This window comes from Nelumbo nucifera, chromosome 3 (genome assembly GCF_055504915.1).
Source record: "Nelumbo nucifera cultivar China Antique chromosome 3, China Antique-T2T, whole genome shotgun sequence".
Taxonomy (NCBI): Eukaryota; Viridiplantae; Streptophyta; class Magnoliopsida; order Proteales; family Nelumbonaceae; genus Nelumbo; species Nelumbo nucifera.
The window spans coordinates 5,857,151-6,413,939 of NC_142651.1; the positions used below are offsets into that span (position 1 = coordinate 5,857,151).

Consider the following 556,789-nt stretch of genomic DNA (forward strand, 5'->3'; position numbering starts at 1 on the left):
CAAGATACCTTCTCATCAAGGATGGGGAATCCTCAAAATTTTCCCACCTGTCCCAAGTGTTGGGCGGGTTCAAGGCAAGGCATCCACTCCCCATAAATATAATATTCAATTTGATGACAAAAATGATCAAAAGGATATAGTAATATCAGTCGCATGGTAAAATTCTAAAAGTACACTAAGTGTTGGGCGGCTTCATTGCATAGAGTTAGAGGGCCAATGGGAAGCTTCGAGGTGTGTAGCTCCAGCTCGTACTCTGTTCCAACAATCATCAGGTTGTCGAATAGTCAAATTCAAGCTATCAATGAGTTGCCTTCTGCAAAGTTAGCAGAATCTCTGTTGGTAGAGCCACCTAATGTGATTTACAGGGCTCTCTCTCCTGGGACTTTTCTTGAGCTCTGTGGGAGGTTTAATGGCAGATTCTTGAAAGAGGTCCATCTCTTTTTTGGTTGAGGTCCGACCAGCTTTTGTTTAACACGGTGGAGGACGTCAATAAAAACTGATTAACAATTAATACAAAAAGGTGGTCGACCGGCTTGGGCGATCATGATTACCGTGGACTGGGTGCTCACGCTGTTACACTCGTCGATGAATACACTTGAACAAGAGAATCAAGGCCGAGAGAGGAGCGGGATGGAATGAGAAGTTAAATTCACCTTGCACGTATCAAACACACGTACGTTTTAAGAACACGTTGTGTGTTCTTATGCTACACGAACGGTGCACGCATTAATTCAACCTTGATAGAAGCCGGAATCTCTAATATGATAGTTTTTAATGGTTTAGAGGAGATATCTTATAAGAGAGATTTTGGGAATATTTTTAGGTAGTTGGGTTGAGAATGATGATATGCTTTAATGGGAGTGGTGGGAAGTAAGAGGAGAGAGTCAATGAAAATGTAGGGTGGGGGTAATAGAGCAAGGAGAGGCAAACTGATATGGACCATCTTGTTATGTATGTATGTATGTATGTATGTATGTATGTATGTATGTATGTATGTATGTATGTATGTATGTACATGGGCTTTGTTAAGCAGAAGTTAAACAATAGAAATACATAAGAGAATATAATTGTTTTATATTTTAACTTTTTAATAACCATCTCGATTGAATTCAACCTGAGTTAGTCGGTTTTCTAGTATTTTTCATTGGCTTTGGTTTAGGAACTTTTTAACCTGACCAAGTTATGTCAGTTTCGATTTGGCCATTTGTAAACCGACCAAAACTGAATTGGCCTGATCATAAATATATATTAATATTTTATATTTTAAATTTAATTTGTTTAATGCGGGAAAGTGAAAAAATTCACATATTTCTTAGTCTAAAATATTTTATATCACAAATTAAAATTTTTAATAATATCATTATAATTTATTAAATTTAAACTTAATTTTTAAGTTTAAATATTTTGAACAAACAAACCAAACCGAAAATAGACCCAAACTAATACAACCCAAATTGGTGGGTTTTCACTAATCCTTGAAAAGATCGATTTGGTCAAATTGACCAAATTCAAGTGACAAACTCCCGACTTGACTAGGTCATTTTGGGTAGCGAAATGGCTTGCAACTGAGCTGAACCAATCCTTGAACACTCATAATTTCAACTAAATTAATAGTCTAATCTCTAATAAATAACAATAGTTTAATATCTAATAATTATTGAAAATGTATAGCAAAAGTACACAATCATTGAAAATAAATTTATAATGAAAATATAATAAATATCTAATTAAAATACAATAATTACAAAAATATAATAAATACTGAAAATATATTAAATTAGTCAATAAATAGTGTAATATCAAATAATAGTTTAATCTCTAATAAATATTAATCTATAAATTATAAAAAAATATATAACTACTAAAAATAATTTTATAACAAAAATACAATAAATACGATAGATTAAATTTCAAAAGGCAAATAATAGTTGTTTGGTCTCCAATGATTATTGACAACTTTCTGTTAAATAAAAAAACAAAAATAGATTTATAAATAATTATTGAAAACATTTTTATCAAAAATACAATAAATAATTACTAAAAATAAAATAAATATTAATTTTAATATATATAAATATATAATGAATATAAACTATTATTGTAAAATTATAAATAATAAGTATTAAATTTTTGATAGTTATTTTCTATAATTATTAATTAATATAAGTGAAATTAGTTATTTACAATATTATTTAGTTATTTAAATAATATTGTTATTTTACTTTTTTTAAAATATTAATTATTTATTGAACTTAATAATCCATAAAATTATAATTAGTACTATTATTACATGATTTGTTATTAATGTTGTAAAATATTAAATTATTATTAATATGAATATTGTGAGATCTGTTATAATTATTTTTCTACTTTTAATAAATTTCTTCAATTTATTACACAATTTCGTTTTTTTTAACTATTTAAGATTTAGTCATGTTAAACATTTTTTATTTAAATATTTAAATAATATGTAAAATATTTAAAAATTTTAATTATTTGAATTTTATTTATTTTAATGTTATTATGTAATATTAAATATTTTTATATAATTATTTACATGTTTTAAATGTTTTGTTATTTAAGATATTTAGTTATTGAAAATATTGTTTTATTTTTTAATGTTAAATTTATATTATTTGAATAACATTTAAATTGAATAATTCATATAATTATAATATATATTGTTACTACATAATTTCATGATGAATTTTGTATAAGTACAGAATTATCAATAATATGAATATTATTAAATATAATATAATTATTTTTTTTGTTTTGAATTAATATTTTAAATTTAGTATATAATTTTGTTATAATATTTAAATAATTCTGAATTTTTTTAATTGAAATTTTCTTTAGATAGATATAGATAAAAAGTGGGGGAGAGGATAAATTGGAATTAGAGATAGTTTAGGAGAGAATATTTCCACTATATTAGAGATAATTTAAGAGATAAATAGGAATTAGAGATAATTTTAGAGATAAATAGGAATTAGAGTCAATTTAGAAGAAAGTGGGGGAAAGTGGTCATCTGACTTGACGGATACATCAAAATTTATTTTAATACAATTTGGAGTTAGGGGGATCCATCTCACACATTTCAGTTTTCAAAATGTTCATATTTTGAATGTTGGGATTCTTGTTAGCCTCTCTCTCTCCCTCTCTCTCCCATTATTCTATCAAGTTCTAGTTTCTATCTTCCATTGTTTGATGGATTTGATTGCCCATTAACCTCCACACTTGTGAGGTTACATGGGCATTTGGCCAAAATATGATCTCTATCTTCTACAGCGCCACAAAATGGGCAATCTGTATGGTCATGCCTCTTTCTTAAAGATTTTTCCTTGTTGGGAGTTTATTATTCATTAATAGCCATAAAATATTTTTAATTTCTCTGACCAATACACTTAACCACTTGATTAATTTTACCAAGGTTGGATCCAAGTTATTACCATTCTTTAGAGAATTGTAGGCAGATTTGACCGATAAGGTTCCATTTGAAATTAATCCCCACACTCTATTGTCCTCCTTTTCACTAGAGGGATATGAATGGCCAGAACTTTTTCCGTAAGACAGTTCAGAGCAGGTAGGCATAAATGGTGAGCACATTGAGTAAGCACTTGAAAATTTTTTTGACACCTGTCCCTTTAATTAGCTTATCTTTGAAAAAGATTAAAATTAACTTTTGATACAATTGTTAGAGTATTTATTAAGTGTTCATTGAATGTGTTTACAATGCTCTGCCTACTAGATCCAATTGTAGGACTTGTCAATTTATTTCTGTCCCATTTCTTTGTTATCGGGTCAATAAAGTTTCCAACTTATATTTCTTGATTTACTTGATTCAAGTCTCTTGTATTTACAAATTCCTTAAAACGGTTGTTTATAGACTCTGAATCAGTTACCCACAAGAACTCTGCCTACGTCTACTCACAACACACTACCCCGTGAATTAAGAACATCTCGCCCTGTAATATAGTTCTACTTGTTTATACGCCTATTGATCACTCCAGAAGTTGCAAGTTGCTCCATTCTCGATGTTCCACAATATTCCTTTTTGGATATTATCCTTTTCATGAGTTATTTTCTTCCATGCTCATGAACTAGAATTAGGAGCTTGATGGTCCAAAAAAAATCAGTTTGTTTTAAGTATTTTTGATGGACAACTTGAATGCAGAGATTGCCACTATTATTTATGACTTGCTTCATTAAATTTGTTTGATTTATTTGAGTCATTTTTTAAACCCATGATGCCTCAATTTTTCTCATCCGCACAAAACCAAGTTCCAACTTCCAACTAGTGAGCGCATATGGTTTATTATTCGGTTTTGATCCCCATAACAAGTTTCTTTGTAATTTATCCATTTCCTTTAGAAATCCAAAAACGCTCATTTAGTATTGTGCTAAGTTTCTAACAATTGCTTTTAAAAGAGTTACCTTCCCTCCTAGAGACAATGTTTTGCTTTTCCACCCCCTAATTTACTTTTGATTTTTTTTTTTTCTAGGACCTCTTGGCAGGTGCTTTTTGTTACCCAAGGGGCACCCAAATACTTTTCTTCTTTGTTTGATCTTGGAATTCCGATTGCTCTCGTCAATGATCTTTAGAATCTTGATGGAACAGACTTTGAAAATATCTTGGTCAATTTCTGAAAGTTTGGTTTTTGACGAGAGGCACATACAACTTTGTTTAAAATGTCTTTAATACTATAGCGGGTTAGCTTTTGTGAAAAACTGAAAATCAAGCAATTACTAACAAATTGTAACATGGGATTGGAGGTTTTTAACTCCAAATTAGTTTGCCTTATGACATGAGGACATATTCTGGATTTGCCTAGTGAAGCCTTCACAACAGAGGACAGAGAGGTAAAGGGAGAGAGGGTTACCTCTGCTTGGCTTGAAGGGTTTAGTTGGGAAGCCGTTAACTAGAACTTGAAAGTTGACAGTTGCAGTTGTTACACCTCTTTTTTCTTTTTTTTTTTTTTTTTTTAATAACTAGTTGGCTTAACCGCTTAAACCTTTATTTTTTAACTAATTTGGCAGCTCAAATTAATGCATGCCACATGAATTCTGCAAGCTTTCACTAGACCTGTTGATGGGCCGGGTATTCCGATGGCCCGGCCTGGCCTGACCCGCACCCTGGTCAGGCTTGGTCATGTAATTAGGCCCGCGGGCCTGACCTCGGGCCTAACACAGTAAGTTCAACTGTGTTTCGAGCCGGGCTCGGGATTTGTCATAAAAGCCTGGCCTGAGCTCGGCCCGGCCCGACTCAACATTATATATTTTATATATTATATAAAATATATAAATAATATAATATTTATTGAAATATATATTTATAATTTAATATATACATTTTTTATTATTTTCTTTATAATTTTTCTTTCTCTTTCTCTATTTAACCGCTTCAACAATAGTAACAGTATGGGCTAAAATTCGGACTCGGGCCCAGGCCCGAGCTTCGGGCTTTTTATGAAGGTCAGGCTCGGACTCGGGCCTTAAAAAAATCTGTTAATACAGAGAAAACCTGACCCAAGCCCGATCCATGAACAGGTCTAACTTTCACCTAACAAGGCCCAAGGTTGCAAGTATAAGGCTCATGGAGGCCATGCAATTGATTGAACTCTATATTTGAGTTAGGGCCGTTAATGGGTGGTCAGGTCTAGTTCAGCACAGCTTGTACCAGTCCTGAACTGATTATTAATCAGGACAAAACGTAGACCCAAAACCATCTCGATTAAAAATCAGGATAATCAGGTATAGCTTGATAAATCGGATTATACTGACATATAATTTTGTTATCTAAATAATAATAAAAAGTTTTATTTTTGATAATATAACCTTCAAAAAATTAACAGTAAAACTGCAAATTATTCATATATTAATAAAATATAATAAGCATTTTAATCAAAATTATCTATCACATTTATCTTTTTAGACATAATATAATAAAAATTATAATAAAACTAGAAAATCTTTATATATTATTATCAAAATAATCGATTCCTATCTGAATTGGTTCAAAATAAGAATAACCAGAACCGACCCAATTACTAACAGGAATAAAATGACAGAACCAGAACTGACATGATCGGTTTGGTTGGGAATTCTGGGTTGGGGCATCCTAGTTCCTGACCAGAATTCAGAAATGGAATTGGGTTGGGCTATGGGTCAATCCGCTGACCCAATTGTCAAGTCTAATTGAGATTATTTATGCATTGTTAGAAACTTTCATTCTTTACATTTTTTTATTTAGCCTTTACTTTTTATTGTTTATTCGTTAAATTGTTAAATGTTCGAGCTTTTTTATTTTATATTTGGAATTTTAAGGTTTTTTTCTAAATTTTGACATTTTTCTTTATTTTTTGGAATGATCCGATTTGACCCATGGGTCAACCCTAACTCGAACATTTAAGATTAGGGTCTAGCATTTGATAACTTAACCCGAAATCAACCCGACCCAAAATCAACCCAAAATACCTTAACCCAACCCGACCCACTCAACCCAATTGCCAGGTCTAGTAGGGACTAGGGAGAGCCCCATTGACAACTTTCTCCTTATGCACGCATGTCCCTAAAAAATTGCACACAACTGAAAAACCATCAATTGTAAATCAAATAGCCATTAAATTGCAGTCCATTCTGTCAAGAATAAACTGCATGAGCAATGAACTGAATAGCCAAGATTGACATCCACAGGAACCAACTAAACCAAATGGTTGGCCTCTGCTGCATATGCATAGAAATAACGTTGAAGATGTAGATTTAAAAGGATTCCTCCATCATTACCCCACAGACTGCTCTCTCATGGACCCCAATTCTTTTGTGGTAAAACGAAAAATTATTGGGCATGCTCATCTGAAGCACCACGATCTATAATTATATCCGTCAGAGCCCACAAAGCAGAGATTATCCAAATAAACAGAGTGCCTTCTCTATCTCTCTCCGGAGACTTCCAGAAACCAAAGCCTCCGACTAAAGCAAAACCCTTTGAGAAATGTCCACGTCTCCTTTTAAATATCACCTCAAACCTACCTCCATCTGATTCTCTGTTGAGTTTCGCTTCATTATTTTGAGCTTCATCGTTTCTAACTTCCTATTTGCTTCGCCCTTGTCTTTTTTTTTTCAATAATCAGTAGTAAAAATAGAAAAATGTCGACGTCTTTCACAAATTTGAGCGTCCCTTTGGCTCCATCGTCCGAGAAAAACACTGGGTATAAGATTTCATTGGCTATATTTCCGCCTCTGTTGAGACCAATTGGTAATAGATACTACAGCAGTATCAAGGCCATGGCAGGAGGAGAAGGGAGAGACAACCTTGATCACTTGCAGAGAGCAAGCAAGCATCAATCCCCTCAACCAAAGACCCGAGTAGCCCCAGCTGCACCAGTAGGTAACTATTTATTAACTAATTCATTGAACATAAGGCCTGATAATGATAAAGTACTAGTCTGAACTTCGATGGACGGGTTTTGTGCAGGGATATGGGATCGTTTTCCGACAGCAAGGACAGTGCAGCAGATGATGGAGACGATGGAGAGAATGATGGAGGACCCTTTTGCTTACAGCAGCACCTGGCCATCGTCGACACTACAAGAGGGAGGGGGTTACAACAGCAGGAGGAGGACGCCATGGGAGATAAAAGAGGGGGAGCAAGAGTACGAGATGAGGTTTGATATGCCCGGTATGACCAGGAACGATGTGAAGGTGTGGGTGGAGGAGAAGATGTTGGTTGTTAAAGCCGAGAAGGTTCTAAAGAAGAAAGATGAGGATGGGCAACATGGAATTGAAGAAGAGAAAGAGGAGGAGTGGTCTCCCAAGAGCTACGGCAGGTATAGCAGCCGAATTGCTTTGCCGGAGAACGTCGAGTTCGAGAAGATCAAAGCAGAGGTCAAAGATGGAGTCTTGTATATAACCATTCCCAAGGCCACCACTTCCACCAAAATCTTGGACATTAACGTCCAATAACTTGTTTTTCTTTTCTTTTTCATTGTCTGTGGTGTTTCTGAAGTGTAATACAATACCTTAAAAAGATAGAACTTTCAGACTGTGAGTGAAGGTTTGATACTTCCAACTTCGGTTTAATCATGAAATCGGATCCCTAAATCAATACATTTGTACATTTTCACTAAATCTGGCAAATTTGGTAATAGAAAGGTTGCTGCCAATGATTACGGGATCAGAGATCATACATGGGAAGGCCAAGGAAAGAATGTCATACTGTCATGGACGAGAGCTGCCCACAAGGATCCTACCCACAGGCCATTACAGCTCTACATTGGGAACATCTTCCGTATTTACATGTTAACATTCATGGGAGATGTTCGGTATTGCGCTCGGTATCATTATCTAATTCAGAAATATGCAGAAGAGCCCCAAGAAGTTTCAGGATTACAAACGAGCAGCTGGGCAGCCCAGTGGATGAGACCGTTGATGTGGGGTATAGGAAGCAGATGCGCTCATCGCTCAAGCTGATGAATGAACTGCTGCCAATATACATGAAGGTGAAAATAGGACAGATCTCCCATTCTACATGATGTAAGACCTCCCTGGACATAAACAACTAAAACAGCTAAATAAATAAGAAAATTATATAATGTCTAATTAAGAGTAGGGAGGGAGAGAGAGAGAGAGCTAAGGACTGTTTAACAACGGGAAATCCATAACCAAACAAAAAAAAAAGGAAAAATCCATAAATACAAATGCAGGAACCATGCTCCCCACCATCCAAATGATCCTACATAGCATATCCATTGAGTCAATGCAGTACTGCCTTGGTAAACCATTGAACCAAGGAGACAAGAAGGTAGATGATCATACCTATCCTTGCTAGAACTAGTTTTTATCTCTATAGACCTATACTGCTAAATGCTAAAAAGTTATATATGATCATAATCAAATCAAATAGCTATAAAATCCCATTCAACCATGTCCAATCTGGCATGGTAGACATCCAAGATGAGAAGGGTAGAGTGAGGTTTCTGTAACTGCATGTGCAAAACACCATACCAGAATGCCCATGCTGGATTATTTGCTGGGGCAATTTCCTGTTTCTGATACCTCTTTTCAGGGGACCTGCTCTGGGAAGCCCTCTGTTACCAGGTAAGAACCATGGTTGACACTCTAAAGTGGGTGGTATAAGGATCTTTGGATAATGCAAGCTCCTGGGTTGCATCTATTTAAGTATCAGATTCTATCAAGTGATATCCACATTAGGAGAGTATAGTTTGTTGAGCGGATTCAAACATCCAAAGGACACGTGAAAAGCAATGCAAAAATTGAACTTTTGCCACATCAGTTCAGCTGTGGATACTTCCTTTCAATGGCTAGATCAGAAGAATGGACCTGCACAAGATCTCTTACAAGATCACCTGATACATATTGAGGTCATCTCTTACAATCTTTCCAACATCAAGCGTCTTTTCCTCCTGTAAAACAAGAAGCAGATAGGCAATAATCAGGAAAGAATTTCTATTTCTTTCATGGATAAAGGATAATTCAAATTTGTGCAAATCCAAGGCACCCTTGTTCTTTAATATTAATAATACAAGGATGAGACACATGATATACATGGCGGATACTGGGGCAAACATGGGTAGACCACTGATAGAACGAATCCGCCTGGTGGATCTTAGGACCAAAAACCCATCACATTTGATAAGCATAAACTGACATTCTACTGGTTCTTCCTTGAATGTTTGTCAATCTCTTCTTTCCCCTTATGTTATGATCGTTAGAGTAACAGACAGGATGGCTCATAGTAGGAGTGGCAATTTCTGACCCAACCTTGAATATGGGTTGACAGCTCATTGAATACTGTGTGTGTGTGTAGAGGGAGGGTGGGGGTCATGCCAATTAGGCTTTATACAGATGGGTGGTAAACAGGTTGATGGGTTAAATGGGTAGATTTTGGTTCAAACTCACATCTACTCAATTGCCACCCCTATCAAAGGTTCTGGCCAATGTTATGAGGTAGCATAATATTGATGGTTCAACTTTATCATCTTTCCAAGTTCCAACATATATCATAAACTTCATCTACATAAGAAGCATTCAATAATTTGGGAACCTCACAAATACTAACAACTCAAACCATATGGTCATTGGGTTTCATAAAGCCCCAACCATAGAACCAACTGTTTCTTTTCAAGTATGGATTATCTGTCAAATCATATGGCTGCAAGGATGCATTATATCTCTTAGAAGGAGGGAAACCCAGATTGGAGCTCTTGCTTCATGCTTTGGTTGATTGCTGGGGGTTGGCTTGTCCCAGGCTCATTTAATTCCCTTTGTTCTTACCCCCCAAAAAAAGAACAAAAACTTAGGTTTCTTGGAGTTCTTGTCTGCATCATCATCATCTTAACTGGATAGCCTCCTTATTTAAAAGTTGAGGGATCAGTAACCTCATCTGGATCTATTGTCTTTAACTCAGGTAACTTCTTGTTTTCACACTTCGCATTGGTATTTCTTCTGTTATCAGCATTTTCTACCCCGTACTTGACACAGTAAAAGATGTTTTTATCTCATTATTAACCTATTTATCACTTTTTGAACTAGCTCTGGTTGGAACCTCTTTGGCTTTGGTGCTAGACCCAAATTCCCAGTCAATAGTCTCCTAACTGAAACTGTCTTATAGGTAAAGGGGATTTTTTTGGTCAATTACATTAGAGAACACGAAAGGAGCCATTGCTTGGTGTAATGGTAAAATCCTGGGCTAAGTGTGAGAACAAGGGTTCAAGTCTAAGAGTAGCCACTTTGTGTGAAAAAATGTCAAAGGTTAGGATCGTATCCAGCCCACCCCTCCCAAGACCTTAGATAACTGGGAAAAAATTGGGTAATGGTCTTTTTTACTTGATGTTGTGTTTGGTTTGAAAGAAAAGGTAGAGAAAGGAAGGGAAATGTAAGGAAACCCGTATAAAACCTTGTATAGGTTTCTCTACCTGTCCCTTTCTTTCCCCATCTTTTCTTTCAAACCAAACACAGCCTAAGAGAACACAAAATCCACAGAGCAAGCCATCCTCTGTACTAAATGGACATGACTCTCCAACCTACTCGCCAGATAAGACAAGCAAATTAGTAGTTTCTTTCTCAAGCTGTAACCTGCCCCACAAAATGTAAAAAGTAAAGAATCCTACAGTTAATTCCTTGAGGAATTGAGTGCATCACAATATTACATCCTTGGTTGCTTCAAGTTCTTCTCTGGGCAGAATCTCCAGCTACAGGCAACAATTATATCTGAATCTTCACTCAAGGGCCAACAGAAATTGGGAGCATATAATGTTATTAACAGAAAAGGCATAGCTCATATATTGTCCTCTAGAAATTAAAGGAAACCTCAGAGGTTTCAACTTTTTGCTTTTGCCTTTTGTGTTTTTTGTAGGAATTTCTGGAAAACATTATGAATGAAATTTAGAAAACAAGTAAAAAAACTTAAATTTTCTATACTTTAAACATCATAAACTCACGATATTATGTTGTAGATTGAGATATTTTTGTTGCCAGATATATGACTTACCTTAAGAAATTAAAAGTTCTATTATTCGTTTTCTAAAGCTATAGATTATCTGTGAAGAAGATAAAGCATAGGGAGAAATGAGTGAGAAAGTTCACTGCTTCATGAAAGCTGATTGCACAAACTCATATTTGGACCAAATTCCAGATAAATGCCTACTTGTCACGGGGGTAATCGTTGGGGCCCCGTGCGGCACTCGAAATGGGCGAGTAAGCCTACGAAACAAAGCAAACACACACACAAAGGCAACACGAAGGCACACGAATTAGCAAAAGGCTACTTGTATTGCATTAATCAGTGGTAAGCACAAGCACACAGTACAGTGTCGAGGGGATCTCGTGCTTAACCTTTACACGCTTATGAGCTCACTCGACTACCTACCTCCCCTCAAAGAGTACGTTAAGCTTTTGGGGGAGTGACAATAGGAAACATCAAAATGATGGAAAAGCATACTAAGTAATTACAATAACGCCATTGGCGGTCCCCCTTACAAAATACAAGTAAAGCCCACCCAGGACACACATGTTGACACCATGAAGGCACACGGTTGGCACTCGGATGGCTCACTGTAGGTGCTTGATGGCGCGGCGAAGGAGTCACTTGTGACATTCTCCCCCACTCAATTCGATCTACGTCCTCGGAGATCGGCTTCGGCTGGTCCCTTAGAGTCACTGTTGCGGAAGGAGGGTTCTTCTGCTGCTCCCCGAACCGGCTGTCGTCCAAGGCCGAGGTGTATATTTTGGTGGCATGGTTGGGTTGGCTCATTCTGTAAGGGTTTCCTATGGCTAAGTCCTTTCCTGGCAGCCTCAAGGTATGTTAGTGACTGGTTCTGTTTGGCTAAGGGGTAGGTTTGGGCCAGGTAAGGATCAAAATGGTGTTTTGGATTATTAAGGTGTGGATTCCCATGCATTTTTCCCCAAGGGTATCTCACCAGGCTACTACGGGAACTAGCCTTTGGGATGATGTGAATGTGGTCCCTGAATGGCTTGGGTGGCACTCGCTCTCCCCGGTGGTTGTGGTCGTAGATGAGGGCAAGGTTTGACACGGCCTTGGGTCTTCTTCTGTTGGGCCCACCAGTTGCGGGCACTTGCGGCTTCTGCTGCGAAGTCGACTTCTGCTGATGTGGTTGGCGCTGAAGTTGATGCTGCTGCTGGTGTTGACTTGGGCGCTGGCATCGGTGTTGGCGCTGAAACTGGAACTGTCTTGGGGGTGACTTCTTCCTGGTGACGACTTCCCAACCCGTTCCAGTGTCGATGAAAGGTACTTGACAGGGGTTCTTCCTTGCTGACGCAGAGCTGTCTTCATGGTTGATAGTTTCTTGGTACAACTGCAAGGCTGAAAGTTGCTTCCCAAGTATCTGCACGGCTGATGAGACAGGAACCATGCAAGGGGAGTGTTCGTCCAGAATAAGCAAACTGTTGATGTGTGGCATAAGTGCTGCTTCCGCCTGCTTGAGGAACTCCACTCCAAGAACCACCTGAAAATCATCCAAGGGAACCACAGATAGATTGATGGGTCCTTTCCATGGTCCAACTCGGAGTTCTACTCCACGGGCCGTGCCCTCTACTGCCTTGGCCCCGGAGTTGACAGCCTTGACCCACCCAGTTTGTTTGGTGGTGGTCAAGCCGAGTCGCTTTGCCTCCGCAAGCGAAATGAAGTTATGGGTGGCCCCAGTGTCCACCAAGGCTTTGGTCGGCCTCCCGCCGAGGGTGATGTCTACATAACTCAGCCCCTTGTGGGCTTTGGTGGGCCGCTTTGATGTGGCCTCTTTCTTGACCATGGCATTGATGAGTTGGAGGGCGCCTACTCTGGGCGCCGCTGTGGGTTTCTCCTCATCACTCTCTTCACTATCGCTGAGTTTGGCGATGAGGGCAGTTATTTTCTTTCGGGTTGGACAGTCATTCGTCCAATGCTTCCCGTTGCAAAGGTAGCACGGCGCAGGAGGAGGTCTTCTGGTTGATTGGTGGCCCTGGTAGCTTGGGCCTCCTTGTGGCTTCTTCCCTTGTTGGTAAGTGTAGGGCTTGTTCACGGGCACTGGCTTCTCCTTTGTAGGGGTTGATTGTGGATCTCCCCCACTCAAACTCATGGTACCTGGGCTGGATGGTCTTTGCACATCCTCTTTAGGTGTTCTCAGATCAACAAGCTGTTCAGCTATGGCCATGGCGGTGGCGAGGTCCTCAACCCCGCGTCGCTGGAGTTCGAGCTCAGCCCATGGCTTGAGACCATCCATAAAATTGAACAGAAGATCCTTGTCGGACATGTCCGTGATCTCCAGCGTCAAGGCCGAAAACTCCTTGACGTAGTCATGTAGTGATTCTTGATGTCTGAGATTCTTCATTCTTCGGCGCGCCAGGTACTCTACGTTTTCTGGGTAGAACTGCCGCTTGATCTCACGCTTGAATCCAACCCACGTGTCGATGGTACGGGTTCCACGTTCAATGTCTTGGCAACACCTACGCCACCATAACATTGCTATGTCAGTCAAATACATAGCAGCTGTACGTACCTGAGTTTGGTTGTCAATGATGCCAGTGGCAGAGAAATATTGCTCCAGTTGCCACAAGAAGTTGTCAAGCTCCCTAGCATCCCGGGCACCCGAGTAAGGCATTGGCTCTCGGATCTTGATGTTCATGGAAGCTAGGGTGGAGGGAGTGCTTGGTGTGTTGGCCACTGCCCTCTTTAGGAGAGTCATCTCATCTCTCATCTCATCCAATTGCGCTTGGAATTTGTCTAGCAAGCCCTGTAGGCTGCTTTGGGAAGGCCCAGCTCCCGAATTCTGTATGGTGGTGTGCATGTCTCTGAAGGCGCCATTGAAACGTCCTTCTAGTTCCACCACTGCATTCTCAACCGTCTCTAGGTTGAGGTGGAGTTCATCAACCCGGTCTCGGGTTTCTCCCACTGTCACCTCGCAACGTAGGAGGCGCATGTCCACGGTAGCTAGTTGGTCGACTGATTTGTCGTGCTTGCTAGCTTTGGTTGTACGCCCCTTTGGGGCTTGTGCCTTGGTAGGTTCGTCAAGTGGAGCTTCGTCGGTGTCGTGGGCTTGAGTCCGCCCATGTGGTGTGTCATCGGAAACGTCCCGATTGCTCTTCATTGCGTTGATGTAGGGATGAAGACGGTCCAGAGTATTTGTAGGAGCACCTGCTCTGATACCAACTGTCACGGGGGTAATCGTTGGGGCCCCGTGCGGCACTCGAAATGGGCGAGTAAGCCTACGAAACAAAGCAAACACACACACAAAGGCAACACGAAGGCACACGAATTAGCAAAAGGCTACTTGTATTGCATTAATCAGTGGTAAGCACAAGCACACAGTACAATGTCGAGGGGATCTCGTGCTTAACCTTTACACGCTTATGAGCTCACTCGACTACCTACCTCCCCTCAAAGAGTACGTTAAGCTTTTGGGGGAGTGACAATAGGAAACATCAAAATGATGGAAAAGCATACTAAGTAATTACAATAACGCCATTGGCGGTCCCCCTCACAAAATACAAGTAAAGCCCACCCAGGACACACATGTTGACACCATGAAGGCACACGGTTGGCACTCGGATGGCTCACTGTAGGTGCTTGATGGCGCGGCGAAGGAGTCACTTGTGACATACTGGCAGTCTGGCATTGCAGCAAACTGAAGAATCCGTCTCAAGCACCAGATAGGAAATACTTTCCAAAGAGAAAAAAATTGTCAACAAACATGGACCTGAATAGGAGTAAATAGGATGCATGGGTGGGAGGTTCCATTGGGGAACCTGCTGTAAAAGAACTTACAAAATGGGGTATGTAGTGTATACTAGCCTTCAAAAAGGGTTGCCTTATATATTGTACCACACTTGTAAGTTGTAAACCATTATTTTGAACACTTCACTAAAACTCTTTGATTGTTCCAATCAACAAAAAAGAAAATAAAAAAAGGAAAAACATGGACCTGAATAATGAAAGAAGCATTAAATCATGTATAGATCAGAATGCTACAACAGTATTTATAAAGAGAAGGTTTACATCCCTGTGGTATTAGATGAAAATATATTGATATTGGTTTCTCATAGTTAGTCATACATTTCTTCTGCATGCCAAGCCTCATTGGATATATATTTAATATGTTCACTCAAATCTGTCAAACTGGAATAGACTTCCTCCAAACAAGGGTGAGAATCATCACCAGCAATAAATTCATGAACCACATTATTAACCTCAATCCAACTACATCCTGGTATCTTCTTGATTCCACTGCTCTTCATCAATCTCCTCACTCCTGCAGCTTCTTCCCACCTCCCATCAGCTGCATAAATATTTGATTTCAATACTAAGAATGCACTATTTGTTGGATCTAGCTCAGAAATTCGTCTTGCTATCTTTTCCCCTAATTCCATATTTCCATGTATCCTGCAAGCAAAAGCCAAGGTACCCAAGATAACTAAATCTGCCTCAATAGATTCGACAATCTTCATTGCCTCATCAAACCTACCCGCCCTCCCCAATAGATCCACCATGCATCCATAATGTTCCATCTTAGGTTCAATACCATAATCCTTCTTCATCAAATTGAAATACATACGACCCATGTCTACCAAGCCTGAATGACTACAAGCAGTTAACACACCAATCATGGTGATATCGTCTATGCCGATTCCTGTTCTTTGAGCATCTCTAAACACCTCAATAGATTGCTTACCCATTCCATGAGCTGCAAAGCCTGAGATCATTGCATTGTAACATGAAATTGTTTTCGAATTTATGCCCTCAAAAACTTCTTGGGCATTTCCTATGCTACCACACTTGGCATACATGTCTATTAGAGCAGTTCCCAGAAAAGCGTCAATGTCAATTCTGTTGCTCTCTACATAATCATGGATACGTATACCCACATCCAGTAACCCCAAATCTGCAATAGCAGAAAGAACAGTCACAATTGCCATTTTATCAGGTTCTACACCAACAGCTTGCATCCGATGGAAGAAATCCAGGGCCTCCCTAGAATACCCAACTTCGACATAACCGCTAATCATGGTGGTCCAAGAAGAAACATTTCGGATCGGCATCGAGTCAAACAACTCATTGGCCGCTTCCACTAGCCCATATCGGACATAGCTTGCTAGAATTGCATTCCAAGCCACAACATCTCTATCAGTCATTCTATCAAAAACCTGACGGGCAGCTAGAATTCCACCACTAGAGCCATACATATCCAACAATGACGTCTGAACATAAACATCTGAACTCAAACCCAACTTCAAAATGTGACCATGAAGAACCTTGCCTTCTTCGAGCGCAAGGAGCTCCGAACACGCTTTTAAAACAAAGGGGTACGTAAAATTATTAGGTAAAGAACCATGGTTGATCATTTTGTAGTAAAAGATCAAGGCATCTTCATGTAAACCGACATGGACAAAGCCTCTGATCATGTTATTCCATAAGAACTGATTCGGGTCAGGAACCTGTTCGAAGACCCGAGTTGCGTAAGAAGGATTGTTGAAAGAGAAGCAAGCAGAGACAAACTTCGTAGCGACGAAATTGTTATGGTGGATGGAGTTGCGAATAATGCGAGCATGGATTTCGGTCATTTGCTTGAAGGTGGTGCAGGATTGGAGCAATGAGAAGGCTTGGTTCTCCAGCTGTTGCGTTGTATAGATGCTACTTCTGTTGGTTCTGTTTTGAACTACAGGTGTTCGGGGTGGTGGACGTGGAATGAACATTAGTGAAGAAGCCATATCTGGGACTGGGAGTTTTGGCGTTCTCACGTTAGCATTCTGTGAAGTGAAGCGTGAAAGACTGAAGAGTGAACAGTGAAATGTGTTTGAGCCTTTAAGGGTTGGACCGAGCCGAGATAGTCCACAGTCCACCGATCAGGTCAACCCAGTGGCCCATCCATGCCCGGTCTAAATTGCTAAAACAGTAAAACCTGCCGTATTTAATTATTTTTCCTGAATCGCAGATTGGTTCAGTTTAAGTCAAATTGAACCGGTATTGTTCCTACACTTCTACTACCCAAAAATAACCGGTATTATTTTAACTGCCGCTCGGTATTTCAACGCAATTACTGGGTTATTTTCGACAACGAAATTTCTACTTGGAGTTCGAGTTGCAGAGTGTTCCCCATCTTCTCTCACTCGTGTATCCATGGCGACGGTCGAAGTCGCTGAGCCAAGGAAGATGCCTCGGCCTGGTCGAGGCGGGGTGGTCGGCCACGGACTCAGCGAAGAGGAAGCGCGAGTCCGGGCAATCGCGGAGATCGTGAACGGCATGGTGGAGCGCTTGCGCAGAGGAGAGAACGTTGATCTGAACGCCCTCAAATCCGCAGCTTGTCGCAAATATGGCCTCGCTCGTGCCCCCAAACTCGTCGAGATGATAGCAGCGGTGCCGGAATCGGAACGCGAGTCTCTGCTCCCTCGCCTCCGAGCCAAGCCCGTCCGCACCGCTTCTGGTATCGCCGTTGTGGCTGTCATGTCGAAGCCTCATCGTTGTCCACACATCGCTACCACCGGGAACATCTGTGTGTATTGCCCCGGCGGACCTGATTCTGATTTTGAGTACAGCACCCAGTCTTACACCGGATATGAACCCACCAGTATGCGAGCAATTCGCGCCAGGTAACTTTCCTCGCTTTCTTCTTTTTCTTTATTTATAATAATTTTTCATACTCTGGTTCCTATCCGTTTAAGCGGCGTTCTTGTCAATCTTATGAACTGGATAATGTCTTTTATTTTATTTTATTTTGAATTGCATCTATATTGATCGATTCAATGGTATCGGTTCTATATCTCTTGCCCTCTTTCCTTACTGTTAGATAACAACCAGTTATTGAAGGACCTAGAGCAACAGAACCTTATTTTGACAAGGGTTCCATACTTGCATTGGTTTCTCTGTAAAATGGACATAAAATTTTCAGGTTGAAGTATTACAGCTATCATTTTTGTTTTTTCGCCCCTTCTAACTTATTTTGATGGAATGGAAAGGAAAAACAAAATTTTCATTATTAAAAGGGATGAAAATATAGCTCAGATATTTCAGCATGAAAACAAAATATGCAGCAAACTGGCTTTGATGGTTTCAGCCTGATGTTTCATCAAGGATACATGGTACACCCGATAGTGATTAAAGGACATTGACTAAGAGTTTTCCCACCAAATAGTGCCACACTTGGTCTTGGTTAATGATTGCTTTTAATTAGGATTCAAAGAAGGGGGTAGTTTTTTTGGAAAAAATACAGAATCATGAATTTAATTTGGAAAAATAGCCTAAAGGTGGTCTGATGGTTGCAAACAGTGTTAGTAGATGGGCATACTACATGGGAAAAGGTATGTAGGCTGAAAGAATTTTTTTTTGGGGGGGGAGGGGGGCTGGGGATAAGAAGATTAAAAATCTTTAACAAAGCCTTGCTAGGGAAGTGGTTTTGGAGGTTTGGGACTTTGTGTTAGAAAGGGAAAGATATTCTCTTTGGAGGAGGGTGGTAGTAGGGAAATATGGAGAGTCAAGGCTGGGTTGGGAGCCAAGAGAGGTGTCAAGTTCTTATGGAGTGTATGGAAAGTCATTATGAAATTCAACCAAGAATTCAGGAATTTAGTGAGCTTTTAGGGTGGGAGTGGGGGGACTAGGGTGAGGTTTTGGGAGGATGATTGGAGTGGGGTTGGAAAGCTGTGTAATATCTGTCCAAGACTCTACAGACTAGCAGAACACCAGGTGGTGATTGCCCAATGTCATGAGATGAGAGGCGAGCAGTTGGTGTGGTGTCCCAACCTCAGAAGACCTTTGCTGGATGAAGAAGTGGAGGAGTGCGTGCTGTTGTTGGATAAGTTAGAACAGTCCAAGTTATCTCTGTCTTCGAGCTCGACTCGCTGAAATTGTATTAGGCTCGAACTCGAGCTCGAGCTCAGCTTGGTTCAAAGCTCACAAGTTCGAGCTAGGCTCAACTCGATCTCGATTGCAAGTCGAGTTTTTTCGAAAAAATAAAAATTATACATATAAAAGTATTTTTTATTTTACATACAAAAAACTAAGAATTATAAAAGTGATTTATTACTATACATATAAAAAATAAAAAATAAAAAATATACATATAAAAATGTTTTTATTTTACATACAAAAAAAAGAATTATACAAATTATTTACTATTATACATAAAAGATAAAAATATTATTATATATAACAAAAATGATTTATTATATATATATATATTTATATATGTATATGTATACTAGGCTCGATTAGGCTCGTGAGCCTCACGAGCCGAGCTTGGCTCAATTAGCAAACGAGCTTATATATCAGGCTCAAACTCGGTTCGAAGCTCGGTTTAAACCGAGTCGAACTGAGCTTTTCATGAGCCAAACTCGAATAACTCATGAGAAGCTTGGCTCGTGGCCACCCCTACCTGTAGAGATATTCTCAGCCTGGGCAAGGTTTAAAGGAAGCAAGAAAGCAAACATTTTGTGGAGCAGCATCCCTTTTGCATTGTGCTGGACTTTATGGAAGGAAAGAAATGAATGGCTGTTCGAAGACAAGTCCAAAAGCATTGAAGCTGTGGTCACCTCGGTAGGAAAGCTTGTTTCAAGCTGGGTCTCGATTCTACCAGAATTTGAGCAATTTAATAGTGCAGACCTAGAGGAAAATTTCTGGGGTGTTCTTGAGATCCCAGCTTGTAATGTAAATATTTTTTCATAGCTTCAGTTGTTTGGGTGTTACCTTGACACCTACTAAAGTTGTATCTTTTTTTTTATTTAATAAAATTTTTCTTCTTTACTCTTCAAAAAATAAGTACTACATGTGTTATTTTATAAAAATTCAAGCTCATGGTGAATGGAGTGAAATTTATGGATTAATATGCATATTCTTCAAAATAATGATTTATATCAGCATGAAATGAGTAAAATATTGTAGTTTCTCAAGAAAACATGTAAATAAAAGAAATCCAAAATAGAAAATAGAAGAAGAAAAATGAAAGGGAGGTTAATTGGAAGTAATGGGTATTGATAAAAAAATGGAAGTAATGGGTGTTTATGCACAGCGAGGACGGTCCATTAAGCTCTGCCATTCAGAACCATGATGAATATTAGGGCATTACCATTGATCAGTCAAAGAGGGTAGGGAAGACAGGAAGAGGAAGAGGAGTGTGGGATATTCGGTCTCCTGGTTAAGGCTATGTTCAAAATGTTAGATATTGAGTGTTGGATATGTTAGGTTTTATTTTATTTGTATATATAGATACATTGGGACTGAACAGAATGGAATGGTGAAGGGTTCATGTAGTCAACCCAAGGATTAAAATATAGATACAATACACCCAATATGGGATTGGGACGTATCGTATCACTGGGATACATCGATACACAGACTTTGAAATATTTAAAGGGTCTTAGACCTCTTCCCCAACCCCCTGATTATTATAAAATAAAAAACAAAAAAACATGAGTATCGGCCATATCGATGCGCACTGACACCCATGTTTGGGTATCGGGTGTATCGATATTTTAATCCTTGAGTCAACCCCATATAGTCAGGACAAGGGTTAGAGGATGATGATAGAGATACATTGGGAATTGGAGTAGCTTTTGTTTCCTTACAGCAGTCTAAAATGTAGCTTGTTTGCGACTTGTGAGTGGTGCAACCTGCAGTCATTTATCATAAGCTCATGACTAGAAACTACCAAGCCCAAGTAATCATTTTTTGGGTGCAGTCACAAATAATCATATTAGTATTTTATGGACATAGGATGAATATGATTTAAGGGCCAATAATTTAACAATGGATATGGCATTGAACAGAACAAAATGGTAGAACACAATTTGTGTAGCTAACCATATAGAGTTAAGACAAAGGGTTAGATGATGATGGTGGTGGTGATGATGACGATGATGATATGTGGAATATTAATTACAGAAAAAGATTGTGTAGAACATAGATAGCAGGAGGGAAATAATATATAATGGTTGAGATCTCTATACTATTTTTTGCACAGAGGAAGGCTGCATGGCCTTGACTTCTACTTGGATTTCCTCTTTAAGCCCCCCAATAAAGCAGCCCAACAGAGTTCTTTCTGGCCACCCCTGTTCCCGTGTGGCAAGGCCTTTGAATTCTAATTGGTAATCTCTTACAGGGCCTATCTATCTTATTTTGGATAGACTCTGTTAGACAGTTTTGTGTGCCCTTAGCTTCAATCAAAATGATGTACTTTATGAGTTTATTGTAAATGAATAAAGATACATATTTGATTCATGTTCCCTTGGTATGTTTCTGTGTGATACCCTTAAACTGGACACTTAATGAGACTCGTGTTAGTTTAGAATGTTCACAGCCACTGGGTCGGTCTGGGGAGACCTATCCTGACAAGGCTGACACTGTAGTGCCACCAAGTCGGTTGAGGTGGCTTGTCTCAGCTGCCAGGGTGAGACCCTAGGCACATACAGTGTAGGATTAATTGAATCTTTGAACTGGACCAGATTTCCAGTATTGCCCTGGACCTTGGAGATTGATGGGCAAAACTGGAAAGTTACACCCGACCCCTAGACTCGATTATGATACTACACTAGGTGTCGGATTGGGCTGTCTTTGATGTACCAATCAGTGAGATCCTTAGCGGGGGTCAAAACCTGGGTATGTTGGGACAGTCCGAGAATTCATCTGAGTGGGTGATCATAGTGACAGGATCAGCCCCTTTGTCGGACAAAGGTAATGATCGGGGATGCACTCTCACTGATGGAAACCAAGACTGCCGGCAGCCGATTTCAACCGTTGAGATTTGTTTTGCAAAATATATTTTATATAAGATATAAAAGTATATATGTATGGTTTCTAAATTGTTTGCAAGAAGGTTTTAATTCCCGGGATCCATATAAGTGGAGAGTGCAACACTGTTCCTTGCAGCCGAGGGAGAGGTCCTCTCTTGTCGGGCAGTGTATGATCATTATGGGCTGAGAGGTTAAGTGTAAGACCATTGAGGATAATGCCTGATGGGCTAATCTTGCATCTGCCCACAGTCCCTGGGTGTTACAAGGTGGCTTGGCCCAGGGACCACTTAGTGTAAGTGTTGGGCCCATAGAGCTCATTTGATGGGTTTCAGGGGGTACACTGTCTTCAACAGTGCATTCGGCCAGGCCTTGTAACAAAGGCTGGGCTGAATCCATGTGGCTGATGTGTAGATCAATGCTTGGGTCCCACGCCATACAAGGAAGCCCAACTGGGCAGCAATTTGGAAGGTTTTTTGAGTACATAACCTTAATGGGCCTTAAGCCCATTTCGAACTGGGCTGATTTGATCAGTCATTTAAAAGGGGGCGAATTCTGAAGTGGGTCAGCTAAAAGGATTGGGCTTAGACCCTATCCACTCAGAGAGTCCAAGATCTAAATAAGATTTAGATCTGGAAACCTCCTAATTAGATTAGGAGACAGCTGATCTGATTTGCAGATAAGATAAGGATTATCCCTTATCACTAAGGGACTTCTAACCCAAATATGATTTGGATTAGCAACTCCTAATCTGATTAGGAGCTGGTCCCTTTAAGATTATAAAAGGGGAAGGGGGCGACAGCCTTGAAACACACAAAAATCATCAATAGCATTCTTCTCTTAAAGAAAGAGAGATTGAGAGATTTCCTGCATACTGCGAATTCTCTCCTGCCGCCACCTTCCTGCCATTGCCATTCCTTCAGTTCGATCTCCAGTTCTTGGGAGCAATCAAGATTGGATCTTGATTTCAATCTTTTGGGAAAGGATTGATTGGAGCTGTACCCACAAGCCGTCCAGTTGATTCTTGCGAAGGGTCAAGTTCTTTTGAAGAATATTGTTGATTCTGCTCCATCCTTCACTGCGCCATCTTCAGTGGGAGAAGATTTTGGATCCTTCCTTGGGCGTGAACACCTCCATTGGGAGATAGTATTTCTCCGTATCAGGTATAATCCTCTCCCACTCCTTTTGGTTTAGATCTGGTTCAGTTTATGGTTCAAGATTGATCCTTGAAAATATGATTTTCTAAATAGGGAATACGATTCCCAATTGAAGGGAGAGATAAAATTTTTGAAATTCGCCCCTTATTCCGCAATCTTTGGGCGTCCATAGGATGGATCTCTCATCCCTTCATATCAAAACCTTCGAATCTTGAAGGACTGAAGCATATACAGAGGGCTTCTGTGAAGTCTGCCCAAGCAACTTGGGGGTGGGATCTACAGAACCATTGAAACCATAGAATGGCTTCCCCTTCCAAGTGAAATGATGCAACTGAGACTCTTTGATTACTAGGGGCTTCACGATATTCAAAGTGCCTCTTGGCTTTAAAATCCAGGGTACAAGGTCGTTGTTGGTGAATGTGAGGAAGTCAAGCCTGGTGAGGGTTGGTCTGCCTCTTCCTGTTCCCATTGTGTTGCCTCTGCCATTGTCTCTGCCACTGGTTCCTTCTTGTTCTCCGTCCTTGTTACTTGCACTGGTTCCTTTTTCCAGTTGCCCGACCACTGCTGCTAGGGTTGTTTTCAGCTCTTGGAGATTGTTGGACATCTTGTGCATCCCAACTTCCATTCTATCGATCCGGTCTTCCACAGATTCCGATCTGGTACTCGGCATCTTGGCTTTACTTGGATATAGACTTCTAATACCAATATTGTTAGACACCACTTCAATGGGGTGCAGAGCGAGCGAACGAGAGAGCAATGCCAGCTTTCTCTTTCATTTATTTGGTCTTTTATGTTGTACACTTAATTCCATCAAGATTGGTAGTTACATCTTAGCTGTATGTTATTCTTGATCTTGCCAGCCTGTTTGTTGATTAACTTGCCATGTTGTTAACTGAATTTGCTGATGTGGCTCTTCTCTTCTTCTTTCTAGAATAGACCTGGTGTATAATTGGCTTAGCTGTTGTATTTAGACCCATACTTTTATGCAAAATTTTAAATTAAAACCATTCTATACACAAATTTAAATGTTTTCCCAATTCCTACCTAACTCAACCCAATTTTAGATCAAGTTAGCATTTTCCTACCTAATCCTATCAAGTGGGACTGGCACAACCCTATTTTGCGATGATTAGTCCTTTAGTTGGTAAGAAAGGAAGCTCATTAGTCCTAGTCCTAATAGTCTGTCAGACAAAGCAGCAGACAGGCAGGGAAATAATCTCAAACATGCTATTAGTCTAACAGAGCTAGTAATAAGAGCAGGTAAAGCCAAGCAAAGAGGAAGTAAAGGAAGAGGTGTTTATCAACTAAGAGCCAAAAGAAAGGCAGGCAAGTCAGCTCAAACATGCACTAATGCCAAAAGTGGAAAGTATCAATTCACAACCTGAATAAGGAAGTATTACTTTAAACTCTGAAGGAAGACAATTGGGTTCATTTCACAGTTCAAAGTGATTTGAGTTTGATTGACGGTTTCTACTAGTTTAAAAGTATGGACTCTTAAACTTTTGGTAAATGTGCTTCTTTATTTAACTTTGATCTTTATAATCTTTATGTCTGAAAATACATCATAAATATATCTACCATTGCGCCTTACTCTTTCAAGCCATCTTCTCATTTTTGCTCACAACTTACATGATTTCAGATATAGCCCTTATGTTCAGGCTAGAAGCAGAATAGATCAGCTCAAACGTTTAGGCCACAGTGTGGATAAGGTTTGACTTTTTTGTCTCATAATCACAAAAATCTTTTTTTTTTTTTTCTGGACAAGAATGCACAAAGCATAAAAGTCTACTATTTCAACCAATGGATATTTTGCAGGTTGAATTCATCTTAATGGGAGGTACTTTCATGTCATTGCCATCTGAATATCGTGATTATTTTATACGGAATCTTCATGATGCACTGTCAGGACATACTTCTGCAAATGTTGAGGAGGCAGTTTGTTACTCAGAGCATAGTGCCATAAAGTGTATTGGCATGACTATTGAAACGTGAGTCAGATTTAAGTAAAAAAATCTTGGTTACTTTTGAGAGCTGAGAATATGGGAAGGCCCCATCTTTCCTGCAGCTATGCTATAAACATGCATACAATCTGGTTAAGGCTCACCAGTCAATGTGTCCTACCTAGGAGATCTCCTTGGTCAAATTTTCATTCAACTATGAAAACTGACAATTTTGATTTTATTTATTAATACTTTAATACTATGGAGGGAAAGAAAAGGTCTAAAAATGTGATGGTTGCGATCATCAAATCATTTTTAATATATGTCCTTTCCTACTTGGGACCCATTTATTGACGAGTCTTTATCATGCTGCATATGAAGTGTAAACCACAGGGTGGGAAATAAAGGAAGCTCTCAAGAAGTTGGCCTTCTGTTTTATTTTTTTTGACAAAAAATTATGATTTCCTTCCAAAGAGCTTCACTTACCAATTCACTAGTGCAACAAACTGTAATTGTAGTTCAACTTGTAAACATCTTAGGAACTTTAAGGCTGCAACTTGGGTGGGCCTGGGTTGAGCAGTCATAAAATTTTGAAGGAGTGCAGTGCAAGGGCCCAGGCCTGAACGCCTGATGAAACGGAAATTCATTGAATTGGGTACCCAACTTGCACCCATGTGGAGCTTCTGTAATTCATTTTTTTCATGGTAAATGGGTTTTGGATAATGTCTTCTTCATTGTATTTAATCTATTAGGAGGCCAGATTATTGCCTTGGACCTCATCTTCGGCAGATGCTTTCTTATGGATGTACAAGACTAGAAATAGGGGTTCAAAGCACATATGAAGATGTTGCTCGTGACACTAATAGAGGGCACACTGTAGCTGCTGTAGCTGATTGTTTTTGTCTGGCAAAAGATGCTGGTTTTAAGGTCTGGTCTTGGCTCATGTCCTGCAATTTACATGTATAGTTTTTCCTATATTAATGTAATTCATAGACTTATCATTTCTCAAAAAAATTAGCCCTCTTCAGGGAATACCAAATGCTAAGGCTGCCATACTTATCGTGTCTTGTTCCAAAATGAACTAGTCTTTCTATGTTGCCTTTGAGCTAATTTGCATGCTTCTTCAGGTTGTGGCTCACATGATGCCTGATCTCCCAAATGTTGGGGTTGAGAGGGACTTGGAAAGCTTTCGGGAATTCTTTGAGAGTCCATCATTTAGGGCAGATGGTCTTAAAATCTATCCAACACTTGTAATTCGTGGAACAGGGCTTTATGAACTATGGAAAACTGGAAGGTATTTTGAAGTATCTGGTCCTCCATGTGTTTAACTAATTCATGTCTCTGTGCTTAAAACACCAGTTCTGGTATATAGCATGGAGAAAGCATGATCATTTGATGATCAAATTAAAATGTAATAGATATTTGATGGGCAACAAATAATTTTTACTTGTACTATCTTGCAGGTACAGAAACTACCCACCAGAGCAACTTGTGGATATAATAGCCAGAATCCTAGCAATGGTACCTCCATGGACACGTGTTTATAGAGTTCAGAGGGACATCCCCATGCCTCTAGTTACTTCTGGAGTTGAGAAGGGAAATCTCCGTGAACTGGCTTTGGCTCGGATGGATGACTTGGGTTTGAAATGCCGTGATGTCAGAACACGTGAAGCTGGAATTCAAGTAGGAAGACAGTTGTGCTTATTTGGGTTAAAAAAATCTAGATAGTTTGAGTTTTGTTGTTCATATAACATATCTGTGGTGGAAATTCAGGACATTCACCACAAAATAAAGCCTGAAGAAGTGGAGCTCGTTCGTCGTGACTATACAGCAAATGAGGGTTGGGAAACTTTTCTCTCATACGAGGATACACGCCAGGTATCAAATCATTTTTCTCTCAGTGGGTATAGCATTTTTCTTATCAGTAGCAAAATACTTTGTTAATAAAAGTAGGAATGAGAGAGAGAGAGGAAATAAATTAATGTTGTTCCATCAATCCCTGTACTTGCTGACCTGATCTAGATATTCACCCTGGATACAAGATTTTAGATTCTCTAAAATATTTTCACATATTCTGAGGTCTCTTTTCCTCGCCATTCATCTTGCTTATAACAACCTTTTGAGTCTCCATCCATCCTCTCTCTTTGCCAGTCCAAGGAAAATATTAACCTGATCATTGCACCAAGGCTAATACATCCGCCCTTGTACATTATTATTTCTTCCTAGAAGCAGCAATTGTTTGCTAAGGTCAATTGATGCTAATCTTTTATTTCTGTTTCCAGGATATTCTTGTTGGGTTGTTACGCTTGCGGAAGTGTGGCCGGAATACAACATGTCCAGAACTCACTGGAAGATGTTCAATTGTTCGTGAGCTCCATGTTTATGGAACAGCAGTGCCTGTGCATGGACGGGATGCTGACAAACTACAGCATCAGGTACTTTTATGTTTTTGGAAATTGGTAAAGGTCTTTTAGGCTGCATTTGGCATTCCTTATTTTAAGGACTTGTCTCCTTTTTACAGTTAAAATGCCCCTATGAACACTGAGTTTTTAACTGCAAAAAGGACATAAGTCCTTAAAATAAGGAATGCCAAATGCAGCCTTAGATGGGTCATTTAGATCCATTTGCCACAAGAACTTTCATCTTTCAGTCTTTTAAGTTACCGAAAAATGATGTGGTTAGATGGTCCAAGTGGGTGATTATCCTAATTAGCCTTGTATCAGTAATCAAGTGTCCAGCTTTTAGGTTACCGACTCAGCTTTGCAAATTAGCACTTTAGCAGTTTCCTCAATTCTCAGTCTTCCCTTAACCCTCTGCCAATAGACTCATCCGAGATCCGAAAAACCAATTACCTTAATACCTTTTGGAGGATAAGCTCTTGAATTGAAGATAATGTCGTTCTATTATCCAGTCATTTGCATGAGATGCTATTATTACTTAGAACCTGTTTATGGCTTCTCTCTCTCTCTCTCTCAAGCACAAAGGGGGAAGAGAAAGAGAGGTATTTGAAGTTGCCGTCTTTTAATTGCATCCTGACTGAGTTTTTCTGTCCGTGTTCTGCAGGGCTATGGGACACTTTTGATGGAAGAGGCAGAGCGGATTGCTCGTATGGAGCATAGATCCAAAAAAATAGCTGTAATTTCAGGGGTGGGGACCCGGCATTATTATCGAAAATTGGGATATGATCTCGAAGGGCCATACATGGTCAAATGTCTTCTGTAACAATTACTAATGGGATATAGTTTGTAATCTTATATTTTGGAGGTAGGGGATTTGTTCATCTTCTATTCTTATAAGAATTGTTGTATTGTACAGTTGAGCATCCTAGACTAGGAGAAAAAGTAGGTGTTTTTTTACCATAATTTCAAACTTATAGTATCGTTCATCCACTTGTGAAATCATACAGCCGTTAAAGTTTGGGTTTTGGCTTTATTTTCGTAGGGCAAACGATTTGAGGCTTAAAACAATCCCTCATCTCTCGGGACTGAAAGTATAAGGTGTTTGGAACCGCTGCCACATAAGCACCATTTCAGCATTTTCCCATTCTGCGAATCCATACACATAGGGAATTGTAAATACATGCCTTGATTTATGTGTGTGCCTACTGTTGGGGAAAGCGTCCAACGGCTCACTGTTTTGCTGATGTCATGCCTAATGGGGTATAGTGGTGCCTAAGTGTCAATAAATGGGTTTATTATTGTTTTTCTTGGTTTTGTAAATAAATCAAGTACAAACGTTTAGTGAATAAATGTCCACAGTTTCAAACACATTAAAACTTTATAGAACATGTACAAAAGTTGGGGATACGAACTCAATAAGTGAAGACTAAATACCAATAACCAAATCCTTTAATCAACTAAACACCCACAGTTCCAAACTCATACTAAATCCAGGCTTTCGTTTCATAAGTTTTTTTTTCTCATGTGCAGTGCGGCCAGACCCTGGGTGGCGGTGACAAAACCCATAATTCACACCACTGTTTTCAAAATCGGATCAGACCAGACGGTCGGACTGGAAAAATTGGGAACCGGTCACTTGATCGGTTCCGTTTTCCTCCAAAACCGCTTTTTTCCCCAAAATCGTTGATTTTGGTCAGCAAACCGCTGAACCGTCCGGTTAACCATTCGAACGGTTTTGACCGTTTTCCAATTTTTAAAATTTTTTTTGTCAGAATGGACTAGCCGTTCGGGTTAAATAGTCAGACCATTCGAATTAATAACCGGACCCCTGACTGATTTGATCACTGATTCGTTTTTAAAAGCCATGATTCACACATTAATTCTATTGATCACAATCATAAACCACGTCACTCAGGCTGGCCTTGTTGCAACCTAATGGGACTGAATGTAGGCACAATATGGTAAGCACGTTCGATGAACATTTGATAATTGTCAAAAGTGTCTTTTTTAAAAATAGGTGAAACAGGTGTCAAAAAATTTTCAAAAGTGCTCATTGAACGTGACCTGATCCAGATTGATATGCGACCCATTTAAGCTTAAATAAATAGTCAGCACCCTCCATGACCTGATCCATTGACAATTGAGCGACGTGGCCCGCTATCCGTGCGAGAATTAGTATCCACACACGAATTTTATTATATCATGTGAATCTAAGTCAAATGAAAGTCTCAATGCATATTCACATATTGATTTTTTGAGGGTAATGAAACATGTCCATTATTATAATCAACCAATTGATAAAACATCAATACATATCTGCATTCTGCACAGCCTCAAAGAAAAAATATTTTTTAAATAACTTTTCAATTCTTGGCCTCTTGCATGCATCATGCAATTGCCTTGCATGCCAAGTGTAAAAGGTTCAAAGCTTATTTTTCTAATAACCTTTCAACTAACAAATAATGCAATCTTCTATTCTCTTCATAATCTCCATAGTTTTAAAGTTTAACTCAATGCAACCATCCAGACTTCGTGGAATCAATCAACCCCTACTGGCCATGATTCCTTTCTCAGTTGTCAGATGTTGCTTCATGTCTGCATTCCCACTTTTCATATCCCAGCACCAACTGACTATTTGAGGTAACTCTTCTAGTGGCACCCTCAGTCACCGGCTATTCCAAATCGGCATCCATGACATGTCCAACCACCTCATCGCTAGGGCACGCTCATGCTAATGGGGTTGGTGCTTGCGTCATCACTTTCACTATTGGTGGGCTCATTGTCTTCAACGCCATCGCCATGTTTACAGTGAGAACCCCCTATTATTTGCATCGTTCGTAAGCCCAATTCCAACAATTATGGACAATTTACAAAGGGTTCAATTTGCGTATGGAAAAACTTTTGTTCCTCGAGTCTTTATTGCTTAGGGATTGTTTTTTACTTCTCCCCACCACACAACATTCATCACTTTTAATGGGCCAAAACATTTTGGAGTAACTGGTTTAAATTTTGCATGAAACCAGTACTCCTTGTGAAGAAGACAATGCTTCAAGGGTTTGTTTGTTAAATCTTCAAGCCTTCATAATTTTGTCGCACTTATCTTTAATTCATAGCTTAGCTTAGTCAGGTTGAATCATGCCAATAGAGTTGTAATTTTAGTTGTTTCTTGAGAACAGTTTAACCATTACATTTATGAACTTTTTAGAGGCTTTGTTAATATATTTATTTGACGAGTGTTTTGCATGTTGAGAACAAGAAAATTGCGACTCAAAAACTCTTTGATTGCATAATTTTGGAAGATAACAAAATTAAATTATTATTACTTTTTTTATTTTGAAAGAATCATTTTTATTAAAATTTGTAATTTTAAATTTAAATAATTGCATCATTTATGTAGCCAATCAAGTATTATTTATCAAAATTCTTTAAGTGGACTTTGATTGAAAAAATATTTTCCCTCGGTATCATAAATTTTAATTTACACTATACTTTGTTGGGGCTTTTTCTGACGAAAAACACCCTCCAAAAATAGGCGTATGCCGCTGAGTGCGGCGAGCAAACGGTATTCTTTAGTAAAAGGCGAAAGAATAGTTCGCTCTGTGCTCACCGCGCGACTGCGTGGGTTGGAAAGACGCCTCGTTTTCATTTATATAGGTGAGTCTTTGAGTGCAGTTTCACTCTCTTGCCCGATGTGGGAATCATACTCATTTCAAACGGTATTAATAATGTTCATGCCCAACTGATTTTGCCAATAGTAGCTTCTTTTTATTTGGCTCCATGGCGCTACACATACGCCGGGTTGCCCATCCCCAATGGTAGCCGTAGCTTTTTATTTTTCACACAATTCAAATCATGCTGCTCAGAGCAACCTTCACTCCCATTTTTACTGCTATTCCATACAAATCCAAAATCCCAGCTGCTTCCCTCTCCATCTCGAATGCGTTCCTCAACAACCCGCTTTCTGTTCGAGAAAATTCCTCACTCAATGCTAACGCCACTAACCAGAATCCCTTGTTACCTCCAACGTCAGCCTATGTCCACCTCCCTTTCTGTAGAAAGCGCTGTCATTACTGTGACTTCCCAATTGTCGCTCTTGGCTCTTCTTTAAGCCAAACTGAAGATGATGACCCACGAATCGCAAATTATGTTCAACTCCTCTGTCGAGAAATTGAAGCAACAAAAGTAGCATCTAACAACAACCCACCTCTCGAAACTGTCTTTTTTGGAGGAGGAACGCCATCCCTCGTGCCACCGAGACTCATCTGGTCAATTCTGGAAGCCCTCAGATCAAAATTTGGGGTATGCCCGGATGTAGAAATGTCAATAGAAATGGATCCCGGAACATTTGATACGAGGAAAACGAGGGAATTATTGGACTTAGGAGTGAATAGAGTCTCTCTAGGAGTGCAGGCATTTCAAAAAGAGTTGTTGATGGCGTGCGGAAGAGCTCATGGCATCGATGAGGTTTATGAGGCTATTGATATCATTAGCTCATGTGGTCTGAAAAATTGGAGCATGGATCTCATCTCTTCTCTCCCTCATCAGACGCCAGAGATGTGGCAGGAGAGCTTGAAGCGAACCGTAGAATCTAAGCCTACTCATGTATCTGTCTATGATTTGCAGGTGGAGCAAGGAACCAAGTTTGGAGTTTTGTAAGTCAACTAGTAGTTCCAGTAATGAAAGGCTAAAAGCTTCACATCTTGCCATAACGGTCTAGAATTTGAAATTGGATGTTTTGCAGGTATACACCAGGGGAGTTCCCCCTGCCTTCTGAAACTCAGTCTGCAGAGTTCTATAAGATGGCTTCGGAGACGCTGTCAAGTGCTGGTTATAACCATTATGAGGTCAGTAGCTATTGCAAGAGTGGCTATGAATGTAAGCACAATCTGACATACTGGCAGAACAAATCTTTCTATGGTTTCGGTCTTGGGGCGGCTAGTTATACTGGCGGACTGAGGTACTCAAGACCCAGGAAGATGAAAGAGTACATGGGCTACGTACAGAATTTGGAGGCTGGGTTGGTAGATAACCACGGCACTGATCAAATTGATGCCAAAGACATGGCAATGGATGTTGTGATGCTCTCACTTAGAACTGCAAGAGGCCTAGAAGTGAAGTCCTTTGCAGGAGCGTTTGGTAGCCATCTTCTCGCCTCTCTTTGCCAGGCTTTTCAACCTTACGTGGAGAGTGGACATGTGGTCGCACTGAACGAGGAAAGAAGAGAACTGAGACCAGATGAATTTGGGTCTGCATTATCCAGTGGGCAGAAGATTGAAGAGGTACTAGAGTTTATTCGGCTTAGTGACCCTGATGGCTTCCTCTTATCAAATGAGTTGATATCCATTGCATTTACAGTTATATCTCCATAGGATGCTGTGCTATTGGAAAGTTGAGTTTTGAATGTGAATTTGGATTGTGAACAATCATAAAGAGTAACCGAGTATATCTAATATATTGATTATGAAGCAAAAATTCAGAAAGCAAGAAAACAATTAGAAGCCAACCTTGAATGTCAACTGGCTGGATCTAAAAAGAGGGGGGGGGGGGCGGGAAGAGAGAGCTTGGCAATGATGGAGAACTGTTTGCTGGTCATGACACCTTGCATTTGGAGGCACTTCCTAAGGCGACAATGAAGAAGGAAATCCCGAAGTATCTCAGCAGGCGACAATTATTTTTACAAAGTAAATTTGGTTCTCTAATGGGGTAATACACTATTTGTGTCTCAGTGTGATGTACCGGAATGGATCAGTATAGAAGTAAGTCTTGAATTTAAAATACATTAGCCGACCTATGAATCACGAATTGTGAACTGAACATGTAGAAATCATTGATCGAACTTGTTTACTATGTCTTGCCCATCAACTTTTTTTTCTCTAAAACTTGATGAGAAAATTGGTAAAGAGCTAGATTGATATATTAAAGAACTAGTTTATATATATATATATTCTAAAAGCTGAAGTTGAGAAGAAGATTGATAAAGAGTTGGATTGAATATATTAGAGAATCTTTTCATCTAATACATTGCCCAACCAATTTACAGGAAAATCCTCAGGTGAAAACCACCATCGAAGCAGGCATGGTTGGGGGTTCCTGCTCGAGAGAGAACCCCTGACCAACACTAATTTTGATGCTTCTGTGTTCTGTCAAAAAGAATAGAGGTGTGGCCATTGGTTTGCTCTTTTTCCCCAACAACTTCTGTGGCGAGAACCCATGACCAACACTGACTTTGATGCTTCTGTGTTCTGTCAAAAAGAATAAGGTGTAGCCATTGGTTTGCTCTCTTTCCCCAACAACTTAATCAAACACTGAAATACATGCATGCCTGTAAGGATATGTATGCTTCATAAAGCATCTAAGGCTGCATTTGGCATTCCTTATTTTAAGGATTTATCTCCTTTTAACTGTAAATAGGAGGTAAGTCCTTAAAACAAGGAATGCCAAATGCAACCTAAATCGCATCTCAACGAGCCTATACCTCCTGCAAACAGAAATTCTGTTCATGTAGCATCCAGCCGGATATTGAGAATATCTCCCATATCCCATACATTAATGTTTAATTTATGGGGAGATGTTCCCAATGTATGACGGGATTTTCATGCTTTCACGGTGTGTGCAGAATTTTTAGAATTGACGAATTGGGAAGGTGTCAACACTTTGGCAAGGACATCAGATGTGTAATGTGTTTCTGGAGATTAGGGATTGAATCCCCACCCTAACTTATGAAAGCCAGGCCGGGTTAGGTCGGTTTGATATCAATCCTAACCCAACACAAGTTGTTGAACCCCCAACCCTAAAACTTCGGTTGGGCTTGGTTGACTCAACTTCCCTACTTTTTGTCAAATGTACTTATTTTTAGAATCTAAGGGTTCATTTTAATTCAATATTAACATTATTATGTTAAAAAGACAATAGTTATAATGTTTTAGAAAAAATTGTAAACTTGGAACTCTTCACATACAATATACATACATGACGCATGTATCTATAGATAGATAGACAGATAGATATGCATATACATAGGGTTGGTCAAGACCTCGACCCAATTCTAGTTTTTTGGGTTGGATTCGAGCTAACCCGGCCCAAGTTTCCCTAGGGCCTGGCCCTAACCGATTCATTCCCTTGTAATTACCATATCAGGCCCACCACTATGACCACAGAACATGATCCAATACAAATCGATTTACACCATGGCATTGATTATGCACCCAAAACGGCCCGCTGGATCCCAGACCGCTGCCTCATTGGGCCTAAAGGCTGAAAGCTATTTTCCAGGCCCAGTTATCGGGCCATGTTACCGGGGCCCGGGCTCAAACGAAGTAACGAAGGAAAGCTGCTGAGCTTTCGCCTGTTCCACTTCCATCGTGTCTTCGCCGATCCGTCGTCGCGGTAGGTAGTCCCCGTGGCTGTGGGGACCGGCGCCCGGCGGGAATGGAATTCGGAACCTAGGTCTGGAGTGGGACCCGACCACGAACCTATCCGTTTGACTTGTTTTGAAAGAAACTGAATCTGAATGATCCACAAGAAAGCCAGATGATTGAACGGCTACGATGTCACCATGCCTAATTTTGATCCCAGGCGTGAAAAAGGAGGGAGCCATCAGCCATGGAGGTAGGCAACCGACCGGAGGCGGAGTTCCTATTAAAAACTTGGAGGGAAGAGATACCGGTTACTAGATGGAGATGTTCATAATTTCATATCATATGATATGGATCTCTGATCTCTGTCACTTGGGAAAAATATTAAATAAAAAAATGGAAAATCGAGTCTAGTTCGTCGAAGTAAAATACTATCGAGGTTTTACCATGACATCATTACATTTTACACTTTCAGAGGCAGAGAAAGCCTCAACGCAAATTTGACAATCAGAAATTACTCAATGCGCTGTTCTCGTCTCCACCTTCTCATCCCCTTAAAAAATTGGTCATGAAAAATTTCAGTTGACATTTTTCACCCAAGGAGAACCTTCGTTTGTTTCATCTCTCTCCCCTACCAACTCCTTCTCAGTTTGACTTTTCCCCCTATAACATGAAATTCAGATCTCTGCACCCAAAGACACGTTTAGGGTCGCCACCTTACGGGTTCTAATGGGGATATTTCTACTTTTGGCGCTGTTGGTGGGCTTTTTAAGTTACGGTGTTCTGGGTCTTGAAGCATCTCAGGAGGCGCCATGGAGGATCCACACCTTGTTTTCGGTCGAATGTCAGAACTACTTCGACTGGCAGACGGTGGGTCTCGTTCACAGCTTCAAGAAGGCCCGCCAACCCGGCCCCATAACGAGGCTCCTCAGTTGTACGGAGGAGGAGAAGAAGCGGTATAAAGGCATGGACCTTGCTCCTACTTTTGAGGTGCCTTCCATGAGCCGACACCCAAAAACTGGAGACTGGTATCTGATGAATTTCCTTTTCTCTATCTGGTTCTATTGCACTAGTGTTTAATTAGATTTGGTCTTTCAATTCGTTAGATTCATAATAATGGGTTTTGGTTGTTGGATTGGATCATCCACCTTGCTGTGCTTGTTGGGTTGCTTTCATTGCATGTCACCATTGTCATATTAACCTATTTTTATCACGAGGGGGATTGCATATTTAAGTTTGATTTGGTGGAGTGCATTGGCTTTTGTTTTTCCTGCCTGTTGATTCTTCCTTCATCCTTGGTTTATATATGGATGTTTTATCATTACTCTGTGCCGGACTAAATTAACTAAAAACAGAATTGCCAATTAAATAGCACTTGGATAACTACCTGCAAGGCTTGAAGGAATACATGGTAGTGCAGGTTGTCTGGCAGGAAGTAAACTGCCCATGAAAAACACACCTACTAAAGCTTGTGAAACTTATTTTGTCAAAGCTTTGTCCTCACATGGTGAAACATTAAGAGGGGAGATACCTCTTGCCAATTAACCACAACTATTCTCCACAAGAAAAAAAGTGCATATCATTACTTAAATTCCATAAAAATTTATCTTAATCAAAACAAGAAATCAACTTAGACCCCGTACCATCTTCAGCAAAGAAAATGAATTCCATGGCATCAGGTTCGTAACAATTGACAGTTGTCCTACACTTTTTCTTCACACTTTGGGCTAAGTTGCTGTTCTTCTGTTTCTTTTCCTTTTAGAGTTTATTTTCTTTCAGTTAATGTGTGCAAATGTTTTTTTCCTCTCTCTTCTTCCATGCTCATTTATATTTTTCACTTATAATGGGTTTGTGTTGGTCTGCATTGTTGCAATTCTCCTCTCATTGAGATTTACTTGGCGGAGTTCACTGACGTTGATGATAGTTTTGCTTGACTTTTTAATATCATCTTACAAATTAGGGTTATGCCTTTTTATTTTCTTTTCTTCTCTTTTACTTGCAATCTATGTATGCATTCATATGTTGAACAAGAGTCATTAACCATGATTCTTCTTGCTGCATTTCTTTTCAGTGGAGATCTCTCTTGTGCTTCTAGTTAATATTTTCCTTCAATAGAATTTATGCATTCATATATTGAACAAGAGTCATTAACCATGATTCTTCTTGCTGCATTTCTTTTCAGTGGAGATCTCTCTTGTGCTTCTAGTTAATATTTTCCTTCAATAGAATTTTAGACTAAATCTCTTTTTATTTCCAAAAAGAAGATGGAAAAACAAAAGTAGTTAATCCTTTTTCCTTTGGCAGGTATCCTGCAATCAACAAGCCAGCGGGAATTGTTCACTGGCTTAAACATAGTAAAGATGCACAGAATGTGGATTGGGTTGTAATTTTAGATGCAGATATGATCATCCGTGGCCCAATCATACCTTGGGAACTTGGTGCTGAGAAAGGAAAGCCTGTTGCTGCATATTATGGGTATTTAGGAATTCCTTTGTTCAAGTTATTAATGTTTTACAATTGACTATTCTTCTTTGAATAACTTTTTGGTTATCATTTGCAGCTGTAAGATAATAGGTTCAATCCTCATCTTCCAACCTAAAATATTCTTGGTTATCAGAATGGACTTATACCCTTTACATCTACATCTACAAGTTTCTCTTTTGACCTGGGTGACCAGCGTCCACATCTTGGAAACAGCCTCTCTATGTATATACAGGGGTAAGGCTGTGTACATCTGTCCCTCTCCAGACCCCACATTGGCAGGAGCCTCGTGCTCTGGGCTCCCTTTATTTTCTTGTGAAAGATAAAATCGTCTCTTTTCTGATAGCTGGTAGAAAGATGTTATGGTTATGGAACTCTGCTAAAAGTATATAGAACTACAACCGGGGGTAGACCCACCTGGAAGACTTACTGTCAACTTATTGTTTCCATCGTCTCATTACCAATTGAACTATTTCATGTAATAGCCTTGGAATGTGGTCATAGACCTACTTTTCCTATCTTTGTGAATCAAGTTTTGCCACAGAACCTCCTTTCTAGCAACTGTAGATGTATCTTGCTCTTAGTTTTTACTACACTTTCTTTTAAAGCCACTTGTAGAGTTTCAAATTGTCAATATATATTATTATTTCATAAAGAAATTGCTTAATTCAGGTATTTGGTTGGATGTGATAATATTCTTGCCCAATTGCACACAAAGCACCCAGAACTTTGTGACAAGGTTGGTGGGCTTCTGGCCATGCATATTGATGACCTTAGGGCCTTGGCACCTATGTGGCTCTCAAAGACAGAAGAAGTACGCGAGGACAGGGCCCATTGGGCAACCAACATAACTGGTGATATTTATGGCCAGGGGTGGATCAGTGAGATGTATGGCTACTCATTTGGTGCTGCAGAAGTGAGTGGATCTCATGTTCTTCCATTTGTAGAATTATGGTTTTGAAATACTAAGTAATTGTTTATATGCTTATTTTGCCTTTGGGATTGCTTTATCAGGTGGGACTTCAGCACAAAATTAATGACAACTTGATGATCTACCCAGGTTACATCCCAAGAGAGGGTGTTGAGCCTATTCTTATGCACTATGGCTTGCCATTTGAGGTTGGAAATTGGTCTTTCAGTAAATTAGACCACCATGAGAATGGCATTGTTTATGACTGTGGTCGGCTCTTCCCCGAGCCTCCTTATCCAAGAGAGGTGCGTGCAAGGAAAAAACACCATGAAGATTATAAATGCTCTAATTCAGAAATTATATCAGGAGTCCATTGTCCAAACTTTTGCATTGATCTATATCATAAAAATTAAAGGTAGTAAAATGGTAAAAGAGTGCATAATTTGACATTCTTCATATAGGTTCACATTTTCGCATTTTGACACCCAAACTCTCTGATTTCTTTTAGGCTATGTTTGTTTTGAAGGAAAAGGTAGGGAAGTCCATACAAGATTTGTAAAGGTTGCCCTACCTTTCCTTTCCTTTCCCTACTTTTTCCTTCAAACCAAACAAAGCCTTAGTGTATAGTCTGATTTCCTCATTCTAAATACAAAAAATCATGTGGCAATTTCATCAAATCGTCAAATCATCATCTTTATCATCTAAGCTTTGTCCCAACTATATGGGGTCAGCTACATGAATCCCTTTTCACCATTCCATTCTGTTCAGTACCATATCTATTGTCAAATTATGGCTGCTTAAATCATGTTTTACTACTTCAACCCATGTCCTTTTTGGTCTGTCCCTAGCTCTTCTAGCCCTTTCAACTTGTAATAGATCACTTCTTATGGGTGCTCTAAATGGTCTTCTCTGCATGTAACCAAACCATCTTAGTCTACTTTCTCTCATTTAATCCCCTGTTGGAGCCACTCCTAGGTCCCTTCAAATGGCTTAATTTATAATACTGTTCTTTCTAGTTTTTCCATTCATCCATCTCAACATTCCCATTTCTACCACTCTTTTTTTTTATATATATATAAAATGGCTTATCTCCACAAACAAAAATTACAATTTAGCCCAAAACAGTTGATTTCAACCCCTTGTTTAGCCAAGATAATAGTCATACTGTTAGCTGCCCTTTTGACCAGCCAAGATGTCTACCACTCATTTTTTGGACATTGCTGGCCAAGATGTCTACCACTCATATCAAGATGTCTACCACTGCTCAACATTCTGCTCTATACAACATTGCTGGCCAAACAACTGTTTTATAGAATTTTCCTTTCAACATTTTGTTCATCTTGCTCTAATTCTATGGGCAACATCCTCCTCAATCTTTCCCTTGTTATGAACTATTGAACCAAGGTGGTGGAAGAGGTCAAATTGAGTTTTCTTTCTTTTCCTCTTTGCAGGTGCTAGCATTGGAAGCTGATCCGAACAAAAGGCGAGGCCTATTTCTAAGCATAGAATGTATGAACACATTGAATGAGGGCCTTCTGTTACACCATGCATCAAGTGGGTGCCCTAAGACAAAGTGGTCAAAATATTTGAGCTTTCTGAAGAGCAAGACTTTTGCTGAACTAACAAAGCCCAAGTATTTAATTCATGACAGTACACAAAATGACAAAGCTGAAGCAGAACAGTATTCTAGTGAATCAGAAACTATGCATCCGAAAATCCATACCATTTTCTCCACTGAATGTTCCCCTTATTTTGACTGGCAGACTGTAGGGCTTGTCCATAGTTTCCATTTGAGTGGTCAGCCTGGAAATCTCACGCGACTTCTTAGCTGTACAGAGGAGGACTTGAAGCAATATAAAGGCCACGACTTGGCTCCTACACATTATGTTCCATCTATGAGCCGTCATCCATTAACAGGAGACTGGTAACCCAATTTTCCACGTTTTATTTGTTTTTTTTTTTTTTTATTTGTAAAACATTCATTGGAAACAGTTATAAATGAGCATCTCTTCCTACTTGCAATATGTTAAGAATCAGAAAGCATGTTTTATTATGTGGACCACTATTTGAATGAATGAGTGGGGATGCATGGAAGTCAACAGGCATTGGGTATGGTGGTTAAAAACAGGAAAGAAAAGTTGGAAATGGAAGTCTTTGACCTTCTCTACTGTTATCTTAATGGAATTCTTCTGGTGGTAGAAGAACTCCAAGTTCTCACTAATTGGCCATCTAAACTATTATTAAGAAATGCTGTGATTTTCATTGAACTTTTTTTTTTCTTAGGCTATGTTTGGTTTGATAGAAAACAAGAAAGAAACAAAAATTGAGGGTAAGTTCTTAAGTAATTTTGTGAAATTCCTTAAGAACTTTTGCTCAACTTTTTGCTTTTCTTTTATTTTCTATGAAACCAAACATAGCCTTAAATTGTGTTATCACCTAGTTTAAAGCAAATTACTGGCCCTCCCCAAACTCTAGATTTATGTTGTTGAATGCTCCTATTGCTCAATTATTTTTCTTTTTTCCTTTCTATTTTCTTTTTTGGAAACATCTCTGTATGTCGGACATCTAATTGGTATTTGAACCCTTTGTAATTTGTATATGCTAATGTGCATGGTAGCATTGGTATAACTCTAAATCTCTAATACATTGTCCCCAAATATACTGTTGCTAGAATTTTCAATTTCTTCTTGTTGAGGTTTTAGACAAATTGTGTAGTCTATAATGGTAGTTTTTGATTATTTATTGTTAAGATAGGAAGTGGGGACCACAACACTCTTGTTGGGTCTTTTTTGAGCAGTTATTATGGTTTGAAACAGCCACCTAGGGCATGGTTTGATAGGTTCAGAGGAGCACTTATCCGTTTTGGGTACACACAAACTCAATCCGACCATGCTCTCTTTGTAAAAAGGAGAGAGACACTCTTGTCAGTATTGATTGTATATGTAGATGATATAGTTACAGGAAATGATCTAAAGGAGATTGATGCACTCAAGAAGTCACTACAACAATAGTTTGAGATCAAGGATCTAGGTGAACTGAAATACTTTTTGGGGATTGAGGTTGCAAGGTCCAAGTATGGGATCTTCATCTCTCAGAGGAAGTATGTGTTGGATTTACTATAGGAGACTGGGAAGCTAGGAACTAAACCAATTGATACTCCTATTGATCCAAATCATAGAATTAATGCTTTGGATGGTGAGTTGGTTAAGGATGTAGGAAGATATCAGAGGATGGTAAACTGGCTACTATATTTATGTATGACATGTCTAGACATCTCCTATGCTATTAGTGTTGTAAGTTAGTATATGCATGCACCTCGGGTTCAGCACTGGGAAGCCATTGAGATGATACTTGCATACCTGAAGAAGCACCCTAGCAGAGGGATTATTTTCTCAGACCATGAAAATTTAAAGCTGAAGTCTATACAAATGCAGATTGGGCAGGTTGCTTAGATGACAAGAGATCTACATCAGGGGTATGCACCTTTGTGGGAGGAAACTTGGTCTCATTTAAGAGTAAAAAACAGTCAGTTGTGGCTAAATCAAGTGCAAAGGCTGAATATAGATCTATTGCTCATGGTGTTTCAGAACTACTTTGGGTGAGATCTCTACTGAGTGAGACTGGAATAAAAGCCGAGAAGCCCATGATGTTATATTGTGACAACCAAGCTGCAATCAATATTGCCCACAATCCAATTCAGTATGACAAGATTAAACACATTGAGGTTGTTAGGCACTTCATAAGAGAAAGGGTGACAATTGGAGAAGTCTACTTGCCTTATGTCTCCTCTGAACTACAATTGGTTGATGTTTTCACCAAAGGGGTTGCAAAGAACAAACTTGAATGCAATCTATGCAAGTTGGGAATGTGTTACATTTACTCCCAACTTGAGGGGGAGTGTTGAGGTTTTAGACAAATTGTGTAGTCTATAGTGGTAGTTTTTGATTATTTATTGTTTAGATAGAAAGTAGGGACCACAACACTCTTGTTGGGTCCTTTTTGAGCAGTTATTTTAATTGTTTTATGTTGTTTTATGTGTTAGTTGCCCTATAAGGGCATATTGGTCTTTGTACTCTTTATTATTTTAGACTATAAATAATAGTGTAGAGGGTGACCAGCATTATTGCTCTCTTTTCTCTCTCAAATCTCTTCTCTTCCTTTTCTCATTTCTTCTCTTCTTCTTCAAGAAATATTCTTTTCTTTTACAGATCTTTATTTCAGCACCTTTCTACTCTTCTTTTACCATCAGATGTTGTCAGAGCCTATCCATGTGTCCCACCTACCCAGTAGTGCTCTAAAGTTGTAAATGATCACTCAATGGTAATAACAGATGAGGGTTTGATTAGTGTAATGGTAAAATCTTGGGCTAACCCGGATACAAGAGTTTGGTCCCTAACCCCGGTTGGCTCATTCATTTGTGCTTCTTTCTTTAAAGCCCTTTGCTCCAATCCCTCCTCTCAAGTCTTCCCCGTTAAAGAGGTATGGTCAAGACCAATTCCCCCCAAAATAGCATTGTTCTGTTGGGAAGCCTATTATGGTAAGATCAATACTGCGGGAAACTTGCAAAAGAAGAAACCTTTTATGTGTTTGTCCCCTAATTGGCGCTCTTTGTGTAAAGTGAAGGGTGAGAACTGTAACCATTTGCTGATATCATGCTCCTTTGCTACCAATATTTGGAACTTGGTTGTTTCATTATTTGGGTGCAGGTGGAATTTGCTCTCTGAAACAAAGTTGCTGTTCACTCCTGCTGCTTTTGGGAGATTGACAAAAAAGAGGGAAGCTAATGTGGAAATGTATCAGAGCTGCTACGTTGTGGACTGTATGGGAGGAGAGAAATGCTAGAATATTTCAAGAACATGAAAGAAGTCTTTCTGAAATCAAGGAATGCATATTGAGAAGGACTATTTCATGGTTAAAATCTTCACACATGTTGGCAGATTACTCCTTTGATGACTTAAGGAGAAATTGGGCTGCAGTGGCTGCTACAGTTCCACCAAGATCAAATCACAAGCTGAATGGATTCCCCCACCGGATGGTGTGGTAAAATTGAATTTTGATGGAAGCTGCCAAGGTAACCCAGGGCCATCGGGAATTGGTGGGATTCTGAGAGACAAAGACAGCAATATGTTGTCTCTATTTTCAGGACCAGTGGGTGAAGGTGATTCAATAAGGGCAGAGCTACTAGCAGTGGTACAAGGTATACAGATGGCTAGTCAAAGTGGAGTGACAAATCTGCTAGTAGAAGGGGATTCTAAGGTGGCAGTAGGCTGGCTAATTAGCCCAGAAACAGCTTGTTTGAGCTACAGGGATCTGTTAAAGAAAGTTAAATGGATGACAAGGAATATGACTGTCAGGTTTCAGTGGGTTAGAAGATCAGCAAATGCAATGGCTGATGGCCAAGCAGGGGGTGTCAAGGGGAGATCTATTTTGGGCTACTTTGTAATTGTGTCTCAGGCTTGGGCAGTTTTGGTGTATATGGTTCAGTCCTAGGGGGGGTAACATCTCGTGCCTCCTCCTAGACTGATTGCATTTCTGTTATTTGATTTAATAAAATTACTCTCATTTATCAAAAAAAAAAAATGTTGGGCTGATTATTGTGAGAATGCACAATTGAATCTCAGAGCAGCCACTTTGTGCTAAAAATGCCTGAGATTAGGTCCCTATAAAGTCCACCCTGCCTCGGACCCCAGATGGCAGGGTTAATGGCCTTTTTCTTTTGGTAATAGCTAGTAATCCTTTGCCTTTTGAACTGAAAAAAATGCCAATCTGGTTTGTAGGATTCTATTTTTTGTAAAGTTGTAAGTTCATAGCTCACTGGCACAATGCTTCCTGCTTCAACCGTGAGGTCATGATTTCAGTCCCCATTTATGATAAAAATTAAATTTGGACTGCAGCTGACTCCAGACTATATTGGAGCACAGCTGAGGTCTAGAAATTTGTTTGAAATGTAATTTAGTTTTGGGGCCTTGCTCTCTGTAATGTTGCTCCATTTCTGGAGCCCGTCTGTATTCTCTGCTTCTTTTAATAAATTTACCTTACCTTCTTTCAAAAATATAAATAGATAAATGAGGGACATAAACCTTGTTTGTATTTGTGCCATATTAGGTACCCTGCAATCAACAAGCCTGCAGCAGTGCTTCATTGGCTTAATCATGCAGACATAGATGCAGAATTCATAGTTATTCTGGATGCGGACATGATACTAAGAGGCCCAATTACCCCATGGGAGTTCAAAGCAGCACGTGGTCGTCCAGTTTCAACCCCATATGAGTAAGAGATGAATGATATATATGCATTCTAGTCTGCATATGTTTATGTTTATGTGCTTTTCGTTTTGATCTTGGTATTCGCAATTATATATGAACATCTTCGTATGAGTAACAGTTGCTGTTGTATTGTCTTTATGCATCCTAGCTACCTTATTGGATGTGACAATGTGCTTGCCAAACTCCATACCAGTCATCCCGATGCTTGTGACAAGGTTGGTGGTGTAATCATCATGCACATAGATGATCTACGCAAGTTTGCTCTACTTTGGCTGCACAAAACTGAGGAGGTCCGAGCTGACAAAGAGCATTATGCAAAAGAAATCACTGGGGATATTTATGAATCTGGATGGATTAGTGAGATGTACGGTTATTCATTTGGTGCTGCACAGGTATGTTTTTACAGTACGATTGCTGCTTGTCTGCCTCCAGAATTTACATCTGATTCTAGTCTTCAAAGCTTACTTGAATGCTGTCTTTTATGCAGTTGAAACTCAGGCATATCATAAACAATGAGATCTTGATTTATCCAGGTTATGTTCCTCAACCTGGTGTGAACTATAGAGTGTTCCATTACGGGCTAGAATTTAATGTGGGTAATTGGAGCTTTGATAAGGCCAACTGGAGGAACACTGACTTGGTGAATACATGCTGGGCTCAATTTCCAGATCCACCTGATGCTGCAACACTCGACTCAACTGATGAAAACATTCTAAAGCAGGATCAATTGAGCATTGAATGTGCAAGGACACTAAATGAAGCTCTTAATTTGCATCACAAGAGGAATTGCCACAACCTCACTACAGAAACCACCTCAAAAAAACCTATGCTTAGGAAAGTTGGCAAGTTTCTTGAGATATCAAAAGAAGTAAGAAGTAGGATACATCCAATAACTTCTTCAAAAGCATCATCTCTACCTGCTGCAAATGAACAGATGTTTATGTCTTTAAGGGTTTGGATAGTTGGTCTATGGGCCTTCTCTATCTTGGGCTTCGTAGTGGTCATGTCACTGGTGCTGTCTGGCAGAAAAGGTGAGGGAACAAGGTATAAAGTTTATAAAAACAAGAGAAGAATGTCTTATTCCGGATTCTTGGGTGCAACATGATAGGCATCTATCTAGTGCTGGAATATCAAAATCATGATCTGTCGAGAAAAATGACAAAATGAAAAAATCTAATGTACTGAGTAGGGAACATCTAGTTTTCCACAACAGGAAGCAGTCTATAGGAATCTCATCCTTTCATGAAAAGGAAGGGAACACGGTTGAGGAAAAGAACAAGGACATCTTTGAGTAGAATCTCTCCATCTCTATGGTGAAGACAGGTGTGTATAATGGTGACTGTTTTTTTCTTGTTTCCGCATAAAGTAATGGGTATGGGTTCCATCAATATTTCTTCACGAAATTTGAGTGTACAATGTCAAATCCAAGTGACCTGATATCTAAATGTAGTCATGTACCAGACATGTTCACAGATTCCATAGCCTCTTCTAGAACAAAATATACAATCTTAATTTTATTTTCAATGGTTGGAAACTTGGAATACCCTCTTAGCTACTTAAAATTGTTTTAGTTTTCACTGTTTCATAATTATCTGTTTCTACTGCTCCTTTGGCAGCACACTATTATAATAACCAATGATAACACTTTCAAGGTTCAGATGCCAAACACATTTAGGTGTAAAGTGTCAGAGTATGCCCCATTGCTTTTTCCATTCTCACAAGTAGGAATTCTTGTGTATGTTTGGTTGCTTGGTGAACCAAAGTGTCGGACCACAGCAGGGCCTCCAAGTCTCAAGGTCCAGAAACCGGAAGCAAGCTAAGGCGCTCTGTGCTCATTCATGGATTGTGCCAACTGGCTAAGGAGGTACCTCTCTCTGAGGATTCACCATTCATCCACGAGAAGAATTCACCTACAGAGTCCCGAACTCCACATTGGTTGAAGACAATATATGTATCTTAAGGCTCTAAAGCTCCAAAGAAAAGATGAAGATCATATAAATAAAATGGTTGACCATCCTGATATTTTTTATTTGGCATCATCTTAGGTTGGACTCAGTGGTGGGTCCCGAATCATGCAATCGATTCAGACCATCTATCAAATAGGGGAAGGGGACCCAATGGCCATTGAATTAGCCACGTATTCAATCGATCAAGTGTTTGAAAGTCATCCATGAGAGACCTTATTGTGATCACTTGGCAAACCGACGTTTTATAGTACCGTTTGGGAGGGCTTTCGGGATCATGGTTTTTAAAACTGACTCAGAGACCGAACCGGTCAGGGTCCGGTTATCGGGTTGAATGGTCTGACCGTCCAAATCGAACAGTTGGCCCGTTCAGACAAAAAAATAAAAAAATTAAAAGAAAATAAAAATGGTCAAAACGGTTCGAACGGTTAACCAGCTGGGTCAGCGGTTTGCTGACAAAAATCAACAGTTTTTGAAGAAAATCCGGTTTTGGGGGGAAAATGGAACCGGTCACCTGACCGTTTCCCGGTTTTTCTGATCTGACCGTCCAGTCCAGTCCGGTTTTGAATACCATGTTTGGGATGCGGCTTCTGGCGTTCTGAGCTGAACTTGATATGGAAATAAGACTGTAATACAAAAGCTATTCTAAAGTAATTCCAACCCTAATCCTAATCAGAGCATCAACCCGACCCAATCCAATCTGTCTTTTTTGGGTTGGGTTAGGATTGGGTTTGAGTTAACCCGGCCCAAGTTGTAGTCTTAATTGCAATTCACCTCCAACGCGATGGACTCAAAACATACTTAACGGTTGACGGCATTTGGGCCTATCCTATGAGTTGCTTGGATGGATGATGCTAATCTGAAGGTTCTTTCACATGCCGATTACTGATTTACCAGATGCCAATAACCCAAAATTTGACTCCTACAAACAATCATGTGTCTTGTAAAGAGGGGGGATGATAGATTTGGGCACTGTGATCATTTTGGGTTGATCTCAGCCCAGTCCAAGACCCAAAGTCAAACTTTGGGCTCGGGTATATATATATAGGATCGTAGTGACTTGGATGGTTCGTCGCTTGCGACGTCACGAGAAGCCCATTGAATCTTATTATTTAGAGGAAGAAAAAGTCGTAACAAAGCTTTCATAGGTGAACTTACAAAAGAATCATTGTCGATGCTTACCCCACAGATCGACCTGTGAACATGTGATGCCCACAAGGGCTCTCAAGGGGTGGTCTTGGGGGTGTAACCTCTATGGCCATCTCTCATTTGCTAGGAATCGTTCTCGACACCTTGTCTTATGGCCTTCTAGCTAACAACCAACTCCAAAACGCGGATGACACCAAAGAATCTTTTATATATATATATATATATCTTGAGCTAGGTCTCGGGCCAACGGCCAATCCTAACCTAACCGAAACTGAGCATTGGACTTACTTTTTGGGCCAAGGCCGATAATAGATTCCTTAAGCTGGGCCTTGGGTCTGGCTGTAATCTGGGCCTCAAGCCGGGTCGGCCAGCATGCTCCAATCCAACGTAGGATGCTGGATGCACGTTGTTACTTGTTAGTTGCCTGGTTATGAATCTGGATTTCCTCCTCACACAGAACGGTTTCATACTCCACCTTACAGAACTTTTAGCCGTCCATAGGGAACATCTCCGGATCTCCCGTGATTGAAAACATATAAATAAATTCGAATGATTCCCGATGTACGGCTGCAACGTGGGGACCATCAAGCAGAAAAGGAAAAGAAAACTTTAGAACTTTATTAATTTTTTTCGCTGTAACAATTAAGAAAAGCTTTTTCAGAAATAGATGAGAGAGGGAACCTGAAATATCCGAAATATAAGAACATTTAATTTAACAGCAAAGAAAAAAAAACGCCGCCGAAAAAGCTTCCCTTTTTCCTGCACTACCCTCTCTCGATTTCCTTTTCCCGAACCCAAAGGCTTGTAATTCAAATTTTGAAGTGAATGTTCTTCAGTTTTGCTACTTTTACGGGAAGAGCAAGAGTAGAGGAACATCAGAGGAGGAGTTCAAACAGGACTGTGGTTTTTCATTAAGTCATGGGGGAATCAGCTTGTCTCATGCAATCTTTCTCTCATGCTTCTGACACCACCAATGAAGCCAAAGAGGTAACGACTAGAAAAAAAAAGCGCCCATTCACTTCTCTCATTCTCAAGTTCCTGTTAATGGTTCCTCATGGTTGGTTGGCCAACGAGATGCATGCCATTTTAGACATGGCCCTTAATTTAACTTCTGACACCATCAATCAAGCATTCTTTTTCTTCTTTTGATGGAGAAGAAAAAAAATACATGGCCCTTAATTTAACTGCAAGGTTCTGCTGAGGGATTTACCTGATTCATGGAAATTCTGCAATTTCATGAAATACGGAATGGTTAATTATGCCTTCTCTCCTGCATGTGCTGTTTTAGCTGTAGTTTTTCTCTGATGGGTATCTAATGCATTTGTTCTTCGTAAGTTATTTCCTCCCAATGCAGCTTACTACGGGTTCTCCATGTCTGGTCTGTGATTTGCAGCCTTTTTTTAGTTGCAAACGGTTACTTGATGTTTTTTAATTTCAAATACACGACTATTTCTTATTTTTATTCCTTAGGCAGAACTTCCTGTGATCGTTGCGACTTTATTCTGTGATTCTGTTATTGATTTGTAGGTAAATATATGTTTTTCGAGATTGATTTTATTTGCAGTTGGCGATGGATATTTGGCCGTGTAATCAGTGAAATGTTGTGTTACAGGGGAACCCCGTACATTCTCTTGGAGAATCAATCTCTTTTGGAAGGTTCATGTCAGAGTCCTTAGACTGGGAGAAATGGTCATCGTTCTCTCACAACAGGTACTTAGAAGAGTCTGAGAAATACACGAGACCTGGTTCAGTGGCTCAGATGAAAGCATATTTTGAAGCCTATTACAAGAGAACTGCTACAAAGAAGGCAGTCCCCTTGCTTGACCAAACAAATGTTGCAGCTAATAATGCTCCCCAACCAAAAATTGAGGATGGAGCTCAACAAAGTGTTTCCCTGGATGTCAAGTTGGAAGGGTCTAACAGCCATGTCAGAATTGATGAGACACAAGTAGCTGAGGCCCAAAAAGGTGAGGCAAGTTCCACCTTGGATCTGAATGGATATAACCGTATTGTTGAAAAAGATGAACTGGAAGCTGCTAAGGTAGAAATTGCAGATAAGGTGATAGAAGACCAGGTTGTTGAGGAGAATCACATGCTTCTTACTTCACCAAACCAGCTTGGAGATGCTGGCAAGCTGAATGAAGTTGCTAAGATGGAGCCTTCTGGAAGCATCCAAATGGAGAAATCACCTGTAAAGGTAAGTATTGTTTTACTTCTCTGGTTTTTGTTTTTCACAGCACGATCTAATTGCAACCACTCATTGCTTGTATATGTTCCAGGAGATTATTTCTGCTAATCAGGAGACTTTGCCTTCAGCAACCAAGACAAAATCTAGTTTTTCTTCCTCAAAACCATCACTTTACAGTAGAGCATCTAAGGCTCCATCTTCCCCTGTAAAATTCACAACCCCGGTGCATACAAGAAAAGAAAATAGTGCCACTCCAAAAAACAAGAAGTCTGCAAGAGACTTGACGGATAAGAAGCGATCAACTCCAAAATCACTTTGTATGTCAATCAATTTCACTCTATCTTGTGCTTGTGGAACTAACAAATCCTCTCCAGTTTGCCAAGGGATAGGGGATTCAAGACTGACGGGAAATTCATCTAAAACAGCTAAATACCAGTCAACTGTTTGTACTTCAGATAGGGTGTGTACTCCAAATTTGCCTTCAATGCCTTTGTATATTCTTCAGAATCCAAAGTTGCCATGCATGCTAATTAGCTTCATTTCAAACCACAGGCATCTACAAAGGGGTCACCACAAATTCCTTCACTAACCCCTCAATTGGAAAATAAAAGGTATTTCACCCAATTCCATAATTATGCCTCCAGATATGCATAATTCCTTAATCTGTACCAACTGCACTACAAGATGAAACTTTTTCTTGCTTTAACATCAGTTATATGAAACTTTTTTTGCTTTAACATCAATTATGACTGTACTGGTTTACAGGATTAGACTGACACTTGATCATGGTGTATCTGGAAGCAGAAAAGCTAATTCTCTTACACAGTCCCTTTCTGTAGAGTAAGATGTTTGCTTGCTTCACTCTTACATGGTTCTTGTTCGTCTAAACTGAAATTTACTTGACAGTTGCTCCAGGATCAGAACACGATCCCCAACTGTATTTTCTCCTTTTAGTCTCAGGAGTGATGAAAGATCCACAAAAAGAAAGGAGGCAAGGATTCCTTAATTATTACACTGAATGTGCTATATTTATGCCAGTTAATCTGTTATTCATTGTTCTTTCTGTATAATCATTTGATTTTTCCAATACATTCAGAAGTTGGAGAAGAAACTCAATACCAATGAGGGGCAAAAGATGCAGCAATCCAAGGTTTTTTCCTTGCCAAGATTTATTATAGCCTTGATACAAAGTTTCAAATCAATGCTGTCTCTCTTCTTTTTAAATATATCAATTTCATTTGTACCTGCAACTCAGTGAAAAACTGAGCACCTTGACTAAGTTTCTTTTTGTTTTACAGGAAAAGGCCAAAACTGAACTCAAAAGATTACATCAGAGCCTCAGCTTCAAAGCCAAACCAATGCCAGATTTTCGTGAGACAGAACTACCAAAGAATCAGATTAAGAAGGTATCCTTTTCTATCATGTTAGATTACATCGCACTTCCTGGTTCTTGTTAATTGATGGTCACATTGACTTAACTACATTTGGAAATTGGAACTACTGTTGATACTTGAAGAGGAGGTAGGTTTTCTAGTATTTTCAAAGATAGATGTTAGTCCCCACAAATCATGAAGTTCATTCTCTTAGTTGTGCTTTATTACTAACTCTGTTGGTAAATGTGCTTTCTCTTTTCTCCCAAAGGTGTATGTACTCTCTCTCTCTCTCTCTTGTTATATCTGCACGTGTGTTGTTGTCTCCTCTTTGGCAGGGGTTCATAGATGTTTCCTACTTGAGCTTTAAATTACCTGATCTTCTAGGAAAGTTTCATTTCTTACAATGCTCTTACTGTTTGAGCTCTGCCATGGTTCAAAGTATACTCTGGATACTCTTTTTTTCTTCATTAAGATTTATTCACAGATAGATATATTAGGACATTTATTAATGTACCTGTTAAAATGCTCTAACTATCAACATGTAACATTTTGGTGACCCTGAAAACTTGATACATATCATATGATATGGTACCATATGTATCAAAACTTTGAGCCTTGAGCTCTGCTTAAAGCCAATCAAGAATTGTTGTCATTTTAATGCATATCTATTATCTCTTACAGATTCCACTAACACATCCTCGATCACCCAAACTTGGAAGGAAGCCAAGCTATGATACGGTCCAGGATGCAAGCTCTCTGCTTCTTCCAAGGCCTCCTGTCAAGAACAATAACTGCAAGCATGTTATGGTAAAGAACATCAGAGGCCAAGTTTGTTCTGTAACTTTGTTACATGACAAGAATGCCCAGGAGAATTCTTCTCCAAATATCCAGCATTGAACAATAGGAGAGCTTCATGCATTGAATATTTTTTACCTGAACAGTGCTATTGAAGAGCTGATAGTGAGGATTCTCATGTGAGGTTATCAATGGGAAATTTGCAATCTATGTTGGAGGTTGCTTTCTCCATTGAACAGAAGTGAAGTTTTGCATCAGATCCTTCTTTCCTTCATTTCCTAATGGAATGTATTATATTTAGGCAATCATAGAACAGATGTACAAAATAGCTACATGGTTTCCAAGATAATGAATATCATCGTGTATTTGGGTTAATGCCTATATAATTTGTTTATTTCTTTTTTGAATCAGATAAAAATGTATTCTTTTGGTCGTTAAGATAATAGATAATCCTAGTTGGTTCCCAGCCAACCTGCACCTGTAATTTGGGATTTGGGAAGCAACTCCACTGAGCCTAGAACAAAATCATCAAGAGCACAACTATTTAAGGCAGTAATTTATGTGGGGTTGAAATATAACATTTTCTTTTCTACCTGTAATCCCCTGTTTAACTGTCCAGAGTATTTAAAAAAAGGAGAGAGAGAGAGAGAGAGAGAGAGAGGAATGAGACCTCCCTACAGGCTTTGACTGAACAGTATGCAATTTCCAACTCCTTGTAAAGATTTGAAATTTAACATGATTTCTTCTATGTGGTTACTGGTTATACGATTACTTGCAAGTAAGAACAGAATAATTTTAGTAAAGAAAGAGTAATGGTATGTTTTGTCAGAAACAATTAAGACCTAAGAGGGTTTTAACTGTGACTTATATTTTTAATAATTTAATTTAAAATATAAATAACCACATGTCTGCTAAGTGAGAGGAGGGGGGTTCTCATGAGCATTAAGGTGAGAGGACTCTTGCCTCCTCTTTCCTCTATATAATATAGATATAGATGTATGTGCATGATGTGGACGCGTATTGGGAACAACAGCAGCAATGATCCGGTGTTCTCATCCTATCTAATTCGGCAATAACAGTCTTATCCATTCAGCAGATTAGATTAGACTATCTTGTTATTCTTATCTTATTAAGTTAGTAGATTAGATTATATTATCTTATTAGATTAGGATTAAGAGAGACTTATCTTATTAGATTAGGATTAAGAGAGATTATCTTATCTTATTAGATTAGGATTAAGAGAGACTTATCTTATCTTATCAGTCTTATCTTATCAAGATAGAGTTGGAGGTCTCCCTGTTCAGCAAGGAGTCTCCCTAAGAGCAGGACTCTTGTAATCTCCTATTTAAGGAGCCATTATTATTGAATAAAGGCATCCAAGAATTTCAACCAAGAGAAGAGTTGAGGAGAGTTAGGGTGATCTCTTGGGCAAATCACCCCTTAGGTCGCCACGATAGGGTCTGCACGCAAAGGGAGGGCAAGGGGAAGCTAGAGGTTCTCCCCGTGGACCGACCCGTGACGAAATCCTATGCCCGGACCCATAACATTTTGGTATCAGAGCAAGGCATCATGGGTGATCTGGAGCAGCTGCCGTCCAGGGTCCACGAACTCGAGCACCGGCTCATGGAGACCAGCTCGGAAGTACGGGAAATCAAGGACGAAGTCAGGGAGCTACGACGTCTGATGGAGTTATTCCTTTCTAGCAAAGAGAGGAACACAGAAGGGGTGACAACCACTAGCGGCCGCCGACCAGATCTGCCGGAGTCTTCCGGCGAACAGCAGTTCGACAACCAGGGGGCCACAGTCATCCCCAAGTACAACGGGTTAGAATTCCCATCGTACAACGGCAACGGAGATCCCTTGGGCTGGCTATACCGGTGCGAGCAGTTTTTTCGAAATCAACGGACAGACGACCGGGATAAGGTAAGCCTAGCCGCCTTTCACTTAACAGAGGAAGCACAACTTTGGCTCTATCGATTAGAACAGGAAGAACTTGGGCTCAGTTGGACCCAGTTCAAGTCCTACTACCTTCTTAGATATGGGCCCCCACTGACAAGCAACCCCTTAGGCGAGCTGATTAACCTTAAACAAACCGGCACGGTGGCAGAATACCAGTGCCAGTTCCAGACCCTCCTTGCGAGGGCATCTTCAGTGCGATCGGACCAGCAGGTAGACATGTTCACCGCTGGGTTAGTAGAACCCCTGCGGGTGGACGTGGAAATGCAGAATCCCCCCAACCTAGTTACAACCATGAATATAGCTCGCGCCTTCGAACGCAAACTACAACTCAGTCGCAGAACCTTCAGTATGGGGCGGCCTCCATCAGCATGGGCATCCCCGGAACCACTCGGAATATCTCCATATTCAGCAGCTAGCCAAGAACGGAAGCCACAAACGAGCAACAATTCCAGATCAGCATCCAGTATGGGGAGCAACGTCGTTGCACCCCTATTAAGCACTTGTCCAGGGCTGAGATGGTGGAACGCAGGGCGAGGGGACAATGTTTTAATTGCGATGAACTCTACTCAGTAGGGCACAAGTGCAAGAGACTTTTCTGCCTCCTGGTGAAACAAGAGGAAGATGAGGATGAACCCTCTTCATTGGAACCCGATCCAGGAGGGCAAAGTCATTCCACCTATCCGGGATTCCTTTGACGGTGTTTCTCGACACCCATCCTGAATTGGAGCTTGAGGACAAGCTCGTAGTCCAAGAGGGGAGTAATGATGTGGACGCGTATTGGGAACAACAACAGCAATGATTCAATGTTCTCATCCTATCCAATTCGGCAACCACAGTCTTATCCATTCAGTAGATTAGATTAGACTATCTTGTTATTCTTATCTTATTAAGTTAGTAGATTAGATTATATTATCTTATTAGATTAGGATTAAGAGAGACTTATCTTATCTTATCAGTCTTATCTTATCAAGATAGAGTTGGAGGTCTCCCTATTCAGCAAGGAGTCTCCCTAAGAGCAGGACTCTTGTAATCTCCTATTTAAGGAGCCACTATTATTGAATAAAGGCATCCAAGAATTTCAGCCAAGAGAAGAGTTGAGGAGAGTTAGGGTGATCTCTTGGACAAATCACCCCTTAGGTCGCCACGATAGGGTCTACACGCAAAGGGAGGGGCAAGGGGAAGCGATTAGATTAGACTATCTTGTTATTCTTATCTTATTAAGTTAGTAGATTAGATTATATTATCTTATTAGATTAGGATTAAGAGAGACTTATCTTATCTTATCAAGATAGAGTTGGAGGTCTCCCTAAGAGCAGGACTCTTGTAATCTCCTATTTAAGGAGTCACTATTATTGAATAAAGGCATCCAAGAATTTCAGCCAAGAGAAGAGTTGAGGAGAGTTAGGGTGATCTCTTGGACAAATCACCCCTTAGGTCGCCACGATAGGGTCTACACGCAAAGGGAGGGGCAAGGGGAAGCGATTAGATTAGACTATCTTGTTATTCTTATCTTATTAAGTTAGTAGATTAGATTATATTATCTTATTAGATTAGGATTAAGAGAGACTTATCTTATCTTATCAAGATAGAGTTGGAGGTCTCCCTAAGAGCAGGACTCTTGTAATCTCCTATTTAAGGAGTCACTATTATTGAATAAAGGCATCCAAGAATTTCAGCCAAGAGAAGAGTTGAGGAGAGTTAGGGTGATCTCTTGGACAAATCACCCCTTAGGTCGCCACGATAGGGTCTGCACGCAAAGGGAGGGGCAAGGGGAAGCTAGAGGTTCTCCCCGTGGACCGACCCGTGACGAGATCCTACGCCCGGGCCCATAACAGTGCACATGTGCCTGTTTGGAGTTGATATGAACATTATCAAAATATATGATGTTCTCATTTTGAAAATTTGCAGTATTTATTTATTTTTTGATGGAACCATTTTGAAAAATTTGCAGTTGAAGCAGCATAGATTAACTGTTTATCACAAGTACACATTATACTGCTTTGATCTACTGTACAAGTTTTGACATCCATGTCCAAATGTGGGATATTACAAATCCTAATAAACCCAGGGCAAGCAAGCATTTTGCTCGGGGGACCGGTTATCTGGAACAAGATCCTTTGCTAACCTCTAGCAAGAGCAGACTTCAGTGGAGTGGCCTCATGCAATGAACAGACCTCGGTCCATTAAAGGATATTCCATTGAATCACATGGATAATCACAATTGAACCTCAATCCATCATACAGGTGGCTCGGAGGGTCAGCAGTGAGATCTAAATGTTCATAGGCCAAAATCTCCTCATTGTTGAAGCCAACAGTCTCGGTATAACCATATCCTCCTTGAAGTGAACAGGGTTCCAAGTCCTCATGAGAAGATGACAAAAATGATCCACCTTCTGGGATTATGCTTGGTTGGAGTGAGTTCCAGTTGTTTATGTAAATCTGGTCAAAGCTTTGATTTCTCATAGGTGACGAACCAGTAGCAGTGGGCATGTATCCAAAAGCTTGAGCATTTGCTACATCCTTATCAGCTTGAACAGAAAACAAGTTAATTCCTTGTCCTCTTCGGGAAATATCTCCAACATGGTTGCTTCCATATTCAGTACACAAAGGCTTGATTTCAGTGGCAATGACTTTACCTTTTTCTGTGACAGGTCTGGAATTAATGGGTGGAGAGGATTGTAGTCCATCAGCTTGGATCTGATTCTGTGGACCTGATGGTGGTAGATGCATGTAGTTATCCTCCAACAAAATATATGGCTCCTTTTCTTGCTTTGCTTTTTGTGCAAACTGTATTACGGGAATATCTGTATTCCAACAATTGGGTGATTGGATGGTTGGATAATTGACATCTGGCCCCAGTGACCCAAAAGAATGAGACAAGCCCACTCGAGAACCGTTACTCGACTTCTGAGTATTTGAAACATCACCAGCCAAAGCTTTTCTGGGTTCTGTTATTGGCAAGAAGGAAATGATACCCTTCAGGTCATTTTCATGGATTTCTGAGCCCACATTTTGGAGAAGAATTTTGTTGCCACAGTATCCATAGCTGCTGTTGGCTGCATTATTTTGGTGCATCTTGATTGAATTCTCAATGCCAAAGCTCCCAGGAGTATCTTTGGGAGTGAAATCCGATTGCTTTGTCCCACAAAAGGGAGCTTTTGATTCATTTTGTTTTTGTAACCTACTCAAATATAGACGATATTTCTGCATATCATACAAGTTTCTCAGAGTCAGATTTCCCATAGCATATCCAATATTAGGTATGAAAAATTTCATTTGACATTTTCCAAAATTTTTTCAGATGACCCATAACTTTTATGCTTCTGATGCAAAAAGGAAGAATATAAATATATTATGCAAGACCCAAAAGGAAAAAAAATAAAGGAGGTAATTTTATTTAACCTTTAACTATTATTGTCATTAAGGTGGTCGCATGCTCCAAAGTTATTGTATTTAACAAATTTAATACTGAAATTTGATTTCTTAAATATTTGATTAGCTAAAATAAGTAAACATTAAATGCATGACCAAATGAAGCCCTGGTGTCTCTGGTTTCTATGTTTACCATATTAAACTAAATGAAGTTATGGCCATGGAAACATCAGAACTAGTTAATGCCTAGTAAGTTCCAATCTTGAGGCTCAAAAGGAAATTCCGTAGTCTGTGCAGAAAAGCATAAGCAACTATAAGCTATTATCACGTTAGAAGCAGGAAACTATGATTTAACATCAGCATATAATTTCAAATTAGGTTGCAGAAGAAATTGATGTTTGATTTGAAAAAGGAGTTCAGAGATATTTCAACTATTGAAAAAAAAATCAATTTATTTAGAGCAATGAATGACAACTTTGCTTGGGGGCTTTGTTAACAGACTACTCTTTAATGTGTTAAGCAGAGCCCAAGACACCTTCAAGTTGATAACTGGAAGATGATATATAGAAAAATATATACCTGCAGGTGGCTAGCAACATTTTCTCTAGTTAACCAAGGAACCTTCATCAAGTCTAGTATTTTCTTTGGGCCAACTTCTGCCAAAAGAAATTAAACATCATATATCTGCAATATGCAGCAGGATGAAAGCTGAAAATAGTAAACAATATCAAAAGTATCATAAGTTTTGGAGTTAAATTGATTGAAACTCCTCAGACAATTGGTTTTAAGAGGAAGCTTAATAAACTTACTATCAAAACCTATCTGGTTTACAGCATTGACAAACTTCTGATGGAGATCCACAGACCAAACTACCCTAGCCTTCTTCATAGCAGAAGGATCACTAAGTTCTTGGTCTTCATGCTCTTTATTTTCCATGTCTTTCCTTTTCCTTGGTGAAACCAAATCAAGTCCACTTGGTAAGTGTCCATCATCAAATTCTTCTGATCCACTTCGCATCATCTGAACATCATCATGGATTTCATGGTTCTCAATTTCTTTAACCTCGTGAATTTTCTTTCTGAAGACATGCTGCCATATATTTCGAAGTTCTTTCATCCGAACAGGCTTAAGAAGATAATCACATGCTCCATGTTGAACACCTTTCATCACCCTGCTTGTTTCCCCATCAACAGACATCACTGTGCAGAAACACAGAATATGTATAGTCATAACTTTAGGTTTAACTTGACAAAATGAAAAATGGGAAAAAATTATCCTGTAAGCCAAACTATCGAAGTTAATGGAAAAGAACTGACTGATGACAGGCAGATCCATCTCAAGTCCAACATGTTCAAGAAGCTTGAAACCATCCATATCAGGCATATTAACATCACTAATTACAATGTCAAATCTATCTTTTCTTTCACGAAGCATGTCCAGCGCATCTCTTGCTAAACAGCATGTAGTCACTGCAGAAAGCAAAAGAAACAAATAATTCAGAAATGTATGGGAAGTATGCATGCTTAATGTTGTCATTGGAGATCATGAGGATTGTATCCAATTTTGGTTAAAAATACAATAGCCATATATCATTACACATCAGCATTAAACTGTAAAGGATTTGCATGGCACCACTCAAATGGAACAGATGCAAATTTATCAGAATCCACTTGTAAGAATCATATTTCCACCCCTATTTTACCACTGAATTTTAGAACCTTATGACACTTTACCTATATTTTTTCATGGCATAAAGCAACAGGCTTTTTTCCTTCAATTAATGCCTCCAAGATGATACTTTTGAACTGAGCTACCTCATCCAGCAGAACCATTAATCTTCTTTCCAAATCCGTGTAATGCTTGCCTTAAAATATTCACTCAGTTCGCTTGATGCCAAAGTACCATTTATGTGGAGTCCTCCATCTGTCATCTGCCATGCGATGATGATGCTTGAAAAGAACAAATGAAAATTTTGGCTGAGAGTTTGATAAAGGGGTTCTACTTTGCTTGTTTGTTCACTATCTTAACGAGTGGCTCCCCTAGAATTTCATTACAAGAGATTACAAGGAAGGGAGAAGAAAATTTTAGCTACTCAAAAACTAGATTTTTTATTTAAAAAGATCCACGTGACTTCTGACAATTTATAATTTGATGCTGATAACTATACCAGCATTGGGTGCTCTGTCCAAGTGCAAGTTGAAAGCTTAAAAATGCAATTCTTGAAATCATAAGTATTATACAGAGCCATATATGAAAGCATAGAGAGAATGATTCTTTCATAGACCATTCCTTAGCTATACTCATGTAGAAAGAACTTTATGAAGAGTTGACACTTTTGTAGAACCTAGGTTTCAGAGACTTGATTGTTGGTTGGATTTAATCCTTGACCTTTTATTGTGCATCACCCCCACGGTGACACCTCTCACATCCCAAACAAACAATGTTCTTCATTGCCTTAAAACACGAGCTTTAAGTAATTTCTTTTCGGGAAACCTTTTCTTGGCCACCAATTTGTGACTTTTCTTATCCCAGACAGCAATCCAACTCAATGACAGTTTGACTGGGAACTGGGAATTGAATAGTCCTATCCTTTTTCCATTGAGAAGACCTACTCTGACTTCACCAAACGTGGATTTAAAAATGGAGCTTGGAAAGTGGAATAAACAGAATAGATTTGCTAAGTTATTGAAAGAAAAGAAAAAACCAAGTGGCAAGTACCTAGTAAAACAGGAAAAAGATCCCGAGTTTCAGATTGTTGTGTTGGTGCCTTGAATTCCAGTCTCAACCTGCTCCATGACCTGACCCAATTAAGTTGAAAAATTCTGAAGGAAAATTTTCATAATGGTCTGTGGTTGAAGCAGAGGGATTAGGCCACTAATGCTGCATATGGACTTGCAGACATATGGGAATTGCAGTGCATCTGGAATCACTGGCTATCCAGGAATTGCAAGTCATCTGGATTCACAGGTCTTCCTGGAATCGCAGTCAGGTGGGACTCGCAGGGTGTCCAGACCCACAGGTCATCCAGGTTCACTAGTTATCCGGACTCGCAGTTAGCCTGGAATTGCAGGTGGGGCTCGCACCTCGCAGGACACTAGATTCACAAAATCTGTCACATTCTCCGTTTTGTGGGGCTGACACAGAGAGAGGGAGCTTCGGGTGTATTGGGAGCAAGGGTTTGGTGAGGAAGGCAAGCTACAGTCAAATTGGCCTAATAGTTGTTCTTATACACCATGTATAAATCTATGGCCAAACTGAACAGAGGGGTCTTGAAGTTCCAATTTGTGAAAATTGGCGAGTTCTAGTCAACTCAGTGTTCCTGCTTCTAGGAGTAATGACGCAAAATTATGTAATAATAACATTCCTAGGAAATTTACAGTTTACAAATTCTCCCATTTCTATGATGTCAAATGCTACATGATGCCACATATTTGGTATGTAATGGTCATGGAAAAACTTTGGGATTTTCACGAGGATCACTGAACTAGAAAGAAATTTATCCAGTTACATTCTCAACTGAAAGCAGAAGTGCACAAAGGCAAATAAAAACAATATCATATGCTTAGAGCCAATTAAGCATGATTTTTCTCAACTAAGTTCCTCCATATCATAATCATAGAAATTATTTTGACATCACAACTATTGCCACGATCAGACAAAGTGAAGAAATCCCATATCCTTTCCAACCATAAAATTTTAACTGAACATGATTTTCTTTTCCTTTTATCCTCCATATAACAGTTACAAAAATTTTCTAGATGTCGGAATGTACAGTTCCTTCATTTCAAGCTGCATGTCTTTTCAGTTAATGATTTGCGTTCTAGAGAAAAGTTCTAGAGCTTCAACACTGAAGCTATGGATGCTTTTGAACAAAGAATCACATAGTTTGCTCATACCAAGCTCTCTCATATTTAGCTTAAAGAATGAAAACTGCTATAGAGTAGAAAGAAAGACACTTTGTAAGCATCAAATTTGGTACAACCAATCAGTTAACCAAGACCTTCCAGAAATCGACACAACATATAAAAGCAAAACTGAAACTTCTGGTAGTAGATTACCTTCATAAGAACACTTTTTAAGCATCTTCTCGAGAATTTTGAGCCAAGTTGGATCATCATCAACAACAAGAACACGAAGGCCGGCTGGAAAGGCATCAGCTCGAGGAGAAGCAAAACCACTTTCCATTGGCGTGATAAACTGATAAGTGTATGGATCCCAAAGCTCGTTATTCTACCAGTCAGAGAGAGAAAAAGGGGATTTTGCTTTTGCTTGCAGTGTATTATGTAGGAACTAGGCGGGGAGAGAGAGAGAGAGAGAGGAGGGAGGGATGGCGTTGAGTGTTTAAAAAAAATGAGTATTTGTTTGTGTCTAGTTGCACTTTGAAGGAGTGAAATAAGTGAAGTGGAATGGCGAATATTGGAGCCGGCTGGTTAACGGTCAATTTAGTATATTTTAACTTTCTTCCTGAACATTTTTTAATCTTGTTAAGTGCTCATCAGTTAACTTTGGCAGTGGAGAGAAGAATCTTTAAAAAATGGATTAAAGCATGTTCGAATGCAGAGATCACCACAGTGACAACAATAGCTCATGTTTATTAATATTGCAAAAATGGTGCAGCAGTGTCCAGAACTCCATTCCTTTTTGGCCCAATCATCCTTCTAATGTTGAAACGCTTCTAACTTGAAATGATTATACACATAAGTAGGGCTATGATCTGATGTCACTTTGCAGTACTAAATGCCGTGTCTGATCGACAAACTCGATCGATGTTGACTTCGCAACGACCATGATCATCATTTAGTCAAGCAGATGATTGTTGAAATTATGCAAAATCATCATTATATAGAGATGAATTGAAAGCAGATGAAGTTTTTCTTGGGTTGTTCATGCATGGAATGCCACCCTTTTCTTTGTACTTTGATAGCATTTAAAATTCCATAATGGTCTTGTCTCTAATGGGAGGTTTAATCAAAGAACTTTAGTCTCTATGATTACGTGTCTTAGCTTCATTGCCCACTGTCCCACTTTCCAGCTCGAAATGTTTATAATAGTGTGGTAGATGTCAAACATTGAACAATAATTCCTTCAAAGAATAGTAGGTCCATCATCAAAAGGATAAGTTAATGAGGTCTGTATCAAATAAGCTTCTTAGAATTCTTTTCTATTTATCCCAAGGCTTATAATAGGTTGCAATGGAGAGAGAGAGAGAGTGAGAGAGAGAGCATGGGATTTTTTTTATGGTTGAAAGTTGTTAAAATAAAGGAACTGGAATGTACTCAGTAGGGAGAGGGGGAGGGGGGAAGGAGAGAATGTTATTCAAAGAAACTATAAAATATTTGAAGTGGAAGTATGAACAATGAAAGCCATGAACTGTTGGATGCCCATTCTTTCATATTTAAAGCATCTATGTACTTGGTTGGAAAGCTATGGTTGATATTTTATAATTTCATGTCTGTAGCCCGTTGGTACATTATATGACTCCATTAGCAGTCCAAAGCCACAAGCCAGAGCTTTTCCTTTCCTATTCTTTTATATTTTTTTCTTGGCTTGCATGCAATAAGGAGATTCTTGTTTATCTATCCAAGCCTCCAACTGCATTTCATTAGATCTCTTCTGTAAGACAGAGTCTTCATCACGAAGAATCCTTAACTGTTGTTTCCTGTATACATAATACTTAGTGATGGCAGGTTCATGCGTCAAAAATCCCAGGAATTAATTCAGTATTAATAAGGAATTTACTAGGAAAAAGATCTATAAACCAAGTGATTATCAAGTTCCAAGTATTTTAGATGAAACCAAGTGAAACAGCACTGCTGTAACAGTTACTTAGGGGGTGTTTGCCAATGTGCATGACTTTGTTTTTGAAGCTTCTAAGTGGCATCTCCTGAGAGGCCACTCATTCCAAGGTACCACAGTCAGCTCCATATTGAACCATGGAGAAGGTTACAGACAAGTAGTCCAGGTTGCCTAGGTGGGCTTTAAATCCAGGCCTGTTCTGGGGTAGTCCTGATATGGGGACCCAGATTTATTGCCCCATCTTGGTTTAGTTTCTTGTATATAAACCCAACCTGGGCTAACAAGTCAGTCTAATCATAATACGCCCATTACAGTTGTGTGCTGAAGCTGCACTTAGTAAAGAGGAAAACAAAAATGAAAAACATTGAGGACTGGTTAAAAGGTTTGATAAGAAAGGGGGAAACAAGGTAGTTACCTGGGCACACTTTTTTCTTGTTTTAACAAACAGGGCACATCCAAATCATATCAAGTGATTCTGTGATTACTTTGGCTCATGCGGCTGAATTTGTGTTACCTCATACCAACCAATGGCATGAACCCACATTGAAGGGCGAAATCCACATCAGATTGACTGACTAGGGAACTTGATAGGGAACTTGATGGTAAACAAGAAGAATGAAAATGGTGGCTAGCTAGGATCGATATAGATAAGTGCTGACCCCATTGAAGCACACAACTTGGGGCCTACTTCCATCTGAAAGGAAGCAGGGAAAAACTAGGGAATTGAATTAGGGTTGACCTGATTCCAAATGGGGGATTTGTGCCGGCAGTGGCCATGGTCCATGGAGAAGGATAGTGTTGGTGGCATTTATTCCACAGAAGAACGTACGGGGGGAGGGGGGGCCAGGTCGAGCTTTGTGTGTTCTCTGGGCTAGAAAGTGGCCAAAAGCTTCATTGTTCGGCCAGGACAGACATGGGCCACGCTGGTGCTGCTTAGATCCTGAGTTTTGTTTGGAGCCTTGGTGGGATGACTGATCTAATCCAGGCTGCTTGCTAGGAGTTGACAACAATCGAATATGTTGAAACAAGATTATTCTCCAAAGGGTAACGCCCCATCTAAGGTGACCCATTTGACCAAATTTAGGTTTTAAGTCTTTGAAACAGTGGTCCTAACTCTTAACTCTCGAGGGTTAATTAACAACAAACAAATGGATATAATCCATGATTCCTCAATTACTAAAAGTCTAGAATAATTTGGGACTTGATGCCTTTTTGAGGTCTGAGAACACAAGTTACAGACAAAAACAGGATTAAGTACGGGAGAAGGGTGGGGTTGCTTTTGAGAGTGGCAAATGGTAATGGAAGAGCTTTCCTACTCCTAAAGCAGCTCAACAATGGCCCTAAAAGGAAATGCCCACTATCAGTTTCTTTACATTAAAAGAAATAATTTACTTAAAGAGAGAGAAGCATGATTGGGACAAAGAAATTCGGAGGATGAATTCATGCAACTTATCAAAAAGCTGCTTTTAAATTAGCAGTTAAAGCTAGAATGTTAATTATTCTTCTTGTGCACTTCTTTAATACATTCACGTGGGAATAACATTGCTTTTTTGTTAATCTTCTGTTGTTGCACAGTTGTGGAAATGATGGAATAATCTTGGCCTTTTTCTCAACAGTCCTGGGCCCTGCCCTGCCAACCCTGGACTTGGTGGAGTGGTGAACAACTCTCTAAATTTTAGAACCAGTCCATCAGGTGGGCCCATACAGTGAATCATGTCCAATCCGATTCCGGCTGGCAAGCTGACTGGACGGATCAGCTTCGACCCATTTAAAACTTAACAAAAACCCGACCCAAGTTGCACCCCCGCCCCCCCTCAAATACCTTTCATGCATATCCTTTGCATTCGGGTTGAGCTTGACTCTGCCCACCAAACTCAACTCAAACCCGACCCAATCCCTACTAGTCCTTTGCATCCGGATCCCCTAACCGTACGTTTGATAGTTTTCCCAAGAGGATACCCATGAGGTCACACACAGGAAAAACAAAAAAAAAAAAAAAGAGGTTTAGTATTTAAGCAAACTCTCTGCAATGACACCACATCCATATTGATGTTTCCACTTTGCATTGTCGAGAGGGGAGAATAACCTATCATGGAGATTAGGGTTGCATGGGTGGCATCCATTATTTAGCAGGGGATATGCTACAACTAATCCTGTACAGTTGACTTGAACACACTATCAAGGTTTCTCTTTTCTTCTTTTCTTTTTGTTTATTCTTTGCCTCTATGTTTAATTAAGGAAATTAATTTGGGTCCATCCCAGTTTTTGATAATTGAAACCGTTCTTAGTGAAAAGACAAAAGATATTTAGAGAAAGAATTGCTAATGCATCAACTCTTCTGTGATGAGTGGGGTATGCTCCCCTTACCAAAAAAAATGGAAGGTGCCCAAGTTTAACCCTTGTGCAGCTATGTTTGATGTAGTTTTCTTTTGGTGCCATACATGTGAATCAAGAAAACCTCATGCTTTTAATTTTTTTTTTTCTTTCTTTTTAGAATACGGGTTTCTTGGCTAAACCTTTTTATAGGAATATTCAATGAGGCCTAGAAAAAAATTAACAATTTCCTTTCTTAAAATGTCATTCCTAATTTGTATAATAGTAGAGACTTGTGCAATGCACAGGCTGAGTTAAAAAGATCGATGCCCATATCCTCCAGCGAAGTAATTACATTCAGTCTTGTAATAAAACGAAACTGAATTGGTTTGTGGGTAAATTTATGGAGCCCCGTGTTTTATTTTTAATTTTTTAATTAAAAATTCAAGAGTTGAGAAACAATGCAAGGAGAGAAGAGAATATGCTGGCATGGACAACTATGTGGTATAGGAATTTGGATTTGGTCCTCACAGAATCATCTTCACATTGTCCTCACAGCAGTTTTTAGTCATGCAATAGAAACATTTTCCCATGAATAAAAATATGTCAGTGTGAAAATAATTCTGTAAGGACCAATTCCGCTCTCATAGTATAGATAGGGATGGCAGCGAGGTGGGTTTGGGGAGGACTTTGTAAATTCTAAACCTTACCCGCCTTTCTGAAGTTCCTAATCCGTAACCCATAACAGGTTACATTTTGAGAATCCAAACCCTTTTTGCACATGAAAATGCAAAACCCTTCCCGACCCTACCCTCCTTGTATTCAAGGGTAGGGGTGGGTTGGGTTTAGAATATGCATCTAATTTCTTATTATTTCTTGCAATAAATAAGTACAATAACACAAATATACAATAAAATTTTTAATTATTTGATTAAGACATGTAGAAAACACATAAACTATCAATTATCATTCACATAAAATTTAAAATATTATTAAATTCAACACCTAATACATAAAGTTTATATGCTTTAATTTCCAATAAAATATTAATTGGGGAGGATCAGGTTTAACCTAATACTGTATTCTATTCGTACCCATACAGGTTCTAGAGCCCTATCGGGGAGGATAGGGGGATACCCACCGGGTAGGATAGCCATCCCTAAGTACAGATATATATGCAATAGAAGAAACCCATGTGGTGTGAAAGATGTCCATGTTCTGGGTCTACAAAGAGTGGGTTATGGGTGAGTTTAAATGATGTTATGTTTGATAAAATCTTGTAATTGCTTATGAGTAAAAAAAGTAGAAGCAGATAATATTGTTTACGTTTGATAAAAATTTGTTTTCTAGTTAAAACGAAGAAAGCAAGTTTCTACTAGGGTCAAAAATTCAATGTAGTGACTGAAATCAAGTTAAAACGAAAAAATCAAGTTCATGAGCTCCACCAAGCAATGTACACAGTACATAGTAGTAATTGCGAAAATCCCGCCTAGAATTAATTGGCTTGTTTTGCTCCAAAGGAAATGACAAAGCCTAAAAGTAATACCAGAACCATTTTGACAATGACCATGACCTTAGATTACACAAAATAGAAAGATAAAAGAATCAAACTTTATAAACTGACCTATAAGGGGCCGCGCGAACACGTACCCCTCTACCACAAATTATGACGTAGAAGATGTTACGCTGACACCCCTCCCAAGTGGAATGGAGACCGCCGACCTAGGCCATTGGCCTTATTGGTAGCTCCCTCCTATAAAATTTGGCATCAATCCACCGTCAGGATTCATCCCCTTGTATAGTGAGGTTAAGAATTCTGAACTGAGCTGATCAGTCATTCTCCAAAAAAAACCCACTTCACTCATATTAGTTCTTCCGCTTTCAATCTTTCACTTGACGAGTATCCATAATCTTGCCCTTGTGGTAGAATAGAAAGAGATCTCAGACACCAAATAGGATCTTTAGATGAGATCTAAATCTAGCCAAGCGATATTTGGTTTTCTTGTATTACGTGGCATATTATCCATCGCACAGCCGGATGATGTAATCACATTAACAGGCAGTTCACCAAATTTAATATAACTAAGGGGATGTTTGGCATCAATGCTGATTCTTCCTTACCAATTTTTTTTAAAAATCGGTAAATTTTGAAATAAGTATTTTCAAAAATCAGTATTTTTTGTTATTTGGTATGATTTCTGTCATCTAAGCTGATTTTTGAGAAGTTGGCTTCGAGTTTGTTTGGTACTAATTCTCAAGGGTTGGTTATTTTTGTATTAGAGTTATTATTCAATGACATATTGGCCATGTCATCCTCAAAAAAATCGGAATCAGCTAGAAATCAAGAAATCACCAAAAAAAGGTGATCCTTGAAAAGGGCTGATTTTAAAAATTGATTTATTACCGATTTTCTGAAAATCACCAAAATCGGCCAATCAAATAGAAATTTCAATGCCGATTCCTCTAACGCTGATGTGGCTCCAACAAGGCAATGAAATTCAAGAAATTATCACTGATGTGAAGCATCACACCAAGCATTGACATCATAGACAACCAAACCACTTAAAAGCATCAGCAAAGAAAAAAAAGTTGGAGTGTTTTCCAACGTTTTTTTTTTTTTTGTGATTTTCACATAGGAGACACCAAAGGCCATTCAAAAAAATGTTTGGCGAGAAAGTTCAAAATAATTTTTTTACATAAGAAAACCCATTTGGAAAATAGAAAAAGAAAACTTTATTTAACTTTTCATATTTTCAAGCAGTTATTTTGAACAAAGAAAGTTGGGATCAAACAAATACTAAAAACGATATCAGATTTGGTATCCACAATACCATGCTCACATTATCCGTACAGTCCCATGCAGCCGTGTATTGGGTATACCTCCCTATGAAAATAAACATACAACTATGGAGATGTTCCTAATGCATGGATATAAAAGACTGTAAGTAGGGTGTGAAAACAGTTCTGTGAGAACTGAATCAAAATTCACTAAAAAGTGCTTTTTAAAAAGTTGGTTTTAAAAAAAATAACTTTTTAAAAGCCCATATAGGCTGAAAAGTGCTCCCAAAAACGGCCTTAGTAATGTTAATATCAGAACTCTCATACATAGGACTAAGTCTTTATTTTAGTCACAACTATTAATAAGATCAGCCTACATCTACATTAATTTTGAGTTCCGATTATGATAGGGTCAAAATTAAGTTTACTTGCTTGTTGAAATTCAATCTCATTAGAGATTAATTTCTTAGGTTTGATTAATTGATTACATAGTTAAACACTTGCACTTTTAGTTTTGTAAAATTAGTTTTCTATTTCTTAATATTCCCACTAAAGCTTTTGTTTTTCACTCTTTATAACTTGTCCCGTATGAAAAAATTATAAGATGTAGGGGTGAGCAAATGGATAGGTTATACACGGAATCAAATGGAACTGACCTCGAACCGGCCTTGAACCACCCAATTTATTACATCGTAGGGTTTAGTTCCAAATTCTTGGAATCGGGGTTTTATCCTACCCAAACCGACCCGATGAACCGGTTTTGGTTTGCCTTGATGGAACTGACCTTGTGGAACCTGCCTTTGAATTAAACTTGCCTTGGAATAAACCCCAAAGTACTTTTTGGGGATGTGAAGATTTGAACCCAAGTATTCATGGTTAAAAAGCCATGGTCTCACTTGACCATTAAGTTACTTAAGTTATTCAATCATTTGTTTTCATTTTAATATTTGAATATTTATAATAAGTAATGTAAAAAGTAATATTTACAAAAAATTAAATTTAATTTATAAGTTTTTAATGATATAATGATAATCAACATATTAAGTTTATCCAATTTAATCAATAAAGATAATATAAATTTTAAACTACATATTATATTTATTAACAATCAAGTTTTTAAAGAACATGCACTTGAACTTTATATATGCACCAAGGATGTAATGTCCACATAGAAACACCATGGGTAAATTAAATTATGACCATTGATGTTTAATCTACTTAATTGGATGGATCAAAAGACAATTTAAAATTTTAACTCTTAAACAGTTATATACTGTTTTTAAGTCTTTAAAATTTTCTCAAATTTATACTGTTAGGACAGCCAGGGTAATGTGAGTCTATTTTGGGCCCATGGTACAATTTTTCACATGAAAGATTCCTCACCCCTATTATCTTGTACGACTTAACTCTTTTCTGCCACATGGAGGAATTTATGTGATAGATCTAAACCATTCACCACACATATAGGGATGTAAGTTAGACCAGGTTAGGCTGAGGTCAACATTGGAATCATGTTGAGTTGATTTTTTCATTTCTTTTTGCTAAAACGTTTTTATTTCTCAGACTTAGATTGACAGTTTTTTTAGCAGATTTGCAGGTTTTGGATTGGCTGATTTTAGCATTATTTCATTATTTTTTGCATTAGGACAAAGCCTTGGAAATGGAATTAAATTCAAAATCGTAATAGTTTGTTCCCATGGCCTGTTTGGTTTAGACAGGAATCAGAATGGGAATTGGAATAAGTTGGAATGGGATTTTATTCCCAAGAAAAGGGGAAGGAATGACCATTCCCTCAAATGGGGAAAACCATTCCATCAGGAATAAATGGGATTCCGATTCCACCGAACCAAACAGTTGGTCATTCCAATTCTAATTCCAGATCTCTATCCACGCTAACCAAACAGGCCCTTAGAATATTGATGCATACATATGGATACATAAGTTCATGGATGAATGGTTACATATATGTATTAATACATGTGTACATGCACATATGATATTTATAAGACACGTCAAGAAGGGGTTGGATTGGATTGCCCAAGGCTCAAATCTAACCCAACAATTAAGAGGTTGTTTGGTATCGATGGCATTTATAAGATAAACGTTTTGTACTATTTTTTCACACCTCAGCGCCATTAGGTGCCATATAAGCCAAACAGTGAAAAATTGGTCTTGAAAATGAAAAACGCTAAATTTGGTGTTTTCTAATAATCGGTTCACATGATTTTCGAGAAATAACTTTTTAGGTGTTTTTTTTATTAAACGCATCTCCAATGCTGAGCTGGCACTGTTTATTCCAAAAGCTACATCAACACCAAACACCATCTAAATTGTATTCATATTTTTCAATCCTAACTTGACAAAGAAGTTCAACCCAACTTTTTTTTATATTGGTTTGGGTTAACCCGGTCCAAGTTGCACCTCTAACCTCTAGATTGGCCAGGCATCCAAGCCTCTGGTCCACACCATCAACATACCCCACCTGATATTGGTGGTTTCTCCGACACATTTCTTAGATGTTCAAAATTCAAAGGTATTTCAACTTAAAACATGCAAAGTAGAAGGAGAAAAAGATGAAGGGGTTATTATTTACACGCAATAAGCACCAGGAGAAAAAGATGAAAGGGCTTAGGCAGGCTAGGTTGGACCCGGCCCAACCCTAAGCATTGGGCTTAAAGGCCCTAAGCCCATACTGAGCCCAAGGTCAAATCTGATTTGTCCACCCCAAGCCTAGCCCGAACTAGAATTTGACATGGTTGCGCGCAAGCCCAGGCAGGGCTCTGGTTGGCAAATTAGGCCCAATGTATTAAAAGGTTACATGAGCCTTTTTACTATTAATAATTTAATTTTATATATATTTGCATAAAATGTATGCATGCATATGTGTGATGAGATTACTAAGAACCTACATCAGAATCTGATCTGAAAACCGTTTGGATTTAAATACTTCGAATCCGTTAATCAGATTCGGATTTAATCCAACTTTGCTTTAAATTTTCTAAAATATCAGAAAAATTAAAATTTTATTTACTTTTCAACTTTTATATATAATAAATTAATATAAATATAACATATTAAATTTATTCATATATAATATAATATATAAAAGCTATTTTTATAATTTTAAATATAATTATATGAAATTTATATATAAGTGTGTAATCAGGCTAAGCTCAGGTTAAATGCTAGTTTAGGACCAGCCCAAGAAAAAAAGGGTTGTGCCAGCCCCGAACCTGAGAACTAAAATATCAAATAAAACCTAAGCCCAATTCATGTAAAATTGTAGGCTAGATTGGTTTGGGTTCGGATTAGGCTCATCCAAGTTGCATTTCCTACTCACCCCAAACTAGCCGTCTTGGGTTTTCCCAAGTCCAAACAAGATTTTCACGTGGCCCATTCCAGACTCCAGAGTCGCTTAGGGAAGAAAAAATCACCAAAATGACCCACTATGGCATTATCAAACCTACTCAATCATCAACCAACCTATAAATCACGAATTTTAGATCAAAAACAGAATTAAGTAGAACTGTGGACTTGACAACTATAGGCTTCTTCACTAATGTTTCTGTGGTGAGAATGGTGTTCTGATACTTCCCCAAGTTCCTGGTTCCGGATAGTGTAGAGCTTGCTTTCTCCAGTTTCTAGATTCTGACGCTACGAAATAGAATTAACCCAGCAAAGAGCTTGGATCTGCTGACCACAAAATGCTAGCCACATCCTGTGCACAAGACACCACAGTTGCGCTGCACATTGAGAACATCTCCCCATGGATGACAATAAATAATACAAGAGATGTATGTATGTTCCTGTTGTGAGATTATAGGGCGTCATGCATAGTGTTTTTTGTGGTCAGCAGATCTGGACTCATCCCCAGCAAATGCCTCTGCATTTGTCTATGTTCTTGCTAGAAAGAATTTCCTCTCATAACTTTCTCCTGTTTGCAAGTATCCACTGTATCAATTATGCACAATTGCACACCAGTCACCAGAGTAAGAAAGAAAAAAGATTCCATGTACAAGGGGTTATCGGCTCCTTCCCATTTGGAGCATCATACATTTGAATTCTGTAAATCAAATCATGTACCCATGTATGGAAAAACTGGTGTCAGACATCAAAAGAGGCAAGGTACTGATATAGAGATAGAAACGTCTGAGGTTTTCCTTTGCAAGGTTTGCCGTGTCAATCACATCGCTGTTCCTGGTCAGGACCCACAAATCTCTGCAACTGACTCTCTTTAAACTACCACGGCAAAAAGGGCAGGACTGAGATCTCATGTTCCTGTTGTTGATTCAAAAAATAAACTTATTAGTAATGCTTATGGGAATTTTGTTTGATTGAATAATAAATTTGGGTTCTGTTACCAGTCATGGAAGCAGCTGATGCACATGGAATGGCCACAGTTGGGCAACACCATCCTGGTACAAGATTCCATACAAATACTACATTCATCCTCTCTTTCTGAATCCTTGAGGGAAACCTTCCTCCTCTCTACCACCTTCTTCTGGTTCAATACATCCAGGCAGTGACTTCTCTCATTCCTATCTTCCAATTCATCTAACTCACCTTCTAGTTGCTGAAGTAAAGGATATATTACAGCTGCAAAGGATTTCAAATTAAAAAATAAAATAAGGGAAAAGCTATTTATGAGCACTGGAAATAGTGGGAATCAGGGGGATGCCATAAAACATTACAAACCATAGAATTCCCTAAGAGTGGCTCTCCTTTCATGCGAAGATATGGTTGTCATTCCATCAATATATGCCTGTACAGTTGAAAAAAGCTTAATCCTGGTTGTCCAATAAATCAATAATATAACAAACAATAAAATAAATGATAGCTTAGTACATATTATGAACTTCATCATGAGTTCATATTTCCTTATGAGAAGCATAAGGCTGCCTTTGCCTTAGCTTAACTTGGCTGTTTAATTATAAAGGAAAGGAAAAGCACCTATTCTGGACCTGTTTCCACAAAATAATTGATGATTCTGGCAAAACCAGACACATTTGCTGCTCCATTCTAGTTTAGACAAACAAAAAAAGACACCAAAAAACTAAGCTGAAGGCAGCCTAACTTCAGACTCAGAGGAAGAAAAACCAACTAACCTTGTATATAATTATGTGGAGAAGGCCTAAATAGCTTGGGAGGGTATCTGCACAACTAAAATCCATCCATTCAATGAAAAGAAGAAAGAATGGTGCAAAGGGGCTGTAGGACAATCTCATCTGAACGCACTCCCCATCATGGTCTCTTGGGAGAGCAGCTGCCCTGCAAATGCAAAGATCATGTTTTGAGTCTCTGGGTTTGTTTTGAAAATATATGTATAAAACATATAAGTAGAACAGACAACACTTCTTCTCATGAACTCGCCTATAATGCCCGTAAATATAACAAAATAGTTGTAGTAAATAGCAGCAGGAACTCTTCATGTAATGTTTCAAGCACATCTTAATGGAGTTATCCTTTTTTTCTGCTAAAAAAAACCCAAATTGCAGTCAATCAATTCCATCCGGATATAGACTTTTCTCCTTTCCCGGGCTTTGGAGAAAGGAGCGAGATAAAAAAGATGGAAAAGGGTGCAAATGAACTATATAATACAATCTCATCGTACCGATGTTCCTACCATGAGCTCAGTTCGGAACGAGTACAGATACAAATATGTAGAATGCAAAAACTTGTATTTTTTATTATTTTATATGTATTTGTACTGTACATATTTGTATTTGTATTCTTTCCAAACTAAGCCAATAGCAACTGACTTCTGTTTCTTTTCCTGAGTTTACAGAAAAAAAAAAAAAGTTTCAACTGAGCGAACAAGGGTTCCCACGTATGCTTTTGGAAGAGTACAATTGTTCGCTTGTTATATACCATAACAATCAAATTATTAGAACGACATTTATCAATTGTTCGCTTTTTGACATTCTAATTTTATAGGGGAACAAATGGTTTAAACCATATTTCAATTTCTGAATAACAAGGTGCACAGAAGGTGAAAGCTACAAATACCTAGAAGCCAAAAGGAAAATAAAAATAAAAAGACTATGAAGAAAGAAGTAAAGAAAGTTAGGACATACAGCTTATTAGCATGTTGTATATCAGCTTCAAGAGCTTTGATAGATTCTCTGTAAGAAGACTTACTGGGTTGTCTTTGCCACATCTCCTTTACTTCTGAGAAGAAAGGGAAAAAAAGGAAGGCTAAAGGCGAACAAAAAAAAAGGCTTTTGGGTGTTATCTTGGGAGGAGAATTTTGGACGGGAAGGTTAGAGAGAGAGAGATTTTAAGAAGGGTAACGAGAGAAGTTTGCTTAGCATGGAGACATTTCCCCGTAAGTAAAGAAAAGAATGTCTTGCCTTTCTTCTCACATATTTCCTTGCTTCCCTCTACTCTATTTGAATTAATGGCGAGAAAAAAATTAGATAAACGAGAAATTCCATTGAAATAAATAACCAATATATATTTGCAGCATGGACTGGATTCCAAATCCAGTAGGTAACAGTCCATTCCAGGAATGTACAAGGAATAATAGGGATCTGCATAATAACATTACAGAGTAGTGAAGACGATAAAAAAGGGAAAATTCCCGATTAGTATATATCTTTTAATTTGGGCCTAGTACCATTTTGGTTATTGGGCCTTAAAATGCAATAAGTATTTGAACTTTGAAAAGGTGTCAAGCCGGTACCTACACTTAACCAACCGTTAAGTAGCACTTGAAAAAGATATAAATGCTCTTTGAGTGTCATTTGATTTTCTTTATCAACCATTCTAACGTTGATAAAAATTTAACAATCCCAAATTCTTACTTTTTATATTCAAGAAAGTTGGGGTCACGTTTCAGTGGGCATTTTGGACCTCAATTTTCTTGAATAAAAGAGGCAAGGATTTAGGACTATTACTTTTTTTGTCAATGTTTGAATGGTTGATAAAGAAAATTAGATGACACTTGAGGGCATTTGTGTCTTTTTAAAGGCCATTTAATAATTGGTTAACAGCTGATTAAGGATAGGTACTGGAATGACACATTTTGAAAATTCGGATATTGAATTGTTGTATTTTTTCAGAAACCTAAGCAATATGACAAGCTTAGAATCCCCTTCAAGAATGATTGATAAGGTAGTATGGATGATAAATTACAATATGACTCACTCCATCCATGCTATTTATGAAGCAAGACACAATATCCAACCACCCCATGATGTGCTCGACCTTGGGGTTTGGTGTTGGGTGGGCCCTATATGGGTATTTTGGGGTTAAAAATAAAGGTCATTTACTAAACCACCCCTATAATTTTATGGATTTATTAAAACTTATCTTATAGTTTGTATTTTACTAAAACATCCCTTATAACAATTTGATCCTAATGTGCTTTTGAATAAATTTAATCAAAAGTAAATAAAAATAAGAATACAATTTTCCCCTAATAAGACACAATCAACACTTTATTTAGTCAATTTTGTTTTTCATATGAAGAAGTGTAAGGGGTACTTTTTGAATAAACATTCATGGATCCATGCCTTTGAACATTTTTCACTCAATTTAGGTAATCATATTACTATTTTCAGATGGCAAAACAAACACTTCTCAGTGAATGGTAGATTTAGTCAATAGGTTGCAACCTATAGGGGTGTTTTAGTAAAGTAAAAAATTATAGGGTAGGTTTAAGTAAAACTAGAAAACTATAAGGGGTGTTCTAATAAATGACCCTAAAAATAATTAGTAACGCCTGTTGACCTTGGTCTTTGTATGATTTGATTCCAATGCAATTACATGGGATCAAAGTCTCTCTTTTATTCTTTTTTTTCTTTTGGCTTCACAAGATCTCTGTTCTCTGCTTTTCATACATCTTTAGTTCTTGGGTGGTGATGACTTGGGTGATATTTGGTACCATTGGTTGTTTTACTTAAACACTACCACATGAGCACCATTAAGCGTTTTGAGTTTAAATGTGAATTATCTATTTGATTAAGACCGTTTTGAGTTTTTGTAATACGTTTTTTTTTTTCTATAAACATAACCATGGGGAGAGTGAGGAAACATCAATTCCATCAGCTGCTCATTTGTAATATGTTTTTTTTATAAACATAACCATTGAATTAAAGATCGATTGAATGGTGTCACATCGAATATAATTATTTCATTTAAGCATTTTGAGGTGGCAATGCAAATGCCAAACACAATACTATACTGCACAAAACACTTCTTCAATGTCTAATCAGCATAAGCACAACAAAACAAGTTTTATGTCAAAATGCCTACGTTGGTGTTTTGGCATGAAATGTCATACCCTCTTTCAACATTAATTTGAGCCTGAAGTGAAAATGGTATCAAACACAACATTAATTGTATAGGAAAATTTTGCCACAAAACTAATTTTCTTTTTACACTTTTCTATTTTTATCTCCGAAATTGTAAGAAAAACAAAAAAAAAATCAGAAAAGTTAGAGAAAAACTAATTAGGTCTGATTTACTTTTCTAAATCCTAATTCTTTTCTAGTTCTTTCCTCTTCTTTTTCTCTCATTCTCTTTCCAACTGCCACATGTAAGGGGGGTTCCAAGCATGGTTTTCAAAATATCTTTGACCCAGACAATCAAACCGCTCAACCTGAAAATTGGCCACCTATTTAGTTTCGTTTACCCCATGGGCTAGATTTTTCTAAAAAGTAACTAATGCAGACGGTTGAGCCATTGAATCTTTTGACCTGGGCAACGGTTTACAGTTTAAATTTAAAAACTTAAAATCAAGAAAAGGTTACGTTGGACTTGTTAGCGGGGAATAGGAAAGGAATTGACTGGTTGCTAGAGAGAGAGATTTGAGATAGGGCGGTTACTCTTTCTTCTTTCTTTCTTTCTCAGCGACTTTTCTCACTCTCTCCCCTCTAATAATATGCATATCTAACCCTAATATCTCGATCTAGTGGCCAAGATGCAATAAACAACAAACAATAGAAATTGAATTCATCTGTTGTGACCCATTTGAATTAGATGGTTAAACCTTATCGGAGAATAGAAAGAAAATGTTCAGTTTTTCAAAACCTTGACTCCAGTAACACATTGATAATAATAATAATAATAATAATAATTAAGATGATCACTCAGCATTATTTTTGAAAATATGGGATCAGACCCTCAAAAATGAGAACTCTCCATAGCATGGTCAGTGATCCTTACGTACTAATATAGAAAAACAAATAATAATAATAATAATAATAATAATAATAATAATAATAATAATAATAAATTAAGGATTCTAGTATTCTACCATGAAAACAATCTTGGCTAAAATAATTAAAATTAGCTTGAAATATTATATCATTTAAATTGGGAAAAAACATTCCAACTTTTACAAATAAGAAAATTATGCAAGGTTAGGGACGAAAATTTCCAGGGTCCACAGGCCTAGGTTAGTAGGTTAAGGCCCTCATACGAGGCCTAAGCCCTGTCAGCCCCATGATCATTATGCAAATCTAAAGTTTTCTCAAGCAACGTACCCTAAATTATAATAGGGAGAAAGATGGTCGGCCCAATGTTAGAATTTATAGGCTCAAGATATATTTGGGGTAGGTGTTAGTTTGGAATTGATGTTAATTCATAGACGGATATAGGTGTATAGAGTGGGTTTTTTATCTTTTGAATGTTTATAACTCTACAGTGAAAATCAGAAATCTGCATTGGACCTGTCATACTTCTCCACTTTTAAAATGGACTTAAATATACCTTGTGAGCTGTTCCCAGTAGACTTAAACATACCCTCCATTGGTAAAAGTTAAATATAAACTCAAAAAATAAAAAATAAGAATCCTATTTTAAAAATCTAAAACTGTACCTACCTACAACCGCACACTCACACCAACTAGGCTTCTTACCAATTGAACAATCAGTAAACATGAGTTTATTTTGTCATGTTTACTGGAAAAGCCCAAATGCAGCTATCATGATGATAAACTGTTTAATAAACCACCTGAGTTCAACCAGACAGTGAGTAAATATGACTATTCAACCCAAGTGAACCATGATATGCCCACCACCCAGGTGAACCATAAAACCCAGCTATTCATGATACAATAGGCCAAACAATCACTAATCTAAAACCTGATGTTTTCTATCAGGCTGCATGTTTTCCCAAAAGAAAATACCACTTCAATTGTTAAACCCAGGTAAACCCAAAACCCAGCTCCAATAATAACAGTATAACACATCAACAAGAATTATTCTCATTACTTTTTTTTTCAAATTAAGTTTTGTTACTCACAACCTAATAGTAACAATAGAAAGACTTCTAAAGGATGGAAATTAGAAACATTAAGAAAAATGGTTTTATCTTTTCTTCGGTTCTTTTTGAAAATTTAAATAAAAATGGAGGATAAAAAGGTCATAAGTATATTTAAGTCCATTTTAAAATCTCAAGGTATCTTAAGTCAATTTCTGAAAATTTAGGGTATACTCAAGTCTTTTACTTTTTTTTTTACAAATGCACAGTAAACTATACAAAGTCCAAGTGATACAAGAAAAAAAGGCATTTTTATATGAATAAGGGGCCATTGGATAACAGTTGAAATGCTTAACTAAAAAATTGTTATCCAACGGTGATGATGGTGCAAGCTAGAAAAAACTGGGAGGAGTATGTTTCTTTTTTGCAGGGTTCAGGCACCTCAAAACCAGAAAAGAAATGGGTGGATATTTATTGGTGTTCGTCGAATCATAGCATGATCAAAATCAACTTTAATGCGTCTCCATCGAGTGATGATAGATGCTCTATTGCGGCAATGGCGAAAAATCACCTTGACAGAATGTTGGACTATAAGGGATGCAGCATCAATCGGCATCTCTTCAATCAATGCTGAGGAGGCCTAGGCTGCGTAGGAGGCCCACAACCTGACTACAAACTTCTTGGATCATCAAATTATCATTGAAGGTTATTTGAGTCTTGTCACTGCTTGCCTCAAGGGAAATTTTAAGCCCCCCTGGTTGATTAGAAATATTGTTAAAGAGTGTTTACAGATCAAAGACCCGCTTCTATTTAGAATAGAGTATAGGCATGTGTTTAGAGAAGTTAATAAAGCAGCTGACTTGATAGTGGGCAAGATTAATTAAGTGGGGAATGGCCATTTTTCTTTTGAATCAAAAATAAATAAATAATGGCTGAACCTGAAACTGAAGTTGGGTAAATTTTTGTTATTTAATTATTTTAACAACTGAAAGTCTTTCAGTTCAGCAATTTAAAGCTGTCAAATTTGCTTTCGTAAATGGACAGTTCCAATTCCACATCTGCATATGAACATAAAGAAGCTTACCGAAAAAAGCTCTCCCTTTCTCTCTTATGTTTGCCACCCTTAAGCTAATAAGCTTGCCACGTCAACAAGAAAACAATTTGTCAAGTTAATGATTAAATAAATTGTCATTCTTAAAAGTAGCGACCCCATCTCGAACCACTTTACAAGCTTTGTTATTAATTGTTAGGCTCCTCTCCAATACCTTGTATTAAAGAAACAACTGCAAGACAACAAAACAAAGAAAGGATCATCTCCAAAATGGCAACAACCCCTCTAGAGGAAAGAATAAAGGTAAATTATATAAATTTAGAAGCTGAAGCTGAAGCTGATATAGACATGGGCTTTGAATTAGAAACATTCATCCAAAGAAATTAAAGAGAACCCAGATTTAATTTGACCCATATTAGTGATTGTGATTCACTGATTTGCGAATCCCCATCTACATATATAGGTAGATACTGAACTTCAATACCCATCATGGTGGGAGAAATGATGAGAATCAAATGCAAAACCCCCTCCCCCCCCCCTTAAAAGAAGAGCCTCTGTATATTGCATTTGTTTCCAATTCTTTCTTGGGAAAACAAAATAGCAATGCGAATCCCTCCGTCTCGCCCCAAACAGTGCCCGGATATAACTCTATTCTTTTTAAAAAGAACTTCCCTTTCCGGTTCTTTCTTTCTTTCTTTTCCCTCCTTTCTCTCTTCCCCTTATGGCTCAGTTGGCCTTATCTCAAAAGATGATCCATTGAATTTCCAGTGCACAAAAGAATAGCTTAGCTGGTTGCGCATGCAACAAATACATTATTCTAATACACATATTAATATAAAATACCCATTCAGCATTCACATATGAATATAGAAATACAACGCCACTTAGCATTCAAAACTCAAAACCCCAATGGAATCTCACAAGTATTAGTCTATGATCTGGGATCTCCAGACTTAATAGTGTTTTCCACGTGTCAAGTTTTGCATTCCAACCGTTGAATTGGTCTCAGAGGGCCATTATAGATCATAAATGGAAACTGGCACTGCAATGGGGAGTGAGTGATAAGGGTGCCCATATTGAATCATAAAATCCTTTATTCTAATGCACCCTAATCTTCTATATCCGGATACCGCTTCATTTTTTCATTCTTAAATAATTCATGCTGCTAAATTTGGAATACTTAATTAATTGCCCTTTCCAGTTAGGCCTATAAATATTATTACTACTTGAGAGATACTCCCACACTCATGACTGAACATTTTGCAGAGAGAGAAAGAGAGAGATGGGTGGTGAGATTGTTGGGAGGTTGGGAGGTGGAGGTCTTGCGAGGCTAAGAGAGTCATGGAGAAGACAGGAGAGGAGTCTCAATGAAAGAGTTTCAAAGAGCAGAGTAGGGAGATACTTCAAACTAGAGGCCAGAAAGAGCTGCTTTACAAGGGAATTACGTGCAGGGACTGCTACCTTCCTTACGATGGCGTACATCATCAGCGTCAACGCCACGTTGCTTGCAGACTCCGGTGGAACATGCTCCGTCTCCGATTGCTCCACCGCCATGCATCTGGGAAATAATGCATCAGCAGCATCCACACCGCACCACCACCACCGCCACCAGCAGCCAGCTCCGGACTGTAAGTTCAAGCCAAATGTGGGTTATCAGAACTGCTTAGCCAAAACCAAAAGCGACCTCATAGTGGCCACTGCCTTGTCTTCCATGATTGCATGCTTCGCAATGGGCTTACTGGCCAACTTACCTTTCGCCCTAGCGCCAGGTATGGGGGTTAATGCCTACTTCACCTATAACTTAGTGGGCTTTCATGGATCCGGACCCATGTCTTACCAGACCGCCCTGGCCATAGTGTTTGTGGAAGGTTGCATCTTTCTTGTAATCTCTGCACTTGGTTTACGAGCAAAGCTTGCTCGTCTTATTCCCAATCCAGTCCGGCTCGCCTGCTCAGCAGGTATTGGGCTTTTCATTGCATTCGTGGGCCTTCAACCCCACCAAGGTATTGGCCTCGTAGGCCCAAGTTCTTCAACATTGTTGACACTCACAGCTTGCTCCCATACAAACCCACTTACGGGCGAGTGCCAAGGTGGCAAGATGCAAAGCCCCACATTCTGGCTGGGTGCCGTTGGCTTCCTGATAACTTGCTATGGATTGATGAAGGAAATCAATGGCAGCATGATCTACGGGATTCTCTTTGTGACACTGATTTCATGGATCAGGGGAACCTCTGTAACATATTTCCCCGACACCCCTCTTGATAACGCCAACTACGAATATTTCAAGAAGGTGGTGGACTTCCACAGAATTAAGACCACCGCTGGAGCTTTTAGCTTCAGAGAGTTCAACAGAGGCAACGTCTGGGTGGCCTTAGTGACGCTGCTCTACGTGGATGTGCTGGCCACAACAGGGATATTGTACTCGGTGGCCCAAGTTGGAGAATTCGTAGATGATGAAAACGGAGGGTTTGAAGGTGAATACTTGGCGTACGTGGTGGATGCAAGCTCGACGATTGTGGGCTCGGCGCTAGGAACGTCGACCATGGCTACGTACGTAGAATCGTCGGCGGGGATCAGAGAAGGGGGGAGAACGGGATTAACCGCTCTGACTGTTGGGTTTTACTTCTTGTTGTCGTTGTTCTTCACGCCTCTTCTGGCAAGCGTTCCTCCATGGGCCATAGGGCCTTCTCTCGTCATGGTTGGAGTGATGATGATGAGGGTGACCAAGGATATAGAGTGGATGAAGGTGAAGGAAGGTGCGCCTGCATTTGTTACCATGTTGCTCATGCCACTCACCTATTCTATATCCAATGGAGTTATCGCTGGGATTGGCCTTTACCTGGCTCTGAGCTTGTATGATTACATACAGAGCTCTATGAGATGGTTGGTGAAGATGATGAACAGGGTACTTGTGGGTGGAGTTCAAAACCAGGTCTCTGCTACTACTGCTAATGCAGATCCAACGGCTGAACTCTTGTAATTTTTATCTTTATCAGTAGGTAGAAGTAAGCAGTTAGCAGTTATTTTCTGAAAAAAAAAAGAATGTAAAGTAGCCAGCTACCATATTTATTATTTAATACATACATTTAATATGTCTGTGCTATTTGGAAATGTCACCCAGGTGTCATGGAAGAAAATGAACTCCTGGCACCCCGTTCCCATAGTTAATCTCAATCCTACTTTTGTTTGGTATACAGAGAATTTGGACACGATGATAGACATTTGATATTTCTGTCAAGAGAAATTGGAGGCTGATTCAGGCCAATCCGGGTTGGGTTGGGAAGGATGAACCAAAAATCAACTATCTGGCAAGTGGCATCTGCTTGCTAGATGCTAATCCATCCCATGAGCCATGAGCAGCTGGATCCTGAATTGGTTCAAATTGATTATGTTTCGTCGCCAATCCACCTTTTCCCAATGTAGCAGGAAAGGAATGATCCGGTTCGTATAACTGGATTGATGGATTCAGATGCTACGAAACCACATAGCCTGGTTCATCCGGTCTAATGCGTGTAGGCCCAGGCCCATAAAAAGAAAGAGATTCTGTCTCGTTACGTTACGCGCATCATGCTACGGCATAGATTTGGAATTTTGGATATTCCTCTAGCTGTCTTGGAACAAAGAGAAATGGACGTTAATTACTATATACCCGTTTGGGAGGGTAGAAGCGCAGCGGCTTCTCCCTTTCATGAAAAATCCGGAGAGCCCAAATTGGGTGTTTAATCAATCATTTGAAGAAAGTTGAATCAATTTAGCTGAATCTTCATCTCAGCCTTCCCAATCGCCACTCGCCCCTTTGTCCTTCCAGGCTCCAGCTTGATTATCAAGTGGGATTGGAAGAGATTTCTCTAAGGATGTGTTTGACATGCTTTTGAAAAATTAATTCTGATGAATTTTGTGATTCTAAGAGTCACTTCTAAGCTGGATTTATGTGAGTAATTGGAACTTTTTTTTTTGGAGTGAAAACTCGTTCTAAGAATTGATTCTATTAAAAAAAAAAGGAATCTTTTTTTTTCACAAAACTCATATTTCAAATAGTGATTCATTGAAGCAAAATCTGAACCAAACACAGCCTAAGCTTCAGTGGGGATTGGATCAATTGTCAACAGAGATCCGTCCAATGGGCATAAAGAGGGACCAAGTGGAATGAAGTGGATCCAGACAATTCTAACATTTGGTAGATCAGCTCTGGAACTAGATCCATACCATTCACTTGCTTACCTGCTCAACCTCACATTCCCCCTTTACTGAACTGTCCAAGAAAAATGCAAGATGGTCCCCTATAATTAAAAAAGTCTTTTTTTTTTCTCATATCCATACATATGACCAACCTATGAGCCACTATCCAATCAATCTGGACCATTCAATCAGCAACAGGGTATGAACTAAACCTATTAATCTAAGTAGCTTATCTTAACCAGAACGATGGAGTGAAAGCATCACATGAGGTGAAGGCGATGATCAAGGGCATCTAATGTATGTCATTGAAACTGCAACGCAAAACAGAGACTGAAAAGGAGGCCAGCAGAAAACCATTTTATAATAAGCTAAAGCAAAAAGATGGAGTCCAAACTATAAAGAACTCTGCAACCCTCACCATCACCGTATTTGTTTCTTTTGCCTTTTCTTTCCTTGAAGATTCTCTCCACTTTTTTTTTTTTTGCATGGCTAAAGGCTATCTACTTATCAAATTAAATACCCATTTCAATCTTTTCCTTCTTACATGTACACACAAGACACAAGCATGTGGGTTAAGGATTCGTCCTTAAGGCTGTGTTTGGTTTGAAGGAAAATGTAGGAAAAGGAAGGGAAAGACAAGAAAACCTATACAAGGTTTGTAAAGGTTTTCTACATTTCCCTTCCTTTCCCTACATTTTTCTTCAAACCAAACATAACCTAATAGTTCGTATTTTCTACGTGAGAGATCTCCCCATCCTAATCATCATTTAATCACAGAAGCTTTTTGTGCAATGCAATATCAAGACTCCTGTACGTGGTCTATTTATCAGATGGTTAGAATGAACAGAATTGGCAACTTCTGCTTTCCTCTCCGTTGAATGGTGTCTTTCCAAACTTTGCTTCACACTATGAAAAAGGTTGCATGCTGCTGCTTGTGGGAATAAAAACAGGTGAAAGAGTTCAACTGGAGAATGGACATTATCTTTTTAAAATCCAGAAAAAGGGAGATTTGAAATTGATCCTTAAACAATTATAATGACAAAAAAGCAGATTCCAAGATGAAAAGTTATACGTGAATGAAAATTACATACACACACCCACACACCTCATCCATCTATAAAAGTAAAAGTTGGGTGGAGAGAAGATGGATGAGCTCTTGAACTTTAACAAGAAGTTCTAGATTTTCATCTAAAATGGGATGACAGACAGAACGAAGCATCAAAGGGTGTGGCTAGCCTTTCTAGTCTTCAATGGATCTATTTTCCTACTTTCTTGTTATATTTCTTCAATTAACTCTTGTTTCCTGCCAACTTAAAGGTGCGTATTTCTATTGAATCTGCAATAATATATCTATGATATTTGTACACAATTTATTTGTAAAAACATCTCTAATCAACACCAGGAACCATGCTTTACAATTATTAGCATCTTTATTTCTGAGTATCATCATGCTGCAAATGCAAAACTGATTCAGTGATTTGAGAATTCCTTGTAAACTAAACCACACAAAGTATATTTGCTAGTAAGCTAAGATTTAGTCTGATTGGCACAAACAAAACATAAGTTCTTTCAAACTGATAAAAGGATTTCTACTTTGTGAGCAGACTAATTAAATATAGAGAATTTCAAACTAGTCATAACCTTGTTAAGTTAATGAGCAGAGTTTGTCAGTATAGACTGTGGAGGGATTAGTAATTACACAGATCCAAGTACTGGACTAGCATGGATTTCTGATACTGGATTCACTACACATGGTAAGGTGGTAAAAGTTGACACTCCAAAGGATAACATGCTACAGTATCAGAGACGCAGAGACTTCCCAGCAGACAGGAAGAAGTACTGCTATACTCTACAGACCACTGCAAGAAGACGGTATCTTGTCCGAGCAACATTTCAGTATGGCGATTCTAACAGTGAAGACTCATACCCCAAATTTCAGCTCTACTTGGATTCTACCATGTGGTCAACCATAACAGTTTTGGATTCTTCAAGAGTATATGTTGAAGAAATAATCATCAGGGCAACCTCCACCTCTATCCATCTCTGTCTCTGTTGTGCAACAACAAGTTCTCCTTTCATATCGACTCTTGAGTTACGCCCTTTAAATCTGTCAATGTATGCTACAGATTACGAGGATGATTTCTTCCTCAAGGTTGCAGCCCGAGTTAATTTTGGTGCTCTAAGCAAGGATGCCATTAGGTATGTACTCTGAAGATTCTTATCTAAGTCTATAAATCCATCAGCAGTTAATCATATTTTATCATCATCATTTGATGTCAAATCAAAGCATCATAGAATGAGATAATAGAGAACATCAAATCATATTACAATCATTATATCCCAAGAGTAAGACCATAACTGGGACATGGGATTCTCTGGATATTCCAAGTCCTTGTGCTTCTCAGACATCATCAGTGAAAGAAATTCAAAAAAGCATGCAATTGGTAGGAGTCTTATACAGGGAAATGGCTGTTTGGGGTTCTATTTGTAAGCTTAGGGGCATTTTCCTTGGTGATTTAACCTTGCCTTTACTTGGTCATTTGCATTCTTCTTCCTTTCTGAAGTATTTTCCTCTGTTATACTAAGTACAACACTTGGGAAACGGTGCTACTATCTCTCTCACTTATAACATAATCAACCCAGACAGATAAGGCTCAAAGAAAAATAAAGAAACAAGAAAGAAAATAGAAAACTAAATTGATGAGCTAGTTCAAAGATCATAAGGAAAAAAGAACTAGGCCACAATTGCTGAACCACAGCAAGAGCAGATTTATAAATTAACATGTTCACCAATATCTAGATTCTATTTTAAGACAAATGTCATGTTGAAAGATCAGTGAAGAGGTACTAATATTTTCTTTTTTTTTTTCCTTTACTAACAGGTACCCAGATGATCCCTATGACAGAATATGGGATTCAGACCTAGATAGAAGACAGAACTATCTTGTGGGGGTTGCTCCTGGCACAGAAAGAATCAATACCTCCAAGAACATAGACATAAGAACACATGAATTCCCACCTGTTAAAGTAATGCAGACTGCCGTAGTTGGCACCAGAGGGCAACTCAGCTACAGGTTAAATCTTGAAGGTTTTCCTGCTAATGCTCGAGCTTATGCATATTTTGCTGAAATTGAAGATTTGGGTAAGAATGACACTCGGAAATTTACTATGCAGCAACCTCGAGTGCCTGGTTATAACAATATCATAGTAAACATTATTGAGAATGCCAATGGGAGCAACACTCTTTATGAACCCAGCTATATGAACATATCCCTGGATTTTGTACTGTCATTTTCACTTGTCAAAACTTTAGATTCTACTCGTGGACCACTCCTAAATGCAATTGAAATCAGTAAATATGTGCAGATTGTCCCAAAGACAGAAAGCAAAGATGGTAAGTCTATTTAACGATTTCATTTCTGCCTTGTTGCAGTTACTCAGATTATTTCTTCATCATTTCCTGTCAGTTATATATGATCTAATGAGTAATAGTGTTCTCAATTGGAAGCAATAACTTTGGATATCCTACGATCCTTGTCCCCTGGAAGTGATTGGGCTCATGTGGAAGGTGATCCTTGTAATCCAGCTCCATGGGAATGGGTTATATGCAGCTCCAGCACACCGCCAAGAATTACTAAGCTGTAAGTCTTTCATACCTTGTCTCTGGAATACAAATTCCAGTTGATGCATTGCCATATTAAATAAATGGCATATAAAGCTATAAGATGCACAAATGGTAGATTGATATAACATGCTTCCAGAAGCATATATGTTTATGCAGAGAAAGAGATCAGAGCCAACAGTTAATAGCTGTCGCCTCTGAAATGAAAAAGAAAAAATTGTATTCAGTTATATGATCCTATAATCCAATTGTAGAGAACACTGATGTGGGCCCCACAGCTGTGGTCCCACTCTGTCCGTAGGGTAGAATGTACCTAGTCATCCTAGGGTTAGCTGATGGTCAATCTGTTATTCTAGTTGTTATTTATATTTCAGTTTTATATTGTTTTATGTGTTATGTAAATACCAAGGGCAGATGTGTCCTTTCATGTAACTACCATAACCTATAAATATTAAATAGAAGTGGCGGCAGCAGAACATTTTGAGATTCTGTCCTTCCTTTCAAATTTTGTGTTCTACTGCTCTCTCACTACTCTTTCTCCTCTTCCCTCTATACTTTCTCTCCTTTTTTGAATCTGAAATTTATTAGTGCTCAAGACTGATAGCAGTCTTGAACATCTACATGGTATCAGAGCAAGGTTAGGGTTTCTCATGTGAGTCTAGTACCAGCCGACCACATGAGAATCTCCTAGGACTGGAAGCTGAAAAGGTGGAGTTCGCAAACTGATTCTTGGAGATCGCCAGAAGGTTTAGCAGTTGTTGAAGGCTTGTCACGGTTGTAGAGTGTTGGTGGTTAGAAAGAATCAGAGAAGACTAGGGTTCGGGTAACCTTGGAAGGCTGCGAACAGTTTTTTTCTTGTAAGTTATTTACTTTATAAGAGAAGTTCTATCAGAGAAGATAGGTTGGACCTATCTGGAGAGGGCGGCTGAACCATTCTAGGGTTTTCTTCCTTCTATTCTCTAGGGTTTTACAGCAAACCCTATGTTGGGCCGAACTGCCTTAGCTTTGTTTCTCTCTACTCTAGGGTTTGAAAGTGATCTTGCGGCAAGCCCTAGTGTTAGACTGAACCTTGCGATCTACCTGGAGCTGTCCTCAAGTTTTTTGTTAGGATTGATCAGATTTTAGGGTTTCATATTAACCCTACTGCAAGTCTATCTATACGATACTGATTGGATTGTGCAACTGAAATGTTCACTTTAAGGACTGATTAAAACCCTAATTCTGCCAAGCATATCAGACCTACTTCTAAGCTGTTTTTCAGATCCTTTTGGGGTTTTCGAACTCTCTTAAGGGGTGAGAAATGTACAGACAGCTGTTGTTGTGTTTGCTAGTTGGTTTCAGATCAGAGTTATACCAGTTTTGTGCACATACACTGTGAGTACAAATCGGTCCTATACTGTTTTGATTGTGATTGGTAGTCCAAGTGCTGTTTTTGAGACTTGACCGAGATGGAGTTTAAAAATCAGGCAGAAGGCAGCTTTGGGAACATCAGTTATGGTAGTGTTTCTAAGACGGGTGGTCAGATTACAACCGTAAAGTTTGATGGATCAAACTATTTGGAATTGGCCCAATCAGCCGTGATGGCTATTGGGGGAAGAGGTAAATTAGGGTACCTCTTGGGAGATGTGAAAGATCCCCCCAAGGGAGACCCTACGTATACCAAGTGGATCCAAGAAAACTACTTGGTTATGACATGGCTGTGTAATTCTATGCAGCCTCATATTAGCCGAAATTACTTGTGGGCAAAGACAGCTAAGGAGATATGGGATGTTATGAAAGAAACTTATTCCCAACCCCTTAATGTTGCCAGAGCATATGAATTGAAATGTGAAGTGAAAAACCTTAAACAATGAGAGAAACCGATTTCAGTATACTTCTCTACCTTGTAGTCCCTGTGGCATGAGATTGATCACTTAGAGACTCTTGAGTGGGAGAGTCCCAAAGATGCACAGATATATAGAAAGCAGGTCGAGACAAACCGGGTGTTTGAGTTTCTGGCGGGCCTAAATTCAGAGTATGATATTGTGCGGCAACAGATTTTGACTAGAGACAGTGTGACTCTCTCTCAGGCATACTCATTCGTACATAGTGAAGAGACCAGAAGGAAAGTTATGATGCAACCTCAGCCCCTTACACCAGCCTTTGTAGCTGCCACACCCAAATCAGGGGGTGATTCAGAGAAGGACAGGAGGAAGGAAGACAAGAAGGATGTGGTATGTGAACATTGTAAGAAACCCAAACATACAAAAGAAACATGTTGGAAACTGCATCCCACTTGGTTCCGGCGAAGTTGAGAAGCAAGAAGGGCACTGCTCATGTGGCCGTGAACACTGATTCAGCATCCTCATCTGGCACAAGAGGAACACCTTTAGAGACCTTAGCTGCAGTTCGGGCTGCCCTAATATAGTTAGAAAAGGAAGTTGGAAATTCATCTCAGCCACCGCAGTCACCATCAGCTCCTGCCACATCTGCCTTCGCACATTCAGGTACTCAAGCTTCAGCCTACCATGCCTTAGCTCCAGGTACTACTGAACCTTGTTGGGTAATAGATTCAGGTGCATCCGACCACATGATTAGCTTGCCTTCATTGTTTACCACTTACCATTTGTCTTCTGGTAGGGATAAAGTATCTATTGTTGATGGCTCCCTGGTTCCTATTTCTGGGAAGGGTGACATCAAGTTATCAGATACTATCTCCCTGTCATCTGTTTTGCATGTTCCTAAGCTTGATACTAATCTTCTTTCAGTCAGTAGTATTACCAAGCATATGAACTGCTCAGTAACCTTCTTCCCTGACCGATGTGTTTTTCAGGACTTGGAGACGAAGACGGTGATTGGGACTGGCCGTGAGACGAATGGGATCTATCTGCTCAGGGAGAGGTCCCGTCAGGAAGAGTCAGTAGGAAAGATGTCTTTTGTTTCTCAGAGTGTGAGTCTGGTTATGCTTTGGCATAACCGATTGGGTCATTTGTCCTTTCGGTCTCTAAAGAGTCTGTTTCCAGCTTTATTTGAGTCTATTGAATTGTCTCAGTTGCAGTGTGAAAGTTGTGAGTTTGCTAAGCATTGTAGAAAGTCTTATTTATTGAGCAATAAAAGGAGTAATAACTTTTTTGATATTGTGCATACTGATGTTTGGGGGCCCTATCACATCCCTTTCATGGGTGGGTACAGATATTTCTTGTTATTTGTTGATGACCATACTCGTTTTTCTTGGGTTTATCTCATGCGTTCACGAGATGAGGTCCCTGCCCTGACTCAAAACTTTCACCAAATGATCCTAACCCAATTTGATGCCAAGATCAAAGTTCTTAGATCTGATAACGCAAAGGAATACTTTGCTAAACCATTGACATCTTACCTTCTTAATCATGGGGTTATACACCAGAGCTCTTGCCCTCATACAACTTAGCAGAATGGAGTTGCAGAAAGGAAGAATAGGCACATCTTGGAGGTGGATAGAAGTCTCATGTTTACCTCCAATGTCCCTATTCGCTTCTGGGGTGATGCTATCCTCACGGCGGTATATCTTATTAATCGGGTTCCTTCCCGGGTCCTTGATATGAGATCTCCTTTTTCCCTTCTATACCCAAGTGAGGAGTTGTTTTCTATTCCCCTTAAAACATTCGGTTGTACCAGCTTTGTTCAGCTTCTCGGACCCCACCACTCCAAGTTCGAACCCAAGGCCTCCAAATGCATCTTCCTTGGTTATGCACAAACTCAAAAGGGTTATTGTTGCTATGATCCTGTCTTAGGGAGGAAGTTTGTCTCCATGGATGTCACTTTCTTTGAGGAGACACCCTATTATCCTCGGGTTACTCCTCAGGGGGAGAGCAGTGAGAGTGGGGGTCTGAGTTCCTTTCTTCAAGGGGAGAGCAGTGAGAGTGGGGTTTTGAGTCCTTGTCTTCAGGGGGAGAGCAGTGAGAGTGGGGCAGTTCCTTTACCTATTCCATTGGGTGATGAGAGCTGCAATGGTGAGGGTGGTCAGAGGGATCAGGAGTTGAGGGTCTATCACAGGCGGTGCAGGCAGGTTGATCCCGATCATCAACAGTCCAGGCCAGCTCCAATCTCATTTCTAGCTCCAAGTCCAGGTATTACAGTCCCAGGGCCCACAAAGACTTCCTCTATTGTTGCCATTTCACCTCCTACAGATGACCTTGACCTTCCGATTGTCGTCCGTAAAGGGAAACGACATTGTACCACATCTACAGCCCATCGTATTTCCCAGTTTTTATCCTATGATCGCCTATCTCCTACCTACAGGTCCTACCTTAGTTCCGTTTCCAATGTCCCTATTCCAAGAACAGTGCAAGAAGCCCTATCCGTCCCGGAATGGAAAGATGCAATGCAAGTTGAGATGGATGCCCTGTTGAAAAATAACACCTGGGAGATAGTTGATCTGCCCAAAGGAAAGAAACCAGTTGGATGCAAATGGGTATTTACTGTGAAGCATAATGCAGATGGATCCATTGAGAGGTATAAAGCTCGGTTAGTTGCAAAAGGGTTCACCCAGACTTATGGCATAGATTACTTGGAGACCTTTGCCCCGGTAGCCAAGATGACCACCATTCGAGTCCTATTATCCCTTGCAGCAAGTCACACTTGGCCTTTATACCAAATGGACGTGAAAAATGCTTTTCTGAATGGAGACCTGCAGGAAGAGGTTTACATGCGTTTGCCTCCTGGATTCTATGATGCAGAAACAGGTAAGAAGGTCTGTCGGCTCAACAAGGCTTTGTATGGTTTGAAGCAGTCACCTAGGGCTTGGTTCGATAGATTCAAACTAGCCCTTGTGAAGTTTGGTTACGTACAGGCCCAGTCAAATCATACTCTATTCATCAAGAGGGTAGAGTCCTCCTTGACACTACTGGCAGTATATGTTGATGATATTGTGGTGACAGGGAATGATAGCCATGAGATTGAGTCCCTTGAACAGCTCCTTCATCAAGAATTTGAGGTGAAAGACCTTGGTGTGCTCCAGTATTTTTTGGGTATTGAGGTTGCTAGATCCAAACAGGGGATCTTTATCTCTCAGAGGAAATATGTCCTAGACCTGTTGGCAGAAACTGGAAAGTTAGGTGTCAAGCCTGCGGATACACCCATTGAACAGAACCACAGGATTAGTGCAGAGAGTGGGGAGCCTCTTGAAGACAAGGTTATGTTCCAGCGATCGGTAGGAAAGCTCCTATATCTCTGCCTCACTCGGCCAGATATTACTTATGCTGTTAGTGTTGTCAGCCAATACATGCATTCTCCTAGAACCACACATCTTCTTGCGGCAGAAAGAATTTTAGCCTACTTGAAGAGATGCCCGGGTAGGGGTATACTGTTCAAGAACAATAACCACATGAAGGTGGAGGTCTATACAGATGCCGATTGGGCTGAGAGTGTTGATGACAGAAGGTCTACCTCAGGATATTGTGCCCTTGTGGGAGGTAACCTTGTCTCTTGGAGAAGTAAGAAACAAAGTGTTGTCTCCCGATCTAGTTCTGAAGCAGAATACAGGTCCATGGCTAACGGAGTGGCTGAAATCCTATGGCTAAGATCTCTACTTGAGGAGTTGGGTATTGAGTATGAAAAGCCCCTGATGCTGTATTGTGATAATCAAGCAGCTATTAATATAGCACATAATCCAGTGCAGCATGACAGAACCAAACACATTGAAGTTGACCGTTTTATACGAGAGAGGGTCTCATCTCAAGAAGTATGCCTCCCTTACATCACATCCAATATGCAGCTAGCAGATATCCTCACTAAAGTCGTATCAAGAAAGAAGCTAGAGGCAGATCTATCCAAGTTGGGAATGATAAACATTTACTCCCAACTTGAGGAGGAGTGTAGAGAACACTGATGTGGGCCCCACAGCTGTGGTCCCACTCTGTCCGTAGGGTAGAATGTACCTAGTCATCCTAGGGTTAACTGATGGTCAATCTGTTATTCTAGTTGTTATTTATATTTCTGTTTTATATTGTTGTATGTGTTATGTAAATACCAAGGGCAGATGTGTCCTTTCATGTAACTACCATAACCTATAAATATTAAATAGAAGTGACGGCGGCAGAACATTTTGAGATTCTGTCCTTCCTTTCAAATTTTGTGTTCTACTGCTCTCTCACTACTCTTTCTCCTCTTCCCTCTATACTTTCTCTCCTTTTTCGAACCTGAAATTTATTAGTGCTCAAGACTGATAGCAGTCTTGAACATCTACACCAATCATAGCTGATTGTTAGGATGGTCATCCTTTGGTTCATTTATAAGGCTAGAAAAGATCTCCCATGTATGATCCATCAAATGGTAGTTCCTGTCCATTCCCTCCTGCATATGTGTGCCCCATGTATCACTGGTTCTTTGTGCCATGATAAGAATCTACAACAGGAAGGCTTGCCATCAAAGCACCAGTTAAAACCAGGCTTCTTTAGACAACTACTGACAAAACCCACTCCTGGATACACTTGAACATGTAATTGCTTTTTATTGTCTTTTATTAAAACATTTAAAGGATAGTTCAGTTGACAATACTTGAAAAGTCCAGTCTGTATTGCACTACATTTTAAAATAGAATGTTAAAAAAAGTCCTGACTTTTAGTGAGTATATGAAATTTACCAATATGAAAAAATAGCTATTACATAATGAACCTGCTATAATAACTGGATAATTCTTCTGGCATGCTCAACAGTGCTCTCTCTGAAAAGAATTTGAAGGGAAAAATCCCAAATGAGCTTAAGAACTTGGACAGTTTGACAGAATTGTAAGTGTTGATGTACTTTAAGTGATTCATTTCTTTTTCTTTTTTGTTTTTCTTTTTATTTGTCATGTCCCAATTGATAGTTTCATATCCAGTGCATCACTTTTGGCCTATTAGGTGGCTGGACGGTAACTCCTTCACTGGGCCAATCCCTGACTTAAGTAACCTTATCAACTTGACTATTGTGTAAGTCCCCCCCCCAAAAAAAAAAATGTTCTTTTCTTTTTTGTTTCTTTTCAGTTCATGATTTGAAATTTCATGTACATATACTCAAAGAGAAGACCATAGTTTAGTTATGCTTGGTTTTCTACGGGAATATGCAGGCATCTGGAGAACAATGGACTGACTGGTACACTGCCTTCTTACCTGGCTGATTTGCCAAGCTTAAAAGAATTGTATGTAGTATGTTAACTTTTACAATGAGTTTCAAACTTTAAATTCTACATTTGACACCTAAGGAAGTAGTTATGTTTTGCCCTCTGATTTTAAAGTTGACACTCAATACAATAGTTCTGTTTCCTCTCACTAGAATTCTTTTTCTCAAGTTATGGTTGCCATATACAAAGTATTATACTTGTACCACTCATAGATCCATACTAACTTTGAAATCCTCATGTGGCAGGTATGTCCAGAACAATTCTTTAAGTGGAGAAATACCTCCAACATTTCATACTGGAAAAATAGTATTTAAGTAAGTCACCAAGTATATATAATGCTAAACATTTTTTTTGAACAATATGTAATGCTAAACGTTAAAGACATAGAGAATACATTTTCTTGAAATAGGCCATTTCCCTTCACTTTTCCAACTGGAATAAATCAAACCCTCCTTGTGTTGTAATAAGAATCAACTAATGGTGCTAAATGGAATACATAATTTGCATATGTATATGCGTATGTGACAATGTTCTTCATTACTGTTCCTCTTAAACATCACTTTTATAAAACAGGTAGTTGCTTCACAATGGGCTAAATCTTGGAGTTGTCCTTCCAAAAATTCAGAAACGACATATGATTGACTATTTGGACACTTACCGGGGTTTAATCCACAAAATCATTAACATCTCAGTTATATAGAATGTTGAGTTTGTTAATTGGATGGATTCAGTGTCAAGTGGGGTAAGAGGAGTGAAAAGTTTCAAAGATTGACTAAAACAAATAGTTTCAAAAAGGAGTGAAAAGTGAACTAAATGATATATCATGTTTTTCATAAACAAATTTCTAAAAAGAATGTATTCTAAAGTAGAAATTCCATGGGCAAAGGCAGAATCCAATTAGAACCAGGATATATCCCAACAGATGATAAAAAAGCACACTGTCGTAGCAAGGACAAGTATAATGATGGTAACTACCTAATAATGAAGGTAGTAAGAATAGTTTTATAAACCATAACAATAGTAACAATAGTAAACAATGACAAAAAAAAATAATGAAATAGCATTGACATAAAGGAATAGTTTTTATATAACAATATTATATTATTGCATTAATGTCATGGTTCTGACAATCTACAATAAAACTTTGCTTAACAGCTATAATTTTCCCATTTGCAGGTATGATGGCAATTCTCAGCTAGTTCAAAGGGGGCACCACAACAGGAATTCTAAATTGATAATTTGGGCTTCAATTGGAGCAGTTTCAGTTTTTGCAGTTCTGCTCCTAGGAAGCTTATTACTGTTATGTAATGCTCCAAGAAAGTCATATCAGGAGAAGAGTAATAACAGATGTATATTTTCAATACTTTCCTCTTTACTTTGTCAAAAATAAGCCATCATTTTCCATGCCCATGCATAGGGTATATGTGATCAATATTGCATCTCAACATTTTACTTTCTTCTGCTCATTAGGTAATTCTGCACATGTAATATCAAAGCGTTCATCTTCCTACTCTCTTTTTCATGGTGGATCCCTGATGGATGAAGCTCTAGATATGGCTTACTATATCACACTCTCAGATATAGAAGAAGCTACTCAAAATTTTTCAAAGAAAATTGGGAAAGGAAGTTTTGGACCTGTCTATTATGGCAAGATGAAAGATGGAAAAGAAGTGGCAGTTAAGATCTTGGCTGATGCATCTAGCCATGGGAACCACCAGTTTGTCAATGAGGTAAACTTGTAATCAGGAATCTTTACATGAAATACTGAAATAATTGATGATTGATGTAGCACGTGGCAGTTATTAGTCATGACTGTAATAAGTTCCTATTCAGATAAAATATATCATTACATCAGTTATGGAAATAACATTTCAGGTTGCTCTCCTGTCCCGTATTCATCATAGAAACTTGGTTCCCTTGATTGGATACTGTGAAGAGGCTCATCAACGAATTCTGGTTTACGAGTATATGCACAATGGAAGTCTACAGGATCACATTCATGGTATGCCCCATATTCTTGTATAGTTGCATCTTTGTGTGTGCTTTTGGAAACACGCAAAAACAATTCCTTCAAATCTATAACATAATCTATTGACCAGGTTCTGGTAATCAGAAGTGTTTGGACTGGCTATCTCGTCTTTCTATTGCAGAAGATGCAGCTAAAGGTTACATGAGATCCTGTTTTTTCAAATATAAATTAATTTTTATGTGTTTGAAATAATCTGTCTGTAACCATGATGTGAGATATTTGTAGGTCTTGAGTACTTACATACTGGGTGCAACCCAAGTATCATTCACCGAGATGTGAAGACAAGCAATATTCTCCTAGACATCAATATGAGGGCAAAAGTGTCAGATTTTGGACTTTCAAGACAAGCCGATGAAAATCTTACCCATGTATCAAGTGTTGCTTGTGGAACAGTGGGCTACCTTGATCCTGAGTAAGGAATAGATATCATGAACTGCTTTAAACAGTTTTTCCTCAGTGCATGCTCACCTAATCATAATTGCTCTGCTAGGTACTATGCTAATCAGCAGTTGACTGAAAAGAGTGATGTTTATAGTTTTGGAGTCGTTCTCTTGGAGCTGATATCTGGAAGAAAGCCTGTCTCAATAGAAGATTATGGCACTGAATGGAACATTGTTCACTGGGTATGCCTATTCAGTCTTTTATTAATAGCTTTTAAAGCAATCAAATCATTTCAGGCTGCATTGGTTGATTCTCTGAACTTCTGGATATACCTCTTTACAACCTCCTCTTAAATGATGGAACCATTTCTGGTTAAAATGAGGCCATTACACAATGATACTTCTGGCTTCCCAGGGTCTTGTAGGGGACCTAACCTTTGGCCTTTATTACACAAAGTGGGAGCTATCAGACTCAAACCTATGTTTCACACTTGTCAGTCCAAGGTTCTACCATGGTACCAAGGAATAGCAACATGAAACCATACAGCCTGTTTAAATTTATTAGCTTAACACATTCCTGATTAAAAATAAATATCAAGAGATAAAAATTTCGAATAAGATGACCTTGCTATTTATTGACACTGAGAATAAGGCCACTGTGGCTCATGCAGTTCTATCCAAGCTCTGCCTTTCAGATCCTTGCTGTCAACCTTGACCCACATTTTTTCCACGTTTCCCTTTGAGTTGGTGCCTTCAAATACTTTAGTGGTTTGTTGGCATCTAGCAGATATAGTAGGCCAAATGGCTCCTTCAACTTCTTGTATTTGCTCTAGAAGTCTTCCGGTGTTTTTTATTACCAAAATAGCACACCCTGTTTCATGGAATGGACTTGTATGTATGTATAGCAAGTGCAACTATTCAAACTTACCATCTAGGTCTATATTCCTCATTCATATAACATTTTTGATAGAAGGCTTAACTGAATAAACTAACCAAACCCCTAATATTGAAAAGCCACATTTTAACTTGTGACATGAAATATATTTGAATATATTGGAGATTGACAATCTACTAAATGTGTTATTTGCAGGCAAGGTCTTTAATTCGTAAAGGGGATGTGATGAGCATCATGGATCCCTTGCTAGCTGGCAATATCAAAATTGAGTCCCTGTGGAGAATTGCTGAAGTAGCAATTCTAAGTGTTGAACCGCATGGAGCTTGCAGGCCAAGGATGCAAGAAGTAGTTTTGGCTATTCAAGATGCAATTAAGATTGAAAAAGAAAACCAAAGAACTTATAAGGTATGTTCAAGTTCAGGGACAATGTGGTTTTCAGGTAAAAGCTTACCATCTTGTTCTCTAGATATAGATAGCTCTGACATATCAAATGGTTGTGCTCTGCCATCTGCAAGATAAATGTGTAGCACACAAACAACACTGAATTGTAAAGGAATTCTTCAAGGGATTGATTATACTATGTTTATCTTAGTCTTCAAAACAGATGTTTTCTTCCAATAAATGTGCAATATAGAATGTAACTTTAACTTTTAACCTCAAATGAAAATAGATTCTTCTTCTGCTAAACAAAGTAGGCAATTATGGTGAAGTAACAGAAGACATACATTTGTCTTGAGAACTAGTAGAGGCATCCAAGTATAGACGTTCTATGATCGATTAAACCCAATTTGCAGAATGTGGTGGCTCAGGTAAGTTGGAAAAGCAGATAAGTAATTAACGGGTTTTGCTTGGCTCAGTGGAGAGGATTTCTATTTGATGAGGGCGGATTTGGCCCTCCAATGATATTGTGACACATGGCACTTCGGAACAAATAGGTGACACCTGGAACCACTTTGGCAACAACTTGCCTTAGCCAAGTTGATGGTGTCCCACCTGGTGGCCCAAGCGCGGCTTGGCCGCTTGGCCCTAGCTTGGCCTGGCCGCCAGGCCCTGACGCGGCCTGGCCCTGGTGCGACCTGGCAGCCTAGCACAGGCGCGGCCTGGTGGCTTGGCACAGGCACCAACCTGGCAGCCTGGCCCAGGTGCAACCTGGCAGCCTGGCACAGGCGCGACCTGGCACATGCGCCGACCTGGCGACTTGCAAGACGTGCTCACCGACGAATTCGGCATGCATATCCAAACACTCCCACGATCCTTGGAAGTTGGCCCACGTGCCGAACGATCTGGAGGGTGTCAACGTGCATGGCGGTTACCTCTAGGAATCTCGACCCACTTAGACGACCTCGCAGAAATCTCGGATATGGTGCGTGAAGCCCACGCCAAACAATGCCTATATAAAAGCACCAACCCAAAAGCAAAGGGGGAGGCAAGCAAGCAAGTAAGCAAGTTCTAGCTCTCAGACTATGATTTTTAGCTCGCAATCTACTATGAGAGTACTGACTTAAGCATCGGAGCGACCTCGCCGGGTTAGCCACCCCGGATCCTCTGACATTTGGTTCCTTGCAGGTCTCTAAAGAGCAACGAAGCTCATCAATTCAGCTCGCCACCAGGCAGGTCGCCACTTGGTCAGCCCAGCACCTCACAGGCAGCTCGGCACCTCGCAGGCAGCTAGGTAGCCAAAGTTCTCCACTTCGGCCTGAATCATCGGCCACTTGGAAGCAAACCAAATGACGAGGTACTTAGCCAAAAAGTCGATACATCAACAAAAATTGATTCATCAATTGGCGCCGTCTGTGGGAAACGCTACAAAAAGTCAAGTTCTCATCCTCTGAAAGGCTAAGCCCTCTTCTTCCAGAAAGCTAAGTCCTCATTTTTTAGAAACTAGTGCTCTCGCTTTATAGTTTCCATTTTTTACTCAAAGACTATGCATGAACTGCTAACAGACTAAGCAGCTCTATCAACTTTACTTTCAATTCAGATAAAGCCTCATCAGTCCTCTTCGCGAGGTCCCCCCTACAAAGATGAGCTCACCGTGGCTTCCGCGGGAATTGGCGGCCAACGGACTGCATGAGCGCCCTTGCTGGTCGAGCCTTCCAAGGCTCTCGTGCGAGCTGGCGACCTAAAGTTAGTAGTGCTACCCCCGTAGGTCGAGCTCCTAGTAGTTTCTTGTAGGAGTGGGTGACCGGCATCACAAGGTTGATGCAGCGCAGTCATAGCACTAAAGCGCCCACCTGATGGCCCTGGCACAACCTGGCGGCCTGGCCCAGGCGCGAACTAGCGAATTGATAAAAGACCTCGGCACTACAAGTCTCAGTCGCCTCTTCGGCATGGGCAAAATCAAAGATCAAGGAGAGTAGACTACGAGTCGCTCCCAGAGCCTAAGGGCTAAAATACCACATAAGACCCAGTCGCCTCTTCGGCATGGGCAAGATCAAGGAGAGTGGACTACGAGTCGCTCCCAGAGCCTAAGGGCCAAAATACCGAACTAACGAAGTCTTCCTCACCATATAAGACCCAGTCGCCTCTTCGGCATGGGCAAAATCAAGGAGCGGACTGCGAGTCGCACCCAAAGCCTAAGGAATTGAATCGGCGCTTACGAGCTCATCAAATTATTCATTCCGGGCCAAAAGGAGAAATCTACTCCCTTCGCCAAATTACTTTCGGCTCGGGAGTGGGGGACAAATGATGAGGGCGGATTTGGCCCTACAATGATATTGTGACACATGGCACCTCGAAACAAATAGGTGACACCCGGAACCACTTTGGAAACAACTTGCCTTAGCCAAGTTGATGGTGTCCCACCTGGCGGCCCAGGCGCGGCCTGGCACAGGCACGGCCTAGCCGCCTGGCCCTGGCGCGGCCTGGCACAGGCACGGCCTAGCTGCCTGGCCCTGGCGCGGCCTGGCCCTGGTGTGACCTGGCAGCCTAGCACAGGCACCAACCTGGTAGCCTGGCCCAGGCGCGACCTGGTAGCCTGGCACAAGCGCGACCTGGCGACTTGCAAGACGTGCTCGCTGACGAATTCGGCATGCATATCCAAACACTCCCACGATCCTTGGAAGTTGGCCCACGTGCTGAACGATCTGGAGGGTGGTCAACGTGCATGGCGGTTACCTCCAGGAATCTCGACCCACTTAGACGACCTCGCAGAAATTTCGGATATGGTGCGTGAAGCCCACGCCAAACAATGCCTATATAAAGGCACCAACCCAAAAGCAAAGGGGGAGGCAAGAAAGCAAGTAAGCAAGTTCTAGCTCTCAGACTTTGTGATTTTTAGCTCGCAATTTAGTATGAGAGTACTAACTTAAGCATCGGAGCGACCTCACCGGGTTAGTCACCCCAGGTCCTCTGACATTTGGTTCCTTGCAGGTCTCTAAAGAGCAACGAAGCTCATCAATTTAGCTCGCCACCTGGTCAGCCCAACACCTCACAGGCAACTAGGCAGCCAAAGTTCTTCACTTCGGCTTGAATCATCGGCCACTTGGAAGAAGACCAAATGACGAGGTACTTAGCCAAAAAAGCGATACATCAACAAAAATTGATTCATCACTATTGAAACCCCGTTTGGAGTTTCCAGGAAATTAAACTCCACGAGGAAAGGGATCAGTTGATTCTTAATTTGTAGGAAATGCAAGCAGACAAATTATTTGAGACTAACTCTGAAAAGACGGAGAGATATCAAAACAACTAAGGAAAATTGATTTGTGATTTATATGGAGCTTTTATCTGGACTAGGTAATTCAATTCAATTTTCAGTGGGTTGAGCATATTTGGGCAAATCCGATTAAGCCCGCAAGCATTCCAACTTCCAACAAGCCACGATTGTGCCAAGAGAAAGCTTATGATAATCCTCCATGTCCAAAATCAAGTTTGCAGTAAGGAGCCCGTTATCAAAAGGATCACTTCAAATAAAACTGAATTTCAAGAAAAGAAACCTGGTAGATGAATAAATCAAAGCCCTAAAAGAGGTCATTGGATGATCAGGAAAAGAAAAACAAAAGAGAAAGACAAACAACGAAGTAACTAGACAATTAGAATACAATCAAAGAATTAAGATCGATTACCCATAAAGCCAGATTGCAGTAAAAACTGAATTCGTGAGCCTTCATTGTGTTCCCGCCACCAAGACCAAGAGGGTCATCCAAAAGGATAATTTGGGCATTTATGTTCATATGTACTTTAAAATTTATATTTTGTATATCAGTAAAAATTATCTGAATGTTGTAATTTTATTAAATTGTCATAAGTTTAAACTTTATATAAATAATTTTCAATTCATTTTGTTCATCAAATAGAATATTAAAACCATTTTTAGTTTATTTTATTAATAATATATAATATTTTAATTATTTTATTTTTATCTTGCAAACCAAATTCCATTCGAATGTTATATAAGATCCTATTCAATTTCTAATATAAAGCAATTAAGGGTTTTTTTTTCTTTTGGATTCTAAGAGGGGCAATGGAATTTGGGTTCTCATTGATCAAGATGTTCATATTCTTTTATTTATATTTATGTAGAGTTTATGGAAAATCTATTTTCTCCGAATAAGTGATATTCATCTCCTCCACTTGAGGGTAAAGTTGCATAACACTTGGATATGACAAAATTATCCTTTTTAATAATGGTTTTTTATAATAAAAATGGTCATTTTTTTTATTTATATAGGGAAAAAACGGACCTAAATTTGGAACTATTTATATTACTTGGATATGTTTACTTGATGATTTTATCAATATCCATGCATATAAACAAATGTATCATATATAAAATGTGGTATGTTTATATCAAATTAAATCAACTAGTATCAAATTAAGGGTCTGTTAAAATTGAAATCCATCCAATTGGAATTGGAATGGGCTATTCTCATATTCTGCTTGATTCAAATAGAAATTAAAATGAGAAATAAAATTAATTGGAATGGACGGACATTGGCTCAAATGAAGAAATACCAATTCTATCACGAATTAAAATAGTAATCAAATAATTGACTCCTATTCCCACAAACCAAAAGAACCCTAAAAGAAAAAAATATATGATACCAGAAAAGCTTTAATCACCTGTGGTATATTATATATACCTATCAACCCTATTTGATGTGCCCAAATCATTTTTTTTCCGGTGAAGTATCATAAGGATAAGTAAAATCAATTGAAAAGAAAAAATACCGTGGAAGGAACAAAGCTTTCCATCGTAGTAACCAGATTTTTAAGATAGTAAATCTGAATTTAATAAATTATGAATTAAAATAATTTTTGCCAATTTCAAAATAAATATAATTTGAGAGAGGTTAACGAAGACAGCCTTGTCCGTTGGATAGAAGAACTAGAGAAACGAGGACGTCGCTAGTTACGACCTCTGCGAATATTCCTTGGTAGTTGGCATTTGTTGCAGCCAGCTTCAAACCACTACAGCCTTACAATAACGTGTAAATTTGTTGTTAAGTGGATTGTGGGTGCTAACTGCTAAGACGTGCGGACTTCAGCAAAGTAGAAGACCAACGGATATGCTTGATGTAGTCGGCATAGAGAAGAGAACCATTTCTATACACATAAATATAAACAAATGACGACGCATCACCTATTCATCATATTCTGTCCTTCAATAATTTCCAAATCAATAATACAATTATACAGAGAAGAATTTGCCACCATGAACAATTAGATTGAGAGAGAGAGAGATTGGGATCAAACAAATAATCAGATCACCACCCACCCTCCTTTGATCCTTCCCTCTATATCCGACCACTTTTATTGATATGGACGATTGAATTTGAAAGCTGGGATTTACAATCCAACACTCCTTCAGAATTCAGATCTCGCCCACTAAACACCAGCCCTCGTCACCATCTTCTACCTGTTCTAACACAAACCCAACATCACAAAAGCTCATACAATCGTCGTCGTCATCTTCAACCCCATTATTGACTTCTTCAATTTCCCTCATCGGAATCTCTTGCTGTTCTTCGACGTCGCCAGCATAGTCTTCCACTTCCCCATCATCGTCCCAGAGATCATTTGACAAATGATTCAGAATTTCTGTTGCAGATACTCCGGCACATTTCAGTTCCCATCCCCTGTTATCTACCACTCGCCAAGCAACCAATCGGTGATCCGTCACCACGTCGCACGACCTGAGCTTCTGGGTCCCCTTAGCCTTGACTCTGGATTTGCAAGCAGGATGGATGTGGCACCCATCACACTTTGGTCGACCACATTTACCTGTGAATTTCGAGTGATTGGTCGGCTTCGATGACACCTTGGTGTATATCCCGGCGGTCGGAGGTGACTCGAGTTTGTTGATAATCCTGGAATTGGGCCTTGGGTTATACGGTGATGGCAAGACCATGTAGCACCTAACCATCCCATGTTGACGACCTTCTCTCTTCATCTTTCTACCTTTGTCTTGGAGGCTAATGGATTTCTGTTTCTGAAAGGATTACCGAGATGAGAGTTAACTCTCTCTTTCCCTCCCCTTTATAGCTTTTTCTCCTTTGAAATGAAATCAGATTGGGATGCTTGGCTAACAAGGTTTTTTTCCTTGGCCCCTGTCCGTGTGGAGCAAGTTAACGTCACATAACATAAACAATAGCCACCCATGTATATAATAAATATATAAATACATATAATACAAAAAATCGTTTTGTCAACTTTCCTCCGTAGACTAATCTGATTTGATCTCTCCCACTGTGTGACTGTATGCGTGTGCGAGTGCTTGTAATTTTGTATGCAACTAGGCCCGGCCTAGGCCTCTCATATTTGATAATACTTGGGGGCTGCAATTCAGAAATAGGGGGATTGCAATCCAAAAATCCCTTGATATTTTGATTGGACAACCAAACACAGCAATCTCTTAGGTGGAATATTTCCAGTGGAAGATTCTTCCTGGGATCACCCCGGCAATGAACAGAGGTTGAACCTCTCTCCCAGACTCCTAGTATCATTTATTCTTCCAACCATTCACTTCCCCTTGAGTAATCTGTATCCCGGATCTAAAAAGGAAAAAAAAAACAAACAAACAAATGGATGCAGTTAAAAGGATTTATATAGCTTCCACGAAGACCATGATTAGTTTACAAATATAAGCATGGTAAAGTTTTCTAAAACCCAAACTGTACATGGAAGCAATTTGATAGTTAGATACAAAACTCTGTTTCCAAGCAAAACTTGCAGCAACTCACTAGTGTTTTATGAAGAGAAACTTGTGGTATTTGGACTTCTTTCTGAAACAGTAAAATTATACATATTTTGTAGACTGCAAAGGACCCTTCCAACTTTTTGAGCAATAGGATTAAAAAACTGAAGTTCACTATACAACTTTTTGAGCAAATGTCAAACCTTAGAGTAAACTTTGAGAAGAGTTGTATAATTGGAGTCAATATGGGCGAGGGGGAGGTTTGTGAGTGTGCAGACACTCTGGGGTGTGTAGTATCTAATTGGCCCTTAAACTACCTTGGTTTACCATTGGGAGATAATCCTCAGAAATGTGAATTTTGGGCCCCTGTTGTGGAGAGGTTTGAAAAAAGACTTGCCAATTGGAAGAAGAGTTATTTATCTCTTGAAAGGAGGATCACTTTGATTAGGTCTACTCTTGCCAACCTTCCTATCTATTTCCTATAAGTCTTTAAGATTCCGGCTAAGGTGGCTAGCAGACTGGAAAAACTAATGAGAGACTTTCTTTGAGAGTCAGGGGAAGAGAAGGACCATAAGGTCAAGTGGGAGGTGGGAGGTGGTATGTAGATGTAAGAAGGATGGGGGTTTAGGAATTGGGAATATACGGATTAGGAACTTAGCACTATCAGGGAAATGGTTGTAGAGATTCTCATTTGAGAAAGAAAGACTGTGGGTTAAGATAGTGGGAAGTATACATGGGCTGGCATAGACAATGGATGGGGGGACTCTGGGATTCTAGCAAGGACTACAAGAGCTTCTCCTTGGAAAGCTATTCAAGCCATTTTTCCCTTGTTCTATCCATGGGTCAAGTATGATTTACACTCAGGTAATCTCATTAAATTTTGGGAACATGTGTAGGTTGGGGACTCCTCTTTGAAAGATCAATTTTCAGGCCTCTTTGTTATTTCTACCCTTAAAAATGAACCAATTTCCTCTTTCCTTGTACCTTCTAATTCACCTTCTGGGTTTGGTTGGAATTTGAACTTGAGAAGAGATGTCAGGGACACAGAGTTAGCCTGCATTTTAGCCTTACTATCCATTCTTGAAGATGTCTTCATTGAGCCATCGAAGTCAGATAGTAGAATATAGACACTCACTCCCTCAGGTTCTCTTTCTTCAAGGCTCTTTTACCCCCTTCTCCTGTTGGACTGTCTTTTCCTGTTAAAGAAGTGTGGTGTCGACCTATACAGTGCTTATGTTGAGAAGCCTTCTAGGAAAGAGTTAATACAGGGGATCTACTTCAAAGAAAAAGACCCAATAGTTGTTTGTCTCCTCACTGGTGTGGCCTTTGTAAATCTGGATGGTGAGTCTGGATATCACTTATTAATTCCTTGCCAGTTTGTTAAAGTCATTTGGGAATGGTTTACTTCTTTGTTTGGGTGCAAGTGAACTCCCCCTTCGAATGTGCAAAGCTTATTTACTTCCATGCCTAACCGGTTAACCAAAAGGGCTAAGATCATGTGGAGATGTGGTAGGGCTGCAGTGTGTTGGATTATTTGGGAGGAGAGAAATTCAAGGGTATTTTCAAATAAGGAGAGAAGTTTTGAAGTAATCCTGGAGAATATCCACATTAGGGTGATTCACTGGTTGAAAACCTTGGAATTGTTTGCAGTGTTCTCAATTGATGAGATGACCAAAAAGTGGAAGGAGATTGCAGAGTTAGGCTCAATCAAGAAGACCTCAAATTCCTGTTGGACACCTCCACCTCATGGGTTTACCAAACTGAATTTTGATGGCAAAAGCATGGGTAATCCAAGGCCCTCCGGAGTGGGGGGAGTGATAAGAGATGAAAAAGGGAATCTATTAGCTATGTATTCTGGCCCAATTGGGGTGGGAGATTCCTTGAGGGCTGAGATCCTAGGAGCTCTTGAAGGGATACAAAGGGCCAAGGAAATGAACTTTAAAAAATTGATCATAGAAGGTGATTCTGAAATTGTAGTGAATTGGCTAAAAGATGACAGTTCTATGCTCTGGAAATACAGCAATGAAAAGAGGAAGTTCAAGTGGCTCACCAAGGATATTGAAATTCGTTGTACATAGATAGTGAGAAGTGCTAATGCACTGGCAGATGGTCTAGCTAGGCAAGGGGTGAACAGAAACTCTATGTTTTGGGCTGTTTTGTAATTGCTCCATGGTTTGGGGCTTATAGGGTATTTGGGAGTTAAGATTCTTTAGCTCCTTACCTTGAAATTCTGGTTTTCCAAACTATTAATAAAATCCATTGTTATTGATAAAAAAAAAGGACCCTTCCAACTGTTGGAGTTTGTCTTACTTTTTTGCAATGCGTACTTGGAACAAATCTTCTGATTTATTTTCAAATCCAAAAACACAGATATCTCCTTGCTGGACGTTGTTTGCCTGGGCAAAAGCTTCCCACCCACTTGTCAAGACTTTGAATCCAGATCTTTCATGGTAAAGAACAGGCCACAATCTCATGGCCGAATCACGGAGGAGGATTATCTTCCTTTCTGATCTAGCCCTTCCTCTATAACTGCGAGCAAGTGCCTCCATCTCTGTGGGCAACTCCTGCACAACCGTTGCAAAAGTAACATCAAGCTGATGTGTTGGTAAATAGTAACTGGTACAGCCCAATAAGTAGAGAAGATAGAACTTGCTCCAGTTCCAATATGTTCAAATCACCCTAGCTTAAGAGACATTGCCAGTAACAAAATCCATGACTCATTAATCATTATTATAACCATCCATTTCAATTTCTTTCTGGAATAATCACCACATTCTGAACAACCAAAAGAATGACATAAGTTGGTTAAATGATCTGATCAGACAGATTCCTTCTTTACTCAAAAGATGCCCTAGGGGCCCATTTATTGCATACCTACTGACCAAGAAGGGTATGCAAGATGGACATGAAAGACAGGATTTTAGGTCTCCCCAGGATATCATTTGGTTCCTCAAATTTTTCTTTTTCCTTTCCTGAAAATGGAGAAACCAATAAACTTTCTACTTCTTAAACTCTTCTATCATCCTCAAGAAACAATATGGGTAAATTTAATAAGTAGAACACCACCAACATACAGTACAAGGAAACCAAAAGACTAAAACATTGTGGGGATGGTCATAGTCATTAAGGCAGCAAGGCAAGATGAGGCAACAGAATTCCACCGTCACCTAAGCAAAAGACTAAAACCTGGGTGATGGTTACACTGTTTTTGTAAGATGTATAATCTAAGATTCAAACCACCATTCTCAAGCTCATTAGCCCAAGATTTTACCATTTCACCGAGCAATGGCCCCTCCCTAGCAATACACAAAGAAAGAAAGGAATAAATTTACAGAGTACATACAAGCCAAGATTGTGTGACTGCTGACACTGTAAAGCAGAAATTGACTAGGTTTGGTGATGGCTGGCCAACTGAATCCACACTTTCCATTGTCACCACTTTGGAATCATTTGATTGATCTTTTAAATTGGGATGTGCCTTCTCTTCAAATTCTTCTTTGATGACCTTGAATTCCTTTGCTGCTGAGCACAACAAGTTTTACCGGGCAAGAGAGAGAGATGTTAATTAGATAATATCAAGAAATTTGTACAAAGTAAAATGAAATAAGATAGAATGAAAAGATAGAAGCACAGAAATAAGATAAAATGAAAAGAAAAGAATAAACCATGAACATCTTTAGTCATTTCCACATGTTCTTCTATTTGTAACTTTGAAAGTTCCTTCCATGTTCATCAATAGCAAATATATGCAATTGAGACCAAGTATAGTGTGTGTTTTTGTTCTTAGTGAAGCCTATGTATAGGAGTTCTTTTGGTGGGAGACCTTGTCATATTCCATCTTTGTAATCCTTTTACATTTGATATGGTAAAGAAATGAGCTTGTTACCAATAAAAAACGAGAAAAAAAAAAGGAAAATCTAAATAGAACCTGATTGGCATGCTTTTACCCTCTATGCTAAACCTATCACGAGTCATGACAGAAGGCAGCTCCTCAAAAAGCACACAGAAAAAAAAAAAAAGTAACCACAAAATGAAACAGATTAGTTGTTTCTTTTCTTTTCTTTTTTCAGTTGGTACATTGGCATGTTTTTACCTGCTACTGTAACTGGATAGTCAGAGCACCCAGACATTTTAGTGCTAATCTGCTTGAAACTTCCACTACATCCAACAAAGGGAGTACGCTCCACTTGAGGTTCTATCTGCGAAAATTTTCCTGACTCTTGATCTATTGAAACAATGTACAATGACCAATTCAGGGATGAAAAGAACTACGATAATGAAACCACAGCAGTAAAAGATGCTCAGGATATACTATAAGAAACATATAGAAGTGATAGAAAATGAAGACGCATGCAGTTTCTTTCATCCAAATAAAAATACTTACTGATAGCCCCATTTGATGTTCCCAGATTCCTTCTCTCATTTTTCCCAGGATCCACTAAGAAAGCCTTCTGAGTTTGCATAGGTGTATTCACGCAACAGGAATCTGTGGTCTTAGGTATTTTGCATGTATCTTCAGTAACCCATATTTCCTGAGACATTTTGCAAGCAGATCCATCAAAAGGAGCTTGCCTGTCTGCTTTAACTCCAGCAACTGGATCTTTATCAATTCTGCTTTCTTCCAATAAATTTTGAGGTCTTTCTGGGCTTTCATCAGTTACCAAATTTTTTTCAAGTATACCCTCCTCCAATGGAGCAGGAAGTCTTTCTGAGCTTTCATCAAAACAAGAGTACTTTTCTTTCTCAATAATGGCTGAAACCTTATTGATTTTATTACAACCAGATGTCCCCCCTACCATTTCAAAGTTAGAGAGATCAAAAAGAGAGAAGCTTTCTGCTTGTTCAGTTACCAGGTTTCTATCAATCATATAATATGGCACTTCTGCATAGTCTACTGCTGAAAGAGATTGAGGCATTTCATGATCATTGACCATCGGTACTTTTTCCATGTCTTTGACATCACGGTCAATTATTTCTATGGCAGATACAGGAGGAACTGTTGAACTTGATCCCTGCTCGTTCATCGAAACTCTATCAACTGTGTGGCTTGGGACATTTGTAGGGTCAGATTTTTTGCCTTCTGAAGGATGATCAGAGGAATGTTTGGACATAGATCTTTTCCTTTTTCCACTATTTTCGTTTCTTTTCTCAGAGAAGTTCAGCTTTTCACATGTACTTCTATCATATATTTGAACTACAAAATGGGAGCCAACAATGTATTTGAATACCAAAAAATATCCCTCTTTCAGATTATGGTCTGATGCAAATTTTCGCCATCCCTTTTGAAAAGCCAAGGAACCATCAATAGTCAATAGTTTTACCTTCCAGCGTTGCGCATTGGCATCTTCAAGGTAAGTTTTCTTGCCAACCAAGGATGCTAGGTCGTAAACAAATTTAGGAGGTAAAAACTGTGAATATAATTTAAAGAGGAGAAGCATTATCAGAGAAGATCATTAGATAAAGGGTAGAACTACAAAAACCCTAAAAGAAAAAGAAGAAAAAAAAAACATTCGTAGCATCAGCTACAACTAAGTGCTAGACATGTCTCCAAGAGCATTTTAATATATCCCAGGGCACAACTAGCACTATTTTGAATATTTAACATGTTATGCAAGTCAACCCTTGAGTTGCACAGATAAATAATGAATGAAGACGTAAGTGAAGGAGATAATTCTGATACCATGAAATTATAAAGAATTATTATGAAAATGCATACTTGCAGTGTTCTGTTGAATTGAATTTATACATAGAGTTATAGCTGTATAAATACAATACGATATGATCAGCGGGAATTATAAAGAGAATATTGCTAGAATACTGCTTTTTGAGAAAATGCCGCTAACAATATAAAATGGACTGCCTCATTTGTAACAAAAATGTAGAAATCCCTTGTATTGTGATGTAAACATCAAGTACATTGTTCACACAATCAATCCAATAAATTTTTCAGTTACTGATAAGAAAATATGTATCAGAGGGGAAAATTTTGCGGATCTCTTTGGGGGTGAGGAGAAAACATAAACCAACTAGAATCAATGCATAAGAAACGGGCATAAAGATGTAAAGAATAAAACTGAGAAGAAGGAGAGGGTTGGGTAACAATAGTATAGCTGTGTAAACATGTATAGCCGACAACGTTTTCCTGTAAGTTCCATAAAGTCCCAAGAAAACAAAAAATTAATAAATATAAGGCAAAATGGATAGAGCATTAGAGGCTGTTTCTGAGTATGCGTGAGAGGGAAAAGGGTTATACCATGAGTTCTGAGAACTTATCGCCAACCATGATTTTGAAGAAAGAAGCAACAAGGGATGACGATTCTCTCTTCCCGTGAATCGACAAGCATTTCTGAGTACATTCCCTGCATGCTTTCGTCTTACAAGCCATCTCTTCTGCCGACCTCTCTTGCCTGATGCCCGGATGCTCCCCCTCCCCTCTGGCTCTGGCTCTGATGAGTCTATATGCGGCAGTCGGTCCTGCTGCAATCTTCACAGTAAACACGCCCTCCGACTTCTGGTTCAGTTGAGTTCACATCTGCGCCCCACAACGTCCCACATCACATCCCCGCCGTGTATTGGTAACATCTTCCGACGATGACGTCATAGTTCTGATACTATCATCGAGACATATTTCTAATATCCGGCGGGGATATGCTGTGAGACGCTGTCGGGCGCAGATGTGAATTCGGTTCAGTTAGTCCTGCTACAAATTTTTGGTTTTGGAGAAAAACGGAACCAGACCGGTTCCCGGTTTTGAAAATCTTGATTTATTGGTTAATATTTAGTTCATTGATGCATTTTTTAAATATATTTATCATATAAAATGTAAAAATTAGATATTTATGATTAATTGTCTATCATTAATAAAATGTATATGAGATACATGTAATCAAAAAAGTGTGGTGTGGACTGACCCACACTATGCTACATAAATGTCACTGTAGGATTGGACCAGTCCACACAGTTCATCCATAGTTCAGAACAGTTGTGAACTGTAGTGTGGTGTGAATTGGTCATTGCCACAGGATGTGGTGTAGACCAGTCCACACCCACCAATTTCTCATCCATGCTACAAACAACCCCTAATTTTAAAACTTCTCAGCTTCCCGCGAGTTGTGACCCACCAATGAAATACAGATAGATCGACGGTGGAAATGAACTCAAAAAATCATTATCGTGCAACCTCCCAAGTCCCAATGAGCACAGCTCCCAAGTGAGAAAATAGTAAACGTTAGGATGTCTCGTTATGTCATTACGGTTTTGAGCAATTTGTCCTTCATGGCACAAAATGATGAAACCGGATCGGCTCCTAACACATCGCTCCTCACAGCATATCCCATCATGTATTGAGAATATCTCCCATACTTATGTGTTATTATTCATACTAGCGCATCCGTATGATTTACGGAATTTATTAAGTGAAGGAGGCTAAACAAGAAATACATAAGAGTATATAATTATTTTATAATTTTAATTTTTAAGTAATTAATAATTATTTATATTTTGGGTTTGACTACAATATGGGAAAGATATGATATCTGAAAATTTTTTGAGCAATCAACTAATATCATAAATGTGGTAGTCAATCAGGTGTTTTTTTATCAAAAATTCATGGGTGAATTTTGATTAATCAAAACTCTTCTGATATCACATCTTTCCCGCATCATAGATTTTCCTTTATATTTTATATACTACTTGTAATATATTTTTTTACAATACAAAATAATAATAATTAATTTCAGCTAGGGTTGTCCATCAAATTGATGAAATCAACCAACCTGACCAACTTGAACCGAGTTGGTTCGTTTCCTAACATTTATGGCCAGCTTTGGTTCAACAATTTTCTAATATGACCAAGTTGGATCAGTTTCACTTTGGTCATTTGTAAATCGACCAATTTAATATGGGAAAGTGGAAAATTCTCATATTTCTTACTCAAATATTTTATAGCATAAATTTATTTTTTTTAATAATGCCACTGTAGTTTTTTAAATTTAATTTTAAATTTTTAAGTTTAAATCTTTTAAACCGATTGATCAAATCAGAAAAAAAAAGACCCAAACTCATACAACTCAAGTTGTTTGGTTTTCACTATTGGTCAATCAATTTTGGGTGACCAACTCCCCAACCTAACCAGGTTGATTTGATTGGCCAAACAGAACAAACCCATGAAAACACTCCTAATTTCAGCTAAATTAATAGTTTGAGATGTCTCCAATAAATAATAATAGTTTAATGCTTTAATCTCCAATAATTATTGAAATTTTCTTGCAAAAATACACAACTATTGAAACATTGATAATGAAAATATAATAATTACAGAAATACAATAAATACTAAAAAACATATTAAATTAGTTAATAAATAATATAATATCAAATAATAGTTTAATCTCTAATAAATATTAATCAGCAAACTATAACAAAAATAAAATAAATACAATAAGTACAATAAGTTAAACTTAAAAAGTCAAACAACAGTAGTTTAATCTCCCACAATTATTGATTTTTTTTTGTTAAATAAGAAACAAAAAATAGATTTATACATAATTATTGAAAATATATTTATCACAAAAACAATAAATAATTAATTAAATTACAATAAATATTAATTTTAGCATATATTAATATATAATAAATATATATTATGATTTAAAAATTATTATTAATAAATATCAATTTTTTAAAGTTATTTTCTAGAATTGTTAATTAATATAAGTGAAATTAGTTATTTATGATATTATTTAGCTATTTAAATTATCTCATTATTTAAATTTGAAAGTGTTAATTATTTATTGAATTGAATAATTCATAAAATTATAATTTATACTATTACTACGTAATTTTGTAAAATATTAAATTATTATTAATTTGAATGTTATGCTATAATTTTTTTTCTAGTTTTAATAAAAATTTTAAATTTATTACATAATTTCATTATTTTGACGGTTTAAAATCTAGTTATGTTATATTTCATTATTTTCTACTATTAAATTTTTATTATTTTAATAGTATTTAAATTGACTAATCCCGAAAACACTAATTTATATTGCTAGTACATAATTTCATGATATATTTTGTAAAAATATAAAATTTTAATAATATGAATATTATTAAATCGATTATAATTATTTTTTATGTTTTTAATAAATGTTTTATAGTTATTATATAAGTTTTTGGAATATTTAAATAATTTTTAATTTTTTTAATTCAAACTTTCTTTAGATATATAGATAAAAAGTGAGAGAGAGGATAAATAGAAATTAGAGATAATTTAGGAAAAGTGGGGGATAATGGGGGAGGTAGTTTAGGAGATTAAATTATGTAGGTTATTGGGAATGTGCCTACTCTAGGGGGAGAGAGAGAGAGAGAGAGAGGTTTTTTTTTTTGGGGGGGGGGAGAGGGGGGGAAGAGAGCATCTCATTGGTTGTTTGAAAATGACATGGAATTAAAAATGAGGTGCACTCAGTGAGGAGCATATCCCAATTCTGAAATGATTCAGCGTTATTTTGTTGTTTTTTAACTTTTTTTGCCATCTAGATGAATTCGCATGGGCGTGCCACATACTGCACCCTATGAGCACCCCTACATCCCAACCGTGTATTGTGAACATCTCCCATTGACAAATACAAGAAATGTTCACAATGCATGCTTAGATATGCATGTGGGGTGCTAGTCTGAATTACACGTAGACTTAGTATATGTTTGGCATTGATGCTGCAAATACAACACCGTTTTCTGAGAAAATTGACTTTTTTGTTTGGAAACATTGATGCCAAGTAGGACGTTTCCTAGAGCAACAACAACGTTTTTTGTTTGGTACCAATGCTCCAGAAAACTTTTTCAGCACTAGTACCTATTATCCAATGCCACATCATGTCCCTGTTGGCAACAACTACCTGCAGCTCCAGGAAATGCCAAATTTGGCATTGCTCTAAGCCACACCTTCCCGGTTTTAAAGGTGTGACTTGGAGCATCGTTTTTTATGGAAAATGGTTCCAAACAAACAGGCGTTTCCTAGAAAACCGTTTTTCTGATGTGGCGTTGATGTATTGCCGTTTTATGGAGCAACGACATTGATGCCAAACAGATGCTAGATATTGCAAGAAAACTTTGGCAACCAGCAGCCTTATGTTGTACTTTGTCTAAAAGCCCTCTCTAGATGACACATTAATTTGATTAAGTAAACTCTGAATTCAATTGGATTATTAAAAACTAGTGAATGACCCCGTAATAAGTACGGGGAATCAGTAATGTTAAGTTTACATTATGGAATCAATAATGTTAAATTTATATTTATTATTGTCTTAAATAATTATTAAAATTTCACGAAATATTTATTTCAAAAAATAGCTTTTCAATAATTATTAGAATATTGATAATTTTCGTTTGTTATGATACATAGAGGATTAATGATTAACTGAGATTGATAGAATGTAGGCATAAGTGGTTGTGGATAACCACTTTTACATTTTCTGCATTTTTTAGTAATTGATTGAAAATGGTGGTAGTGGGTTGTGGGCTTTAGCATCAACTTCTTAGAAAATACCACGTGTCTAGCTTTATAGAAAAATGAGAAGGCCATGTGTCTGAATGGTGGTAATGGGCTATGGGCTTTGACAACAATTCCTAAGAAAATGCCATGTGTCTGAATTCGAAAAAACCATGTGTCTGAATGATGGAGGGTTGTAGCTTGAAAGCCTTCCTTTAATATATATATATATATATATACGATTATTAAAAATTTCATCCTATGGTCCTAATCCAATCCAATTATTAAAAATTTCATTCGAGTGATCCCAAAATCAATCAGATTTGAAGACTTCACACTCTAACTCGAATCAAATGGATTCGAATGATTTAGATTTACTTTGACTCTAATTTAATTTTTTAAAATATAAAAAAAAGTTAATTACTTTTTGACTTATATATATAATAAATTAATGTAAATACAACATATTAAATATATTAATATATGTGCTTTATAATATTAAATATCATTATATAAAATGTATATATATTAAAATCTATAAATATTATACTATAATTGAATTCAAATTTTAATCAGATGGGTCAAATCTGACATGATTTTTAATCTAATTCATATTGTAAAATTCAAATTTAATTGAATTACATGAATACACCATCCAAATTGGATTGGATATTGGAGTGGACCTCATATTTTTGGGTATCATTGACAAACCTAAGTGTTACAAATCATGCCTTAAAAACAAGTTAATTGTTATATGAGATTCAGATCAGCTACCCACGTGTTGTTCCTACATCTCTACTTGCTAAACATTGCATATGTGCATTGGGAATATTATCCTTGTCATTCATGGGAAGAGTTTTGATTTGCTAATAACCAAATGCTCCCAACATGTCTCAACTGGTCATTGCAGTCACACATTGGGAACATTTCTTCATAAATGACAATGGAGATATTTCCATGGTACAACTGCAAATGGCTAGTTGGGACAATGTTGGGAGTTTTTTGTTGGTAGTAGATCATTGTCATCATAGGAGATGTTCCCAATACACGGTGGTGCTGCACAATTTGTGGGTAGCAGATCCAAAGTGCCTCATAGCACTTACAGCTGCACATGCGCTATAAGATTAGTGTTCATGGAATGATATTCTTAATGCACAATTGCAACTCAACACCCTGTCAACATCATATGATACCACCGCACATCTCATATATGGTGGGTCCTAATCTCATGGTGAGATGTGTGGTGTTAGATCATATTGGTAGGGTACTGGGACATGTTTTGTTGGTAGGAGGTCCCATGCCTGTAATGAGTTCGAATTCGTTACATGAAATTCATGTGAACCAAAACGTGTGACATGTGGACATAACAAGATTGACCTAGGTAGTGGAATCAGTGAGCCCTTGTTACCAAGGTTTTAAGAACCAACCCATAAATGGAACTGTTATAGCTACTGATTTATGGGTCATCGGTTCAGCCGTCTAGGTCGAACGGTTTAGATGGTTTGCATATTAGGGCAAATATTTATATGAGATTTGAGAAAGGAGAAAGAAAAAAAGAGATATTGGCTGAGAAAGGAGAACTAGATAAGAGATGTTGTCGGCTAAGAAAGAAGAAAAGAATAAAAAAATGAAGGAAGGAAGGAGAAAGGAGAAAAAAAAAAAGAAAGAAAATAAGAGAAAGGAAAGGAATGAGAAAATGAGGGAAGAAGAAGGAAGAAGAGGAGGATGATTCAACGCTCACTGGCAACGATAACGCCGACGGCGATGGCGAGGCGGCGACAACAGACGCAGATATGAGATCTGAGTTCTTGGATCTCATATTTGATATTTGATATTTGAGTTCTCGTATCTCAAATCTCAGATCTAAGATCGAATTCTCTAAAACACATGTAGTCTTATTCTTATTCTTCTTCTTCTTATTTTCTTTGTGTTGGATATCAAATCTGAGTTCGCGTCTCAAACTGGATCTCAAATATGAGTTCTCCTCTCTACAACTTTATACTACGAACCGCTGTCTAGGTCAAATGAGTCGATGGTTCGACCACCCGGGTCAGCGGTTTTCTGACGAAGTCAACAGTTTTTGATCCATGAGCGGGTTAAGGGTGAACCAGAACTAGCTGCTTGGACGATTTCCAAGCCAAACGGTCTGATCGTCCGGATCAATGACGGTTCAAAAACATTACTTGTTACCATGCTCCTTTCTTTCTTTTTGGATAAAATTTTAAATTTTCAACGCAGTGTCATTAATTGATCAATTGACTAGATGGTTGAATTGGTAAAGTTTTTAGATAGAATATGATTAGGAATTTGGAATAAAGGCCTCATTCGTTTGGCGGTAAGATTTTTACATGGATAAATTAAATCTTACCTAAGAAAAATTTACCTATATTCTTTTGTCCAATAGGTAAAACTTTGCCAAAAACTTAGCAAGGGAAAGTAAATACATATTTTTTTCATGGAACCCTCCCATCATTCAACTTCTCCCCCCAGGTTAAATACATCCCATTCAGCTAGGTTCTTTAGCTTTCTGTTTTTCTCTTATTTTCTATCGAATTAAAGGTGTTTAAAGGTGACCTACAAATCAGCATCAACTCAACCTAATCATGACTTGTCTTGCACCCTTGATTATGATTTCTTTGCTTTTTAGGTATGGAAAATGGGGTGGATTCAGGGAGAATTTTGTAAATTATAGATCATACCCACATCCCTAAACCTTCTAATTTCTATCTGCCAAAATTCATAACAAGTTGGATTTTGAGAATCCAAACCCTCCCTCCACGTGAAAATGTATAAATTTCCCCCACCCTACCTTCCTTGTATTCAAGGGTAGGGTGGGTTAGGTTGGGTTTAAATTTGCATCTAATTTTCCATTACTTATTGTTATATATAAGTAATAAATAAATAAAATAAAATAAAAAACAATTTCATTAAATACAATTCCTAATTCATAAAGTCCACATGATTTCTAACAATATGTGGATGGGAGAGGATCAGGTTTAACCTAATACCATACCCATACGTGTTGTAGAACCCAAAAACTCATTTCTACCCCAAAATCCATCCAAATAGGATAGAAATTGCCATCCCTATAAAACTACTTTAATCTACCTTATTCCTTTTTAAGAACAATAAAAAATGACCCAATACCAACGAAAGATTTCAATTTCCTCTTATGAGTTATTATTTATATTCCCTCCTGTATAACTTTGAAATTGGAAAAGTTTTATTGGTCAAATTACACAAGAAGAATCCACATAGTACATCATTTATAAATGCAGTTTGGAGCGATACTGTGGTTCAATCCAAGGCATTTCCTGATCCAACCCGAATGGATCAAAGCCGTGATTTTCCAGTAAAAAAACAAGAAAATAAAATACAACCCATTCATTGGGTAGGAACCTTTGCTTTTAAATTTCATAAAACCTTAATTAGGGTGTTTTTTTTTTTAATATTAAATCATCGCCTTTTGCCCTCATAAGGGCCATGTTTCATTTTTTCTTGGCATAGTACAACAGCAACAATTTAACAACTCTTCTCAAAGGTGTGGTGGTGGGAGCCGATAGTGGGGGTCCAAACCACACCATTTCTAGGACTACCTAATCATAGCATGCCTTACATGCACATCTCAGCATGCATTGAGAACATCTCTCATAGTTGTCATTGGGAGATATTCCCAATACACGGTTGAGATGTGCTGTGGGGCACAGATGCGAATTTGGGTGTATTTGGGCAACTACCATATCAACAAACACATTTTTTAAGGGTTTTTACTGTTCAGTCCACTCTCATAAATCTTAACTCCACCATATAGTTGGGGTAGGTGCCAGCTCAGAATTGATGCCAATATACGGGCGGGTATTGGTGTTTAGGTTGAGGTATTTGAATTTTTGAATTATTTAAGGCTGCAGTGGAATTCAGCATTCTAAGGTATAGTTGGGGTAGGTGCCAGTTCGGAATTAATGCCAATATACGGGCGGATATTGGTGTTTATACAGAGGTGTTTGAAATTTTGAATTATTTAAGTTTCCACTAATTCTGAGGTAGAGTGCAATCTACTTATCCCCTTCATTTCAGACTGAAACATTCAAAACAACCATGGCATATTTAATGTCAAAACGTCAACACAAGCCTTTTGACATGAAACTTGTTTAATTTGGTACTTATGTTGATCAAGAAATGTTTTGAGCAATATTGTGTTTGGTATTGGCGTTGCCACTTGAAGAGTTCAAATGAAATGTTGACATTCAATGTAAAACCATCCTACACCATATTATTTGTCATCCTATGGTTAAATTTAAAAATAAATGTTTTCCGACGATTGGCTCTACCATACATAGATTAGCATCTAGATACATATGTAATGGTTCTAGAAGCATGGAGTAGGGATGCAAACTGATCGGATCGGATTTTAATTTGGTTCAACACTATTAGTGTCGGGTCCGATCCAATCTGAAAAATCCGATCGAATTTGATAGGACTTTATCTGAATTTGAATCCTATCGGATCTTCGGATCTGATTTTATTCAACTTGTTTTATTTAAAAATTAATAAATTATTAAAAGAAAAAATAAAATATTTCAATTTAAATAAAGAAAAATAAAAATACAAGTATTTTTTAATTATTTTCATCATATATATATATGTGTTTTTATAAAAAATAAATAACATAACAAATTTATAAAAATACAATATAAATAATATATTTATAATTAAATAAATAACATATATATACGTATTATATGTATATAAATATATAATACATCGGATCAGATCTTCTCGAATGGGATAGGGGATGATCCGAATCCGACCCGTTTTCTAATTGAATCATAGGATTCGATCTGAAAATCCAACCAGGGGTGATCCAAATTCGACCAAATAAGATCGGATCAGAACATGATCATATCCATTTGCACCCCTAGCATGGAGCCGAAATTGTTTAGGATGAATGATTTATGGATTGAAGGTGCCATCTTTGCTAATATGAAATCCACTAGAATATACTGTCACTAGGATTGTTTCTTCAAACAGAAGGAGGAAACCTCAACATGATGTTCCCCCAACACCTCTTAGTTTTTTGTTTATGGAATAAATATTTTATGATTCTTCTAACCCAAAAATATTTTCAAGGCATTTCTGTCATGTAGACATTTTGTTCTCTCCCTCACTTTTTTCTTATTTGGTTGAATGTTTCAAAGTCATTTCAAGCAACACTAAATGCTGACACCATTTAGTATTTTGTTGGGAAGGATTTGGTCCCATCTGATCCAAAACTTGATTAAAATTTAGGGAAATTGTTTAAAACTCACAATGAGTTTTCAACATTTTCCTTAAACTTACCAAACATTTCAAAATGTCTAAAATTCACCATGTCAGTAAGTTTTTATTTTCCAAAACTCACCTTTCATTAGTGCACCGTTAATATTTCTTAACAGAGGTGTCCATGTCAGCATAAGTAACAATTTTTATGACCAAATTACCCTTGAATAGCGAGTTAAAGGAAAAATGGTATTTTTCAGTTTTCAACTTTATTGTTATTTTTTTTTTGCATTTTTAGTATTTTGTTATAATTTCCAATGTTATTTTATAATTTCTGTTTTTTTTTTTTTACATTTTCTATTTTCTACAATCTATAAATTTTCCTGTATTTTTGTTATTTATTTGTAATTTATGTGTTTTTCTATAATTTTTTGTGTTTTTTTTTTACAATTTTTATTTTCTGATTTTGTTTTTCAATCTCTATAGTTTCTATAATTTGAAAATAATTTGTTATTTTGTTTGAAATTTCTATAATTTTTTTGTATTTTTTATAATTTCTATGTTTTATGTATTTTATATTTGAAAACATTTTTTGAAATTTTCCTTTTTTTCATGTCTAAATATTAAAATGGTAATATATTAACACCCGTTAATCTATTATATATATATTTTATATTTTTCTATGAAGGTTAAGATGGTAATATAGTTGCACTCGTTAGTCTATTTAACATTAAGTTAGTGACATGGTGAGTTTTTAGACATTTTGAAAAGTTGTGGTGAACTTAAGAGAAATGTTGAAAACTCATGGTGAGTTTTGCACAATTTCCCTAAAATTTATTAATTGTACTATATAGTATATATCTATATCTATCTCTTCTATATAATTTGGATATTTTATATGATTATACAAAGTTTATATAATTAATGATTTTAATAATTATGTATGTATTTGGTTGTGTAGGCGTTTATGTATAGGGCATTTATTTGTACTTTTCACTTTAAACGTTTATTTATACTTTTTCACTTTAAATGTTCTTTACTTTAGCGTCTGTTTGGCATCGATGCCTTTGCTCTAGAAAATGGTGACACATCAACGCCACGTTAGAAAAAACAGTACTCCAGAAAAAATTCCTGTTTGTTCGGAACCATTTTTCCATAAAAACGGTGCTCCAAGCCATGCCTTGAAAATCAAGAAGACATTGTTTGGAGCAATGCCGAATTTGGCATTTTCTTAGATTGCAGCTCGTTGCTGCCAACGATGATACGATGTGGCAGTGACGTGGACTTCCTATAATAGGTACTAGTGCTGAAAACAGACATAGAGCATTGATACCAAACAGAAAGTGTTGTTGTTGCTTCGGGAAACGTCCTACCTGGCAGCAACATTTCCAAATAGAAAAAAAACATCATTTTCTCAAAAAATGGTGCTTCCAACCCACATATCAGCTGCACCGTTTATTGTTTTTGTGATTTGGTTGAACTTCACTTTAAACGTTTTTTACTCTCCACCTTAGATTAATACCCATTAAAATGTGCCACATCAGCATTTGGTTTCAAGAAACGCTTGGGTGTCGGGGGAAATAAGAATTTGACGTTTCCCCAAATGCCCCATGCACAAAAATCAAAACATTTCAGTTTTCTACCATTTGCTTGATAAACGTTGAAATCAAACAATTGCTTTATTTTGCTTCATTTGCAATAAACGACAACACCTATGTGACATTAATGTGGCAGTGTTTTTTCAATAAATGCCAACGAAACCAAACATCCCCTATATTTATAAAAAAATATTATATACGTATAAACTAAAGTGCAACTATTTTTTTAATTTTTTTAAATTTCATTTATTTAAACGAATTAAATCCAAATCCGGTCCAAAGTCCAATATATTGGATTTCGGATGATTTGAAGTCTCAATAATCACTTAAATTAGATTGGGTTTAGAATTGGTTGGATCTGATCTAAAATGACCTCGATTACACCCAATATCCATGATCCCTTTTTCTAGATATAGATCAGATCGAGATCAAATCAGTCCCACACAAGATTACCCTCACAATTTCCCATAATACATCCGGCCGTGCATTGAAAATATTTCTCAATAAAAATACCTAAAATGATGATATCATCATCGGAAGATATTCCTAATAAACGATGGAGATGTAGGGCGTCGTGGGGGTCGGGGCAATCTTCTGGGGGCTGATTTAACTCAGATCATTTATATATGATTATAGCTTTTACCAAATTGGTCGACATCAGAAAGCTAACCCAACAATTTTACAGAGATTTGGAAATGGGGAAAGAAATCAACTGGATTTAGGGATCATAAGATGAACTTTGCACTTACCTGGAAAAGGTCCAACCAAAATCTATAATGCTTGAATTAACCAGGTTCAGCCAATGTGGTTCAATTGCTGACCCCACTACAATCCCGGTTTGCCATCCGTGTCTCGACTCTCAACACTCGAGTATTAGGCGTTCAAATGGGCAACAGGTGCCCATATTGGGAATTGGGATGAGTGGAGTTATTTCCAGAATCCAAGTTCTGGGCCTTCTCGATGGGCTTGAGCCCCGTGGGCCACGCAATCACTGAAGCAAGTCTCCCTTGTAAAGCGGTTGCCATTGTTTGACCGTTTGAGGTCTCTTCCTTGCGCGGTGCGTCGCGGTTCCTTCTCCCGCTCTTGTTCCCCAAGCAACAACAAAAATGGAATAGAGCAAATAATAAAAAGAGAAAGTCAGAGAGACAGAAAGAGCGAGAGAGAGGATCGCCATTTAAAAGCACATTCTCTCCCTTTCAGAGACGCCAAAAAGAGAGAAAGACGAGACTCATTGGCATTCATTTTTTCTCTCACAGGTATTTCATCTACTTATTGGATTATTATTTTATTTCAATCCAACTGCTAAAACGTTTATTTCTCTTATTGGTTTATATCCACAGTCAGGAAGCGATCGAGGCTAGGGTTAATTGGGAATCTTTCCATCTGATTGTATTGAATTCCATTCGAATTCAGCTCGGTTCCATTCCCAGTCGGGAAGATACCTGTAGGGGTTGGACCCAGGGTCTCGTTTTGTTTACGATTATGAGCTTTCAACCCCGTCATGATCGAAGGGACGGATCCCGATTTTATGCTCGTACTGCTCGCCAAGAGTGGGTTCCTAGAGCATCCATTGCTACTGCTGTGAACCCGTCGTCCAGTTTTAATTCAAACCCTAATGGCAATGGTGGAGACTACAATCATGGTTCTGCACCACCGGAGAGTCGGCGTAGAGGTGGCGAGTTTGTCCGGAGAAGTTATGTTGCTCGGCCTTCCAATCCGCGGAGGGAAGTGGAGAGTCATGCGGCCAATGGATTGAACGTGCCGCAGCTTGTGCAGGAAATTCAAGATAAGCTCATCAAGGGGACCGTCGAATGCATGATCTGTTACGATATGGTGCGGAGGTCAGCGCCAATATGGTCGTGCTCCAGCTGTTACTCCATTTTCCATCTCAACTGTATCAAGAAATGGGCTCGTGCACCGACTTCTATTGATTTGTCTGTAGACAAGAACCACGGCTCAAATTGGCGGTGCCCTGGTTGCCAATCCGTGCAGCTCCTGAGCTCCAAAGAGATTCGATATGTTTGCTTCTGTGGAAAGCACCCCGATCCTCCGTCTGATTTATACTTGACGCCACATTCATGTGGAGAGCCGTGTAGGAAGCCTCTGGAGAGGGAAACTCCGGGCAGCGGCGATATCAACCATGATCGCTGTCCCCATGTTTGTGTACTGCAGTGCCACCCGGGTCCATGTCCTCCTTGTAAAGCTTTCGCCCCGCCACGCGTGTGTCCTTGCGGGAAGAAAACAATCACCACGAGATGCTCCGATAGGAAGAACGTACTTACTTGCGGACAGCATTGCAATAAGCCGCTTCAATGCGGGCGTCATCGTTGCGGACGGATTTGCCACACGGGACAATGCGATCCTTGTCAGGTTCTGATAAATGCCTCATGTTTCTGCAAGAAAAACATGAAGGTTGTTCGTTGTGGAGAGATGGCCGTGAAGGGTGAAGTAGCAGAAGACGACGGTGTTTTTTCATGTAATTCTACTTGCCAGAAGAAACTTGGTTGTGGAAATCATGTTTGTGGAGAGATTTGCCATCCTGGCCCATGCGGGGATTGTGAGATGATGCCGTGGAGGATTAAAACCTGCTGCTGTGGTAAAACAAAATTAACGGAGGAAAGGCAGAGTTGTTTGGACCCAATTCCCACCTGTTCGCAGATATGCGATAAGCTCCTTCCTTGTGGAAGTCACCACTGTAAGGAGGTTTGCCATGTCGGAGATTGTGCACCTTGTTTGGTTATTGTGAACCAAAAATGCCGTTGCGGGTCTTCTTCTCGTACCGTTGAATGCTACAGAACAATGGAAGTGAAGGATAGATTCGTATGCGACAAGCCTTGTGGACAAAAGAAAAACTGTGGGAGGCATAGGTGCAGCGAGAGGTGCTGCCCTCTCTCCAATTCTAAGATTCGGATCTCAGGTGATTGGGACCCACACTTGTGTTCGATGGTCTGTGGGAAGAAGCTCCGGTGTGGGCAGCATTCTTGTGAGGCCCTCTGCCATAGTGGCCATTGCCCACCTTGCCTTGAAACCATATTCACGGATCTCACTTGTGCTTGTGGGAAGACTTCGATCTCTCCTCCGCTACCTTGTGGCACACCTCCTCCTTCATGTCTGCATCCATGCTCGGTTCCTCAGTCCTGTGGTCATCCTTCTTCACATAGCTGCCACTTTGGAGACTGCCCACCTTGTTCAATTCCCGTGGCAAAGGAATGCATAGGTGGGCATGTGGTTCTCAGGAACATTCCTTGTGGATCGAGGGATATACGATGTAATCAGCTCTGTGGTAAGACTAGACAATGCGGCATGCATGCCTGTGGAAGAACATGTCATCCGCCACCTTGTGATTCTTCCTGTGTGCCTGCTTCTGGTTCTAAGTCATCTTGTGGGCAAGTATGTGGTGCTCCAAGGAGAGATTGCAAGCATACATGCACTGCTGCTTGTCATCCATCGACACCCTGTCCTGATCTAAGATGTGGTTTCCCTGTGACAATCACTTGTTCTTGTAGACGAATAACTGCAACGGTCCCTTGTGATGCTGGAGGGGGCTTTCACGTGGATACCATATTTGAAGCTTCTGTTATTCAAAAGTTGCCAGTGCCTTTTCAACCTGTTGAAGCAAATGGCAAGAAGGTCCCTCTGGGCCAGAGGAAGCTCGTTTGTGATGATGATTGTGCTAAGATGGAGCGCAAACGGGTCCTTGCAGATGCTTTCAATATTACTCCCTTAAACTTGGATGCCCTTCATCTTGGTGAGAACTCCACTGTTTCTGATCTGCTTGCAGACCTGTTTAGGCGAGACCCAAAATGGGTATTGTCTGTTGAGGAGAGGTTCAAGTTTTTGGTGCTTGGGAAGACTAAAGGAGGTACCACAAGTGGTTTAAAGGTTCATGTTTTTTGTCCAATGCTGAAGGAGAAGAGAGATGCTGTAAGGCAACTTGCAGAGAGATGGAAGCTTTCAGTTAATGCAGCAGGGTGGGAGCCAAAGCGGTTCCTAGTGGTTCATGTTACACCCAAGTGTAAAGTATCACCTCGAGTTCTTGGAGCCAAGGGTTCTGTTCCTTTAAACGTCTCCCATCCATTGGCCTTTGATCCCTTGGTGGACATGGATCCAAGGCTTGTTGTGTCTCTTTTGGATCTTCCAAGGGATGCCGATATAAGTGCATTGGTCTTGAGGTTTGGTGGAGAGTGCGAATTAGTTTGGTTGAATGATAAAAATGCTTTGGCTGTGTTTAGTGATCCTGCCAGGGCAGCAACTGCTTTAAGGCGGTTAGATCATGGTTCAGCATATCATGGTGCTTCTATGGTTCTTAACAATGGTGGTGCATCAGTGTCATCTTCTGTTGCCAATGCATGGGGAGCAACAGGAGTTGCCAAGGAAGGAGCAATAGTTGCTGGTGTGAAGTGTAACTCATGGAAGAAGGCTGTTGTGCAAGAACCCAATTGGGGGAAAGATTCTTGGGGTGGTGAAGATTGGTCCCATGGTGTGACTAATATGCAGGTGTCTGTGTGGAAAGGGAAGGAAACTCCAATTGCTGTTTCAAGCAACCGGTGGAACATTCTTGATCCTGATGCACTTCCCACATCAGCCACTACCTCGGTTGGACATGAGGATAAGAGTAACCATGGTATATCTGGTTCTTCCACCACAGATCTGGAACCGGATGCATGTGGCTCAAATTCAATTGGACATCCTAGAAGGGGTCTTGATGAAATAGAGCTGTCTGAAGTAATAGATGACTGGGAGAAAGCTTTTGAATAAGAGAGAATGAGACATAGTATACAAGGGAAAAGAAGGAAGTAGATATGAATATGCATTCATTGTAGTAAATAATTTACTTGATTGGGTTATTATATGCTTTGACAGCTTCAATTCTGTTTTTCAAGCTAAATGTACTGTGGCAGTTCAGGGGATAAAAGTATACTAATATGGAATTTCGTTGTGTAAATCCAATTATACCAATTTTGGATGAAGAATTTCATGGTGCAAGTTTTGGTTCTGGCCTTTTGTGTTCTTCCATTTTATTTGTATGTTTGTGAGGCTTATAATTTGATGACTCAGAAAGATTAATGCAAAATTTGGATATACTTCTTCCATTAGGTATGTACTCTGAAGATTCTTATCTAAGTCTCTAAATCCATCAGCAGTTAATCATATTTTATCATCATCATTTGATGTGAAATCAAAGCATCATAGAATGAGATAATAGAGAATATCCAATCATATTACAATCATTATATCACAAGAGTAAGGCCATAACTGGGACATGGGATTCTCTGGATATTCCAAGTCCTTGTTCTTCTCAGACATCATCAGTGAAAGAAATTAAAAAAAAACATGCAATTGGTAGGAGTCTTACACAGGGAAATGGCTGTTTGGGGTTCTATTTGTAAGCTTAGGAGCATGTTCCTTGGTGATTTAATCTTGCCTTCACTTGGTCATTTGCATTCTTCTTCCTTTCTGAAGTTTTTTCTCTGTTATACTAATTTCAGCATTTGGGAAACGGTGCTACTATCTCTCTCACTTATAAAATAATCAACCCAGACAGATAAGGCTCAAAGAAAAATAAAGAAACAAGAAAGAAAATAGAAAACTAATTTGATGAGCTAGTTCAAAGATCATAAGGAAAAAAAGAACTAGGCCACAATTGCTGAACCACAGCAAGAGCAGATTTATAAGTTAACATGTTCACCAATATCTAGATCCTATTTTAAGACAAATGTCATGTTGAAAGATCAGTGAAGAGGTACTAATATTTTCTTTTTTCTTTTTTTTTTTTTCCCTTTACTAACAGGTACCCAGATGATCCCTATGACTGGATATGGGATTTAGGCCTAGATAGAAGACAGAACTATCTTGTGGGGGTTACTCCTGGCACAGAAAGAATCAATACCTCCAAGAACATAGACATAAGAATGCATTAATTCCCACCTGTTAAAGTAATGCAGACTGCTGTTGTTGGCACCAAAGGGAAACTCAGCTACAGGTTATATCTTGAAGGTTTTCCTGCTAATGCTCAGAAATTTATTATGCAGCGAATGACACTCAGAAATTTATTATGCAGCGACTTCGAGTGCCAGGTTATAACAGTATCATAGTAAACATTATTGAGAATTCCAATGGGAGCTATACTCTTTAAGAACCCAGCTATATGAACATATCCCTGGATTTTGTACTGTCATTCTCACTTGTCAAAACTTTAGATTCTACTTGTGGACGACTCCTAAATGCAATTGAAATCAGTAAATATGTTCAGATTGTCCCAAAGACAGAAAGCGAAGATGGTAAATCTATTTAATGATTTCATTTCTGCCTTATTGTATTTACTCAGATTATCTCTTCATCATTTCCTGTCAGTTATATATGATCTAATGAGTAATAGTGTTCTCAATAGGAAGCAATAACTTTGGATATCCTATGATCCTTGTCCCATGGAAGTGATTGGAATCATGTGGAAGGTGATCCTTGTAATCCAGCTCCATGGTAATGGGTTATATGCAGCTCCGGCACACCGCCAAGAATTACTAAGCTGTAAGTCTTTCATACCTTGTCTCGAGAATACAAATTCCAGTTGATGCATTGCCATATTAAATAAATGGCATATAAAGCTATAAGATGCACAAATGGTAGTCCCGATCGGCCCATTAAAAGCCCAACTGATAACCATCTCTTCTTCGAATTACACCTCCAACATCCGCTGCACCTGGGTTTCCAAAAGCACTCCCATCAAAGTACAAGGTCGTCTCCCCTTCCTTGTCAGATCTGAAACTGTGGGATGTGTTGAGGTGTATGTGATTAGAGTGAAGAAAATTTACGGTGTTTATTTGGAGGTCATCTAATGTGACACCTTTGAAATAAATTGAGCTGGAAGTCTACAAGAAGCATCTGTAACATATTAGAGAAATCTGCTCCTCATAGTTTTCTGTTCTGTTGGTAAACACCCGGTTGTTTCTCTCTTCCTAAATGCTCCAGAAATTAGCATGTGCAGCAGATTGGCATAAAGTTTTCCCTCTTTTGCTTAATCCTCTTCCTGACCATTGCCCTAAGCATTCAACCACATTTTCTGGGAAAACCCAACTGTATTCAAATATTGTTAAAAAAAGTTCCAAAATTTTCTAGTTTCCTCACAATGAAGCAGGATGTGGTCTGTAGATTCCCCAGCTTTAAAGCATAAACAACAGACATGAGGAGATAGATAAGACCTTCCATGGTTCTTTTTTTTTAAGGAGATCATAAGTGTTAATTTTCTTTAAGCTGGCCTCCCACACACACACACACACACACAAAAAAAAAAAAGACCCTGGAAGGGATATGAGCACACCAAATTCTCTTGTAGGGGTACTGATCAGTAGTTTGTTCTTCCCTAACTAAAGCCTTGAAGCAAGATTTGGTTGAAAACTTACCAGATGGGTGAAGGGTCCACACACAAAGGTTGGGGGAATTTTGGAAGAGGTATACCTCTCTCAGGGTGTGCAAGAAGCTAGTAATTTCACTAAGTTCCATGTCACTTAGTGGTCTCCTAAGAGTTAGATTCCAATTGAAATAGGTTGGGGGGTAAAACCTGGGATATGGAAGCCTCTTGGTTTAAGGTAAGGCTGAATAGGCAAGGGAAGGAGTTGCCTAAGGTAGAGTTACCCCAGCAAAGGTCAATCCAAAACTTAATTCTATTGCCCTTTCCTACTTTATATCTGATAAAGGAGATGAAAAAATTGTAAGTTGAGATTATACCTTTCCAAGGGTGGGTGTTTTTGACCCGATTCAAGTGAAGCTTGCTATCCTAACCGTTGGCGTGCTTCCTGTATTTGCTAGTGATTATAGCAGTCCCTAGCGCACTTGGTTCTAGAGGGAACCGCCACAACCATTCACTGAGAAGAGTTGTGTTTCTTTCTTTCAAGTGGCCTACTCCCAACCCACCACCCGCCTTTGGTTTGCTAACCTGAGACCATTTCACAAGGTGAGAGCTCCTTTCCCCACGTCCTTCCAAAATAAAGTTTCTCTAAAGCTTTTCTAACTGAATGGCAATCTTGTTAGGCAAGCGAAAAATAGAAAGGTAGTAGGTGGGAAGGTTTGCCAAAGATGCTCTAATGAGAGTGAGTCTCCCCCCTTTGGACAGGTAGTTCCTTTTCCATGTGGCTAACTTCTTCTCACATTTTTCTAGTACTGGTTCCCAAAAACTTTGATTTCTCAGATTCCCTCCAAGAGGCACCCCCATATAGGAGAAGGGGAGATTCTCTGCTTTGCATCCGAAGATCTCTGTGGAAGCATTCAAGGAGTGTGCACCAGCTAGATTTAGGCCAACGGTACTGCTCTTAGAGAAGCTGACTTGCAGTCCAGAAATCCATTCAAAGCAGGTACCCTTTTCAGATTTGACACGATTTCTTCGTCAGCCTTTAGGAAAAGGATAGTGTCGTCGGCAATTGGAGGTGAGAAATCTGAGTGGCTTCCCGTCCGACTTCAAAACCTCTCAATAGTCTTAGAGAAATAGCCTTATTCACCAGTTGGCTAAAAATTTCTGTGACTAGAGTAAAATGCTATGGGGAGAGGGGGCAGCCTTGTCTTAGACCTCTGTTGGCGTTAAAATATCCTTTTGGTTACCCATTAAGTAGTACTGAGAACCAGGTGGAGCTTATACATCACTCAACCCACTGAATCCACTTTTTTCCAAACCCCATTAGTCTCATGGTTTCCATGAGACACTCCCAGTCTACTTTGTCATATGCTTTTTCCAAATCGAGTTTCACAATCACACCTGGTTTGCCATTCAACTTCCTCTCTTCTACGCTTTCGTTTGCTATTAATATGTTGTCAACAATTTGTCGCCCTTTGACAATTGCAAATTGATTTGGGGAGATGATTTCACCTAAAACTTCTTTAATCTTTCAGCCAAAACCTTTGCTAAAATTTTGTACACACTCCCAATCAAGATGATAGGTCTAAAATCTTTTGCTTCTAAAGAACCCTTTCTCTTGGGAATCAAGCATATGAAATTATAGTTGTTTCTTTTGTTGATAATGGCTGAATGATAGAAATCATTAAACACCCGTATAAAATTTGATCTGATAATGCTCCAACAAATTTGATAAAAGCAAATTGGGAAACCATCAGGGCCAGGGGCTCTATCTCCGCCCATGCTAAGAACTGCATCCATCACTTCTTGTTCTTGAAACTCTCTTTCTAACCACGATCTGTTCTCCTTCGACAGTGTGAGCCCTTCCCAAAGGCTTAAAGAGAGTTTTCTGTTTTCTTTCTTTGAGTAAAGGTCTTTGAAGAAGTTTAAGAAAGCTTCAGAAATTTCCTTAGGGTCCTCCACTTCTTGTTGCTCGACTTCTAATTTTGTTATAAGATTTTTTTTCGCATACCAGATGCATATATGTGAAAGAACCTGGAGTTATTGTCCCCCTCCTTTAACCATCTAAGCCTAGATCTTTGTCTCCAATAAACTTCTTCTCTCATTACCATCTTTTCCCATTCTTTTCTTAGCCCAAATCTTCTCCTTTCATTCTCATCTAGATGACCAATCTGCTCCTTTTGGTCTAAATCATCCAACTCAGATAGGAGTGTTGATTTCTCTTCCTTGAAGGCTTTAAATTCCTCTTTGGCCCATCCTTTTAATTTCCTTTTTACAAATTTTAAATTTTCCAAGAATTTGTAACCTGGCCAACCTTCTGTCTTACATTCCTCCCATCACGAGGCAACCTTTTCGTAGACGTCTTTGTGTTCTGTCCAAAATTTTTCCAACCTAAAAGGGGTTTTCCCTCTAACCACCAAATCTGTACTTAGGGTGATAGGCCAGTGATCGGAAGTACAACGGGAGCGGATCTCCTGAAAGGTCGGGGGGTATTGGGCTTCCCAATCTGAAGTAATCTTCAATCGTCGTCGTCGTCATCTTCAACCTTGATGTAGGCGCACATGGCAGGCCCAATGGTGCAGTTACACGTGGCAGCCCTTGATGGTGGCACGCGACACAGGCCGGATTGCATCCTGGCTGTCTGCTCACAACTAACCCCAGGCAGGCTCAAGTATAAATAAGTGGTGTCACCCCCTAGGTAAGGTATCTTGGCATTTACTGCTCTAAGCTCTCTAGCACCCTGGTGACCTTGTCTGAGCTATCTCTACTCAGGACTCGTCCGCCCCTCTCGCTACACCCTAACTTGACCGTCGGAGTCTCTGCCCTGTGATAACACCCGGGGCCTCTGACATGCTTCTTCCTCCACAGGTCGGACTTATAGGCCCTTGGCTATAATTGCCCTCGAACACATCAGCCAGCCTCGTCTTGGAGGTGAATTGATATTGTTGCCCTCGGCCCATTCTAGGCCACAACAATTGGCGCCATTTGTAGGAACGACTACTAAGACTTCCCTCAATTAAATACTTACTTTACAAATCAACCACTGAGCTTCCAACAAAATGGTTGATAGCCCGGAAAATGCTAAAAACGCTTAGAACTTGGTCACAATGGACCAATTTCGGATGAGTAGAAATCTGTTGAAATAAAAAATATGAACAGAAAAGGGTTTCTTGCAAAGAGAAAGAAAAGAGAAGGAGAAGAAGAGAAAGAGAGATCTTTGAAAAGAAAAGAGATTAATAATCTAGCCGGCCCCTTATTATTTATACTAAAAATAATAGAGCAGTACAAAGACAACTATGCCCTTATAGGGCGGCATAACATGAAAACAACATGTATAAGACTAAAAAACATAGTAAAATTTGGACTCACATAACTATTGTGGTCCCCACCTCCTATCTAACAACTAACATAAAACATCTACTCAGAAAAACAACATAAAATTGATTAATCTTCAACACTCCCCCTCAAGTTGGGAGTAAATGTCACACATTCCCAACTTGCGTAGACCATGTTCTAGCTTGTTCTTTGCCATCCCTTTAGTGAGAATATCAGCCAACTGCAACTCTGAAGAGACATAAGGCAAACAAACTTCTCTGGCTGTTACCCTTTCTCTTATGAAGTGTCTATCAACTTCAATGTGTTTTGTCCTGTCATGCTGAATTGGATTGTGGACAATATTGATTGCAGCTTGATTGTCAATTACAACATCATAGGTTCCTCTGCTTTCACCCCAATCTCACTCAAAAGAGATCTAACCCAAAGAAGTTCTGAGACACCATGAGCCATGGATCTATACTCATCCTCTATACTTGACCTTGCCACAACCGCTTGCTTCTTACTCTTCCAGGAGATCAAGTTTCCACCTACAAAGGTACACACTCCTGATGTAGACTTCCTGTCATCTAAGCATCCTGCCCAGTCTGCATCTGTATAGGATTCTAGCTTCAGATTTTCATAATTTGAGAAAAGAATGTCTCTGCCAGGGTGCTTTTTCAGATATGCAAGTATTCTCTCAATAACTTCCCAGTGCTGAACCCGAGGTGCATGCATGTACTGACTCACAACACTAACAGCATAAGAAATATCTAGTTGTGTCATAGACAAATATAGTAGTCGGCCCACCATTCTTTGATATCTCCCCACATTTTTTACCAACTCACCATCCATAGCATTAATTCTATGATTTGGATCAATAGGAGTGTCTGTTGGTTTGGTCTCTAGCTTCCCAGTCTCCCGTAGTAGGTCAAGTACATACTTTATCTGTGAGATGAAGATCCCATGCTTGGATCTTGCAACTTCAATCCCCAAGAAGTATTTGAGCTCACCAAGATCTTTGATCTCAAATTCTTGTTGCAATGATTTTTTGAGATCATCAATCTCCTCCAGATCATTTCCTGTTACCACTATATCATCCACATACACAATTAAAATTGACACCAAAGAATCTCTCCTCTTTACAAAGAGGGTGTGATCAGATTGAGTTTGAGTGTATCCAAAACGGATAAGTGCCCCTCTGAACCTGTCAAACCAAGCCCTAGGTGACTGTTTCAGGCCATATAGAGATTTTCTGAGTTTGCACACCTTTCCTTTACCAACATTTTCATAAAAGCCTACTGGAATGTCCATATATACCTCCTCCTGTAAATCACCATTGAGGAAAGCATTTTTAACATCAAGCTGAAACAAGGGCCATGAATAGGTGGCTGCTAGAGATAAAAGAATACGAATTGAACTCATCTTAGCTACCGGTGCAAAGGTTTCCAGATAATCAACACCATAGGTCTGAGTATACCCTTTTGCTACCAACCTTGCCTTGTACCTCTCTATTTTGCCATCGGCCCTATACTTCACTATGAATACCCATCTACATCCGATTGTCTCCTTGTCTGGGGGGAGATCAACTATTTCCCAAGTTTGGTTTTTAACCAAGGCTTCCATCTCTTCTTGCATGGCTGTTTTCCCCTCAGGTTTCGAGAGAGCCTCAATAACATTTCAGGGTATAGACACAAAATCCAGGGAAGAAAGGAAAGCTTGGTAGGAGGGTGATAAGGCACTGTAGGAAAGATGGTGTGCAATGCAATGGACTATACACTTTCTCTTCCCTTTGCGAAGTGTAATGGGAAGATCAAGGTCAGTGGGATCAGCTACAACAATGGTGTTAGGTACAGGAACATAATCATTAGAAAGCATAACAGGCTCAGGCTCAAGAGGAATACCTAGAACTATATCTGTTGAATTTGGAGTTTCAGAAGGACTGATAGAGTGGTGTGGGTTGAGGATGTGTGGAGTCAACCATCGTCTGCCGGCGCTGGTATTTCTGTGAGGCTGCCCGTAGTGGCTCAGGTAATGAAACTGACGGAGGTGCTGGCAAAGAAACTGATGGAGGTGCTGATGGAACTGATTATGAAATTGATGGAGGCACAAAAGAAACAGGAAGATGAACATATTGTAAGTTCTCCTCCCCAAAACTCTCCCCCTGAGGAGAACCACTCAAGAAGAAGGTAGATTCAAAAAAGGTAACATCCACAGTGACAAATCTACTCCAAGACACTGGGTCATAACAGTAATATCCCTTTTGGTTCTGAGCATATCCAAGGAAAACACATTTGTTGGCCTTATGATCCAATTTCTTGCGATGGGGGCCAAGAATGTGAACAAAAGGAAACACAACCAAAAACCCTCAAAGGTATGTGAAATATCTCCCCATCTGGAAAAAGAAGATTAAATGGCACCTTAAACCCCAAAGTCCGTGAAGGAACACGGTTAATCAAATGTATGGCTGTAAGAACTGCATCTCCCCAAAAATGCACAGGAACTGAAGCACACAGCATAAGACTTCTGGCCACCTCCACAATGTGTCTGTTTTTCCTCTTAGCTATTCCATTCTGTTGCGGTGTATATGCACAACTGCTCTGATGAATCACACCATGTTCTAAGAAATACGTGGTCAGGTCCTCAAAGTACTCTTTGGCATTATCTGATCTAAAGGCCTTAGTTCTCGCTCCAAATTGTGTGAGAACCATCTGGTGGAACTGTCGTACCAAGTTAGGAACCTCATCTCCCATGGAAGGGATATGATATGGCCCCCATACATCAGTGTGAACAATATTAAAAGCAAAAGTACTTATTTTATTGCTTGGTTTAAAAGAATGTCTACAATGCTTTCCTAATTGACAACTCTCACACTCCAAGGTAGATAATTGAACAGACTCAAACAACTTTGGGAAAAGAAATTTCAAAGAACTAAAAGAAAGATGTCCCAAGCGATTGTGCCAAAGCATAATCTGGTTCACTGACTCTGACCCACTACTATTGTTGCCGCTAACATGATGGCTCTGATGTCTCGGAATCTCATCCAGAAGGTAGACTCCATTCACCTCACGACCACACCCAATCATCTTCTTTGACTCCAGATCCTGCAAAACACAATTACCAGGAAGAAAGGTCACTGAATAATTCAAATTTTTTGTCAAAGAACTAACAAAAATTAGGTTGATATGAAGTTTAGGGACATGTAAGACAGAAGATAAAGTTATATCATTGGTCACTCTAACTATCCCCTTCCCAGCAATGGGAATATGTGAATCATCTGCTATAGAGACTTACAGCTGATAGGAACTGAAAAGGTAGGGGCATTAGTCATGTGCTCAGATGCTCTTGAGTCTATAATCCAGGGAGATCCCTCCTTACCTGAAGTGGATGCTAGATTTGCAGTTGCATATGAACTACCTATATGTGCAAAAGAAGTGGTGTAGTTGGCTCCTACATTTTGTTGTCCATCTGAAAGGCCAGAGCTAGGTGAATCTTTCTTACTCATAAGCTGTCCAAACCTCTCCAATTCTGTTATCACTGTTGCTACTGCAATGGATTCCCAATCAGTTTGGGAAAGAGGGGCCAAAGAGTATCCTATAGTGGCCACATTTGCATTTCCCTTCTTGTTCCTTACCCGGGCAGGCATAAGACTTAGATGAAGCTTCCAATAAGCGTCTCTGGTATGCTTAGGCTTACAATAATCACACACCAAGTCCTTATCTTCCCTTCTAGTCTCACGACTCCCCCTGTCTCCATTCGGCTTAGGTTTGGTTGTACTAACCATAGCCGGTTAGTCAACCCCAGGCTGTCTCAGCATGACATTTCTCCTACTCTCCTCCCTAGAGACAAAGGCATAGGCTTGAGAGAGTGTCACACCCTCCCTAGAAAGAATATGCTGCCTAGCAATGTCAAATTCAGGGTTCAACCCTGCCAAGAACTAAAAAACCCTATTTCTCTCTACCAGTCTTTGATAGGTTGTTGCATCATTTACACTTTCCCATACCACAATTTCTAAGTGATTTATTTCCTGTCAAAGGGTTTTTAGCATGGAGAAATACACAGCAAGGGGTTTTCTCCCTGTTTCATACTTATCACCTGATTCCTTAACTAGTAGGCTCTGGTCTCATTTTGCTTATTAGCCCCATAGGAATTTTTTTGCAATGAGGTAACATAGAATTACACAGCCAGGACATTACCATGTAATTTTCCTGCACCCATCGGGAAGAATCTGTATCAAGTTTCTTCTCCTCCCCAGTGATGTATCCTAATTTTCCACGGGCACCAATAGCCATCTTGGCTGATTGTGCCCACTCTAAATAATTTGTACCATCGAGTTTTACTGTAGTAATGATTCCAGACCCAAAAATATCACTACTACCTCCAACACCCAGTCCCACGGTACTAGTGGATTTCACCTCGGTACTCCAACTCGCTATCTTACTTCAAACAGTTCAATAGTAAGAAAAAATAGATTGGATATTTTCCAAAAGCAATTTAATATCACACACACAGAAACCAACCATTCCGGAAGAAGAAGACCCTATATGGAGAGAAATCTCTCTCCTCTCCACACCTTCCAACAGAGAGAAGAGTGAATCGATCACTCCGGGAGGCTCAGAAAATTCCAGAAACTTAACCGCCCTCTTCAGAATAACAAAAGAAAACTAACAATACCTGGGTGCCCAAGATCAGATAAAAAACAAAGAATCCAACTTTTCTGGGACTCTTCCCCGTACTCCAGTTCTTCCTGATTTTGATTCCGAACAGTAGATCACCTTCTTGATGACTAGATCCCACCAAAAAATCCAAGAACTGGGCAATATATAGTAGATCGGTCACCCCTTTGTTACTTCATGCAGTTGGCCGATCTAGGGCTGCATGAGAATGCTCCAAGAACCCTAGCCGGTGCTCTGATACCAAGTAGAAATCTGCTGAAATAAAAAATATGAAAAGAAAAGGGTTTCTTGAAGAGAGAAAGAAAAGAGGAGAAGAAGAAAAGGAGAGATCTTTGAAAAGAAAAGAGAGCAATAATCTAGCTGCTCCCTTCACTTATTATTTATACTAAAAATAATAGAGCAGTACAAAGATAACTATGCTCTTATAGGGCGGCATAACATGAAAACAACATATATAAGACTCAAAAACATAATAAAATTTGGATTCGCATAACTACTGTGGTCCCCACCTCCTATCTAACAACTAACATAAAACATCTACTCAGAAAACAACATAAAACTGATTAATCTTCAACAAGTTGGTTCTCGATTGGTTCGATAACATCACATAGAGACTGGACGAGGTGGGGCGCCCGATAGGAGGCCACCCACAGGGTAGTCGTTCTGTTGGGAGCCTGGGACGCCACAACGAACGCTCTTCCCATGTTCCATTGGTTCAGCGCCCAGTTGGACCAAACAGGGCTGACCCCTCAGGGTCCAACAACAGCAGCCGACGCGCTAGTCAGCCGTTGAAGACCTCCACCGCCGAGACCAAGAACGACAGTGTCGAATGGAAAACCCCTAGGATGAAGGCGAATGCTCTGACAACTATAGTCCTTCCCCGAGGGCTGGAGGCTGACGCTGCACCTCTCCCTCTCAAGTATCAGACCTCCGAGAACTTTTCAATGATCGATGGGCCAAAAGGAATCAGGACACGCCCGCATCAGAGTACTCGGGGAACAGGGCCGACCCATTCTGTGTCCGAGAGAACTAGAACGAGGCCCAGTCTCCCATCGACCAGAAGATTGTCGACCTACAGGTGTAGCTCAACGCCATGAAAGATGAAATCCGCCTGGTGAGGTGATGCCTTCGCAAGCCAGAATCCTTCGTCCAACAAAATGGACGCCTCCATTGACGACATCACCTTGGAACCTCTCCCACCTCACTTCAAAGCTCCCACACTAGAGATGTATGATGTAACCACTGATCTAGACGACCACCTGGAAAGCTTTAGAGCACTCATGCTCCTTTGCAGAATTCCAATGCCTTGACGTGCCGGGCTTTCCAGGTGACCTTCAAGGGGGTGGCCCGCCGATGGTTCTTCGGGCTACCACCTCGCTCCATTAGCTCGTGGGAGCAGTTCGCCAATCTTTTCCTTGCCCATTTCATCAGCAATCGACGGTGCCAGAAAAGCGTTGTCTCACTCATGTCCATCCAATAGAAACGTGGCAAGAGTCTGCAGTCATACACAGCAATCAATGGCCTCATGCCTGGCTCGGCCCTCAAGTGCTCTGTTGCCAAGACAAACCAAGGCGGAATTTTGTGGCCTCGATCAGCGAGCGCCAAGAAGGCGAGGCCGACCACAATGATGGGGGCCCAGAGAAGAAGAGGAAGAATGGAGACGGCCACGGCAATAACAACAACAACAAAGATGGCAACAAGAAGTCACCGGCCCCAACTTGCATCAAATATACGCCACTCAACTCCACCCGAACACAAATCCTCATGCATGTAGGGAAGGAGTACATGACGTGGCCTGAAAAGATGAAGAGGAACCTCAAGAGGGGTAACCCAAAAAAGTATTGCAAGTACCACCATGGCACTAGCCACGACACCGAGGACTTACAACTTGAAGAATGAGATCAAGTCCCTCATCCACCGTGGTCACTTGAAAGAGTCTGTGAGAGGCGATGTTGGCACCTCGTCCTTGTAACAGTAACAATAGCCGCAACAATTAGTCGGAGTCATCGACGTCATTGCCAGGGGCATGACCTAGGGTGGTGCCTCGGCCCGCAAGGCCTACGCCAAGCAATTGAACATCCAGGGGCCGACTCCCAAGAAGCTGAAGTAGAATGGAGACCTCACCTTTATGGACGAGGATCTGAAGGGGATCTCAGTACCCCATGACGATGTGTTGGTGGTGTCGATGGTCATCACCAACTTTATGGTGAAGAGGATACTGGTCGACATCGGCTCATCAACACATCCTCTTCTACGATGCTTTCGAGAAGATGAAGCTGGTGCTAGAGCACCTACAACCGGCCAATGTGCCACTTGTCGGCTTCTCTGGGAACGTTGTTAGACCGGAGGGAAGAATCACCCTACCAATCACGGTAGGAACAACACGGCAGGTGACGAGGATGACTGAGTTTCTGGTTGTGAAGATCGGCTCCCCTTACAACGCCATCGTTGGTCGGCCGACCCTTAACGCACTTAAGGCATTCATCTCCTCAAACCACCTCACCCTCAAGTTCTCCACTAAACGCGGCATCGGAGTTGTTCGTGGGGACCAACAGATGACCCGACATTGTTATGTGGCAGCACTGAAGGGCAAGAACAAGGAAACTTTACCGTTAGAGGGCCTCAACCTTAGGGACGAACCAGCGAGCCGAGGCCAATTGGCCGAGGACCTCGTCTCGGTACCCCTAGACGAGGACGAGCCCGAGAAGACGATACGCGTTGGGTCCAACTTTCCTCTAGATAGCCTTTTTGAATTGGTAAGTTTCCTCAAAGATAATGCCAAAGTCTTTGCTTGGTCTACTACTGACATGCCTAGAATTGACCCTTCGGCCATTACTCACAGATTGAGCGTGGGCCCGAGCTCTAGGCCAATTCAGCAGAAAAAGAGGAATTTTGCACCAGAATGTTGGAAAGCCATCAGCGAGGAAGTTGACAAGCTACTTGACATCGGCTTCATCCAAGAGGTACACTACCCTAACTGGTTGTTTAATGTGTTTATGGTGAAGAAGACTAACGGGAAATGGTGGATTTGTATTGACTTCACAGACCTCAACCGAGTCTGTCCCAAAGATAGTTTTCCTTTGCCGTGAATCGATCACCTCGTTAACGCCACCGCAGGGTACGATCTACTCAGCTTCATGGATGCCTTTTTCGGGTATAACCAGATCAAGATGCACCCCGAGGGCAAGGAGAAGACTTCATTCATCACGAGCATGGCACTTACCGCTATAAGGTCAATGCCCTTCGGCCTCAAAAACGCCAAAGCCACCTACCAATGGCTTGTGAACATGGTTTTCAAGCGCAAAATGGGGAGAAACGTTGAAGCCTACGTGGATGATATGGTTGTGAAGAGCCTGAAGGCCGACCAACACACCTTGGACCTAGCTGAGACCTTTTCCACCTTGCGGAAGTACAACATGAAGCTTAATCCCAGCAAGTGTGCCTTTAGCGTCACTTCAGGCAAATTTTTGGGCTTTGTTACACAATAGGGTATTGAGGCCAACCTAGAGAAGATTCAGGCTATCCTTGATATGGCACCACCTCGGTCGATCAAAGAAACTCAAAGACTTATCGACCAAGTGGCCGCCCTCAGCTGTTTCATGTCGAAGTTGGCCGACTGATGCTTACATTTCTTTCGAGCCATCAAGAAACTAAAGGACTTCTAGTGGACTGAAGAGTGCCTGCGTGCCTTTGACAAGCTGAAGTCTTACATCGCCTTTCCCCCTCTGCTCACTTGGCCGCTTCTAGGAGACATGCTGCGCCTGTACCTCTCGGTCGGGGACAAGGCAATCAGTTCTATTTTGATGAGGGAAGATGGAGTGTAGAGACCTATCTATCATGTCAGCAAGGTCCTCTATGACGCCGAGACCCGTTACCCCGAGGTTGAGAAATTAGCCTTCACCCTGGCCGTCTCGGCCAAAAAGCTCAGATTGTACTTCTAAGCCCACAACATCACTGTCTTGACCAACCAGCCCCTCAAGTCCGTTCTCTCCAAGCCCGAGACCTCGGGACGGTTGACTACATGGGCCATCGAACTGTCTGAGTTTGACCTGCAGTACTAGTTGAGGCCTGCAATCAAAGCACAGGCCCTAGATGATTTCTTGGTGGAGTGCACCTTCAGCAGAGCCATCGGCCCGACTCCCATAGAGGATGAGGAACCCCGACCGACTTGGAAATTGTATGTGGAGGGATCCTCCAATGCTAAGGGAAGTCAAGCGGGCCTCATACTCCTCACCTCGGACGATAATGAAGTGGAGTATGCGTTAAGATTTGACTTCTCGGCCTCCAACAATGAAGCTCGCAGGGTTGCAACTGGCCAAAGACCTCGATGCCCGACACATCGAACTCTTTAGTGAGTCCCAACTGGTGGTGAACCAGGTGAACGACGAGTACGAGGCCAGGGAACCCAACATGACCAAGTATTTAGCCAAGGTGCAAGACCTTATCCACCACTTTCAACGCTTTGCCTTGATGCAAGTCCCATGGACCGAGATCATAAGGGCCGATGCCCTATCCAAATTGGCAAGCACATCGGGTCCAACCCTCGGTCACACTGTCCGTGTTGAAAAGCTAGTGCGTCCCAGCATTGAAGAAGTTCAAGTGTTACCCGTGCAAGCCGACCCCTATTGGATGGACCCCATCCTCGCCTACCTGCAACATGAACAACTACCCGCTGACAGAAATGAAACAAGACGAGTCCGATGGTAGACAACCCACTACACTTTGCTTGAAGGGAAGTTATATAGAAGATCTTTCACCTTGCCCTACCGTCGATGCCTCTGTCAGGAAGAGGGCGAGAATGTGCTTCGAGAGATCCATGAAGGCATTTGCGGCAACCACCTCGGAGGTAGAGCCTTGGCCCAAAAAGCACTAAGGCAAGGGTATTTTTGGCTGACCATTCAGAAGGATGCAGCCGAGCAAGTACATAAGTGCGACCGGTGCCAAAGACACTCCTATTGGCCAGCTACAACCCTTTCGGCCCTTAGCAGCCCATGGTCCTTTGCCAAATGGGGAATGGATCTCCTTGGCCCCTTTCCTCAAGCCACAAGAAACAGAAAGTACCTCATCGTCGCAGTTGATTACTTCACCAAGTGGGTTGAAGCCAAACCATTGGCCACCATCACGACCCAGATGATTCAAAACTTCTTTTGGAAGAACGCCATTTGCCACTTCAACATCCCCCACATGCTTGTCACTGACAACGACAAGCAATTTGACGATGCCAGGTTCAGAGAGTGGTGTGCTAGCCTCAACATCAAGCAATAATATACCTCAGTAGGCTACCCCCAAACTAACGGCCTAGCTAAGGTCACCAACAGGACAATTTTGGATGGACTGAAGACAAGACAAAGCTGTAGAGAAGATGGGCCGAATGGCCCATAGGCTGTTTATCCTTTTTATCTTTTACGTTCTTTGCTGTAATGGGCCTTAATCTGGGCCTATTCTTTCTTATGTTATGTCTTTTTAATTTTCTGCCCAACTAAGGGCTTCTCTGTAAATTACCAAAGTTTAACTTAATAAAATAGAATTAAGGGTGTAAGAGAAGAGATTATGTTCGAAAATCTCTCTCTCTGAACCCAAGTTGCCACCACCTTCTTCTTCATCTTCTCCCCTCTTGAACTCTGATTTCTGCTACTTTTTTTTTTTTTGCATCTTTTTAAACAGTCATTTCTTCTCAAAAGGCTGTTTTTCTTCTTGGTATCAGAGCAGGCTCGTTTTTCCCCTTTTTTTAACTTTTTTTTCCCATACACAGTGTATGGAGAACTGAATCGTATGAATGGTTAGACACCTTTTTCAGCCCAGTTGTTAGTGGTTTCTGGAGAGAAGAGGACTGACTTTGTCGCCCCCTTGACAGATTCAAGTGTGTTGCCCGAAATCCTAATTTTCTGGAGAAATTTGATTACGGGCTCCACGGGGAGTTTGACTTGGGCGCTAGTGACTGAAAGTCTTATCATCCTTCATTTTGAAGATCAAATCAAGTGGATTGGTGTTCTGTGAAGTCTACAAGGAGCGGCTGAGATTTCTCTGTTTCTCCTAGCTTTCGGGTGTGACGTAGGTAGCTGGTACGGATGCATAGAGGTTGGCTCACAACACAGTTTTTGTTCTGTCTTCATTTGTTGTTATTCGAAGTTGTTAGAAGTTATTTTCGAAGTATTTAAGAAGATGAACCCCTCAGAAGTTGAAAACAAGCATGTTGCTGAATCTGGACAGGTTCCGGGAACCTCTGTAGACTCTCTACTGGCTGTGACCATAGTCAAGCTGGATGGAACTAATTATCTGGCTTTGTCACAATCAGTAAAAATTCATATCTACAATAGAGGCAGATGGGGTTTTATCTCCGGGAGCAAGAAGGCTCATTCAGAAGATGATCCATCATATGAAAAATGGATGCAAGAAAATTATACTGTTATTGGATGGCTTGTGAACTCAATGCAACTGCAGATTAGTCAACACTTTTTGTGGATGAATTCAGCAAAGGAAATTTGGGATAGTATTGCTGAAACCTATTCCCAGAAATTAAATGTGGCCAGGGTTTACAAGCTGAGAAGTGATGTGAAGAATTTGAGATAGGGGGAGAAACCGTTAGCTGTTTATTTCTCAATACTGAAGTCTTTATGGAAAGAAATTGATTTGATAGAAGTTGTAGCCTGGGACACCACTAATGATGCTGAGACCTACAGGAAACTTGTCGAGAGAAATAGGGTGTTTGAGTTTTTTACAGGGTTGAATCCAGAGTATGACATCACAAAACAAAAAATTTTATCCAAGGATAGTGTTTCACTGCCTCAAGCCTATGCCTTGGTAAGCAGTAAAGAAAGCAGGAGACTTGTCCAGGTTCAAGGGGCTGGTCTAAATGATCACTTTGCTAATATGGGAATGAAACCCAAGGGAGTTGCAGGGACTCCAAGTAGTTCAGGGAAGAAAGAAATTATTTGTGAGTACTGCAAGAAGCCAAAACACACTAAAGACAAGTGTTGGAAATTGCATCCTGAGCTTCTTCATCTTTGGTTTCAAAAGAAGTCTGATAATATGAAGGCAGGGAGTGCCAATATTGCTGCTGGTCCAGATAGTGACAGATACCAAATTGAAGAGATGACTGCTAGTGAGCAGTTAGCATCTATGAAGGTAGAATATGAGAAGTTTGGAAGGATGATTAGTCACCTAAAGGGTGTGGCCTCTTCTTCCAACCCTCCAGGAAATTCAACATCTTCTGCATTTTCTCATTTAGGTATACGGGCTTCTTCCAATCATGCAACTATTTCAGGTAATCGTAGGATCCCTTGGATTATTGATTCTGGAGCTTCTGATCATATGACCAGCCTTTCCACTTTGTTTGTTTCTTATGATTTATTTCCTGGCCGTGACAAAATCACCCTAGCCGATGGCTCCCTTGCCTCTTATCTCCGGCAAGGGAACCATCAAGGCTACAGATTCCTTGGTACTTCCCTCTGCTCTTCATGTACCCAAGCTAAATACTAATTTGTTATCTGCAAGTAGCCTAACTAAGTCATTGAACTGCTGTGTAACCTTCTTTCCTTCCTACTGTGTTTTTCAGGATCTGGAGTCTCAGAAAGCGATTGGGAGTGGCCATGAGGCGAAGGGAATATATCTGCTAGACACTCCTGGACAAAGCCATGGACCACCTCAAAAAGTTGCTTTTGGGTCTACATCTACAGAGTCCATTAGTCGAGTCATGTTATGTCATTTTCGTTTGGGTCATCTTTCTTTTTCTGCATTAAGTCATTTATTCCCAAAACTGTTTAAGGGAATTAGTCTGTCCAGTCTTCATTGTGAGTTGTGTGAGTTGTCAAAACATTGTAGAAGCAATTATCCTCTAAGTAATAAAAGATCTTCTTCTCCATTTCATATTGTGCACTCTGATGTGTGGGGGCCTTACCACTTACCTTCTATGGGTGGCTACAAATATTTTATCTTGTTCATTGATGACTTTTCTCGGTTCACTTGGATATTTTTGATGAAGTCTCGTGATGAAGTTCCCAGACTTGTGAGGCAATTCTATGAATTTGTCCTAACCCAGTTTGATACCAAAATTAAAATTTTCAGATCAGACAATGCAAAAGAATATTTTGAAAAAAACCTGACCTACTATCTCAGTGACTTGGGGGTTATTCACCAAAGCTCTTGTGTTAGGACCCCAGAACATAATGGAGTTGTTGAAAGAAAAAATCGGCATATTGTTGAAGTTGCAAGAAGTATTTTATTTGCCTCACATGTCCTTACAAAATTTTGGGGTGATGTTGTTCTCGCTGCAACCTACCTAATCAACCATATGCCATCCAAGGTTTTGGGGTTTAAGTCTCCCTTCAGTCTTCTTCATCCGAGCAAGGATCTTTTTCCTATTCCTCTTCGTGTCTTTGGCTGCACTTGTTATGTACATATCCCAAGTGTCCAGAGACATAAATTTGAACCAAAAGCCCACAATTGTATCTTCCTTGGTTATTCCCCCACACAAAAGGGTTATGGTTGTTTGGATCTGAAGACTAGCACTCGGTATGTCTCAATGGATGTCACATTTGATGAACTCTCTTCTTTTTATGATTCTTCTCAGGAGAGGAATTGTCCAAAGGGGGAGAATTTGTCACAGTTATTTGCTCTTCCCCTTCCTATCCCAGTTGAGTCTTCTGTTGAGACTCTTCCTCATTCAAATGAGTCAAAGGAGGATCAGTCATTTCATTCTCATTTCAGTGTTCCTATCCCTCCTTTACCTCCTCGTCCTCTTTTTAATCCTAGGTTGTACCAACAACAGAGAACCAGAAGTGAGCAGATTGTTTACCCTACAACACATGAGCCTCTTGCACTTCCAGTCACAGAAGAGACAACAGGTACTGATACAGCCCCTTTGGAGTCATCCTTCCCAGACCTTGATATCCCTATTGCTATTAGGAAAGGAAAAAGGAAATATACTGCACATTGCATTTCCAAACACTTTTCGTATAGTTTGCTCTCTCCTTCATATTTTGCCTACCTTTCTTCTGTTGCTTCTAACCCAATTCCCAGGTCTATGTCAGAAGCTCTTAATATTCCAGAATGGAGGAATGCTATGAGAACAAAAATTGATGCCCTACACAAGAATGACACTTGGGAAGTGGTTGAATTGCCTGAAGGGAAGGATCCAGTAGGCTGTTAGTGGGTTTTTACTATCAAATATCATGTTGATGACACCATTGAAAGGTACAAGGCTAGGCTGGTTGCAAAAGGTTATACACAGACATATGGAATTGATTATCTGGAGACCTTTGCTCCTGTTGCAAAGATGACTTCTGTGAGAGTTCTACTTGTTGGTTCGACTGTCTTAATTTGTATGTTTATCCTTGTTGGGTCTTAAGTCATTAGTTATTGGGCCTTAGTTACTGGGCCTAATCTTATTTAGTGTTTATTTGACTAGGTGTCCCTCCACTAATCAGGGGCATTCTGGTCTATTTATGTAACATTATGTAATGTTGTTATATATAATAGATTAGGGCTGGCTGAGAACCTATTCTGCCGCCCATCTCATATCTTCTTCTTCTTCTTCTTCTTCTTCTCTCATTCGACAGCTCTATTTCAGCAAACATGGTATCAGAGCACTAATCTTTTGACTGGTTACAGCAGCCGCCTTTTTCTTCTACTCGCAGTTAACTCTCTCTTCTTTTTCTTGGTTGCTGCAAAGAAACCCTAGGGTTGGTCGCAGAACACAGCCGGACCTACATCTAGGGTTTCCCTTGGTTGTAGGGCCCAAGGGGAGATAGACCTAGAGGCTGATGCCCTAATAGACGCAGTACAGCAGATTGTAGCCATTCGGCTAAGATAGATCTGTGTAAAACAGATCTAGGAGAAAGGACGAATCTCAGCAGTCCTAGAACTGTTCGTGGGTGAGAGTATAACCTGAGATAGCAGTGCTTAGCACACAGTAGAAGCTAACACAGCAAGTTGCAGGTTGCGGCAGCAGTGATTAGAACACAGCAGAAGGTAGCACAACAGATTATAATCTGCGACAGCAGTAATTAGGGCACAGTGTGCAGTGTAGTACTCGGTGTTTCAGCTCTGTGTCGGGTTCTCAGGACTGAGTTTACAGTGCAGCAAGCTCCGTAAGTGTGAAACAATTCATTATATATTGTGTTTACAGTTCTTGACTTTACGAGTTGGAGAAGATGTCTTCCATATCCGGGGAAGTGTCTTCTAGAAATGTTAGGGCTTGTGGGAGGTCTCCTAATTTGGAGAATCCAAATCTGCACAGCCTACAGATCACAAGTGTGTTGTTGGATGAGTACAACTTCAGAGAATGGTCTGTCTCAGCCATGTTGTTCATCACATCCCGGGAACTCACCGGTTACTTGGACGGGCAGAAGAAGGAACCCGAAGTGGGGAGTGCTGAATATGCAGCTTGGCGCAAAGAGAATGCTACAGTTATGTCCTGGCTACTTGCCTCAATGACTCCAAGAGTAGATAGGACTGTTCAACATTTCTCCACGGCTGCCAAGATATGGGAAAAAGTTTCTAAAACCTATGGGCAGAAAAAGAATAATGCAAGAATTTACAGACTGAATCAAGACATTGCTGCCTTGAGGCAAGGAGATATGAGTGTTGCAACATATTTTGCTACACTAGAAGGACTATGGGAAGAGTTAGATCACCACCTTATTATTGATTGGGAGAATGCTAGAAACAAGGAAAAGCATGACAAACAAGTTGAAGAGGGTAGAGCATTTAAATTTCTGGCTGGCCTAGATCCTATATATGAGAGCATAAGGTGCCAAATTCTGGGAAGGGATGAAATGCCAGACTTACATCATGTTTACTACCTTGTGAGGAATGAAGAGGTGAGAAGAAAAGAGATGCAGGTTGATACTCAAACTAAACTAGCTGAACAGTCTGTGGAACATTCGGCCTTAATCTCTACAAATCAAAGGGGAAACAGACACTCTGACAAGAGACATCTGAAGTGCACCTACTGTGGAGGGGAAAGGCATGTGAAAGAGACCTGTTGGGTTCTCCATCCGCATTTGAAGCCAGCTACATTGAGGAAAGATAAGAAGCATCAGAAGGGTCAATCTGCAAGTGTGAATCTGGCTACGGGTCACAGTGATGATGGTTCAAAACACTCATCCACAGTTACTTCCTCTTCCATGGGACAGACTACTAATTCCCCCGGAACCGGGTCCTTGGGTTTTACTGCCGATGAGGTAGAGGTACTTAGACGGGCCCTAGCCCATCTAAGGACCAATTCTCTTCCATCCTCCTCCCTTGCTAGATCAGGTATTGTCTCTGCCTTTAGTGCAACTAGTACTATTGATCCTGCCTCTTGGATTATTGATTCTGGTGCAACTGACCACATGACACACATGTCTTCCCTATTTTCTTCCTATCATTTAATGTCTGGCCAAGATAAAATGAGGGTTGCTGATGGTTCTCTCTCTACCATCTCTAGGAAGGGAGTGGTTGACCTAAGCAAGGACCTCTCACTCAAATCTGTCTTGCATGTTCCCAATCTTTCTTCAAATCTCTAATCTGTTTCAAAGCTTACCAAAAATTTGAATTGTAGCATAACCTTTTTTCCTACCCATTGTGTCTTTCAGGACAGATTGACGAAGAGAACGATTGGGAGCGGTCATGAGTGTGAAGGTCTCTACTACCTTGATGCAGACATTAGTTCGGCATTACAAACATCTGCTACTAGTAGTCAGTCCAATGTGGAGTCAATAGCTAGTTTACATCTGTGGCATGCTAGGCTAGGTCATCTACCGTTTTCATCTTTGGAAGTATTGTTTCCAGAATTATTCAAAGGTGTTTCAAGTCAAGAGTTATTTTGTGAAGTCTGTCAACTATCAAAGCAATGTAGAACTGTTTATTCAACTTTGAGTAATGAAATTCAATCTTCTTTTGACTTAGTCCACTCTGATGTTTGGGGCCCCTCTCCCATTATTTTTGTTGATGGCTTTTGATATTTTATCAGTTTTATTGATCACTATTCTCGATGCACATGGATCTACTTATTAAAAACACGAGAAGAAGTGTCGCGGGTAATCATGACTTTTTGCAAAATGATTGAAACACAGTTTGGCACGAAAATCAAACAATTCAGGTCAGATAATGCTACAGAATACTTTGAAAGGTCCTTGAATCTATTTATGGAGGATGCTGGAATGATTCATCAGTCATCTTGTGCTAGTACCCCCCAACAGAATGGGGTTGCTGAGCACAAGAATAGGCACCTATTGGAGACTGCTCGAGCCTTACTATTTCAGCACAAAGTTCCAAAAAACTATTGGTCTCAAGCAATCCTTACTGCATCATACCTGATAAATCGAATGCCATCCAAGGTATTGGGGATGAAAACTCCTTTTTCTGTTCTTTGCCCTCATCTTCCTGACTTTTCTCTTCCACCGAGAGTCTTTGGGTGTGTATGCTTTATACATGTCAAGGATCCGAAGAAGACCAAATTGGATCCTAGGGCTACAAAGGGAATCTTTTTGGGGTACTCTCCTACTCAGAAGGGATACAAGTGTTATGATCCAGTCACCAAGAAAAAATATGTTACAAAGGATGTGGTATTCTTTGAGTCTCAATCCTATTTTCATTCTTCCCAGAATCCTCTTCAGGGGGAGACTAGTGGGATTGAAGAGGATTCTTCTGTTCCTCCTTTCTTTGTGCCTCTCTCTACCTTAGACCTTCCATCTTCTCCTCCTGATCCACCTAGTTGTAGTATCCCGGGTGAATCTAGTGAGGCTCCCATTGTACCAGCCACTACTAGTGATGTTGCAGATGTTACTGAAGACTCAAGCAGGCTGCAAAGAGATATCAGAATCACCTACAACAGAAGGAAGAAGGGCCCTCTAACTCATGACAGCAACCAATTGGACTCGGATCAACCTGTCTCAGAAACTCAAGGTAATCCTATCAGTTTCTTTGACTTGGATCTTCCTGTTGCCCTACGTAAGTCTACCCGTTCTTGTACTATCAGACACCCCATTGCTGATTTTGTGTCTTGCTCACATTTGTCTCCCCGTTATTGTTCTTTTGTGTCTGCTCTCTCTTCTGTGCATGTTCCTACCAGGTATTCTGAGGCAGTATCTGACCCAAAATGGAAAGAGGCTATGGATGAAGAAATGAAGGCCTTAATGAAAGCAGGGACTTGGGAATTAGTGGATCTACTAGAAGGGAAAGGCACTGTTGGATGCAAGTGGGTGTTCACTGTGAAGCATAGGGAGGACGGGTCCATTGAAAGGTACAAGGCTAGACTGGTAGCAAAAGGGTTCACTCAAAAAGAAGGGATTGACTACAAAGAAACCTTTGCTCCGGTGACAAAACTCAACACAATCCGAGTTCTATTATCATTAGCTGCAAATTTCTCATGGGAGCTACATCAGTTGGACGTGAAGAATGCTTTCTTGAATGGTGACCTGCATGAAGAGGTTTTCATGGATCCTCCACCAGGTTATGGGTTTGGCAAGAAGGTATGTAGACTGAGAAAAGCCCTATATGGCCTTAAGCAGTCCCCTCGAGCTTGGTTTGAGAAGCTATGTGGGGCCATGAAGAAAGGGGGTTACACTCAAAGTGGGGCAGATCATACCCTATTCATAAGGAAGAAAAATGGCAAACTTACAACACTTATTGTATATGTGGATGATATGATAATTACAGGGGATGATCAGGAAGAGATTAAAAGACTAAAGGAGGTCTTGGCTGCTGAATTTGAGATCAAAGACTTGGGCCAACTGAGATACTTTCTTGGGATTGAAGTTGCAAGATCCAAAGAGGGCATCTATATATGTCAACGGAAATACATCCTTGATCTTCTTCAAGAGACAGGCATAATGGGGTGTAGGCCAGCAGATACTCCAATAGAACAGAATCATGGTCTACAGGAGTCAGTAGGAGAGGACTACCTTGATAAGGAAAGATACCAAAAGCTGGTGGGGAAGTTGATTTACCTGTCCCTCACTCGCCCTGACATTGCTTATGCTGTACATGTTGTCAGTCAGTTCATCCACACTCCTAAAATCCCTCACATGAAAGCTGTGGAAAGGATCCTCAGATATTTGAAGTCTTGCCCGGGGAAAGGGATTCTGTTCAGAAAAAACAGTAAAATTGAAGTTGAAGGATATACTGATGCAGATTGGGCTGGCTCAGTTGGGGACAGGAAGTCTACTTCTGGGTACTGCACCTTTGTTGGAGGAAATTTAGTTACTTGGAGGAGTAAAAAACAGAATGTGGTTGCTAGATCTAGTGCAGAGGCCGAATATCGAGCTATGGCTCATGGTGTTGCTGAACTTTTATGGCTTAAGATCCTTCTTGGTGAACTTGGAATAAAGATTGAGTTACTCTCAGGTTGTACTGTGACAACAAGGCTGCCATCAACATTGCAAATAACCCAGTGCAACATGATAGAACTAAACATATTGAGATAGACCGTCACTTTGTCAGAGAAAGAATCGTCTCAGGAGAACTCTGCATCCCTTATACTCCCTCCGAGATGCAGATTGCAGATGTTCTGACTAAAGGGCTAGCTACAGTGAAATTCTTGGACTTACTTGGCAAGCTAAACATGATTGACATTCATGCTTAGCTTGAGGGGGAGTGTTGGTTCGGCTGTCTTAATTTGTATGTTTATCCTTGTTGGGTATTAAGTCATTAGTTATTGGGCCTTAGTTACTGGGCCTAATCTTATTTAGTGTTTATTTGACTAGGTGTCCCTCCACTAATCAGGGGCATTCTGGTCTATTTATGTAACATTATGTAATGTTGTTATATATAATAGATTAGGGCTAGCTGAGAACCTATTCTGCCGCCCATCTCATATCTTCTTCTTCTTCTTCTTCTTCTCTCATTCGACAGCTCTATTTCAGCAAACACTACTATCTCTGGCTGCACACTCAGACTGGCCACTTTATCAACTGGATGTAAAGAATGCATTTCCGAATGGAGAGTTACATGAGGAGGTCTATATGTCTCTTTCTCCAGGGATGTATGAAACAGATATGAAAGGGAAGGTCTGCAGGCTGAAGAAATCTCTTTATGGACTTAAACAGTCCCCTAGAACATGGTTTGAAAGGTTTAGGGCTGCTCTTGTTAGCTTTGGCTATGTACAGACACAGTCCGATCATACCCTCTTTGTGAAGAGGAGAGGATCCTTGGCCGTTTACCTGATTGTGTATGTTGATGATATTGTTGTGACTAGTAATGATGTATCAAGGATTAATGATCTCAAATCTTTCCTTCATACAGAGTTTGAGATCAAAGATGTGGGGGAATTGAGATACTTTCTTGGCATAGAAGTTGCTAGATCCAAGGATGGGATCCTTATCTCTTAAAGAAAGTATGTACTTGATTTGCTCTCTGAAACAGGGAAGGTGGGTGCTAGATCACTTGCTACTCCTATTGATGAGTCATAAACTCTCTGCTTTAGATGGAATATTGTTGAAAGATAAGGGAGTCTTCCAGAGACTACTTGGAAAACTTCTCTATCTATGCATGACTCGGCCAGACATTGCATATGCTGTCAGTTGCATTAGTCAGTTCATGCATGCTCCCAAGGATACTCACATGGCAGTAGCATAGTGGATTCTGTGTTATTTGAAGGGTTCCCCTGGAAAGGGAATTCTATTTGCTAAGCATGGCCATATGAAACTTGAAGCCTACATAGATGTTGATTAGGCTGGAAACATTGATGATGGAAAATCTACCTCTGGGTATTGTAGCTTGGTGGCATGTAATATTGTCTCTTGGAGAAGCAAGAAACAACCAGTTGTTGCCCGATCTTCAGCCGAAGCTGAATACAGAGCCATGGCTCATGGAGTTTCTGAACTACTATGGCTTAGATCCTTGATGGAGGAACTGGGTATTGAGCATGATAAGCCAATGATGTTATACTGTGATAATCAGGTTGCCATCAACATTGCTCACAATCCAGTGCAACATGACAGAACTAAACATATTGAAGTTGACAAACACTTCATTCGAGAAAGAGTGGCTTCTGGAGAGGTGTATCTACCCTTCATCACTTCTGAAGGACAATTAGCTGATTTCCTCACCAAGGGCATTCCCAAGGCTAAACTTTAGCATGATACTGGCAAGTTTGGCATGATTGACATCTATGCTCAGCTTGAGGGGGAGTGTAGAGAAGATGGGCCGAATGGCCCATAGGTTGTTTATCCTTTTTTATTTTTTATGTTCTTTGCTGTAATGGGCCTTAATCTGGGCTTTATTCTTTCTTGTGTTATGTTTTTTAATTTTCTGCCCAAATAGGGGCCTCTCTGTAAATTATTAAACTTTAACTTAATGAAATAGAATTAGGGGTGTAAGGGAGAAGGTTATGTTCGAAAATCTCTCTCTGAACCCTAGTTGCTGCCACCTTCTTCTTCTTCTCTCTTATTGAAACCTGATTTCTACTGCTTCTTTTTGATTTTCTGCAACTTTTTGAACAGTCCTTTCTTTTCAAAAGGTTGTTTTTCTTCTGAAAGGAAAAATGCAATGAAGAAAAAACAAGCAGGCAGAAGATATGGAAAAAAGTGTGTTTCATTGACATCTTCTATGTATGCTTTACAAAAAATGGTCTCGGATGGGGGAAGTCGAACCCCTTACAAAAGTTATAAACAAAAAAATAAAGAGAAGAGAAGAAAAAGCAACTCAGAGCGGCCTTCGGTTGGTGCAGGCTGCTCCCCAACGCGCTGCCCCTCGGATGGTTGCACCTCCTCGACCTCAGGTTCAGGAAAAAACCTCAGTTGGTTAACGTCAAACTCGGGCATCAAACTGCGCACTTGGGCTGTCGTGTCTTCAATACCTCCAAGTATGAAACAGCCGTGTAGTTGGTCAGCACTTGTGCGTACTCCTCAAACGCTTTCCAAAGTTCTACGGCCTGCTCTGCCCGCATCTCAGCAGCAGCACGCGCCTCCTCGGCCCGAGACATCTCCTCAGCCAGGATCCTCTGTTCCTCAGAGACCTTCAACCTTCAACCTTCAACGCCTCCTTGAGGGACCTCCTTAGATCCTTCTCGGCCATGATCTCGGCCTCCAAGACCTTCCGCAGGTCCCGCTCTTCATGCATGGCCGAGGAGATTGACTCTCAGCCACTTTCCGCCTCGGCAACTCAAACCTCGAGTTGCTCCCTCTTCTCCTCGGAGGCCTTGATGACCTTGAATTCCTTTGCTGTTGTGTGAGAGAGAGAGAGATGTTATGCAAATCTAGAAAATATCAAGACACTAATAAGGTTTTAATAGAAGCACAGAAATAACATAAAATGAAAAGAAAAGAATAAACCATAAACATCTTTAGTCATTTCCACATGTTCTTCTATATGTAACTTTGGCGGTTCCTTCCATATTCATCAATAGCAAATATATGCAATTGAGACCAAGTATAGTGTGTGTTTTTGTTCTTAGTGAAGCCTGTGTATGGCAGTTCTTTTGGTGGGAGACCTTGTCATCCTCCATCTTTGTAATCCTTTTACATTTGATATGGTAAGGAAATGAGCTTGTTACCAATAAAAAACGAGAAAAAAAAAGGAAAATCTAAATAGAACCTGATTGGCATGCTTTTACCCTCTATGCTAAACCTATCATGAGTCATGACATAAGGCAGCTCCTCAAAAAGCACACAAAAAAAAAGTAACCACAAAATGAACCAGATTAGCTGTTTCTTTTCTTTTCTTTTTTCAATTGGTACATTGACATGTTTTTACCTGCTACTGTAACTGGATAGTCAGAGCACCCAGACATTTGAGTGCTAATCTGCTTGAAACTTCCACTACATCCAACAAAGGGAGTATGCTCCACTTGAGGTTCTATCTCCGAAAACTTTCCTGACCCTTGATCTATTGAAACAATGTACAATGACCAATTCAGGGATGAAAAGAATTACGATAATGAAACCACAGCAGTAAAAGATGCTCAGGATATACTATAAGAAACATATAGAAGTGATAGAAAATGATGACGCGTGCAGTTTATTTCATCCAAATAAAAATACTTACTGATGGTCCCATGTGATGTTCCCAGATTCCTTCTCTCATTTTTCCCAGGATCCACTAAGAAAGCCTTCTGAGTTGCATAGGTGTATTCACGCAACAGGAATCTGTGGTCTTAGGTATTTTACACGTATCTTCAGTAACCCATATTTCCTGAGACATTTTGCAAGCAGATCCATCAAAAGGAGCTTGCCTGTCTGCTTTAATTCCAGCAACTGGATCTTTATAAATTCTGCTTTCTTCCAATAAATTTTGAGGTCTTTCTGGGCTTTCATCAGCTACCAAAATGTTTTCAAGTATACCCTCCTCCAATGGAGCAGGAGGTCTTTCTGAGCTTTCATCAAAACAAGAGTGCTTTTCTTTCTCAACAGTGGCTAAAACCTTATTGATTTTATTACAACCAGATGTCCTCCCTACCATTTCAAAGTTAGAGAGATCAAAAAGAGAGAAGCTTTCTGCTTGTTCAGTTACCAGGTTTCTATCAATCATATAATATGGCACTTCTGCATAGTCTACTGCTGAAAGAGATTGAGGCATTTCATGATCATTGACCACCGGTACTTTTTCCATGACTTTGACATCACGGTCAATTATTTCTATGGCAGATACAGGAGGAAGTGTTGAACTTGATCCCTGCTCGTTCATCGAAACTCCATCAACTGTGTGGCTTGGGACATTTGTAGGGACAGAATTTTTGCCATCTGAAGGATGATCAGAGGAATGTTTGGACCTAGATCTTTTCCTTTTTCCACTATTTTCGTTTCTTTTCTCAGAGAAGTTCAGCTTTTCATATGTACTTCTATCATATATTTGAACTACAAAATGGGAGCCAACAATGTATTTGAATACCAAAAAATATCCCTCTTTCAGATTATGGTCTGATGCAAATTTTCGCCATCCCTTTTGAAAAGCCAAGGAACCATCAATAGTCAATAGTTTTACCTTCCAGCGTTGCGCATTGGCATCTTCAAGGTAAATTTTCTTGCCAACCAAGGATGCTAGGTCGTAAACAAATTTAGGAGGTAAAAACTGTGAATGTAATTTAAAGAGGAGAAGCATTACCAGAGAAGAACATTAGATAAAGGGTAGAGATACAAAAACCCTAAAAGATAAAGAAGAAAAAAAAAAACATTCGTAGCATCAGCTACAACTAAGTGCTAGACATGTCTCCAAGAGCATTTTAATATATCCCAGGGCACAACTAGCACTATTTTGAATGTTTAGCATGTCATTGCAAGTCAACCGTTGCGTTGCACAGATAAATAATGAATGAAGACGTAATTGAAGGAGATAGTTCTGATACCATGAAATTATAAAGAATTATTATGAGAATGCAGGCTTGCAGTGTTCTGTTGAATTGAATTTATACATAGAGTTATAGCTGTATAAATACAATACGATATGATCAGCGGGAGTTATAAAGAGAATTTTGCTAGAATACTGTTAATCAATGCATAAGAAACGAGCATAAAGATGTAAAGAATAAAACTGAGAAGAGGGGTGTTTGGGTTATTGCTGAGCTGGCCCTGCGTTCCAAGTGGTGACCTTCGTGGCTGTCTTATCTCTTCGGTCATGTTGATACCGCGTAGGATGGATAAGTGCAACCAAGAAGAGGAGCCCCGTACGGATAAGGTGAACAATTCCGTTGGGGATTAGGACTTATTCTGAAAACCTCGACGAGTAACCTCATCCTGACAATTCTGGAATCTTTATCCGAATTGGACATGGATTTTCGGCTATAAATAGATAACTTCCGCTCAAGGTAGGGGACCTTATGATTTCCTTGCTTTTCAGGTTTGGAAATGGAAATGGGGTGGATTCTGGGAGAATTTTGTAAATCCTAGAGCCTATCCACATCCCTAAACTCATACATGTTGAATTTTGAGAATCCAAACCCTTTTTGTACATGAAAATGCAAAACCTTCCCCCACCCTACCCTCTTCACATTCAAGGGTAGGGTGGGTTGGGTTTAAACCTGCATCTAATTTCCCATTACTTATTGTTATATATAAGCAATAAATAAGTAAAATAAAAAAAAAATCAATTATCATTAAATTCAACACCTAATACATAAAATTCACACGATTTCCAACAACATGTGGATGGGGGAGGATCAGGTTTAACCTAATACCATACCCATAAGTGTTGAAGAACCCAAAAACTCATCTCTACCCCAAAACCCATCCTAATAGGGTAGAGATTGCCATCCCTATAAAACTACTTTAATCTACCTTATTCCTTTTTAAAGAATAAAAAAGGACCCAATACCAATGAAAGATTTTAAATTCCTCTTATATGTTATTACTTATATTCCCTCCTGTATAACTTTGAAATTGGAAAAGTTTTCGTGGTCAAATTACACAAGAAGAATCCACATTGTATATCATTTATAAATGCAGTTTGGAGCAATACTGTGGTTCAATCCAAGGCATTTCTTGATCCAACCCGAATGGATCAAAGCCGTGATTTTCCAGTAAAAAAACAAAAAAATAAAATACAACCCATTCATTGGGTAGGAACCTTACGACCAGACCCATATAAGAAATCTATATTCTTTATTTTTTCCCAATTAATATATAATATTTCTTGCCCATTGCTTTTTATATAAATTTCATAGAACTTTAATTAGGGTGTATTTTTTTTGTACTACTTTTTTCAGCAGCAATCTAACAATTCTTTTCAAAGGTGTGGTGGTGGGAGCCAATAGCATGGCTCGAAACCACATCATTTTTGGGACTACCTAGTCGACGTACCAACCTTAGGATGTATTTAGTTCATATATGCACCTCACAAAGCATGCCCTACATGCACATCTCAGCATGCATCGAGAACATCTCTCATAGTTGTCATTGGGAGGCATTCCCAATACAAGGTTGAGATATGTTGTGGGGTGCAGATGCAAATTTGGGTGTATTTGGGCAACTATCATATCAACAAACACAACTTTTAGGGTTTTTACTGTTCAGTCCACCCCCACAAATCTTAGCTCCACGGTATAGTTGGGGTAGGTGCCACCTCGGAATTGATGCCAATACATCGGCAGGTATTGATGTTTAGGTGGAGGCATTTGAAATTTTAATTTATTGTAGGTTGCACTGGAATTCAGAATTCTGAAGTGGAGTGCAGTCTACTTATCCCTTTTTTGATGTGGCAGTTTTTTTGTTTTTAAAAACGAAAATAATGGGGTTGTGTTTGATACTATTATTAATTTGGTACTTATGTTGATCAAGCGTTGAACAAATGTTTTGAGCGAATATTGTGTTTGGTATTGGCATTGCCACTTGAGGAGTTAAAATGAAATGTTGACATTCAACGTAAAACCATCCTACACCATATTATCTGTCATCCAATGGTTAAATTTAAAATAAATGTTTTCTGCCGTTTAGCTCTACCACACATAGATTAGCATCTAGATACATATGTGGGATCTGATCCAATCCGAAGATTCAATCGGATTTGATGGACTCGATCTGAATTCGAATCCTATCAAATCTTCAGATCTGATTTGATCCAACTCATTTTATTTAAATCATTAAAAGAAAAACAAAAATATATCAATTTAAATAAAGAAACAACAAAAATCCAAGTTTTTTTAATTATTTTCATCATATATTATAAAAAATAAATAATATAACAAATTTATAAAAATATAATATAAATAATATATTTATAAATAAATAAATAATACATATACGTATTATATATATTTATAAATATATAACACATTGGATTGAATCTTCTCGGATCGGATAGGGGGCGATCCGAATATGATCCGATTTTTAATCGTAATTTAGGATATGATCCGAAGATCCGACCAGGGGGTGATCTGAATTCGACCAAATATGATCAGATATCGGATCATGATCCGATCAATTTGCACCCCTATCATGGAGCCGAAATTGTTTAGGATGAATGATTTGTGGATTTTGAATGTGTATGTCCATCTTTGCTAATATGAGATCCACTAGAGTATATCTATACACTGCCAACTAAGAAATAGGTCATTGGATTGTTTCTTCACAAAGAAAGTTGGAGGAAACCTCAACATGATGTTCTCCCAACACCCCTTAGTTTTTTGTTTATAGAAGAAATATTTATGGTCTTTTACCCCAAAAACAGTTTCAATCAAACAAAAATTTCACATTTAAACTCAAAAATGCCTTAATTGGCATTGATGTGACAACATTTTAAATAAAAACAATTATGGCACCAAACACCACCTTAATTGTTGATTTTAATTTCGAGTGGACTTTACACAAATGTTATTTGGTATTAGTGTTTTGTTAAGGGATTAAGGCAGTGTTTGCCATTAAGCATTTCTGCCAGGTCAGTGCCATGTAGACATTTTATTCTCTCCCTCACTTTTTTCTTATTTGGTTGAATGTTTTAAAGTCATTTCAAGCAACACTAATGCTGAGACCATTCAGTATTTTGTTTGGAAGGATTTGGTCCCATCTGATCCGAGCTTGATTAAAATTTATTAATTGTATTATATAATATATATCTATATCTATCTCTTCTATATAATTTGGATATTTTATATAATTATACATAGTTTATATAATTAGTGAACTTAATAATTATATTTATAAAAATTTATTCTATACGTATAAACTAAAAAGCAACTAGTTTTTTTTTTAATTTTTTTAATTTTATTTATTTCAACGGATTAAATCCAAATCCGGTCCAAAGTCCAATATATTGGATTTCGGATGATTTGAAGTGTCAATAATCACTTAAATCAGATCGGGTCTAGAATTGGTTAGATCTGATCCGAGACGACCTCGATTACACCCAATACCCATGATCCTTTTCTCTAGATATAGATCATTTATATATGCTTTCACCAAAATTGGTCGACATCAGAAAGCCAACCCAACAATTTAACAGAGATTTGGAAATGGGGAATGAAATCAACGGGATTTAGGGATCATAAGATGAACTTTGCACTTACCTGGAAAAAGGTCCAACCAAAATTTATAATGCTTGAATTAACCAGGTTCAGCCAATGTGGTTCAATTGCTGACCCCACTAGAATCCCGGTTTGCCATCAGTGTCTCGACTCTCGACTTTGGAGTATTTGGCGATCAAATGGGCTACAGGTGCCCAGCCCATGTTGGGAATTGGGATGAGTGGAGCTATTTCCAGAATCCAAGTTCTGGGCCTTCTCGATGGGCTTGAGCGCTGTGGGCCACGCAATCACTGAAGCAAGTCTCCCTCCCTTGTACAGCGGTTGCCATAGTTTGACCGTTTGAGGTCTCTTCCTTAGGGGTGCGTCGCGGTTCCTTCTCCCGCTCTTGTTCCCCAAGCAACAACAAAAATGGAATAGAGCAAATAATAAAAAGAGAAAGTCAGAGAGATACAGAGAGCGAGAGAGAGGATCGCCATTTAAAAGCACATTCTCTCCCTTTCAGAGACGCCAAAAAGAGAGAAAGACGAGACTCATTGGCATTCATTTTTTCTCTCACAGGTATTTCATCTACTTATTGGATTATTATTTTATTTCAATTCAACTGCTAAAACGTTTATTTCTCTTATTGGTTTATATCCACAGTCAGGAAGCGATCGAGGCTAGGGTTAATTGGGAATCTTTCCATCTGATTGTATTGAATTCGATTCGAATTCAGCTCGGTTCCATTCCCAGTCGGGAAGATACCTGTAGGGGTAGGACCCAGGGTCTCGTTTTGTTTACGATTATGAGCTTTCAACCCCGTCATGATCGAAGGGACGGATCCCGATTTTATGCTCGTACTGCTCGCCAAGAGTGGGTTCCTAGAGCATCCATTGCTACTGCTGTGAACCCGTCGTCCAGTTTTAATTCAAACCCTAATGGCAATGGTGGAGACTACAATCATGGTTCTGCATCACCGGAGAGTCGGCGTAGAGGTGGCGAGTTTGTCCGGAGAAGTTATGTTGCTCGGCCTTCCAATCCGCGGAGGGAAGTGGAGAGTCATGCGGCCAATGGATTGAACGTGCCGCAGCTTGTGCAGGAAATTCAAGATAAGCTCATCAAGGGGACCGTCGAATGCATGATCTGTTACGATATGGTGCGGAGGTCAGCGCCAATATGGTCGTGCTCCAGCTGTTACTCCATTTTCCATCTCAACTGTATCAAGAAATGGGCTTCTGCACCGACTTCTATTGATTTGTCCGTAGACAAGAACCACGGCTCAAATTGGCGGTGCCCTGGTTGCCAATCCGTGCAGCTCCTGAGCTCCAAAGAGATTCGATATGTTTGCTTCTGTGGAAAGCACCCCGATCCTCCGTCTGATTTATACTTGACGCCACATTCATGTGGAGAGCCGTGTAGGAAGCCTCTGGAGAGGGAAACTCCGGGCAGCGGCGATATCAACCATGATCGCTGTCCCCATGTTTGTGTTCTGCAGTGCCACCCGGGTCCATGTCCTCCTTGTAAAGCTTTCGCCCCGCCACGCGTGTGTCCTTGCGGGAAGAAAACAATCACCACGAGATGCTCCGATAGGAAGAACGTACTTACTTGCGGACAGCATTGCAATAAGCCGCTTCAATGCGGGCGTCATCGTTGCGGACGGATTTGCCACACGGGACCATGCGATCCTTGTCAGGTTCTGATAAATGCCTCATGTTTCTGCAAGAAAAACATGAAGGTTGTTCGTTGTGGAGAGATGGCCGTGAAGGGTGAAGTAGCAGAAGACGACGGTGTTTTTTCATGTAATTCTACTTGCCAGAAGAAGCTTGGTTGTGGAAATCATGTTTGTGGAGAGATTTGCCATCCTGGCCCATGCGGGGATTGTGAGATGATGCCGTGGAGGATTAAAACCTGCTGCTGTGGTAAAACAAAATTAAAGGAGGAAAGGCAGAGTTGTTTGGACCCAATTCCCACCTGTTCGCAGATATGCGATAAGCTCCTTCCTTGTGGAAGTCACCACTGTAAGGAGGTTTGCCATGTCGGAGATTGTGCACCTTGTTTGGTTATTGTGAACCAAAAATGCCGTTGCGGGTCTTCTTCTCGTACCGTTGAATGCTACAGAACAATGGAAGTGAAGGATAGATTCGTATGTGACAAGCCTTGTGGACAAAAGAAAAACTGTGGGAGGCATAGGTGCAGCGAGAGGTGCTGCCCTTTCTCCAATTCTAAGATTCGGATCTCAGGTGATTGGGACCCACACTTGTGTTCTATGGTCTGTGGGAAGAAGCTCCGGTGTGGGCAGCATTCTTGTGAGGCCCTCTGCCATAGTGGCCATTGCCCACCTTGCCTTGAAACCATATTCACGGATCTCACTTGTGCTTGTGGGAAGACTTCGATCTCTCCTCCGCTACCTTGTGGCACACCTCCTCCTTCATGTCTGCATCCATGCTCGGTTCCTCAGTCCTGTGGTCATCCTTCTTCACATAGCTGCCACTTTGGAGACTGCCCACCTTGTTCAATTCCTGTGGCAAAGGAATGCATAGGTGGGCATGTGGTTCTCAGGAACATTCCTTGTGGATCGAGGGATATACGATGTAATCAGCTCTGTGGTAAGACTAGACAATGCGGCATGCATGCCTGTGGAAGAACATGTCATCCGCCACCTTGTGATTCTTCCTGTGTGCCTGCTTCTGGTTCCAAGTCATCTTGTGGGCAAGTATGTGGTGCTCCAAGGAGAGATTGCAAGCATACATGCACTGCTGCTTGTCATCCATCGACACCCTGTCCTGATCTAAGATGTGGTTTCCCTGTGACAATCACTTGTTCTTGTGGACGAATAACTGCAACGGTCCCTTGTGATGCTGGAGGGGGCTTTCACGTTGATACCATATTTGAAGCTTCTGTTATTCAAAAGTTGCCAGTGCCTTTTCAACCTGTTGAAGCAAATGGCAAGAAGGTCCCTCTGGGCCAGAGGAAGCTCGTTTGTGATGATGATTGTGCTAAGATGGAGCGCAAACGTGTCCTTGCAGATGCTTTTAATATTACTCCCTTAAACTTGGATGCCCTTCATCTTGGTGAGAACTCCACTGTTTCTGATCTGCTTGCAGACCTGTTTAGGCGAGATCCAAAATGGGTATTGTCTGTTGAGGAGAGGTTCAAGTTTTTGGTGCTTGGGAAGACTAAAGGAGGTACCACAAGTGGTTTAAAGGTTCATGTTTTTTGTCCAATGCTGAAGGAGAAGAGAGATGCTGTAAGGCAACTTGCGGAGAGATGGAAGCTTTCAGTTAATGCAGCAGGGTGGGAGCCAAAGCGGTTCCTAGTGGTTCATGTTACACCCAAGTGTAAAGTACCAGCTCGAGTTCTTGGAGCCAAGGGTTCTGTTCCTTTAAACGTCTCCCATCCATTGGCCTTTGATCCCTTGGTTGACATGGATCCAAGGCTTGTTGTGTCTCTTTTGGATCTTCCAAGGGATGCCGATATAAGTGCATTGGTCTTGAGGTTTGGTGGAGAGTGCGAATTAGTTTGGTTGAATGATAAAAATGCTTTGGCTGTGTTTAGTGATCCTGCCAGGGCAGCAACTGCTTTAAGGCGGTTAGATCATGGTTCAGCATATCATGGTGCTTCTATGGTTCTTAACAATGGTGGTGCATCAGTGTCATCTTCTGGTGCCAATGCATGGGGAGCAACAGGAGTTGCCAAGGAAGGAGCAATAGTTGCTGGTGTGAAGTGTAACTCATGGAAGAAGGCTGTTGTGCAAGAACCCAATTGGGGGGAAGATTCTTGGGGTGGTGAAGATTGGTCCCATGGTGTGACTAATATGCAGGTGTCTGTGTGGAAAGGGAAGGAAACTCCAATTGCTGTTTCAAGCAACCGGTGGAACATTCTTGATCCTGATGCACTTCCCACATCAGCCACTACCTCCTTGGTTGGACATGAGGATAAGAGTAACCATGGTATATCAGGTTCTTCCACGACAGATCTGGAACCGGATGCATGTGGCTCAAATTCAATGGGACATCCTAGAAGGGGTCTTGATGAAACAGAGCTGTCTGAAGTAATAGATGACTGGGAGAAAGCTTTTGAATAAGAGAGGATGAGACGTAGGATACAAGGGAAAAGAAGGAAGTAGATATGAGTATGCATTCATAGTAGTAAATGATTTACTTGATTCGGTTATTATATGCTTTGATGGCTTCAATTCTGTTTTTCAAGGTGAATGTACTGTGACAGTTAAGGGAATAAAAGTATACTAATATGGAATTTCGTTGTGTAAATCCAATTATACTAATTTTGGATGAATAATTTCATGGTGCAAGTTTTGGTTCTGAATTTTGATTTGCATTTTGTGTTCTTCCATTTTATTTGTATGTTTGTGAGGCTTATAATTTGATGACTCAGAAAGATTAATGCAAAATTTGGATATACTTCTTCCATTAGGTATGTACTCTGAAGATTCTTATCCAAGTCTATAAATCCATCAGCAGTTAATCATATTTTATCATCATCATTTGATGTGAAATCAAAGCATCATAGAATGAGATAATAGAGAATATCCAATCATATTACAATCATTGTATCACAAGAAATTGGTCAGCAGTAGCGAGGTGTTCATCTTTAAAGGACAAATCAATTACAAGCTGGTCTCCTCCATCCGGAGGCTCACTAAAGTTGAACTTTGATGGATGTAGCATGGGTAATCCAGGATTATCCGGAATGGGGGGGGTGCTTTGAGAAATGAGAAGGGAGATATTTTGGTGCTCTACTCAGGTCCCTTGGGAATTGGGGACTTCATCAGGGCAGAACCTTTAGCTGCTGTACAAGGGGTGCAATTTGCAAACCAGCTGGGGGTACAACACCTAATAATCGAGGGGGATTCCAAAGTGGTGGTGGGTTGGTTGAAAAATCCTGAAGAGGCTATGTGGCGTTACAAGAATGAAATGAAGAAATTTAGTTGGTTGACAAGGAATATATTGGTCACTGTACAGTGGGTGGGGAGATCAGCAAATACTTTGTCAGATGTGTTAGCTAAGCAAGGGGTAGATAGGGAAGAATTATTTTGGGCTCAGTTGTGATTCTTGCTTTTCTTTTCTAGTTTACTTGTAAGATTCAAGGAGGGGCTGCAGCTCGTGCCTCTCGCTGGGATGTTGTATGAAATCACTCTAAATTTGCTTCTGAACTAATAAATTTATTATCATTCATAAAAAAAAAGGAGTAAGGCCATAACTGGGACATGGTATTCTCTGGATATTCCAAGTCCTTGTGCTTCTCAGACATCATCAGTGAAAGAAATTCAAAAAAAAACATGCAATTGGTAGGAGTCTTAGACAGGGAAATGGCTGTTTGGGGTTCTATTTGTAAGCTTAGGGGCATGTTCCTTGGTGATTTAGCCTTGCTTTCACTTGGTCATTTGCATTCTTCTTCCTTTCTGAAGTATTTTTCTCTGTTATACTAAGTACAACATTTGGGAAGCGGTGCTACTATCTCTCTCACTTATAAAATAATCAACCCAGGCAGATAAGGCTCAAAGAAAAATAAAGAAACAAGAAAGAAAATAGAAAACTAAATTAATGAGCTTGTTCAAAGATCATAAGGAAATAAGAACTAGGCCACAATTGCTGAACCACAGCAAGAGCAGATTTATAAATTAACATGTTCACCAATATCTAGATTCTATTTTTAAGACAAATGTCATGTTGAAAGATCAGTGAAGAGGTACTAATATTTTCTTTTTTTCTTTTTTTTTTCCCTTTACTAACAGGTACCCAGATGATCCCTATGACTGGATATAGGATTTAGACCTAGATAGAAGACAGAACTATCTTGTGGGGGTTGCTCCTGGCACAGAAAGAATCAATACCTCCAAGAACATAGACATAAGAATGCATGAATTCCCACCTGTTAAGGTAATGCAGACTGCTGTTGTTGGCAACAAAGGGAAACTCAGCTACAGGCTAAATCTTGAAGGTTTTCCTTCTAATGCTCGAGCTTATGCATATTTTGCTGAAATTGAAGATTTGGCTAAGAATGACACTCAGAAATTTATTATGCAGCGACTTCGAGTGCCAGGTTATAACAGTATCATAGTAAACATTATTGAGAATTCCAATGGGAGCTATACTCTTTAAGAACCCAGCTATATGAACATATCCCTGGATTTTGTACTGTCATTCTCACTTGTCAAAACTTTAGATTCTACTCGTGGACGACTCCTAAATGCAATTGAAATCAGTAAATATGTTCAGATTGTCCCAAAGACAGAAAGCGAAGATGGTAAATCTATTTAATGATTTCATTTCTGCCTTGTTGCAGTTACTCAGATTATCTCTTCATCATTTCCTGTCAGTTATATATGATCTAATGAGTAATAGTGTTCTCAATTGGATTTTATAACTTTGGATATCCTACGATCCTTGTCCCATGGAAGTGATTGGACTCATGTGGAAGGTGATCCTTGTAATCCAGCTCCATGGAATGGGTTATATGCAGCTCCGGCACACCGCCAAGAATTACTAAGCTGTAAGTCTTTCATACCTTGTCTCGAGAATACAAATTCCAGTTGATGCATTGCCATATTAAATAAATGGCATATTAAGCTATAATATGCACAAATGGTACATTGATATAACATGCTTCCAGAAGCATATTTGTTTATGCAGAGAAAGAGATCAGAGCCAACAGATAATTGCTGTCGCCTCTGAGATGAAAAAGAAAAAAATGTATTCAGTTATAAGATCCTATAATCCAACTCATAGCTGATTGTTAGGATGATCATCCTTTGGTTCATTTGTAATGCTAGAAAAGATCTCCCATGCACGATCCCTCTAATGGTAGTTCATGTCCATTCCCTCCTGCACATGTGTGCCCCATGTATCACTGTTTCTTTGTGCCATGATGAGAATCTACGACAGGAAGGGTTGCCATCAAAGCACCAATTAAAACCAGGCTTCTTTAGACAACTATTGACAAAACCCACTCTTTGATGCACTTGAACATGGAATTGCTTTTTTTGTCTTTTATTAAAATACTTAAAAGGATAGTTCAGTTGACATTACTTGAAAAGTCCAGTCTGTATTGCACTATATTTTAAAGTAGAATGTTTAAAAAAGTCCTGACTTTTAGTGAGTATATAAAATTTACCAATATGAAAAAATAGCTATTACATAATGAACCTGCTATAATAACTGTATAATTGTTCTGCATGCTCAACAGTGCTCTCTCTGAAAAGAATTTGAAGGGAGAAATCCCAAATGAGCTTGAGAACTTGGATAGTTTGATAGTATTGCAAGTGCTGATGAGCTTTAAGTGATTCATTTCTTTTTCTTTTTTGTTTTTCTTTTTATTTTCCATGTCCCAATTGATAATTTCATATCCAGTGCATCACTTTTGGCCTATTAGGTGGCTGGATGGTAACTCCTTCACTGGGCCAATCCCTGACTTAAGTAACCTTGTCAACTTCACTATTGTGTAAGTTCTTTTCGTTTTTCGTTTCTTCTCAGTTCATGATTTGAAATTTCATGTACATATACTCAAAGAGAGGACCATAATTTCTTAGTTATGCGTATCTATCAAAAAAAATTTTCTTAGTTATGCTTGGTTTTCTACGGGAATATGTAGGCATCTGGAGAACAATGGACTGACAGGTACACTGCCTTCTTACCTGGCTGATTTGCCAAGCATAAATGAATTGTATGTAGTATGTTAACTTTTACCATGAGTTAAAAACTTAAGTTTTACTTTTGTCAGCTAAGGCAGTAGTTCTGTTTTGCCATCTGATTTTAAAGTTGACACTCAATACAATAGTTCTGTTTCCTCTCACTAGAATTCCTTTTCTCTAATTATGATTGCCATATTCAAAGTATTATACTTGTACCACTCATAGGTCCATACTAACTTTGAAGTCCTTGTGTGGCAGGTATGTCCAGAACAATTCTTTAAGTGGAGAAATACCGCCGACATTTCTTACTGGAAAAATAGTATTTAAGTAAGTCACCAAGTATATATAATGCTAAACATTTTTTTGATCAATATGTAATGCTAAACACTAAAGACATAGAGAATACATTTTTCATGAAATAGGCCATTTCCCTTCACCTTTCCAACTGGAATAACTCAAACCCTCCTTGTGTTGTAATAAGAATAAACTAATGGTGCTAAATGGCATACATAATTTGCATATGTATATGCATATATGCCAATGTTCTTCATTACTGTTCCTCTTAAACATCACTTTTATAAAACAGGTAGTTGCTTCACAATGGGCTAAATCTTGGAGTTGTCCTCCCAAAAATTCAGAAATGAAATATGATTGACTATTTGGACACTTACCGGGGTTTAATCCACAAAATCATTAGCATCTCAGTTATATAGAATGTTGAGTTTGTTAATTGGATGGATTCAGTGTCAAGTGGGGTAAGAGGAGTTAAAAGTTTCAAAGATTGACTAAAAGAAATAGTTTCAAACAGGAGTGAAAAGCAAACTAAATGATATATCATGTTTTTCATAAACAACTTTCTAAAAAGAATGTATTCTATAGTAGAAATTCCATGGACAAGGACAGAATCCAATTAGAACCTGGATGTATCCCAATAGATGAAAAAAGCACACTGTCACAGCAAGGACAAGTATATTGATGGTAACTACCTAATAATGAAGGTAGTAAGAATAGTTTTATAAACCATAACAATAGTAACAATAGTAAACAATGACAAAAAAAAATGAAATAGCATTGACATAAAGGAATAGTTTTTATATAACAATATTATATTATTGCATTAATGTCATGGTTCTGACAATCTACAATAAAACTTTGCTTAACAGCTATAACTTTCCCATTTGCAGGTATGATAGCAATTCTCAGCTAGTTCAAAGGGGCCACCACAACAGGAATTCTAAATTGATAATTTGGGCTTCAATTGGAGCAGTTTCAGTTTTTGCAGTTCTGCTCCTAGGAAGCTTATTACTGTTATGTAATGCTCCAGGAAAGTCATATCAGGAGAAGAGTAATAACAGATGTATATTTTCAATACTTTCCTCTTTACTTTGTCAAAAATAAGCCATCATTTTCCATGCCCATGCATAGGGTATATGTGATCAATATTGCATCTCAACATTTTACTTTCTTCTGCTCATTAGGTAATTCTGCACATGTAATATCAAAGCGTTCATCTTCCTACTCTCTTTTTCATGGTGGATCCCTGATGGATGAAGCTCTAGATATGGCTTACTATATCACACTCTCAGATATAGAAGAAGCTACTCAAAATTTTTCAAAGAAAATTGGGAAAGGAAGTTTTGGACCTGTCTATTATGGCAAGATGAAAGATGGAAAAGAAGTGGAAGTTAAGATCTTGGCTGATGCATCTAGCCATGGGAACCACCAGTTTGTCAATGAGGTAAACCTGTTTATTTCATTATTCCCTTCCATATGCTTGATCTGTACTTGGATTGCATGCCAAAACTCTCACAGTTCCTCATACAACCTCCATACATGCCTAACAATGTTTTTCCACTCCATTATCTCCAAAGCCATTTCTCTAGTAGTTCGTGATTCATCCTTCTCAAAGATCAAATACCTGTACCAAAACTAAATTTTATTGGATTGTGACGGTGGATATAGTTTTGGTTGGCCAGAACTCAAGTGGGTTTTCTGCATTAATTTTTTGGTTTGTGGGCCATCCTCAATCCTGATTGCCAACTGTTGTAAAGGACCAGAAGGGGCCATTACCCAATGTTGGTCCTGTTTATCTTGGCTCTGGGGAGTAGTGGACTGGATATGGACCTAACTTTTGGCATTTTTTTGCACAAAGTGGCCATCTTAGATTTGATGGTGCAAGTTGGAAACTAGTACCCTAAATCTAGGGTTTGTATGAGAAAGAAAGAAAGAGAGAAAGAAGTAGAGGAATGTGTCAAGTGGTGTATTGTTGCTACTGTTCACACCCTCAAAAGGCACTTTATATTTTGAAACAAGAAATTACAAATAGGTCCCTACTTGGGCGCCCAAATACAAAGAGTACAAAGGGAAGAGGTAAAGACTTAAAAACCCTTGCCTAAACTTTCTCAAAACTCCCCCTCAAGTTGAGCATATATGTCAATCATGCCCAGCTTGGCAAGGTTCTTAGAAAACTTTGGGTGGTGAACACCTTTAGTGAGGCAATCGGCTTGTTGGCCTTCTGATCTTACAAAAGGAAGGCAAATCTCTTCACTAGCAATTTTTCTCTAGTAAAGTGTCTGTCCACCTCAATATCCTTTATACGATCATGTTGAACAGGATTTTGGACAATGTTTATGGCTGCTTGATTGTCACAATATAGTCTCATTGGGATATCCGCTTGGATGACCGTCTCGGCCAATAAGGTCTTCAACTAGAGTAGTTCAGACACTCCATGAGCCATTGCCCAGTATTCTTTTTTTGAAAAAAGGTTAACTTTATTCGAGAAAAAGAAGAGGTACATGAGGAGATGTACACAACATTTAGACACTCAGAAAGTTACATAGGTAGAAAACTATCACTAAATAAGTAATCCCTGTAAGCGCCAGATTTAGCTAGATTGTCAGCTTCAGAGTTTAGCTCCCTCGGAATCCAGATACATGTGAGCATTCAAGGAGAAGAGGATGTCTCTCGCTTCATCCAAGTGGTGAGCTATGGCCCAAGGCCCACTGTCAGGATTAGAAAGCCAATTAATGGTGTTGGCTGAATCTCCTTTAATGGTAAGATTTAATAAACCCAGGTCTTTTGCAATCCTGATGCCGGTTAAAACTGCCATGACTTCAGCCTTTGTTGAGGAGGCTATCCCGATCGGCCCACTAAGAACCCAACTAATAATACCATCTCTTCTTCGAATTACACCTCCAATACCCGCTGCACCTGGGTTTCCAAAACCAGTCCCATTAAATTACAAGGTCGTCTCTCCTTCCTCATTAGATCTGAAACTACGGGAAGTGTTGAGGTGTATGTGATTAGAGTGAAGAAAATTTCCGGTGTTTTTTTGGAGGTCATCTAATGTGACACCTTTGAAATAAATTGAGTTGGAAGTCCACAAGAAGCATCTGTAACAGATTAGAGAAATCATCTAATGTGACACCTTTGGAGGTCATCTAATGTGACACCTTTGAAATAAATTGAGTTGGAAGTCCACAAGAAGCATCCTTAACAGATTAGAGAAATCAGCTCTTCATAGTTTTTTGTTTTGTTGGTAAAAACCCGGTTGTTTCTCTCTTCCTAAATGCTCCAGAAAATAGCATGTGCAACAGATTGCCATAAAGTTGTCCCTCTTTTGCTTAGTCCTCTTCCTGACCATTGCCCTAAGCATTTGACCACATTTTCTAGGAAAACCCAACTGTATAATCTGTATTTAAATATTGTTAAAAAAAATTACAAAATTTTCTAGTTTCCTCACAGTGAAGCAGGATGTGGTTGGTAAGCTGGCCTCCCATACACACACAAAAAAAAAAAGAAAACAGACCCTGGAAGGGATATGAGCACACTAAATTCTCTTGTAGGGGTACTGATCAGTAGTTTGTTCTTCCCTAACTAAAGCCTTGAAGCAAGATTTGGTTGAAAACTTATCAGATGGGTGAAGGGTCCACACACGAAGGCCAGGGGAATTTTGGGAGAGGTATACCTCTCTCAGGGGTTACCCCACCAAAGGTCAGTCCAAAACTTAATTTTATTGCCCTTTCATACCTTATACCTGATAAAGGAGATCAACAAATTGTAAGTCGAGATTATACCTTTCCAAGGGTGGGTGTCTTTGACCCGATTCAAGTGAAGCTTGCTATCCCAACCATTGGCGTGCTTCCCGTATTTGCTAGTGATTACAGCAGTCCATAGCGCACTTGGTTCTAGAGGGAATTGCCACAACCATTTACTGAGAAGAGTTGTGTTTCTTTCTTTCAAGTGGCCTACTCCCAACCCACCACCCTCCTTTGGTTTGCTAACCTAAGACCACTTCACAAGGTGAGATCCCATTTCCCCACCTCCTTCCCAAATAAAGTTTCTCTAAAGCTTTTCTAACTGAATGGCTATCTTGTTAGGCAAGCGGAAAATAGAAAGGTAGTAGGTGGGAAGGTTTGCCAAAGATGCTCTAATGAGAGTGAGGGCCTGTTCGTTTGCTCTGAAGTTTGACACCTGAAAGTGCAATAATTACATTAATAGGTATGTTGGTATTGGTGAACTTTTCTTTCCTCTAATCTCTGAATGCAGAGAATGTTGTTGTGAACTCTGAATTCTGAATTTTGAAAATTATTAAATATCCATTTTGACCCCATATATTAGAATTTTTGTTTGACTTTTTGAGGGTATCATTGGAAAACAAAAAGTTTTATGATTGCACTTTAAGGATAAGAGATAAGAGGAAACGAACAACCATTTTTCTCTTAAAGTTAAAAGATTCCTCTTAAGACATAAGAGTTAAGAGGAAACGAACAGGCCCTAAGTCTCCCCCCTTTGGGCAGGTAGTTCCTTTTCCATGTGGCTAACTTCTTCTCACATTTTTCTAGTATTGGTTCCCAAAAACTTTGATTTCTTGGATTCCCTCCAAGAGGCATCCCCAAATAGGAAAAGGGGAGATTCTCTACTTTGCATCCCAAGATCTCTGTGAAAGTATTAAAGGAGTGTGCACTAGCTAGATTTAGTCCAACGATACTACTCTTAGAGAAGTTGACTTAAAGTCCAGAAATCTATTCAAAGCAGGTGATGACCCTTTTCAGATTTGACACAATTTCTTCGTCAACCTCTAGGAAAAGGATAGTGTCATCGGCAAATTGGAGGTGAGAAATCTGAGTGGCTTCCCGTCTGACTTCAAAACCTCTCAATAGTCTTAGAGAAATAGCCTTATTCACCAGTTGGCTAAAAATTTCTGTGACTAGAGTAAAAAGCAATGGGGAGAGGGGGCAGCCTTGTCTTAGACCTTTTGGTTACCCATTAAGTAGTACTGAGAACCAGGTGGAGCTTATACATCCCTCAACCCACTGAATCCACTAATTTCCAAACCCCGTTAGTCTCATGGTTTCCATGAGACACTCCTAGTCTACTTTGTCATATGCTTTTTCCAAATCGAGTTTCACAATCACACCTGGTTTGCCATTCAACTTCCTCTCTTCTACGCATTCGTTTGCTATTAATATGCTGTCAACAATTTGTTGCCCTTTGACGAATGCAAATTGATTTGGGGAGATGATTTCACCTAAAACTTTCTTTAATCTTTCAGCTAGAACCTTTGCTAAAATTTTGTACATACTCCCAATCAAGATGATAGGTATAAAATCTTTTGCTTCTAAAGAACCCTTTCTCTTGGGAATCAAGCATATGAAATTAGAGTTGTTTCCTTTGTTGATAATGGCTGAATGATAGAAATCATTAAACACCCGTATAAAATTTGATCTGATAATGCTCCAACAAATCTGATAAAAGCAAATTGGGAAACCATCAGGGCCAGGGGCTCTATCTCCATCCATGCTAAAAACTGCATCCGTCACTTCTTGTTCTTGAAACTCTCTTTCTAACCACGATCTGTTCTCCTCCGACAGTGTGAGCCCTTCCCAAAGGCTTAAAGTGAGTTCTCTGTTTTCTTTCTTTGAGTAAAGGTCTTTGAAGAAGTATAAGAAAGCTTCAGAGATTTCCTCAGGGTCCTCCAGTTCTCGTTGCTTGACTTTTAATTTTGTTATAAGATTTCTTTTCTTCCTACCAGATGCATATATGTGAAAGAACCTGGAGTTATTGTCCCCCCCCTTTAACCATCTAGCCCTAGATCTTTGTCTCAAGTAAACTTTTTCTTTCCTTACCACATTTTCCCATTCTTTTCTTAGCCCAAATCATCTCCTTTCATTCTCATCTAGATGACCAATCTGCTCCTTCAGGTCTAAATCTCCAACTCAGATAGGAGTGCTGATTTCTCTTCCTTGAAGGCTTTAAATTCCTCTTTGGCCCACCCTTTTAATTTCCTTTTTACAAATTTTAATTTTTCCCAGAATCTGTAACCTGGCCAACCTTCTGTCTTACATTCCTCCCACCACGAGGCAAGCTTTTTGCAGAAGTCTTTGTGTTTTGTCCAAAATTTTTCCAACCTAAAAGGGGTTTTCCCTCTAACCACCTAATTTGTACTTACGGTGATAGGCCAGTGATTAGAAGTACAATGGGAGCGGATCTCCTGAAAAGTTAGGGGGTATTGGGCTTCCCAATCTGAAGTAATTAAAAATCTGTCAAGCCTACAACTTAAGGCATTTTCTTGCATGTTCGACCAGGTAAAATTACCATTCCTTAGGGGGAGGTCGTGTAGCCTGTGTCTGGAAATGAAGTTGGAGAACTCCCTCATGCTTCAATCTACCTTCTTCCCATTGGAGTGTTCTTGACTGAATCTCGTGACATTGAAGTCTCCTCTCACACAGTAGGGAAACTCATCATGTTCATGCAAGGAATCCAGTTCTTCCCAAAATCTACTCCTATTCAATGGAGCATTAGGGCCATAAACTGCTGTTAGAATCTAGGTGAACTCATCTTTGTTTTTGAAAAGTATTGAAAGGGAGAATTCACCTTTATCAACTTCCATTCCTGAAACCACGTCTTCTCTCCACATGACAAGGATCCCTCCTGAAGTGCCTATGGTTGGGAGGGCAGTCCATTTTCTGCCTCTTAAACCCCAGATTGCTTTGATTAATTTCTTGTCCACCTCTTCTTTTTTGGTTTCTTGTAACAGAATAATGTCAGGATTCTCTCTTCGAAGGGTGTCTTTTACTAAGCTTCTCTCAATTTCACCATCCAGCCCCCATACGTTCCAGCTCAGGATCTTCATCTTAAACTCTGTTGGTCTTACCCTTACATATTCTTCTACTCCCTTCTCCTGCACAGTCCATATTTTGATTAGCTATACCCCATTGTAACCTCTTTAATTCCCTACTCGGTCCCTTTTTCAACTTTTTCTTGGTTCCTGATATCTCCCGGGCAACTCCCTTACCTCGTATGTTATTTCATTCTTTACTAGAGGCCTTGTCGGAGTCACAATGCTGGAGACCTAGTTTTTTGGCCATCTTTGTGACTTCGTCATCATTCTGTTCCCTCCTAGGTTGACTATCCAAGTCCTTGGACACTGAAGTTGAACCCGAAACCTCCACAAAATCACCTTTGTTTGGGAAAGCCATTGGTTGGGATAGTTGGTCACCTAAACCTAGAACACAAGGACAACAAGGGTGGTAATGAGAAGGTGAATCACGATAATGATAAAAACAAGAAGAAAGTTCTGGATTTGAAAAGGGAGTGGAGTTAGAGAGATTTGCGAATTGGTTGTGCGGTAAGTTTCTTCCTCGTCCATCCCCAAGGCTTTTGTTGGCGGAAAGATTTCCGTAATCTGGATCTACCAAACGAACATCTTCCAACATTTCTACACTTCCCCACACTTCTCTTTCTGCAAAGAGGACTTTGGATCTGTTGAGAGCTATCTCCCAGTATCCATCTCTGATTCTGTCCTATAAGTGCTTTGGTCTTCATCCGACTCAGATTCGTCTTCTCTAGAGGAGCTTGGGATCAAGCTCTGCAACGGTGTAGGGGGTCGGTGGACTCCTTTTCTGCAAGCATTTAGACTTGGGGGAGTTGTAGGGATGTTTTGTTCGTTGAAGGTTGGTGTCGATGGAGGGCTTAAGCTGGAATGGCCTTTTTTCTCAGTCCAAAGGTGAGTGACAGCCCGATGGTTTGATGGGTTGCTTAACCGGGTTGGGTTTAGGTAACCGGTAAGACTTCATAGCACCTGGGTCCGAAAAAATAGGCTCTGAAACGGGCTTTGGAACATGAACCAAGGTTTCATTCAATATTTGAAAACTTTTCCTTTTATGGCTCCTGGAATAGAGCTTCTCTCCTCTTCCTTAGAAGTTACCTGGCAGGGAAAGGTTTTGCTTCTTCCTTGCTTTACACGCCTCTACAATAACCACCACCTTTTTGTCGTCCTTAGCACAAATGCTTCCTGCACCAGCACGGGCTTAGCTAAGGCTACAAGAGTACCCCGAGTTCGAGAGTCGTTGCTCCAAGTTGACTCGGTGGATGGGGAAGATGACTCAGTTTTCTTCTCTACTTCGATCATGGCAAAGAACCAGACGTTTCTGTCTAGGATTAGTATCGACCGGGGGATGGAGTGAACTCCTCGGTTTTTCACCTTTAAGCGAGCAAAGCTCAGCTCCGACCAGTCTTTGGTTTTGGGGTCAATGTCTTCCATCCCTCCACATAAGCTTCCTATCAAAGAAAACACCTCCTCCGACCATAGATGGAACGGGAGGCCGTGAACTAAGATCCAACCATCAAAACTTAGAAGGGACTGTGTTAACAGTCGGCCACCACCGATCAATCTTCACCCACCTGCCATAGACGAGAATCTTCTCCAACCTCACCCAAACAGAGACTAGATCTTCGGACGAGGCAAAACCCACAACTCTGTTTCGGGAGAAGGGGTGGAGAAGTAAGAGTTCCGGGGAATGAAGGTTAGATGATATTCCTAGCTCGCGTTCCAAGTTAGGTCATCAGTTTTGGAGCACACAAAAGCATTTTTCCATTTGCCGAAGGGTCTCGGTTGATTGGCTATGGAGATGTGGGCTGAACCGCCAGCTTTAACGACTCTGCTTGTTGCCGATAAGGATGGAAATTCCCCTTGTAAGGGAGCTTCAGAGGTTGTCAATCCAGGACTCGGGAGAAGTAAGTTTAACACTTCAGCAAAAGTTTTCCAACCTGATTTCCTTGCTTCTTCGAGGATGCAAATGCCTCTAAGTTTTTGAGCAAGCTCCCAACAACTTAAACGAATGAACCTACCCCATCTGTTTTCGTTTAGTTGAAGAAGCACCTTCCTTTTGCGGGCGTTCTTTCGTTCCTTTACCAAACTCTTTTGATCTTTGACCGCATCTCGAAGAAAATCTCCCAACCATTTCGCCTCTTCTACTGACAGTGAGATTTTTGACCAAGCACCTCTACCTCTCTCAATCAACGTCAAAACACCACCGTGTTTATGGAGTGATGATTCAAACTCAAAAGTTTTTGATCCTATTGCTACTAAACGGCGCATGTTTATGAGACTTGTCGCCGGAGTTAACATTGCTACTAAAAGTGTTTTGCCTCAGCACTAGAACGAGCAACCACAGGTTGTTTCTTACTTCTCCATGAAACCACGTTGCCTCCGACTAATGCACAATAACTAGATGTTGATCTTCTATCATCAATGGACCCTGCCCAATCTGCATCCGTGTAAGCCTCAATCTTTAGATGGTTGTGGTTGGAATACAACATCCCTTTACTAGGGCATCCTTTTAGATAGGCTAAAATTCTATTAACTGCCTGCATATGAGAGGTCCTAGGTTCATGCATATATTGGCTAACCACTCCAACAACGTAGGATATGTCAGGTCTAGTCAAACATGGATGCAGAAGGCGGCCCACCAATCTTTGATATACCCCTTTGTTTGGAAGAGCTTCTCCTTCAGTAGCACTCAACTTGTGGTTGGGATCAATTGGAGTTTCTACAGGTTTACACCCTAATTTTGCAACTTCATGAAGCAAGTCAAGTACATATTTCCTTTGTAATAGAAAAATTCCCTTCTTAGATCTTGCAACTTCAATGCCAAGAAAGTATCGAAGATCACCAAGGTCCTTAATCTCAAATTTGGAAGCAAGGAAGGACTTTAACTAGGAGATACCTGTGATATCGTCACCTGTCATGACAATGCCATCAACATTGTTACTCTTCCATAAACTCTTCTAATGAATAAAGTGTGGTCTGCCTGAGATTGAGAAAACCAAGCTCTAGGAGATTGCTTGAGCCCATACAAGGACTCTTTAAGTGACAAACTTTTCCTTCATTGTTAGGAAAGCTCACCCCAGGTGGTAAGTTTATATACACTTCCTCTTGTAAGTCCTCATTGAGGAAGGCATTCTTTACATCCATTTGATATGAAGACCAAGAGTAATGGGCAGCAAGAGACATGATCACACGAATAGAGTTCATTTTAGCAATTGGAGCAAAGGTTTCCAGATAATCAATTCCATAAGTTTGTGTGTATCCTTTGGCTACAAGCCGAGCTTTGTATCTCTCAATCGAGTCATCTGCCTTGTGCTTAATAGTGTAGACCCACTTACACCCAACAAGTCTCTTATCCTTAGGACATGGAACAACTTCCCAAGTTTGGTTCTTTATCAGGGCCTCCATCTTTTGGTTCATAGCTTCCTTCTAATGAGGGGACTGCATTGCCTTTGTAACACTGTGAGGGATGGAAGCATAAGAGATGGCAGAAATATAGGCACAATAGGAAGGTAAGAGAGCACCATAAGACACATAGTTAGTAATAGGAAACTTGCTACATTTCCTCTTCCCTTTTCGAATGACAATAGGAAGATCAAGGTCAATATCAGTAATGGAATTATCAGGAGGTTCAAGATTACCTGAGTCTGGGAGATCAGATTGTGATGGGCGTTCTACTTTAGGAGCCACCCTCTTACTACGCCTGATGAAAAACTGCTTCCAGGACCGAGGCCGATACATAGGAGGAGGAGGAGAAGGAATACCATCGTTATAGGGAAGAGAGGGAGGAGAAGGAGGAACAAAAGAGATAGGGACAGGAAGGCAGAAGGGAGTCCGATCTTCACTTGCATTCTCCCCCTGAAGAGAAGGAAGGGATGATTGGAAAAAAAGAGGACTCCAAAAAGGTAACATCCTTAGAGACATATCTCTTGCCAGAGAGAGAATCAAAGCATCTATAGCCTTTCTGGATAGGGGAGTAACTAAAGAAGACACATTTTAACTGACTTAGGGTCAAACTTATGCTGGGAAGGACTCATATAATGAACTAAACAAACACAATCAAAGATTTTAAGGGGGAGATTGAAAAGAGGTTCATCAGGAAAGAGAAGTTGATGAGGAGACTAAAGATTAAGGGTCCTTGAAGGAAGTCTGTTGATGAGATACACAGATGTCTCCCCATGTTCCCTCTTTTTTTCTTAATGAATTCTGGTTAAATTTTCTCAAAAAAAAAAAAGATACACAGATGTCTCAACATCACCCCAGAAACGGGTGGGAACATGAGTCTAAAATAGTAAACCTCAATCAACTTCAACCACATGCCTATTCTTCCTTTTAGCTACTCCATTTTGTTGTAGAGTATGACTACATGAACTCTGGTGAATAATGCCCCGATCTTCAAGAAATCTATGCAAATGATGTTCAAAGTATTCCTTGGCTTTGTCAGATCTTATTATCTTAATTCTTTTCTCAAACTGTGTCTCTACCATATTCATGAAGTTTTGAACCACCATAGGAACTTCATCTCGACTTCTCATCAAGTAGAGCACTAGAGCCATGTATATCGATTGCAGTCATCAATGAAGAGGATGAAGTATTTATACCCACCCATGCAAGGGATAACATATGGGCCCCAAACATCAGTATGAATCAAATGAAAAGCAACATTACTTCTTTTACTACTCGCAAAATATGTGGTTTTACATTGCTTTGATAGATGACAAACTTCACATTCAAAGTTCAACTTTGACATTGAGTCAAATAAGTTTAGAAACAAAAGTTTTACAGAATTGAAAGACATATGACCAAGATGACAATGCCATAATTTCAAAAGACTCATTTTCTCATTTGAACAAGACTTAGTCTGGCTCGATAATCCATGCTCTGAAGGTCCATCAAAGAGGTAGGCTCTACTAGCTTCATGCCCACTTCCAATCATCTTCCCGTGCTCAGGTCCTGAAAAACACAATGGGTAGGAAAAAAGGTCATTGAGCAATCATGGGATTTTGTAAGAGAACAGACAAACAACAAACTTTTATGTAATTGGGGCACATGAAGAACCGATTCAAGAGAAAGGTTATGTGTGAGTTTGACTTCACCCTGACCTGAAATAGGGGTCTGAGATCCATCAACAACAGTAAAATCAAACTCTGGATTCAAGCTAGCCAAGAAATCAAAAACTCTATTCTCGTCTATATACTTTCAATATTGCATCTTTAGGGTCCTTCCATACAATAGTCTTCAGGTGATCCATTTCTTCCTAGCTAGACTGTAGAGAAGAGAAATACATAGCCACAGATCTCTCCCCCTGACGCATACTGCAAGCTTCCCTCCGAAGCCGGTACATTCTAGCGGTATTGTTAACTTGGGAATAAGTGGCAACAACTCTATCCCAAATATCTTTGGCCGTTAGAAGAAACATGTAGTTTCGGGCAATATGAGGTTGCATTGAGCAAATCAACCATGACATTACAAGGGAGTTATCCTGATTCCACTTTGCATATTTTGGATCTTCTAGATTTGGCTTCACCTTCTTTCCTGTGATGAATCCCAGTTTACCTCTCCCAGTGATGGTAAGTTTAGCAGATTGGGACCACTCTAAAATGTTGGTTCCATCAAGTTTAACAATAGTTATCATACCACTGGAAATGTCTGCACTTCCCGGGAACACTGGAAACCCTGGAAACCATCTGTACATCCTTAGATGATTCCATAATCTATCAAAACACTTTCTCATCAACCAAAAGGGGCCCCAAATTCTTAACCACAGTTAAGGACCCAAGAAACTAGGCCACCACATGGTTAAGAGGCAAAAAAAGGCCAAAAAACTAAGTTGGCGCCAAAATAGAGGGAGAAGAAAATCTCCCAAAAATTGTTGAGGGCTTAGAAAAATACGGGACCACTTCCCGTTGCTCCCAAGGTAAAAAACGACCTGAATGGTCTAGGTTTTGCAGCAGAAAAACTGATTAAACAAAGTGTATAAGGCTTGACATCAGATCTGGATTTTTTGCGATTTTCTGCTTGAAAAATCTGCTAAAAATCATAGAAGATTCGAACAAAGACAAGAGTCATACCAAAAATCTTCTAAAATCAGGGTGAATAAAACCATATATGATTCATGTATTGCCGCTAACACCTGTACGGACTGCTGATGTCATCCGGTGGCGATCTGATGTCAGCAGTTCATCTCGTGCATGAGAGTCAGCAAGAAAGGTATTCCCAAGTGCCTTTACCTGCTGATATCAAGTTGGAAACTAGTATTGCAAATCTAGGGTTTGTATGAGAAAGAAAGAAAGAAGAGAGAAAGGAGTAGAGGAATGTGTCGAGTGGTGTATTGTTATTACTGTTCACACCCTCAAAAGGCACTTTATATTTTGAAACAAGAAATTACAAAGAGTCCCTACTAGGGCTCCCAAATACAAAAAGACTACAAAGGGAAGAGGTAAAGACTAAAAACACCCTTGCCTAAACTTTCTCAACAGTGCACATCCTTAAATAATTGCTAGTCTCTTGATACTTTTCTTTCCTCTCAATAGGTGAGCTGTTTCTATATATTTCTGCCCCTGAGATATTTGAGCTTTATCTACTTAAATAGCATATAGGTTTTGTTGTTGTTACTTTCCAATAATTCATATTTTTATGCAAATCTAGAAAGTCACATGTTGTAGTTAAAAGGATCCTTTGCCCATGCATGTATGTACTTTTTCGTCATATTGCTGAATCATAATTCATATTGTGTTTTCATTATTTTCTCTCTTGAAATATATGCAGACAGGGAATCACCGATTCTTTGCCTGAAGGAATTATCACTATGGAATTCTATGCAACCTTATTTATTTATTTTTTTTCTGGGAAAACACCAGACCAAGCCATATAAGCCAGGATCGAACTGGATTAAACCATACTTGCCAAAGCAAATTGGACCATGCCAGATGAACTAGATTGTGCTATCCCCAGACACCAAGGCATTCTGTCTGTTGGGGAGGGTGGTAGGATTTACCTTCCTGTATATGTGGCTCTCCAAGTAGTCTATGACATTTCCTGAGTGGATGGATATGGTTTTATTACTTTGATGTGGTGAGTGGCCTTTCCCATCCTGCAATTGTGTTCTTTCTCGTCCTGCAAGGAGTTCAGATCTTACATTCCATCAATAACTTCCTTCCATTGCCATCTTTATTAAAAGTGCTGTTCCTGATTTTAACTTGAAGAACCACTGATACGATATCTTGACCAACCACCAAGCTGCATGGAAAATAATTTAGGATGAATTAGGCATCTAGGGAGTACTCTGAAGTCTGAAGACCATTTCAAACCATTACTGTTTTTTTTTTTTTTTTTTTTTGAGAAAAAGTAACTATGATTATATTAATAATCAAAAGAGGTACATGAGATGATGCTCATAAGGAAACAAATAGCTCAGGAGTTACAGGCATGATTCTCTCACTATACAAAACTTCCCTGTGGGCACCATATTTGGCCAAATCATCTGCTATAGAGTTTGAGTGTTTAACTCCCTATGAATCCAGGTGGGGTTTACATTCATTGAGTTCATCGAGCCTCAGCAAGTAGTGATCCATCCTCCAAGGGCTACCATCCTTCTCTCCTAACCAACTTATAGTATTAGCAGAATCACCTTCAATGGTTAGGGAAGAGATGCTCCAACTCTTTAGCAATCTGGAGGCAGTTAGAATATCCGTGCCTTTGTAGATCAAGCAGTTCCAATAGGTTTACTGAAGGCCTGGCAAATACCCATGACACTTACCATGGCATTTCCATTAAACTTTAATCTCACCTCCACCTACTCCCTTTATTGAAGGCCCCTGAGGGTGCTTTAGATTTTGGGGGATGAGTCAAGGATCTCTACCACATTCCTTTGTAGGTCACTCAAGGATATTCCTTTGAACTCCAAAGACTTAACCACCCACAAATTACACAAGTAGATTATATGAGAGATCAATTCTTCATGGGATCTTTTTTTTCCCAAAAAATATGATTATTTCTTTATTCTTACATATCACTGCCTGTCCAACTGTACACTAGTCGATTTTTCCTCTCTACCTTGCCATTGCCAAAGAAACTCCACAATGTGCTCAGGAGCAATCCAGCTGTAACCAACAAGGTTGAGGAAATGGAGCCAAATCTTCCTTGTTTCCAGACAATGTAGGAGGTGGAAACTCCACAATGTGGTTAGGTGCAAACTGTTACTGTTTTTTTTTTTTTTGGAAAAAAGGTAACTATTATATTAATCAAAAGGTAAAGGGGGGGATGTACAAACATAATAGACAGACAGCCCTACTAAGAGACACCCCACTAAAGGGGGAAAAATGTTTGCACTATACAAAAAGGTTCTATCCACCCCAGATTTAGCCAAATGATCCACAATTGAGTTCAGCTCTCTTGAAATCCATCTAAATTCGCAAAACAGAGAAGAAGAAACTTCAGAAATCTCATTGAGAAAGTGGCCCAGTCTCCAAGGGCCCTTATCTGGATTAGAGGCCCAGTTAATAGCATTCCTAGAATCTCCCTCAATGAGAATAGAATTAAACTGAAGCGATCTAGCAGTTCTTAGACCAATCACTGAAGCTCTGATTTCAGCTTCAGAAGCATCTAAGTGATTTTTTCCTTTCTCATCTGGATTGGATTTGTTATATGTTATGATCCTTGTGAGGCATTGAGAAATTAAAACATGTGAAGTGTGGTGCCAAGGATATTGATAGTGTAAGGTTCTATCATGGAATCTATTAAGAAGGGAAGCATGTTCTTATCTCTCTCTCGATTCTGCTGATAATTTGGAAGTAAAGAGCACTGAAAGAGTAACCTTACATCAGGTGTAACAATGATTTTAGGATCCATTTGAGTTCTCAATCTTGGTAGATTTAGATTTAAGATTTTCTTTGCAGTGGGAATTTGTTGGTCAACTTATTCAGTCTCCCAGTAACAAATGCACCGAAAATTTGTATTTGCATCTAATACTGCATCAAGTCATTGTAACAGGAGTGGATGTTAAACCTTATAGTAATGTGTTCTGTCTCATTCTGGTCACTAGAAGAGGCAATAGTTTGTTGTGCATTTTTTTAACAATGACTTGATTTTATGGAAGTTTGATCTGTTGAATTAACTAGAATGGTGAAAAACATATATAAGGGCATAGTCAGGAATATTCTTCGTTTCACCTACTTGTAGAAGGTGGAAAGTCTTAGAAATTCCCAACAAAATATACATGTTCTTCAACCATAAAGAACTGCCAGGAAAACTATGCCTAACTAGTAGGATGGCTTGATAACCAAAACAGTTGTTCTATAATGTAACATTGAACATGCATGCAGATATTCGACTTGTGGATCTGAAAGAAACTCATCTCTGAGGAAACATCTCTTCCATATTGTACAAGCAAGAACCAAGAAAAGTGCCAAATTTGGAATGAATATTAAGTTTTTGTTTAATTTTCTATCTGGTTGAACAATCTCGTTTGTCAGCCTGAGATCTTACTATTTCCTAAGGTTAGGTCTGTATACAGAGTACCACTCCTAAGACCCTGGCTAGCCTGGACCAGAGTTGCATGGACATGGACACAAGAGTTGGAATTTGACATGTGTCCAAGAGTTTGACTTGACAAGATGAGAAAGCTTGGACTTGCTTACATGTCTATGGAAAAGTATATGCTATTAAAGTAATTCATAGTTTTTACTATGATGCAAAAAATGGATTCATCTTGTAGATTAGCTGTTCATTTATGTCAAATGAACTAGGAGATAAAAAAATAAATGTTTTGTAGAAGTGCCCTCAAGAATCCATGGAGTGTTGGACTCGGGTGTGTCTGACATGACATGTTGTCCATTTAGGAAAGCCCATGCAAAACTGGCCTGGACCAGTGTTGGGTATTGACCCTTTTTCCTTTCTTCAGTTCACTGATAGCTTTCAACAATGAACTGGAAATTTCAAATGATGCATCAATTGTTTGTTCATAGGTTGATAAACAACAATTTTGGAAAAAGTGCAATGGGGGAGATACCAAACAAAACAAATATAAACCATGAAGTTCTGATTATATGCCCAGGGTATTAACTTTAACCAACTTAGCTTCAAGCAGCTGCAGGAGTGGAGACTTTGTTAAAGTTTATGTGGTGATATCTAGATCATCAAATTTCGTTTTGCTATTCATCCAGAAATTGAGTGAAAGATAACATGATCCTCCATGGGGGAGCAAGGGAGCAACCAGCTTTACATCACTTCCGTGAAGTAACACTATCCCAGTTGAACTGAGGGGAGTTTGGACAGGATTTCATTACACCTAAAGGGATGACCATCAGAATCACAACAAGTCTTGAATACTTGTGAGTGTCCTTCATGGCTGCACAATAGGCATTATTGTAATCTGCATAGGTATAGAAATAGTTGTTAGTTGTTAGTCTGTGTGTGGTCCCACTAATATTTTTTATATATTTATTGCATGGCAGTTATGGTAGTTAGGCTAGACATATTGCTTTATATTTATTTCTGTTTCAGCAATGGTATTTATGTAACTCTACTACAGTTAAGATGTAAACTATAAATATAATCTGATGGAGCGGCAGAATTATTGAACCGCACCATTTCTCTCTCTTTCTTCTTCTCTTCTTCTCTTCTCTCTTTTCTTCTGTTCGTGACCTTCCTTTCTCTTCTTTATCTACTGAATTTGTATCAGAAAACAATCAGTTTCTGATTTATTTTTATCCAAGTATAGGCAATGATGGCATGGGGACACTATTTGTAACTGTCAAGGCACATGAAGTTACATCAAAGTTGTGAGGACCACAAGAGCCATAGAAAGTCTTAAAATGGTCTTGACCTGTAGCTGATGTCCTTCACTTCTGACAATGGGCATTCCAACAATCTGCAGAGCCAATGATGGTATGATGGTACTATTTCCAGATATCATTCAGCCAGCATATTCTGTCATCCAAGGGAAGAGTGTCAGGCCAGTAGCAAGTATTACATCATAAAAAAATCATGGGACCAGGGAATTCTTCATCACTTCCTCAAAAGTTCCTCTGCCAATAGAAGCATACCATGTTATGTGCATGTGATATTCCATATTTAATACTGTTGTGCCATGTAGGAATTTGTACTTGTTTCACATGTAAGGTGCACACTCAAGCAGGTCTGGAGGATGAATTACCAAAAAAAAAAAAAAAGTAGGTCCAGACCGTTGGACCAACTTTATCCATTATACATTGTGTTCATTTTTTTTTTTTTTTTGAGAAAAATTAATCAGGATTCATTAAAGGAAGAAGAGGTACATGAGAAGATGTGCAAAGCAGGGGAAGAACCCCTACAAGTTACAAGGGAGGAAGATTGCCGCTATACAAATGCTCCAAATACACACCACATTTAGCTAAGCCATCTGCTGTATGATTGTGTTCCCTAGGGATCCAGACTAATTTTACATTTACACAGTCCAAAGAGTCCCTAGCTTCTGCCAAATAGTGATTCAACCTCCAAGGTCCCCCCTCTTTGTCTCTTAACCATTTTATAGTATTTGCTGAATCACCTGCAAGGATTAAATTTTGGATTCCCAAATTTTTTATTATTCTGATTCCTGTGAGAGCAGCCATTACTTCAGCCTTTGTGGAATCTGCCAAACCAATTGGACCACTAAAAATCCAGCAAATGTTGCCCCTTTCATCCCTTAAGAGTTCCTCCAATACCAGCTAATCCAGGGTTACCTAAGGCACTTCCATCAAAGTTTAGGGTCATCACTCCTTCACTGATGGGGTCAGGATGTCTCGAGGATGTTTGATGGAGGTGCGGTAGAAATAGAAAGGGGTAAGCATCTCTATTGAGATCATTGACTGAGAGTCCTTTGAACAGATCTGAGTTCACCGTCCAAAGGTTGCAAAGGTAAGAAATGTCTGAAATTAACTCCTCCAGGGGCCTGAATTTGTTGTCAAAGAGCAGTTTATTTCTTTCATTCCAAACTCCCCACAACACTGCATGTAGCATTGATTGCCAGTAAACTTTACCCCTTTTACTTAAACCTGCCAGCTGTAACCTGCCATTGATGTAGAAAGTCCATAATATGCTTTGGTATAGCCCAGCTGCAACCTGCCAGTTTCAGGAAATGGAACCAAACCTTTTGGGTGAATTTGTAGTGAAGAAAAATGTGATCTGCTGATTCACCTTCATTGAAGCATAAAAAACAAACATGAGGGGAGATGGACAGTCTTCCCAAAAACTTTTTTTGCAAGAGATCACAAGTGTTTAATTTTTGGAGACAAGCTTCCCAGACAAAGAAACAAACTTGAGGGGGCATGGCTACACCAGATCTTCTTAAAAGGAAAGGAGGGATGTTGTTCATCAGCAATCAAAACCTTGAACATAGACTTAGGAGATAATTCGCCAGTGGGGGGCAGGGTCCAGATTCGGGTGTCAGAATAGGAGGGGGAGATGTAGGCTTCTTTAAGGGTCTGAATTAAGTCTATTAATTCAGAAATTTCTGAATCCCTTGGGGGTATTCTGAGTCGAAGGTTTAGGGTGTTCTCAACAGTGGTCTAGAAGGCAGGAAGAGTCTAGGGAAAGAGGCTGCAAGGGTAGATTCCCCCCACCAAAGGTCTTTCCAGAGTTTTATTTTGGAGCCATTTCTTACTTTATATCTTATAAAAGGAAAGAAAGCAGTGTGGGTGGAGATGATACCTTTCCAAGGGTTTGTGGACTTAATCATGTTCAAATGGAGATTGCTATCCCACCCATTTGCATTTGATCCGTATTTGCTTGAGATGACAGCTGTCCAAAGAGCATTGGGTTCTTTAGGGAACCTCCACAGCCATTTACCTAAGAGAAGAATTTTTCTCTTATAAGTTCCCAATTCCCAAACCTTCCTCTTTAGGCTTGCATACTTGTTTCCAACTGACTAAGTGACTTCTCTTTTCCTCACCTCTTTCCCAAAGAAAGTTCCTTTGAAGCTTCTCAATTTGATTTCGACTTTGGTTGGAATCTGGAAGATTGAAAGGAAGTAGACTGGCAAATTTGCTAAGGAGGCCTTCAAGAGAGTAAGCCTTCCCCCTTTTGAGAGATAACACTTCTTCCAAGATGATAGTTTCTTCTCACATTTCTCCACCACAGGTATCTAGAAATTGAGAGATTTTGGATTCCCTCCAAGAGGCATCCCTAGATAGGAAATAGGAAGACTCTCCTCTTTACACCCCAACAAAGATTTGAAGCTTTCTAGAAGTTCCACTTCCACTGAGTTAAGAGCTACTATAGAACTTTTGCAAAAGTTAACCCTCAAACCAGTGATGAGTTCGAAACATTCAATTATCCTTTTAGTGTTTGTGATGTTGGTTATGGAGGCATCCAAGAACAAAATTATGTCATCAGCAAACTGTAAGTGTGAAATGTGAATCTTGTCCCTTCCCACTTTGAATCCTTTCACCAAGTTAAGGAGAGTAGCCTTATTGAAAAGATAGTTAAAGATGTCCATAACCAAAATGAATAAAATGGGGGAAAGTAGGCAACCTTGTCTGAGACCCCTACTAGCCTTAAAGTAGCCTTTCGCTTCACCATTTATCAACACAGAAAATCATGAGGAACCAATGCAACCCTTAATCCACCTGATCCATTTGCTACCGAAGCCTCTCATCTTTAAGCAATATAAAATACAATCCCAATCCACTTTATCATATACGCCTTTTCCAGATCTAATTTCACTAGGACCCCCAGGTTCCCAGAGGATTTTTTGTCTTCCACACACTCATTTGTAATTAGAATGCTGTCCACAATTTGTCTCACTTTTACAAAAGCAAATTGGTTTGGGGAAATTAGATCTTCTAGGACTTCTTTGAGTCTTTTGGCCAAGACCTTATCCAGAATTTTATAGATGCTCCCTATCAAACTTATTGGTCTAAAGTCTTTAACTTCCAAGACTCCCCCTTTCTTTGGGATGAGGCAGAGAAAGGTTGAATTTAGGCCTTTGTTAACAATGGCAGAAGAGTGAAAGTCCCTAAAAAAATCCATGAGATTTGACTTTACTATTTCCCAACACTGCTGGAAGAAAAAGATGGGAAAACCATCCGGTCTTGGAGCCCTATCTCCATCCATAACGAAGACAACCTTTTTAACTTCTTCCTCTTCAAAGCTTCTTTCCAACCAAACCTTCTTTTCAGCTGATAGAGTTGTGCCTTCCCATCTATTCAATGTAAACTGGTTATTACTATCCTTGGAGTAAAGGTTTTTGAAGAAGGAAAGGAAGGCTTCCTTAATTTCCTCAGGATTCTCCACTTCCCTTTGGTTCAATTTCAGCTTAGAGATGAAGTTCTTCCTACTCCTTCCCGAGGCATAAGTGTGAAAGAATCTAGAATTATTATCTCCTTTCAGCCATCTCACTCTTGATCTTTGTCTCCGGTAAATTTCTTCTCTTCTGATCAGTTGTTCCCATTCCTTTCTCAAATATGCTCTTTTACTTTTGTTTAAAACATCAAGGGTCCCATTTTGTTCTCTACCATTCAACTCCTCTAACTCCGTCAGAATTCTTTTCTTCTCTTCTTCAACAGCTTTAAATTCCTCTCTTCCCAAGCTTTCAGGTTTCTCTTTAGAGCTCTTAATTTTTGTAGAAGCCTGAAACCAGCCCAACCCTCTACTTTGCAATCTTCCCACCATGCTACAACCTTTTTGTTGAAATCTTTGTGAGATAACCAGAATTTTTCCAGTCTAAAAGGGGTCTTTCTTTTGATAATTATTTCAGTGTTCAGCAAGATAGGTCAGTGATCTGAGGTACATCTTGGGCAAAGTTCTTCGCAAAGGTTGGGGAATCTCTCCAGCCATTCCTGAGAAAGCAGAAATCTATCAAATCTGCAACTTATGACATTTTCTTGCATATTTGACCAGGTGAAGAGTCCATTAGTAAGGGGGAGGTTGCACAAGTTATGTCTGGAACAAATTTAGATAAGTTCCTCATACTTCTGGTTGGGGCTCTACCATTGGAGTGTTCCAGACTGAATCTGGTGACGTTGAAGTCACCAGCTAAACACCACGAGATATCTTCCTCTTCATGCAGGGAATCCAATTCTTCCCAAAATCTCTCTCTCAGAAGGAGAGTTGGGGCCATACACTTCGGTAAGAATCCAGCTGAACCCATCTATAATATTTGTGAACAAAACCGAGACTGAGAATTCACCTTTGTCTATCTCCAAACCTGAGATTTCGTCTTCCTTCAATGCTAGGATGATTCCACCAGCAGATCTCACCGCTGGAACAGCAGTCCATTTTCTACCCCTTATTCCCCAAATGGCTTTCATGGGTTTTCTGTCAATAACACTTCCTTTTTTGATTCTTGAAGAATAATTATGTCTGGGTTTTCTCTTTTCAAAGTTTCTTTCACTAAGCTTCTTTTAAGCTGCCCTCCCAAACCCCTGACATTCCATCTTAATACCTTCATTGAGTCACTCTAACAGAATTCCCCTTGTTTGCCCTACTTCCATCTGAGGTGCGATCCATTAATCCCCACTGAAGCCTCTTTACTTCTTTTTTTGGGACCTTTTTTTCTACTTTTCTCCTGAATCTTACCGGATTTGGTCTTCTCTTTCTCGAAAGTTCTCTGTTTTTCATCTTCTTCATCTCTTCTTTCAATTCCCAAGGCTTCAGCTATGTTAACATTTCCCATATTCTCCACCGCCTTCCTACCAATGCTTGATGGAGCAGCTGCCTAAGAAACTTTCTGCTTTGGGTGGGATGACAATTCATTTGAACCTGAGAAAAGAGATGGAGATAAAAGACGATGAGAGATAGAAGAGGTAACAGGAGGTTGAAAGTTAGATACAGAAGAATGATGGGCGGAGTATCTCCCTGAATATGGATTAGGATTTTGGCAAGAGATAGGAGAGAGGGTTGGTGAATCTCTTCCTTGTCTGCGAACAAAGGGGTCTGATTCTGAAATTGCTCCATAGTCTGGATCAATCAAATGAGTCTGCTCGAGTATCTCCACACTTCCCCAAAACTCTTTCCCAGCGAACAAATCTTTTGCCCTTTCAAGAGCTAACTCTCGAGGGTCTAATTCTGCTTCTGTTGCATACGAGCTAAGGTCTTCCTTTGTATCATCTTCTTCACTGGCAGAAGGGAAATCCGAACTCACAGAAGGAGTTGGAGCCTTGAAGACGTTTCCAGTATGTCGGCCTGAGCCGGGGGAGTTTCCAGAATGGACTGGCCTGAGCCGGGGGTTGCTGGTGGGCTTGAGGTGTTTGCGTCGAAAACCTTATGTGGGCCTTGGGTTTGAAAGGGTCCGCCCAAAATTTCAAATCGGTCAAGGTTCAGTCTTGAAAAATCGGGTTGGGGGGGGGGGTATTTTGAAATTTGAAAAGTTTCTTCAAAGGGGGGTTGTGACTGTCCCCACCTTTCTTGCTTCTTTTAGGATCTTCAAGAACTTTAGGTTTAATGGGGAAAGAAGGCTCTTGCGCTGCTGCTCGGAATCCCGCCAGGCCGCCACCGACTTTTCTTCTCCCCTACGAAAACCTCTAGTCCGATCCAGTTTTGGAGCTGCTAAGGTAGAATTGCCACGTGGATATGTGTCGTTAGTGCGAATCAGCTCGGAGTGAGAGGGAGGTGACTCGTTCATCTTCTCCACCTCCACTGAGAGGTAGAACCACACCTTTCTGTCCAGAACGGAGATTGCTCGAGGGATAGCATGAATACCGCGGTTTTTCACCTTGATTCTGGTGAAGCTTATCTCAGAGAGGTTTAGAGTTCTAGGGTCTATTTCTTCAAGGCCTCCGCAAAGGTCTCCTATTAGGGAGAAAGTTTCCTTCGTCCAGAGGTGGAAGGGTAAACCTCTTAGCTTTAGCTAGCCTCCGAAGCTCGATTGTTCTGGGACTGCATTTATCTTTGGCCACCAGCGCTCTATTTGAACCCAGCCACCGAAGACAAAAAATGATTTAATCTTGGTCCAGGATAAGATCAGATCTTCTGAAGGGGCAAAACCCACTGCTTTGTTTTGTTCAAAAGGGCGCAGTTTCAGTAAATATTTTGAGTGTAGAATCGCGGACAATCCTAACTCATCTTCTTTCCAGTTCAACGAAGGTGGTTTCGAGCATACAAAGGCCAACTTCCAGTTTCCGAAAGGTTTATCTTGATGGACAATAGACAGGAATGCAGAACCTCCAGTCTTAATTATCCTACTTTTGGCTTCAAACGAGGGGAAGAGATCTTGCGTTAAGTTTACAGGACAGGGGTTCACTTTGGGAGGACAAGCACAATCCAAAAACTGGATGAAAGAATTCCAACCTCCAGTTTCTGCTTCTTCTGGGATGCATATAGTCCTTACTTTGTCTGATTTTTCCCATCTACTAAGACGAATGAATCTCCCCCATGTATTTTCTTTAAGCTGTAGGCATAGGATTCTTCCTTTGTTGACTCTCTTACGGTCTGCTAAATGTTTTCGCTTGTTTTCCAAAGCTTCCTGAATGTAAGTTCTGGTCCAGAGAACGTCCTCTTGAGACAGGACTATTCGTGCCCACGCTCCCATGCCCCTTTCCATTAATGCAAGATCATCTCCATGGTTGAGACTTCGTTTGATTTCAGAGGATTTTGATCCGACTATCACGAATCTCCTTTCCATCTCCCAGCTTTCAGAAACTACTTACCTTAGGTTTTTCTTGCTTTGAGAATTGTTGCCATTAATGCAAGATCATCTCCATGGTTGGGACTTCGTCTGATTTCAGAGGATTTTGATCCGACTAACACGAATCTCCTTTCCATCTCCCAGCTTTCAGAAACTACTTACCTTTAGGTTTTTCTTGCTTTGAGAATTGTCGCCGGTTGCCGGTGTTAACAATCTCCGGTGATGTTCTTCATTTTGCAGTCGCTGGTTGATAAATGATAACGAGGTTTCAGATCTTCATGGGAACCCATAAAATCATCTGGACATATTGGTTGTTTATTGATGGTCTGCCCATATACCACGTCAAATGACAAGTTGGTACACTATTGTGGACTTGGTGGTGAGGTACAGAATACAGTTTTATAAATATAAGTCACCACTTTGTTTGTTGTTGGATCATGATGATGAAGAACAGAGCAGACTTGCTGTGAGAATGATGTTGTGTTTTTGTTATCATCCATTTTTTTCTGCCTCGTAACACCCTTTAATAGACAGATATTAGAAAGTGACAGGGCATGATTTATTGCTAAATCATTGAATCACAATTCTTTGTCTAATATCATAGCAAATTATATTATCGAAAATGCATGTTGCGGTGCTACCTGTGATGAAATGATTCCACTGTGGTCTTCCAGTGAATTTTCAAAGTGCAAAGTTCACCATCTAGCTGTTCTAAGTTATAACTGAAGATAGCACTGGGTAAGTCAGACATTTCAAGAAATAAACTCTAATTTTTTTAATAACTGGGATGGCTTTCTTAGATGAGCACATTATGGGTTACAAATCCTCCAAAAGCTAGAAAAAACAATTTCATTTTGTGGCATCTTGTTATTCTCAGTTCTTGACTTGCTAACTTTTATTTAAGCTATCATTTTATATTTATTCTTATGTTTTGTTACTATGTAACCTGCAGGTTTTGAACGTCCTTTTAATCTTGAATGGCCAATTGCTTAAGATTTTACTGATGTAGACCTTGAAATGATATAGTTTATGGTTCATGGCCCGGTTATATAAAAGGTAATCAACATCTATTAAACTGAAAAACATACATACAATTTACCTGGGGTTAGAACTTATCCACTTATATCATGTGCATATTTTTGTTTATTCACAAATAAAATTTGTATCCTTAATTTTGGATTGGTTAGAATTATCTAACTTGGCTAAGGTTGACATCCCATGCAGTGAAACTGCTACCAAATGCTGTGCCCTCTAATGTAAGTTGGTGTTACCAGTGCTGTCACTATTAGGGAGCTGAAGTCCAAGACTCCATTTCATGTGAATACTTATAGTAGGTGTTTGTTAGTAAGACCAAAAAATACGAGACCAGGGGCTTTCGTGGTTAGATGGATGATGACGATTTCTCCAGTTCCAATCCTGTGTATCATGATCCTTGAGGCCGTAACATAATTGTTGATAAAACGTAGTACATCCGCAGTGACAATGGTTGAACCACAAATTAATTCAGGAAAATAAGGAATTGCCCTGAGATAGGTCATCCATAAAGTTATTCTATCCTGCTTTTGTACTTATTTCTTTTGTTCTTTTAATAGAGAAATGCTGAAACTATGGCGTTTTATTTTGGTATGTGTTCCTTAATTAGCAGTTTCTCAATTAGTACAAACTTAACAATTTAACTATCTAACAGTTGCAATCCTTTAAAAGTAATACTACTATAATTATTTAATCACCTAACCTCATTTGCATGTTGATTTTGCAAATTTCCTTTTTGACCTTTTGCGCCTTTAATTTCCTTTCTCTTGATCAATTCACAGTTTCACACCACCTAATGACGGCCACAGGCTCACAGCCCTCTTTTTCGTTAGCCACAAAAAGTTTTATTTCTCTTGTTCATTGTTAATATCCTTTGTTAAAGTTCAGACCTGCACTAGAATTCTGTTAAAACTAGAGGAAGATTAGAGGAGAGAAGAAGAGAAGAAAAGAAAGGTGAAGAAGAAAACTGGTTCGAACAGGAGAGAAAAAAAACCACTTTCTTTATTGGCCAGGTTATATTTATATGTTTCTATTAGAATAAAACAAAAAGATTATTATGTCCCTACTTAAGTATGGGACACATCATTTAACATAAACATTACACATCAGCTTAAACATAAATAAAAGGAGTAAACTACCCCTATACAGTCGATACTAACAAATCCCAAGAAACAAAACCCTGTTTTTCACAAAAAAAAAAAAAAGAAGAAAAAGATAGCATACTTTCCCCACTTCAAAGATGATTTCCCTTTTACTCGGATGAAATTAGCACCTTCTCATTTGTTTTTGGATCGTATTTTGGAGAGTTATTCTGAGAAGAAGGGAAGGCAAAGTAATTAGTAACTACAACTATAACTGAATTCACAATCAGTTGGAGAATATTATGTTTACCCATATCTCATAATAGTAATGTATATTTAGGGGGATTTGCAATATTCCCTAATTTGTAATTTTATATAAGTTTGATAATTTATTGTTAGGACCATCTCTTTTCAGGAATTCTAGGTCATCAGATGACTAAGGAGCATGGATTGAAGATTTATTTTTGAACATGAATTGAAGTTTTTCTTCCTTTTTTTATGGTAGGTTAACATGGGTTGAAGATGAGCGAATTGTTTGAACAACGGCTTTATATGCATTATATATTGCTTTCTTAATCTTTTTTTTTCTCTCAATTAATGTAACAGAATCCCTAGATCTCTTCAATTGTCAACCGTTTTGGAAGACTTCAGGGGTGTTTGGCTTGAGTTTGAGAACCAGCATTTGAAATTTTGAATGGGTCGGGCTTGTCCAATGTAGCATGAGTATGACCAGATAGAGAGAGAGAGAGAGAGAGAGAAATGATCTGTGACCCCCTGTAACTCAACAGTCAACACATGTTTAGGTATTCGAGCACAGTTCTCAGAGTCTCAATGGTAGCAGCACCAATAGGTATCCGAACACCCGGGTTTCTAGGTCTACGAATAGGGGTGCAATTTGGGTGGGCCCAATTCGAGTCCGAACTGGCTTAGTCTGGAATTTTATATGGGTTGGGTTTGGATTTTCGATCCTCAGGCTGGACTCTTGTTCAAGAAGTCTGGCTTTTTTTTATTTTTTGGGCTGGGTTCAGGCCTAGCCCTTGAGTAGCCTGAATTCAATCCAAGCCCGGTCCAATTATATACATTTATACATACATATGTGTATATGTAAATGTTGCATACATATTTACATATATATACATATATATTTGTATACATATTTTATATATTTGTATAAATACATTTGTATATGTATAATTTTAGAGTTGATTCATCGACTAACCCGAGCTTAGCCTGGGCCCGAGCCCAACCCAAATACATCAAATTACAGTGCGGGCTAGGCTCGAATTGAAAAAATCGGACTTGATCTTGAGCTCAGGCCTTAAACCCAAATTTTAGAGCCATTCCTGGATTAACCATAAATCCAGTCCAACCTGCCCAACTTGCACTTTTATCCATGAACTTTGGACCCTGTGATAATATCCAACTCGGATCCATTTAAATTAGATAAGATAAGAGGAAATAAAATAAATCTACATTTCCCCACTTTTATAAGTAGTTTATGCATGTAACAAAGATTATATTTTATTGATTTTAATTAGATTTTGCCAATGTTTATATAATCATTAGCCGATTACCATATGACCTGAGACCTAATTCGGTAAGACCCAGAACCAATGCATACAGTAGGTCAGGATATACATGGATCCAGTCCAGACCGAACCTTTTTGACACCCTCACACCCCTATGGACTATAGAGATTAATTGGATGGGAAATCATGTTGTTTTATGAACACAACTGGTTTATGGAGAAAGGTTCCATTAGAATTCTCAGAAAGCTTTGGAAACAAGACAAATTGAAGGGTAAGGATCATTTGATCATGCTGAACAGAGATATCCATTTTTAGGTGGGATGATCCATCCGGGGTCTGCCATTATTTATTTGTCTTGGCCAGATATGGGCCAACTTTGAATTTAATACCTTTGGACTTTAGACGGCCCAAGTCCTGGCCCTACGCATCCCAAAGACCAAAACCATAAGCATCTCTCACTCTGTTATGGAGAGCACGGAAGACTTTTTCTCTCTCTCTCCCAATGCAATTGTATGAATACGCATGTTCCGAACCACCTTTGACTCGAGAAGAAATCAGCATGATATTCAAAAGGAAAAAAAAAAAAAAAGGTCCAATTCCAACACCCAACCGTTCCATAAATGTGGCTTCTTAGACGGTTTAAAGCTAAACATCCGGTTAGGTAGAAATTTAGATCTATTGAATTTTTTTTGGGTAAATTGCTGAAACCTCTTATTGATGTTTTTATCAATTGCTCAAATCTCCCTTGAAGTTAGGTAATTGCAATCATCTTTTTTGAGTTTTCTGACATAGTTCCAAGTAAACTTCCTCTATGAAAATCATCTAACAATAGTCACAAAAATGTCCAAACTACTTATGGAATTACTTCTGAGGCTGGTTTCTACAAAAAAAAAAAATAATATAAATTTTATAAGCAACAAAAATTAGAGAACTAAAGTTGCAGCTTTCCCTTTGAACGATTGATATGAAGGGCAAATTTGAAAAAATAAATCAATTTTAGAAAAAGAGATTGGAAGGGTTTGGGGCACCAATTCATGTGAAGAGAAAAATTGGAAAATAAACATTTTGGTCAAAAGTTACTATATGGGTATTTTGGACATTATCATGCCTCATTCTAACAAAAGGGGTTTACTTGCAATTATGTCATAAAGTTAAGGAGAGGTGACTGCAATTAGCTCAAGGGAGATTTTAGCAATTTACCCATATTTTTTTGGATAAATTATAAATTACAAAGTACCACCTTGTACTTTGGAGATATCGATATTTAGCCATTTTTAACTTTTATTTGTAATAGAAACGCTCTGAACTTTGAATTCCAACATTTTGCCTTCAATGTTATTACTTATTATTTCATTGATTAACTTCAAAAAAAAATAATCACATTTAACTGCTTGTTAAACATTCTTAAATATTCAAACTACCCTTTCTTTAAATTATGGGGGCTATATTGTTATTTTCCATATATATTTTTATAAATATATAGTTGGGCGTGTAGGGGTGGATTTGAGTCGAGCCAAGTCGAATATTTGGCTATTTGAGCTCGACTCACTAATAGACTATCAGGCTCAAGCTCGATTCGAGCTAGAGACTTGAGCTCAAATTTGGCTCGAGTTTGAGTGTGAATTAAATGTTTTATAAGATAAAAATATGCATATAAAAATTATTTTTTATTTGATAAAAATTTAAGAAATACAAAAAAATAATAATTATTATATATATAAATTAAAATTATAATATATATATTAATATATGTATGTATACATGTATACATATAAAAACTCGATTAGACTTGTAAGCCTCATGAACCGAACTTTATTACCTCGACTCGATTAACAAACAGGCCTATATACTAAGTTCGAATATAACTCAAATCTCAATTTACACCTAGCCAAACTGAACTTTTTATGAATTGAGGTCAAATAACATGTGAAAAGCTCGGCTCATATGGCCACCCCTGACGATTAGAACAATTTAACCAATCAGACCAACGACTGAAAACAATAGATACCAGAGGCAAGCCTCATAAATACCAGAACCCAGAGGCAAGTCTAATAAGTACTCGTGTCATAATGAATGGCGTATTATTTTGGGAATCACGTGTATGCCACTGCCCAACGTAAATGTAAAAGTGCCAAAGGGTAAAATATGTAATTTTCACCTTTCCATCGATCGTACGGTTAGACTTCAATATTTTGTTCGTTAGATGAGAAGAAACGAGAAATCAGAAATGTCATCTCCTTTCTATCCCGTTCTTTTTTCTTACAAGGGGAAGCGAAGTCCTAAAATCCAAATTCCAGTAGCCGCACAAAGCCAAAGATGGGAGAGTTTGATTTTGATGAGAGAACAGAGGATTTAGCGCTCAAAGCCCTCCAAAGCCTATCTCTTTATCTCTCTCTGTCGCTCTCTTGCTTTATCATCACATCTTCGTGCTGTTGCAAGGATCCATCTTTCTCCTCTTTTGCTTCAAAACTTGTTTTTGTAGTCATAATACATTAACGATACATTCTACAAGGCTTGTCAACTCGTGTATTCGACCAATCCAACCTTTAACTTTATTTCTTATCTACCCTCGTCTCTCTGTTGCATCTTCTTAAAGGCAGAGAAGTATGGAGTTTTTATATAATCAGCTCGCTAAGGCTTCCTGTAAGGAGTCTCTTAAAGTTCTAGAGGCTGATATACAGCACGCCAATGCTTTGTGAGTTTTCATCTCCTCTCTTCCTCTCGTTATTTATTCTGTTTTAGAGAGAGAGAGATTTTATGCATGTTTATATAATGGGTTAGTGAGTTTTGCTATTTTTGCATTTTGTTGATGTTTCCCTGCAATTCCTCAGACCTTCCTCGTAATTTACATTTTGAAATCAATGAATTGATGGCATTTTAGAAAAGGAACCACCAACTTAGGATTCCAGTAAGCATAAAATCAAATTAATGAGACTGGAATAAGAAATTGTGGGTTTTCTTCGTGGGCTATTTTCTTGCATGTTGTGATTATAGTTGATAGACAGTTATGTGACTTTCGTCAAATTGACTTTTTTTTTCTTGAACGATTCTGGTTTGCAGAGCAGCTTCTATTCCCAGGGGAAAAGGTGGTGCATGTCTTCAGATGAAATTGGCTTACAATCGCTTGACGCCTATATTTCTACTTTTGCTTCAATGGATGGATTCTTCCTGTACCTGTCTACTCCCAAGATATCTCAACCTTTTCCACATACTTGTATATAAGGTTGGTTGCTACTTTTGCCTGTTCAATTAAGGCATCTCATATCTTGGTTGCCATTTTTCTTCTCTCTCTCTCTCTCTCTCTTTTATATGGGATGTTAAGCAATGTTGTATAAAGATAAGTTGTTCCTGTTTTGTGTTGGTTTCTGTAATGATTGCACAGGTTTACGCAGATGGTCGATCAAAAATTTCTTCACATGGAAGGAAAGCGACAATTAGGGAATTCTATGGTCTGTAAACAGTGCCCACTTTTTATTGTCCTAATATCTTAATGATTACATTGAGGTTTGAACTGTTTTAGTTATCTTTACTGCCTTCTCATGTCTAACCAAAACCGACTTGCAGCTGTTATATTACCCTCTCTTCAACAGCTCCATAATAAGTCAGTTGAGTTGGACATAACTCAAGAAAAGAGTTCTCGTATGGAAATATTTTTAAGGAAGGTGGAAGAGAGGAGAAAGCTATCGGATGTGGATTTAGAGAGAGAAGATGAATGTGGGATTTGCATGGAGCCATGTACTAAAGTTCTCCTGCCTAATTGTTGCCATGCAATGTGCATAAACTGCTACCATGACTGGTAAACATTATGTCCTTGTTTCAGTTTTTTTTTTTTCAATTTCAAATGACTTGCATTTTTTCTCTCATTGTTTCTGTTACCATAAAACATTACAGGAATACAAGGTCAGAGTCCTGCCCTTTTTGTCGGGGAAGCATAAAGAGAGTCAAGTCAGGAGACTTGTGGGTTCTCACTAGTCATGGTGATGTGGCTGACAAAGAGACGGTAGCCAAGGAGGACCTGTTGCGCTTCTACCTCTATATCAATCAGCTTCCAAAAGATATTCCAGACACCCTTTTCTTAGTGTATTATGAGTACCTAATCTGATCAAGGAGAGGCCAGAAGCATGATGTACAGAAAGTGCCTCACCTGATCAGTGGAAGATGGGAAGAATGATGTACAGAAACAAAAAAGGAAAAAAGGCAACCATATAATGTAAATATAGTCTGGTGAAAGTATGACTCTTCCTCTTTTCATTATAATTAAATGAAATTCATTTCTGTTGATTGTCAAAACAAAGTGTAAATAGAGACGGTTGAGGGAAAATTCCATAGTTTCTTAAGATCCCAACCAACTTTATTCTTGTTTACCATCCTCATCCAAAGGGTTCAAAACAGAGTGAATAACAAATTTCTCATTTATGGAACTTGAATTCTGCATTTTTCTTCTTTCCACCTGAAATTGCATGAGAAAGCACATAAAGGTATTTGGGTCTGTGATTCCATTTCATACATTGTATTTGAAGTCCACCTGCACTAACCTACTGATCTTTAACACAAACTGGATGTTTTTAACCTTTGGAATGGTTACATTCTGAGAATGACACTGATACAGCATATGTATTACTTTTCTTAATTTCGCAGGCATGTCATGATGATACTTCTTATCTTAAGTGGCACAGATTTTCTTTTTCCTGATAAAGTTACAATCTTGGCTTGCTACCTTGAAAGAAAACATAATTACATTAGTTAATTCTTGCTTGGAAACAAAATGCTGTTGATATGTTAATTCACTAATTAATCAATGGTTTGAGCTACCGTGGAAACAAGATACTGTCATATTGGTAACCTGGACAGTAACACAACTGATGCTGATTTCAACTGGGGAGGAAAAGGAAATATTTGTTTATCATGGACATACTGCTCCAAGTCCAAGCTGCTGTTATGTGTAGTCTGACATGAATCTCAGCAACGTAGTCCAACTCTTCTTCAGAAATCAGAACCATAGCACATAACAACTTTAGGACAAACTGTAAAAATATGAGGTTGAATTTCAAGAGCAGATTAATATCAGGAAACAGATAGTTGGTGCATTCCAGTAACTTCTTCAGCGACCAAGTAAGAATAACTTTCAGTTTTTTCTAGTGGGTAATATTTTACCAATACCCTGTAGCACTTTATCATTCAGCTGGTTAGTGCTAACTTAATTGGTCTTAAGTTCCAATTTGATCCAACCAGAAGGTGCAGGAAAGTAATTATTGTTTCGTCTCTGCAAAAGGAAAAAAGCTTGTGCAGTATATCCTAACTACTTATAATCAGGTACATCAATCCTGTTCCGCAACTCCACTCTTTGAAGGTCCACATCTTTGTCATTGATAAAAGAAAAGACCTGGAAAGGGTCCAAAAGAGTGATATTTAAATTCTTTACCCAAATTCTCAAGAAAATGCTCCTCTAATGGGGAAAGCTATTGGTAATTCACCTTTGAGCAGATTCTCAAATAAGTGTTTCCAATCCAATCCTGACCTTCATCCCTTTAATACCATGATTCTTCCTCCACAAACTTCAACATTGGTGTTGGTCATGGTATTAGGAATAATTTTGGTAATTAATTTGTTGAAAAGCTTGTTCCTTTACCAGAAACTTAATGGAAGCAAAGTTATTTCATCACTTTGACCTGATATTATTATATTTGTGCTATATACGATGCATTTGCTGTTCTCAACTTATGGTCTGACACAAGCTGTGGATTCTAAAATAGGCAAGAGGAGGCCAAAAAGTATAGCTTGAAGTTCTGATTGATTTTTAAGCCGAGACCTCATTACCTGTTCTTAGAGTGAGTAGTATATGGTCTCATCCTTTGCTGAACTGCTATTCTGTCACTTTATCCCCATCTGGTGAAAGTGTGAAACCGTGAAATGGAACATTTTTTTTTACTTCCTCTATGATCATCTTTAGTGACCATATTTGGTGATAATCTTGTATTCAAACTGAAAAACCATAGCACTTGGAATGCCAAACACATAGACTAAGCTGAGTCATGCTACAAAGCTAAGAGGATTTTTCAATGCATAGATGATTGAGAGGATGACAGCTCTCTATGTTCCTGAAAAACTTGGAGTCGATTAGCTTCTTTAAGGATGATATAATTGTTACCAGGAGTGATCCTGGTCTAAGATAAGCTATTCTGGACTAAGTTTGGTCATGCTGAAGCATGGTTTTCAAACCACTGTTGACCCAGACAGTCGGACCGTTCGGCCCGGGAATCATCCAGGCAATCGGTTCTGTTTTACCCCAAACCCAGTCCCTGGCTAAAAACCGTTGAATTGGTCAACCCATTGACCCGGCTGGTTGTTTGGCCATTTTTTATTTTAATTATTTTTTTAATTTTTTGTCAGAATGGGCCGTCCATTCGAACCGGATGGTCGAATCATTGACCAGGAAACCGGTGGCCAGAATGGTTCCGGTTTCAGGTCGTTTTTTAAAACATTGTGCTGAAGTATCTAATTTCTGTGAAGAATAGTAGTGGCATTTGAATTGCTGGCTGTTCTTCTCTATTAAAATGTCGAGGCACATCAACTATTATATCTAATTAAGGATGATATAATTGTTACCAGGAGTGATTCTGATCTAAGCTAAGCTATTCTGGACTAAGTTTGGTCATGCTGAAGTATCTAATTTCTGTGAAGAATAGCAGTGGCATTTGAATTGCTGGCCGTTCTCTATTAAAATGTTGAGGCACATCAACTATTCTAGTAAGGTTCCTCAACTCCAGAATGGTCAATGTGTGGGAAGGGCAGTGACATTAGGAGGGTCAAACGAGCATGTTATAACTTATCAGAGATAGGGCAGCCCAGTGAAGAGGCTCCCACCAATGCAGGGTCTGGGTTGATCTATTGCGACCTGGCTGACCAGGGTTATAACTTATAAGAGATAGTAAATGATTATAGATGACCCCTTTGGGAAATCTGCATTAAAAATCTGTTATGTTACCTGTGAGATTTTAACAAGTTGTTCAGTAATCTCACAGTGCACAATTGTGTCTTTCTCTAGTGGAAGGTGAAGTTATTTTCTTAGTACTCATCTTAATTCTTCACAGTGGACAATTGCTTATTCTTCATGGATTATCTCAATTTTCTTTCTTTAAACGGAGGCTAAATGCATGGTTAAATCCACTTTTTCAATTTAGGCTGCATTTGACATTCCTCAAGGACTTATTTCCTTTTTGCTGTTAAAATGCTCGGATGAATACTGAGTTTTTAACTACAAAAAGCAGATAAATCCTTAAAATAAGGAATGTCAAATGCAGCCTTTGGTCTATTTCAACTGCGCTCACAATAGCCCTTTTTTTCCTTCTCCTTTTTCTATAATAATGTCATGATGTACATCTTTCAGGTAATGTGGCACAGATCGAACAGGGACAATTAGGAAACATGAAATGAAATGAGAAATAAACCAAGCATCGCATATATATATATATATCTAATGATGTTCTAATTCAGTAAATGTCCAAACTAGCTACCTGAACTAGTTCATTAAGTTACGGCCATACAGCTACAGAGACAAAATAACAGAGATCGAAGTTGATGTGGTAACAACCAGAATAACTAATTAAGGTGGCCTTTAACTGGGTCAAGCGCCATGGATTTTGTGGCTTATCAAGATATTGAGAGGAGGGCGAGTGTACCCACCATGAAGGAACAATTCAGCAACCGTCTTGTACATGGCTTCTGTGAGGTGGACACCATCCCAGTTGATGAACTGGGCGGGGTTTGGACAGGCTTTCAATGCAGCTGGTGAGCCACATGTAGCAAATGGATCTAAGTTGTAGGGGTCACCACCAGAACCACAGCAGGTCTTGAATTTTTCCTTGAACCCATACTTGACAGGGTTCTTCACGACTGTACTGTAGGCATTGAAGTAATCCGCATAGACGATGATTGCATCTGGGTGCTGTCTCCTTAGTTCCTGCAGCTTGTTTTGGAGGGCTGTGTTGTGCATCCTGCTCTGCATGTTGGAGCTCCTCACGCACCCAACGTCGTCTCTGTCATTGGGGGGTGCGAGTGTCATGGCCAGCGACAGGCACCCCGTCATCGGCAGACCTTGAACCACGATGTACTTTGCCCCCTTCTTCAGCAATTCCTGCCCAGCCAAGCCAGTCAATAGAAACATGCAAGCATCTGCTATCCATGTTGTCCAGGTGGCAAGATTCGAGTCTGGATCGACTCGCTCAATCGACATAAAATAAAAAGTAAAAAGATGACTGCATTCCAAGTTTTATTAACGTAAGAAGTTTGATCTGTCTTACCGGCAGCACCACCGACATACCTGTAAAAATCTGGTAACACTGTTGATGGCTAGATCTTGAACAAGGGTTTGGGATACAGTAGACCCGAAAAGGTAAGCATAATCGTTCGCCCCGATCTCGCCCACCCAGAATAGTGCCTCACCCAACTCTGCTCTGCACTGGGCTGACAGTGTCGACCCACCACATCCATGGCCTTCCAAGAGTTCGTTAAACCAAGTAAGCTGAGTGTGCAGGGACTGAGGAGTCCTATTAAGCGTGAGATTGTTACGAACAAAGAAGTCATGGTCGATTGCCGTCGACCCAGCTACTGCGAAATTGACTCCATGAGATGTATCGGCCTTTCGGTTGATGTAAGGCGGTAAATACGGTAAGGACAGTGCTTCTGCTAAGAAGTCAATTACGAGCCGGCCGTCTGAGTACCGGTTGGTGGGATGGTGAAAGAAAGTGATGCCATAGGGAAGTTGGGATACATGGTCAAAACTGGTTGGGCCGGTGGATGCTGAACGCGTGTTCCCTGTATCGGTGAATGAGTCGCCGAAGGCGTAGATTTTCGTGAAACGACTCCCAATTGTCTTGCTTGTTTTACTGCTGCCGGTGGCGATGGTAGTAGCAGCTGTTAACAAAGAAAGATGAGAAGCAAATGAGATGAAGAAGATGAGGGCGGTAAGGGTCTGTGGGGAAGAGAGAGACAAAGAAGGGCAGCTGGACGCCATTGTTTGGTTAGAACTTAGAATCAGTCAAGCAGAGGTGGAGTCACAACTCACAAAGACGTGCACACTGCGGCACTTACCAGAATAGAGTAGTGTATTATATATTAAGAGCTCGGTTAATTACACAATGGTGGACGTGTCCTTTGAGGATCGACACCGTGGGCTGGCTGGATTTTAATTTTTGGTAAATGGATTGGTTCAGTCTTTTTATAACATGTATGGAAATGGAATATGGCATTCAAGTGACCTTGTCGCCGTGGGACATTAGGACAAGCTTTTCTGTTGATCATACGCAACGAAGGACTATTGCAGAAGCCCATCTGGGTCATCCGATTGGGTTGGCCAATATGATGGTTCAGGATAGACGTCCAGGATCTGAGTGGTTGATCATATCCGATCAATGAACAATGAGCGCAGAAGGTTCTTATGGGTCGATGAGTTGGTGGGTTTCCTGCCTTACAACCATGTTGCATTGTATTAAATAGAGCATGTGGGAGGAAGGGTAGAAGACGGGAGAGGAGGTTGGAGAAGATGGAGGTCTTAAATTCAGTGTTAATGCAGAGTCGGTGGAAAAGAGCGGCCAGTTTAGGTTTACTTTTTATTGTTGCTTTTTCTCTCGATATTTAAAAAAAAAAAGGGTTTTTCTCTATTTAAATCTTCACGTCATTTAATTTGATCGGTCTTGTTGGAGTTGGAGACTTTAGGGTGTACTCTACTGATTACTGAAACGTAACAGACGAGACGACGGGATCAGTCATCACTCATCGGTGTTGTCAGAGTCGGATCGGACCTGGTGGTTGACCGCTAGACCGTTGCTTAATGGGCGGTTAACCGGTAATAAACCAGTGAACTTCCTGGTTTTCCGTTTAATCAGATGCATACGTAGCAATCGTAGGAGAAATTTGTCTGTTTCCAAAGGTAATAAGATGATACCATGCATACTCAGAGAAAGAGATTTCCATTGAGGTTTCAATTGTGGATTGTATTAGGATTAAGGTTGTCTAGAAAAAGGTTAGTATTAACGTTGTTACTTGTTAATGGTGAGGTTCTACATTAGTAATAAATTCATGAGCTTCACTTTAAAGATGTGAGCTGTATTTTTAAATAATGGCATGAAATCTTATCATTGATTTCATAGTCTACTGAACAGCTAAGCTTTACTGTTTTTATTTATGGGGAGATATTCCCAATACACAAGTGCAAGTGGCTGTGAATACTGTTTTGTGAGGACTGAATCCAATTTCATTTAGGTATTAGATTTTGCATAATCATATAAATATCATTTAGATGTAACCTCCCCACCTTGTCTGTCAAGCCAAACATAATCAGAGCTTTAGGTGGCATTTGATAAATCTGAAGCCTGAAAAGCAATAAAAAAAAAACTATAAAAGTATTCAATGGAAAATTTTCTACTTTTTGCAAATATTTGAATATATTGGAGTTGTTCAATAATCTAAATGTTGTGATGTCTGAAAATTATACATTTTACTAATTTACTCCTACAAGTTGCTATTTAAATAAAAATAAATGGAAATTATTGAAATAATATGTTATTATAGAAAATATTATAAAATAATAGAAAAATATAAACTATTGTGAATTGATACAATAAAATAAAACAAATAATAAAAAAATATTAATAAAATAATAGTAATAAAAATAAAAAATATAAAAGATCATATGATATTGTTAAAAATAATATAAAATATAATAATAATAATAATAATAATAATAATACTAATAAAAAATAATATTATAAAAATGATGTAAAATAGAACATTTACCTTTATTACTTAAACAACATAAAATATAAAAAAATTCTTAACCAATAAATAGAAAATATTAAATATATTATTAAGGACAATTAAAATATACAACTATTATAATAAAATAGTTAAACACTGTAAAATAAATACAAAATATTAAACAATGGTAAACCAATAAATGAAAATGATATCAAATAAGAAAATATATAAATATAAGAACTTAAAAATGGGGTTGTATCTTTGTTTCTAGTCATTAACATGAAGATGAAAAACAAGAGTTGGGAGATCAATCATTTTTTATTAATTTTTAAAAGGGACACACTTAAGAGAGAAAGTTTCTCTTAAAAAAATATTTTATTTTTGTTTTTATAGGGGGTACACCTACTATGCTTTGCAAGGGGCGGCAGTAAGAGCAATGCCACTACTCCTCCCCATCTTCCATATCTCCTTATATTTCCCTCTTTCTCCATTTTTTTGTTATTATTTTTTTTCTTTCTCCAGCTCTAGAACAATCGGTAATCTTGGTTCGCTAACTCCTCTATTCACCATAGTGAAGAAGAGATGGGAGAGAAAGAAAATGGAGGAGATCCTATTTTTTCTTTATTCTTTTTTTTTCCTTCTCCATCCTTATTATAGAGAACAGTCAATGATCTTCGATGTTTGGCTTTGATATCGTTTTCTCAGAAAACGGTGCCACATCGGTGCCATGTAAGAAAAAGTGGTGATTCAAAAAACAACCTCTTATTTTGCATCATTTTTCCAAAAAAAAAAAAAAGTTACTCCAAACCAAGTCTTAGAAATCAGAAAAGTGTGGTTTGAAGAAACATTGGATTCATTATTTTCTCAGGAAACAACCTATTGCTGCTAGTTGTGTAATGATATGGCATCATCTTGGGTATTGGATAATATAGACCAATACTAAAAATGGTTATATAACACTGGTATCAAACAAAAGCAATACTGTTTTCCCAAAAAATAGCTTATGTGGCAACATCTATGCCAAACAAAAAAAAAAGGAATCATTTTCTGAAAAAATGGTGTAACAAACCCTCATGCATATAGCACCGTTTTTTCAGAAAACATCTCTGAAACTTAATTGATCAATTCCTCTATTCACTACATTGAAAAAAGAGATGAAGAGAGAGAGTATATGTGTTCCTGATGATGTAAAAGTATGAAAGATATTCCTGATGTGTGGCTAAAATGGGTGCTGTCCGCCTGTGCACTTTTCTTTTTGCTGGCAACGAATCCTGGCTCCTCCTTGATGGCTGAACGATGAGCATGTTTGATTGGTAATACGTAATAATATAGCCATTCCATCAATGTATCACATATCCGCTAAAAGACAAAATAACAAGTCATTCCCTTCAGCTACTTCAGTGTTGGTGTTTGTCAGAGTTCCTAAGTCCCAAGGCCGGCATGCATTGAGTAAAGTAGAAAGAGAAAGGAGAAAAAATAACATTAAACCCTAATTAGGGCAAAATAAATAATTTATACACCAGTAAGGACTAAGGACTAAGGAGGCATACCAACAGTAGCCCTCCCTTTGGCGCACCATGAGTTATTATGTACATTTTTTATACCTAATCAATTGACCAAAGGACGGTCGACAGAAGCCCTGATCGAACAAGAGATTAGCCAACTTCTGATTCATTGCCTCTGTGGGGTGGACCCCATCCCAGTTGATGTGCTTGGTAGGATCTGTACACCTAGACGCTCCCGGAGAGCCACACAGAGAATGGAGGTCGAAGTTGAGAATTCCGGCGCCGGTCCCACAGCAGGTCTTGAAGGGCTCCGAGAAGCCGAATTGAGCCGGGTTTTTCAAGATGGTAAGGAATGCATTCCAGTAATCTGCGTATATAATTGCACAGTGCGGGTACTGTTTCTCAAGGTCTACCAGCTTCCTCTGAAGGAGATCATTGTGGGCAGCCACGACTAAGTTTGCACCGGCAGCGCAGCCGGTCTCGTCCCGATCAGACGCCGGAGACAGAAACAAGTCTAATGGCAAGCAGCCTGTTGGAGGTAGCCCTTGAATCACAATGTATTTGGCCCCTCTGTCTAACAACGTCTGCCCAACCCAACAAAACATAGACGGCTACCGTCGGTCAGAACTCAACGTACTCAGAATAGAAAAGACGAGGAGGCTCAGAATTCCATACATGAGTTACGTATACGGTATACCTTCAAGAGCTTCATCACGTTTTGGACTATTCTCTGTGCGAGTGAGTGAACCGAGACTGAGGTCCCGAAATTACGAGCGTAGTCATTCACACCCATGTCACCAATCCAGAAAAGCACATCCTCCAACTCCGCCATGCACGATCTTTCCTCCTTTCGGTTGCACTCGGATTGCTGCTGCTCCTCGAAGAAGTTGATGTACCACTCCACTTGGGTCTGTAAGCTTTCCGGTACAGCCTTCCACATTAACGTGTGACCAACTTTGTTTCTCACGAAGTAATCCTTTGGAAGAACTGTTGATCCTGCTATCGCAAAGTTCACTCCCTGCGAGAAGTTGGCTGAATGGTTCTGATATGGCGGCAGGTAAGGCAGAGAGAAAGTCTCGGCTAAGAAGTCGACGAGAAGGCGGCCATCGGACAATCGATTCATGGGCTTCTTGAAGTATGTGGAGCCATAGGGGGAGTCGGATAATTGCGAATCAGCGAAGGAATTGAGATCACCCAAGAAATGAGCATTCCCGGTGTCGGTTAACGAGTCTCCAAACGCATAGATCTTTGAGAAACAACCCTTATAAGTCTTGTTGTGAGCAAAGCAAGGAGAGAGAAACAAGACGAGAAGGGAGAGTGCGACGAGGACAGGAGAGGAGCTAGGAGGATTAGCCACCATTGCTTTTAATTAGTATCCGGTGACTCTCGCCTTTTCTGCTCTTCTCTGGTTTGGTTTAATTTGTAGAGATTGGATTGGAGAAGTAATACGTAATAATTTACACAGCGCCCACCCCGGCGATCTGGTTTTAGTGAGAAGATTGCTGGGTCAGTCATGCAAGAAGTCAGAAGTGGGCTTTGGTTTAGGCAAGAGGATAGGTGATAAACGTCTTGTTGTTGATTGAAGCTCACTTGTAGGGGCTAGAGGATTGGCCAACACCAAATACTCTTCTCAAGGCTGGCTTACCAGGTATTGACTATCGACTTTGTCATGGGCAGTGCCATATCATGCGGGACTTACCCCCACATATATAGGGGATTTGAATTCGAATACCTCTAAGGCTCTAACAAAATGATGATTCTCTATTCTCCAGTGAGAGGGGCAAAGGGAATGCATAGTAGGGATGATCATTTCAACCCAAATCAGGGCTTGGGACCCGCATCAGGCCCACAAAATTTAGGGTCAGGCTTGGGCCTAATTTTTTAGGCCAAATATTTATAAATAATATATATATATAAATGTTATTTAAAAATATTTGATAATTGATGCTTTATATATATTAAATAGAGATTAATAGAGACTTGTAGGAGATTAAAGATTTTAATCCTATGGTCTTAGATCTTACCAAATTCTAATCTAGTATTTAATGAAATATAAAAATTACTAAACCTAATCTTCTCCGCTCTCTCTCACCAATTTCACAAAACTACCACAGCACCCAATCTCTCTCTCACCAAAAGACGAATCTTCTAGTGATGAAGATAAATCTAAAGTTTAGAGTGGTTGCAAGTTTTGGGTGAAATTGAAACCATTTTCAATATTTTATTACTTATTTATTTACATTAATTTGAACTATTTTTTTTTAATTTGCTAATATCTTTTTTATTTGTAGGAGTTGAATGGAAGATGGAGCCCCTTATAGAGATGTTTAAAGTTGTTTTGTGGATATTACATGACAATGGATGGTTATTTTTTGATAGATATTATAGGTTCTAGCCTTCTAGGTTGATTTTTTGTTGATAGAATAGTTGGTTTGTTAAAATTATCATTATTAGCATGCTAATGACCAATTGAAACTTATAAATTATAAGGTATAATCATTTAATTTCTTTTATGTTAGAAGTTTTTATCTTGATATTAAGTTTAAAGTTTCTTACATGTTACTATAGTTTCCACGACAACAAGTGGAAAAAAAAAAAGTACAATTGTTTAATTTTAGAAATGAAATACAATAACTAGGCCCAGAATCTTGGCTCGGCCCAGTCCAGGCCCGGGCTTATTTTTTAGGCCCATAATTTGGGCCAGGCTGGGCCCATGCCTAGCCTAAGCCTGTTGTTATGAAGGCAAAGCCCAGCCCGGGCCGGCCTGGCCCATGATCACCCCTAATGCATAGTGCTGAGAAATCAGCGGTCCTGTAAATCATGAATGGTTTTTTGGTTGGTTTTGTTGTGATGGTTATCAATTGGTAACCGGTGGTTATCAGGAGATTTGGATGCAGGGACATTTTATTTCTTGATGTTGGGGAATCAAACTGGGGTTGCATTTGAATGTGGCGCAGAATTAAGAGTGATGGTCACTTGCAAAATCTTAAAGATATTGATATCAAGGATTATATCAGTAAGCTTGGATATGGATATGGATACAGATACGCTATGGAAACATATGGATATATATGTCCATGCATATAGGTAAGCACTTCCATTTGTAGCGTATCAGTGTACAGTGCTCAATCTTTCTCCCAGAAGCAAAGCTGCAAAGGATATTTACTAAAAAGATCAAATGCAAGTGAAACATGGCCTAAGAGGGCATGGGGCGAGCCCAACATTACTCCTTTCAAATCCTCAAAGATAATAAAGGCTCGCTCTAGCAGCTCAAGATTTAATTTTCCTGATGTGAGTCACAGCAACCAAGAGCCTTCACCACTCTCATCCATCCACACAATATTGGTTTATTCCCACCTAAACCATGCATACTTTCCACAGATATCTAGCCACCAAAAACCCTCTATTCTCTTTTCTCTCAGTACAATGATCATGAAGTAAAGAAAATATAAATGCATATTTACAAGATGTAAAGACACTAAAAAACAAAGAGGAAAGAGGGGAAATATCAATACCTGGTTATACAATTAGAACATAAACACAATTACTGTATATTTTAGTTCTTGAAATATTTCAACCCTTTTGCCAAATTACATGCCATGTCAAAACAGGCTTCAAACATTTTCTGACTGGGAAGGCTCAGAGGGCTTGGTGAGTGGTGCTCTGTTTTCTGAATCAACCTCAAAATAAATCTCTTCCTTCTTAGAAGAAGGATACAACAGATAATGTTGGCAAATGAAAAGAAGGTCGAAGAAGACTGATACCTGGCCAAAACAAACCATAATCAGTTGGGCTCTCAATGAGAGGCAAATGGAAGCTGAACATACTTCACTTGCCACTCCAAATGTCAGTTCAGAGCTTCGTCACAAATCTAATACAAAGAATAATTCAGTGAAACCAATAGAGGTTGTGTTTGATACTTCATTTGTTTATATTTTTATTTTTTTCATGAATATCAATTCCTTGTTAGTTGGTAGTCTATAAGAAAAGATCTACCTGAACATCTAGTGTGTTCCTTTTACCATACTTTCTTCGTTGGTCAAGTTGTCAAGTAACTTTGCAAGTAATAGCAATGGACTATTTCCTTTGTGGTTTGAACTAAACATGTTCAAGGTCTTATTATTGGCTATGTATTTCAGAAATACAACTGACAACTTTGAAAGATGTCAAAAATATTTGAATTGGTCCAAAATTCAGAAAATGTATTTTACTTTTTCTTGTAACCACCAGAAAGCTAGTATAAGTACCTAATTTTGTATGCGCAATCACAACTTCTATGCTAAGTGAAAGGTGGTAAAGTGCCAGAAAAGTGAACTGATCGATTTCAAATGCATGATATTTAAATCAAAATACAAATTTCCCATTTTCAGCAGATAAGTTGTAATATGAGAAGAGAAACACATTTTATACCAAGGAAAGGAGGGTCTTCCCTATATTTCCATAGAAGTTAACCCAAGAACCTGCATAACAAAGGGAAGAACACATCATTTTGCAAACAGAAGTTTTAGTTTCAAATGGTACAATTCTTTCCTGAAGGAAAAGAGCATACCCTGGTCTATAGACTGCATAGCCATCTGCGCATAGTTAGTCAAACCTCCAAGTAGATCAAGTAAAATGTTTCCAATGCTCCACCCTTCAGTGCTCTTTCTCATAAAGTTCATTAAAACCTAGATTTTGAAACGTAGTCCATTAATACAGGAGGAATGACTACTCTTACAATTCTTTTTCCCAAATAGAAAGGTGGAAGTGGTGAAATGGGAAATGGGAAACTCATTTAACATCAAATACCATAAAACAAAAACTTGTTAAAAATGTTGTCAAATGAGGCATTTGCACCAAACTTAGGTTTGGGAGGGATTCCAAAATTATGCATGATTTTTAATGAATGTTGGGAAGATGCCCAATTTCTTATCAAACAAAACATAATAGAAATTGAGAAAGAGGGTAAATGATGAAAAATGCTAAGAATAGCTTAAAGTATAACCAATGATCCATGAAGAAAGTAGCTCTAACCTGGGGAATGTATTTGATCACTGTCATGACAACTTGAATTGTACTGCAAAATGAACAAAATTGTGAATAATTAGAATTGGTTTCTCTATTGTTGAATTACTTGATTAAACCATCAGAAGTGGTTCAAATTCTAGATATTATTTGGATAAATTGAAGATAAAGGTAATAAAAAAGGAAGATTACATATTGCTAGTGCAATAGGCATAATTTTCATAACATTTTGCCAAGCTTCTAAAGGTTGTTTATTGGTTTATAAAGATTACCATAGGATATATTGAAGTGCATTGGTACATACAGTCTATGGCATCATATAGAAGTTTGAAGAAAAAAGTCCATTTATATTTCAACATGCAGTCTATTAATTTTACCCATACAAATGTGATCAACCTTTTGAAATGATGTAAAGCGTCAAAAAAATTTGAAATAATGTAACATGATGCCAAACTAGATCAAACAGAGAACCCAAGTAGAAAATAGCATTATCTGACAGATCAACATGGAGAAGGAACATCAAGTGATTCAGATTTTAAAGAAGTGTATCAATATATTAAAAGAAAACATCCTGGACATTAGAACTCAAAAGTCAATTAAGCAAAGATAGCTCTTCCTGAAAAGTTAATAGTTTGTAACAACTCCCATTCACCCAAATAAGTACATTAGAAAAAAGGGAACTCACTTGAAGACAGAGATTAGCCAAAGCCATGAGTGGTTTGGCAATGCTATGAATAGACAAACTATGGCAGAAACCCAGACAGCAGATGTGATTGCAATACAAGTTTTTGAGACCTTTTGGCTTCCACGCTGTACAAAACACGTCAATATGCTAAGTAAAATGCGTAACTTCATTATAATAGCTGTCTCTACAAAATGTTCAATTGCTCAAATAAATAATTAAGAAATTTGCACTAATGAACATGGATTTGATTGAATTACATCATAGATTAGAACTTGGTACAAGGTAATGGTTGTCAATAGAACAGCATGCATTGAGAATGCTACATCATTTGCAGCTACAGGGATCATCTGCAACAAAGCAAACAATTGATAAGAACAACAACAAAAAAACTTTGAAAAATACAAAACCATTGTTGTTTCTGTTGTACTTTTTTTTATCAGTTTGTTTCTGTTGTACTTTTGAACCATTAATTAGTGGTTTGCACATTTACCAAAACTGGAACGTGCCAGGAGAATCAACTAAAAATGTCTAAAAGTATATACAAATGGATAAAATGGAAACTAAATTGACTTCTTGCAGTGAGAATTATATGAACTAGACATATAATTTCTGTAATCATAAATAGATACAGCAACAGAGATAAAAACCAAAAATGTAATGCAGTCTGTCTATAAATAATATGAGCTTTCTGGATGGTAAAAAAAAATGGATATTCCCATAAAATATCATAACAGAAAAATCACCAACTCACAAAATTCATGTTCTATCATCTTTAGGTCATTTTTGGTACATACGCTGCTGGTTCCATGCCCAGTAAGAAGGAGGGTTTTGTCAGGTTGGTAGCGGGCACTAAAACTTTAGACAAACTCTAATGAATTACCAAAAAGAATATGTGTTATAGTGAAATGATTCAGGGCCCATAGCAATGGATATGATACTGAACAGAGTAGATTGCTGGAACAGGATTCGTTTAGCTGATCCCATATAGTTGGGAGAACGCTTAGTTTAGCTGAGGTACCACTAGGTAACAACAATAACAAGCCAACTCCTGAGAATTGGAAAACTAGCATCAACTGAATGCTGACACAATAAATAGTCAAATCATTCTTTCAAATGGTATTGACCACTTATCTTATTCGCAAGATAAAAGTAGGAAATTCAATAACCTATATGTATGTCAATAACACATGGAACATGCATAATCTAGCTTAATATTCCAATTGTTTTGCATCATATATGTAACAAAGTCAGCAATCAGCCCAAATTATACTAAACCTACAATTGTTGGTCTCAAGATCCAAGAACATCCTCATATGTTCCACTATGTTGGGGCATCAACATTAATCCTTAGTAACCACTTTCTTTTACTTTGTTTGTGTCCAAAATTTCCAAACAAGAGACCTAACTTCAAAGAAAACATAAACAACTAAGTTCGCTAAAACAACACAACTGTCTCCATAGTGAGAAATTGTAGTACCAAGAGTGTTAACCCTAAATTGCAAACTGGAGTAGTAATTTTCAATTAATTCAAACTAGCACAAGTGGGTAACTAATAAGGACAGTTCTAAAATCATTTTTAACTAAAGGAGAGGCGCCACGAGAATCAATATAATCAATCAATCAGTTAAACATATAAAAAGGGAAGACCAAAAAACCCCATACACGGCTGCACAGATAAACAAACGTAGAAAGACTTCCAACTACAAACCTGTGAATAGCCATACTTCTCGCGGTATTGCCTCTGAATAAAAGGACTAAAGAAAAGAGAAGCGTTGTAGATGAGATACGAAGAGTGCTTCGTAAAATTCAGAATCAAAAAGTCGAAATTCAACCCCACGACACTTCAAAAACAATAAGTTAATGAAAAGTTAATAAATAAATACATAAAGAGGCAATCAAATAGAAGGATAAAAATTCAAGCACAAACGTGTACTAGGAAAAAGGAGAAAAGATTATAGAAATATATAAGAGAAAAGAAATACCTTTTCCTCCTGAAGTTCAAGATGACTTGTGGGTAGAAGCTAAAGGACCAAGAAAAGAAAGCGATCCAACCGAAAACCTGGTAGCTGATTTCGAATGGAAGAGAATTCCATGACGCCATTTTCTCTTCACTCGTAAGGAAAAAGTAATTCGGAGCGAAATTGCTCCGAGCGTTGCCAGAGAATATAGGAGGAAAAAAAAGAATGAGACTATGACTTTGAAAATATCCTCGCACTTTTCTAAAAAGCCACAGTCCAATCCAGTAATAGAAGTACAAAATCAGTATTCAAAGAGTGTGGGGGGGTGAGAGAGGGGTTTGAGTCTTAGGAGTTGGAGAATGGAGAGTGGTGATTCGCTGATTCTGATTCAACAACCGCACTCACGCTGATGCCTGTGTTTTCATTTGTGTATTGAGTGATGAAGACGGAAGAGCGCTCCTCAATAAACTTTCAAACGTCTCACTGCAATACCTAAATTTTTAAAAAAGTGTTAGGTTGGTCCTCGCCGTTAATCGATCGTCAGTTATAAAATATCAAAATTATCTTTTAAAAAAATATACTGTTCATTATTTTCTATCTCTAAAAATTGAATGATTATTTTCAAAGAAAATAAGAGAAAAAGCATAAAATATGATAAAAGAAAACAATATTCAAAACAAAAAAATAATTAAATAAAAATCTACAATAACTTTATTAATTTAGAATAAATATCTCAACTAATTCAGTCTCAAGATAGAAAAAGACAATAAACCATCTCCTTTTAAGGGATATTTTTGACATTTTAAAAAAATAACTGACGATCAATTAATGGCGGATACCAACTTCACACTACCCAAAGGTCAGGATAATAAAGTAGAATTTTACTTTTTTTTTTTTCCTCACCCAAGTGACGAATCTGGACGTGGATCTGCCTCTATTCATATTTTTGGGGAATCTGTGATGAAGGCAATTAATTGTAGGCTGTTTTGACTTTTGAGAACCATGATGATTTTCTTCTGCGCCGCACCTCATATTCGAATAGGTCATCCGGGACGCGCACTCATCTCCATCATCGAGGAAAACAGACATGGGCCCGCTTTATTGATTCGCCGTGGAAGGTAGTGATCTCTGTGTCTATGTGATCGTGAACGCCCGAGATGTTTTAGCATCGCTTCTCTTGTAGTTGGCATGGCATGGGCTACACCTGTTCTCGTAAGACAACCCTATAATTATTGAGATTACTCTATAATTTGCTTATTATCAAAATACAGTCTTTTTTTTTTTTTTGAAAAGAAACAAAAATGTATCAAAATACAGTCTTAACTTTTTGAGAATGGTTTTTATTCCAAAAAAATTAATAAAAACAAACAAGAAATAAAAGTAAAAATAGAGGAAGATAACGAAAACAAAAAAAAATAAAATTGATGATAAAAGAAAATTATTTTTATTATATTTTTGTTTTTTATTTTCTGTTATATTTCCTCTCATTATCTGTTTTATTTTTATCTTTTTATTCTGTAATTTCAAATTGACGTTTCAATTATCTATTTTGATTTAATAATTTTGGTCGAAGAGTTGTTAGTGTCAAAAATCTGATTTTATACTATAAAAAGCACAAATGAGGCATGAGATTTCTAGAGTTTTTTTACTAAAATATCCTTCATTTTGAATTTAAACACTTTATTTTGGGGGTAAAAAAATATAATTTCAATACCACTATTCAGCTCATTCAATTCCTTCTCATTAAATTCCATATTCAAGCTATTAACTCCTATTAATTTTTGAATCTTTTCTTGACTAAAATACCTTTCAATTTAAAGTTGGACATTCTTCATTTTTTGGGCAGAAAATATAATTTTAATGCTACTATTTAATTCATTCAATTTTTTCTCATTAAATCCCATATTTAAGGTATTAACTTCTATTCTCTATCATCAAATCCTATATTTAAGGTATTTTTTGTTTTTTATCATTAAATTCCATTAATTAAGTCCATAAATAATTATTTTCCTAATATAAAAAACCTAGATTTTTAAGATCGACCCATAAATGAATCCGCTTTTTTTTCCTTCTAGGTGGTGGGTAAGTAATTCAACCATTTGGGCCAAATGGGTCATCATCCCATGATGCCATAATTAAATAATAAAAATTAAAAATAGATAAATATACAGAAAATTTTGGGCACAACACTATTATTATATATTGTCATATTAAAAACAAGTATTATATTTTTTGTAAATTAAAACTTTATTAAAAGAGAAAAAAGGAAGTATATACAGCATAAACACCCAAATAAAGTAGGTAAAAAACCCAAACCACACAATGACAACCCAAAAAATAAATATGATAAATATGAAGTATTTATTAATGATGGAAATAGAATATAAGATTTAAAACCAATAAAAAATGAAACCATTTTCTATCTAGGTGGTAGGTCAATGGTTCAACCATTTGGGTTGAATTGGTTAACCTATGGTGTCATAATTAAAAAATATTTTTAAAAAATAAAGGAATACAAAAAATTACGAGAAAAAGTACAAAAAATAATAGTACAATTTTGGGCACATGTATAATATTATATATTTGGCATATTAAAAACTGTGTAGTAAATAAGAATTGTTTTTTATTAATGATAAAAGTGGAATACAAAAATTAGAAAAAAAAGTGATGTATGACTTGTGATCTCACTAACTAGGTTAAATGGTTATTAGCTGACCATGTTGCTAACCAAGTAAATGGTTTTTTGTAAGTAATTGGTTTGGTGGTAAATGGACTCTGAAATCATTGTAAGGTGATGGGTTTACCTATTTGGCCAGTTGTTTTGACCATGGGACAAAACCAATATTTTAAAAATTAATTTCAATTGTATTTTCCTCCCAATTAAACAAGTTAACTTGTGATGTCATAAAATAAATAATGGAAATACAAAATATTAAAAATGTAAATTTTATAAAAAATTAACATGTCTTTAATATTATATATATATATATATATATATATATATATATATATTAATTGATCAAACCCATGAATGAATTTTAATGAATACTACTTGATTTGTGACATATAAAGGAACCAAGGAATAGTTACAAAAGGAAAAAAAGAAGATAAAGTAAATTGAGATGGTTTGATCATGTGCATGCAAAATCATATTTAACATCTATTTGGAAAAAATGATGAATTTAATATTGAAGGGGTAATAAAAGCTAGGGAAATTTTGAGGACATTTGTGGAACTAAGAAAATATAATACAAGTGTCCATAATTTAACGATGGATATAGTGTTGTGTTGAATAGAATTGAATGGTGAAGAGGATTCCTATAGTTGATCCCATGTAGTTCAGACCAGTGTTTCCGAACCACTATTGACTTGGATGGTTGGATCATTTGGCTCGGGAATTGTTCAGGCAACCGATTCCATTTTACCCCAAATCTGATCCTTGGCCAAGAATCATTGAATTGGTCAGTAACATGCTGACCCAGACAGTCAAACTATTGACCCATTGGAATGGGCCATCCGTTTGAACTTAACGGTTGAACTGTCATCCTAAAAACCGCTGGCCAAAATTATTTCAATTTTAGGTCATTTTTTAAAACCTTGATTGAGACAAAATTGTTAGATGACAACGATAACCACCTAGTTGGTGATCACTTTTATGATACCAGTTACATAATGTTATCTTTGTTATATGAATTTTGATAATAACATCTAAATCTTATCACCATTATCATTAGAAATTGTCACATATCATGCATGTACACTTGGGGTGAATTATCGGTTTATTTGGTTAAAATTGAAAATTTGAATCGAAACCAAAATAATGAAAATCGTAATAACTGAAACCGAAAATTTTCGGTTAATATTGATTTTTTTAGTTAATTGAATTTTCTAACTTAAAAATCAAAACCGAAAATGAAAAACATTTATTCATTTATTCATTTCTTTTATTAAACAATGCTCACTCCTACCTCTAACTGGGCATTCAGCTGGCTTGGGCAGGATAGCTTTTAGCAAATAGGTATCATGTACTTGGGGGTAGTCTTACTTTAGTGCCTAAACTTTTTAGTGTGCCACTTTAGTATTTAAATTTTTAGAAATATACACTTAGGTCCAATTCCACTAAATTACCACTACGACTAGGGGTAATTATGAAAATGCCCATGTTTTGTGTTCTAATTCTCTTGTTTCATTGTTCTTCTATCTTTAGACTTTGGATGCAGACCAATGGTGGCATTTTCATATTTTAAAACAAAACCACACATGAATTGAGACTTTATCAAGTTTGATTTGCATTCGAAGGCAGAAGAAGATGAGCAATGAGAAAAGAGAACCAAAACATACGTGATGTAGGTGCACACAACCCGGACCTATGGTGTGCACGCACGTGGCGAACGGTGGTGTACAAGATGGACCCAATGAGGGCCTGCACAAAGCAAAGGTCGACGTGCAGCCCGAAACCAATGGCGCTGCTGCAGCAACCCCAGATGACCGTGCTCCTTAGGGCCGGGCCACATCCTGGCCGTCCACGCCCACCTACCTCCAAGCGATCTCAAGTATAAATAGGGGGCAACCTTCTCAAGGTAGACATCTGAAAAACCGGAACTAAGTATCAAGAACAAGAACTTGAGAACTCTTAGTCTCCTTTGTGGCCTCGTTTGACTGTTTACACCTTAGGCCTCGTCCACCTTGCACTACCCTCATACTAACTTGACCGTTGGAGTCTCCGCCTCGGGTACCAACCCGAGGCCTCTGGCATTCTCCTTCCTTTACTCCTTAAAGGATCGGCCTACCAGCCTCGACCACTCTGGGCCTCAGACTACTCAACCACACCTCGACTTGGGAGCGAATCAACAGCGTTGCCCTCGGCCCATTTTGCCCAACAACAATTGGCGTCGTCTGTGGGAACATCGCTAAGGCTTCCTTCAACTAAACTCCTAAGCTTCAGCCGACATAGCAAGGAACACTAGGAAGACTCAGAACCTGGTCACGATGGACCAGTTTCAAGCAATCTTCAACTGGCTCGACAACCTCACATAGAGACTGGAGGAGGTGGGGGACCTGACAGGAGGCCACCCTTAGGGTAGCCTCCCTACTGGAAGCCTGGGGCACCATGGCAAGCACACGTCTTTGAACTTGTTAGCCATTGGCCTAGTCGGATCCCACAGAGCTGACCCTTCAGAGTCCAACAGCCGTCGACACGCCAACCAGCTGCCAAAGACGACCCGACCCCCCAGCCGAAAAGGGGGTGAATCGGCTAAGTCTTGCAACTACCACCGAGACCAAGGACATCACCGCTGCTGATGAGAAAGCCCACGGGCGGTCAAGCCGCCACAACCCCCCTTTGGGGGCCGATGCCACGCCTCTCCCTCTCGCATCTCAGATCTCTGAGACCTCCTAAACGACAGGTGGGCCAGAAGAAGCAAACACATGCCCGCGTCAAAATATTCGGGGAACCGAGCCGACCTGTTCCATGCCCGAGAAGGCCAGGACGAAGCCTAAGCCCCCATCGACCAAAACATCATCAACCTACAACTCGGCGCAGTCAAGGATGAAGTTCAACAAGTTAGGGAGAGCCAAGGTGATGCCTCGGCAAGCCAAAATCCCTCGTCCAACAGAATGGACACCTTCATTGATGCCATCACCTCGAAACCCCTTCCACCTCACTTTAAAGCTCTTGCACTAGAGACGCACAACGACACCGCGGATCCAGATGATCACTTGGAAAGCTTCTGAGCGCTCATGCTCCTTTATGGATATTCCGACACCCTGACATGTCGGGCTTTCCAAGCGACCTTCAAGGGGGCAGCCCGTCGGTGGGTCTCTAGGCTCTCACCTTGCTCCATCAACTCATGGGAGCAGTTTGCCAACCTTTCTCTCACCTGCTTCATCAGCAGCCGACAATGTCAGAAGAGCGTCATCTTGCTCATGATCGTCCGACAGAGGCATGACGAGAGTCTACAGTCCTACATCGACCGTTTCAAGAAAGAAGAGCTCAAAATCCGAGACCTCGACCCCATGGTCTCCATGCACATAGCAATCCACAACCTCCTACCGGGTCGGCCTTCAAGTGCTCCATCGCCAAGACACCGCCCGAAACCAAGGCAAAAATTTTGAAAAAGGTTCAGAAGTACATCGCCACTGAGGAGGCCTCGGCTAGCAAGGGCCAAGGAGAGGCTGACCACAACCATGGGGGCTTAGAGAAGAAGAAGAAGAATGGAGACGGCCACGACAATGACAACACCAACAGTGATATTGACAAGAAACCGCCGACCCTGTCCTACGATGAATACACACCACTCAACTCCACCCGAGCGCATATCCTCATGTAGGTAGAGAAGGAAGAGTACGTGAAATGGCCTAGGAAGATGAAGAGGAACCCCAAGAGGGGTAACCCAAGTGAATATTGCAAATACCACCGCGGCGTCGACCATGACACCGAGGGTTGTTACGAGCTTCGAGACGAGATCAAGTCCCTCATTCGTCGTGGGTATCTGAAAGAATACGTTGAAAGCGATGTCACCACCTCGCCCCTACAGCAGTCGTAGCGGGCAGGAGTAGTAGACGTCATCACCAAGGGCTCGGCCTCAGATGTAGCCCTGGTTGCAGCCCTAAAGAAATGAGAAGCACTCAGCTCTCCAGCATTACCCTCACTTGTGCCTCGCATCAGGAACCCTGATGACCTCGCAAGGTATGATCGACAATGAAAACAAGTTTAGTGGAGTTTTTTGTAATGAAGCAAGCAAGTTTCTCTCACCTCAGCTCAAGTCCTTAGTGTATACGTTCTCGTCTCGACCGAGTGGCTGATTGTAGCATACAACCTTCACCAAGGTTACACACTCGGGTTGGACGTCGGTCCAAGGCATACATCCCCCGGAGGTCATACGCCTAGTCGCCAGGTCCTCCTCGGCCGAACGGTCAACCGCGGCCCACAACCTCTATCTAACTTACGCACCTAGATTGGACGTCAGCCCAAGGCATACAACCCGCAGAAGGTCACACTCCTGCTCACCTTTTTTAGCAAAGGTTCTAAGGGACCTCGGCCACAGTTAGCGTAGCAGCCTTTGATATTGGCTTCAACCTCGGAAGACCCTCATGGCGAGCGAGTTCTTATCTAGGCTGAAGAGTCAGCATCAGCCCTCTGCTTAACACAAGTCACGGCAGAACAGACACGCTAAAGAGAATGACGCCACCTCACCAAGACAAGGGCACCCTGCAACACCGAGAGAGCTAAGGCGTCCGCCTCCCTTTCCTTCTCGCTAAGGAAAGAGGCCTCGCGTCTTCGACGACGAAGCTCAGCCTCGGCCTGGTTCACTTGAGTTCTTGAACAAGTGGCTTAGTGAGCGACGGATTTTTTCAACTTGTGACCTCTTGGAAGGGGGCATCGACCCCTACACACACAAAAAGAAAAAAAGAATGCAAGCACAAAAATTATACTCCAGGTCGACCTTTGGATCTTGGCGTTCCCTTTGGCTGGTGCAAGCCGTTCCTTGACAGGTGACCCTCTGGCGAGTGCACCTCCTCGACTTGACGACTTCCTTGGTACCTCTTGCCAACCTTGCATCCCTCCTCCTCGGCTTGGAGCTTCATCACCTTGAACGCCTATAGCTCATCGACGCCTACCATGCCTCGACGGCCTCCTTGGCACCTCTTGCCAGTTTCACGCCCCTCCTCGGCCAAAGATCTCTCTTCGGATCGGAGCCTCATCACCTTGGATGCCTGCAACCTTTCGTCCCCCGCCTTTAGCGCGTCCTTCAGACTCCTTCCTGGCAGTGGTCTCGGCCTCAAGAGCCTTCGTCAACTCCCGTTCCTCGCACATGACTGAAATGATTGACCCCTAGCCGCTCTCTACTTTAGCTGACACAACAGGAAAAGGACAAAAACAGAAAAGAACTCTAAGTAATAGAGCAAGTACTCACCTCGTCCATCCTTATGAACAGTATGGCTGAGGTGCCCTCTTGCTTTACGCCTACCTTCAGTGACTCAAGGCCGAGGCACCCTCTCACCGGCGCCCTCCTCAGTGGCTCGGCCTTCTTGAAGTTGAACCCTCCTGCTAGGGTAAGCGGAGCCGAGGCCAGCTCACACCGAAGTTTCCTCCTCCATTAGAAGCTCAGCCTAGATCTTCCCCAATCTAGCCTAAATGACCAGCCCTCGGTACCGGATGCGAAGAAATACTTCATCCATCTCATGCACAGACAGTACCCGACACCGAAACTCATCTCGTGCACGACCACGGCATGACCACCCGATGTGTGTACCTTGCACGATGGTGACCGACCAAGACCGACACCTAACCAATGTACTAACTCGTCAGCTCATCAGTGAAGCATGTGACTGGGGGCACATGCGCCTCGTACCCGCACAAGACATGGTACCGAGCCCTCTAAAGCGGAAGCTAACACCTTCGCGCTTTTCAGCCCTCCACGGTTCTCTCAAGAGGTGGAGTCAACAAAGTAACTGCCACAAAGACAGCAGAAGCCCCATGAAGCCGAGGATGACGTCCATACGCTCATAAACTGGGCTACTTCCAATGAAGCCTAAGCCAGAGCCGACGTCTCCCCGCTCCAAAAATGGGCTATCCCCTACACCTCCAAAGCCAAAGCCGAGATCCTCGTCAAGAAAAGCCACTCAATGCCTCTCAATAAGGATGACACTCTCTTCGGTCGAAGCTAAGGTCCTTAGCTAAGACCTCCACCACGACCTCGAGAGTGGGGGGAAAATGATGTAGGCGTGCACACACGTGGCGGATGGTAGTGCGCAGGATGGACCCAATGAGGGCGTGTGCAGAGCAGAGGTTGGTGTGCAGTCTGAAACCAATGCCTCTGCCGCACACGGCGGCCCCAGATGACCGTGCTCCTCAGGGCCGGGCCACATCCTGGCCGTCCATGCCCGCCTACCTCCAAGCAACCTCAAGTATAAATAGGGGCAACCTTCTCAAGGTAGACATCTGAAAAACTGGAACTGAGTATCAAGAACAAGAACTTGAGAACTCTTAGTCTCCTTTGTTGCCTCATCTGAGTGTTCACACCTCAGGCCTCGTCCACCTTGCACTACCCTCGTACTAACTTGATTGTCAGAGTCTTCGCCTCAAGTACCAACCCCAGCCACTCCGGGCCTCGAACTACTCAACCACACCTTGGCTTGGAAGCGAATTGACAATATTTCCCACGGCCCATTTTGCCCGGCAACAATAGGTATTTTCATAATTTTACCATTCATCGTAACATAGTTCAATAAATTTGAGCTTAAATGTATATTTCTACAAGTTAAAGCATTAAAGTAAGACTACCCCAAAGTATAGTATACCTGTTGCAATTTATCCCATAAAGATAAAACCATGGGGCCAATTCGTTGTAGCTCAATTGGTAAGTTTTTTTGCTAGTTGCAGAAGAGATTTGGGATTAATACCGTTGTCACTAGGGTGCCGATGACCTTTCTAGGTCCTGGTTAAATAACGGTTTTGATGATTTGAATGGGCTAACTACTTGATTAGCTGGTAGAATCATGATCCAATGAGCATTTTAGTTTTACGTCTGACAAGTAGGGGTGGATTCGAGTTGGTCCGAGCCAAATACTGCTATTCGAGTTTGGCTTGCAGTAATATTATTAGGCTCGAGCTCAGCTCGTTTTATAGCTTGCAAGTTTGAGTTCGACTATAAATCAAGTTTTTTTTTTGAAAAATAAAAATTATATGTATAATTTTTTATATTTTTTAAACAAAAAAAATTAAGAATTATAAAAATTAGTTAATATTAAATATACAAAAATAATTATAAAAATTATTTACTATTATACATAAAAAATAAAAATATTATTATATATAATAAAATTATTTATTTTGATACTAGGTACGTGAGCCGAACTTTATTGAGTTCGAGCTCAACTCGATTAGCAAATGAACCTATATATCAGGCTCGAATTCGGCTCAAAGCTCGATTTAAGCTGAACTTTTCACGAGCCGAGCTCATAAAAGGCTCGTCTCATGGACCCCTATGGACAACCATGATAAAGTCAATATATTTGGGTTTCACGAGCCTATATACTAGTTTTGACGACAAGTAAAGATATCCTCCCAACAAAAACTATCCCAACGTGGTTCTAACAGAATCGTGTCTTCATATCTCACATTAAAGACTTGGACCCACCACGCATGATATATGTAGTGTCCCACACGTATGATGTTGGAATACGTTGGAACAGATTTTGTTGGTAGGAGACCCACACTCTTTGACAGCTCTTGCCTTATAATCATAGGTTTAGAATCTCCTCTCAAGAAAAACTCTCCCAACACAGTTCTAACATGATCTGTGTCCACAGATCTCATTTGAGATGTGTAATGGAATGTACAGACATAGATCATGTTGGGATGAATTTAAGACCTCTATGTTTTCATCTCCTTTTTTAAATGTTTATCTCAATCTTGTTTATGTTTTACGTTCTAGGGAGATACCTAGGGGTGTTTATTGTGGTTGGTGGTTTTGGTTTAATTTCTTAGACTTTATAAACGGTAAATCACACATAATATAATTATAAACAAATAGTGTATAAATATTATATATAATATAATATATCAAAATTGAATGTATAAAATTATAAATATATAATAAAATCTTTTATTTTATAATAAAATAATAATATAAAAGTTTTAGGTTTTAATTTTTAAGGGCGCTATTTGGGCTTTCTAATTGGGTTAAGCCCAATAGAATCAAAGAATGATCCAAACTTCCCTAAACTATATTAGAAACCACATCAAACCCTAATAATTTAATAAAACGGTTTGGTTTTGTTTGAAAATTTCTCAAATCATAATTTACTAATTTGGTTTGAGATCTTCTCTAAACCACACTGAATCGGACCATGAATGCCCCTAGAGATACAATAGGATTCTAATTCAACTTCTATATAGAAGCTGAATTGACAACAACAACAAAAATCAATTGAGCACAAAAATCCTTTTTAATAGAAAATGCATGAAGTAGATAGCATATTATTTCTTGTAAGAAAAAATTAAAATTTTATTCCATAAAAATAACTTAATCCAAGGAAAATCACAGGGTCGGAAGATATCTATAGATACCAATTGGGTGGTGCGATCTGTTTCAGATCTCTGAATGATGTGATAGGGCTTTGACCTAGAGGTGTAATGTGGGTCATGTCATACTCATTTTGCAAGTCAAACGTACTATAGCGGGCCATGCCATGCCAGCATGTGGGCCTGGACAGGCCATGCCTACCCGGCCCAAAACCCCTTAAAAGTAAAGTTCGACACATCCCGCAACATGAACCCAGGTGGGCCCATGCCATGCACAGGGTATTATCTATTGACTTGGTCCTATATTCCTACTTTTCTATATTGTATTATCTATTGACTTCAATATGTAACTGAGGTTTTATTTGATAAATGACTTAATAGAATGGCTCATGCGATGCACAGGGTATTGAACAGTTGGAAATGCTGAAGGTTGAGCATTTTTTTTCTGAACCATAAGACTTGTATTGGGGAGGGCTCCATTTGATACTTCTCCAAATCCTGGAATCACTCGGAACAACTGGATTAGCGGCAGGGAAAATATGTACATAATATTTGAATGGATGACTAGATCGATTTAATATTTGTTTGGAAAATCTTTTCATTCCTAGATTTCCATATTATATATCCACAAAGTATGACACAATAGTAATAGGTTTCTTTTGTTCAGAATTTTTAACAAATGACTTACCCATTGCCGTACGTAGTCCTGTTCAGCACCTGGATTAATATCCACATATGCTCAAATATTTCTACTGACATCACAGTTTGTAAATAAATGCTTTAAATCCTCAGGTTCCTGATTACATATTTCTGGTTTTGAATGATATTTCTACGATAAAGTTGAGCAGATGTTGGAAGTTTGCCTTGAATTAGCAACCACATAAAAAATAATGTTGAATCCTATAAGAACAAGGTAGTTTCCAATTTCGATAAAGAAAGTAGGCCTGTTGGCCATATTTATGAGCCAAGAGAACTACTTCATAGGCTGATTTAACTGTTAGTCAACCCCCAAATCCACTTGTCTTCTATGCCACTTTCCTGATCTGGTTTCTTAAGAGGGATTGCTCTAATCATATGGTCAATTCTAGTGGATAGAAGAGATTCAACTTTAGTCAGATTCCATATTCCATTATCAATTCACTATATGATTGATTTATATGGTCGTATGGTTAAGAGATGTTGAAATATTAACAAAAATTGTAAACTTAAATTCCAAAAAAAAAGAAAAAAAGAAAAGCAAAATTTTTTTTTGTATGGCTAGTAATGGCTTCTTTGTGCTTATTGAACCAATAGTTGAATGAGGCTGCAAATTGAGAATACTTGTGCACTTGCATTCATTTTGTAAAAACATGTGTAAAAAAATGACCCTTTTTGCCTCCTACCATGCAACCTCAGACAGAAGATTTGTCATAGGTTGGAATAAAAAAAATGAAGGGATATAATCGGAAATATAAGAGTAATTCTAATTTTCATATATGGTTAATTGATTAATAGAAATAAAATAATATATGAGAATGGGACAAACAAGCATTTGCAGGGATAATATTGGAAAAGCAAAATTAGGGTGTTCGCTTCGACCATTCTGCTCATGGGTAATAGAAATTGGTTTGTTATCCTTTAAAAATAAAAAATATATGTCAGCACCTGAATCCCACCCAAATGAGGAATTGGAATTGGAATAAAAATTCTTTAGAATCAAAATTTTATGGCCTATTCCCATAGTTTATTTGGTTTAGACGAGAATAAGAATATGAATTAGAATCAATAGGAATGGAATTTTATTATGAAAGGACGGGTAAAAAATGACCATTTCATCAAATGGGGAAATGCCATTCCAACGAGAATGAAATTTCGATTCCGTCAAATCAAATAATTAGAATCAGAGTAACCCATTCCAATTCCGATTCCAGACCCCTATTCCTGTTAATCAAAAGGGGCCTCGTGTTATACCCACTTAATCTAAACCCGACCTTAAAATTTAACTGAAATTATCCGAACCCAAACCTGGGCGAATTTAACTTTTAACCATATACATTCACATCCCTTAGAGGCTTAGACCCACCTTCAATTCAACCCACTGAGATGATGTCTTTGGGAGCAGCTTTCAGCTTTGGGCTTTTCTCTCCACAATTCAATTAAATAATCTGGGGTCCACCTATACATTATACATACGTTACCACATTTCCTTCAAATAATTGCCGTTAATTCAAACCGAAAGAAATCTCAAAACCCAAAACCCGGGAAAAATAATGCTTTATTCACACGCAGGTCCCTAGTCCCTACGCCGGTACGCCCTAACCAGCCGGGACCCACAAATGGCCGCGTTGTCCCAGCTAAGAGCCAGATCAGTTCCAACGGAAGAAATAATAATACGGTAATATGGATCCTATGGTTACGATTATTTTAATCAGGAGATGGTCGAGAGAGTTGAAAGGCACGTATTACGTGGGCCCGGCAATGCGTGTTGCGCGAGGGGCGTAATGTAGCGGGAAGAGAAAGTGAAAAGAAAAAAACGGTTAGTTGGCCCGCGCAGGCGACGTGTAGACCTCACCTCTTACATTGCTGAACGCTCGTCTCTGGGCTCGCCCTAAAGACTCGCTCTGTCTCTCCTCCTTTTCTCTTTCGTTGTCTCCTCCCTAAAACAAACATTTCTTTCCTGGTCTATTCCTTTTCTTTTTCTTTTTGTTCCCTCTTCTTGCCTCTCTTCTCTCTCATCTCTCGTCATTCTCCCCCGTTTCCGATCTCTGGAACTCGAAGCCCCTGCGATCATGTCGTCGGTAAGGTTTTCTTTCACATGCTTCTCCAATTAAACTAGTTTTGGGTTCTCCCCTTTTCGTTTTATGATTTATCTGTTGTTAACGAAGTGATTTAGAGGATCTGTGGGATGGGAAGAATCAATTAGCTTCATGGATGATATATTGTGGAATCTATTGTTTAAACTTCTGATCATTAAGAGAAGATCAGGGGGTTTTGAACAAATGGTTATCTGGTCTTGAAAAGAGAAAACTTGGAGGTATATGGTTTTCAGTTACGAGATGAAACTCAGATTAGGAGGAAGCATTACGTGAAAAATTATTAAGTTGTCCGAACTGTTCAATTGCCATGCTTTTGTGGAATACTGTTTGGTGTATAACGCTCTTTTTTCCTCTTTCTTTGTGAATTGATTGATTGATTGATGTTTTTCTTTGTAAACAAGGTAATAATTTATCCTTTGTATGGAATTGGCAGGTATCGTATTTATTTCCAATAACTTTCCATGCTCATTTTCAACAAATGACAACAAGCTCCAGAGAAACATTCTGTTTTGTTAGAAGAACAAGTATTCTGATTCAATGTTTTTCTTTTTTTCTGCATATGAAAGAAATTGTCCTTTTAGAAAGTATCAATTATTAACAAGTAACAACTAAAAATGATAACATTACCAATGTTATGGTAAATGGGAGGCTTCGGCCCAAACCTCAATTTCGTGTTCAGATTAGATTAATAAAAAAAAAAAAAAAGAAAATCGTTCAGATTGATCAAATTGGATATGTTTATATGATGCATGCAGAGTACTCTGTTCTTTCCATTGACCACAAATAGTCTGGATTAAGGCTGAGATGAGTTGAATTGGGTTGAGAGAGTACTCTGTTCCTTTGCAGTAACATAGTGTGCTGTGCATTTTAATGAATTGTGTTAATACTGATAAGCCATTAATGTTGAATTCTATTATTTTCTAGCATTTCTTTCTATTGAGATGGTCGTTTCTGCTGGTGTTTAGTTGTTGTTCAGTTGCAGCTGAATGACTTGTTGCTCTGTTTGTTTTTTAGTGGATAAAGTAATTAAATAATAATCTTGAAGATACCCTGTCAGCCCAACTCAGCTTCAGCCTTCAGCCATCAAGGACTTCACAACCTCGTTAATAACTTGTTCAGTAAAAGACAGAGCAATAAATCATTCAGTTAAGTTGGGCCATTTTCAGCCATTGTCAAACTAAACCTAGCTTCTGATTGCAGCATGACAAGGGTCGGCCGTTGCCCAAGTTTGGCGAGTGGGATGTGAATAATCCTGCATCAGCCGAAGGATTTACAGTGATATTTAACAAGGCGAGAGATGAGAAGAAGAGCAGCGCGATCGCTGGGGGTGGAGTTACCGGAGTATCATCACCACAAAGGAACGACGACAAGGAAGATAATCGGATACCCACAAAGGTATTCCCTAATATTAATAATAATGATAGATTAATGGTTGTTGCATTTTCTTCTCTGAAAATTCTTGCCATCTCCAACATGTTTCTTGTAAATTGGATGCAGAAAAGATGGTTTTGCTGTGGGTGAATCAAGACTACCTACCTTTGGGAGCCCTGAGATTTCTTCAACATGATTTTGTGTGGTGGTACAAATACTTGAGTCCATTCCAAATGCCTCTAGCAAACTGATGGAACACAAAATATGTTGTGATTATTAATTATAAAAAATATAATATATATTTTTTTCATCTAAATGAGCCAATTCTATTATATTTATGAAGTATTAAACATCGAGAATATCCATTCCAGCCGTTTGATTGGGCGGAATGTCAATAGGCGATTTCAGAGGATTTCAATTTTGATTCCGATCCCAATTCTGACTGCAAACCAAACGGAGGACCCTTGTCATATATAAAGTGTTTGTCTGGTAAAAAATTTACATGGAAGTCCATATTATCAAATGCCATCAGCGATCAAGTGAAAAAACATAATAACCAAAATTCCATTCTGGAGGAATCACTGAACCATTGAACAAGGTGTGTACGTATAAAATTTTGTAATGTCATCCTCTCTCTTAGCAATAACAGCTCGCAGGAATCAAACCAACAGAGAAAGTGAGAAACCGAAACTTCCATAAGTAAAAATGCACAAACTAAATTCCAAATCCTTTTGTCCTGTTTGTTACAATTTACAATTCCTAAAACAATATTTCTTAACAGGGAATAGACAGTTGGATCCCTCAGAATAAACCAGCAAAAGAAAAAGAAAAAAAAAAAAAAAAGATGTATGTGCAAATGCAATACAAGAGGAAAGTGAGTTCAAACAAGTAGATGAAGCCTATGGAATAACTAAGAAACAGAAACCAACCAGCAATGCCCAGCCTTTTCAGGAAAAATCGGTTTCATTCTCATTTTCCTTGGCAACCTTTAAAAAGTAAAACCGTGAACAAGGCATTATACAAAAAGTAGGTGCAAATCAACATTTTCAAACAAACTCAACTGAAGTCTGAATGGAATTAATTTTTACACAACACGGCAACCCAAAATACCTTATTTTAATTTTTACACAATATTCCTGATGTTGGGTCTACGACCCATCATTTGTAGCATTCCTAATGGTTGTTTGTATAGCCTCTATAATGCGACTCCGTGTTGGGATATAATATTTGAATTTCCCTTTATTTTATTGTTGTTAGAGAATCAAACCATATGTACTAATCACTATGCACAAAGCAGTAATACCAGCATCAACGCCTAAAGTCCCAGACCACTAGTTGTAGTTTGTAGAGAGGAAATGGGACCATTCTAATTCCTGACTGACAATTTTATTTGCCTTGAAGAGGATTTCATTTTAGGTGGACTGAGGGCCATTCTCATTCTGTTTCGGATCCAAACAAATGAACAATTTCTCTGGTTGAGGTATATTAACTTGCCAAATGAAGTCCCACAAAACAGATTCGAGGTGTCTTTTTTTTGGGTAAGGGGGAGGGGTAGAAATTAAATAAAAATGGAAGAGAAGTTGCAGAGATATTCTCTGATTCTAACCATCTCTACTTCTACCAATGGAACAACAGTTCAATTAGTGATGCCATTTTACAACACTTAATTACAACCCTCCTCACCCTCTTACCTATCCTTTACCTTTCTTCACTGAGTGGCCTGTCTTCCGCTTGTGACGGCTAAAATCAGACACAAATCGGAATGTTTGACCACAACCTGGCTCGCGACACACATAGGGCCGGGCACCAGTGTGCACCCTTATGTGCTCAGTCCTTGCCCATGCCCACTTGAATGTCATCTTGCAACCCTTCCATGGGCATTTTAGGGGGCGGTCATCCATGTGGACACGCCTGTGCTGCACTAGATACTTGTGGGAGAAGAATTTCTTTCCACAACCCTTCACTGAGCAGATGTTACGCTTGTGCAACACCAGCTCCTGCTTTGAGCTAAACCCCATAGAGCACCCTTCTATATCACATTGGTATTCTGCTTCCTCATCCTTGGTATCTACTTCATTGCTACTTGAAGTTTCCTTGCCTTTTTTCTTCATTTGCTTCTCATTCATGGGTTTGACTTTCACTTCACAAGGCTTTTTTTGTGGTCTTTTCCTTAGACGCATGCTCAGTCCACCTTCAATGCCATCCTTTTTACAAGAGCACCCCTCTATATTACATAGGTAGTCTGCTTCCTCATCCTTGGTATCTACTTCATTGCTGCTTGAAGTTTTCTTGGACTTTTTCTTCGTTTGCTTCTCATGCATGGGTTTGACTTTCACTTCTTCATAAGGCTTTTTTTGTGGTCTTTTTCTTAGACGCATGCTCAGTCCACCTTCAATGTCATCCTTCTCACAAGAATCTTCCTCTCTGATGTCCTCACAATCATTATGATGTGGTGGTGTCTCATGTTTCATTTGTTCACTTCTGATAAGCCTACCACAAGGGGAAGGTGTATCCAGCTCTGGTGAGTCATCTATAGATGTGATGGGATTATCTCTTTGCAGACAATTCTGTTTCTTGATCATCCCCTTCTCAGATCTTTTCCTCTTCCGTCCAGGATTTTTAGCTACAGTGGTCATCGTTCCACGCAATGGTATCTTCTCTGGAAGCACTGGTTGTTCCTGTTGGCTAATGTCTACTTTCCTGTCAGGCTTCCTATTTGGCATTGTTTGAATTGGGAAGCTTCTTGTAAGTTCTTGTTCTTCGGATTCATCTGCTTGAGCTAAATATGGATGAACCTGGTTTGACATCCAAACCTTCCCACACCATCTTCCTGCAACAACAATCTTCTTCTGCTTGCCAGGCCTCTTCCCAGAATCCTTAGATCTTGTTGGGGAGATGTCTGGCGAACTCCGGCCAAATGCCTTGTATATGACCGAATTGTATGGCATCTGCTTGCTATAGAGAGGCGAGCGACTGATGGTGGCACTGTAATAGAGATTGATTCCAAGCTTTACAGCCCAGTCCCCATTACTGGGTATCACTTCATCATCATCCAGAGCTGATTGGATTCTCTGTTGATCTTCTTCAGTGGCCTCCCTGACTGGAACGTCTTTCCACAGATAATCAATTCCCAATTCTTCTGCCAATGATTTTGCTTCGGCTTCTATCTTCAGATACTCTGCAAGTGTAATTGCAGAAAAGAGAAAAGGAAACAGACTATTGAAGCAGTTCTCCCAATTTTTACAAAGATTTTTCAGTTAAGTAATTGAAACAAACAAAACACTTACCATCTGCAGCAGTAATAAGTTTTAATTTTTTTCACTAACATGATCAAAGAGAATTTATTGATAACATAGAGGTCCTGCCACTAAATAGTGGGATAAGCATACAAGAGAAAAAAACAAACAAAATTTAAGAACAGAAAAGAATAGGACAATGAATTGCAGAGCTATACCAGATTCAGTTGAGCACCTGGGCTAGGTACCCCCCCCCCAACCTTACTCCATCCTACCTGCCCCTTCCCTAACCAAAGCATCAGCAATAGAAAGAGTATTGACTGATCTTGGGATCCAGTAGAATGAGGTATTATTGGCTTTGGGTGGGACCCTAAAGAAGTGAAGACATCTTATGGGGTAAGTGTATGGAAAGGGATTATGAGCTTCCAGTCAGCTTAATCTTGTTTCCTTCAGAGTTGGTGATGAATCAACAATTACATTCTGGGAGGATGATTGGCTGGGTATTGGAAATCTGTGTGATCATTGCCCTTGCCTGTATAGATTGGGCATGAAGAATATCTCCGCTGCAAAGAATTTTGAGATTAATCAAGGTAGAGCAGTTTGGTGTCCAAAATTTAGGAGGCCTCTATTTGATTGGGACATTCAAGAGTGTGTAGATCTTCTAGCAAAGTTACATTCAGCTGAGACTCAAGTGGAAAGAAAAGATTCAAGATGGTGGAAAGAATCTAGAAATGGTTTGTTCTCAGTCAAATCCTTCTATCAGTCCCTCTCAAGGTCAAGTGGGGAAGATTCAGTGTTGAAAGGCATTTGGTGAAACCCTAAGATAGCTGATTGAGTACCATTTCTCCAAGTTCATTTGGGGCTTTTTCTTCAAGCTATTCAAAGCTGGTAGGTGGTCTCCCAATTCAATGGAGGAAATATTCTCTAAATGGCCTAAGTTAGCTGAAAATGACAAGGCAAAGCTTACTTGGAGCTGCATTCCTTTTGCAGTTCGCTGGGAACTTTGGAAGAAAAGGAATAGAAGAATTTTTTTATGGGAAAGTTCACTTAAGGGAACATATAACACTTTTATGTGGCAAACGAATCATGGACCAGATTCTTATTCTCCCAGAGTTGGAAGGAATTACAAAGGAAGATCTTGGTGCTGGATTTTGGAACACTTTGCAGTTGGCATGATTGTTTTTCTCCCTTTGTTTTTTGTATGAACTATGTTTCTTTCTTTGTGTTTTTTCCTCTCTTTATGCTTCCCTTTGTAGTTTTGTCTTCCAGTGACACCCTCATCACTTTCAGATGTATTTTTTTATATTAATAAATTATCTTATTACAAATATATATATAAGAGGAGAACTAGAGGACAACCAGACGATTACCATTTTGCCCACCTTCCACCATAATGTTGACCCACCCCGAAGAAGATGCAAACTTTTAACTTTGTAGCAGTACAAGTTTTACAATTTGTGCCTCACTTAATTTTGAGGAAGCTTTATTTAAGAATCTAACAAGAAAGACATTCACACGGAATCAGACCAAATTTATGATTGGTAAGTGGCAGATCTAGAGGCAGTTGTACAAAAAACTAGCCAACTACCCTGAACATCAATCAGTGGATCATAAAGCAATTCTCTCCCAGAAAATAACACCTATGGAACCCACATAATAAAGTACCATAAAAAGGGAGGAGAGTGTATATTCTGTGTGTACATGTATCCAAGCAGAACAAAGGGGTACTATTAACAACAGAATCAACAGCATGGTTTGAATCATGATTCATGACATCCCATGCCCAAGGACAAATCCTCTAACTCATATTAGATTAGTCCCCTTATTATAACAAATAAAGCATTGTACTATTACTATTATTATTGAATAATTCTTTTTTGCTTTCCTTGTAAAACAAGACTACAGCATAAACTGAGGTTTGACTGGTATGAAGTACTAAGAATGAAATTACCAGTTTGATTTAATTCAACAAAGAAATTTTTCTGAATGAATCAAACCATAACTTACCCGGATGGCACAGAAGTAACACATGCACTCCTCCTATTGGATTAAGTTGCTTTTCAACCTCCACAGCATGTTCAAGGCAAAATATATGCAACCGAGAAGAATCATTATCAGTTCTCTGCATGAGTGAAATGGCTTTGCTCTTTACTGATGTCTCAGCATCATTTGACTTCATTCTTTCAGATTCTATATTATCCATCTTACCATCACAATGATGGACTTCAGTAAATTTACTTGCCACCCTCCTAGAAACTACCAGTGGATCCCTGTATGTGTCGTCTAAATCATTTGATTCCAAAGTTACTAAGCTCCTTGTATCACTCTTAAGTGAGGTATCAAAATTTTTTTTATGCTGATTTTTCAAATTAGTACTTGGATGTCCAGGAGTGCTGTCTGAAGCATAAACTTGTACAGAAACTTCACTTGCATAACTCACTGTTGATGAAGGGCAAGAAAGAGTGCTGGGTGCTCCATCTTTATGGGTTGAAGCATGCACTAAAGACAACTTAGAACTATTGCACAAGGATGTGTGTTCAGATGAAAGAACTGAATGTGTAGATCTACATTGTGATGAAGAGTCTTTCAAATCATCTTCATCAGAAAACACAGACAACTCAGGTTTATCCTGATCCTCCTCTGAATCTGATGAATTTCCGTAAGCGAAGGCTAATAAATCAAGGGAGGAAATACCCGTCTTTGTTTTGGTATCTGAAGTAACTTCAACGCTTTGACCTGCCACCTGGAATTGGTAATCACCAGATTGGACTGGGACATCATAAAGACCATCCCTAACACATTTCTCCATTCCTGTGTAAGCACAAGTAAGCTCAGGATTAACATCTGCACTAAGCAATGTAAGAGCATCTTTTTTTTTTTTTTTTTTGAGAAAAAGGTGAGTTTCATTCAATCAAAGGGTGGTAGAGGGGATGCTGATGTAAACATAGAGAACTTCATAGACAAGATTTAGAAAACCAAAATCGCTGCAAGAAAGAAAACAAGTATCTGGATTCCAGGTATAATTCAGCTGTTTGAGTCAATGGATAGATATTCAAAAAAGCAGACAGATGTATCCATGTGCACCGCATCTATATCTTTTAAATCAATTAAAATTCATCTATATGTCACAAACCTGTACTTTTTTAACATGAAATACATCCACTATATTAATGGTTTTTCTTATTTTCTGATAACATAAAGGCTGCTAGAAAAAAGAGAATGGAAAACAACCCCATGAAGAACGCCCTCTACAAGTGGTCCAAATATTCAAAAAGGCTAAATCTGGGCTTTGGGAACACAGGGTCTGAGATGGATCCGGGGCCCCATAACTTCCCACTTATCCATGTAAAAGCATCTGGACCCACCATTGGATGCATCCTACCAGCTGTATCAACTATCTGGAATATTGCATTATTAGGCTAACCACTGGATGGGCCATGACACAAAATTATAGACCAGGAATATAATAGCCATCCAACATCATGTTTGTTACCCAGTTCTATGCCTTGAGCAGAACAGTATATCCCTTGGATAGAGAAAATCTAAACTGGCCCATCCACCATCCAACAAGTGCCCCAAATTTGGATAACCAGACTGATAAGTAGGTGTACTTTATATGCACAATAATAGATGAAAGAACAAGCAAAGTTTTGTTGTTCAAGGACAACACAGGAAGTATTCCATCCTCAGGACAATTTAAGGTCATTCAGAAGTGCTGCATTGACATGGAAACAGGAGTCAGAATCCGATATGTGTCTAAGAAGTCTGACTTGGCAAGATGAAAGCATGGTCTGACTAACACATCTTTGGAAAGTATATACTATTAAAGTAGTTAATATTTTTTTTGAATTCTAACATTATATACCTTCATAAAAAGGTCTAAAAGGTCGCCTTTATTACCAAGTAATTTTTTATATGAAGAATGGCATTCATTTAGCTCTATTTGTTAATGCAACTTCACCTGCACTGGTACAAATGCATGGGATACAAAACAAAAGAGTAATTTCTGGTTCACTTTTGCTTCATGTTTTACTTTGCTTTAGGTTTTTCATTTTACTTCATTTACACTGCAAAGTATAAGCAAACAAAACGAAGTAAAATTTAAAACAAAAATGAATCACAATTTGCATTCAGCTCATTTGTGCTCCCATACTTTTGTACAGGTACAAATGAAATTGCATTGCAAACAAACTAGGCCTTGGCTGTTCATTTATGTTAAATATGCTAGGAGACAAAAAGGAAATGTTATGTACAAGTGTCCCCAAGTATCTGTTGAATGTCAGACTCCACAATGTCCAACACGGTCACATCATCCATTTAGGAGATTTCATGCAGCACTGTCATTCAGATGCATGATTTTATGGAAAGTGAGTATCGAACAGTTATAGCCTACCTGAACAGGAATTCAGCTTAGCTGTACCTGCATCTCCATCTAAAACAGTATATCTGTCAGTAGCTACTCCAGAACCAACAATCCAATCATTAAAGAAGCTGCAATCAGCTGAAACAAGATATCGAGCAGCTGCTTCACTAGGTTGAATGATAGCTGTACATGCAAAGCTCAATATCCCACACACGACACATGAAAACAGTCCCTGATCTAATAACCCATCACCAGCATTATACACTCTTTCAGTCTGTAAGTTATGCATTTCCGTAGTAGAAGTGCAAAAATAATCAGCTCCACATAATGTGGGAACACTTTTCCTTTCATACACAGATGAAGTTTTTCTTTTCACTGAAGAGAATCCACTCAAATTCCTTAGATGTGTATTCCTGTCTAGCACCATATCATCTGAAAGTAAAATTTTTGAAGCTTCCATCTCTTCTTTGGGACTGTGTAAACCAAGTGATAACCTGGGGTTTACCTTTCTCTGAGAACCAACACGTAAATTTGAACATATAGATAGATCCAAAGAATTATGTGGAAGAAGTATGCATGAAGATCCTTTTTTGAGAAGAACGTGAATAAGGTCATTGTTCTGTACAACGTTTTGCACAAATAGCTCTTTGACCATTGTTTCTCCTTCACCTCTCCTCTTATCTTTTAGTCTAGAGCTCCGTGGTTCAGTACTAATGCTCATAGGTATCCTGGAAATTCAAACCAGGTAAAGGTTAATGTAATTAAAAGATTATCTGCAAGCTGCTTCATAATGTGTAACAGACTTATGAAATTGGGGGCTTCATCCCTTAAATGGTTTCAACTTTCAAGAAGCATGACGACATGCAGAACCTATAAATAAACAGGATTCATGGAAGCATACTGCAGAAAAAGGTTCTAGCCTTACTAGTGGCATTACTAATAAAAAATCATAAAAATCTAGAGAGAACCAGAGATACTTAAAAAAATGAAGTAAAAGTAGAGGCAAGAAAAACCAAGTTCTGTCTTCAGAATATAGCTTCCATGGTCAAGATAATTGGATTAGCATGAACAATGATAAGAATTTTTTGCTAGTTATTCAGAAGTAAGCTCTTTGAGGCATATAATCAACTCTTGAGAAACACATAGCAAAAATGTAATGTTGGAACATAACCAAAAGAGACCCATCAATTGTTTATACAAACACCAATACCAAGGAGCCGCATATTCAACCATATATTACATGGTTGCTAGTTCAAATGTCAGAATCACATAAAGGTGTCAGACTTGGCAAGCCCAAAAAATAGGATCAGAGATTCAGCTCCTACACTTTAGACTTAAGTTACACTTATAAAGGTTTATCTTTTATAATACTGGAATACTTGCTAACAGCAAATAAAAAGATAATGAAGAAGCATAAATTAGTGCAAACAACACTAGAGCAGATAATTATCAATAACACTAAATTTAGGAGCATTGCTTGGTGCAATGGAAAAATCTTGGGCTGACAAACATGAGAATGTCGGGTTAAGTCTGAGAGTGGCCACTTTGTGGGAAAAAAAGCCAAAGGTTAGAACTAGAACAACACTAAAGCAAACAAATATCAATTATACTAAACTTAGGGGCCTTTTTTTCTGAGAGAAGTTAACTGATTTCATTGAAAGAAAGAGAGGGTACACAAGAAGGTGTACAAGTACAAAACAGGGGTCAGACCCCTAAAGATTACACAGGTGGAATTTTGTCACAATACAAGGTCTCTAAAATAGCACCTAGTTTTGCTAATCCATCTGCAATGGCATTTAAATCCCTTGGAATCCAGAACATAGATGTATTCGTAGAAGCCAATAAGTCTCTTGCCTCTGCTAGGAAATGGCCAAGTCTCCATGGTCCAGTCTCCTGATTTCCTAACCATTTTATGGTATTTGCTGAGTCACCTTCAATAGAGAGGTTCTGAATACCCATTCTGTTGACTAAGTGAATCCCTGTAAGAGCAGCTAACACTTCTGCCTTTGTAGAGTCAGCTATACCAATCGGTCCACTGTACACCCAGTAGATGAACCCATTTTTGTCTCTCAAAGTTCCCCCTATGCCAGTGACTCCAGGGCTACCTGAAGCACTTCCATTAAAACTTAGAGTCCAAGACCCTTCCCTTCTTAGTGATGGAACCCTGGGGGTGTGTGGGATGGAAGGAGAGGAGAACAGAAAGTTAACAGCATTCCTGTGTGGGATGGAAGCAATGGCCCCTTGCTTGGTTCAATGGTAAAACCTTGGGATGACAAGCATTAGAGCAGAGGTTAAAGTCTGGGAGTAGCCACTTTATGAAAGAAAAGGCCAAAGGTTAGGTCCATATCCAATATACCTCTCCCAAGACCTCGGATAGCTGGAGCTTTTATTGGGTAACAGTCCTTGTTCTATTTAGTATATGAATTTACTATTCCTGTCTAAATTTTATCCTAAGAATTAGAGGATCTATAGTTACATATTACAGATTTGACAATTAGAAGGGTTCCCCCAAGTGTCATGTTGCTGTTGACGTTCAAATGAGTCCAATGCATGTGTGACACCCATTTTGAAGTGTCATGTTGCATAAGTGTCCCCTCTCCCCTTCACACCTGCCAGGTTTCAGCTCAAGGATGTGTGCCATGAGCAGAGAACTTTTTTTTAATGAAACCATGAGCAGAGAACCCATTCTCATATTTTCAAATAAACTTAAAAATAGAAATCAGCAGACATCATGCACATTGGCAAAACCTAATGCATGATATTATATGGAGCTCATGTGGACAAGGGAACTGTTTGGCAGATAAAGAGCTTTCCTATTATTTATTATTATTTTTATTTTTACGAAGAGATTTCCTATTAACGTAGTTAGGATTGTCACCTTGGCCACACGCACACAGGGGGAAAGAGGAAAGAATATTCTATTTCCTTTAAATCAAAGCTTATCAGGGTCAAGTCGTGCATTCTTTTTCCACAAAATTATCAACAATTGCCAAATTAAACTTTGGAGTGGATAAATTTTCATTAACAGACATTTCAATGTGTAACTTCACCCTTTTGTAAAACAAATTTCATTGGAGCATTTGCAGTTCTGTTTTCTGAATAGCCACTACTGCTACTGCTTTTTTCAAGTGTGACCAAGTTCAAGATGGCATAATGGGTAGGAAACTAGGACATAAATAGAGGAACTTTTACTACTAAAATTATAATGAAAGATTGCCACAAAACATTCAGACAACAAACCTTGAACATAATGCTAGTGCAAGAGAATAGAGTAACTGAAAATGAGACACCATGGGAGGATAATTGATTGAAGCCCTGCGGATTGCAGCTTCTTTTGCAACCCTCAACCATTCAGGAGTGGCAATATTTGCTGCTTCTCCACAATTAAATCCTGCAAGGAAAATCAAATGAAGGAATAAGTATTGCAAGCAGAACAAAAGTTTTACTTTGTTATGGCGAGGATAGAACCAGTTCTGGGAAACATAGAAAGGTAACACCCTCCATCATTAGGTAATCCACAGTTGCTAGGGCTGTAATTGGGTTAATTTCAAATTGGATCCAGTCACATCTGAATCCAATCTTGTATTAAAAATTCAAATCCAAACCCGATTTGAAATCCAATATATCTGGCTCAAATTTAAACCAGATCTGCTTTATTGTGTTTAAAACAAAGAAAGTTTTAAAAAGTTATAAAAAAAACTTATCACTTTTAACTTATACATATATATAATAAATTTATATAAATATAAAATATTAAACTAATTAATTATAAAATTTATATAATTATTATACATGTAAAATAAAATTTAATCAGACAGAAATCTTAATTGGATCATATGGGGCCAAATCCACATTCAATCTGATTATTAAATGGATGCAAGGTCTAGGATCTAAATCCAAAATAAACAGATTGGATGTCAGATTGAGTTTTGAACTTTTGGAGTTCATTTACAGCCCTAATGGTTGTAGCTTGGCTCAGGCCCAACTGAAACTTCACCCATCTTTTTTTTTTTTTTTTTGAGAGAGAGAGGGAGAAGTTAACTTATTTCATTGAAAGAAACAGAGGGTACACAAGAAGGTGTACAAGTACAAAACAGGAGTCAGACCCCTAAAGATTACACAGGTGGAATTTTGTCACAATACAAGGTTCTAAAATAGCACCTAGTTTTTCTAATCCATCTGCAATGGCATTTAAATCCCTTGGAATCCAGAACAGAGATGTGTTCGTAGAAACCAATAAGTCTCTTGCCTCTGCTAGGAAATGGCTAAGTCTCTATGGTCCAGTCTTCTGCTTCCTAACCATTTTATGGTATTTGCTGAGTCACCTTCAATAGAGAGGTGGGCATGTTGACTAAGCGAATCCCTGTAAGAGCAGCTAACATTTCTGCATTTGTAGAGTCAGCTATACCAATCGGTCCACTGTACACCCAGCAGATGAACCCATTTTCATCTCTCAAAGTTCCCCCTATGCCAGTTAGGGCTGTCAATTGGACTGGATTTGGTCCAATGCGGTCCAATCCAGTATTGGTCCATTTACAAATGAACTGGACCAAATCCAGTCCAAATCCTTACAAACCAAGTCCAATCCAGTCCAAATAAAATGCAAATGGACTGGATTGGGTCCAACCCAATCCAAATTGAATCAAACACCAAAATAACATGACAAATCCAAAAAATATATGAAAAACTACAACACTTGCTACATTCTAATCCCGTCCAATTAAAATGCAAACGGACCAGATTGGGTCCAATCCAATCCAAAGTAGATGAATAAAAGTACTTTAACAAAAGTTCTTTCATAAAAGAACATTCGTAAAAATGCTTTTGTAAAAGTGCTTTCATAAATGTACTTTAATAAAAGTTATTTCGTAAAAATGTTTTTGCAAAAGTACTTTTATAAAAGTGCTTTTATAAAAGTACTTTTATAAAAAGGTGCTTAATGGTCCAAATCAAAATCATTTTGGATGGATTGGATGAACCAACACGACATATTGATCTGGACTAGTCCAAACTTAATGGTCCAAAGTATTTATTGGATTGGATTGGACCTGGTCGATCGGTAATGGATTTATAGTGGACTGAATTGGATTGAACCAAAATATCCGGTCCATTTATAGAAGAAAAGAATATAGGTGTCAATGGACCAAGTTTAGGTTGGAATTGATCTAGATTAAAATCAATTTGAACAGATTGGACAGTTCAAGCATTGAATTGGACCAATCCAAAATGGTCCAAAATGACTCATATATTGGACCGGATTGGGTTTGGACCAAATCTGATCCAATTGACACTACTAACAAATAATAGAAAATACAAAAAATAAGAGAGAGAGAGAGAGAGATCTAAAAAGGAAAGTGGATAAAAACAAGAACATTCAAATTGGACCAGATTTGGTCCGATCTGATCCAATCTAACATAGGTCCATTCACAAATGAATTGGACCCAATCCAATCCAAATCCATACGTACCAAGTCCAAACTGGTCCAATTGAAATGCAAATGGACCAAATCGGGTCCAATCCAGTCCAAATTGAATGAAATTTCAAAAATTACATGAAAACCCAAGAAATTATAAAAATATATAACAAATTCACAAGATATAAAAGTGCAGAAATATGGCGGCAAAAGATACAAATAGTTTATCCAAACAAAAATACAAGTATTAATAAAAACAGCAAAATTGCAAAAACAAAATAATGAAAAACACAAAAATGATATAAACTTGGAGGAAAAAAGGAAAATGATAAAATTAAGAAAACATTGTTTTAAAATGTAGAAATTGAAAGAAATACCTAAATTGAAAAAATAAATAAAATGATTACATTTCAACACAAAACTTGTGGAAGAATAAAAAATGACAAAATTCAAAAAAAAGTAATTTTCAAATAAGAAAATAAAAATGTATAAAAACACAGAAAAGCATAAATTATAGAAAATGGAAAACAGAAATTAAAAATTGTAAAAAATTATAGAAGTTGCAAAAAAATACAAAAAGGAAAAAAAGAACAAAAATTATAAGAAATTTCATAAAAATAATAGAAATTATAAAAAACAACAAAAAAATATAGAAAAACAAAAATTGCAAATAAAAATACACGAAATTGTATAAATTGCAAAAAAAAAATGCAAATGGAGTTCTACAATGGTGGAAACACCAGAGAACTGATTGAGAAATGGTGCCTTGTGAGAAGGCTAGGGAGAACATAGATTCAGGTTTGCACCAGATCTTGAACCTCCATTGCCAGCTGTCACTGCAACTATGAAAAGAACAAACAAAATAGGGTAAATTACAAAGACCCCCCTTGTACTATGGGGTCTGTGACAAAGACCCCCCTGTACTTTATTTTGCGACAAAGACCCCCCTGCACTATGACCATGAGACAAAGACCCCCTTCCGTTAGCCTTCCGTCCAAAAAGGCCGTTATAATATTTTTTAATTCCCATATTACCCTCGTAATAACTATTCAGACAAGGGAGAAAAGCACTTTCATCTTCCCCGACCTCACGATACACGAACAATAGCGGTGATAATCCCCTTTACTTCAAATTCCTTCACATTTCTCTCTCCCTCTCTCTCCTCTCTCTCTCTCCCCCGATCTCTCTTCTTCCCCTTCTCCATCATCTACCACCACAGCAATGTCACCATTCTGCATGCCATTTGCATCAATAATATCCAAGTCCTCACCCCAATCACCATCAGCAGCCTCTTCATCATCTTCCTCTACACCCCTCCCTGCATTATCCAGCCCACCCTCAAAGATACCTTTCATAACCCTCAACAAGGGCCAATCTCCTCCACAGAGAATAGGTGATGGAGGCATCAGACGCAATAGTACTCTCCCCTCTGGCAAGATTGGAACATTATCTCCCAATTCAGCTGCAAGATGTTCAGCAACATCCTGGAGACCATGGACAGCAGCAGTAACATATGGAAGGGGCAAACGGCCAGCATTCTCCAAAATCTTGACACGCTCCTTGACATCACCCAAGTACAGGGCATTATGAAATTGGCCCATCACATCATTTACGTTTTCCTTTTCCAACTTGTTGTTTCTTTATATTACCTTTTTTCACCTCCATCTCTCTCCATCTCTGGTTGAAGTCTTGAAGACATAATCAAAAGGGTACCGGTAAACCCACTTTCCTACATTTCTTTCACTATGTTTTAGAATGTTGAAGGCGAATCTGGATTGCACTGTTGTTTTGATTTCAGTTTTTAGGTGTTTTGGGGCAATTTAGTTTTGAAAAGCTATTCTACACTGAGTTCCTAAATCTCTAGTGGAATGTTTGAAGTTTGAAGGAGAAACTTGATAATTTGATATGTAAACTTTCGATTGAGTTATTTCTTGCTTTCTTGTAGGATTCGTAAGAATTTTGGATGAGCAGAAAGCCGACTGGTAATGACTTTTTTTGAACTTTTTTTGCTTTGGCGTGCTTGATCTTTATTGTTGGTGTTTCTTTAATGGATAATATTCATTTCGTTTATTTGTTCTATTTTACTTCTGAATGGGAATGCCAGACTAGTTAGTTGGATGGCAAAAGGGCAAAACAAAGGTTAAATAGGTTTTAAGAGAAAAAGGGCAAAAAAAGAAAATAGAAAAAGTTTAGTGGGGTATTTTGGTAACTTAACGCATTCTGTCATCTGAGTTAACAGTCAAGGGGGGTCTTTGTCTCACGGTCATAGTACAGGGGGGGTCTTTGTCGCAAAACAAAGTACAGGGGGGTCTTTGTCACAGACCCCATAGTACAGGGGGGGTCTTTGTAATTTACCCAACAAAATATCATCTGTGTTCTGTAATGGCCAAAAGACCAGAGAGGCAACACAAACCCAATATCAGTCATTGGTTGTTGTTGCAGGCAATAGTGGAGCTATTGGAATTGTTGTTTGTCAATCGCCAGCCGCCGTTGCGTCTCCTTTATCTCTTTCCGTTGGTAATGAAGAAAATCTTTGCAACAGCTGAAACAAATAGTGAGTAACCGCTATTGGATGTGGGAAAAAGTGATTCCACAGCAGAGTTTGTAGAGAGTGGTTGGACGCTCCAAGGAGAGAAATACAAAGCGTCGCCATCGCCAGAGAAATAAAGGGATAGAGAAGTAGTGGCATTGGAGACATAGAAAGCACTGTCGGAGAAATACAGTGCCAACAGAGGGAATGAGAGAGAGAGAGAGAGAGAGAGAGAGAGAGAGACTGCAAGAGAGAGAGAGAGAGTGATGTTGCACAGATAGAGAGATCGAGAGTGAGACCATTTGAGCGTGGAGGCATCCCTAACTTTCGAAATGAACGATTATGAACTGGACTTGGATTCATCGGTTTTTGTCCAATTTCGGTCCGTTAGTTGTATCAGTCTATTACATTCGGACCAGTCCAACCCGACATAATTCCTTGGACCATCCAAATCAAATTCGGTTTGGATGGGGTCCAACCCAAAACCGGTCCATTGACACCCCTAATGCCAGTGGCTCCAAGGCTACCTGAGGCACTTCCGTCAAAACTTAGAGTCCAAACTCCTTCCCTTCGTAGTGATGGAACCCAGGGGGTGTGTAGGATGGAAGGAGAGGAGAACAGAAAGTTAACAACATTCCTGTTAAGATTGTTAGCATTGATTCCTTTAAACACATCTGAGTTATGCCCACAAATTGCATGATAATTGATGAAGAAAACTGAACCCAGAAATCTGAGCACAACTTACAGTTTCGAGCTTCAAACCAGAACCGAGTTGTTCCCCTTTTTCTTTTCTCTGATTCTTCCTGGCCACCGAACCACTTCTCCAAGAGATTCGAGTCTTGGGCACTTCCAATGACCTCCAAGAATCAGGCAACACGAGTTAAGCTTCCAGCCCTATTGAAGTTCAGGTATGCTCTGATACCATGAAGAAAACTGAAGAGAGGAGAGCTGAGAGTTCGGCAATGAGGGTCTGAGAATGAGAGTTTCGAACCAACTCTCTCTCAGCACCCTAACACTATTTTATTAAGATATATTTGAATAATTACAAGGAGGCCCTTAGTTGGGCAAGAATTTACAAAAAACTTAATATTGACAGGATGGGCCCAGAATAAGGCCCATTACAGAAAAAACATAAATAACAAGAAAGAATAAACAACCTATGGGAACCTATGGGCCATTCGGCCCATCTTCTCTACAGTTGATATGAGAGATCAGCTCACTCTTGGATTTAGCCTTGTTTTCAAACAGCTGATTGTTCCTTTCCTCCCAAATTCCCCATAGCACAGCATGTAACACTATTTTCCAATCTTAATAGTCAGTCTAAGCTGTTTTTTTTTTTCAATTGATGTTGGACTTGGTTTGAAAAGCCATAGCTACAAGTAAAATCAGATGCAAATCAGTGTTCTAAAGGTGCATGGTGCAAGAAAAGCACAAGGGCCTTCTAGCAATTAAGGCGCAAGGCATGCACCTTTTTTAAGCAAAGCACATTTAAAAAATAAAATAAAATAAATAGTATTGCATAAAAAATTCAAACCTGAATTTTAAAATGAATTAAATATTTTAAAAGGCCTGTTGTTTCAAATTAAAGTACATAAGCATAACATCTATAACATATTCAAACTGAAAATGTGGAAGTGAAACCAAACATATGTGGATCATATCAAAGTGCTTCAAACACTCAAACAATTCAAGCATGTTAAACTTCCAATGTGTTTATGTATTAGCTTTCCCACCTTTGTAAAATCCCCTTGAGGCAAGACCAAACAAGTTCACACTTCACGCAGGGTTTTGGGCCAGCGCCCCCAACCTAAATCCTTGGCCTGTATATATAAAGGATTAGTTTTATGATTTTAAGTACAATTCATTTTATTTTAGGATTAGGGACCAGATATTAGTTGTATTATTGTTAATTTTTTAGTGGAATCTTTGCTATTTAAAAGGTGCTGAGGCACAAGGCATACCAGGCATGCACCTTTTGAAAGGGGCTGCACCAGGGTTCAAGTGAGGCACATGCCTCAAAATGTACCTCACCTAAGGCGCATGAGGCATACCTTTTAAAACATTGATCCAGATAAGTCAACATCTTAAGCAACACTTGTGATCTTCTTCAGAAAAAAAGGCTGGGAAGGTCATATATTTCTCCTCATGCATGTGTGCTTTGCCTAAGAGAAGGGGAATCAGCAGATCACCTACTCATTCATTGCAATTTTTCTCAAAAGATTTGATGGCACTTCTTAAACCTGACTGGATACAGTTGGGTCTCGCCAAAGCATATTCAAGAGTTCCTCAATCAGTGGCACGGTTCAGGTTTGAGCAGAAGAGGTAAAGTGTATTGGCAAACTGTGTCACATGCAGTATTGTGGGGAATTTGGGAGGAAAGAAACAGGCACATATTTGACAACAAAATCAGATCTCTTGAAGAATTAATTTCAGATATCTCCTTTTATTGCAATTTTTGGACTGTTAAATCTGAGATGTTTCAAGGATTCTCTCTCAATGATCTTAACAGAAATATCCAAACAATCTTGTTTCTCCCAACCCAAAGACTACAGATATCACATATTGAAGAAGGGATGATTCTAAACTTTGATGGAAGTGCTGCAGGCAATCCAGGCAAAGCTCGGATAGGTGGTATTTTGAGGGATGAACAGGGTAATATCTGTTGGGTTTTCAGTGGCCCAATAGGTAATACAGACTCAACAAAGGCTGAAGTGATGGCAGCAGCGCTCACTGGAATCAGAATAATAAAAAGATTACGCATTCAGAAATTATCCATTGTAGGAGATTCTGCTAATACTATCAAATGGCTGAAAGATAAGGAGGGGGGTCCTTGGATGTTGAGTCATTATCTGGCTGAGGCAAGAGACTCCTTGGAAAAGTTAAATGCAAATCTGCAGTGGATACCGAGGGAGTTGAATCACATTGCAGATGGATTAGCTAAAATTGGAGCAAGTTTAGAAATTTATACAGCAACAGGCTTCCCCCCTTGTAATTTTGCTTTTCAGCTGTTTAAGTTCTCTTTCCTCTGTGTAGTACATATGCTCATGTACTTCCTGCTTTTTATCTAATGAAATCTGGTTAACTTTTTCTCAAAAAAAAAAAAAAAAACATCTTAAGCAACCCAACTCACTATTTAGCTGCCCTGTTTTGTTCTTTTTTCTTTTCTTTTCTTTTTTTTTTTTGTTTTTGAAAGAAGATAACCAAATTTTCATTAAACATAAAAGGAGGTACATGATAAGATGTGCATCTGAAAACAGCACAACTAAAGTCACTGATTACATAGACAAATCTCTGTTTCTATACAAAGTATCCTTCAGAGTCCCTGACTTAGCTCAACTATCAGCCAGAGCATTTAAATCTCTGGGAATCCAAAGTAATGTCACAGTCGTTAAGTCCATTTGTTCATATATTTAAAATATGCAAAAGTAGAAGAATGAAGAAAACCTCAGGTTTTCATTAAAATGCTATCCAACTCAACTTAGGTTCTGATGTTTCTAGCAATTTTCATTAAAATATTTTGCATGCATTAATATTGGCAACTTGACCACCTGAGAACAACTCAAATGCTATCCAACTCAACTTAGGTTGAAAACCTCAGGTTTGCCTCCAGGTTGTATTGAATTATGGTTGAGTCAGGTTGGTTTAAAATGCTATCCAACTCAACTTAGGTTCTGATGTTTCTAGCAATTTTCTTAAAATATTTTGCATGCATTAATATTGGCAACTTGACCACCTGAGAACAACTCAAATGCTATCCAACTCAACTTAGGTTGAAAACCTCAGGTTTGCCTCCAGGTTGTATTGAATTATGGTCGAGTCAGGTTGGTTTGGTTTGGCTCCAAACATTACAATGTAAGCTAAATCTGAGGTTATCCATGTAAGTAACAAATTAAGTTTTGGTGTTCAGAACCTCAGGATGACCTATCTTGCTTTTTTGTGACTAAGCTAAACACTGATATTCCAAGTGAAGGATGTCTCACCATGGCTGAACCCTGAATGGTAGGCTCTTGGGAAAGTGACAACAAACTCCCCCGCATTTTGCACCAATCTGATTTTATGATAAATGAATGAAGTAAGAAAAAACAATGTGTTCATGCTAACACCCAAAATAACAAATTTGTGTTTGAAAAATTGTAAATGGAAGGTGAAAGAGATCTAGGGGCCACCTGCAGCAAGGAATCCCTGTGCTGATAAGTACTTCAGGTGACATCACTGTGGTCTTCTCACCAAGAATAGCAAAAGTAACTGCACAAAATAAACAGTATCAAATATTAGATAGCTTATTTTATAGGAGAACTTTTCAGTCTTAACTCCTCCTGTTTGAGTGTTTTACATTGCCGGTCCCAAGCCTGGATAAGGAAGAGGGTTACGTTAGGTTGGAAGCTAGCATTAAACCTTTAGCCAAACTCTTATGGTCATGAATCCTGAATTGTTGAAATAGGATTCATGTAGCCAACCCCATATAATTGGGACAAGACTTTGATGATGACGATTTTATAGGATAACTCTTTTTTTTTCATCTAGATAAATTATTGAAGCATTAGCCAATTATCAGATAGAACTAAGTTGCTCGACAAGCTTTCTGTCCTCTTTAACCAATGGGACAATTTCACACCACCTTGTACTTGCCCTGATAAGATGACTAGATGGGATCCAAAATGAAGTGCCATAACACCAAAAATAAACACACTCGAGGAAACAATGAAGAGACCATATACGAAACAAAAAAAAAAGCAAGTGGTATAACTTAGAGATGGAATTTTTATTTCACAACCAAAAATTGCAAGAAGAAAAAAAAATGGTGTCATTGCATGATTGGTACAGCCATGATATACCCCGAATATAGAATGGTACTTCTCCAAGATCTACTACTCCTAGAACCTCTAACAAAACCATCTACGAGTTGATTCCGGCGGCAATTGACATTCCATTCTAGACTTCCACATTTATTTTACAATTGAACCCCACTGGGAAAGAATGGGCAATACAAATGCAAATGGAGAAATATTGTGAACTGAAATGATACTTTCGAGAATATAGTGATCAAAACAAAATGCAAAGCACTCCAAAGCAAATAACAACCATACAAAACCAATCAATAGAACAGTAAATGTTAAAAACATAAAGCACAGGAATCTCTTTAGCAGGAAAAAAACAGGGGAAGCTCCTTCCTTATTTGACAAGATGTGTTAATGAACTCTTGAGGAAGAAAAAACAGGGGAAGCTCGTCTTTTTATTTGATTATGATGATGACATGATGTAATGAACTTACCAAGAGGATTGACCTCCTCTCCATACCCGTGCACTCTGACAACCTCCTCGAATGCAAAAGCTGCATCCCTTGGGACTCCATACCACGTCTTCCCCGCCCCCATATGTAAATAATTCAAACTGTGCAAGTCATGATCTTCCACGTGCCAAGCAAACCAACTGAACAGCATTCCTATATAAACCATGGGAGAAGTCACACCAGGTATTTCCTCCTTCATAAACCTTAGCAGCGAACCTTTTGCCCGCGAAACACCTCGCATGTTCCACGCTGTCTCTCCAACGCTACCCGCTTCCCCTGCTTCCTGCCATTTCTTACCATTAACCGGCTCAAAAGCTGAGCCAGGCATGTCATTGGCGTACTCCACCGAAAAGGGTTTATCCATGCTCGCCTTCCAGAAAAGGGTTTCGATTTCTAACGCTGAGATAGCCTTTTTCCCAGTTTTCTTCAGATGGGTTTTCTCGAACTGCTTCGCTTTCGCCTCGAATTCCTGTAGAGTGTAGGTCTCACCACTCTGCCACACGGGTTTCTGAACCGGTCGAGACTTCCGAGGGCAGAATCCGACCTGTTGCTGCCTGGTGGTGAATGCGGGTAGGGATTTCGAGTTCGAGTTGTTGTTGCGAGCGGCGAGGGAACGGTTGATGTTGGCAATTACGGTTTTCTTGGGAAGTGGAGGGAGAGGAGGAACGATCTTGCAGATGCCAAACTTGGACGCCTCTTTCTCGATCTTGAGAATGTAAGCGATAGGGTCCTGGAATTCTGCTACAGAAGGATGGTATTCCGGAGCTAATGGTAGATTTTTGAGCCATGGAAAGATCTCTGGAGGCGACTCTGCAGCTGCTACTACTGCCATTAATTGAAGGTCAGACGAACATTTAAAACCTCTCATGACACAAAACAAGGAGGGAAGCAAAGAATGAAAAACAAAGCAATATATTCTTCGGCTCCATTTCCTCTCTGAGCTCTTTGCCTCTTCATACTCTGCTCTGCTTCCCTTCCTAGTTCCTAACAGGGGAGAAACATTAAGCGGAGAGTGGGAGAGTCAGCCGATTGCTGAAAAGGGATTTATTCTGATTTTGGCTTAATCCCGACAAATGACATTCTAGTTTGCTTTAATTTCCATCTTGCCATTCAATTTTAATTCGGAAAACATATACATCGGGAGGAAACGTGTTTTGTATTTGCACGTGGTATCATTTTCTAGCAAGCACATGTTAAGTATATGGGAAATTGGGAATCAGATATCAAAAAAAAAAAAAGTATATGAGAAATTGGGAATCAAACTATTTTGAAGGATTGTGAGGTGTTACCGAGTGACTAGTATAGCCACGTGTAAGAGTGATTATTTGTAGGGTCATTTATTAAAATACTCTTACAATTTTTATATATTTATTAAAATTTACCCTATAATTTAGACTTTACTAGAATTCCTTTGTAGTCTCCAAAGCAAACGATTTACTTAATTCTTTCAAGAATCTTTTACATTGTTCACTGAAAATGGTAACTTGATCGCCTATATTGAGTGGAAAAATATTGCATTGGCAATATGATATTCTCAAAGTACTCATAACACTTCATATTCAACTTTTAAAATGAAATAATGTTTGATTTTTACATCTACCACATAATGTTTGGTTTCATAATGATAATGAAAAAGAAGAGAGAATCTTAGGTTATTAGTTTGCAATAACATGTTTCCCTTTATTTCAAATAGGGAATAAAATTGATTGAAAATAATTGTTGCCCATTTTTATTAGGGGCAAGAATGACATTTTTATTTATATTTTTTATAGATTAAATTAGTCACAACAGACACTAAGGTCAAAACTGTCATTTTTCATAGATTAATTATGTGTTTGGAACCGTGGGTGTTTATTCACTAAACGTTTTTACTTGATTTATTTATAAAACCGAGAAAAGCAATAATGAACCTGTTTATTGGCACTTAGGCACCACATCAGCAAAACAGTGAATAAATGCCTACTCGTTGCCCCCAACGGTAGGCATGCACATAAATCAAGGCCCGCTTTTACAAGTCTCTATGCATATGGATCTGCATAATGGGGAAAATGTTGAAGTGGCGCCTATGTGGCAGAATTTATTCAATAAACGCCCATGATTCCAATCGCATGCTAAAGTTGTGAACCATAGAAGGTGTTTTAGTAACACAAACTATAAAGTAGGTTTTAGTAAATCCATTAATAAATAACCCTAATTAGAGTTGTTCGTGAGTTGGGCTTGGGTTTAGCTTTTACCAAAATTTAAAGGGATAAATAGACTGCACTCCACCTCAGAATTCTAAATCCCAATGCAGACCTACAACAATTCAAAATTTCAAACACCTTCACCTAAACACCGATACTCACTCATGTAGTGACATCAATTTTCGAACTGACACCTACCCAACTGTATGATAGAGCTAAGATTTGTGGGGTGAACTGAACAATAAAACCCCAAATTTAAATGGGCCCAGTCTGAAGTCGAACCCAAAAGAGTGTAAAATGCTCATGGGGTGGCCTGTGAACAGGTCTATTTCCCACCCGTCCCAAAGCTCACCTCACCTAGCCTGAAAATCATCAAGCTTGGGCCTAATTTTTTTGTGTTTAGGCTCTGTCTGGATGAATTCTTGAAAAGGTAAATGTTTATGGGGAATTAGCCAGTTAGTGATAATAGATTGAAGCTTACTAATCAAACTTGGTAGTTTCATATCCCTTGAAAATATAATTATTATTTCTTTAGAAACTTTGTGAGTGTTAAGAAGTTCTATTCCAGAAAGGAATTGTTAGTGACAATTATTGTATCCTTTGAGAGAGAGAGAGAGAGAGAGTTGAGCACTTATTTCTGGTTAGGGCTGTCTTGTTTGCCTCTTTCTCCCTTTCTTTTCTGAAATTTTGTATGATGTCTCAGCTGGGTTTATGGCCTTCTATATCCACTGCATTTGGCAGGTCAGAAATAAGCATACCTTTGAAGGCAATCATATTAACATTGTATTGTACCTTTGAAGGAAGCCGAACTTATGGCAATTTGTCTCTTCGTTCATTGTTGATAAAGTTTGGAAGAATGTGATATTGCAATTTGACTCCTTCCAATCTATTAAGGCGATTAATCGGGACTATGATGCTATTCCATGGATTGACTGTTATTGGTTGACAGAAATTTTATCCATGTCTAAGTTTTTTGATGGTTCATTTACTAAAACACCTCCTAGGATTTCTAAAATCTATCTTATAATTTGCATTTTATTAAAATATCCCTTGTAATCTGTAATTGATTTACTTAATCCACTTTCCATTAGATGACAGTGAAAATGATAGTTTTGACCCTAATGCCCAATGAATTAAGGCCCCACATTAGGGGAGGGACAAATGTATGCAGCCTTATCCTTATACATTCAAATAAGTTGTTTCCAAGTTTTGAACCTAATGTTCATTTGGATAAAAATAACCAAAATAAAAATGAAAATGAAAATTTCATGTTTGCCCCCAATAAGACACAAGCAACCACTCTATTTAGTTCAATTTGGTCAAATTTGTTTTCTATATGAAGAATGGAAGAAGTCTTAGAGGTACTTTTGGAGTAAACAATCATAGCCCAATGCCCTAGAATATTTTCCATTGAGTTTAGGTGATTATGTTACTATTTTCATATGGCAAAAGAAACACTTCTTAGTGAAAAGTCAACTATAAGGAGTGTTTTAGTAAAATGAAAACTATGTGATAGATTTAAGTAAATCCATGAAATTATGGAGGGTGTTCTAGTAAATGATCCTTTTTTGAAAATATTAGGTTTATTCATACTAGTATATCTAGTCTTCTAGAAATGGTGGGGACAAGCAATTTTGAGATGTCTTCTATAGACTCTTCATTCATTCTTCCCTTGGAACACAATTTTGGTTTTGTATTGTACTTCATCTTTTAGCAAAATGGTCAATGGGTTCAGCAACTTTAACTCCACCTAGGCATGCTCACAGTTTGGTTAACGGAACTGTAGACCTATTTTTCAAATCAAACCGGTAGTATCGATTTTTGGAAAACTAGTAAAAATAATAAAAAACTATATATATATATATATATATAACATTATATTATAAATAATAAATAATATATATATCTCGATTGGTTTGGTTAACCATCGAGTTTTTATATTGGTTAACCAAAAATCGTATTGGGGCCCATTTGTATTCAACCCATTAGACTACACTACTCCTAGCCCTCGATCCTAGTTAGGGATGACAATTTTCCCCATCAAATTGGGGCCCACCTTGAATGGGGCAAGTTTTTCTTGATCTGTCTAAAGTCAATTTGGACGGATTGGACGAACCAACAAGACATATTGGATTGGACCAATCCGGTCCAAAAATATTTATTAGATTGGATTGGACCTGGTTTGCCCGTAATAAATTTATATTGGATTGTGTTGGATTAAGCAATATCTAATCCATTGATATAAGATAAGAATATATGTATCAATAGATCGGGATTGTGTTGAAACCAATCTAAATCAAAATGAATTTGAACAGATTAGATGACCCAGACATTGAATTAGACCGGTCAAACATTTATTGGGTTAGATTCGACCTGATCCATTTATAATAAACTTACATTGTACTGGATCGGATTGAACTAAATAGAGTCCAATTAATACCCCAACATGAAACACCTTTTTGGAAGATATTCATGTAAGAGAGCAGAGCAATATATAGCATGGCAGCCCAAACTCCTGAAGAGAGGATTAGAAGGAAATTACTCATGAGTTAGTGCCGGCCATTTTCACCAAAGTTTCACTCTGGAGTTTGGACTCTCTCGGCTTGGGACTTGGGAGGCGTAAAATCTAACACAAAAGTGAACCATAATTGTACTACAAACATTTATGAGCTATAAAACTTTGGCTTCCACCATCCACAATTCCACATTGTCAGGGCCTACCACGTGAGAATGTGTGTTGCAACCACATCTGTCTGCACATGGCATGTCATTCAATTTGGAGTTGCACGTGCAGAATGTATGTAGCTATTTTATCTTATGTTTTTATTCCAAGAGTCGATAGGTTTGTAGTTGGTACGCCTGCTTGTGGGGAGTACTTGTTTTTAAGCATTTGTTGGAATAAGCGATTATTTTAGACCGGGACCACACACATAAATACTTATTTTCGTGTTTAAGGGCTGGTTTCTTTCGGTTAAGTGATCTTAGACTAAACCAGCAAATTATGGTTTAAAAAATTCTTATATCAAATTAAACCATTTTAGTATATTTAAATCGAATAAGACTAAATCTCTCATTACAATTAGGTTCAGTTTCTAATAGGGTTTAGGTCATTCTATTCAGCTTAATCCAATTAGAAGTATGAATGAACAGTGTTTTCTAAAAAATAAATTTATTTAAAATAAAAGAAAATTTTAAGATATAAAAATTATTTTAAATATGTTTTGATATATATATATATAATATAAATAATATTTATTATATAAACAAGGTTAGGGTGGGCATGAGGACTTCACTCCCCATCCCTGACCTCATCCATGGTTGAGGATCCTTATTAATTCCTATCCTCACCCCCCTAAGGCAATCTCCAGCCCCGACCCCATTGGGTTCGGGGAGGGAGGGGGCGAGTAATGATGGGGATGGAGAAAATTGTCATCCCTAATTAGAAGTTGAAATAATATGTATATTTACATAAATAATAAATATAATTCAAATATCAAATTAAAATATTAACAACTGCCCCTACTACTATTATATAGATTGCATTCACATTTTCTTAAACAAAAACATCTCATCGGGCATTAAACTACAAGTTAAAAATTGAAACAAACAAATAATAATGTATAAAATGTTAAATTAATGTATATACACATTAATAAATATATTATTACTAATTTGGTTTGCAAACTAGTCTAGTTTCTAAAATTTAGAAAACTAGACCAAACCAAAAAATTATGTTTTGAGAAACTTTCAAACCAAACCAAATCGTTTTTTAAGGCCATACCAGATCAAACCACTAATTTTTGGTTTGGTTCGGTGTGGTTTGGTAGTATAGACCATATAATGAATACCCATATTGTTTCTTCAGGAAATAAGCTCATTTTTTAACAAATTAAAATATTTGGTTTTTCTTTAAAGTTTTTTTCCCTGTAAAAGTGCTTATTGCAATTTTTTCTTTAAAATAAGAGTTTTTTCCACAAAAGACTCATATTAAGCGATGTTTGACATTGATAATGATTTCTTGAAAATCACTACCATGTCAGAGTCACATCAGCATTAGAGGAATTGGTGCTGAAATTTCTGTTTGATTGACCAATTCTAGTGATTCTCAGGAAATCAGCTAAAAATCAATTATTGAAACTAGCCATTCTGAGGGATCACCTTTTTTGGTGATTTCTTGATTTTAAGATGACATGTTATTGAATAATAACTCTAATACAAATCTCCAGCTGGTATTAGTGAAGACTTGGGATCAAATCCCGCCTGCACCTGGATTGGGCGATGGACTACCCGTTGTGTGGCCCTTATCAAAAGATATAAAAAGAAAAAAAAAACTCAAAAGCTGTTTTTTCAAAAGTGGCTTACATGACAGAAATTATACCGAATAACAAAATTTATAGATTTTTTTAAAACACTGATTTCAAAATCCAATCGGTAAAGAAGAATCAGCATCAATGCCAGACATTAGGATAATCAGTTATTAATAAGTATTTATCTATAACTAATTAATAAACATTTGTTTATCAATAAGCTTATAATCAATCCAACACGGGGGCGTAGTCAGACTTTGAACTTGAAAGCGTTTTGAGAATTTCATCTAAATTTGGCATCTGAATGCTAGGGAGAATGACCGTTCAGCCCAGGGTCAGAATTTTTAGACCCGAAGACTGTTAGGTAGATGTCAATTTGGAATTGATGTTATTTGTTCCTCACACCATGCGCCTCACGTGCACATCTTATTATGTATTGGAAATATCTTCCGTATTTATCTGATATTATTTATGAGAGATATTCTCAATGCATAGTGGATGTGCATGTGAAGCGCCTATTTGTGAAGAGCAGCCTTGACGCACAGAGGATGAGTATTTAATATTTTGAATGTTTATAGGACTGCAGTGAAATTAAAAAATCTGCATTGGGCCTTTCCGCACTTTTCCACGTTAATCAAAAGTCATAAAGTCTGGCAAAACATCCATCAAATTCTACTTTGTACATCTCTCTCGTGTCAATTATTCAACTTACAAGGCGCTGAACCTGTATGTTGGGCAAATCGATGGAACTGGTCACAGGATCAGTTGAGAGCAATGGACTTATGATGCATCATCGACAATAAACGAAGCTCAACTTGAGAACACGAAAATGTACTTCGGTCAAATTTTCGAGCTGCACGGCTGCATTTACGTAAACAGGGTTGGACTTTGGAGTTTGGACTGAAAACGACGATGTCGATTTGTTTGACTCTACTGTTGGATGTAGATTTTGTACGGCCGCTATTTATGGCTCTGCATTTTGCAATTATCATATTGATAGGTAGTTTAAGATCTCAAAGAGATGGCCGGCTGTGCTGTTCAAGGAGGTTGTCCGAGCGATTACATCGCCGTTGCTGTATCCGTTATCGCCGTGATTCTGTATGCTCGTACCTCAAGTTTCTTTCTTTCTTTAATACTTTCTTTTTTCCTTCTTATTTAAAAAATCATAAGAATTGGTATGGGCTTTACTTGTATGATTGGAGTGGGTCTCTCCGGCAGGGACGTTAAGTTAACCTGTTAAAAATGGTCACTTACGAGTTTTTTTTTTATTCTGAATCAAATACTAGATTCGATAAACGAAATAGAAGGAGAATAAACATATTTGTTAAATTATTTAAATTTCGTATATATGATCCGTCCTCTCCTTGATAATGGATAGATGTGTTACTGGTAATTCTTTATAAATGAATGAGAAATGGGGTTTCTCGATTGGTACTAATTCTAAGTGGAGTCAACTGTTGTCTGGTGGGGATTTGATCTCCTACTTTTGGTAATGGGTCCTTTTTGTGCGCGTTTTTAGTATATCAAGTACTGAGTGGTGCTTAGAGAATTCACTTATAATAGTCATTTGAACTGAGCTTTACTTCTATAGAACCTGTATGACACTTTATTGGAATGGAAAGTTCACCTAGAACGCTAGTTTTAACACAGAATTTAGTAGCTAATACTTTTTCTTTTTACTTATTTCTTTGGACAATTTGTAGGATAACCATGAGTTTGATTCATTATCTTGTGTAGCTTACTGTTAGTTAGAGTATACCATATTCACTCTTGTATGATTAAAGCTGCATACAGTGAAAAAATAGAATGTGAAGCAGTTCTCTCTCTAGTCTAATAGAAAACTAAATACTACATTGGAAATCCCAAATGGGTCACAAGACAAATCTGACAAATGCTGGGATAAGAAACACTCTCTCTGTTATTCCCCTTTCCACTGGTTTGGCTTTTCTTCTTTCTATCCCCCTTTTCTTTCTTATAAAGCATGAAAAGTTAGAGAGGGACTATGTATTTATCGAGTCTGGATATGCTGACCACGACACATTGCTGGCAACGCACATCCAGCTATACATCATGAATATCGGTGTTTTAAAGTACAAACAATATTCCTGATGTGTGGCAGGATGCTCGTGGCCAACAATGTGTCGTGGTCAGCAGATCCCAACTCGTACTTATCCTCCTAGTGGTTACTGTTAGAAATCTAGCAAAAACGGGCTTTCCAGAAGGGTTATTCTTGGAAAAATGGTAGAGGATGGAGAATAACAATGTGCCAATGCCTAATAATGTTAGAGTTTCAGGAATTGTGCAAGATCTTGATATTGAATTAAGCTTATCCAACTTCTTTGGGCTGTCTGTGGGTATGCTAATGCTATGTCTGGCATGAGGATGGCAGAAGTTGTGATAGAGTTTTGGGTGAAAACTATGAAGAAAGGAAATTTGTCAGTTGGTTGGCATGTTGTGTAGTGCAAAAGATGTACATATTTATAGGGACAAATATTGGAAGTGGGGTGATGAATCTGTTCTCTCCCTGTTGCATATGATTCTTATTAAAGAGGCCAAGGTGTTGTTGCCTTCTTATTTTATGGAAACTTTCTATACATTCACATTTAATTAGAGCTTCACACTTTCTGCATAAAAACATCGAGTGTCTGAACCTGGATTATGTGCTGGATATGGAACTTATGCTAAAAATGGAGGTATCTGATATGGACACGGTACCCATTTTGAACAAGTGCATGTAACAAAGTTGCACAAACATGATGCATATGTAGGTAGGAAAGAATGAAAAAGGTGCACTCAGTTGAAATCCTATCAAGCAGAACATCTGTCATTGCATTATATGTATATTCTTCCTTATGCAATTTTATGGACTTTATCAATTGAAGGATCATTGTTATTTCAGAAAAATGATTACTTATGTAAGGGTCTAAATATGATCAATAAATATCATGGTTCCCCATGCAATTAAGATCAAATACTTATTGGGTCTGTAGCTCAACTTCTTGATGCACTAAAATGTGTCATGAGGCTCTCTCTAGTGTACATTAGCCACTAAAAACAAGAAAAGATAAAAAAATTTGTCTTTTTGATTGTTGGCAAAATGGAAGACTGGCATATACCCTGACAAGGAATGGTAACAAGTTTAAAATGCAGATCAAGAAATGAAAGGAATAGCAGTAAACTGCACTTACCAGAAGTTTGGGGTTATAGATTGTACTTTCCGTGTAATAAGAGAGGAGAAGAATGAATTGGTTTTGCTTTCTAAAATTTGGTTGGTACTAAGAATTTCAGTGAAGAACCTTGAACTCTTTCAGAGGAATAGTTAATTGTATTATTTTGTAACCTTTCACTCTTTCAGGTAGGCCATCAGTTGCAGAAGGTATCTCCCTTGATATTATTAAAAGATTATTGGGGAAATATTCTATGCCCTTTGAGACGTTCTTGTCTTCTGTGTATCCTATGTGATCAACTGATTTTTGCCCATTCATACACTAGAGAGGAAATTATAAGAGATTCCTCCCTTGATTATCTTTTCTGTATTCTAGTTTTCTTTCGGCATCAACATTACTGGAAAATGAAATAAAAAGAGTACTATGTTGTAGACTTACTTCATGATTCAATTAGAATAAGAATTAAGAGGAAACAGTCTAGTTTCTTCTGCTTGGATTATGTATAATGATCTTATCTTCTCAAGGGATACCATTTCAGTCTCTTTATCTGATATGGAGGATATTAAACTTACCTTATGAACCTCAGAACTTCAACATTATTAATCTTCTTTTTCAGGCTTCTTGCTCGTTCAACATTACCCTTTTTGGTTCACAAGATTCCTCGCACAAAAAGCAGTGATTTCTGGATCTTGATAATTCAAGTTGTTGCCAGCTTCAACCTATTATTTTCAATGGTGGTAAGATCAGCATGGATTTTCACTGCATGGTTATTTGCGTAAACATATATTTTCAGACCTCTTACCTATGGTTGTAACAAGTGGAAAATTCCATGATTCATGTAGATGGGCATCAATTTTCTGAAAATAAAAAAGAGACATTGGTGGCAATCTTGCTATATATGGGCAGGTGCTTTTACTTCTTTAGTTATCAATATTAACCATCATTTTACTCCACTGTCACTTGGTGATAGTGTCTTACTAAGGGGTCATTTGATAATGGCTGAAGTGGCCAAAATGAATGGCTTATTGCTTGTCTTTTTATGAATAAGTAATTAAGTAGGTTGAGCTCCTTAATGGCTGAATTGAATGTTGGCTTGAAAACTATTGCCCTAAATACTTTTACTATATGACTATTTTATCCTTAAAAAACTGAGCAATTAAGTCATTCAGTTCAGCCACTTTAGCCATTATAAAATGGCTCCTAAATATTTTCAATCTGTATTAAGGATTTTCTTAGTTGGATTGCTTTCCAGTCTGGCTTGAAGGTCCACTTGGATTTGGTTTGCTGCTGAGCTGTCGCATAGTACAGGCCTTTCAACTGTATCACATATTTGTCAAGTAAGTCAATAACTTTCAGCATGAGAAATCTTACCCTCAAATTATACTAAAAAAAAAGAGAAAAAAACAGCCTTATTCTAATTAACTTTAAAAAAAAGAAGAAAAAATCCTTATTCTACTTAACTCAAAAAAAAAAAAAAGAAGAAGAAGAAGAAGAAGAAGAAAAAAGCCTTATTCTAACTAAATGGGGTGGACTATACAAATCCTGTTTCACCATTCCATTCTATAAAGGGACATATTCTACATCAGGTTGTGAGGCTGGATTGAAGTTTCAACAGGTCTAATTTTAATTCTAGTTCAGTATTGATCTATCCAGATTGACTAAAATCAATCAACTGATGGGTTTAATTTTTTGATGTCGGTTTGACTCATATGGTTATACCATGTTCTTTGACCAGACTGAGTCCTATATTCTATCTTCCAAGTTGGCCTACCAACCTGGTTTAAAAGCATTAGCATGATCTTCCCTCTTTATCTAACCTGGTTTAAAAGCATTAGCATGACCATCCCTCTTTATCTAAAACTTGGATAATCATATCAAGAGAATTGTTGTCTTCTCTTATATGGGGCTGGCTACAGGAATCTTGTACTGCAATTCCAATTCACACTTCAATCAATTTAACTGTTATGGGGTTGACTAAAAGATGGCTTTTGTCATTCCACTCTTATCAATGAGTTAGAAAATGCCTGCTAATAGGTTTTTATTCCACAACATTCTAGTTTGAAAGCAATGTTGCAACCAGCTATTTTTATCATTCCATATACTGTGACCATATAATGGCATATTTTAAGGATATTTTCTAAGTTATCTCAATATACTTTCCTTTTTCGTCCTTCTATATTGCACTTTACCAGCTGACTTCTTTCTTTCTCACTTTCTTTGTTTTTTTGAAGAAAGGTAAAGGTATTGTTAATATGCAAATGAAAGTACATCAGTCCATGTACAATGAGAACATGCACATTGAGAATATACAAAAAGAAACATTAAAGAGTCATCTGAAGGTCCAACTTTCAAAAAAAGAACTAAGTTGGACACCCTGAAAATTTCTATGAACACTGAACCAGGATCATAGCAAACCTATAAAATCTCTCTTAATTTCTTCCATGTTTGTATATTTATTATAAAAAATATGACAGTTTCTTTTCTTCCAGATTGACCATAGTCAACTTTTATTTTATTTTTTCTTGAAAGGTAAAGAGAAATTCATTAAAAGAAAAGAGAATACAAAAGGAAGGTGCTAAGAAATCACCCAAGAGAGAGAAAAAGATGCTAATACAAACTTACAACCATTGACACTAAACTACAAGACAATAATCAATACAAAGACATAAAAGCACCATTTCCGGACACCTCCAAGAACTCTGAGACCACACAAGACCAAGACAACCAACTCCCTAATCTTCCCCTTTGAACACCTCCTCCTGCCCATTATCATCCTCATCCCACACCTCTCCTCCCTCCCCAACTACCACTTTCTTCAAATTCTCTTCCTTCCTCCTCTCAAACTCCTCAAAGACCTTTCTAGCAAACTCCTCACCTCCCCAAAAAAAATGCCAAGACTTTTACCAACCTCAATATTTTCTCCACAATTTTCTCAATAGGAAAATTTCCAGACCTCTCCACCTGTTTTTCAAGACTTCTATCAGGATTTCTCACTTCAGAGTTGAAGTCAATTCCATTGTCTTTTTCATGTTGAAAAATCCTCAACTAAGAACCTGATATGTTATGAACCCAAAAGTCCACACCCCAAGCATCTTCAATTGTTGGCACTTTTGTCTTCCCCCCTCTTCTCTTATAAACCCTTTTAATTTTTTGTAGGTCCTGCCCCCACCAAACTAAGTTTCAACCAAGAAAGGACCTTGGTAATGTGAACAATGTACATATTCCTAGCTCCATAATTTTTCTTGGGAGCCACTTCTTCAGTTGTGTCCAAATCATTCTCTGCTGCCCTCCTCATACCTAAGTCCAGACCTATCATTCTAATCACCACTTCCTCAAAAGGACTGATTGACATCAGAGAACTCAACTTGGGAAAGAATTGCAAACATCTGCGTCGTTGTCTCATTTCCTCCTTCGACATCTCCTAAAACCTTTCCAGATTCAGCTTCACTTGCCCCAATCACAGCTTCCTTTGTCCTCTCTCCCAACCCATCCTTTATTCCTATTAGGATCACCCTATAATTGGTAGCCAGAATTTCCTCAGCAGGAGAGAAATCAACCCAAGCCGTTATAGTGTCATTCACCTCATGGCTCATTGCTCTACAATCATCAGAATCAGATCTTCGATCAACTTCACATTCAGCACACTCCGCCTTAACCTTCTCAAATCCCATCTCCTTCTTGCTTTTGTTTAACCACACTGAGCTTGAAGGACTCATGTCTCTGATCATGCCAACTAATGGGTTCCATCTGCCAATCCTAAGATCTGGCAAACGTGTTTATCCCTATTCTTGATTCAAAATATCTCTCGCTTCTACCACATCACCAAAAGTAAAAAGAAAAAAAAAAACAGCATTCGATTTTCTAACCTAAAGAGAACTCTTTGGATGCCATTCAGCAACAGACCGCTCCCTTACAAGTTACAATTTCCACATCAGGATCAGAATTGACAAATTGACCCACCAAACTCCACCCCAGCAGCCTGAGACAATCACAAATATCTGCTGACAAATCCACAATCACCTCCTTCATCCTCTCAAAGAAGCTTTTCCATCCCAGCAGTTCAAGAAGATGGACACATCATCAAGCTGTTGTGGATTCAATGGGTTTCACCAATGCTAATAGCTTCGCATGCTACCCTTTCCACCAATACAAACTGCACCGTCCATCTTCATAAGATTTTTGTGATTTGACTGTACTCTTCAGATTTTTTTTTTGACGTAAAACCCTAGTCGACACTGACATATGTCAGATGGCATTTCTGATGTTTTAAACCATGCTTAAAAAATGGCAAGATACAAAAGAATACAATCTCCAGTGTAGTCAACTCTCCCTTATCTTTTAATTAACAGTTTCACCACCAATAGAGACGTTCTAGGTTGATGAATCAGTGGATTAGATGTACTTATAAGGGCTAGGGTTCCTTGCAGAAGATGTATACTTTAGAAAGTGCCAAGTTGGTCAATTTTTTGTAGAATGCTCCAATAAGCAGTTTCACCACCAACAGGGACGTTCTAGGTTGATGGATCAGTGGATTAGATATACATGTAAGGGCTAGGGTTTCATTTGGAAGATGGGCCTGAGAGTACATTATTATTCTTTCCACAAATATATGCCCTGAATGATACCATAGTTTTTATAGTGCTTGCTTAAGTTATTGTGCTATACAATGTTTTATATTTCCAAGTATTGGTGGAAACAGCAATAAGATTATTTTTTGAAATTTTACTAACATTTTCTACACTTGCTTGCTAATGATATTTTAGGCGGCGTTTACCACCAATGAAATCATATATCTTGCTTCCTCTGATTCTTTCACCATGGATTGTTGGGGCTTCATGTAAGATGTTACTGCTCTGTTCTTTTTTATTTTTTTTAGATGCTTTGGTATGTGTTAATCTTTTGAACCATGTTTGTTAATGCCTATTTTCTCAATATCTTTCTGGTAACTTTTGTTTCATCTTATGCTCAAGTATAGATAATATCACTTTGTATGTATCATAAATCCCTTTCAGGCCTTTCTGTATGTCTAATAACTAATAATTCCCTTTTCACATGGCTTTTTTTTTTGAGTACAGCTCAAATGAAGTAGTAGTGAATAGATGCTAAACCAGTATCAAGGTATCATCTTAAATCAGTTAGATTTATTTATTAATGAGGAATCTTACTCTTCCAAGAACAACTAGTATCTTGGCTTACGTAGATGATTCTTGTAGTGTTGAACTGACCAGGAGTATCCATCAACTTCTGATATTAATACATTTCAGTTGCTTTGTTTTTCTAATAAATTTCAGTTAATTTCTCTCAAAAAATACAACCCATTAATAAATCATACGGGGCTGTTTGATGGATTTACCTTTGCTTAATGCTGACTACATGCATTGAAAAAGCAAATTTTAATCTTTGGTTGCTCAATTTGTGAGAATTAACTGGGGGTTGTAATACAGGTGGTGTAATTCTTTCTCTTTTTTTCCCTTACAGCAAGGTATGGAAAAATAACATCAGAACAAAGATATAACTTTTGTTTTAAAATAATAAGGTGAGCAAAACATACTTTAGAAATACTCATAAAAAATACATTACAAAACATTCTGAACAAGCTTTGTAGAAGAGTTTGCTAGAAACGTGTCTGTGGAGTTAGAGAAAAGAGACAAGTTCAGAAATTATGAAATCATAACCATGAACTAAAGCAAGTTCTTTTGATGTGATTTTGTTAATAGATTGGGTGTTCTGGTAGAGGATGTTTCTGCAGGTATGAGGGTGGTGAGTTTATTTTGGATAGGTAAAGAGAGTATATGTTTGGGGGGGGATGTAGATGTTTGAATTTAGTTTGGTGATGGTTGGACTTGTGAATTAAGAGTCAGGGAGTTTATTTTGGTTTGTTCAGGGTGCTATTCAGGGAGTTTATCTTTTGATGCTAGGGAGTTGTGTTCTTTTTGTCAGGAGTGGTGGGTGTTATTTATTTGTTTTCCTCCTTTTTTTGTGATTCCTTGTCACCAAACCTTGTATTCTCTTTCTTTTTTTTTTAATAAAAATCTCCCTTTATTATAAAAACTACTATTATTTATAGGTCTTTTTGTTTCATCTTGCTTCATCAGTATTGCTGACTAGCTAGAAACCAATATCTCTACATGAAAAGGATCTTAAAATTCAGTAAGTAAAGGAAAAATCTTTATATCTTAAAATTCAAGAACCAATATCTTGAAATGAAAAATGATTTCACAAGAAGGAAAACCTTCAATAAATGCTAACTCCTGTATAAGCAGCAAAATTTTCCCTTTTTTTGTCTTCATTATGGTGTTGCTGATTCAAGGTTGACTTGCAGCTTTCCTTTTTAATTTAATAGCTTCTGAGTCAAGCTTCCCTACAAATGGAACCAAATTGTTGATAACATCGCAAATTGCTCCAAAAGGATTTTGGAAACTTATCTGGGCATAATGCTCTAAAAATTGTAATTGTATTGTAAATTGTGGAGAAATTTGGATTGAATTGTTTCATAAATCATAAGATCATTTATACATTTTACAAACATGTCAATTATAAATATATTACTAAAAATCTAAATATATATAGAAAAGTTATTTTTCCTATTTTTAATTCATATCTACCATATATGTATCCGAAAAAATAGAGTTTACTAGAAGCCTAAGATGATATAATCAAGTTTGACTTGAAAGTCAGTATGCTTTCTAAGAACCTTCAAAATAAGCCATTTTCTATGGTGGTTAAAATGTCTCCTTTGACAAAAATCAAAAGAACTAGAGAAATGACAAAGAAAAGAACTAATTCTTAATTGAATTGATTTAAATTGCATGAATCATATAAATCATGAGATTCATGAATTAAATCATATGATTCAAACAAAAATTGTAATATTTTTGCAGTAAAAGGATTCAGACATAAGATTCAAATGAAAATCCTTGAGAATTTTATTTTAAATTGTGAATTGAATTATAAATTGTAAGATTTCGACAATGACACAACCTATTTTGATAAGCTAGGTACATCCGTAGTGAAAAGACAATATCCATATAACAAGGTTAAAAATATATACTTCTTGACAAACAATCAGGGGTTACCTGAAAATTAGATGTGCTCAAGTCACATTGTTTCTATTTCTCATGGAAGATATGAGTGATTCACATCCAACTTAGTTCACTATGTCCTTCTCTAAGCCAACATTACAGATTTTCAACTTGCATCTACTTACAAGACTAACTTGCTTTTTCAACTAGAATATTTATTGTGTATTTGTTTTATTTTCCAAAGTATGACTTATTAAAAATTTCTATTGATCATCAGTCCTGTGGATAATTTGATAGTTATTTATCAACTTTTTTGTTTTATTTTTCCACTGTCCTGTAGATTTTCATATAAGTTGCTTATTTTTAACAGCAAAAGGCCTTATCTGACTTGTAGTTATTCATATGAAGAAGCCTTTGAATCCCCGTTGCCACTTGCGAGGTCAATGGGTTATCCCAGTTGTGTGCCTCCATGCCTTGTATATTGCTGCCTTGGCTGTTGCGACATGGTCTGTTCAACATATCAAGTTTCAATTTAATGAATTTAAAGACCTCTTGCAGGGAATAATTGTCTCTGCCACCTCCATTGGTATGTTTCTGCTTAAGTTCCATGCTGTTGAAGCAATTTGAGTTGATATGCAACTTGTAGTATTATATTTTGTGCTTAGTTCTGCCTTAAGCTCTGGGTTTTCCATGGGTTATGATCTTCTATTCGGCCCCATTTACGTACTTGTATCAGATGGAAAACTGTGATGCAGGAGCATCCCGCATCAATTTACTTGGAAAATGAAAGACAGAATTTTTTGTTGCCAACAAATGAAAAGTGGCTTTGTTGACATTTATGCTGGGCCTAGTGGCCAGATGCAAGAATAATAAGGCTTTGTTCTACACGAATGTTTCATTGCACTCAGTTGTTTGACCTTTGAAAAATAAAGAAAACTGGTGGCACATTAAAAGGCATTTATTTTGCACCCTTAAATTAAGCTGGGACCATTGCTTGGTATAGTTATAAAATCTGAGGCTGATGAGTGTAAGAACATGGGTTCAAGTCTGAGAGCAGCCACTGTGAAAAAAAAAGCCAAAGGTTAGGTCCATATCCAGTCCACGTTTTCCAGGATCCCAAATTGTTTAGGACCAACATTGGGTAACGACCTTTAAATTAAGCTGCAAAAGCATGGTTTGGTTATCTTCTTCTCCATGTATAACCATTTTAAATTCTATTCTCTTTTGTATTTTCCAGGAGTATGGATTGTTGCGTACATTATGAATGAAATCCATGAAAATACGGAATGGCTTCAAGTTGTCTCCAGGTTTCTGCTACTAGTAATGGTATATTGTCTAATTGATCTATCCATTTGTTTATGCATATTTATATATATTTAAATATATATATATTTAAGCGCTCATAATTTAACAATGGATAATGGAATGGTAAAACAGGATTCATGTAGCCAACCCCATATAGTTGGAATAAAGCTTGGATGATGATGATGATCTATCCATTTGCCAATTTTATGCATTTGTTGTCATCTAAATGTATATATTTTGTTTTAAGTCATACCCAAACTCATTCAGTTTATGAATTTTATATTTAATATATCGAATAAATCCTTTGAATTTCTCTTAACTTGCTAATATAAGGATTGTTAATATTTTCCACACAGGCAAGCATTTTTGTACATGCTTTCTTTTCATTATCAATCTCTCGACCTTTGCTCTCACAAATGAGCTTGAGGAGAAGGGAAAAAAGGGAATTTGAGACAATGGGTATGGCTTTGCGCATACCTGATAGTGGATTACTCTTACAGAGGAGAGCCACCCCAGAGATTGATCATAATGACCCGCTGGATAGGCTTCTTCTGAATAAAAGATTTCGCCAGTCCTTTATGGCATTTGCTGACAGGTCTGTGTGTGCGTGTATGTGTGTGTGTGTGTGTGTGTGTGTGTGTGTGTGTGTGTGTGTGCGCGTGCGTGCGTGTGTCTCAATGCCACATTAGTATAATGGTTATTTTTGTTGTCTTACAGTTGTTTGGCTGGAGAAAGTGTACATTTTTATGAGGAAGTCCATGAACTTGGAAAAATACCTGTTGATGATACTGTAAGAAGGGTTTATATGGCACGACATATTATTGAGAACTATATAGTTGCTGGTATGTTTATATTTTATTGAGATCTGACACAACTCTGCTTCTGTAACTTCTTTTACAAGGATGATACATATGTGTCTGACTCAAAGCAGCGATTTAAATGAACCTGAGTGTCTCCACAATCATTGAATATGTCCATAACAATGGTAGATCAAGAATAGGGTCACTCATGGGTGTACTGTATCCCATAAATCTGGAAACTGGATGTAATGGTTATGATTGGTTAAGTGTGCATGCTCAGGCTGTGTCTGGAAAATAAATAATTTTCTAGATGACTCATTATGTGCCAATTTTGGGTAGATACAAATTTTGCTTCTCAAAGCCTAAGGTTGAAATTATGGAAATAATCAATTTTTGTTGACTACTCAATTAAACCTTTTAAAAGATGAAAAGTCCATTTTCAACTGAAATTTCAAACTTCAGTACATAATGATTTTACTTGATTATGTGATTTCAATGTACCAATTTAGTCTTGTGTGTTAAAGTTCTTCAGGAGACTTTGAAAGCATATATGCACATGTACAGTATCTATGGCACTTATGCTATTTAATATGATCTTTCATCCAAGTGGTGCTAGGTTTGTTGGATCTAAGTTATAGCAGCAGGCAGTTCCACTGAAAAATGAAACTATATCTGCAATTCTTGTTTGAACAATCTGTTTGGCCCTTAACTATGCATTTTCTTTTGTTTCTCTTCAAAACCTTATCACTTCATGAAAGTAACTCTGATTGGTGATCCTGCACAATTATGTGAGATGCAGGTGGAGCAATGGAAGTGAACATATCTCACAGAAGTCGACAAGAGATTCTGGGTACTCTTGACCTGGCACACCCTGATCTGTTTAATAATGCAGTAAATGAACTGCTCCAATTGATGAAAGTGGTAATTATTTCCTCTTTTCATGCATGTTGGAGCTACCTGGTTGTTGTTGCTTTTTCCTTCTTTACTCTCAATTGTAAGGCATTCTCTCTAACTAAAAACAAATGTATCTGAAGAACTTGGGAAAAGATTACTGGTCATCAACATTCTTTATGAAGTATAAAGAGGAATTACAGTCGCAAGCAGATGGCCATGAGCTCATGGAGCGGGTAATTGGATGGGACATTTCTCAGCTGAGTTCTATTCATGGTGTTGATGATCCTTTTGGCCAAGAACCTCCCTCAAAGGGCTCTGTGACATTCTGATGTTCACAATTCAGACACATGGTGGAACCTGGAGATACTTGAAGTGGAATGTTCAGTTATGTCAGATATGTATCTTTTTTTATTTTTTTTTAATTTTAGGAGAATTTTTTAAGTCTGTTGTAGAAAGAAAAGACAAAATGGGGGTGGGGGGGTGAAGAAAATGACAAATAGAAAAGGAAAATGGGATATGACAATCACAGACACTATATGCAACACATACTGTTTGTTTTTCCAAGGCTGATGATGTAACATGTGTAGAGAACATTGATGTGGGCCCCACAGCTGTGGTCCCACTCTGTCCGTAGGGTAGAATGTATCTAGTCACAGCTGTGATCAATTTATTATTCTGTTATTCTAGTTGTTATTTACTTTTCAGTTTTATATTGTTATGTGTTATGATGTAAACACCAAGGGCAGATGTGTCCTTTCATGTAACTAGCATAACATATAAATATTAACTTAAAGTGGCGGCGGCAGAATATTGAGATTCTGTTCTCCTCAAAACCTGTGTTCTACTGTTCTCTCATCACTCTTTCTCCTCCTTCTTCTTCACTTTCTCTTCTCTTCGAACCTGAAATTTCTTAGTGATCAAGACTGTCAGTCTTGATCAACTACAACATGCAACAAAATTGGCCCAAAATTTTGGCCGATATCAGTGTTGTTGTAAGGCTTACTTAATTGTTACTTTATAGCTGCTGTTAGTAGGCTGTTGGACAGTTACAGTTACTTGTTTCTTTTTTCTTCTTTCTTTTTTCTTATTATTCTGATTCTAGAATATGCCGCCAGGGGCATACTTGTAATTTCTGATTCTTTTATGAAGTTAATATAAATAGAAAACTGGCGGCAGCCAGTAGTTACTTTTTTCCTCTCAACCGTACCTCTCTCTTCCTCTCTCTCTCTCTCTTCCAATCCCCACGAATCACCACATGGTATCAGAGCCAGGTTTTCTGGGTTGAAAAAGACCTACGATCCCTGCTGCCCTATTCTTAAAAAGTGTTTGGACGTGGCTATTTCTGCAGAAACCCTAGCAGGTTTCTGGCAGTTGTTTCTACAGAAACCCTAGCAGTTTCTGGCGGCAGTTTTTTTTTTTTTTTTTGGGAAACCCTTGCAGTTTCTAGCGGCAGCTTTTGTGATTTCTTTTTCTTGGCCGTAATAGCAAGAAAACCCTAGTTGGAGAAGGGTGATGATGGTGCAGACTCCTCAGTTCGATGCTGTGAAGTCAAGTTCAGATTAGCACCTTCGTACAAGTGCTGAACAGGTGTGTTTTTTTGCTTCAGTTTGTCTCAGCCTTCTTTGGCCAATGGTGCGTAGGGCTCATGCCTTGATTATATAGTTATTTGTTTGGACGTTGGTTGGTTAGAGTGTGTGAACTACAGTCAGACTGATTGTAATGTCTGTATTGGTGGTGCTGAACCGATTATCGGACTGGTTTATTGTTCTGTTTGGACGTTGTGTTGATTGAACCCCTTGTTCTCAGCAGTATTCCCTTTGTTCTCAGCAGTATTTAATGTTCTTTTGCTCGCATTCTAGGAGTAAACCCTGAATTGCTCACATTCTGATTGTGGCGGCTGTGTTGTTGGGTGGTATTTGGACTGGTTTTCGGTAGTATTCGATGGCAAGTCATGAATTAACTTCATCGGGGGCTACACCAACCCGCAACACAACGGGTATGGGAGGTGAAAACATGGTTTTTCCCATGCCAATTACCCCTTTAAACTGTTTGAACTACCTGGAGTGGGCTAAGAGTGTAAAACTCTATGTAACGACAAGGGGTAAAGTTGGTTACATCAATGGAAGGGTGAAAGAACCCAAGGGTGAGACGGCTGAACATGATAGGTGGGACCAAGAAAACAGTATGGTGATGTCTTGGCTCCTCACAGCCATGGAACCTGATGTGAAAAAGAATTTTATGTGGACAAACACCGCCAGTGAGATCTGGGAACAGGCCAAAACTACCTATTCTGAGCAAAGGCATTACGCCAAAGTTTACCAGTTGCACGCTGAATCCTCAACATGTAAACAGGGAAACTGTAGCTTGTCTTCATACTATTCAGCCCTTACCTCCATATGGAAGGAATTGGACCATTATCAGGCCATAGAGTGGAAGCACGATGATGACGCTAAGGCCTACAGGAAGCTGGTCTCTCAGCAATGGGTGTTTGCTTTCTTGTTGGGATTGAATCCTGCATATGAACCGTCAAGGGTGCAGATCCTAGGAAGCAAAGAGTTGCCTATGGTTCACGAGGTATACTCCCTTGTCCAATCTGAAAAAAGCAGGTGGAATGTGATGGTTACAACTGAGGGGGAGTAACAAGTTGCCTTGGCTGCAATGAATAATAGCTCCACGAGAAAGAAAAGTGACCCTAAGAAGGCGGATGATAAAGATAAGTTGTTCTGTACATACTGTAGGCGTTCGCGACATACACATGACACTTGTTGGGACATCCACGGGAAACCCAAGTGGGCAGCAAAGAATCAAGAACAGGGTAAATGTCATTTGAAGAAAATGAGCACAACACACGTGGCAACCCAAGATACTCAAGTTGCCGGTAGTACCTGGGACCACCCTAATAAGTCTGACCCCAAGGAGGATATAATGAATTCCTTCAGAGAGCACCTGAAATCTTATGGTAGGGCCTTGCGGCAAATGGACAGCTCAGTCACTGGTACTCCCTCTACTTCATTTGCATCTACTTCAGGTAATATGGCTTCTGCATTCCATGTCACTCCCACAGATTCCCCTTGGATCATTGACTCAGGGGCCTCCAATCACATGACCAGTAAGCCTAACTTATTCCAGTCTTATAGCCTTTTGTCAGGAAGGGATAAAGTGAGACTTACAGATGGTTTTTTTTCTTCCATTGCAGGCCAATGATCAATATCCCTTCCCCATGGCCTTAACCTGAATTGTGTATTGCATGTCCCTCAGCTTCCCATAAACTTGCTTTCAATTAGTAGCATTACAAGCTCATTGAATTGTAGTGTGACATTTTTTGCTGACTCATGTGTTTTTCAGGATCTAACTTCTGGGAGGACGATTGGTAGAGGAAGCCTAGTGGATGGTCTCTACATTCTCGACAACAAAGCTGGTCTCTTGGTGTCATCCTCAGAGTCGCATAGTCAGTCAAATAAGAGTCGAATTTTCTTGTGGCATAGTCGTTTAGGTCATGTTTTTTTCGAAATAATAAAATCTTTGTTTCCAGTTTTATTTAAGTCATGTTTAGTATCAGAGTTCATGTGCCAAACGTGTTAGTTGAGCAAACAATGTAGAACAACTTTTCACTCAAGTAATAAAAGATCAAATGTTCATTTTCATGTTGTGTATTCTGATGTATGGGGGCCTACCGATGTAATCTCTGAGGGCGGATATAAGTTCTTTATTACATTGATCGATGATTACTCTCGCTATACATGGGTAATTCCTATGCGTAGCAGAGACAAAGTTCCAAAGATAGTGAAAGACTTCCAGAGGATGGTGTTTACGCAGTTCCATGTTGAAATACAGATCTTCCAATATGATAATACGAAGGAATACTTCCATGGGGAGCTCAATGAGTTCTTCGCCTCCCACGGATCTATTTATAGGAGCTCATGCGCCAGAACACCACAACAAAATGGTGTTATAGAAAGGAAAAACAGACACCTTCTTGAGGTAGCCCACGGGATGATGTTACACATGAATGTCCCAAAAAGGTTTTGGGTGGATGCTATACTTACAACTGTGTATGTCATCAACCGCATGCCCTCCAGAGTACTGAACTACATGGCCCCTCATCAGTTATTGTACCCTCAATCTCCTTTATTTTCCATCCCCATGAGAGTCTTTGGTTGTCGGGCCTTTGTCCATGATTTGTCTCCATCCCGAGGTAAGTTAGACCCTCGGTCCATTCCTTGTGTTTTTCTAGGGTACCCCTCATTTCAAAAAGGGTATCGGTGCTTTGACCCAGTTAGTCGTAAATTTTTTGTGTGTATGGATGTGTCTTTCTTTGAGTCCGAGCCATTCTTCCTTTCTTCTCCTCAGGGGGAGAGTCGTAGTGTGGAAGAGGATAAGCAGGTTCAGGTATCTCTTCCTTCTATACTGGACCTTACTCCCTTTCGTGTCTTCCAACATACATGTCGGAGAGTTCAACGGTGTGATAGAGATGTGGAGCAGCCAAACACTGAGCAACTAACATCATCAGACTCCCAGGAGGTAAGTCCACCCCCTAACCCTACTCCTACTGTGGATGACCTTGACATTCCTATTGCCCAACGAAAGGGAGTCAGGTCCTGCACTACCAAACACCCCATTACCCACTTTGTCTCCTATGACCGCATTTCCCCCTCGTACCGAACCTTCCTATCGGCAGTTGATCGCATCCCTGTTCCCAAAAATGTTGCAGAAGCCTTAAAATGCCCTGAATGGGTAGATGCCATGAAGGAGGAGATTAATGCCCTCCACAAAAATCAGACTTGGGAATTGGTGGATCCTCCAAAGGGGAAAGACCCCGTGGGGTGCAAATGGGTGTTCACAGTTAAGCACAAGGCATATGGAACAATTGAAAGGTACAAAGCAAGACTAGTGGCCAAAGGGTACACACAAGTATATGGGGTTGACTATGATGAGACTTTTGCCCCGGTGGTTAAGATGAACTCAATTAGGGTTCTCCTGTCCTTAGCTACTAATCTTGACTGGGAATTGCATCAACTAGACATAAAGAATGCTTTCCTGAATGGTGACTTAGAAGAAGAGGTATACATGGTTCAACCTCCTGGATTCTGTGCCAAGGGGAGTGAAAATAAGGTGTGCAAGCTACGAAAGTCTCTTTATGGCTTAAAACAGTTTCCCAGAGCCTGGTTCAGTAAGTTTCACATGGCAGTTCAAGAGATGGAATTCAAACAATGTCAGTCTGATCATACACTCTTTGTGAAGAGATGTCAGGAACAGGTTGTTGTATTGATAGTGTATGTAAACGATATCATCATTACAGGAAGTTGGAGCTCAGAGATATAGAATTTGAAACAATTCCTTTCATCTAAATTTGAAGTGAAAGATCTAGGACTCCTGAAGTATTTCCTTGGGATTGAAGTTGCCCGCTCAGAAAAAGGGCATCTTTGTCTCTCAAAGGAAATACACCATTGATCTATTACGGGATATAGGTAAATTAGGTGCAAGGCCGGAAGATACTCCTATGGATGTGGACCACAAGCTAGGTGACTGTGTTGGTGAACCTCTGAAAGATGTGAAGCAGTTCCAAAAGTTAGTGGGAAAGTTGATTTATCTGTCCATGACCCGTCCAAACATTGCCTATTCCGTTGGGGTCCTGAGCCAGTTTATGCACTCTCCTAAGAAGCCACACATGGAGGTAGTAGAGAGAGTCCTTAGATACTTGAAGAAATATCCAGGAACAGACCTACTATTCAGTAAACACAATCACCTAAAGGTGGAAGTCTTTACAGATGCTGATTGGGAAGGAGCTATGGATGATAGAAAGTTCACTAGTGGGTATTGCACATTTGTGGGAGGAAATCTGGTGACCTGGAAGAGCAAGAAGCAAAGTGTGGTAGCAAGGTCAAGTGTTGAAGCTGAATATAGAGCTATGGCACATGGGGTGGCTGAAGTCCTTTGGCTAAAGAACCTTCTAGGGGAGATTGGAGTTGTTGTTCATAGTCCTATGTCCCTTTACTGTGACAACAAGGCTGTAATAAACATCGCTAGCAACCCAGTCCTACATGAGAGGACCAAGCATATTGAGGTGGATAAACACTTCATAAGGGAGAAACTGGAAAAAAGGGGAATTTGCATCCCTTATGTCAGCTCCAAGGAACAACTTGCTGATGTCCTTACAAAGGGGCTTCCGTGCTCGCGACACAATGAGTTATGTGACAAGTTGGGCATGATAGACATCTTCAGCCCAACTTGAGGGGGAGTGTTGTAAGGCTTACTTAAGTGTTACTTTATAGCTGCTGTTACTAGGCTGTTGGACAGTTACAGTTACTTGTTTCTTTTTTCTTCTTTCTTTTTTCTTATTATTCTGATTCTAGGATATGCCACTAGGGGCATACTTGTAATTTCTGATTCTTTTATGAAGTTAATATAAATAGAAAACTGGCGGCAGATAGTAGTTACTTTTTTCCTCTCAACCGTACCTCTCTCTTCTTCTCTCTTTCTCTCCCCACGAATCACCACAAGTGTTATGGTCTTTTTTATGCTCATCTTGTTCAAATGCTTATGAATTAGTTATGAACACTTCTGTGTCACGTTTTTCGCCTTTTTTGATATTGGTACCATGAAATACACCTTCAACTGTAAATTTGTACCATGAGCAATTTAATGTTGCCCTGCTAAGTGCAATGTTACAATGTTACAGCATCAGTTTTGGAAACATACAAGGTGAAATATGCAACATTTATAGCTCCAATTGCATTTCAAGATGCCAATATAAGATTAACTGTATTAAAACGAGAAAAGGGATGTACACATCAAGAAAGGCCATACAAAAAACCATGAAAGCGTGACTTCCAATAGCAAAGTAGTAAGAAGGCAAAGACTGATCAGTATACAAAATATCTCTATAAGCCCCTGATTTAGCTAACCCATCTCCTGCGCTTTGAGATTTCTGGGAAACCATTGGATATAAGATAGAACGTCAGCTGCTAGATCTCTGGCTTCATTAAGCAGGTGTGCCATTCTCCAAAGTCCTCCATCTGGAGAGCTGATCCATTTTAGTGTTAGCTGAGTCCCCTTCAAAACCCACCTGTCTCGGGTATTTTTATAGTAATACAGGGGGGTTGGTGGTTCTGGTTGGTACTCAGAACAATGCTAATCATCCAGGTTGGTTGAACCGTTTTTGAATACTGTTGCTTTAAACACATTGGGCATGCCACAAAATTTAACAAGGGACATACATAGCATTGAAGAGGTACAGAATCGAATGGTGCAACAGGATTCATGTAGTTGATCCCATATAGTGGGGACTTGGGACAAGACATATTAGTAGTAAAACAAAGGGGTTGTTTAACAAGTCTTTTTGGGAAGATCTTCTGGTAGCTCTGACAGTCAAAAGATGCATTGAGCTTTTGCATGAAGATTTGAACAGTCCAAAACTAGTTTGTCTATTGCACGTCTTTCCATGTCTTTCTACGTGAGAATAAAGCGAAAAAGATGCGAAAAACTCCATTTAGAGTTTCTGGAAATCAGCCCAAAATGGGCTTTTTGCGTCTTTTCGGTGCATCAACTTTTGGCGGTTAGATCTGTTACGAATCAAACAAAAAAAGACTGGTGTGGCCTGCCCGGCTTATAAACAGCTGAAAGACTGCACAGAAAATCGCACCAAAGGGGGCCAAAGGCTACATACTGAAATATCTTTTATAGGTTGTCTACTGTTTATACAATTAAAATATTAAGAACTACGCTTTCAGCTATCATACCAACAATAAAACAAGGTTTATTTAATGTTCTGCAAAATACCCTTCGATTCTAGTTTCTATTCTAGATTCTAATATGAGTTGAGTCAGAGTACCGAGTGATCGCTTGGTTGCGTTGAAAAGAAACTACTTGCTAATAAAGGTATCCTACCATATTGATACAAATCAAGAGTATTAAAAAAGAGGCAAGGGAACGCAGGAAGAGGAACTAGGTTGAAATATTCAGAAACAGAGTATGACCTTCAATGGAGTGGAACGTGATAACCGGGCATCCGTTATTGATTAAATAGTGCATTTCCCAAATCCCAAGGAAAATAGACCAGTGTTTAACTGTTTATATTTATATCAATAATACAAAATGATAAATTGAGAATATCTTGCCTTTTTAACAGTCTATTAATTGGGGTCCGGTTTACCGATTGTGATCTGTAAGACAATCCACGTAGGCTTAAAAAGTGATAATGCTAAATCTTTGAAGAATTTCCAAGCTGAGATCCATCGAGTCCTTTTGCCTTTTTTTTTTTTTATGTACAATGGGCAACTGCCAAGTGCCAAAACAAGCCTTTATTGGGCAAAGTACAGGGCAATTGCGTAAGAGATAAAAATCTTCCATTATTCTACTTCGCTTCCTTCTTCCAAGATATTCTGAGAACACCAAGGCATGGTTTTATGAGAACACCAAAGCAAACAGAGAGTTAGCAGGCAAAAAAAAATATCATGGACAAAAGGCATCCTTTACTTTTGCTGGATCAATATGGACAATAAGCATCCTAGTTGTAATTAAAAAACTACAAATATACAAAATGGAAAATAGAAGGGAAACAAAAGAAAAACATCAAAGATGATTGTTAGTATCCAAAATTGAAGTTGAATCCTACAAGTTTGTATTAGGCTTCACAATTCCATGAAGCTTCCACCCACCAAGTCCTGCCACAGAAAATGCCTGCAAAACAAAGCACCAAGAGGTCAGATTGCAATGGTTGTCTGTTAAATTTTGACAGTTTCTCAAATACAAGCTCCTTACTTCTTTATCTTATATTTTCCCATTAGTCTTGGAAATAAGAACTCACCTTCTGTAAAGCATACCCGAGTCTTAGTTGTTAGTCTTAACATTCAAGTGAACTACATTACAAAACAAACATTCTAGAAGCACTAATGTTTCTTTCAGTAAATAGAAACACTTCCAAATGCTTCCATACCAACACAGATTAGATAAAGTTCCTCAATTAGTATAGGCAGTATCTAGTAAAACCATTACCAGAATAGCACAAACCTTATATCTATCTCTTTATCTAGATACTATTTCTTCTCAAATATAACTGATCCTATTTTCTACTGAAACCATCTGACCATGACAGCAAATCAAAATGTACATTGTGGTGAAGAATATTTATGTCTTAAGTGTCTAGATGGAACAGATGCAAAATGACTAGAGTAGAGAATATTTATGGAGCAGAGGTGATGCCTAACCTCATCCCAGGACTTCCCAGTGGCTTCAAGCAAAGCAGCATTGCATGTCTTCAACTCTACTGAAGTGCCAGAAAAAACAGAAGCTGCCTCCTCCCATCCCCTGTTATGTCCCATACACCTGGAACAACACTGATTATCAGGAGATAACATTTCTGCCTCATACCTGGTATTTCATAAGTTATAGACCGCTTCATTTTGCACAAGAAAGGAATAATTGTATTTGACTATGAGGTTGAGCTGGACCTAAGATTAAAAAGGCACATTTGCTATAAATAAGCACATTCAGAGGGAAGTTTATATACATACAACATGAAAAATGAAGTATCAGGCATTATGGGGGACATATGGAGCAAATGCAAGAATTTCTTGACATACCTGGTAGATCTCCTAGGTCTAAATCAACATGATAGGATGATGGCAATGTCTGTTGACAAGAATGTGAAATGCTAAACAATCGATATATTTCTATATAAGGATATTTCTTATAGGTAGGACTTATGAAATAGGTGTATCAGACTTCTGTGTATAGGCAAGATAACATTATGGTGTCCGTTTCAAATTTCAAAACTAACTCAGATGATTCAAGAGACTTGACAAGCTTGGTTGTATTTTATTGACAAGCAGTTGCCGTAATTGGGTCAGAGCAAATGAAAGCTCACGGAACTTTAGTTAAACTTCAATCATCAGTTCAATTGTTTTAACACATTGTTGGCATTTTAATGTAACACTACCATGACTAGCAGATGCCTTAATAGTAGTTTGACAATATTCTTCTTGGCTTTTAGGAACTTAAGGCTTCACAGTATATCCAGTTAGGGGTCTTCATAGAAACTAGTTGACTACTAAGTTTACAGTGCTAATTATATTCCTAAAACCTACTGTTCACATTAAGGGATTAAGCCCAGCATATCAATTGGCACACTGAAAGAAAAACCTGAGCTGATCAATGGAACAACTCCACATCTATGGAATTCTTTATTCTTGACAAAAATCAACAAATTTTCTGCCAATCTAAAAGAATGTGATGGTTTTGCTTTGAAGAATTGGACAGCTATGGTTCTGAGGGTGTTGAGTTGGTTTAAAGGAATAGAATTTTTAGAGCTAAACCTTTGGCAGATAATGACAAAGAAGTCTCTGAGGAGGAGATGAGCAATTGGACGGAGTGAATATTGAAGAAACACACACTGTTGAGAAAGTTGTAAATACACAGGTGGAAGTTTGCAAGAAGTTAAGTTTGTTTTTCTAGAAGAATTTGCAAGGAAAGTGTTCAGAGAGAGAGAGATGAAAAAGGGCGGGAGGAAGAGTTTCTGGAGGGTAAAAAGGATTTTGAAGGCTTGAAGCAGAAGGTTCTAGTTTAGGAGCAGAGGTGACTCTAGACAAATTTAGGTCTGCCAGAGCTCTGGTGTCGGTTGAGAAAAACGATGGATGGGGGAGGAGTTTAAGATTTTTGAGAAGAATGGGTGTTAGAGTTGGAGAGAATCAATGGTAGTTCAAATGATCTGAAGGATTTCAACGTAAAATCTGATTCTGTCAGACGCTTCAGGAGACATAAAAATTCTCGAGTTGTTCCAGTCTAAAGTTTTTGTATGGCTGAAAGGAGGATTATTTGGGATTGAGACCAACAAAAAGGTGAAGAAATCCAAAAACAGTTCTCTGAAGAAGTAGTGAGGCTATGCTATAGTTTCTTTGAAGATGAAGTTGTCTTTTCATTTTTATCTTTTGGGAGGGGTGGTGTAGTTTGAAGATGAGGTGTTGTGTTTGTTTTTCTGGGATGTTTTCTTAGTTTGTGGATGTTATTGTTTTCTTCTCTCGAGTGACTTCCTGTCTCCTTTCTTGTAGTTCCCTTTTTCTTTTAATAAGTTTTATTTTGTTTACAAAAAAGAAAAGAATATGATGGCTTTTTTGCTGCGAAAATATGATGGTTTTTGTGAGCAGAAATATTCAATTAAGACATAAGTGAATTTTGGTGTAAGAAATCTCCTGGTAGGATCATTGAGTATCACGTCCTATCCCTTAATGGGCAACATGCATACAACTTTGTTCCATTTAGACCCTTCTCACATTTGACATCACTCAAGGTTAAAGTTTAAATGTATTACGAAACATGAAAAGTGAGGAGCTATGTGGAAATGATCATGTGGTATGGATGTTGTCATGTTTATAAAGTCAAAAACACTGGCAGAATAGGACTTACATCACTGTAAGTATCTCATCCCTTGAATATTCACAGATAGCTTTTTGAAGGTGCTCAGCTGTTTGCCCATCCATGGCTGCAATGGAATAGAAGCTTGAAATAAAATGCACCTCAGCTTCTAAAAAGCCTCGCACTTGTTCCTGCATAATCCTAAGTGTTTCTCTTGTTCGAGTGGCATCACTGCATGAATACATCAATTTGAGGATTATTAGTACCAGATATCCTACATAACTGAACACATTTGAACTTTATAGTTCTATAATTCCTTTATAAGTAAATAAGGAAAATCAAGTTGAAATGTTATTTACAAAACCTGACCTAGATAAGATAAGTTCAGGTACCCAACCTAGCTGTTGAAGCTTGTAAGAAACACTAATAGCATCAGCATGTCCAGATTTACTTAGAGGGCGATCATGATCTGTTTAAATGCAATCAATACAGAAGAGTTAAGAAACTTTCAAATGACTTTACTGTTGATGACTTCCATTTCATTTTTGTAATCCTATGAAAAAGAAACCATGGTTAGCAAGATGAAATGCAGTTTTTTATCTCTGAAACCCTCCTGAAAGAGTAGCTAGAAGCACCTTCAATGAGGGGCCGTCAGAGGTTCAATCCCATTTTTGGGTCTTATCCCACTAAACAATGAGCTGTTCTTGGTCCTGCTTGAACGGCTTTGCTTGTCATTAAAAGAAAATTACAATACTATCTATAATTCTATACCATGTCTACTTTTAGAGTTTGTTTCCGTCAGCACATGTATGAAAAAATTAATTAGGCAATAAAAGAATTTGCCAGTGCTTTAATTAGGCCAAAACTAAATCAAAATCAAGAAAGATACTTATGTAGCTTAACAGAAGGAACTCACTGAACTAAACTTTATGGGTTCAAACTCAATTGATATTTTTTAGGGCTTAAACTTGTTAAATAATTGTCATGGCATGATTGCACTAAATTTGTCTTTTATGGGGTTACCTACTTACCTTATGGAAAGTGGATGCATCAATAATTCCAGACAGACGCTGGTTGCTGGATTTTTTCCATATTCTATAAGGTTAACATTAACTTCATGGGTAAGGAAAAAAAAAAAAAAAACTTCATGGGTAAAGATATTTGAAGTGCTATCTCAGCTTCATGTAAGAATGAGCTCCCAATAATTAGACTCGAATTCCACAATTCCCTCATTTCCAAAACCTCATCCACATGTAAATAAATGCTCCTTAAATCATCTATCAACATTATTTGCTGTAGTATTTAATTCGAAAAGTGGGAATTGTTACAAGGGACTGTTGATATACACAAGAATTTTAAGAAATTATTGACTGATGCATTAAAAAATAAACATCATTGATGCAAAATAGAGCTTCATTTGATAATAAGCTGCCGAATATTATACACTCGGAATCATTCTCATAAATGAAATTCATGCCCCTTAATTATATTTGCGTTTAGTTCTTTAATAGTTATTATTAAAGATTTGAAGGAGGTGACAGTTTTCGAAATTGCCTGTAACGAATGTCATTTTAGTTTAGAAAAAAAATAAAAAACTGAAATAAGTGACTACTTTGAATAGCTGAATGAGAGCTCATCATTCAAAACCGCATTTTTGTGGAACAGTTAGGAGAAATCAAAGCCTAAACAGAAATAAAATCAATGCGGGAATTCCGTACCTCGTAATGAACGATCATCCCAAGAGCTCTTGGCATGACGAAGCAGAATCAAGCGACGAAAAACGGATTTTGTTTCGGATTCTTCTGCAACATCGCTTTCTACGGTCTCGATAACGAGAGATCGACAAGAGAAACGGTTGGGCTTCTTGAGACTGAAATGAGATTTATGGGAGAGGGAAGTTGAAGGGACTGTTTTAGAGAAAATAGATGGAGAGACGAGGAAAGAATTGCAGAGGGTTGCCTTCATCATGTTACTCTTTGCCTCTCACTTCACTCTCTCTCTCTCTCTCTCTCGGTGTTATTATTAATTTATTATTATTTCCTTTGGATTACAATTACCTACTTTTTTAATAGAGAAGATAGGTAAGGGTGATCTGAGAAGACGTTGATTCTAATTAACGGACGAGATTTGAATGATTCGGCAGGTGGAAATGGGACCCATGCCTAGGGATATAGGGACTCATGATTGTCATTTGAAATGCTTCTTCTGTTCTCTTTGCAACCAAAAGCAGTTTCAAGTACCAAGAGGACTCGAGCTCGCCATTCATGGTTGCACTTTTGCTTTAACGCAGTTCCACTCCACCTTCCTCCTCACTGCTACCTCATTTGCCTGCTGCGAGTTGAAACCCTAGCAATTGGAAAAGGGTCGCCGGTCAGTAAATAATGCTGAATCTCTCTCTCTCTCTCTCTGAGTTGTCTAACCTGTTGCATAAGATTCCAAGGCTACAAATTCAATGAGTATGCTTAAAGTTTTTGCAGATTTGGCACTTCCATTGTTCAGGGCTTGAGTTCTTATAAAATCAGTTGTATTCAGGAACTTTATTTTTTTTAGCAATGCTAAGCTAGACCTTAGAGAGTTCGACCTTTCAGAAATTTATGCTCCAGATTTTGTTCTATCATCTTTGGGTTGATTTAAATAAAATCCGAGTAATTATGTCATGTGTTTTTATTTGATTTTTTTTTTTGCCTGTTTAGGTATTGGTGAAGATATGAATGATTGTAGTGTCTCAACCAGAAAGTAAAGTAGAGGATAGCAAGGTAGAAATGAGGATAGGGAAAATTGTTGTAAAATAATAAAGAAGGCACATGGAACTTATAGGTAATTGCTTTCCAAACCAGAACTTGCACGAGTGTGCTGTTGCAGAATTGCGAAATTGAGAGAAGGAGGGCTGAGTCGTGCCACTTGGTCATTCTCTTTAAAACTGCATTTGCCCCCTACAGTGCAGCCAGGTGATTGCAAATCGGTCACCAAGATAAAACAGCCCACAGGCCATTGGTAGGCGTGCACTCGCTTACCAGACCTCTGCGAACCACAGAGAAGTGATGCTCAGAAAAACCAGAGAAGATAAGACTGTCAAATGAATTGTTGGTGTGAACACTGGGTCAACCAACACTCCTTTTTTTATAGAGTGTTCTCAGACCCGAAGGGACACAGAGGTGTCCTTTCAGACAAGAGTCTCTTCAGAATAGTGCACCTGTTCAAAGAGGCATAGGAAGGAAGAGACACGAAGTTCAAAGTTAAAAAAAACAAATTCGAAATTGAAAGGGACACAAAAACATTTGATTCGAAATTCAAATCTGGTTAAAAAGTAAAAGCGAATCGGTGCATCGCACGTACACGTAAACGTACACACACCCATGCCCACGCCTCGGCGTGCGTGTGAAAAGCACTCCCAACCTCCCCTCACATGCATGGAATATCTATAGTGTTCTCCTCCTATGGGTCCCTACCCAGAGAGAGAGAGAGAGAGAACAAAACTATAGATATACTCTACTTCCACTCCTTTCCCAAGCAATGTGGGACAAGGAGTCTTCCCATGCACTCAAGAGTGGGAGGAAGAAAAGACAAAAACAAGAGAGGGAGGAGAGAGATTCATGAAATTTTGAATCTCCCTCCAATAAAAATAAGAGGAGAAAAAGAGGAAGTAAAACAGAGTTGAGGACAGTGATTTTTAAATAATTAATGAGAATTCCGTAATTTAAAGTAGAGGGTGGTATAAGAAGATATTGGGACCTATGAAAGATGTAGAATTGAAAATGATATTTGAGGCAAACAAATGTTGAAGTCAAGGAGAAAAGAAAAAAAGAGGTTGATGAAAGATGAGCGCCATGATGGTGAATACTCCATATCTATGGAAGGTAACAAGAGAAAGCTCTTGTGGAATGTCTGAACTTTGAAGAACAATAATTTGGGGACAATTAAAGATGAGGAATCAGGGACTGCATCTGAAATGGGAGAACTATAACTAAAAATAAGAGGAAGAAGGAGAAGCTGAACAAAGATAACGAGAATGTGGTTTTCACTTTTCACTTCAGTGGATGATAAAGAAGTTTAGAAAGATAGCAAAACCAGGGGATGGAAAGCCTCAACAAATTAAGGCAAGAGTTTTGTACATAAATGATGGGGGGTGGAGGGGTATAATAAAGAAGGAAAAAGGGGTAATGGGGGCAACAGAATTGAGCCCTTGAGGGTAAAGGCTGTGTGTGCTAAGGGAAAGAAAAGCATTGTGGATGAAAAAGAAAGTCTAGAGAAAATGAATCGTGTCAATAAAGAGAATTTAAAAAAAAGGTAAAATCCACAAAAAAGGAGTAGAAAGAAAGAACATGAAAGAATGAATCTTGTTTAAAAGAAATCCTCTCTGAGAAACCAAGTAACAAAAGAAAGGCAAGGAAGATGACAATACCATTCAAGTTGATCAAACTAATGTGGTTTCATGAAATAAGAAGAATGATATAGAAGAAGGACAAAAAATGAAGGGCAAACCCTATGCAACAAGTATAAACAACCACACCAGAATCTCCTTGGACTTTATGTAGAAGTAAGGTAGAACTCTATAATGAAATTCCTGATAGAAAAACAGAGCAAATTTGGAAGTTGATACCTTTCTGATTTCCAAATAGCTGCAGGTAGAAAAATTGATTAGTATTCCTACAGTGAGTGTTGCCCATCCTCCACCTCCCCTTCTGAAGGAGCTTTAAAGCTTAATCTTAATGGTTATGGGATTGAAGGTACTTTGAGAAATCCATTTGGCAAGACTGCGAGATTCTTCTCGTTTATTTGAGGTTTGATAAGAATGTGGATATCCAACAGAGTTAGAAGTTAAGATTGATGTTATCTCTGGGTTTTCAGTGATTGGATTTGAATGGAGATTCAGAGGTGGTCAGAACAAGGATGAGAGCAGGGGGCATGGCATCTACAGGCATCATATGCGAGAGGCTAGATCTTCGTTGAATAGAGTGAATATCTCATTCAACTGGATTCAAAGATCTGTCAATTCTTCAACTTATAGCCCTGCTAGATTAGGGGTGGCTAGAGCTGAGCTGTATTGTTGTGAGATATTCCATAGAGGGTTCTTACTTCTTTGGGGTTATCATACTGTATATTTTGAGTTACTTGTGGGAATGGCTTTCCTCGAAGTTGGAAGTTTTTTTTTGGTAGAGATCAAAGTTGGAAGGTTAGGTGATTTTCCAATATGCTGTTTATTAATTTCTTTTTATTTGATTATTTCTCTTTGTACTGTATCATATCAGTTTTATCATTTAATAAAAGGCTTTTCTTTATTGAAATATGAGAGAGAAAGGACAAAACCTGTTTGATTTCCAACTTGATTCAATCTACCTCTTGGTCAATTGGTGCTAATGGAAACAACTCTATGTAGCAATACTGACCTGTTTGGGGACACACTGGCTTTTTGGGAACAAAAGAATGTACTTGATATTAGTACATGGAACCTTCTGCAGACAAATGTGATATTTAGTTCCCCTAAGTATTTTCTTTTTCATGGTTCCTGTTTCTTTTTTTTTTTTTTTTCAGAAAATGGTATTACCCTAGTCTCTAACCTTTCTGTACTATGTTCTATGGATGAGCCCTTCTCTGCTTAGAGGTTGATATTTATTTCAACTTCTGCTACAGCCCTATGTTTAAAAAAAATATACCATGTCCCTTCAGCAAATCTTCTTGTTAGTTATCTAATAAGAGGTTAAGTCAATGCAACATGAGTGGGGTATAACCAAATCTAGGTTTTTGAGGGAGCATAGGAGCAGAAGAATAAAACTATTCATTCATCCAGAGTGACAAAGTGAATGAGAATGAAAATTGTTGAAAACTTGCCTGCTAGAAACTTGGATAATTTTTAGGAGACAAATGGACTGCATGTTTACCTCTAGTCCAACTGAAAACCATCTGAGAGTCTCCCTCCATTGCATTCAAGATAAAGTACTTCTTTCTATATCTCTGAAGAAGGGCTAGAATCTAATCTCTTCCAGGACCCCCATAACCAATATGACACAAAAATTTCAGGAAAATCTCCCTTCTTAATCCCTGGAAGCTTACTTCTTACCTGATTTGATGGCTGTTTGGGGGAAATGTATTGCCAAGGATAAATTTTTCCTAGAAGAAAGAATATCCCATCAACAGGATGCTTTTTTCTTGTCTTGTTTCCTGATTCCTCAGAATGGGGGATCACCTTTTCTTGCACTGTTAAAGTGAGTTACAAGATCTGGATGTTCTTTCTTCATCATCTTGATGTCAGTTGGTGCTTTCCAAGGATTCTTCATGAGATACCATCTTGTTGGCCTGTCAAAATCCTTGAGAGAAGAAAGCTAGTCTGGTATTCTATCCTATCGGCAGTAACTGGTACTGTGTAGAAGGAACACAACTCAAGGATTTTTGACAATATATCTGTTCAAGAAGATTAGTTTTTGAAGGAGGATTTTTTGCTATCTTTTGGCTCTCAACGCTGAAAGCGTTTAGGCTCAGTTTGTAAAGAGTACAAATACAAATATGTACAATGCAATTTGCACTGCACATATTTGAATTTGTACTCTTTCCAAACTGAGCCTTAGGGATGTTCCTTATTCTTCCATCTGTGGACACATTTTTTAGATTGTTTTTGTTTGGTGTATTGACTAGCATTTTATGTCTAGATCACTTACTGTATATGAGCTGGTTGATACTTGTGTGATTCTTTTCCTTTATTAATGAATACCTTGCCTTTTCTCAAAAAATAAAAAATAAAAAAATAAAAAGGAAAAACCTAATAGAGCATCCATCAAAATTAATCTTGATTGCTCCTTGGGATGAAGGCTAGCTCTCTTATCATTGTGGATGTTTCTTAGCACACTCCCCTTCTTTCCCTTAAGTTGATATTTCTTAGAATGTACCTGGTGGTTGATGTGCAGTTTTTCAATAAGAGAAAAATGACCATACTGTGGGGGAAGCATCTTTTGGGCTTTCAGTGGTCCGATTGGGAGAGCTGATGCTACCAAGGCAGAGATCTTATCTGCCCTCACAGGCCTCCGTTACGTCAAAATGTTAGGCCTTTCCTCTATCAATCGAGGGTGATTCAGCTAATACAATAAACTGGTTAAGGCAGAGGACTGGAGGTCCTTGGAGGCTTGCTCATCTGTTGACTGAAGCTAGAGATATTCTAAATACCCTGAATGCGAAGCTGGTTTGGGTTCCTAGGGAATTAAACACTGTAGCTGACAGCTTATCCAAATCTGGAGCCCATAGAGCTAATATGCTTTCTGATGTTTCTCTGCCTGTGTAATTTTGTTCCTGCCTTCCAAGTCCTTGTACTCTGTTAACTTATCTCAGTTTAACTCTTAATAAAATCTGTTACCTTCTCGAGAAAAAAAAACGACCATACAAGTTGAGCATAAGGTTTTTATGCCGGTTGTTAGTCCTTATATTTTTCATCTTATGTATGCTATCTGGGCTGGGCTACACAAACTTGTTCCACCATTTCATTCCAAATAGGAGGTAGGACTGTATAACCTTTTACCAGTGGGGGTATTCCATCTCCATCCTCTAACACGTATGATACATGAAAAATCGGTATCAAGCTTGTTGTTATTGTGAACCTTGTACCCTACGTATTAACTATTTAGAGGTGTCATTGGTGGTCCTTGCTGTACCAAAGTTTGTAAGCAGACGTACAACGGTACCATGCATGATTTTTTGTATTGAAATTATCGTTTCCCCCCATTATTTGTAGAAGCTACATTAGCATTACTAATGGTATGGTAGGACTAGGACCTCCATGGCTTCAATCAATCTCAGTAATCAAAGTTGCCAATCAAAGTAGGATGGAATTAATTAGGCTATGGTGGTGATGAAGATTTGTGCAATGGTTTGGTTAGATCATAGGAGCCTTCAATGAGCCACATACGGAAGTCGGAGAAGAGAGATTGGTTATTGGATAGTGGTTATGAAACAGGGGGCCATAACCTTGGGGAGGTAGAGCTCTATGGTCATGGATGAATTCATGGATTTCTCTCTCTGACTTTGACGTGATAGCCTGATAGGTTCCGCCATTTAAACTTCTCCTTTGGCTGTTAGAGGCTTTGAAAGTGATTGCTTTCCGTCTTCAAGAAGAAATTGGTAATTCTGTTGCTTGCTTTACAACCATCTTTTCAACTTGTGAAACTTTTGGTATTGTTTGTAAAACAAACATTGTTAATTTTGGTGCTGTTAAAAGGGGTCCGGATCTAATACCAAAATAATCATCTCAACAGTTGTCCCAATACAATGAAAAAAATACATCTGTCATTTAACACGAGGAATAATGAGAATTGGGATCTGCTCTCAACAGAATGCTTTTCACACCAACCTCACAGTCGCATCCAAATATGTATTGATAACATCTTCCATGAATATATGGGAGATATTCCTCATGTGTAACTGATACATACTGTGAGAAGCAGGTTTGGATATATGAGTAACTAATTGGACGAGTGTTAAGCCCATCCCATTGGCTTCCACCCCAAAACCCAGAAGTGAGAGCCCTAAACCCTAACTCAGCAGCTCAATCCCCTTCTTTTTTACATGCTGTCAGTGAATTCACTAGTGAGAATATATATATATTTATATATAAATCTGGTCCTGCCATGTCAGCATGTCTCAACTTTGAGATAAGCAATTTATCTATTTTTTCCTTTTTTTGAATTTTTTATTTTTATAATTCCATGTCATGTTTGAAACAACCAATGAGATGCACTTTCCCAATAACCTAAATAATCTCTTCTTCTAAACTACTTCCTCCACTTTCTCCAAAATAATCTCTAATTCCTATTTATCTCTAAAATTATCTCTAATTTAGTAGAGAGTTTCTCTCCTAAGTTATCTCTAATTCCTATTTATCCTCTCCCATACTTTTTATCTATATCTGTCTAAAGAAAGTTTGGATTAAAAAATTTAAGAATTATTTAAATATTCTAGCAAAATTATAAAATAACTTTAAAATATTTATTAAAAACATAAAAAATAATTTTATATTTTTACAAAATATATCACGAAATTATGTACTAACAATTTAAATTATGTTTTTATGGATTATCAATTTAATTTTTTTAAATATTTAATAATATGTAATAGATTTAAATAAATAAAATTCAAATAACAAAAAATTGTAAATATTTTATAGATTATTTAAATATTTAAATAACTAAATATTTATCATAACTAGATTTTAAATAGTTAAAATAACAAAATCATGTAATAAATTTAAAAAAATTCTTCAAAGTAGAAAAATAGTTATAACATAATATTTAAAATAATAATAATTTAATATATTACAAATTTAATAATGAAATTATGCAATTGTAGTATAAATTATGATTTTATGGAAAGTTAAATTCAATAAATAATTAATATTTTAAAATTTAAATATTTTACATATTATTTAGGTATTTAAATAACTAAATATTTTAAATAACAAAATATTTAACATAACTGGATTTTAAATAATTAAAATAAATAAATTATGTAATAAATTTAGAAAAAAATCTAAAAAGTGGAAAAATAATTATAACATAGTATTGAAATTAATAATAATTTAATATTTTTACATAATATTGTAAATAATTAATTTCACTTATATCAAGTAATAATTCGAGAAAATAACTTAAAAAAATACAAAAACCTCCCCTAAGTTTTCTGACAATCATAAAAACCTCCTCTATGTTTATACTTTAGCAAAAACCTCCCTTGTACTTTTTAGAAAATATGCAACTACCTCCCTTCCTAGACAAAAAAGCCGAAATAATGTGTTTGATTTTTTAAAATGCCTATTTTGCCCTTATGCATATCTATTTAGATGTAGATTTATTAAACTTTCCTCCAAAACACTGTTCATTTTCTTCCCAATAAGGGAGAACCAGAGTCGTCATCTCTTTCTCTCCACCTTGGCCTTTTGTCTGGCATTGGCTACATCTCGGCTTTTGCCTTCCTAATCTCGTGCACCATCTCCACTCGATCGAGTCTTTGTCAATTCCATCTTTGCCTGCAATTTCACAAACACCCACCACTGCACAAGGAAAATGAGAAACATGGTGGTATCTCGGCCTCACCAATCACTCCAATGAGGCTAGCTTGAGTGTGTTTCAAGGTATTTAACTAACACAACTTGCATTTCAACCTCTTTGTCTTGCGCCAATAATTCCAAAGTTGAATATCAGATAAGATTAGACTTGCAGAGACGAATAATTGGTGGAAGACTACATCTACGATAGCTAACAAATCTGTCTTGAGTGTGTCTCAAGGTATTTAGCTTATACCTGTCAAGCATGTAAAAATTGAATGTCCATGAAAAAGGGGTGATTTTGGAGACAAAACAGGAATTGGTGGAAGACGATGGCACACCTTATGTAAGCTGGAGTAGTGATGGAAGATGTCTAATCGAGTCCCAATAGCACTTGTGGCATCCATTGATTTTGTTTAATTCCATGAGATGAATCCCCTTTCAACTTTGTATTGGAAATTTCTTTTTTCTTTTTTCTTAAAACTGAATTATTCGAAGTAAACCCATCAGTCAAATTAAGCTTCATGCCAAACCCATTACTGAATCATGAAGCGGTTAGAAATTACACTTAGAAGGTATTCATCATTGACCCTTGAAAAATATAGCAAAACTATTAGCTATTTTAGGCTTGAGTACCCATTTGGCCATTTGAATACTGTAACGAGTTGTAGTCCAATTGCAACCTTTCGCTTTTCCTATAAAGCAACCTCAGCCTGCAAATTTCGTTTTTCCTGTAGACTATGTTTAAAGAGGGAGAGAGGGAATGAGAGTGATAGATTGATAGACCATGTCTCAAGCTCTTGGGAATTGATTCTATTTAGGAGAAGCCATGGCCATGGGTATGCGATGGAAGGTCGATGGCCTCTAGTTCTTACTTCTTAGGAAGAAAATGAACAGTGTTTTGGAGGGAGGGCAAAATAGGTATTTAAAAAAAATATTATGTCGGCTTTTCTATCTAGGAAGGGAGGAAGTTGCATATTTTCTAAAAAGTACAGGGGAGGCTTTTGCTAAAGTATAGACATAAGGGAGGTTTTTATGATTGCTAGAAAACTCAGGGGAGGATTTTGTATTTTACCCAAAAAAAATAATATTTATTAATAATAATTTTAAACTCTTAATCTGTATTTATTATATAATTATATATACTGAAATTAATATTTATTGCCTTTTGTGATAAATGTATTTTCAATAAGTATGTATAAATTTATTTTGTTAAGTTATTTAATAGAAAACTTTCAATAATTATTGGAGATTAAATTACTATTATTGAAATTTTTAAATTTAATTTATTGTACTTATTGTATTTATTGTGTTTTTGTTATAAGTTATTGATTAATATTTAGTAGAGATTAAACTATTATTTGAGATTATACTATTTATTGACTAAGTTAATATAATTTTAGTACTTATTGTATTTTTGTAATTTATGTAATTATTGTAGTTTTCATTATCAATATATTTTCAATAATTGTGTATTTTTCTATAAATTTCAATAATTATGGGAGATTAAACTATTGTTATTTATTAGAGATAAGACTATTAATTTAGCTGAAATTATGAGTGTTAATGAGTTGGTTTGGTGCGGTCGTAGGCTATTTGGCCAACCAAATTGACCTGGTCAGGTTAGGGAGTTGGTTAGCTGAAACCGACTAACCTTTTGTGAAAACCGATCCACTCAAGTTGTATTAGTTTGGGTCGATTTTTTGGTTTGGTCAGTTTGTTCAAAAGATTTAAACTTAAAAATTTAATTTAATTTTAAAAAATACAGTGTGATTATTAAATAATAAATTTAAAAATTAGATTTATGATATAAAACATTTTAGACTAAGAAATATGGGAAAATTCCCACTTTTTCATATTAAAAATTATATTTAAAATACAAAATATTAATATATATCCATGGTTAGACCGTTCAATTTTGGTTGATTTACAAATGGCCAAAGTGGAACTGATCCAACTTGGTCGAATTGAGAATTTTTTTAACCAAAGACAACCTAAAATACTAGAAAGCCGACCAACTCGGGTCGAGTTAATTGGGTTGGTTGGTTTTATCAGTTTGATAAATAAACCTAATTGAAATTAATTATTGTTATTTTTGTATTATAAAAATTTTATTAAAAGTAGTATTATAAAATATGAATAGTTATTAATTATTTAAAAAGTTAAAAATATAAAACAATTGTATATTCTTATGTGTTTCTATTATGGTCATTTATTAGAACACACTTTTAGGGATGGCAATTTTCCCCATCCCCGATGGGGACCTAACTTCCCTGACCCAATGGGGTTGTGTGTGTGTGTGTGTATATATTAAATGTTATTTATATTAAATATACTATTATATTATTTATATTATATATATCAAAATATATTTAAAACATTAATTATAATTTAAATTTTTTATTTATTTTAAAAAATACTATTATTTGAAAACATTTTGGGGATTCGGGTTCCCACGGGGAACCCATCCCCATCAGGGATCGAGGATGGGGGTTAATTTCAGAATCGAGGTTGGGGCCTTAGGCCCACGATTTCATTAAGGAGTGTTTGTTTTGCCCTTAGGTCCATGATTTTTTATTCCAAAAATACCCCTAACACTTTTTTTGTATAAAAAACAGAATTGAACAAATGTAGCCAATAGAGTGGTTGCCTATGTCTTATTAAGGGCAAAATGGTATTTTTATTTTTGTTTTCTTTTGATTAAATTTATTTAAATGAACATTAGGGTCAACACTGTCATTTTCCACTATCATCTAATGAAAGATTGATTAAATCCATTACAAATTATAAGTGGTGTTTTAGTAAAATGCTAATTATAGGATAGATTTTAATAAATCCATGAAATTATAAGGGGCATTTTAGTATATAACCCTTTTTATTATTTAACTTTCTCTTAATAAATCCCGTACATCGCACGGGTTCCCGCTAGTACTGATTAAAAAAGGTTGACACAGCCTCCTTATCAGATTGGCTTCGATGATGATGATGGTTATTATTACTTTCATCATCATCATCTTTCCTATTTCATAAATTCCTTTCATTTTTCATTTGTCATAGGTGGAAAGCGAAAAGAGATTCAACTCTGGATTTTTCATGTCTCAAATTCATCTTTTTGGATGGGGCCATTTGTAGGGGAAGCCAGTCATTCCTGATTTGAATTTTGAAGATGTGATTCTCCGATCTATAATTTGGAAAGGCGGTTGTCATTTCTTACATTTCTGGCAGGATATTTATTTCTCATCCCTTCTTTGTAATGGCATTTTCACTGAATCACTGGTTGTGTGTTTACAATTAAGGTTTTGGCTTCTGAGTTTGGGCAATAATAATTAGGAGGAATCAGGGGAAATAATTATTGGTTAATTACATTTACCTATATTCTTTTATTTTCTAGGTAAATAAAAAAATAATCTTTTAGTCATAAAAATTCATTATTCAAAGGAGTAATTTTGTTCTATCTAAATCTTGATAAACCAATTTGACCAACTTTCCCCTCTCTAAATCTCCCCCTCCCCCCCCCTCCAAAAAAAAAAAAAAAAAGAAAAAAGAACTGCCCTTAAAAGCAAAGTTTCATGTTTGTGAAATGGGGGGTGGGGTGGAATTTCGCACATGATGATGCCATGTTCTAATTTTTTCTTTTAAATTTTGTTGGTTGATTGTTAGGACGATTGGAATTAGATCTGGATTCTGTTAATACCCCCTATACTCATTGTACTAAATTAATATTATACTACTAATGAATATGTAGGGCACTGAGGTTTTAACTTTGGGAGAATGACTGCTGATGTTTAGGATGGGGGTATTTGACATTTTGAATTATTATAGGTTTGTAATGGAATTCAGAATTATGCAGTGGGGTGCAATATACTTTTCCGTTTAACATTTTAATTACAATAGCTTAAATATGGACTGGCTCGGAGGTTGCAATATACAGTCCCAACATCCATTGCACGAGTAGGGATCTTCTACTATGGCTGTTGGGACTGTGAAGGACAGGACACATGACACAGGACACATGAGTGAGGTTTCGCTGCAATGGCGGTTGGGCCAATGAATTGGCACCAGATTCGAACTTGGGTTTGAGGCATCTTTAGTATAGTTACTGTATGGTTTTCAAAACCAGACCGGACTGGATGGTCAGACTGGAAAAATCGGAAATTGGTCAGGTGACCGGTTCTGTTATTTTTGTCAAAACCGAATTTTGGCAAAAAAAATATTGATTTGGTTAACAAACCATTGACTTGGACAATTGAACTGCTTGAACCATTCAACAGTTTTGATTATTTTTTATATTTTGTCAGAATGGTCCAACCATTCAATTTAAACAATCGGACCGTTTGACCCAAGAACTGGACCCCTGACTGGTTCGTTCTCCGGACTGGTTTTAAAAACCTTGAATTACTGTGACAGACGGTTAGAGTGGGATTGGTATGTGAGTAGGATTAGTTTAAAAAAGGGGACAATGTACATGCACCGGGAGATGTTTCCAATGTGCATATGCACGAGAAACGTGTGCAGAGATTTTGGTTGCAGCCTGCATGAAAGGTGGAAATGAAATTAATGATTCCCTCTCACCCTCTGCCTCTGGATACCGGGCATCATCCAACATTAGGTGGTAATTTATTAATTTGTTGGGCTTAAAAGGCCAGGCGCAAAATGTAATAATATGAGAATTGAAATCAGCCTTTTCCAATAACTTATTTGGTTCAAATGGAAATGGAAACGAGAATGGAATGAGATTTCATTCCCAGGAAAAGAAGGAACGACATTTCAGATACCGTTCAATTAATCGGTTGGAACTAAAATAGGATCATTCTGATTTCAATTTTAAACCCTACTCCCATAAACTAAAAAAGGACTGGAGTCTTTATTTTTTTTTGATAGATTATAGATGGGATAGAATACGGGACTTTTTGCAAAATAAATGACAAAATTTGGTAAATTTACAAATAGGCGATAGTACGTTAGTACCCACCTTTACGTTTCCTGATCAAAACCCACCTTTACGTTTCCTGATCAAAACCCCTTCAGCCCTTTCTTTGTGTTTGGTAAACAACTATTGTGTCTAGAATGAAGATGAGCTATAGAGGAAGAAGTCTGTAAATTGTGATCATCAGATGGATTCAACGGTGGCACCAAAACTGTTTGTCCTAACTATGCAGCTTTGAAAAGCTCAAAGTTGCTGCTCTCTTCTACAATCATTTTCGCAGTAGACTCTCCAATAACACATAAAATCGATTGAAGAAAAACTCGGATACGGGTAGATCTGTTCAACGCCCCGGACGGGCTTCAACATGCAAATGAGACCGTGGGCTTGACCTCGGGCCAAAAAGCCCGGCCTGCAATAAATTCGAGCCAGGCTCAAGATTTGCCAAAATAGCCCGGCCCGACCTATAGACTAAACCCCAAAACCCTAATATCCTAACCCTTTTCATTCATCTCTTTCTACATTTCCTGTTAGTCGAACTGCCCAGTGCTGAACCTCTCTTCTTTTCATATCCTTTTCACACTCTCAAGCAGCCGCAGAACTGGTGAACATTCACCAGCGCAACAACTCCGGTAGACCGGCGGTGAGTCATCTCTCTCTCTCTCTCGTTCCTCTTCTCACTTTTTCTCTTTCAAATCTCAGACACCGACGAGGCAGCGAACACAGGCACTGGTGGAGGCGGCGGTGAATCCTCTCTCTCTCTCTCTCTCATAGACGCAAACTCAGCACCGATGGTGAGTTCTTTCTTCTGTTAGGTCGGGCTTCGGGCTTTTTATTAGGGCCAGGCTCGGGCCCATGTTATAGGCCCGTTGGTCGGGCCGGATTCGGGCTCGGGCCTAACAAAATCATGTTTTTGAAGAGTAAAAGCTCGGCCCGGCCCGGCCCATGAACAGGTCTAGGTTATCAAGGTAGATCTTTCCACAGCAAAGACATTTAGAAAGGAGATTTGGTCGTCTTGTTCAGGGGATTATATTGTCAAAATATTGGCACCTGAGATTATTGTCAAGAGATTTGGCACCGGATTGGTTGCCAATCATAGATCAACCGATAATGGAGTAAACAATGATTCTTCAAACGTTCAAAGACCTTGGCTTTACAAATAAGTGGGGTTATTGGAAGAGTTTCTTTGATTAATTGTGCCGCTCTCTCCCATTCTACTTCTTTCAAGAAACAGCAAAGTTAATTGCAGCGATGGAGGTAGAAGAAGAAGAAGAAGAAGAAGAAGAAAGTGAGGGTAAGACAGAGGAAAAGAGGTGGGGACCAGTGGTTTTGCTACTCTGTTTTGGTTGGAGGGTAGAAGACGTGGTTGAATTCTGTTTTATTTTGATTTCCGGTGGGGTTTGGACCTAGCCTTAGGTTAGTTGAAAAGTTGAAAGATAGAAAGGAGGAGGGAGAGAGAGAGAGCGAGAGAGAGGAAGCTTGCTCCACGGCCCTTGTTGTGGCGTTGCAAGGAAGGAGACAATGAACAATACCTTTGGGTTGAGTCTTGTCTCACTTTTTTTTTAGAATATTTAAATGTATTAAAACCCCCCTTCCAATTTGTGTTTGTGTTGTTTCTCTCACTTTTTCTTCTTCTTTCTCATGTGTGAGCAAATGTCTGCTCAAATAACTAGTACTAACCTTACTACAATACCTTTGGGTTGAGTCTTGTCTCACGTTTTTTTGAGAATATTTAAATGTATTAAAACCCCCCATTCTAATTTGTGTTTGTGTTGTTTCTCTCACTTTTTCTTCTTCTTTCTCATGTGTGAGCAAATGTCTGCTCAAATAACTAGTACTAACCTTATTACAATAGCTAAAATATTTTCTACATTTTTGGCAAATTATTCTTTTTCCCTTCCCCTCAATATCCTCTACTTTAAATATTTTTCAAACTGGGTTACTCAACTTAGAGGCCCTTTTTTTCTTTCCCCTAGTATCAGTACTAAGGGTGAAAGTTCCATCAATATCAATAGCATTCATATCGGTGCTAACACTACTATGATGCGATTGAATATCGCCGACAATGAACATGTTGGGGAATTGGTTTTAGGAGGAGCCGACCATTTTTTTTTAATTCTAAAAAATAAAAAATTAATTTAATTGGACTTACTCAGATTGTCAGTTCAGAATCCCAACTTGATTTCAATAGTTAAAGTCTTTAAACTCCAAGAGTCCAAGTCTCCCAAATTGCTAACTTGAGATACTTGAGCTGGTTAAACAAGCATTTTTCTTGTTGAAACTTCAATAAAGTTGAGAATTGGAGAATCAAACAATCAACCAATTAGAGTTCACTTAGATTGCAGAGAATGTATGAGAGAGAGAAAAGAGATTAAGAGAAATGTTGAATTGGTGTGATGAGAATGGTGGAGGATAGAACTATTTATAGGAATTGAAAATAATTCAACTGCCCAAAATACCAAAAAAACTAATTGTTGGGAGGGGTATTTTGATCATTGTAAAGTTATTTATAACTTTATCAAAAATACCCCCTAAACTAGTTTTTTATATAGTTGTTGGGGGGCATTTGTGTCATTTTTTCTCCCTCCATAACCAAAATACATAAATACCCCATATATAGCTATTTATAGCAGTTAGGGGTATTTATGTGAAAAAACCCCCAAAAAAATTGAAACTAGCTGTTGGGGCCCGCAGGCTGTGTCGTACTGGCCCATGACAGGCCGTGCTGCGGGCTGAGCCGTGCCAGCTCGTGGACTTCAAACCCCAGGCCCAGCACGGCACAAACCATCGTATCGAGCCTAGCACAGCTCACATGCCATCGTGCCGTGCCAGGCCGGGTCATTCCAAAGTTGGGCTAGGCCGCCCATGGCCCAATCCTGATTTACACCTTTAAATACAAAAGACAACGAGCTGTAGAAAATAATCTTTTTTCTGGCATTGTATTTTCGGCAGCTCGTTGCAATACAACCTTTGCGTTACGTGAATAGTAAGGTAGGAAAAGGGGCTCTTCTCTCGTTCTCTTTTACAGCTTGATCACGAGTTTCTCACAAGTCTGTTTGCCAAAACTCTTGAATTTTTGGTGAAAGTTCGGTTCGCATGAATATGGAGGAGGAAGACGAGTAACATTACACAATGCCCTTATTTGATATTTTTTCAAAAAAAAACTATCTCATTCTAATTATTATATGAAAAATGTTATTTTTATTGATTTTAAGGGCAACAAGTTGTACTTATTGGCTAAAAACCCTTCTTTTTTAAACCTTCTTGGCATTGGTGCCTTCTCAGTTACAAGGAGAGGAATTAGAAGATAATACATATAGTCAAGGTAACGTCTTCTAGTAACTAGGTACTAAGAAAATAATCAATAATTAAGAGTCTAAATAATGGTTTTGAGATTTAAAAGAGAAAGAAATAATCTTGGTATCAACAAAAGGAATGAAAATGAGCAAAATTACACGTAGTGGTAAGCGATCAAATCTAAAAGCAAAATTGACAGCAATAATTATTAGAAGCCATAGGACTTTCGCCCTCTTTTGTGAAAACCCGTTGTCTAAACAAGAAGTTAGGTGTTTTGGCCCTGACAAGGCGAGCTAGTGTTCATGCATGAAAATTATTTTCTACTCAAACAATTATTTTCAAAACTTATCTTTGCACCAACCCCTAATATATCCTCACCCACCCGATTGTAGAATTATGCCATACTGTCTTTTTTTAAAAAACATGTTTTAAGAATCGATCTCATTTAGTTCGCATGATTCAAAATTCATTTAGCATTTTCAAAACTAGTTTTAAATAAATATTTATGCATTCGTCTTATATCTTGAAACTCTTTAACATGTTTCTTGTAGCATTACATAGAAGAATTGAGAAAAAAGTGCTAATTGCCAATGTAAATTATTCATTACATGCTTGTTCTACTAGATTCGGCATAGCCTCTGGACTGACACCCCGGTTGTAATAAGCCTTGGCAACCACAGGAGCTTGTTGCATATCCTAGTAACCCCAAGAAGGCCCTAACAACCCCAGGTGTGGTCTTACATACCCTGAAAACCCCATAAAGGCCCTAGCAATCTTAAATACGAACTTACATACCTTAGTAATCCTAGACACGAGCTTACATACCCTAACAACCCCAAGAAAGCCCTAGCAACCACATGCGCAATGTTATATACCCTGACAACACAAGGTGCGATATTACATACCCTGGCAAACCCAGGCACGATTTTACATACCTTAACAACCCTAGGAAGGCCCTAGCATTCCTAGACATGATCTCACATACTCTAAAAACTTATGTGCGGTCTTATATACCGTGGCAACCCTAGATGTCATCTTACATACCATAGCAACCCCAGGCGCCACCTTACATACCCTAGCAACCCCAGACACAATCTCACATACCTTGACAACCCCATAAAGGCCCTGTCAACCCTAGCTGCAATCTCACAAAGCCTTAGTAACCCCAAATATTGCACATTGCTTATGAAGCTCTGGATAACTAGTCTCAGGCACTAGGGATTTACCTTATCTTGCCTATATAATAAATAGACATAAAAATAACAAATCACAAAGCTTGCTATAATCAAACAATTGCTCAAGAACTTGGCACTAGTGAGCTTTGACACTGTCCATCTCATACCAAAACTAGCAGAGAAAGCACTATTTCCAATTGACTGTTAATCTTTCAACACATTAACCAAACTACGTGACTATATATCCCATATATAGTTCAAATAAATGGTCAATGATATTATCATTACAAGAATATTAGTATGTTGCAACAAAACAATCACAACAAATGCTCAAATCACATTGCAAGAGCATTAGTATGTTCCAAAATTTTACACACTAAATGGGGGGGGGGGGCTTCCTATCACTTTTGTGCCATATTTCCCCCCTACCCGATACTTCACTTACCAAAATGTAGAGTCCTAATACTTTAAAACTATCTTCGGACCTTTCTTATTTTTAGAAACCCACCAACAACTCTATCAACGACACATCAATCATGACATACGTTTATTAACAACGTTGTGCAATCATTTGGATAGTTCAACAATATTTAACACGTATCAATGTGCTTGAAGTCCTATATACACCCTTCGACAAAACATGCTTAATCCAACCTTAGAAGAATTCAAATAGGGGGCTACAGACTTGACTCGATCTTTTCCTCTCTCGAATGTTTCTTTACAGAATACCTTCCATCAAGAAACAAGGGGCTAACAATTCGATCTAATTTTTTTCATGCTTTTTGACAAAATGATTTTTTTTTCAAGAAGAAGGGGCTGCTGGCAGTTCAATCTAAAAAATCAATTCATTAAGCACTAAGAGTGAAAAATCGTAGAATCATCGGATTCATCCACCATAGCTCAAAGCGCACTAAGAAGAAAATGTAACTTATGCTTATCGACAAGAATACTCTTATCAACAAGTAGGGGGCTAATTGTAAGTACATGCAGTTCTTTATCACCCCAATTATCTTGTAGATATCAAAATAAGGCGACGAGCTCAAATCTAACAACACGTGGAATCTCCCAGAACTTGCGATAGGCTTGATAACCACCGTAGACTTGCGATGAGCTTAATATCAACTGCAAAAAATTGCGATGAGCTTAAAAGCTACCTGAGATTTGTGATAAGTACGGAAGGCCATCCAAGACTTGCGATGAACACAAAACACCTCTTGGGACTCACGGTGAACAATGGGCATTTCCTGAGACTTGCGATAATATCGCTAATTAGATCTTGTCCTTTAACACGTGGTTATTGAGAAACCCATAAGGGGACATAGCCTATACGTGCCACTTGAGAATCATTAAGAGAAAAAAAAGTCTTTAAAGGATCTCATTAGACATGTGACAAAATCCCAATAGTGCTCCTTTAATAAATGACATAAATATCCCTTAGGAAAAATCCCCTTTTACATCCTTCTACTTACAATCCGCCGATTAGAGTCTGTACAATATTGTAAACATATTTGATTTTATTAATTCAACAAACTTTTTTTTATTTTTTTGTGTAAAGTCCTAGAATATGTATCTTTTGGAAAAAGAGATGGAAACTTTTATTACCAAGCCTTTTTGGTACAAAATAGATACCCGCAAAATTTACCAAAGCACATGGGGTCTTTTAGATGACAGTTGTGACTTGTGAGGACAATGGATGGCTGCACTGTGAGCTCATCTAATTCAACTACCCCATTAATAACAACTCTATTGTTTTTCGTTTTGCTTGCGTAATCTTGAATTTAATGCTTGCTTACCCGTCTCTCCCTGGTTCTTACTACTACAGTACTTCCTACCAGGCTACCACCCCGTTCGTTCCAAAGCATGAGTGCTTGATTTGATATCCTCGTTCCTCTGTGGCTCATCGCTTCTTCTTCCATTACCAAAGTCAAATGATCCAAGGCTTGTGGTGGTGGTTTGCCAATCTTAGCTAACCCGAACGACCCACATTCAATAACATTTTCCCCAACGGTTTTGTCATTTAAAGATCTCTCCGCATTCCGCAACACCCACTCCCACTTCCCTTATATCTAGAGGAGTCTTGTATCTCCACAGATGCAAGATGGCTGCCTGTTTCATCGAGCAGCTCAAAGCTCAACCCTCTTGGGTTGTTCTGCTCTTGGTTTTCGGCTCCCTTTCTTTGTTCAAAATCGCTTTTGCTCTTCTCAAATGGGTTTACGTTACTTTTCTCAGGCCTGCGAAGAATCTAAAGAAATACGGCTCCTGGGCTCTCGTTACAGGACCAACTGACGGCATCGGAAAGAGCTTCGCCTTTCAGTTGGCTCGTAAGGGGCTCAACTTGGTCTTGGTTGGTCGGAATCCTGATAAGCTCAAGGAGGTTTCCGATGCAATTCAGGCGAAATTTGGCAAGACCCAGATCAAGAATGTTGTTGTCGATTTCGCCGGTGATCTTTCCGACGGGATTAAACGGATTCAGGAGTCCATTGAAGGATTAGATGTTGGGATTTTGATTAATAATGTCGGCATCTCATACCCATACGCAAGGTTTTTCCATGAAGTCGATGAACAGCTCTTGAAAAATCTGATTCAAATCAATATTGAAGGAACCACGAAAGTCACGCAGGCTGTTCTTCCGGGGATGCTTAAGAGGAAGAAAGGCGCGATTGTCAATATCGGTTCTGGTGCCGCCATTGTCATACCTTCAGATCCTCTTTATGCTGTTTATGCTGCTGCTAAAGCGTAAGTATTATTCTTTTCTCAGTACCTTCTGTGAGCTCTAGCTTGATCTGTTATTCACTTCGAATGGAAAGTCAAAGGATTTCAGTCAATGAGGGGATCCGATCCGTGGTTGCCATATGGCTCTGAATTGTGCTTAGAAACCTCAAAACTGTTCGATTAAATTCTCGAGTGGAGCATTCATGCCATTTTCCTGCTTCTTTTAGATCGCTTCTGTTTATAAGGATTTAATACTTTTCCTTCTTTTTTAATTTTATCATTCATAGTTTGCCATAGGCGAAACCGGAATTTCTTTTTCTCTTTGGGAAAATATGTCTCTGGTTTCAACTTGTTCATCATACGTTTAGGGTCGTTGCATTGGCTTGAGCTCCCCCGCCCCCCGGCCCGGTGGCTCTTCCCTTTTTAGTTAACGAAGGTATACTCGGGTAATTTCAGGTACATCGATCAATTCTCCAGATGCCTCTATGTTGAGTACAAGAAGAGCGGGATCGATGTCCAGTGCCAGGTATTCAGTTTGAATTTGATATTATTTCCTCAAATAGATATTAGTTGAATATTTGAACTAATAATTTTAAATTTAAGGTCAAGAATAACTGTGCAAATATTTTATCTGTTGAAGCTAAAATACTTGAAACTTGCTTGTATAAATGAAGAATTTGCATTCTATATTTTAATCAAAATATCCTTCTTGGAAACTTCAATCAGAGATTATTTTGGTATCATTATTTCTTTTTTTCTTCCATTAACTTGTCCATAAATTATTTACTTGCATATAAGAAATAAGTTGCTTTGTTATTTTTCTTCTTTTGGCGTTTGCATCTTTTTTTTTTTTTTTTGGTGGGTAAGTGAATAATGACTAGGCATGTAAGGGAATAAGAGGAACAAGTAAGGATTCCCAACATCTAATTAAGATCGGTGCACTATTTATAATTTTGGATTGTAAGTTCCCTATACTCATGCGGATAGAATGCTCTTTTTTATGGGGTTTTATATTCCAAACAGTGTTCTGAAAAACATAATCATTTTGTTTGGCTATATAATCTTTCTGTACATCTTACTGTTGTATGTTACTTATAAAGTGTACCAATCTCATAAAATCACTACAAGGAACACTCCTAGTCACTGTGCACCACCACCGATGAGTATAACCTTCCCTGGGGAACTTTTGCAATTGAATCTTCCACATTGATTTTGTCGTCGAATATTCAAGCATTCCCTTCTGTCCATGTGGTCCAAACCAGTGCAGGGGGTGTAGCCCCCCAAACAACCTTCCCATTTCTACGAAGACCTTTCAGCTGCTAGCTCCATAAGAAAGCTTCCATTTGTTTCTGGAAAACAAACTTGCATCCCACCCAATATCCTGGTCAACAACCTCCTACCCGGGTTACAATGCGGAATAAATGATCCACTGTTTCGATGCACTCATTGCACATGATGCATGTGACATTGTTCAACAGCTTACCCCTCTTCACCAGATTATCCACTGTAAGTCTTTTAGGACTGCTGTCCAGTGTCCACATTAAAAAAACAACCTTTAGGGGTGCCATGGTGCCAAACTCTTGAGCTAGGGAATGCACCTCCTCCGGTATGAGCCATCTTGTTATAAAAAGATTTGGCTGTGAATTTGCCAGCTTTATCCACACCCAAACACTCCTGTCTGCTTTACTCCCAAGTCCTATCTGGTGTAACAGCATATATCTTCTGCAAAAAATCCACAATAGACCCCTTTTTTTGAGAGAAAGCAACTGTTATTCATTAATATGAAGAAATAGTACATAAGACAATGTACCTCAGGAAGCATTACAGCAAAAAAGCCAAACATGTCTACATAGGCAAACATCTATCAGTATACAGAACATCCAAATGAGCGCCAGACTTAGTTGGACCATCTGCTAACGAGTTTAGTTAACTCGGAATCCAATACAGATTTACATTCATGACATCCAGAATATCTCTAGGCTTAGACAAGTAGTGACCTAAGCTCCAAGGGCCACCCTTCTTTTCTCCTAACCAGTTAAAATTTGATAGTATTACAGAATTTCCTTCAATGGTCAGGAGACTGCCTAGTTTTTGAAACTTCCTCTGAATGTGGGGTTCCATGACCCTGGTTCCCTGTAAAGGATAAAAACATCTGCAATGGGGGCCTCCTTGTTCTAGACTACCTCAAATAAATTAGAACATATCTCCTTTAGTCTTTATTTGGTTTGAGGGAAGATTTTGGTGGGATGTGATGCAATGAGAAAGGGGATATGGTATTCATAAAAAAAAAAGAGAGAAAGGGGATATGGGTGGAAAATTTTCACATTCCATTGTTTGGTGCAAAAGGGAAAATAGTTGGAGCATCAGCCCTAGTAACAATTATAAATTAATTAATAATTTTAATATTTTATTAAAATTAATAAAATATATTAATTATTAACTTTTTTTTTAAATTAGTTAGTATTTAATATTAATAAAATAATAAAATTAATTATTTTATTAATTGTTTATTGGATAACTAATAATTTATGGTGACGTGTCTAATATTAACTCTTAAAAGTACCACAGAGAAGGTGCTCTTAAACAAGTTTCCCCCTCCTTTCCCTTTTTTTCATACCAAAATGGTGTGACTCCACTTCCCATCCCATGAACCAAATGCAGCCTTAGTGGTTGCTTATTACACCAAGGATCCATCCAAAATCTCATCCTAGCCCCATTACCTACTTCATACTTGATCCCTCCCCTTTGAATTTTGAATAAGATTTGTGTTAGCCTTTCAATAGAGCATAACCAAACAATTTACAGTCATATTATAAATCATAGAGAAGTGAAAAAGATTATTTCTGTTTTTAGAATTTGTCAAGATATGAATATGAAAACAAATATATTAAAAATTAAATATATATGGAAAAGGAAAAAAAATGATTCTACCCCATTTTTAATTCATAGCTAATCATGCTTTTTTTTTACTAGCAAAACTGAGAGAAAAGAAAGGGAGAGATTTAAGACATATTAGGTGCATTAATGATGAAGATCAAAGAGTCTTGGTAAAAGATGAGAAAATCAAACAAAGATGGACAAACTATTTTGAAAAATTATTAAATGAACAATAGGGAGAGGTTGTTAATGGATCTAGCAATACTAGTAGTGTTAAAGATAATACGTACCTTTGTAGAGTTAGATTTACTAAAGTAAAGTAGGCACCAAATAAGATGAAGAATTGTAAGGCATTAGGACCTAATGGAATTCCTGTACAAGTATGGAAAGGTATGAGAGAGGTAGGCTTATTATGGCTAACCAAGCTATTTAATATAGTGAAAGAAAAAGAAGATGCTTGATGATTGGAGAAACAATAGTGTGGTGCCTATGTTTAAGAACAAAGGTGATATAGAAGGTTGTAATAACTATCAGGGGATTAAACTTATGAACCACAATATGAAACTTTGGGAGAGAACACTTGAACAAAGATTATGACTTGAAAACAAGTGTCTTATAGAACCAATTTGGCTTTATGCCAGGGAGATCAACCATGGAAGTTATATTTCTTTTGAGGCGATTGATAGAAAAGTTCAGAGAGAAGAAAGATCTTAATATGGTGTTCATTGATGTAGAAAAGTCATATGATAGAGTTCCTAGAGAGATAATATGGTTGGTCTTGGAAAGAAAGAGATTCAAAATAGGTGTACAGATCTAATTAAGTATATGTATGGGGGGGCAACAATCAATGTTAGAGCACTAGTGGGAGAGAAGGTTCAACACTTATCCCTCATCTATTTGCACTGATCATAAATGAATTGACTAAACATATTTAGGAGAAAGTTCCACGGTGCATGTTGTTTGCGGATGACATTGTTTTAATTGATGAAACTAAAAGTACAAAATTAAGCTTATGGGCAAATGCCTCAGAAAGAAGAGGTCTTAAAATGAGACCGGATCTGCTCCTCACACATGGCGCCTCACACCGACCTCACAGGCACATCCCACCGTGCATTGGGAACATCTCCCGCAATTCTCTTAAAATATCTAGGACTAAAGCATGGTATATGACATGTAAATTTAGTAATAATAGGAATGTAAATCAAGATACACTTGGGATTGGAGACCAAGAGATAACTCAGTGTGACCATTTCCTATACCTTGGTTTAATAATTCATAAGAAGGGAGAGATTGAAGAGGATGATACCTAAAAAATTAGAGTAGGATGGGCAAAATGGAGGGGGTGCATTTGGACTTTTATGTGATAAGCGAATACTACAGATTAAAAGGAAAGTTCTATAAAATAGTTGTAAGGCCAATTATGTTGTATGGAATAGTGTTGGGTAGTCAAGAGACAATATGTCCAGAAAATGAACATGGTAGAAATGCAAATGCTAAGATGAATGAGTGGGAAAACTAGAAATGGTAGGATTAAGAATGAAGTTTTCTATAACCTACAAGTAGCTCCAATAGGTGATAAAATGACAAAGTAGACTAAGATGATTTGGGCACGTGCATAGAAGACCACCAATTGTGCTAGTTAGAAGAAGTGATTTGTTTCACATTGAAGGGGCTAGAAGGGCTTGGGATAGACCAAAAAGAACATGGGTAGAAGTAGTAAGAAATTATTGGATATGGCATTGAATAGATTGGATTTGTGAAATAGGATTCATGTAGCTGACCCCATATAGTTGGAAACTCGGGATAAGGCGTTGATGGTGATAATGATTGAACTTTAATGTTATTTAATTTACTATTACTATTATTATTATTATTATTATTATTATTATTATTATTATTATTATTATTATTCAACAAAATATTACAGCATGATTGATATCATACGAAAAGGTAAAGAAAATGCGCACCAGTATTGGCTGTTACAATTCCTCTAACATTGCATGGCAGGTTCTGTCGGTAGCTACTGGTCCTGGGAAATGTCCATTTGGTTGTTTATTGCAGAAATATTTACTTTTATGTTCTCGTTGCTTCAAAATCTAACTGCTGCATGTGTAGTGACATCAGACTTCCATCTATTACTTCAGTTGTTCTCTTCAATATATATGTAATACCACTGGTGTCATCTAATTTATAGTTTTTTATATTTTAAGGTCTAAATCTTCTCGAAGGTATTAACGGGAATTTAAACAATTAATATCTGTAATAATTAAATAGAAATTCTTTTTGCATTCCGCATTTAATTTTAGATACATCTTAGCCAATCCTATGTTTTCATTCATCAGTGTTCTCAAGGTCCTGGAACCTTGCTTCACGCCTCCACATTTTTAAACATTGGTTTTGGGTACCACGTATCCCACTGTTTTGAATCTGGAGCTCCCACATTCTAAATTTGGGTGCTCAGCTGCTGTGATATTTGGCACTTAAACAAGGAACTGTTGAAACTATTATTTGTTGGATTATAAATGTATAGTAGTCTTGATTATTTAGAAAGTTAGCAAATGGAGAAGGGATTCAAGACATTTTGATTTGCTTTGGTTTCTGTTTGATTTATTGTTGGGTTTTGACACAGATTCCCTTGTATGTGGCCACAAAGATGGCATCAATCAGAAGATCTTCCTTCTTTGTACCATCAACAGATGGCTATGCTCGGGCTGCCATGCGCTGGATAGGCTACGAACCACGATGCACACCTTACTGGCCACACTCTGTTCTATGGGGCTTGGCATATTCATTACCGGAATCAATCATTGATGCATGGCGTCTTAACTTCTGCCTTGGGATCCGTAAGAAGGGACAACTAAAGGAATCAAGGAAGAAGGAATAGATGGTGAATATTTTATTAATGTTTTGGGGAGATCAGCTAGTTTTAGCTTATAATTCTGTGAATCTAGTTTCTCAAAACTTAATTTATCTGTTACATTATCCTAGTTTAAAGAATTTTATTTTCAAAATCAAATTTGTAGTTGTTGATGGGTGTATTACTGCGACATACATACAGTAGTCCTTGCCCTCGATCATTATAACCAGTAGTTATGGCTAAAGGTTGTTTATTATAAATTACTATTTATTTTTTTTTTATTTATTAGTAACCACTGTTTCAGTTCAGCCTATTTCAATAATTTATTTATTTTAATTTTCTTCTTAATCGTTTGTGAGCAAACATTACATTTTCGTAGACAACTTTTTTACAGGTATGAATTGAACTGGTATTTTGAACGTTAAACATCCACAACCAATCAATTAATATTATCCAAGAGGAGCTCACGCGTTCAAATTGAAGCGTATCTCTTTAACTCCCTAGTCCCTCATGTAGCTGTGGAGATTGTGAAAAAATAGAAATGAACAAGCTAGATAGGAGGTGGTTGAATTTAAAGTTTCAATGAGGAAAAAATTGTTGAAACCAAGGTTCAAAATATCGATATGCCCGATGTGCCGGTATGGGTGTATCGGATGAATCGATACAGCTTTTGGTGCTTTTTTTTTTTTTTCCGCAACTGGTTCAGGCCGCCTCCACACCTTGAACTGGTCAGACCCTCGATACACTCACTGTAGGGGTGTATTGGAGGGGTTCCAGAACGATACGTATCGGCTGATACGGTTTGATACGTGTCTATACTTTGAATCTTAGTTGAAACAAAGGAAAATGAATAATTTGGATAAAATGGGACCCTCGGAGGGCCTCAAAATAAATTCTGAAGCTCCTAGAAAGATTGATGGATCCTCGGCTACTGGTTGCATTGTTAGGGATGGGAAGGATCACACACTTCTGGTGAAGCATGTAGTAATCTGTGGGTTCTTGTTCAGTTGTTCTATTAACGTGGCTGAATCATGGAAGTTAAAATGTTCAATACGCACATATTACGGGCTTTCATGTTGTCGGGTCTAGTGAATCTCTAAGTAGTAATAGGTAAGTAATAAAATGACATTTTTACCCATAAAAAAATAATACAAAAATGGGTAAAGTTTTATTATGCTTTATAAAATTTCCCTCAAAAGTGGAAAAGTTATTTATCAAGCTGAGATAGGTAAGTTTTATTGGGGGGGGGGGGGGGGGTTGGAGCTTATTTTACTGTGGGGTCTATTAGTAAATGTAAAAGAAAAAAATCCACTTTAGTACCTGAACTTTGGGGGTGGTGTCAAGTTAGTACCTGAACTTTCAAATGTGTTACTGCAGTGTCAAATTGATTTCTGTTGTTAATCGACCATCAGTTATCTGTTGAAAATGTCAAAACTATCATTCAAAAGAAGACACTGTTCATTGTCTTCTATCTTGAGACTGAATTGGTTATCTTCAAAGAAAAAGAGAGAAAAAACATGAAATATAATAAAGGGAAACAATAACTGAAAGCAAAGAATAACTAGACAAGAATGTATTTCAAATCTAAAGGTAGAAGACAATGACTTCAGTAGGGACCAACTTGACACTTTTTGAAAGTTTAGGTATTGCAGTGACATGTTTCAAAGTTTGGGTACTAACTTGACACTACCCCCAAAGTTTAGGGTACTAAAGTGGAATTTAAGAACATTGTAAAACTGGTCAATGAGAAAAAGATACTCATCGTCAAATAACAAATTTCCTAAGCTTATTTACCATAAACCAATGGGGTCCAAGTCTAAACAAACTCAGCCATTTCCATTATTTCATTGCAAAGAAAGAGTGCACATGCTACTAAAAATTTGTTGAGCTATATTGCTTCTCCTATTTTTACAGTGGAAAATTTGTTCTCCTTTTACATTGAAACAGATGCACATCAGGGCTGCTGGCGCCCCTACGCAAGTAGCAGAATAGCCTAAGACTTGGATGTGACAGTATTTGGCATCGATGCCGTTTTCTAAGAAAACGACACCACATCAATGCCACGTAAAAAAAGGGGGTGTTCTAGAAAACAGTCTTATTTGACATCATTTTTCCAGAAAAAACATTGCTCCAAACTATACATTGGAAATCGGGAAAGTGTGGTCTGAAGAAATGTCAAATTCAACGTTTTCTTAGAAAACATCCTATTGCTGCCAGTGGTGCAATGATGTGGCATCATCTTGGCCGTTGGATAATATAGACCAGTGTTGAAAACAGTTATACAACATTGGTACCAAACAAAACCAGCCTATGCGGCAGCATTGATGCCAAATAGAAAAAAGGAACCGTTTTCTCAAGAAATGGTACAATAGGCCCTATACAGCACCGTTTTCTCAGAAAACATCTCTGAAGCAACGGCATCATGCCAAATACCTATGTTTGGGAGCTCTTCTTTGCTGTTTAAAAGTAAAAGCATTCCGCAATAGAAAGTAGAAAAATCCGAAGAAAAGCTCTTTGTAATTACAGAGGCGATTATAGTGAAAAAAAAAAGTCATTAGTCATTACAATGGGAGAATCTGAGTTAATGCCATTCTTCTATTTGGAAAGTACAGGTATGAGCCTATAACTGACATTTCATTTTATATGCAAATAGTTACAGCTCTTTCTATTAATTGCCCACAGAAAAGGAGTGAAGGAAAAATAAATGGAAAACAGATTTGATCATGGAAATTCCAATTTCCAAATCATTTCAGAAATCAGTTGGTCGTCACGGTCATCTTATCGAGTTCCTACTTGTTCAGCTTCCAAAGGACTTCTGACTTAATATTCGACTTAATGTTCGGACAATTCCACTTCTTGGCCTTTGAACTGATTGAGATCCGTTGGTTGACTGACTTCCGCCATTTGCCTTGGCAAGTTCTTCAGATAGGGTACAAAGATTATCGAAGCGTCCCCGGAATGGTGGATACTTTGAGATGGACTTTGTAATCCCTCGGAGCCTTCGCACAGAGAAGGAAAATACAAAGACAGAACAGATATTAGAAGAATGTAAAGACACACTAAAGCTTTTTGAAAAAAATAAAAAACATATATTCCATATTTTTACCTTCGAGCAAATCCATCTAGTTTACCCCTTTTCAGCTCAGATTCTGGTGGTGTCACTAGATTTGAATTCTTCAATCTCTGAGGATCCCCGCTCAAGAGAACGGATTTGCAAAGGTAGTTCTCTTCAGCTTCTGAAAGCTTTGCAGCTTTTATCTGATCTTTCAAGATCAGTAAAGGGTTAAGGAACCAATCAAAGAAGGCATCTTTGGGTCTATTTTCCCTAGTTATTTCAGTCTCATAATTGCCTGGAAGAATTTAACAATAATGTAAAAAATACTATTTTCATGGCAGTTATCGAGGAATAAGAATGTGATATATGCAAAGGACCTCTTGAAGTTATTCAAACAATAATACAGTATGGTGCTGCTACTGCTGCACACATTTGGGAGCCATACCTACAGAGAAACTAGTGGCGCCCCATATTTTTCTTTAGTTTACTACTGGCTTTCCTAGATTTGGTATTAGATTCATTAAAAAGCAGGGGCACTCTTCAAGGCCATCAATGAAATCAGCACTTCTCCCCTGGAATGAGATAAATTCATTTTAGTCATTCATTGTATTTGAGATTACAATATTTATTTGAAAACAGATTTACTTCAGTAATGCCAATTAAAATCAGAATAAGGTCATTCCAAGGTTTTAACACCTAAGGCTGTTGAATTTTGAGATTCCATTTCACTTTTCGGCACATATTGAATTTTGACCCAAAATAATAAACAATTAGGACAAAAAGAAGATAATAGAAAGGAAACAGGAGAAAGGAGAAAAACAGGAAGGAGAAAAGGAGAGGTCTGAAAACTTCGTTTCTGCAATCTTTGTATATGATATTTTACAGGGGGGGGGGGCTTCTTCCAATGTATGCCAAACTAATAAATTATGGATCAAAAGATGTATGAAAAAATAACACAAAATGATCTCATTAGACATCATATTCACTGTATTCTATTAAGTATGTTCTATCTTCCTATATAATAAATTTTGTTCTCTTTTGGACCGATCATTCACAAACCTCATCTCCAGAAATCATCTTATTTCTTCACTTCATCAACCAAATCACATCCTTTTTTTTTCTATTGAGTCACCATGAGAAAGTTACATCACCACCAAAAGCTCCAGTAGCCAGACTATTAGAAGGATATGCAAAACTGTAACTTATAGTCCCAGAATTCCAGATGGTTCAAATTAGTTTACCTACGTGGACTTACTTCTTGACATCTGGAATGTTCCCTGACATTGTATATATTTCCATTGTCTTCCATATGCCAATATATGAAGTTTTTCTTCAACAAGTTAGTTTCATTTTCTGTTGTGCGGTTGGTCTTCTGTTATGGTATCAGAGTGGTAGATCCATCCCACCTGTTTTCCCTATTTTCTTCTCTCGTTTTTTTCTGTGTTCTTTAATGGCGAATACCAACACAACCACCATGGCCGAGAGCGATCCAAGGTCTCCTTACTTTCTTCATCCATCGGACAATCCAGGGGCGGTGCTTGTTTCAGTGCCACTCACCGGCGACAAATATTCAACTTGGAGGCGTGCAATGAAGAATGCTCTCCAGGCAAAAAACAAATTCTCCTTTGTAGATGGAAGTCTGCAGTGTCCAGATTTGACCTCCGGTGATCGTCTGGCTTGGGTGAAATGCAATTCCATGGTGATCGGCTGGCTGTTTAATTCTGTGACCCGAGATCTCCATGAAAGTATAGCATACGTTGAGACAGTTGAAGAAATCTGGAAAGACCTTGAGGATCGGTATTCACAGGGCAACGTTCCGAGAATCAAGGTTCAATGAATGTAGCTGCATATTTTGCAAAACTGAAGGGACTATGGGATGAGATGTATGCCCTCATTCCTGCACCTATCTGCGTTTGTGGCGTGGCCAAAGATTATGTGGCAGAAAGAGAACGGGAAAAATTGCATCAGTTTCTCATGGGATTGAATGACAACTTCAATTCTATTCGATCCAACATACTGGCTACCAAATCAGTTCCTGGAATCAATCGTGCTTATGCGCTGATCATCCAAGAAGAACGACATCAATCGGCAGCTTCGCATTGTACTGTTCAAAATCTTGAGGCTGAGCCATGGCCGTCCAGTCCAAATCAGGATATCACATGCAAGATCCTAATTCTCAGTCTCGCAGCAAACTCTATTGTGATCACTGCAAAAAGAAAGGTCACACTAGGGACCGATGCTTCGAACTAGAGGGTTATCCCCCAAATTGGGATCGTAACAGGTCAAACAGATCCAAGAAACAAAATATGCTACCTACTGCGGCACATGTTTCTACAACCACAGACAATCTTGCTCCTATCTTTACACTGGATCAGTATAATCAGCTGTTGTCGCTCATTGGTCAAGGCAAGCTGCAAGCTAACACTACTAATCTTGCTGGTACTGTCACTCATACCTCATCATCTTTAAATTCCATACACTAGATACTTGACAGTGGAGCATCAGACCACATGTCACCCTCCAATGTTAATCTCACTGCATGCTACTCCATAAATTCACCAAAGTTTGTTAGTTTGCCTGATGGATCCACATTACCTATAACACATCAAGGTTCTTGCAAGATCACACCTCAGCTCACTATAGATCACATTCTTTGTGTTCCTGATTTCCACTGCAATCTACTTTCAGTCAGCAAATTAACCTCCCAACTGAATTGTGCAGTTACTTTCTACCCTGATTTCTGTATTTTATAGGACCTAGTCTCGAGGAAGGAGATTGGGAGGGGTAAGATGTGGAATGGAATATACTACCTTCACCCACCATCCACCTCACCATCCGACTCAATTCATAACTCCACCACTGACATTACTCCACCATTGACATACATGCTATGGCATCAACGCTTAGGGCATGTATCCTCTCCTCGGGTCAACACCGTTTCTGGTCATTCTCCCAGTGATGCAGACCGGAGTTGTGAAATTTGCCACAAGGCAAAACTTACTAGACTTCCATTTCCAATTAGTACTATTCAGTCTATAGTACCTTTTGAATTGTTACATTGTGATATTTGGGGTGGATATAAAACGCCCTCCCATAGTGGGGCACATTACTTTCTCACTATAGTGGATGATTGTACTCGCAACACATGGGTTTACCTGATGAAACATAAGGTAGATACTCTGGATTTCTTGGTCTCATTTTTTCACATGGTTAAGACACAACATAATGCTACTGTGAAGTACATCAGATTAGATAATGGGTCTGGATTCTTGTCTGGACCCATGCAACAATTTTATTTACAAGCAAGGATCATACATCAACGATCTTGTGTTGACACGCCCCAACAGAATGGTGTTGCGGAACACAAACATCGACACTTGTTGAAGTAGCCTGTGCTTTCAAATTTCAAGCCAATCTTCCAATCACTTTTTGGGGCAAGTGTATACTTACAGCAACCTACATCATAAACTACACCCCGACACCCAAACTTCAAGGAAAATCTCCAGTTGAAGTTTTGCTCAACAGATCTCCTTCTTATTCCCACTTAAAGCTTTTTGGGTGTTTATGTTTTGCTCGGGTAGCTCCACCAACTCATGATAAATTTTTGCCACACGAGCCCGAAAGTGCATATTTGTGGGATACCCATATGCCCAAAAAGGATACCGCCTATATGATCTAGAGTCCAAAACCATATTCGTATCTAGAAATGTGATTTTTTATGAAACCCAATTTCCTTTTAAGGACTGCCACCCAAATCCAATTCAGCCTGTTCCCTCACCTGTTATTCCTTAACCCCAAGAGGATGTTGAATCCACTATCATTTCACAACACTCCCATCATGATGCTCCACCTGACCATACCATAGATCAACAACCTTGGCCGTCTCGTTCTAGGCGAGCACCATCCCATTTAAAGGACTACATTTGCTCTATACCCCCATCTTTGCAACAGCAGTCCCATGCCCTCACATCATCGTTGATTGAACCCAAGAATTATACAGAAGCATCTCAAGATCCAAAGTGGCAACAAACCATGGCCAAAGAAATTGAAGCTCTTGAGCGAAACAACATTTGGTGCATTGTTGATCTCCCACAAGGAAAAAGAGCCATTGGTTCAAAATGGATTTACAAAATCAAACTGAAACCTGATGGTACTGTTGATCGCTACAAGGCCCGCCTAGTGACCCGTGGATATACTCAAATTGAGGGGTTGGAATATCATGACACTTTTGCCCCTGTTGCCAAACTGGTAACCATGTGTTGCTTGTTAGCAGTTGTGGCAGCTTGAGGTTGGTCTCTTCACCAACTTGATGTCAACAATGCCTTCTTAAATGGTGATCTTCATGAGGAAGTCTATATGCGCATCTCACAAGGATTTGATAAAAATAAGCCACACAAAGTTTGTCACCTACAAAAGTCCCTATACGGGCTCAAGCAATCGTCAAGGATCTGGTTTGAAAAATTCACTCTTGCCCTACAAGAATATGGCTTCTCACAATCCAAAGCTGACTATTCACTATTCACACTGCAGAAATCAGATACCTTTATAGCAGTTTTGGTGTATGTTGATGATCTTATAATCACTAGTACTCATGAGTCATGCATTCAAGAGCTGAAGGATTATCTACACTCATGCTTCATTCTCAAAGATTTGGGCCCTCTCTCTTATTTTTTGGGCATTGAGGTTCAAAGATCTACATCGGGAATTTCCTGAGTCAACAGAAGTACATTCATGATATTCTACAGGAAACAAACATGCTTAACTATAGGCCTACTAAAATACCCATGGAGCAATTATCACCACTCCATGATGACTCCAGCCCATTACTTCAAGATCCTGGACAGTATAGAAGACTTGTGGGCCGACTTGTCTACTTACAAGTCACTAGACCAGAACTAAGCTTTGCAGTCAATACTTTGAGCCAGTTCCTTCACAAACCTCGGCAAGTGCACATGGATGCAGCTTTACAAGTCCTACGGTACTTGCAAGCCACAACATCTCATGGGCTATTTCTACCATCTACTTCTGACCTCACCCTCAAAGCTTTCTACGATTCTGACTGGGCCTCATGTCCCACTACCCGACGATCAACCACAGGCTATATTCCCATGCTAGGAGGATCTCTTCTATCTTGGAAAAGTAAAAAGCAGAGCGTGGTGTCTCGGTCATCTGAAGAGGCAGAGTATTGTGCAATGGTCGTAACTACTTCAGAGTTATTGTGGCTCAAGCATCTCCTCCACGATCTTGGAATCACCATCAAAGGTCCTATGCATCTCTACTGTGACAGTCAAGTGGCTCTCCACATCGCTAACAATCCTGTATATCATGAACGAACCAAGCACATCGAAATCAACTGTCACTTCATTCGCCAGCACATTGCAAATAACACAATTGCTACTGATCATATTTCCAGCAAAGATCAGCCGGCAGACCTCACCAAACCTATGGGGCCTCTTCCATTTTCTACACTAGTAAGCAAGTTGGGCATCCAACCTACCCCTGCTCCAACTTGGGGGGTATTAGAAGGATATGCAAAACTGTAACTTTATAGTCCCAGAATTCCAGATGGTTCGAATTAGTTTACCCACGTGGACTTACTTCTTGACATCTGGAATGTTCCCTGACATCTTCAACGAGTTAGTTTCATTTTCTGTTGCGCGGTTGGTCTTCTGTTACAGACTTCTTGCTGCTGAACCCTTCAAAATACAATTTGAACCAATTACCCCCAATAGTCCAATTCCAGAAGACATGTTGTCTTGAAGACATTTCAAAGTTTGAGAAAACCTTCAAGGATCTTCAGAAAAAAGTATGAAAGGGGGAGATAGATATATAAGAAAATATTAGAATAATATTTTAGTTCTACATCAACCATTTGTAAAGGCATTCTAAAGGCTCTTTTGCTACATAAAGGCCTAGATTATTACTTGACACAGTTTTAGTTTTAGGCGGTAAGGAACCTTAAAACTTTGCCAATAACATTTTTCTCTTATATTTTGATAGACAATTTCTAAAATCTTTATAAGTTTAGGATTATTTTTCTTCCTCATTCTGATAGTTTTCCAGATTGGGTACATAAGTAGAAAAGAAGAGTCTACTCACTTAGCAATATACCATCTGAGTTGGCCTTGGCAGAACGGAGAAGTGTTTGAAGGATGCAATAAGCAGGCAGACCAACGCTTATCACACTGATGTCACCTCTGCTAGACTTAGATTCTTCCATATCTTCGGGTATTATTAGTCCTTCATCAACTAGAATCTCCCTATGCCGCGTACATTCCTTAAATAAGCCACCCAGAAACTACATGTGAACAGTTTCAGTTAATGCATCATGACATTATTTTTCTATCTCCGGTAAGCTATATATAATTCTTTCTAGGTGGTGTGGGAAGAAGGAAGGTGCCCCAGTAGTGAGGCAGAGAAAAGTAACTGAGCTGCAGGTTCTGTAGCACAGCTATTCTCAATTCAGAGTTAGTCAGCCGTGCAACTCAGCAGCTTTTGCTCATGCATCACATGACAGTGAATAGTTTAACTGCCAAAAATGTCTGATCCTTTCTGTTGCATAAAATATGACTTGTATGAGAGACTTGGCACAACTGACAGACAGGTAAACCAAGCGAATCAGATAAGCTAATGCCTCCTGGTATTCAAAAAAAAAAAAAAAAACAGAATATGAAAATTTCTGGCACATTCTTTCGAAAAAATTTCTTTTATTTGGTGCATACTTTCCAAAAATAAAGCTAAGGTATATTGTCTGAGAATCATTAACCCATTAAGGTATAATTTTTAGATGAAAAAGAACAAGATACCTCAAGTGGATTCAACTCAGTAATAGAGTTCTTGATTGAGATGCAACGTGAAGGAGGATTTCGGAAAGAGTTAAGCCTTGAGAAAGAAGTGGCATGAGAGATGGGACGTGACTGGGGTCCCCTTCGGTACTTAGGCCTGATAATTGAGAAGCAGCTTGTCAAATTAAACATACCCAACATAAATAACAAATATTAACACTAAAATACTGGAGTGAAACACAAGAGCACCTAGGAAAACAGGACCCTTCTGGCATGCCAAGCACATCATTGCTGTACTCATCGAAAATAGACAGAGATGAGATGATATAGCGAAGGCCCAAATATATGGATGACTCCTATAGTCCAAAATCTCATAACAGAAGAGTCAATTCCATGGTTAAGATGAATAACAAATGAAAGCAAATAAAGATTCTCTGTGATATGACATACGAGAAATTGTGCAATGAAGGACCAATTAATGACCTGAGTAAAAAATTGAAACAAAACAGCTCTTCCCACTTCTGAAAGAAGTTCACATCTCCTGGGATCCACCCAAGTTGAGCCAAGGTGGATGGGTTTTCTCTAGTTATGTTGAGTTAATGAGTAGATGCCATGGAAACAATCTAATTCATTTGCCCCGTTTAATTTTATTAGAAAAACATCCTTCCATTGCGAAGAATGTAAGATAGGAACCACTTTAGTTGTGGGCCAAGTTTCATTTGTCAAAAATGCTGAGATCAGGACCGAGTCTCCATGACCAATGGAACAACTAAAGAACAAAAATAGAAAAAAACCCTGGGATGTGCCCAAATACATAGATATTAAGACCATCAGAGAGCTTAAAGTAAAAACCTAATAGTCTATGATCACATTATTGGCTTGTTGTTTGGGAAATTGGGCCAAAAATACAAACTATCAAGAAGTCTTATCATAGGAAACTATCTTTTTTTATTTGGACATGCAAATAATCTTATTTCCCACTCATCCTCCTAACATTCACACTTCTGCTACACTCATTTTTGGACAAGTTTTTTGACTATCCAAGCAGCATTCTCCTATCACATAGGACTTTTAGATGCACCCCTACATTTTGCCCATTCTGTTCTAATCCTATGGGCAACATAAACCTTAATCTCTCCCTTGTTATGGACTATTTTACCAAGTTAAGGAAAGAGGTCACATTGAGACATCTCTTGGTCTTCAATCATAATTATACCTTGATTTCCACTCTTATTATTATACCAGTAAATGTACATGGACGTTGCATGTGGCAATTTCAAATGATGATGATAACTATTATATTATTTTTTAGTGTTATTATCAAAACCTATGTAATAAAGACAAGTGAACAAAGCATTGTGTACTAATGGATTTGTTCCCTTTCAACCTAAATACCTAGTTTCAGATCTTCTTACTTATAGTTTATATCAATGATTTCAACTTGTGGTTAAATCCAATGGCTGGATTGATTGATCTGCTACTTAGAAAAATTCTGAGTATGTTACAACCCAAACCAAAAGTTGGATTGATTGACTTGTCACTCAGACAAATTTCTGAGTATGTTTCACCCAAACCAATTTGTTGCAAAAAACATTGTTTTGCTGAACAACCATATGACCTTACTGGTTCAACTATTGACCTTTTTGACCAGGTCAATAAGCCATGGGTAAGATTAATTTTTTTTTTTTTTATCAATATGGGTAAGACATCAATTCTTTTTTTTTTTTATCAATATGGATAAGACATTAGTTCTTTTTTTATCAATATGGGTAAGACATTAATTCTTTTTTTCTTTTTTGTATATTTAGCCATTTCCATATTTAATAACAATAATTTCCATTTTCAAAACATACTTTTGTTAAATATGAAGAATATATAATATTAAAGACATGCTAAAATTTTCTATACTTTTGTTTGCTTTTATTAATTTATGACATCACAAAATTGACTTGTTTGGGAGGGAATTGCAATTTGAATAATTTTTTAGAACATTAGTTTTTATCCCATGGTCAAATTAACTGGTTAAACTCAACCCATCACTTGACCAAGATTCTAGGTCTATTTACCACCAAACTACTTCCTTGTAAAAAGCCATTGACTTGGTTAACAACATGGTGACCAAGATAAATGAACAATTGAACAATTTTGACCCAACTAGTGGGGTCACAGGTTAGATATTAGTTTTTTTTCCTTAAATTTGTATCCATTCCCATCATTAATAAAAATTATTCTTATTTATTACATTTATTATTTTTAATATGATGAATATATAACATTAGAGATCTGTCCAAAATTTTCTACAAATTTCTATATTTTGTAGAACTTTATGAATTTCATCATCATCCATGCCTTATCCCAACTATATGGGGTTGGCTACATGAAATTTGTTTTGCCAATCTGTTCTATTTAAAGATAGAATTTTATGAATTTGTATTATCTAATAATTACCACTTCATGGGTTGACCCATTTAACCTTGATAGTTGTACCATTAACCCACGGCCTGGATGGAAAGAACTGTTTTGGTTTTTGGGTTGATTTTAAACTTTGCATTCTATTTTCATCATTAAAAAGAGTGATTTTTATTTTTACTCTTAACTTTTCTTTAATATTATGAATATATAACATTAGACATGTATCCAATTTTTTTTTCTACAAAATTTCTGTATTTTGTATTTCTATTTGTTTTAAATATTTATTACTTAATTATCACGGGTTGATGCATTAGACTTAGAAGATTGGACTTTTGACCCACCACCTAGATATAAAAATGATTTTATTTTCAGATTGGTTTTAAATTCTGTATTTCATTTACATAATTTAGAAAAACAATTCTTGTTTATCATATTTATTTTTCTTTAATATGATTAATATTAGAGATGTATGTTTTAAATTTTTTTGTATTTTTCTATTTCTAAAAAATTTATTTTTTTAACTATGATATCAATGGTTGGCCCATTTGACCCAAATGATTGAACCATTGGCCCATCACCTAGATAGGAAAATAGTTTCATTTCTAGTTGGTTTTTATATTTTGTATTCCATTTCCACCATTAATAAAAATGCTTTTTATTTGTCATATTTGTTTTTGTTTAATATGATGAATAAATAATATTAGAGATATGCCTAAAACTTCTACAAATTTTGTTTATTTTTTTGTAATTTTATCTATTTTTAAATTTTTATTATTTAATTATAGCATCAGGGTTAAACCCATTTGACCCAAATGGTTGAGCCGCTTACTCACCACTTAGGCGGTTTTGTTTTAGGGTCAAATTAGAAAAATATAGGTTTTTATACGATTAAAAATAATTGTGTGTGAATTTAATTAATGGAATTTAATGAGAAACAAACATACCTTAAACAATGAGAGAGAATGGGAGTTAATACTTGAATATAGGACTTAATTAAAGGGAACTGAATAAACTGAATAGCAACATCGAAATTATGCTTTTTGCCCTCACAATAGAGAGAGACTAAAAATAAAAAAGAGGGGTATTTTAGTTAAGAAAACGTCCAGAAATCTTAACCTCATTCATACCTTTTATAGTAAGATATAGATTTAAATTATGCGGTTTTGTTTCCAAGGCATTTTGTCCATAAATCTAATTTCGCATTTGACCCCTTCCTAGTTTCATCAATTAATACCATGTCATCAGCAATCTTGGATTGTCACTTCTAGTTATAAAATTTTTTAAATAAATTTCTCATACTTTCCTAGATATCCCTCGAACCCTAAGCTACTAGTGTTTTCACTATCCTACCTAAATGGTATTTTTACCCAACACCCATATTTTCATTGAATCTGAACCATTTGGAAACTTTTTAGGCACCCAAACCAACCCTACTTGCCCAAATTTCCTTCAGTAGTAAACCTTTCATCTCCTTTTGTTAGTTCCTAATCACTTAAAGCCTACATTTGCAGGACATCTACCCTGCTTTACATCACTCTACATTCTGCAGCAACTACCTAATCAGACAATGAAGAAATGAAGCAAGGACACTTAAAAGCTATGATGCCTCGATAGATAAGGAGATGGACACAGATACAGGAAACAAGGTTACAACTCTCCATTTTCTAAAATCCTAGACAGGAGCAAGGGTACAGGTATCCCATCTAATATGCTTAAATCATGCTTTTGTATCTAGTTTTTAAAGCTAAGTGTCATTTTTTAAGACTTGCCTCAACAAATTTATCTAATTTCTAACAAGTAAAGATTTTTTTATAGCATAATTTGTTAAAACATATCATTTTATATATTTTAAAAGTGTTAATGCTATTGTTTACATCTAGAAGTGTCCATGTAGTATCTGGTATTGTATCCAGTAAGTATCATGTCTGACATTGGTATGTTAGGCATGTAAAGTATCCAGGTATCATAGTTTAGAAACTCAAACATTGGGAATATGTCTGGATTGATGCATCTTTAAGAGGTGTACCAGGAAAGAATTAATCAATCGGAATTTAACCTGGTAAACGACAACAGCTGCATATGCACCTAAGAAGATACTTGATACCATTGATCCTAAAATGGCTCCAATAACTGCCAATGGCCATAGTAGGATTGCAAGCCCAGCAAATGGTACACATATGGTCTCCAAGAAAGGGCCTTCCCGACCTATAAGATCATGAAACAATTGGCGCCATCCCTTGAAAAGCATGTAAGGGCTCTTGTATAGGGCAACAACTGTGATCACTGGTAAGTCAACCATAAAACCAAGAACTCCAGCTAAAAGAGCACCTGGAAGATAAAGCAATCTACAAAACAATAAAGTGTGCATTACAGTTATGTAATTCATAACTGAAAATTTTATTGAAATACAAAGGAAAATATAAGACCACAGTGGGGGATCAAGCCAGACCCTTAACAAATAAAGACCATAATCAACCAGGAGATCTGACCCTGACAAAATTCAAGATTGATTTGACATGCTTGTGTATCAGATAGATCATAATTAATAACCAAATAAGGAAAATGCAGGAACAAAGACACTGTAGGAGAGATGTGCAGAATCATTTAGAGTTGGATAGCCTCAGCCAATCCCCTGCATGTGTGGCACACCAACCCTAATCTGTAGAGGATGGTTTCTTCCAATCCTCCTTTCCTGGCATTAGGATGGCATTTTTCAATCCTTTGGTCCAAGGGTTAAATAAATCCATGTCATGTGCCCCACGCTACATGGAGGCATGTAGGAGTTTGGAATCTCACATGGATACAAGGTGTCAGGAGCCTGGAAAAATAGGATTCAAAAACTCAGTGAGCAATACCATACGTCTTAAGATCTGTTTTTCTGTAATATATGCTTATCAATATTAATTAATGAAATAATTGTTTGAAAAGGGAGCAGATTATGTTTAGAAGAATAAATCGATAAAAATAGACTAAAAGGGCCATTACCCAATTATGATCCTGGTTATCCAGGGTCTTGGGAGGGGTAAATTGGACATGGACCTAACCTTAGGCATTTTTTTGCACACAGTTGGTTCTCTCATACATGAACCCGAGTTCTCATACCTGTTAGCCTGATATTTTACAAGTGGCCCCTAAACAGTTAGAACAACTTACAATGCACTGGTTAAGTCTACAGAATTCAAATTTAATGCTCAAATTTTATCCTGGGACTAAAGTTTTTTTAGTTGCATATTACAGATTCAGTAAGGAAAAGAAAAACACCCAGGTCTTATGCAGGAGTCATTTTCAGTAACCACACATGTAGATATGCAACCCATCCATATTCTCAATGAGTTTAACATATGATGGGCCTATTAAGGTGGTATGGAATATCATCAATCTACCAAGGTGAGTGGAGTGGAGCAATGAGTTGTCACAATGGCCTTTGAGAGCTTTTGTGATTACTTTATGTCATATCTTTTCAATAGACATCTTGATTTGAAATAATCTCAAGGTTGAACCATGGAGCATGCCCAATGAAATTAAGAACACAACCTGCTGTAAGATTGTAAAGTGTAAATAGCTTATACATGTCGAAAAGGCCCTAGGCATTGTGAAATATATTGTTCTCTAATCATTTGCTAAGTTTGTGTATGTGTGTATACGAGAGAGATGTACACTAAAATTTCATTCAGGAGTCACTGTTAATGTTCACATGTGTTGACACAATGCATTTTCCAATAAGTCCATGTAACATAAGATAGGACTAGAAGGACAGAATGAAGTATCACCAATTTGCCAAATTGAGAGGAGAAATGAGTTGCCAGAGGGGCTGTCCTGAGAGGTCTAGTGAATACTCCTAGGGGTGCAATCAAATTGAGCTTTAATTGAACAGTTCGGGCTCAAATTTGATTTATATATATATATGTGTGTGTGTGTGTGGGGGTGTATGTATGTATGTATGATCAGAACTAGAGCTTATTGAATATATAGTCGTGCCAGAATTAAACAGGAAAAGAATTCAAATCAAACTTGAACTCAAATTCGAATATAGGAGTATTTTAGTTGAACCGAGGCAAGACATGCTGAAGTTCAGCTCGGCTCAGCTCAATTGCACCCAAATTACTCCTCTCATTTGTTTGATAGACACCTTGATTTGAAAATACAACCTCAAGGTTGTGGAATGGAGCATACAAAAATATCAGAGTTTATAAATATCTTGTTCTCCACTCATTTCCTAAGCTTTGGGCATGCATATGAGAGAGAGAGAGAGGTGGACACTTCTGTTTATGATTCCTATTAACTTGTAGTTTTGTATTTGAACTTAGACTAGAAATGAACTGAGAATGCTACCATTAAATGCTCTTTTATTAAGGCAGGATAAATGCTAGAACATCCATCATGCAGAGGTACAAGTTTTTTTCACCACAGAAGTTGGATACTATAATGAGAGCACAAGTTTCTAATTAAAGGTAAGTAGTTTCATTGGCTAACAAGAGCATTGCCACATGGACCAGAAGAAAAGGAACTTTTGACAAATTAAAACACAAAACCTGATCTCATATGGTTTCCCATCAGGAGGTCCTTGAAGGTGGAGGTCATCCATAACTGAGAAATAGGAGTGAAAACAAACATTGGTAAGGTTCTTAACCACCATAAAGCTTTTCAGTACAGTGCTCCAAGTTCCATCCTATAAATGTAATGAAATGAAATGTGTCAATTAGGGAATGGGACTAAACATGGTAAATGATTACTAAGAAACACGATTGATCTTCTCAACATACAATAATACAGTGGACAAATTTATCTGTTTTCCCTTCTCCAACAGCTTTAAAGGTGGCAAAAAGTGGTTGCAGAAAGCCATAGCCTGCGCCTGCTAGGATACTCCCAACAATGCCAAAAAGTGGCCACAGAATCAAGAGAACAGGAAGACATGCACAAAGGACAAGCTTCAAAACTGGCCCAAGTTTTTTGGTTCTGCCTTAAAGAGAATACTAGCAAATCAATGAAAATGAGAAGGAAGGCAACTGCAAGATATAAAAAAAAGAGCAAGCAAGCAAGGTGATAAAACACTAAAGGGTTAGAGTAAAGTACATTGCAATGCAATAATATGTCCAGATACTGTGCACTAGCCATAGTCCCAAAATGACCGCTGTGTTTCCAATTGTGATTATTAGGCAAATCAATGGGCAGAAAATGGCACCTGTGCAAGAATGAATAAATAAGTAAAAACCATACTAGATATATTGTCATCTTTGAAAATCAACCTGATGTACAGACTATAGAAAAATGAAGCCTCTGACTGGATCTTATTAAGTATTCTCATTGTCTTCAACTGCCAATCATAAGCCTGGATAAGAAAGGAGGGTTGTCACAGGTTGGTGATCAACATAAAACTTTTGCAAAACTCTTATGGACGTGGATCCTGAACCATCATTGTTTTGAGATCATGATAGCCCATTTTGAAAAGTAACACACAAATAATAAAACTACAAACTATGGTAAGCAAGGAAGTTAGTGCAAGAGACAAAAATGTGATTGGCAACTTGGAATCTAGGAATGTTAACAAATAAGGTCATGGAATTAGTAAAGGATTGGTCTCCACCATCAGCACACTGTTGGAAGCCAAACTTTGATGGTTGTAGCATTGGAGGCCCAGGACCTGCAGGCATTGGTGGGGTTATAAGAAATATGAATGGGGAGTTCATTGCTATCTTCTCAGGACCAATAGGAGTTGCAGATTCTACAATAGCAGAATTGAAGACCTTACTTCAAGGACTAAAGATCTGTAAAAGGATGAGTTTGGGCAGCATTTTGGTGGAAGGCTATTCCCAGATGGAGATGTAAGGCACAGTGCAACATGACATAATTTTACAGAGGCTAAACAATTGGCCAGAGAACTGAGTGTGGTTTGGAGCTGGACTTATAGATCAGCAAACAGTGTAACTGACTAACCTGCAAAACAAGAAGGCAATAGGGATGATTTGTACTGGGGAGTGAGTAATATTACTTTTGTAAATACAGTTAAGGGTTCAGGGTTGGGTAGCTGAGGCTAGCCTAAATCTTGTAATTACTCTTTATATATTACTTTTAACCAATGGATATAATTTTAATGTTGCCTATCAGAAAAAAGAAAAGGTTGAGCACAGGACAATATAGTTTTAATGTTGCCTATCAAAACAAACACTCATTTTTCAAATAGTGATTCTTTGTAGCAGAATTCTGACCAAACAAGGCCATTACCCAGAGTTGGTCCCAGCCATCTGGGGTCTTGGGAGAGTAGAGTGGGTAAAGTCCTAGCTTTTGGATTTTTTCCCCCACTAAGTGGTTACCCTCAGACTCGAGTTGAGCCTGTATTATCATGCTTGCCAGCCCAAGAATTTACCATTACACCAAATAATTCTAACCAAACATATGTTGACCTAATTTAGGAACATTTAAGATGGTGCACTGATTGGTATTAAACAGTGAGAGACATTAGAATTTGTAATTGCAAATGGAGTTTCCATAGTATGTGATATTTGTGGATGACAGAGTATTAATTGACAACATTAGGGTGGGGTTTAATGTATAAATAGAACTATAATCAAAAGTAAAGGTTTTAAGATATGTACAACTCAAACAGTATATATAATAACATGAATGAGAATTAATATATAATTAGGCCATGTTGGGTGCAACTCTCATTCTTGTTCATTCTTTCCAATAATAAAATTATAGAATGAACAAAATGGATAGAAATGGGCAGAATGAGAAAATAGTGCTATGAACCAAACACCTTTTTTTTTTCAAAAAAAAAAAATAATTCTTTTTGTGGCAAGAATGAGAATAAATTTTGAATGCATTTGGTTACAAGTTTCAATTTTTATTCTTTTTTCTTTCACCAACCAAAATAATAATATAAGTATACATATTAGCAAATATATAGTGAAAACATGAAAGCCTATGCCAACAAAACACAAATCAACCATGTTGGCCCCACATCAATAACACAAAATATGAATAAGAAAATAAAAAAGCTTTTGCATTTGGTTGCATAGAGAAAATATAAAAGTAAATTTAAAACTAATTGCTGAATTGAGTAGGTAGTTATGCAAATGAAGAAAAGAACTTGCAACTTCTAAATAGAAATGGAATCTAAAAATAGTAAAATTAAAAAAAATAATAATAACATGAAGAATATAAAATGTCTAACAACTTTATCAAATTGATAATAGTATATTGAATAAAGATAATATATTAAGAAAGTTATAAAATATAATAAAATATCATATAATCGTGCCCCATGTTGGCTCATGTTCATTCTCCACAGAAGCTCTGTGCTGGCGGTGATAAACCGCCTTACTAGGCATCGAAACCGTCGGTATAGATTTTGATGGGCAGGTGGCCGGCTGTAGTAGCCGATGGACGGTTGAGAGAAAGAGCAAAGTACTACTTTACACTAGTACCTTCCGAGCAAAGAGCAAAATCTGCATACCCAAGACTCGAAAACAAAAGAAACGACATTGGCCAAAAGATAAGTAGCAAGAAACCAAACAGAAAATCTATGGAGAAGAAAGCCGTTGAAAAAAATAAAAAGTACTAACCTTTAATGATGCCCAGGAGGAGAAGCCCGATGAAGAAGGGTAGAAAACGGAGAAAGCTCAATAAGGAAGCCAAGAACTCCTTAGGAGGCTCCATCTCTCCTCACCTAGATCTCCAAAATCACTTCAAACCCATTACAGAAACAGGGGAATGATGGACACGCGACAACTCGCAGTCTCTGTCTTGTTTTGCTCTCTCTCTCCCTCCGAAGCTACTCTCGTGATCGTGAGAGCAAAGGTCGAAGTGAGTGGGAAGAGTGTGGACCAAGGCAAGACAGTGAGATAGAGGAATGTTTACAGTTAAAGCAAGGCTAACTACAACTACAACTAAGAAGTCAGAACATTGTACGACGAACCCAGAAAAGAAGCTGACTAAGTAATTAACTGACGAGATTGAAGAAGGGATTAGGATAATTATTACAAAAGCCAAACAGTCAACGCCACTCGAATTCAAATGTTCTGGTCAACCAACAATGACAATGATTTTTTTTTTTTTTTTTGACGAGAGTAACAATGACAATGATTTGAACTTGGAACAAAAAATAAAAAAATCTTAGCAAGAACAAGATGGTGCAACCTTTTATGCCGATTTCTTGGTTACCCAATAAATAAATAAAGGCATTTGTCTCTTTTCAAATGGAGGTGAGCCATGAGCTGAGGCGGACAAAAAGAAAATGATTCCGGTTGCACACTCAGGCCTCAGCTGTGCTTCACTTGTTCTCCATCACCCATCCGTTCCGTCGCTTGCCTGACAGAAATTCGAGTTTGTGAGATTTGAGCTCTGATGGTGGCTTTTTATCGAAGTTAACACTAACAATGTTAAAATGCGAGAAATCCACTAATCCCTTTTCCACAAGCACAAGCAATGTTAACGTGAGAAGGGTTTGCCAGTCTTTCAGTCATCCAACAGTTTAGCCTGAGAACTGCTTTCGTGTCGAATTTATCCTCCAAAGATGTTCTCATCAGTCATCACGAGGATTCGGTTCTACTCAGAGACAGTGGTGGACTTTATCACTTTATGCGCTTACGTATAAAAATCAAAACCTGTAATTCTTGTGCTTCAACTCATGAGAAATAAGTTTTGGTTCATGATAATTACTAGTATATAATTATTTTCTTCTATTTTACTCAAAACTCAATGTGGAATTTAAAAAGAAGGGTAAATTACAAAGACCCCTGGCACTCAGCGACAATTATTCCCCTGAATTTTCATTTGTGACCAAGACCCCTTGAATTTTAATTTTGCGATAAATGCCATCATCATTATTTTATAGACCTCCAAACTACCTTTTTCTTATTTATTTGAATGATTTATAATTTGATTAATTTTTTATATATAACATTAAAACCCCCTCAGTTGTTTCGATAGATTTTTGTAGATTTTTTATTGGATTTAATATTCAAATTAAATGGTAGAGGTTTCTTTCTAATAGATATAAAATTATGGTTTCATTTGTTTTTTCTTGATTTATTAGAGAAATGAGTGGATAATGAATCCAATAAAAATTTTGCAAAGATCTATTAGAACAACCAAAAGGACTTCAATATTATATTTAGAAAATTAATGGAATCATAAAGTGCTCAAATAAATAAGAAAAGGGTAGTTTGGTTATTAAAAAATAAATAAATAAACAATTGAATGAGAATTTTTTTAAAGTTAGCTAACAGAAATGTAACGAAAGTTTTTCTTTTTTTCTTTTTTTTTTATTTGTTGCAAATGAAAGTTCAGGGGATCATGGGGTAGGAATAGAGCAACAAGGGTACAATTGAACTAAGATGAGCCAAATTTTGGCATGTGTTGACTTTGTTTGAATAAAATACTCCTATATTCAAGTTCAAGTTTGATTCAAACTCTGTTTTTCCAATTCAAGCTTGGTTAAACAAAATATTCAATAAGTTCGAGTTTAACTTGAAAGCTCGAAAAACTAATATACTTTTATAGTTATACTAATCAAGGCTAAGCTCGCGAGCTTTCAAGCTGAACATTTTTTTTATCAAATTTGAGATTGAATAACTAATCAAATTTTCCTTGGGATTCAAACTCAATCCAAACTTGATTAACATTGAGTTTGAATTGAGCCTAATCAAACCTAAGTCTAAACCGTTCGATTAAAACTTAATTCAATTGCAACCTTACAGAACCGGGTGCACGTGAGGTCCATTAAACTTATAGAGCTGAGTCAGCATTTGTACATGAGGGGGTGCCGAATGATCATTGGAGTACTTAGGTAATAGAATTTATTCCAAACGTGACCTTGTAGTCTCAAAGGTGATTCTGCACAACAAAATTTATACCAAATGGATCCTTACCTACTAAAGAAATGGATTATTTTTCTTAAAAAGCTAATGAAATTTTTAGCGTTGGTAGGATAATTCAAGCTACACTATGTGAATTTTAGCCCTTATGCCTATAAAATAAAGAAAACCTAGCTAATATAATAGGTAGAATCTTTTAGCAAGTTTCCTAATTCGATCCAATTAGAGAACCTTTTTCCATGCATATTAATATTATAAATAGAAAAAAAAAATAAATTCAGATATTTTTGGAGAAACATGGGAAACATAATATGATCCTACAACCATATAGAGTTGTGGTGGACATATTAAAAAAAATTACATCCCAGTTTACTCCAGTAGCTACTAATAAGCCGCCTCTAAGTTCAAACCATGTAATAATGATATATCAGAAATGTTTATATAGGTAAATTCTCATCCTGATAAGTGTGAAATTACAAATTTATTTGACGCTGAGAGAAGCTATTTTGTGAAACAGAAATGTTAAAGATTTTGAAGGTGTTTGGAATCGTGGACATTTATTCAATAAATGATGTTAGATAGATACCACTTCAACAATTCCTCTCTCATTTTCTTCCACATTGAGAATAGCAAAAGGTGACTTCAGTTTCTGTGCACTCCTATTGTTTGGGGAAGTTATTTTTTTTTAAGCTTCCCCCAATGGTTAGACGTATTTTTACTGTTATGCTGATGTAGTGCCTAATAGCGCCTATTTGTCATAAACGGTTATAGTGATTACCTTTCTCGATTTTGCAAATAAATAAAGTATAAACATTAAATGAAAAAACCTAAATAAAACCAAATACATAAGATTTTTTTAGTGGTTAAATGAAAACTAATTCATTAAACAGAAAAAAAAAAACTTATAACAGAAGGAAATCGGAGTCCATGGAAGCATAAGTCCCCAGAGGTTTTGGCCCATTGAGCTAAAAAGTGAATAGACTTGGTAAAGGCATGAGGTTTATAAACAAACTTAACAATAAGAAAGGAATTTAAAGGGTCATAAATAAAATCAAACCACCTGGTTTTCCAAAAACCAAGGTGTTATACAACATTCCCTGTTCAACAAGTCCAAAATAGCTTTAGCATCTGACCATATGTTATACAACATTCCCTGTTCAATTTAGTATTAACAATTTGCTATTACTAATAACACTTCAAAACTTGGAGGTATTTTTAGATTAAAAAATTTCCTAATGTCATCAAATTCAATTGAGTATTAACAATTTAACAATTTCCTAATAACACTGAAAATTTACCATTACTAGAGCTTCTATTCAAACATACTTTATCTTGATCACCTCCAAAGGCATGACTATTAACAATTTTGCCCACAATAATAATTGGAAAGACTTGATTTAATTTAGTTCTATCCAGTTCTTAGAATTCTGATCCACAAAGTCTCAACTAACAAACATTCCTGGTTGTTAGTCATAGCTCTTAAAGGAAACTCAAAAGCATTAGTATTCATGACGCACGGAAAAGATCAAATATCTAAATTTGATTTCTAGCAAACATGCATACCCAATACCCAACTTAGGAAGAAAAAAAAAAATACTAAAGATTAGGTCTATATCTAATCCACCTTTTCCAAGACTCTGGATAACTCGGATCAACATTGCGTAATGGCTTTCTCTAATATCTATGGTTCTTACCCGATTTGAAGCATACTCAACAATTTCGAATTTAAAGTGAAGTGGCTTTATAACTCATAAACCCGTGCTTGTTTTGTTCTTTCCTTGGAGCTCATATTGGGGCCTCACATGCACATCTCAGCATGCATTGAGAATTAAGGGTGTAAATAAATCGAATTCGAATTGAATCAGACAATATTCGAATTTAAATCTGATTAAAAAATTTGATATCCGATAGATACTGAAAAATTAATATTCGAATTCGATTAAATATTTGAATATTCAATTCAATTCGAATTTGGATATTTAATTATTATATATATATATATATATAAATTATAAAATATTATATATAAGAATTAAATAATCGATTGAACTCGGATATTTATCGAATCAAATCAGGTCATATCCAAATTTAAAATGATAGATTTTTGAGACCCTAAGATTAATTATATTAATCATGAAATATAATTCAAAGAGTTTATTTCATTATACATTATATATAGTATTTTGTTATATATTATATATTCGGTTAAGGTTTGATTTGATTTCTAAAATTCAGGAAATCAAACCAAAATCATAAAGAACCTCAAACCGCTTTTATTTCCATGCCAAACCATACCACAAATTTCAGCTTGGTTCAGTTGGATTTAGTTTGGCAATTTGGACTATATAATAAACACCCTCCCTATAGCCAAACCCTTGCTATATGTCCAAAATTAAGCCATTCTGTGGGCATGTTCTATGGCTAATATAGGGATGATTTGAACCGAGGGATATCCACTGGTGGATGGTTCAGATAAGCCACATCATCCTTGCGGGTGATAAAACATTAAAACTGGAGTAGAGAGAGAGAGAGAATCTTCCACCTCATCAGCTTGCCCACATGGAGAGATACCCTAGAGTTACCAACCACCATTACGAAATATAGATAACAAAAATATAGCTTTAAAAACCATTTTTCAAAGGGCGGAGAGAAACCCACGTAACGTAGAAACCAAACCAAATTACAAATGCACAAAGAAAAGAAAAGACAAAGTACCTAATCTCCATTTCTTATTCAACATATATTCCAGTATGGAATTATGAGCTAAGATCCATGTCCCTACGCGGTATATAAACAAAGTCCCTAGGGCCCTAAGATAATGCCTAAAACCAAAGATGGCAACCCTTTTAGAGGACCAACCAACCAGTCGATGTGATTTTGTGTGGCCCGCCATTCAAGCAAGCGCCTTACGCCCCCCATGTGCGTTAACTCCCCTCCTGCCCCAACAAAATCGGCAGAAAAATCTCGCTAGTTGACAGGTTCCATCCTTTTTATGTACTACGTGGCACCATCATAGTCGTCCATTATCATACAACCAAACTTTTCACAACACCACGGGCAGAACCGCAGAAAGCTACCATTTTAAATGTTATTTTAGTCCCTTCTTCTTTCTTTTGTGTCTTCACTACTTCACGCGCTCATCAACTTCCTATATAAGTAGTTTCTTTTCAAGTTTCACCAACCGTCTTCCTCTCCCCCTCGAGTTAGAGAGACAGAGAAACAGAGAGATGATTAGATTTAGTGTAAAGAGGTTTTGCAGGAGCAACTCTAAGCTTAGCGCAGGCGGTGGTGGTGGTGGTGGTGGTGGTGACAACAGCACAGGAGGGTCCGGCAGGGGATGTGGAGGTGGTGGTGAAATAAAATGGGAGCTCCGACCTGGAGGGATGCTGGTTCAGAAGAGAGAAAATGGGGAAAGTGAAGGTGAAGGAATGATCACGGTTAGAGTCTCAACTGGATCTGAGTGGCATGGTATCTCCATTGAAGCAACTTCAACTTTTGGTAATCCATCATCTATCTTTCTCTGTTTGTTGGGTTATTAAAATGGAAAACAATAGATTCTTCATCGTTTATATATATCCTTGTCTTGCTGATTTTTACAGGGGAACTAAAGATGATTTTATCATTGGTGACCAACTTGGAACCAAGAGAGCAGAGGCTCTTGTTCAGAGGGAAGGAGAGAGAAGACAATGATTTCTTACACATGGTTGGGGTTAGAGACATGGATAAGGTGCTGTTGTTGGAAGACCCAGCTAACAGAGAGAGGAAACTTCATGCTTTGTCCCAAGACAAAGCCATTGGGAATCCTTGTCCAACCATTAGCGTGTAATCTGATTAATTAATTGTTTTTCTACTAACCACGTAACGACGTTTAATCAATGTTTTGTATCAACTATGAGAACACCCACTTGTTACTAGCTTGTTAGTATTTCTTCTCTCTCTTTCTCTCTCTCAAAAAGGTTATAATGGTTTCTTTTTTGTGTTTGGTTTGATAGAAAATAAGAGAGAAACAAGAGAGTTGAGGGAGAAAGTTATTTTTAGGGATTTCACAAGATTTATTAAGAATTTCCACTCAACTTTATGAGTCTCTCTTATTTCCTATCAAACCAAACATGGCCTTAGAGTTGCTTACCAAATTGCCTTCACAACGTGCAAGTGGGAAGTTGACTTCAATGGGGATTATAGCTGAAAAAACACAATAGGTAGCCACAGTAACCTGACCCAATTCGCATTAATATTTTCACCAGCTTTGTTCCGTTTGTGTTGATGTTGTTAGCATCAAAATTAGGGTTAATTATTTATATATACCTGCACTTAAATATACTCTCAACTTTCAAAATGACAAAATCTACTTATATAAACCCTCGTTGACCTTTCAAAATTAGGGTTAATTATTCTTCTTCCTTTTTTTTTCCTTTCATTTTTCTTCCCACCGCACTCTTGCTCCCTGCTCTGGAGTCTAGACGAGAATCACATCGACCACCGCTGGTTCCAGATTGCTCTGGTGCCAGAGGTCAATGTTCTCTCAAGCCGATGGGCAAGCCCGGAGTGCTAAGTTGAACCATTTGTCTCTGGGCTTGACACTTGAAGCTGAAGACAGGGACGAAGATTGTGACAAGAGAGCCTGCTTATCACTGTAATTCCGGGAGGAAACAGGGGACATTGACTCCAGTATTATGTGCAAACTCTTTGCGAAGAACCCATTAAATATCTGCTCGATTTTTGCTGCTCTCTAAACAAAAAATTTAATCAATGTAAAGCCATTGTAATTTGTGAACTCGAAACTCAATCGTCCATCGAAAACTGTGAAATAGAAAACTTCAGAATCCATTTAAAAATCCACCGTCGCCGCAACAGAGGATTCAGTCGTCGTTAGGCAAATCGTAAGCTCACTAGGGCCGTCTTGACACTGTGTCACGGTCTAACAGACGCTTAACCTTGACTATGCTCGGCGGGTTTACGTTAAAGGACACCAACATCATTTTCGCTTATAAGATTTTTTAGAGAATTGATGTTATCTTCAGGTAGACCACTAAAAGCTTAACGTACCCTTTGAGAAGGGGTGGTCGACCTCATTGGGTGCTTAACCTTGGCACTCCTAAACCATCACCCCTTGCGGGGAGGCTCTGGTTAATGGCTAGCATGGTTCCCCATACATGCTCATGGGGACAGTGCATGGACCAGCACTGCGCTATCAACACTCATGGGAGGCTTGAATTCTCTAACAAGTTTGACAATTGTAATTGCCTCTCATAAACTTTTTGACAGTTGCAAATAGATCCCCTTTGTTAAATTCTCTAACAAAAGACATGAAAATATCCAAAATACCCATGCAATAACTATTGAAGTTGTTTTCTACATAAAATCAATACAAACTTTATGAACAACAAAAATAAATAATAATAATAATAATAATAAAAGAATGAAAAAAAAACCTCCAACATTCCACTAATATAAATTAAAAATGATCAAATGGGGATGATAAAATTATGTAGCTGAGACCAGTAAGGGAGAAGAATGAATAATGGTGGAAAGAAAACAGCAACCCAAATTACACCTACACTATTGAGTCTCAGATAAGCCATTGCGATTTTGAATTGGGAAATTCTTCAGAGGTTAAAATTTATCTCCCATTACGTAATATCTGTAGAGATGTTGGGAGTTTGAAATTAAGGACAAAACTGAAAGGCCTTGTGTTTTGGCTCCTTGTCTTTTATGAGCAAGTTGGTGCTCCCATCATCATCAGGCTTATCTCTAAGAAGTTCATCACTTTTATCGTTTTGTCAATCCAAAAATAGAGAAGGGGAAAAGCACCCCAACGAAACAAAGAATGCTGTAACGACAGGTTTGTCTTCCCTGACTGACCTGCAGCTAGCTAGCTTCCTCATTGAAATTCAAGTTGATGATATTTTATATATGAATCGAGTTTAGGGTTAATACTACCTGCATTCCTAGTCATATATGTTTGTTTTCTTTCCTTTTTTTCCTTTCTTTCTTTCTTTCTTATTTGGCACTGGTGCACTTAGCTTGTTCTCTTCTGCGCATATCTTGGGGGGTAGCTGTTGAGCTTTTCTAGCTAGTTTTTGTTTTTCTTTCCTTCAGCCAAGTGTTTATTTGTTTATTTCAGTAGTAGTAAGCGTGAGGGTGAAGAGCTGAAGGTGATATATGGTGATGGATGGTGTGTTGCTGCTGTTGACAGAAGATAGAGAGCACAAATGCACATACCCAAGAAGGCTTGCGTTTGTGCACTTTTGTGCTCTCTTCTTCTGTTAACAAAACAGCACACGTCTTTGTGTTCCGACTCCTTGATCTGATTTCATCATTTGATTCAAGTTGAAGGTTGAAGGTGAGCTTTTAACTTTATTTATACATCTTTTAACCCACAACCCCCTACCCCCTCTCTCTTTGTTTTTGTTAATGCAATTAGCAGAACTTTGGGTAAATGGGTTCATCTTTTCTCAAAATTGAGTGAAGATTCTGAATCACAGAGGACTGTATGTAGTTAGGAAAAGGCTTAGATAATGATAGTGAGGAAGAAAATAAATTTGAATAAAAACCTATAGTGAAAATAATTGGAGGATTTATGGTCCATCAAACCCCACAGTACAGAAATGGGCGTGGTCGGGCCCATCTGGACGGGTCTGAAATGGGTATCTTCTGCCTTATCTAATTCTCTACTCTTTTGGTAACGGATAGCGATATATCATTACTCATAAATCCAAAATCACGTATATGTTTTAATTATTTTGTGTCTGAAAGCCAAGGTCATTAGCTTATTAGTTGTGGTGGAGTAAATGTGGACGAGTATTAATCTACCATGCAGCCATAGGGAGTCAGCTGAAACAAAGACAATCATGCAGCATGAAAAAGATATTAACCATTAATTTTTAACAACCTTGAACAAAACTATCCCATCCGGGAAGATAAAATGATGAGAAACCCTAACACCCCACATTTCTATTTTCTTTGTTGATAAGATGATAGAAACCCCATCTCATGTATTGTTTGGATTGAATTGGGAGTCTCCGGATTGAGTTTGTCTACTTTGCTAGTTATTTTGTTCAGTATGGTATTATTCATCAAACCACTTGTGTCGAAACCTCTCAATAAAACGGGAGGGTTGAACACAAACACCGGCACGTACTCAATGTTGCCCAAGCATTGCGTTTTCAAGCTAGCATGCCTATTGATTTTTGGGGGGAATGTGTATTGACCGCATGTTATTTGATCAATCGGACACCGTCCATTCTATTGAAAGGAAAGACTCCCTATGAAGTTTTATTTGGGTGACCTCCTTCTTATGATAATGTGCGAGTTTTTGGTTGCTTGGCATATGTGCACAATCATGGACATGGAGGGGATAAATTTGTGTGTGTTTTTGTTGGATATCCTTTTGGAAAGAAAGGATGGAGCTTGTATGATTTAGAGTCCGACACATTCTTTGCATCACGAGATGTTACCTTTTTAGAGGATGAATTCCCTTATGCACGCAAGGAGGATAAACAACCAAACAAAGCACAAGGCCAATTTCATTGTGGAATAAGTGGGATAGATGAGGTGTTGGTGCCGTCCACTTATTTACCAGGACAAACAAATGGCAAGATGGAGACTAACCAGCGAGGTTAACTTGCAGAAGAATGAGTCAGTGTAGAAGAAGGAACCCACGTAGACCCAAATGCCAATACTAGTGAACCCATGCATTCTTCTAACGTCACCACAGAAAATACAAGTGAAAACAGTCCTGACGTCAGAGGGGTGGCAATGTTGAGCAACAACAGCACTCTGATTCTCATTTAGGGCGTGGGCATCGACGGAAACAGCAGTCCACAAGGTTAAGAGACTATGTGCTTCACACCACACAGCGCTTGAGTCCCTCTCCGCGTCCCTTTGCAATCTCACTCAGCCAATCACATCCTGCAGGTAGTCCTTATCCCATAGATAACTATGTGAATTATAACAATTTTTCTTGTCGACATCGTGCTTTCTTGGCAGCTATTATTGCAGGAGTTGAACCTACTTCTTTTGCTGAGGCCGTAAAAGATGAAAAATGAAGGGATGCAATGCAGAAAGAAATACAGGCACTTGAGAATAATCAGACATGGACCGTAAAGCCTTTGCCATTCGGAAATGGGTATATCGAATCAAGTACAACGCTGATGGGACAATGGAAATATACAAAGCCTGTCTCGTGATCTTTGGGAACAAGCAGATTTAGGGAATTGATTATAATGAAACTTTTGCCCCAATTGCAAAAATGGTTACTGTCCGTACCTTTCTTGCAGTCGCAACAACTAGAAATTGGGAGTTTCATCAAATGGACGTACATAATGCATTTTTGCACGGTGACCTTCATGAGGAAGTCTACATGCGAATGCCTCTTGGTTTTCAATCTGACAAACTAAGTATGGTGTGTCGATTGCAAAAATCTCTGTATGGCTTGAAACAAGTGCCGAGATGTTGGTTTGCTAAATTAACCGCAGCCTTGAAGACATATGGGTTCCAACAATCAGGTTCAGATTACTCCCTATTCACCTTTCGTCGAGACAGGGTACATGTGCTTGTCCTCGTGTATGTGGATGGCATTATCGTGTCAGGTAATGATCATATGGCAATTCAAGTCTTCAAGAAATATTTGAGTGACTACTTCCATATGAAAGACTTGGGACCATTGAAGTTGCCCGAAACTCAACAAAATTTTTTCTGTCTCAACGAAAGTATGCTCTGGATATTATCGCTGAAGTTTGATTACTTGGTACAAAACCTGCTCCTTTTCCTATGGAGCAAAATCACAATCTGGCCTTGACAGATGGGCCTCTCTTATCTGATACTGAGCGATACAAGCGCTTGGTGGGCAGGCTTATTTATCTCTCAGCAACTCGTCCTGAATTGTCTTATTGTGTGCACGTTCTGTCCCAATTCATGCAACAATTGCAAGAAAGACATTGGGAGGCTGCATTGCGAGTGGTGCGCTACTTGAAAGGAAATCTTGGTCAAGGAATTCTCTTGCGTTCAGATTGTGACTTGCATTTATATGCATGGTGTGATTCAGACTGGGCGAGCTGTCTTTTGTCTCGACGTTCCGTGTCTGGGTAGTTTATTCTACTTGGGAAATCGCCGATTTCCTGAAAAACTAAGAAACAACACACTGTGGCTTGTTCTTCAGCGGAAGCACAATATCCGTCTATGGCCACGGCCACGTGTGAATTAAAATGGCTGAAGGGATTGTTATTGGCCCTTGGAGTGACGCATTCGAACCCAATGCGATTATATTGTGATAGTCAGGCAGCCTTGCATATTGCAACAAACCTAGTGTTTCATGAGCATACAAAACATATTAAAGTTGATTGTCATTTTGTTTGTGATGAGATTCAAAATGGTTGCATTCGTCCTAGTTATGTATCAACTACCATTCAGCTGGCAGACATTTTTACAAAGACATTGGGTCGCAGAAAATTTGAATATTTTTTCTGCAAGTTGGGCATTTACAATCTGCATGCTCCAACTTGAGGGAGGTGTTAGGATTGAATTGGAAATCTCCGGGATTAGGAAACTCCGCTGAGTTAGGATCGAATAAGGAGTTCATTTTGAGTTTGAGTTCTTGTAAATTTAGGAGATTCGTTGTTCGATGGCTGTGTATATATGTAAATCTTCAATGAATGAAAATAAGAAAAACAAACATTTAAGTTTGAGTTCTTATAAATTTAGGAGATTCGATGTTCTATGGCTGTGTATATATATGTAAATCTTCAAAGAATGAAAATAAGAAAAACAAACCAGAAAAGCTCTGATTTTGCATGTATCTCTCTCTAAAAAACATTGAATAAGCATGTAGTCGTTTTTGTTGACACTTGCCCTGCTGCAAATATGTTTGTTTCTAAAGCTGAAGCCTGAAAGGTACATTTAAGAGAGATAGGTGTCAGCTTATTTATTACGGGCTTACTCGGTGTGTATTCATCCGTGCCTATATACTAAAAAAAGAATTAAAAAAAAAAAAAACTGTGCCTGTACCAGATCTGCACTCGAGACGTAAACGATGTTTTGAGAGTGGTTTTGTGTAATTGGGTTCAGGTTTCAACTTGACATACTGCCATGTCAATGTCAATGTCAGATAGACGTCAATGGTTTGACAGTCATCTGTGTTTTGAAACTGAAGTTTTGACCTTTTATTTATTTATTTACTTCTTTTTTGCGTAAGAACGAAGCAGCTTCATTGGATACTAGCGGGCGGGCCCATGAATGATAATGTAAATTAATTGTGTTGCATGTAGATGCAGTCCTGTTAAAAGAGTCCAATAACATAAATAGTCCAAGTAAAGAAATGATTCGAAAACATAAATAAGAAGTGAAGAAACATTCAAAAACAAAAGTAGTTCAACCACTGAAGATTCCAGTGCCTGCAGCGAACCCGTCCCCGTCAAGGATCGGCGATGGAGATTGGAGGGTAAATAGGAGATGGGGATAGGGTTAATTTCATAATGGCTGCGTTGATCGGAGATGAGGACAAATTTTTAGTTTTTACGTCAATTTTATATAAATAAATCAATTCTATTGTTAAATAAAAAATACACATCTTTTTTTCTCAATTACCTAGCCAAATTTCGAACTTTATATGGGAGCCAGGCCCGGGCCCATGATCTAGGCCCGACGGTCCATCTCACCACAGGTTAAGGAAATAAAAAAGGGGATAAATAAAACATAGCACAACCAACATAGGCAACCACCACCATCGTCCGCAACCGCCGACTCCTACCATGACCAGCCCTTCGCACCACAGAACGCCAAAGTTAGAAAAAAAAAAAAAAAAAAACGATAAAATGCAACACCATCATCAATACAGAGAAAAAAGAAAAAAAGCAACATCGCTAACTAAAAAACCACCACCTCACCATTGCCGGTCAACCACCATCACCACCTTTCAATACCACTGCCAGACATAAATGAAAAAGAAAGAAAAAAAAATGAAAAAGGGGAATAATGCAGCACTCAAACCATCTTAGGCCTCAAAGGAAACAGGAGATTAGAGCCACCTGCAACAAAAAAAACAGTGAACAATGTTAATTTGAAGGATGTGTAAAAACAAAACACACTGATGCAAATATAATAAAGAAAAAAAAAATCAAAAAAGAGAAACAGGCGATGGTTGCCGAGTGAATGAAAAACGAAATATGGCAAGTGTATATATCAGATCTCTGCTACCTACCGATCAGATCTATTCTTTCAAATTTCGAAATTTCGATATGAGCTCTCAAATTTCGATGTGATGTATTGTCACATCTTTATTCCAGCAGTTCAACTATTATTTAATATAATATAGAGCGTCGTTACAGCTCCGTACGTCAATGATTCTATTAAATGGATGGGCTTTGTTACTGCTTTTGCTAAAGCCATTGCATCAGTGGCTTCAGTAGTTCTCTCAAAGTTGGATGGATCGAATTCGGCATTATGCCCATGGACATTACCAACTAGATCTCCGTTACTTGCTTCATGTAACCTCAGTTGATCAACTCCCATTTGCTTCTCCGCTTCAAGAGGTTGAGCACTTCTAGCAGCAATCTTCTCGTTATGGGCTTCAAAATAAGCCTTCTTCTGAGCAACCGATCCAGGGGTGGAACACTTCCTCATCTCTAGAAGATCAGGATGGAGTTTAGCTTCAGAGCAGAACGTGAAAGAGGGATAATTAACACCTTGCAGCCAACATCTGACACCGAACAGTGATCAGTACAAGAAGATTAGAATGCGGACAAAAGAAAAGAAAAGGGAGGGTAAAACGAAAAAAGAGAAGAAGAACGGAGAACATGTGTTTTTATCGTAAACCTAACGAGAATTAAGAGGAGATGCAGTTATGGCATTTCTGTAATTTTCAAGAAAAAATGTAAAACTTATTGTTAGATTCCATTTGCTGCATTCTCAAACATTCTATCGTACACATTGAGCAGGACGGGACCTTTATAGGATATAACATCACAGTAACATTTAGTATGGTTGCCTACTAAACTGATGAACTAGACGGGAACTTGATTGGAGCACGTCAGCAAGACAAGAACAAGTAATAAACGAACACTAAATCTCAAGGAGTAGACAATAACAGGGCTTCCAAGGGGAATGCATGTAAAACATAGTTTCTAATGGTAATTGATGAAGAAAGATTTGGCCCGACTTCGTAATCACCTCCAGGTGGCAAAGGCAAACAGCTCGGCACAACAGCGCACCCACAAGGAGCCCAAACTCCCCACCAGCAATCCGAACAAAGAGCCCGAACTCCCTACTAGGAGCCTGAATTCCCTACGAGGAGTCCAATCTCTCCCTTAGGCCCCAAGCCACACAAGACAATGACCCGAACTGGCCCGCCTCATGGCAGTTCGGGACACTCCCCTATCCGAACTCAAGACTTCACCTCGCTCGCCACTCTAGCACTTCACCTCCAGGACGCCGAACTGAACGAATGTACCATACCTGACAGCGAGGAGGTCCGTATCCAAGGGCGGCGCACCTGACTGACTTGGGATCTGACGCTTGACAACCGCACTTCAACGGTCACCTGCCACCGCCACCTGCCACCGTCATCGCCAGTCGTAGAGACGGCTCCGACAAAAGGGGGCAATGGCGGTTCTGTCCAACAGAGGGGATGACATCCGAACTGGCAGAAGCCCAGAGGTAATCATACCCGATCGGACAGAAGCTTAGGAGTGAGTGCACGAGGTGGCTATAAAAGGCTCCCTACCCCCCAAGAACAAGGTACGTGAACTTTGCGCCATCTGGTTTTATCTTGCCTAAGAATTCTAACTTGAGCTTCGGAGCATTCATACCGGGTTCCCCCCGGATCTTCCTCATCTTCTTTGTTTCAAGCTCCCTGGTGATAGCAGCTCGGAAACTCCGCCCGTAATTCCAGGCTCACACCGTCATCGTCCTGACTGACAAACCTCTGAGGCAGGTTTTACTCAAGCCCGAGGTTTCTGGTCCATTGACAAAATGGGCCATCGAACTCAGCGAGTACGACCTCCAGTACAAGCCAAGAACTGCTATTAAGGCCCAAGCCTTGGCAGATTTTATCGCCGAGTGCATGTTTAGCATCGAAGCCCCTGAGCCGGTCGAGCCCGAGATCCCCAGTTCGGGCGAGCCCGGAGCTCCCAAGCCAATAGAGTCTGAACCCCGTGAAGTAGCAGCCAATGTAGCATCTCTCCTGGTTAGGCCAAACGCGAACTGGGATGAGGAGCCCTGGATCTTTCACGTAGATGGCTCCTCGAACCAGCAGGGCAGCGGGGCTGGAATAGTGCTACGCGGCCTGAGCGGAACGAAATTGGAATACGCACTACGCTTTGAGTTCAAGGCATCCAACAACGAGGCGGAGTACGAGGCACTGATAGCCGGGCAGGAAACAGACCGGACGTATGGTCAATTTGGCAAATACGTTCAGTTCGGGAGAAAGAACAACCAACACTTAACCAAAAGAAAAGTCATTCCATTTCAAAAAAAAAAAAAAATCTTTTATAGGCCCGGAGCTACTTCTTCATTATCAGAAGGCACTTCAACGATACCCGGAGGCCCTGCCTCGCCCTCGAAATCTGGCTCACCATCAGCAGCATTGGCCATCTCCTGAGTTATGCGCGAAGTGGATATGGCACTAATATCAAGCTCGGGGTACGTATTCCGGATCATCCACCGGCTTAGCTTGAAACCCCTTCGATACGAATCCACCATTAGGTCGTCAAAGCTCGGTGAGGCGATGTACTCATCGACAACCATGGCGTGAGTAACAGCACGGCAGGCCACCTGGTGCAGGGGGAGATCAGTCCACGCCGCGACCTCCTCGGGGAAAATGGCCTCCTTACTCTTCTGAAGAGCGTAGGTCGGCGACAACACACTCCTGAATTCCCCTAGGGCCCCCGAGCCCGAAGGCCCAGCTCGCGTATGAGCAGACCCAGAGTAAGCAGGAGCACCAGAGTAGGTGGGAGCCCCCGTGTAAGTAGTTTCAGCATACGGGCCCCCTGTCGTTTCTTGCATTGGAGGAGCCATCTCGGGCTCCTTGGGCGGATCCCCTGACGGGTAGTCTGGTACCTCGGGCTCCGCATCCGGGGCAGCTCGGCGTGAGTTCGCTTGGCGACACGCTTCCTCCTCTTCATACCTTGAAACAAGTGCCCACCACGAGTCCTTCCTGAGTCCATCACACCTGCAAAAAAGAGTTCGGCATCAGAAAAAAGCCAGACAGAGCAAAATAGAACCTCCAAGTAAGGAACCTACCCGAACTCAAGCCGACCGCAATGAGCTTGGCCTCCGTCAGATACTGTTGGCACTTTAGCCCAAGTCGCGCCCATTGTCGGAGGCCCTTCACCGTCTCTTTGTCAAGCGTAACACCGGAGTCAGGGGCGGCCACCCCCACCCGGTCTGAAACAGCCACCCCAGCACACTTCGCACCCGAAAGTAGTCCTGCTTCCACATTGGGACCTTGTTAGGAAGATCATGTAAAAGCTTAAAACCCGGGCGAGGAGACAGGTAATACGCCCGCCTACGCCCGGGGAGGAAACCCGCTTGCTTCTTAAGCATTAAGATGGAAGAGAAGATTTCCATGTCTAAAGGAAAGCCCTATTCGCTAAATAGGGAGATTGTCCCCACCAAATTATGAATGGAGTTCGGGTGAAGCTGGCCGACCGTAACGCCGAAGTGATTCAAGACCTCGACAAGGAGGGGATGGAAAGGCAATCGCAGCCCCGCAGCGAGCTGCTCCCGGAATATCACGATCTCATCAGGACCGTGTTCCTAAGGAAAGATACCCGAAGGTATGAAATAAGCGTACTCCCCAGGCAAATTGTAATAGGTAATAAGGAATTGGAGCCCCTCAGGCGTCATGGTCGAGGGGCCAAACTTGTCTAACATCCGACCCCGACGAGAGGTGGACGCCAAACTACCCGAGGCGACTTGACCTACGGGTTCGAACTCTTCCTCGAGCTCTACCTCTGACTCGCTAGGACTATCAGGGGATGCGACTCGGTTCGTAGAACCTACATTTGACCCACTTGAAGAACCTGAGCATTCCGAGCTAGACATCAAGGAGAGAAGGTGGATTCCAGGAAGGTACTCACCCGGAAAAAAGTTTGAATAAGACTACGGGAACTTGAACGAGCGAAAACCTTGAACGCGAACTGCAAGCCTAGATGCGAGTTGAAACTTGGACGCGAGCTCAAGAGGCAAAGCACAGAAGTGACAAAGCGACTGGGGTCCCCCATTATTTATACCCACAGTGACCGAGAAGCAACAACACAGATCAAAGCCAATCCGACGGCCCGCAGTCGCGCTGACCGCACGTCACCTGAGACCGAGACGTGATTGGCACATATCTTTTTGAAACTGACAGATCGCCGGCGCACGTCTTTCTGAAATTGACAGAGTGCCAGTGCACGTCTTTCTGAAACTGGCAGAATGCCAGCGCACGTCTCCTCACATTAAAGGCGGCAGCGGCACGTTTTCAAAATTTGAAAGGACGCCTGCTGTCACGTCTCCTAACGGCGCGCTTTTTTGATTTTGAAATAAAGCGCGCTGTCACGTCTGACAGCAATTGTAGGCAGGTCGGCGTGTTCTCCGTCTTTTGGGCGCTCGAAGAAACTAACCCTGACAGCGCACCTCGCGCTATCAGTCAACCGAGATTCGAAGTACAGGACAGATCCACCTACCACCTTGCGAACTCCCCGCACCAAGGCAAGACCCTTAGCACGAGGAGTGGGGGGCAATTGATGAAGGAAGATTTGACCCGACCTCGTAATCACCTCCAAGTGGCAAAGGCAAACAGCTCGGCACAACAACGCACCCAGGGCACAAGCACCAAAGGGAGGTAACCTGCAGTCCGAACTCCCCACAAGGAGCCCGAACTCCCCACCAGCAATCCGAACAAGGAGCCCGAACTCCCTACGAAGAGCCCAAACTCCCTACTAGGAGCCTGAACTCCCTACGAGGAGCCCGATCTCTCCCTTAAGCCCCGAGCCACACAAGGCAATGACTTGAACTGGCCCGCCTCATGGCAGTTCGTGACACTCCCCTATCCGAACTCAAGACTTCACCTCGCTCTCTACTCCAGCACTTCACCTCCAGGACGCCGAACTGAACGAACATACCATACCTGACAGCGAGAAGGTCCGTATCCAAGGGCGGCGCACCTGATTGACTTGGGATCTGACGCTTGACAGCCGCACTTCAACGGTCACCTACCACCGCCACCTGCCACCGTCATCGCCAGTCGCAGAGACGGCTCCGACAAAAGGGGGCAGTGGCGATTCTGTCCAGCAGAGGGGATGACACCCGAACTGGCAGGAGCCCAGAGGTAATCATACCCGACTTTACAGAAGCTTAGGAGTGAGTGCACGGGGTGGCTATAAAAGACTCCCTACCCCCCAAGAACAAGGTACGTGAACTTTGCGCCATCTAGTTTTATCTTGCCTAAGAATTCTAACTTGAGATTCGGAGCATTCATACCGGATTCCCCCCGAAGCTTCCTCATCTTCTCTGTTTCAAGCTCCCTGTAGTTCCGTTCAGAGGCAAAGTCGTTGACAGGTAGAACCATCCGGATTGCGTACCAACTACTTGTAAAAAAAATGGTAAACAAGATTAACTTGAGGAATGTGTAAAACTGAAGCAAATTGACACCAATAGTAATAATGAAGAAATAATGAGAAGTAAAGAGAATATCCCAGCTATCATGGAGGGAAAAAAATAGTAAGAAGAATAGAGTGGAAGAAGAGTAGTGTAGATGAGAACCTCACGTCGAGATGGTGGCAGAAACAGGTAACTATACCAACAAGCAGTAAACAAAATGAGAATGAAAGCCATATATTGAAGAAGAACAATAAAGGATTTCAGAAACAACCTCAAACAAGCACAACGAACAAAGGAGTTACGAAGTCTTGGGATGGATATATATAGATGGGGCGAGCGAACGTCGTGCCAGGGTCGTCATACCAAACCAGCTCATGAATCATGATAGTAAGCAAGTGAGAAAATTTTAAGGGATGCTTAGTATGAACGTTTATCACGTGCGAGAAATGCAAAGGACTTGATGCATCGAACCAAAAACAGGGAATGTAAAAAAAAAAAAAAATGCAAAATATGGCAAAGGATCTGAGAGGATTAGAGAAACCGTGGACATGGGGCGGACTGGCACATTTATTGGAAAAGACATGGGCGGACTGAGCGTAAATTAGCAGAGAGGATTAGAGAAACCGTGGACAGAATGAGAGAGGCAGTAGTGGCGTTATTGTAATTAATTAGATGAATATTGAGAAATTTCAAGGGAAGGGAAAAGACGTTATCATTGCGGGTGTCCTATCAGGGAAAAAGCTTTTTTAATTATTTTTTTCATAAGTTATTTCTGAAATTAAGGTAGAGAGAGAGAGAGTAGGTTAAAAAAATAAATAAATTTGCTTTTCAAGAAATTATGGTTGAGAGAGTAAGTTATAAAATAAATAAATAAATTAGGCTACTTCCTTTTCTGAAAATTAAGGTAAATTATTTCTGAAATTAAGGTAGAAAGAGTCGGCTATTAAAAAAATAAATAAATCTTTACGTCTGAAAATTAAGACAGGTTTTTTAATTATTTTTTTAAATAAGTTATAAAAATAAGTCTACATTTCTGTAAAAGGTCAAATTAAATTAAGGAAAGTTTTTTTTTTCTTTCTAAAAATTGAGGTAAAGAGAGTAGGTTATAAAAAAATAATTAAGGTAGAGAGAGTAAGTTATTAAAAAATAAATAAATCTGGAAAAGGTAAAATTAAATTAAGGTACAGATTGTTATTTCACGCTGATTCGATCAGCCCTTACAGCTGGCAAGCAGGACACATTTCACGCTGGTTTGGTCAGCTCTCAGTCAGGCCCAATTTCAGGCCGCATTCATTGTTTACATTTCACGCTGGTTCGGTCAGATCTCAGTCAGACCCAATTTTACGACCCTACCATCGGACAAATGGCAGCCGATGCAACGACTTTGTGTTCAAAGTAGAACAAATCTTATTGGGGAGGGCATACGAATAACTACTGTCCATGGTCAGGCTTTCCTTCGTACACCTTTGTCCATCGGATTATTGTTCATTGTTCATCGGGGAATATCCATTAGACCATCATCAGCCTATTGTCCAACGTGCTGACTCGGTCCAACGGGTTCGGCTTAGGGAGCCTGCCTTTGCCCAGCGGGTTTTGTCCACATGTGTTCGAACTATATCCAACGGGAAGGCTTGCTGACTCTATCCAACGGATCTAACGGGGTCGGTTAAATCAATCTGACTTTGTCCATCGAGTCCAATACGCCTTTGTCCATCGGGCTCGGATTCCATCCAACGGCAAACTGAGAGAGCTTGTCCAAATGTGGCATTTCTGTAAATTTCAAGAAAAAAAAAAGATAAATTCATCCATAGATTCCATTTGCTGCATTCTCAAGCCTTCTACCGTACAAATTTCAAGTTAATAGATATACTAACGGAGGGGCCAGCAAGAAATTAAATTAGTGTGTAGAAAAAAAGGAAGTTGAGAAGGTTTTTTTAGTGAATGAATCTTTGAAAAAAAGTTATTTAAAATAAATTAAAATTTATATCTAATAATAGTGGTGAGAACCTCATGTCGAAATGGTTGCAGAAATAGGTTTTTATTTATTTTTTGGGTAAGTTATATATGAAATTATAGAGTAGGTTATAAAAAAAAGTTCATATTTCAGGAAATTAGGAAATTAAGGTAAGTTATTTTTTTCTGAAAGTTAACGAGTGTTAGTTCTAAATCTCTCAAACCATGTTTTAAGGGACTCTTTTAGTCTATAAAGAGATTTCTTCAGCCTGCATACATTTCCTTTCATATCTATTCCATACATCCCTGGAGGAAGAGACATATAAACCTCCTCATGTAATTCATCATTCAGAAATGCATTATTTACATCCAATTGATAAAGGGATCAATCAGAGTGAGCAGTTAGAGATAGAAGAACCCTCACAAATGTCATTTTGGCAACAGCTGCAAAGGTATAATCAATCCCATATGTCTGTGTATAGTCTTTTGCAACCAGCTTGACCTTGTACCTCTCAATGGTGCCATCAGCCTGATATTTAATGGTAAAGACCCACTTGCAACCAACTTGATAATTCCCTTCAGGCAAATCAACCACTTCCCAAGTGTCATTCTTGTGTAGGGCATCAATTTCAGATCTCATAGCATCCATCCATTCTGGAATATTAAGAGCTTCTGACACAGTCCTAGGAATAGGGTTAGAGGCAACAGAAGAGAGATAGGCAAAGTATGAAGGGAAAAGCAGATTGTAAGAAGGTGTTTGGAAATGCAATGTGCAGTACACTTCCGTTTTCCTTTCTTAACGGCAATGAGAATATCAAGGTTAGGGAAAAATGGCTCCAAGGGGACTGAAACAGTACCTATTGTCTCATCTGTGACTGGAAGTGCATGAGACTCGTGTTGTAGGGGAAACAACCTACTCATTTCTGAATCTTTGCCTTTGATACACCTTGAGATTGAGAATAGGATGAGGAGGTAAAGGAGGAAGAACACTAGGACAGCGAGAATGGAACGACTGATCCTTTCTTGATTCATTTGAAGGAGAAGCAGATTCATCAAAAGATTCAACTGAGATAGGAAGATGAAGAACAAACACCTATGACAAATCCTCCCCCTGTGGACAATGTCCTTCAAGAGATGAACCATAAAAGGGAGAAAGCTCATCAAAGGTGACATCTATTGAGACATCTGAGTGTCAGTCTTTGAATCAAAACAACAGTAACCCTTCTGTTTGGGGGAATAACTAAAGAAGATACATTTGTGGGCTTTTGGTTCAAATTTTTACCTTTGGACACTTGGAACATGTACATAACGAGTGCAGCCAAAGACACGAAGATGAATAGAAAAAATGTCATTGTCCGGATGAAAAAATTGAAGGAAAACTTAAACCCTAAAACCCTGGATGATATACAGTTTATAAAGTATGTAGCAATGAGAACAACATCACCCCAAAACTTTATAAGAACATGTGAGGCAAACAAAATACTTCTTGCAACTTCAACAATATGCTTATTTTTTTTTTCAGTAATTCCATTATGTTCTGGGGTCCTAACACAGGAACTTTGATGAATAACCCCCATGTTAGAAAGATAACAGGATAAGTTCTTTTCAAAATATTTTTTTGCATTATCATATCTGAAAATTTTAATCATGGTATCAAACTGGGTTAGAACAAATTCATGGAATTGTTTTACAAGTCTTGAAACTTTATCATGGGATTTCATTAGGAATATCCAAGTGAACCGAGAAAAGTAATCAATAAACAAGATAAAATATTTGTATATTTGACAACTCACAAGATTCACAATAAAGACTGAACAAACTAATTCCCTTGAACAGTTCAGTGAATAAATGACTCAAAGCAGAAAAATAAAGATGACCCAAACGAAGATGACACAATATAATTCGACTAATAGACACTGAAGAAATGGACCCAAAAGCAACATTCCCAGGATAATCAGGGCATTGTCCCGGAGTATCAAGCAGGTATATTCCATTCGCCTCATGGCCACTCTCAATCACCTTCTGAAACTCTAGATCCTAAAACACACATTAGGAAGAAAAGAAGGTTACACAACAGTTTAATGACTTGGTTAGACTACTTATAGATAACAAATTTGTATTTAGTCTAGGTACATGAAGGGCAGAAGGTAGGAACAAGGAATCTGTAGCCTTGATGGTTCCCTTGCTAGAAATAGGGGCAAGAGAATCATCGGCTAAGGTAATTTTATCACGTCTAGGAAGCAAATCATATGAAACAAAAAAGGTAAAGATGTTGGTCATATGATCAGAAGCACCTAAATCAATAATCTAATAGATCTTAAGATTACCTGAAGTGGTTGCATGATTGGCAGAAGCCCTTATATCTGAACGAGCAAATGCAGAAGAAGCTGAATTTCCTATAGGGTTGGAAGAAGAAGTCACACCCTCTAGATGACTGATCATCTTCCCAAACTTTTCATATTCTGCTTTCAGGGTTGCCAAATGTGCACAAGCAGACATCTCTTCAGTATAGTATTTGTCACTATCTGGACCAATAGCCACATTTGCACTCGTCCTTTTACTATCATGCTTTTTCTGAAACCGAATGGAAACAAGATTATGATGTAATTTTCAGCACTTGTCTTTGGTGTACTTTGACTTCTTGCAGTACTCACATACAACCACTTTCTTCCTAGAACCACTAGAAGTCCCTGCAACTCCTTTGGGTTTAACCCCCATATTCGCAAAGTGATCACTAATACCAGCCCTTTGAACCTAGACAATCTTTCTACTCTCTTCACTGCTCATCAAAACATATGCTTGTGACAATGACACTCTGCTTGGATAAAATATTCTGTTTTGTGATATCATATTTTGGGTTTAGTCCGGTTAAGAACTCAAACACCCTATTTCTTTCAACCAGTTTCTTGTAGGTCTTTGCATCATTGGTGGTGTCCCAAGTTACAGCTTCTATAAAGTCTATTTCTTGCCACAAAGACTTCAGGGTTGAGAAGTATACAGCTAAAGGTTTCTCCCCCTGCCTTAAAATCTTCACATCACGTCTCAATTTATAGGATCTAAATACATTTAGATTTTGGGAATAGGTTTTTGCAACACTGTCTCAGATTTCCTTTGCTGAATTCATCCATAGATAGTGTGGCTAATCTGTGGCTGCATTGAGTTCACAAGCCACCTAATAACAATGTAATTCCCTTGCATCCACTTCTCATAGGATGGATCATCCTCTGGGGGAGCTTTCTTGCTCCCAGAGATAAAGCCCCACTTTCCTCTACTACATATATAAATCTTTACCAATTGTGACCATGCCAGATAATTAGTTCCATCAAGCTTGACTATGGTCACAGTCAATAAAGAATCAACCGGAGTCCCCTGAACTTGTCCAAATTCAGGAACATTCTTGTTTTCAATCTTTGAAGAATCCATCATGTAAACACTGCAAATAGGATTTCAGCCAACTTCTACAAGTGTACTGAATGATGATAGAGCAAGGACTGTGTTAAAATAGCCTCAAAACAGAAATACACAGCCAAACCACACCCAGAAGCTATGAGAACCAAGTCTGAAGCAACACCTTGTTATCTACATGAGACACTAAATAGCTTGGTTCGACCTTCAAGAAGTAATCAGAAAACCTCCAAGCACTGTACAACCAGTTGAAGCTCCTTTTCTAATCAGAAATTCTAGGTACTCACCAAAAAGTACCCCAAAAAGAGCAAAGACAAGTCCGTATTGATGAAGACCCCACTGTCAAAGGTGAGAAACACCTCAGGAACAATCCGTACAAGCCCCAAAAAACAACCAAATAGAAGCAACAACTCGCAGCACTGAATCCAAAGATGTTTCGACAGTTTGACAGTCTAGAAAAAGAATGAAAACAACCCAGAAATCTCTAGGTTAAACCAAATTAAAAACAGTCGAATAGTTGTACAGTTTTCAAAGAAACTTCGGACACTTCAACAGTCCAAAAACAGAAAAATAACCTAGAAATGAGCACAACTTACAATCTCTGACTTAAGCTCCAAATCAGAAACTGAACTGTTATTTTTCTCTGATTCTTCCTGGTTACCGAACCACTCTCCAGGAGATTTGAGTCTTGGGCACCCTCCAATGACCTCCAAGAATCAAGCGATACAAGCTGAAGCTTCCAACTCTAGAACACTCTCATGTAGTCAGTTGGATTACACCCACATGAGAGCCCAAGCCAAGTTCAGGCCTGCTCTGATATCAAGAAGAAAAACAGTCATTGAGAGTGTAGGACTGTTTAGAATAGATGCAGAAATTAAAAGAAATCAAAAAAACAGCAAAAAATACTTCTATGGAGTAGAAGGTGAAGAAGGAGATGATGGCAATAAGGGTTTAGAATATGAGAGTTTCGAGTCTTACTCTCTCTAACACCCTAACACTATTTTATTAAGTTAAATTTGAATAATTACAAGAAGGCCCTTAGTTGGACAAGAAATTACAAAGATCATAACATAGAAAGGATGAGCCCAGAATAAGGTCCATTATAAAAAGAAACATAAACAGTAAGAAAGGATAAACAGCCTATGAGCCATTCAGTCCATCTTCTCTACAGGATTTTTTATCATTAGCAGAAAATTTTATTAATAAGAATTAGAAAATGTGAATACAACAAAGTGGGAAACCCATATGGGGAGGCTAGCCACAGCTAACCTCCATATAAGTAACAACATCAATTCCTAGCCAACTTGGTCCCAATACAACTGATCCCTTGATACCCCTTGCTTTCCTAACTAACCTGCCAATCCATTATCAGCCCTTGGAACCCATTCTACTTTTTCTTGCAGCTCCCTTATAACTCTTTGTAGCTCTTTGATAGTCTGGTGTCTACTTTTTCTCTTAACTACCTTATGTTCATTCTTACCCACCTAGTAACTATTTTTGAATCACCTTGAACTTTAATTTCTTTCAGATTCCTTTCTTTTGCCCTCTTTAACACTGTAAGGAGGGCCAAATTGGATGATAATGAATTTTGGTCCAAACAAAAAACATTACATGCAAGAATCATCACCATCATCATCTAAGCCCCATGCTAATTATATGGGGTTAGCTGCATGCAAGACGCATGGGAAAGGGAAAGAAAAGAAACAGAGACACATAGAAGAACCATAAGTTTAGGTCATGTTCATCTATTATCTGATGGTAGAGCAAATATGCTTGCACATCACAATTTATTGTGGTCCAGAAATAAAAAAAAATAATAACAGGCGGGGGAGGGGGGACAAAATTGCATATAGCATTAGTGCATGACTCTTTCTACAAAAGACATTAAGAAGAAATACTATAGAATTACTAGATACAATGAAGAAGAGAAGGATTAATAGTGCATATTTACAAGAAACTAAATTGGATATGGCACTAAACCAAACAGAATATCAGAACAGAATTCATGTAACATACCCCATATGGCACTAAACCAAACTAAACTCTGCTGTGATCTATTTAATGCATTGGGGCCACAAGGTCCCAGAAGGTTGGAGAACCAAATGAATACCTAGATCCACCTCTTGTGCATGTGATGTGAGTTGTGAAAGGAATTCTCATTGTCTCAGAAGAAAGGAACCAATAATCATCTAAGATCATTAAAAATATAAATGCATAAAACACAAATATGAATATAAAAACAAGAGAATATCTACCTCTTGGTAATCTCCAGCTCAAGAACAGGTTGCATGCCTGCTCCCCAGTGATTTTTCCATCTCTATCTGTGTCTACCTCCACAAACACTTTCATATACTTTTGAATATTAGATTGAGTCATCTTTGGCCATGGAGGTTGGAATTGGTTGGGAACAGAATTCCAGAATTAACTGAAATGCCAGATGAAACAAATGCAGAATCCTGTGCAACCTTCTAATTTTGTTTGTCGAGTGACTGGGCTCAATGAAGCTGAGAGCCTGCAGGTTGAATTGTGAATGAACTCTGCAAAGACTCAAGTGGACCCTTTGTAACTGATGGCTGGGGGCCTGTAGACACAGGAACTATGGCAGATTACAAAGGTACACTGCTGGCAGAAAATGCAGGCAAGGAAGAATCATTCTTCTGTTGAGATGGAGTTGCCGAAAAAACATCTCCTACAAAACCTGAATCAGCAAAGCCATTTCCAGAAACTACCATTGCTTTAGAATCCTTAGCCGCAATCTGGCATTCTAGAATGTTGTCCATGCTCCAAAAGCCTTCGTCATGGCAGTTACAGCGTGGGAATCCATTCTCCATGGCAGAAACAAAGATAAGGAGAGAAAAAATCAACATCAAAGAAGCTGATTCTTTCAGCATTGTTTCTAAGAAATGCTGCTAAAACCCTAAAACCAAAGCTCCAAGATCTAACCCTGTTAAAAAAAATCTAACAAAACCCAATAAACGTCAAAATTAAAAGAAACCTGATGGAGCGCAATCCGTTCAGTCCTAGCTGTCAACGATCTTGCCTCTGACTGGAGCAAAGGTGCCTGAAACAGGGAAGAAAGCGAGTAGTCTCCGAGGAAGAACCCGGTGAAAGTGCTCCGAAGCTCAAATTAGTATTTCCTCAAAGGCAAGATAAAAAATCAGATGGCGCAAAGTTATCACATACCTCTCTTCTTGGGGGGAAGGGGGCCTTTTATAACCACTTCGCGCACTCACTCCCAAGCTCCTGTCAGGTCGGGTATCATTGCCTTTAAACTTCTGCCAGTTCAGGTGTCATCATCTCTGCTGGGGCAGACAACCGCCACTGCTCTCTTTGTTGAAACCGTCTCTGTAACTGGAGGTGGCAGTGGCAGGTGGCCGTTGAAGTGCGGCTGTCAAGCGTCAGATCCTAAGTCAGTCAGGTGCGCCGCCTCAGGATATGAACTCCTTTGGTGCCAGGTACGGTTGTTTAATTCGGCGGCTTGGAGACGAAGTGTCGGAGTGGTGTGCGAGGTGAAGTCTTGAGTTCGGATAGAAGTGTGACCTGAACTGCCCTGAGGTGGGCCAGTTCGGGTTGTTGCCCTTTGCGCTCCTCGTAAGGCTCGGGGTCAAAGGGAGAATTCGGGCTCCTTTTGGGGAGCTCGGACCGTTGGTTCCTCCTCTCGGAGCTCGCGCCTTGAGCGTATTGCCGTGCCGAGCTGTTGCTCCTGCCAGGTCGCCCTCGGTTGCTTCCACGTGTTGGGTGGCCAAGAGGTCAGGCCAAATCTTCCTCCATCAATTGCCCCCCACTCCTCGCGCTAAGGGTCTTGTCTTGGTGCGGGGAGTTCGCGAGGTGACGGGTGGATTTGACCCGTACTTCAATCGGTTGATTGATGGCGTGAAGTGTGCGTATGTTAGGAGATTTCCGGATTCCACGAGCGCCAAAAAGTCAGAAAACGCGCCAATCTGTCTTTAAATGCTGGGAGATGTGACGGTGGGCATTTTATTTCAAATTCAAAAAACGCGCCACTGTTGCCTTCAATGCTGGGAGACGTGACAGCGGGGGTTATTTCAAATTTGAAAAACGCGTTGCTGCCGCCTTCAATGTTGGGAGACGTGCGCCGGCGCTGCTTCGGTTTCCAAAGACGTGCGGCCAGCCACGTCTCGATCTTAGGAGGCGTGCGGTCAGCTTGATCGTGGGCCGTTGGATTTGCCTCGATCAAAGCCGTCGGTTTTCGGTCACTGTGGGTATAAATAGTGGGGGACCCCCAATCGCTTTCCATTGCCATTCTCCTGCGTTTCCTTCTAGAGCTCGCGTCCAAGTTTTAGCTCGCGTCAACCTTTCGTAGTCCGTTTGCTTTTTCCGGGTGAGTTAGTACTTTTTTCCTGGTATTCTTTTCCTCCCGATGTCTAGCTCGGACAACTTAGACAGTTTCTCGAGGGGGTCAGATGCAGGTTCTACGAACCGAGCTGCATCCCCCGACAGCCTTAGTGAGCCCGAGGTAGAGCTCGAGGAAGAGTTCGAACCCGTAGGCCAAGTCGTCTCGGGTAGTTTGGCGTCCTCCTCCCGTCGAGGTCGGACGTTAGACAAGTTTGGGCCCTCAACCATAACGCCAAAGGGGCTTTACTCCCTTATCACACAGTTCAACCTGCCTAGGGAGTATACTTATTTTATACCCTCGGGCGACTTCCCTTGGGAACACGGTCCTGACGAGATCGTGATATTCCGGGAGCAGCTCGTCGTCGGGCTACGCCTACCTTTCCACCCTCTCATCGTCGAGGTTACGAACCACTTCGGCGTCACCGTTGGTCAGCTCCACCCGAATTTTATCCGCAATTTGGTTGGGACTATCTCCCTCTTTTGCGAACACATTTTGCCTTTAGACCTGGAGATCTTCTCTTCCATTCTCATGCTTAAGAAGCAAGCGGGTCCCCTTCTCGGGCGTAGGCGGGCGTACTACCTGTCTCCTTACCCGAGGTTCAAGATTTTACATGTTCTTTCCAACAAGGTCCCGGCGTGGAAACGGGACTACTTCGGGGTACGAAGTGCAACGGGGTGGCCGTTCCAAACCGGGTAGGGGTTGGCTGCCCCCGACCCCAATGTTACGCTAGATAGGGAGACGGCGAAGGACCTCCGGGAATGGGCCCGACTCGGGCTAAAATGCTACCATTATCTGACGGAGGCCAAGCTCATCCAGGCCGGCCTGAGTTCAGGTAGGTTCCTTGCTCAGAGGCTTGCCTTTTATTTTGCTTTTCGTTCTTTCGTTTTCCTGATGCTGAGCTCTTTTTGCAGGTGTGATGGACGCAGAAAAGACTCGCGGTGGGAACCTGTTTCATGCCATGAAGAGGAGGAAACGAGTTGCCAAACGGACTCGTGCCGAACTGCCCCGAGATGCGGAGCCCGAGTACCGGGCTATCCGCCCGTGGATCCGCCTAGGGAGACCGAGATGGCCCCTCCAATACAAGAAGTGGCAGGGGCCCCTTACGCCAGGCTGCTTATACGGGGGCTCCTTACGCTGAGGCTGCTTATACGGGGGCTCCTTACACTGAGGCTGCTTATACGCGGGTTGGGCCTTCAGGCTCAAGAGGCCAAAGCGAGTTCAGGAGCGTGCTGTCGCCGAACCACGCTCTTCAAAAAAGTAGGGAGGCCATTTACCCTGAGGAGGTCACGGCGTGGACCGAGCTTCCTTTGAACCACGTAGCCGGGCGTGCTGCCTCTTATGCCATGGTGGTAAGTCAGCGACTTCTTGTCGGGCTCCTTGTCATTATCTTTCTCGCTATTGCTCTTTCAACATTCTCGTTATTTTTTCTTTTGGTATGTGAACTCCTCCATCCATGCCTTAACGGCCCAAGCGGAAAGGAGCTTGAGGCGAGCACGAGTTACCAAAGAGGCTTCCCGCGATGCCGAAGCGGCTTCTCGCGCTGCATAGGCTAGGCTGGCAAGGTCTCAGAGAGACACCGAGGCCATGGGAGTGGTGGTGAAGCACATGGTGAACCTGAGGCTGGACTTGCAGCATCAGGTCGAATACCTTCAGGAGGATATTAGGGAGAGGACAGAGATCTTTTCGCAGGGCATCGAGGATGCTAAGAAGAAGGTCGTTGAAGACTATCGCCTCGCCACGCTTTGACGACCTGATGGTGGGCTCATATAGAAGGGGTTTTAAACTGAGCCGGTGGATGATCAGGAACACGTACCCCGAACTCGACATCAGCGCCATAACTACTTCGCGCATTACTCGGGAGATGGCCAACGCGGCTGATGGTGAACCGGATTCTGAGGATGAGGCAGGACCCTCGGGTATCATTGAAGTGCCTTCCGAGGGTGAGGACTGAGATTTTGTAATGTAAACAAAGTATTTTGTAATGAAATATTCTTTTGATGAAGTGTTGTCACCCTCTTTTTTCCGAACTGACTATATTGCAGAACTGACTATATGCCTCTAATGATGAGATGCCGAGGTCCTTATCAGCTTGCTGTTAGCACTTTGCCTGTCAGCTTGGTGTTAGCATTTTTCCTTTGCGTGCCTATGCCGAAGAGGTGATAGTCTTATGGTGCCGAGGTCCTTGTTAGCTCGGCATTCTAACCCTCAGGCTCTGGTAGCGACTCCTAGTCCACTTCGCTTGGTAATTTATAGGTAGTATCGTCTTAAGTTAACGACGTTCCACGCTCGGGGTACTTGTTTGCCCTCTAATATTTCGAGCTCGTATGCTCCCCCGAGCGCTCTCTTTACTCGGTAGGGCCCTTCCCAATTCGGTCCAAGTTTGCCCACGCTGGGCTCGGGTGCCATGATCTTACGGAGAACCAGGTCGCCGACGCAGAAGTTCCGCTTTTTTACTCTGGCATCGTAGTACCGAGCTACTCTTTGCCGGTAAGTTGCGGTTCGGATGTACGCGAGGTCTCTTACCTCGTCCAGTAGATCGAGGTTGGTATGTAGCTCGTCTCCGTTTGTCTGATCGTCGTATGCTTCTAGTCATAGTGTAGGTACTTCGATCTCCGCCGGGATTACCACTTCAGTGTCGTAGGTGAGGTTAAAGGGGGTCTCTCCCGTGGCAGTTTTTTCCATAATTCGATGAGCCCATAGAACACTTGGTAGCTCGTCCGCCCACAACCCTTTAGCTCGGTCTAGTCGCGCTTTCAGCCCGCGGAGGATAGCTCTGTTCATCATTTCTGTTTGACCGTTTGCCTACGGGTGCGCGACCGATGTGAAGTTCTGCCGAATCCCCATATCTTGGCACCATTCCTGAAATTTGATGTCCTCGAACTGCTTGCCATTGTCGGAGATCAGTACCCGAGGTAACCCGAAACGACATACTATGTTCTTCCAAAAGAAGTTCTGTACGTTTCGAGTTGTGACTGTTGCGAGAGGTTCAGCTTCTACTCACTTTGTGAAATAATCTACTGCCACCACTAGGAACTTCCTCCCACCTGTTGCTGGTGCGAATGGCCCCAGGAGGTCGATGCCCCATTGCGCAAAGGGCCATGGACTGGTGAGATACTTGAGGTCGGCAGCAGGCTGATGGTGGATATTGGCATGCTTCTGACACTCGTCGCATTTTCTGACGAGCTCGATGGCTTCTGCCTTCATCGTTGGCCAGTAGTACCCTTGTCGAAGTGTTATGAGAGTTTTAGAGGGAGGCTTTTAGAAGCGTTTCCCACAGACGACGCCAATTGATGGAGCGCAATCCGGTCAGTCCTAGCTGTCAACGATCTTGCCTTTAACTGGAGCAAAAGGTGCCTGAAACAGGGAAGAAAGCGAATAGTCTCCGAGGAGGAACTCGGTGAGAGTGCTCTGAAGCTCAAATTAGTATTTCCTCAAAGGCAAGATAAAAAACCAGATGGCGCAAAGTTATCACGTACCTCTCTTCGTGGGGGGAAGGGAGCCTTTTATAACCACTTCGCGCACTCACTCCTAAGCTCTTGTCAAGTCGGGTATCATTGCCTCTGCACTTCTGCCAGTTCGGGTGTCATCATTTCTACTGGGGCAGACAACCGCCACTGCTCTCTTTGTTGGAGCCATCTCTGTAACTGGAGGTGGCGGTGGCAGGTGGCCGTTGAAGTGCGGTTGTCAAGCGTCAAATCCTAAGTCAGTCAGATGCGCCGCCTCAGGATACGGACTCCTTTAGTGTCAGGTACGGTTGTTTAGTTCGGCGGCCTGGAGACGAAGTGCCGGAGTGGTGTGCGAGGTGAAGTCTTGAGTTCGGATAGAAGTGTGGCCCGAACTGCCCTGGGGTGGGCCAGTTCGGGTTGTTGCCCTTTGCGCTCCTCGTAAGGCTTGGGGTCAAAGGGAGAGTTCGGGCTCCTTTTGGGGAGCTCGGACCGCTGGTTCCTCCTCTCGGAGCTCGCGCCTTGAGCATACTGCCGTGCCGAGCTGTTGCTCCTGCCAGGTCGCCATCGGTTGCTTCCACGTGTTGGGTGGCCAAGAGGTCGGGCCAAATCTTCCTCCATCAAAACCCATTTGCCAATTCTTGACAGCTAGATACCCAGATCCTTTACATCAAAATTCAAAAATTTCCAATTGTTTTGCTTTCCCTCTTTTGCTAAATTCTGTTTATCTGCCTTTTTCTTAAACTTTTTTCTCCTATATTCTATGTTTACACACAACAACAAATTGAAGAGAACTATATCTCTACAACTCATGGCATCAAAAATAAACAATCACAGAGGGAAAAAATGCAAAGAAAGAACCACTAGTATGTACCTACCGACCACTCCGATTTCTTCTGATTTCAAAAGAAAATAACTATGTACCTTCCTCACTTTCCTCCCATAGTGATAATTTTCCATCTAAACAAATGCATGCAACTGCATCACCATATTCTGGAGGGATCCAAGTAACTTTCGTAATACTTGTTTCATGTGCCTATAAGACAATTCATAATCAAAATATCAGGAAAAATTAAAAGGTTGTTGGAGAAGCAAATTTTGGAGGATGAATTTGCAGAGTAACTTTTGCGGTACCCTGCAGTGTTTATTGTTTATAGCTTTATGGGCCATCCGGCCATGACTCTCGCTGAAAATCATTTCGTATCAATGATCTTCTCATAAAAGGAAGAGGTGGAATAAGAACATTATCGAATAACAGTAGATATTTGTGCATATCGGTTTTTTATAGAATATCGGGAGCATGCTCAGCTATCAGAAGCTATCATCCCTCTACAAAACCAAGCTTAACAAAATAAACAGCATAACAATGAAGTTCATCGTACCAGAACCCATTTTTGTTTAACAATCTAAACAACTCCATCAAATTGAGAACATAAATAGTCCAAAACAAACTTGACCAATTAATCAATGTTTCAACAAATGAGGTGCTTTAATACTCATAATGTTCATACCAAAATCCTCAAATTAACACAAATACTCCACGGTATGAACCAACAGGGATAAATTACGCCGATTTGGAGTAGCTTATTCTACCAAGAGCATCGAAACCTTTTATTCAAGTTTTGGATCGATTACCACTTGGACAAGAAAATGAGAAAGGAAAGAGAAGAACTTCACGAACCTTACATCTTGACGTGCAGGTGAAGGTCGAAGAATCTGGGTCAGGAGAATAAAAAATCGCCAGTATTCCATCTGACGATCCCGTCGCCAATCTCTAGCCACAGTAGTTCCAAGAATAGCAGCATGTACCCTTGTCCAGCGTTACCAGAGATTTCTCCATGGCATTGCCTCTGCAAAAAGTCTGGTTTCACTATGAAATTTTATAGGGAGGCGGGGATGGAGGAGATGAGAAGAGGGAAGGGGCAGCAGAGAGGCAGGTCTTGAGAGGGAGCTCTCTCGAAAATTATTTCTTAACACGAGTGGGTTGCTCTCTTGTGCGAGCTAGACGAATGGAAAATCTCCAGCAAAGAAAAAAAAGGAGACACGGACGAAAACACAGGGGCCTTGAGTCCTTGAAAGCATGGAAAATCGAAAGCTCAGGCGAAGGAGCTGATGGATGGAAAATCTCCAGCAAAGAAAAAAAAAGGAGAGACGGACGAAAACACAAGGGGCTTGAGTCCTTGCAAGCATGGAAAATCGAAAGCTCAGGCGAAGGAGATGATGAATAGAAAATCTCCAGCAAAGAAAAAAAGAGAGACGGACGAAAACACAGGGGGCTTGAGTCCTTCGAAAGCATGAAAATTTGAAAGTTGAGGCGAAGGAGCTCTGTCGAAAGTTCTTTCTTAACACGAGTGGGCTGCTCGTGTTAAGATTTATATTTTACTTTTTATTTAATATTTTGTTCTATTAAATATATGCGAACTTTTTCTTATTCAATAAAAAGAATGTTTCAACCTAAACTAATGGCCTGTAAATTTGTTATTTGAGAAAAAATATGAAAAATATATGGAATAGACATACTGTCTAAAATATAAAGATTATGCTGGAAATTTAGAAAATGGAAAATATAAAATATAATTAAAATCCAAAATTTTCTTCCCAACCTAAACCAATGACTTGTGAAATTGTTACTTGATAAAAAAAAAAAAATATGACTAATATATCGAATAGACATGATTTCTAAATTATAAAGATATAAGTTATAAGTAATTTAAATACGCTAGAAAATATAAAAACATAAATAAAATCAAAAAGTTTTTCCTCATTTCTGTCACCTGAAATTTTCAAATTTTCTCCATTTATGTGATATGAAACCTCTACCATCAAGTATTTTTCTTCTTTACTTGGAAATTGCTAGTAATGGCACCATACGCCCAATTCTTGTTCATTCAATTTCTCTTGACCTCGAGTATTTTTCTTCTTTACCCAATGCCCCCAATTTTAGAACCTTGTATATCTTTCATATTCCTGATCATGAACATGAAATCATAATTTTAGTGATATAAGTGAGAAAAACCCCAACCATCTCAAATGTTTGAAACAAAGGAGACCATATGAAAAACAGCCCAAGGGCTAACGCTTACAACCTCATAAGAATTTAGTGATATAAGTGAGAAAAACCCCAACCATCTCAAATGTTTGAAACAAAGGAGACCATATGAAAAACAGCCCAAGGGCTAACGCTTACAACCTCATAAGAAGTTGGGCCAAGTAAGTAAGTCAATAGTCCCCAGACCTAGTACCTGTATTTCTTGTTATCTCATCCCTTGCTAAAAATTCAGACATTTGATGATATGGGTGACCACATGAATTATGTTGGATGACCAACTCACTTCCCCATTTAGGAGTCTAAGGGAACCAAAGCCTCTTTACTTGCTGCAACCCAACCTGTTACAATTTGGCAGTCTCCTTCCACAATGAATTGATCAGGTGGAACTGAATATCTTTGAAATACAAAGTTGGTCCATTTAAAATATTTGAATCACATAACATAATGTCTCAATACTCAACTTAATCACATTTGTACAAGGCCAAAGCATAAACAGTGAAGTAATAAACATCCTTTTGGTGGGCACAAATTGGAGGAGCTATACTCAGCAAGGTTTTCTTTTCAATTAATAATAGAAAGACACCATACCAAAAGAAAAATAAAGGGAAAAAACAATGCAATCCCTCAAATGTTCAATGACTTCTTTGCTGGACACAAATTGCAGGGGTTAAATTAAATTTGGATGGTCATCATTTCAGCAAGGTTGCTACAATATCTTGGAGCTCAGGAAAATTGAGTGTGCCACTCAAATTTGAAAAGCAAAGCGGGGAAAAAGAAGCAACAGAGTTACACATGAAAGAATTTTGACAAGACAAAAAATGACAAGAAATTGGGACACAACAAGGCAGGCAGACACACTAGAGGGAAGCAATTAAATAATCATATAGTATCACGATGATACTATCATATCCCCACAGTAAAGAATGCAAGCCAAGTAATGCTAATCGGCACACACATGGAAGGAAACCAATTAAATAATCATATAGTATCACGATGATACAAGTAACAACAGAAATCCCTTGAAACATTAAATAAAAGCTATGAGATAGCACAACTAAGAAACATCTAAAACAAATTCAAGTATAAAAAGTTATGTATCTCTACTGCAATTGTGGCATTTTTGTAATTTTTTAGAAAAAAAAATGGCAGAATTCACTGTTACATACCATTTGCTGCATTCTCAAGCCCCATACCGTATACATTTTAACTTAATAGATATATATTGATATATTGATGATAGTTCAAACTATATTTTATTGATTAAAACATCAAGGTTATAAAATATAGGGAAATTGTGTAAAATAAATAATGAGTTTTCAATATTTTTCTTAAATTCATCATAATTTTTCAAAATATCTAAAACTCACTATGTAAGTTTTTATTTTCCAAAATTCATTTTCCATTAGTGCATCGTTAATGTTTCTTAACAGAGGTGTTCATGTTAGCATAAATAATAATTTGCATGACTAAATTACCCTTGAATGGTGAGTTAGAGGAAAAATGGTCTTTTCAGTTTTCAATTTTCTTGTTTTTTTTTTTTGCATTTTTAGTGTTTTGTTATAATTTCGAGTGTTTTTTATATTTTCTATTTTCTACAATCTATAATTTTTCCTATATTTTTTGTTATTTATTTGCAATTTATATGCTTTCTATAATTTTTTGGTGTTTTTCTACAATTTTTATTTTCTGATTTTGTTTTTCAATTTCTATAGTTTCTATAATTTGAAATATATTTTTTATTTTGTTTTCACTTTCTATAATTTTTTATATTTTTTGTAATTTCTATGTTTTTATGTATTTTATATTTGAAAATATTTTTTGAACTTTTTTCCTTTTTTTCATGTCTAAATATTAAAATGGAAATATATTAACACTGTTATTTATTTTGTATATATTTTATATTTTTCTATGAAGGTTAAAATGGTAATATATTAACACCTGTTAGTTTATTTAACGTCAAGTAAGAGACATGGTGAGTTTTAGACATTTTGAAAAGTTGTGGTGAGTTTAAGAGAAATGCTGGAAATTCATGGTGAGTTTTAGACAATTTCTCTAAAATATATTAGATCAAACGATACAAATCAACCTAAGGTCTATTTAAGTCTTGGTTGGCTAGTCCTTGGATGTTGGATCCACTTAGGTAGTTCATTAACAAACAATCCAAACTCTTTTAGACCTTGTTTAGCCAATAGATGAGCAACCCTATTACAAAGCCTATTTACATATATAAAAGAAATAAAAAGACTAGCAGTAACAACATCAATATTCTTGCTTAGAAATAGAACATCTGAGGCCAAGTCAAAGTTCTTAGAGTTCAGTGCTTGAACTAGAGGAAGACAATTTGATCCCACCTTTATATGTACTTTGTCGAAATCTTTCAAAATCTTCAGACCATTGAGCAAAGCCATAGCTAGGGGTGGCCACAAGTCGAGCTCTTCATGAGCTACTCGAGCTCGGCTCAGCTCGATTTTAACCAAGCTTCGAGCCAAGCTCAAGCCAATTTATAGGCTTGTTTAATAATCGAGCTGAGCTCAAGCCTAATATAGCTCAATTCATGAGCCGAGCTCGAATAGCTACATACATACATACATACATATATATATATATATATATAGTGTGTGTGTGTGTGTACACATAATAATAATAATAATAAAATTATAGAAATAATATATATAATATTTTTAGTTTTATATATAATAATAAATAATTATTATAATTCTTAATTTTTAAATATCAAATAAAAAATATTATATATATATATATATATATTTTTATAATACATTTTTTCTCAAGTCAAGCTCGAGCTGAGTCGTGCTCGAGATCAAGGTTCTAGCTCAAATGCTCGAGCTCGACTCATACTATTCGGCTCAGCTCTACTCGAATCCACCCCTAGCCATAGCTTCTGATTGGATGGGAGAGGAAGTTTAGTTTTACCAAAAGTGCAGCTACTACCGTTCCTGTAGAGTCTCTCAACATAGCACCATATCCCGAGCAACTAGGGCTCAAAAAACTTCCATCCATGTTTAGTTTTAGCTGACCTGGCTCTGAAGCTACCCAAAATGATGTAGATGGCATTCTAGGATTTTGATACGGTTGAGAAGAGCTTTTACAAATTCTGCTTGGGAAATCCTCATTCTCTCCTTCTATATCCTGTAAGTCACAACAAGAGTAGATCTTGGATCTAGATCAATATTTTCAAAAACTTTTAGGTTTCTACATTTCCAAATATTCCACTGAATTAGAAACAAAAAGGCAATCAAGTGATCCTTTCTATCTTTCTCTTGCACACTAAAGTCTAGCCATGTTGAAATCCACTGCTTGAAAGAAGAAATATGGGTTCCTCTACTTACCTTAGCACTGAGATGGCAGCCAAACCAACTGCTTGTGTATGATCACACTCAAAACAACAATGCATTAGGGACTCAGTCTCTCGATGGAAAATTGGGCAGATATCATCTATGGCAAGCTTTCTTTTATAAAGGTTTTATTTGACTGCAATAGCATTTAAACAATATTTCCATATGAAATTTTTAATTTTTAGATATATTTTTGCTTTCCTCAGACTATCGAGATTTTCTTAAACCCGACTTGGTTGCATCATTATTAATGCTATTGCCATTTATTGCAAAATATCCTGGCCCACATGGGTGAAAACTATATGTGAGTTCAGTCTCGAGTTATAGTAAAGTGAGACTCGAGATTTACATGCTTAGTACGCCAAAATATGAGCCGCCTGATTCGTATCCCTATTTACAAATACTGAAAACATTACTTGAATTTACTCAACTTGATTATGCTTGGTTAATGCAGGTATCCACAAGGTTTTTAAAACTAAACCGGATAATGAATCAATTAGGGGTCCGGTTCCTGGGTCGAACGGTTCAATTGTTCGAACTGAGCAGACAGCCTGTTCTAAAAAAAGAAATAAAAAAAAATTTAAAAAATAAAATCAGACCAAGCTGTTAAAAGTGAGCATTTAGATCCGAGATGCAGTGGGAGAAGTCTTTGTTTTCATCTGCGCCTAACTGGTTAGAAGTAAAGCTATAGATAGAATTGATGAAGGTGGAGGTGGAGGTGGAGGTGGATGTGGCTTTTTCAATGACACATGGCGGGTTAGAATTGGGTACAAGTCATGGGATTATAGTCTTATCCAGATTTCCTTCTTATTTATTCAGATATTGAGGCAGCAAAGTCAACGGTACCTGCTTAATGATCTAGTTCTAGTATATATGATATCTACGCGCGGCTTTGAGCCTTTGTTTCTTTCTCTCAAATAACGTTCAACCCAGCAAAATGTTTAAGCTGTTGGGTAAGCTCCTTAAATACATGTTTAATCAGTCTCTGACATGCCATTTCACGCTAAAGCCCATCAGATTTGATAGTGGCAATGATTTGATCAAACAGTCTCTAATGCCATCATCTCAAACAATCCTTCCAAGCCCTTCCACCTGAAAGCCCATCAGATTTGATACATTGGGGCAAATGATACTAGACCGCTTGATCAAACGGATTCTAATACCATCTCAAAAAATATATAATGGTTCAAGTCGGCCCTTTCATGTGAAAGTCCATCAGGTTTGATAGGGATAATCACAATCTAGTAATACTTAGACCACTTGATTCAAACCCTTTCAAATCAGATTTGATAGGGGCAACGACAGACAATCCAATACCATACCATTTGATTAAAGAGGCCGGCCCTAATATATACCATCTCAAATAATCGTTCAACCTAAAAGTTTAGGTTGTGTTTGATTTGAAGGAAAAAGTAGGAAAAGAAAGGGAAAGGTGGCGAAACATTTACAAATCTTATATATGTTTCTCTATTTTTCCCTTCTTTTCTCTACCTTTTCCTTCAAACCAAATACAGCCTTTAATGTCCCTGACTAGATTTCATCTTAATTCTAACGCCTTGCATTTTTGGGTTGAGAATTGAAATGAGCATTGGTTGGGTTTGGTCGACTTACGCGCTACACCTACTTGTGCTGTGACATGTTTGAGTAGCTAGAGGCAACAAGTCCAATGAGAGACGATAAAGATGGATTATAATGTGGATGCATGAAGAGGATAGATATACCATTCAACGACATGATCAATCTCAGATATTCCAATCTATTGAACGAATACAGAGTGGGTCTTCATGGTCGTAGGAGAGTCCCCTATACCTATAGGCCAAGCTAATTCAGACTTGATCAATCAAGACCCTAACACTAGTTGTTCGACCACCCCCAGGCCCAGGCTCTCTGTCTCTCTCTCTCTCTCTGGGTTATGTGCTAAACATGCTGCACAAGCATCTGTGTTGAGAATAACTCTTTCAATATTATTTCACCTAATTAAATTTTTTTCTTAATTATTTTGATAAACCAATTAATGATTCTTCAAATGCATGCCTCAATACAAGTGTTTTAATTTATACGAAATCGGTTCTTCCTTCCACACACCTTCATAGGTTTGAGTTTGGAGTTTTGACCATAAAAAAAAAAAAAAAAAAGTGAAGAGAATATCCAGAGAAGAACATCGATCGGTCGCACTTGAAGCACTTTTTGAGACACTTTCTCTTTTCTTTTGGCTTTTGGCAGCACAGTTGGAGAAAAGTGCAGTTGTTGTTTAATAGAAACCATCCTCAAATATTGACCTTTTCTTGGTTTCTTAGTAATAATCTGTTGGGACAAGGCTTGGCTTAGATATGATGATGATGATGAATAAGATATGTCAATGCTTTATATATATATATATAAAAGGTGTGTCATGTGTGTGGTGAAAAAGATGAGTTATCCAAAGGAATAACCACTTGGCTCCTTGAACAATCACCCTGCTGATGGAGGGTCCGGATGAGCTGAAGACAATAAATTTACAATTCGGGCTGGTCACCCAACTGCGTTGTAACACGTAATCACCCCACTTTTAATGTTTGAAGTTAAAGGAAGAGAAGTTCTCCTCTCTGTTACCTTTACATTATGTTTGTTTTGAAGGAAAAAGTAGGGAAACCTATACAAGATTTGTAAAGGTTTCCTACCTTTCTTTTCCTTTCCCTACTTTTTCCTTCAAACTAAACACAGCTATCTATTTTAAATTAATTAGAAAAAACAAATAACCCCACTTCCTCCTCTTCCTGGTCAGTTATTTTTCTTTTTAAACCTAATGTGAATATTTAACAACTTTTGTATGACATGCAAATGCAAGCCTCTAATTGGACCTAAATTTTACAAGTGGGTCTTTTAATTACATAATTAACATGCACGATTCCATATGAAATAATAATTTTCATCTATCCTATAACCCATGCGTTGGCTATACAAAACTCACAAATCATCCAAATGCTTTTGTCCATCCCTAACAACATGGAGTAAGCAGGAAAGAAAATAGGGAAGGGAAGGAAAAAATAGGAAAACCTTCACAAATCTTGTATAGGTTTCCCCATTTTTCCTTTTCTTTTCTTATCTTTTCCTTCAAACCAAACATAATTATTGATGGAGGAAGATTTGGCCCGACTTCTTGGCCACCCAACACGTGAAAACACTCGAGGGTGACCTGGCAAGAGCAACAGCTCGGCACGGCAGTGCGCTCAAGGCACGAGCTCCGAGAAGAGGAACCCGTGGTCCGAGCTCCCCAAAAGGAGCCTGAACTCTCCCTTTCACCCCGAGCCTTACGAGGAGCGCAATGGGCAACAACCCGAACTGGCCCACCCCAGGGCAGTTCGGGCCACACTTCTATCCGAACTCAAGACTTCACCTCGCACACCACTCCGACACTTCGTCTCCAGGCCGCCGAACAGAATACCCATACCTGACACCAAAGGAGTCCGTATCCTGAGGCGGCGCGCCTGACTGACTTAGGATCTGATGCTTGACAGCCGCACTTCAACGGCCACCTGCCACCGCCACCTCCAGTTACAGAGACGGCTCCGACAAAGAGAGCAGTGGCGGTTGTCTGCCCCAGCAAAGGTGATGACACCCGAATTGGCAGAAGTGCTGAGGTAATGATACCCGACCTGACAGGAGCTTGGGAGTGAGTGCGCGAAGTGGATATAAAAGGTTCTCTTCCCCCCAAGAATGGAGGTACGTGATAGCTTTGCACCATTTGGTTTTTTTCTTGCCTTTAAGAAAATACTAACTTGAGCTTCGGAGCACTCTCACCGGGTTCCTCCCCGGAGACTACTCGCTTTCTTCCCCATTTCAGGCACCTTTTGCTCCAGTCAGAGACAAGATCGTTGACAGCTAGGACCAACTGGATTGCGCTCCATCAATTGGCGCCGTCTGTGGGAACACGCTACAAAAAGCTAAGTTCTCATCCTACAAAAGCTAAGTTCTCATCTTACAAAAGCTAAGTTCTCTTCTCCTAGAAAGCTAAGTCCTCACTTTTTAGAAATTGAAGCTCTCACTTTATAGTTTACATTTTTTATGAACTCAAAGACTACGCAGGTAGCTAACAGACTAAGTTTACTTTCAATTCAGTTAAAGCCTCATCGGTCCTCTTCGCAAGGTCCCCCCTACAAAGATGAGCTCTTCGTGGCTTCCGTGGGAGTTGGCGGCCAACAGACTACATAGGCGCCCTTACTGGTCGAGCCTTCCAAGGCTCCCATGTGAACTGGCGACCTAAAGTTAGTAGTGCTGCCCCCGAAGGTCGAGCTCCTAGTAGCTTCTTGTAGGAGTAGGTGACCAGCATTACAAAGCTGATGCAGCGCAATCATAGCTCCAAAGCACCCACCTGATCGGCTCGTCACCAAGTAGTTCTCCACCAGGGAGCTCATCACCAAGTAGCTCACCACCAGGGAGTTCGCCACCAAGTAGCTCATCACTAGGCAGTTCGCCACCAGGGAGCTCCATCATCCTCTGAGTCACAGGCCACCTGGGAGCAGGTCAAATGACAAGGTACTTAGCCAAAAAAATTGATACATCACAAAAATTGGTACATGACCAAAAACGGTTACATCAATTGGCTTCTGCGGGAGTTGGCAGCCAACAGGCTACATAGGAGCCCTTACTGGTCGAGCCTTCCAAGGCTCCCGTGTGAGCTGGCGAAGTACAAGATGCGCCCACAGAAGAAACGGTCGCGATCCCAACTTCAGTTGTGGACCCAGCTCGGACGCTACAAACGGTGCTTCCATCCAGGAACCTCTACGATCCGAACTGGTAAGTTTCTTACTTCAAAATTTAGATATTTTTGCATGGTCCGCGGCCAATATGCCCAGTATTGACTCCAACCTTATAACTCACAAACTTAATACCGATCCTGAAGTTAGGCCCGTTAGATAGAAGAAACGCAACCTAGCCCCGGAGCGATGGAAAGCAGTCGACGAGGAGGTCACGAAGCTTCTCGCAGCCGACTTCGTAAGAGAAGTCCATTACCCGAGCTGGGTAGCCAACCCCATTCTGGTACAGAAGGCCAACGACAAGTGGCGAATGTGCGTCGACTACACTGACCTGAATCAGGCCTGCCCAAAAGACTGCTTCCCACTGCCCAAAATCGACCGCTTGGTAGACGCGACCTCGAGGCACGAGTTGCTAAGCTTCTTAGATGCCTATTCAGGCTAAAACCAAATCATAATGGATTCGGCCGACGAGGAAAAGACCTCGTTCATCACAGAGTTCAGCCTATACTGTTACAAGGTTATGCCCTTCAGATTAAAAAATGCTGGGGCAACCTTTCAAAGGCTTGTGAATAAGCTGTTTAAACCCTTAATTGACACAAAGATAGAGTGCTATGTAGACGGCATGGTCGTCAAGACACAGTTCTCGCACGAATTAATACACGATTTGCGTTCTGTATTTCAAATCCTGAGACAATTCAACATGAGACTAAATCCGAACAAATGTATCTTCGGTGTCACCTCGGGCAAGTTCCTAGGGCACATCGTTAACCGGCACGGCATTGAAGCCAACCCGGACAAAATTAAGGCAATCATAGACATGAGACCGCCCCGGAAATTAAAGGAGGTCCAAAGGTTAAATGGCCGCATAGCCGCCCTGGGCCGCTTTATGTCTAAGTCGGCAGACCGCTGCCTGTCTTTCTTTAAGGCAATTAAAGGCAAAGGGTTCGAATGGACCCCAAACTGCCAGCTCGCGTTTGACGAGCTCAAGAAATACCTCACTAGTGTGTCGGTCTTAACCAGGCCCGAGGAGGGTGATGTCTTAGAACTATACCTCTCGGCAAGCGACGAGGTGGTCAGTTCGGTACTAATAAAAGAAGTAAATCGGGTCCAACGACCCATCTATTATGTTAGTAAATTTTGTAGGGAGCAGAGACGAGATACCCGCAGATAGAAAAGTTGGCATACGCACTGATAATTGCAGCTCGGAAACTCTGTCCATATTTCCTGTCTCACACTGTCATCGTCTTGACTGACAAACCTCTGAGGCAAGTCTTACTCAAGCCCGAGGTTTCCGGTTGGTTGACGAAGTGGACCATCGAGCTCAGTGAGTGCAACCTCCAATATAAGCCACGAACTGCTATTAAGGCCCAAGCCTTAGTAGATTTCATCGCCGAGTGCACGTTCAGCTCCGAAGTCCCCAGGCCGGTTGAGCCCGAGATCCCCCGTTCGGGTGAGCCCGGAGCTCCCAAGCCAATAGAGTCTGAACCCCGTGAGGTAGCAGCCAGGGTGGCATCTCTCCTAGTTGGGCCAAGTGTGAACTGGGATGAGGAGCCCTGGATCCTTCACGTAGATGGCTCCTCGAACCAATAGGGCAGCGGGGCTGGAATAGTCCTACACGGCCCAGGTGGCACGAAATTGGAATACGTGCTAGGCTTTGAGTTTGCGGCATCCAACAACGAGGCGGAGTACGAGGCATTGATAGTCGGGCTGGCCCTAGCGCAAGAGGTAAGAGCGAAACACATAGTTATCTACAGCGATTCCCAGCTTGTGGTCAACCAGGTTACGGGCGAATACGAAGCACGCGAGCTAACTATGATCGCCTACTTGGCAAAGGTAAAGGATGCTCTACTCAACTTCCAGTCACACTTCATCAAGAAAATCCCGAGGTTAGAGAACACTGAGGCCAACACCCTGTCCCGGTTAGCCAGCACCAGTCACAACGCCATGAGAACCGTGTACATAGAGGACTTACCTCGGCCTAGCATTCTCGGGGGGCAGAGGAGGTCACTCCCGTCCTTGAAGCAAAGCCGAGCTAGATCGACCCACTCGTGAGCTTCTTGCTAGATGAACCCTCCCTATAGATCGCAATGCAGCCAGAAGGGTGCAGCACCAAGCAGCCAAATATGTCATAATAGACGAACGGCTGTACCGACGATCCTACATGCTCCCCTACTTGCGTTGCTTGCGACCTGCCGAAGCCGAGCTCGTACTCCGCGACACTCATGAAGGTCTATGCGGCGGACACTTGGGGGGCAGGGCCCTCGCCCAAAAGGCACTTCGACAAGGGTACTACTGGCCAACGATGAAGGTAGAGGCCATCGAGCTCGTCAGAAAATGTGACAAGTGTCAGAAGCATGGCAATATCCACCATCAGCCTGCCACCGACCTCAAGTATCTCACTAGTCCATGGCCCTTTGCGCAATGGGGCATCGACCTCTTGGGGCCATTCCCGCCAGCAACAGGTGGGAGGAAGTTCATAGTGGTAGCGGTAGATTACTTCACAAAGTGGGTAGAAGATGAACCTCTCGCAACAGTCACAGCTCGAAACGTACATAATTTCTTTTGGAAGAACATAGTATGTCGCTTCGGGTTACCTCGGGTACTGATCTCTGACAATGGCAAGCAATTCGAGGACTTCAAATTTCAGGAATGGTGCCAAGATATGGAGATTCGGCAGAACTTCACATCGGTCGTGCACCTGCAGGCAAACGGTTAAGCAGAAGTTATGAACAGATCTATCCTCCGCGGGCTGAAAGCGCGACTAGACCGAGCTAAAGGGTTGTGGGCGGACGAGCTACCAAGTGTTCTATGGGCTCACCGAACTACGGAAAAAACCGCCACGGGAGAGACCCCCTTTAACCTCACCTACGGCACCAAAGCAGTAATACCGACGGAGATCGAAGTACCCACACTACGACTAGAAGCATACGACGATCAGACAAACGGAGACGAGCTACGTACCAACCTCGATCTACTCGATGAGGTAAGAGACCTCGCGTACATCTGGACCGCAGCTTACCAGCAAAGAGTAGCTCGATACTACAATGCTAGAGTAAAAAAGCGGAACTTCCGCATCGGCGACCTGGTCCTCCGTAAGATCATGGCACCCGAGCCCGGCGTTGGAAAACTCGGACCGAACTAGGAAGGACCCTACCGAGTAAAGAAAACACTCGGGGGAGCATACGAGCTCGAAACCCTAGAGGGCAAACAAGTATCCCGGGCGTAGAATGTCGTCAACTTAAGACGATACTACCTATAAATCACCAAGCAAAGTGGACCAGAAGTCGCTACCAGAGCCTAAGGGCTAGAATGTCGAGCTAACAAGGACCTCGGCACCATAAGATTTAGTCACCTCTTCGGCATGGGCAAGCAAAGGCAAAATGCTAACACCAAGCTGACAGGCAAAGTGCTAACAGCGAGCTGATAAGGACATCGGCATCTCATCATCTAAGGCATATAGTCAGTTCGGAAAAAAGAGAGGGTGACAGAACAACACTTAACCAAAAGGAGGACATTTCATTGCAGAATACTCTGTGTACATTCCAAAAAAAAATCACAGAAGCGAGCTCACAAGCCCAGAGGTACATCTTCCTCGCCCTCGGAAGGCACTTCAATGATACCCGAAGGTCCTGCCTCATCCTCAGAATCTGGTTCACCATCATCCGCGTTGGCCATCTCCTGAGTAATGCGCGAAGTAGTTATGGCGCTGATGTTGAGCTCGGGGTACGTGTTCCTGATCATCCACCGGCTCAGTTTAAAACCCCTTCTGTACGAGCCCACCATCAGGTCGTCAAAGCGCGGCGAGGCGATATAGTCATCGACGACCTTCTTCTTGGCATCCTCGATGCCCTGAGAAAAGATCTTAGTCCTCTCCCTAATATCCTCCTGAAGGTATTCGACCTGATGCTGCAAGTCCAGCCTTAGGTCCGCCATGTGCTTCACCACCACTCCTAGGGCCTCGGTGTCTCTTTGAGACCTCGCCAGCCTAGTCTGTGCAGCGCGAGAAGCCGCTTCGGCAGCGCGGGAAGCCTCTTCGGCAGCTCGTGTCCGCCTCGAGCTCCTTTTCGCTTGGGCCGCTAAAGCATGGATGGAGGAGTTCACCTGCCGAAAAGAAAAATAACGACAATGTTAAAAGAGTAATAGCGAGAAAGGTAATGACAAGGAGTCCGACCAAAAGTCGTAGACTTACCACCATGGCATAAGAGGCAGCACGCCCGGCTACGTGGTTCAAAGGAAGCTCGGCCCACGCCAAGACCTCCTCAGGGTAAACGGTCTCCTTACTTTTTCGAAGAGCGTGGTTCGACGACAGCACGCTCCTGAACTCGCCTTGGACTCCCGAGCCTGAAGGCCCAGCCCGCATATAAGCAGCCTCAGCGTAAGGAGCCCCCGTATAAGCAGCCTCGGTGTAAGGGGCCCCTGCCGCTTCTTGTACTGGAGGGGCCATCTCGGGGTAGTTCGGCACGAGTCCGTTTGGCAACTCGCTTCCTCCTCTTCTTGGCATGAAACAGGTTCCCACCGCGAGTCTTTTCTGCGTCCATCACACTTGCAAAAAGAGCTCGGCATCAAGAAAACGAAAGAATGGAAAGCAAAAACAAAGGCAAGCCTCTGAGCAAGGAAACTACCCGAACTCAGGCCGGCCTGGATGAGCTTGGCCTCTGTCAGATAATGGTGGCATTTTAGCCCGAGCCGGGCCCAGTCCCGGAGGCCCTTCGCCGTTTCCCTATCTAGCGTAACACCGGGGTCAGGGGCAGCCAACCCCCACCCGGTTTGGAACGGTCACCCCGTTGCACTTCGTACCACGAAGTAGTCCCGTTTCCACACCGGGACCTTGTTGGGAAGATCGTGTAAAAGCTTGAACCCCGGGCAAGGAGACAGGTAGTACGCCCGCCTACGCCCGGGAAGGGGACCCGCTTGCTTCTTAAGCTTGAGAATAGAAGAGAAGATCTCTAGGTCTAAAGGCAGAATGTGTTCGCAAAAGAGGGAGATAGTCCCAACTAGGTTGCGGATAGAGTTCGGGTGGAGCTGACCGACGGTGATGCCGAAGTGGTTCATAACCTCGACGATAAGAGGATGGAAAGGTAGGCGCAGCCTGGCGACAAGCTGCTCCCGGAATATCACGATCTCGTCCTGACCGTGTTCCCAAGGGAAGTCGCCCGAGGGTATAAAGTAAGTATACTCCCCGGGCAAGTTGAACTGGGTGATAAGGGAGTCAAGCCCCTCAGGCGTCATGGTTGAGGACCCGAACTTGTCTAACGTCCAACCTCGACGGGAGGAGGATGCCAAACTACCCGAGGCGACTCGACCTACGGGTTCGAACTCTTCCTTGAGCTCTCCCTCGAGCTCTACCTCGGGCTCACTAAGGCTGTCGGGGTCCGCAGCTCGGTTCGTGGAACCTGCGTCTAACCCCCTCAAGAAGCTGTCTAAGCTGTCCGAGCTAGACATCGGGAGGAAAGGAAAACCAGAAAGAATGCACTGACTCACCCAGAAAAAGCTAACGAACTACGAAAGGTTGACGCGAGCTAAACTTGGACGCGAGCTCAAGAAGCGAATGCAGGAGAATGGCGAAGGAAAGCGACTGGGGGTCCCCCACTATTTATACCCACAGTGACCGAAAACCAACGGCTCTGATCGAGGCAAATCCAACGGCTCACGATCAAGCTGACCGCACGCCTCCTAAGACCGAGACGTGACTGGCCGCACATCTTTGGAAACTGAAGCGATGCCGGCGCATGTCTCCCAGCATTGAAGGCAGCAGTGGCGCATTTTTTGAATTTGAAATAACGCCCGTCGTCACGTCTCCCAACATTTAAAGACGGATTGGCGCGTTTTCTGACTTTTTGGTGCTCGAGGAATCCGAAAATCTTCTGATGTACGCACAGTTCACGCCATCAGTCAACCGGTTTGAAGTACGGGTCAAATCCGCCCGTCACCTCGCAAACTCCCCGCGCTAGGGCAAGACCCTTAGCGCGAGAAATGGAGGGCAATTAATGGAGGAAGATTTGGCCCGACCTCTTGGCCACCCAACACGTGGAAACAACCGAGGGTGACCTGGCAGGAGAAACGGGAGCATTCGAAGATCAATCGGTGCAGATTTTGAGGCTCTACTGATAAGGTATCATTGTCCAGTATGAGGCGTAGAAACTGGGAATATACTCCAAGGTACAAATGGTCCTACAGTTATAAATAGTAAATATTTTCTTTAGCAAGGAAATGAATAGCCTTATTGTCCGATCGAGGTGTGTGGGTAAACACAACACACAGTCCGCAAACAAACTAAACCATGTGTGATGTGTCTCTGCACTCCTCGATAATCTGCCATGGGGTTTGATGCATCACCTTCAACCTCAACATGACTACAGCCACACTCTTTGGCCCAATTGATACCTTCAAAGAAGTATGGGCCTCGGCCCGGCGGCCTCCAAAGGAAGGAAAACAAGAGGATATTAGTATAGATTTGCCTCTTAAAGAAATGAACCCAGATGGTCTCTTTCTATAACCTCCCAAGAAATTAACCTTTTCTGTCCAAGGTTATTCATAATTTTCTTCTTTATATATATATATATATATATTATAGTTTTTAATTAAGTTTTTATTAACTTAATAAGAAGTGGCAAGACAATGAATTTGATATGAAAACAGATACAAAACCGTTCAAACCATGACTCTGTTTTTCTTTCTTTTTGTTTATTTTTTTTGGAAAGGATCAGAATGGTTTGGTTTTCAACAGATACAAAGCCGTTCAAAGAATCTTCAATATTCTTCAGCATTTCTTTACTTTTTCCTAGGAAACCAACTTACCATCATAACATTTAAACCATAAGATATTTAAATAATACAACTACCCTAATAGTAGTTGAAGTTATTAATCAAGGCGTGATTTTGTATTTTGTATGAATTTCCAAAATCCAGCAGTGCACCAAGTACACCAATGTAAGTAACCAGCAAAAGAGAAAAAAAAAAAAGAGTAGATACAGAAATTAACCATATAGCTTTGATATACATGAACCCTACAGAGATACAATTCAATTCAGATAACCATCTATGAGTATCCACCATGCAACAACTAGAGTGAGAAAGGAAAAAACAAAATGGAGAGAAGGGGGTGAAAATCATCCAGAATTAAGAAGAGGTGTAACAATCTTCTGAAAGAGCCAGAGCCACCCATCCCATATATATATATATATATAATATTCCATCTTATTGCGACCTCATCCTGTTGATCTGGTTCAAAGCTGGTTGAAGAATGTTGTAGAGGACCCAAAGAATAGCCGGAGCAACAACCACCAACAGAAGCGTACCTCGACTATCGCTCGTGGAAGCGTCGGCAATCATGGCAATTTCACTGGCTGACGCACTAGGTGTAGACATAAAGCTAGACGACGCAACCAATCCACCAAGCCCCAGCCCCACGATGATCCCCTTTGAGCTCCTCATTCGGTTAATTTGGTTGAGAGCCGGTTGAAGAATGTTGAAGAGCACCCAAGCAATCGCGGGGATTATGGGCAGTAGTAATGCAAGCCCACGGTTATCGCCTTCGGCGATCTCTGCAATTTGTTGGGCTGCCAAGGCTGGATCGCAAGAACTCAATGTAGAGAAGATGGCACCAGCGATAGCAGTCCCTGCCAAGTTTGAACCGTCCGAGGATTTGGAAGTGATAAGGCCTTTGGGGAGGTTTTGAAGGGAAAGGAGGGAGATGGGTTTTACAGATGGCTTATTGGAGGCGTTGAGATTATTGGGTGAAGCTGATTTGATGCTGAAGCATTTAGCATTGAGCATGGCCATTGTAGCTATAGTCGTTGCCATTGCGACCTTCTTCACGTACACTGTGACTTTCTTGAGGGTCTCAGCAAAGGGAGAGATCAGAACACTCGAAGAGGAGATAGACCGCTGGCTTCAAGCTTCAACCTTCAACCTTCAAAGGTAGAATATAGATTTGTGTCAGAGGAAGGCAGAATGGTAATCCAATTGAAATATGTCTTCAAGATCCTTCTCTTATCCGGAGATTGCAATCCATCCGTGTCATATGGACCTCATATTCTTACACTTGGGCTCCTTTTCTTATCACTTTCTCTCCTCTTCCACACAAGAGTACTCGATCGGGTGGGTAGCAATCAGCCAAATAGCAATCCTTCCCTTGGATTGGTTGAGATGTCATGTGGTGATAAGGGCACACGGAAATTGACAGTCGGAGCAGCAACTTTTCAAATTCACTCTTGCTTAATTCTCACTAATCAATTACAAATGAGCAAAGCAGGAAACTCCTTGAAGGTCCGTTTTCCTCAGAGCCCCGACTCCCTTCAAACTGGGGACTTGAGATCAAGCAACTTATGGATTTCAAATATAGTGGATGGGACATTCGACATACCACGGAATGGAACTGATTAATACTTGGACGACCAGATGATAATACTGTTTATACATGGTTGCAATTGCAATTCTCTTATAGTCCACCTGAGTACAAAAATCAAAATAGATGACATTTTAGTTTTTAGGGTAAAATACAAAAACCTCTCATGAAGTTTTTGACAATCATAAAAATCTCTCCTATAGTTTTATTTTACCAAAAATACTCCCTTAGATTTTTAAATAATTCGACAAAAACTTCCTTTTTGTCGATGACCATAACGAAAAATGTTAAATCGACTAATCATTTTTTCCAAACACCCATTTTACCCTTTTACAAATTTATTTGCATCTATTTTATCAAAACACCCCTGCTGGCATGTTATCTCCTTTTCCTCTTCAGTCGACCTTTTTCTTATTCAACTTCAAAACCCTAATTCAGATAAACTCTTGGTATTTGTGATTAGAATATAAAACGAGCTCCGTTTGTAGTCCTCCACTTTCAATAACCAATGTTCATGTCAACTTGACATCCAGATTTCTATTACCTTTGATCCCTTCGTAGAGGCAAATACTAAGGACTCGGGTGTTGGGGCAAAGGAGTATGTGCATGTGCGTAGAGGACCAGTAGTTCAACGAGAGGTTTTCTTCATTCGGCGGTTTTTCCTCTTTGTGTTTCTAAATGTTCTCACTTGGAAGACAGGGTTGTTGTCTGTTGCCTTCACCTATGAGTACTCAAAGAACCCGAAAGAAGAAACCCTTGTTTCTCTTTTTTTTTTTGTTTTAATTTTTCTTTTTTTTTTTCCTGATTTATTGTTCTCTTGAGTATTAACAACTCAAATTTTCTTTGCCTACTAATGGGTGGGCTTCATGAAAAGAAAATTCATATTTCTTCATCGTATATTTCATGATCGATGGGCATCATTCTGTTCAAGTATCTCTCTGTTTTAACTGATGATTTGGATATTATAATGAGCTCTTCTTTTATCTCTTTTTGGAGGAGGAATGCTGGTTCTAACATGATTTTCTGTCCTCTGTTGATTTGGTTGTTTCTAGAAATTTATTTTTGCTAATAGATCTTATCAAAAATAGTATTTTTCCCGACCTACAGCCGTAAGAAAAAACCGATCTCTTTTCATCATGAATTGTTTCATGGTAAGGGCGCCCTCATGGTAATCATGTTTGAAGATGCCTCATTGAATTTGAAGAGGGATTCCTCAAGAAGGTTTTAGTTTTGATGGGTATCAAGAAGCTAGCTAAGTTTTAGTTTTGATCTCTCTTTTCTTCTCCTCCCTTCTCACCGCCCCTACAGAACACCAAACTGCAAACCGCCATCGGAACCACCACTGTGTGGGGGTGGTTTGGTGCTGTATTCCAACAAAAACATGAAAATAATCCAGCTCTCTTTTTACCCAAGAACATGAAATTAATCCAGTTGTATTCCAACTGTGGTTGTGACGGTGGTGTTGTATTTGGCAATGGAGATTCAAGCTGTATAGGGACGGTGATGAGGAAGGAGAAGGATAGAGAGAGATGAAAAATGCGTTTGGTGTTGGGCAGGGACGGTCATGTTTTCTCCACCATCCCTGTTCTCAGTAACAACTCTCCTCTTGGCTTTTGCTTACATGGTTTTGATCAAGGTTCATGTAAAAAACACAAAAACAAAATGTAAGATATGAAACACAAGTACTTCGGACGGTGGAGTTCAGGGAACAATGATATTATTTCAGTAAAAATAGATGCAAATAAATTTGTAAAAGGGTAAAATAGGCATTTGGGAAAAATGATTAATCGATTTAATATTTTCTGTGATGGTCATCGACCGAAGGGAGGTTTCTGCCAAATTATTTAAAAATCTAGGAGAGGTCTTTGCTAAAGTGAAACTATAGGAGAGATTTTTATGATTGTTAGAAACTTCAGGGGAGGTTTTTGTGTTTTACCCTAGTTTTTATTAGCATATCAATCCCTAAACCATTTATTGACAGAGATAAATATAATGGAGCATATGCTCTATTAAGGCTGTACATGGATCGGTTTGGTTCAGTTATACATGTTTTTGTCAACTTAATTGACTATATCGGGTTGATTATTAAATCAACCGAAACCGATCGAAAGAAATAAAAAAAAAAAACGACTGGCAATAGAAACTATTGGTTGGTCGGTTTGTTCAGTTTCAACCGAACCAAGGCCTCTACCTCCTGTTAGTGATAGGATTTAAGCCCACAACCAACCCGACCAAACCAGCCTGCCTCAACCCAATGTGGTCGGTTTTTAACTTAATTCAGTTGATTTCGGTTTAGAAACCGATTACATCGGGTTGGTTTTGAACTTATTCATTTCTGGTCATTTCATTTCGTATACAATTATGCTTGATTCAAAATGTAAAATAAGATACATATTAATGTAATAAAAAAATAATAAAATAATACGTAATAGATGTAAAGTTCATATTTGACTTCACACTTGCACTCTCTTTCACGTTAACTCATAAAAAGATGTTTTTTTTTTGCAAAGATGGAACTGGACATGATAGCATGGGTTCAGGTCGGTTTACAAAATTATAATCCGCAACCAAACCGATCAGTCAAGTTATACATATTTTTAAACCGAAACAAACCAAATTAAGTAAAAAACCGACCACATCGAATCCAATTGGGCCGGTTTGATCGGTTTGGTTGTGGGCTTAAGTCGTAGATCTAATGAATCCCATCTTTCATAACACATCTTTTGTTAAAGCATTTACCACTCAATAGCTTCTTTTAGTAATACACTCAATAACTCATAATACTCCCAATTGTCACTCGGTATGTTGACATGGCTAGTTCCACATGCCTCTGTAATGAGTTCAATTTACCCACATTCAGTTACTCTCGAGCGAATGGACAGAAGTAATTTTTAGGGAAAGTTAACTGAAATACTGATATAAATCTTTCTGGCCTAAAAATCTTTATTGCACTTGATTTTTTGACCGGCACACCCCATGGAGATTAGGGGTATCAGCTAGACCTGTTAATGGGCCGGGTAGCCCGATGGCTCGGCCTGGCCCAGCCTGCATCTCAGTCAGGCTTGGTCATGTAATTAGGCCTGCGGGTCTGATCTCGGGCCTAATACAATAAGTCCGATTATGTTTCAGGTTGAGCTCGAGATTTGTCAAAAAAGTCTGGTCCGACTCAACATTATATATTTTATATGTATTTTATATATTATATAAAATATATAAATAATATAATATTTATTGAAATATATATTTATAATTTAATATATATACATTTTTTTATTTTTTTTTCTTTATAATTTCTCTCTCTCTCTCTCTATTCAGCCGCTTCAACAGTAATAACAGCATGGGCTAAATTTCGGGCTCGGGCCTAGGCCCAAGCTTTGGGCTTTTTATGAGGGTCGAGCTCAGGAACAAGTTGTAGGCCCGATGGTCGGGTCGGGCTCGGGCTCGGGCTCGGGCCTTAGAAAAATCTGTTAATACAGAGTGAAAGCATGACCCGAGCCTGACTCGACTTGGCTCATGAACAAGTCTAATTCCAGTCAAGCTGAGTCAAATAGTACTTAGCTCGAGCTTGATTTGAGTCAAAAACTCGTAAGTTCAAGCTCGACTTAAAAAAAAATATATTTTATAAAAATAAAATTAATTATATATAAAAATATTTTTATTTAATGTTTAAAAAATTAAGAACTATAATAATTAATTATTATTATTATTATTATGTAACTATTCAAACTTAACTCACGAGCCGAGTTATATTGCTCGATTATTAAAAAAGCCTGTAAATTGGGGTCGTGGCCACCCCTAATGGAGATACATCCGTACCTATCCTTTGATGCGTAATCTTCACTGGAACCCAGTCGGAGAAAGAATTGTGTGCTATTGTAAATCGGTATCAAGGTATTTCAAATATTTGCCGATTAGTTTTTTTTTTTTATTTTTTTTTTCTTCAGATTCATTCATTCAAGTATTTAACATATAAGTTGGACAAAAATATATGTTGAATGTTGGAATTTTTTGAGATGGATTGTGCATATGGTGGCGGAATTTGAAATTACTAGCATGAATTTTCCATGCGATCCTAAACACTTGAATTATGAAAATGGATCCAAGTTTATACGGTTATAGCTCTTAAGTTAATAGGGATATTTATAATTATACAATTTGGATTTGTACAAGTATACAAACCACCTTTATAATTTATTCCAAGCTATAACAGTTGATAATATAGGGATATTTATATGAATATACGTTATTTTACTCCAATCTGTTTGTTATTTACCCGTTATGTATTGCATAGTTTGTTATTATGCACCAACATCTATGATATTCGAATGTGTGCTTAAATATTTTGAATAGTATATATAATTTATATCAAATTAACATGTTGTTTGTTGGACAGTCATGAGTTTTCAGTGCTCCCACAAGCAATTAAAGTATTGCAAGTGATGAAGGAAATGTATTATCCGTGTGTTCAAAACACTGTGAAATCCCAATAAGATCTTTTACACCTCCCTTGGCAATCTTGCTTGATGTAAATAATATTGCCATGGAACAAGGGAACCCACCCATTCCTAGGCAATCAAACGGAACTGAGATTGAGATAGAAGCACACATCGATGGTCGTTGCAATTATTTTAGTTGGGCAAATCCAATTGGATCTGAATTACTTCACCCATGAACATTGGTGGGAATACTGACGACTGCATTCTTGAGCTGGAGAGAGGGTGTCCAAGTGTTGCAGATAGATGGAGTTCATGGTGGCATCTCAAAACCTACTATTGGAAGGGATGAAGACATTTAGGTTTATAGTCATTTCCTACTGACTGAGTGAATGGTTATGTTTATAAACGGTTGATGCATTGTATTTTATTCCTTGTTCTTGTCGTGTGAAACACATATATAGGTAAGAATCCATTAACCACCTCTCAATATGGTAGGATTGAGTGGTGGTTAGGGAGTTGGTGGTGGGTTAACAATTTCAGTTTAATGTACAAGCAAAATGTTATGGAAGGTCCTACAGTGGCAAGGTTGAAGTGGGTGGTGGATAACCCTTGAGCACCTATTTTGCTTTGTACTTGATAGGTTTTTTCCTATGACGGCTTCATCTTTATGGGTTCCTAGGTCATATAAAAGGTTAAGAGGGTTAATTTAAATCACTCGTGCCCTACACTATGACACACTAAGATTGCATTTGTAAAGGTCGGAACCAAAGCAAATGATGGGTAATATGAATTCATCTACACATAAGGGTAAGTGGAATGAAGTAGGAGGGGTTTGGGTGGCCCGCATCCGCATGTGTCAATCCTAGACTATGACACATGCAGACGACGACGGTCCCAAAGTCACATTGGATTCACCTTCATCGCTCCCGAGGGGGTGTCAGACTAGAAGGTGGAGTTTGTGTGGCCCGCACGTGTCAACCTCTGGCTGTAACACATGCACACCACGGCAAACAATGGCCGCAAAGTCACATTGGCGGTGCAAAATTTGCCGGAAACACCAACTTCCCTACCCACTTATTGAGATTCCTTTGGCATGGATTCGTGTCAATTCCCTTTGATGTCATAGTTTGAAAGTATTTTCCCGACACAGAGATAATTGTAAATCCATACAACAATTTACAATCAAATAGCTTTTAATTTATCTATAAAAAAAAAAAAAAAAAAAAACTTTTAATTTTGTTGCACGAGTTCAAAGCTTGAAATTATTGATCTGGTGGTCTAATTTCCTTTCTTAGGCTTCAAAAATATGACTAAATTACTTTTTCCAATGATGCATGTGGTTTCAATGCGAGATTATAGGTTAAATAATGGAATATTCAAACAGATCCAAGATTCAAAAAAAAAAAAAAAGAATACTAATTATTTGAAATAAAAGTTTCAAGCACGTTCATTGACATGTTAAACTTTTGATTCGATGACTATGAATTCAATTGGGTGCAGGGATGTGTCTCGTTTACTTATATCACATAGATGAACAATGTAAATTGGGCAAACAACAAATGGTTCAACAAGAAACTCAGAACTCATTGATGCTTTCAAAATTCACTCCAATTCTAAATTCTATTCAAACTCACATAGACATTTTTTTCCTATTCAACATTAGCTTTCATGAGACAAGAGTTCAATATATCAAACATACACACAATCCACCACCAATTGGTTCCTATTCAGCATATGCACATTTCAATAGATCAAACATACGCACAATCTACCACCAATTCATTCTTCATTCCTATTCAGCATCGACCGAACACCAATTGGTTCATCAAACAATTAATTTTTTTCGTTAACATATGCACAATCCACCAATATATATATATATTACGAAAGCGGAAAAAAAAAAAAGAAATGTAGAACCCTAAACGGCAAACAGTTGAAATACCTTGATACGGACTTACTGAAGCTAACCGTTCTAGTCTCCTTGCTCGATTGGGGTCCGGAGAAGAATAAAAAAGCAGCTCACCGGCAGAAGCACTGTATAAGATTACTTCAGCCCATTCGCCGGAGGTCAACCCAATCGGTGAGAGGAGATAGTTCCGCTCCGTCGGTCTGCACCGGTATAGAGGAACCAGTTAGATGTTCTTTATATTTTGCAATGCGACGGAACAAAGGGGATAGGTGAGAACGAAATTGAACCGGGGAAAGAGGGAAGGGAAATTACAGCTTGTGATTATAGAAGGGCAATTTGGGAAATTCAGAGAATGGGATGAGTTGGCATTACTCGAGGGGCATTTTAGGTATATTGGGAAAATTATGTGAGGTGGCGGTGGGCCAGTGGCGTGAAGTGAATTTTAATTTCAGCAGAAAAGTACAGACAGGCCTAATGCAGATTTCTGATTTCCACTACAAATCTATAAACATTCAAAAGGTCAAAAAACCACTCTATGCATCCATACCCACCCGTAAATTGGCATCAATTCCGAATTGACACCTACGCCAACTGTACTTTGTGCCTATGAATTCTAATCCTGGGCTGAACCGTATCCTCCCTAAAAATTTAAGGATAAGTGGAATGCAATCCACCTCAGAAATTTGAAATTACAGCCCATTCCTAGTCAACTAGTAGATCCTCCCCCCCCCCCTTATAAACCGCATCCTGCCCGTGAATTTGGTATCAATCCACGAGCAGGATCCAGTCCACCCCTAGAAATCTTAATTCCACCCTAGGGGTGGACTGAACTATAAAAACCCCAAAATTTTATGCATTGGCCTATAGGTAAATCCCCTAAAAATTAACCCTTTTGACTACGTTTTAGATTAGTTTTGCACTGACCAATTTACCTTCTTACCAAACAGGCTTTTAGCTGTAATGGATGCAAACATGAATTCCAATCCAATAAAGCATATGTTTTTTTTTATCAAAAACCCATTTGAATGTAAATTTACTTCTTTTTTATTGAATTACTTTTACATCTTATTGTCAATGTAAATATGCATCGGTATGTCCTTTGTCAATGCATAAATATAATGTTGCCAAACACAGTCAAAAATGTACCAGAGTGCAAATTTACCCTGAACCAGGATTTACATTCCATTTGCATCATTTCCAAACGCAGCCTTTGGCACACATTGACTAATGCTATGGTTGACTTTTTACAAGAGTGAAATCGGTCGCTAAAGCAGTGGGCTACACACGCTATTATCATAGTCCATAAAGAAATTTCAGATGACTTACAGCAAGGAGTTTGCTCTTGTGAACTTCCAAGTTCCACCAAGCTAAAACTGGACAAACAAACATCGACTCGTATTGATACCTTGGCTATGGTTCGAGTGGTCCAACCATCCCAACCAATTCCACGACTAGAAAAAAAAGGTGAAAAATATATTATGACTTTCACTTGAAAATTAAACATTCCAGGTGATTTATTACACCCAGTTCATAACAAGACGATCTTAAAGCATTTATCATATGGGTATTTGAGGACCTTGACCAAATCATTTCTGAAAACTGGGTATATTAAGAATCATTGAGTTACGCCTGATCAACTCTAACATTGGTGGTAACTGCTTTGAGAAACTGGACCACCCCCCGTTGTAGGATATTTTAGGGAGCATGGGAAGAAAAGGAAATCCCACCTATTGTGAAATCTTGGGGCGTACTACCATTATTCCAGGGGCTTATTCCAATCATTATTCCCATTCTCCTCCAGGGCCCAATCTTTTTTCTTCCTATCCCGAATCATGTGTCTTTCTCGTAAAATTCTGAGGCGGGTGATAGGTCTGAATGAGCAATAGGGGATCGCTCTGAGGAGGAATACTCGCTCGCTAAGAATGGAATCTTCCTTGAATCCCATAACAACTGATCTACATTCGCATCTCGTTATAACGATCCTGATTACTATATAGATAGGTAACCGTGTTTTCGACAAATATGTACAAGGGTGACAGGTCTGGGGGTACACGAGCAGGGGCTCCGTGCGCGCCCGTAGGTGAATGAAGAAACTCTTCCATGAGTTGGGCGCTTTAACCATTCAGCCATGGATGTACAGCTCAGGAATGCTAATGTGAAACCCAGACTAGCGGAGCACTATATATACGAAATTTTTGAAAACCCTATTAAAATATAAGCAGTGATTTCAAATCCAGAGGTTAATCGTACTCTGGCAACTTTACGTAAGGCAGAGTTTGGTTTTTTGGGGGTGATAGTGGAAAAGTTGACAGATAAGTCACCCTTACTGTCACTCTACAGAACCGTACATGAGATTTTCACCTCATACGGCTCCTCGTTCAATTCTTTCGAAGTCATTGGATCCTTTTCCTCGTTCGAGAATCTCCTCCCTTCTTCCACTCCGTCCCGAAGAGTAACTAGGACCAATTCAGTCGCGTTTTCATGTTCCAATTGAACACTCATCTTATGGTCATGCCTTTTCCTCTTTATGTTCTACATTTTAATTAAATTAATTTTTATTCCTGTTCATATGGAAGCTTTACTTTATAGTTACTATGTGAGAAATAGAGTGTTTCGAAGATGGATAAAATGGAGGCTTTGTTAAATGGATGCGACTAAGACAAGGCGGAACTTAGTATATGTTGGCGACCCACCTGATGGTATCATTCCTATGATGCATTTCATATATATATATATATATATATATATATATAGTTGCTTGAATTATACCTGTAACCCAGTCCTCTTTACATGACAATTGATAAACATTTGATTCATTCAGTTTTTAAGCAATTCCAGCATCATAGGCCTTGTCCATCATGAAGCCCTTAAAACATAAAGATCTTACTTGCGGAGACGTGAAGAATTGCACAGTGCACCATCATGCATTAATACTACTCATTACAGAGGTCTCCAGGAAGCCTGTACATAGTCATTCGTGGCCCAAGAGATGTACTGTGTCATATATAGCTGATAAGTAATCTTTACTTGCTGCCAACACCTAGTAGCTTCATGTGGCTGAGCTAAAAAACTGAGCAAGAAAGAAAACAGAAAAGCGAAGAATGTATCATTCAATGCTTGCTGCGGTTGTCATGACAGGATAATCCTCGTCATAACCAACTACACATGAGATGTCACTATCAAAGCTAACCATATGAGCTGCTGTAGAACAACCTGAACAAGTACATCCACCAGGCACTATATCTTAATAGCATCTCTAGCTTGATTCTATTAGTTGATGCAAAGTGAATCTAAACCTGCATAAAAGGAGCCAAGACCAATCTCTATACATGAGCTGGGATCAATTCAAAAAATTAAAAGGCCTCTCTCTCCATCAGGCAACTAAGAAAAACACCATCAGAAGAAAGCCACCCCTCCCATTCCTATCCACATCTTAAAAGTACACTAACAAGCACATCTTTCTTCACTTCTGGTTTCTCAAGCAACAGTAGCAGGGTATGAAGGAGCAGCATCTACACCAGATAACTCAAAGGATGGCAGTAGCCATCCATTCCTCTTGGCATGTTCTACATAGAACCTGAACTTCTCCTCGGCATTTGGAATGTCAAGTGCCAGATCATCAAGCCCGTCCCTAATCCTGACAAAGCCCTTATTCATCTGGTTTATGGTGATCAATCCTTCCCCGAAGCACTCCTGCAACAGATCCAATATCCTGTCATTTTTCTTCTCCATAGCCATAACCAGTGCCTTCTTCACCACCTCATGGTTGAAGAATGGCATCCCAAGGTCCCGGATGCATTGGCAAGCTTCACTAACCACACCCCCACTTTCATACTCCTCCAGAAGCTTTGTTATCTTGTCCTTGGCATCTTCAACGGCCCAACCAGTGCCCCCTCCCCAGCATCTTAAGATCCTCTCACCTGCATGGCGAGCAGCAAGAAGTGAGCGAGCCATGTGAACAGTCTCACTCCCACTGCAATTAGGTGGCAGTTTGCTGCTAATCTCCTCCAAATTTAGAGGGACCAGGACATCATCGATAACTGCCCTGGCTAAGAAAAGTGCAAGCTCATTTGAGGCATCCAATATGTCAAGTGCAGTATCTTCCGCAGACTCCAGAAGCATGACAAACCCATTAACTATGTCATCAGTTGAGAAGACCTCAGTATGAAGTGCTGAAAGTAGAACAGATGCCATTTCTTTCTCCCTGTTTTTCCTGTCCATGGCAAGAGTGATCAGCTTCTTAAGGAAAATTGGGTTGAACTCCGGAGCTGCTAGATCTTCAAGGCTTCTGATGAGTTCAGGAATGTCATCTGAGAGAAAATATTCATGAATGATTGCCACAGCCTCTTCCTTGAAGCTTCTCACTTTTTTGTCTTCTTCTCCAAACTCACCATCCTCACCTGTTGGTTTGAGAAACAAAGGGTCCAGCCATCCCTCGGAGATTGCCTTCGGGACCAGCGATTGGAACAAGGTTTTTGCAGATGGTATGTCTAGTGAAAGGTCATCAAGACTCTCTGCAAGCCGACCAAATCCCTTAGCCATCTGACTAGAACTTATTAGGCCCTCTTCTGCTGCTTCTTTTAACAGTTTCAATATATGTGCCTCTGATGTTTGGATTTCCATCGCAAGGATTAGAGCTCTTTTAACAACTTCATGATGGAAGAAACTTACCCCCAACTCCCTTATACACCTGCAGGCCTCAGCAGTATCACCACTCTCAACATATTCCCTCAATAAATCTGCTATCTTTCTCTTGACCTCCTCAACTGTAATGTGGGTGCTGCCACCCCATCGTCGTTCCACAAGTTCGGCATGGTGAGGAGCTGAAAGATAGCTCTTCTCAGCAGTTTGTATGACCTGAAGTCCTTTTGAGGATTCTGAGAGAGTTTTCGTTGCTTTTGTCAGGAAAGCTGGAGGGAGGATATCATCAACCACCGCACGTGCAATGAACAGTGCTAGAATATCAACTGCATCAAGTATGTCAAGTGCCAGGTCATCAGCAGATTCAAGAAGCATCATGAATCCCCAACTGATCTGAGCTGAGCTGATCACATCAGCATAGAGAGCTGAGAGTAGAACTGAAGCCATTTCCTTCTCCTTATCGTGCCTGTCCATGGCCATGGAGACAAGTTTCTTGACAAAGTAGTGATGATACTCAGTTGATCCTAGTTCTCTGAGGTCAGATGCTGCCAACTCCACATCACCTGTGCTGAAGTATTCCTCTATCATGGAAACCACAGCTTTCTTATATTCATCAAAGGGATCAGATATCGTAGAACCCACAAGCTGATATGGTTCCTGGATGAAATCAAGAAAAGGAGAAGATAAATATAATTGCATGAAATTCTATTCCATTAAAGTAAAGATGTAGCTAGTGGAACCACAAGCGATAGTTGCATCCCCAGCCAACGGAAATAGAAAAATCAACTTTCAAATGTATATAATAAGGTAGACAAGCTGAAACCATGTGAGAACAATAACTACCTCGCCACTGTCATAGTTTGGATCATTCCGATCAACACATGAGCCACCATCAGTGTCAAGCAATTTACCCCATGTGCCTTTGCCACCAGCACCATCTGTTACCATTGTTTTAGAGGGAAAACAGCTAATCAATATAGACAAATAAGCAATTGCTTCGTTAAGCAAACAAGCAAAAGAAGCAGAAATGCATGTGTGCTGCTTTAGTAAGAACAAATATCAGAAGCAGCCAATAATCCAAATAATACTGGTTTCTATATGTAGTCATGTAGTCATATGCACTGAATTTTGTACAGAAAAGGTCATTGTCATCTATCAGTAATAGATAGAAAGAGGAGTGTGTGGAGGCCAAGGGTCTCTCACCACAGGCCTCACACAGAGTCTCCCCTACTCCCCACACATGTGAAATATTAAAAACCCTCTTATGTCTTAATTTTCTCTATTAGAATTTAGAATCTATCATTACTCCTCTCTAAAAAAATTATTGTTAATTCTCTCCCCCTCTCTCTTCAATAGTTGATGTTTGTAACATCACCCCTCCAGCCCCCCCCCAAAATCTCTTATTTCCTATTAAATATCTTTGAAACTCTTTTGACCCTCTCTAATAATACATGGATATAAATTAGATGGATTGGATGGGGTTAAGGGCCAACCCTAGACCAAACTTGAACATGGACCTTAGCCTGGAACCAAACTGATGTCAAAACCTAAATTTTCCAACCCAAACCCACCCAAATTTCTATTCAACCCCATGCAATTGCATGGGTTTTCTCACTAGTATAGAAAGATTCCCAGCAAGTTCCCCTTTTTTTGTTGCTTACTAAATCTCCAAAACCTCCAACTTGGGCACTTATAGTGAATTTCTAATAGCACATAAAACAATAAAAACATACCAGAGTATCTTCCACTTAAAAGTGGCTCATTAATTGTAACTCCATACCAACAATCTATCTAGCTTCATATGCAATGTGTGCCACATTCACACTCGTTTTTTTTTTATCAATTGCCACATTCACACTCTTACAGTTCAGTGCAGAAGTTTTTCCGTATACTAGTTTATAATAATGTCAAAGCACAACAAAGTATGTGGTAGATCCTTCACAACTAAACTTACAAAGGTAATTATTTACCAAAAAAAATTACAAAGGTACTTAATGGAACACTTGAAAATGAGTTACAAACTCTGACTATAATTTTCCTTTATTTGGTTTCTTCTCAATTGATTTCAGGGCCCATAATTTAACAATGAATATGGCATCATACAGAACAGGAATGGCAGAGCAAGACTCATGTAGCTGACCCCATATAGTTGGGACAAGTCTTAAATGATGGTTTGGTTGCTCCACAAAAAAAAAGGAAATAAGTCCACATTCTATATGGGTTCCACGCTTCCAGTCCCTATGTTACTTCAGCAAGAGAGAGAGAGAGAGAGATTTTGACAATGTGGTTTTGTTTTTAATAATCTATTGCATGCATAGTTGTTGAGGCACCTAAGCAATTCTAGGAGACAGTGGGGTGCCTAGCAATAAGAATTTCATAAAATAAAAACAGTTTTTCCTCGTTGTCTAGTTTTATACACAATTCAGCATGCATATTAATTGGAAAAATAACAACTTTCTTTATTAATAACATTAAATTTCTCTCAAAACATGGCAATTCAACGTATCAACAACAATATTATTTCAATTACTCTCATTTCAATACTTTCAAAAATGATGCTGATATAACAAGTATTTAATAAAGCAATTTCGTATCAAATTAGCAACTAAAGAAGGTTATAATTTTATATGATAAAATTTAAGACAGAGTAAGTAAAAGAGAAAAAAACAAGGATGGAGATGTTTTATTTAATGTAAGAGAGAATGAGAGTAGAAAAACAAAAAGAAAGAAGAAAGAAACTTCTTTATATTTCTATTATTTTTTTCTTATTTGCTTCTCAAAACCTTTGGATCCATTATATTTCTAAAGTAGAACTTTAAAACATATTATTTATATATATATATATATATATTATGTATGTATGTATTGTAGCAGAGGTTTTTTGGGGGTTTTAATTCTTTTTGTATTTGGGCACTCTCTTAGGGAAATTATGTAATTTTCCTGGTTAGTATAAAGTTTTCTTTGGGTGTGAATAGAAACTCACCCAACTCTTTCAAAACATCTTCTCTTTTCTTCTTTCTCTTTTTGTTACTTCACAATTTGATAGCAAAGCAGGAAGTGATCTTGGAAGAGCTTCCTCTGCTGACCCTCGAACCCAGGAAGATCTGCTGACATCAGACCACTGGTGGATGATGTCAGCAATCCGTACAAGTGCTGGCGATAACCCTTGAAACTTGTTCTGTTTTTGTACCCTGTTTTTAGGGAGTTTTTGGTATGATTCTCATCGCCATTTGATGCCTCCTTCATTTTTCCCGATTTTTCAATTAAAAATTTACAAAAAAAAATACAGGTTCGATGTATTCATTTTTTCCTCCACATTTGAGAGTGTTTATTGCTTGGGAACTGTTTCTCCCAGGTCATTTTTCTTCTCTGGAGTTATGGGAAGTCATTTCATATTTTTCTGAACCTTGGTTTTTTTTTTGGGAGATATTTTTCTCCACGTATATTGCCGCCAACTTCAGTTTTGACCTCCTATTAGCTTCCAACCACGTGTTGACTTGTGTTAGTGGGTTTGGTGTGTGCTGGTTGGATATTGGAGTGTTGTAAGGTTGTTTTGTAGCTTGACCAAGATAGATGGAATCATCTAAGCAACTACAAAGGGTTTCTAGAGTGCTCATGGGTAATGCAGATACTTCTAGTGGTATGATAACCACTATAAAACTTGATGGAATCAACTTCCTAAAGTGGTCCAATTTTCCAAACTTACCATTAGAGGAAGAGGTAAGCTTGGGTTGATTACAGGCAAGGAAGTGAAACAAAATCTGATGATCCCAAGTTTGCCAAGTGGGAACAAGATAATTCTCTTGTTATGTCATGGCTGGTCTGTTCGATGCAGCCACATATTACCCATAACTATATGTTCTCCCCACGCCAAGGACATTTGGGATCGTGTTACTGCTACATATTCCCAAACAAGGAACACTGCTCAGGTCTACCAACTTCAAAGGGAAACTTGCAATATGTGTTAGGGAGAGGACAATGGCTATGTACTTCTCTTCCTTGTAATCTCTCTGGGAAGAAATAGATCATCTAGAGGCCTTGGAATGGAAGAATCTTGAGAATGGAGAACAATACAAAAAATATATTGAGAAGAATAGAGTGTTTGACTTCTTGGCAGGTTTGAATGTAGAGTATGATTTTACCCAGCAAAATATCTTGAGTGGATATATTATTTCTCTTGCCACGACATACTCCTTGGTGCAAGAAGAGGAGAGTAGGAGGGCTGCCATGATGCAAACTATAATAAGTGAACATTGTGCTTACGTGTTCGCTAAACCCAAGAAAAGTGTTAACAGACAGGGTGTAAATGAGAAGACTAATGAAGTGGTGTGTGAATATTGCAAAAAACCAAAACACACTAAGGACCAACATTGGAAGTCAAATCCCCATTTGAAGCTTGAGAACTTTAAAACATCTAAGAAAGGAAATGCCCATCTTGCTATTGGGAGAGTTGATTGTTTGCCTCCTTTTGTTAAAGCTGCTTCACATGATTCTTTAAATGTGATAAAGAAGCTTAGGAACCTTCTAGCTCAACTTGGGAAGACTAGGTCCTCTACCTCCATGGGCTCTAGTAATCCTTCCAGTGCTTTTGCTAAAACAGGTATTGCTCTTGTTTGTCAGTCCTCATTTTCTTGCTCCTAGATTGTGGACTCTGGGGCTAGTGCTCACATGACTGGTATGCCTTCCCACCTTACCTCTTATAAGTTGGCTCGAGGGAAAGATAATATCACTATAGTTGATGGATCTCAACTCCAATTTCTAGTATGGGTGAAGTTAAGCTCACTCATAATCTTTCCATGAGCTTTGTCCTTCATGTTCCACAACTGCACAAAAACCTTTTTATTTGTTAGTTCCCTTACCAAATCCCATAACTGTTCAACGACCTTTTTTCCCTCACGTTGTGTTTTTCAGGACCTGAGCACGTGGAGGATGATTGGAACTAGACATGAAGTTGATGGAGTTTATCTTTCTGATCATGTTCCTAAGCAAGGATTACTGTGCCAGATTGAGTCATGCCAAAATGGGATTCTATGTCTGCAACCGTGGCATTGTCGTTTTGGTCATGTGTCTTTTAAGTCTATTAAGTTTTTGTTTCCAAACTTGTGTCAATCTATGTTCATAGTTTTCAAGGCACCAAGGCGAGGCTAGGCAACAAGGGGGGCACATTGTCACCTAGGTGATGGATTTTTTTAAGTAAAAACCACATATCCTAAGGTAGTTCCCTAGGTTCCATAACCATCTTTCCTTGATAACTATCTATAATTTTCATAAGAAAATTATAAACTTCATGTTTAAGTCTAGAAAATCAACATATTTATGAAAAGAAAAAGAAGAAAGAAAGAAAATTAAAAAAACATAAGGGCCGAACCCCTATTTTTTGTTATAGGAAAAGAAGAAAAGAAAAGGTGGAAGAAGAAATATGTTGATTAGACAAAATTTTAAGTTCTTCCCTTACTTACTGGTTCAGACTTTGAAGTCTTTGAGGGTTCAATACAGCAGTTAGCAATGTTTGTGTTGATTAAACCCTAACAAATAAGAAAATAATAAAAAGAAAATAAACACAAAAAATGAATATTTTTGTTATGTCTATTTTATAATTACAATCACAAAAAATAACAATATAGAAGTATTTTATAAGACAGCATACAAAACTGCTTGGCGATTGGGCTACGCAAACCTCCAAGGGCACCTTGTCGCCTAGACATCACCTAGGTGTCACCTTGACAACTATGTCTGTGTCCAATTCAAATCTACAATGTGAAGTCAGTCATCTCTCAAAGCAATGTAGAACTACATATTCTGCAAGAAATAGAAAAAAATGATGTTGTTTTTAACTTGTTACATACTGATGTTTGGGGTCTATATTCTATCCCTTGCATTGGTGGCTATAAATACTTGCTTATTGATGATTACTGAAGATACATTTGGTTATATTTGATGAAGAGTTGAGATGAAGTCCCCCCCATTATTCAATACTTTTTTAAAATAGTGGAAACATAATTTGAAAAGAACATCAAAATAATAAGGTCTGACAATGCTAAGGACTACTTTGAAAAACATATACATATCTTTCTTGAAGAAAAGGGGGCAATCCACAAAAGTTCATGTTCCCATACCCCTCTGCAAAACGGTGTAACAGAGAGAAAAAATAGACATGTGGTTGATGTTGCTAGAAGGCTACTTTTTTAGATGCATGTGCCCACTCACTTCTGGGGAGATGTTGTTGAAGTTGTGGTGTATCTCATTAATAGGCCTCCTTCATGGACCCTACGTCTCCAATCCCCTCATCAGCTTCTATTTCCTAATGATCCTACTTTTTGTCTTCCTCTCCAAGTCTTTGGGTATAGTTGTTTTGTTCATAATACGAGTCCTTGCCTCAAACTTCATCCTAAGTCCATCAAGAGTGTTTTTCTTGGTTATTCTCATGTCCAAAAGGGATACAAGTGCTTGGATCTCCACTCTGGTCAGTGGTGTGTGTCCAAGGATGTTACCTTTCTTAGGTTTACTCTTGTTTTTCCAACCACCTCACCTTTCTCTTCAGGGGGAGAGTGTCAGTGAAGATAAGACCCCATTTTGTTATCCTGTTCTTGCCTCTGTAGATACTCCTGGTGTGTCTTCCCTTCAACCTACTTGCAATTGCAGTATTCCGACTCATGTTTCCCATCAACGATCTTGGCAGTAGTGGTTCATTAAGCGTATAAGGATTGCTCCTGAAGCTGAAAGTCCACAACAATCTAATCACTCAACTCCAAGTAACTCTATAAATAATCTTGAACCTGAATTTCCTTTTCCTTCTAGTACTAAGTCTAATATCTCTCAGGATGACCTTGACCTTCCCATTGCAATTCAAAAAGGACAAAAGAAGTGTACTGCCTATCCCATCACTATGTTTCTTATAATGCCCTATCACCTTCATACTATGCCTACATCTTTGCCATTTCTACAGTTCCTATTCCTCTTAATGTTATAGAGGTCGTGCTCATTGGGCATTTTCTATTATATACCCCTTCAGTATCCATTGTCCATGTATTTTGTTCTTCCTCCTAGTATTTTACAAAATACAACAAAAGGCTTAGAATGGATTCAATCGTTTCAATCGCAAGGACCTACAACAAGGACAATTAAAAAAAAAAAGACTTGCTAAGGTAACTTGTTTTAAATACATTCCAAATCCTAACATTACTAATATTGCAATAAATAAATTCCAAAAACGTAATGAGAGATATAAAACTAATAAGCATACTAAAAGAATAAGCCTTATGCAACCAGGTCCATCAAAAGTAAAGAGAAGAAAATATCACATTATTAAATAATGACCATCTTACCTCTTTTCATACTAGGTCAATCAGAAGTAAATAGAAGAAATGATCACATTATTAAATAATGACCATCTTACCTCTTTTCATACAAAACTAGAACTAGGCCTAACATGTTTAGTAGAGAAACTTGATACGGCCAAAACTGACCATCAGTCAAAAACCACCAAGTGGCAGTATGTTGGGGGGGGGGGGGGGGCAAAGTTGTCAATTGACAAGCTGACCTGACCTGACCTATACGAACAGATCTAGCACTACCTCATAACATGCACAATAAACACGTGGTCGAGCTGATCAGAACATCAATGCCAACACCTTCCATGTAGGCCCATTGCCTACCACGTGCATACGTGTCAACTGAGGAAGCGACAAGTGGACCAAGTTTCAACCACGTGTGAGAGACGTCGATTATTGGATGAAGCCCCTTTCCTATAAATGGGTGAGCCCCCCATTCATTTGGACACAACTCAACACTGCATTATGCCACTATGCACAAGACACGTCAAACACCTCGACACGCGAGCTCATTAGCTCATCACCTAGAGCTCTCTAGCTCATCACATGGAGCTCTCTAACTCTCCTCATGAGCTCTCCAACTCTCCACACAAGCTCTCCAACTCTCCTTACAAGCTTTCCAGCTCTCCTCGCGAGTTCTTCAGCTCTCATCAAGAGCTCTCCACACAAGCTCTCACCTCATCTTACTAAGCTCTCCGGCTCACCTTCTCTTCGCTTGGCTTTACTTACTTAACCATCAAAGTCCACACCCCTAGGATATCACCTGGGGCCTCTGACATCTCTTATGGTTGCAAGTGTCTCTTAGCAGCCAAGGTGACACTCCGAGGCAAGGTCTCCCTTAGCAGTCGAGCCGACGTGACACCTTACTCCAACAACTTCTCATCTTCGCCCTTGTGGCCAATTTTAACATCAACAAAACCAGTTCAAGAGATACATGGTTTATATTCTAGTCCAATAGTCCAAGTTAACTCAATAAAAGTGGAACTACTACCAGTTCTCTTAAGGATTGACATGTAGAGAACACATAAATACAATAATCTCATAGTTTTAGGGAATTGAAAAACACCATCCAATGGTTAAAAGGACCATGTGGAAAGTAGGAAGACTAGTAGGGAAACATCATTCATAAAAGTCATGGAATTAAAGAAAGCAATTTAAGGCTAGGAAGATAGACTATACCCAATGTAACATGTGCGGTGCTTTGTACAATCTTCCTCCTACATATTTCTATTCTTTCCCCAAATCAATAAAATTTTCCAAGTTAACAATTAAGGGAAATGCTATTTAGTGGTGCCAAGGAGTTGGCCTTGGCATCTTTCATGTCTCTTAAATGAGACTTGAGAGGCATTAGTTACTACAAGTATCCAAGTAAGATTAATAGCTAGTGAATTTAATAGCGTTGCAGATGGGCTTACTAATGTGGAGATCAGGAGCGCTTTGTATGTAGCCTAAGCGTCATCTATCCAAGTGTCCATAGGTGTTTGGAACTTCAACCTCCAAAAGCATGGCATGGGACATGGTGATAATTATTATATAATAACAATATATAATTTCAGAAGTGGTACATTTAGAGAGACCAAGAGGGCTTTGTATGAAGCCTATGTATCAGTTACCCAAGTGTCCACGGGTGTTTGGCACTTCAACCTCCAAAGCATGACGTGGGACATGGTGATAAATAATATATAACAACAATATAATTTCAGAAGTGGTAAATTTAGAGAGGGACTCTTTACTGATCATGTCTTTTCTCATGATATCTTGTTTATGGGTGATAAATACCAAGGCTCTTTGCTGACTTCAACTTGAAGTATCACCAAGATGCTACATAAAGTATTTTGTGAAATGCTGAGTGTTGGCACAAAGGCACAGCTAGAACCTTTAATTTTCATTTTTGAGGTTTCCTGGTAGCGCTGGTGACAACTCCATTCCCACTGTTTTTTATTAAGAAAACAAAGAACCAACTGGTCATTCAGTAACTCATTGGAGACTAATACATCATTTTTCAGTATGCATCATTTTCTTTCTTTTATTAAGAGCAGTGTTGTTATACTCAGACCATCAACAAAAGCCTCACAAGCATACAAGGAAATAGAAAAGGCACTATTACAAATTACAGCCTGGCCCTAGGCATTCCCATTTAAGACTATCTCTTCCAACCCTGATCACACCAATGAATCTGCCAACATATCAGCATTCCTTGGAACCCATTTGAATGAGATGTTCAAATTGGCACCCAAGGAGCGAACCAGTCTCACCAGAGGTGAATTGCCCAGGGATCTGATGTTGTGATTCATCCAGCTTATAATTATTTCACAATCACCTTCCAATTCCATATTTCTCATACCCTGAATCACCGATAATTTTAGGCCTTGAATTAGGGTCATCAATTCTATCCTTACGGAATTTCCAAAGCCAGCTGGACCTAAATATCTCAAGACTATATAGCCACAATGGTTGCTAACAACTCCCCCCAATCTGGACTTCCCTAGATTATGTAGACAGCACCCATCAAAGTTTAATTTACATCCCCTTGTAACTAGAGGGGACCAGTCGACCACCCTTTGAGGCCTATTATTCTGGAACCCAGTCACAATATGCCACCCCCCAATAAATCATTTAGATTGACTCCATCACATTCCTTACAAATCAATGCCCAATGTGCAACTCTAACCATTGTAAGATCAATCATTTCCTCAACCTTCTTGTACCTCTCTTCAAATATTCTAACATTTCTTTCACACCACAATCCCCATAGCACTACAGCCACACATATTGCCATAAAATCTTCTGTCTTAATGTGGAACAACTTATTACCTCTAATTTAATCAAGTCTACAACTTCAGGGGGTGCCACCCAAACTTTTCAAATTAAACAGAAAAAGTGCTGCCATATAGCCCATAACTGAGAGGCATAGGAACAATGCAATAAGAGGTGGTCGGTATTTTCCCCACTCTTCAAGCAGAGAACACACATGAGGTGAAACCATGAGAGGGACCCATTCTTCCACTTTGTTTGGAGTCTTTCAAAGGTATTTATGATTTGATTGGCAGCCTCCCAACAGAAAGACTTTATTTTAGGTGGAGTTAGGTTATGCCATAATTCATTAACAGGAAATGGGGAGTGCTCATGTGAACTGAAAAACGTTTTGGAAAAAGATGCATAAGAGAAACTGCCCTTAGCTGAAGGAAACCACACCTTTTCATCCACACCCGAAGGAGCAAGGTTGACATCTTGAACAAGCCAAGGGTATCAGCTCACTAGTTTCATGATCAAAGGTCCAAACCCAAATGCCAAGCCGGTCCCAACTCATCAAAGGTAATCATTTCAGTAATTGGTTTGTTCTTGCAAATGGATAGGTTGTAAATCCTATGGAATGATTGGCAAAGAGGAGAGGTCCCCCACCAGATATCCTCCAAAACTTCACCCCTTGTCCTGAAATAGCATCATATCTTATGTGTTGCAAGGTCAGAAGAGTCAAAGTTGTATTCCAAGGACTTCTTGTGTTAATGTGTCTAGCCAATCCCAAAATCCCACCCATTAGGATGCAGCCTATAGATGCTCTCAATAACCAAATTCCATAAAGCCTCCTTTTCTTTAGGAAATCTCCAATTACATTTGCCTAGAAATGCCTTGTTTCTTTCTTGCATTCCACCTATTCCTAACCAACCTACCCTTTTGAATTACACACCACTGACACACTTCAAGAGACGACTATTTTTATTACTATTGCTACCTGGATCCCACAAAAAATCCCTAATTATCTTTTCAATTTTACTCACTACCCTCACTAGAGACTTGAACACTAAAGAAATGAAAGGTTGCAAAGGGTGGGTTTAATTAGGTTACCTTCCTGCCTTTCAACATGAAATTCCTTCTCCAAGAAGCTAAAGCCTTTTGACAAACCTCTCTATCACCCCTTCCCTAAAGGTAACATCCCTAGGGCAGCCCTAAGTATTTGATGGGCCACTCACGGATTTCACACTCCACGATATCCAAAATGCATCTAAGAGCTCTCATATCCTAAGCATCCATAAACTCTCTCCGGATCAAGGTTCCATCAGCAAATTGCAAGTGGGACACCACTTGATCATGTCTTCCCACTCTAAACCCTCAAAAAATGTCTCTCATCAGCTCTCTTCAAAAGCTTACTCAAAATCTCCACCACCAAGAGAAGCCAAATGTCAATTCTCAAAACTTATGCCATAACAAATTCAATTAAATTTCTAACATATACAGATTTTCATTCTATGATTTATTAAGATATTATAAGATATATCTAGAAGTGTTAATGCTATAAGATATATCTAGAAGTGCCCAACATTGGAAGCCTAGCTATGTACAAGTATACGGGTATCATAGACACAAAATCCTTCTAATAGATATTTATTGTACTTAATATAAGGTGCCAACTAGCTTACTTGGTAAGGCATTAAGCTGTTTGTAGTAGATGCTTGGTATCAATTCCCACCTTCAACACTCACCGGGGTTGGGGAGAGGGGTATGGGTAGGACGGATAGGCTACTGTTATTGTGTAGCCCCAACAAGCCTAAAAGAAAATATCCTTCTTAAAAAGATGAGATATCTCCCCTCAAACCTCAATCACCAAAGATTTCCAAATTATAAGTCAAAACCCTCTCAAGGACCAATATCTCATCCTGATTGGATTTACAAACTTACCAAGTAAAGCATATCTTGAACAAAAAATACAAAGGCACAAAAAATTAAACATCAACAAGCATCTACTTATAACGCATGTTCAAACCCCTCAATAGGTTCTTAGATCTATGGCAAGACTGGTATTCAAAAACCTTATATAAGCAATGAAATATAAAAGCAAACTGTCATTAAAATAGTAGGTGCTGCTAGGATGTGTGAGGAGACAACCATTATAATGCAAGATAAATTGTAGGACAACCTTTTTAGCACAAATTCATTTCAGGAAAATTAGAGAAACAGATAATACCACAACAAGAGCCATCTGTCGAAAACCCAAAATGGACTCCTCATGAATTAAAGAAAGGCTTAGCTGAACATTATAGTTGTTTCACGGACTGTGGGACCAATAATTTGGTTCCACACCAGCCATAAATGCAAGTGAGAGACTGAGTGATTGTGGACCATTTGCACTTTTTTTCTGAAAGAAGATTACTGAAATTCATCAACAGAGAAAAGTACATGAGATGATGTACACAAAAGAGAAAAAAAGCTGGCCAATAAAGGCTCCACAGGCAAGGAGCTAGCACTATAGAGACAATCCAGAAAAGCACCAGGTTTTGCTAGGTCATCTGCAATTGTGTTTTGTTCCCTAGGAATTTACAACCAGAGAATTCAAAATGTCTCTGGCCTTAGTCAGGCAGTGAGAGCTAGTCCCCAAGGACCACCCTCCTTTTCTTCTAGCCACTTGATAGCGCTAGCAGAATCTCCTCTAATGGTCATGTGCATAATACCTAAGTCTCTAGCCATATGAAGGACAGTGAGAGCAGACAAAATTTCTGCCTTTGTTGAGTTGGCCATCCCAATCAGTCCACTGTAAGCCCAACAGACATTTCCATCTCCCTTCTAATTACACCACCAATCTCAGATACACCCAGATTTCCTAAAGAACTTCCATCAAAATTGAGAGTCATCACCCCTTCCTCCCTACTAAAAAGGGGAATGATCAAGGACCTAGGGGAGGACTGAGGAGAATAGGTAGTTCACCACAGTTCTATGAAGATCATTAATTGAGATACCTTTAAGAAGCTCGGAATTGGTGAACACAGCACATGTGTGTAATATTTGAAATTAATTCCTCGAGTTCTAGCCAAGTTTTCAAAGACTCGTTCGTTTCTCTCTTCCCAGACTCCTCACAGAACAGCATCAGTAACTGTTTGCTTAAAAACCATGCCTCATTTACTGAGCCCTCTACCTTTCCATTACCATAAGAACTCCAAAAAACCATGCCTCATTTCCTGGTTACCTAGCAGTGAATGGATAGATGATCAACTGACTCTCCATCACTAAGGCATATGCTGTAAGCATGAGGAGAAAGGTCTAATCTGCCTTTGTTCTTCTTCTGGAGGAGGTCAAAGTGTTTATTCTCTTCAAACAAGCTTTGCGCATAAATTTTCTTGGTATCTTCTGGAGGAGACCCAAATTTTATTGGCAGAAAACTGGGAGGTGTTCTGCTCATTTGCAACAAGAACCTTAAAAAAAAAAGACTTGGTTCAGAACTTGTCAGCGGGGTGAAGGGTCCAAATGCAAAATTCAGGGGAGTGAGGATTGATGTAAATCTCCTTAAGGGTACAAAGAAGTTCGGCGGCTTCATTAACTTCCATATCTCTTATGGGTCTTCTAAGGTTCAAGTTCCAACTGTTGAGGAAGGGGGGATTAACACGAGGAAATTTTGGCACCTTGGTTTAGGGTAACGCTAAATATCCAGGGAAGGGAGGCTCCCAAAGTAGAGTCATCCAACCACAAATCAGTATAAAACTTTATCTTGGTTCCATCACCCACTTTATATCTGATAAAAGAAATCAAACTACAATAGGAAGAAGTTAAACCTTAAGATGGATTGGTATCTTTGACCTGGTTCAAGTGAGTTTCTTTATCAAAGCTATTAGCATACTTCTCATATTTGTTGGTGATGGTGTTTTCAAAAACACTGGAGGCATACGCTTGGAGGTGCACCTCTAGGCTAGGCACTAAGAAAATGCTTGGAGACGCAGCCTAAAAGCATTTAGCTACTTGAGGCATTTGTCTCCAGCATAGAGGTTTACACTTCTAACCTAGAGGCATGTAAGGCATACACCCCTATTGCACTTTATACAAGAGGCTTATGCCTCTTATGCTTTTGAATTTAAGCCACTTTTTTACAATAAAATGCTATAGCTAAAGTGGGGTAATCATTTTATCATGTTCCCCATTATATATTAACATAACCCAAAGGATGAAAACCCTCCAAATTTGTTTATTATAGTATTATCAAAATGCCAATGTATGGATTTGCCAATTACCCCTAAAAACTAATCATAGCGCATTATATAAGAACCCAATCAGACCATAACAAAAACATATAAAACATCCACAACACTTATGCCTCCTTGTGCTCAGAGGTTTACACCTCTTGTGCTTTAAATTACATGTCATGCCTCCAAGTAGCAGAATGCCTCATGTCACACCTACGCATTTAAAAACACTGACGGTTGATGACAACAGTCCAAAGAGCATTGAATTCAAGGGGGAATCTCCACAATCATTTAACAAGAGTTGTGTTCTTTGGCTTACGCACCTGCTCCTGATAAACAGGATGACTTCCTTTTTCACACCTGCCATCCCAAAGGAAGTTACACTGAAGCCATTCAAGCTAGTTGTAGATTTTAGGATGGACTCAAAAGGTAGAGAGAGTAAGTAGGCAAATTGGCTATGGATGCCTTTATGAGCATGATTCTACCACCTTTTGAGAGATAACCCTTCTTCCACAAGGCCAACTTCTCACACTTTTCCAACACTAGATCCTAGAAGGTTTTAGGTTTCCTACCAAGCAACATCCACAAATAGGAAATGGGGAACCTTCCACTTTTACAATTTTACATCCCAACACCTCCTTGAAACTCTACAAAAGATTCCCATCAGCAAAGTTTATTCCCATTTTGCTGCTTTTGTTAAAATACAACTGAAGTCTTGACACCAACTCAAAGCATAGAATTACCCTTTTCAAATTAATGATGATTTTCTAGGCCCACCTCTATAAGCAAAATTATATCATTTGCAAATTGATGACGTGTAATATGGACTACATCTCTGCCTACTTCAAACCCTTTCACTAGATTTTGTGAAGAAACTCACTGACATACCATATTACCGTAGTTCCTATTGTATTGTATCTAACTGATGTATATTTTATTATTTTCTCTTCAACCCTGCAAGGGCTTTTCTGTAATTATGTTCTGTTGCCATTCAAGGGCCTCTCTATAAATACTCTAATTCCATTATCTATATAAGGGCCCCTTGGGGTAGGGTGTAAGCATCCATTCTTCACCCCTAGAATTCTGTATCCTGCTCTGGGTTTGTTGACATGGTATCAGAGCAGGTTGCTCTAAAATTTCTGCTCTTTCCTTTCTCATTCGTTGGGCATATTAGGGGTTTTGTTCTCTGGGTGTTTTGACTGGTGTTAGGGTTGTGCTCTTCAACCCTAACCCTAGTTCTTCTTGGAGGCTTCTGTCTGGAAGGATTTCTAACTGGTTGTGTCGCCAGATCTGTTTTTTCTCACTCAGAAAACCAGTGGGAACTGACAAGTCTTGGAGGAGTTCTGGTCTTCTCTCCTGAGTGGCAGCAGCCTTTTTCCTTCTTCTGTGTACTGATTTCTCCAGGGCGGCAGCAGCTTGGCTCCTTATGGTTCAGTTTTGAACAGCTGCAGACTGACGAATCTCAACAGTCTGGCTTCTTCCTCCCTCAGCAGCAGCAGTCTTGAACCCTTTTTTTTTTGTTTTCCCATGCTTCAGACTGGGGAACTTCAACAAGCATAAAGTCTTCTCTTCAAGCTGCTTTGGAAAACTTCTCATTTCAGGTTGGTGTATCTCACTATTGTCTTAATCGACTATTATCAATCCTTGGAACCCTAGTTTTGTGCTGCCCTAGGGTGTTTTCTTTTCAATTATCAGTCCTTGGAACCCTAGTTTGCGTTCTCCTAAGTTTGTGCTGTTCTGGGTTGTTTATCGGAGGATTTCGATTCCCTCTATAGAGTGACTTATCCTTGCTGAAGTTCCTCTGGTTTGGTATTGTTTAGGGATCAGACTTCATTGCTATTTGATATTAATATTTTTTTCTTTTGAGAAATATTGTGTTCGGCTGAGGTGATTCACTGCCAAGTTTATTGCTGATTTAAGTGAACATCAGTGTTGCTGTCCTTTTCCTAGGTTGATTTTGCTTATTTAAGATGGCTGGAAAGATGGACTTTCTAACTACAGTATGTGGAAGTTCCATTTTGATTTCTTTGCAAAGGGAAAGGGGCTTGAAGGTTACTTGAATGGGACGTATGTAAACCTGATGAGGTGATAGTAAAGCCTATAAACAATGGAAACTGGACAACGGAAAGTTAGTCTCCTGGATTTTGAGCTTCATTGTGCCTCACATTGGTGTTTCCATGAGAAGACTGAGGACCGCCTATGAGATGTACTCCTATTTGAAAAAGGTTTATCATCAGTCCAATGTGTCACGGCAATACCAGATGAATCTGAAATCTTTGCCTATTGCTAGGGGAACAAAAAGATACAAGAATACTATGTAAGATTTATTGATCCCTGGGCTGAATATGAACTAGTTCATATTGAACATTCTGATTCTGTTGAGTGTGTCAAGTATTTGTAGAAGCATTTTGAAAATAGAAAGGTGAACCAATTTCATAATCAGGTCAAATATTTTGAGCAAAGGAATTCTTCTAGATTTAGACTCTATGATGAGAGAGTTATTGAGGGAAGAAACTAGATTCTTAACTATTGCAAACATAGAAGGGAAACATCTTGATTCAGGGACTGATACTGTTTTTATTGCATGTGGGAATAAGAAATCTGGTGGAAAGGATCCTTCTAAAACCCATATGAATGTAAGGGATATGGAAATATAGCTTCATATTGCAAAAAGAAGAATGTCTACACCTATTGCAAACAACATGGACATATCATTTCAGACTAGCCTATTCATCCACCCAAGGGTCCCATGAAGAAGAATCAGCCACGAACTTATCAAGTGCCTAAGGAACAAGTGTTAGATGCCTCTACTGCCAAAGGAGAATCCTCTACTTCCATGAATAAGGAAGAGATAATGACAACTGGTATCCTCTACTATCTCATATGCCTTCTTTGCTATCAGCCTATCTGGTGAGTTCTCTGGTTACTACTCTTCTCCCTCTCAAGTTTGGATAATTGATTCCAGTGCTACAAATCACATGACTAGGGCCTACCCTAAACCCTCAAACAGACTTTCTGAGAACAACCATAGACATATTGTCATTGCTAATGCTGAGAAACTTGACATCATTGAGAGTGATGATTTATGTATCAAACTTTCCCCCTCAAATTCCTTGTCTCTTGCCAAGACTTACATTGTTCCTAAACTTATTGCTAATCTTATTTCAGTTGATCAATTAGTTGATGAAGGTCTCATTCAAACCTTTTCCCCTGATAGTTGTTTGATTCAGAATCGGCACATTGGGAAGGTGAAAGGGAAGGGACGTAGGTTGAGTTGCTTGTTTGCATTGGAGTTTAAGAAATCACAATCAACATCATCCTCTACTTATTTGAGCTCTTCTACATTGAGTTTGTTTTGAGTCAAAGAAACTATTTCTAGGATTTGTGGCACAAACATTTGGGTCACCCAAACTCTGAAAAACTTAAATATTTGTTTGAATCTGGTTTTGTTAAAACTAAAATTCCATCTATGACATCTTTTGATACATTTTGTGTTTCTTGTTGTCTAAGTAAGAGTCATATTTTACCATTCACTCACTGAGCTGAACATGCTACTTCACCTTTTGAAATTATACATAGTGATGTTTGGACTTCATCTTTTGTTTCTCGAATGGGATACAAGTATTTTGTGTTGTTCATTGATGACTGTACTAAGTACACTTGGATCTACTTTCTCAAACACAAATCAGAAGTTTTTCCAACATTTTGGTTGTTTCATACCATGATTCGAGTTCAGTTTCAAGCAAATGTGATGACCTTATGATCAGACTTGGGGGGGAGAATACAATGACGTTGAATTCCTAGTCTATTTGAAACATCATAGCATACAAGTCCAACGATGTTGTCTATACACTCAATAAAATGGTGTGGCAGAAAGAAAGAATGGCTACATTCTTAGTGTTGTAAGGACTCTTCTACAAAAGTCACATGCGCCTCCCACATTCTACGTGATGGTCGCTAGTACGGTAGTGCATCTGATTAATTGTATCCCTTCATCTGTTCTTGCTAATATATCTCCTCATCAAAAGCTGTTGGGATCCCCCCCCCTAGATCTTTCCCATCTCCATGTCTTTGGGTGTCTATGCTTTGTTCATATTCCCCCTCGTGAACGTTCAAAGCTTTCAACTCAATCTGCCATGTGTGATTTTATGGGATATAGCCCTAAACACAAGGGACTCCTTTGTTATGATCCCTTTGCACATGGTATTCATATTTCTCAAAATGTGATATTTCTTGAACATATCTCCTTTTTTTCAAGAATTGCCAAGTTATCTGCACCCTTTGTTTCAGTTTTGTATTCACCCTTTCCTACACCTCCGACCCCTCTTCCTCCTAGTCTAGATCCTTCGCCCATCACAGACAACCCTGTAAGTAACGCTCTAGTTTCAGATTCCTCAATTGTTCCTCCTATACCTTTACGTCGTTCTACTCGTATCATTAGACCACCTAACCGCTATGGTTTTCCTTCAAACTATAGCTCCTTCTTCGTTGTTTTGTCCTCTATAGATATTCCCCGTTCTTACCAATAGGCCAGTAGCAGCCCTCGGTGGCGAGATGCCATGGATGCAGAGATTCAAGCTTTGCATGAGAATGACACTTGGGACCTCGTCTCAGCACCTTCATATGGCTCTATTATTGGGAGCAAATGGGTCTACTCCATCAAGCTGAAATCTGATGGGTCTTTGGACCGCTACAATGCTAGGCTTGTGGCACAGGGATACATGCAAGAGTTTGGCATTGACTATGAGGAAACATTTGCTCTCGTGGCCAAGATCACCATAGTCCATGTTCTTTTAGCCCTCTCTACTTCACATTCTTTGACTATTTTTCAATTAGATGTGAAAAATGCTTTTCTACATGGGCATCTAAAGGAAATAGTATATATGAAACCTCCTCCAACTCCAAGGTACTGTAGTGATCCCTCCCTCGCCTATCGGCTAAAGAAATCCCTCTATGGGCTAAAAGCCTAAAACAAGCCCCTCGAACTTGCTTTGAAAAATTCAGAGATGTTGTGCAAGTCGGGTTATAGCCAGAGTGCGCTGAACTACTCTCTCTTTGTTTGGAAAAGACCCCAGGACCTTACCATTCTCCTACTATATGTGGATGACATGTTCTTGACTAGAGATGATATAAAAGGAATTCAGGACCTCTAGTCTCTTATCCACAATTCCTTTCACAAGAAAGATCTAGTCCCTCTTAACTATTTCTTGGGACTGGAAGTTCAACGAAGCTCCCAGGGATATTTATTTGCCAACACAAGTATGCTTCTAACCTTGTTAAGTTGGCCAACCCCACTGATGATAAACGAGTTGATACCCCCCTTGGAGTTGAATGTCAAATTGTCCAAATCAGAAGGCCCCCTACTTCCTAACGCCTCCCATTATCGGAAACTCTCTCATTTATCTCACCATGACTCGTCCTACCATCTCACATGCAGCTCAAGTTGTTAGTCAGTTTGTCTTTGCTCCTCATCAACCTCATTTGGCTGAGATACATCGGATCATCCGCTATGTTCGGGGCTCCTTATCATAAGGTCTTCTCTTCTCTTCATCTTCTTCTATCCAACTGCGGGCCTATACTGATGTAGATTGGGTTGGATGCCCCGACACAAGACATTCCATAACCGGGTGGTGTGTCTTCATGGGTGACTCTAATATTATGGAAATGCAAGAAACAGCAAATTGTTTCCAAGTCCTCTACGAAAGCAGAGTACAGGGCAATGTCATCTGTTGTAGTGAAGTCATTTGGCTTTAATCTTCATTTAAGGAGTTGGGTCATTCCTCTCCTGCACCCATCCCTCTGTATGTGAACAACACTAGTGCTATTAAGATTGCCTCTAACCCCATCTTTCATGAAAGGACGAAGCATAATGAGGTGGACTACCACTTTATCCGCAACTTGTTTCTTACAAACTCTATCTCTCCCTCATGTTGCCTACAATATGCAAGTTGTTGACATCTTCACCAAGGCCGTGACGAGGTCCAAACACTTATTTCTTGTAAGCAAACCGATGCTCATGCCTCTACATCATTTTGAGGGGGAGTGTGAAGAAAATCACTGATGTACCATATTACCGTAGTTCCTATTGTATTGTAGCTAACTGATGTATATTTTATTATTTTCTCTTCAGCCCTACATAGGCTTTTCTATAATTATATTATGTTGCCCTACAAGGGCCTCTCTGTAAATACTCTAATTTCATTATTTGTACAAGGGCCCCTTGGAATAGGGCCTAAGCATCCATTCTTCACCCCCTGAATTCTGTATTCTGCTCTAGCTTGTGGACAGATTTAAACTTTTTGCCCTCTAAATAAAGCTGATTAAAGATTTCAGCTACCAAGGTGAACAATAAGGGAGATAAAGGGATTAGACAAATAAAAGTGGAGTTATTACCTTTGTTTACAATAGCTAAATGATAGAAGTCTTTGAAAAGTTGAAACCTCCATAAAATTTGCCTTGATGATGTCCCATCCCAATTGTTTAAAGTATATCTTCTACCATCTCAATTTCAATCAAGCTCGTTAAAGTAGCTTAAAAAGGCACTAGTGATATCCTCAAGAGCCTCCACTTCCTTTTGCCCCACTTTTTATCTTTTTTTCTTTTTTGATAAGTCCTTTTGCCCCACTTTTTATCTTTAATTTTTCCTTCTACTAGAGGCATAATTATGGAAGAATTTGAAATTATTATCTCCTTCTTTTAGCCATCTAATCCTTGATCTTTAGTTCAAAAATGCTTCTCCTCTCCTCACCACCTTCTCCCAATCTTTTCTTAAAGTCAACCTTCTATTTATCCCCCCCCCCCTTCATCTAAACTCCCATTATGCTCCTTGATATCTAGCTCCCCATTAGGATTTTAAGTTTTTCTCCTTTGAAGGCTTTTAAGCACCTCCTTTCACCATTAATTTAAATTCCTTTTCAGAAATTTTAGCTTTTGCAGGAACCGAAAACCAGCCCAACCTCCAACCCTACATTATTTATTCCCACACACACACACACACACGTGCATGCACACAGCCACCTTTTGGTGAAAATCCTCATGTTCAATCCACACCTTTTCCAATCTGAAAGGAGCTCTTCCTCTTAATACTAACTTTGTCTTCAAAACAATTGGCTAGTGATCACAAGTGCACTTGGGTCAGATGACTCAGATCTCCTGAAAAAGCGTGGGAAAATGCTACTCCAGTCAATGGTCAGTAGTAATCTGTCCAACCTACAACTATTCTTGTTTTCCTGCATTGGACCAAGTGAACTTTCCATTTTGGAGAGGAAGCTTTTTTATTGGAAATGGTAACTTCATTAACACAATATTAAGATACAAATCATACAATATTTATTACAGCATTGCCCAGAATAAACTCTCCCAAACAGTCCCTTGTTTGGCTAAGGTATCAGTTAGCCCATTAGCTGATCTTCTTGTCCACTTGAAGCAAGCACCAATCACCCTTGTTATGTTGAGGATTTCCCTAATTGGTTGTTTATATATCCAGGCAACCAACTTGCTTGATTGCAACCAATCAATTAACAATTTAGAGTCTCCTTCTATCTCAACTTGGTGTAACCCCAATTGTTTGGCATATCTTACACATTGAAGCAAAGCTATCACCTTCACAGTTTTCAACCAGTGGATTCTATATATGCCCTCAGCTGAGAAGTCTTTAAACAAGTTCAATGTTTTCAACTAGTGGATACTACAGTTTCCTCCTTGGATTTTTTTTTTTTTTGATCAATAACACCATCTTCATTAAATTAAAAGAAAAGAGGGAATATGGATGCAAAAGGGGAGATAAAATAACTTAGCTCCCCAAAAACAGAAAGCAAAGGGAATGCAAAGAAGAAAGATTAAAAACTAGCCCAAAAAACAGACTCCCTATTCACTCCTTGCTTGGCCAACCCATCCGCAAATGAGTTGGCACTCCTCTTCACCCAGCTGTACTGAATCTCAATGTCCCTACCCAGCCATAAGAACTATTTTTTTCATTGTTAAAGTTCCACAAACCACTGTCATCTGTCTTCAACCAACTAACCACCACCTTCGAATCACCTTCCAGGATCAAACGACTGATATTTAATTCCTTTGCACTTCGAATTCCTTCAAGCGCTGCAAGGATCTCAGCCCTAAGAGAGTCACCTTCTCCAATAGGGCCAGAGAATAAAGCAGTAACAATCCCTTCCTCATTCCTGAAGACTCCTCCAATCCCAGAGGGCCCTGGATTCCTTACACTGCTGCCATCAAAATTCAGCTTTATAAAGCCCGAGGGGGGAGGGGACCAAAACGGACAAAGTCCTCTTGCATCTAGCAATGGAAGCAATCTCTTTCTAGTTTCTTAGCAAGTCATCCACAGGAAAATTTGAAAACAACTCCATAGATTTTAGCCAGTGGACAGCCCTTAAAAGGATTCGATCTAACAATTCTTCCAATGTTCTTTCCTTGTCGGAAAAAATGCGTGACTTTCTTTCTTCCCACAATGACCAGCATACCGCTGCCCTAATACGCCTCCACATAGTCTTCCCTCGCTTCCTAGGCCAACTAAAAAAAGGAGAAAACAAACCTTGAACAGTCTCCGGAGGATACCAAGAACACCCAAAACGGGAGAAAACCCACTCCCAAACAGTTTTAGCAGCCTTACAAGAGACCATGAGATGGTAGCCAGATTCCCCATCAGCTTTACAAAGAGCACATCTATTAGGAAGTAGACAATAGTTGGGTCTCTTTCTCTGAAGTAAGTCTAAAGTGTTGATTCTTTCCAGGAAAATTTCCCAACAAAAAAAACCAACCCGTGGAGGAATAGGCCTGCTCCAAATTTCCTTAACTGGAAAGGACAACCCAAAGGGGATAGGAGGCTGAGTTAAGGTTTCAAAGAATGAAGCACAAGAAAAGGTACCAGAGCTAGAAAGGGTCCAAAATTCGGTGTCTTCCTTAAAAAGGTTTAGGAAGACAATCTCAAGGAAGGCTAGCAAAGTTACCAAGCTATCCATGTCTGTATCCCTAATTGCTACGCAGGCCAAGGTTCCATCCAAAGCCAGAAGTAGAGGCTGGAGGGACAAGAAAGAAGATATGGGTTCATTTTTCAAGTCTGATAAAGCATACAAGGAAGGAAACTGGTCCTTCAGAGGAGAATCCCCGACCCAAAGTTGTTCCCAGAATTTTATTCGGTTACCAGAGTTTAGACCATACCTGATCCAAGGGGAGAAAATTGGAAGCAGATTGTGAATGGATTTCCAAGGAGCAGCAGCTAAAGCCCTTGCCAAGATTCCAGGATCCCAGCCATTGTCTTCCATCCCATGAATGCTAGCCACAATCTTAGTCCACAATTTATCCCTTTCCAATGAAAACCTCCACAACCACTTTCCCAGTAGAGCCATATTCCTTTTCTTGAAATTACCAATCCCAAAACCTCCTAGTTTTTTAAACCAAGTGACCACCTCCCAACTCACCCTATGATCTCACTTCTCCTCTCCAGGCTCCAGAGAAAGTTCCTTATTAATTTTTCCAAAAGATTTGAAACCTTTGAGGGGATCTTAAACACTGACAGATAGTAGACAGGTAGGTTAGCTAGGGTAGACCTAATGAGAGTGACTCTCCCACCTAAAGAAAGATAATTTCTCTTCCAGGCCGCCAGCCTCTTCTCAATCATCTCCACAACCGGAGCCCAAAAGCTAACACTCTTAGGGTTATCTCCTAAAGGGAGGCCCAAATATGTCAAGGGCCTGTCCGAAATTGCACAACCTAGCTCACCTGCAAATTCCCTTAGGTCCCTTTCGTTCACATTCACTCCCGCCACACAACTCTTATCAAAGTTTACCTTGAGGTTAGATATCTGCTCAAAGAGTTGTATTGTCAACTTTAGATTCCGGATCCAATTGAAGTTCCCTCCTTCACAGAAAAGGATAATATCATCTACAAACTGTAGAAGTGTTAAGGGAACCTCCTCCCTTCCTACTCTCCACCCTCTTATCAAATTCCTCGAATCTGCTCTATGGATCAATCTCCCAAGCACATCAACAATCAGGGTGAAAAGAAATGGGGAAAGAGGATCTCCTTGTCTTAGACCTCTCAACGCAGGAAAGAAGTCAACCACAGTCCCGTTCACCAGGATAGAATAATGACAAGTCCTAACACAGCCCCAGATCCACTTACACCACCTGTCTCCAAAACCAAAACTCCTCAACACCTCCATCAAGAAAGACCAATCAACCAAGTCATAAGCCTTCTCCAAATCCAATTTGCAAACCACTCCCTTCTTTTTTGACTTCCTAAAGCTCTCCAAGCTCTCATTTGCAATGAGAATCTGATCGGTGATCTGTCTTCCCTCCACAAAAGCACCTTGGTTGGGTGCAATAATAGAGGGGAGCACCTTCTTTATCCTGAGAGACAGCACCTTTGCAATGATTTTGTACAACCTAGTCACCAGACTAATAGGTCTAAAATCCTTTGGTTGAGAAGCATCTTTCTTCTTTGGGACTAAAGCAATGAAAGTTGAGTTCAAGCCCGGGTTTATTACACCCCTCCTGTGGAACTCCTCAAAAACTGATCTAAGATCATTCTCCAAAATATCCCAACAATCCTGGTAAAAGGCCATTGTGAACCCATCTGGACCCGAAGCTTTTGTCCTATCCATTGAGAATACTGCTTCCTTTAACTCCTCCATATCAAACCTTTTTTCTAACCACTCTCTCTTCTCTGCACTTAGAGTCGGCCTATCCAATCCCTCCAACCACACTCTCCCATTCATAGGCCTTCTAAAAATAGATTTGAAGTGGTTTACTAGAGCCTCTGTAATTTCTGCCGAGTGGGACAACACTGCTCCATCAACTTCCAAATTAGAGATGAAATTCTTCTTTCTCCTCCCATTTGCCACTGAATGGAAAAACCTTGTGTTTTTGTCTCCCTCCTTTAGCCACTTACACCTGGATTTTTGCCTCCAACTTAATTCCTCTTTAACCAAGATGTCCTCCATCTGCCTCCTCAAAACCCATCTCAACTTCCTTTATTCCTCTCCAAAGGAACTTCTCTCTTCCTTTAGGTCCAAATCCTCGATTTGCTCCACCAGAACTTGTTTTCTCTCTTCTAATCTTCCAAACTCCAGCCTATTCCACTCCTTTAATTGTGATTTTAAGTATTGGAGTTTCTTGTGGAACCTCATTCCCTCCGAATCAACTACCGGATTAGCTTGCTCCCACCACTCTCTAATCTTCTCAATGAAACCCGGATGAGTCAACCACATGTTTTCAAACTTGAAAGGGGTAGGCCCAACTCCTCTTAATTCCTCCTTGACCAACACTATAGGCCAGCTTCACCCAATAATCTCCACTCCTTTAAAGATCCTATTATTTCTTTCTACCTAGACTAACTAGAGGATAGTTGCTCTTGTGGCTCTCCACATAATTCTTCCATGCCTCTTCGGTTTCCTGAAAAAGTTGGGGTCAAATAGGCTCACCACATCCGAGGGAGGTGTCCAACTACAACCAAAGAGAGAAGATAATCAGGACCAAATAAAGAACACAAAAGGAAATGAGGCTAATAGGTGTGTCATGTGTGATCATCTCACCAAAACCCAAACAAAGGCTACAAACATGGGGTGAAAGGCAAAAATTTGCCCTTTTTCTTTACAACACATCCAAAGTAAAATCATGCAAGCAATGCTAGTGAAACTAGAAAAATCCCTCGTGCTTCTAGTTCTAGTTGATCTTTTCCCATTGAAGTCTCCTCCAACACACCAAGAGATGTCATCAAACTCATGAATCAAGTCCAATTCTTCTTTAAATCTTCCACTTCCATATGGAGAATTAGGGTCATGGACACTAGTTGGGATTTAGTTGAAGCCATCAATTTATTGGTGAAAAGGATAGAAATGGAAAATTCCCCTTTGTCTATTTCAACCCCAAAGACTTCCTCTTCTCTCCAAATGATGAGAATTTCCCTATAAGCACCAACATCAGTGAGAGTAGCCCATTTTCTTCCCCTCAAACCCCAAATGGATTTTATTAATTTATTGTCAACCAGCTACTTTTTTTGTTTCTTGCAACACTACAAGGTCTGGGCCTTCCCTCCTTAACGCATCTTTCACAAGACTCCTTTTCAATTCTCCTCCCAAACCTTTAACTTTCCAGCTTAAAATCTACCCGCCCCACCCAAAAGACCTGAAACCTGATCATCTATACCTCAGTGCAACTGTTTTAGTTCCCTATTGGTTTCCTTCTTCGATCCCTTTTCTGTTTTGGCTTCACTTCTATTTTTCCCCATGTTCTACCTATCATCAACGATTTCTCCAAACTTCTCTATACTCTATACTCCTAGTTTCCTGGCCATCCCCGTGACCTTGCTATCAAATTGTGTCTCCCTTCTACTGTTTGCATTAAGACGAAGGCCTTCTTCCACCCCACAGTGTGGAGCAAAATTATTGGTCACAGCCTGGAAAATAGCTATCAAGTTCAGATAATCCGCTCTCCATGAATTATGGGCACCCCACTTTCTCATAAAACTGTTATAACGCATTTGAATACTACCTATCCGTGTAGGTCACATAAATGAAAACCGTGTATAAATCTGAAGGTGTAAAACTACTTACCAAAATTAAATAAAAAAATAAGTAAAACCGGGGCTTTATGGGAATGTTTGCCGAGACTCCACTTTAAACATCTTGAAGCATTTTTCTTAGAGTAGCTTGAAATGTTCGTTGAGGAATTCTAACAAGTATGGGCATTAGGGATGCAAAATTAGCTCAATCCACAAGGTCCAAGGACCAACCATGAGTTACAACGGAAGATGAATTATTGGAATCAATTAGACAAACAACTTGATAAATGAAATATATCCACGTGCAGACATTTATCACTCGGAGACGTTTTAACTGAAATGTCGCGTTGATCAGGGATAAATAAGGAAGGCAACTTTAACCAGCCCTAGAAAGAAACTAGAGTTAACCATCTATATATATCGAAACCGACAAACTCACCCTTCTTCACGCGCACAAGCTTGCCAGAGTGTGACCGGCGCACATGCCTGACAGCAATGCCACCCGTAGGAGCTCTCCCACCAGTTGAAACTTTTATGTGATGTTCAGGAAGCAATGATGTAGGAGATTTCGGTGACGAAGACAGGATCTCTGAATTCAAAGACGCTTGTCTCAACAATTCCCTCTGCTCATTGGTCAGAAATCCCTCGTTTGAAGCCATTTACTATCAAAAAGTCAAGAGAACAAAGCCCGTCGTAAGACTACCAAAATTCGATAGCGATCTCACCAAATAGAAGATTTCCGTTCGTTTACCACAAGCTTTTTGGAAATCAACGTTCAAAAACAGATAAACCTCACAAATGGAAATGTAAAAATAATAAAGAAACAGTAATCGCAGCTGGACAGTAGTGGCACCTTATGAGCTTTACCTCGAATAGGTATACAAGCATAAAAAAGGAAACAGCAAGTAACAAGAACCTCTGCACTTCAAGCGGACAAAAGCGGTGACTCAAAACCCTAATCCGACATTGAAGTTGCAGAGATCTTTGTGGACTAATGCTTGTGGCCTTGGCCCGGATCTCGAGCCAAGACAGGAGAAGCACTTGGATGACGAGCGACCAACAGCAAAAAAGAAAGTCGATCGAAGACAAGTAGAGTTGGACAAACCCCTGCTAGAAACCCTAGATTCTAGCAAGCTGCAGATCCGGAAATCGCTTCCGCCTCGGATTAGCCCCTTCTCTCTTTCAATTGATTGGAATAAAAGAAAGAAACTGAACTAGAAAACGAGGGATAGTCGGATAGATCATAGATGAAGATAGATGAAAGAGCGGGTAGGGGTCGTCGGAGGGGTTTTATAGGGGAGGTTTCGGTTAAACGTACACGTCACCAGGAAGTTTTGAGCATATCCCTTCTAGTGCCCACGTGGCATTGGCTGAAAGCCGAGGTGGCTGTCCTATATACGTCCTCCAGGCTCCGGTCCGGTGGGCTGAGACGAGTCTAGGACTGGAAAAGTGGGAGTTAGGTTTCGCTCCACTTGATCTATACTCGCCACTTCCCTGTTCCCTTAATCAAGTATTTTAATGAATTTTGATTGTTAAAAACTCTTTGCGTATGATAGATTTCCCCTTTTAATTAATTCGATTTCTTCCGACACAAATCTGTGGGAAACATGAACATGAATTGATGACCCGTTCTCTTGAGTTCATGTCGTCTAAGGTTGTTCATTGTCCTACTGTCCGTACACGTGGATATCGTGATTGGCCCAGTATCCACCGGTTTCTGTAGATATTCGAACTGCCTGGGCAATCTACGCCGTTGATGCATGCAGCACAAGGACTTTGAGCATGTTCCAAAACATGGTGCCACGGTGGCATTTCATTTCAAGGGAATTAGACGTTCATCCAAACAGCGGCCGCTGGTGACAGAATCACATGGCACAAGGTTTGGACTTGGATAAAAAGAGAAAATTCTGCACTAGTATCCTGTACTTTAGGTCAATTGATACTTTGGTCCCTGAAATTTAAAATGTGATAATTCAGTGCCAAAACTTTTAAAATGTGACATTCTAGTATTTATCCTTAATTAGTTATTAATCAGTTGTTAAATAGCGTTTGAAAAAGATATAAATGTCCTTTGAGTATCATATAATTTTTTTTATTAACTATCTAAACATTGACAAAAAATTAACGGTCTCAAATTCTTGCCTCTTATATTCAAGAAAGTTAGGGTCACCAAAATTCCCACACAAACGTGACCCCAACTTTCTTTAATGGAACAAACAGATTTTGAACTGTTAATTTTTTGTCAACGTTTAGATGGTTGCTAAAGAAAATTAAATGACACTTGAAGGGCTTTTGTGTCTTTTTTCAAATGTCACCTAATGGTAGGTTAACATCTGATTAACAGTAGGTAATGGATTGTCACGTTTTGAAAGTTTGGGTATTGAATTGTCATATTTTAAAGTTTGGGGACCAAAGTGGCACTAGGCCCAAAGTACAGGGTACTAATCAGGAATTTTAAAAATTCAGGTACTAAATTGTCACATTTTAAAGTTCGGGGACCAAAGGATTATGTAAACGTGACCCCAACTTTCTTTAATGGAACAAGCAAGGATTTGGAACTGTTAATTTTTTGTCAACGTTTAGATGGTTGATAAAGAAAATTAAATGACACTTGAAGGGCTTTTGTGTCTTTTTTCAAATGTTACTTAATGGTATGTTAACATCTCATTAACAGCAGGTACTAGATTGTCACGTTTTGAAAGTCTGGATACTGAATTGTCGCATTTTAAAGTTTGGTGACCAAAGTGGCATTAGGCCCAAAGTACAGGGTACTAATCAGGAATTTTCCCTAAAAAAAAAAGTTAGCCACTACAATCGAATATGAACCAACAAAGAACCCTACCAACACATTTTGACAACATGATCTCTGATCCAGGTCGTATGTGGGTGCTATTGTCAAATTGGGATCTCTTGTCACTAAGACACCTTTTGAATACCCTACCAACTTGATCTGACACCATACAAATCTAACTATGAAACTGGGGCCACCATAAAAATAGGACTCATCATGCATGAGATGTGCAGTGTTTGATAATATTGGTAGAGTATAGGAATGCATGACTCCGGATCTCCTGCCCATGTCTACCCACAACACACTACTTTCGTGTATTGAAAACATCTCCTGATGCATAATACTATGTAGATGGATGAAATGTTCATCATGTGTGACCGTGGTGTTATATGGGTAAACGTGGTAGAGTTATTATAGTCAGGAGATCCGGGCTCCGTTATCATGGTGAGATGTGAAGATATATATTGAAAGCGTGTTGGAATAGATTTTGTTGGGAGAATACCCCAATCCATTTCCTTCAACAATACTAGAGGGTGAGGCTTTCTTGTCCCAACGTGCTAACCCATGTTCATTTGACGTCAAGGCTGCTTTGATGTGGGAGGATGTCCATATGTGACATTCATACGTATAGAGATGGATAAGGGATAATGAATATCCTTCGTATGGGCCGGATCCCGGCTTGGTCAATGCCAGGGATGTCGCCGAGCCAAGCAGACCAGTGGGCTCAGCAGCCCTAGACATGTCAGCAAGGCCCAATTTATTGACCCAAAACTGGTCCAAACAGGTTTCCTAATATGTAAATTCCTAGAATCAGCTTTTGCATCAAAATACTGTTAGCCTCTACCTGGCCCATCAAATAGTCCACCAAAACTTTTGTAGTGTTCTGTTCTATGCTATTATACAAAATAGTTCATCAGTTCATGCACTTTTTAATGCATTGGACATAATGGTCCATCCAAGCCCAGCCCCAGGTCCCTACCCAACTGCAGTACGTCAATTTTCAGTTTGGATGGGCTGGGTTTGATAGATAATAGATTAGGCTAGACTTTACACTCAGTCCGGCCTTAAATCCGACTCAACCCTCTCAATTTGCACCCTTTCATCATCTCATACATGTTGTAAAACTGCACTTGAATGCTTTGGTGTCTCGAATAACAAAAAAAAACACCTTTTGGGGAAAGGGTCGAAGAATGTTATGATGCTACTAGCCTTCTGGTTGGCTATACAACTCAACATTTGCAAAAGATGTTCTACCTTATCCTTACAGCCAAGGCGAGTAAGATGCTGTTTTCTTCTTTTCCTCCATATGAGGTACATGAAGCCATGAAATATTCTATTTTTCTCATTTACAAGCTATAGGGTTGCCCAATGGACTTAAAGCCCTAAACCCAGTGTAACGTCCGATTCTTTCTTTTCTTTTTCTTTCTTTCTTTCTTTTTTTTGGGGGGTCCGATTCTATTATTTTAACTTGAGACCTTAGTATTTGCATCCTTCCAATAATAGGATTGGATGTGGCTATGACCTTATATGATCTTATTAATATTCGAGTTGGTTAAAATTTTATTATATATGTAAAATAACTACTGTGCATATATATAAAGGGAAAATGACTTAAACCTTCATTGACGTCTGTGATAAATGCTAAAAACCTCCCTCTCTATTAGAAAAGGATTAAAACCTCCCTTACGAAAGTAATTTTAGTAGAATCATCAAAAAGTCTCTTTTACCCATGCCAGTTCTTCATATTATCAATACATTGGAATCTCTCAACATGCACAAATGAAACCTGCGCTGAGATGGTGGAGAACTTGAGGGCTGAGGCTTGTAGCTAATTAGCTAAGCTAAGGTAGCGTTCAGTAAATCTGATGTCTGAAGTCTGAAAAGCAAAAAACACCTTTGAAAAAGCTCTGAAAGTATTCAATGAAAATTTTGCTTTTCCACTTTTACAAACATCTAAATGTAGTGGAATTATTTGTAATCTGAATGTTGTAATGTCTGAAAATTATGTATTTTACAAATATACCCTTCAAAGTTGTTATTTAAATAAAAAATAAACGAAAATGATTAAAACACACATTAAAAGAGTAATAAAAAAGATTAACATTATAAAAATAATAAATAATATAAAATAAGTATAAAATAAAATAATATTACTAATATAATAATACTGACAAAAAATAATGCAAGATATAAAATTTGCCTTTATTATTTAAAAGTGTAAAATATCAAAATTTTCTTAACCAATAAATAAAAAATATTAAATATACAATTAATGATAATTAAAATATTCAACCATTTTAAATAAAATAACTAAACACCATGAAATAAATACAAAACGTTATTAAATGGTTAACCAATAAATGAAAAAATTTAAAAAGCAGTAAATTATTAATAAAAATATCATCTTAATTTTTTATAGAAAATATTAGAATTATAAAGAAAGAGAAAAGGAGAAAATATAAATAAGAAAAAAGGTTAAAATGGAGTTTAACGTTGCAACAAAAAAAAATGGAGTTTTAATGGCGTGAAGAAGGAAAAGAGGGTTGGGGATCAATCATTTTTTATTAATATTTGATAGAGGCACACATAAGTTAAGAGTCTCAAAAAATCAATTGCTTTTGTTTTTGAAGGGGCACATCTACTCTACTTTCACGAACAGCGATGGTAAGAACAATGCCACTCCTCCTCTTCCCCTTCCTATCTCTCCATTTGTTTTACCTGATTCTTGTTCTCATTCTCATTCTCCCTCATCCTCTTGCTTTTATTTGATTATTGTTTTCTTTTTTTTTTTTTACCTTTCTCCATCCATGTTATAGAGAACAGAGATCGTCAACGATTCTAGTTTTGTTGCTCCTCTGTTCATCGCTGTGAAGAAGAAGAAGGAGAGATGGGGGAACATAAGACGATCATTGTTAGGCTGTTATAGAGGGCAAATGCCGATCTTGGTACATCGGTCCTCTGTTCATCGGAATCACTATAGTGAAAGAAGAAGAAGAAGCGATATCCTTAATAGGATATTACAAGACAAATGGCGACCGTTGTTACAAAAGAAGTCAACCGGTGGAGGGAGGAACAAGATGAGGGAAGAAGAAAAAAAGATGGATTGGTATTTTGGGGAACAAAATATCATCCGCTACTTCTGAATGTGTTCGAAGGTAATAGACACGCTCAATGATTCGGAGGAATTTTCGGATTCCAGAGGATGAGTTCGGAGGTGCTGTCTAATGACCTCAAAGCGTCGAAAAGTAAAAATTTTGGTCTTTGGAGGTCGATTCAGCACTACTGAACACTACCTAAGTCAACATTCAGTAGTAATCACTCCTTGAAGGAATTCTCAAACTCGGGTCATTAGCCTCATCCTTGGGTTGGGTTTTGTCTTTGTAAGGAGCTGAAAGCCATTAAGTAATGACTTAGGGATGCTAATAAGTCGAATAAGATTTGATCTGAATCTGATACCGATAGCGTTAAGAGGCAGATTCAGATACCCCTCTTGATCTTAACAAATCGGATTGGATTGAAAAAGTTTATCTGTTTATTTAACGGATCGAATTCGAGTATCGATCAATTTGATCCGTTATATATATATATATATATATATATATATATATATATATATATATATAATATATATATATATATATATATTATCTATAAAAAACAAATTTCTCCTTTTTCTTTGGAATTTTCATTGAACATTTTCTACCCTTTTTGTTTAAACACACAATCGGCATAAAAAGAGAGTATATATATCATTTATTCTCACTTCAGAAATTGACCAATAAAAAACTGTTCAGAAACTACGCACTTATAAATTATAACGGTTTAAAAAATGCCCATGAATTATATATATTTTTGTCTTAATTATACTACCACGTGCAAATGTAGATACATGTTTACTGGTACGTGCGTTTATTTTTTTTAACTAGGTTTAAATTGTATTATGTACGTGCAAATCTCCAGACTTTAGTCTTCCTCTTCGGTGCTGGTGCGACAGTGAGGGTCATTCATTGCAACCATCTTCCACTCCAAAGTTTCGGCTTTTACTAGGTTGTTGCAACTCTCTTTCTCTTCTTGAATTAGTATTTTAGTACAGTAGCTATTATTGATGCTTAGAGCTTAATATATGCATTATACACAGGTGGATTCCCTTAATATTTTTTTTTTTGCATTTTAAAATAAAAGAATATCTGAACATGGTGATTTATTTCAGATTTGAAACTCCATGTAAAGAATGGAAGATGAGTTTCAAATCTGAAACGTATATTTTATGAATTTTAATAGTGTTTATATAATTTATTTATATTACCATCCTATCATGCATTCATTCTGAAAGATGATTTTCACATTGTTTCAGATTGGTTGAAGTTGAAGATGAGTGCTCCTAGTAGTAATACCTCTAGTGATGCTGTTGCAACTAGTAATAATGAGAATGTGATTGTAGAAAATCCATCTTCCAATGTCATTAAGAAGATGAAAAGAACTTATGCAGTATAAGAAGACTTTGATTTGGTTAGAAAACCATCTGGGGAAGAGCAAGCTGTTTGTAAGCATTGTAAACAAACATTTGTGAGGGCAAGTTCTAGTGGAACAACACACTTAAAGAATCATATTGCTAGATGTGTTGTAAAAAGGTGTAGGTCCAAGGACTCTCGCCAACAAACATTGACTAGTTTTAAATGGAGTTATGGACTGAATGGTGGATTAGTGGTGTTTGGTTTTGAATGGAAAAGAAATAAAAAATTGTGGTGAGTGTGATGACAGGTTGTGACAGGCTTTTGAATGGTGGATGGTTGTTATTGATTTATTACATATTTGTATTTTTTGAGAAATTTCACAGGTTATGGCTAGTTATGATAGGTTTTTGGATAAAAATAGGGCTGGATACTTGCTTAAAAGATTAATTGTTTTATGATGATTTCTTGATAATTTTTTAGATTGTGAGAAGATTTTACAGGTTACGCCGTTATGACAGTTTTTTTATGGATAATTCAGTGTTTTGTATGGGAATTACTGAATTAGTTGTGGATACTTCAAGAGTATTTGGATTTAATAATCAACAAATCAAACATCATGATCTCTTCAGATCCAATGGCCTTTACTGTGTCAGAGGAGCTCAGCCAATCTAAAGTGATTTTCTGGCCATATTTTCTGATTTATGCATCACATGGATGCACATTGTATAGATTGTCATGATTATGATCAAATCTAATGGCTTTTATTGTACTTCACAAGCTATTCCATCTTTCTTGTGATGATTTTTTTAATATTTTTTAGGATTTCTTGTTCACATGTATACCTGTATTATTTGAGAAAATTTCATAGGTAAATGGCAGGTTTTAGCCTAAAATAGGTCTCGGTACTTGGTGAAAAAGTGACTTTTTTTTTTCATTTGTATGTAGCTAAAAATCTCAAGAGTTAACAATCAGATCAAATTGGATTCGAATTGGATATCCGTTTAGATTAACGGATCGAATTAGAATCAAGTTTTATAAAATCCGTCGGATTATTAATGGATTCGAATTAGTAAAAACTAATATCGAATCGAATAAGATATATCTCTTACCGAATTCGATTCGATTCGTTTGCAGCCCTACAATGACTCATTAATTACTGTTTTTCCTTTTTTTTTAAGCAAATGCTAATACCTGGAAATTTATGATATAAGAATGAACTATGACTACACAAGCCATCTTTGTATTGAAATTCTAATCTGCTGATCACTATACACATTGCTAGTCACGTTCATCTAGTCACACATTATGAACATATCTTGTACTAATATCACTGATAAATGCAAGGAGTTGTACGTACTTTTAATTCTAAGAAAGTTTTGATATGTATCGCACTGTATGGTATGATACATTTTGATTTTCAGAGTCGGTGATAGGTGAAATACATGGAATAAAGTTTACATTATTGTAGATTTCCATTTTCAATGCTGAGTTTGTCTCGTCGCAAGAATCCCAGGGCCAAGCTGTCCATACATACAGTGATACAGATGGAGTAATACATGAGAAATGACAAGCTGGGCCTTTCATCTCACTGGGCCAGCCAGGAAGGGTATGTAAAAGGATTGATCACATTCACAACCCAATCAATAATTAGCACCATTTTAGATGCTTTAAGTTTTAAGAAATTTAAAGCGACTCCTTTAGAGTTGTATGACTCATTTCTTTATTATTGTTCATGATTAGTATTATAATAATAAGTAAAACCAATTGATTTCCGCGTTTCAATGTTAAGGCTTATCGAAAACATTAGATGACCATTTACTTGCTGTGTTTGTCAATTCATTTGACCAAGGTTTTGTGGTCCATATAGATGCAGTTTTGTAATCCATTGTCCAAAGAGAGGAGAAAAAAAAAACAAGAAAAAAAAAAAAGAAAAAAGAAAGGAAAATATCTGTTGCAGTGTTGATTTTTTTTTTTTTTAATGTTGCATGTCATCATGTAACGTTCAGTTAAACATAGAACCCCTGTTTCTATGATGTAGGAAATACATTATACTGCAAAGGCTTTGACCAATCATAATCCTCATGAATTTTGATCAAAACCCACCTAATTGGTTGCTATTTTTAAGATGCTGGTTGATTGGTTGTAAAATTTTCTGGTATTATGTCATCATAGTCGAACCCTTTAAATACACAACTGGCTAGATGAATAATTTCTAGAGGCCAACTTGGAAGCCCAGTCGGACCCACAATATCTATTATACAAAATTTAAAGGAGGGTTTTAATTCAAAGATCTTATGTGATGTCTTCCTTGCAGCATAAACTTTTCCATATATTATTGTCATCACCATCCATGTCTTATCCCAATTATATGCGATGAACTATATCAATATTATTATATAATACATAAAAGATATATTATATATAATATTTTATATTTTTTAAGTAAAAAGATAAGACATTTATTATAATGTTCAACTATTCATAGTTTATTTCCTCGATTAACTTTTTTTAAGCCTAAATATGAATTAATTTCATTTGCTTAGGTTACAATGTTAGTGAATACAGGCAACAAGTAGGTGAAAAAGACAATATCACAATAATCCCCTAAGGTTTTACTTTTACAAAAAACTGCAGTTAGCAGTTTAGGGTTGTGTCCAACCCAACTAACCCGATGGACCCAAACTGATTGGGCCAAATCAAAATGCCAGATTTGTCCTAATATTCTAAATTTCACAAAACCTAACGTTTTACAGAGTAAAATTACTTTATTCTTTTTAATTTAACTAGGAGAATTTTTTAATTAAAAGCGAAAACTGAAAAGTTGTTTTAGGGTATTTTAGTAAATTTTCATCTAAATGGATAGATATAAGGGTAGCATTTGACCAAAGTTTTCTGTTGAAGACAAAAACAAAAAGGAGCAACTGCAGCTTTTTTCAATACTACAGAGGAGGTTTTTTTTTTTTGTGTATGTGAAAATGAAACCTCAAAGGAGAGTTTTATATTTTACCCTAAAAAAGGTAATTATGGGCACCGAATGCAAAAATCATGAGATGCTAAAAGCCTAAAACGGAGGACATCTGCCTCGATATAGAGATCATTTCACCAAAATGACCCCCTTAAGGCCTCAACTGCAAGACTGGCCACAAGAGCAAGGCCATAGGAGGTTTATGAAAATGCAAATTGCCCCAACAAATCCCAAAATTATGCATAGATTAAAATCTTACTTGGTTAACTATTATTATGAAAAAATTTCATTTTCATAATTCACTGATGCACAACTTTGATTGTCAAGCTATAAATTCGTCTATTTAACACAATACTACTATGTAAGTTGGGTGATCATGCAACACTAGAAGTGCTTCCCAATTTTTGCTGCATTTTAAATATTTGTTACACATTAAATCAAGTTTCAATCACTCACATTATCTATTTACTTTTCATTAGTTAACATTTTACAAGATGTACATATCATTAAAGACTTTAATAATATGAAAAATTGAATTTTAATGCATCGCTTTATCACTAGTTCAAGTTTTTTGTTTCATGGTGAAATTCATGCATCATAGATTTTGCCTACAAATTTTTATTTTTCAATTTCAATTTTCAATATAATTTATAATTTTATTATATATAATATAATATTTAAAATATATAAGTTTTTATAATTTAATGCCATAGGCCCAAAACCCAATTCAATTTGGCTCAGGCCCAAGCTTATATTTCAGGCCTAAGGTTTGAGCCAGGCCAAGCCTGAACCCATCCCATGATCACCCCTAAATCCTAATACAATAATACTCAAATTACAGTAATTTAATTATTCCCATTCTTGTGGAATTAATGAGTTGATTTTTTATGGGAAGAAAATCAATCACAAACCCAAAAACGCAGTTTACATATTTTTTTGCCATTGAAAGAATGTATTTTTATTGCTCCAAATTCAACACGGCAAGCTTTTAAAGGAAAAAAATCCACCATGTCAATCACATGGAAAAGAGTTTATGTATCTTTGCTCCTTGAAGAAGGAAGCAAGCGTGAATTTCTCTTTCTACCAAAAAATAAAAAATAAAAAATCAAGCGTGGAAGCATTCCATATTGACAAGTAACAAGGTCAAACCTCAAACGTTAGCTTGGAATAAAAAGAAAGAAAAAAAAAAATCAAGCCTTACCACAAAATGCTGATTACATCTCTATCTCTATCCCTAGGGGAAAAACTTCTGATGTTTGGGAAAAACAGTTTGGGCTGTTTTGTGGCTTCTTTCTTGCACTTGGCACGCTACCCGATTCAGGTATTTATTTGTCTTTTTGACTAAATTAATATCAAAAAGAGAAAATCCCCCTTAGTTGTATATGCGTTGGAGGCTCCCAAAACAATCTAGGCAGTTTTTTTTTTTATCCCAATAGTCAAAGGTTTCCTAGGGATCTAATCTGATTCAAATCTTAATCCGATTTGATAAGAGCCAGGTTCAGATGTTCTTTAAATTTAAACGAAATGAATCATATCATGAAAATTCGATCCATTAACTTATTGGGTCCAATTCAGATGCGTCAATTTGTTATAATATTATAAAATGTTTAAAAATATAAATACCATAGCATTGGATTTGAATGGGATATCCATTAACTTTAAAGATCACGTTCAAACCATAATTTGTAAAATCCAATGGATTATTATTGGACTTGAATCACTTGAACCTGTCGGATTATTGTTGGATAACTTGGATTGAATCGGATATGCCCCAAACTGAATTCAGCCAAAAAATTATACATGTTATCATGTTTTGTGTCATTAAGGGGGTGTTCTTTTTTTGGATTTTAAGAGGGGGAAAATAGATTAATGGGATTTTAGTTTCTATTGACCAAGAATCTCATGATATTTTTTCAAATTAATGTGAGGAGGATCAGGGAAAGTTTATTTTTCTAGGTATCACTTATCCAGGTCAGTAAGTGATACCCATCTTCTAGGTGGATAAATAACTTTTCCACTCGAGGGGAAAGTTTTTAATACTTGAATGGAACAAAAATGCCCCTTTTAGTAATAGATTTTTATAGTTAAAATTGTCATTTCCTTTTTTTACTTGAGAAATAAAAAAAAAATGGATAAATACACTTACTTGGGTAAGTACTTCTCAAGGAAAAACTTACCCATTATATTTATCTGGGTAAATTACTTACCGAAAAATAAAGAGGCCTAAAAGGGCTGAATTTAATTACTCCAAATCCACCGTGGCAATCTAAAAAAAAATGTGAACCACATGGAAAATTAAAGAGTTCTTCTTTTTCTCCTTGAATCAAGGGCAACAAGTGTGAGAGTATTCCATGCTGACAAGAAATTAGGTTAAACGTCAGCCTGAAATAAAAAAAAAAAACAAAGCCTTGTTAGTACAATCAACATGTCTATCATTATGGTGCTAGGATCATTCAAGGACTGTTTTTCTTTTGGGGAAAATTTCTTCAAGTACGCCTAAGCTTTAGGAAATTGATAACTATACTCCTACTATTTATATATTGTTTTAAAGTATCTCTAAGTTTTTTGATAATTGACTAAGTCCTCCTTTGCTGCTAACATTCATTAGTGTTTCACTATAACCTGTTCACATGTGAGACCATGTGACGTATATAATTTTTTAAAACCATGACTACCCTGTGGTTGATTTTCCCTCCTTTATTCTTTAAATTTAAAAAAAAAATAAATTGTTGGCCAATGACTTCGTGCTTGAACATTTTACTTCAACCAAGCAACCAAGCAACCAAGATCATTGATCAATGGTTCCATTGAGTTTCCGAATTGAGTTTTTTCCCACCAAGGTGCTGCATCTTGCCATTATGGACCCTCCTGTGATCATGTTAAAAACACCACGGATGGATTGCTCTGCTAGTTGTGGGTCTCGAGGAGGCTAGTCTTTGTTTTGGTCCTTGCTCGATTGTGGCATTTCTCTTGCTTTGTTGGTAGGTCGGCTTCGGTCCTCCTGCTTGATGAATTGCTTCAAATTACCTCGACAGATTAGCTTATCAATTTCGTCCTTGAGGTTATAGAAAATCTCAGTGTCGTGGTCAATGTCCTGATGAAAGTGGCAATATTTGTTTGGGTTCCTATTGGTAGGGTCTCCTCTCATCTGAGGTGGCCATCTGACATACTCAGTCGTCTTGATCTACATCAGAATTTTCCCCTTCTTCACGTTCAGTGCAGTGTAGTTGCGATTCTGGACCGAGGGTGCGAGAACATTGACCCAAGGATCTGCTGCTTCTATACGGAGACCTACTTCTTCTCTGCGATGACCTGATGCGCCTTGGTGATTTGCTTTTCCGCCGCTGTTTGCTGCTCCCTATCTTGTCTTCTGACCTCTTCTGTTTGCCGCTCAACTCCAACTAGGATCCGAGTGCTTCTTGGCCTCTTGGTTGAGGAACTCCACCATAGAGGCCAGAGGGTTCAAGTCGACCTCCTAGCACAAGTTAGGATGTTGGACGTTGTTGACTGTTGTAGTGAGCTGGACGATTGGGTCGAGGTTGGGAATATGAAGTCGCTCCAGGTTGGACCATTTGATGTAGTCTTGGATCTTCTTGTCAGGTCGCAGACTTCGGGCATCGCTTACTTGTAGCAAAGTGTGTAGTAAATAGGTCGACGAATTGGTTCCAACTTTTGATGGAGCTCGTGGCTAGCCCCAAATACCACATCCGAATTGTGCATTTGAAGGTGATCGGGAAGGCCATGCAAATGCTTGCATCATTTGCCCCATGTAGCTGCATCAGGGCTTGGAAGCTGTTGAGGTGGTCGATCAGGTCAGTTGTTCCCGTTATAGGATTCCAGGTTAGGGGCCTTGAAGTCTTTCAACTGTGGGGCCATGAGGATCTCAACAGTTAGTGGTGAAGTTTGGGACACTGGTTATGCTAACGAGGTGGCTTCTTCCTAGGGCGTGACGTGTGCGTCTGCGGCGCCTTCTTCGTGACCCTTTGGTCAAGCTGGTGGCTTTGGTCCCGATTGGTACTATGGCCCGGCTTAGTTCCTCGACTGGGACCTGGTTCTGCTTGTCGGAGCGACGAGGTGGGTTAGGTACTAGGTTCTGATTTTGATTGTCGGGCTGTTGGTTCTGGTTCTGGTTTTGGTCCGCATTCTGTCTAGAGGCCTAATCTCGCCGATGTTGCTACTACTACTATTGTTGTTGTTGTTGTTGTTGTTGCATCCTTGCTAGGGCGGAAAAATGTCCTTCCCATGTTCTCATTTACAGGTTTATCTCATGGACGTATTGCATCAACTCATTGAAATGGCGCGCATCGATCTCGATAGGAATTGATGAGGGCTCGACTGGCAGGAGAGGCACATTCACGTTGGGTAGAAGAAAGTTGGGATTCTGCATGATGGGGATGCCTAGTAGGTTCAGGGGCATGGAAAACTTCTCAATAGTTACATAGGGGATCTCAAGGTGCACAACGGGTTGGTCTTGCCCCTGTGACTGAGTTGTTGTTAACGGGGTTGTTGACTGGAGTGTTGTTGGAAGATGTCATTGAAGACGTACTTGTAAAGGAAGTGTGAGAATATGACTTTTGTGTAGGATTTCCCATAGACGATGCCAATTGATGGTGCGCGATCTGGTAGCTCCCTACTGGAGGACAACTCAGATGCCAAACTAGATAGGTCACTTGGAGGTGAAACTCTTATATAGGTGAGCTACTATGAGCTTCATGAAACCCATCCGGGATCTGTGGCTTATCTAGTTTGGAGGTGGTTTCATGCCCAGGGTGAACTCCGTGTAAGTAGGTAATGTTTATCCAATCCTGCCTGAAGCAGGTGGGTTGATAACCAGCTCTTCCAACATGGTGTTGTGATCCTGAGGAATTCAAAGGCAATAGTTCGCTTAGGGGGGATGTCGCTCGGCATGTTAGGCAGGTCGCTAACCAGAGTCATGTCAGATCGGTGGAAGCAAGTCACCTTTTACGCCAACCTGAGGTCTAGCTTAGTTGTTCACATTTCGGCCTACCAAGGTGATACCGAGGTCATCGATGCAGATGTGAATTGTCCGAGGTGCTCTTGGGGTTTGCTTACATGGTGCCAATGTATCACTCCGTTGTTGTATAATGCCATGTATAATGATATCATTGGAGACCCAAATTACCCCTAATCAAATCCCATTGACTGATACCCCTTTCAGAATCTAAAAAATAAATGGAGCTCAAGAGCCAAGAACATCCACCACTTACCAACTTGACTGCATACACAAGTCAACCCATTCAACCCAAATCAGTGACGAGTCACATCGAAAGAGAGTGATTTTATTTGTGGATTATTTATTTTTAAAACATTGATTGGTATTATAAGCTTTCCATAACAAAAGTTGAAACCCGATGCAAATTCTGGACTTGGTTCAAATTTACATGTGGTCCTTCGTAACTAGTTTGTTTTCAGTGTAAATTTCATCGATGTAAAGTTCAATGCCAATGGATTTAAAATTTTAGTGAACCGTTAAAACTTTTTAAATGCAATAATCAATGTAGAAGTACATGATAAAATTGATGTATTATTTTCATCAATTATTGAGGGAAAACTCAACCGATGAGGAGGTTTATATTGATTTTCTATGTAAATCTTACATGAAAACAAACATGTTAAAATATGGATAAAGTAGAGTTTTACACCGGTTCGTATTTACATTAAAAACAAACATGTACAAATACAAATTGACATAAAATTTTACATCGATTTGCATTTACAGAAAAACAAACCCAACATCGAATGCAAGTTTGAACATTTATCTCATTATCGGTGTAAATTCAAAATTCCAAAAACCGATGCAAAGTATACTCGACGATCCTCCCATGCAAACAAATGGAGCCTAAACATAACATTCCTTGAGCCAAATGCGGATGCATAAATCCACCCGTATGCCCAAATCCATCCATTTAATAAAAGCCGAAAGTAGCTGAAGTGAATGACATTTTACTTTGCAATCGACTTCAACCATTATCAAACGGATGAATTGTTATGGGCCTGCGCGTAGGATTTCGTCACGGGTCGGTCCATCGGGAGAGACTCCTGTCTTCCCTTGCCCTTGCTCTTGCCCTTGCGTACAGACCCTATGGTGGCAATCGCGTGGGTGATTTGTCTAAGAGATCACCCGAACTCTCCTAATGGGTGATTTGTCTAAGAGATCACTCGAATTCTCCTCACTCTCTTTCTTGACTGCGAAAACTGAATGCTTTATTTCAATTCGTGGCTCCTTAAATAGGAGATTACAAAAGGAAATTCCTAATTAAATTCAAACTCCAACTTAAACTCAAACTCTTAATTACCTACTCCTAATGGTACACAACTCTTACTTAAGATAAGATAAGATAAGGGATAAGTGATAAGGAATGGTGTAGCTGGCGGCGAGTTGGCGGCAGAGCTGATGTGGTAAGATAAGTGTGGGCCCACCCTGATGAGCTGTCATGTGAGCCCCACCCTACTTCTGCTGTCGGCCGGTGCGCGCGTCTCGCAGTGCTGCTGCCGTGAGGTGCGTGCTGCCGAGCGGTGCGTGCTACGCGCTGCGTGCAGCACGCTACCGGGTTGTTGTGCGGCATTGCTGCCTATGACTGCACCGCAGTGCGTTGCCCGGTGGTGTGTCCATAACATCACACCCTTCCCGGACTACGAGCTTGTCCTCAAGCTCGAATTAGGTGTCGAAGACACCCTCAAAGGAATCCTGGATGGCTTTTCCCTCCTGGATCGGGTTCCCATGGAGTGGGTTCATCCTCATCTTCCTCTTGTTTCACCAGGAGGCAGAAAAGTCTCTTGCACATGTGCCCTGCTGAGCAGAGTTCATCGCAATTAAAACATTGCCCCCTTGCCCTGCGTTCTGCCGTCTCCGCCCTGGACAAGTGCTTAATAGGGGTGTACCGCCGCTACTCCCCACACTGGATGCTGATCTGGAATTGGTGCTCGTCTGTGGCTTCCGTTCTGGGCTAGCTGTTGGATATGGAGCCATTCCGAGTGGTTCCCTGTTGGCTGCTAGCAAAGACCCTCCTCCAGTAGGCTTCGGGTTTGTCCAAGCCGCTGCTGGGCATCCCATGCTGAACGGCCCTTGGCTAATCTGTAGTTTGCGCTCGAAGGCCCGGGCCAAATTCATTGCCGGGACCAGGTTAGGCGGGCTCTGCATCTCTACATCAACTCTCAGGGGTTCGACTAGACCAGCTGTGAACATATCCACCTGCTGGTCTGGGTGTACTGACGAGGCCCTGGCGAGAAGGGTCTAGAACTGCCGCTGATACTCTGCTACGGTACCGGTCTGCTTGAGATTAATGAGTTCCCCCAAGGGGTTGTTTGTTAGTGGGGGTCCAAACCGAAGGAGGCAGTACGACTTGAACTGCCCCCAACTAAGGCCTGGTTCCTCCTGCTCCTGTCGGTAGAACCAGAGCTGCGCTTCTTCGGTCAGGTGGAACGCGGCCAGGCTGACCTTGTCTCTGTCATCGGTGCGCTGGTTGCGGAAGAACTGTTCGTAGCGGTGCAACCATCCCAGTGGGTCTCCCGCGCCGTTGTAGGACGGAAATTCTAGCCGACTGTATTTAGGGTAACAGTAGCCGTCGGGGTGGTCGTCTGATGTTCGCCAGGCATTTCTACCCAGCAAGCGTACTGCTGGTCTCTGCAAGTTGGGGGTCCAAACCAACTTTCCCTATTGGCTAAGATCGTCTCCAGCAAGCGTCGAAGCTCCCGGACATCATCCTTGACCTCACGTACATCCATGCTGGTCTCTGCAAGTTGGTGTTCCAGTTCGTGGACCTTGGAAGGCAGCTGCTCCATATCGCCCATGACGTTTGGCTCTGATACTGTTATGGACACACCGCCCGGCAGCACACTGCGGCGTAGTCATAGGCAGCAGCACGCACCCCCCGGCAGCGCACCGCACGACAGCGAGCATAGCAGCACACACCGCCCAGCAACGCGTAGCACGCACCGCCTGGCAGCACGCAACACGCACCGCCCGGCAGCGCGCAGCACGCACCGCATGGCAGCAGCACGCACTGCACCGCACGGCAGCAGCACTGCGAGACTCGCGCACTGCCCGGCAGCGGCAGTAGGGCGGGGCCCACATGACAGCTCATCAGGCTGGGCCCACACTTATCTTACCACATCAGTTCTGCCCAGCCAACTCACCGCCAGCTTACCTTATCCCTTATCCCTTATCTTATCTTATCCTTATCTTATTTTATCTTCTTAAGTAAGAGTTATGAGTTTTAGTTTGAGTAGGAAATTAGGAGTTTTAGTTTGAGTTGGATCACCCTAGCCTAGCTGAATCCAACAAGGAATTCTCTTATGTAATCTCCTATTTAAGGAGCTACGAATTGAAGTAAAGCATTCAGTTTTCCAGTCAAGAAAAGAGTGAGGAGAGTTCGGGTGGTCTCTTGGACAAATCACTTATTAGGAGAGTTCGGGTGGTCTCTTGGACAAATCACCCATTCAGTTTCCGCAATAGGGTCTGCACGCAGGGGAAGACGCAAGGGAAGTAGGGCTTTCTCATCATGGACCGACCCGTGACGAGATCCTACGCGCAGACCCATAACATTTTGGTATCAGAGCCAAACGTCACGGGCGATATGGAGCAGCTATCATTCAAGGTCAATGAACTGGAACATAGGCTAGCAGAAACCAGCATGGAGGTTCGTGAAGTCAGGGAAGATGTTCGGGAGATGCGATGCCTGCTGGAAGCATTCCTCTCCAACAAAGAAATGAGTTCTGAGGGAACCGCCAACACCAACAGACGCCGTCCGGACTGGGCAGAGGCATCCAGCGAACAGCAGATCGTTGCCCCTACAGCCGCAGTTATTTCCAAGGATCAGCACACGGAGGATGAAACTGTAAAGTCTCCTCCTTTGGCCGGGGACAATGTCACGAACATTATATCTGCAAAATGCGCTCCTTGGTCGAAGACAGGTGGGCTGGGCGATGTTGCTAGGGCTTTACCGAAGGCTTTGGCTCAGCGTGGACATAGAGTTATGGTTGTGGCACCACGGCATGGTAACTATGCAGAAGCCCAAGAAACAGGAGTGCGCGAGATATAAGGTGGATGGGCAGGATATGGAGGCAACTTTCTTCCAAGCTTATATTAATGGCATGGATTTTGTGTTCATGGACAGCCCTATGTTTCGCAATATTGAGGAAAATATATATGGAGGAGGCCGAGAGGATATTTTAAAATGCATGGTTCTCTTCGGTAGGGCTGCTCTTGAGGTTCCCTTCTGTAAGTATACCCGGTGCATTCTTGTGATCCACAACATAGCACACTGGGGCCGTGGCCCAGTGCACGATTTTTGTTATGTGGATCTTCCACAAAACTACTTCAAACTATATGACCCAGGAGGTGGGGAACACTTCAATGTCCTTGCGGCTGGCCTGAGTGCAGCAGATCGTGTAGTCACTGTAAGCCATGGTCACGCCGGGGAGCTGGAAACTAAAGAAGGTGGCTGGGGTCTGCATCAAATAATCCAGCTTTATGCACTAAGCTACGGGGAAGTCCCTGTTCATACTGTTGGTGGACTAAGAAATAGTGTGCAGCCGTTTGATCCATTCACAGAGTTTCAAGCCACGTATTCGGAATTCGAGCTTGAGGACAAGCTCGTTGTCCAGGAGGGGTGTGATGTTATGGACACACCGCCCGGCAGCACACTGCGGCGCAGTCATAGGCAGCAGCACGCACAGTGGGCCGCCCAGCAGCACGCACCGCCCAGCAGCCCGGCAGCACACCGCACACACCGCCTGGCAGCACGCAACACGCATCGCTCGGTAACGCGCAACACGCACCGCCTGGCATCACGCAGCACGCACTACACAGCAGCAGCACCGCGAGACGTGTGCACGCCCAGCAGCAGCAGTAGGGCAGGGCTCACATGAAATCTCATCAGGCTGGGCCCACACTTATCTTACCACATCAGTTCTGCCCAGCCAACTCACCGCCAGCTTACCTTATTCCTTATCCCTTATCTTATCTTATCCTTATCTTATTTTATCTTCTTAAGTAAGAGTTATGAGTTTTAGTTTGAGTAGGAAATTAGGAGTTTTAGTTTGAGTTGGATCACCCTAGCCTAACTGAATCCAACAAGGAATTCTCTTCTGTAATCTCCTACTTAAGGAGCTACGAATTGAAGTAAAGCATTTAGTTTTCCAGTCAAGAAAAGAGTGAGGAGAGTTCGGGTGGTCTTTTGGACAAATCACCCATTAGGAGAGTTCGGGTGGTCTCTTGGACAAATCACCCATTCAGTTTCCGCAATAGGGTCTGCACGTAGGGGAAGACGCAAGGGAAGCAGGGCTTTCTCATCGTGGACCGACCCGTGACGAGATCCTATGCGCAGGCCCATAACAGATACCAAAATGTTATGGGCCCGCGCGTAGGATCGCATCACGGGTCGGTCCACCGGGAGAAACTCCTGTCTTCCCTTGCCCTTGCCCTTGCGTATAGACCCTATGGTGGCAATCACGTGTGTGATTTGTCCAAGAGATCACCCGAACTCTCCTAATGGGTGATTTTTCCAAGAGATCACCCGAACTCTCCTCACTCTCTTTCTTGACTGCGAAAACTGAATGCTTTATTTCAATTCGTGACTCCTTAAATAGGAGATTACAGAAGAAAATTCCTAATTAAACTCAAACTCCAATTTGAACTCAAACTCCTAATTACCTACTCCTAATGGTACACAACTCTTACTTAAGATAAGATAAGGATAAGATAAGATAAGGGATAAGGGATAAGGAATGGTGTAGCTGGCGGCGAGTTGGCGGCAGAGCTGATGTGGTAAGATAAGTGTGTGCCCACCTTGATGAGCTGTCATGTGGGCCCCGCCCTACTGCTGCTGCCGGCCGGTGCGCGCGTCTTGCAGTGCTGCTGCCGTAAGGTGCGTGCTGCTGTCGTGCGGTACGTGCTGTACCATGCGGTGCGTGCGACGCGCTGCCGAGCGGTGCATGCTACGTGCTGCCAGGCGGTGCATGCGGTGCACTGTCGGGTTGCTGTGCGGCGCTGCCGGGCGGTGCGTGCTGCTGGGCGACCCGCTGTGCGTGCTGCTGCCTATGACTGCACCGCAGTGCGCTGCCCGATGGTGTGTGCATAACAATACTATCAATTTGGCTAAGTTAAATTGTTGCTAAAATAGTTCCAGTATCACCTGTTTGTTCTGAGGTGGTATATGTCACGATATTATTGGGCCAAATCCGCGCTCATAAAAAACTATAGAGGAGATGTTTATGATTGTTACAAACTTTTTGGGAAGTTTTTGTATTTTATTCCTTTCTTAACTTTCTACTGTTTTTTACAATTGACTAATTTTAATATTCCGTCAAAACTTGTACTTGTACATATGTGACATAATTTTTTAATATCCAAATTTACCCTTAGAGTCTTCCTTTCAGCAGCGACAAATCTAACTGGCTCCGTCCTTAACCAGTGATTGCGATAGCCCCCTCCACCTCCGACCCTCTCCTTTGGCCCTCTGAATCAAAGTAAAGAGATTAGCCAAATTCATTAGTAGACGTTTTTTTTGGAATTCCTCTTGTCTCTATTTGCTTTATCTCATTTCTTCTCTCATTTGTCCCGTCTATGCCACAAAAATGCTTCAGCTTTTCCATGCATATCTGTAAGTAGCGGTGGCTAGGAATATGTGGTCTATGGGAACCTGAGTATCTCCCCTCTGTATGTTTACAAGAGCACGTTTGCAGAAGATATTCATCATTCGAAGACAAACGAAGAGATCTTTTGGCGTGCTTGTACAAGCAAGCTTCAAAACCCCATTCTTGTGACACAGTTTAAGAGAAATAGAATCAATGCAAGAATACCATACCTCGAAATGAACGATCATCCAAAGAGCTATTGCCATGGCGAAGCAGAATCAAGTGACGTAAAACAGATTAGGGTTCTTCTACAACATTGCTTTCTACGGTCTCGATAACGAGAGATCTACAAGAGAAACAGTTGGGCTTCTTGAGACTGAAATCAGAGTTATGGGATATGGAAGTGGAAGGGACTGTTTTCCAGAAAACAAATGGAGAGACGAGGAAAGAATTGCAGAGGGTTGCCTTCGTGATGTTACTCTTTGCCTCTCACCTCTCTCTCTCTCCCCTTCGTTCTCTCTCTTTCTCCCTCTCTCCCCTGTTCCATCACCGCTGAGTTGCAGCAGCAATGGACCCCTCCACCTCCATCCTCTCTCTCTCTCTCTCCTTCTTCTTCTCCTTCGTTCTCTCTACCCCCTGGGTCCTGTTCATCCAAGTCTGCGATCATATCCGCTCAGATTTGCTACTGTTCAAAGCTCCTCCGAATCCGTTCAGTGGTCCGTCCGTCCAAGTCTGCAACTACATCCGCTTAGTTCTGCCACTATTCAAAGCTCATCCGAATCCATTCTCTCTAACCCTCCGAACCATCTTGTTACTCGGTCAGATCCACTCTGCTACTGATCAAACTCCTTCGTAGCTGCCCATCTCATCTCAGATCAAGGAACCTGAGATGGGATTGTATACAGGGGAGGTGGAGAGGGAAAACGAAGAGAGAAAGAGGGTGGAGAAAGAAGATCATTGATACCGCTGAAAGTTGCAGGGTGGCGGTGTTTTTGATCGATGAGGACTTCAGCGGAAAAGACCAAGATGAGGATATTTCAGCCTTTTATCAATATTTTAACAACAGCGACGATAGTCAAACAGTAGTAGTAGTAGAGATATACTTGATCAATTACCTAAACCATAAGTGGTGTATTTAAGAAATATACACTCTAGTTAATTGTCGGGTTGGCACAAAACCATTAGCTTTTACGCATTCCTATAAATACATGGGAAAACAAGAGTCTGCGTCATCTCTGCTCGGGACATCGCATCACAAAAGCACATACAGATAGAAAAAGAACAGAGAAGCAACTGAAAGAAGAAGAGAAGAGAAGGGGAAAAATAGCTTTCTCCTCTCCTAATCTTCGTTCCAAATCTCTATCGGTATTCGTTTTATAAATCACTTCTGAATAATTAATTCTTAGGACAAAGTTCAAGTCTTCAAGAGGTTTACGTCTTTCTCATCAGGTTCTCATCCTTCTCTTCTCTTGTTCCAGCCTGAAATCTGATCTTTTTATCTTTCCGGATAAGTACCAAAATTCAGAGAACTCGCAGATGCGGTTGGAATTTCAGGAATATTACTAGACTCCGCAATGCAATTCTCATTTCCCAGTCCTCTTATTCTTGATCCGTAACAATCGCGAAACAGGCGGCTAACTGTTCTGATCTTTTCGTCTGATGGGTCGGTCCTTTGAAGCTAGAAATGAGTATAATTTTTGTTGTTTTAAATTTCTGTTAGAGTTTGGGTTATGACGTGTGAAGGAATCCCTATGTTTTTGGTTTTCGTTATCTTTCTTCTATCTACAAAGTGATAACTTACAGTCCTCTGTTTTGAAGCTTTTAATCTGGCTCAGATTTTTATCTGAACAACTTGTGTTAGTATTCTCAATCAGGTAATCTGGAATTTATGATAAATTGTAAAACCCAAAAATAAAAAAAATAAAAACCATTTTTTTTTTACTTTTATTTTTCCTGGTTCTCCTTTAAGTTGCAGAATATCCTTTTTCAGGGTTACTACTTTTTTTTTTCTCGTTTTCGCCCTTCTCTCTCTGTGCGATTCTCGTTCTTTCGCGTATTGGTGTCAATTTTATTCTGGTTTTCGGTTTCTTTTCTTCCTCTTCTTGATTTGGCTGCTCCGACTTGTCCCCGTGGCGTTTTGGCTAATCATGCACTATCAACCATCGATGCTAAGGCGAGAAAAATCATCTTTATTAAGGATCGCTTCTGGAGTTTCTTTGAGTTACAGTTGCATTTCTGTCCTTTTTAATTCTTTTTTCGAATTCAATTTATATTCAATGTTGCTCACTTGCTTCCACTTCTTATTCCTATCTCTGATTCATCCGATCTTATATGCTGTTATGGCTGATTGTATTGTTTTCCCCGCACTTGCGATTTTCTTTTCCTTTTGGGGGTTGGGTTTTTCTTAATCAAAGTATAACCCCTGGAGTGGATTTGTTGTAATTTATTCAAAACGGATTGGCTTGATACTTAGATTAATTTTTGAATGGCGATTTTGATCAGTTCATCTCAATCTCTCTTTAAATCTTCTTCCTTTTCTATCTCTCTTTTTGCATATTATAGATGGTTGATCATAGCATTGTTCTTTATTTTGTACAGGTTTGAGAAGGGAAATTAGTTGATCAGCAGAAAACATAGCGCTGAAATTAGTAGTTGATCTATCAAGATCAAGGAACTTGATAGAAGGTATAATCCTGGTAGATGAAAGAGTATAATTGTAATACAGATCTTCTTGGGAAATTCTGAACAGTTGAGATCTTCCTTGGCCAAGTTCGGGCACTGCAAACTTTGGCAGTGCCCATGGACGCCACAGCGTGTGGAATCCCTTCGGTAAATTATTGTAACATCGTCGACGAACCTGTTGCTGCTCTTGTTGTCTCTCCCCTACCAACATTTCAACGCCAACAACGCCATTGTTTCGGGGAATCAAACCCTGGAGAGTTCCCCTTGGCAGCAAACCCCTCAATCGTTCTCCATGTCCTCACGGACTGTAAGTTGGACCCTCGAGATCTTGCCAAACTTGAGGCGAGTTCCTTGTCTCTGTTCTGTTGATGGTGAAGCAATACATTTACATTAGAATCGATAATGCTCTGCTTAATTTAATTGCTGTGGTTGCTGCCTGCAGGCAACATGTTCCTTCTTCAGGCAGCCTGCAAACTTCTCCCCCGATTTTGAACTGTCCATAACGGAGTTAGCTGCTCTGGACATGTGCCAGAAGAGAGCCATTTTTAAGCCGATGACAGGGGAGGAACGAGAAGGTCTGAAACAAAGGTGCGGGGGTTCATGGAAGCTGGTCCTTGAGTTTTTGCAGGCTGGAGAAGCAGCATGTTGCAGGAGGGAGCAATCACTTGCAATAGCAGGTCCAGGTCATAGCATTGCTGTGACATCAAAAGGAGCAGTCTATTCATTTGGGTGTAACAGCTCTGGTCAGCTGGGACACGGCACCTTGGAAGATGAATGGCGTCCTCGCCAGATCAGGTCGATAAGCTTCAATTTGCTTAAAATCTGTTGTTGAAAGGGAATAATGTTTAAGAGAGAGCGTTCAATGAGTCTCATCAGTGATGTGCAGGTTCCTGCAAGGCATTCGGATCATCCAAGCTACAGCTGGAGCTGGCAGGACAATGCTGATTAGTGATGCTGGGCGGGTTTATGCCTTTGGAAAGGACTCCTTCGGGGAAGCTTTGTATGGGGTTCAAGGGAGTGAATTTGTTACCACTCCGCATCCTGTTGAGTCTTTGAAGAATGTCTTTGTTGTTCAAGCTGCGATTGGAAACTTCTTCACTGCAGTTCTTTCCAGAGAGGGCAAAGTCTATACATTTTCTTGGGGCAGTGATGCCAAACTTGGCCATCAAACTGAGGCAAGTGATTTGGAGCCTCGTCCTCTTTTGGGCGCACTAGAGAATGTACCTGTGGTGCAAATTGCAGCTGGGTACTGCTACCTTCTTGCTCTGGCTTTTCAACCTGCTGGCATGTAAGCCCTCTCATGCATGAGTCATGACTAGACTAGCTATATATAGCTAATATCCTATGTCAATTTGGTTTTTAGGTAGTTCATTGGGTGACCCTATTTTGTGCCTCATATCAGGTCTGTGTACTCGGTAGGGTGCGGCTTGGGTGGAAAGCTTGGACATGGTTCCAAAACCGATGAGAGATACCCACGGTTAATTGAACAATTTCAGGCTTTGAATATTCAGCCAGTGGAGGTGGCTGCTGGTGCCTGGCATGCGGCTGTAGTGGGACGGGATGGAAGAGTCTGCACCTGGGGTTGGGGGCGCTTTGGATGCCTGGGTCATGGGAATGAAGAATGCGAATCACTTCCTAAGGTCGTAGAAGCTTTGAGCAAGGTTAAAGCCATCCATGTTGCCACAGGGGATTATACAACCTTTGTGGTGTCTGAAGATGGTGATGTCTATTCTTTTGGGTGCGGAGAATCATCCAGTTTGGGACACAATATTGGAGCAGATGGACAGGTGCAGAATTTGGTCTTTAACTCTCTCCGTCTCCCTGTTTTTCTGGTTATGATGAATATATATATATATATATATGTATGTATTGATTGGATTTATTTTTATCTTATATTACAGGGAAGACAAAATGTGTTGAGCCCAGAGCTTGTGACATCACTGAAGCAGGTCAAGGAACGGGTGGTGCATATTAGCCTGACCAATTCCATATACTGGAATGCCCACACATTTGCACTCACAGAATCTGGGAAGCTATATGGGTTTGGTGCAGGGGACAAGGGGCAGCTTGGCGTAGAATTCGTTGCCGACCAGAGTGAGAGAGGGAATCCTGAGCGCATTGATATCGATCTCACCTAACTATTTCTGGCGTGCTCTCCACCTCTCACATCCTGAAAGTTTATCTCCTCCTCATCGTCATAATCGTGGTCAACTTCATTTGGTATCTGCTTTGGTTCTCTGCTTTTGTTCATTTTGTAACATAGAAAAAGAAAAACGTACAGTCAAGGATCAAGCTAGAATTCCCAGCCCTTAGAAAATTGGTAGCTCTTAGAAGCCTCAAATAGTTATTTAGTTAGCTCATATACACTTGGTCAAGATTTTTTTAATTACTTGTTATTTGTTCTCTTTAATACAATTTACTATTTCAGTTTTTCAATTGCCTTGCCTTGAGGCAGGTGGAAAGGGCCGTAAGTTGAACGCTTTCTGGGTTCATAAGTTGATGTTTTCACATGACGGTTGTGTTTTCGGAGTTTTATTTTTGCATTGTATTCCTCATTCCTCAATTGGGATTTCGTTCTTCTGATAATCTCCAAACAACTTATCTGGACGGACTTGTTGTTGACAAGAAAATCTTGCAACTAAACTAATTTTCTTTTTTTAATTGAATCTCTTCTCAAATCCTAGTTAGTTGGTGCCTGTCAATGAGTTATTCCTCCACGAATGGTCCACGTTTTGTGACCCGTTCTCCAATTCTGTGCATTAAGCATGATTCTGTTGCTTGATATTGAATTCATTGTCAGACTCAGAAATTTGCCCTCTAGTAACTAGGACCAACTGGATTGGTGAAATATGGTAAACATGGCAAAATCTTATTGATTGTGACCAGGTCGATTAGGAAATGACTGAATTTGCTGCACTTTTTTTGACACACTTTGTGCCTTTGTGTGGTCTTACAAGCATTCAGTGTGGAGCAAATCTTCAGGATTCGTGGGTAGAACACAGTTACTCTAGTACACGGTACACCATAAAGTCTGGCGTTGCGGATTCAGGCTCCTATAAGGCATATGGCATTCAAAAAGTACGAAAATCAGTAATTTTCATCGGTATTCTGCTGTTTTCCTTGGGAAGAAGATCAAAGTCATCAAACCAAGTTAACAAAGCCAGACTTCTGGAGCCTCTCAAAATACCAAGATGATATATCATTCAGCCTTCTATTGGTTATGGTAAATCCCCTTTTTGATGGGCCCAAAATGAATACATAATTTTTTTTTGGGAGATGCACACGACACGGAAGTCAATGATATGCTTACAATATCTGAGAGGCAATTATTGCACCTCACATCCTCCATAAGCAGACGAGCGTTTGCAGACACCGGCTTTTTACAAAATTACTTCGCTGTGGTACATGGTAGAGAAGCCTGAAACAGCAGCGCATAGTGCTTTTGTGTATTAAGAAAAATGCTCATTCTGCCTTAACGACATTCTGACTTCAGTTATAAAGGTTTACGCCGTTACCTTCCTAAGAGGAAACTTGGGGACTTTCCAGCAATGCACCTTCGAACTCATCCGAGAATCTTTTATTTGGCTGCCAAAAGTAAATAAGAAAATGAGTAAAGAATCCTATTTTCCTTTTTCCAAGGAAAAAACATGACAAGTATTGACAGCAAGAAATAAAAGATGATGTTTGCAAAAAATTTTTTATGCTGGAGAATATTACAATCAAAGTGAATCTTGACTCAAGAACATTGAATTGGCATGAATCATAACTTCTGCTGATGCACAAATATGAATTTTGACTAGGGTAAAAGACTTAAACATACCCTAAGTTTTTAGCAATTGACTTAAACATATCCCGATGTTTTAAAATGGACTTAAACATACCTTGTGACTGTTTTATCCTTCATTTTCTTTCAAATTTTCACAAGTAACCAAACAAACAGAAACCGAACTATTATTGACCATTCAATCTGTTAGTGGGTGGACCTTATAAGATTTTAGGGCTTTCCTTGATGGGTGCTCCAGAGCAGAAGTAGACTTAATAAGAAGAAACTTCTCTTTAAGGATCAAGAAACATAGAGCAGGCAAATGGTGCACAATACTGAAAGATACAGAATTCAGTGGTGTGTTGGCTCTAAATTCAAATGTGCATCTCTGAAGGAGAAGTGGAGGAACATGTGGGTCATAGGAAATGGGTGGGGATCCAGAGGCAAGGCTAGATTAGCACTCAAAAGAGGCAACGGATCTCAAAACACAACCGTAACCCAATGGTGCTCAGTCCTGATACAACCAGATAGTAGGATCTCTTTTGTCCATTCTTGAGGGGATCTTCTTGGAACCCACAAAGACAGATAGTAGGATCTGGTCTTTGTCTCCCTCTGGATCCTTCACTTGTGCATCCTTCTTTAAAGTCCTGATACAACCAGAAATTCCTTTTGGTCTGTCATTCCCTGTCAAGGAAGTGTGGTGTAAACCTATACCTCCGAGGGTTGGGAGCTTTTGTTGGGAAATTTTCCTTGAAAGAATCAACACAGGTGACCTACTTCAAAGAAAAAGACCCAATAGCTGTTTATCTCCACACTGGTGTGTTTTATGCAAAGCTGCTGGTGAGTCTGGGTACCACTTACTAATATCTTGTGTCTTGCCAAAAAATATTTGGGATTGGTTTGCTTCTTTATTTGGGTGCAGGTGGACACCTCCAAATAGTCTGCAAAGCTTGTTTTCCTCTTCACCTATTGAATGCTCAACGAAAACATCAAGAATTATGTGGAGATGCGTGAGAGCTGCTGTTTATTGGACACTATGGGAGGAAAGAAATGGAAGAATCTTCTCGGAAAAGGAGAGAGGCTTGGAAACTTTGGTAGAGTTGACTCATATAAGAGTAATACACTGGCTGAAGACAATGAAGGAGTTTACAGATTTTTCAACAAATGATATTCTAAGAAAGTGGAAAGAAGTTGCTAGCTCAAGGAAGAAGACTTTGAATCTTATGTGGAACCCTCCACCTCATGGTTTTATCAAGCTAAATTTTGATGGCAATAGCATGGGGAATCCAGGGCCTTCGGGTATTGGGAGGGTCCTAAGGGATGAGAGAGGTAATGTAATAGCTATGTTCTCATGTTCAATTGGAGCGGGAGACTCCTTGAGGGCTGAGGTGTTAGCAATGTTGGAAGGGGTACAAAGGGCCAAAGAAATTTGTAGAGAACATTGATGTGGACCCCACGGCTGTGGTCCTCACTGTGTTCGTATGGCAGCACAACATGTATTCTTTGTTAGTTATGTCAGTGTTAGTTGGTAGTTATTTCAGCTTTATTATTAGTTTATTTGCCATGTAAGCAATAAGGGCAATTCAGCCTTTTTACAATTAGTAAACATATAAATATTAAGAGTGGGTCGGCATATTAGTATATTCGACCCTCTCTCTCCTTTTTCTAAAACCCTTCGTGTGCTTCTGCTTTTCTCCCTCTTTTCTTCTTCTTTTCTCCTTCTAAAATCTTTTCTTTTACTTTCGGATTCAAGACTGATTGTAGTCTTGATCGGCTACTTGGTATCAGAGCAAGGATTTTCTCATGTGAGTCTGATCCAGCCAACCACATGAGAGTTGCCTAGGGCTAGGAGACTAAGAAGGAGGATCAGCTGATTCTTGGAGGCTACTGGTAGTGTGCGGCTACTACTAAGAAGATTGTAGAAGGATGGGAGAGTTCCAGTAGTCAGGAAAAATTAGAAAAGGCTTCGGATCCCCAAGATTAGGGCTTCGCATCAGACAGAAGGAACTGGGGCTGGCCTGAACTACTGATGACCAAAATCAACCTGCCTCCACCGCCTGTGATAGACTTTCAACTCCTGACACCTCTGACAACCCTCCCCATTACATCCCTCATCACTCAATGGAATGGGTAACGGGATTTCTGATGAGTTAACCCCACTCTCACAAACCCCATTCTCACTACTAAATTCAAGTCAAGAAACTGCTTATAGAAGGAGATTCTGCGATTGTTGTGGATTGGCTAAAAGAAGACACTTCCAAGATGTGGAGCTATAGCAATGAGAAAAGAATATTCAAGTGGCTGATTAAGGATATGGAAGTCCTATGTACTTGGGTTAGAAGAAATGCTAACTCCTTTGCTGATGGATTGGCTAGGCAAGGAGTTTTTAGAAATTCTGGGTTTTGGGCTCAATTGTAAGAGTCTGAGTGTTTAAATCGGTTGTACTTCTTTTCTCGGGAGTTAAGTATCTTTAGCTCCCCTTCCCTGTTACTTTTTCCCTATTTTAATGAATTATGTGGTTATTGATAAAAAAAAAGAAAAGCCCAATGGTGCTCAGTACGGTGGTTCCGAGTGATGAAGAAATTGTTGATGCCAAGCCTATTGAAATTTCTATTAGTGACACATTGCAGATTGCACCCCGAAATTCATCAAAGGTGACAATCCATGCATGCTCAAATTGAAAACCTCACAAATCAGCTATCTAAATTCATGAATATCCAAGATATAGGGGACTATCTTGCTTGCATAATGGTTAGCATTCAAGACTTTTGTAAGATGAGAAAACAAGAATCTTTTCTTTGACAGGAAAAAAAAAAAAAGCTCATCTAATAAAGGGGATAGAAAGGAAAATTTGGATTTTAAAAATTTTAAATAAGTTCACATGTGACGTATCATTGATGGAGGCTATGTTTAAGTCCAGTGAGGTCAACCCACAGGGTATGTTCAAGTCCATTTTAAAACTTCTTGGTATGTTTTACCCTTTTGACTACTTTCAAGGTACTAGGGTGTAAATAAAGCCTACTTGAACAGAAAATCAGGATTCCTGTATCTGAATTCCAAAGATAGCGTTAAGCCTTTCATTCAGTTAAGAGTAATGAAATCTCAATTCAAAGGAAAGGCACATGATGCTGAACCAGAAAGGAACCTGCTTCCAGTTCATTTTTCCCAGTTTAATCTGCATTTTAATTTTCACCTCAAAACCACCAAAACCGGCCAGTTTTCAATGAGATGGGTTTAGGTCTAGTTCCCAGTTTTCCCAGATAAACTGGCTGGTTCAGTCTGGTTTTGAAACATTGCCTCAGCTTTGTCAAAATGATTGGGAGTGCAATCAATCCTTGGACATGGATTTTTGTTGAGGAACTTTGTTAAGTTTATGATTACCTGAAAACGTAAATAATTTTCTAATCAAGGATTAACTAACAAAAGAGGGACATAAAAGGAAAGTGGAAACCATAAAACCACTTACCTATCTTCACCCATGGAGCTGTTACCATATGTATTGGAGCTGGAACATAGAATGTAAGGGTCGTTGGCACAGAAATATGTCTTAGAGGATGCCTTCTGGGGGATAGATAGTTCAAAATTTTCGTGTTGCTGGATTTTCAAACAGCTTTCCTGATATTCGGATGAGCGTAGTCTCCGGTGGAACCAGAAGCAGCTTGGCTGATTCTCAGGTTCTTGAATTGCAAAATCCTGCTCTCGGTCACTTCCCTCTTCTTTGCAAAAACCAGCTCCTAACTGGGAACCCTGAATATCATTCTCTGACCCGAGAGATCTGGTTGTTCCAGTACTTAGAGCATTTCCTTCCCTATTCCTGATAGTGGCAGTTGCTGCTTTATGATGAGAACAGATAGGAGAGAACTGAGATCCGCAATCAGAGGAGCAAGTTTCAATGACCTTTTCCCTTTTAATAACTCTTCCAGAGGTGGAAGCAGAATTATCTAATTGGTCATTTCCATCTTCTGTGGTTGAATTTGACGTGTCTCGCCTCCTACCAGAACAACTCAACAAACAAAATGATGGAATCTTTGATTTGGTATTTTTTGTTCCAGAAGCACCAGTGACAAGATTGATCCTAATTTCTACATTACAACCAAGTATAAGTTGAAGAGAATTTGCAATCAATTTCCATGATTTCTCTGCCCTAGATATGTGGTCTTGATGATAGAATTCCACTTCAGCTATCGCCAGACCTGAAATCAATACAATCAGTGAGAAAGAAACCTCCAAACATGTTTAAGTGCAAACTGCCCCCCCCCCCAAACACACACTCGCAACAAACACACACAAAGAAATTAAAAAGGAGGAATCTCAAACATAAACATCTCAAGCTGTGCTTAAACATTTCTTAAATGGGCTCAAAGAATGGAATCCTGATATTCATGGAATTAATCCTGCAGCTCTACTTTCAATTTCAAATCTACTCTGATCCATATACAACCCTAGTAACCAAGAAAAGGACTTATTTCTAATCCTATAATGAGTAACTGGTATAAATGCAGTCAATTTGGCTGTGGAATAATGTTTGAGATAATTTTGTGTCAGCAATTGAATCCGGTTTATATTTTAAATGAGTTCATTTATTTGTCTTGCAACCAAGAAAAGGACTTATTTCTAATACTATCTATAATTTTAAAATTGTTTTGAAAGTTATTACAAGGAAAATGTAGAAGCTGATGAAATGGACAAGTCAAAAGAAACAACTGAGCTGACCGAGTTGCACAGCCTAGAGGGCTTCCACCTTTGTTTTCTGATTGGTAAATTTGAATATTTAATTTTTTTTTTTTTTGAGAAAAAGGTAAAGTAATATATTAGACAAAAAGCAATAACCAAATTTGAATATTTATTAACTTATGTAAAGAATTGCATATATACAGTATTAAATGTGCTTTAGCATCCTATGGTAAATGCTGGATTGTTTCCAATCTAGTATTTCATCCTTTTCCTTTACACCTGTTACATGATTACTCCTGATAAATAAGGAGGGCTTCTACTTCCGACAAGTGGTTGTTATTTCCTAATCAAATATAAGAAAAATCTGAACCACAGACAGAACCTGAACAAGGACACATCAAACTTAATTTTGGCGGTAGTTCTCTTAGGAAGCCTTGGTCAATCAGGCATAGGGGGAGAAGTAAGAGGCAATGATGTTAACATCTTAATGAGCTATTCAGTCCCAGATGAAATTGGTAACTTATTGAGAGCTGAACTTCTAGCACTGCTAATAAGGGCCCATAGTTGTGAAGATCATTTGCAAGAATGGGATATTTTGTTTCAGTAAGATTGTCAAGTTGTGCTAGGTTGACTACAATCAAAAGCTGAGGGACCACTGTGCCTTAGATCTCTGCTTAGAGAAGCATTAACTTTATCTTACAACCTTAACTGCTTGTTCAGCTGGATTTCCAGTCTGCCAACAACTTGAAGATAATCAAGCAAAGATGGAAGTGAATAAGATTGACTTAGAATGTGGAATACCAGGTAAAACATTTAACTTATTGCAATCTATTGCGTGGGCATCATCAGCCACTGATTGTATTTTATTTGCCGTCCTACTCTTAATCAACCCATGAACAGCACAGTTACTAATCATAAAAAATAAAATAAAAAAAATCCAACACAAGCATTTGTAAGACTTATGATGTGGATAGTAGATCCCCTAATAAAAACCCAGAACTAAGGCTTCTGAGATTTTCCATATAGATAGTGGGTCCAAAATAAAATAGACATTAGACATGTAGTTTCCACATCCTTAGGACAAAGCTGTTTGAAAAATGATTGGAGTAACACTAAAGGCAGAAAGAGCCGAAGACATTCTAATTTCAATAAGCATTACCAATGTGATGAGGTGATGACTAGTCATTTTGGACTCTCTAGTCAATGTAATGAGTAGTTGGTGCCTGGGTAATGACTAGCTGATGAAAAACAGATATGTTTTGAATTTAAGGTATTGATGCAATCTTGTAAATAAGTTTAATGGACTACAACCGTGCAAGAAAAAAAAAAAGATATTGAACATTTGAGTTTTCTTCCAATCATAGACTACAACTATGGGGAATTGCAGCATTTATTTAACAAAGAGTACAAACTTGACAATTCAATATGCTGTTAGTTTGTGTGGATTCTCTACCAACAAACAATTGATTGGAAGAAAACTTAAAAGAACTCCTCCATGGCCTTTTATTGTATGCCTTTTTTTTTCTATTTTGTATACCATCATCCATTCAGATTTATGACATATATTTGAAGCAACAGCATGAATATAACAGAATTTAAACATATCCTACACTATCGCAAATAATTAGAGATGAAAAAAAAGTTTTAAAATGACTTTGTAGTTGACTAAGTTGACCAGTCATTAGTTGAATACTAGATCCAAGGTTTAACATATCGATACACCCTGATACACCAGAAGAGGTGTATTGATTTTTAGAACCTCATGCATCATATTATTTTAAGTTTTCTCCAAATTTTCAGAGGCCCCTTCTAATGCTATTTAACTATTAAAAATAGTGTTTTCCTAAAATACCTTAAAAAAGCTGTATTGCCCACCTGCCAATATGATACAATAAACCCGATATGGGACATATCATGTCGAAATTTTGAACTTTGACTAGACCTAGTCAATGCTTAGTCATCCTAGGCAATCACATCATGAGCATCAATTGACAAGTTAGTGATGTAGTTGGACTAGTCCTCAACTGACTAGTCAGTTGATGAATTGGTGACTAATTGATTTTTTGTTAACACTGGTTTCAATTGATTCTTTGTTAACACTGTATATAGAGGTGCACTATAAATGCTTTAGACTCAAAAGCTCCCAAAATTACATCAATCATATCCCAATTTTTTATGGATTCCATATTGTCAAATATAAAAAAAAAACAATAGAAGAGCATAGGAATTCTAAAAGACCTTTGCAAAATGCATCAACCTCCTTGTTTTGATGGTACAGTTATGGTTCCAAACATCCAAGGTATATGGTTTGGAAAATGAGTTATGGACTATGGTCTATGGACCTAGGTTTGGGTACAGGGCATAGATCTAGATTTGGCTTGAACTTTGGTTGGGCATAGGGTTCACAATTTCCCTCGTAAAACTGGGGCCCCGCCCTGAATGGGGCGTGTTTTCCCTGACCTTAGACGGGGACGGGGAAAATCTTTTTGCCCCAAACAGGGGACTGGGCAGGGACAGGTTTTGCATATAATTCCCCGAACCCGCCCCCGAACACAACGTTAAATTAGTAAGATATCCCTAGATTTAATTTCTCCAAGTTCTCCCTAAAATCTTAAAATCCTAGGATCCCATAATTCCATTTCTAAAGTACACCAAAGTGTATTAGCTCGATTCCTGAAATACCCCCAAATTCCCATAATCCTATTTGTAAATTATCCACAAATTAGATAATTTTTAGATGGTTGCCTCAAGGCAGGGAAAATTCAGGGATTCCCTGTCCCCGATGGGGAGTGGGTGCCCCACCCTGAACCCGCCCCATTGCCATTCCTAGTTGGGCCATAGTTGTGCTTGGGCTTTGATCATGGGCTTATTATGGGGGTTTCAACAAGTTTTTAGATTGATAGTGAACCTAGATTCTATGCCTATTAATAATTAAGGTGCTGTTAAGCTCCTTAACCCCATAATAAAGTTGCCTAAACAAGTAACTCAGTCAAGTAACAAATTGGTGGCTACCCAGCAATGTCAGTATTGAGATATATCCACTTCACTGATTGATTGAAACCATCTCTATTCCTTCACAGAAAACTGACCTATATCCTATGAATACCCAGATATGGATACTGGTTAAGACTCAGATATTGTTAACGACATTTCCTAAAATTCCAGATACAGACATGGGCACAGGCATCCCAAATCTCAACTCAACTATTCCACTCTGTGCAGTGCCATATTCATTGTTAAATTGTGGGCCCTCAAATCAGTTATCACTACTTCAACCCATGTCCTTTTCTGGCCTGCCCCTGACTCTTCCAGACCCTACAACTTGCAACAGATTATTTCTTCTCACTGGTGCTGTAAATGTTCTTTGCATGTGACTAAACCATCTTACTCTACTTTCCTCCATTTTATTACCTATTGAAGCTCCTCCTAGGTTCCTACAAATATGTTCTATATATATCCCATATGATATGCTTAATTGCATATGCAGATTTTGTTTTTAGTATGATTCATTGAAATAAATCATTTAATGCATTTTAAAAGTGTTAATGCTAGGGGACATTACTTGGTATAATGGTAAAATCTCAGGCTGGAAAGCATGAGAACACGGAGATATCATTATAGTTTATTTTAACAAAACCTATTAACAACAAACCCAATTGAATTAATGAAAACATTTCTTTTACTGATAAAAAAAACAAAGAATAAACCCAATTGTAAAATCTTGGGTCTGTGAAACAGTACCATATATAGCTGTCTGGTGCCCAGAACTTATTACCTGTTCCATTCCATATTTTGGAGATTGAGTCCCACTCCCACCTATAAGATGAACTGTGCTAAAAAAGCAGCTTACATTATGATCTAATTAAGTATTTTTGCTGAAAAGTATTTTTGACAGTGGAGAAAAGTTACATTAAATATTTTTGAATGTCTTAGAAAATAATGCATGAATCAAATGACTTGATCCCTGTCCCTGGTAATGGAAATACATATAACATAATAGCAAATAGTAAGTAAAAACTCCATATAGTTGATCTTTGCAGCCACTTCAAGCCATGATGATAAATCAAGAATCTTGGGGTAACAGCTGTTACTGCTTGTACACAGGGAATGAGACTCGATCTTTTTGTTGTGAACTTATAAACTGTTTTGTTTCACTCACATAACTAACTATCTTGTTTAGTTCATCAATATAAATGATGAACAAATAAATCAAGGTATCTATTCAATATACTCAACTCTTTCCTAGAAGGAGAGGAAACAGCTAACAGTTCCTGTTCCAGCGAACCACACGTAGAGTTATTGATAACACACATGAAGTTAATCAAAGTTCATCTAATCTGCTGATATGTGGCATGCCCTCTGTTAGAAGGAACATGAATGTCTAACAAGTGACAAGTTATGGGCATTCCCATGCCACAACTACTGGATCTGTATTGCCAGATGTAGGACATTCCCATAAACTACATGGACTACAGTTTCTCCCATAATAGAAGACAAAAAAGGATGTTTTTTCTTGCCTCAGAATGTTATTTTATCTTTTTGAATTATTTAGAAATAAAGGTGACCAGTGAGCATGCATCATACAATTCAAAGATCAAATTGTACATACCTTGGTTGATACAGAGGGAAGTCAACTTCCCTTCCTTCTGTAAAAATTTCCTAAGTGTATTTGACTGGCATCTTTCTGTTGCTCTCTTCCAAATAATTTCTAATTTCTCTTTACAATTTCTGTGCATCTCTGAATTATGAGATTTATTGTCGCCACAGAAACAAGAAACAGAATGCTTAAACATATCTCCTGTTGAAGATGTGCTGCAAAAGCCATCATCTGCATTGGGGCAAAAACTTACGCATTAATGTTTGCCCCTTATTGACCTGATAGGACCTTATCTACAATCGAATCACTTGTTAACAACAAAAAGCCTTTTATCATTGTTACCTTTCTCCTGTGTTGTCTGGAAACAAACTCTCAAATCATTTGAATCCAATGATGGGGATTCTACAGAACTAAGCTGTAAAAGAGCCACTGTGAGCCAGGTTGTTTGATTCTTAGATGTCCTCAATTGCTTCTCAGTCTCAGAAAGTATTTTTAGTGCACTTCTCAATTTATGCAAGTCTTCTTCAGCTATAACAAAGATAGAAGTAACTAGTGAGAGAGGTAATGTAAAATATGCCAAATGCATGCATTGAAATAAAAATTTAATGATAATAATGATGGTAAAAGAGTACTATATACTAATAGGTAATTATTTAATCCATTTTCTTAGGCTAGAATTGCTTTTTTTTTTCTTACAGTCTTCTAGCTAATAAGATTATGGGTTTGCATGTAGTTATTTATTAATAAGGAATAGTCATAAAATATCATTCTATATGTTCATACATTTCATACTGTTTCTACCATGTCTATAATTTTTACAATGTTTCCATATGACATTTCTGACATGTTTCCTACATTTGTATGATTGATATTTCAACTGACACTGACATTTTAAACCACACATATAATTCATTTGGTAAATGGGGTATTAACTAGATCATCTCCTGAAGCCAAAAAGATCCACTTTATTTGATAGCTAATATCTTCAAAACATAATCCTCCTTGGTAGTTGGTATAAAGTGTGTCCACCAACCCAAATGAGAAGCAAGGATTAGCATTCAAATTGAGTGGGAGTGTGCATTAACCAAAAGGAATCCACAAATGAGAAAATCAAACTTACATGTATGTCGTCCAAAAAATTTTCTTCCAACCTCAGAAGTTCCTGCCTGACACTTCCCAGAAAGAATGTCCATGATGAGATTTGCTAACTGTGATATTAGCTGCATGGGATCAACCCTTGTTTTCATAAGCTCCCTAGCCCTTCTAACTGTATTTGAAGTGTCAGAGGATAATGCAAGATCAAGCAAATCAAGCAACTCGTCATCAGAAACAATTCCAATCTGCAGAAAGGCAAGAAGACAAATCATGAAACTTCTGAATGCATCCTTTATCTTAATAGGGAAATAATATCTGCTACATCTTATATCACCAACTCACAAGTTCATAAGCCAATGATATTGTGATCCTTTTCCCAAGCAAACTCAGCTGATCAAGCATCATCTCGGCATCACGAAGTGATCCATTAGATTTAGCAGCAATAAAGTCCAAAGCAACCTTGTCAAAATCCAAACATTCTTCAACGCATATTCTTTCCAACTTGCTTGCAATTTCAGCGTCCTTGATTTTTGGGAAGTGATATCTTTGGCATCGTGATATGGCACTACGTGGCAGTTTTTCCAGATCAACAGTGATCATCACAAAGACAACGTGTCGAGGGAGGTCCTCCAGGCTATTCAAAACAGTTGCCCATGCTTCCCCTTGCAGTAAATGGCACTCATCGACGATGAAGACCTTAAAACGTGAAGAAATTGGTGGGAGAACCGCAGTTTTAAGGAGTGATCTGACCCTATCCACCCGATTGGTTCTTGCAGGATCCACTTCCTTAATATCTCTGCTTCTTCCGGAGAAGAACAATGTGCACTCTCGGCATAATCCACATGGCTTATGCTCCTCAAGAGAGAGGCAGTTTAAAGCTGCTGCAAAGAGCCTTGAGGTTGAGGTCTTCCCTGTGCCACGGGGACCATGGAAAAGATAAAATGATGTTATTCTACCTTTTGAAATGGCACTCAAAAGAGAACGGGCCACTACATGCTGTCCCACCAACTCATTGAAGGATCTTGGTCTGAATTTCTGGCAAAAACTTCTTGGATTGTCTGAATATGGAGCAAATTCTCTCTTGATAAGTTTGCAGCTCCTCTGTTGTCCAGACAGACCTGTCTCCCCTCCTGCAGATAACAAGGGGTGGTCCTCTACATCAGAAGGAAGATTTGATTCCCTAAGTCTTTGAGTTCTTGACCAGCAACAAGTAATCCCACATCCAGGGTGGTAGTGATCCAAAACATCCACCTCTTCATTTGCATAGAATGATGTGCTATGGCTTGATCCATCCATTCGAGCATCACATACAGATGGATATGGACTACCTACACTACTCCCAACCTCTCTTTCCACCCGAGGTGATTTATCTGGTATACCAGATTTCAATTTCCTCTTTGTAGTAGTAGAATCAATTCTTTGTGACCTTGATGATTCAATAGTGTTTTCACTATACGAGTCCACATCCTCCAAATGACCACTAGAAGGTGGAATAAATGTCCGATCTAATGAATTTTCACACTGATTACTAGTATATCTTTCACCGGATGATTTATTCCCATAGAGCCCATTTCTACTTGATCTAAGATGACCCGGTTCTTCAACCATTTTTGCCCTTGTAGATCCCAAGCCCTCGTCTTTAACACAGTCTGATCTCTTGGATGAGATTGGCTTAGCATTATGCTTTCTGGAACTATAATGCAATTCAGGATCACTGCCAAATTCCTCTCTTCTCCCATCCAAATCAAAAATCTGGGATCCAAGAAAACCGTGATTGTGTGATCCAACTTCTCGGTAACCATTTAACAAGCGTGCTGAAGCCACATTGCAAGAATCAGTTTCCCATGTCAAATTATCAGCAAAAGAAGAGAATTTGCTCAAAGGGTTAGTTGATGGGTCTCTCAATGACCTGACCCTCCTAAGTGCTACTAGAGCTTTTGAAATAGGGATATCAACAGAATGACGCCGCCCATCTGACATTTGCAAAGATGGCTTATTCCAACGAATTCAAATTTCAGGTCCAACAAAACAATTGGGATTATCAACCTGGAAAAGAACACCATTAAATAGCATTAGCAAACCATCCAACGATTAGATAAAGTCCATAACCATAAGCGCAAAATTTAATAAAGCACTTCAAACAAGGAAACAATTGAAAAATAAGGAAAAAAGCGATACTCAAAACAAAGAGAAGCAGAAAAAGGAAGAACAGAGCTTGTCCTCGTTGCTTATGATGGCAATCAGCATAACCAAAAACCGAGGAAACAGAAAAGCCCAAGTATCATAAAACATAAGAAAGGAAGCAATACAGTTGCTCTCATCAAAGCTTGAGGAAGAATGAATGAATGAGAGAAAGGAAGGAAAGAAAAAACTCTTGCTTTCCTGCTAGAAAGCAAGACATTTCAGAAAGAAACACAACTTGACATCACAAAAAGAGAAAACAAAACGGAGCTTCCCACTCTTTTTCATTCCTTTTGCTGGTAAGCACCGGCTTAACATTAACTTAAAGTCATCACCCAACACCCGGAACAAGGAAAAGAAAGAAATGTGTAAACAAAAACATACCTGGGATGAAATTGTCGAATAATATTTAATCAAAGAAAGAAAAAAAAAAAAAAACAGACCATGAGCTGACAAGTCTGTAATAAACAAACCTGTAAACAGTAGTTCTTGAAGCTCGGTTGAGACCGTCGACATTCCAAGAACATAACAACAGAGGAATTGTAGAAAATTACATATAACCCTAACCCTAAAAGTAGAGATCTTGATGGTCGAGATTGGAGAGTTAATTGCGATAGAGTAGTAGACATGAAGTTGAGTGGTAAAGTAGTAAATATGAATAATGGGCGAGGGTGTTATTGATGCCATTGTTGTGAGAAACGTGTTCTGGTTGTAATTTCAGATATGATGTTCCCTCTGCAGAAGCTGCAGAGAGGTTGGCCTCGAGAGTCGAGAGCCGGGTCGTGGGGGTAAATTCGGAATTTCGTGTATGACAGTTGAATTCTGTTTTACGTGGCAAAAAGCTGTGGAGTCGGTCGGTCAGCATTCAGCAAGGAGAACTGGGGAGGGGAAGCAGTTGAAAGACAAGATCGAGCACCTGAGTGGGGGCCCACTTTGGATTTTTATATTTGGACGTTGGTAGTCAGCGCGAAGATTTCTCGGTAGGCCACCCTCGTGTACGTTGTCAAGCTCCCTTTCCTTTTATTTTTATGTATTTTTATTTTATTTTTACTTCTTTTGGGAAACAGCGTAGTAGGAGGAAGCAACTCAACTGGTGGTGGTCCACTGGTCCCCCCCCCCTCCCTCGTTGTTTCATGTACGTGCATGCGATGAAGTAATCTCGACCATCCATTTGACCAAAACCTACAGTTTAAGCGGACTGAGCCGTGATCACGCAGAGTAGAGTGGTTTTTCTACCTCCAAGGCTCCAACAATATAATGAATCCAGTTCCAGTGGGACCCTCGGGACATTTTATAGCTAATAAAGGGAATCGATTCGTACGGCGTACCGTAGTAGTAGTATCGCGAACCCGAAGACCGAGCTACGGGCACGGTCCACTGGGTGAGTTTTTCCATGTCCATGAAAATTGAAAAGACGAGCGATGCACTTTTGATGAATTGTGGTTGTAGAGAGAGAGAGAGAGAGAGTGACGGTGACTACAGTCTACAGTGAAACTAGAAAGTAAAAGTACACTGGTCAAAGGGACACCGTTATCCCCACGGAGCACGGAGCCGGGCGATGCGATGCGATGAACAAACAACAGCTAAATTCCGCCTCCGCCGCTGGCCGCTTCGTTCACGACTCACGTGATAGAATCAAAGACAGACCAACTTTGAAAGCTGGCCCACATCATATTAAATAGATTCCCGAGTACCACGGCGCTAACTGGCATGGCACCGATTCCAAATTTATAGCCAACCTGAACCCGCCGCGCACCCCTGCCTTGGAATGGGCCTCTTCAAGTAGAATATTTTTGTATTTGGGCCTAACCTTAGATTAAGGCCTCATAAGCGGCCCGTGTTTTATCCTTACAATTTAATTTAATAAGATTTCTAATTTTGTTTTTTGTCTCTGGGTAGGCAAAATAAACATAAGCTAAGCTAGGTGTGCTGTCTGGGCGGAGGTCTATAATTAAATTAAGGGAAGGTTTCCGATTAGTATACTGTATTCTTACTTGGTGTCACTTTAGTCTCCAATTTTTAAAATACTATAATTTAGTACTTAAACCTTTAAAAAATATCAATCCAATATTTACTGTTAATCAGTTGTTAATCAGTCTTTAAATGATATTTGAAAAATATACAAATGTCCTCAAAATATTATTTAATTTTCTTTATCAATCATTCAAATGTTGACAAAAAATTAACAGTACTAAATCCTTGTCTCTTTTATTTATAAAAGTTAGGGTTCAGAATGTCCATCTAAATGTGACCCCAACTTTCTTAAATAGAAGAAAGGATTTAAGATTGTTAATTTTTTGTCAATGTTTGGATGATTAATAAAGAAAACTAAATAACACTTAAAGATATTTATATCTTTTTTAAATGCCACTTAACAGTTGATAAATGGTAGATACTGCGATTGATATGTTATAAAAAATTCAGATATTGAATAATGGATATTTTAAAGTTTGAGGATCAAAATAGCACTAAACCCAAATTACATAATATTAATTAAAAATTTTCCCTTAAATTAATACGAATCTGCCATCTCTATGTCTGTCACTCTATATTATGTAGCCTACCCACGTTCCAAGATTGGGGTTGGGCCGTTGGAGCTTGGAAGCAGCAGGAAATTCCTTCCGGCGTCCAGCAAGAGAGTTTTAAACAGTACTGTTCACGAGATTTGGATCAACCAGAACCAGTGTGCATTGATGATAGGCCACCGCAACCAAAGACGATCATGGCTCAACAGCAAACTCACTCTTTTCACGGATTTAACTCAACTCTTGCCTATTATAAGGCGCTGGGGAGAACACAAGATCAAGTGATCAACAACGTAACAACTCTAATATGCAGTATGCAGTATGCACCAAGTATTTTTACACCTTGAATCGATTGCCCCGGAGGTGTTTGTAATTTTGTCCATCTGTGACTGTATCCGATTCACTATTTGATTTGATGTGTGTCTGACTGCGTAATAAATTGTCTGACTGGGTTACAATCCCCAAATTATGATAAACACCAAATCTTGAACTTAGTTTGCGATTTGGGTGAATATTAATTAATTAAGCAAACGTCAGCTTGCTATTTGGAAATCGGAAAACCGGGGCTTATTATTCATATTTTGACGTTGAGCTCGGCGAATCGAAAAGCGCAACTTTTGACGTAGACTACGGTCGGTAAAGAGAAGGGAATTTTATGGGAAGCCATTCAGGACAAAATTGGGGACTAGACGTATAGTATGGCATCAGAAAGGCGCAATCTTTACCATTTTTTTTTTGAGTAAAGAGCTAACCATGAATCATGATAACCAGAAAGGAAGAGTATAAATAAACGAGTCCCGGGACAACAATACAAAACACGTACCAACAGAAGAAAGAGAGGAAAAAACAAGACACGAGCACTATCAAAGAAAACTTCAAGCTGGACCTGGATCCTTCTCTCTAGTAGTAGTACTAGACTACTAGTAGTAGGTCGGAGGTCCCCCTTAAGCCTTAAAGATCCATTGTAATGATTTACACTTTGTGGCCACATCCACATGCACTACAGAATTTACAGAACGGGGAGTAGTAGATCACTAGACTGAAGCATAAAAAGTTAGTTCAAAGCAACGTTTAAAATACCGATATGTATCCGGCCATATTGGCCAATATGTATCATATTGGGGGCTTCCTAATAAGTCCTTGCAAGAGTGTTTCGGGGTCTTGATCGATTCAGAGAGTGGGCAAGCCTTAAACTGGCCTTTCTAAATCATATTAAAAAATTAAAAAATAAAGTTATCAATACTGTCCGATACGTCACTACCAACATATCGGGATATCAATATTTTGAAGCATAGTTCAAAGTACATCTTTCATACTATGCATTACATATATATATATATATATATATATCGCCTATGTTCAATGACACTAGTTCTGTTTTTGTTTTTGGTGTCTTGTGCAGATGTGGGAACGATGCTGCTAATCAGACAGCCATGTTAGGATTTAAAGAGCTAGAAGGAAAAATTCCTTATTGACCTGGTTTGTTGATATTTTATAAGATTACAAGAAAACAAGACGATTGTTGGGTGACTGCATTTTGACTGTCTTGTTGTATTTGTAGTTTGTTTCTTTTAGACCCTGTTCCCTTTTTGGTAAATTATTTATCCGGGTAAATGCAATTAATTAAGTAAGTTTTTTCTGGGAAACACACCCAGATAAATGCATTTACTCATGTTCTTTTATTTCTTAGCTAAATAAAATAATGATCATTTTAACCTTAAAAATCCATTATTAAAAGGGGTCAAGTGTTAACAACTTTACTTGATCCCCACATAAATATGAAAAATGAATATGAGATTCTTGGTCAATGAGAATCAAAATCCCATTGACCAACTTTCTCCCTCTCAAAATCCAAAAAAAGAACACCCCCTTAGCCAAATTTATGCTCATTGCTCAACAACTAAAACAAAGAATCGGACATCAAGTGGGACTTCTATTACAGCCAAAATTGGGCAGACTAACAGAGGCTTTCCTGTCATGGTTGATGCTTCAGCAGTTGAATGGGCCATGCTGGCTAACGTTTATATTTTTTTTTTCTTTTTACAGACAATAATACTATTTCTGGGCAGTCTGGGTAAGACGGTCAAATTGTTTGAACCAAATGTTGTAAGACTCAGATATAGTGACGCCAACAGGTCGAGGTCCGGTACAGTTTTGCCTAATCCCGAAACCGAATTGATCCAACTAAATGAAGAGGAGCTAGCAAATCCACTCTGCCCCGTCCCCACCTCATGTATGGCATAGTGGCATACCTATATCCAATTGATATTATATATTATCTTCAAGGCTGCAGTGTCAACAGGCCAGGTTAGTGACCTGACCCAAAACCCGATTAAGACCACCTAATCCGACCCACTGACATCCCTACTCGGGACCAGATGAGCAGACTATGAAAATCGGGATTGTAGGCATTACAGATCGTGGTTAAAATGATGTTTTATGGATTAATTATTGGAGTAACCAGTAAAACCGTGACCCATCGAGCATTAATATTTTAGTCCAATTTGAGCTTTAAAACACTGGCTTGATCGCAGTCACAATGTTTGCGATAAGGCTGCGACTTGGGCCGGGTTGGCCCGAACCCAATCCGAAAAGTTAGGTTGGGTTGGGGCGAGTTGATGATCGGGTTAGGATTAGAATTGCAATTCATGAATCCAATTTTACTTCGGGTTGGGATAGGGTTAATCCTTTAGTCAACCCGACCTAATCCGAACCCGACTCTATAGTATATGTCAATATAAATATATGTTATATGTAATATATAACATGCGTTTAGATGCATGATATTTGTATTTCCCCCACCACATAGTATCATGTATTTCTTTTAAGATAATCACTTCACTTAATCCTAATAAAAAAGACTAAAACCTTAATAACATTATTTTATGTTTTTTAAAAATTTTATTCTTCATCTCCTCTATGTTGTTTGTCACCCAAGAAAGATCTATCATAAGTCATAACTTATAATAAAATATAGTCATTTCTAACACTTGTTTGTTCTGAATTTTGTACTAAAGAACAAAAAAATAGCGTCAACAAACAAATACTAATGAAGATAGGATTAATATATGTAGTTAGACCTGGCAATTGGGTTGGGTTCAAGTTTGGTCAAGGTACTTTCGGTTTGATTTCGGGTCAGGTTGGGTTATCAAATGCTAGACCCTAACCCTAAATGTTCGGGTTAGGGTTGACCCATGGGCCAATTCGAGTCATCCCAAAAAATAAATGAAATTAAAAAAAATAAAGAAAAATTACATGGAAAATGTCAAAATTAAAAAGAATTAACCTTAAAATTCTAAATATAAAATAAAAGGCTTGAACATTTAACAATTTAATAAGTAAACAATAAAAAGTAAAGACTAAATAGAAAAAATTAAAGAGTGAAAACTTCTAACAATGCATAAATAATCCTAATTAGACTTGACAATCGGGTCAATGGGTTGACCCATGACCCAATCCAGATTTTTTGGGTCGGATCGGGTCGGTTCCTTTTCGCATTCGGGTAGCTAATATATGAAGCCCTAACCTTGTTTTTCGGGTCGGGTCGGGTCGGGTTCACGGGTTGGATCAACTTTTTGCCAAGTCTATATGTAGTGAAAGTTGAGTTAAGATCTAAAATTGAGAAATTGTATGAGGTTTTAAAGGATGGAAAGAAGGTTGAGTTGAGCCCAACCCAACCCAAAATTGACTTCGAGTTGAGTTGGGTTAGAATTGAAGGAATTTAGATAAAATTAGGACTAGAGTTGGTTTAATTGGGTTAAGGGTCGGGTTAGGTTAGGGTTAAAATTGGCCTCAACCCGGCCTAACTTGCAGCCCTAGTTTGTGAGTAAGCATATCCGAACCCGTTACAAACATTATGCATAGCAAAATGTAGCAAGTTGTTTAGTTTTAAATGGATACTATAGCAATTAGAACTTTTTCGTTATGCCGATGAAGTAGCAATTAGCAACTGGATATTGATTATTTGACGGTTTCGGATTCGTAACTCAATCATTATATGTCCATACCCGTACTTGGCACAATTCATATAAGGTGCTTTTTTATTTGGGTCCAGGTCTTCCTAATTCCTATACATGGAACCAATTTGGACCCAATCGATAGAGAGTGCAAGCTAGATACCCGACTTAACCAATGAAGAATTTACACTGTACCGGACCTGGTCCTTTGGGCCACATTTTGACTAATGCTTCACTGGAGTATGCCCAAGTTGCATTCCTGCCTTAAGTCTTTCTATTACCCTGTTCCTTGCTAGTTCAGTCGCACCTCGCACGTAATCTGATCAAATTGGGTCCTCTATCTCATGGACGGTCTGGATTGACCCACAAAAAGATCGCTTCACATGGCAGAAGTAGGGTTACTCTTACTCACGTGGGAAAGTTTCCTTATATTGATAATTTTCATGATAAAAAAATATGGGCCATTTGAAGTTTTTCTCATCAATTTTTCAAATATAAAACTTCCCTGTAAAAGTGGGCTTTTTATAAATCTGACAATGTGTTTGGGGGCCCATTTTTTTACCCATGAAGATGATCAGAGGTACTCAAAGATTCCTTTTGAATTCTAAACTAATTTATATGTTTAAGATTCCTTCATCTTTTGGGAAACTCACTAAACGACCTAACTAACAGACCTACGGCTATTTGACTGCTGTTGCTCTGTTTGTTTGCAATGCAATTCCATTTGTCCTAGTTCAATTGTTTAAATGCATAACAATGCAAATTTGGTCCATTTTGCATTGAAATCATTTGCACCCCTATACTTCTGCATCCATGTAAATAAAATTGTACTGCAAATAAACAAGGCCCAAAAGAAGAAAAAAAAAAAAAAAGAGTTTGAGGAACAAACAATATTCCACGGGACAAATTGGCTCAGGGCTCAATAGGGTTTGGTTCTTGTTATTCTCTACAACAAATTTTAGTCTAGAAAACTTCCCATACGGCTAGAACAAATTCTGTTTTTCTTTAGCAAATTTAATATTAGAATTTGGAAACTTTTAATAGCCAATGTTTCTTTTCAGAAATACTAAAAACTTCCCATATGGCTAGAACAAATCCTGATTTGGTTTGGTTTAAACCAAGTTTCGACAGTCCAATATTTAGGCTCGTTCTTTGTATGTATAACAAAATATAATTTATATGCAATTCTTAGTTTTTATAAGCATGCTTTTTTATTTTTTCTATTATGTATGGCTCATTATTAAGCTCGAGCCAAGCCAAACGCAAACATTTGAGTTTTTTAGTCTAACTGAATTCGAATTCATGTCTCTAACTTAAATCGAACTTGAACCCAAACTCAAACCTATCATATCAAGCTAAGCTTGAATATCAACTAGACTCAAGTCACCCTAATTGAATTCAACAGTGCAAAAAACATATTGAAGTTGATTATTTTCTAATCAGAGACGACCTGAACAGAACAGGATTTTGTTTTCTTTCAAAATAGGAAAAGGGGGCTATACAAACGAGGGAGAGGGAGCTCTTCACAAAGTGCGCCTCGTAGGCACATCCGCCCGTACACTTGGAACATCTCCCATATTTGTGAGGGGAGATGTTCCAAATGGAACGCGCATCTGCGGCAACCCCCGATGTCGCATGACCGGCGACCTCCACTATCAACGGACAACGGGACATGTAACATGTTGTCCCTTTTCAACTCTTTTGAAATTTAACGGAGATATCTAACATAAGGGTTCGCATCTGCCCCCACAAATTTGCCCCCCAAATACGTCCCATACAATTGGAATGTGATGCGTGTCATGAAACACGTGCACTAGGCGAGACGCGTGCGAAGTCAAGTTGACGCCGTTTCCCGCAGCCCCGTTAATGAAACATGCGCCTAAAGGGTTTCTTCTCCATTCACTTTGAACCGAAACCCTGAAACCCTTGGCGCCTCCATTCTTCTCCATCCATCCATCGGTCGAGTTCCACCGGCCGACGACCATACCGGCAGGAGGTAAGTAATCTGTATTGTAAGTTTTTCTCATTTCTTTTTTTTTTTTCTCATTCGTTTTCTAATATTCACAGATCTGAACCTACCGGAGTGGGAGCCCCCTGACGCCGCTTTACACCCCCTCCGGTGACCCACCGGTCGACGCCGACAACCATACCGGCAGGAGGTAAGTTTTCTCATTTCTTATCTTTTTTTTTCTCAGATCTGAAATCCGAGACTGTATAACATTCTCAGTTTGATATTAATGCGATTTTTGAATTAAATATGATGATTTAAATGAAGCATGTGGTTTTTGTTCATTTTCTAACATTCTCAGTTTGATATTAATGTGATTTTTGAATTGAATATGACGATTTAAACGAAGCATGTGGTTTGATTATGGAAAAGATTTTGGTTTGTATTATATTAAACTTTAACAAAATTCTTTTAATTCAGAATCAAGGTTTTGGAGAAAATATTCAATCTATTACAGATGGAAGTGGTCCACGAAGCACCATTCCTTATCTTTGGAATTGGCAACAAGTTCACAACATGCCATCACCTATGCAGCACCACATTGGCTCATGTTTTACCATTCTAGCTCTTTTGTAAACAATCTTCCCATACAAGTAACTTTGTGTATGGATTTCTTTTTTAATACTTTGTAAAATCATATTGTTTTATAATTGGAAATTGTTTGTATAGGTAGAGGTACGTGGAAATGTGTCTAGCCAAACCATCTCTACTGGATCTCATATGAGCCAGGTGAAATTTTAATTGTTTATTTCTGAAAATGTATTTTTTTTTGCATAATTAAAAAACAATAACTATCATGTGTAAATGTAGGAATCATCATGGATATGGATCGGACCATGTCAAGACCAACAGCCGGAAAAGTGGAGTTATCATTTGCTGTTTTTTTTTCACACAGTACATTTTTTCTGTTTTGATGTTCTATCAATCTCTTTATTTGTGAAGTCTCTCTAATTTTCTATTAAGAGCTATTCTAGCAGTTTGGCTGAAGCACTCTAATGAAAAATGTTTGATGAACATAGATAAGAATGTCTATCTCTCGATCCACCAGGCTGCATCAAGGACTAAAGGAGGTTCAAGTGGTTCACCTGTCATTGATTGGCAAGGAAGAGCAGTAGCATTGAATGCTGTCAGCAAATCATCAAGTGCTTCTGGATGCCCAAGCCTTTCAAGTGGTTCACCTTTCAATGCCTTAGGCCATGTAACTAGACTTTATTTCGGATAATATCTAAATTTGCTTCTAGGTGCCTACTAAATACTAATAAATCGGAGTGATAAGGGAAGTTTGAACCGGAAGGCAGATGGCAGAAAGAGATTGGATTTCAAACCAAGAAATTCTTATTCAAAGAGACGAAGATAAAAGGGCAAGAAGCTGTTAAAGTAAGGGAAGAGAAGATAGTGATGATTTACCTAGTGGGAAAAGTGACAACATGATTCAAAGGATTTCTAGACGTGGCGACGGATCAGTGAAGATACAAAACTGGAGGGACTTGCAGGTTGCAGCATATGCCTTTTTTATGATTATTTATTTATTTTGCTGTATGTTCATTGCATCAATTTTGCTTGCACTATAAAGTCCATGGATAACAAACCATCATCAAAGTTCCAAAATATAATTCTCAAATCAGATGGACGAAAATTATCTTTAAGTCTTAACCTTTTGATTTTCTTAGCATCTCAATTTCAGAGATGGAACTCTTTTGACCCTTTAACAATGGATATGTCACATCATGTAAGCCCAGTTTGATGTGCCAGATCCATGGTTCTCAATTACCCATATTCAATTCCTATGCAACTTACATCCACCAAATAATTTTGATCAATGCTTTTATCAAAATAAATGATCGTATGATTCAGGTGGTGTGCATCAGTGCATCACCATGCATCCAATTCATAATAAATCAATGCCTTCATCATGGTGTGTATCACCATGTACCCACTTCATAATAAATCAACAGAATTTGCGGTCACCATATACCCAACTAATCTAGAACGAAAAGTAACATGGTCTAATGGTGAGGCTCATTCTCTATATCTTTTTGGAGATTGGTGCTATGCTAGTTCAACATGATCAGTCTGAAAATACAGCCTTGGTTTTCTCACAGCCTTAGTCGATGATCAAAGTTTCATTCATATATAGTATACTGGTTTAGGAATCTTCATTATGAACTTGTAAGGTGCATCGAACCCATGATACCAAAAGTGGTAGGTACCCAGTTGGCGTTTTGATCATTCAATCTGCAACATATTCAATCCTACCCCTACAGAGGAATATTACACAGTTCAAAATATTACAAGAACCTATACCTAAATACTAAGTACACCTAAATACTAGTTCTTATACATGTACAAGACAAATATAAACACATTTGAAAAACTTATTGTCAAAATCTGCATAGCCTTTAATCCTCCGGTAAATAAGTGCCGAGAAGCCTTCAAAGCATCCAACCCTTCAACAACTAATTTCTCTAGCTTTTCAATACAACTTTCCAGATGCACTACATTGTTACTTGTTGAGGTGGCTTCATCTAAAGTATTTATAGGAACTGCCCATTCAAAAAAATTGCAAGACTTCATATTGGAGTTCCGAGTCTCCTCATCGGTATCATTTACCTACATACATTTAGACACAAGTCAATACATCTAATATAACTACACCCGTCATCTTTCACACAATGAAATCAAAATACTACTTATCAATTTGCTAGAGCAAGTGTAAAACAATCTTTGAGGATTAGCAGGTGTATCGGACACTCGAATTATGCATTTTTTTCCACATTTGCAGTATCTGGCATTATATTTCAGGTACTTATAACACCTAATTTCGGATGTGGATTGAGAACTCATTCCTACATTTATATACACAAGAGTCAAATTTTAAAATAAAATTCACTTCTAAAATATAAATTCTCAAAATATTCCAAAACATTTGGCATACATATGGATTGAGAACTCTCTCTTTGCACCTGCTTCAAACATTTGCCATGCCATGTGGTAAATTCTCAAAATATTACCAACTGCTACCATATCAGTTGGTGCAATTACGGGTGTTAATTTGACCAAATTTGGTCTAATCGGACTCAGTCCAATAAGAGCCCATTATAGATGGATCAGGTCAAATCCAATCCAATAAATACTTGAACCAATCCAATTCAATGCCTAGACTGTTCAATCTATTCAAATTGATTTAAATTTAGATTGGTTCCAACCAAACTTGGTCCATTGACTCACCTGTATTCTTATCTTCTGTCAATGGACCATATATTGATTTAATCCAATTTAATCCAATATGAATTCATTACCGATGGACCAGGTCCAATCCAATCCAATAAGCACTTTGGACCATTAAATCTGAACTGGTGCAATTCAATATGTCTTATTGGTCCATCTAAAACCGGTCTATTGACACCGTAGCCGCAAACATTTGTAAACTATTTCATATTAATTCATTGGCCAAAATCGCTTTACCAAGGTCGTGAAAATTGCTAACAAGTACAAAAAGAAAAAAAAAAAGAGATTCTTTATAAACTTTTGGTTTATAATTAAACAAATGAAAAGCGTATGGATCTCTCAAATGAAAATAATAATCTCTTCAACCCTAAAAAGGGCCGGGGAGATGGGAATTAAGGAATTCATTTCGATCTGTTTTTGACAACCATCCCTGTACCGGTACTACTTCCAACCGCTAATTTAGGGCTCGTAACTGGATTTATTTAATTTTAACCTAAGTTGAACAGTCAAGGAATTAAAATAAAACTTTTTAATGGAACCATACACGACTTCACCTATTATTGTTCATGTTTTTCATTTTTTTAATATAAAAATTGAAGTTTGTTTCCAGTACTTGGCAAAAAGATTTTTGACTGAAATTTTCCATGAATAAATTAAGGGCGGGGAGATGTATACGGGGCTTATATTGCACAATTGCCAGTAATAAACTTTCTAGCTAGATTAAAAAAAAGCAAAGAATAAAAACTCTTAGTTGATAGAAAGAAAGAAAGAAAAAAAAAAAAACAGAAGTTGATCCAAGCAGTCAAGCACTAAGGCGCATATATACAAGATTTTCTTTTGCATCGAACAAAACTTTGCTTACAAAACTGTGTAAATGGAGGAATAAAAAAATTGCAAGGAAAAAGAAATGGAAATCTCATGCTCAAACTTATCAATAGTCTGTCCCATAGATGATTAGATCGACTCTGGTTGATTCCTGATCAACAAAAACTGACAAGAAGAGGGGAGCCAACAATCTGGCGGGAGGCAAGAAGAGTAGGAATTCCAGGAAGCCTCTGCTAGAGTTAGAAGTAGGTATAGGAATATGAGAAGAGAGAAGGCAAAGCTAAGCCATACTTGATGATCAGAGAGCTCCATCCCTATCCCCAAGTTAGAGGCCACAAGAAGAAAATTAAAGAGGGAGAAGTTGAATTGAACAAGTATAATTGTGGAATCACTATTATAGGTAGAAGGAGATAAAAGGAAGTTCGGTTCCATTGAATGTAGACCAAATTGGTACCGTCGATTATTCTATATATGTCAGATGCATGAACTTACTTATGTCATCAACGAGGTGGGTCAGTGAGTCTTAAGGGGCCGGGCGTTTCACAACACACAAATGTCTCTCTTTTCATTGGTCTTTGGAATCGCCACCATGTGTGAAAAAATTATATATTGTTGGGAAATTGTCTAAAATTTATCATGAGTTTTCAGCATTTCTCTTAAACTCACCACAACTTTTCAAAACGTCTAAAACTTATCATGTCAGTAAGTTTTCATTTTCCAAAACTCACATTCCGTTAGTGTACCATTAATGTTTCTTAACAGAGATGTCCACGTCAGCATAAACAACAATTTTTATGACCAAATCACCCTTGAATGGCGAGTTAGAGGAAAATGGTCTTTTTCATTTTTCATTTTTCTTTTTTTTTTACATTTTAGTGTTTTGTTACAATTTCTAATGTTTTTTTTTTATAATTTCCGTTTTTTACATTTTCTATTTTTTATCTACAACTTATAAAATTTCCTATATTTTTTTTGTTATTTATTTGCAATTTCTGTGTTTTTCTATAATTTTTGTTGTTTTTCTACAATTTTTATTTTCTGATTTTGTTTTTCAATTTCTATAGTTTCTATAATTTTTTATTTTGTGTGCAATTTTATAAATTTTTATATTTTTTTGCAATTTTTTTGTTTTTATGTATTTTATATTTGAAAACATTATTTGAACTTTTCCTTTTTTTCATATCTAAATATTAAAATATATGTATATATTTTATATATGTTTATATTTTTCTATGAAGGTCAAAATGGTAATATATTAACAGCCGTTGGTCTCTTTAACATCAAGTTAGTGACATGGTGAGTTTTAGACATTTTAAAAAGTTGTGGTGAGTTTTGAGAGAAATGCTGAAAACTCATGGTGAGTTTTTGACAATTTCCCTATATTATTTAACTGATTTCAAATCAGCCCCCCACAAGATTACCCCCACAATGTCCCACGGTACATCCCTGTCGTGTATTGGGAACATCTCCTGATGATAACTGATGAGGGCGGATTTGGCCCTCCAATGATCTTGTGACACCTGGCACCTCATGCCAACTAAGTGCAACCCCTTGACAACTAGACAGCTTGAGCTCGCCACAGGCAACTCGCCACTAGGCATTTCGCCATCTTGTAGCCTGGCAACTCAGAACAACTAGGTGACACCCGGGACCACTTTGGCAACAACTTGCCTTTGTTAAGATGATGGTGTCCCACAAGCACGACCTGGCACAGGCGCGAACTGGCAGCCTGGCCTTGACACGAGCTGGCAGCCTAGCCTTGGAACTAGCTGGCAGCCTGGCCTTGACATGAACTTGCAGCCTGGCCTTGACACGAGCTGACAGCCTGGCCTTGACACGAGCTGGTAGGCTAGCCTTGGCACGAGAAGGCAACCTGACCCTGGCGCGACCTGGCCCTGGCCCGACCTGGCGGCCTAGCACAGGCACGAGCTGGCAGCCTGGCCTTGGCACGAGCTGGCAGCTTGACCCTGGCGCAACCTGTCCCTGGCACGACCTGACGGCCTGGCCCAGGCACTGACCTGGCGGCCTGACACAGGCGCCAACCTGACAACCTCGGGGAGCTCACCATCGTACCCCGCATTTTACGGGATTGTGACTTGTAACGGCTATATTAGTTCACCAACTCCCCGATTCTGACGAGAAGGGACAGTTTACCGTTTGATGGCATTTCACCCACCTAACACGCAAGCCAGTCCCATCACAGTTGGGATCCAGGAACTGCTCCACCTAACCCCTGAGGACTCCAGTATATAAACACCTCACCCCTAGGGGCGAAGGTATGATGCGAAAAGGGGTGGGTAACATCTACTCTCTAGCTCTCTCATTCTCTTATCATCTTCAAGCTCTCTACTACTATACTGCACTAACTTAGCCATCGGAGTGACCTCACCGGGTAAACACCCCCGGGTTCTCTGATTTAGTTATTGCAGGTCCCTCAGCTCCCGCCGCTTACAAAGATGAGCAGATCATCGCCAGCAGGGAGTAGCCAGTTCAGTTCCCGTCGTTACTGGCAGCCAGATCACCTCTTGCCGGTAGCAGTCGGGTTGCACTACAATAGGGAGCTCGTCATTAAGGTAGCTCACCTCTAGGCAGTTCATCAAGGTAACTCACCTCCAGGCAGCTCATCAAGGTAGCTCACCTCCAAGCAGCTCATCAGGGTAGCTCACCTCCTAGCAGCTAATCAAGGTAGTTCACCACCAGGCAGTTCACCACCAGGGAGCTCCACTTCAGCCTCTGAGTCACAGGCCACTTGGGAGCTGACGAGATGACGAGGTACTTAGCCAAAAATTTGACACATCACGAAAAAAAATGATATGTGACCGGAAACAGTTACATCAATAACATCACTATTTTTGGTATTATCATCGGGAGATGTTTCCAATACATGGCAGGGATGTGCTGTGGGACGTTCTGGGGGTAATCTTGTTGCGACTGATTTGATCTCTAGCTCTATTTGAAAAAACAAACTGCTTTTGTTTTAAAAAAAATACATGTTTTTGGAATCAACAAAATGTTGATTTTTAAAACAAAAACAAAATTTTCTAATATAAAAATTATATAATCTATGGAATGTGAGGTTGAATAATTAAATAAAAATATGTTTTTGAAACCAAACTTAAGAACATATTTCTTTAAGTTTCAGTTTTGAAAATAAAAAATGCATACACAATCATTAACATGTTTCTTGTAATTTTATTTTAAGAAATAATCTATTTTCAAATAAGATGATTTTGATTTAATTTTATAACTGGTAACAAGAAAAACAATTCTGGTTATAGAGCACCTTTTTAAATCACAAAAGGTTAAAATCTATGTAAAGTCTTGTTGGGTGTGCATTGTGCAGTAAAAGACATGGAGCAATGATATTTTTATTCTTTGCGTCTGATTAAACGTCAAAGTGCATCCGTTAAATATAAAAATATAGGTTATGAAGTGTGAATAGAAATGGCAACGGGGTGGGGATTACATTTCCCATTCCCGGCCCCAACCCCCAAATCACCCCATCCCTGTCGGGGAAAGGAATCCTCTTCCATCCCCATCCCCGACGGGGATGAATTTCTCGTCAAAGACCTGAATCCCTGAGGGTTGAGATCGGTAATGAGAGTTTGAGAGACTGAGACTTAGAGAGAGAAAGAGAGAGAGGACCATTGCGAGTTGAGGTTGGCGACGAGAGAGAGAGAGTCCGACAAGCGATGACAATGATAGTCGGCGACGATAGACGAAGGAAGATTGAAAAAGAAGAACTGAGCTTTAGTTTTCAGTTCTTTATTCTTCGAGTCTCTTTGTCCTCTATCGAGTGGCAGTCAACAATGATAGATGTCTGACGGGTGAGTGGTGACAGCGACAACTGTCGACGAATCGGCGACAAAGATGAAGAAAGAGAAAGTGAAGAACTAGGATTCAAGCTTTAGAGTTCTCTGTCTGTGAAGACTTCAAGTGTTGAGTGTTTTTTAAGTTTTAATCTTTAAGAAAAATGAATAATATAATATATATATATATATATATATATATATATATATATATATATATATATATATATATATATATATTAATCGGGGTCGGGGCAAGGCGGGGATTGCATACACCATCCCCGTTCCTGAACCCAATCGGGGATTCAGGGATAGCCCCATCCCCGACCCGACCCACCAAAGTACCCCCATACTCGACCCCGTTGGGTCGGGGAGCCCGGATACCCGTCGATGATGGGTAAAATTGCCACTACACTTTATGATAGATTGAAATTTAGTTTTAACATACAGCCTAATCATGGCAGTTAAAAATGAGCAAGGATCAGCAGGCTGTGGAACCAATGATAAATATATGGGGCCTGCATATTTTACAGTGGGGCCCATAAATTTATTACTGGCGTGGAACCTTGTAATTGGATCCACAGCTCACTGAACAGTAAAGCGTTCAGCTAATACGAATTCGTTAAAATCAGTGACTAGGTTAGGGCCATTGAGCGCATGGTTTAGCCGTTGTGATAATCGTCACTGTTTTTAACCGATCGACGGCCATTCAACTGGCGATTAGGTCATCATCAAATTCAAAGCAGTTGTTTTGGTTAATGAGAGTTGGGGCATCCCATACGGTTAAAAAAAGTTCGACCCATTACCCTGAAGTGAAAAACAATTCAACCAGCTCCGAACAGGGATTTAAACACTGAAAAATCCGAACTCCGTATACAGAGAGGAGTAGTGGAACCGCAACCGGGATGTCGGGATGACCGACCAGGTACTTGATTAGTATAGAATTGAAACTGTTACGTACGATTAACTGTCTACCATAAATGGAGATTGAAGCTAACAAGTCTATAAGTATTAAGTAGAAGCTTGGTTACAGGCACATGCATGTGAGGATGGATGGCTCATGGGTCATGGCTTGGAGAGATGAATAACAGTGAATACCCGGATCTATCAAATCTAGGTTGTGGTGTGTGAGTGTGTCTCCTCAACCCTGCTAACAGAAGTCAAGAGGGGTTGTAGTTGTAGACAACCAGACCCTACACATACACTAGTGCCCACATGCACAAACCGCACATATATAGCAAGCATTCATTCATTCTTAGCTTGTCGCCCCCCATTGCTGGTACTCTGTACTCTGTACTCTGTACTCCATTGTTGTTTAGGATGTATGGATGATCGACTTTGTTCTCACGCGCATACACAAATTTTGGAAACATTGGATTTTGATTCCCTGGGGACATGCATGTTTTTTGCTTCCTGCAAGAGAAAAACAGAGACACTGATCTCTCTTTATCCTTTTTTTTTTTTTTCCTTCACAGTTCACACAGTTCTAATAAAAAAGAAAGGAAGAAAGAAAAGAGAAGGGACCAAATATATATAATAGACACCACCTTCGCATTCAAAAAAATCATCAAACCCCGGAGAATTTCGGGGGTCAAATTGAAACAAGACGTACGTCTCTTTTTTGTCTGCGGCTTTTTTTTTTTTTTATCATGTCATTAAATCGGCATAGCCAACCAAACTGACCGAAAATTTAGCGATCGAGGTAATTTGGCGCGCTAATTCTTTCAAAAACCAATGCTTCAGAGCTTCGCTTCTCTGTCAAAATTAAAGTTGTTTTCCAGGTTTGTGTTTCCATTTGAATCATGCTTACTTTACTAGGAAAAGGTAGGTTGAATGAGATCAACTTGATTGAGATAATTAGTGTTTAAGAATGAGAAGTATAGATAGATAAGAAGAAAGAAAAATTAATCAACTGTTTCTAGACTAGGATTACCCCGTTGTATCATTCCAGTAAGGGTGTCAATGGATCGGTTTTGGATTGGACCCTGTTTGGTACAAAATCAATTTGGATGGATTGAACGGATCAACAAGACATACTGGAGTGGATCAATCCGGTCCAAAATATTTATCAGATTGGACTGGATCTGGTCCATCCGTAACAAATTTATATTGGATTGAGTTGGATTAATTCAATATCTGATCCATTGGTATAGGATAAGAATATATGTGTCAATGAACCGGGTTTGGGTTGAAATCAATTTAAATCAAAATGAATATGAACAGATTGGACAGTCCAGACATTGAATTGGACCGATCCCAATTGATCCAAACCATTCATTGGATTGGATTGGACCTGGTCCATTTATAATGGATTCACATTGGATTGGATCAGATTGGACCAAATCCAGTCCAATTTGCACCCCTACACTCCAGGATAGAAAATGCCCAAATGTTTTACGGTTTTTGACAGTAGGAGTAGGATCATGTTTATATGTTGGTGGTACAGTCCTAGCTAGAAATTAAATTAATTAATGAGCCTTCCGTTCATTCACTACTGGCCACCAATTGATCTGTGTTCTGAAAATAAGGCTGCATTTATTTGCAATGCAAATGTAAATATGTACACTATATATTTATGCATTTTTCGGTTCATGAATGCAAATACGGTTCACATTTTAAATCTTTTTTGCATTCATCCTGTTTGTTTGAAATCGGTGCAAAGGTTTGGGCCCATCATTAAATGCTCCAACTATCTTATACTCCAAATTCTTCAACTTTGGTCAAAAAATTAATTATCAAATGAACAAAAAATTATATCTAAAAAATAGGTACAGTAATGCTCTCTTTTTAAAGTACAAATGTATCAGAAAATGTATTTTTGTTCTAATAATCATTACTTTTTTATGTTTTAAGTAAACACAAACCGAGATATATAAATACCCCAGTTCAACGTTTGTATCACAAACAAACGGAGCCTAAATAAAATTAACAAGTGCCCCCCCAAGGCCCCAACAGTTTTACTATCATGAGGTGAGACGGACAACCTGCAGTATATATGCTCTTAATTAGTAGGAGGACGCCATAGAAAAGACTGAACTCGCAATTAGGTATCCCCGGCCCAAATCACTTTTGGAGTGGGGGAACAGCCGAACAGAGACAGAGAGGCATGCAAGTACTCTACCTCTAGTACGACATGCAGGAAGGAAATGGAATATTAGATGAGAATTGAAGGGCAAAGGAAATTAAAATAAACAAGTTCTTTCGCAACACCCATAGCATTATTTCAGATAGATTGTCTATCTATTCTATGCTCAGGCTGCTCGATCGAGAATGCATTTTGGAGCTCCATATCTTTTTCTTTTTTATTTTATTGGATGACCATACTTCTACTGCCATTGCTTCTATTTTTACCTGTGGTGATATAGGACTGCTGGCTGTTATTAACTGTCTAATTTAAATTCAAGTGTCTGTCCACTACTCCATATACATAAGCTAATTAAGCCAATTCTTTGAATCGGTTTTGGATTGGATTGGTCCAATTGAACCAATATATGATCCACTGATAGAAGATAAGAATACAGGTATCAATGGACCAAGAGGCTTGAATTGGAACCAATCTCCGATCCAAAATGGTCCAATATACTCATCGGATTGGATTGGATCTGAGTCCATCTGTAATGGACTCACCGGGTTATATTGGACCACGTCCGCTCCAATTTATGGAAATTTCAAGTGTGAATTCCGGCCGATCATCTGCTTTTAATTAAGTTTTGAACAAGGAGGGAGGGGCATTCACGTTCATGGAGGGCCCCTTGTGATGTAAATATTGGGCAGTGTGGATGGGATAGCATAACATACATGTGGACCTTTTTTGAATTTTATGATCCCTTCTACTGTGGATGTGCCACTTGTAGGAACCATGTCCAATACCATATAATGTAGCTGTACTCGACAAATGGTTGACAAGGTCACTCACATTTGTCCAGTTGCATGTTCTTGTTTTGAAAAGAAAGCTACATAGAAAAAGAAAGCGGTGTTCATGCTTTAGAGGATTTCATCCTCTAGGGCATCTTTCAGCTTTGTTGGCAAGATAATTACTTTATCCTTCATAAACTCCAAAATTATTCAGAAAAAAAAAAAGATATTTATTTGATAGCTTATACAATTAGGTATCAGTTAACTCACCCAAAAGCCAATCCTTCTAATTAAGGCCATACAGTAGTACTCATGGCCCATGGGTGTAAATTTCCACTGGTGTTATAAGCTTTGTTTGCGATCTCTGAAAGAAAGAATCATTACATATCTGATTTTCATTAAGCTTAATTTCAGAGCATAAATTCATTATAAATTAAGGAAAACAAAATTGAATTCATGTTTACAAAATATTAGTTTCATGCATTAATATCCCACAATGAGAAAAATCAAAATTTTATTCCAGGCAGCTTCCTAAAACCCAGTTGATCTTTTTCTTTCTTATTATACTGAACATGATCCCAATTCAGTGAACTAACAACAACAATAACAATAGTAATAAATGATGGGTTTAGAAAATAAATAATCTTTTAAGACTGTGTTTGATTTACGGGAATAAGGGTTTAAAATCAGAATTGAATTTGATTGGGTAGAATTGGAATTTCATTCTCATTCATAGAATGACATTCTCCCCTTTGAGGGAATGGCCATTCCCTCCTGGCCTCTCTCTTCCAAATGAAATTCCATTCCTGTGGATTCTAATTTTCATTCTCATTTCTGTCTAAACCAAACAGACTATAAAAATAGATCATTCCGACATCGATTCCAATTCTAAAAGATTTTAATTCCGATTCCAATGCGAATCAAGCGGACCCTAAATTATTCTCCTTTATTCAACAGCTTCAGTATCTTTTCCATGCATGCATTCTCAAGCACGCATGCATGTTGGTTTCAATGATAATTTATTTAATCCACGCCGAGTGCTCAATTGCTCATATATGGTCTTTTCCTCAAGCTCAACGGGGTATTGCCATTTTTAAAGATAAAAAAAAAAGAACCGAATGAAAGAATTGCTTACAATGATGAACACTTTGACCTTATTCCCTCAGGGTCCCACTGCAGAAATAATTTATTAAAGTGAACATATAATCTATATAGATAGATGATTCCAGATATTTGAGGAACAGGGTATATATATATATATATATATATATGTGAAAAAAAAAGGTTAAATTAAACTTGGAGAGCTGGAGATGAGAAACTAAACCGGATAACACGAACTAGGTTTGGATGGTTGATCCCCTTATTCCATCCAAGCCCCCCTCTCCCGTACGGTCGTTGCTGAAACGGCAACCACTCATATAGAACTAGAAGGCACATTAATTAAAGTTCTTCCCTGCAGGGTCAGTGGATCCATTGCATTGCTTCGGCCTGTGCAGTGCACACATGGGCTGTTTGGTGCTGGCCTATTTTTGTTGACTTTTCTAAACAACAAGGACAGGTGAAGAAATCTCCATCACTTTCAGAAATTACATTAGATTGATATTAGAAGCTCAATAAAACCATCGTTGTGAGTTTTCATTTGTAATTGTTCAAACACTGCATTACATTGATTAAAATTATGCACAAATTAGAACTGAAACACTTGAGTTGAGACCTAAAAGCAATCCAAAGAAGCTCACTCCCCCATGTTAATTAAGTAGCTAGCCAGGCCAGCATGTGATTGTGATTGTGATGTGCGAGACCTGAGGCCTAATTCTAATTGCAGAATAAGATTGCACCACGTTGAATCCAAATGCACGCCGTGAATTAATACGGCAGTTTATAAGGTCTAGAAAATTGACCAATTAGGAGCCCTAGTCAGTAGGGCACTAAGCTAGCTAGCTAGCTTGGACCAAAGCTAAGATATGGAAACGCTATGACCATGGAATATTTAGTCCTAACTATATTGCCTGATTGAGAGGAAATATTAATAATCAAACAACTACAACTACAGTAACAGATGAAGTGATCCACTTGTCAATTCCATCTCTCATTTTATTTAATTACACATGCATCTCTAAAAGCTCTCTATTTGATATTTAGAGGATAAGAATTGGGTTAGGTTGTATTAGAAGAGATATATAAATAAAATTAAGCAAACCAAATGAAACAGCACACGTGATCTCCACTGATGATGAAAATTAAGTTAATACAATCTTCTCTCATAAGTCGTACCAATATGTCATCTAATAAAAATGCAACCCTTTGTTCCAAAAGAATTAATTAATAACACAGTAAAAACCAAAAAAAAAACAAAAAAACACCAAATTTTGTCAATCGAATGCAAGCGCATTTTTATGTAAGGGTGGATAATATTCAAAAAGATAAAAAGAGAGGTCCATTAGATATGACTTACGAGCAACTCACTAATTAATTAAACAAATTAAATAGAGCTTTGGCATTTATGAAGAAACAAGCAGCTAGGTTGTCTTAATATATGGCAGTGACTGTATAATGTCTGTAAGGCAAGGGATGCATCGGTTTGCGTCCTTTTAATTGTTTTCTCTTCTCTCATTATATATATGCATGGGTGGTGTGGTGTGGGGACTAAGCCTAAGAGGAGATAGATGAGAGCCACCACCATATGTTTATGCGGTTGAGAGGGAAAAGATGCATCATATATATATATATATATATATATATATATATATAGCTAGGTGGTCGTGTCACATTATTTGTCATAGAGGGAGTTGCTAGAACATCACTCTCTGGGTTTGGGATGCACCCATCAACGCTGTTTACGTTGTGAACATTTTACAGGTAGGTATCGGTGATTGGTGGATGTGGGTCACCTTCTCTCCCCTCTACCCGGACAACTTCTTTCATTGTCCTTTTATTTTCCTCATTCCATCGAAGGCGCAGAGAGAGAGGCTTTTGTGTAAGCTGTGTCGGTGACATGTGGATAATAGAAAAAAAAATGGATAATAATAATAATATACAGAAGCAGTAGTGGAAGATAAAAAATAAAAGAAAATATATCTGATTGCGTGGTCGCAACAATATGTTTACAGAGATGCAAATCAAGCGGCAGATTGAATTGTTAGGGAAGCATTTTCGGCTGATAATGAATGTATTTCATTTAATTTGCTTCTGTGATTCCTGGGGTCGTGCTACTCCCTCTTATCTTGTGTAGCGTTTTATATATATATATATATAATTGAATACCGAGTTTGGATAAGATGTGGTACTGGTAGCATATCGATCAAAAGCAAAGCTATGGAGCTGCTTTGTTGTAATAGCTAGCGATCCCACCACACCACCACGTATTTATGTTATAAGGCTGGGGAGTGGGTCCAGGGTCCTTACCCCTTGCAGCAGCTCAGCTCTACGAAGATACCGAAGACGACGGTTGGGGGTTGGATGAAAAAGAGAAGAGATGAGTGTAGCAGCAGCTGAGACTGAGAGAAAGTTAGCAAGGTAGCAATCGCTCCTTGTCTGAATGAAAGAAAACCTGCACTCTGCACAGACAGTGTGTCCTTTCCGGGCCCAGCCCAGCGACCCCTCGCTTTAGTTGGATTTGGGCAAGTCTCCAATTGCCACTAATCAACGGCGGAGTTCACTTTGAAGCCTCCTATAGGTCATAAAGAGTGGGCCCATCAGAGGGAACAAAGCCCACATGGGGAGAACGTGGCTTATGCCAGGAGATGGGAATCTCCCAATCTTGGTACGCCTCTCCTCCGCTTTCACCTTTTCTTTTTGCCAGTTTGAATTTAGAGAGTGCAGCTACATGTTACCAGGGGAAAAAGCTGGCAGCTGCTCGTTACATGTCAGCAGGGGCCAGGAAGGATATGGATATATATCGCTTGCTTTTCTTTCTTTTTCTTTGGGGTGTAAATTTCCGCCGGGGTTTGCGGTTTGTAAAGACTAAAGACTCTTTGAGTCTTGGGGTCTTAATACAAAAAAGCCCAAGGCATGTATGTGCACTTTTGCTCTCATTTTCATGCAATTGGAATTGGACTTTAAATCAAGAATACATATTAATTTTTTTCCACCACCAAACTCTACATTGGATGATTGGATGGAGGCCAAATTTAAACACACGAGTAATTGAATAGTTTTAACGGCCTTGTATTAAGTATTTAACTACAGCCTAGAGGCAATATTTATTACATCGATCAAATGTTTGTATGAATTGGTTAAGCTTCATAAAGCCAAAGAGGCGAGATAAAGGAAAAGAAATTAAAACGATCGAACAGGTAATGGGCAGGCAACACCGGCAGCAATATCGCCCACTCCAATTATTCTTTCTTAGTTGCCTATGACCTATTTTATTTCATTATTTATATAATATAGTCAAATTGTTAAAAATAGATCAGTTGACCCGGGCTATTTAACTCTTGAAATGGGTTCAAGTTTCAAAATCTGTAATTGGGTGTCGGTGGTTGTAAGATGTGGTAACTGGTTCGAAGCAAGCCAGAAGAGAGAAATGTAGGTAGGTACCGACCGTAGTTTTTGAAAAATGACTATGAGTGGGACTCGGCCCAAGTACAGACAACTACAAGAGATAATGAAAATCAACTCTTTCTTTTGTTTTAGAAATTCGAAAAAAAAAAAGAGTCAAAATAGTAATAATGCTTGTTTGTTGTACTTGTCACAGTCACACACATTCACCATTATTCTTCTCACTTACCCTGTTGCTGTGTAATAAACTAATAATAGAAGAGAAGAATCAAAATTTTCTTTTTACCTGGATAAAAAGTCATGAGGGAAGTTGGGCTTGCTTAACGGTCCAAACTACCGAATGGGATCCCGTAAAACCAGCAATCAAGAGGGGAGTATACGTAGGTCCCATAGCTATAGTCCAATCACGCCCGTTTGCTCGGCTTTTTGCCCTATATAAGAGATCCCCTTCCCCATCTTTCTCACCTCTCAACCCTCTCCCTCTCCCAAGTCCCACCCTAATCTATTTCTCTGTAGGGCGTAGACTGTAGTTCCCCGATCCCCTTCCACCCCCCGCCGTTCCCTCCAAAGTCTAAATCCGAAGAGAGGGTACTGGAACAAGAAAATGGCGAGTCCATTACTCCCACTTCTGGTCCTCTTTGCAGCAGCATTACTTGTAGCTCCAACCCTCATTAACTCCTCAGCAGTTCAAGACCCCGAATTGGTGGTGAAAGAGGTTGAGAGGTAAGCAAGCTATGTACATTCAGTTCTCGACTTCTCTGGCTTCAAAGTTCAAATTAAAGTTGATGATGACAAAGCTATGACTATTATATACATATATACTCTCGTTAGTATGGTATTATATAAAGCTCTGGTAGAGTTGACAATTAAAAGTGTAGGAATATATGGAGTCGACCGACGAGGCTGAAGCTAATAATATATATATATATATATAATATGTGTGTGTATTAATTCCATCCATGTAAATATATGTATATGGCAGGAGCATCAACACCACTAGAAGAAATTTGGGCTTCCTCTCTTGCGGAACAGGAAACCCCATCGACGATTGCTGGCGGTGCGACCCCAATTGGGAGAAGAATCGTCAAAGGCTAGCCGATTGTGCAATTGGGTTCGGGAAGCAGGCCATTGGTGGAAGGGATGGCCGCATCTATGTCGTCACTGACTCCGGCGACGACGACCCCGTGAACCCAAAGCCGGGGACCCTCCGGTACGCCGTGATCCAAGATGAGCCATTGTGGATCATCTTCGCACGCGACATGGTGATTCAGCTCAAGGAAGAGCTACTAATGAACTCGTTCAAGACCATCGACGGCAGGGGTGCCAGCGTTCACATTGCCGGTGGGCCATGCATTACCATACAGTACGTGAACAACATTATCATACACGGCCTCAACATCCATGACTGCAAGCAGGGCGGGAATGCCAATGTGAGAGACTCCCCGGAGCACTATGGGTGGAGGACCATCTCCGATGGTGATGGAATCTCCATATTTGGGGGTAGCCATGTGTGGGTGGATCACTGCTCTCTCTCCAACTGCCATGATGGACTCATCGATGCCATCCACGGATCAACTGCTATCACCATTTCTAACAATTACATGACCCACCATGACAAAGTGATGCTCTTGGGCCACAGTGACACCTACACCCAAGACAAGAACATGCAAGTCACTATTGCCTTCAACCACTTTGGAGAAGGGCTGGTGCAAAGGATGCCAAGGTATTTTTCTTTCCTTTTTAATTGATGAATTCAACAATCAATTAATAGACAATAGCTAGAGCTAGCTAGCTACCTACCTGTTGCCTGTTGGAGGGATGGATTATTGATGTCTTTTGGTGGCATTAATTAAATTGCAGGTGTAGACATGGATACTTCCATGTGGTGAACAATGACTACACCCACTGGGAGATGTACGCCATTGGAGGGAGTGCTTCACCGACCATCAACAGCCAAGGGAATAGATTTGTGGCACCGGATGATAGATTCAGCAAAGAAGTGACCAAACATGAGGATGCACCAGAGAGTGAATGGAAGAACTGGAATTGGAGGTCTGAAGGAGACCTAATGATGAATGGTGCCTTCTTCACGCCATCTGGTGCGGGAGCGTCGTCGAGCTATGCTAAGGCTTCCAGTTTGGGTGCCAGACCATCTTCTCTGGTGGGTTCCATTACGATGTCGGCGGGTGCACTCGGTTGCAAGAAGGGTTCGCGTTGCTGATGATGTGACTTTGAGCGGAGGGAATAGGCGCAAAGGCGCGCGGCATATATATATATAAGGCCCCCCAACCCCAACTCTCTCCTTCTGTTTCTTTCTTTTTATTTACACCTTTAATTCACTGGGGTAGAAATAAGAGTAACAAGCGTCCATAGTGATGATATGAAGAAGGAAACCCAAAAATATACGTATACTATAGTATAGGAGTTCAGATCAGGTGGCGATGTAGGCGTATATATAGTTTCTTTCCCTTTTTTCTTTCTCCTTTTCTTTTCGCGTCTTATAATTACAAGTTTACAACCTCGGCCTGTTGCCCTGATAACCACCTTTTGGGTTCGGTTATTATTTATGAATCCTGGTGGGGTTAGAGGAAAAGGTCCAGAAGTGTTGATAGATTGGATTTTATATGTATTAGCCCTTATGCATCATCTATCTCTCTCTCTCTCATGCTACAGATAAACAAGAGTAATGAAATCTAATAATGCAGCAAGGACAAGAGCTTAACGTCTAATGTACTTTAATTAAAATAGATTTAAGATATTATAGGACCCAGCCTCCTATTTTAATTCTTTTTAACTTCTTTCGAAATGAACAAATGAGAGAAGGATCAAGAGGTCAGCATTGAAAAATGATGAGATCAAGCAAATCTCAGAATCAGAGTGGCTATGCCATTGGCATTTTAACAATGAAGAAAAACCAAAGCCAAAACACAACTCTCTCTCTCTCTCTTTCTTTCTCTCTCACTTGGCCTAGGGTAGTACCGGATGATGATGGGACATGAGAAGTGGGGAAGCACATGCCTTTGATCTCTTTTTATTAATGGGGAGCCATCTTTTTTGGACCAAAATCACAACCTCTTTGACAAAGTTGCTATCAATACACCCCTCAGTTTTCATTTCCTGTGTTGTACACACAATTTTTTTTTAATTAAATAAATCCGCAATTCCCCAACAATGCACGCACGCTCTCAAGCCTCTTCATCTCGTCGCTATAACTAGAGCTGTAAATCGGGTCGGGTCACCCGTGATTCGGTAATATTTTGGACCGGCCTGGCCTGGCACGGTACAACGGCTAACGGGTCGTGCCAGGCCTAGCACAGAAGTCCATACCATGCTGGGCCGGGGGTTCGAGGCCCATGGGCCAGCACGGCACGTGTCGTGCTGCCTGTAGCCCACGTGCCGGCATGGCCCGCCAGGCTCGTAATGGACCGCGCTCAACCCGTTCAGGAATATAGCCGTTGGGCCCCCTCCCAACGGCTATATTCCCCCCACCCCCACCCCCCCCAACAACTATAAATAGCCATATTAGGGGGGTATTTTTTTGTTTTGCTTAATGGGGGTAAAAAAATGACATAAATGCCCCCCAACAACTATATAACAATTAGTTTACGGGCATTTTGAGTAAAGCTATAAGTAACTTTACAATGACCAAAATATCCCTCCCAACAACTAAATAACAGATAGTTTTTTGGATATTTTGGGCAATTGAATTATGTTCAATTCCTATAAATAGCCCTATCCTCCACCATTCTCATCACACCAATTCAACAACTCTCTTAATTCTCTCTCCCTCCCTCTCTCATACATTCTCAATTATCTGCAATCTGAGAAATTCTGATTAGCTGATTGCTTGATTCTACGTTCTCCAATTCTCAAGTCTCAACTTTATCGAAATTTCGACTTTCAACAAGAAGAATGCTTGCTCAACCAGCTCAAGTATCTCAATTCGGGAGGTTTGGATGTTGAAAGGCTTCAACTGCTGAAATCAAATTGGGATTTTGAACCGGAAATCCGGGTAAGTCAAATTAGATTAATTTTTATCTTTTTAGAATTAAAAAAAAATGGTCGGCCCTTCTCAAACCGATTCCCCAACATATTCACCATGGATGACATTCAATCACATCACGATAGTATTAGTGTTAGCATTAATGCCGATGCATTTGATGTTGATGGAAGTGGAACTTTCACCCCAGTAGTAGTGATACTAGGGGAAAAATGAGGGATTCTAAGCTAAGTAGACCGATTTGGAAAGTTTTCAAAGTAGAGGATATTAAGGAGAAGGGGAAAAGGGTCATTTGCCAAAAATGTAGGAAATACTTTAGTTATTGTAGCAAAGGTGGTACATGTCATTTGAGCAGACATCTGCTCACACATGACCGAGAGGAAGATGAAGGAAGAGAAACAACCCAAACACAGATTGGGAGGGGGACTAGTTTTGGTACTTTTAGATATTCACAAGAAAAATGAGATAAGAACTTGCTAAGTATATTGTATATGTAAAACAACCATTTATGTTAGTTGAAGATCCAAAGCTAAAAAAATGGTTGTGTAGTTCTGTAAACCCACAATATAAAAAAGTTTCTATGAATACTATAAGAACTGATGCTTTAAAATTTTTTTATTCATATAAACAAAATTTAATTTCTTTGTTAGCAAATCTTAATTCTAAAGTTGTAATTATTTTGGATGTTTGGACATCCAAATTTAATATTAGTTATATTTGTGTTACCGGTCATTTCATTGATGAAAATTGGCTTTTGAATAAATTTTTTTTAAGTTTTACTAGGCTTGAAGGGCCACATAGTGGCCCAGCTATTGCTGCAAGTATTTTAAATACTTTGCATGCTTATGGAATAGAAAACAAATGGCCCGGCCATTATCAAAACTAATTTTTTTCTATTAGTTTTGATAATGCTAGCAATAATGATTCTGCAATAAATATTTTAAAATCTCAATTAAAACCATGCTTAAATGGTAAATTATTTCATATTAGATGTGCATGTCACATCTTAAATTTATGTATTTAAGATGCCTTGAATATTATTTCAAAAATTAGAAATTGTATTATATATATAAAAAGTTCAAAAATTAGAAAAATTATCCGATTCTCTCCGCCATGGCACGTGATCTACTAACCCCTCTGGTGTCTACAGTTCCATCGGAGTCTTATTTTAGTGCAAGTACCAAGGTACTGGATGACATAAGAAGCTACATGAACGATGAGAGTATAGAGATGTGCATATGCTTCAAGGATTGGCTAGATGCAGAAGATAGATTACAAGACAAGGGAGGGCATGATACAACATCGGACATTTCACTCAAAGCAGATGATGAAAGTCAGAAATGATGATTCATGAATTTGACTACTTGTAGAATTTTTCATTTTTTTTCAAATTATTGTAAAATTTTTAAATTTTATTTAATTTATTCGATATATTTTTTTAATTTTTAACAATGTAATTTATATTTTCAATTTGTAATCATATTGTATTTTTTTTATATATTTTATTAATTTATTCCATTTTTATATTTCATTCATCCAAGTATGCAATGATCCAATCATCGTATTTATAATTCACTAATTTGTATCATTCAAATTTAGATGAAATAAAATTCCTAATTTTCTTCCAATTTGTTATTCCATCATTCTTATTTCAATTTGGTTAAGAATGTTTTTTCATTTATGTATTATATAACTTAGATTTCCCATTTCTTAGTTTTTTAAATAGTTTCATAGGAAAGTTAAATATTTTAGTTTTACAATTTTACTTAAAAAAGAAATCAAAATTTTCAAAAATAAATTAAAAAAAATAGTACAGCCCGATTTGACCTAGGCCCAAGACCTGCCCGGCACGGCCTACAGCTCGGCCCGACCCAGACCCGCGTGCCAGGCCAACCCCCAGAATTTTCACCGGGGAAGACGGCACGGCCCACTTTACACGTCTAGCTATAACTCAATGCCACCAACTCCCTTTACTAACACAAACAAACCCCTAGTGAGTAGTGGCTACTGAGATGAGAACACACAAACTAATCTGGACCCTTAATTCATCTGTTACATCAAATGGCTAAGTGCCACTGATTTAAACATAATCTGGGGCCCAATGTCGACTACTCTTTGAACCTTAATTACCAGATAGACATAAATTCATCGAGGCAGGGGCACAGCCAATCAAGAACATGCATGTAATTAACAAATACTTGGTGAAGTTGGAGTGAAATTCAACCGACCCATTTGAAGTTTTGAACCCACCACCACTCCGAACACCCCTTGACAAATTACAATGACGATATGGGTCCATCAATAGCTACAAGGAGTATCAAAGGGCCAGATGCTTGTCAGTATTCTTCGTCGTCGTCCTTAATAAGTAGCTACCTGGAGGTGGAGGGTACAAAGCCTACAAAACTGTAAAAGACGATTCATATTGACAAATAGATTATAGATGATGAAGAAGACGATAAGATACGAAACTGCTGCATACGATTTGGTACTATAAAGTACTTCCTTCACCCACTGGACTGAATCACGTGGTTTCTACTAATTGTATTGTATTATGTATCTCACTAACTGCTAACTGAGTAACTGTGTATGTGTATGTGTATGTATCACCCATGTTCAATGAATTGAATCATGAAGGAGATGCTCTATCTTCCAAGCAAGAGCCCATTTTGGTGAGGTGAGGTTTGAGGTTTGGCACTGGCAGAGGGCCAGAGGCTAATTCCCATCTCGCATCTCCCCACTTGGAGCCATGGAGGCCAGAGGAAGACTACTGAATGAGCTTGGAGTAGTTGGATAGCATGCAGCCAAGAAGCAGACGTTAACGTTGTCCATGTTTTTTGTAGAACAGGACAGTGAACAGACCCCACTGCACCATTTGCCTCAACATAGCATGTGATGATGTTGAGTGTTAATTTCCAATCAGGTTAAACCTAAACACTCAGTTTTTCTTGAAATAAGAAAAAAGTAAAGAAGACACGATTATGACCGCTAAGCAAACAACTCCATTAATTTCGTCTTCAGAGAATTGAAAATCCCGTCGGCACGACAGTGTTAGTAATAATGCTAATTAATATACGCAGAGACTCTTTATTAATTGAAGATAATCGGGGCGGGCATCAGTACCACATGATTAACCCAAGGCAAAAGTGCTGCTAACTTGCGCCCAGACCGATAGAGAAGAAAAATGGTCCAAAGTGCTTGATGACACGGTTGGAACTTGGAAGTTGATGTAACAGTTTTTGGTCACGTACCATTTTTTGTGATGTATAAAATTTTTTGGCTAAGTAACTCGTTGTTTGACCCGGTGGTGACGTGCCTTGGTGATGAGCTACTTGGTGGCGAACTCTCTGGGGGAGAATTGCTTGGTGACGAACTGCTTGGTGGCGAACTGCCCGGTGGCGAGCTCCCTGGTGGAGAGCTACTTGGTGACGAACTGCCGGGTGGCGAACTCCCTGGTGGCGAACTGCCTGGGGGCAAACTGCCTGGTGGCGAACTCCCTGGTGGAGAGCTACTTGGTGACGAACTACCGGGTGGCGAACTGCCCGATGGCAAGCTCCCTGGTGGAGAGCTACTTGGTGACGAATTGCCGGGTGGCGAACTGCCTGGTGGCGAGCTGCCTGGTGGCGAGCTCCCTGGTGGAGAGCTACTTGGTGATGAACTGCCGGGTGGCGAACTGCCTGGTAGCGAATTGTCTGGTGGTGCTCCCTGGTGGCGAACTGCCTGGGGGCGAGTTGCCTGGTGGCGAACTCCCTGGTGGTGAACTCCCTGGTGACGAACTGCCTGGTGGCGAACTGCCTGGTGGCGAGCTGCCTGGTGGCGAACTGCCTGGTGGACTCGTCACTTGACTTGCTCCTAGGCGGCCTGCAACTCAGAGGATGGTGGAGCTCCTTGGTGCAGCGCAACCCGACTACCCTCCGCGTGAGGTGATTTTCTCTCCTTTGTAGGCGGCGGGAGCTGAGGGACCTGCAAGAACTGAATCAGAGGACCTGGGGGTATTTTCCCGGCGGGGACTCTCCGATGCCTACGTTAGCATTCTGATTACAGAGGGCTTGGAGAGAAATGAGAGAGCTAGAGAGCGGGGGTTACCATCCTTTTTTTTCTCCCCTTTGGCTTTGGGGATCGGAGTCCTTATATAGTGGTGCCCTCGCGGGTTAGGTGGGTGAAAAGCCTTCAAACGATAAGACGTCATATCTCGTCAGAATTGGGGTACGGTGATGAACTCCTCGAGGTTGTCAGGCTGGCGCTTGTGTCAGGCGGCCAGGTCGGCGCCTGGGCCAAGTTGTCAGGTCGGCACCTATGTCAGTCGGCGGGTCGGTGTCCGGGCCAGGTTGCCAGGTCGGCGCCTGTGTCAGTCGGCGGGTCGGTGTCCGGGCCAGGTTGCCAGGTCGGCGCCTGTGTCTGGGCTAGGTTGCCAGGTCGGCGCCTGTGGCAGGCTGATCCAGCCAAGTCGCGCAGGCCGCGCCAGGCCACGCAGGCCGCGTGCAGGTCACGCCAGGCCAGCCAGGCCGGTGCCCGGGGGGGACACCAACTTGGTAAGTTGTTGCCTGGGTGTTTGCCTAGTTGTCATGAGGTGCCACGTGTCACAATTTCACTGGAGGGACAAATCTGCCCTCATCAATTGCCCCCCACTCCCGAGCTGAGAGTAACTCAGCGAAGGGAGTAGATTTCTTTTGGCCTGTAAGTCGACGAGCTAGTAAGTTTTGACCCAATTCCTTAGGCTTTGGGAGCTGCCTGTATGTGGCGAGCTATCAGTAAGACGAGGGGGTCTCTGCCAGTTTAGTAGTGTAGCCCTTAGGCTCTGGGGCAACTTATAGTTCACTTTTGCTGATTTTGTTCCTGCTGAGGAAGCGACTGGATATTTAGCAATAGTGTGGCCCGCAGGCTTTGGGAGTGACTCGTAGTTTACTCTTCTTTGACTTTTGCTCGTGCCGGAGAGGCGACCGGGCCTTAAGCAGTAATGTGGCCCGTAGGCTTTGGGAGTGACTCGTAGTCTACTCTTTTTTGACTTTCCCGTGCCGGAGAGGCGACCGGGTCTTAAGCAGTAATGTGGCCCGTAGGCTTTTGGGAGTGACTTGTAGTCTACTCTTTTTTGACTTTTGCCCGTGCCGGAGAGGCGACCGGGTCTTTAAGTAGTAATGTGGCCCGTAGGCTTTTGGGAGTGACTCGTAGTCTACTCTTTTTTGACTTTCCCGTGCCGGAGAGGCGAACGGGTCTTAAGCAGTAATGTGGCCCGTAGGCTTTTGGGAGTGACTCGTAGTCTACTCTTTTTTTACTTTTGCCCGTGTCGGAGAGGTGACCGAGTCTTTAAGCAGTAATGTGGCCCGTAGGCTTTTGGGAGTGACTCATAGTCTACTCTTTTTTGACTTTGCCCGTGCCGGAGAGGCGACCGGGTCTTAAGCAGTAATGTGGCCCGCAGGCTTTGGGAGTGACTCGTAGTCTACTCTTTTTTGACTTTGCCCGTGTCGGAGAGGCGACCGGGTCTTAAGCAGTAATGTGGCCCGTAGGCTTTACCTGTGAGGTGTCGAGCTATGATTGTGTTGCATCAGCTTCGTAATGCCGGTCACCCACTCCTACAAGAAGCTACTAGGAGCTTGACCTTCGGGGGCAGCACTACTAACTTTAGGTCGCCAGCTCACACAGGAGCCTTGGAAGGCTCGACCAGTAAGGGTGCCTATGTAGTCTATTGGCCGTCAACTCCCGCAGAAGCCACGAAGAGCTCATCTTTGTAGGGGGGACCTTGCAAAGAGGTCTGTTAGCTCCCTGCATAGTTTTTGAGCTCATAAAAAATGTAAACTATAAAGTGATAGCTTCAAAAAAGTGAGGACTTAGCTTTGGTAAGATGAGAACTTAGCTTTTCGTAGCGTGTTCCCACAGACGGCGCCAATTGATGTAACCGTTTTTGGTCATGTACCGTTTTTTGTGATGTATAAAATTTTTTGGCTAAGTAACTCGTTGTTTGACCCGGTGATGACGTGCCTTGGTGATGAGCTACTTGGTGGCGAACTCCCTGGGGGAGAACTGCTTGGTGATGAACTGCTTGGTGGCGAACTGCCCGGTGGCGAGCTCCCTGGTGGAGAGTTACTTGGTGACGAACTGCCGGGTGGCGAACTCCCTGGTGGCGAACTGCCTGGTGGCGAACTCCCTGGTGGAGAGCTACTTGGTGACGAACTGCCGGGTGGCGAACTGCCCGGTGGCGAGCTCCCTGGTGGAGAGCTACTTGGTGACAAACTGCCGGGTGGCGAACTGCCTGGTGGCGAGCTACTTGGTGACGAACTTCCGGGTGGCGAACTGCCTGGTGGTGCTCCCTGGTGGCAAGCTACTTGGGGGCGAGCTACCTGGTGGCGAACTCCCTAGTGGCGAACTGCCTGGGGGCGAACTGCCTGGTGGACTCGTCACTTGACTTGCTCCTAGGCGGCCTGCAACTCAGAGGATGGTGGAGCTCCTTGGTGCAGCGCAACCTGACTACCCTCCGCATGAGGTGATTTTCTCTCCTTTGTAGGTGGCAGGAGCTGAGGGACCTGCGAGAACTGAATCAGAGGACCCGGGGGTATTTTCCCGGCGGGGACTCTCCGATGCCTAAGTTAGCATTCTGATTACAGAGGGCTTGGAGAGAAATGAGAGAGCTAGAGAGCGGGGGTTACCATCCTTTTTTTTCTCCCCTTTGGCTTTGGGGGTCGGAGTCCTTATATAGTGGTGCCCTCGCGGGTTAGGTGGGTGAAAAGCCTTCAAACGGTAAGACGTCATATCCCGTCAGAACCGGGGTACGGTGATGAACTCCTCGAGGTTGTCAGGCTGGCGCTTGTGTCAGGCGACCAGGTCGGCGCCTGGGCCAGGTTGTCAGGTCGACGCCTATGTCAGTCGGCGGGTCGGTGTCTGGGCCAAGTTGCCAGGTCGGCGCCTGTGTTCGGGCTAGGTTGTCAGGTCGGCGCCTGTGTCCGGGCCAGGTTGCCAGGTTGGCGCCTGTGGCAGGCTGATCCGGCCAGGTCGCGCAGGCCGCGCCAGGTCGCGCGCAGGCCACGCGGGCCGCGCCAGGCTGCGTGCAAGCCGCCCGTAGGCCGCGTGCAGGTCGCGATAGGCCAGCCAGACCGGTGCCCGGGGGGGACACCAACTTGGTAAGTTGTTGCCTGGGTGTTTGCCTAGTTATCATGAGGTGCCACATGTCACAATTTCACTTGAGGGCCAAATCTGCCCTCATTAGAAGTGTTTAGAAACTTCCGCAGTAGGAGCTATATACGAGTCTATAACCACCAAACGACAATAGCTGTGTGATGACTGATGAGTGGGTGTCCACCATTTTGAGGGAATGGGATTAACCAATCTCGTCTCTTCCGATTTCCGACTCTGATTCTTGGCAGCCACGATGCCAATAACATGGTAAAAGTAAAACACGATCGTACTCTGACGAGCAAGAATTCCATCTGCCGACGAACTCTCCAACTCAAATAAAAAAGAAATGCGAATCCCTCAGGCTGGAATGCCTTCTCTTCTTTCTGTTTTTTTCAGATTCTCATACTGCATTAAAAAGTTTCAAATTTTTTTTGCCTTTTAATAATTTCCATTTATTTGATAAATTAAATATCTCAATAGTCACGCTAATATTAATTATTTTAATCATAATACAGTAACACCATGTACTTTTAGCGTAAAAATAAAGCATTATAAGCTTCAGCAATACTCACTTATTAATGCATTGAATAAAAGCACCAAGACTTTGCTGGGTTAAGTAGCCCCCTATTAACTCTAGGCTCTAGTTGACCAAATGGAAAGGGGTAGCTCAACCAGCTAGCTATAGACTTCCAGGACCACATTTTGTTTCTAATGAAGCAACGCAATAATACATGCTTTTATTAGAGCTAAAAAATTGACTAACTCTACTTTTACTGTTTACACATATAGGAAATTGATAAGCACAGTGTTTTTGTCAATTGTCTAAACCCTCCCTTGTCATTAACATCCGTTAGTGTTTTGTCACAATCTAATCACATGTGACATCACGTGACAAATAATATTTTTTTTACCCAATATTACCCTTTTGTGATTGGTGCTCTGTTTTCTTCAAGATTTTTATTCCCAACACTGAAAGTCTTAAACAGGGGGTTTGACGAGTCCTCATTCTATGCACCCGAGGGTGCACGGGATAACCAGATTCGGCCACATCCATTGAGCACAGGATGGGTAACGTTAACGTCGGTTTGGCCGTCAAACAATGGAGTCCGATTCAGCATGACACAAAAAAAGACAAAATTCTGATTTTCATTTCACACTCATTTCGAGCCCCTCCCCATATTTCATTTTATAACTATATCTATGACACCATCTTAAATTTGACTTGATGCTCACGCCCTCAAGGTAAAAATGACAGATGAACAATACACAACCATTAGAGAACCAGTTGTGAGACATGAATTCATTTCATCCTATCAAGTTCTAGAAGGATTTGGCCATTAGAAAACCGGTGTGAGCTACTTCGACCTGTTGAAAATAAAAAGAAAAAAACACATTAGGTATGTAATAAGAAGAGGAATAGGAAGAAGACATACAGACTAGAGAGAGTACCGCCGGATGATTTGTCTCTCGCTGCCGGTGGCTTCGTTGTTCATGAGGGCATTGGTGAGCTACTGTTGTGTTAGGGTTCAAAATGAGGATAGGGATGGGGAGTAATGAAAATCAGAATTTTGTCTGTGTCCTGTTGAACCGGATTCTATTGGTTGACAGCCAAACCGATGTTAACGTTACCCATCCTATGCTCAATTGACATGGCCGAATCTGGCTGATGGGTTCACGCATCCCATGCACCCACGGGTGCACAGAATGCGGGCTCGGGTTTGACAGTGCTTAGCTTTGTTTTAATAGTAGGGAGAGATTTAACTCAAACAAAAGCAGGAGGAATTGAAAGAAATAAAAATAACTACCTCAGTTTCCAAAACCATAGAAACATGTGCTTAAACTTTGTAATCTAGCATCGGAGTGTGCATTCTGGTATTGGGTAGAATGATTCCAATCTTACATCTGGATAGGAATATCTTCTTTCTAATCAAAGGCATTGGTAGTTTGATTTGCGGTTGTATAGCGTCTTCATCCCATTTTGAAAAAGTAGAAACAGGGCAATGTAATAGAGTAGTGGTTGTTTTCATTTTAAAAATTCAAATAAGATTGCAAGGTAAAATAGCCATTCTAATCTTTTCGTTTAAAGTAACCAACAATTGTCAATTGTCAAAACACTTAAGGATACCTTAAGTCAATTTCTAAACAGTAGGGGTAAATAAATCAATTTCCTAAGCCTTAGCGATACTTTTAAGAAATTTGCCTTTTCTTATGACAGAAGAAAAGAAAGAGAAATGGAGGATGCGCGTCCCCATCATAAATCCACACTACATCCAATGGTACATTTCCTCACTATATAATTGCTCATGCTTGTGACCTAACGCGAGAACGACCACCCCAAAATTCGGCTCCATTTATTTTCCCCTCACCAGTTTTTTTTTTGGGTCTCCACTCTGATTCAAGTCCGTTTGTCCTCCCCCCACCCCCTCTAACCACAACCACACCGGGGTAGAAAAATTTTCCGACCGCTAACTCTATAATCGTAGATTGTTTCAACTGCAACAAAGAAGCATCCTTAATGATTTTATCAACGGGAAGGAGTAATTAGTGGTCTGTCTTAATGGGATAGACCAGATACAGATCCTACATTTGAGACAATATCAAATATATTCGTGCTACAATTTTGTAAAATCCTCTATTCAATTGCTAATCTACGAATATGGATATACCCCCCCCCCCCAATAGAATTTGGGATCCGTTTGGTTCACAGTCGGAATCAGAATCAAAATCAAAATCCTCCAGAATCGGAATGGCCCATATGGTCCATTTCCGTTCAGACAGGAATGAGAATGGGAATTAAGGCTCTGTTTGGTTGACAGGAATAGGGGTCTGATATCGGAATCGGAATGGGTTATTCCAATTCCAACTGTTTGGTTGGGTGGAATCGGAATACCATTCCCATTCCTGCTGGAATGGCCATTCCCTCCTCTATTCCTGTCAACCAAACAGAGCCTTAATTCCCATTCCCATTCCTGTCTGAACCATTCCGATTCTGGAGGATTTTGATTTTGATTCCAATTCCGACTGTTTGGTTGGGTGGAATCAGAATACCATTCCCATTTCTGCTGGAATGGCATTCCCCATTTGAGGGAATGGCCATTCCCTGCCCCTCCCTTGGGAATGAAATCCCATTCCTGCTTATTTTAATTCCCATTCCCATTCCTGTCTGAACCAAACAGACTATAGGAATGGACCATTCCGATTCCGATTTCAGAAGATTTTGATTCCGATTCCAACTGCAAACCAAACAGACCCTAAAATTAGCAGGAATGGGTTTCATTTCCAAGGGGCAGGGAATGGCCATTCCCTCAAATGGGGGAACCCATTCCCATTGGAATGGAAATGGGATTCCGATTCCGCCCAACCAAACAGTTGGAATCGGAATAACCCATTCCAATTCCGATTCCAGACCCCTATTCCTGTGAACCAAACAGAGCCTTATTTCCAACCGAAACACCCCATTTGGGAATTGTTACCATGGAGTCAGGGAGGGGAGGGAAGAGTGATCACCTCAAACTCAGATTCCACACGAAAGAAAGTTCTCGCTCAGTCGAGGGCATTGCGAATAGTGATTCTTTTAAGCAGTGGGCAAAGGAACAGAAAATAAAAAAACAACCTACACGTAAAAGACTCGAACCAGTTTAGTACACCATAAATAATACCTCACGGATGGCACATCCACTCTCTGCACTTGGATGAATCACACATTGGCCCGGACATTGTTGAGTTGCAGAAACAAAAAGTTAACAAAAGTTTCAGAAGCACCAACCTAGGCGGCGGGAAAAAAAAAGAACCAACCACTCGTACACTGTCAAGAAATCACTGAATATGCCCCAAATGACAAGGCTACAGATCAATGGTTTGATTAGCACATTGCAGCAGCCACACCTAGAAAACCATACACTGCAGCTTACTTTCTTTGAGCAATAAACCATTCCTCTTTTCCCCTTTCCTAAAATCCAAGAGGCAATATCCAACCAGCATAAAGCCCACAAATCTTTCAAGGCAAAGTAAAACTTCAGAATCGATGACTGAGGCCTGTACCTCATCAATCAGTATTCAGAAGGGGAGATAACATCATCAATCTTCAGAATCATCTTCACGACTTGAGTAGCCAGTAAGATTTGCTGTTGCTTTCCAATGAGTGTCTCAAAGACATTTTGTTCACGCATATCATTTGTTCCAACATCATTGCAATCTATTCCACAGCATGGGTTGTTCTCCTGCAGAGAACATTAAGTTTTGAGGTTGAAAGTCATCCAAATATACCACATTGGTGCAGTATAGAGTATCAAAATGTTATACACTGAATTATGAGCATTTTAATTGCTTACCTTGATTTGTTGAGCTTTGACTGCTGACAAAGTTTCAATAGGTTGGAGGCCACTGTTTTCAGCTAGTGCCATAGGGACAGAATCCAAAGCATCTGCAAACGCCCTGATAGCATACTGCAGAAATAAAGAAAAAAAAAAGGACAAGTCACCTAAAGATGTGTCACTGAGAAAAAAAGAGAAGCAAATAGGAACCCATCACTACCTGCTCAACTCCAGGATATCTATCAGCAGCTGACTCTACGGCAACTGAGCAAGAAATCTCAGCAGAACCACCACCATATACAATAGAGTTATTGCAGATCAGATTCCTAGCAACACAAAGGGCATCATGGAGGCTTCTTTTTGTCTCTTCTATCATCATTTTATTACCTAAACATCAGCAGACAGCAGATTCATTATTTGCAGGTCCAATCTTTTCTATATTGGAATAAAATGAAGCCCTATGGCTTTTATAAAGGCCATTTCCTATTGAGAAAAGGAATAAAAAATGTGATCTGTTGAGGCTCGAGTCCCATGCATGTGAAGGTCGAAGCACCTAGCCTCATGCCTTGTCCTTTAATATACATACAACTAATACTCAAGCTCAGCAAACCACACCAAGAATATCCACATATCTGTCTGGTTAGCAGCATCACAAGTTTATCATCTACCAGGCTATCTGGAAACTGTCTATCCTATGAACTAAAAGAAACCCAAACAAACTCACAAAGATCTTTATTTAGTTGGTGGTTAGCAAGAGAATCAATCATAGATATAATCCCCCAGATACAAACATCTCATAATTTAATTATTGATTGTGAATATGGATTAAGTGCAAATGTTGGGACATTGAAACACCCAGTAGCAGTTCAACTCCTCTTTCTTAATTGGTAACAGAACAAATTTATTGGCATCTGAAAAAATAATTAATAGCACAAACAGAACATGTACTTTGCACTGCCCAAGATTTCAATCCCAACCATTCATCCCCATCAATTCAGTATTTATAATCCTAGAACCCCACTTTCTAGTTTAATGGTCATCCAAAACAGATGACTTCTACTAACACACTGCACAGCCAAAGCATGTGCAAACCTGTTTGTAGTTCTTTGAACCCATGTAAAGGATGCATCAGGTTCCCTAGTTAGGGTTCCCACTTTTTTCCCTTTTTTGAAAAGGTAAAATATGGTATTGCTGTAGAAATTTGACAACACAGAGTTCTGCTGTTAATTCTACCAAAAAAGGGGTTTTTCCATGTGCACACAAAGACAAAACTCTATTATAAGCTATATTTCTGAACTCCTTGGGTGCTGACAAGTGCCAACCAAGAGCAAAGCTTTCCTTTCAATGGAGATCAAAGTCCCTAGACTGTCATTTTTAAACCAATCAATTAAAGCACGAGATTCCCTTTCAATTATGAAGCCCCTACAGTTTTCCTTACCATACATATATATATATATATATGAAGTCTCTATAGTTATGGCTTTCCTCAATCTAAGTCTTTGGCATACAGCCAGCAAATTCTAACTTTTGAGTCGCCCCTGTCAAGAATTCCTCTTAGTCCTTGGGAATGTGAGGTTCCCATCTACACTCCATGACTCCATCATATCCCTTCTTTAAATATAGTGGTGGCTTTTACATCCTAGTTGGTAATATGGAGGTGGTTATAGACTTGCAGTAAGCTTCATGAAGACATCTATTGAGAAAACAAATGCCCTCCCTAAGGAATTTCACATCTTTTAAACTTGTCCCTTACTAAGGCTGCCTTCTCTCCTGATGTAATCTAGCTAATTCTTCAGATTACCCAAATTTTCAATTTAATCAAGTATGTTTTCCTTTCCATTTATTGTCTATGCACAATAAACAAAAGGAACTCAATTTCCATATATGTGTCTGGTGTGCACAAAGCAGATGACCATATTCATACTTGAGTTTGTACAGGTATAATACATCCTAGAGCTAATTCATTGTTATCATTTGGTCTTGAGTTCTAATGCCCTCACTCTCACTTGTTTTGTTACTAAATTTGCATTACATGTATTCTGCTTTAGTTCTACTTATCTTAAGATCCTTTAGATCCTAGGACATCTTTCCACAATTCCAGCTTCTTTTTCCTTTTCTCATCTATTTAGCCCAGATAATCTCATCAACAAGCATAAGTTGCGGAGCCTTCGCTTGCAAATGCTAAGCTAATTCATGGTTAATGTAAACAATATGAGCTAAGGGCAGACCCACACCCCATATAGACCAATTGTAATTGGAAATTTAGTGCCATCTTATCAAAATGTTTTAATAGTTAATACTAATCATTTCACCACCATTCTAAAAGGACTAAACAAGAACTTGTAAGAATTCCAAAAAGATAATGTCATACACTCGGACTGCAAGAAATATGATTTACCAAAAGCAAATAAGAGATCATGATTTTGCCTTTTAAAATGTTCTCTATGTAAAAGGAACAAGAAATATGAAAACAAGTATAAACCTACCACCACGAATAAATATGGTTACAGCCCTTGAATTTGCACATTGCTCAATATAAAGCATCCGATCTTTTGTTGTACCAAATGATTTTTCTCTGACCAAACCAGCCTGCATGGAGAAGAAAGAAGTGGATAAGATTAACTTTACAGGTTTTGACAGCATGACATAAACACAGGTTCCCAAGACAATGTTAGTTCTCTAATGGAAAATAAAGATGAAAATCCACACATAATAAGATGAGTTGAATAGGGGGTGTCTTAGACAAGTTTAACCCATCAAATGGCCATGGTTGCAATGGTTGTTAATTGATACAACTTATCTGCACGGGGCTGCTACAGTGTCCAGCACTCAGTCCCAACCAATTCTTGATGATGTACCAAGTAATTAACTAGGGCATAGGCCTAACCTTATTGAAAGTTAACCTTGGGAAAAGTTGTGTTGTGGGGGTGAATTTGGAGGAGGGAGAGATCAGGGAGAGTGCTGAAGTATTGGGGTGTGAAGTCTCGGGTTGGCCTTTGAACTACTTAGGGTTGCCTTTAGGGGATAATCCCATGAGAGAGAGCTTTTGAAACCCGGTGGTGGAAAGGTTCGAAAAAAGACTGGTGTCATGGAAAAAGAACTACCTCTCTCTTGGTGGGAGAATTACTCTTATTAAGGCCACGCTTGCTAATTTACCTATCTTTTTCCTGTCGGTGTTTAAAATCCCAGTGAAGGTTGCTAATAGATTGGAGAAGTTAATGAGAGATTTCCTATGGGAACCGGGAGAGGAAAAGAGGGATCATAGAGTGAGCTGGGAGATAGTTTGTAGGAGTAAGACATGTGGTGGCTTGGGGCTTGGGAATATTAGGAGAAGGAATATGACTCTGTTGGGAAAGTGGTTGTGGAGATTCCCCTTGGAGAAGGAGAAGCTTTGGGCTAGAATAGTGGCAAGTATTCATGGGCTGGAGCATAATGGATGGGACGCTGGAATCAGAGCTAGGACCACAAGCAATTCTCCTTGGAAAGCCATTCATGACCTACTACCAGTTTTCTCCCCTAATATCAGGTATGATTTGAATTCCGGTAACTCCATAAAATTTTGGGAACAAACCTGGGTGGGGAGTGCCCCTCTAAAGGATCAGATTCCTTCTTTGTTTGCTCTTTCTGATTTGAAAAATGAGCCAATCTCGTCTTTTACCACCCCGTCCTCTTCCATTTCTGGGATTGGGTGGAACTTGGGTCTAAGAAAGGATTTGAGGGACTCAGACTTTGACATTATTTTGAGTCTTATTGCAATTCTTGATAACGTTGTCTTAGACCCCACTAGGGTGGACTCTAGAATTTGGACACCTTCTCCCAATGGCATTTTTTACTTGTGCTTCTTTCTTCAAAGTCTTAAGTCAGTCCACCAGTCCTACCTTCCCTCCTTTTCCTGTTGATGAGGTTTGGTGCAGAGCAATACCTCCTAGGGTTGGTAGTTTTTGTTGGGAAGCCTATCTGGAAAGAATCAACACTGGTGATTTACTCCAAAAGAAGAGACCCAATAATTGTTTGTCACCTCAGTGGTGTGTTCTTTGTAAAGCGGATGGGGAGACTGGTTTTCACCTACTGGTGTCTTGCCATTTTGCGAGGTCAATTTGGGAATGGGCTTTGTCCCTATTTGGTTGTTGTTAGAACCCCCCATCAGCTTGCAAGGCCTTTTTTCCCCTTCTTTTTTTAGGTGGTGGATAAAAAGGGGAAGGACAATGTGGAGAGGACTAAGGGCTACAATATGTTGGACACTTTGGGAAGAAAGAAACTCCAGGATATTCTTAGAAGCTCAGAGAGGAGCAACAGATCTAAGGGCTATCATTCATATTAGGGCAGTATAGTGGCTGAAATCTTTGGAGCTTTTCACAGATTACACTGTGGATGACATGTTGAGGAAGTGGGGTGAAATTGCAAGTTGCACACAAACTAAGTCAGTAATGAGTGTGGCTTGGACCCCTCCACCTAGTGGATTCGTGAAACTAAACTTTGATGGGTGTAGCAGGGGAAATCCGAGACAATCGGGGATTGGGGGTGTTTTTAGGGATGAAAATGGGGTCATTTCTGCCATGTTCTCAGGCCCAATTGAAATGGGTGACTCCCTTAGAGCTGAGATCTTTGCAGTTATGGAAGGAGTCCAAAAAGCTAAGGAGTTGAACATCAGGAAACTCTTAATTGAAGGGGATTCAGAGGTGGTGATAGGGTGGCTGCTTAAAGATCACAATGGCTTATGAAAGTACAATAATGAGATGAGGAAATTCAAGTGGCTGGCGCGGGAGATGGAAGTTAAGATACGTTGGGTTAAAAGATCGGCTAATTCCCTAGCTGACGGTTTAGCTAAACAAGGGGCAGAAAGGGATTCACTTTTTTGGGCCAAGCTGTAACTTTAGTGTGTTTTCTTTCTTTTCTCTTTCTTTTTTCCTTTTCTTGAGGTTCTTTGTTGCTCTTGGAAGATAAGCGTGTTTGTCTTCCTTTTGTAAATCTTCTATTGATGAATTAATGAAAGTGTTATTGATCAAAAAAAAAATGATGTAGGAAACAAGATGATCCCATGATTATATGGAAGTAGAAGTCCCCAAAGACGCAGAACAGATGCCATGGGGAAATGTTGTCCAACACAGACAGTCAATGTAAAAGAATCAATTTAAAACGAAATCAAGATTTGCCAGTCTGCCGCACAATAGATGAATAATTGCTTTTAGCCTTTTCTGGGACAGAGACAAAGCCTGACTCACACAAGAGCAAAAGTTCTATTGGGCATTTAGCATGAAAGGAATGCTAGAATCTTTGAGAGTGAGGCACAAAATGTTGGCAAATCTTCCTTGGGTGGAACTAGAGATGGGCAAACAAATTTTGATGGCTGCTGCCTAGAGAAACAGGACCATATTGATGGGGTTTTAGAGATCATCTTGGAAACATCCTACTTAGCTTCTCAGTCCCTGCCGATGAAGGGTATCTCTAAATCCAAACTTGTAGCTCTTTCCCAAGGCAAGGCTTGAAACTAGCTTTTATCTCTGGGGTTGAATGACTTGATGATGGAAGGAAAATGTCAAATAGTGACTGGTTGGCACTCCCTAAGGTCAGATGGCCCTTCTTTTTATCAGTAATAGATCAAATGGCTCTTTGACTGTCAGATCTATGATTAGAGAAATAAAAGTTCTATCAGAAAACCCAACCTGCTAATCCAGGTGGTCTCCAAGAACAGCAACCAGCCAAGTAAATGCCTGTCTAGGCAGGGGATCTCAAGACATTATCTGGTGAGTCCAGACCTGGGGCCTGGGGGCATGTCAGCCCAGAGATGAAGCTTCTATTACCTCCATCCCACAAAATGTGGAACAGTAGGGTCTTCATACACCATGTTAATAAAACATATGAATATTTCTGTTGATCAAAAAAAGGAAAAATTAAAGCTTTTTTCTAGGACATGGATTTCCATCCACAGATCATAAATACTATATAACTTTATGTGATATAGACTTTTCACTATATATATGCCTTCTACAAAGTAGAAGTCCTGCACTCCTGACATGAAAGTTCTTCATTATTGTACCTTTTTTCTTTTAATGAATAATGTCAATCATATTCATCTAAGGCCAATCATTTAATATGTATGTACCTTCCCCAGCTTTTCTGGTGTCAACTCTTGAAACCTTGGTACAATTCTTCCACCTACATGAACAGCCAAACAATCAGCAAACACCCAGTGCAAAAAGTAGGCCAGCATGTGCTAGCTCCAATAATAGTCTAATACCAGAGAAGCAAGCGCTAACTTTATGCAAACCTGTAGCTATTGCAATAAGCTCTAATTCTACACCACCAACCCATCGTACAGCAGGCAAGTTCCGATGCATCAATAAATGATTTGCTTCATCATCAAACCCCCACTGGCATATAACCAGGGTAGCACCAACATCCTGCAAGAAATCAAATTAAAAAGTAAGGCACCAGTAAAAGGTCAAGTAAAAAAATGGTAATTTAACATTAAAATCAAGTGACCTGAGACTTTATATAAGCATTCATAATTACTAGCTCATCAGAAAAGAAGTTGGGCATCATGCCATCATTAAAGCAAAAGAAATAAATAAAATAAAATAAAAACATGAAGACCAATAGCAAGCAAAGCAGAATATATGAAAGGGCAACAAGTCATACATTCTGGCTTTCTAGTTGAAGCCATGAAAGGTTTCATCTTGAAACAATGAAATTTCATAAGTTCCAAATTAGATCTCTACCTTGCATTTTTGAACCATGTCATCAAAGTATTTCTGCTCTTGTTGACGTAAAGTCTGGAACTTCTCCACTGTGTCAATGTCAACCTTATGCTTAGTCTTGGGCTTGGGTGGCTCAAATGGGCAAGTCAAAATTGCTATTTTTGCATTTTCAATTTGCTTGGGCATCTGTGGATGGCTCATATCCTTGTCAACAACAATACCGTAAACTAGCTCAGTATCTTCCAACTTCCCCCCTACTTTTCCCTCTACTTTAATCAAATCTAAGTTAACATCCTTCCTCTCTAAATCTGCAACAGCCAGAACTGCTTTAACAGCAATCTCAGCTAAAGGACGCTTACATCGATTTACACTGCAAGATGAGGTTGAATCATTCAACTCAGTTAAATAAAATATTAATAGTCTAACATTCTCAACTTATTAAATAATACCAGAATTAAGATATGTATTCTGCTAATAGTTAGCACTGGCAGAATGTTAATAATAAAAATCACAGTTAAATTTCCCAACTTCATTGTTCTTGTACCTTATATCTATTCACCTAAAAAGGGGATCTATTCATCATTGATCTATGCATTGCAGGTTGCAATTGTTAATATGTTCAAGCAATTGCATCAATTCTTACATTGTGCACTGTGCACCCACCATAGCAGGTACTCCAATTCTTTTTTATATAAATTTTGTGACCCTTGGATAAGAAGTGAAAAAGGATAAGTATCTAATGAAGTCTCGATAAAAGGATAAGTCTCAATGACCAATAAAAAATCCAGCAAGTCTTCAATTTAAATGATATATTATATGCAGATGGTATAGAAATCTTCATGTTATTTCTGTACCATCTGCATTCAACAAAATAACTTTTCAAAGGATATGGTGCTCCTTCTATTCCCAAGAATGTATCTATAGCCATACAAGCATTTAATGTGATATTTCAAGAAAATAAACAATGCAAATGATACCTTAAACTAAAGAAAAAAACTCCATTAGACTCAACACACACAATAAGTAAGCAAATTTACTACACATGATGGTTCTGCAACAAGGAACAAAGCAGATACCAGAGAGAATAAGATTCGAGATACTTGCATCTTCGAGGATAAAGTAGTCATGCAAGTCTGAACCAGGGGTTCTATGTTGGTAGTGCCAAATTCAAACTTCTGAGAAATATGCTCTAAATGTTCAACAGCTACCCTTGAAGCCATCTCATAGCCCTCTGCAATCCGGATAGGATGAATACCACACTCTAATAGTTTCTCAGCCTGCTCTAAAAGTGCACCAGCAATTACAACAACTCCAGTTGTTCCATCCCCAATTTCATAGTCCTGACTCCTGGATAGTTCAACCATCAGCTTTGCTATTTGATTGTCAACATCCATTTGCTCCAAGATTGTTGCACCATCATTTGCTATGACAAGTGAAGCAAATTAACATATAAAGATCAGAAAAAATTCTTAAAGAAACATTCTAACAAAACGCTGGCTTATAAATAATCTCAAGTTTCAACTGCTACAGTTCATATAATAAGCCAACAGGGTGGTAACAAAGCAACCACCAAATGAACTAACAGATTATAAGCAAACAAACACATAATAAATTTTTTAAACAACCTAAAATGATTTCTCTCTCATTCCACCCAATTCTTAATAGCCCCAATTTAAAAGCTGCCTGCTTCATGACCCAATGATAGTGGCTAGATTACAGGATAACTGTCATAAATAACATTGACAGTAATAGCTTCTGCAGAGGATATTGTTATGCATGTTTGGAACTGATTCAGATGTACAGAGACAAACTAATTCCAATGAATTAGATTGCATGAAGCATGATTCTGTTCAAGATGACCTTATTGTGCACTAGATAAGACAAACAGGATAATTGTTTGGTGGGACCTCCTGAATTCATGTAGCTGACACCAAAGGGTTCCCACCAAAGTTCATGATGGCAGTGTGGAGTAGAGTCTTGAAAGTCAAATCTAAAGTTTCCGTCTTTGAGAGATACAGATTCAAAGGGAGAACTACTTTGAAGATTAGAGAATTGCAAAGGGACGTGGTTTTCCTAGTGGGTAGGGAGGCAATTGAGTCATTTTTTCAGATGGTCGAAGGGGCTTTACATGCAGGGAGGAAAATACAAATGGGAGACTTTTTATTTTGTACAGGTTTTTTAACAAAATGAAACAACAAGTGAAATTTTCTTTTTTTTATCAATAACTCTGAAATTTTTCATTAATTAAGATGCTTTAGGATACAACAAGTTGCAAAGATATCAGCATAGAAGCTGACCCAGGACAGAATTACAAATGTGCCCAAAACATATCTGTCCTTTGAACCCCTTGCTTTGCTAAGCTATCAGCCAAACTGTTGGCCGATCTCCTAACCCAACCCACCTGAATTGACATATTCCTTGACATCCATTTGAACCTTCGGAAATCATTCTTCAGCTGCCAGGTCACTCCCTCCCCTTTCTGCAACCATTTTATCACAGTTTTTGAGTCTCCCTCGATGATCAGTCTATTAATCCCCAACTCTTTGGCCTTCTCAACCCCATATACTGCAGCTAGAAGCTCTGCCCTAGCCACATCACCCTCCTCCACAGGACCGGACAACAGAGCAATAATGGAACCATTTTCATTTCTAATGCCCCCCCAATACCTGAGGGGCCTGGGTTACCCACACAACTCCCATCAAAGTTCAGCTTCTTCCAACCCTCTGTTGGAGGGGACCAGGTCTCACACACTTGTCGCCTCATAGACGATGAAGCAGCAATAAGTTCCCAAACCCTGAATAAGTCTTCAACTTTAAAATTTGAAAACAGCTTTAAGCTTTTTACCAACGTGCCACCCTCAATGTTATTGTTTCAACCAAAGCTTCCTTGCATTTTTCTTTACATTCAAATATTCTATCATTTCTTTCCTCCCAAATGGTCCAAAGTATTGCTGCTCTAGTGCACTTCCAAAGAATCCTTCCCCTCCTCGTCTTACCGCTAAAACCATTAGGGTTGAATAAACATTTCACCCTGTCAGGAGAGGACCACCTGCACCCAAAAAGGGAAGTAACATGATAAAAAAAGGTGGAAAACAGTCTCACCACTCAACTTACAAAGGACACACCAATTAGGGGACAAGCACCAATTTGGTTTTTTCCTTTGAAGTACATCAAAGGTATTAATACAACCATGAAAGACTTCCCAACAAAAAGCACTGATTTTAGGGGGAATAGGAGGGCACCAAATTTCTTTGATTGGAAACTGAAGAGAAGACTGTGTGGCAACCATCGAATGTAGAAAGTATTTACAAGAAAAAGATCCATCAGAATAAGGACCCTAAATTCTAGAATCTGACCCAGCCTCCCCCAAGAAAACTGAATTCAGCAATCATAACAACTCGGATACTGCAAGCAGTTCAGACTCTCTAAGATTCCCATTAAATCCAAGGTTCCAATTCAATCCTGGAAGGTGAGAATGATGGTTTAGGAAATCGGAAATAGGCTTACCCTTGAAACTAGACAGATCACAAAGAGAAAGAAATTTCTCCCCTAGAGGAGTATCCCCAATCCACAAATCCTCCCAGAATCTGATTTTACTACCAGAAGACAAATCATACCTGATAAAATTAAGGAACGTAGGGAGCACATCATGGATGGCCTTCCAGGGAGCAGCCAAGATAGCCCTATGGAGACATCTAGCATCCCATCCGTTGCTCGACATGCCATGAATGCATTGGGACCCAAACGCTCCCTCCTTACCCAACTAAGGGAGTGGAGCAGACCACCACCCATCAGCAGTTCACAAGGAGACAGAAAGGACACGCGACAGAGCCCCATGGTTAGTTACACTCAGAACCTTCCAGAGTTGGTTACTCTGCAACCAGAGGATATTCTCTCCATGATATCTTCCAGAGTTAGTTACTCTGCAACCAGAGGATATTCCCTCCATGATTACACTTGTAGGCCAGCTATATAAGGCCATAATCATATAACAAAAGGGTGTGAATAAATATCTCTTTATTTCTCTCTCTGAATCCTTTCTTCTTCCTACCTCCCCTCTTCTTCTCTCCCATCATCTTCTGTTTCAGGAGGCTGAGCCACCCTCGAAGGGGCTTCCAAGGTGAGCGGAACTCATCAATTTGGTATCAAAACCAGGCTATCAAGATCACAGGCTTCACGATGCCGCAGACACATTCCTCTACCATGGATGATAGGGTCGACCAGCTTGAGGTTGGATTTCACCAGGTGCTGAACGAACTCAGGGAACTCAAAATGGTTGTCTCCAGCTTCGCCTCTCAGCTACAATCCGGCGAGGCTAGTCACCCAGTAGGGGCGGAAGCCTCTGCTTCCAGCAGCCAAAGAACAGGGTGTTACCCCACCGAAAAAGTCACTAAGATCAACTTTCCCAATTATTCCAGTGGAGATCCCATTCCTTGGATCTTCAGAGCAGAAAGATTTTTCGAATACCACGAAACACCAGCACACCAGCGTGTCTCCATCGCTTCCATTCACCTAGAAGGAGACGTGATTCTATGGCTCCAGTGGTATCGTCAAAATCATCCTCAGGTAACTTGGGCAGAGTTCACTGAAGCTCTGTGCATCCGTTTTGGGCCGACGGTGTTCGTGGACTACGACGAACTCATCGCTCGGTTGAAGCAGACTGGGACGGTAGCAGAATACCAGCTCGAGTTCGAGAGAATGGCCACCAGGGTTCATGGCTGGCCGGAGAAGGCCTTAGTGGGATGTTTTGTGGGAGGCCTCAGAGAGGACATCCGCCTGGAGGTGAGGGCTCTCCGTCCGGCGATAGTCATGGCTGCGGTGGGATTGGCTCGCCTGCAAGAAGAGAAAATCGCCAACCTAGGTAGAGCCAGCAAGCTGTCCTATCCAAATGTGAGGACTACCCCACGGGTCGATCATCAGCCCATGAAACAGGCTGGGGATCATCAAAAGCCCATTTTGCCCAGGCCCACTATGCCCTTCAAACGCCTCTCATGGGCCGAGTGAAAGAATGGTAGGATCCATCTAATGGACGCCATAAAGGTTGCGGAATGGGTGGGGCGAATTTCAAAAATTTCCTACCTTCTCCCAACTGGGAATCATATTCCCTGAATTTAGAATACAATATTCAAGGATCTACTTGAACCCTAATCAAACCAGATCTGTACCAAAGATAAATGGGAGGATTATACCTGATCCGGAGAAGCAGTATCTCCCAAAGTTGGTGTTCACGCCCAAAGAATGCTCCAAGATCTGTCCCTGCTGAAGATGACACAGCTGTGGATGGAACAGAACCAGCAGGGTGCGTCCTACACACTGGATCCTTCACAAGAACCCCCTGGATGTACTAAACACTGAATTCTTTCAGTCTTTCTTGCAAGACTGATGTCAAGAACTGGTTTCTTGACTTTCTTTTCTGCAAAGATCAAATCTTGCAACAATGCAGATGGCGGCGGCAGGAGGAGATTTCCAGAAACGAAAAGGCTGAACTGTTTTCTTTTCTGGAGAGAATGAGATCTAATCTCAATTCGCAGGAACCTTTCTTGCTTACCAAAACCTCTTGGATCGAAAACTTATTTCTCTCTCTTGGTTCATTCGAAAATCTCCTCTCTTTTCTTCTTGATTAAGAAATCTCCTAATTAGGAGTTATCCCAATCCAAATTAGTATTTGGATAGGGGATAATCTTAATCCCTTTCCCAGATAGAGTTAGCTTACTCCTGATCTTATCAGGAGGTTACCAGATTCAAATCTGATTTGAATTTGGTCTCTAAGAGTGGATAAGGCTAAGAGCCCAATCCTTTTTGCTAACTTCAATCTCAAATTCGCCCCATTGATGGGTGATCATATCAACCCACTTCGAAATGGGCTTTTGGCCCATTAAGTATTCAGTGTTTAATTAGTTTCCAATCTGCTGCCCAGTTGGGCTTCTTTGTATGGCGTGGGACCCAAGCATTGATCTACACACCAGCCACATGGGTTCGGCCCAGCCTTTAATACAAGGCCCAGCCGAATTCACTGAAAAACTCAATGAACCCCTTGAGTCCATCGTATGAACCCTATGGGCCCAACACTTACATTAAGTGGTCCCTGGGCCAAGCCATCTTATAAAAACCCAGGGACTGTGGGCAGGTGCAAGATTAGCCCATCAGGTATTATCCTAAATGGTCTTACACTTAACCTCTCAGCCCTTAATGATCAAGCACTGCCCGACAAGAGAGGACCTCTCCCTCGGCTGCAAGGAACAGTGCCGCACTCTCCTCTCACATGGATCCCGGGAATTAAAACCATTTGCAAACATTTTGAAACCGTACATATATATGTAAATATATTAATTTTGCAAAAACAAAATTCCAACGATTGAAATCAACTGCCGGCAGTTTGGTTTCCATCAGAGAGAGTGCATTCCCGATCATTACCCTTTGTCCGACAAAGTGGCTGATTCTGTCACTATGACCACCCACTCAGATGAATTCTCAAACTGCCCCAACATACCCAGGTTTTGATCCCCACTAAGGATCTCACTGATTGGCATATCAAAGGCAGGCTGATCCAGCACCTAGTGAAGTGTCATAATCGAGTCTAGGGGTCAGGTGTAACTTTCCAGTTTTGCCCATCTATCTCCAAGGTCCAGGGCAAGACTGGAAATCTGGTCCGGTTCAAGGATTCAAGTAATCCCATGCTGTATGTGCCTCGGGTCTTACCCTGATGGCTGAGACAGGCCATCCCAACACTTGGTGGCACACCAGTATCAGCCTTGGAAGGATAAATCTCCCCAGACTTATCCAACGGCTGTGAACATTTAAAACTAACATGAGTCTCTACAAATGTCCAGTTTTAGGGTTTTACACAGAATTAAACCAAACAACATGAATCAAACATGCACTTTATTTATTTCCACTAGATAACAAAAGTACATCAAAATGATTGAAGCTAAGGGCATACAAAACTGTCTAACACCGAGATGCAGGCCCGACGTGAGAAGGGCCTATGTTACAACTGTGATGACAAGTTTGGACCGGGCCATAAGTGTCGGGTCCAACGAGTGTTTCTCCTGCAGACAAAGGAAGAGCCGGAAGGGAAAGAACCAGAGCACTTAGAAGACTATGAACTGATATCAGACGAACCAGAACCTGTCGGAGCCGAGATCTCCTTACACGCTCTCATGGGCCTCAACCCTCTTCAGTCCATGCAAGTAGAAGGAAGATTGGTTGGCCGGACCGTGATGGTTTTGATTGACAGTGGCTCTACCCTAAATTTCATCACTTGTCGTTTGGCAAAGCAACTAGGTATGACTATACAACCCACTCCTCTCTTTTCGATCCATGTGGCTAATGGGAGTCAGATGTTATGTAATGGTGTATGTAAAAAGGAAAAGATCCTCATATAGGGCCATAATTTCGTGGTGGATCTCCACCCATTGGAATTCTCGGGGGCTGATATTAATTTGGGGATTCATTGGTTACGTGGCCTAGGTCCTGCACTTTGTGATTGGGCCAAAATGACAATGGATTTTCACCAAGATGGTCAGACTTGTCATTTACAAGGGGTGCGGCCCCCTAGTCCCCAAGGTGACACTTTAGCTTCCATGATACGGGCCTCCAAGGATGCTGGACAACCCTTATTTATGCACTTAGGCATTCGGCCCACAATCCCAATTCTGGACAATCAGGGCTGTGACCACCCCACGGAAGTCCAACACGAGGCCTTACGATCAATACTCGATCAGTTTGGTGACATATTCAAGGAGTCGAACCAATTACCTCCACCCCGGGCCCATGACCATCAGATACCCCTCTTACTAGATTCCAAACCAGCCAATGTGAGGCCATATAGATATCCTTACTTCCAGAAGCTGGAAATTGAGAAGGCAGTAAGAGAGCTAATGGACAAAGGGCATATACAGACCAGCACCAGCCCTTTTTCATCCCTGTACTCCTAGTGAAGAAGAAGGATGGTAGTTGGCGTTTTTGCGTAGATTACCGGGCCTTGAATCAGATTATAACGAAGGACAAGTTTCCGATACCCCTCATTGATGAACTGTTGGACGAGTTAGGAGAAGCACGAGTGTTCTCCAAATTAGACCTGTGGGTCGGGTATCATCAGATTTGGGTTCACCAGGCTGACATCCACAAGACGACCTTTAGAACCCACGATGGCCATTATGAGTTTCTGGTTATGCCTTTTGGACTCACCAATGCCCCCTCCACCTTTTAGGCCCTCATGAATGACATCTTCAAGCCATTCCTAAGGCAATTTATTCTGGTATTTTTCGATGACATTCTGGTATACAGCAGGGATTGGGACACCCATATGGAACATCTGAAACTCACCCTCACAACTCTAAGGAAGCACCAGTTACATGCCAAAATGACAAAATGTTCCTTTGGACAAGGACAAATTCAGTACTTAGGCCATGTGGTTGCAACAGGGCGGGTCATGGCAGACCCAAAAAAGATAGACGCCATCCAAAAGTGGCCCAAGCCCACTACTGTAAAGGCTCTAAGGGGTTTTCTTGGGCTTACCGGTTATTATAGGCGCTTCATTAAGGGGTATGGGCTTATGGCTGCCCCTCTAACGCGTCCATTAAAGAAGGATTCCTTCGGTTGGGCTGATGATGCCCAACGGGCTTTTGAAGACTTGAAGACAGTAGTTTCTAGCCCTCCAGTCCTCACTCTTTCGGACTTCTCTCAGCCCTTTGAAATAGAGTGTGATGCATCGGGTGTAGGGGTAGGGGCCGTCTTGATGCTGAAAGGGCAGCCCATTGCTTATTTCAGCAAGGCTCTCTCAGCAGCTCACCAAAATCAGTCCACTCATGTCAAGGAAATGATGGTTGTGGTAATGGCAGTACAGAAATGGCGTGCATACCTATTGGGACGCCAATTTATTATAAGGACAGACCAACGAAATTTGAAGTACATAGCAGAACAAAGGGTGCACACTCCGGAGCAGCAAAAATGGCTTAGTAAACTAATGGGCTTTGACTACCTCATAGAGTATAAGCTTGGGCCCGTAAACAGAGTAGCTGATGCCTTGTCACAGGTAGAAGAGTTAGCCCAACTAACCTGCTCTCAGCCCAGTTTTCCCTTGTTTGAAGCTATACGGCAAGAAGCCAGGTCTGATCCGCAGCTACAGGACATTAAGGATAAGTGGAGACGTGACCCTTCCCAGGTTGCGGGTTACCAAATTGTGGGGCTTGATCTTTTCTTTAGGGGCCAGTTTGTTGTTGCTCAAAATTCCGCCCACAAAACTGAACTGCTAAGGTTGTTTCATGACTCCGTGTTGGGGGGACATTCAGGGGTGCTACGGACCCTAAAGAGGCTCAGCAGCCACTATCATTGGGTAGGAATGCACAAGGATGTGTTGCACTATGTATCCGAATGCCAAACCTGCCAACAACAGAAATACTCTTCACAGTCTCCCGCTGGCCTTCTACAACCTCTCAAGATTCCAGAGCAAGTGTGGGAAGACCTCTCCATGGACTTCATTACGGGTCTTCCCCGTTCTGCAGGAAAGGAGGTTATCATGGTAGTGGTTGACCGTCTCACCAAGTACAGCCATTTCTCTGCATTGCCTCACCCTTACACCGCAGTAATGGTGGCTGACATATTCATACGGGACGTCACAAAACTGCATGGAACCCCAAGATCCATTGTCTCGGACCGTGACCCTGCCTTCCTGAGTTCATTCTAGAAGGATTACTTTCGATTGCAAGGAACCCAACTGCACCCATCCACAAGTTATCACCCGCAGACTGATGGGCAGACTGAAGTTCTTAATCGATGCTTACACCGCAGTAATGGTGGCTGACATCTTCATACGGGACGTCACAAAACTGCATGGAACCCCAAGATCCATTGTCTCGGACCGTGACCCTGCCTTCCTGAGTTCATTCTAGAAGGATTACTTTCGATTGCAAGGAACCCAACTGCACCCATCCACAAGTTATCACCCGCAGACTGATGGACAGACTGAAGTTCTTAATCGATGCTTAGAACCCTACCTTAGATGCTTCATAGGGGAGAAGCCTAGACAGTGGGCCCACTGGCTTCCGTGGGCAGAATACTGGTACAACTTGACTTATCAGTCGGCTGCAAGAATAAAACCTTTCAAGGCTCTATATGGCAGAGATCCCCCTCCCATATTACCTTATGAATATGGGTCATCCAAGGTGGCAGAAGTAGAGACCCACCTACTGGCGAGAGACGAGATCCTTAGACTACTTAAGACCAACTTGACAAAAGCCCAACAACGAATGAAGGCCCGTTATGACTCTCACCACCGCCCATTAGAGTTTCAGGTGGGTGATCTTGTCTACCTTAAGCTCCAACCTTACCGCCAGCTCTCAATGGTAAGACGGGCTTGGCACAAGCTAGCTCCCAGGTATTATGGGCCTTATAAGGTGTTGGAGAGAGTGGACCTTGTTGCTTACAGGTTGGACCTCCCTACAACCTCAAAGCTTCATCCGGTGTTTCACATCTCACTTCTCAAGAAGGTTGTGGGAAATCATACGTCTATCTCATCCAACTTACCCCAATTCACTGAAGAAGGGGACATTGACACGAAGCCTATCAGAATTGTGGATTTCCGTTGGGTTCGGCGAGGTGGACAGGTTGTGCCAGAAGCCAAGGTAGAATGGGTTGGGCTGCCTCCAGAGGACGCCACTTGGGAACCTTATCTAAGGCTGAACGAGAGATTTCCAAACCTAGACCTTGAGGTCAAGGTCAATACTAAGGAGGGAGGAATTGTTGGGACCAAAACACTCCCTCCTTACCCAACTAAGGGAGTGGAGCAGACCACCACCCATCAGCAATTCACAAGGAGATAGAAAGGACACGCGACAAAGCCCCATAGTTACACTCAAAACCTTCCAGAGTTGGTTACTCTGCAACCAGAGGATATTCTCTCCATGATATCTTCCAGAGTTAGTTACTCTGCAACCAGAGGATATTCCCTCCATGATTACACCTGTAGGCCAGCTATATAAGGCCATAATCATATAACAAAAGGGTGTGAATAAATATCTCTTTATTTCTCTCTATGAATCCTTTCTTCTTCCTACTTCCCTCCTCTTCTCTCCCATCATCTTCTGTTTCAGGAGGCTGAGCCACCCATCAGCAATTCACAAGGAGATAGAAAGGACACGCGACAAAGCCCCATAGTTACACTCAAAACCTTCCAGAGTTGGTTACTCTGCAACCAGAGGATATTCTCTCCATGATATCTTCCAGAGTTAGTTACTCTGCAACCAGAGGATATTCCCTCCATGATTACACCTGTAGGCCAGCTATATAAGGCCATAATCATATAACAAAAGGGTGTGAATAAATATCTCTTTATTTCTCTCTATGAATCCTTTCTTCTTCCTACTTCCCTCCTCTTCTCTCCCATCATCTTCTGTTTCAGGAGGCTGAGCCACCCTCGAAGGGGCTTCCGAGGTGAGCGGAACTCATCAGAATGCTTGCAACCACTTTGTGCCATAATATTCATTTTCATTTGGAAACCTCCAGAGCCATTTGCTCAGCAAAGCCTGTGATGTGGACGCGCTTATTGGGAAGAAGTATCGCCGCCGGCAGCAGCAGTAATTGGGTGTTCTCAGTTCTCATCTTATCTAATTCCAGCTAGATACAGTTGTTCTATCTTATCTATTCAACATTCTTATCTTATCTGTTTTCAATAGTAGGATTAGTAGGGAGTCTTATCTATTCAGTGTTCTTATCTTATATGTTCAGTAGTAGATTAGTAGGGAGTCTTCCTAAAAGTAGGACTCTTATCTCTTGTAATCTCCTATTTAAGGAGCTAATAATATTCAATAAAGGCATCGAAAATTTCAGTCAAGAAAGAGCAAAGGAGAGTTGGTGATCTCTTGAACAAATCACCATTAAGGCGCCAAGATAGGTTCTTCAAGAAAAGGGAGGAACAAGGGAAAACAGGAGGTTTTCCCCGTGGACCGACCCGTGACGAGATCCTATTCTCGGGCCCTTAACAGCTTGGTATCAGAGCAAGGCGTTATGGGTGATCTAGAGCAGTTGACGTCCAGGGTCCACGAACTGGAGCACAGGCTCGTGGAGAACAGCACGGAGGTACGCGAAATCAAGGACGATGTCCGAGAGTTACGGCGCTTGATGGAGTTATTTTTCTCTAACAAGGAGAGGAACCCAAAAGGGGCTGCAACCACTAACGGCTGCCAACCAGACATGGCGGAGTCAACTGGCGAACAGCAGATCGTCACCCAGGGAGCAGCGGTCGTTCCCAAATACATCAAGTTGGAGTTCCCTTCTTACAACGGCGCCAGTGATCCCTTGGGGTGGCTGTACCGATGTGAGCAGTTCTTCCACAACCAACGGACAAAGGACAGAGACAAGGTAAGCCTAGCCGCATTCCACTTGACGGAGGAGGCGCAGCTTTGGTTTTATCGTTTGGAACAGGAGGAACCCGTGCTCAGATGGACCCAACTCAAATCCTACTGCCTTCTCCGGTTTGGGCCATGCAGTTGCAGGCACGGGTAGCGGGAAAACCAGTACGGATCCTCGTTTATTCAGGAAGCACACACAATTTTCTAAGTGAGCAAGCTGCCCTTCAGTTGAAACTGCCTATGGAAATCAGACCACGACTGCAGGTAGCCGTAGCAAACGGTGAAAGGGTTCACAGTCCGGGAATCTGTAAGGACGTCCAAATACAAGTCGAATCTGAATCCTTCTCTGTTGATTTGTTTGTGCTATCCTTGGATGGATTTGATGTAGTTTTGGAGGTAAAGTGGTCGATTACCCTAGGCCCAATCCTATGGGATTTCAGCGCCCTAACGATGACATTCCGCTTGAATGGGAAGCAAATAACCTGGCAGGGTAATAGGGTAAAGGCAAAAAAACCATAGGTTCATGCGCTCCAGGGCGAAGCAACGCACTAAGCAACTATGGAAAGGCTCCTCGCCGATTTTTCAGATGTGTTCCAAGAACCCAAGGGACTTCCTCCTTCCCGAGCTTGCGATCATCGGATTCCTCTGGTGACGGGTTCAGAACCAGTCGTCGTCCGGCCTTATCGCTACCCACATCTGCAGAAAGACAAGATAGAGAAGCAATGTGCTGAAATGATGAAACAGGGGATCATCCGCCTTAGCCGTTCTCCCTTCTCCTCGCCTGTCCTGTTGGTGGCAAAGCGGGATGGTACTTGGAGGCCTTGTGCTGACTACAGAGAGTTCAATAACCAGACTGTCAAGGATAAATTCCCTATTCCCATTGTGGACGAGTTGTTGGATGAACTTCATGGTGCCCAGTACTTCTCAAAATTAGACCTCAGGTCAGGATACCTTCAAGTCCAAATGGCTTCCGAAGACGTTGAGAAAACCGCCTTCTGAACTCATCATGGCCACTTTGAGTTTTTAGTTATGTCGTCTGGTCTCACAAACGCCCCATCCACATTCCAGTCCCTGATGAATGAGGTATTTCAGTTCCACCTTCACAAATTTGTTTTAGTGTTCTTTGACAACATTTTAGTCTACCAATAAATCTTGGATAGAACATGTGCATCATCTGCGGACTGTTTTTGAACTCTTGCGCCACCACAAGCTCTTCCTTAAACGATCCAAGTGCTCTTTTGGGGAGCGCCAGGTTCTTTACTTGGGTCACGTCATCAACGGGCAAGGAGTAACGGTGGACAGTTCCAAAATTCAGGCAATCAAGGAATGGCCCAAGCCCCAATCCGCCAAGGCTCTCCGCGGGTTCCTCGGGTTGACAGGATATTACCGCAAGTTCGAACAAAATTATGGCCTGTTGGCTGCTCCATTAACCAACCTGCTAAAGAAGAATGCCTTTCATTGGGACAACGCAGCCGATGCGGCTTTTGCAAGTTTAAGGGATGCCCTCTCCTCCACCCCAGTTCTGCAATTACCGAACTTTGATCTCGAGTTCACAGTCGAGTGCGATGCATCCGGAATAGGGATCGGAGCCGTATTACAGCAATAAGGGCACCCGACTGCCTTCTTCAGCCGTAAACTTGCCGACCGACATTTAAAATTACCCGCCTATGAACGCGAGTTGATTGGGTTAGCTAGAGCAGTCCAACACTGGAGACCGTACTTATGGGGAAGATCATTCGTCGTCAAAACTGATCATTATAGCCTTAAGTACTTGTTGGAGCAGCGACTTACCACTTCTCCTCAACAACATTGGGTTAGCAAGCTGCTTGGCTTTGATTTCCGGGTAGACTACAAGGCGGGATCCTTAAATCGCGCCGCGGATGCATTATCTAGACGTGACGAGGACACTATGCTCCTTTGTGGAATTTCCCATCCCCGAATCACCTTGTTAGACGACATCAGGAAGGCGATGCCACAATCACCAGAGTGGACGACCCTTGTTCAAAAAGTTCAGTCCGGAGCTGCCGACTCCAATTGGTCCCTTCATGACGAGTTGGTGTTGTATAAAGGTCAGGTACATCTCCCAGCAGATTCCTCTTTAATTCCTTCCATCATCTCCAGCATTCATAACTCCACCCATGAAGGCATTCAGAAGACACTGCACCGTGTCCAAGCCGATTTCCATTGGCAGGGTATGAAGGCTTCTATTAGGGACTTTATCCAAAATTGCTCCACGTGTCAACAGCAGAAATGGGAGAACCTGCACCCGGTGGGCCTTCTTCAACCCCTTTCGATTCCAGCACAGATATGGGCTGATATCTCCACGGATTTCATAGAGGGACTACCCAAGGTTGGCGGAAAATCAGTTCTTTACGTGGTGGTGGATCGCTTCTCTAAGTACGCCCATTTAATCCCTCTGTCACATCCATGCAATGCTACTTCAGTCGCCCACGTCTTCTTTACGCAAGTTTTCCGTCTACACGGGTTGCCGGAATCTATTGTCAGCAACAGGAACCCAGTTTTTACTAGTGCCTTCTGGAAGGAATTGTTCCGGTTACATGGCACCACCTTAGCTTTTTCCTCCGCTTATCATCCTCAGTCAGACGGACAAACGGAGGTGGTGAACCGTACGATCGAAATGTATCTCCATTGTTTTGTTGGAGATCAACCGCGACGGTGGGTTGATTGGCTTCCTTGGGCCGAGTACTGTTTATAACACTGCCTATCATTCTTCCCTGGGAATGACACCCTTTCGGGTCGTCTATGGCCGTGACCCTCCTCGTTTGTTATCCTATGAACCCGGTTCTACTCGTTTGGAGGAGATTGATCGTTCCCTACAAGAGCGCAATGCCCTTCTAGTTGAAGTTTCTCTTCGCTTACAGCAGGCACAACTACGCATGAAGCGTGCCTTTGACCAGCATCATCGGGAACTGTCATGTGAACCTGGACAGTTTGTTTGGTTGAAGCTCCAGCCCTATCGGCAATGCTCCTTGAGTCACAGGGCTGCTCCTAAATTTTATGGACCCTTCAAGGTTTTGCGACGGATTGGTACGGTTGCATACCAGCTAGAACTGCCAGAGCGCAGTAGGATCCATGATGTTTTCCACATTTCCTTGCTCAAGCCGTTTAAGGGTATTCCTCCTGATCGAGTTCCCCCCTTACCACCCTTGAAAGAGGGCAAACTCATTCCCCAACCTCCGGCTCTTGTTCGCTCCCGAATCAACCAGGGTGTTCTCGAAGTCCTGGTGGAATGGGCCAGCCTACCATCAGCCGAAGCCACTTGGATCCCCTTGACTGAGTTCCAAGACACATATCCTGGTTTCGAGCTTGAGGACAAGCTCTTAGTCTAGGAGGGGAGTAATGATGTGGACGCGTTTACTGGGAAGAAGTATCGCCGCCGGCAGCAGCAGTAATTGGGTGTTCTCAGTTCTCATCTTATCTAATTCCAGCTAGATACAGTTGTTCTATCTTATCTATTCAGCATTCTTATCTTATCTGTTTTCAGTAGTAGGATTAGTAGGGAGTCTTATCTATTCAGTGTTCTTATCTTATCTGTTCAGTAGTATAGATTAGTAGGGAGTCTTCCTAAAAGTAGGACTCTTATCTCTTGTAATCTCCTATTTAAGGAGCTGATAATATTCAATAAAGGCATCGAAAATTTCAGTCAAGAAAGAGAAAAGCAGAGTTGGTGATCTCTTGAACAAATCACCATTAAGGCGCCAAGATCGGTTCTTCAATAAAAGGGAGGAACAAGGGAAAACAGGAGGTTTTCCCCGTGGACCGACCCGTGACGAGATCCTATTCTCGGGCCCTTAACAGCTTGACTCTTCATTCTAACATTACCTATTCTCAAACCCCCTTCCTCTTTCAATTTCCTCACCTTTTCCCATCTAACCAAATGATCCTTCTTTTTTTCCCTGGCTCCCAGAGAAAATCCCTCATGATTTTTTTCAACTTTCCTCGCTATCCTTTGTGGCATCCTAAACACTAACATGTAGTACACTAGAGATTTGCTAAAGTGGATTTAATTAGGGTTATTCTCCCCCCCCCCAATGACATATAATTTCTTTTCCACGCCGCCAATCGTTTCTCTATCCTTTCTACCACCGAAGACCAAAAACTAGTAGATCTAGGGTTATCTCCAAGGGGTAAAACTCAAATATTTCATTGGCCACTCACCTTTCTCACAACCTAGGGAACTTGCCATAAATCTCACTTCATCCTCTTCAATGTTGACTCCAACCAGTAAACTCTTAGACCAATTCATCCTCAAATTAGACATCCTCTCAAAGAGATTCATAACCATCCTCAGATTTTCCACTCCCTCCCTACTTTCTCCATCACAAAAAATGAAAATGTCATCTGCAAACTGTAAATGAGTTACTAAAATGTAATCCCTCCCAACTGACCATCCCCTGAATAACTACACACCATTTGCTCTTGAAATCAATTTACTTAGTGCTTCAGCAATCAGGGTAAATAGAAAAGGAGAAAGGGGGTCACCCTGTCGAAGCCCACGGAATCCTTCAAAGAAATCATACATTGTCCCATTAACTATAATTGAAAAGTGACAAGTTTGCAAGCATCCCATGATCCTTAGGGTTTTGCAGGAGTTTTTGGAATATGGAGAAGAAATGACAAATATGGTTTTAGGAGCCGATGAGTGGAGGGGACTACAGAGAGAGAAGACTTGGGTGCAGATCAATTATTCGAAAATAATGTGATATTTGAGTTATAAAGGATCAATGCTAACAGGGTTGCTTCTTCGATGATGGAGAAAAATGCTAACACAATAAGAAGATTCAGAATAAAGAAAACCAGACAAATAGTGCAAGTTTCAAAAGTTTTTGCCAGATTAAAGGTAGGATTATTTGGGGTGGGGCCAATGAAGGGGGGGAAGAAGATAAAAAAGCCTCTCAGAAAAGAAGAGAGAATTTTGTTTTAGACACTAGATGGGTTGGGGAAATGGGTAAAGCTTGATGTTGCTTCTCATTGAAATTGGGATTTTGGGTTCAGGGTGTTTCATTGATATAAGGTTAGGGGCAGGGAGGGTTCGGTGGGATTGTTTATTTCTGTGTATTTTAGAAGGAGTTTCCTTGTGATCTTTGGCTTGGGCTCATTGTTTTGCTGTTGGAGTGGGGGCTTTCAGGTTGACTCTCGTGGTTACCACAGTTAGTTCATTTAAAGGGTTAGGTTGAAAGTCTTGGTCTTTCCTTTGTTGGGTGATTTATTATCAACCTGATGTATCTTCTTGAATCTGTTTACCCCAAGTCTCCATATAATACAAACACTCTTTCTGGCTCAGCATGCATCTTCCAATCTCCAACATGAAAATAAACAAAACACTTCTCACTTGGAAACAAATCAAACAAACATAAACCTGGGTCACTGAAAAACTGTAACCATGATGAGAGGAAATAAAAAATTGTGAGGTAAAACACAGTAAGAAAGTTTGTTGAGCAACAGTAATGAAAGTCTGACAGTGATATATTGCCCCATTTGAAGGAATAACATCAGAAGAGGATAAAACATCTGGTTCCAGCCCCCTAACCCTAAAAATATCTAAGCCCACTGGACCATTCAACATCGTTAGGGCTGCAAACAGATTGGATCAGATTCGGTAAATGGTGTATCTGATCTGATCCAATAAGAAATCCGATCAATCCAGTTTCAATAAGAATCCGTCAAATTTTCAAGATATGATATAATAATATGTTATAATATATAATATAGAATATAGAATACAAAATACAATATATATATATATATATATATATATATATATATTATAACTAACGGGTCAACTTTTTTGATCCAATCCGGTTTGTTGGAATCAATGGAGGTATCCGAATTCAGCTCTTATTGCATTGAATTTGGATTCGGAACGGATCTGATCGGAATTATTTGCAGCCCTAAACATCGTGTAGGGATAGAGATCTAGAAACAAATATCCCATTTAAGTCTCTCAAGATTTTATAAGTTGGCAGCCTCAACGTTTTATCTTTATCTCTAGTGCAGATAAAATCAACACTATGCAATAAAGAAACATATAATAATAAGTCATACAAGTAGTATAAATAAGAAATAAGTTTGCCAGTTTGTAGCTAGGAAACCGAGTTGAGGTAGGTAGATGAGAAAACCTCAAAAATGGATCAAGCATTCATCATCTCATGGAATTTGTAATGAAGACTTCCAAGGAGACGGCGAGACGCATGCACAAGGTGAAGAGTTAGCCCCTTAAAGTAGTTCTAAATAATTCTGTGAATGCATAAAAGCATAGCTCTAACACACATGTACAAATTATCATTGACCAAACCAGCACATTAACTGGCATAAGTCCCAGATCCAACTTTTCGATCTCATTTTCCACTAAAACTGTCCTCAACTTAGTATCTCGTTTTCTAATAGAAAATAACAGCAGAATAAATACACCTTAACCAATCCCATGACTATGAGCTCATCCTCTACAAATAATCCAAACTATATCTTCAACATATATGCCTCGACCAAATGATAGATAAAAAACCAAACCCAGAAGTGAGCGATGTGTGTGGTTCACTAACCGATCAGGACTAACGAAGCAGGAAACAACTGAAGGATAATGAGTGTCAGTTACTAAATCAGTTGCAAGAGATGGGCAAAGAAGAAGTGGTAGAACTCACTAATGGTGACTTCGCCGTCGGGGCTCTGAAGCATCTTGTCCATGCCCTTGGGGCCAAGTGATGTACGGAGGATGCGAGCAACCGCCTTTGCCGCGGAAATATTGGCCTTCTGAGCATCCAAACCTCTTAACCTGGTCTTCTGCTCCTGATCTTTTATTAGGATGAACGGCCGGCCGAATTCATCGAAGGCTAAAGCCATTTTCTCCTTCGACTACAACAAACCAGCAAATAAAAACATAAGCAAGAATAAGAGAGTGATCCCTTGAGAAATCAAATCGAAAGCGAAACGAATTGAGCAGAAATCAGAGAGAGAGAGAGAGAGAGAGAAAGTAGAGAGAGACTCTCTGCAACGTTTGGGAGAAATGCTGAAGAGTGACTGAACGGGCTGCGTTTGCGAGCCCTAACTGTTTGTAGATGCCACTTTAAGTAAGCCAGGGCCAAACCTAGATCTCCTGCTCAAACCTTTAGTTTCATGTTCTGATAACAGCTGAAATTGCTGAACTGAATTGGCTTATTATTTTGTCTTTTAATATACTAATCGGGACCCGTGTAATGCACGGGCTTTGTTAAGCTTTTGTTATGCAAGAAAAAATTAACAAAAAATCAGATCAAACCTATTTCAGGTCTAACCAGCTAAGAAATATATAAGATGATCCATAATAAAAGTTAATATAGTATAACAAACTAATCATCTATATCATTTCTTTAAAAATTGTGTAATTTATGTTTTTCAATATTTCTACTATTTTAAGATAAGTTTTTATAATTATTGGTAATTTATGGTAAATAATGGTAATTTATTTTGGTTATATTATTTGGTAATTTTGTGCAATTTCTATAAATTTAATATAATTTATCCATAATTATTGGTAATTTTATGATAAGTCTTAGTAAATTTTTAATAATTTTTTGGTAATTTTCTACAATTTTATAATAATTTTATACTAAGTCTATGTGTTTGGATATTTATACTAATTATGATAATATGTGCTAATTTCTAGAAAATAATGGTAATTTATATTGGTTATTTGATAGTTTCAAGTAATTTCTAGTAATTTAATATAATTCATCAATAAGTGTTGGTAATTTGTGCTAAGTCTTGGTAATTTATTAGATGATAATTTATTTGTAATTTCTGGTAATTTATCGTATTTTGTGGACATAAGTGGTAATTTGTTGCTAAGTTCTTCTAATTTTTGGTAATTTCAATTAAAATTTATTTTATTTATGTTTTCCAATTCTTCTAATAATTTATGATAATTGTGATCATTTTTGGAAATTTCTACTATTTATGATAATTTTTTATAATTAGTGGTAATCTATGGTAAATAATGGCACTTTATTTTGGTTATTTTATAATTTTAGGTAATTTCTACAAATTTAAGATAATTTATCAATAGTATTTGGTAATTTGTGCTAAGTCCTGGTAATGTATTATATGATAATTTATTTGTAGTTTCTTGTAATATATCTTACTTTGTGAAAATAAGTGGTATTTTTTGCTAATTTCTAAATTTTGTAGTTTAATTTGTTTATTTCATTTAAAAATTATGTAATTTATGTTTTTGGATATTCTTACTAATATCTGATTATTTCTGAAAAATTCTACTTTTTATGATAATTATTTATAATTATCTGTAATTTATGGTAACTAATGGTCATTTATTTTGGTCATTTGATAATTTTAGGTAATTTCTAGAAATTTAAGATAAATTATCAATAAGTATTGGTAATTTGTGCTAAGTCCTGGTAATTTATTATATGATAGTTTATTTGTAATTTCTGGTAACTTATCATATTTTTTTGGAAAAAAGTGGTAATATTTTGCTAAGTTCTTCTAATTTTTTGTAATTTTAATTAATTTATTTATTTCATGTAAAAATTTTTTTAACGTTTGTGAATGTTTGTACTAATTTATGATAAACTGTGATAATTTCTGCAAATTTATACTATTTATGACAATTTTTATAATTATTGGTAGTTTATGATAAATAAAAGTAATTTGTTTTGGTTATTTGATAACTTCAGGTAATTTCTAGTAATTTAAGATGACTATCAATAAGTATTGGTAATTTGTGCCAAGTATTGGTAATTTATTATATGAAGTTGTTTTCAGTCTTTGGTAATCTATCATATTTTCTGTGATTAAGTGGTAATATTTTGCTAAGTTTTAGCAATTTATCATTTTTTATAAAAGTATTGATAACTTGTTGCTAAGTTCTACTAAATTCTGTTAATTTCTATTAATTTAATTATTTCATTTAAAATTTGTGTAATTTCTGTATTTTGATATTTTTACCATTTTATGATAATTTGTGCTATTTTTTGGAAATTTTATACTATTTTGTAATAATTGTTCATAATTATTGGAAATTTATTGTAAATAGTGGTAATTTATTTTGGTTATATTATTTGGTTATTTTATGTAATTTCTAGCAATTTAAGATAATTTATCAACAATTACTAGCAATTTTATGCTAAGTGTTGGTAATTTAACATAATTTATGTTATTTGTAACTTTATACTATTTTGTGACAATTTATGCCAACTTTATGTTTTTGGATATTTCTACTAATTTTTTATAATTATCAATACTATTAATTAAGGGTGTCAATGGACCGGTTTTGGATTGGACCCCATCCGGTCCAAAATCAATTTGGATGGATTGGATGGACCAACAAGACATAATGGATTGGACCAATCCGGTCTAAAATATTGATTAGATTGGTTTGGACCTGGTCCATCCATAACAAATTTATATTGAATAGGGTTTGGATTAAGCCAATATCATTCACCAAAAAAAAAAAGTAAGCCAATATCTGGTCCATTGATATAAGATAAGAATATATGTGTCAATGGATCGGATTTGAGTTGTAACCAATCTAAATCAAAACAAATTTGAACAGATTGGACGGTCTAGACATTGAATTGAACCGGCCCAAATTGGTCCAAAACATTCATTGGATTGGATTGGACCTAGTCCATTTATAATGGACTCACATTGGACTTGATTGGATTGGACTAAATCCAATCCAATTAACATCCCTACTATTAATATAGTGAATGATCCTAAAGTATTAACAAAAAATGACCAATAATTATGAAGAATATTTAATGAATAATTTTTATAAATTAAATAACTTTGAATAATTACTATTCATATTTTTCAGAAACAATTAATAAATTTTCTATAATGAATAAATGTGAATCAATAACTTTGAATAACTTAACATCCATTACCGCTAGAGACAAACAACCATCACCGGTGGACGGATCAACCTTAGGTATTGTCTCGTTTGCATATCTTCTTCTTCCATGAAACTAACCCTAATCGTTTTGGATGACAGCCATCACCATCGGATACCGGCATTTAACAACCATTACCGGTGGTCGGAGGTCACTTCTCCCTCTCTCTCCCCCCATCCACCCAATAGCGACTTAACAACCATTACCGCCGGCAACAAACAAGACTGACTGCAACTCCTCAATAGATGTCGATTATCGACACTTTGTGAATCACTTGCCAAAGGGAGCAAGCTTCACTATCATCTCAGACTCATGCCACAATGGCGGCCTCTATTGCTAGCGGTGCACCACCAGCCCGCCGCCCCAAGACCATTCCTCTAGACTCAATCCTGCAGCACTTGACTTCACTCACCGGCATCGACTCACTAGATATTGACACCCACCTGTGCCAAGTCTTCGGCGGTGACGCAAGCAGCAAGTTTCACCTGCAAAAGCTTTAGAATAGTCTGATGGGGTCTTTGCACCCAGATGCAGGCATTCTTCTCAACGGCTGCCAGGCGAATGAGACATCTGTGGACATGAATCCGACTAATGACGGAGACAAGGTGTGTGGGGCGTTTTAGTAACGCTGTTCAGATGGTGCTAAAGGAGCACGAGACTAGACTTAGTAATAAAGAGCTAGTGACCATGGTGAGAGCTATTTTGAGGGAACAAGGCTTCAAGCAGCAACCCCTCCCTGAGGTTGATCCGTCTGCCGGTGATAGTTGTTTGTCGCCGGCGATAATGGATGTTAAGTCACCCTCGGGTGGATGGGGGGAGAGAGAGGTAGAAGAGAATGAGTCACTTTGTGACACTCAAGGGAGAAAACAAGTCACTAATGATGTGAAGCATCCCTCGCATGCTTCAACCGTTTATATGAATTGGAGGACGTGTGGCGCGTCCTCCAATTGCACGAATAGTGCCCTGATTGATTGGGAAAAGGGAGAAAGTTGAGGCCATCTACGTGGAACTTTTTTACTTTATATAACAGATAAGGGAAACTTGTAGGCCCTAATACTTTTATTTAAATTTAAAAAATAGGTTAACTTTTTAAAAATAATAGCAATTAAGGGTAAAAAACATTGTTCATCTTCTTCCTCTTGCAATTAAGTCATCAGCGCTGCTTCCCGCCACCGCATCCGACAATCTCCGGCAATGTTGCTAGAGGCGGGCGGAGGCAGAGGCGGTGGCGGCGGTGCTGGTGGTCAAACCTCTGCCCAACGCCGCCACCTCCACCCACCAGCGCCGCCGTTGCAGCCTCTACCTCCGGCAACGTTGCCAAAGATAGGCGGAGGCGTTGCCAAAGGTTGCCGGATGCAGCGACGGCGTTAATGACTTAATTTCAAAAGCTATAAGATGAACAATGTTTTGCCCTTAATTACTATTATTTTTTAAAAAATTAACCTATTTTTAAAATTAAATAATTACTTTTATTGATATTAGGGCCCAAAAGTTGCCCTTAGGGGCCGTAATTCAATTATTATCGGCCTACTATGGCATTTTTCTAGCAATATTAATAATTCTTCTTGACTTTACATGCCAAACGAACCACCACTCCGTGTTGGCAGTTGAAAGCTGATTGGTAGCTGTATGATGTCATTTTTATAGTCAAAATTAATCATGTATATTTCACATATGTGGTGGCCATGTTTGGATAAAACATTTTCCCGCAACATTATAGAACTAGATGTCAATTTGGAAGGACTAAAAAAAATCGGTGATGATGGGATCTTTATTTTGCTCCATCCTACAAATACATACTTCCACTTTTTAATGAGGGATATGTTGGACCTGGTCCCGGACCCAGCTCATATTCTGCGCCAAAAATGTAGGCCTCCAATGTCTTTTCTGTTTTTGTCTACCCCATATGAATGGAGAAAACTTTGGCCGTTGGCTGGGCTGTTGGGGACCTTCTTGAGTATGACATATCAATATCCATTCATAGGGCAATTGTTCTTTGTACCCTCCACCTATGAAACATGTCATGCCCCCAAAAACAACTGCTGCATCAGTAACTAAAACTGAACTGTTTTTGTTGACATGGCAACTGAATCAATCATCTTGTCCAATACCCCCTTAATAAAGGTGCCAATTGGCTCAATTGGTACCTTTGTTGTAGTGGACGCTTGATCCAATCCCACCTTCACTAGGCTTGTGGTGGGAGTAAATTTTGATGGTTGGCCCCAACAACCAGAACCAGAGAGCGTTTTTAGACTGGACATGTTCATTAATTCACGCCCATAAAGACGTCTATGATTATGATTAAAAAGAAATAGAGGACAATTACTGCTTTACTCCATTCTATGTGAGCGTGGCATTCTATAGGCTGTTGGAGGCCAACTTTTCCTGTGGGGATTATGGGATTTTACCCATTGTGTGGCCCCACGGCAAATTCTTAAAACTCTCCATAAAGTAATTGTATCACTTTACTACCTAAACTGGTATTAAAAGTTGTAGATATCCCCTTAAACTTACAAAGTGGTAAAAAATTAATAAAAAAAAATGGTCATTTATGCATCATGCCACCTATTATTTATTTAATAAATACCAAAGTTAACCTTATATATATATATATATACGTATTTGCCATCCATCTTTTGTCATTTGACGGTTACCCAAGTTGTATCCCTTGACATTTCAAGAGGGAAAAAGGGTATATTTTCTACTAAAATCCTAGGCGTTATTGTTCTGTTGGTTTTGAGAACAAAACCCCATGTACGATATGACTTGTTCTATCATTATATGCTTAACCTAGACTGCCCATAGCGGGAGCTGAACCAAAATATAATTATTTCTACCCTCCCCCCCCCCCCAAAAAAAAAAACTTCTGTCACAACATTGGATTATTTCACAATAATTTTAAAAGAAATTTGCGAATAATTTGAAAAAAAATATTATGAGACCACCAAAATTTCATTTTAATGGTGTTTTATTTATATAAAAATTACATTACTGCGCTTCTTTATTTTTATGGGCCTAAAGGCCAAAATGCATTAATATTCAACTGTCTTGGATTACAGATCTTTCAAAGGAGCTCCGAAATTAACTCTGAAATACAAGGGGAGTGATACCATTCCAAAAGAAATGAGCAGTTGGCAAGAGAATCAACACACACAGACCATATTCCGATCAATCACATTTTGATCTTTCGACTTGAATTGCAGATCGAATGTTGGTGCATTCTAACTACTTGAACAGAACAAAGTTTCTTTTTTTTTTTTTCTACCGTCCAATATAACTAACTAATCAAGTGCATTAAAATTCGATTTGGTTTTTGTCCAATCTCATCTACTATATGACTAGGATTAATGAACCATATACAGCAATATTAATTAATTAAAGACACCTTAATATTCTTCTTCTATATACTTTAATTCACTCGATCCGCGAGTTTCACGTGAACACAACGAATTAAATACAAATAGGCGTACGTAGTAGAAAGATGAATAAATAAATCAGATGGATCGAGAAAAGAAAAAGATATATAGCATCCCAGAAAATAAACAGGAAAATGGTGAACGATGCACAGAAGAGGCCTCCCAAACAAAGCTCAAACAAGCGCAACGTAGCCATCTCACTGCATGCAATGCAGCGACTTTAATTATTTATTATTAAGCTATATATGATGATAGCCATTTAGATGTGCAGCAGCCGCGGCAGCTCAGAAGTAGAAGAAAGTGGTCAGAGCGGCAACCCCGGTAACAGCAGCGGACGAGATCCCCAAGGTCAAGGCTGATGAAGCGTTATTGTGATGTTGGGGGTTGGCTTTAGGTGAAGCTGCCAAAGCTCCCATGCTGGCATCAATAGCCGCAAAATCCTCAGGTCTTATATCAGAGATGCCCGGTGCCAAGGCACCGGCGGTGGCACTGAAGGCATCCTCATAATCACCGAGGGATGGGAGATCACCAGATGGTGAAGCTTTTGGTGATGGCGACGGAGATGTAGTATTAGTAGTATTGGCATCCGCGGACACCGTCCCTGCAATGGCAACCAACATAAGAGCGACAGCGACAACTTGGCGTGCCATCGGTCGTGTGGTGATGAGAGCTGATCGGTGAATATTGGGGGAAAAAAAGGCGGATAATAGAAGAATAATATTAGAGAGGATTCTCTCAACAATGCAGCACTTTCTCTAAATCTAGATATTAGAGAAACGCTGCTCTGGAAAAGAATGAGGAAGAAGGTGAAGAGGTATGAGTCTTTTATAGAGAGACAGGCTCAAGAGGATTCATCTCCCCATGCATGCAGCAGGGATTCATCTCATGCCCACAACGAATTTTACCCACACCTATTCACAGCACAACACAGCTATTCATTTGGAACATCTTCCCATGAATAATATAACATGTAAATACAGAAGATGTTCTCTATGTACATCTCTAATGTCCTGTTGGTAGGTGTGGGTAGAATTCTTGTGCGCAGGAGATCCGAGCTACTCATCTGATTTGTCTGGCCAAATCACCCCGTGCTTTATTACATCCTTTAATTGGCAATTAATCTTTGGCCTTAAGCTCTCCGAAAGACAAGGCACTGGTGGCAATTAATCTTTGGCCTTAAGCTCTCCGAAAGACAAGGCTTGCATCGTAAGTTTGTAACCAATATTGTATCCTCTTATCATCTATCCAAAAAAATAAAGGAGAAAAAGGCCATTTGCATACATAGATACATATTAACACATCATAGATGATTAATAATTTCTTGCACACGTGTATCTATGTATGAATTTATCTTTTTTTAGTTATAATAATCACAGAAAAATCTATGATACGGAAAAGATATGGTATGGGAAGAATTTTGACCAATTAAAATCCACCCATGAATTTTGATAAATAACACCTAATTGCCTACCACGTTTATGATACTAGTTAATTGACTATCATGGTAGATGTGCACAAAAATCAAAGTTCACTTTTTCCATTCTTGATGCATATGGAAGAACAAGAGAATGAAACTGTTGAAGTGACGTCTATGTGACAATGTTTATTGAATAAATGCCCACGAAACCAAACACCCTGAAGATTGTAGAGAGTATCCATGACTCAACCCACCCAAACCATGAAGTTAACCATTATTGGGTTACTCAACCCATAGTGATCCAAAATTAAATGGATACAACCCACCCATCAATTAATGGTTGGGTTGGGTGGGTTAGCGGGTTGGGTTGAAAAATTGCTACCTCTAATTACCATATTGTTATAGAAGGCTAGGTGACCAAAATGGCACCTAAGCCCAAAGTACAGGGCATTAATCGGGAATTCAATCCATTAACTTATCGAATCATTTCATTTTTTGGTATTACAAATTAGGGAAAATTCTAGATTAGTATCCTGTACTTTGGGACTAGTTAGGCAATATTCAAATTCGAATCTGATTAGAAAATTTGGTATCCAAATTCAATTCGATATTTGATGGATATTAAAAATAAATTTTCAAATTCTATTAAATATTTGAATATTCTATTCGGTTTAAATTTAATCGATTAATTATTTTAGATAATTAATAAATATATTATTTAGATAAAATATATAAATATACAAATTATTCATATAAATTAATTATTATTAAATATTTTATATATTATATATAAAAATTAAATAATTGATAAAATTCGGGTATTTATCAAATTGAATCAAGTCATATATGAATTTGATTTGATTATATTAAATCTCAAATTCAAAAACAAATTTTCAAACACCCCTATTCACATGAAGTTCATTGGTCGACCTTTGCCACAAAAAGCCTGAAGCTATGCGGGTTTGATCCCATGCCTCCATGATTGGAATGATGTCAAATGACCATCATCTCAGCAACTGGGTCGGTCCATACGTTGGACCTATGGTTTTTAAAAATGAACTAATGACCGAACCAGTCAAGGATTCGGTTACCATTCTGACAAAAAAAATTAAAAAATTGGAAACCAGTCAAAACCGTTTGAACGATTAATCGGCTGGTTCAGCGGTTTGCTGACCAAAATCAACGGTTTTGGGGGAAAAAGCGGTTTTGGAGAAAAATGGAACCAGTCAGGTTAGGTGACCAGTTCTTGGTTTTTCCAATCCCATCGTCCAGTCCGATCCAGTTTTGAAAACAGTGGTTGGACCAATTATCTACCTCATTGAGTGATCGTAAATTGTGGTTTTTGGAACCTCCAAGATTTTTTTTTTGCCAAAAAAGAAAAATTATATTAATTTCTCAAAAAGATTTACACCCATCCCATTTTCAGGTAGTTGGAACTTGGAAGCTCCTATCCATACCTCCATTGCTACTTCATAAGCTATTTTATGGGCTGATCTATTTACATCCCTACTTATATGGCAAATATTACATATTTTAAACCCCTTTAGCAAGTTGTGCACCTCAGTCCTATACAACTTCTCTTTCCATGTACAATTTGTGTTATATGAAGTAAAAATATTTACTATTCTTTGGGCATCACATAACACATTTAGTTGGCTGATTCCCCTGCAGTATTGTTCTTGTTGCAATCCTAGATAAGTGCTTGCCATTCAGCTTCTGCTAGTTCTTGGGCCTGGCACCTACTTCCTGCTGGTTCTTGGGCCTGGCACCTACTTCCTGCTGCTGCAGTATCCCTGGCTGCAACCATCTTTTATTATGACAAAACTTTTGGCAGCTCTTTGTATATTCAACATATATGAAACATCCACGTACAAGCATGTTGATAAAGTACAGTCAAGACTCAACAGTTGATTATTTGTTGCCCCTCTGGTTTTCAACTTGGTTCATTTCACCACGAACTAAATAATTTTGTATTGCTTGTGCAACAGCTAGAGGATTTGATGAGTTTTTATTCTCTGGAGCTTCTTGTTTCGAGCCTCCCAAATCAATCGGATGGCTATGGCAGCCTTAGCCATTAATTCCTGCTTGTGAGGCCTTGGAATTGCTGAAAGTGTTTGTTGTTGCCACATCTCTATTATTTCATGTAGTAGAGAATCTTACACACTTGTTGTGATTAACCATTTGTTTTTTACATGTCCTTTGGAACCTCCAGACCAGAAATTGGTGTGGGTTTATATAGAGAAGCACCTTGCTTAGTTCCTTGGATAACTCGTTTAGGAAACTTTTTTCTCTCTTTTGCTATATATATTTTAGCTTAGACCGATCCTCCAATAACGCAAGCAGGGAAAATTTTAATTTTATTTCACAAATTAAGACAGTGACAAAGCTGTGACCTGCCCCTGATGAAATCGAGACTGGGCCTATTCTCCACGTGGCCTGAAGGTGGATTCAAGAAGGCAAGACTCCAGTTTGGGAGGGCTGAAGCGCAGCAGTCTCTGGGCCTTATGTGACAACCTTAAGTTATGTTTGGTAAAAATTCTAGACAACCCAAATTGGCCGTTAAAAGGTCATAGATAGCTTATTCAGAATGCCTCAAATGAGCTGAACCAGCTTAAATGAACGTTCATCTCTACGTTCCCAAACAGGCCCTTGATTGGTGGTGGACGTCCCAATGGACTTGCTTCAATCTAATACTCATCAGTCATCAGAGTGAGATGAGACCAAGGTTCAAAGTATCAGAAACGCTAAGTGTATTAGAAAGGCAATTTTAAGAGGTACTGGGATACCTTTTAGATATGCATGCGTATCGGAGAAAAACTAAGATACGCTTAGAAACACTATAAATACTTTAATAAAAATAAAAATACATCAACAACACTAAATATAAGACCTCAATGAGGTATATATACATTAAATTAATATATTTTAATAGTTTTATAAAGAAATATATTGTAGTTAATTATAAATTCATTAAAAATCCTATGCTTAACTATAAATATAATTTATAAATTATAATTCTTAAGTTTTAGTGTTTCATGAGATGGGAAAATCCCAACTCTCCTATCCAACCATAAAACATGCATTGATACAACTTCTATGTGAAAATATAATTAATAATTATTTATTATTCATTTCCAAAAATTATAAAAAATAAATAAACATTATATAATATATTCAAAAAATAGTTATTAAAGAAGGAATTTCAATTGGTTTATGGATATGATAGATCATCCATAGAATTATAATATATTCAATCATTATGATCAAATGATAAAATATAATTATTACTTTTTAATTCTAAAAATATAAAAAAATAATTATTAAAGAAGAAATTTCAATTGGTTTATGGATATGATAGATTATACATAGAATTATAATATATTCAAGTGTTGTGATCAAATGATAAATTATAATTAATTATTAATTCTAAAAATATAAAAAATTAAAAAAATATTAAAGAAGAAATTTCAATTGCTCTATGGATATGATAGATAAATCCATAGATCTAAAATATAATCTTTATAGGCAAAGAAATAATTACATTTTCAAATTTTTTGTTAATTTATATTTCCCCAAATATCTTCATGAAATTTCCATAAATCTAATGATAACACAAAAAAATTGTGATTTTGAATGTAATAAATGTAGATCAACATAAATTTAAACATTCAAGAACAAAAATGAAATCACAAGATATTATAAAAATTTGAAAAAATTACTTATTTTTTGCCATACTTTTTCAAAATTTGATTTTTTTTTTTTAAATTAACGATTCACACTTGTTTTATGCAAACTTTTGCAAATCTAGCACTCTAAAACAAGGTTCAAAGTATCAACACGTATCATTCCGGGACCCATCCGATACATCCCTACAATGGGTGTATCGAGAATCTGACCAGTTCAGGGGGTGGAGGAGCCCTAAACCGGCCCCCCTGAAAATCACTAAACTATTTTTTTTAAGTTCCTAGATTTACTTATAAAATAGGTTTATATTCAAATCCAAAGAATTGTGCGTTGAACCTTCCATTCTATCCATCTCAACCATGACGACATCCAATAAATTATTTACAACTTCTGAAAAGTCGATGGATTTGCTCTTCAAATTTCTTTAAATTTTCGGATTATGTTTATTTTCTATGCTTTGGTTTGGACGTTTGTTCGATTTTGTTGATACTCATTACAGAAATGCAACCATCACCTACAAGTTACAGCCACATGACATTTATGAATTATGATAATTGCAGAAAAGAGGACCTTATCTTGAGGATGCAAAATATCAGATCAGATGTCCATCAGCATGAGTAGATAGCATAATTACTTTGTCTTTGTGCATGGTTCCAAGATATCATAGAGAATATATGAACGGTGAAATGGAACCAAAAAATCAACATAAACCTTACCAATAAATATTAAATATTTGAGGCTAATTTAATAAAAGAGCACATACTCCATCCTGCACAAGCCGTTTCTAATGGCTAATGCTGATGCAGAGAGACAACATAGACAAATCAACACTCAAAAAAGTGAATAACGCCCCAAACCAGCTACACCATGGTAAACTCGAAACATAGTACATGGAATAAGTTTGTGCATGATTACCAATCACTGTACAGAGTATAAAGTACGAACAAAGCAGTTACACGATGTACATCAATAGAAAATATAACTAATAATCATACATAAAGAACACCCCACCCCACCTTAAAAAAGAGATATAGACACTTAGACAAGCAGAATATTACATTAATATAAAACGATGACACAGAGCTTCATTTCAGGCTCCTCCATCAACGTTGTCAATTGTCCCCAAACAGCAAGGGCACAAGATTAACTTATTTAGACACAGAGACATGATACAGCAAGTCCTTACTGACAAAGTAGTAAAGCTCAACCAAGATTCAACATCTCCACCAAGAAAGCAGCCTTGTAGCTGCTGGAACGTGGAATAATACACTTCCTCGATTCAGATGTCACATGTTGAGGCAGGAAAAAGAATATCTTTTACATTGTGTGAACAGATGAACATTGAAAAGAGCATGATCCACCATCCCACTGATGAACCAACCCAACAAATGTAATCTCATAGAATGGAATTCCACCAGGAACAAAACAATTATATAAGATACATACAGATAACCACCACTATGAGACAAACAACCCACTTTGAAAAAACATAACTCCAACTCCTCCAACCCATAGAATAGCAAATTTACATATCCCGTAACCTTCAGATCACACAAATACAGCCATTTACATCTCACAAAGAATACATCCAATTACAGACGATGAGATGAAAGGGAAAGCCCCATGTTACAATGTAAGATTACTTGGATTCTTGTGGAGAGGCAGACCAAACATGATCAAGTACAACATGTCAAATATAGCGTGATATACAAGATAGAAGACACAAGAATCAAGACTTTTACAAGTTGATCCTGAAGGAGAACAGAGCTCATTACATGTTCTAACCTAATAGCTGTATCCAACTTCTACAAAGAAATAAGATTGCAATTTGAATGCAGAACAGTGGACATCATGTGTAGACCCAAAATTTAACTTCAGTATCCCTTCAAAACTTCATGGTTCTATGATATCTGACTTTCTATAGGATTATCCTTGCAGAAGCACTGGATATTGTCAGTCTTAAGTAGTTTCGGACAAATCATGGACAAACATAAAATCTCTGCCGCAACATATGGGACAAAAACATTTAGGAGTTTTTCTTTTCTACACTTATGAGATGTCATAGCCATCATCTGATGAATCAGGCTAAGGCAAGCAATCCAAAATTGTCTTCTTCCAGGTAATCAATATTGGCAGACTCAGTCACAAATATAAAGAATTATCTGCTCCACTCCCCTGAATGTGATGATAAAAAGAAAAATTCCATGTTAAAACATAGAAAATAAATAAGCCAAAGGATGCTATCCGATAATCTCTATCTACCACTCATCATCATCAACACCATGCCAAGAGCCTAAAATTAGCAGACTAGCAAGGTCTCATTAGAAGCACCACATCTTGAAATAATTCTTGGTGTATATTATTAGTACAAGCTGAGACCCACCATAGCTGTCAAGCCACTATTTCCTCCTTAACCAACCGATCAACTGCACAACCTCATTGGTTTGCTAAGTTCTAGGACACAAATTTCTATATATTCATAGCCAGTTTATTATTATTAGACCAATTTCTTTCCTCTAAAATCTTATTCTTCCATTTCAGTCTTTTGATTTAGATGATACCAATTTTCACCATAGCAAAAAATGGACCCTTCAAAAGCCTTTGCCAATCCCAATGGAGATCAAGTCAGCAATAAATATGGAAGTGATGAACAAGAGTAAGCCACTGAAAACTTGTTCACTGGAGTTTAAATGAGAAACCACAGGTAGAGTATTCAAAAAGGATAAAGATGTTTCCTCATCATTTTTCATTAAGAGGCATAGCATTTCCTACTTGCCACAAGAAATTCTAAGGCGATGTTTGGCATCAATGCCGCTTTCTGAGAAAACGGTGCCACGTGGGCACCACATCAGAGAAAATGGTGCTTCAAACAACACCCTTTTGTTTGGAACCATTTTTCCAGAAAAAACATTGCTCCAGACCACGCCTTGGAAATCGGGAAAGTGTGGTCTGGAGCAACACCAAATTCAATGTTCTCTGCAAAAACGGTGCGTTGCTGCCAGCACTCGAACCAAACAAAACTAGCGCTGTTTTCTCTAAAAACGCCTATGTGGCAGCACAGGTTCAAAACAAAAAATAGAAAACAGTGCTTACAGCTCCACATGCCCAGCACCATTTTTCTCAGAAAATGGTGCGATGTTCCCAGCACCGATGCCAAACACCTACAAGGTCTGGGTAAGATAGAGTGGGTTCTGAACCAAGTCCAAAACAAGGAATCTTGCATTCAACATCCTATTACAAAGAATGCAATGTTCCACTGGATAAATAGTAGCACCAATAGCATGGTTGAGGCTTCGGCTAGACAAGGGGTAAACAGGGAACAATAATTTTGAGAGGTTAGTTCCCTTGGGAAACAGTTGTAACAAAGAAAAGATATATATATATATAACACAAAAGGTAGGTAGTATGAGCTAGCCTACAAAAAGGGGTGCTTGGTATATCATTTTTTTTTTAACAAATCAATGAAAGTCATGATTGTTATCAATTAAAAAAAAAAAAAGAAGAAGAAGAAGATAAGAGGTGAAAATGAGTGCAGCCAAAACATGCCCGGGAACCAAAATAAAATTGTTATTGGCACTACTTGAAAATTCAAAAAACTAGGAAATGCAAAACTACGATGAGAGGGTGGAAAAACACTGAAGTAACTTTTCTCTCCTGCATAACATGGTATCAGAGCAGGACTATCAGATCTGAAAGGAGAAGTCGAATGAACAGTTTTTTTCTTCGCACCAGGTTTCCAGATCTGCCGCCCTCATCTGCTGTTTGGCTGATTGAAGATCTCACACACTGAAGTAACTTTTCTCTCTCTCTCTCTCTTACCTTTTTTTCTGGTCGTGTGCCAGGGCAGAACCTGTACTAGGTCTGCCGATTGGATGTGAGGTGATCAGCACCTCTTTCTTTCCTTTTTTGTGGGGTCGACTGATCCCTGTGAAACTGTATGTCGTGAGGACCTTTTTGTGTGCTGCAACAGCAGCTTTTATGGTGAACTGAGGGTCAGAAAGTGACCAGTACCTCTTGTGTGCTGCAACAGCAGCTTTTATGGTGAGCTGAAGGTCAGAAAGTGACCAGTACTTGCTGTAACAGCAGTCCTGTTGATGCATAGGTCAAAAGATGACCTGTATGCACTGTGGCAACACTTGTGTTGAGCTTGTAAGTCAAGGGATGACCTGTTAGTGCTGTAACAACACCTGTGTTTTTTCAAAAGGAGGTGTGTTTCTGAAGAATTTTTTTTTTTTCGTTCTCCCTCAGTGTTGAATTTCTTTAAGGCTGTGTACCCCATTTAAGAGTTGTTTTTGAATCTGAAATCATGAGTGGTGAAGATTCTACTCCATCCGGTGTTTCCTCAATGCTGAATGGAATGAGTGGGGGTGTGGACCTATCCTTTCTCATGGCTGTTATTCATCTTGATGGTTTAAATTATTTAGAGTGGTCAAGAGGGATCAAGCTGTACATCACTGCAAGGGGAAAGATAGGTTATATTAATGGGAGAATCAAAGAACCACATTCTGAGAGTGCTGAATATGACAGATGGAACGAGGAAAACAGCATGGTCATGTCTTGGTTTTTGGTTTCTATGCAACCTCAAATAAGAAGGAATTTCATGTGGGCTGAAACGGCAAATGAGATCTGGGAACAAGCCAAATCAACATATTCGGAACTACGACACTATGCAAAAATCTACCAGCTACAGGCAGAACCGTCTACTTGTAAACAGGGGGAGAGGTGTCTATCTGTGTACTACTCAGACTTGACCTCTGTCTGGAAGGAGTTAGATCATTATCAGAGTGTGGACTAGAAGTGTGATGAAGATGCAAAACTGTACAAAAAACTCGTCTCCCAACAGAGAGTGTTTGCTTTCTTACATGGTTTGAACCCTACATATGAATCTATCAGAGTCCAGATCCTTGGTAGCAAGGATCTTCCATCAGTTCAGAAAGTTTATACTCTTGTACAATCAGAAGAAAGCAGAAGGAATTTGATGAACAGTTCTGGAGGATATGCAGTTGTATTGGCAACGAAAGAGAGTGTTACTACCTGTGGGGGAAATACTTCTAAGAAGGGGGATCTTTAGAAAGAGATGAATGACAAGGACAAATTGTGGTGTACTCATTGCTAGAAACCCCGACACACCCGAGACACATGCTGGGATCTTCACGGGAAGCCGAAATGGGCTCAAGATCTAAATAAGAAGCAAGGTACAAATATGAATAAAAAGTCAGGACAACAAGGTACAAGAAAACACACTATGGCAAACATGGCTACTCAGGAGAATCAGCCCCCTATTCATACTGTGACTCAGACACATCCATCTGGATCTGACCCAAGGGAGGATATTATAAATTCCTTCCGTGACCATTTAGAGCTCTATGGTAGAGCACTTTGTTAGATGGATGCTCCTCTCTCAACTTCATTTGCGTCTACATCAGGTAACTCTACCACAGCTTTTCATGTTGCTTCTCATAACCTTGACACTCCCTGGATCATTGATTCTGGAGCGTCAAAACACATGACTGGTACGTCCTCTTACTTTCAAACCTATCACCTTCTTTCTGGAAGAGACAAGGTGAGACTAGCTGATGGATTATACACTACCATAGCTGGTCAAGGAACCATTTCTCTCCCTTTCGGCCTTACCCTCTCTGATATTTTACATGTTTCGAAATTTCCCATTAATTTGTTCTTTGTTAGTAGTATTACTAATTCCTTAAACTGCTCAGTAACCTTTTTCCCTTCTTACTATATGTTCCAGAATCTGGCCTCGGGGAGGACGATTGGTAGAGGATGTATGGTTGATGGACTTTACATGCTGGATAATAAGGCTGGTCTTCAAGTCACAAAGTCTAAGAGTCAGTCCTGTAAGAGTCAAGTTTATTTATGGCATTGTCGTCTTAGTCATTTATCTTTTGAGTCTTTGAAAGTGGTGTTTCCAGAATTGTTTAAGTCAGTGTCCGTTTTAGATTTCTCTTGTCAAACTTGTCAATTGAGTAAGCAATGTAGAACTCATTTTCTTTCAAAAAATAATAAATCTGAATTTCCTTTTCACATTGTTCATTCTGATGTGTGGGGCCCTGTTACTTTACCATTTGAGAGTGGCTACAAGTATTTTATTACCATTATCGATGATTATTCTAGATATACATGGGTATATCCCATGCGAACCAGGGATGAAGTACCAAAAATTATCCATGATTTTCAGCGGATGGTCTTCACCCAATTTCAAACTGAAACCCAAATTTTTCAGTCAGATAATGCAAAAGAGTATTTTCATAGTGATCTCACGGAATTTTTTGCTTCACGTGGTTCACTTCACCGTAGCTCTTATGCCTAAACACCACAACAAAATGGTGTTGCTGAAAGAAAGAACTAACACCTCCTTGAGGTGGCCCGGGGTTTACTACTCCATATGAATGTCCCAAAACGCTTTTGGCTTGAGGTTGTCCTTTGTGCTACCTATCTCATCAACCGTATGCCCTCTTGTTGGTTAGAGTGCAAAGCCCCACATCAGCTTCTCTTTCCTAAGGCCCCCCTTCTTCCCATTCCTCCTCATGTGTTTGGTTGTCGTTGCTTTGTCCAAAATTTGTCACCCACTCGTGAAAAATTGGATCCTTGTGCTATTCCTTGCATATTCCTGGGGTATTCCTTCACTCAGAAGGGATACCGTTGTTTTGATCTTGTTTCTCGAAAATTCTATGTTTCCATGGATGTCCCTTTCTTTGAGAGTGAGCCTTTTTTCCCTATTTCTCCTCAGGGGGAGAGTAGGAATGAGGAGAAACTGGTTCAGCTCCCTCCTCTTCCTGATCCTCCTCCTTTTCGTGTCTTCTTCCGTCATCACAAAGGCCAACCAAATTCAAGAGTTGTGGAGAATCCAGAAGTTGTACCTCCAATGCCATTAAACTCTTCGAGGGCGGATCATACTCACTCAGGTATCTTGGTTCTCATTGATGTCCCTGACCCCATTGCAATTGATACCTCTATTGCTAATGACCTTGACCTTCCTATTGCACACAGGAAATGTGTTAGATCGTGCACCACTAAACACCCCATTTCCCATTTTGTTTCCTATGAAAACATTTCACCCTCTTTTCGAGCCTTTCTCACATCCATTGACAGTGTCCCTATCCCTAAGAATGTGGTAGAAGCTCTTTCAGTACCTGAATGAACAGATGCTATGAAAGAAGAAATTAATGCCCTTCATAAAAATGGCACATGGGAACTTGTAGATCTTCCTAAGGGAAATGATCCAATTGGATGTAAATGGGTGTTCACAATCAAGCATAGGGTTGATGGCACGGTGGAGAGGTATAAAGCTCGTTTAATGGCAAAGGGGTTTACACAAGTGTACGGAGTTGATTACGCAGAGACTTTTGCACCCGTTGCCAAGATGAACTCCATTAGAGTTCTATTCTCTCTTGTTGCTAATCTTGACTGGGATTTACATCAGCTTGATATCAAGAATGCATTCTTGAATGGTGACCTTGAAGAGGAAGTTTACATGATAAACCCCCTGGTTTTCAGGCTCGAGGCAGTGAACAAAAGGTGTGCAGGTTGAAGAAGTCTTTATACGGGCTGAAACAATCACCGAGAGCCTGGTTCAGCAGATTCCATTCAGCAGAAAGGATACAAGCAATGTCAACCTGATCACGCATTGTTTGTGAAAAGAGGAGAAGGTAAAATTGTTGCTTTGATAGTATATGTTGATGATATAATTATCACTGGCGACTGGAAGGATGAAATCCAAAAGTTGAAGAGTTTTCTTGCCACACAGTTTGAAGTAAAGGATCTAGGTCCTCTAAGATACTTCCTAGGAATTGAAGTTGCCCGCTCAAAAAGGGGTATCTTCATTTTCCAAAGGAAGTATGTCCTAGATTTACTCCAGGATACAGGAAAAATGGGAGTGAAGCCAGCTGATTCCCCTATTGATCCTAACCATAAATTAGGTGACAGCCAAGGTGAACCTATCAAGGATGTGAAACAGTTTCAGAGACTTATAGGGAGATTGTTATATCTTTCTATGACCCGCCCAGACATTGCTTATGCAGTTGGTGTCCTTGGCCAGTTCATGCATGCCCCTATGACCACTCATCTTGAAGCAGCAGAAAGAATCCTCGGATACCTTATAAGGTTTCTAGGTGTTGGCTTGTTGTTTCAAAGGCACGGACATTTGAAAGTTGAAGTGTATACTGATGCAGATTGGGCAGGATCCCTAAATGACAGAAAGTCAACTAGTGGCTACTGTACCTTCATAGGAAGAAATCTAGTTACCTGGAGAAGCAAAAAGCAAAGTGTGGTAGCTAGATCCAGTGCTGAAGCTAAATATCGAGTAATGGCTCATGGAGTGGCTGAAATTATGTGGATAAAGAATCTGTTGAGTGAATTGGATTTTCCAGTGGATAGACCTATGACCCTATTTTGTGATAACAAAGCAACCATAAACATTGCTGCTAACCCTATGCTACATGATAGAACTAAACACATCGAAGTCGACAAGCATTTTATCAGAGAGAAGGTTATAGTAGGGGAAGTGTGTACTCCCTATGTCAACTCTGAGGATCAACTTGCAGACATCTTTACAAAAGGACTACATCACTCACGACATCATGATTTATGTGACAAATTGGGCATGATTGACATCTATGTCCCAACTTGAGGGGGAGTGTTAACAGCTATTATTTTTCCCATGTATAGGTACTATTGTACTTTTACTCTTTTTTATTTTAGTTGTTGTCGCCCTAGTCTATATATTAAAAAAGCTGCACCGCCAGCAGTATCTTTTGCTCTCAATTCTCTCCTCTCTCTTTTCTCTCTTCTTCCATTCTTCTCTCCTGCATAACAATTTTCTTCCCCTTTTCTTGCTTCATTTGAGTACAAAGCATAAAAGGAGTCGGACCTTCCTATCCAAGATCTTAGGAGTGTGAACTGGTACAGGTCAGGGTGCATAATGGGTACACAAGTTTAAGAGTTTACACAGCATCAGGCTCAGGCCCTTAGGCTGGATCCATTCAAAATTTGGCACATGCTCACTGCAAGCCTGCCCAAGTGTCTGATCCTGCTATCAAGGATATTAGGAGGGTGGACTGGTACTGGGGGGCTGCAAGTCAGGTACCCAACTTTAAGGATTTACACAGAATCAGGCTGAGGCCCTTGGCTGGACCAATTCAAAATTTGGCAAAACTGCAAGCCTGACAAAGTATCAGCCCTATTAACTGGACAGGTATCCAACATTTTGGCATTGTTTTGCACAAAATGGCCACCCTCAGTTGCAAACCTGCATTGTCATGCTTGTAATCAGCTGGAATAGATATTCATCCCAAGGGAGGGGAAGGGAATGGCCATTCCCTCAATTGGTGGAATGACATTCCACCAGGAGTGGGAATGTGGTTCCGATTCTGCCCAACCAAACAGTTGGAATTGGAATGAACCATTTGGATTCTATTCTGCGAACCAAACTGACCCTTAGTTTTCCTCAGCTAAACAGGCACTAGCACTAACAGAAAGCACATTAGGCAGAAAAATACAATAAATTTTGTAAATATCTACACTGGTTAATCTACTATTTCCCAAAGGGGGAAATCAGTCGTTGTCAATTCAACAGATTTATGACACAACTAGACATGGTTTAAGCATTAGCCTGCCTAGTCTTAAAATTGAATCCAGTGGCCGTGCAACTCAAGAAAGAATCTATTTGAGTACTCATTCTCATGTCTTCTAGAATGGAATGGTGAAACAGGATTCATGTAGCTAACCCCATATAGATGGAACAAGGCTTAGATGAAGATGATTTTTCATGCTTTTCTCATATTATACAAGTTGTAGAAGTCTACAAAATGTATATGCATTTATATTAATAGTATATAAGTTGCAATTCTAGAACGCCTAGAGAATCCTGGATCAATATAGTTGTAGCTCTCAAGATGATAACTTCAATAAATTGACTCAGTATTCAACAAAACTGAGTCCAATCCAGTTCAGTCAACAAAAAATGTTAATTTACCAAAAATTTTCTAACACTTTAAAGTCTTTTCTAATTACATAATTTTTGCTAGTACTTCATATACATCAAATCAAGAAGACCAAAGAACAACACATGGAGATCTGGACCCTAGAAATAACATTGTCCCCTTTAAATGCATTCAGAGTTATTCATCCAGCAATCTGATGTCATAAAATTGCAGAAGAAACATATCTTATCAGAACCTAAAACCAAAGAAAAAAGTGATATGTATTTCAACTGGTCCCAAGCAAACAAAAGATTAAATGACGTTACTACTATTAGTATCTTTTTCCCTGTTTTCATATTTTTCTAACAACCAACTGCTACAATCACAACAAGTACCTCAGCGCAATATCTTTCAATGAATGTACAACTTCAAAGTTTGCAAATATATTAACTAAAAATGATCAATATAAACAAACAGAAGGATCTGAACCTACAAAAGGTAAGAAGTCACTAACATTCAGATGAATCAGTTCCAGAAGCACTTAGAAATACAAAGCTAAAGAAAGACATATGGCAATTAGCAACTTGTCCACTATAAGATATCACCCCATCTGATTTAGAGCAGCAGCTAAAGAAATATCTAATGAAGACAAAAATCTGGCACTTATCTGATGACAAACTTACACACTACCTAAGAGATGAGAACATGAAGGGGAAAACAACTGCTATTCATGATTGAAACATTTGCAGCAAATTCCAAGACAAAGACAAAAACATGTGAAAAACACTCAGGAAACAAGAAAAATAAGATTCATGAAACTTTAGTAATAAAAGATGCCATTCAATCTGCTGCTCTAGACACCAACCAAGGCAGATAGTTTGCATACGCAAGCATTCAAGGAAATTCTGTAACTGATAAACATACATACGATTATTGCACATATTACTATAAAAGTCAATGTTTCAAGCACATCTAGGGTACACCCTAGAAAGCAATTGTGTCATAGAAAGAACAGGTACGACCAAAGGTAAAACCAGCTAAAGACCAGGACTGCAGTATAGTGAGAAAATCTAATCCCCACAGAGAAAATTCATGTGGGAATGCTACTAAAAAGCTAGTAATTGTTTTTAAGCACACAAGCACTAATTGCCACTTCTAATGATGTTCTATAGGAAGAAGCACAATAGTTGAGGGAATCCATTCTTCCCTCTCAAGCCACAGACGTGGAAAACTTACTTTTTCCATTCTGAAGTCACACTCCTGCATGAGGCCAAAAAAACCAGAAGGTGCAATGATCGACGAAGTGGTAGCCATTGATGAAACACGATAGCAAGTCTGAAACCAGTGACTTTCAAAAGACCTGTTAAATTACTTCCAACAAAAAGTTGGCAGGAACCACCAGATTGTGTCACTCTGATGGCAGACGTCGTCTCTTCCCATAATCTGCATCTCTTGATCGAGACCTGTATTCTTCTTCTTGCATCATCCGGGACTTGCTGCGAGACCTAGAAGAATTCTGCCCCCTATCCCAGTCATCCTCATTATCCCAGTCACGTTCTCGCTGCCGATGGTCCCTGTAAGCATCTTTTTCTTCCTTGTACCGGTGCTCCCTATCAGACCTGTCCCAGTCCTGGTCCCTCTCATCACGATGCCTTCTCTCAGAATTCCCTGACCAGTCACGCTCAGAACCCCTGTCCTTCTCCCGTGTGGCAGCATTAGACCGTCCCCCTCCTCTTTCATGACCTGCCTCTCCATAACCATAGTCAGATGTTCCATCATCACCGCCATAACTTGATTCCCCTGTCCTTCTCCCATGATCTTCTCCTGCCCATCCAGCCATGCTTGTATCAGTCCACATTCCTGCATGGTGCCCTTCCATCCCAGTAGTACCCATCAATCCCATACCATTTGCTGACATACCCCGGCCAAAGAAGGCGGGGTTGACATGAGGTGCCACCCCAGGAAGTGCCACAGTATTAACAGCTGGGAATGAAGGAACCATGCCAGGAAATGCAGGACCTGAAAAGCCTCCATATGCACCTCCTCGACCCATATATGTTGGATCAAATCCTGCACCCATCATACCCTGTGGATGCATCATTGCACCAGCTGGACCTGCCAATGCAGGACCAGCAAGAGCTTGTGCATAAGGTCCTCCAGTGGCACCTGTTCCAATCCCCCCAGTGCTTCCAACCATGCCCTTTGCTCCAATAGCCCCACCTCTGCCCCTCATTGCTCCACCCCCTGGACCTCTATTGATCATTCCATGACCCCCTCGACCCCATGGAGCCTTGCCATAATTTCTTGCCACTTCACCGGCTGGATGATTCATTCCACCACCCCTCCCTACCCCATCATTCATAAATCTCCTTCCCTGTGGCTGAGACTGAGATTGCATTTGGGTTTTGTTTAGATAAGCGGCCCCCATCTGCTTCAGAGTTTGTGGAGATGCAAAAGCCACCACGCAAGCTCGACCATTGAAAACATGTCCATTCATCCCCTCCTTGCATGCAGCTGCAGCAGCTGGATCATAGAATTCAACTTGGCAATAGCCTTTGGATTTTCCACTAGCTCTTTCATCAAAGAATTTGATTTCCTTGACCCTCCCATATTGAGATAGCACACTTTCAAGCTCAGCATCAGTAGTCCACCAATGCAGTTCCCCCACAAAAAGCATGGTCGTACCATTCTCTACCGCTGGCCGGTTCATATTTTCATTCACCATTGGGCGGTTCATATTAACATTCATGTTCATTCGATTAGATGGCATCTGTGGAGCACTTTTAGGACCAGCGGTGCCTGAATCAGGTAATGATGAAGATTCACCTGCAAATTTTCCTGACACCTGACTAGGATCAGCCCCAACTTTCGGGGGAATAGGTGCTGATCCTCGAAACCCCAAATTTCCTCCTTGAGCATTAGGACCCATCTCCAAAGGCCTCCCCTTCTGTGATACTCCATCTGGGTAATCACCAGTTCCCTCTTCCAATCCGTTACCAGCAGAGAAGCCTCCTTTTTTCTGCTCAGAAAAACCAGTTACCATATTGGAACCCTTCCCTTCCAAACCAACTCCTGGGATGCTTACCTCTTGTGATCCACCAGGTTCGGGGACCCTTGATCTAGAACCGTCAGTCTTCTGAGCTTGTATTCCACCATTCCCAATACCACCTAACGGGACTATTGCCTCAGGGCGCGGTAGTTTGAGGAAACCATCACCAACGTTCACATCGTTATAGAGATCATCGTATTCATCGTCTTCCCCCATCATCTCCTCTTCTGCAAGTGCAGGGATTGCTCCACCACCCTGATACTGGATCTTCTGACCTCCTCCATACTCTTCATCCCCGTAGTCCAATTGCTCTTCAGCCATGGGATCCATTTACGTGGTCTCCAGAAGAACAAATTTACAGATATCTCTTAACTGCACCTAATAAGCAAACGTATGAGAAACGGGGAGAGAGATCATGCCCCATTTAATAAATCGAGGAAAAACAATAATTTAAGCACCCTTCGAGTACAACACATACAAGAGAGGGAGAAAATAGAAACCTTTAGCTCTCATCCATAGAGAACTCAAATAACAGAGAAAATTTTGATCATGGAACTTCTTCAACCCATCCAAAAAGATAAAATAAAAATAAAATAAAGGAGCAGATGTCCAAAATCAGACGTCATTACCCAGAACAGTGTGTGCGTATGTGTGTCTGTGAGAGGGAGGAAGAGATCAAATAGAACACTAAGAAAAGCAGAACACGAGAAACTCTGTGTGACCCACCCAGGGAACCTCACCCAATTCCCTAAAAACTGGTAACGATAACAGACCAATTGAGAATAATTGCTACCCAGGAAACAGCTAGCAAGAGCAACAAAAAGTGCCAAAGCTTCCAAATACCCACCTCAAAAAATCGAAAAATACAAAGAATCAAACTATTAAAGTGCATGACCCTAAATTCATTATGAAAAATATAAATGAAGAACGCGCACAGCGCACGGACACCTTAGCATATTGCATACAAATGTCGAGCAGCTAAGCTACTGAGAACACAGATAAAAAATCAAACCAAAGGAACAAAAATATGGATCTAAGATGCACGCTAAAGAAGATTATTACCAGGAAACGCGACCACCACAAAGTCAGTGGGATGGGAATGAAAAAAGTTGCGAGATGTTCCGGTGTTGGGGTTTTGGATAGGGTGCAGATAGATCGAAGACGATTAGAAGCTCTCTCACTCTTCTCTTCTGCCAAATCCTGGTCTTCTTCTACCCCCTGAGCCGCCAGGGTTGTCCTGTAAAGAAAGCTACAAGAACAAAAGACGGGCTTCTGTCTCTCTGTCTGATCTTCTTTTTTTCTTCCGCTCTGCTACTACCCTTAGGCCTTATCAAAATCCAAGAGTTGAGTCTTCAACATTCATGGAGTTATAATCATCCATCTAACAACCAATAAAATCAACAATATTTGTCCTTAATCAAACCTTATTTTCTCTAATCTAATCATCCATCAAGATTCAAAGAAAAATAAAAATTGAATAAAATAAATGGATCAGAGGGCTATTTGCGTCATGAGGGAAGGACAATATTACCAAAGAAGGTTTTCAAAGTACACTTTATAACAAAGAAGGCCACAATCCAGACAAGAGAGAGCTGAGAAGCAGCAGCTATTGGAAATTTGGAGCGTTTGTCAAACCGTGATTGGCGTGTCTCTGTATCTTTTTGTTTGAGATTGACGTCGCTAGTCCATACTCCATACAGATACTGGTTCAGCACCTGATAGCCTTGATTTCTCCCATAGTCTTAACTCTTAATCACCGTTTTCAAAAGCGGACCGGAAAAACTAGGAATCGGTTTCGTTTTCCTCCAAAATCGTTTTTTCTTTCAAAACCGTTTATTTTTGTTCAGCAAACTGTTGAACCGGCCGGTTAATCGTTCGAACGAGTTTGCCCGTTTTCCAATTTTTTATTTTTTATTTTTTTTTACTTTTTTTATTTTTTTTGTCAGAATGGGCTAGTCGTTCGAGTCAAACGATCGGACCGTTCAAACCGGTAACCGGACCCTGACCGGTTCGTTTTTAAAAACCATGCTCTTAATAATAATTAATTTTTTTTAAGAAGTAGGGCCCTCTTAAGTCCTAAATCACTTTGGATTTTCGGATCATGTTAAGTATAGCCTCATGGTTTCACACATTGGATTGTTTGTTATTAAAGCTCAGTTTGCAAGGAGTACAAATACAAATATATATGGTATAAATTCATACAAAACAATACAAAATATAAGGTTTTATGCTTTACATATATTTGTATTTGTAGTCGTTCCAAATGGAGTCTAATGAAGAGGCTGCATGGCGCAGAGATTGTAGATCTTTGGCAATTGGCATGGCCAAACCAATAACTAGCTGTAGTGACTTGTGAGTGAGGGTGTTAATGGACCAGTTTTGGATTGGATCCATCAAGTCCAAAATCAATTTGAACGGATTGGACGGACTAACAAGACATATTGGATTGGATAAATCTGATCCAAAATATTTATTAGATTGGATTGGACTTGATATATTCGTAACAAATTTATGTTGGATCGGATTAAGCCAATATCTAATCCATTGATACAAGATAAGAATATATGTGTCAAATGACCGAGTTTGAGTTAAAACCAATCTAAATCAAAATGAATTTGAATAGATTGGACGGTCTAGACATTGAATTGAACCAATCCGAATTGATTCAAAGCATTCATTGAATTGAATTAGACCTGATTCATTTATAATGGACTCATATTGGACTAGATCAAATTATACCAAATCCAATCCAATTGACACCCCTACTTGTGAGTTGTATGGGGGCCTATGGATATGGATTGAAGGGGACAAAGAAATAATTGTGACGAACAGCAGGCTGAGTACCACCTTGCATCTTTGGGGTTCAGGAATCAAGCCACGAATGGATTGGAGATGCCGACAGTTAGCATAGCTTAGGGAGGCTTTCTGAGACGACCAATGGCCAATGGGGTTCACGTTCATCTGGATTAAGAAAACGAGAGGCAGAAATTGAATTGAATTGGGTGTTTTAAAATAATGGCAATTTGGATACCCAAAAGAAATTAGAAATTGTCGTTTGTGAATGATTCTGGGTTTCTTAACCAAGCCTATGAGTATTGCTATTTGACAGGTTTAATTAGGTTTAGTTCAAACATCTTATCATCGGCTCCAGGTGATGATTGAATTGTTTATACCCGTCCGGAATTTGGATCAAATAGTTAGAAATGAAATGAAAGGGGGATTCCTTTTTTTCGGATTTTGAGAGAGAAAAAAGTTGGTTAAAGGGATTTACATTTCCGTTGATCAAGAAATTTATGTTTTTTTTTTTTTAGATTTATATTGGGATTAATGAAAGTTTATTTTCTTGGGTATTACTTAAGTAATACCTATTTCTTAAGTGGGTAAACAACTTTTCTACCTTTAGGGAAAGTTGCCAACACTTGAATAAGACAAAAATGATTTTTATGACTAAAATGGTCATTGCTTTATTTGCATGAAAAATAAAAGAACATGAATAAATATATTTACCTAAGTAAGTATTTTTTTAAGAAATACTTATCCAAATAAATGCATTTACCTGGATAACTTACCCGAAAAACAAACAGGGCAAAAAAAACCATTGAGAATGTTTTCAGTTTGATAGAAAAAAAAAAAAAAAAAAGTCCAAGACCTCAACATTCTGTTTCTCTCAATTTTTTAAACATGGCGTAAAGTATAACTAGGCAAAAAAGTCGTCCCAGGCAACTACTGGACCAAAGGCATGAAAGAATGTGCATATATGTATGTGTTTCTCTTCTCGTTGATATCATTTAAAATTTTTTTGATTCATTGACTAAGCTTTGGTATTATACACTAGCTCACTTTTCTAAAATTTGAGGGTATCCATATCAAGAGATGCGGTTAAGTTTTCTATTAAAATCTCTGAATATTGATGCATCTTAGACATGAAATTTAGTAATGTTGTTGTTTATTTGATATTGGTTCTTTATCCCCCACCCTCGATGTTATCCTTTTTAATTACTCGTATGAGAATATGTTTTTCATTGATAGAAAGCACAATATATTAACTTTTGATCATGAGTAATGTAGGAGAATGAAATTTACACAAGCTTAGCTTCGGCAATTTCGGTTTGTAATTTTTCAATCCTTTTGTTACTTCCTCTATTATCTCATTGAGATTATAGTATCTGAGGTCCATTAATAAGAATTTATGTTTTCTTTTCCTTTTTCTTCTTCGTCAATCATAACCCTTTTGCAGTTTGTATCTGAGGTCCTTTTGCAGTTTCTTCACCAAATTTTTGTTACTGGAAGAAATATGAAGAAAACAATAGGGAACATATATAGATCACCAAAGGTCAGTCTACTTATTAAGCACATTTGTGAAGTTTTATTTTTCTTGTTCATTGGATTAATCTGGAGAAGCAATAAGGTCTCAACCATGGGGGTGTTTAGTCATCAGGGACCATGTCACTTTTGTGAAGGCAACATAGGAGGGCTTCCTCTTGATCATTTGGGGGTCACGGGAGGTAAGGTCCGTAAGGAGCATGCCTTTTATTCACCACTAGACCTGTTCAATTGTTCGTGGGTGGGCCGAGTAGCCCGACAGGCTGGCCCCCCAGCCCGGCTCATCCTAAATTGGGCTTAGACAAAGATTTCAGCCTGCAGGTTTAGGTTTGAGCTCCAAAAATCGGGCCTGACTATTTTTTGGGCCAGGCTCAGCTTTTCTCAAATAAGTCTGGCTCAATAATATTATTTATATATAATTGAAATATATATATATATATATGTTAATAATATATAATATATTATATAATAATAAAACTAATAGAAAAAGTATTATATATTAAATATATAAAATAATATATTATAAAATACCTATCAAAATAGGGCTTGGGCTTGGTAATATTCTATTTATAAAAAGGCAAAGTTTGGCTGAAGCCCAGCCTGACCCGGACCGTGAAGGGGTCAATTCA

General features: G+C 39.3%; 33 protein-coding genes, 2 long non-coding RNA genes, 1 other non-coding gene and 4 pseudogenes across 123 annotated transcripts; 21 read left to right on the top strand and 19 right to left on the bottom strand.

The window, feature by feature from the left end:
* The first annotated feature begins 6,897 nt into the window (after positions 1–6,897).
* On the top strand, positions 6,898–8,107 carry LOC104592981 (small heat shock protein, chloroplastic-like). Its single transcript, XM_010252570.3, has 2 exons — positions 6,898–7,390; positions 7,478–8,107. Exons 1-2 carry the CDS (start codon positions 7,150–7,152, stop codon positions 7,963–7,965), a joined length of 729 nt encoding a protein of 242 aa, XP_010250872.1. The 5' UTR covers positions 6,898–7,149; the 3' UTR covers positions 7,966–8,107.
* Positions 8,108–15,558: 7,451 nt separating this feature from the next.
* LOC104593281 (putative pentatricopeptide repeat-containing protein At5g59200, chloroplastic pseudogene) lies at positions 15,559–17,220 on the bottom strand (annotated as a pseudogene).
* A 323-nt stretch (positions 17,221–17,543) lies between these two features.
* On the top strand, positions 17,544–28,741 carry LOC104592982 (elongator complex protein 3). The gene is made up of 9 exons (XM_010252571.3): positions 17,544–18,099; positions 25,024–25,093; positions 25,200–25,372; positions 26,077–26,251; positions 26,452–26,618; positions 26,788–27,007; positions 27,098–27,202; positions 27,607–27,759; positions 28,388–28,741. The coding sequence occupies exons 1-9, from the start codon at positions 17,630–17,632 to the stop codon at positions 28,544–28,546; spliced, it is 1,692 nt and encodes a 563-aa protein (XP_010250873.1). The 5' UTR covers positions 17,544–17,629; the 3' UTR covers positions 28,547–28,741.
* Positions 28,742–31,173: 2,432 nt separating this feature from the next.
* LOC104592983 (Radical SAM superfamily protein) lies at positions 31,174–33,570 on the top strand. The gene is made up of 2 exons (XM_010252572.3): positions 31,174–32,375; positions 32,465–33,570. Exons 1-2 carry the CDS (start codon positions 31,576–31,578, stop codon positions 33,090–33,092), a joined length of 1,428 nt encoding a protein of 475 aa, XP_010250874.1. The 5' UTR covers positions 31,174–31,575; the 3' UTR covers positions 33,093–33,570.
* LOC148800926 (U5 spliceosomal RNA) lies at positions 31,222–31,339 on the bottom strand. The gene has a single exon (XR_016084836.1). It is a non-coding gene; the product is annotated as a U5 spliceosomal RNA (small nuclear RNA).
* A 1,500-nt stretch (positions 33,571–35,070) lies between the features above and the next one.
* Positions 35,071–46,259, top strand: LOC104592984 (peptidyl serine alpha-galactosyltransferase-like). The gene is made up of 8 exons (XM_010252573.3): positions 35,071–36,106; positions 37,383–37,553; positions 38,232–38,475; positions 38,574–38,774; positions 39,921–40,393; positions 44,575–44,739; positions 44,884–45,127; positions 45,223–46,259. The coding sequence occupies exons 1-8, from the start codon at positions 35,808–35,810 to the stop codon at positions 45,838–45,840; spliced, it is 2,415 nt and encodes an 804-aa protein (XP_010250875.1). The 5' UTR covers positions 35,071–35,807; the 3' UTR covers positions 45,841–46,259.
* A 2,272-nt stretch (positions 46,260–48,531) lies between these two features.
* LOC104592985 (protein WVD2-like 7) lies at positions 48,532–52,585 on the top strand. 3 transcript variants are annotated; one of them, XM_010252574.3, is made up of 9 exons: positions 48,532–48,835; positions 49,461–50,045; positions 50,128–50,496; positions 50,589–50,647; positions 50,802–50,876; positions 50,943–51,027; positions 51,133–51,186; positions 51,335–51,442; positions 52,091–52,585. In XM_010252574.3, exons 1-9 carry the CDS (start codon positions 48,767–48,769, stop codon positions 52,304–52,306), a joined length of 1,620 nt encoding a protein of 539 aa, XP_010250876.1. In that variant the 5' UTR covers positions 48,532–48,766; the 3' UTR covers positions 52,307–52,585. The 3 variants fall into 3 exon arrangements, with proteins under 3 accessions (XP_010250876.1, XP_010250877.1, XP_088758122.1); XM_010252575.3 differs by having other exon boundaries at positions 50,952–51,027; XM_088901996.1 differs by lacking the exon at positions 48,532–48,835 and adding an exon at positions 49,261–49,375.
* Positions 52,586–56,110: 3,525 nt separating this feature from the next.
* LOC104593282 (two-component response regulator ORR26-like) lies at positions 56,111–61,898 on the bottom strand. The gene is made up of 5 exons (XM_010253040.3): positions 61,594–61,898; positions 58,852–59,004; positions 58,345–58,734; positions 58,115–58,191; positions 56,111–57,367 (listed from the first exon to the last, which is right to left on the bottom strand). Exons 1-5 carry the CDS (start codon positions 61,718–61,720, stop codon positions 56,321–56,323), a joined length of 1,794 nt encoding a protein of 597 aa, XP_010251342.1. The 5' UTR covers positions 61,721–61,898; the 3' UTR covers positions 56,111–56,320.
* Positions 61,899–72,357: 10,459 nt separating this feature from the next.
* On the bottom strand, positions 72,358–74,925 carry LOC104592986 (E3 ubiquitin-protein ligase AIRP2-like). 3 transcript variants are annotated; one of them, XM_010252576.3, is made up of 5 exons: positions 74,497–74,925; positions 73,528–73,690; positions 73,118–73,184; positions 72,784–73,018; positions 72,358–72,700 (listed from the first exon to the last, which is right to left on the bottom strand). In XM_010252576.3, the coding sequence occupies exons 1-5, from the start codon at positions 74,577–74,579 to the stop codon at positions 72,493–72,495; spliced, it is 756 nt and encodes a 251-aa protein (XP_010250878.1). In that variant the 5' UTR covers positions 74,580–74,925; the 3' UTR covers positions 72,358–72,492. The 3 variants fall into 3 exon arrangements, with proteins under 3 accessions (XP_010250878.1, XP_088755978.1, XP_088755977.1); XM_088899852.1 differs by having other exon boundaries at positions 74,561–74,923; XM_088899851.1 differs by lacking the exon at positions 74,497–74,925 and adding an exon at positions 73,793–74,027.
* Positions 74,926–80,742: 5,817 nt separating this feature from the next.
* LOC104592988 (adenine/guanine permease AZG2 pseudogene) lies at positions 80,743–82,872 on the top strand (annotated as a pseudogene). The gene has a single exon (XR_016083546.1). The product of XR_016083546.1 is annotated as an adenine/guanine permease AZG2 pseudogene (transcript).
* A 1,817-nt stretch (positions 82,873–84,689) lies between these two features.
* Positions 84,690–98,506, top strand: LOC104592991 (Leucine-rich repeat protein kinase family protein). Of its 3 annotated transcripts, none has more exons than XM_010252583.3 (15): positions 84,691–85,176; positions 85,521–86,058; positions 86,742–87,253; positions 87,368–87,500; positions 94,156–94,227; positions 94,342–94,410; positions 94,548–94,619; positions 94,847–94,915; positions 95,778–95,950; positions 96,072–96,331; positions 96,477–96,603; positions 96,701–96,766; positions 96,856–97,042; positions 97,121–97,253; positions 98,101–98,506. In XM_010252583.3, exons 1-15 carry the CDS (start codon positions 85,110–85,112, stop codon positions 98,422–98,424), a joined length of 2,802 nt encoding a protein of 933 aa, XP_010250885.1. In that variant the 5' UTR covers positions 84,691–85,109; the 3' UTR covers positions 98,425–98,506. The 3 variants fall into 3 exon arrangements, with proteins under 3 accessions (XP_010250887.1, XP_010250885.1, XP_010250886.1); XM_010252584.3 differs by having other exon boundaries at positions 85,619–86,058; XM_010252585.3 differs by lacking the exons at positions 94,156–94,227; positions 94,342–94,410; positions 94,548–94,619 and having other exon boundaries at positions 84,690–85,176.
* A 4,925-nt stretch (positions 98,507–103,431) lies between these two features.
* Positions 103,432–111,730, bottom strand: LOC104592989 (B3 domain-containing protein Os01g0905400-like). 3 transcript variants are annotated; one of them, XM_010252579.2, is made up of 6 exons: positions 111,294–111,729; positions 109,425–110,448; positions 109,134–109,265; positions 108,384–108,559; positions 107,351–107,604; positions 103,432–104,897 (listed from the first exon to the last, which is right to left on the bottom strand). In XM_010252579.2, the coding sequence occupies exons 1-6, from the start codon at positions 111,423–111,425 to the stop codon at positions 104,846–104,848; spliced, it is 1,770 nt and encodes a 589-aa protein (XP_010250881.2). In that variant the 5' UTR covers positions 111,426–111,729; the 3' UTR covers positions 103,432–104,845. The 3 variants fall into 3 exon arrangements, with proteins under 3 accessions (XP_010250881.2, XP_010250880.2, XP_088757025.1); XM_010252578.2 differs by having other exon boundaries at positions 108,384–108,562; XM_088900899.1 differs by lacking the exon at positions 107,351–107,604 and having other exon boundaries at positions 108,384–108,562; positions 111,294–111,730.
* On the bottom strand, positions 103,718–104,254 carry LOC104592990 (uncharacterized). The gene has a single exon (XM_010252582.2). It carries the CDS (start codon positions 104,252–104,254, stop codon positions 103,718–103,720), a length of 537 nt encoding a protein of 178 aa, XP_010250884.2.
* An 11,524-nt stretch (positions 111,731–123,254) lies between the features above and the next one.
* On the top strand, positions 123,255–127,378 carry LOC104591983 (NF-X1-type zinc finger protein NFXL1 pseudogene; annotated as a pseudogene). The gene is made up of 2 exons (XR_016083697.1): positions 123,255–123,638; positions 123,723–127,378. The product of XR_016083697.1 is annotated as an NF-X1-type zinc finger protein NFXL1 pseudogene (transcript).
* Positions 127,379–139,985: 12,607 nt separating this feature from the next.
* Positions 139,986–141,203, top strand: LOC104593283 (uncharacterized). The gene is made up of 2 exons (XM_010253041.1): positions 139,986–140,678; positions 140,880–141,203. The coding sequence occupies exons 1-2, from the start codon at positions 139,986–139,988 to the stop codon at positions 141,201–141,203; spliced, it is 1,017 nt and encodes a 338-aa protein (XP_010251343.1).
* A 12,047-nt stretch (positions 141,204–153,250) lies between these two features.
* On the bottom strand, positions 153,251–157,650 carry LOC148800927 (uncharacterized). Of its 2 annotated transcripts, XM_088900066.1 has the most exons (3): positions 155,683–157,650; positions 155,392–155,523; positions 153,287–154,859 (listed from the first exon to the last, which is right to left on the bottom strand). In XM_088900066.1, the coding sequence occupies exon 1, from the start codon at positions 156,733–156,735 to the stop codon at positions 155,737–155,739; it is 999 nt and encodes a 332-aa protein (XP_088756192.1). In that variant the 5' UTR covers positions 156,736–157,650; the 3' UTR covers positions 153,287–154,859; positions 155,392–155,523; positions 155,683–155,736. The 2 variants fall into 2 exon arrangements, with proteins under 2 accessions (XP_088756193.1, XP_088756192.1); XM_088900067.1 differs by lacking the exon at positions 155,392–155,523 and having other exon boundaries at positions 153,251–154,859.
* A 2,982-nt stretch (positions 157,651–160,632) lies between these two features.
* On the top strand, positions 160,633–166,462 carry LOC104593284 (NF-X1-type zinc finger protein NFXL1-like). 3 transcript variants are annotated; one of them, XM_088900065.1, is made up of 3 exons: positions 160,633–161,146; positions 161,231–164,699; positions 166,323–166,462. In XM_088900065.1, the coding sequence occupies exon 2, from the start codon at positions 161,373–161,375 to the stop codon at positions 164,649–164,651; it is 3,279 nt and encodes a 1,092-aa protein (XP_088756191.1). In that variant the 5' UTR covers positions 160,633–161,146; positions 161,231–161,372; the 3' UTR covers positions 164,652–164,699; positions 166,323–166,462. The 3 variants fall into 3 exon arrangements, 2 of the variants coding, with proteins under 2 accessions (XP_088756191.1, XP_088756190.1); XR_016083696.1 differs by having other exon boundaries at positions 160,634–161,146; positions 161,231–164,776; positions 166,323–166,460; XM_088900064.1 differs by lacking the exon at positions 166,323–166,462 and having other exon boundaries at positions 160,635–161,146; positions 161,231–164,893.
* On the top strand, positions 166,388–195,722 carry LOC104592994 (putative LRR receptor-like serine/threonine-protein kinase At1g67720). Of its 20 annotated transcripts, none has more exons than XR_016083702.1 (12): positions 166,687–166,834; positions 166,933–167,080; positions 167,938–168,028; positions 168,179–168,250; positions 168,477–168,545; positions 169,403–169,575; positions 169,697–169,956; positions 182,098–182,403; positions 186,050–186,216; positions 193,588–193,651; positions 193,866–193,969; positions 194,138–194,647. XR_016083702.1 is itself a non-coding variant. In XM_088900071.1 (10 exons), exons 2-9 carry the CDS (start codon positions 166,702–166,704, stop codon positions 193,920–193,922), a joined length of 909 nt encoding a protein of 302 aa, XP_088756197.1. In that variant the 5' UTR covers positions 166,388–166,528; positions 166,615–166,701; the 3' UTR covers positions 193,923–193,969; positions 194,138–194,647. The 20 variants fall into 20 exon arrangements, 8 of the variants coding, with proteins under 8 accessions (XP_088756197.1, XP_088756196.1, XP_088756195.1 ...); XR_016083705.1 differs by lacking the exon at positions 182,098–182,403 and adding an exon at positions 185,417–185,660; XR_016083699.1 differs by lacking the exons at positions 182,098–182,403; positions 194,138–194,647 and adding an exon at positions 195,443–195,722.
* Positions 195,723–198,780: 3,058 nt separating this feature from the next.
* On the top strand, positions 198,781–200,850 carry LOC104592996 (E3 ubiquitin-protein ligase AIRP2-like). The gene is made up of 5 exons (XM_010252598.3): positions 198,781–199,251; positions 199,617–199,779; positions 199,939–200,005; positions 200,121–200,352; positions 200,448–200,850. The coding sequence occupies exons 1-5, from the start codon at positions 199,163–199,165 to the stop codon at positions 200,656–200,658; spliced, it is 762 nt and encodes a 253-aa protein (XP_010250900.1). The 5' UTR covers positions 198,781–199,162; the 3' UTR covers positions 200,659–200,850.
* A 3,137-nt stretch (positions 200,851–203,987) lies between these two features.
* LOC104592997 (GDSL esterase/lipase At3g48460-like) lies at positions 203,988–205,752 on the bottom strand. The gene is made up of 2 exons (XM_010252600.3): positions 204,877–205,752; positions 203,988–204,690 (listed from the first exon to the last, which is right to left on the bottom strand). The coding sequence occupies exons 1-2, from the start codon at positions 205,567–205,569 to the stop codon at positions 204,181–204,183; spliced, it is 1,203 nt and encodes a 400-aa protein (XP_010250902.1). The 5' UTR covers positions 205,570–205,752; the 3' UTR covers positions 203,988–204,180.
* Positions 205,753–208,752: 3,000 nt separating this feature from the next.
* LOC104593285 (GDSL esterase/lipase At3g48460-like) lies at positions 208,753–210,314 on the bottom strand. The gene is made up of 2 exons (XM_010253043.3): positions 209,514–210,314; positions 208,753–209,400 (listed from the first exon to the last, which is right to left on the bottom strand). The coding sequence occupies exons 1-2, from the start codon at positions 210,174–210,176 to the stop codon at positions 208,897–208,899; spliced, it is 1,167 nt and encodes a 388-aa protein (XP_010251345.3). The 5' UTR covers positions 210,177–210,314; the 3' UTR covers positions 208,753–208,896.
* Positions 210,315–212,257: 1,943 nt separating this feature from the next.
* On the bottom strand, positions 212,258–216,906 carry LOC104592998 (cystinosin homolog). The gene is made up of 8 exons (XM_010252601.3): positions 216,488–216,906; positions 216,214–216,346; positions 214,763–214,852; positions 214,506–214,630; positions 213,830–213,872; positions 213,366–213,483; positions 213,227–213,276; positions 212,258–212,580 (listed from the first exon to the last, which is right to left on the bottom strand). The coding sequence occupies exons 1-8, from the start codon at positions 216,604–216,606 to the stop codon at positions 212,431–212,433; spliced, it is 828 nt and encodes a 275-aa protein (XP_010250903.1). The 5' UTR covers positions 216,607–216,906; the 3' UTR covers positions 212,258–212,430.
* A 13,155-nt stretch (positions 216,907–230,061) lies between these two features.
* LOC104592999 (protein NOI4-like) lies at positions 230,062–231,974 on the top strand. Its single transcript, XM_010252602.3, has 3 exons — positions 230,062–230,269; positions 231,488–231,682; positions 231,785–231,974. Exons 1-3 carry the CDS (start codon positions 230,261–230,263, stop codon positions 231,806–231,808), a joined length of 228 nt encoding a protein of 75 aa, XP_010250904.1. The 5' UTR covers positions 230,062–230,260; the 3' UTR covers positions 231,809–231,974.
* A 1,143-nt stretch (positions 231,975–233,117) lies between these two features.
* Positions 233,118–253,521, bottom strand: LOC104593000 (lysine-specific demethylase REF6-like). The gene is made up of 7 exons (XM_010252603.2): positions 252,474–253,521; positions 251,368–251,446; positions 251,182–251,249; positions 242,498–242,648; positions 239,288–239,985; positions 236,902–237,705; positions 233,118–234,836 (listed from the first exon to the last, which is right to left on the bottom strand). Exons 1-7 carry the CDS (start codon positions 253,357–253,359, stop codon positions 233,350–233,352), a joined length of 4,173 nt encoding a protein of 1,390 aa, XP_010250905.1. The 5' UTR covers positions 253,360–253,521; the 3' UTR covers positions 233,118–233,349.
* A 6,047-nt stretch (positions 253,522–259,568) lies between these two features.
* LOC104593001 (regulator of G protein signaling 1-like) lies at positions 259,569–272,855 on the top strand. The gene is made up of 11 exons (XM_010252604.3): positions 259,569–260,079; positions 262,765–262,885; positions 262,991–263,054; positions 263,401–263,485; positions 266,912–266,985; positions 269,565–269,756; positions 270,408–270,496; positions 270,832–271,070; positions 271,193–271,317; positions 272,075–272,196; positions 272,310–272,855. Exons 1-11 carry the CDS (start codon positions 260,003–260,005, stop codon positions 272,496–272,498), a joined length of 1,377 nt encoding a protein of 458 aa, XP_010250906.1. The 5' UTR covers positions 259,569–260,002; the 3' UTR covers positions 272,499–272,855.
* A 7,506-nt stretch (positions 272,856–280,361) lies between these two features.
* LOC104593002 (Phosphoglycerate mutase family protein) lies at positions 280,362–285,494 on the bottom strand. Of its 4 annotated transcripts, XM_010252605.3 has the most exons (6): positions 285,237–285,494; positions 283,888–283,987; positions 283,570–283,749; positions 281,376–281,493; positions 280,784–280,848; positions 280,362–280,550 (listed from the first exon to the last, which is right to left on the bottom strand). In XM_010252605.3, exons 1-6 carry the CDS (start codon positions 285,484–285,486, stop codon positions 280,523–280,525), a joined length of 741 nt encoding a protein of 246 aa, XP_010250907.1. In that variant the 5' UTR covers positions 285,487–285,494; the 3' UTR covers positions 280,362–280,522. The 4 variants fall into 4 exon arrangements, with proteins under 4 accessions (XP_010250907.1, XP_019052545.1, XP_088755679.1 ...); XM_019197000.2 differs by lacking the exon at positions 280,362–280,550 and having other exon boundaries at positions 280,621–280,848; XM_088899553.1 differs by lacking the exons at positions 280,362–280,550; positions 280,784–280,848 and adding an exon at positions 280,930–280,978.
* Positions 285,495–285,747: 253 nt separating this feature from the next.
* On the top strand, positions 285,748–296,963 carry LOC148800928 (uncharacterized). The gene is made up of 2 exons (XR_016083374.1): positions 285,748–285,888; positions 296,597–296,963. It is a non-coding gene; the product is annotated as an uncharacterized LOC148800928 (long non-coding RNA).
* A 7,717-nt stretch (positions 296,964–304,680) lies between these two features.
* On the top strand, positions 304,681–311,729 carry KCR1 (beta-ketoacyl reductase 1). The gene is made up of 3 exons (XM_010252608.3): positions 304,681–305,671; positions 306,104–306,173; positions 311,154–311,729. The coding sequence occupies exons 1-3, from the start codon at positions 305,034–305,036 to the stop codon at positions 311,406–311,408; spliced, it is 963 nt and encodes a 320-aa protein (XP_010250910.1). The 5' UTR covers positions 304,681–305,033; the 3' UTR covers positions 311,409–311,729.
* A 2,193-nt stretch (positions 311,730–313,922) lies between these two features.
* On the bottom strand, positions 313,923–332,952 carry LOC104593004 (putative membrane protein At3g27390). 6 transcript variants are annotated; one of them, XM_088901804.1, is made up of 11 exons: positions 331,773–332,622; positions 331,199–331,407; positions 328,707–328,815; positions 328,397–328,589; positions 328,166–328,302; positions 325,660–325,978; positions 321,471–321,577; positions 321,243–321,378; positions 320,536–320,734; positions 314,488–314,731; positions 313,923–314,380 (listed from the first exon to the last, which is right to left on the bottom strand). In XM_088901804.1, exons 2-11 carry the CDS (start codon positions 331,290–331,292, stop codon positions 314,179–314,181), a joined length of 1,740 nt encoding a protein of 579 aa, XP_088757930.1. In that variant the 5' UTR covers positions 331,293–331,407; positions 331,773–332,622; the 3' UTR covers positions 313,923–314,178. The 6 variants fall into 6 exon arrangements, with proteins under 6 accessions (XP_088757930.1, XP_088757929.1, XP_088757931.1 ...); XM_088901803.1 differs by having other exon boundaries at positions 331,199–331,943; positions 332,011–332,621; XM_088901805.1 differs by having other exon boundaries at positions 325,690–325,978; positions 331,199–331,943; positions 332,011–332,609.
* Positions 332,953–336,635: 3,683 nt separating this feature from the next.
* Positions 336,636–337,389, top strand: LOC104593005 (BAG family molecular chaperone regulator 2-like). Its single transcript, XM_010252611.3, has 2 exons — positions 336,636–336,949; positions 337,051–337,389. The coding sequence occupies exons 1-2, from the start codon at positions 336,679–336,681 to the stop codon at positions 337,275–337,277; spliced, it is 498 nt and encodes a 165-aa protein (XP_010250913.1). The 5' UTR covers positions 336,636–336,678; the 3' UTR covers positions 337,278–337,389.
* A 6,583-nt stretch (positions 337,390–343,972) lies between these two features.
* Positions 343,973–365,525, bottom strand: LOC104593006 (uncharacterized). 23 transcript variants are annotated; one of them, XR_016084585.1, is made up of 6 exons: positions 364,869–365,525; positions 358,571–364,223; positions 358,383–358,448; positions 357,643–358,212; positions 354,310–356,200; positions 351,808–354,019 (listed from the first exon to the last, which is right to left on the bottom strand). XR_016084585.1 is itself a non-coding variant. In XM_088902107.1 (4 exons), the coding sequence occupies exons 1-4, from the start codon at positions 364,937–364,939 to the stop codon at positions 344,195–344,197; spliced, it is 363 nt and encodes a 120-aa protein (XP_088758233.1). In that variant the 5' UTR covers positions 364,940–365,525; the 3' UTR covers positions 343,973–344,194. The 23 variants fall into 23 exon arrangements, 1 of the variants encoding a protein (XP_088758233.1); XR_016084589.1 differs by lacking the exons at positions 351,808–354,019; positions 354,310–356,200; positions 357,643–358,212; positions 358,383–358,448 and adding exons at positions 343,973–344,209; positions 344,438–344,475; positions 344,649–345,146 and having other exon boundaries at positions 364,112–364,223; XR_016084588.1 differs by lacking the exon at positions 358,383–358,448 and having other exon boundaries at positions 364,112–364,223.
* A 15,772-nt stretch (positions 365,526–381,297) lies between these two features.
* On the bottom strand, positions 381,298–382,332 carry LOC104593007 (photosystem II reaction center proteins PsbY, chloroplastic-like). Its single transcript, XM_010252612.3, has one exon. The coding sequence runs from the start codon at positions 382,129–382,131 to the stop codon at positions 381,526–381,528; it is 606 nt and encodes a 201-aa protein (XP_010250914.1). The 5' UTR covers positions 382,132–382,332; the 3' UTR covers positions 381,298–381,525.
* A 9,586-nt stretch (positions 382,333–391,918) lies between these two features.
* Positions 391,919–421,878, bottom strand: LOC104593008 (MA3 DOMAIN-CONTAINING TRANSLATION REGULATORY FACTOR 1-like). Of its 4 annotated transcripts, XM_088899984.1 has the most exons (5): positions 421,323–421,878; positions 420,895–421,117; positions 399,309–399,411; positions 394,505–394,599; positions 391,919–394,318 (listed from the first exon to the last, which is right to left on the bottom strand). In XM_088899984.1, the coding sequence occupies exons 3-5, from the start codon at positions 399,364–399,366 to the stop codon at positions 392,498–392,500; spliced, it is 1,974 nt and encodes a 657-aa protein (XP_088756110.1). In that variant the 5' UTR covers positions 399,367–399,411; positions 420,895–421,117; positions 421,323–421,878; the 3' UTR covers positions 391,919–392,497. The 4 variants fall into 4 exon arrangements, with proteins under 4 accessions (XP_088756110.1, XP_010250917.1, XP_010250915.1 ...); XM_010252615.3 differs by lacking the exon at positions 399,309–399,411 and having other exon boundaries at positions 421,309–421,875; XM_010252613.3 differs by lacking the exon at positions 399,309–399,411 and having other exon boundaries at positions 421,323–421,874.
* Positions 421,879–443,322: 21,444 nt separating this feature from the next.
* On the top strand, positions 443,323–447,455 carry LOC104593009 (ultraviolet-B receptor UVR8). 16 transcript variants are annotated; one of them, XM_088900796.1, is made up of 8 exons: positions 443,331–443,628; positions 443,742–443,926; positions 444,082–444,137; positions 444,862–445,287; positions 445,388–445,740; positions 445,832–446,233; positions 446,348–446,732; positions 446,847–447,455. In XM_088900796.1, exons 4-8 carry the CDS (start codon positions 445,063–445,065, stop codon positions 447,081–447,083), a joined length of 1,602 nt encoding a protein of 533 aa, XP_088756922.1. In that variant the 5' UTR covers positions 443,331–443,628; positions 443,742–443,926; positions 444,082–444,137; positions 444,862–445,062; the 3' UTR covers positions 447,084–447,455. The 16 variants fall into 16 exon arrangements, with proteins under 16 accessions (XP_019052525.1, XP_088756924.1, XP_088756923.1 ...); XM_019196980.2 differs by having other exon boundaries at positions 443,323–444,137; positions 444,862–444,948; positions 445,034–445,287; XM_088900798.1 differs by lacking the exon at positions 444,082–444,137 and having other exon boundaries at positions 443,323–443,951; positions 444,862–444,948; positions 445,034–445,287.
* Positions 447,456–448,142: 687 nt separating this feature from the next.
* Positions 448,143–461,942, bottom strand: LOC104593010 (protein STICHEL-like 2). 4 transcript variants are annotated; one of them, XM_010252624.3, is made up of 8 exons: positions 461,729–461,942; positions 459,417–461,120; positions 459,100–459,319; positions 458,322–458,507; positions 457,992–458,210; positions 452,175–452,901; positions 448,461–448,530; positions 448,143–448,363 (listed from the first exon to the last, which is right to left on the bottom strand). In XM_010252624.3, the coding sequence occupies exons 2-8, from the start codon at positions 461,052–461,054 to the stop codon at positions 448,334–448,336; spliced, it is 3,090 nt and encodes a 1,029-aa protein (XP_010250926.1). In that variant the 5' UTR covers positions 461,055–461,120; positions 461,729–461,942; the 3' UTR covers positions 448,143–448,333. The 4 variants fall into 4 exon arrangements, with proteins under 4 accessions (XP_010250926.1, XP_010250927.1, XP_010250925.1 ...); XM_010252625.2 differs by lacking the exon at positions 461,729–461,942 and adding an exon at positions 461,534–461,620; XM_010252623.3 differs by lacking the exon at positions 461,729–461,942 and adding an exon at positions 461,253–461,618.
* Positions 461,943–469,505: 7,563 nt separating this feature from the next.
* Positions 469,506–473,760, top strand: LOC104593012 (uncharacterized). 2 transcript variants are annotated; one of them, XR_734511.3, is made up of 6 exons: positions 469,506–469,732; positions 469,804–469,895; positions 470,165–470,316; positions 470,414–470,473; positions 470,555–470,638; positions 470,764–473,760. It is a non-coding gene; the product is annotated as an uncharacterized LOC104593012 (long non-coding RNA). The 2 variants fall into 2 exon arrangements; XR_734510.3 differs by having other exon boundaries at positions 469,516–469,732; positions 470,555–473,760.
* A 12,657-nt stretch (positions 473,761–486,417) lies between these two features.
* Positions 486,418–488,609, top strand: LOC104593013 (putative pectate lyase 5). The gene is made up of 3 exons (XM_010252628.3): positions 486,418–486,684; positions 486,944–487,684; positions 487,822–488,609. The coding sequence occupies exons 1-3, from the start codon at positions 486,566–486,568 to the stop codon at positions 488,180–488,182; spliced, it is 1,221 nt and encodes a 406-aa protein (XP_010250930.1). The 5' UTR covers positions 486,418–486,565; the 3' UTR covers positions 488,183–488,609.
* A 12,052-nt stretch (positions 488,610–500,661) lies between these two features.
* LOC104593014 (T-complex protein 1 subunit epsilon-like) lies at positions 500,662–527,569 on the bottom strand. Of its 2 annotated transcripts, none has more exons than XM_010252629.2 (10): positions 527,429–527,569; positions 527,088–527,298; positions 509,181–509,499; positions 508,098–508,446; positions 507,647–507,779; positions 507,482–507,534; positions 503,865–503,967; positions 501,599–501,765; positions 501,397–501,510; positions 500,662–501,285 (listed from the first exon to the last, which is right to left on the bottom strand). In XM_010252629.2, the coding sequence occupies exons 2-10, from the start codon at positions 527,284–527,286 to the stop codon at positions 501,115–501,117; spliced, it is 1,608 nt and encodes a 535-aa protein (XP_010250931.1). In that variant the 5' UTR covers positions 527,287–527,298; positions 527,429–527,569; the 3' UTR covers positions 500,662–501,114. The 2 variants fall into 2 exon arrangements, with proteins under 2 accessions (XP_010250931.1, XP_088756755.1); XM_088900629.1 differs by having other exon boundaries at positions 527,439–527,520.
* Positions 527,570–530,280: 2,711 nt separating this feature from the next.
* On the top strand, positions 530,281–531,326 carry LOC148800929 (metacaspase-9-like; annotated as a pseudogene).
* Positions 531,327–540,340: 9,014 nt separating this feature from the next.
* On the bottom strand, positions 540,341–553,303 carry LOC104593287 (uncharacterized). Of its 3 annotated transcripts, XR_016083878.1 has the most exons (3): positions 552,900–553,302; positions 550,025–552,209; positions 540,341–541,025 (listed from the first exon to the last, which is right to left on the bottom strand). XR_016083878.1 is itself a non-coding variant. In XM_010253044.3 (2 exons), exon 2 carries the CDS (start codon positions 552,165–552,167, stop codon positions 550,197–550,199), a length of 1,971 nt encoding a protein of 656 aa, XP_010251346.2. In that variant the 5' UTR covers positions 552,168–552,215; positions 552,900–553,303; the 3' UTR covers positions 549,692–550,196. The 3 variants fall into 3 exon arrangements, 2 of the variants coding, with proteins under 2 accessions (XP_010251346.2, XP_088756756.1); XM_010253044.3 differs by lacking the exon at positions 540,341–541,025 and having other exon boundaries at positions 549,692–552,215; positions 552,900–553,303; XM_088900630.1 differs by lacking the exon at positions 540,341–541,025 and having other exon boundaries at positions 549,692–552,209.
* Between the last annotated feature and the right edge of the window lie 3,486 nt (positions 553,304–556,789).

Excerpts from the sequence above, each read along its gene's own strand:
- LOC104592982 (XM_010252571.3), top strand. The coding sequence starts at position 17,630 with ATGGCGACGGTCGAAGTCGCTGAGCCAAGGAAGATGCCTCGGCCTGGT. Across the intron at positions 26,252-26,451 it reads CAAAAGATGCTGGTTTTAAG|GTTGTGGCTCACATGATGCC; the intron begins GTCTGGTCTTGG and ends ATGCTTCTTCAG. Across the intron at positions 27,203-27,606 it reads CATACGAGGATACACGCCAG|GATATTCTTGTTGGGTTGTT; the intron begins GTATCAAATCAT and ends TTCTGTTTCCAG.
- LOC104592990 (XM_010252582.2), bottom strand. The coding sequence starts at position 104,254 with ATGGTCTTGCCATCACCGTATAACCCAAGGCCCAATTCCAGGATTATC.
- LOC104593007 (XM_010252612.3), bottom strand. The coding sequence starts at position 382,131 with ATGGCAACGACTATAGCTACAATGGCCATGCTCAATGCTAAATGCTTC.
- LOC104592998 (XM_010252601.3), bottom strand. The coding sequence starts at position 216,606 with ATGGCGTCATGGAATTCTCTTCCATTCGAAATCAGCTACCAGGTTTTC. Across the intron at positions 214,853-216,213 it reads AGAAGTATGGCTATTCACAG|ATGATCCCTGTAGCTGCAAA; the intron begins GTTTGTAGTTGG and ends GCTTTGTTGCAG. Across the intron at positions 213,484-213,829 it reads TGATCAAATACATTCCCCAG|GTTTTAATGAACTTTATGAG; the intron begins GTTAGAGCTACT and ends TTCAAAATCTAG.
- LOC104593000 (XM_010252603.2), bottom strand. The coding sequence starts at position 253,359 with ATGAGAGGTTTTAAATGTTCGTCTGACCTTCAATTAATGGCAGTAGTA. Across the intron at positions 242,649-251,181 it reads CCATTCAGGGTTCAGCCATG|GATTTAATTGTGGAGAAGCA; the intron begins GTGAGACATCCT and ends TTTTCCTTGCAG. Across the intron at positions 237,706-239,287 it reads TAAGCTGAATTCCTGTTCAG|GAATGGAGAAATGTGTTAGG; the intron begins GTAGGCTATAAC and ends GTGCTTACACAG.
- LOC104593002 (XM_010252605.3), bottom strand. The coding sequence starts at position 285,486 with ATGATGAAGGCAACCCTCTGCAATTCTTTCCTCGTCTCTCCATCTATT. Across the intron at positions 283,988-285,236 it reads GGATGATCGTTCATTACGAG|ATCATGATCGCCCTCTAAGT; the intron begins GTACGGAATTCC and ends GCATTTAAACAG. Across the intron at positions 280,849-281,375 it reads CTGGGAAGTCCTGGGATGAG|GCATTTTCTGTGGCAGGACT; the intron begins GTTAGGCATCAC and ends TTTGTTTTGCAG.
- LOC104592981 (XM_010252570.3), top strand. The coding sequence starts at position 7,150 with ATGTCGACGTCTTTCACAAATTTGAGCGTCCCTTTGGCTCCATCGTCC. Across the intron at positions 7,391-7,477 it reads AGCCCCAGCTGCACCAGTAG|GGATATGGGATCGTTTTCCG; the intron begins GTAACTATTTAT and ends GGTTTTGTGCAG.
- LOC104592996 (XM_010252598.3), top strand. The coding sequence starts at position 199,163 with ATGGAGTTTTTATATAATCAGCTCGCTAAGGCTTCCTGTAAGGAGTCT. Across the intron at positions 199,252-199,616 it reads ATACAGCACGCCAATGCTTT|AGCAGCTTCTATTCCCAGGG; the intron begins GTGAGTTTTCAT and ends TCTGGTTTGCAG. Across the intron at positions 199,780-199,938 it reads TCCACATACTTGTATATAAG|GTTTACGCAGATGGTCGATC; the intron begins GTTGGTTGCTAC and ends ATGATTGCACAG.
- LOC148800927 (XM_088900067.1), bottom strand. The coding sequence starts at position 156,735 with ATGCTTCTCCTCTTTAAATTACATTCACAGTTTTTACCTCCTAAATTT.
- LOC104592991 (XM_010252583.3), top strand. The coding sequence starts at position 85,110 with ATGGATCTATTTTCCTACTTTCTTGTTATATTTCTTCAATTAACTCTT. Across the intron at positions 94,620-94,846 it reads TTGCCAAGCTTAAAAGAATT|GTATGTCCAGAACAATTCTT; the intron begins GTATGTAGTATG and ends CTCATGTGGCAG. Across the intron at positions 96,332-96,476 it reads ACCACCAGTTTGTCAATGAG|GTTGCTCTCCTGTCCCGTAT; the intron begins GTAAACTTGTAA and ends ATAACATTTCAG.
- LOC104593283 (XM_010253041.1), top strand. The coding sequence starts at position 139,986 with ATGAAGCTGGTGCTAGAGCACCTACAACCGGCCAATGTGCCACTTGTC. Across the intron at positions 140,679-140,879 it reads ACATCGGCTTCATCCAAGAG|ATCAAGATGCACCCCGAGGG; the intron begins GTACACTACCCT and ends GGGTATAACCAG.
- LOC104592997 (XM_010252600.3), bottom strand. The coding sequence starts at position 205,569 with ATGGCGTCCAGCTGCCCTTCTTTGTCTCTCTCTTCCCCACAGACCCTT. Across the intron at positions 204,691-204,876 it reads GTGTTACCAGATTTTTACAG|GAATTGCTGAAGAAGGGGGC; the intron begins GTATGTCGGTGG and ends TTGGCTGGGCAG.
- LOC104593284 (XM_088900065.1), top strand. The coding sequence starts at position 161,373 with ATGAGCTTTCAACCCCGTCATGATCGAAGGGACGGATCCCGATTTTAT.
- LOC104593282 (XM_010253040.3), bottom strand. The coding sequence starts at position 61,720 with ATGGAAAGTGGTTTTGCTTCTCCTCGAGCTGATGCCTTTCCAGCCGGC. Across the intron at positions 59,005-61,593 it reads TAAAAAGTGTTCTTATGAAG|TGACTACATGCTGTTTAGCA; the intron begins GTAATCTACTAC and ends TGCTTTCTGCAG. Across the intron at positions 58,192-58,344 it reads AAACCAGATAGGTTTTGATA|AAGTTGGCCCAAAGAAAATA; the intron begins GTAAGTTTATTA and ends TTCTTTTGGCAG.
- LOC104592983 (XM_010252572.3), top strand. The coding sequence starts at position 31,576 with ATGCTGCTCAGAGCAACCTTCACTCCCATTTTTACTGCTATTCCATAC. Across the intron at positions 32,376-32,464 it reads GGAACCAAGTTTGGAGTTTT|GTATACACCAGGGGAGTTCC; the intron begins GTAAGTCAACTA and ends GATGTTTTGCAG.
- LOC104593009 (XM_019196980.2), top strand. The coding sequence starts at position 445,063 with ATGGACGCCACAGCGTGTGGAATCCCTTCGGTAAATTATTGTAACATC. Across the intron at positions 445,741-445,831 it reads TGGCGTCCTCGCCAGATCAG|GTTCCTGCAAGGCATTCGGA; the intron begins GTCGATAAGCTT and ends AGTGATGTGCAG. Across the intron at positions 446,733-446,846 it reads ATATTGGAGCAGATGGACAG|GGAAGACAAAATGTGTTGAG; the intron begins GTGCAGAATTTG and ends CTTATATTACAG.
- LOC104593014 (XM_010252629.2), bottom strand. The coding sequence starts at position 527,286 with ATGGCTTTAGCCTTCGATGAATTCGGCCGGCCGTTCATCCTAATAAAA. Across the intron at positions 507,535-507,646 it reads GCTTATTGCAATAGCTACAG|GTGGAAGAATTGTACCAAGG; the intron begins GTTTGCATAAAG and ends CTGTTCATGTAG. Across the intron at positions 503,968-507,481 it reads CACCAGAAAAGCTGGGGAAG|GCTGGTTTGGTCAGAGAAAA; the intron begins GTACATACATAT and ends TTCTCCATGCAG.
- LOC104593005 (XM_010252611.3), top strand. The coding sequence starts at position 336,679 with ATGATTAGATTTAGTGTAAAGAGGTTTTGCAGGAGCAACTCTAAGCTT. Across the intron at positions 336,950-337,050 it reads TGAAGCAACTTCAACTTTTG|GGGAACTAAAGATGATTTTA; the intron begins GTAATCCATCAT and ends TGATTTTTACAG.
- LOC104593004 (XM_088901804.1), bottom strand. The coding sequence starts at position 331,292 with ATGGAGCCTCCTAAGGAGTTCTTGGCTTCCTTATTGAGCTTTCTCCGT. Across the intron at positions 325,979-328,165 it reads GGGAAACCATATGAGATCAG|ATTGCTTTATCTTCCAGGTG; the intron begins GTTTTGTGTTTT and ends ATTGTTTTGTAG. Across the intron at positions 314,381-314,487 it reads CTAGATGGATTTGCTCGAAG|GCTCCGAGGGATTACAAAGT; the intron begins GTAAAAATATGG and ends CTCTGTGCGAAG.
- KCR1 (XM_010252608.3), top strand. The coding sequence starts at position 305,034 with ATGGCTGCCTGTTTCATCGAGCAGCTCAAAGCTCAACCCTCTTGGGTT. Across the intron at positions 305,672-306,103 it reads GTTTATGCTGCTGCTAAAGC|GTACATCGATCAATTCTCCA; the intron begins GTAAGTATTATT and ends GGGTAATTTCAG. Across the intron at positions 306,174-311,153 it reads GGATCGATGTCCAGTGCCAG|ATTCCCTTGTATGTGGCCAC; the intron begins GTATTCAGTTTG and ends GTTTTGACACAG.
- LOC104593287 (XM_010253044.3), bottom strand. The coding sequence starts at position 552,167 with ATGGATCCCATGGCTGAAGAGCAATTGGACTACGGGGATGAAGAGTAT.
- LOC104593285 (XM_010253043.3), bottom strand. The coding sequence starts at position 210,176 with ATGGTGGCTAATCCTCCTAGCTCCTCTCCTGTCCTCGTCGCACTCTCC. Across the intron at positions 209,401-209,513 it reads ACGTGATGAAGCTCTTGAAG|ACGTTGTTAGACAGAGGGGC; the intron begins GTATACCGTATA and ends TGGGTTGGGCAG.
- LOC104592989 (XM_010252578.2), bottom strand. The coding sequence starts at position 111,425 with ATGGCTTGTAAGACGAAAGCATGCAGGGAATGTACTCAGAAATGCTTG. Across the intron at positions 109,266-109,424 it reads AACATCAAATGGGGCTATCA|ATCAAGAGTCAGGAAAATTT; the intron begins GTAAGTATTTTT and ends TTGTTTCAATAG. Across the intron at positions 104,898-107,350 it reads CAAGTACGCATTGCAAAAAA|ATCCGGGATACAGATTACTC; the intron begins GTAAGACAAACT and ends TTTCCTTTTTAG.
- LOC104593010 (XM_010252624.3), bottom strand. The coding sequence starts at position 461,054 with ATGTCAGATGGGCGGCGTCATTCTGTTGATATCCCTATTTCAAAAGCT. Across the intron at positions 459,320-459,416 it reads TATCATTGGCTTATGAACTT|ATTGGAATTGTTTCTGATGA; the intron begins GTGAGTTGGTGA and ends GCCTTTCTGCAG. Across the intron at positions 448,364-448,460 it reads CCAAGTTTCCTCTTAGGAAG|GCTTCTCTACCATGTACCAC; the intron begins GTAACGGCGTAA and ends CTGCTGTTTCAG.
- LOC104593013 (XM_010252628.3), top strand. The coding sequence starts at position 486,566 with ATGGCGAGTCCATTACTCCCACTTCTGGTCCTCTTTGCAGCAGCATTA. Across the intron at positions 486,685-486,943 it reads GTGGTGAAAGAGGTTGAGAG|GAGCATCAACACCACTAGAA; the intron begins GTAAGCAAGCTA and ends TGTATATGGCAG. Across the intron at positions 487,685-487,821 it reads CTGGTGCAAAGGATGCCAAG|GTGTAGACATGGATACTTCC; the intron begins GTATTTTTCTTT and ends ATTAAATTGCAG.
- LOC104593006 (XM_088902107.1), bottom strand. The coding sequence starts at position 364,939 with ATGGAATACTGGCGATTTTTTATTCTCCTGACCCAGATTCTTCGACCT. Across the intron at positions 345,147-364,868 it reads CCTGCACGTCAAGATGTAAG|ATGTTGGCTGCAAGGTGTTA; the intron begins GTTCGTGAAGTT and ends GTTCGGTGTCAG. Across the intron at positions 344,476-344,907 it reads AAGTAACGGAGATCTAGTTG|GTGGCTCTAATCTCCTGTTT; the intron begins GTAATGTCCATG and ends TTTTTGTTGCAG.
- LOC104593008 (XM_010252615.3), bottom strand. The coding sequence starts at position 421,114 with ATGGCTTCAAACGAGGGATTTCTGACCAATGAGCAGAGGGAATTGTTG. Across the intron at positions 394,600-420,894 it reads GCTTGTGCGCGTGAAGAAGG|ATGGTGCTGGTGGCAAAGGC; the intron begins GTGAGTTTGTCG and ends CAATGGTAACAG. Across the intron at positions 394,319-394,504 it reads CAAACTATGACAGTGGCGAG|GAACCATATCAGCTTGTGGG; the intron begins GTAGTTATTGTT and ends GATTTCATCCAG.
- LOC104592984 (XM_010252573.3), top strand. The coding sequence starts at position 35,808 with ATGGGGATATTTCTACTTTTGGCGCTGTTGGTGGGCTTTTTAAGTTAC. Across the intron at positions 36,107-37,382 it reads CACCCAAAAACTGGAGACTG|GTATCCTGCAATCAACAAGC; the intron begins GTATCTGATGAA and ends TTCCTTTGGCAG. Across the intron at positions 45,128-45,222 it reads ATTCATTTGGTGCTGCACAG|TTGAAACTCAGGCATATCAT; the intron begins GTATGTTTTTAC and ends TCTTTTATGCAG.
- LOC104593001 (XM_010252604.3), top strand. The coding sequence starts at position 260,003 with ATGGCCGGCTGTGCTGTTCAAGGAGGTTGTCCGAGCGATTACATCGCC. Across the intron at positions 263,055-263,400 it reads ATCTTGCTATATATGGGCAG|TCTGGCTTGAAGGTCCACTT; the intron begins GTGCTTTTACTT and ends ATTGCTTTCCAG. Across the intron at positions 263,486-266,911 it reads CTGTATCACATATTTGTCAA|GCGGCGTTTACCACCAATGA; the intron begins GTAAGTCAATAA and ends ATGATATTTTAG.
- LOC104592994 (XM_088900070.1), top strand. The coding sequence starts at position 166,778 with ATGCAATTGAAATCAGTAAATATGTTCAGATTGTCCCAAAGACAGAAA. Across the intron at positions 166,835-166,932 it reads AAAGACAGAAAGCGAAGATG|TGTTCTCAATTGGATTTTAT; the intron begins GTAAATCTATTT and ends AATGAGTAATAG. Across the intron at positions 168,029-168,178 it reads CTTGTCAACTTCACTATTGT|GCATCTGGAGAACAATGGAC; the intron begins GTAAGTTCTTTT and ends GGGAATATGTAG.
- LOC104592999 (XM_010252602.3), top strand. Across the intron at positions 231,683-231,784 it reads ATAATCGGATACCCACAAAG|AAAAGATGGTTTTGCTGTGG; the intron begins GTATTCCCTAAT and ends AATTGGATGCAG.
- LOC104592985 (XM_010252574.3), top strand. The coding sequence starts at position 48,767 with ATGGGGGAATCAGCTTGTCTCATGCAATCTTTCTCTCATGCTTCTGAC. Across the intron at positions 50,648-50,801 it reads CCTCAATTGGAAAATAAAAG|GATTAGACTGACACTTGATC; the intron begins GTATTTCACCCA and ends ACTGGTTTACAG. Across the intron at positions 51,443-52,090 it reads CAAAGAATCAGATTAAGAAG|ATTCCACTAACACATCCTCG; the intron begins GTATCCTTTTCT and ends TATCTCTTACAG.
- LOC104592986 (XM_010252576.3), bottom strand. The coding sequence starts at position 74,579 with ATGTGGCAAAGACAACCCAGTAAGTCTTCTTACAGAGAATCTATCAAA. Across the intron at positions 73,185-73,527 it reads TCCACATAATTATATACAAG|GCATATATTGATGGAATGAC; the intron begins GTTAGTTGGTTT and ends TCAACTGTACAG. Across the intron at positions 72,701-72,783 it reads ATCAGCTGCTTCCATGACTG|GAACATGAGATCTCAGTCCT; the intron begins GTAACAGAACCC and ends AATCAACAACAG.